The sequence below is a fragment of the Pelophylax lessonae genome (genome assembly GCF_965119305.1).
Source record: "Pelophylax lessonae genome assembly, chromosome: 10".
NCBI classification, from domain to species: Eukaryota; Metazoa; Chordata; class Amphibia; order Anura; family Ranidae; genus Pelophylax; species Pelophylax lessonae.
In genome coordinates this window covers 125234686-125811401 of record NC_138777.1, presented here as the reverse complement: position 1 = coordinate 125811401, position 576716 = coordinate 125234686, and the positions used below count along the sequence as shown (strand labels likewise).

General features: G+C 44.5%; 1 protein-coding gene across 1 annotated transcript; it reads left to right on the top strand.

Moving 5' to 3' along the window:
* The first annotated feature begins 178779 nt into the window (after window positions 1-178779).
* On the top strand, window positions 178780-496442 carry MMP2 (matrix metallopeptidase 2). Its single transcript, XM_082270399.1, has 13 exons — window positions 178780-179082; window positions 235435-235658; window positions 236402-236550; window positions 239429-239557; window positions 256094-256267; window positions 288936-289109; window positions 309741-309914; window positions 361454-361609; window positions 416632-416773; window positions 444967-445103; window positions 465759-465918; window positions 487264-487373; window positions 496127-496442. The coding sequence occupies exons 1-13, from the start codon at window positions 178942-178944 to the stop codon at window positions 496228-496230; spliced, it is 1974 nt and encodes a 657-aa protein (XP_082126525.1). The 5' UTR covers window positions 178780-178941; the 3' UTR covers window positions 496231-496442.
* Window positions 496443-576716: the final 80274 nt, after the last annotated feature.

The following is a 576716-nucleotide window of genomic DNA, read 5'->3' as shown; positions in this document are numbered from 1 at the left end:
ATTTGACAGTTAAAAAATATCCAATATATTCAATTTTTGTCATATATTTAGGCCAAAATGTATTTAGCTACATTCCTCCTCCATTTTCTGCCGAGGTACATAGTAAGGTTGAAAAAAGACATCCGTCCATCCAGATCAACCTATGGTGTGTGTGTGTGTGTGTTTGCTGTTAACCGTACATTGTATACCCCTCTATGTTGTGGTCTTTAAGGTGCCCATCTAATAGTTTTTGAAACTATCAATGCTCCCTGCTGATACCACTGCTTGTTGAAGAGAATTCCACATCCTTACTGCTCTTACAGTGAAGAACCCCCTACGTATTTTAAGGTTAAACCGCCTTTCCTCTAGTTTTAGTGAGTGGGCACGTGTCTTATTGTATTTCCTTTCTCTGAATAGTTTCTTCCTTATGCTAGGATGGCCAGTACAGTATTTGTACATTGATATCATATCCCCCCTCAATCGTCTCTTCGAGAGAGAGAGAATAAGTCCAGTGCTTGTAGTCTTTCCTCATAGCTGATGTCCTCTATTCCCCTAATTATTTTTGTTGCCCTTCTCTGGACTCTCCAGTTCCAGCGCATCCTTCCTGAGGACCGGTGCCCAGAACTGGACAGCATACTCCAGATGTAACCGGACCAGAGTCTTGTAGAGAGGGAGAATAATCTCTATTTCTGGAGTGAATCCCCTTTTTTATGCATCCCAGTATTCTGTTGGCTTTGCTTGCAGCGGCTTGGCATTGCATGCCACTGCCAAGCCTGTTGTCTACCAGTACCCTCAGGTCCTTTTCCATCCTAGACTCACCCAACGCACCCAGGTACTCTATGAATTATTAGAAAAGTTGGTGTTCTATCTCCCAGCTCTGGTTTTGGTAGTTGGCAATTTTCAATAATATTCTGGACTATTCGCTGGATGAAACCCGGGCCCGATCGATCAATCATGATCTGAGACATTGGGCAGAGACGGCTGGCTTTATGGAATTGTGGAAGTCCAGGCACCCTAGTGAAAGATTCTACTCCTTTTTGTATCCGGTGCACTCTTCTTCATCTAGAATTCACATGGCCTTTGCTGGAGCCTCTCTTCTGGCCTTTGTCTCAGATTCCACATATCTGCCTGTTGGCGACATTGAAGTTGGCAAGGAGGGAATTACAGATATACTATCAAAATCCTACCTCAGTTTCCCTGCAAAAGAGGTCATGTAATGTCTTTGAAAAAGGGGATAAGAATGGCAGTCTATTGGGCCTACTTAAAGCAACTGGTAGTCCTCAGACTGTGGTCCCCTGTATAACATTGACTACGGGGGAATTATTGACAGGAAGAGAGGATATATTACAAACATTTAGGTCCTTCTATAGTGTACTTTATGCGTCCACACCACATTGTAAAATACTAAACAACTCCTCAGATTCATAAACACTACATTTCCCTAAGTCGTCAGAGGAAGATGGAGAACTCCTTAAGGTAGAGCTTAGGGAGGAAGAGGTTGTTATGGCGTTGGGATCATTATCTGCCGATAAGGCGCTAGGACCCGATGGTCTGCCGATGGAGTGGTATAGGCGTTATGCGGTACTTTTAGTACCAAAGCTGCTAGGTCTGTTTATGGACTGCTTTCAAGGAGGTGCTTTACCTCCCTCTATGTACGAAGCACATATTGTAGTAGTAGCCAAGAGGGGCAAGGATCCTGCATTCTGTACCTCTTATAGACCCAGCTCCCTACTTAATGTGGATGTTAAAATCCCTGCCAAGTCCCTAGCTATAAGATTGATGAAGGTTCTTCATCATCTGGTCTCTTCTGATCAGACAGGGTTTATGCCAAAAAAAGCTACTGCTCTAAACCTGAGAAGGGTATTTACACATACCCAGTTGGGACCGAAGACCTCTAGTGGTGGAAATTTTTTTTTTTTTTTTGGATATCGAAAAGGCATTTGATTCTATAGATTGGCCGTATATGGGAGCTGTACTTTGGGAGTTTGGGGAAATGGAATGAGATTCTATATAAACATCCTATAGCAGCGGTAAAATTAAATCGTATGTTTTCAGAAAGATTCTCAATGGAGAGGGGAACACACCAGGGTTGTCCACTATCCCCGGGTCTCTTTTCTTTAATGATAAAACTGCTGGTGATGGCTTTGAGAAATTTGACGGAGATGCAGGGGATTCAAGTGGGTACACTGTCAGAGAAAATTGCATTGTTCGCGGACGATATGGTTCTTTTTTAAGCGATTTGAAATCCTCTTTAACCACTTCCTTACCGGGCCATAGTAAAATGACGCCAGCAGGAAGTGTCCCTCGATCCGGGTGGGCGTCATATGACGTCTGTCCAAATCAGCTGCTCTCCAGCCCCCCCCCCCCCGGGGCACGCAGCGCAGCGATCGGGGATGCGGCCTGTCCGTTGGGACACAGCCCATCTCCAATCGGTGTAAAAAGCCATTAAAAAAATGTCTCTTTACCATGTGACCGGTTGTGTCCAATCACAGCCGGCCACATGCACTTCCCTTGTGCTTGCCACTCGCGGAGATCGGGGATGGAGAGTGTCACTCTGACACAGTCCATCCCTGATCAGGGTAAAGAGCCAATGAAATTGGCTCTTTACCACGTGACCGGCTGTGTCCAATCACAGCCGGTCACAGAATGTCAACAGAGAGCACGGTAACTAGCTGTCACCATGTTCTCCTCCTCACACACTGCTCCTGTGTGAGGAGGAGATTGCGGTAACAGCTAGTTACTGATTACAGTGCACCCCAAAACACACTGATTGCCACCCCCCCCCCAATAAAGAGTACCTGTTACTAGCCCATCAAAGCACCTGTCACTAGCCCATCAAAGTAACTGTCACTAGCCCATCAGAGTACCTGTCACCAGTCCATCAGGTACTCTGATGGGCTGGTGACAGGTACTCGGGTACTCTGATGGGCTGGTGACAGGTACTCGGGTACTCTGGTGACAGGTACTCGGGTACTCCGATGGGCTGGTGACAGGTGCTCAGGTACTCTGATGACAGGTACTTGGGTAATTTGAGTACCTGTCATCGGAGTACCCGAGTACCTGTCACCAGCCCATTAGAGTACCCAAGTACCTCTCTGTATCCCATTAGAGTACCCAAGTACCTGTCTCCAGCCCAGAGTACCTGAGTACCTCTCTACAGCCCATCGGAGTACCCAAGTACCTCTCTGAAGCTCATCAGAGTACCCGAGTACCTTTTCTGAAGCCGATCAGTGTACCCGAGTACCTGTCTGCAGCCCATCTGAGTACCTATCTGCAGCCCATGCCTCCTAGATTATGTGTTGGGGTGTTTGCTTTCCAAAATGTGGTCATTTTGTGGGGGTTTCCATTGTCCTGGGGTTCTAGGGCCTTCAAAAGTGTGATTGGTTGTAATGAAATTATATGTGTAATTTATGCTCCTAGAACACCTGACGGTGCTCCTTGCATGTTGGGCCTCTGTATTTGGCTATGCTGTGACAAAGTCCCACATATGTGGTATCGCCATACTCAGGAGTAGCAGAATGTATTTTGGGGTGTAATTTTTTCTATATACATGCTATGTGTTAGAAATATCTTATAAATTGACAACTTTGTGTAAAAAAAAAAAAAAAAAAAGTTTTCATTTTCTTTCCACATTTTCCAAAAACTTCTGGAAAAAAATGACATATTCAAAATACTCATTATGCCTCATAGAATATACGTTGGGGTGTTTGCTTTCCAAAATGGGGTTATTTTGTGGGTAATTCCATTGTCGAGGTGCTCCAGGGCCTTCAAAAGTGTGATAGGTCGTTAGGAAATTCTATGTGTAATTTATGCTCCTAGAACACTGATGGTGCTCCTTGAATGTTGGGCCACCGTATGTGGCCAGGCTGTGTAAAAGTCTCACATGTGGTATTGCCATACTCAGGAGGAGTAGCAGAATGTATTTTGCGGTGTAATTGCAAGTATGCATATACTGTGTAGAGAAATCGCTTGTTATTATGGCAATTTTGAGTAAAAAAATAATTATTTCTTCATATTCCCAAGAATTGTGGGAAAAAATTACAACTTAAAAAAACTCACCATGCCTCTTACTAAATACTCTGGAATGTCTTCTTTCCAAAAAGGGGTCATTTGGGGGGTATTTGTACTGTCCTGACATTTCAGGGCCTCAAGAAATGAGATAGGCCGTCGGTACATCAGGTGTGATTAGGTGTGATCAATTTTTAATGATTGGCACCATAGCTTGTAGACTCTAACTTTTACACAGACTAAATAATAACCACTAATTTGGGTTATTTTTACCAAAGATATGTAGTGATTTAATACTACCAAAAGAAAGCTCTATTTGTGTGAAAAAAATGATAAAAAATTTGATTTGAGTACAGCGTTGCGTGACTGAGTAATTATCATTTAAAGTGTGAGAGTGCTGAAAGCTGAAAATTGGTCTGGCCAGGAAGGGGGTGTAACTGCTTTGTATGGAAGTGGTTAACGGCAGTTTTGGATATTCTGAACTCTTTTTCAAAATATTCAGGATTAAAAGTAAATTGGAGTAAATCTCAAATCCTCCCCTTAAGAACATCTTCCCCGAGGTGTAGAGTGCTTGATACGTGCCCACTTGAACAAGTATACACAGTAGTTGCATAGTTAGTCAGGTTGAAAAAAGACCATCTGGTTCAACCAAAAAAAAAAAACCGTATTGAAAACCCAACCATACAATCCCAAATACACAATCCTAAACCTGCAGTTGATCCAGAGGAAGGTGAAAAAACCCCCCCAGCAAAGCATGATCCAATTTGCTACAGGAGGGGAATAAATTCCTTCCTGATCCCCCGAGAGGCAATTGGATATTCCCTGGATCAACTTTACCTAAACAAAATGTTAGTACCTATTTATATTATGTACACCTAGGAAAGAATCTAGGCCTTTTTTAAAGAAATCTAGTGAGCTAGCCAGAATCACCTCTGGAGGGAGTCTATTCCACATTTTCACAGCTCTTACGGTAAAGAAACCTTTCCGTATTTGGAGACGAAATCTGTTTTCCTCTAGACGTAAAGAGTGCCCCCTTGTTCTCTGTGTTGACCTTAAAGTGAACAACTCAACACCAAGTTCACTATATGGACCCCTTATGTAATTATACATGTTGATCATATCCCCCCTTAATCTCCTATTCTTGAGACAATAAATTCAGTTCCTCTAATCTTTTCTCATAGCTGAGGTCCTCCATGCCTCTTATCAGTTTGGTTGCTCTTCTCTGTACTTTCTCCAGTTCCCCGATATCCTTTTTAAGAACTGGTGCCCAAAACTGAACTGCATATTCCAGATGAGGTCTTACTAATGATCTGTACAGGTGCAAAATGATATCTCTTTCTCTGTAGTCCATGATTCTGTTAATACAAAAATGGAGCACATAGGATTGGAAATACTGCGCTACCAATAAACAAAAGCTGCTTGCACTAATCAACAGGCAAAAAAGTGACCAAAAACATAAAAAGCATAAAAATGTGCAGTGCTAAAAACAATAAAATATACTAGAAAATATATATATAACATGTGAAGTGAAGAATGTGTATCCAATCATATAATAAACAGATGTAATAAAAGGAATGTCCAACTGGAATAACAGTCCCAAGTGAATGGAGTGATAAAGAAAAAATCCAACATAAATGATGTGATCACAGTGTGCAGCAAATCCCAACACCGTAATTGTATGCGCTCACCAGAAAAGTAGGACCCAGATAGCGTATAGCATGTGGGTCATACAAGCTGTTGGAATGTATGGTGGATGCTCCGAATGGATAAGAAGACCTCAGAGATATCCGTATGGACCAGCAACAGACGTGGATAAACAAAATTCCAGCTCCAACGTTGGTAAAGATATAAACCAAAGAGGGACAGACATAGTGTAATATTGCTAAATATCAATTAATGAAAAAACATAGCAAGTACACTTACAAAACATCCCATTGTATTAAGCACATCAAGGATATATAGCAGGGCTGACTGTAGTGTAATCCTCTTAACGCGTTTCAGCAGAGAAGGCTTTCTCAAAAGATAATGTCAGCCAAGAAGAAACCTTCTATATATAATATTAGATTAATTAAGTATTGTGTTCCACCTGTAAAGAATTGCCATCATGAACACCACGCTAGATCGCAATGGCGCCGGCGTGCGTTCCAAGACTGGCATCAGCAGCGTAACGTCATTTCCCGGGGGAAACTGGAAGTGACGGCAAATGTAATACGTATGCGGAAGTTAACCGCAACATGATCTGCGCTACAGAAGGACACTACGGACGAAGCCCGGGATGCCATCTTAACGGGGAAGAGAGAGCCTGTACACAGCGAATAAAAAATAAATAAAATATAATGATATAGCGTGTACAGCCAGAATAATAAGTCCGAAAGATATGTAACATTAGGTATACATGGGATGGATAGTAATTCACCATAAAATTAACCATAAATCCCCTATAAGACAGGGAAAAAAGGTCCCATTGAATTGGGTAAAAAGGAATTAAAACCATCATAGTATTGAGATTAAAAATTGTATAAAAACACGCAAGTTAAAATCTAAATTGACATAAAATATAAATATAAATGGAGGAAAAAGGGGATAAAAAGAATCTAATTAGCTAGAGATATTAGAAATAAATGAATAAATACATACTAGATAATAGAGGAGACACCAACCCTCTCAAGATGAATTGATGAAGGCATTTATGTCCCACTCTGTATTCAAACCATATGGATAATAAGATTTTAACGTGTAAATCCAGTATGTTTCTCTCCGAGACACACCTCTCCACGGAGATGCATATCGGTCAATAATCTGGAAAAGTGTTCCCTTAGGATTTTTTTAACTTTCAAAATATTTTTATTAGTACAAAGAGTAAGGTTACAAACAAGAGCAAAACCAGAACAGGTGGTATGCAAGTTGGGATTGCAGAAGCAGCTGTCCCTTAGGGTTTTTTTGATGGAAAAGTAAATAATGTTTGGACACCTTGTGTTTGTCTTTACCCTTAATGATATTTGTAATGTGCTCGTTAACGCTCACATTAAATGATCTAATTGTACGCCCCACATACTGTTTGCGACATGGACAAGTCAACAAATAGACCACATGAGTGGTTACACATGTGGCAAAGAATTTTATTTGATACAAACTATTTGTGACTGTAGATTGAAAGGACAGAAACTTCCTTCGGTTATAACAGTTAAGCTGACAGACCCTACATCTGCGGCAAGGATAGAAACCAATCAGGTCAGCAAAAAATTTTGGCTTGACTGGTTCATCCGGTATATTAGGAGCCAATTGTCCTCTAAGTAAAGGGGCTCCCCTAAAAGTGACTGAACTCAGAATAGGATAATTTCTGAGTACATCCCAATGTTTAGAAACAATCTTTTTAATCGATCGATGTTGGGTCGAATATTCTGTGAAGAAAGACCACTTAGTGAGATTAGAGTGATCTTTCTTATTTCTAGATCCAGTCAGTAATTGCATCCTATCTATGTGGGAGACTTCAGTAATGGTAGATTCAAGAACCTCAGAATTATAACCCTTGGTCAAAAATCTGTTTTTCAAGACCCGTGCTTGCTGGAGAGAATCGTCATCATGAGTGCAATTTCTCCTGAGCCTAATAAATTGGCTTTTAGGTACCCCATTGAGCCAAGATCTATGATGGCAGCTATCAGTGGGTAAGTAGGAATTGCGATCAGTGTCTTTGAAAAACGTACTGGTGACAAATTGATTGTTGACCAAAGATATATTGAGATCTAAAAAGTGAATATTGTTCTTACTAGACTCATAAGACAGATGGATGCCCCTTTCATTCCCATTCAAAAAAGCCATGAATTTATCTAGGGATGATACATCACTAGGGTTGAGCGGACACCTGGATGTCCGTGTTCGGCGGGTTCGGCCAAACTTGAAAAAAAAAGTCCGGGTCCATGTCCCGGACTTTTTCCGAACTTTACCCGGACACCGAACCCCATTGAAGTCAATGGGGACCCGAACTTTCAGGCACTAAAATGGCTCTAAAAAACCAAAGGAAAGGGCTAGAGTGCTGCAAATGGCAGCAAAATGTAGTTAAGAGCATGGCAAGTGCTCTGCAAACAAATGTGGATAGGGAAATAACTTAAAACAAAAAAAAAAACAGAAAAATAAAACAATTTTCTTCATCTGTGAAGGACGAGGCCCATATGGAGTAGGAGGGAGGTTGAGGTGGCGGTGGATGTGGCGGTGTAGGTGGAAGCGGCGGTGGAGGGGGACGAGGTAGCCAACACTGCTTTTTTTTCAGTCATTTTAAATTAGGGTACAACCCAAAAGAGTGAGAAAGATCAAAAATATAACAATGGCTGGGTAAGGTCGGTATCCATCTCTATTCTGCACAAGGTACGGAAAAGTCCTGTGGGATCCATGCCTGGTTCATTTTAATGAACGTGAGCTTGTCCACATTGTCTCTGGACAGGCGACTGCGCTCGTCTGTGATAACACCCCCAGCCATGCTAAATACACGTTCAGATAATACACTGGCTGCAGGGAAGGCCAGCACCTCCAAGGCGTAAAGGGCAAGCTCAGGCCATGTGCCCAATTTGGAGACCTAGAAGTTGAAGGGTTCTCCTGAGGTGCTGGCGGCGCCCTGGCTGCGTTGGCGACCTCTTTCTCCTCGGGATAGTTAAGCTGACAACGGCGTCATCGCTACTGGCCATGTTGGTGGAGTACTCAAAACAGCGCAACAAAGCACACAGGTCTCGCATGGAGGCCCAATTATTGGGGGTGAAGTGGTGCTGTTCCGTAGAGCGACTCACGCGTGCGTGCTGCAGCTGAAACTCCACTATGGCCTGCTGCTGCTCGCACAGTCTTTCCAGCATGTGCAAGGTGGAGTTCCACCTTGTGGGCACATCACATATGAGGCGGTGAGCGGAAAGGCCAAAGTTACGCTGCAGCGCTGACAGGCGAGCAGCAGCAGGGTGAGAACGCCGAAAGTGCGCACAGACGGCCTGCACTTTCTGCAGCAGCTCTGACATATCGGGGTAATTTTGAAGGAACCTCTGACCCACCAAATTCAGCACATGCGCCAGACAAGGGATGTGCGTCAAACCGGCTAGGCCCAGAGCTGCTATGAGATTTCGCTCGTTATCGCACACCACCATGCCGGGCTTGAGGCTCGCTGGCACCAACAACTCATCGGTCTGCTGTTCCATGCTCCTCCACAACTCATGCGCGGTGTGGGATTTTTCCCCCAAACATGCAAGTTTTAAAACTGCCTGCTGTCGTTTACCCCTGGCCTTGCTGAATTTGGTGGTGAAGATGTTACGCTGACCGGATGAGGAGGCGGTAGAGGATGAGGAAGCGGAGTAGGAAGGGTTAGGAACAGGATGTAAACTGAAGCGCCCTGCAATCCTCGGTGGTGGAAGGAGATGCGCCAAACAAATTGAAAGGGTGTTTCTCTATCGCTCATTGACAGACGTAGTCTTCTTGATTCTCAAGAGCTGGGTTATGTTGTCTCCGCAGGAGTAGGACTAGGCAGAATGACAAAACGTTCTGGCTCCACCCTAGGGGCAGTCCCTGAGGGTATATCCTCCCTCTCTCTGCTACAGGGAATCAGTTTTTTTCTGTCTAGTCAGGAGTAAGGACCTAAGTTCCTTGCTGGGATCTTTTGGTCCTGGCAAGACTTTTTTTCTTTGAGAAAAAGACATTTTTTAGGTAGTTTTCTCCAGTGTTTTTTTCCTGTGAGATCTTCAAGCAAAAATGCCGGACTGGGCGACACTTGTGGTCACCCCAGCCGGCCTACGAGCGCGTGCAGACCATGGCATTGCGCTTGGTCGGCCGAGACATATTCAAGTAAGTATGCGGGGCCGGGCGACGGGCTGGATGTTGAAATCCAGTGGTCACCCCGGTTTCTGCCTAAAAGCGCGTGCAGACCAGTGCGCTGAGTCGGCCGCGACGGAGTCCCAGTAAAGGGACTGACTTTGCGAGTTAAAAGTCTCGCTTGGACGCCAGGTACCAGAGAGTCGAGGCGTCCACAAACCCCCACCTCGGTGGAGAGGGTATTGTGAAGAGAGGGTGCCTGTCGGTTCGGTATGGTGAGTAAACGTTCCCTTTTTTCCTCATTATGAGGCAGTATATATTATGGGCCCCTCCATATATGGTCAGTATATATCTGATACTTACAAGTCCCCCTTGTAATACAGCATGTGTTTGTGGGAAGTGGACTTGGTTCAAGAGCTAACACTCTACCCAGCAGACTGTAACATTACAGCAGACATAGGAGGTATAATCCTACCTTATGTGCAGTGTATCTCTGTAGATCCATATGTCACCTCTTAGCAGAGTGCAGGTGGATGTGCTGGGAAGACGATATCGGCGGTCCGCCGCCATTTTGCCGTAGACCGAATGCCTGTATGTCCTCAGGTCACGCCGGCCGCCATGTTTTTGGAGTCTTATGTCTCTTCTATGGGGGCGGCCATGTTTTGTGAGCCCAGCTACCTCGTGGAGGGCTGGGAACGCCGGAAGGCGTACACAGGGGGCGGAGCCACGCCTTCTGCCCGGGAAAAAGCAAACAGCTCCTTCCAGTCTGTGTAAGACAGACGCTGACTGCAGTTTGTTGGAAACTGCACTGCATCGGTTGGTGAGCCTTGGGGGTCCCTCTCTCTCTCTCTGGGATCGAGAAGCAGGTATTCTGAGGGGCGCTATTGCGCTAGGGGGAGACACACAAAAAAAAAAAAAAAAAAAAAGTTTTTTTTTGTTTTTGCTGGCAAAGGTGTCCTGTATTAACATGGACCCTGCCACTCATGTATCTCCTCCGGATCCCCTCGAGGGGTCTGCGGGATCCTCCAGCACCCCATTGACAATTGAATCTTTGTCAGCTATTATGGAAACTTTTGTGTCCCGGGTGGAAGTGGCTTGTCAGGGACAGGGCGCAAGAAAGCGACCCCCGCCTAACCCCTTATTATCTGAAACTTCGGATTCAGAGTCTGAGCCTATTTCTGCAGTTGCAGGTACTTCATCTGGTATTGGTGTCTCGGGTCCTGTCTCTTCAGACAGTGAGGAGGATGTTTCGGCATCCGCCATAGCCCGAGAGGAAGCGTTGGTAAACGCACTCATTGTATCTGTTCAAGAGACTTTAAGGTTACAGGGTATTCCATCAGAAATAGCTGAAACTGAGATCTCTTTTGGGACTAAAAAGCGCATCAAAATGGCGAAGGTTTTTCCATTGCCCAAATGTTTTGGCAATCCAATCGAAGAAGAATGGCGTCTGCCAAAACGCACTTTTAATATTTCTAAACGCATTGACAGGCGTTATCCGTTTGAGGAAACCCTTATTAAGAAATGGACAGAACCACCTGTGGTGGATTCACCCATTGCTAGATTGAATAAAGCCACGGTTATTCCTTTAGAAGACGCTCCGTCTTTTAAAGATCCAGTGGATCGCAAGATAGAAGCTATGTCTCGCACCATGTTTTCCTTGATTGGATCAGCTTTCAGACCAATAATTGCTATTGGTCTGGTTTCGCAGGCTGTAACTGAATGGACCAAGTGGTTACGCCGGGACTTAGAAGAAGTCCCTCAGGCGGTATCAGATTTGTTGGAACAAATGATACAGGGGTTACAGTTTGTATGTGATGCGGCGTTAGACGCCACTCCATTAATGGCGCGAGCATCAGTCTCAGCAGTGGTTCTCAGGCGTACACTGTGGCTAAAAGGTTGGTTAGCCGACCAAGGTTCCAAAAAAGCATTGGCTAATATCCCCTTTTCAGGAGAGCGTCTATTTGGAGCCAACTTAGATGAGATCATTAAGGATCTCACCGGTGGAAAAAGCACCTTTTTACCGCAAAATTTTAAAGGTAGAGGAACTCGTCAAAGACGAGGGCCTTCTTTTTCTGCTCACAAGAGGTTTTTTCGTCCAGCGGGTGAAAAAACTAAGTCCTCCAAAGCTCCTGCAGGAGGCGTCAGGGGTCGTTGGTCGGGCAAGCAAAAGCCCGCCCCCTCCAGACCTGAAGATAAACCATCCAAAGCCTGAAGGTGCGCCCCCACCCATAACTGGGGTGGGGGGACGTCTTCGCCGGTTCCCGGATCCATGGCTTTCCAGAATCCCGGACAAATGGGTTTGCGAAGTCATAAGGTCAGGGTACAAGATCGAGTTTCGATCTCTCCCACCGGCGCGATTCTTCCCTTCCAATATCCGTCTATCCGCAGATCGTTTAGAAGATCTGCGGAGAGCAGTCACAGATTTACTACAACAAGGAGTGGTAGTCCACGTTCCTTGGACAGAACGGTTTCAAGGGTTTTATTCAAACCTGTTTACAATACCCAGGAAAGAGGGCAAAGTGCGTCCAATTCTGGACTTAAGAGCACTCAATTCTTTCGTCAACATAAGAAGATTCAGAATGGAGTCCATTCGCACGGTAGCAGCCTTCCTGCATCCAGGGGATGTCCTAGCGTCCATAGACATCAAGGACGCCTATCTTCACATTCCCATTTTCGCAGGACATCAGCGTTTTCTACGCTTTTCCGTAGAGGAGAACCACTATCAGTTTGTGGCGTTACCTTTCGGTCTCGCCACGGCTCCGCGGGTCTTCACAAAGGTGTTGGCCCCAATGTTGGCACTTCTGCGCCAAAGAGGTATATCGATTCTAGGTTACCTAGACGATCTTCTGCTTCATGCAGAGTCTCCTCAGACCTTGCTACAAAACATAGAAATTACTATGATTTCTTTACAGGAATTCGGGTGGCTGGTGAACCAGCAAAAGTCATTTCTGGTTCCCACCCAGAGGCTCGAATATGTGGGTCTAATTCTAGACACAGTCAGGACGAGAGTTTTCCTTCCGGTAGGGAAACTTCGAAAGATTCAATCAGCAGTCCAGTTGTTACTGTCCAACAGCTGGTCTTCCCTTCGGACGTGCATGAGGGTTCTGGGGTTGATGGTGGCTTCATTCGAAGCAGTCCCATTTGCCCAGTCCCATACCCGAATTCTTCAGCAAGAGATTCTTCTCAGATGGAATCGGAATCCGGAATCCCTGGACAATCTGATACGATTGAGCAAACAGACCAGAGAGTCTCTGGTTTGGTGGCTTCGGTCTCCAATGCTCAGCCAGGGAAAGTCATTTCTGCCAATATATTGGACGATAGTGACCACGGATGCCAGTCTATCCGGATGGGGAGGAATTCTTGGTCAGTTATCTGTCCAGGGACTTTGGTCCCCGGAAGAATCCAGGTTACCGATAAATGTATTGGAACTGAGAGCGATCAGACTTTGTCTGATTCACTGGACCGAGCAGCTCCAGGGCAGCCCGGTTCGGATCCAGTCGGACAATGCCACGGCCGTGGCTTATGTCAATCATCAGGGGGGCACCAAGAGTGTCCGAGCGGCCAAAGAAGTGGCTTACATTCTTCGCTGGGCGGAACGATTTGTTCCAGCAATCTCTGCGGTGTTCATTCCGGGGGTGGAGAATTGGCAGGCAGATTATCTCAGCCGTCAGACCCTGGATCAGGGGGAATGGTCCCTCCATCCAGACGTTTTCCACCAGTTGTGCCTACGGTGGGGCACCCCGGATGTGGATCTGTTGGCATCACGATTCAACAGGAAAGTTCAGAGATTCGTGGCTCGCTCCCGCGATCCTCTAGCAGAAACCGCAGACGCACTGATCGCCCCGTGGGGGCAATACCAGCTAATATATGCCTTCCCTCCTCTCGCGTTACTGCCAAGACTTCTTCGCAGGGTAGAGGAGGAAGGAATCCCAGTAATCCTGGTAGCTCCGGACTGGCCTCGTCGAGCTTGGTACGCCGACATGGTCAGACTGGTGGCGGACGTCCCGTGGAGACTTCCTCTCAGGGAGGATCTACTGTCTCAGGGACCGATCTTCCATCCTGCTTTACGATCGCTGGCTTTAACGGCCTGGCTATTGAGACCCAGGTGCTGAAGGACAAAGGTTTGTCAGCTTCAGTTATTCCTACTCTAGTTGAAGCAAGGAAAGCGACTTCCAGAAAGATTTATCATCGCACATGGAAGTCCTACATTGCATGGTGTGAACCTTTGGGGTTCCGTCCTCGGTCTTATTCGATTAGTCGAATATTGGCTTTTCTGCAACAAGGGGTTGAGCAGAAACTGGCCTTGAGTACTATCAAGGGTCAGGTCTCAGCATTAGCCATCTTCTTTCAGAAGCCTTTGGCTACTCATTCCTTGGTGCGGAATTTCATCCAGGGGGTGCGACATCTGGCTCCGCCAGTGCACGCGCCGTTACCCCCCTGGGATCTTAATTTAGTGTTGTCGGTTCTTCAGAAACCTCCCTTTGAAGATATTAGGGAGATTCCTCTACCCACGTTGTCCCAGAAGGTGGCCTTCTTGGTGGCTATTACTTCTGCACGCAGGGTGTCAGAACTGGCCGCATTATCTTGTCGTTCACCATATCTGGTGGTTCATAGAGATAAGGTGGTTCTTCGACCGAATCCATCCTTCCTACCAAAAGTGGTTTCAGAATTTCATCTGAATGAAGAAATTGTATTACCTTCCCTGTGTCCTAAGCCCAGTCATCCTCGGGAATTTTCTTTGCACTCCTTGGATGTGGTCCGGGCGATCAGGGTATACTTGAAAACGACAGACTCGTTTCGCAAGACGGATTCACTTTTTGTGATCCCAGATGGACCCAAAAAGGGGTTGCCTGCATCTGCCGCGACCATTTCCAGATGGATCAGACAGACGGTAGTGCAGGCTTATTCTATTAAGGGTCGGGAGCCCCCGTTCCCTGTTAAGGCGCACTCCACTCGGGCACTTAGTGCGTCATGGGCCTTTCGCCATCAGGCGTCAGTGGTCCAGGTGTGCAAGGCGGCTACCTGGTCGTCGGTGCATACCTTCTCTAAACATTATAAAGTTGATGTAATGGCATCGTCTGATGCCTCATTTGGCCGCAAGGTTTTGCAGGCCGCAATTTGAGGAGACCAGTGGTCTACCTCGAGGGTTTTTTTCCGTTGGAAAATTTTTTCTTTAGCCTCATTCTTTGTTTATAATGAGCCTTTAAAATTTCTAGTTTGGCACCGGTTGGGCCTTCTAGATTGGATTTGATTTTGTCAATCCCACCCCTCATTTGTGGCACTGCGTCTGGATGTCCCAGCTCTTGAGAATCAAGAAGACTACGTCTGTCAATGAGCGATAGAGAAAAATGGATTTTTGTAAGAACTTACCGTAAAATCCTTTTCTCTTAAGCTCATTGACAGACGTAGTACCCGCCCCTCTATCATTGAGTTGGGTTGGGTTAAATTCTCTGTACTGCTTTAAACAGAACTGATTCCCTGTAGCAGAGAGAGGGAGGATATACCCTCAGGGACTGCCCCTAGGGTGGAGCCAGAACGTTTTGTCATTCTGCCTAGTCCTACTCCTGCGGAGACAACATAACCCAGCTCTTGAGAATCAAGAAGACTACGTCTGTCAATGAGCTTAAGAGAAAAGGATTTTACGGTAAGTTCTTACAAAAATCCATTTATCTCACACATACAGACTATGCCGCAATTTGATTTTTTTCACCTGCATGGGTGTATATTGAATAGCGGAATAGAACAAAAGTATATAAAAGGGTGTATCTCACACGTACAGACTAGGCCACAATTGAATTATTTTCACCCGCATGGGTGTATATTGAATAGCGGAATAGAACAATAGTATCCAAAAGGGTGCATCTCACACATATAGACTATGCCGCAATTTAATTTTTGTCACCTGCATGGGTGTATATTGAATAGCGGAATAGAACAAAAGTATATAAAAGGGTATATCTCACGTACAGACTAGGCCGCAATTGAATTATTTTCACCTGCATGGGTGTATATTGAATAGAGGAATAATTCATCCAGGAGGAAACTGCTTTGCAGGTTTTCTGGGAGTGCCCCTTTGCACAGAGCCTGTTTAGGGCCTTGGAACCTGAACTTAAGGACTTTGTATCACACACTTTGGTGTGCTAAATGGATTATTTGGTGGAACTTTTTCCCAAGAGGACATTGACAACGCCTGGCAGGTTCTGTGTTCCTTTAACCACTTGCCGCCCGCTTCTTTGGGGCGTCATGCGTTGTTTGCGTGATGTTACCTCGATTCGGCAGGCGGAAATCGCAGCAACATCGCACAGCGTTTGGGGTGCTATTGCAAATCACAGGCAACGCACAGGTGTCCCGCGATTTGCAATGATTTCTGGATCGCAGGCAGAATCGCAGTGATTCTGCCCGCAATCGCTGCGCTCACATGTGGACATAGCCTAAAGTTCAACAGTCACCAGAGACTGCCATTAGTACCGCCGTGCACCATCGCCCGTCACCTGTCACCCATCAGTGACCGTCACCTGTCACCCCATCAGTCACCGTCACCTGTCACCCCATCAGTCATCGTCATCTGTCACCCTATCAATCATCGTCACTTGTCACCCCATCAATCATCGTCACTTGTCACCCCGTCACTGATTGTCATCTGTCACCCCATCAATCATCGTCACTTGTTACTCCATCAATCATCGTCACCTGTCACCTCATCAATCATCGTCACCTGTCACCCCATCATCAGTCATTGTCACCTGTCACCCCATCAGTCATCTTCACCTGTCACCCCATCAGTCATTGTCACCTGTCACCCCATCAGTCATTGTCACCTGTCACCCCATCAGTCATCGTCACCTGTCACCCCATCAGTCATCGTCACCTGTTTGCCATATACATGCAATTACTTACCGACCGCCTAACGACTATATGCGTCGGCCATTAAAAGCTAAATACTGGGGTTATGGCAGCAGATAGCTGCCATAACCCCGGTATTTTTTGAAATGGCGGGCGGTCGGCTTTCAGATAAGGGTGGTCCCAGTGGCGGATTCGCCGCGGAATTACCCTTACGGTGCAGGGGGAGAGGTTCCCCCCCCCTCCTGCCGCGTCCCAGACGTTTTCCCAGCTTACCGGACCCGCCGGCAGCGGGGAAAATTATCCAGTCCCGGATCCTCAGAGACAGGAAGTCGAGTGAGGGCAAGATGGCCCTCACTCGAATCTATGGTCTTGGAGGACCGGAGCTACGTCAAAAGACGTTGCCTAACAACCGGTTTAAAGGGCCGCTTTTTTTTTCCTTTTTCAACAATTTTTTTATTTTTTTTTTTATTTTTTGTGTAGTTGTGAGGTGTGAGGTCTTTTTAACCCCAGATCTCACAATAAAGAGGACCTGTCAGGCCTATTTCTATTACAAGGGATGTTTACATTCCTTGTAATAGGAATAAAAATGATCAAAACATTTTTTCTCTTACGTCCTCCGACAGTCGCCGCCTCTTCATATTCGTCACATATGGGGTATTAGACTTTGCTCCGAAGGAGTAGCTAGGCAACAGAATATGTTAACAATAAAGCTTTTAACATATCCCACCCTCAAGGGGTGGTCCCCTCAGTCAATACCCTCCTACTTCCTGCAACCATATCTCAGTTTTTAATGTCTAGCTTGTCAGGAGTGGCTGGCTCTCTCTGTGCTGGGACTTTCTGTCCCAGACTCTTTCTTCTTTTTAATATTTTGTTTGAGTTTTTCTCTCTACCTTTACTTAGCTGTTATTTTGTCAGCGTTAGTTAGTTCTTCGGATGAAGAGGATCATGCGGACTGGGTCTCGGGCTGATCCCCCTGGTCGCAGGTCGTGGGTCAGTGGCTTCCCAGTCTGCCATCGAGTGTTCAGCCAGGTAACGCTCCTGGCACAGTGAACGACCCATCCCTGTTCGGTGCAGGGATGATTGGTGAGGTGGCTACCTCACTGGACGCTGTGCGGTTTCTTAACCCCCCTTGTGTGCGTCTTGAATGCGTCTCTCCCTGCCTCATGTGCAGCGGCTTGTTCGCCTGTGCGGGTCCCCCACGCCATGTGAGGTAAGTGTATTTATGTGGGGACCTGTCTGTCTGGGGGGGTGTCAGTCTGGGACTGTGTAACCTGCCTCTATTCACACTGCTTGTCTCCCTATCTCTCGGCTGCATGCTGTGGGCTGCAAGGGGGGGGGGGGAGCTGTATGACACTGTGTGTGTCAGACTGGTCAGTGTGAGAAGCTGTGTGCTGTGGGGCATGTTTTTTTGGCATGTTTGGGCATATACAGCGATCGCTGCGGCGATCTGACATGTATTCTGATATTGGAATGTAATGTGTGTTTTAATGCACTGTGGAGCGGCGGTTTCGGCGCCAAACGACGCCATTTTGCCTACACTCGCTCCGGCCGCATGGTTTACATGCATGGCGGCCATTTTCTTGTAGCCTCCATAGGCTTACATAGAGCGCCCTGGCAGCATCACTTCCTCTTTCCAGGAACACCGATCGAGGCAGCAGCAGCGGCGAGGGTCTCCTCAGGTTTTATCCTTCTGTTCTTGCTATCCATTGCCTGGGTTCAGTTTGCATATTCCCTGTGGGGGTCTCATTGTGCTTGAGTGTGGTGCGGTGGGCTGCGCTTGCCGCGCTTGCTTAAAAGGGGCAGTTAACCCTTGGTTGTCTGGCATTACAGGGGCAATGGATTCTCAGGAGGGCAAATTTCCTACAGTATTGGTGGAAAGCCAGGGGACCGCTGTTTCCCCTCCAGGGGGGGATTTAGCCACTATTGTGGCTGGCCTTGCTGCTCAGGTGCAAATGCTGGTGGCTGCTCAATCTACTAAAAGGCCCAGAGTTGCTCTTTCCTCTGATTCTGAGGGTGAAGGTGATGGGGCTGTTATGGCAGGGGCCTCCTTATCGGGGTCCCGCTCCTCTCTTGATCTAGTGGGGTCTGAGATGGAGGCTGAAGTTGAGGGGGTTGATAATTCTCCCCCTGGCTCGCCTGAAGAGCTTGCAATCATGGATGAGTTGATTGCTTCCATTAAGCAAACGCTGCGTTTGCAGGACGAAGTGTGTCCCCCCGCTGCCTTGGCGGCTTATGGGACGCAGAGGAAACGCAGGACGCCGCAGGTTTTTCCCTGCAATGATGATTTTCAGCGCGCTGTTAAGGATCAATGGCGCAATCTGCGCAAACCTTTTGCGGTACCAAGTAGATTCAAGCTGCGTTATCCTTTTTCGCCTTCCACTGATGAAAGGTGGTGTGTGCCTCCACCAGTGGATCATGCAATTGCGGTTTTGAACAAAGCCACTGCGATTCCTGCAGAGGATTCCCCTGTTTTCCGTGATGCCACGGATAGGAGACTGGAGTCTCTTGCCCGTCATACTTATTCTGTTACGGGTTCTATGCTTAAGGCTCTGTTTGCTTCTCTCATGGCGGCCCAGGCGATCGCAAGTTGGACGCAGATGCTTAGGCGCGTCCTAGTGGCCGACTCGGCCTCGCCGGCGACCCTGGATATGGTGGATCAAATCCACCAGGGTGTCATGTATCTGTGTGATGCGGACCTGGACCTGATTCCGTTGGCTGCACGTGTGCACAGCGTGGCGGTGTTGTCTTGCCGCCTGGTTTGGTTAAAATGTTGGTCGGTGGACCAATCTTCACGTAAGACCTTAGCCAATCTGCCTTATGATGGGTCTCGCCTTTTTGGGGAGTCCCTGGATGTGTTGATTAAGGGGATCACCGGGGGTAAGAGCACTCTCTTGCCCCATTTCCCCAAGGCTAAGGGGGCTTCTGGGAAGAAGCATGCTAATTTTCGGCCCCCTCAGGGGTCCTTTCGTGCCTTTCGGCCGCACTACAAGGGCAAACCGTTCAAAGGTCAAGGCTCTCAGAAGAAGCCCTGGTCTGGTAAACAGAAGTCCGGCCAATCCGGACCTGCAGCCCATAACAGTTCGGCCTGAAGGGGCGCCCTCACCCAGTTTTGGGGTGGGGGGACGCTTGCTCGGTCTTCTTCAGCCCTGGTTGGCCCGTGTGCGGGACAGATGGGTTCAGGAAATCGTTCGATCTGGTTACAAGATCGAGTTTCTCTCTCGGCCGGAGAGCAGATTTTTTCCCTCAAATCTTCAACTGTCTCCAGAGCGCTTGCGGGACCTGCACCTGGCGGTGCGGGACCTGAGGGCTCAGGGAGTGGTGGTTCCGGTGCCTCATCGGGACAGGTTTCGGGGGTTTTATTCCAATCTGTTCACCGTGCCCAGAAAGGAGGGCAAGGTTCGTCCGATTCTGGACTTGAAGGCTCTGAACCGCTCTGTGCGGGTTCGCAAGTTCCGCATGGAATCCCTGCGGTCGGTGGTGGCTGCCCTGGTTCCGGGGGAATTCATGGCCTCCATCGATTTGAAGGATGCGTACCTTCACATCCCCATATTCGAGGGTCATCAGAGGTGCCTTCGATTTGCCATTGCGGAGGATCATTACCAGTTCGTGGCGTTGCCCTTTGGTCTCGCCTCGGCTCCGCGGGTCTTCACCAAGGTGCTTGCACCGGTTCTGGCATTATTGAGGGCCCAGGGCGTTTCTGTCCTGGGGTATCTGGACGACATTCTGGTTCGGTCTGCGACCAGCCAGGGTCTGGAGAAGGACCTGTCTGTCACGATGCAAACTCTGCAGGAGTTTGGTTGGACGATAAATTTTCCAAAGTCGACACTGAGTCCGTCGGTTCGTCTTCCCTACCTGGGAATGATCCTGGACTCGGTTCAGGCGAAGGTCTTCCTGCCGGAAGACAAACTCGGAACTCTTCAGGAGGAAGTCAGGTCCCTCAGGGACTTTCCGCACTCGTCTCTGCGGACGTGCATGGGATGTCTGGGATTGATGGTCTCGGCCTTCGAGGCGATTCCCTTCGCCCAGTTTCACACGCGGGGCCTCCAAGCGGAGATCCTGTCCAGGTGGGACGGGCGACCTCAATCTCTGGATCTTCAAATCTCGTTGGGCCATCGCACCAGAAGGGACCTTCTGTGGTGGCTCCAGTCCCCGATGGTGTCGGGGGGCAAGTCGTTTCGTCCGATCCCGTGGACGGTAATCACCACGGATGCCAGCCTGTCGGGCTGGGGTGGAGTTCTGGGCGTTCTGTCCGCCCAGGGGACTTGGTCGGAGGGGGAGTCTTCCCTTCCGATCAACATTCTGGAATTGCGTGCGATAAGTCTCTGTCTTCATCGCTGGACGGACCGGCTGCAGGGTTGCCCGGTTCGGGTGCAGACGGACAATGCCACGGCGGTGGCCTACATCAACCACCAAGGGGGCACCAGGAGTGCCCGAGCGGCTCGAGAAGTGGCCGACATTCTGTCTTGGGCCGAGACTCATGTCCCGGCGATAACGGCGGTTCACATTCAGGGAGTGGAGAACTGGCAGGCGGACTATCTGAGTCGCCAGACCCTGGATCAGGGGGAATGGTCTCTCCACCCGGCTGTCTTCCAGATGTTGTGCGCGAAGTGGGGTCTTCCAGATGTGGACCTGTTCGCGTCTCGTCTCAACAACAAGGTGAAGAGGTTCGTGGCAAGGACGCGCGACCCTCGGGCAGACGCGTCGGACGCGTTAGTGGCCCCGTGGCATCAGTACAGGCTGATGTACGCGTTTCCACCGATTCAGTTACTGTCCAGGTTCCTTCGCAGGTTACACTCGGAAGACAACACAGTGATTCTTGTGGCACTGGACTAGCCTCGCCGGTCCTGGTACGCAGACCTCGTGAATCTGGCGGTCGACGCCCCGTGGCGTCTACCTCTTCGAGACGATCTACTGTCTCAAGGACCGATATACCATCCTGCTTTACAGTCGCTGGCTTTGACGGCCTGGCTGTTGAGACCGAGGTCCTGAAGGAGAGGGGTCTCTCTCCGGAGGTCGTTCATACTTTAGTCAACGCGAGGAAGTCTTCCTCAGGGAAGGTTTATTACCGTACTTGGAAGGCCTATTTTGCCTGGTGTGAGTCCAGGGGGTTTTCACCCCGCACGTACTCGGTGTCCCGTGTGCTGTCTTTCCTTCAAACGGGTGTTGATCAGCGTTTGGCGCTGGCTACGATAAAGGGTCAGGTGTCTGCTCTGGCCGTTCTGTTTCAACGTCCCGTGGCTTCCAACCCATTGGTTGGCACCTTTGTTCAGGGTGTGCGGCATCTGGTTCCCCCTAGGCGGGATCCTCTGCCCCCTTGGGACTTGAATCTCGTTCTATCTGTGTTACAACGTGCTCCTTTTGAACAGATCAGGGAGATCTCGTTGTCTATGTTGTCCAAAAAGGTCGCCTTTTTGGTGGCGATCACTTCGGCTCGCAGAGTGTCGGAGCTGGCGGCTTTGTCCTGCAAGTCTCCGTACCTGGTTATTCATTTGGATAAGGTGGTCTTGCGACCTAATCCTTCTTTTCTTCCGAAACGAGTTTCGGAATTCCATCTTAATGAGGATATTGTCTTGCCTTCGTTGTGCACGAAGCCTAAACATCCAAAGGAGGTGAGATTGCACTCTCTGGATGTTGTTCGGGCGATAAGGGTTTACCTTAAATCGACTGAGTATTTTCGAAAGACGGACTCCTTGTTTGTTCTTCCAGAGGGTCCTCGGAAGGGCATGGCGGCTTCGGCCTCTACCATCGCCAAATGGATCAGGCAGACCATTGAACAGGCCTATGCTTTGCAGGGGAAGGTTCCCCCTGTGCCTGTGAAGGCGCACTCTACTAGATCTCTGAGTGCGTCTTGGGCCTGTCGTCATGGGGCTTCTGTAGCCCAGGTGTGTAAGGCGGCGACCTGGTCGACCGTGCACACTTTCATGAAATTCTACAAAGTAGATGTTCAGGCGTCGGCGGATGCTTCCTTTGGCCGCAAGGTTCTTAGTGCGGCTGTTCCCTAGGGTCCCTTGTTGGGGACTCCTGGCTGTTGGGATAAGTTTTATATCCCCTGGTTTTTTGTCTTTTCCTGGGTTGTTGCTCCTGTTGAGCACTTGTTTTTTGCTGTTGCCCAGCTGGTTTCCTTCCTTTGGTAAGGTTCCTTTTCTTGATGCGGAGACTGCGTTGCCTTTCGGCGCGGATGCGTTTCCCACCCCTCATGTTTGCACTGCTTTGGGACGTCCCCATATGTGACGAATATGAAGAGGCGGCGACTGTCGGAGGACGTAAGAGAAAACGGAATTTTTGTAAAATCTTACCTGTAAAATTCCTTTCTCTGAGTCCTCCGACAGTCGCCGCCCCCGCCCCTCTTTTGGGGTTTGGTTGTATACTCTACTGCTATTCCACTAAAACTGAGATATGGTTGCAGGAAGTAGGAGGGTATTGACTGAGGGGACCACCCCTTGAGGGTGGGATATGTTAAAAGCTTTATTGTTAACATATTCTGTTGCCTAGCTACTCCTTCGGAGCAAAGTCTAATACCCCATATGTGACGAATATGAAGAGGCGGCGACTGTCGGAGGACTCAGAGAAAGGAATTTTACAGGTAAGATTTTTCAAAAATTCCGTTTTTTTTAAACTGTGTAAAAATAAAAAAATAATAAATAAAATAAATAGGAAAAAAAAAATTAAAGCGACCTGTCCCCGTTAGCTCGCGCGCAGAAGCAAACGCATACGCAAGTCCCGCCCACATATGTAAACGGTGTTCAAACCATACATGTGAGGTATCTCCGCGATCGTTAGAGCAAGAGCAATAATTTGAGCCCTAGACCTCCTCTGTAACTCTAAGCTGGTAACCTGCAGAAATGTTTAAAATGTTGCCTATGGGGATTTTTAAGTACCAATGTTTGGCGCCATTCTGTGAGCATGCGCAATTTTGAAGCATGACCTGTTGGGTATCTAATTACTCGGCGTAACATTATCTTTCACATTATGGAAAAAAATTGGGCTAAATTTACTGTTTTCTTATTTTTTAGTTCAAAAAAGTGAATTTTTTTCAAAAAGATTGCATTTGGAAGACTGCTGCGCAAATATGGTGTGATAAAAAATATTGCAACGATCTCCATTTTATTCTCTAGGTTCTCTGCTAAAAAAAAAATATATATAATGTTTGGGGGTTCTAAGTAGTTTTCTAGCAAAAAAAATGATTTTAGCTTGTAAACACAATCTCCGTGGAGAGGTGGTTCAAAAATACGGGGTGTCTCTCGGAGAGAAACATACTGGATTTACACGTTAAAATCTTATCCATATGGTTTGAATATAGAGTGGGACATAAATGCCTTCGTAAATTCATCTTGAGAGGGTTGGTGTCTCCTCTATTATCTAGTATGTATTTATTCATTTATTTCTAATATCTCTAGCTTATTAGATTCTTTTTATCCCCTTTTTCCTCCATTCATATTTATATTTTATATGTCAATTTATATTTTAACTTGCGTGTTTTTATACATTTTTTAATCTCAATACTATGATGGTTTTAATTCCTTTTTTTACCCAATTCAATGGGACCTTTTTTCTCTGTCTTATATGGGATTTATGGTTAATTTTATGGTGAATTACTATCCATCCCATGTATACCTAATGTTACATATCTTTCGGACTTATTATTCTGGCTGTACATTCTATATCATTATATTTTATTTATTTTTTATTCGCTGTGTACAGGCTCTCTCTTCCCCCTGTTAAGATGGTGTCCCGGGCTTCGTCCGTAGCGTCCTTCTGTAGCGCAGATCATGTGTCGGTTTACTTCCGCATACGTTTTACATTTGCTGTCGCTTCCAGTTTACCCCGGAAGTGACGTTATGCTGCTGGGACGCTGCTGATGCGAGTCCTGGAACGCACGGCGGCGCCATTGCGATCTAGCGTGGTGTTCATCTTGGCAATTCTTTACAGGTGGAACACGATACTTAATTAATCTAATATTATATATAGATGGTTTCTTCTTGGCTGACATTATCTTTTGAGAAAGGCATCTCTGCTGAAACGCATTAAGAGGATTAAACTACAGTCAGCCCTGCTATATATCCTTGATGTGCTTAATAGCATGGGATATTTTGTAAGTGTACTTGCTATGTTTTTTCATTAAATGATTTTTAGCAATATTACACTATGTCTGTCCCTCTTTGGTTTATATCTTTACCACCGTTGGAGCTGGAATTTTGTCTATCCACGTCTGTTGCTGGTCCATACGGATATCTCTGAGGTCTTCTTATCCATTCGGAGCATCCACCATACATTCCAACAGCTTGTATGACCCACATGCTATACGGTATCTGGGTCCTACTTTTCTGGTGAGCGCATACAATTACTCCTTGTCGGTGTTGGGATTTGCTGCACACTGTGATCACGTCATTTATGTTGAATTTTTCTTTATCACTCCATTCACTTGGGACTATTATTCCAGTTGGACATTCCTTTTATTACATCTGTTTATTATATGATTGGATACACATTCTTCACTTCACATGTTATATATGTTCTAGTATATTTTATTGTTTTTAGCGCTGCACATTTTTATGCTTAATACAAAAATGGACTTTGCTTGCTTTGGAAACAATAGCTTGGCATTGCATGCTATTATTAAGCTTATGATCTACCAGAACACCCAGATCCTTCTCCGCTATGGATTCCCCCAGTTTCACTCCACCTAGTATGTATGATGCATGCATATTCTTAGTCCCAAAATGCTTAACTTTACATTTATTAACATTGAACCTCATTTGCCACATAGTTGCCCAATGAAACAGTGCATTGAGGTGAGCTTGTAAGTTGGAGACATCCTGTAAAGAAGTTTCTCTTACGTCCTCCGACAGTCGCCGCCTCTTCATATTCGTCACAATGGGGTATTAGACTTTGCTCCGAAGGAGTAGCTAGGCAACAGAATATGTTAACATTAAAGCTTTTAACATATCCCACCCTCAAGGGGTGGTCCCCTCAGTCAATACCCTCCTACTTCCTGCAACCATATCTCAGTTTCAATGTCTAGCTTGTCAGGAGTAGCTGGTTCTCTCTGTGCTGGGGCTTTGTGCCCCAGCCTCTTCTTTTTTGATTTTTTGTTTGAGTTTTTTCTCTCTCTTTACTTAGCTGTTCTTTTTGTCAGCATTAGTTAGTTCTTCTGACAAAGAGGATCATGCGGGCTGGGTCTCGGGCTGATCCCCCTGGTCGCAGGTCGTGGGTCAGTGGCTTCCCAGCCTGCCATCGAGCGTTCAGCCAGGTAACGCTCCTGGCACAGTGAACGACCCATCCCTGTTCGGTGCAGGGATGCTTGGTGAGGTGGCTACCTCACTGGACGCTGTGCGGTTTCTTAACCCCCATTTTGTGCGTCTTGTATGCGACTCTCCCTGCCTCATGTGCAGCAGCTTGTTCGCCTGTGCGGGTCCCCCACACCATTGAGAGGTAAGTGTATCTATGTGGGGACCTGTCTGTCTGGGGGGGGGGGTGTCAGTCTGGGACTGTGTAACCTGCCTCTGTTCACACTGTTTGTCTCCCTATCACTCTGCTGCATGCTGCGGGCTGCAAGGGGGGGGGAGCTGTGTGACACTGTCTGTGTCAGCCTTGTTCAGTGTGAGAAGCTGTGTGCTGTGGGGCATGTTTTGTGGCATGTTTGGGCACAATACAGCGATCGCTGCGGCGATCTGCCATGTTTTTTTATATGGATGGTGTTATGTGCATTACTGTACTGTAGGAGCGGCGGTTTCGGCGCCAAACGGCGCCATTTTGCCTGCACTTGCTCCGGCCGCATGTTCTACATGCATGGCGGCCATTTTCTTGTAGCCTCCCATAGGCTTTAATAGAGCGCCCTGGTCTCATCACTTCCTCTTCTCCTGGGTACACCGATCAAGGCAGCAGCAGCGGCGAGGGTCTCCTCAGGTTTTATCCTTCTGTTCTTGCTATATCCATTGCCTGTGTCAGTTTATTGTCCCTGTGGGGGTCTCATTGTGCTTGTGTGTGGTGCGGTGGGCTGCGCTCGCCGCGCTTGTTAAAGGGGCAGTTAACCCTTTATTCTCCGGCATATCATATTGGGGCAATGGATTCTCAGGAGGGCAAATTTCCTGCCACCTTGGTGGAAAGCCAGTGGACCGCTGTTTCCTCCCCAGGGGGGGATTTGGCCACTATTGTGGCCGGCCTTGCTGCTCAGGTGCAGATGCTGGTGGCTGCTCAATCTACTAAAAGACCCAGAGTTTCTATTTCCTCTGATTCTGAGGGTGAAGGTGATGGGGCTGTTATGGCGGGGGTCTCCTTATCGGGGTCCCGCTCCTCCCTGGATCTAGTGGGGTCCGAGGTGGAGGCTGAGGTTGAGGGGGTTGATAATTCTCCCCCTGGCTCGCCTGAAGAGCTTGCAATCATGGATGAATTGATTGCTTCCATAAAACAAACGCTGCGTTTGCAGGATGAAGTGTGTCCCCCGCTTCCTTGGCGGCTTATGGGACGCAGAGAAAACGCAGGATGCCGCAGGTTTTTCCCTGCAATGATGATTTTCAGCGCGCTGTTAAGGAACAATGGCGCAATTTACGCAAACCTTTTGCTGTGCCAAGTAGGTTCAAGCTGCGTTATCCTTTTTCGCCTTCCACTGATGAACGGTGGTGTGTACCACCCCCGGTGGATCACGCAATTGCGGTTTTGAACAAATCCACTGCGATTCCTGCAGAGGATTCCCCGGTGTTCCGTGATGCCACGGATAGAAGAATGGAGTCTCTTGCCTGTCATACTTATTCTGTTACGGGTTCTATGCTTAAAGCTCTGTTTGCCTCTCTCATGGCGGCCCAGGCTGTCGCAAGTTGGACGCAGATGCTTAGGCGCGTCCTAGTGGCCGATTCGGCCTCGCCGGCGACCCTGGATATGGTGGATCAAATCCACCAGGGTGTCATGTATCTGTGTGATGCGGACTTGGACTTAGTCCCGTTGGCTGCACGTGTACACAGCGTGGCGGTGTTGTCTCGCCGCCTGGTTTGGTTGAAGTGTTGGTCGGTGGACCAATCTTCACGTAAGACCTTAGCCAATCTGCCTTATGATGGGTCTCGCCTTTTTGGGGGGTCCTTGGATGTGTTGATTAAGGGGATCACCGGAGGTAAGAGCACTCTCTTGCCCCATTTCCCCAAGGCTAAGGGGGCTTCTGGGAAGAAGCATGCTAATTTTCGGCCCCCTCAGGGGTCCTTTCGTGCCTTTCAGTCGCACTACAAGGGCAAACCGTTCAAGGGACAAGGCTCTCAAAAGAAGCCCTGGTCTGGTAAGCAGAAGTCCGGTCAGTCCGGCCCCGCTGCCCATAACAGTGCGGCCTGAAGGGGCGCCCTCACCCAGTTTTGGGGTGGGGGGACGCTTCCTCGGTTTTCTTCAACCCTGGTTGGCCCGCGTGCGGGACAGGTGGGTTCAGGAGATCGTTCGATCTGGTTACAAGATCGAGTTTCTCTCTCGGCCGGAGAGCAGATTTTTTCCCTCAAATCTTCAACTGTCTCCAGAGCGTTTACGGGACCTGCACCTGGCGGTGCGAGACCTGAGGGCTCAGGGAGTGGTGGTTCCGGTGCCTCATCGGGACAGATTTCGGGGGTTTTATTCCAATCTGTTCACCGTGCCCAGGAAGGAGGGCAAGGTTCGTCCGATTCTGGACTTGAAGGCTCTAAACCGCTCTGTGCGGGTTCGCAAGTTCCGCATGGAATCCCTGCGGTCGGTGGTGGCTGCCCTGGTTCCAGGGGAATTCATGGCCTCCATCGATTTGAAGGATGCGTATCTTCACATCCCCATTTTCGAGGGTCACCAGAGGTACCTTCGATTCGCCATTGCGGAGGATCACTACCAGTTCGTGGCGTTACCTTTTGGTCTCGCCTCGGCTCCGCGGGTTTTCACCAAGGTGCTTGCACCGGTTCTGGCATTATTGAGAGCCCAGGGCATCTCTGTCCTGGGGTATCTGGACAACATTCTGGTTCGGTCTGCGACCAGCCAGGGTCTGGAGAAGGACCTGTCTGTCACGATGCAAACTCTGCAGGAGTTTGGTTGGACGATAAATTTTCCAAAGTCGACACTGAGTCCGTCGGTTCGTCTTCCCTACCTGGGAATGATCCTGGACTCGGTTCAGGCGAAGGTCTTCCTGCCGGAAGACAAACTCGGAACTCTTCAGGAGGAAGTCAGGTCCCTCAGGGACTTTCCGCACTCGTCTCTGCGGACGTGCATGGGATGTCTGGGATTGATGGTCTCGGCCTTCGAGGCGATTCCCTTCGCCCAGTTTCACACGCGGGGCCTCCAAGCGGAGATCCTGTCCAGGTGGGACGGGCGACCTCAATCTCTGGATCTTCAAATCTCGTTGGGCCATCGCACCAGAAGGGACCTTCTGTGGTGGCTCCAGTCCCCGATGGTGTCGGGGGGCAAGTCTTTTCGTCCTATCTCGTGGACGGTGATCACCACGGATGCCAGCCTGTCGGGCTGGGGTGGTGTTCTGGGCATTCTGTCCGCCCAGGGAACTTGGTCGGAGGGGGAGTCCTCCCTTCCGATCAACATTCTGGAATTGCGTGCGATAAATCTCTGTCTTCATCGTTGGACGGACCGGCTGCAGGGCTGCCCGGTTCGGGTGCAGACGGACAATGTCACGGCGGTGGCCTACATCAACCACCAAGGGGGCACCAGGAGTGCCCGAGCGGCTCGAGAAGTGGCCGACATTCTGTCCTGGGCCGAGACTCATGTCCCGGCGATAACGGTGGTTCACATTCCGGGGGTGGAGAACTGGCAGGCGGACTATCTGAGTCGCCAGACCCTGGATCAGGGGGAATGGTCTCTCCACCCGGCTGTCTTCCAGATGTTGTGCGCGAAGTGGGGTCTTCCAGATGTGGACCTGTTCGCATCTCGTCTCAACAACAAGGTGAGAAGGTTCGTGGCAAGGACGTGCGACCCTCGGGCAGACGCGTCGGACGCGTTAGTGGCCCCGTGGCATCAGTACAAGCTGATGTACGCGTTTCCACCGATTCAGTTGCTGTCCAGGTTCCTTCGCAGGTTACACTCGGAACGCAGCACGGTGATTCTTGTGGCGCCGGATTGGTCACGCCGGTCCTGGTACGCAGACCTCGTGAATCTGGCGGTCGACGCCCCGTGGCGTTTGCTTCTTCGAGACGATCTCCTGTCTCAAGGGCCGATATACCATCCTGCTTTACAGTCGCTGGCTTTGACGGCCTGGCTGTTGAGACCGAGGTCCTGAAGGAGAGGGGTCTCTCCCCTGAGGTCGTTCATACCTTGATCAACGCGAGGAAGTCTTCCTCGGGGAAGGTTTACTACCGTACTTGGAAGGCCTATTTTGCCTGGTGTGAGTCCAGGGGGTTTTCACCCCGCACGTACTCGGTTTCCCGAGTGTTGTCCTTCCTTCAAACAGGTGTCGATCAGCGTTTGGCGCTGGCTACGATAAAGGGTCAGGTGTCTGCGCTGGCCGTTCTTTTTCAACGTCCCGTGGCTTCCAACTCCTTGGTTGGCACTTTTGTTCAGGGAGTGCGGCATCTGGTTCCTCCTAGGAGGGATCCTCTCCCCCCTTGGGACTTGAGTCTTGTTCTATCTGTGTTACAACGTGCTCCTTTTGAACAGATCAGGGAGATCTCGTTGTCTATGTTGTCCAAGAAGGTCGCCTTTTTGGTTGCGATCACTTCGGCTCGCAGAGTGTCGGAGCTGGCGGCTTTGTCCTGCAAGTCTCCGTATCTGGTTATTCACTTGGATAAGGTGGTCTTGCGACCTAATCCTTCTTTTCTTCCGAAGCGAGTTTCGGAATTCCATCTCAATGAGGATATTGTCTTGCCTTCGCTGTGCGCGAAGCCTAAACATCCGAAAGAGGTGAGACTACATTCTTTGGATGTTGTTCGGGCGATAAGGGTTTACCTTAAATCGACTGAGTCTTTTCGAAAGACGGATTCCTTGTTTGTTCTTCCAGAGGGTCCTCGGAAGGGCATGGCGGCGTCGGCCTCTACCATCGCCAAATGGATCAGGCAGACCATTGAACAGGCCTATGCTTTGCAGGGGAAGGTTCCCCCTGTGCCTGTGAAGGCGCACTCTACTAGATCTCTGAGTACGTCTTGGGCCTGTCGTCATGGGGCTTCTGTAGCCCAGGTGTGTAAGGCGGCGACCTGGTCGACCGTACACACTTTCACAAAATTCTACAAGGTAGATATTCAGGCATCGGCGGATGCTTCCTTTGGCCGCAAGGTTCTTAGTGCGGCTGTTCCCTAGGATCACCTGTTGGGATCCCTGGCTGTTGGGATATGTCTTTTATCCCCTGGTTATTTGTTTTTCCTGGGTTGTTGCTCCTGTTGAGCAAGTTTTTTCCTATTGCCCAGCTGGTTTCCTTCCTTTGGTAAGGTTCCTTTCTTTGATGCGGAGACTGCGTTGCCTTACAGCGCGGATGCGTTTCCCACCCCTCATGTTTGCACTGCTTTGGGACGTCCCCATTGTGACGAATATGAAGAGGCGGCGACTTTCGGAGGACGTAAGAGAAAACGGAATTTTTGTAAAATCTTACCTGTAAAATTCCTTTCTCTGAGTCCTCCGACAGTCGCCGCCCCCGCCCCTCTTTTGGGGTTTTGGTTATATACTCTACTGCTATTCCACTGAAACTGAGATATGGTTGCAGGAAGTAGGAGGGTATTGACTGAGGGGACCACCCCTTGAGGGTGGGATATGTTAAAAGCTTTAATGTTAACATATTCTGTTGCCTAGCTACTCATTCGGAGAAAAGTCTAATACCCCATTGTGACGAATATGAAGAGGCGGCGACTGTCGGAGGACTCAGAGAAAGGAATTTTACAGGTAAGATTTTACAAAAATTCCGTTTTTTCCACTGCAAAGTTTGGTGTCATCTGCAAAGACTGAGGTCCCAACACTGAACCTTGGGGTTCACCACTGATAACTTTAGACCATTCGGAGTAAGAATCATTAACCACTACTCTCTGAATTCTATCTTTTGGCCAATTATCTATCCAATTCCAGACCGATCTTTCCAAGCCGGTAGACTGTACCTTACACATTAGCCATGTGTAGGGAACTGTGCCAAACGCTTTTGCAAAATCCAAGTATACTACATCCACAGCAACCCCTCTGTCCAAGATTTACTTACCTCCTCATAAAAAGAAATCAGGTTTGTTTGACAACTTCTGTCTTTCTTGAATCCATGCTGTCTGTTGATTAAAATATTTTTTTCCAGCAAGAACTCATCTATGTGGTCTTTTATTAAACTTTCCAATATCTTCCCGACTATAGAAGTTAAACTAACAGGTCTATAGTTACTTGGCAAAGACTTTGATCCCTTTTTAAATATAGGCACCACATTGGCCCTACGCCAATCCAGTGGTACTATTCCAGTCCTTAACGAGTCCTTAAAAATTAAGAAACAAAGGCTTAGAAATGACAGCGCTCAATTAATTTAGGATGCGTGGGTGGATGCCATCTTGCCCAGGCGCTTTATACACCCTTATTCTGTCTAAATAGTTCTGGACCATATCACTTTTGAGCCATTCTGGACCATTTGGGGCTGTGTCAATACCGTCGTCATTTAGGTATATATATATATATATATATATATATATATATATAATATATATAATATAATATAGGGCCTTGCGAAAGTATTCGGCCCCCTTGAACTTTTCTACCTTTTGCCACATTTTAGGCTTCAAACATAAAGATATAAAACTGTAATTTTTTGTGAAGAATCAACAACAAGTGGGACACAATTATGAAGTGGATCGAAATTTATTGGATATTTCAAACTTTTTTTTAACAAATAAAAAAACCGAAAAATTGGGCGTGCAAAATTATTTAGCCCCCCTTAAGTTAATACTTTGTAACGCCACCTTTTGCTGCGATTACAGCTGTAAGTCGCTTGGGGTATGTCTCTATCAGTTTTGCACATCGAGAGACTGAAATTTTTGCACATTCCTCCTTTCAAAACAGCTCGAGCTCAGTGAGGTTGGATGGAGAGCGTTTGTGAACAGCAGTTTTCAGTTCTTTCCACAGATTCTCGATTGGATTCAGGTCTGGACTTTGACTTGGCCATTCTAACACCTGGATATGTTTATTTGTGAACCATTGCATTGTAGATTTTGCTTTGTTTTGGATCATTGTCTTGTTGGAAGACAAATCTCCGTCCCAGTCTCAGGTCTTTTGCAGACTCAATCAGGTTTTCTTCCAGAATGGTCCTGTATTTGGCTCCATCCATCTTCCCATCAATTTTAACCATCTTCCCTGTCCCTGCTGAAGAAAAGCAGGCCCAAACCATGATGCTGCCACCACCATGTTTGACAGTGGGGATGGTGTGTTCAGGGTAATGAGCTGTGTTGCTTTTACGCCAAACATAACATTTTGCATTGTTGCCAAAAAGTTTGATTTTGGTTTCATCTGACCAGAGCACCTTCTTCCACATGTTCGGTGTGTCTCCCAGGTGGCTTGTGGCAAACATTAAACGACACTTTTTATGGATATCTTTAAGAAATGGCTTTCTTCTTGCCACTCTTCCATAAAGGCCAGATTTGTGCAGTATACGACTGATATTGAGATATATGTATGTATGTATGTATGTATGTATGTATGTATGTATGTATGTATGTATGTATGGATAGATAGATAGATAGATAGATAGATAGATAGATAGATAGATAGATAGATAGATAGATAGATAGATAGATAGATAGATAGATAGATAGATAGATAGATAGATAGATAGATAGATAGATAGATAGATAGATAGATAGATAGATAGATAGATAGATAGATAGATAGATAGATAGATAGATAGATAGATAGATAGATAGATAGATAGATAGATAGATAGATAGATAGATAGATAGATAGATAGATAGATAGATAGATAGATAGATAGATAGATAGATAGATAGATAGATAGATAGATAGATAGATAGATAGATAGATAGATAGATAGATAGATAGATAGATAGATAGATAGATATATCTCTATCCAACTCAGTTTCTGATTTTTTGAAACTTAATGTTGCTCCATTGCAACAGCAGCTTAAGAGCCAGATACAATCCTGGCAAAAGTTACCTCTGACACTTATAGGTAGAAATAATTTAATAAAAATTAAATTTTTATCACTGTTTTTGTTTATATTTCAAAATTCCCCTGTATGGGTTCCAAAATATATATTTAAAAATCTAGATTTTCTAATTACTAATTTCCTATGGCAGGGTCGACATCCTCGGATTAAGTTACAAACGCTTAAGCAGTCATGGAAACGAGGAGGATTGGCGGTCCTGGATTTTTTCCGATATTTCCTTGCTGGCCTATTTTTTGTTCATACATGGCTTAATAGCCCAGAAGATGATGCGGCTGTAGATTTAGAGGCTGCCATTGTTGGGTCTTATGATGCACTGGCATGCCTCGCGATGCGGGGCCCTAGGGCACCATACAATCTTACTAATTCTATGAAGGCACCATTACGAGCATGGGTAACTGTGGATAAGATTGTGGAGTAGGGAGAATAATCTCACCCCATGCGCCAATATGGAGGAACCCTGGCCTACCACATTTTTCTATCCATCTTGACCCAGGTATCTGGACACGGTATAATATAAAGACCGTGGGTGACATCGCTGGTGAAAAAATAGGTTTAAACTTCCCAACTCTCATTTTTTTAGTTATATACAGCTCAGGCATGCTTTCCAGGCTCAATTTGACGTAACAGACTTTCATGTCCGGATGGGTGAGATGGAATCCCTTCTTAAAAAATTTCTCTTGGTAAAACCGCTATCCAATATTTAAAAAACATCTATTCAAGGATGGTTTGGAACACCTAGAATGCTGCCGCGCAGCGTGGGAGATTGTGTTCCCGCAATTGGATGGAGATGATTGGGAAGATATATGGGATATTAACTTGTCTAGGCTGGTATCGTCCAGAGACCAACTTATTCAATACAAATTTCTACACAGGATCTATTATACCCCGGCTAAGCTAGCGAAACTCTATCCCGGGGAGTCCCTAGATTGTTGATGGTGTTCTGCCACCTATGCAGATTTCGATCATATCTTTTGGGGATGTGTTGAAATTCAAGTCTTTCGGAGGGGAGTTATGGAATGTATAGCTGAGGTGACAGATATCACGTTACAGCCAGGAGTTGAGGTATGTTTAAAAAATGGGTGCGCTAGATATGAACAATGTGTGTTGAACCAAAAGGGAAAACACAATGAACAAAATACCGAATATATAAATATACACAGATATTATAAATGGTGCACAATGTGAACATAAACGTGCTATAGAAATATGAGCAGTCCAAAACAAGTCCAAAATGAAAAAAAGGCTGAAATCTTCTTGATGGTGAATGAAGGTGAAGAAGAGGACGTGCAAACACCAAATCCCTCTTGGCACCCACGTGTAAAGAAAAGAGAGGTAATACCCTTACTAACTCAACATATTAAAACACTTGAGAAGATGACACCAGCCAGTGTAATAGATATAAAGTCCTGACCTTTCACTCTTCCACCCGATATGTGGTATATCAAAACTCTTACCAAAGGCAAGTATTTCACAGGTAGATGGTGAGTGATAATGTTCTCCAAACCATCAGGCAAATTATCCAGACTAGCAGGCAGTGAATTTTCTTGTAAATCTTGTTCTGACTCCTGTTGCTGTGTGGGGTTTGGTTTCTCTCCTATACCCCTCAAACTCAGTGACAGATAGTGCCCAAAAAAGAATGGAACAGGCAATAGTGCATTACCTCTTAAACGACTTTATTAAAAAAGGTAGAACACTTACAGTTAAGTTGATTAAATAGGCGAATGCAAATTCAAATGTGGCAGCTCTGCAGCGTGGACCACGGGTGATGGCGCAGGCTTCTCCCCCCGATGCGTTTCCCCTAATGAGGCATCGTCTTCTCAAGTGATTTAATATGTTGAGTTGGTAAGGGTATCACCTCTCTTTTCTTTACACGTGGGTGCCAAGAGGTATTTGGTGTTTGCACGTCCTCTTCTTCACCTTCATTCACCATCAAGAAGATTTTAGCCTTTTTTTCATTTTGGACTTGTTTTGGACTGCTCATATTTCTATAGCACGTTTATGTTCACATTGTGCACTATTTATAATATCTGTGTATATTTATATATTAGGTATTTTGTTCATTGTGTTTTCCCTTTTGGTTCAACACACATTGTTCACATCTAGCTCACCCATTTTTTGTACGTCACACGTTTACTTTATCAAGGTTAAAGTTTCGGTTCACATGACTCACATTCATGCATACACATAGTAAAGCCAATTTTATACAGGATCTAATTAACCTACCAGCATGTCTTTTGGAGTGTGGGAGGAAACCGGAGTATCCGGAGGAAACCCACGCAGGCACTGGGAGAACATGCAAACTCCAGGCAGGTAGTGTCGTGGTTGGGATTCGAACCAGCGACCCTGTTATGCTATAAGCCTTTCTTTTTGCTTTACATAGTGGATCCATGAGGGAATAATAAAGGATACAGGAACCCATCCAACCTATTTATCCTATCTAGCACCATTACACAGCCCTGTTTGACCATCTTGTAACAAGACAAAGCACTTTTAGGCCTCATGCACATTGAACTTAAAAAAGCATAGTTGCCAACATTTAAAAAAAAAATCCAGGGACACTTTGCAGCACAGCTATCAATTACTTACCACACCAACTTCCCTGAAGCATAATGAATCTCCGCCTACTTATCATCAGATTATAGGGTCTACTCAATAAATAGAGAATTACAGGAAATTGAAAAGGGAATTTCAAACTTAAGGCCAAAGTAGCAGAGTTGGAACAATTATCCAATTCAGCTGCACTACTTCTGCCTAAGGCCCCTTTCACACAGGCGGACCGTTCAGATCCGCCTGTCCGTTTTTTTGGCGGAACGGAACGGTCCCCCCATGCATTCCTATGGGGCATCGGATGTCAGCGGAGACATGTCCGCTGACATCCGATCCGTCAAATCTAGACGGATGGAAACCCTATTTTCCATCCGTCCATCGGATCGGATGGAATCGGGTGAGAACGGACTGACGGTCCGTTGACATCCGATTTCCCCCATAGAGATGCATGGGGAACTGTCAGCTGTGTCTCCGCACACAGCGCGGAGACACAGCTGTCCTCCTGCTGCTCAGCGGGGGATCGGCGGCTCGATCCCCCGCTGAGAAAGATGGACTCCGTCCAACGAACGGAGTGTGTGAAAGAGCCCTAAAGTTTAAAATTCTCATCACAATGCTGCACTAGTAAATATAGCTGGATAAAACAAAAACTGTGTCTATCTTCATTTCAGGCTATAAAGCAACAAAATGTCATTATTTTAAAGGGGATGATTATTTTTTATATCCACTAAATATATCTCATGGAATCATTTTAAAATTGAATGGTAGCATGCTTAAATAATACCTTTTTTAACTACAATGAATAAGAGTGTCATTCCTGTTGGTGACCCCGCTTTGGAGATCTATCCCTATTTCCTGCCCCTGTATCACCTATACAAGAATAGGCGGGGGTGTGCCTGATGCAGAGATGAAAACACATCTTCTCCTTCTTCTAATGTTATACTTTGTATCACAGAATGAGAGTATTCCGCACAGGGCCTGTGCAAGGTTTTTTGACTACACAGGCGAAGGTGCATTTTGGTGCCCCCCTATTCTTCCTCCCACTTCAACCCACCCCCCGCCCCCCTTTCCCATATGGCATACACTTTATTTGTGCTCCATTAAGCTATAGTGGTTCTGCATGCATGGCACAAGAGTCGGTCAGAGACTAGAAATTTCACAAGAGACAGTCAGAGACTGCAGACATGACACACGAGACATTCAGGGACTGTAGGCATGCAACGAGAGATGGTCAGAGACTGCAAATATGGCACAAGAGATGGTCAGAGACTGTATACATGGCACAAGAGATAGCCAGAGACTATACATGGCACAAAAGACAGTCAGAGACTGCATACATGGCACATGGGATTGTCAGGGATTGCATACATGGCACATGGGGTGGTCAGAGACTGCATACATGGCACATGGGATTGTCAGGGATTGCATACATGGCACATGGGATGGTCAGAGACTGCAAACATGGCACAGGGGATGGTCAGAGACTGCATACATGGCACATGGGATTGTCAGGGATTGCATACATGGCACATGGGATTGTCAGGGATTGCATACATGGCACATGGGATTGTCAGGGATTGCATACATGGCACATGGGATGGTCAGAGACTGCATACATGGCACAGGGGATGGTCAGGGATTGCATACATGGCACATGGGATGGTCAGAGACTGCATACATGGCACAGGGGATGGTCAGAGACTGCATACATGGCACATGGGATTGTCAGGGATTGCATACATGGCACATGGGGTGGTCAGAGACTGCATACATGGCACATGGGGTGGTCAGAGACTGCATACATGGCACATCGGATTGTCAGGGATTGCATACATGGCACATGGGATTGTCAGGGATTCCATACATGGCACATGGGGTGGTTAGAGATTGCATACATGGCACATGGGGTGGTCTGAGATTGCATACATGGCACATGGGGTGGTCAGAGACTGCATACATGGCACATGGGATTGTCAGGGATTGCATACATGGCACATGGGGTGGTCAGAGATTGCGTACATGGCACATGGGATTGTCAGGGATTGCATACATGGCACATGGGGTGGTCAGAGACTGCATACATGGCACATGGGATGGCCAGAGACTGCATACATGGCACATGGGATTGTCAGGGATTGCATACACACTTACAGCATAGCAGGTGATGAAGATTCCCGGGCTGCTGTGATGTCTCCTCCTGTTTCTCCTAGCGGTGAGATCAGCCAACTTGAGGGTAGGAGTATCTGTAGGAGGAGTGAAGAGGCAGCTACACACCCCAACCCCACAAACCAACTCAGGCTCCAGGGATAGTGAACATCCAACAAGGGAGACTCACAGTCACGGTGCTGTAGGGGATGGATGCTGCTGCTGCCTGCGAGCCAGGTCAGTGAATTAAACAGGGGGTGGGGCCATGCGGGGCTGCCTCCTCTTGTCAGTCGACTCAGTGTGTACTAAGCTGCCGGGCTGGTACAGTGCGAGCCAGCAGCTCCTCGCTCCTAGGGATTCCCTTGCTTTGGTGCCTCCCCTCTTCAGGCGGCCGCCTTGGCTGCCTTATGCTTGGCGCCGGCCCTGATTCCGCACACACTGACAATGTTACAATTTCCTCTTTGACATCCCGTTCTGTATAGTGACCTTATTCTGTACAATACAACCCCTCCCGCAACCCGTTCTGGCTTCACTGTCTCGTACTGTGCATGCTCCTCTGTACAGTATGGCCGCCTAGAGTGTCTATGGATGCCGTACGGTGCGATAGTTTGTGGCAGCAGTGTGAGTATTCCGGCCGTAAAGTGACATCTTGATGCCCGGCATCCGCTGTTGAGCCGAGTGATCAGCTCTGATTACCACAGCAATGGATCCGAACCGGATCATCCAGGCCCTGCGTGGGGACCATAGACCCCAAGATGAGGCTGGCAGCCGAGAACAAGCTTAACCAGGTGGGGACACCTACAGGGCTCCTGTGATAATACTGTTATGTAGGGGTGTTGCTAGGTAGGAAAAATACCAGGGGCTTGAGCCCGAAGATAAATTTGATCCCACGACGTCCCTTTCTTGACATCAGAAGTGGGGTATGAAGATCAGCCCCAGGCATCTTTGCCCAGCGCTGGATTAAAGGTGAGTGTAATGCCCCATACACACGTGCAGATTATCTGCAGACTTTTGTCTGCAGACTTACCAAAACCATATAATATGAGGTCAAACCTAAACACTTTCAATTTGTATGCAATCCGGCAGGCCCTTGCACTACATAGAAAAGGTAAGTCTGCAGACAAAAGTCTGCAAATAATCTGCACGTGTGTATGGGGCATAACACTAATTAGAGCATTTTGATGGGGCAACACCTCTGGACCACTTTAAATTACACAGTGGGTTGTACAGGTTGCAAGGTAATGCCCCATACACACGTGCAGATTATCTGCAGACTTTTGTCTGCAGACTTACCAAAACCATATAATATGAGGTCAAACCTAAACACTTTCAATTTGTATGCAATCCGGCAGGCCCTTGCACTACATAGAAAAGGTAAGTCTGCAGACAAAAGTCTGCAGATAATCTGCACGTGTGTACGGGGCATTAGGAGTGCGTTGTATGGGGTGCAAGATTCAGGAGTGCGTTGTACAGGGTGCAAGGCTCAGGAGTGCGTTGTACAGGATGCAAGGTTCAGGAGTGTGTTGTACGGGGAGCAAGGTTCAGAATTGCGTTGTATGGGGTGCAAGGTTCAGGAATACTTTGCACGGGGTGCAAGGTTCTGGAATGCGTTGTACGGGGTGCAAGGTTCAGGAATGCATTGTACGGGGTGCAAAGTTCAGGAATGCGTTGAACGGGGTGCAAGTTTCTGGAGTGGTTTGTACAGGATGCAAGGTTCTGGAGTGGTTTGTACAGGGTGCAAGGTTCTGGAGTGGTTTGTAAGGGGTGCAAGGTTCTGGAGTGGTTTGTACGGGGTGCAAGGTTCAGGAAAGTGTTGTACAGAGTGCAAGGTTCAGGAATTAGTTAAACTGCGAAGACACCAATTAGTTAAACAGTGCACACCTAGCTTAAAATCTTGATTAGCAGCATATAGAAGCAGAGGGAACAATGGCGACATCAGATGCATGAGTGCAGCCGAGCAGGACATGCAGCAGACAGTGTAACATCTATCCAACACAGTCAGTGATTGGTGGGCAAGCTGGAGGCGACCACAATGAGAGTGATTGGAGCTGTCAAATTAAAGCACTGATGTCGGGGATGGGCGGGGCCGGTATGCTGGGCCCTGCCCCTTTGTTCTGTGCATAGGCAAACAGCCGGCATCTGCAGGTGTGTATACATTGGTGGCCGAGGAGTAAGGTGGAGGGGGGGGGACCAATGTAACTACTGTGTATGTGTACCCACAGCGGTGTATATTTCAGGTTCAATATACACTGTGAATGCCCATTTAAGAGTTACAACTGGTCCCGCCCCCTTCCACCTTCCTCCTCGGCCAGTGGCTGTTTGTCTATGAACGGGACAAAGGTGCAGGGCCCCACATATCGGCTCCTCCGACCCCGACATCAATGCTTCATTTTGACAGCTCCACTCACTGTCATTGCAGCCGCCCCTGACTTGCCCACCAATCACTGCAACTGGATGCTGCAGCCCGATTAATGGGCCGGGACAAGGTAAATTATCCGGGACAGGCTCCCTATTTGCCGGGACTGTCCCGGCAAAAACAGGACAGTTGGCAGGTATGAAAAAGGCGTTTGGCATGTTTTGCTTTTAAAGGCGTTTGGCCTTTTTCTAGCCTGTAAAAGAACCTCTATGTTAGGCTGTGTGTTCATGCACACACAAGTGTTTACAGGCGTATTCGAAAAGGAGTATTTACAGGCTGAAAAAAACCCATCAAAAGCACATTCAGGAAACAAAGTGAAGAGGAGAAAAAATGCTGATTGTGTCTAAATAAGTGTAAACATTTGTAAATGTGTCTCAACACAAGGTTCATTTAGGTGTGTTTGAGCGTTAATGCACTCCAATGACCAGAATAAATTTAAATAATAGAAATCATTAAGGCTCAAATGCTTGACTCACTTAAACGCTTGTACAATACGTGGCTTTGGGCATATTTTTAACCCACTTTAACCGCTTGCCGACCGGCGCACGACTATTTATGTCGGCAGTCAGCCCCTCACAGGCAAAGCGACGTAGTGCTACGTCGCTAGCCTGTGAGGCTCTAGGGAGCATGCGTGTGTCTCCGGAGGCGCGCTCCCGTGCGGTCACGGACCCCCCCCCCCCGCGCGTGTGCCCGGCGGACCCGATGTTCGCCGGGCACTCACGATCATCCGTTAGAGCAGGAGAAAGGCAGGCGGCTAATGTAAACACAGCTGCCTGTCAGTATCCCCTGTGTAAGAATGGAGATCAGACGGTTCTACTATGTAGGACCGTTGATCTCTGTTCTTACACTACGTAGCCACAGCCAATCACAGTTAGAAACACGCCCCTAGGACACACTTAACCCCTCCCTCAAAGTTAATACAGTTAACTCCTTCACTGCCAGTGTCATTTTTACAGTAACAGTGCATATGTATAGCACTGATTACTGCAGTAAAGTCACTGGTAACCCCAAAAGTGTCAAAAATGTCAGTAAAGGGTCTGATCTTTCCACTGCAATGTCGCAGTCCCGCAAAAAAAATCGCAGATCGCCGCCATTACTCATTTAAAAAAAAACAACAAAAATGACAAAAATCTTTCCCTTTGTTAGTAAACGCGATAACTTTTGCGCAAACCAATCAAAATACGCTTTTTGCGATTTTTTTTACCAAACATATGTAGCATAAAACAAATTGGCCGAAAATGTAAAAAAAAATTTAGATTTTTACATTTTTTTTGGGGAATTTCATATAAAAAAAATGTGAAAAATATTGTTATTTTTGCAAAATTGATGCTCTTTTTTTGTTTATAGCGCATGATCAAAAAATTGCACAGGTGATCAAATACCACCAAAAGAAAGCTCTGTTTGTGGGAAAAAAAAGGACGTCAAATTTGTTTAGGTACAGCGTCGCACGACCGCGCAATTGTCCGTTAAAGTCACGCAGTGCCGAATCGCAAAATAGGTCCTGGTCAGGAAGGGGGTAAAATCTTCCGGGGCTTAAGTGGTTAATACAGGGCAGTTAGACCCCCTTCCTGCCCAGACCAATTTTCAGCTTTCAGCGCTCTCACACTTTGATTGACAATTGCTCAGTCATGCTACACTGTAACCAAACAAAATTTTTATCATTTTTTTTCACACAAATAGAGCTTTCTTTTGGTGGTATTTGATCACAACTGGGTTTTTTATTTTTTGTGATATAAGCAAAAAAAGAGCAAAAATTTTGAAAAAAAAAACACTTTTTTTTAGTTTCTATTAAAAAATTTTGCAAAAAATAAATTTTTCTTCATACATTTTGGCCAAAATGTATACTGCTACTTATCTCTAGTAAAAATAACCCATATTAGTGTATATTATTTAGTCTGTGTGAAAGTTGAATGAAAACAAACCCCAAAATAGTTGGGATTATTATAGCGCTTGCTGTTGGGGACCGGGGTACACAATAACCTAAATAAATTATGTGAAGTCAATATACATATATAAATATATAAAAAATATATAAAAAACGTTGATAAATAGCATAAACTAGTGAATAAAAAGACACACACTGACCTAGGTCAGTGAATCAGCGCTCACTGGACCATTTTGGAGGGGACCACATGACCAGTGGTACCACAGATGAATCACCAATATAAATAAAAAAAAAATTAAAAATATAAATGGATAAATAATTAAATTAAATTGGGTAACAATGAAAATATTGAGAATATTGCAGGGCAAACAAGATACAAGAACCTCAAGTGTGTAGAAGTCCTAATCAATCATGCGATGATCCCGGATGGATCCTTGCTGATGAAAGAGTACAAAAAGTCCAAATCAGGGTACTGGGGTGAAGATTGGACAGGCAGCTCCTCAAGAGGTAGGGATACCCTCCAAACATGTAACAGAGAAAAGAAACAAGGGCGCCAAGTCATAAAGGTAGATGAACAGCTGTGTAATTTAATGTAGTAACTTACATGTTAAAAACAGGTATTCCAATGAAACAGCATGCATGGTGTAAAAGGACAGTCCCCACAGTAGATCCGATGGAAGATGCAAATGAAGGACAGTCACATCTGGGTCCTGTGTGGCGCGTCCTGTGTAGTGGTGAAGGAAGTCCTGAATACCGGCAATGCCGGGTGATGCTGCAAATGGCGTGGGCTCCCTGGCTGGGCAGCCTCACCGCTGTCTGCCATACAGCAGGAAGGTAATAACCCGGAACCAGAAATAGAAGGACAAGTCTGTCGGTTCCTCCACGGAAGCCGACAGGAACGTACACTGAACCGAGAGTGGAGGGCGGGCTGCAACGTCGTTTCGGAGGACCTCCTCCTTCATCAGGCAAGCCCACCCCTCCACCATAGAAAGTATTTATAATCCTGAGAAACAATTGCACTGCTGAGGATTGGACAAACCTCAGGTGTCACCAATAAAAAAGGGAGGGAAAATTAACAACAAGAAAAAAAGGGGAGGGAGGGGGGGGAGAAACGAACACCTCCTAGCAGCAACGGAGGCAATCATTATTAAAGGAACATCACATTAACCGGTTGCCGACCGCCGCACGACTATATACTGCGGCGGTCAGCCCCGGCCAGGCAGAGTGACGTATCGGTACGTCACTCGCCTGTCACTGACTTGCGAGCCTATCGCGGGCGGGCGCGCGCCCGCCGAGGCGCGCGCCCGCCGCGGCTCGTTCACAGGCAAGTCAGTGCGTGTGACCGGCGGACTCGATGTCCACCAGTCACACTGCGATCGCTCCTGTGAAGGGAGAAAGACAGAGCAGCTTGTGTAAACAAGCTGCCTGTCAGTTCTCCCTGTGTAAAAGTAAAGATCTGACCGTTCTACTATGTAGAACGGTTGATCTTTGCTTTTACACCAATAGGAATGTCCCTACACAGTAGAAAGCACGCCCCTAGGACACACTTAACCCCTCCCTGTCCAATAAAGTTAACCCCTTCCCTGCCAGTGTCATTTTTGCAGTAACAGTGCATATGTATAGCACTGATTACTGCAGTAATGTCACTGGTAACCCCAAAAGTGTCAAAAATGTCAGTCAAGGGTCCGATCTGTCCGCCGCAATGTCGCAGTACCGAAAAAAAAATCGCAGATCGCCGCCATTACGCGTTAAAAAAAAAAACACCAAAAATGACAAAAATCTTTCTCTTTGTTAGTAAACGCGATAACTTTTGCGCAAACCAATCAAAATACGCTTTTTGCGATTTTTTTTACCAAACATAGGTAGCATAAAACAAATTGGCCGAAAAATGTTAAAAAATTTTGATTTTTACTTTTTTTTTTGGGGAATTTCATATAAAAAAATGTGAAAAATATTGTTATTTTTGCAAAATTTACGCTCTTTTTTTGTTTATAGCGCGTGATCAAAAAATCGCACAGGTGATCAAATACCACCAAAAGAAAGCTCTGTTTGTGGGAAAAAAAGGACGTCAAATTCTTTTAGGTACAGCGTCGCACGACCGCGCAATTGTCCGTTAAAGTCACGCAGTAAAAAATCGCAAAAAAAACCCTGGTCCTTTAGCAGCCAAATCCTCCGGGGCTTAAGTGGTTAATAGACATTATAAAAAAACCCTATATAAGAGCAGAGTAACTAACTCATCACAATAATTGGCATATGTAGAACCCTATATAGGAGCGGAGTGACTAGCTCAATGCGGACATCTCCCCATTGGATTCATATAAAATTATAAATATATAAATACATAAGATATAATTAAATTAATATATCCTCCGCTTTGAACGAGGTATAACCTATCTTGTGTGAACGTGTCACATATATAAAATATGTAGGTATATATGAATATAGATAAAATCAAGGGGGATATCCTGCGCTTAATAATGAATAAAAAAGTATATGATAAATTAACATAAAACAAGGTAGCAGCTAGAACACTGGATTCATAGTAATCCCATTCATATTGTGTGTCAAGTAGTGCAGCGCTATGAACAACAAAATTAATTGTGCTTAAAAAGTTGATAAATTGATATACAATTGATAACGATGCAATATAATAAAATTAATCAATTGCGCTAAGTCATAAGTCCATTCGGCATATATAGATGGTGGAGAGTCCACTAGAGGGTGAAGATCCCAAGATGTGAAAAGCAATGGAAATAAAACAGTCACCCGTGCGGATAGGCAAGATGGCAGCTTACCGCAATGAGTGGGCCTCCAAATTAATGGATGGGCCACTAAGAGCATAAAGTAATAACTCCTATGGACTGGGTTCTCTCCTCTGCATGAACGGACCGAGTATCACTAGACTGCATCAAACCCTCACTCGCTCATAGATCCAGACACGACTCCGATATGTATGGCAATATGTAGAGGATAAAAGCATTCATAGCGTAATCCCGTTTGGCGGTATAAAAACAGCTTTATTCAAAGTTCTACTTACATGGCAGTAGATCAACACAAGCGAATAACATGTAAAAAGCGGCGTCCCGCTATAGTCAGTACAAAGCCGGCGTCTTGGGGGCGTGGCAAGCGCGATGTCCGGAACCTCCCCGGACACTTCCGGACATCGCGCTTGCCATGCCCCCAAGACGCCGGCTTTGTACTGACTATAGCTGGACGCCGCTTTTTACATGTTATTCGCTTGTGTTGATCTACTGCCATGTAAGTAGAACTTTGAATAAAGCTGTTTTTATACCGCCAAACGGGATTACGCTATGAATGCTTTTATCCTCTACATATTGCCATACATATCGGAGTCGTGTCTGGATCTATGAGCGAGTGAGGGTTTGATGCAGTCTAGTGATACTCGGTCCGTTCATGCAGAGGAGAGAACCCAGTCCATAGGAGTTATTACTTTATGCTCTTAGTGGCCCATCCATTAATTTGGAGGCCCACTCATTGCGGTAAGCTGCCATCTTGCCTATCCGCACGGGTGAATGTTTTATTTCCATTGCTTTTCACATCTTGGGATCTTCACCCTCTAGTGGACTCTCCACCATCTATATATGCCGAATGGACTTATGACTTAGCGCAATTGATTAATTTTATTATATTGCATCGTTATCAATTGTATATCAATTTATCAACTTTTTAAGCACAATTAATTTTGTTGTTCATAGCGCTGCACTACTTGACACACAATATATGAATATAGCTGTAAATATGGGACTCTATTAAAAACCTAAATATTATATAGCATTAGTGGATGAATAATAAAATATAACTCTATAAAAAACAATCAATAAAATACATAAAAAGGCAAACAACCTCACTGGGGGTTAACCAATTAACCGCTGGCAAGGACAAAAATAGGGGGGGGGGGATGGAGGGGAAAAAACAACAAATATCAGCAGGACTCGTAAAAGGAAGGGAAATGCATAAAATTACCGAAAGTACCAAAATTAGCAATGATACATAATCACATCCATAGTGCTCACTATAAAATGGTGTTGATTTCGAGCTCCTCATTTAACCCCCCGGGGGCCAAGGAATTGAGAGTGAAAATCCAGAAAGTTTCCCTATGGCAGAGGGTCTGGAAACGCTCTGCCACTGAATCGCAAGGGGGGATGGTCTCGATGACCCAAACCCGTAGTCCCTCGGTCGACTGATTATGATGGAGACGGAAATGTCTGGGAACACTATGCTCCACAGACCCCTTTTCAATTAATCTCCTGTGGTCTCCAAAACGGGCACGCACTGTGCGGATGGTGCGTCCCACATAAAGGAGACCACAGGGACACGCCAGGCAATACACCACAAACTCAGTGGAGCAACTGTAGAAATGTTTATGGATGTATTTTTTCCCCAATGGACCCTGAAACCACTTCTGTCTGTGCGTAACAAAGGGGCACATCTTGCATAAGATTTTTTTACATTGGTACATGCCCACTAAGTTACAAAAGGTAAGAAGGGGCTGTGTGGAAATTTTAGGCTTATTGAACCTGCTCGGGGCTATTATGTTTTTTACATTTCTGGGCCTCCTATAGATGACTCGCGGATACTTGGGTAAAACAGGAGCCAATTTTGGATCCTGCATTAAAATCCCCCAGTGGCGTCTAATTATATTCTCCATCCTCTTGTGAGCATAATGGTATTGGGTTATGAATTTAACCTCCCCAAAGGCTGTCAAGTCAGATGTAGATTTAACGGAACAAGGATTTTTACATTCTTCAAAGGCCGCCTGGACCAAGGTGGAGTCGTACCCCTTGTCCAGGAACCTATGAATCAAAACTTGGCCCTGCTCCTCATAGTCTTCTCCACGGGTGCAATTTTTTAGTAATCTGGAAAATTGCCCCTTGGGGATGTTATGTATCCACTTTGGATGGTGGCAACTTCCAAAGTGGAGGTATGAGTTGCCTGCAGAGGGCTTGAAATGTGTCCTAGACACAATCCTACCCTCTCTGTGGGACAACTCTAAATCCAAGAAAACCAAGGAGGTTGGATCGATCACATGTGTGAAAGCTATACCCATGTCATTGCTGTTGCAATACTCGATGAAGGGAGTTGCGGTGGAAATGGGCCCATCCCAGATGATTATTACATCGTCGATGTATCGACCGTAGTAAATCAGATGGGCCGCGAAGGGATTGTTCCTCCAAATGCATTTATCCTCCCACCAACCCATGGTGAGGTTGGCATAGGAGGGAGCAAAGGACGCGCCCATGGCTGTCCCATGTATCTGGAGGAAGTAGTCACCTGAAAATTTAAAATAATTATGTTCTAAGCAAAACTGGGTACTATTGGTGATAAATTGGGCCTGCTTGTGGTGAATGTCGGAGTCCCTGGACAAGAAATAACTAACAGCCGCAATACCTATGTCATGGGGGATGGAGGTATAGAGAGACGTCAGATCTAAAGATAACCAGGTGTAAGTATCACTCCAGTAGTAATGGGAGAGGGTATCTAGAAGATGGATAGAGTCTCTAATATAAGATGGTAGGGCCTGAACCAGGGGCTGCAGGAAGGAGTCTATATATAAGGATAGACTGGAGGTCAAGCTATCCATTGCGGCTATAATGGGTCTACCAGGAGGACAAGTGGAATTTTTGTGCACCTTGGGTAGGTGATAAAAATAAGGATGTTTGTATAGTTCCTTAAAAAGGAACTGATGTTCCATTTTATTTATGATGTTCTCCTGTAGGGCCGGATCCAAAAGAGATTTCAATTCCAATTTGAAGGAATCTAAAGGATCACCCTTCAATTTGATGTAAGTTGTCCTATCCGACAAGAGTCTATTAGACTCTTTGAGATAGTCAGCAACATCCTGAATGACCACCCCTCCCCCTTTGTCGGCCTGTCTTATAATGATATCCGAGTTGTTGCCCAGGGAACTAAGGGCCAACTTCTCCCCGGGGGTGAGGTTAGTGTGCTGATGTGAACCAGACTGCACTAAGGAGCACAGCTCCCGTAATTCATTAAATGTTGTGTGGTAAAAGGCATCTATGAATGAACCTTTAGCCTGGGTGGGATAGAAGGTGGAAGTTGGTCTGTAGTTGGAATGTCTGATGGGAGCAAAAGATATCGGGGTCGGGGTAGGATACCCCTCTCCATCCCCCCCAGCTTCTACGTGTAGTGACTCCAGGATCTCCAATATCTTCAGGTCATCCTCACTATAATTCTCCAACAGGGGTACATCCGAGGGCCCCCGTGGAGGAAGACTGTTGTTGTTGGCCAATTCCTTAATGTAGAAGAATCTCTTCAGAGTCAACTTCCGGATGAATCCGTTGAAGTCTCTGAAGAGAGTAAAGGGATTGGGAGGGTTACTGGGGGCAAAATTGAGACCCTTTTGGAGAATGGACGTCTCGTCATCACTCAGGGAGTGGGACGAGAGGTTATAGATTCTGATGGTATTGAAGGACTGTCTATGTATTGCCTTTTGTTTGGATTTCCCACCTCGTCTGCCTCTTCTGGTTTTTTTCTTTTTATGGATGTTTCCATCAGGCAGACAGGTGGGGTCTGCACCAAAAAATGATGATTGTGGTCCTCAATGGGAGTATGGACACTGGATACAGAAGGGGAACTGGACTGGGACGAGTCCTGCAATGGTATGTGTATGTTAGGTACTAGAGCCACTCCATTCACAGTGACTGTGTGGTTAGGCGAAGGAGAATGGGCTGGCAGAGGAACCAAGCCTTAACAAGACTGGATCTCATCAGTGCTAGTAATGTCACTCTGTTCCACTTCCAAAGGTAAAGACACAGTCCCAGGGGGAACACAAGCGGAGGGCACAGTCGCAGGTGGAACATCAGGAGAGGGTACGGGGGGAATACCCACCCGACTAATGTGTAAAATGCCCTCCTGACTGGGGATCCGCTGGGGCTGCGTCTGAACGGTGGATCGGGTGGAACGTGAGGTCAAACCTGTGTGTGATCTACGGGAACGAGGGGGTAGGGATATGCCTGTGGAGGGGTGTGGCAACTGTTGAGCCAACCTCCCCCGGCGTTTATCAGTAGCCCAAGTGTGGGCTCTGTTTAACTGATAATCCACTAGATCTCGATTCAATTTGCTAATTTTCTTGTGGACCATCTGCCTCTCTTTCGTGCAAATTTTATCTAGAAGATGGCTAAACCACCTCTCTAGAAAACAAAAGGAGGAATGTTTGAAAATAAGTTCAACAACATGGTTGATTTGGGAAGCATATTTGCTTATCCTCTGCTCTCTTTGTCTAATAATTACTTTGATCCATTGTGTAGTACAAAAATCTGAAATATGTCGCCATTCGATCATAAGATCCGGATCTAAGAAGGAACACCCCTTGTAGACCCTCAGGCCTCTAGGGGTGACCTTCAGGTCCAAGTACTTGTACAAGAAGGATACGTCCCACCATTGGAGATTTTCAGCAACCAATAAATCTTCCAATTGGTGGAACAATTTGCGCATATGATGTTCAAGTTTGGGGGTGTGTGGAGAAAACAAAGGAAGAGGTTTAAACTTCACTGAGGGTATACCAGGGAAAGGGGAGGAATCCTTGACAAATAAATTACTGAATCTCCTATCTCTGTGTGATAGGAATTCTCTAATAGTGTCCATAATGGTTCAGGTGCAGCTGACAAACCCAAAACAAATTAGTGAATAAAAAGACACACAGTGACCTAGGTCTTTAGATGTGACGTCTCTCTATACCTCTATACCTCCATCCCCCATGACATAGGTATTGCGGCTGTTAGTTATTTCTTGTCCAGGGACTCCGACATTCACCACAAGCAGGCCCAATTTATCACCAATAGTACCCAGTTTTGCTTAGAACATAATTATTTTAAATTTTCAGGTGACTACTTCCTCCAGATACATGGGACAGCCATGGGCGCGTCCTTTGCTCCCTCCTATGCCAACCTCACCATGGGTTGGTGGGAGGATAAATGCATTTGGAGGAACAATCCCTTCGCGGCCCATCTGATTTACTACGGTCGATACATCGACGATGTAATAATCATCTGGGATGGGCCCATTTCCACCGCAACTCCCTTCATCGAGTATTGCAACAGCAATGACATGGGTATAGCTTTCACACATGTGATCGATCCAACCTCCTTGGTTTTCTTGGATTTAGAGTTGTCCCACAGAGAGGGTAGGATTGTGTCTAGGACACACTTCAAGCCCTCTGCAGGCAACTCATACCTCCACTTTGGAAGTTGCCACCATCCAAAGTGGATACATAACATCCCCAAGGGGCAATTTTCCAGATTACGAAAAAATTGCACCCGTGGAGAAGACTATGAGGAGCAGGGCCAAGTTTTGATTCATAGGTTCCTGGACAAGGGGTACGACTCCACCTTGGTCCAGGCGGCCTTTGAAGAATGTAAAAATCCTTGTTCCGTTAAATCTACATCTGACTTGACAGCCTTTGGGGAGGTTAAATTCATAGCCCAATACCATTATGCTCACAAGAGGATGGAGAATATAATTAGACGCCACTGGGGGATTTTAATGCAGGATCCAAAATTGGCTCCTGTTTTACCCAAGTATCCGCGAGTCATCTATAGGAGGCCCAGAAATGTAAAAAACATAATTGCCCCGAGCAGGTTCAATAAGCCTAAAATTTCCACACAGCCCCTTCTTACCTTTTGTAACTTAGTGGGCATGTACCAATGTAAAAAAATCTTATGCAAGATGTGCCCCTTTGTTACGCACAGACAGAAGTGGTTTCAGGGTCCATTGGGGAAAAAATACATCCATAAACATTTCTACAGTTGCTCCACTGAGTTTGTGGTGTATTGCCTGGCTTGTCCCTGTGGTCTCCTTTATGTGGGATGCACCATCCGCACAGTGCGTGCCCGTTTTGGAGACCACAGGAGATTCATTGAAAAGGGGTCTGTGGAGCATAGTGTTCCCAGACATTTCCGTCTCCATCATAATCAGTCGACCGAGGGACTACGGGTTTGGGTCATCGAGACCATCCCCCCTTGCGATTCAGTGGCAGAGCGTTTCCAGACCCTCTGCCATAGGGAAACTTTCTGGATTTTCACTCTCAATTCCTTGGCCCCCGGGGGGTTAAATGAGGAGCTCGAAATCAACACCATTTTATAGTAAGCACTATGGATGTGATTATGTATCATTGCTAATTTTGGTACTTTCGGTAATTTTATGCATTTCCCTTCCTTTTACAACGAGTCCTGCTGATATTTGTTGTTTTTTCCCCTCCATCCCCCCCTATTTTTGTCCTTGCCAGCGGTTAATTGGTTAACCCCCAGTGAGGTTGTTTGCCTTTTTATGTATTTTATTGATTGTTTTTTATAGAGTTATATTTTATTATTCATCCACTAATGCTATATAATATTTAGGTTTTTAATAGAGTCCCATATTTACAGCTATATTCATATATACCTACATATTTTATATATGTGACACGTTCACACAAGATAGGTTATACCTCGTTCAAAGCGGAGGATATATTAATTTAATGTTTTAATTATATCTTATGTATTTATATATTTATAATTTTATATGAATCCAATGGGGAGATGTCCGCATTGAGCTAGTCACTCCGCTCCTATATAGGGTTCTACATATGCCAATTATTGTGATGAGTTAGTTACTCTGCTCTTATATAGGGTTTTTTTATAATGTCTATTAATGTGATGTTCCTTTAATAATGATTGCCTCCGTTGCTGCTGGGAGGTGTTCGTTTCTCCCCCCCCCCTCCCTCCCCTTTTTTTCTTGTTGTTAATTTTCCCTCCCTTTTTTATTGGTGACACCTGAGGTTTGTCCAATCCTCAGCAGTGCAATTGTTTCTCAGGATTATAAATACTTTCTATGGTGGAGGGGTGGGCTTGCCTGATGAAGGAGGAGGTCCTCCGAAACGACGTTGCAGCCCGCCCTCCACTCTCGGTTCAGTGTACGTTCCTGTCGGCTTCCGTGGAGGAACCGACAGACTTGTCCTTCTATTTCTGGTTCCGGGTTATTACCTTCCTGCTGTACGGCAGACAGCGGTGAGGCTGCCCAGCCAGGGAGCCCACGCCATTTGCAGCATCACCCGGCATTGCCGGTATTCAGGACTTCCTTCACCACTACACAGGACGCGCCACACAGGACCCAGATGTGACTGTCCTTCATTTGCATCTTCCATCGGATCTACTGTGGGGACTGTCCTTTTACACCATGCATGCTGTTTCATTGGAATACCTGTTTTTAACATGTAAGTTACTACATTAAATTACACAGCTGTTCATCTACCTTTATGACTTGGCGCCCTTGTTTCTTTTCTCTGTTACATGTTTGGAGGGTATCCCTACCTCTTGAGGAGCTGCCTGTCCAATCTTCACCCCAGTACCCTGATTTGGACTTTTTGTACTCTTTCATCAGCAAGGATCCATCCGGGATCATCGCATGATTGATTAGGACTTCTACACACTTGAGGTTCTTGTACCTTGTTTGGCCTGCAATATTCTCAATATTTTCATTGTTACCCAATTTAATTTAATTATTTATCCATTTATATTTTTAATTTTTTTTTTTTTTCATTTATATTGGTGATTCATCTGTGGTACCACTGGTCATGTGGTCCCCTCCAAAATGGTCCAGTGAGCGCTGATTCACTGACCTAGGTCAGTGTGTGTCTTTTTATTCACTAATTTGTTTTGGGTTTGTCAGCTGCACCTGAACCATTATGGACACTATTAGAGAATTCCTATCACACAGAGATAGGAGATTCAGTAATTTATTTGTCAAGGATTCCTCCCCTTTCCCTGGTATACCCTCAGTGAAGTTTAAACCTCTTCCTTTGTTTTCTCCACACACCCCCAAACTTGAACATCATATGCGCAAATTGTTCCACCAATTGGAAGATTTATTGGTTGCTGAAAATCTCCAATGGTGGGACGTATCCTTCTTGTACAAGTACTTGGACCTGAAGGTCACCCCTAGAGGCCTGAGGGTCTACAAGGGGTGTTCCTTCTTAGATCCGGATCTTATGATTGAATGGCGACATATTTCAGATTTTTGTACTACACAATGGATCAAAGTAATTATTAGACAAAGAGAGCAGAGGATAAGCAAATATGCTTCCCAAATCAACCATGTTGTTGAACTTATTTTCAAACATTCCTCCTTTTGTTTTCTAGAGAGGTGATTTAGCCATCTTCTAGATAAAATTTGCACGAAAGAGAGGCAGATGGTCCACAAGAAAATTAGCAAATTGAATCGAGATCTAGTGGATTATCAGTTAAACAGAGCCCACACTTGGGCTACTGATAAACGCCGGGGGAGGTTGGCTCAACAGTTGCCACACCCCTCCACAGGCATATCCCTACCCCCTCGTTCCCGTAGATCACACACAGGTTTGACCTCACGTTCCACCCGATCCACCGTTCAGACGCAGCCCCAGCGGATCCCCAGTCAGGAGGGCATTTTACACATTAGTCGGGTGGGTATTCCCCCCGTACCCTCTCCTGATGTTCCACCTGCGACTGTGCCCTCCGCTTGTGTTCCCCCTGGGACTGTGTCTTTACCTTTGGAAGTGGAACAGAGTGACATTACTAGCACTGATGAGATCCAGTCTTGTTTAGGCTTGGTTCCTCTGCCAGCCCATTCTCCTTCGCCTAACCACACAGTCACTGTGAATGGAGTGGCTCTAGTACCTAACATACACATACCATTGCAGGACTCGTCCCAGTCCAGTTCCCCTTCTGTATCCAGTGTCCATACTCCCATTGAGGACCACAATCATCATTTTTTGGTGCAGACCCCACCTGTCTGCCTGATGGAAACATCCATAAAAAGAAAAAAACCAGAAGAGGCAGACGAGGTGGGAAATCCAAACAAAAGGCAATACATAGACAGTCCTTCAATACCATCAGAATCTATAACCTCTCGTCCCACTCCCTGAGTGATGACGAGACGTCCATTCTCCAAAAGGGTCTCAATTTTGCCCCCAGTAACCCTCCCGATCCCTTTACTCTCTTCAGAGACTTCAACGGATTCATCCGGAAGTTGACTCTGAAGAGATTCTTCTACATTAAGGAATTGGCCAACAACAACAGTCTTCCTCCACGGGGGCCCTCGGATGTACCCCTGTTGGAGAATTATAGTGAGGATGACCTGAAGATATTGGAGATCCTGGAGTCACTACACGCAGAAGCTGGGGGGGATGGAGAGGGGTATCCTACCCCGACCCCGATATCTTTTGCTCCCATCAGACATTCCAACTACAGACCAACTTCCACCTTCTATCCCACCCAGGCTAAAGGTTCATTCATAGATGCCTTTTACCACACAACATTTAATGAATTACGGGAGCTGTGCTCCTCAGTGCAGTCTGGTTCACATCAGCACACTAACCTCACCCCCGGGGAGAAGTTGGCCCTTAGTTCCCTGGGCAACAACTCGGATATCATTATAAGACAGGCCGACAAAGGGGGAGGGGTGGTCATTCAGGATGTTGCTGACTATCTCAAAGAGTCTAATAGACTCTTGTCGGATAGGACAACTTACATCAAATTGAAGGGTGATCCTTTAGATTCCTTCAAATTGGAATTGAAATCTCTTTTGGATCCGGCCCTACAGGAGAACATCATAAATAAAATGGAACATCAGTTCCTTTTTAAGGAACTATACAAACATCCTTATTTTTATCACCTACCCAAGGTGCACAAAAATTCCACTTGTCCTCCTGGTAGACCCATTATAGCCGCAATGGATAGCTTGACCTCCAGTCTATCCTTATATATAGACTCCTTCCTGCAGCCCCGGGTTCAGGCCCTACCATCTTATATTAGAGACTCTATCCATCTTCTAGATACCCTCTCCCATTACTACTGGAGTGATACTTACATCTGGTTATCTTTAGATCTGACGTCTCTCTATACCTCCATCCCCCATGACATAGGTATTGCGGCTGTTAGTTATTTCTTGTCCAGGGACTCCGACATTCACCACAAGCAGGCCCAATTTATCACCAATAGTACCCAGTTTTGCTTAGAACATAATTATTTTAAATTTTCAGGTGACTACTTCCTCCAGATACATGGGACAGCCATGGGCGCGTCCTTTGCTCCCTCCTATGCCAACCTCACCATGGGTTGGTGGGAGGATAAATGCATTTGGAGGAACAATCCCTTCGCGGCCCATCTGATTTACTACGGTCGATACATTGACGATCTGGGATGGGCCCATTTCCACCGCAACTCCCTTCATCGAGTATTGCAACAGCAATGACATGGGTATAGCTTTCACACATGTGATCGATCCAACCTCCTTGGTTTTCTTGGATTTAGAGTTGTCCCACAGAGAGGGTAGGATTGTGTCTAGGACACACTTCAAGCCCTCTGCAGGCAACTCATACCTCCACTTTGGAAGTTGCCACCATCCAAAGTGGATACATAACATCCCCAAGGGGCAATTTTCCAGATTATGAAAAAATTGCACCCGTGGAGAAGACTATGAGGAGCAGGGCCAAGTTTTGATTCATAGGTTCCTGGACAAGGGGTACGACTCCACCTTGGTCCAGGCGGCCTTTGAAGAATGTAAAAATCCTTGTTCCGTTAAATCTACATCTGACTTGACAGCCTTTGGGGAGGTTAAATTCATAACCCAATACCATTATGCTCACAAGAGGATGGAGAATATAATTAGACGCCACTGGGGGATTTTAATGCAGGATCCAAAATTGGCTCCTGTTTTACCCAAGTATCCGCGAGTCATCTATAGGAGGCCCAGGAATGTAAAAAACATAATAGCCCCGAGCAGGTTCAATAAGCCTAAAATTTCCACACAGCCCCTTCTTACCTTTTGTAACTTAGTGGGCATGTACCAATGTAAAAAAATCTTATGCAAGATGTGCCCCTTTGTTACGCACAGACAGAAGTGGTTTCAGGGTCCATTGGGGAAAAAATACATCCATAAACATTTCTACAGTTGCTCCACTGAGTTTGTGGTGTATTGCCTGACGTGTCCCTGTGGTCTCCTTTATGTGGGACGCACCATCCGCACAGTGCGTGCCCGTTTTGGAGACCACAGGAGATTAATTGAAAAGGGGTCTGTGGAGCATAGTGTTCCCAGACATTTCCGTCTCCATCATAATCAGTCGACCGAGGGACTACGGGTTTGGGTCATCGAGACCATCCCCCCTTGCGATTCAGTGGCAGAGCGTTTCCAGACCCTCTGCCATAGGGAAACTTTCTGGATTTTCACTCTCAATTCCTTGGCCCCCGGGGGGTTAAATGAGGAGCTCGAAATCAACACCATTTTATAGTGAGCACTATGGACGTGATTATGTATCATTGCTAATTTTGGTACTTTCGGTAATTTTATGCATTTCCCTTCCTTTTACAACGAGTCCTGCTGATATTTGTTGTTTTTTCCCCTCCACCCCCCCCCCCCTATTTTTGTCCTTGCCAGCGGTTAATTGGTTAACCCCCAGTGAGGTTGTTTGCCTTTTTATGTATTTTATTGATTGTTTTTTATAGAGTTATATTTTATTATTCATCCACTAATGCTATATAATATTTAGGTTTTTAATAGAGTCCCATATTTACAGCTATATTCATATATACCTACATATTTTATATATGTGACACGTTCACACAAGATAGGTTATACCTCGTTCAAAGCGGAGGATATATTAATTTAATGTTTTAATTATATCTTATGTATTTATATATTTATAATTTTATATGAATCCAATGGGGAGATGTCCGCATTGAGCTAGTCACTCCGCTCCTATATAGGGTTCTACATATGCCAATTATTGTGATGAGTTAGTTGCTCTGCTCTTATATAGGGTTTTTTTATAATGTCTATTAATGTGATGTTCCTTTAATAATGATTGCCTCCGTTGCTGCTGGGAGGTGTTCGTTTCTCCCCCCCCTCCCTCCCCTTTTTTTCTTGTTGTTAATTTTCCCTCCCTTTTTTATTGGTGACACCTGAGGTTTGTCCAATCCTCAGCAGTGCAATTGTTTCTCAGGATTATAAATACTTTCTATGGTGGAGGGGTGGGCTTGCCTGATGAAGGAGGAGGTCCTCCGAAACGACCTTGCAGCCCGCCCTCCACTCTCGGTTCAGTGTACGTTCCTGTCGGCTTCCGTGGAGGAACCGACAGACTTGTCCTTCTATTTCTGGTTCCAGGTTATTACCTTCCTGCTGTACGGCAGACAGCGGTGAGGCTGCCCAGCCAGGGAGCCCACGCCATTTGCAGCATCACCCGGCATTGCCGGTATTCAGGACTTCCTTCACCACTACACAGGACGCGCCACACAGGACCCAGATGTGACTGTCCTTCATTTGCATCTTCCATCGGATCTACTGTGGGGACTTTCATTGGAATACCTGTTTTTAACATGTAAGTTACTACATTAAATTACACAGCTGTTCATCTACCTTTATGACTTGGCGCCCTTGTTTCTTTTCTCTGTTGAATAGCATAAACTAGATAATGGTGTATCACACAATATCGCAATGTAAAATCAATAAATAAATACATATAAAATCAAAAAATAAAATCAATAAATACAATGTCAGATTATAATTAAATCAAATCGCATAAGTGCCATTAAAGTGCAAAATAAGTGCCGAATTAAGTCCAATCAAAGTTCATATGTGACTTAAGTGCAAAAGGTAAACTTCAGTGCCAAAAAGGGAGAAAAGTGCAAGTGCTGTGTGCTGGGTCCTCCAGTGGTCCGACTGCCAATACTATGAAGTGGCTTTAGGGAAAAGTAGAGATGTAAACTCACCAAAGGTTGTGGGTCTTAATTACCTTATGGCAAAAAGACCTATAGAGCCTGATGGCCTCCTCGGTCGGAGAGATGGCAACTGCTGGGCTTTGTAGTCCCCTACGATCCGGGGTCCCCTTCCTGAATACACTGGATCCTCAGGGTCCGTTTAGGGTAAAAAAAATATTGCTCCAAATAGTGCAGTACCATTAAAAAGGATTTTATTAAATGTTACTGATTAAACAGTACAAGAAAAGTTAAAATTGAAAAGGATCGTGCCCGCTATACTAGTGCCTGTAACGTGGAGAGCGGTAACTACCGGTTTGCACTCCACCTGGCTTCCGGGCGTGTGGCGTGCGTTCCACCTGACACGCGTTTTGTCAGAGCGTATGACGTCTTCAGAGGTGGAGACGTACGCTAGCTCGGGGCATTAAATGCGGTAGTCGCCGCCCTCCACTCCTCCCAGTCAGGAAGTCTGCTCATATAGCGTCCTCAGTCTCTAAGCAACATAATAACATGGGATAACATTGCAGAACTTCCGTGATGGGTTTTAAATGAGAGCGGCTGTCTACATGGCTTTATATGATTACAAATAACAATATATTCTTCATATATGATTTCAATCCAAATATATATTTTGTATCAAACCATTGTGAATAAATATCCTTTCTCTATCGCTCATTGACAGACGTAGTCTTCTTGATTCTCAAGAGCTGGGTTATGTTGTCTCCGCAGGAGTAGGACTAGGCAGAATGACAAAACGTTCTGGCTCCACCCTAGGGGCAGTCCCTGAGGGTATATCCTCCCTCTCTCTGCTACAGGGAATCAGTTTTTTTCTGTCTAGTCAGGAGTAAGGACCTAAGTTCCTTGCTGGGATCTTTTGGTCCTGGCAAGACTTTTTTTCTTTAAGAAAAAGACATTTTTTAGGTAGTTTTCTCCAGTGTTTTTTTCCTGTGAGATCTTCAAGCAAAAATGCCGGACTGGGCGACACTTGTGGTCACCCCAGCCGGCCTACGAGCGCGCGCAGACCATGGCATTGCGCTTGGTCGGCCGCGACATATTCAAGTAAGTATGCGGGGCCGGGCGACGGGCTGGATGTTGAGATCCAGTGGTCACCCCGGTTTCTGCCTAAGAGCGCGTGCAGACCAGTGCGCTGAGTCGGCCGCGACGGAGTCCCAGTAAAGGGACTGACTTTGCGAGTTAAAAGCTCGCTTGGACGCCAGGTACCAGAGAGTCGAGGCGTCCACAAACCCCCACCCCGGTGGAGAGGGTATTGTGAAGAGAGGGTGCCTGTCGGTTCGGTATGGTGAGTAAACGTTCCCTTTTTTCCTCATTATGAGGCAGTATATATTATGGGCCCCTCCATATATGGTCAGTATATATCTGATACTTACAAGTCCCCCTTGTAATACAGCATGTGTTTGTGGGAAGTGGACTTGGTTCAAGAGCTAACACTCTACCCAGCAGACTGTAACATTACAGCAGACATAGGAGGTATAATCCTACCTTATGTGCAGTGTATCTCTGTAGATCCATATGTCACCTCTTAGCAGAGTGCAGCTGGATGTGCTGGGAAGACGATATCGGCGGTCCGCCGCCATTTTGCCGTAGACCGAATGCATGTATGTCCTCAGGTCACGCCGGCCGCCATGTTTTTGGAGTCTTATGTCTCTTCTATGGGGGCGGCCATGTTTTGTGAGCCCAGCTACCTCGTGGAGGGCTGGGAACGCCGGAAGGCGTACACAGGGGGCGGAGCCACGCCTTCTGCCCGGGAAAAAGCAAACAGCTCCTTCCAGTCTGTGTAAGACAGACGCTGACTGCAGTTTGTTGGAAACTGCACTGCATCGGTTGGTGAGCCTTGGGGGTCCCTCTCTCTCTCTTTGGGATCGAGAAGCAGGTACTCTGAGGGGCGCTATTGCGCTAGGGGGAGACACACAAAAAAAAGAAAAAAAAAGAAAAAGTTTTTTTGTTTTTGCTGGCAAAGGTCTCCTGTATTAACATGGACCCTGCCACTCATGTATCTCCTCCGGATCCCCTCGAGGGGTCTGCGGGATCCTCCAGCACCCCATTGACAATTGAATCTTTGTCAGCTATTATGGAAACTTTTGTGTCCCGGGTGGAAGTGGCTTGTCAGGGACAGGGCGCAAGAAAGCGACCCCCGCCTAACCCCTTATTATCTGAAACTTCGGATTCAGACTCTGAGCCTATTTCTGCAGTTGCAGGTACTTCATCTGGTATTGGTGTCTCGGGTCCTGTCTCTTCAGACAGTGAGGAGGATGTTTCGGCATCCGCCATAGCCCGAGAGGAAGCGTTGGTAAACGCACTCATTGTATCTGTTCAAGAGACTTTAAGGTTTCAGGGTATTCCATCAGAAATAGCTGAAACTGAGATCCCTTTTGGGACTAAAAAGCGCATCAAAGTGGCGAAGGTTTTTCCATTGCCCAAATGTTTTGGCAATCCAATCGAAGAAGAATGGCGTCTGCCAAAACGCACTTTTAATATTTCTAAACGCATTGACAGGCGTTATCCGTTTGAGGAAACCCTTATTAAGAAATGGACAGAACCACCTGTGGTGGATTCACCTATTGCTAGATTGAATAAAGCCACGGTTATTCCTTTAGAAGACGCTCCGTCTTTTAAAGATCCAGTGGATCGCAAGATAGAAGCTATGTCTCGCACCATGTTTTCCTTGATTGGATCAGCTTTCAGACCAATAATTGCTATTGGTCTGGTTTCGCAGGCTGTAACTGAATGGACCAAGTGGTTACGCTGGGACTTAGAAGAAGTCCCTCAGGCGGTATCAGATTTGTTGGAACAAATGATACAGGGGTTACAGTTTGTATGTGATGCGGCGTTAGACGCCACTCCATTAATGGCGCGAGCATCAGTCTCAGCAGTGGTTCTCAGGCGTACACTGTGGCTAAAAGGTTGGTTAGCCGACCAAGGTTCCAAAAAAGCATTGGCTAATATCCCCTTTTCAGGAGAGCGTTTATTTGGAGCCAACTTAGATGAGATCATTAAGGATCTCACCGGTGGAAAAAGCACCTTTTTACCGCAAAATTTTAAAGGTAGAGGAACTCGTCAAAGACGAGGGCCTTCTTTTTCTGCTCACAAGAGGTTTTTTCGTCCAGCGGGTGAAAAAACTAAGTCCTCCAAAGCTCCTGCAGGAGGCGTCAGGGGTCGTTGGTCGGGCAAGCAAAAGCCCGCCCCCTCCAGACCTGAAGATAAACCATCCAAAGCCTGAAGGTGCGCCCCCACCCATAACTGGGGTGGGGGGACGTCTTCGCCGGTTCCCGGATCCATGGCTTTCCAGAATCCCGGACAAATTGGTTTGCGAAGTCATAAGGTCAGGGTACAAGATCGAGTTTCGATCTCTCCCACCGGCGCGATTCTTCCCTTCCAATATCCGTCTATCCGCAGATCGTTTAGAAGATCTGCGGAGAGCAGTCACAGATTTACTACAACAAGGAGTGGTAGTCCACGTTCCTTGGACAGAACGGTTTCAAGGGTTTTATTCAAACCTGTTTACAATACCCAGGAAAGAGGGCAAAGTGCGTCCAATTCTGGACTTAAGAGCACTCAATTCTTTCGTCAACATAAGAAGATTCAGAATGGAGTCCATTCGCACGGTAGTAGCCTTCCTGCATCCAGGGGATGTCCTAGCGTCCATAGACATCAAGGACGCCTATCTTCACATTCCCATTTTCGCAGGACATCAGCGTTTTCTACGCTTTTCCGTAGAAGAGAACCACTATCAGTTTGTGGCGTTACCTTTCGGTCTCGCCACGGCTCCGCGGGTCTTCACAAAGGTGTTGGCCCCAATGTTGGCACTTCTGCGCCAAAGAGGTATATCGATTCTAGGTTACCTAGACGATCTTCTGCTTCATGCAGAGTCTCCTCAGACCTTGCTACAAAACATAGAAATTACTATGATTTCTTTACAGGAATTCGGGTGACTGGTGAACCAGCAAAAGTCATTTCTGGTTCCCACCCAGAGGCTCGAATATCTGGGTCTAATTCTAGACACAGTCAGGACGAGAGTTTTCCTTCCGGTAGGGAAACTTCGAAAGATTCAATCAGCAGTCCAGTTGTTACTGTCCAACAGCTGGTCTTCCCTTCGGACTTGCATGAGGGTTCTGGGGTTGATGGTGGCTTCATTCGAAGCAGTCCCATTTGCCCAGTCCCATACCCGAATTCTTCAGCAAGAGATTCTTCTCAGATGGAATCGGAATCCGGAATCCCTGGACAATCAGATACGATTGAGCAAACAGACCAGAGAGTCTCTGGTTTGGTGGCTTCGGTCTCCAATGCTCAGCCAGGGAAAGTCATTTCTGCCAATATATTGGACGATAGTGACCACGGATGCCAGTCTATCCGGATGGGGAGGAATTCTTGGTCAGTTATCTGTCCAGGGACTTTGGTCCCCGGAAGAATCCAGGTTACCGATAAATGTATTGGAACTGAGAGCGATCAGACTTTGTCTGATTCACTGGACCGAGCAGCTCCAGGGCAGCCCGGTTCGGATCCAGTCGGACAATGCCACGGCCGTGGCTTATGTCAATCACCAGGGGGGTACCAAGAGTGTCCGAGCGGCCAAAGAAGTGGCTTGCATTCTTCGCTGGGCGGAACGATTTGTTCCAGCAATCTCTGCGGTGTTCATTCCGGGGGTGGAGAATTGGCAGGCAGATTATCTCAGCCGTCAGACCCTGGATCAGGGGGAATGGTCCCTCCATCCAGACGTTTTCCACCAGTTGTGCCTACGGTGGGGCACCCCGGATGTGGATCTGTTGGCATCACGATTCAACAGGAAAGTTCAGAGATTCGTGGCTCGCTCCCGCGATCCTCTAGCAGAAACCGCAGACGCACTGATCGCCCCGTGGGGGCAATACCAGCTAATATATGCCTTCCCTCCTCTCGCGTTACTGCCAAGACTTCTTCGCAGGGTAGAGGAGGAAGGAATCCCAGTAATCCTGGTAGCTCCGGACTGGCCTCGTCGAGCTTGGTACGCCGACATGGTCAGACTGGTGGCGGACGTCCCATGGAGACTTCCTCTCAGGGAGGATCTACTGTCTCAGGGACCGATCTTCCATCCTGCTTTACGATCGCTGGCTTTAACGGCCTGGCTATTGAGACCCAGGTGCTGAAGGACAAAGGTTTGTCAGCTTCAGTTATTCCTACTCTAGTTGAAGCAAGGAAAGCGACTTCCAGAAAGATTTATCATCGCACATGGAAGTCCTACATTGCATGGTGTGAACCTTTGGGGTTCCGTCCTCGGTCTTATTCGATTAGTCGAATATTGGCTTTTCTGCAACAAGGGGTTGAGCAGAAACTGGCCTTGAGTACTATCAAGGGTCAGGTCTCAGCATTAGCCATCTTCTTTCAGAAGCCTTTGGCTACTCATTCCTTGGTGCGGAATTTCATCCAGGGGGTGCGACATCTGGCTCCGCCAGTGCACGCGCCGTTACCCCCCTGGGATCTTAATTTAGTGTTGTCGGTTCTTCAGAAACCTCCCTTTGAAGATATTAGGGAGATTCCTCTACCCACGTTGTCCCAGAAGGTGGCCTTCTTGGTGGCTATTACTTCTGCACGCAGGGTGTCAGAACTGGCCGCATTATCTTGTCGTTCACCATATCTGGTGGTTCATAGAGATAAGGTGGTTCTTCGTCCGAATCCATCCTTCCTACCAAAAGTGGTTTCAGAATTTCATCTGAATGAAGAAATTGTATTACCTTCCCTGTGTCCTAAGCCCAGTCATCCTCGGGAGTTTGCTTTACACTCCTTGGATGTGGTCCGGGCGATCAGGGTATACTTGAAAACGACAGACTCGTTTCGCAAGACGGATTCACTTTTTGTGATCCCAGATGGACCCAAAAAGGGGTTGCCTGCATCTGCCGCGACCATTTCCAGATGGATCAGACAGACGGTAGTACAGGCTTATTCTATTAAGGGTCGGGAGCCCCCGTTCCCTGTTAAGGCGCACTCCACTCGGGAACTTAGTGCGTCATGGGCCTTTCGCCATCAGGCGTCAGTGGTCCAGGTGTGCAAGGCGGCTACCTGGTCGTCGGTGCATACCTTCTCTAAACATTATAAAGTTGATGTAATGGCATCGTCTGATGCCTCATTTGGCCGCAAGGTTTTGCAGGCCGCAATTTGAGGAGACCAGTGGTCTACCTCGAGGGTTTTTTTCCGTTGAAAAATTTTTTCTTTAGCCTCATTCTTTGTTTATAATGAGCCTTTAAAACTTCTAGTTTGGCACCGGTTGGGCCTTCTAGATTGGATTTGATTTTGTCAATCCCACCCCTCATTTGTGGCACTGCTTCTGGATGTCCCAGCTCTTGAGAATCAAGAAGACTACGTCTGTCAATGAGCGATAGAGAAAAATGGATTTTTGTAAGAACTTACCGTAAAATCCTTTTCTCTTAAGCTCATTGACAGACGTAGTACCCGCCCCTCTATCATTGAGTTGGGTTGGGTTAAATTCTCTGTACTGCTTTAAACAGAACTGATTCCCTGTAGCAGAGAGAGGGAGGATATACCCTCAGGGACTGCCCCTAGGGTGGAGCCAGAACGTTTTGTCATTCTGCCTAGTCCTACTCCTGCGGAGACAACATAACCCAGCTCTTGAGAATCAAGAAGACTACGTCTGTCAATGAGCTTAAGAGAAAAGGATTTTACGGTAAGTTCTTACAAAAATCCATTTTTACCAATATAAAGTGCCTTTACTAAGAGGACTACTAAAAAAATATATAAAAAAATATTTTAGCTAAAATCAAGGTGAAATGTGTTAATTTTGTGTATATAATTAATGCCAATAAGTGAATTTTAATATCAATAATTGTGCTGGTAGTTTATAATAGGGTGGAATTAGTAAAATTACATAAATTATAGATTATGACCAATGGGATAAAATTATTATTATAAGTTACATGAGATATAAATAATTAATTAACCCCATAATATATCAACAATACATATTAAAAACTAATTTATTAAAATTATCATTTATTTAAAATTTATCATTAATCAGTATTTTATTCTAAGTACAGGAGATTTTTTTTTTTTTTTTTATTAATATCTATTAATTTAAAAATATTTAAAATTATGGGTTTGAAATGAAGCAGTTAAGATCCATATCTATATTCATTCCTAGTGGCTGTAATGTTGATAACTCATATATCCACCTAGACTTATTTTGGGATACGGCTAGCCTCATATTCTTTTCCCGCCAGTTGTATTCTATTTTGTCAATCCCACACACTAGCAGAAGAGTGGGGTCTTGATTGTGTACTAAACGAAAATGATTGGAAACGCTATGGTTTTTAAAACCCTTTCTAATGTTGTCAATGTGTTCACCTAACCGTACTCTTAAGTTTTCTGGTTGTGCGTCCCACATACTGAAGCCCACAAGGGCATGTCAGCAGGTAGGTCACATGAGTACTTTCACAGGTGATGAGCTTTTTTATGTTGTAGATTTTATTTGTGACATTGGATTTGAAATCAACAGTTTTGCGTTTTCGATTTCTTATCGTCTTACAGGTTTTACATCTACCGCAAGAAAAAAATCCTTTCTGGTCAAAAAAGGTAATACGTTTTTTTGGAGGATCTGGTACATTTTTGACTACAAGGTCCCTCAGATTCCGTCCCTTCCTGTAGATAAATTTGGGGCGGGTCGGTAGCACATCCTTAAGTTTATCGTCCCTCAAGAGGATGTGCCAATGTTTATGTATAACCACTTGCCTACAGTGCACTTTCACTCCCTTCCTGCCCAGACCGATTTTCAGCTTTCAGCGCTCTCACACTTTGAATGACAATTACTCAGTCATGCAACACTGTACCCATAAAAAATGTGTATCCTTTTCTTCACACAAATAGAGCTTTCTTTTGATGGTATTTAATCACTACTGGGTTTTTTATTTTTTGTGCTATAAATAAAAAAACACTGAAAATATTGTGAAAAAACGCATTTTTCTTTATTTCTGTCATAAAATTTTGCAAATTAGTAATTTTTCTTCACAAATTTTGGCCAAAATTTATACTGCTACTTATCTTTGGTAAAAATAAGCCAAATAAGTGTATATTATTTGGTCTTTGTGAAAGTTATAGAGTCCACAAGCTATGGTGCTATTCATTGAAAATCGATCACACTTGATCACACCTGATGTACTGAAGGCCTATCTCATTTCTTGAGACACTAAAAAGTCAGGAAAGTACAAATACCCCCCAAAATTACCCCCTTTTTGGAAAGTAGACATTCCAAGGTATTTAATAAGGGGCATGGTGAGTTTTTTGAAGTTGTAATTTTTTCCCACAATGCTTTGCAAAATGAAGATTTTTTTTTACAAATTGACGTATTAACAGGTTATTTCTCTCACACAGCATATGTATACTTGCAACTACACCCCAAAACACATTCTACTACTCCTCCTGAGTATGGCGATACCACATGTGTGAGACTTTTTCACAGCCTGGCCACATACAGAGGCCTAACATCCAAGTAGCACCGCCAGGCATTCTAGGAGCATAAATTACACATATAATTTCCTAAAACCTATCGCACTTTGAAGGCCCTGGAGCACCAGGACAATGGAAACCCCCATAAAATGACCCCATTTTGGAAAGCAAACACCCCAACGTATAATTTTTGAGGCATAATGAGTCTTTTGAACGTGTCATTTTTTTCCACAAGTTTTTGGAAAATGTGGGAAAAAAATTAAAACCTATTTTTTTACACAAAGTTGTCAATTTATAGGATATTTCTAACACATAGCATGTACATAGCAAAAATCACACCCCAAAATACATTCTGCCACTCCTCCTGATTATGGCGATACCACATATGTGAGACTTTTACACAGCCTGGCCACATAAAGAGACTCAACATCCAAGTAGCACCGCCAGGCATTCTAGGAGCATAAATTACACACATAATTTTCTGACTACCTATCACACTTTTGAAGGCCCTGGAGCACCAAGACAATGGAATTGCCCACAAAATGACACTATTTTGGAAAGAAACACTCCAACGTATATTCTATGAGGCATTGTGAGTCTTTGAAACATGTCATTTTTTTTCCACAAGTTTTTGGAAAATGTGGGAAATAAATGAAAACCTATTTTTTTTACACAAAGTTGTCAATTTATAGGATATTTCTAACACATAGCATGTACATAGCAAAAATGACACCCCAAAATACATTCTGCCACTCTTCCTGAGTATGGCGATACCATATGTATGAGACTTTTACACCGCCTGGCCATAAACTGAGACCCAACATCCAAGTAGACACCTTCAGACGTGCTAGGAGCATGCATTTTCCATCTAATTTCCTGACAACCTATTACATTTTTGAAGGCCCTTCATATTTCTACCCCATAGCATGTACATACCAATTACACCCCAAAATATATTCTGCTGAGCAAAGGGTAAACAAAAGATTACCTGTGGTTTTAGTAGTGGTCCACAGAGGAGAGCATCCAGGTAGAAGGCAGGGATATGGTCCGTGACAGCAAAAGCAGCCGAACAGGCAGCAGGCAGAAATACTGTCCATAGTCATTACAGGCAGCAAGCAGGGATACTGTCCATAGTCATTACAGGCAGCAAGCAGGGATAGTGTCAGCACAGCCAAGCATTGGTCCAGGTAGCAGGCAGAGATGTGGTCTATAAAGTCCTGGGTCATTATATGCAGCGATATGTTCAACGCAGCCAAAATATTGATCCAGGCAGCAGGAAGGACCACCACGCTTAGGCCTCTGTCAGGAAAGAATGGGGACAGGGGTAGAGGCTTCTCCCACCCAAATCTCTTTGAAGCCTCCGGACTCCAGACCCTGTTATGGGAACACAGAAAACCAAAAACGTTTTTTCTATACTCCGAACTCTCTTTTGAAGCCCCTCACATATGTGTGAGACCCCTGTCTACTGAAGTAGAAGGGCAAAAGATCAGTCCAAGTGGCAGGCAAAAAGCGTGGTTGATTAGCAGGCCGGGTCGGTACACTTGGAAGTCAGAAACTTGGTTTAAAACAACAGGCAAAGACATAATCGGTAAACAGGCTGAGGTCGGTGCACGTGGATGTCAGAAATGTGGTTTTTAAAACGGCAGGCAAAGGCATCGTCGGTAAACAGGCTGAGGTCGGTGCACGTGGATTTCAGAAACGTGGTTTTTAAAACGGCAGGCAAATGCATAGTCGGTAAACAGGCCAGGGTCTGGTAACGTAGAAACAGGGTAGCAGGCAAATGATCTGGACAGGTATTTCAAAATGGGAAATGGCAGTCTTAAAATTAAGGGATCTAAAATCTTATAGCTGTATGGTAGATTTTGAAGAAATCTCCAATGCATAGGCCAGGTTGGGAGGGACAATTGGGACAATGAAAACTAGTGTCTCTTCTAATTCCATTTCTGCTGCACACACAACATCTCTTTTGGCGCCTTCTTCCTGATTCTGTGGGGGGAATGTTATAAGGAAAATGTAGCTCGTGAAGTCTACTCACACAATCAGAGCAAATGCTTGCTGGGGCCGGTCCTTGTTGGTATATTAGGGCAGTGATGCAGTGGCAGTGATCTTCAATGTACTTGAGGTAGGTCAGGTGTTGGTTTCCTGGTGTTTTTTGATGGCAGACAAAGGAATTGTACATGGCCATATGAAAAAGGTAAAATGGGACTTTCGGGTTGATAAGTAGGGTTGCAGCATCTGATCATTTAAATCCACCGCCCCCCCCCATGAACAAATTATATTCGTAGACGCATTCCGGCTTTGTAATGGGGCCACGGAATCTCCACCAAGGTGTAATTGTGGATGGTGGACAAGATGTAAATTTCTTGTCCCTCCACTTCATGGCCAACACTTCCTCATTCCTCATAAATGCGGTTTCCCTCTGTTGTAGATTTTTTTGGACCAAAGTTTGTGGGAATCCCTTCCTTTCTCTTACGTCCTCCGACAGTCGCCGCCACTTCATATTCATCACTAATGGGGTTATTGACCTTTGCTCTGCAGGAGTAGCTAGGCAACAAAATTTATTAATATCAAAGCTTTTAGTATATCCCACCCCTAGGGATCCCTAGGGTGGTCCCCTCAGTCAATACCTCCCTGCTTCTTGCATTCCCAACTCAGTTTCTAATGCCTAGCTTAGGAGTAGGCTGGCTGTTCCTGTGCTGGGGCTCTCAGTCCCAGCCTCTATTCTCTTTTTGATTTTATTTTGAGTCTTTTTCTCTTTCTTTTACTTAGCTGTTAATTTTCAGCATTAGTTAGCTTCTTCGGATGAAGATGATCGTGCGGAGCTGGGTCTCGGACTGGCCACCCTGGATCCCAGGGCTCAGGGCCAGGGGCTTCCCAGCCTGCCATCGAGTGTTCAGCGCATGTTTCCCTGGCACATTGAACGACCCATCCCTGTTCGCTGCAGGGATGCTATCTGTGAGGTGGCTACCTCACTGGACGCCATTGCGGTTTCGCACCGCAGTTCCACTGCGTCTTGGCTGTGACACTCCCTGTCCTCAGTGCAGCGGTTTGGTCGTGGAGAAGGCTCCCCACGCCATCCGGACTGGTAAGTGTAACTCTATGTGGGGACCTGTCTATTTGGGTGTCAGTCTGGGACTGTGTGACCCTGCATGTCTGTGTGGCTGCTGAGCTCCCTGTCAGATTCCTGTGTGGAATTGCTGCCTGTGTGTGGGCTGCGAGGGGGGGGGCTCTCCCACTCTGCTGGGTGAATGTATGAAGCAGTCTGGGCTTAGGCGAGCTGTGCGGCGATCGCTGCGGCGACCCGCCATTTTTTTGCGACAGAATTATGGTGGCCGGTCCTGTGTGGTAAGGCGCGGCGTTTTAGCGCCAAACGCCGCCATTTTGTCGGCGATCGATCAGGCCACATGTCGGCGCCATTTTCTATTTGCCTAAGGAATCCTCAGCCGAGCGGCCATGTTTGTGTAGCCTTACATAGGCTTTATAGGGGTGGTCAGTCATTGCATCACTTCCTTTTGCTCTGGGACAGCGATCGGTGCAGCAGCCTGTGTGATCTCTCCAGGTTTCTACCTTTCCTTTTCCTGTATTCCTTGCCCAGTGTTCTTATCCCTGTGGGGGTCGGTGTATTCAGTGGGTGCGGTGGGCTGCGCTCGCCGCGATCTTAAAGGGGCAGTACTCCTTTTTTTCCTAATATTGCTGGGGCATGGATTCTCAGGATTGCAAGTTTCCTCCCACCTTGGTGGGGGGCCAAGGGGCTGCTGCATCCCCCGAGGGGGCTGATCTGGCTACTATTGTGGCGAACTTGGCTGCTCAGGTGCAGATGCTGGTGGCTGATCGATCCACAAAACGGCCCAGAGTGTCTATTTCCTCTAATTCAGAGGGCGATGGGGCTGCTATGGCTGGAGTGCCCTTCTCAGGGTCTCACTCATCTCTAGACCTTGTGGGGTCTGAGGGGGAGGCTGAGGTGGAAGGGGTTGATAATTCTCCCCCTGGCTCATCTGAAGAGCTTGCACTCATGGATGAGTTGGTTGCTTCTATCAAGCAAACGCTGCATTTGCAGGATGAACCATGTCCTCCTGCTTTGATGTCCTCTTATGGGACGCAAAGGAAACGCAAGACATCGCAGGTTTTTCCTTGCTCTACGGAATTTCAGCGCGCGGTTGATGAGCAATGGCGCAATTTAAAGAAGCCTTTTGCTGTGCCGAGTAGGTTCAAACTGCGTTATCCATTTACACCCACCACTGATGAGCGTTGGTGTGTGCCGCCTCAGGTGGATCATGCAGTGGCGATTTTGAATAAATCCACTGCGATCCCCGCTGAGGATACCCCGGTGTTCCGGGACCCGACGGACAGGAGATTGGAGTCTCTGGCCCATCATGCTTATACGGTTGCTGGTTCTATGCTGAAGCCTATTTTTGCTTCGATTATGGAAGCCCAGGCTATTGCGGATTGGACGCAGGTGCTCAGGCGCACCCTGGTGGCTGACTCTGCCCCGCCGACAACTTTGGCTATGGTGGATCAAATTCACCAGGGTGTCATGTATTTGTGTGATGCGGACTTGGATTTGATTCCTTTGGCTGCGCGTCTTTCAAGTGTGGCGGTATTGAACCGTCGCCTGATATGGCTGAAATGTTGGTCTGTTGACCAATCTTCTCGCAAGACTTTAGCTAATTTGCCCTACGCGGGATTCCAAATCTTTGGATACTCTGATAAAGGGAATTTCTGGGGGTAAGAGCACTCTCTTGCCCCAAACCCACAAGAATAAGTTTGTTCGTGGTAAGAAGAATACCTCGTTTAGGCCCTCTCAGGGGTCCTTTAGGGCCTTTCGTCGCACTATAAAGCAAGCCCTTCAAGGGCCACGGCTCCCAGAAGAAGCCGTGGACAGGTAAGCAGAAGTCCGGCCAGTCCGGGTCTGCTGCCCATAACAATGCGGCCTGAAGGGACGCCCTCACCCGGTTCTGGGGTGGGGGGACGTTTTCTCGGTTTTCTTCAACCCTGGCTGGACCGCATTCGGGACAGGTGGGTTCAGGAAATCGTTCGATCTGGTTACAAGATCGAGTTTCTCTCTTGGCCGGCGGGCAGATTTTTCCCCTCAAACCTTCAGCTGACTCCGGAGCGCTTGCAGGATCTGCACCTGGCGGTGCGGGACCTGCAGGCCCAGGGAGTGGTGGTTCCGGTGCCTCATCGGGACAGATTTCGGGGGTTCTATTCCAATCTGTTCACTGTGCCCAGAAAGGAGGGCAAGGTACGTCCGATTCTGGACTTGAAAGCTCTGAACCGGTTTGTGCGGGTTCGCAAGTTCTGCATGGAATCCCTGCACTCGGTGGTGGCTGCCCTGGTTCCGGGGGAATTCATGGCCTCCATCGATCTGAAGAATGCGTACCTTCACATCCCCATTTTCGAGGGTCACCAGAGGTACCTTCGATTCGCCATTGTGGAGGATCATTACCAATTTGTGGCGTTACCCTTTGGCCTCGCTTCGGCTCCACGGGTCTTCACCAAGGTGCTTGCGCCGGTTCTGGCTTTATTGAGAGCCCAGGGCATTTCTGTCCTGGGGTATCTGGACGATATCCTGATTCGGTCTGCGACCAGTCAGGGCCTGGTGACCGACCTGTCCACCACGATGCAGACTCTGCAGGAGTTCGGGTGGACGATAAATTTTCCAAAGTCAACTCTGTGTCCGTCGGTTCGTCTTCCCTACCTGGGAATGATCCTGGACTCTGCTCAAGCGAAGGTCTTCCTGCTGGAAGACAAGCTCCGGACGCTTCAGGACGCAGTTCAGTCCCTCAGGGACAATCAGTACTCGTCCCTCCGGACGTGTATGAGGTGTCTGGGATTGATGGTCTCGGCCTTCGAGGCGATCCCTTTTGCCCAGTTTCACACGCGGGGTCTCCAGGCGGAGATTCTGGCCGAGTGGGACGGGCGACTGCAATCTCTGGATCTACGGATCTCATTGAGTCATCGTACCAGAAGGGATCTTCTGTGGTGGCTCCGGTCCCCGGCGGTGTCGGGGGGCAAGTCTTTTCGCCCTTTCTCGTGGACGGTGATCACCACGGATGCCAGCCTGTCGGGCTGGGGTGGGGTGGTGTTCTGGGCGTTCTGTCCGCCCAGGGAACTTGGTCGGAGGAGGAATCCACTCTTCCGATCAACATTCTGGAATTGCGAGCGATAAATCTCTGCCTTCTGCGTTGGACGGACAGGCTTCAAGGCCGTCCGGTTCGGGTGCAGACGGACAATGCCACAGCGGTGGCCTACATCAACCACCAAGGGGGCACCAGGAGTGCCCGAGCGGCTCGGGAAGTAGACGACATTCTGTCTTGGGCCGAGACGCACGTCCCGGCGATAACGGCAGTTCACATTCCGGGGGTGGAGAACTGGCAGGCGGATTATCTGAGTCGCCAGACCCTGGACCAGGGAGAATGGTCCCTTCGCACGGATGTCTTTCAGATGCTGTGCGCGAAGTGGGGGTCCCCAGATGTGGACCTGTTCGCGTCTCGTCTAAACAACAAGGTGGAAAGGTTTGTAGCAAGGACGCGCGATCCTCGGGCAGACGCCTCAGACGCGTTAGTGACACCCTGGCGTCAGTATCGTCTGATGTATGCCTTTCCGCCGATTCAACTGTTGTCCAGGTTCCTTCCCAGGTTAGCCTCGGAACAGCACACAGTGATTCTGGTGGCGACGGACTGGCCTCGCCGGTCTTGGTACGCAGACCTCGTAAATCTGTCGGTCGACGCTCCGTGGCGTCTGCCTCTTCGAGAGGACCTCCTGTCTCAAGGACCGATATTCCATCCTGCTTTACAGTCGCTGGCTTTAACGGCCTGGCTGTTGAAAGCCAGGTCCTGAAGGATGGGGGTCTCTCCCCTGAGGTCATTCCCACTTTGATTAAGGCCAGGAAGGCCTCTTCGGGGAAGATTTACTACCGTACTAGGAAGGCAAATTTTCCTTGGTTTGAGTCCAGGGGGTATTCCCCACGCTCATACTCGGTATCGAGAGTGTTGGCTTTCCTTCAAACGGGCGTGGACCAGCGTTTGGCATTGGCCACGATTAAGGGTCAGATTTCTGCGCTGGCCATTCTCTTTCAATGCCCTGTGGCATCTAATTCCTTGGTTAGTTCCTTTGTTCAAGGGGTGCGACACTTGGCCCCTCCTCGGAGGGATCCTTTACCTCCATGGGATTTGAACCTTGTTCTGTCCGTGTTACAGCATGCTCCCTTTGAAAAGATCAGGGAGATCTCGTTGTCTCTGTTGTCCAAGAAGGTTGCCTTTTTGGTAGCGATCACTTCGGCTCGCAGGGTGTCGGAGCTGGCAGCCTTGTCCTGCAGCTCTCCCTACTTGGTGATTCACTTGGATAAGGTGGTCTTACGACCTAACCCTTCTTTTCTTCCGAAAAGGATCTCGGAATTTCACCTCCATGAGGACATTGTCTTGCCTTCGCTTTGCGCGAAACCTAAGCATCCAAAGGAGGTGGCTTTGCATTCCTTGGATGTTGTTCGGGCGATCAGGGTTTACCTGTCATCGACAAAATCCTTTCGCAAGTCAGATTCTCTATTTGTCCTTCCAGAGGGTCCTCGGAAGGGCATGGCAGCGTCGGCTGCGACCATCGCCAAATGGATCAGACAGACCATTGTGCAAGCCTATGCTTTGAAGGGGACGGTTCTTCCTTTCCCTGTGAAGGCGCACTCTACCAGGTCTCTGAGTACGTCTTGGGCCTATCGTCATCAGGCTTCTGTGGCCCAGGTGTGTAAGGCGGCGACTTGGTTGTCCGTTCACACCTTCTCCAAATTCTACAAGGTGGATGTTCAGGCATCAGCGGATGCTTCCTTTGGCTGCAAAGTTCTAAGTGCGGTGGTGCCTTAAGGTCCCTTGTTTTGGGTCCTTGGCTGTTGGGATGTCTTTATCCCTGGGTTACTTGTTTTCCTGGGTTGTGGCTCCTGTTGAGCACATTTTTTTCCTGTTGCCCAGTTGGTTTCCTTACTTTGGTAAGGTTCCTTTTTCTCTGATGTGGGTACTGCGTTGCTTTAGGCACGGCTGCGTTTTTTTTTTTCCCCACCCCTCATGTCTACACTTCTATGGGACGTCCCCATTAGTGATGAATATGAAGTGGCGGCGACTGTCGGAGGACGTAAGAGAAAACTGAATTTTTGTAAAATCTTACCTGTAAAATTCCTTTCTCTGAGTCCTCCGACAGTTGCCGCCCCCGCCCCTCTTTTGGGGTTTGTTTATGTACTCTACTGCTATGCTACTGAAACTGAGTTGGGAATGCAGGAAGCAGGGAGGTATTGACTGAGGGGACCACCCCCTAGGGGTGGGATATGCTAAAAGCTTTGATATTAATAAATTTTGTTGCCTAGCTACTCCTGCTGAGCAAAGGTCAATAACCCCATTAGTGATGAATATGAAGTGGCGGCGACTGTCGGAGGACTCAGAGAAAGGAATTTTACAGGTAAGATTTTACAAAAATTCCGTTATTTTTTCTGCTGGTACCACAGGCCAGGGTTTTTTCCAGGTACAGTTGATGAAAAAGGGGCAGGCTGGTGTAATAATTGTCTACATAAAGATGGTATCCTTTTTTGAACAGGGGGTATGCCAGGTCCCAGACTATATAGTCTTTGCCTTCATAGACATTAAGGCATAGACATACCCAGTGGCTCTCTCATATAGTTTGTTCATTTTCACCCCATACCTGGCTCTCTTATTTGGGATGTATTGCTTGAAATGCAGCCGGCCAGTATAATGAATAAGGGATTCATCCACACATATGTTTTTGTCTGGGACATACACTTCCGCAAATTTTTGTAAAAAATAATTTATTAGGGGAGCAATTTATATAGTTTGTCGTGGTTGGGATGATCTCAGGGAGGGCACTGTGAATTGTCATTGAAATGGAGGAAGCGCATGATCATGTCATACCGTGATCTGGACATGACAGCGGAAAAAAGAGGCATGTGGTGGATGGGGTGGCTGGACCAGTAGGCATGGACTTCATTCTTCTTAGAAAGCCCGATATTGAGTGTAAGTCCCAAAAATATTTTAAATTCGTCCACTGTAAGACTGCGCCAATTGAACATACGGGCATAGGAAGAAGGCAATAAATTGATCTGCGTAAAGGTTTGTTTGGTCCACCATGTACTGCAGCAAGTCTTGGGGAAAAAACAAATAAAAATAATCTAATAGGGAAAAATTGGAAGTGTTGGGCTGCACACCTGGCTGTGCGGTGAAAGGAGGGATTATAGTTGTTCCTGAGCTGGCAGGCGACCATACGGGGTTTGCCAGGGCATCGTGAAGGTGGGTTTGGGCCCGGCTTCTTTGGGTTGCACTCGTTATTCCAGTGCTGGTACTGGGCTCCTCTTCTTGGGGTCTAGCTGTGGCGGTGTTGGTTCTGCTAGTTGTAGGAAGGTATTCTGGGCTTACTCTCCTTATTCTCCTTATCCTTTTAGGAGGAGGGACTGTTTCCTCCTCAGATTCAAGGTCTGATCCGCTATCCTCCACTGGCTCGTATTCCGAACCAGTATCAGATGATGCGAGCTCCCCGGCGCTCTCATCATCCGACACGGCTAGCACTTCATATGCCTCCTCTGCTGTGAAAAGCCTTTTGGACATACTGGCGGTACTGATGGGTACTGGCGGTACTGATGGTACTGATTGGTACTGGCGGTACTGATGGGTCCTGGCAGGACTGATAGTACTGATGGGTACTGGCGGTACTGATAGTATTGATGGGTACTGGCGGTACTTGTGGGTACTGGCGGTATTGGCGGTACTGGTGGGTCCTGGCGGTACTGGTGGGTCCTGGCGGTTCTGATGGGTACTGGCGGTACTGATAGTACTGCTGGGTACTGGCGGTACTGGTGGGTACTGGCGGTACTGGTGGGTACTGGCGGTACTGATAGGTACTGGCGGGCTGTTGGATGTGCTGACAGATGATCCAGATGTGGTGACAGATCCAGATGTTCTGACAGATCCTTATGTGACAGATGGGCTGTGACACTAGGTGACAGGTCCTCTTTATTGGGGGGGGGGGGGCTGTGTAGTGCACTTTTTACGGTAAAAATTAAGATTTAATACTCACAGATGACTGATCTCTGCTGTTCTCCTCACACGATCGGTGTGTGTGTGTGAGGAGAACAGCTCAGATCAGTAGTAACAGCTCTCCATTGTTATTGTGACCGGCTGTGATTGGACACAGCCGATCACGTGGTAAACAGCCAATTTTGGCTGTTTACCCTGATCGGGTATGCGCTGTGTCCGAGGGACAGGGCATCGGAAAGGTGGGTTTGGGCCCGGCTTCTTCGAGTTGCACTCGGTATTCCAGTGCTGGTACTGGGCTCCTCTTCTTGGGGGTCTAGCTGCGGCGGTGTTGGTGCTGCTAGTTGTAGGAAGGTGTTTTGGGCTTACTCTCCTTATTCTCCTTATTCTTTTAGGAGGAGGGACTGTTTCCTCCTTGGATTCAAGGTCTGATCCGCTATCCTCCACTGGCTCGTATTCCGAACCAGTATCAGATGATGCAAGCTCCCCGGCGCTCTCATCATCCGACACGGCAAGCACTTCATATGCCTCCTCTGCTGTGAAAAGCCTTTTGGACATACTGGCGGTACTGATGGGTACTGGCGGTACTGATGGTACTGATTGGTACTGGCGGTACTGATAGTACTGATGGGTACTGATGGGTACTGGCGGTACTGATAGTATTGATGGGTACTGGCGGTAATGGTGGGTACTGGCGGTACTGGTGGGTATTGGCCCTACTCGTGGGTACTGGCGGTACTGGTGGGTACTGGCGGTACTGATGGGTACTGGCGGTACTGATAGTACTGATGGGTACTGGCGGTACTGGTGGGTACTGGCGGTACTGGTGGGTATTGGTGGGTACTGGTGGGTACTGGCGGTACTTGTGGGTACTGGCGGTACTGATGGGTACTGGCGGGCTGTTGGATGTGCTGACAGATGATCCAGATATGGGGACAGATCCAGATGTTCTGACAGATCCTTATGTGACAGATGGGCTGTGACACTAGTTGACAGGTCCTCTTTATTGGGGGGGGGGGTGGGCTGTGTAGTGCACTTTTTACTGTAAAAATTAAGATTTATTACTCACAGATGACTGATCTCTGCTGTTCTCCTCACACGATCGGTGTGTGTGAGGAGAACAACTCAGATCAGTAGTAACAGCTCTCCATTATTGTAGTGACCGGCTGTGATTGGACACAGCCGATCATGTGGTAAACAGCCAATTTTATTGGCTGTTTACCCTGATCGGGTATGCGCTGTGTCCGAGGGACACACTACATGCCCGATCGCTGCGGTGCGCGCTCTCAGGAGCGCGCAGCAGCTTGTTATCCTGTGCAGCTTGTTATCCTGCCCGCCGTCATATGACGTCGGGTCAGGATAACTCAACCACATTCCCGCCGTCATTCTGTAATAGGGCGGGCGGGAAATGGTTAAGCAGCTTTTCTCCTTCCAGGAGTTCTGGCATTCGGAGTAGAAAAGCAAATGACCTGTGTAAGGTGTTAATCACCAGCACTTTATAAGAGTGGATCTTTTTCACATTTCTGCTTCAAACATTATTCTTTGGATTTATATTGTTGTGATCTTTTTTTAATGGTCACTGAATTAACATGTGATAATGTTTTTATATACATGCAGTGAGCGGGTTATGCAATAATTTAATCTTGCTGGGAGTTCTTTATGTTCTGAGTGTTAAATGTTTGAGTCTGAATTGAAAGTTACATAGTTAGTCAGGTTGAAAAAATACATAAGTCCATCTGGCTCAACCAATAAAAAATAAAAAAAACAGTAAAGAAAACCCAACCATACAATCCCATATACACAATCCTATACCCGCAGTTGATCCAGAGGAAGGTGAAAAAACCCCAGCAAAGCATGATCCAATTGCTACAGCAGGGGAAAAAATTCCTTCCTAAATCCCCGAGAGGCAATCGGATATTCCCTGGATCAACTTTACCTATAAATATTAGTATCCATTTATCATATGTACACCTAGGAAAGAATCCAGGCCTTTTTTAAAGCAATCTAGTGAGCTAGCCAGAACCACCTCTGGAGGGAGTATATTCCACATTTTCACAGCTCTTACGGTGAAGAAACCTTTACGTATTTGGAGACGAAATTTGTTTTCCTGTAGACGTAAAGAGTGCCCCCGTGTCCTCTGTGTTGACCTTTAAAGTGAATAACTCACCAAGTTCACTATATGGACCCCATTCTACATGTTGATCATATCCCCCTTAATCTCCTCTTCTCAAGAGAGAAAACATTCAGTTCCTCCAATCTTTTCTCATAGCTGAGCTCCTTCATGCCTCTTATCAGTTTGGTTGCCCTTCTCTGCACTTTCTCCAGTTCCTCAATATCCTTTTTAAAAACGTGTGCCCATAACTGAAATGCATATTCCAGATGAGGTCTTACTAATGATTTGTACAGGGGCAAAATTATATCTCTCTCTGTAGTCCATGCCTCTGTTAATACAAGAAAGAACTTTGCTTGCTTTGGAAACCGCAGCTTGGCATTGCATGCTATTATTAAGCTTAGGATCTACCAGAACACCCAGATCCTTCTTGTAACGGAACCGCGACCCACACTGTACTTGTGGACTTCTGTTAGTATACGGCTTCCTCCCAGTCGTTTACATTGATGTCAGATTTTCCAGCTGCTCCCATACAATGCTAGCTGACAACTTAGCTTGTATAAGTTTTGAAACCTTCCAGAATCTGGACTGTTTATTCAAACACAGGCACAAAGCGATATATACTGTGGGACAACCCCCCCCCCCTTTGCAGCCAATCCACATACACATATACATCTCATAATAGGTTGATCTTAAGGCAGACAGAAACAATAGAGCAATGGGATACAGGCACTTACCAATAACAAACCCCACCCCACCTCACTGTCTAGCAAGGGTCTATGAGAGACTCCAACAATGTTCAAGCAATATTAAAAGTCAAATTGTTTATCTTTATATTTTTCTTGAGGGATATTTTTTCAGAAATATTATTGTCCCAAGTGAAAGAGGCCCTTCATTCCTTTAACACAAACCACACATATAGAACCCAGGATAACTGGGGTAACACGAAATGCGGTCTGGTTGTACAGTGAGTCTGATTAGTGCAGACCTGACTGGGGTTCTTGGTCACCCTGTGCCCCTAATAGACACAGGGTGACTTACACATAAGTGACTTGTCACATATCTCCCCTTTCGGTAGGAGACTAAAACAGAAGGAGACCCCAAACGGGTTGACTTTGAAGTTACTCCATAGTTCCAGTCCCCCAATGTCTGTACCCACACAGTACCCAAAGCAAATTGTCCCAAACGGAGCATTACTCACCCAGCCAACCTCTGCCTCTCTCGTAGAACATACCTGCTGCGGGGGAGAAGTGTGTACTGGCCCTTCTCCCTGGAGTCCTTTCAGCAGCTGGAGAGAAGACAGGGTGGCTGGGCTCACTCCCTCAAGCTGTTGGGGATCTGGGCCGACTGTCCAGCATGCCTGGGATATAGAGGGGAAAGACCGCAGTTCTATCCACTACCACAGGAACTCAATCTTTTGTACGTTGAGGGCAGAGGCCAGCCACATTCTGCTCTGTTGCCAGCTCTTCTGCTGGGTTGGTGTCGTCATTCTGGGGCACCAACTGCTGCTGGGAAAGGGAGTCAGCTGCTCCATCTTCCTTACCCTCATCTCGCAGTTGTGTCCCAATGATGGTATAATACTATCCTAGCAGGTTGTCCACCTTTCTCTGGTACTGTCTCCCAGATGTACAGAACCTGGCTGGGGAGGGAAGACAGTTTCCTCTGCTCTGACTGACTGTTGGGACAACAACCTCCTCTCCCTTCTCACCTTGGGCCTCTGGAACTGCCACAGGTGTGGGGCAGAGGTCGTTGACTCTCTGTTCAGTTGCCAGTGCTTCAGCTGGGTGTAGAAGCTTCACTTTATCAGCATGTCGCTGGGGCAAGGGACTGATTTTCCCAGCTTCCTGGAACTCTGTAGCTGTTGCGGGTGCTGGGCAGAGGTTGATAGCACTCTGCCCTGTTGCCAGCACTTCTGGCTAACTGTTGGGGAGGGGGACTGGCTTCCTCCGCTCCCAGACTGTGGCTCCCTCACTGGGGAGGAAGGATGACCGCCTTCTTCTCCGAACTGTGCAGCTGCTGTTGGGGAGTGATCACCACCTCCTCACCCTGGGCCTCTTCTCTCAAGGAGGCTGAAGCTGCTGTTGGTGTTGGGAAGCGCTCAGTGATGTTAGGCCCTGATGCCAGCTGTTCTGCAGGAAAGTAAACAGAAAAGTCAGTGGCCTTGCACACATCTTCCTGGGTCACCAATTGTTGCAGGCAGAGGTCAGCAGCACTAGGCCTGGATTCCAACTCTTCTGCTGTAGACTCACTGGATTGTTCTTCCTCAGCAGAAAAATCTATTAAATCCCCAGTCTCTGGAATTGCTGAAAGTCCAGGGCATAGACTGGTGACTTATCATCCATAACATCCTCAGATGAAAAGTAAATTAAACCTGTGATCCATGGTTGGGGAATGGAGACGGCTTCCTCTTCTCTCATACCTTTATCCAGTGGCTGGACAGATGCATTCCTCCATCCAAGCTCGTCCTGTGCAGAAACAGGTTTGTCAAGGTGAGTCAGCATTTGCTGCATCCACTATATGACCTCCGCATCCAAAACCGTGGGTGCAGGTGAGCAAAGCACACTATTACTGTGCCACAGTATCGATTCTTCAGTCAGGATTTCTGGACTGTTAGCTGGTACTTTGGTATATTCCCAGGCAAGGGGAGTCCAGGCCCGGCGCTGAGCAGAGTCTAGCAGCCGTCTGTAGGCGATCTCCAGCTCCCATTCCTGAACGGCCAGAAACTCAAAATCTTCCAGTGCCCAGAACACTTCCGAGATGTTCAGGATCCCTTTTCTGTAATCCTCAATTTCATCTGACCACCACTGCAAATTGCTCCCAAAGTCAAGGTCCTCAGCCTCTCTAATACCCAGGCCACCATAGCAAAAGCCTTCTGTTGGGCTGTCATCTGCTTTTCATGGGCACACTTGGGTTACATACCAGCAGAGGGCTCTGTAGCTCTCATCCAACAGCATCTCCACCTGCTTAACTCAGCTTTCCATTCCTTGTGTGGTTGTCTCCCCAAAAACACAATTGGATTTTTGTACTGTGACCAGTACCTTTCCTGGATGGAGGGGAGGACTTTTCCCTGGTGTCGCTGCTCACGGGCTAGCTCTTCCTTCCAGAGTTCCCAGCGGATTACATCATACCACCCTAGCAGGACCTTTTCTGACACTGGTCCCCTATGCTGTATCCGCATCTCTTGCAAACCTCATTCCGAATTCCTCTTCAATGGCGGCTGATATCTGTACCTCTCCTCTTCTGCTATCCGGACCTTGTATCCTGGTGGAGGTTTGGATATCCCAGACTGCAGGAAGCATCCCACCGCTTGCCACCAATGTAACAGAACCGCGACCCACACTGTACTTGTGGACTTCCGTCAGTATACCGCTTCTTCCCAGTTGTGAACATAGGTATCAGATTTTCCAGCCGATGTTCATATAAATGTAGCACCCTACAGGTAGGTGCTAGGTAAATGTATAGTGGGCCTTGTCTGCCTAACAGCAGGGCTGTGATTTATTTAGTTAGGGTGTCAGGGCTTCCAGATGTGCCTGCTGAGGGGAGAAGTATCCCCACTGGCTCCTGTGAGAGGCTTCTAATAGGGCAGTGTGGGAGGCCCAATAAGGGACACATCCAAGCTTGTAACTACCCCAGAAGGCAGATTATGCTGCAAAGGATTCTGGGAGTGGGTATAAGTTTGGGGGATGTGCGTGACAGGGTGTCTTTGGCGGGAGCAGAGTCCCAGGAGGGAGAGTACGGATGTCTCTCCTCCTGTCTGAGGAGGTGGATGTCTCGGGGTGTCGCCTGAGAATCCAGAATGTTAAGCTGAGGGGATCTGGTGTGCCGAGAGCCTGTGGAGCGTGAGAGGGGTCCAGTTCCAGGAAAGCCTACACAGGTCATGAGTACTGCGGATTGCCCCTGGGGGTCTGCCAGAGTCAGAGGGGACCACTCCAGAAGAGGTTCTGGGATCCAGTGCCAGCTAGCTGAAAGGGGGTACCTAGGTTGAGGACCCTGAAGTTACAGAGGGGGGGTACATAGTCAGTGAACCCCAAAGAGTTCAAGGTTAAAGGGGGCACCTGCATATGGGCCCTGAATTGGACAGAGTGTGACAGTTGAGAGTTGCAGCTTTACAGAAATCTATAGCGTACTACCTCAAGCCAGTGCAAGGCGGGAGGGGAGTATTCAGTGACTTTGCAGTACAGCAGTGTCAGTAATTCTACAATTCACAGTCTTGAGTCTTCTGGACTTATTGTCGAGGATCCAGAACTTCTATCAAGCTACAGTGTGTTCTCAGTGTTAGTGAGCGTTGGCTGGTGTCGGCTGGCGTCAAGGAAGCGCCAACAGGCATTTTTCTAGGATTAACTCCCAAGTGTAATTACTTAAGCCTAAAGGAGTATCCCACTCATTCCCTTCTCCAATCCCCTTTTCTACAATAAAAACCACAAAACCAAGATGCCGGAGTCATCCATGTTTCAGTTCTCACACCCAGGGTCGCAGCTCACATGGGCTGGAGAGGTAACCGGTAAACCTTCTAGATTCTGGATATTCGTATGATGTTTTTACTATCTTGCCTTAAAAAAATGTATATTTTTATAATCTGTATTTTATCTAATTGATACTCTTGGGTACACTAAATCCCCATCCACCTCGTCCACACGGTCCACCTGTAAGACTTAGTTTACTTTTGCTTGTAACAGTGTTACTGATTGCAGCAACACGAGTTCTAGTGACACTAAAATGGTGTAAGCCAGCAATGGTTTCCCTAATTGCCACCATGCCAGTTTCACCAGACCAGTCTGCCAGCAACAGTGATCCTGATCACTGATTGCTAACCACACCAAAGTTAGTGCAGGGTGCATCAGTGTTCCTAATTGCCACCACATCAGTTCAGTGTCACCTCTGGCTGTAGCCTAAAATAAACCTGGCCTGTTAATTAGCTGTGTTTCCGACTGTCGCCTAGACCACTATTTTACCTGTTTGCCAACCATTTCTGTGCTTGCTGCCTGTACTGACCTTGGCATGTTTATCAGCCATGTTTCTTCCTATAGCCTGGACTATTGCTTTGCCTTTTCACAACTGAACTGAACCATCTGCACGCCCCAATGACTACATTCTGGTGTAATACCAGACCTAGCCATCCGCTGCTGACCTCTGCACTCCTGAAACTACAGATACATTTTGTTCAGCATTCTTTACATCCTGGCTAATGAACATAGCATTGTGTATAATTCCTGGGAGCTGTAATGCACCAGTAGACTAGGCATGCTTGGCTTATAGTAACGGGAACTGCTATAGTGAAGCTACATGTATCTAAAAGTATTCCCTGATCACTTGTACAGAGACAAGCATTACATTATATTGTTTTTGTTACAATATGGGTAAAATTAAGTGATACACAAGATGCAATGTCAGGGGCATAATCAGTATAAACATTGAACAAGTCTCACACATGGGGTATCCCCATACTTGGAAGAAATAGCTGAATACATTTTGGGGTGTATTTCTAAGTATGCTCAGGAGAAATAGCTGCATTGGGTTTTGAGGTGTAATTTTTAACCGGTTGCCGACCGCCGCACGACTATTTACTGCGGCGGTCAGCCCCGGCCAGGCAAAGTGACGTATACAGTGGGTACGGAAAGTATTCAGACCCCCTTAAATTTTTCACTCTTTGTTATATTGCAGCCATTTGCTAAAATCATTTAGGTTCATTCTTCTTCCTCATGAATGTACACATAGCACCCCATACTGACAGAAAAACACAGAATTGTTGACATTGTTGCAGATTTATTAAAAATGAAAAACTGAAATATCACATGGTCCTAAGTATTCAGACCCTTTGCTGTGACACTCATATATTTAACTCAGGTGCTTTCCATTTCTTCTGATCATCCTTGAGATGGTTCTACACCTTCATTTGAGTCCAGCTGTGTTTGATTATACTGATTGGACTTGATTAGGAAAGCAACACACCTGTCTATATAAGACCTTCCAGATCACAATGCATGTCAGAGCAAATGAGAATCATGAGGTCAAAGGAACTGCCTGAAGAGCTCAGAGACAGAATTGTGGCAAGGTACAGATCTGGCCAAGGTTACAAAAAGATTTCTGCTGCACTTAAGGTTCCTAAGAACACAGTGGCCTCCATAATCCTCAAATGGAAGACGTTTGGGATGACCAGAACCCGTCCTAGAGCTGGCCGTCCGGCCAAACTGAGCTATCGGGGGAGAAGAGCCTTGGTGAGAGAGGTAAAGAAGACTTTATTTATTTCATTTTACTATATACCTGTATAAGTGTGACTTGTGACCAGGTTTAGCGCCTGTGGCCCTTCCTTAAACACTTAGGATACCTGCCACCCCCCAATAAATATTTAACCCCCTGATCACCCCCAGTTAACCCCTTTCCCCCTGTCACATTGCACACTAATACACAGGTAATATAGTGTTTTACTGTATTTTGTATTAGTGTGATTGTGACTTGAGTTTGCGCTAGCGAGTTAGTTTCAGTCCCAAGGAGGTTTAGGGTCCCCGCCACCCCCCCAATAAAGATTTAACCCCCTGATCCCTCTGATCACCCTTACACCCCTTGTCACAAGACACACTGTATACAGTATATAGCATTTTCCTATATACCTGTATAAGTGTGACTTGTGACCAGGTTTAGCGCTTGTGGCCCTTCCTTTTAAACTTAAGCTACCCACCACCCCCCCATAAAGATTTAACCCCCTGATCCCCCCCCGATCACCATCAGTTAACCCCTTCCCCCCTGTCACATTGCACACTATATATACAGGTAATATAGTGTTTTACAGTAATTTGTATTAGTGTGATTGTGACTTGAGTTTGCGCTAGCCAGTTAGTTTCTGTCCCAAGGAGGTTTAGGGTCCCCACCACCCCCCAATAAAGATTTAACCCCCTGATCCCCCCAGTTAACCCCTACACCCCCTGTCACAACACACACTGCATACAGTACAGTACAGTATAGCAGTTTCCTATATACCTGTATCAGTGTGACTTGTGACCAGGTTTAGCGTTTGCGGTAGTTCCTTTTTAGGGTTAGGATACCCGCCACCCCCCAATAAAGATTTAACCCCCTGATCACCCCCAGTTAACCCCTTCCCCCTGTCACATTGCACACGGTACACAGTTAATATGGTGGTTTACTGTATTTTTGTATTAGTGTGATTGTGACTTGAGTTAGCACTAGCAAATTATTTTCTGTCCCAAGTAGGTTTAGCGCAGATCCCCGGCGCATAGTTAGAAATAACCCCTTGATTACCACATACATACACACACACATACACTTCCATTACTAGTATAGTGTTTGAACAGATCAATATCTGATCTGATCAGAACTATACTAGTGTCCCCATAGTTTACGGTTCCCAAAACGTGGTGTTTGCACGATCAGCACTGATTCCTGCCAGCACCTGCGTTTAACCCCTCCTCCCAGCCCACCCCACCCCACCCCACCCAGCCAAGTGCAGTAATCAATAGATTACTGTCACTTACAAAAAAACACAACAAACAAAACCGCTGTGCTAGCAGAGTCAGGCCTGATCCCTGCTAGCATGGGCATTTTTTTTTGGTAGCGGTTGAAATAGTCCTTGACAACCAGGTGCTTTTTTTAAACGGTGGCACAGTAGTGCAGAGGCTTACAGTATACTGACCATGTCAGATGAGAGCGAAGGGGAAGCCTCACTGGCAGAATCAGGGTCAGTATACGAACCTGAAGTTAGCAGCGGCTCCCTGACAGATAGCTCAGACGACGGATGGGTCCCTGTTAGAACCAGGCATACTCGACCCCATTCTGGAGTTGCTGAGGTGTAGGAATCGCAGGGTGCTCATATGGAGCAGAGTGTCGGTACTAGTGCCACTCATCCCTCTGGTGGCCTGGCAAGCGCCAGCGGCCTAGTACACCCTGGACCTAGAACAACCAGCACTGCAAGATCACTTGGTAATGTGGCGAGTCCCATCAGTGCAGTTGAAGCTGGTGCGGTGGCTAGCACAAGTAGTGGCCCGCAGCCACCGTGTATTCCAACACAGGCCCGTAGAGCCCATAGTGCCCTCCCTGATGTGCTGGCATATCCCAATTGGCAACCCACTGATACTACAGCGCCCGTACTTCCCCCATTCACTGCCCAACCAGGAATCCATGTGGAAACAGCCAATTTTACGCCCCTGAATTTTTATGAGCTGTTCTTCACGGAAGATCTTTATAAATCTATTGTGGATCAATCAAATTTATATGCACAACAATTCATCGCCGCCAACCCAAATTCGCCCCTTGCCAGACCATTCGGCTGGAAACCTATAACGGTTCCCGATTTTAAAATCTGGGCCTTTCCTTCAACATGGGCATAACCAAAAAGAGTAAATTGCGGCTATATTGGTCCACTAGCCCAATTCACCGTATGCGCGTGTACTCCTATATCCAGGGCGAGATACGAGCAAATTCTGCGATTTATGCATTTCAACGACAATGAAATCTGTCATCGTCAGGGAGACCCTGAACATGATCGGCTCCACTAAATTCGGCCCCTTGTAGACCACTTCAATCAGCAGTTTGCAGCCTTGTTTACCCCCGAACAAGTTGTCTGTGTTGACGAGTCCCTGATTAATTTAACTGGCCGCCTTGCTATGAAACAGTATCTCCCCAGCAAGCGTGCCAGATACGGGGTCAAACTGTACAAGCTGTGTGACAGGGCCACAGGCTATACAGTTCGTTTCCGGGTCTACGAGTGAAAAGATAGCTCTGTGGAGCCCCCCAATTGCACAGACTACATAGGGAGCAGCGGCAAGATAGTTTGGGACTTGGTGTCACCCTTATCCAGAAAGGGGTACCATTTGTACGTGGACAACTGTCACTATTTAGTCATCTTCTTGAATTACAAATTGGCACTATGCGACGTAATCGCCAGGGCTTCCCCCAACGGCTTGTAAATTCCCATCTTAGTCGGGGGGAGAGAGCCTGCTTGAAAACGGACAAATTGCTTGCAGTGAAGTGGAGGGAGACATGGAATATTTCCGTTCTGTCCTCCCTTCATGCAGACACAACGATCCAAATTACTACGGCAACTGGCGTTATGGAGAAACCCCTCTGTGTCCATGACTACAACCTTAATATGGGAGGGGTGGACCTTATTGACCAGCTTTTGGCACCGTATTTAGTTGCCCGTAAAGCCAGACGCTGGTACAAAAAAGTGTCTGTTTATTTATTCCAATTGGCTATGCTGAACGCCTTTGTCCTGTACAGGGCGTCAGGACGAACCAAGTCCTTCCTAGAATTCCAGGAAGCGATCATCAATGCCTACCTGTACCCAGGAGGTGTTCCTGCCTAACTTCCCCTTCCAGATGCAGTGAGCCGGCTGCATGAGATACATTTTTCTCCCGAGTACCCCTACACAAAGACGCCCCCAAAGAAGATGTTGTGTCTGTAGCAGGCGCGGATTTAGGCATGACACCCGTTATTATTGTCCCACCTGTCCTGACCAACCTGGTCTCTGCATCGGGGAATGTTTTGAGCGCTACCATACACTAGTGGAGTATTAGTGTAGGGTACAGCACGACATAGTGTAGGGCACACAAACACAGGGTCTCGAAAGATGTTCGATAGCTATCGACATTTTGAGAGACCCTAAGCTGGAAAATTGCAGTTCACAAGAAAAAAGTGTTAAAAAAAAAACAAAAAAAATATAAAATAAAAAAAGCTAAAATCAGTTGTCGTGTCAGTTATTTTTATGTTCTTCTACTTTTCCTACTGTACTTTTACTGTACTTTGTTTGTTTTTCATTCTTTTCTTAACCTGTTTCCCTTGCAGGTACTCGTCGGCTGCCACACTAATTTTATATATTCTGATACAAACAGCGTTTGCGCTCAGCATATATGAATACCTCCGATGGCAGCACTGTGGTAGGTTGATTTCACCACTGCAGTAAAAATACCTTTTAGGTATACGTGGAATATTGTCATGTATACCCACCATTAAATAAGTGGGTTTGGATGTTTGGGAGGTTAATGGTGTGTATACTACACAATTTTCCTGTGGTGATTTCTGTTAGGTTCTCTTTTTTTCGTTCAGCCCACAGGCTGCATAAAAAAAAAACCTACACTATATGCCAAACAAGGACCAGCAATGTACTGGTACATTGCTGGACTTTGAGTGGTTATACCAGGATGATGCTTGCAGCTTGAGGCATCATCTTGGTATCATTTTTTACAGCCAGCGGTCGGCTTACATGTAAATGCAGTCCTAGCGGATAATTGGCCGATAGACTGCTTTTACCAGCAGTGGGAGGGGACACCCCCCCTCCTGCCGCCTTCCGCGGCTTTTCTCTGGCTCTCCTGTCCCACTGGTTAACCCGAGAGTGCAGCCAGTGGTTCAATTATCTAACCATAGAGCTGATTGGAGACAAGAATGGCTCCAATCCTCTCTATGGCCTAAGATACAGGAAGCTACGAGCATTTCATGACTTCTGTTTTGCCAGAAATAAACAGCGCCATTGGGAAATTAGGAAAGCCTTTTATCACACCAATTTTGGTGTGGTCACATGCGTTAGGGTCAGAGGAGAGATATAGAGTCTAAAAGACCCCAATTTTTTTAAAAAAGAGTACCTGTCACTACAGATTGCTATCATAGGGGATATTTAAATTCACTGTGATAACAATAAAAATGATTAAAAAAAAAATATGAAAGGAAAGGTATCAAAATAACATAAAAAAGCAAAATAAAAAAAAAAAAATCAAGCCCCCCTGTCCCCCCATGCTTGCGTGCAAAGTCGCACGCAAGCATTGGTCTAGTGTCACATGTAAGCCGCAATTTCAGCATGCATGTGAAGTATTGTCGTGAACGCCAGGTCAAGGGCAGTAATTCTTGCAGCAGACCTCCTCTGTAAGGCTAAAGTGGTAACCTGTAAATACTTTTAAAAATGTACGTAGTTTGTTGCCACTGCACAGGCGTGCGCAATTTTTAAAGCATGTCATGTTTGGTATCTATGTACTCGGCATAAGATCATCTTTTAAATTTTAGCAAACAATTTGGAATTATATAGTGTATTTGTGCATTAAATTTAAAAAAAAATATTTTTTTCGCATGAATTGCTTTTGGAAAATCTGTGCGCAAATACCGTGTGACAAAAAAATTTGCAACATCCACCATTTTGTTCTGTAGGGCCTCTGCTTTAAAGAAATATATAATGTTTGGGCGTTCTAGGTAATTTTCTAGTAAAAAAAATATATTTTTTCATGTAAACAAAAAGTCACAGAAAAGGCTTTCAAGTGGTTAGAAGAGTGGGTGATGTGTGGCTAAGATTGAGCATAAAATGCCGGGACAGTTCAAACACCACCCAAATGACCCCTTTTTGAAAAGTAGACACCCAAAGCTATTTGCTGAGAGGCATATTGAGTCCATGGAGTATTTTATATTTTGCCCTAAGTTTCGGGATGGTGACAATTTTTTTTTCTTGTGTGAAACTTTTTGGCAGTCTAGTCGCGTACAGGACCCCGAAAACCAATCCCCACCTTTAGGCTTTCTAAGGGCGTAAATTGTTGATTTCACTCCTTACTACCTATCACAGTTTTGAAGGCTATGAAATGCCAAGATAGCACAAACCCCCCCCCCCCCCCCCCAATGACCCAATTTTGTGAAGTAGACACTCCAAGCTATTTGCTGAGAGGCATGGGGAGTATTTTGCAGCTCTCATTTATTTTGGAAAATTAAGAAAAAACAGGAAAATGCATTTTTTCCCTCTTTTTTCAATTTCCAAAACTTTGTGACAAAAAAGTGAGATCTGCAAAACACTTAACATGCCTCTCTGCAAATAGCTTAGAGTGTCTAAATTCAGAAAAGGGGTAATTTAGGGGGCGTTGTGCTGTCTTGGCATTTCATGGCCTCCGAAACTGTGATAGGTAGTCAGGAGTGAAATCAACAATTTATGCCCTTGGAAAGCCTGAGAGTGGGGATTGCTTTTCAGGGTCCTGTACTCGGCTAGACTGCAAAAAGTCTCACACATGGGGTATCCCTGTACTCAGGAGAAGCAGCAGAATGTATTTTGGCATGTCATTTCACATATACCCATGGCATGTGTGATCAATATATCATTTAGTGACAACTTTGTGTAAAAAAAACAAACAAAAAAAAAATTATACATTTCCCGAAACTTTGAAAAATTGAAAAAAGAGGGAAAAAATGCATTTTCCTGTTTTTCTTAATTTTCCAAAATAAATGAGAGCTGCAAAATACTCCCCATGCCTCTCAGCAAATAGCTTGGAGTGTCTACTTTGCAAAATGGGGTCATTTGGGGGGGGGGGGGGGGTTGTGCTATCTTGAAATTTTAGGGCCCCCGAAACTGTGACAGGTAGTGCGGAGGTGAAATGCACAATTTACGCCATTAGAAAACCTGAAAGTGGTGATTGGTTTTCGGGGTCCCGTACACAGCTAGGCTCCCAAAAAGTCTCACACATGGGGTATACCCATACTCAGGGCAAGCAGCAAAATGTATTTTGGGGTGTCATTCCACATATACCCATGTCATGTGCGAGAAATTTATCTTTTAGTGACAACTTTGTGTTAAAAAAAAATGTAATTTTCCCAAAACTTGTGGCAAAATATAAAATATTCCATGGACTCACCATGCCTCTCAGCAAAGAGCTTGGGGTGTCTACTTTCCAAAATGGGGTAATTTGGGGAGGTTTTGTGGTAACTTGACATTTCAGGGCCTCCTAAACCGTCATAGGTAGTGAGAAAATGCAATGAAAAATGTACGCCCTTTGAAATTCTGAAGGTGGAGATTGGTTTTTGGGGTCCCGTACACAGCTAGGCTCTGAAAAAGTCTCACATATATGGTATCCCTGTACTCAGGAGAAGCAGCAAAATATATTTTGGGGTGTAATTACACATATACCAATGGCATGTGTAAGCAAGATATCATTTCAATGACAACTTTGTGTAAAAAATTCAATGAGCTCAACATGCCTCTCAAGACATTCCTTAGGATGTCTACTTTCCAAAAAGTGGTAATTTTTTGTACTGCCCTGCCATTTTAGCACTTCATGAAATGAGATAGGCAGTCAGAAAGTAAAAGCTGCATAAATTCCAGTATTTACACCATAGTTTGTAGACGCTATAACTTTTGCGCAAACCAATAAAAATATTCTCATTGAGATTTTTTTTGTCAAAGACATGTAGCTAGATACATTTTGGCCAAAATATATGAGTATATTGGATATTTTTTAAAAGACAAAGTTGAAAATGTCATTTATTCTCAACATTTTTGCTATTTTTTTATTAATATCGCAAAAAATAAAAAGAGCAGAGGTGATCAAATACCACCAAAAGAAAGCTCTGTTTGTGGGAAAAAAAGGACGTAAATTGTTTGGATACAACATTGCATGACCGCGCAATTGTCAGTTAAAATCACGCAGTGCCAAGTTGAAAAAAGGGGTCTGGTCTTTGAGCAGCCAAATCCTCCGGGGTTTAAGTTGTTAAAATACTTTGGGGTGTCTGTTTTTCAAAATGTGGTCATTTTCTGGCTGTTACTCCTGTCTTAGTACTAAACCACTTGAAGTCCAGGCCTAATTCTGACATTTGTTGCTTACAAGTTAAAATCTGTATTTTTTGCTAGAAAATTACTTAGAACCCCCAAACATTATATACCATATTTTTTAGCAGAGACCCTAGAGAATAAAATGGCGGTCGTTTGCAATATTTTATGTCAAACTGTATTTGTGCTGCAGTCTTTCAAACACAATTTTTTGGAAAAAATAAACTTTAATGAATAAAAAAAATAAATAAATAGACAGTGAAGTTAGCCCAATTTGTTGTATAATGTCAAAGATGATGTTATGCCGAGTAAATGGATACCTAACAGGCCACTCTTTAAAATTGCACACTTTTGTGGAATAGCGACAAATTACGGTAGTTAAAAATCCCCATGGGCATCGTTTTAAAATTTTTAATGGTTATCTGTTTAGAGTTACAGAGAAGGTCTTGCAGGACAATTATTGATCTCTCTAATGATCACAGCGATACCTCGCATGTGTGGGTTGAACACTGTTTACATTTGCGGGTGCGACTAACGAATGCGTTTGCTTTGGTGCGCGAGCACGGAGAGGTGGGGCGCTTTAAACTGTTTTCCTTATTTATTTATTTATTTATTTATTTATTTTAGACTTTTACACTGTCCCAACAAAAAAATATCTGATCACTTTTATTGCTGTCATAACATAAACATGCCTTGTGACAGCAATAGGCAGTAACAGGTACTCTTTGTAGCACCCTCCTAGGTAGGTGCTAGCGAGTGCAGAGTTGTTTTGGGTTTCCCTGCTAAACAGGGAAACTGTCAGGCAAATTAAAAAAGTACTCTCTGCCTACCAGGGAGCAGTGATCCATTGACAGGGTCTGCTCAGTGTGATCAGATGCTGCTCATGTTGTCTACCTGTTTCACACTGGTCCAATAGGATGGGACATATTGGACAATGGGAGGAAACCTGATAAAATGGAGCGTGGGTACAGCCCTGGCCAATGGCAGAGGATAGTGCCTCAAGGCATGCTGGGTGACTCTATTTATATCATGAGAGCACATGTGCATGGGGTCTTCGGCTGGAGAGTGAGGTCCCGGAGGAAGGTGAGGTCGCTGCCCCTTCTCTGTTCAGGCTGCCATGCAGCCTCAAGTGGTCGACCTGAGGGCCAGAGTTACAGAAGCTGCAACCCAGATGTCCTACAGAGCTGACTGAGAGGGGGATATACCTAGAAGGATCTGTTCCTGGTTACTGTGAGTATTCAAATGGCGTGTCGGCTACTGAGTAAACCGGAAGTGACACTGTGATGTCGCTTCTGGGTTACTACATCGGAGACCCAATCAGAGCCGATTCCGGCTTTGTTTGAGTCTCCAGACAGTCAGCCAGTGGATGTGCCGGCTGGTGGCTTGGGTCTTCTGATGGGAGGGCGTCCCCTCCTGCTTCTTGTAATAACAGTGGAGCGGCGGCTTAGCTGCATTGGTTGGTATTACAAGAAAGCCGACCGTGGCTCTAAAAAATGGTCCAGGGGCATCACACCAGTACAACCACTTAAGCAAAATGACATACAGGTACGTGATTTTGTGGCAAGTGGTTAAAGGCCTTCAAAAATGGGATAAGTAGTCAGGAAATTAGATGCATAATGTATGCCTCTTGAAGGCCTGAAGATACTCCTTTAACTTTGGGTCCCTTTTTATGGCTAGACTGAAAAAAAGTTTCATATAGGTGGTATCTCCATACTTGGAATGAATACCAGAATGTATTTTAGGATGTAATTCTAAGTATGCCCATGCTGTGTATTAGAAATATCTTATTAATTGGCATCTTTGTGTAAAAAAATACATTTTCCTTCTCTTTCTACAGGAGTATTTTGCGGCAAGTGGTTAAAGACCTTCAAAAATGTGATAAGTAGTCAGGAAATTAGATGTATAATTTATGCCTCTTGAAGGCCTGAAGATACTCCTTTAACTTTGGGTCCTTTTTATGGCTAGATTAAAAAAAGTCTCATATAGGTGGTATCTCCATACTTGGGATGAATAGCAGAATGTGTTTTGGGGTGTATTTCTAAGTATGCCCATGCTCTGTATTAGAAATATCTTATTAATTGGCAGCTTTGTGTAAAAAAATTAAATTTTCCTTCTCTTTCTCCATTTTCCAAAAGCATGCGGCAAAAATGTGATCTTCAAAAAAACTTACCATGCCTCTAATAAAAATGTTGAAGGGTCTACTTTGCATGTGGTAATTTTGTGAGTGCTCCCCTGTCCTGGAGCTTCAGGACCTCAAAAAATCTGATCGGTAGTCAGGAAATCCAATGCACAATTTTTGCCCTTTGAAAGTCTGAAGATGCTTCATGGATTTTGGGCTTCTTTATGCATCTAGGCAGTGAAAATGTCTCACGTGTGGTATCCTCATATTCAGGAAGAATACGTTTTTGGGGTATAAATATAAGTATGCCTATGTTGTGTGTGAAACATTACCTATTTAATAATTTAAAGACCGCCTATCGCAGTTTTACTGTACAAAACCGTAAGTCGCTTCGCAGGACTGCTAGCGGGGGCGCGTGCATGCACCTATTCGTCACACAGGAAACTGATCAGTGGGTCAGGCTCCTCGTGGAGACAGACCGATTTTCTGTCAGCTATGAACACAGGGATCCTGTGTTCCTCTTATTTAGGAACACAGGTCTCTGTGTTCATGCAGAAAGCCCCCCCCCCCACAGTAAAAAAGCACCCCCTAGGGACACATTTAACCCTTTGATTGCCCCTTCCCTGCCAGTGTCATTAGTACAGTAACAGTGCATATTGTTAACACTGATTACTGTAGTAATGTCACTGGTCCCCCCAAAAGTGTCACAAATGTCAATTAGGTGTCTGATCTGTCCGCCTCAATGTTGCAGTCCTGCTAAAAATCACTGATCACCGCAATTACTAGTAAAAATAAAAAATAAATAAAATCAATCAATATACATTTATTGGGATTTTTTTAAATCAAAAATATGTGGCAGAATACAAATTGGCCTAAAATGATGAAAAAAATAGATTTTTAATTTTTATTATTATTGGGAATGTTATATAGCAGAAAGTAAAAAATATTGTTTTTTTTCAGAATTTTGTTTAATTTGTGTTTATAGCACATAAAATAGAAATCGCACAGGTGATTAAATACCACCAAAAGAAAGCTCTATTTGTGGGGAAAAAAGGACATCAGTTTTTTTTTTGGGTACAGCATCGCACGACTGCGCAATTGTCAGTTAAAGTAACGCAGTGCCGTATCGCAAAAAATGGCCTGGTCATTAAGGAGGCAAATCCTTGCGGTCCAGAAGTGGTTAAATGACAATGTTTTGAGAAAAAAAAATCAAATCTTATTTACTATTTATTTGCAATTATTACAAACAGAAATTAAAGGAAAAGTATTTTTTCAAAATTTACACTGATTTTTTTCTTTAATAATTTTCTTAGTGAAAGTGAATTTTAAAGTTGACATTAGGAAGCACAATAAAGATAAATAAAAAAAAACACACATTTTAGCATCTAATTTCTCTCTAATATATTTATGTTGGCGGTTTTCTTAGTTTATTTTCAAACATAATATTAGTGCTAGAAGTATACCATCATACAAACTAACAGTTCACTTTTCATATACGCTCAGTAAGTAGTCATTCACAGACTTTAAATGCATACTATTATTAACGAGAGCTAGTTATACATATATGTTAGAGGATACTGGGTTTCAAAGGAACAACCCACAAAGAGAATCTTTGTGTCACTTTGAGAAACTACACATTACACTCGGACTTCTGGGGTTAAGAATATCCTGCCAGGCACATCTGGCTTCCCTCCTCCTCTCATGTTTTGCAGTTTATCCTGAGTTAGCTACACAAAATACAGTACATCTGGATCATGTTGCACACAAAGGAACTCAACACGCAGCAAAGTAGGAAGCTTTCAGGACAAGATAGAGAATTACTTTTTTACAAGTACAAGACATTTTGGAGAAAACCTCCTATTAGCTTTACCATGAGCGCACAGCTGGCACACACTGTCTAAAAATTGACATGAAATTCCTTACTGTACTATCACCCATTACATTTCCAGGAGACATGCAGCCCAAAACTGAGAAATACTTACCGTAAATCTATTTGCGAGCTTTTTCTTAATTTAAAACATATGTTACATGAACTGAATAAAGCATCAAGTCTGGCATTGCAAAACAGTAAGCCATTAAATGTCTCATCTATGCATTGCATGTACTGGAGGGAATAATGGGGGGAGGTTCTCATCTACAGCTATGCCCACCTTGGTATTAATGTAAAAAGTATGGGATTCAGCTAAAAATATGATGGGGATCTTTTGTCGTACCGGATATACTCTGATCTGGGGAAATGATAGGTTCCCTGAGCTTTCTATTCTCCAGGGTTTTCAGAGAATGGAGAAAGCAGGTTGAGGAAATGAGTACCCCTTACAATCAAAGTGGTTTTATTAGTTCCTTCAGTTATGTCACGCATTACGTGCCCAGTTTTTCTCAGTTGAGGTGTTCTTTTCTCCCACCCCTGTCCTGGATAGAATAGCGCAAGCGAAGTCAACTAAGGGACACATCTCTGTAACATACTGTATAGGCTCCTATTAGACACATTTTTATTGAGGCTTCCTATTTGTGCCAGGGCAGGATGGGAACAGGATATTGGTCCTATCTCTGAGGAGGTTTGGGAAGAGATTCTTCGCCCCCCCCCCCCCTTACCTGTCTTTCTCCATCACACAGATTAACCCAGATTTTTATTCTTCACAGGGAATATAGAACCATTTTACACTCCATAGGTCTGAGATCTGACCCAGCCTGTGCCAGATGTGACAATTCAGGTACTCTTATACCGTGCCCCAAACTCAAGAGATATTGGGAGGAGGTGGCTTTTCGATGTAAATATTCTTGTTGACCCATGTATATGCCTGTTGAGCTATCTTGATCCCAGTCTTTATATTTTTCCTATTTCACATATAAGTTTGCGTGCTCTTTTTGTTGCCCGCAGACGAATTGCCCTTAGGTCAAGCTACCCATATCCTCCCACATTGTCCGATTGGATTTTTGATCTTAATAGGATTATTTCTTTTGAAAAACACACAGATTTTTTAAGAATCTCAATGAGGAAGTTTGAGGCCATCTGGTCACAATGGACTGAAGCTATGTCCCCGCTAGTGGAGTAGGCTAATCCGAATTATAAATTATAACTATCCTTTTTTGGTTATATAAGGTATTTTGTAAGTAGGTTTTTTTTTCTTCTTCTCTCAATAATTGTGCAATGTGTCTTGTATGTTATGTCTGTATTTTTATTTTTTGTTTGTTTAGTGATTAAAAATTCATACAAATAAAATCTGATTAATTTATGCTTACCATAATGATTTTGATAATATTTTCAGGGAAGACTAAAGAATTTTTGTTTTTTAGAAAATATCTGACAATTGTGTTTTGAGGTCTCAGGTTTCTGGAAAAATGAAGAAAAAAAATGGATTTTTAATTCAACTTACCTGTAAAATCCATTTCTTGAAGTACATCACGGGACACAGAGACATAATCATAACATATGGGTTATATAGGCCACCTATAGGTGAAGGACACTGGCAACCAATCAGAACTGATGACCCCCTATATAACCCCTTCCACACAGGAAGTACCTCAGTTTTGTAGCAAGCAAAAAAAAAAGACCCCATAGAAGAGGGGAGGGACCTCAGTGTCCCGTGATGTACTACAAGAAATGGATTTTACAGGTAAGTTGTATTAAAAATAAATTTTTCTTTTCGTACATCACGGGACACAGAGCCATAATCATAACATATGGGACGTCCAAAAGCAATGCATCTGAGGGGAGGGGGGACACCAAAACAATACCGCCATCTGACCCTTAACAGAAGGATTACACCACTGCCTGCAGTACACTGCGGCCAAAAGCAGACTCCTCCTGGGTCCCAACATCCACTCTATAGAAATGAGTGAACGTATGCACCGATGACCAAGTCGCAGCCTTGCAAATCTGAGCCATAGAGGCTTGATGGCGATGTGCCCAAGAGGCACCTACTCCTCTGGTAGAATGCGCCTTTACACCTGGGTAATAACCTGGCGAATCCACAGGAAATCATAGATTTAGATGCTGCCAATAGTAATGGACGAACATCGGCCGGGGCGGTTCGCGAACGCCAGCCACAAATTTTATCAAAAGTCTGCGAACAGCGAGTTCGCGGCAGGCCCCGTTGACTTTAATGGGAGGCGAACTTTAAAAAACCTTTAGGTCATATTTGCAGCCACAAAAGACATACAAACTGTGCACAATGTCGCCCATTCCAGGCCCCAAACATTAGCCCACATGGGTTTACCTGACAGCTAAGTACATAGTATTCTGTGGCTGAAGGTACATTAGGCATTCACACAGTATACAGAAGTAAGTGTCGGCCTGTGTAGGCTGCAAAAATTAGCTCACATAAGTTGAACTGACAGCAAAGAACGTAATGTATGATGGCTAGAGGTACAGTAGGCGTTCACAGTATACAGAAGTAAGTGGCGGCCTGTATAGGCTCCAAAAATTAGCTCACATGGTTTGAACTGACAGCAAAGAACGTAGTATATGATGGCTAGAGGTACGGTAGGCGTTCACAGTACACAGAACCGTAAGTGTCGGCCTGTATAGGCTCCAAAATTTTGCTCACATGGTTTGAACTGACAGCAAAGAACGTAGTTTTTGATTGTTAGAGGTACGGTAGGCGTTCACAGTACACAGAACCGTAAGTGTCGGCCTGTATAGGCTCCATAAATTAGCTCACATGGTTTGAACTGACAGCAAAGAACGTAGTATATGATGGCTAGAGGTATGGTAGGTGTTCACAGTACACAGAACCGTAAGTGTCGGCCTGTATAGGCTCCAAAAATTAGCTCACATGGTTTGAACTGACAGCAAAGAACGTAGTATATGATGGCTAGAGGTATGGTAGGCGTTCACAGTACACAGAACCGTAAGTGTCGGCCTGTATAGGCTCCAAAAATTTGCTCACATGGTTTGAACTGACAGCAAAGAACGTAGTTTTTGATGGCTAGAGGTATGGTAGGCGTTCACAGTACACAGAACCGTAAGTGTCGGCCTGTATAGGCTCCAAAAATTAGCTCACATGGTTTGAACTGACAGCAAAGAACGTAGTTTTTGATGGCTAGAGGTACGGTAGGCATTCACAGTACACAGAACCGTAAGTGTCGGCCTGTATAGGCTCCAAAAATTAGCTCACATGGTTTGAACTGACAGCAAAGAACGTAGTATATGATGGCTAGAGGTACGGTAGGCGTTCACAGTACACAGAACCGTAAGTGTCGGCCTGTATAGGCTCCAAAAATTAGCTCACATGGTTTGAACTGACAGCAAAGAACGTAGTATATGATGGCTAGAGGTACAGTAGGCGTTCACAGTATACAGAAGTAAGTGGCGGCCTGTATAGGCTCCAAAAATTAGCTCACATGGTTTGAACTGACAGCAAAGAACGTAGTATATGATGGCTAGAGGTACGGTAGGCGTTCACAGTACACAGAACCGTAAGTTTGGCCTGTATAGGCTCCAAAAATTAGCTCACATGGTTTGAACTGACAGCAAAGAACGTAGTTTTTGATTGTTAGAGGTACAGTAGGCGTTCACAGTACACGGAACCGTAAGTGTCGGCCTGTATAGGCTCCATAAATTAGCTCACATGGTTTGAACTGACAGCAAAGAACGTAGTATATGATGGCTAGAGGTATGGTAGGTGTTCACAGTACACAGAACCGTAAGTGTCGGCCTGTATAGGCTCCAAAAATTAGCTCACATGGTTTGAACTGACAGCAAAGAACGTAGTATATGATGGCTAGAGGTATGGTAGGCGTTCACAGTACACAGAACCGTAAGTGTCGGCCTGTATAGGCTCCAAAAATTATCTCACATGGTTTGAACTGACAGCAAAGAACGTAGTATATGATGGCTAGAGGTACAGTAGGCGTTCACAGTACACAGAACCGTAAGTGTCGGCCTGTATAGGCTCCAACAATTAGCTCACATGGTTTGAACTGACAGCAAAGAATGTAGTTTTTGATGGCTATGAGTACGGTAGGCGTTCACAGTACACAGAACCGTAAGTGTCAGCCTATATAGGCTCCATAAATTAGCTCACATGGTTTGAACTGACAGCAAAGAACGTAGTATATGATGGCTAGAGGTACGGTAGGTGTTCACAGTACACAGAACCGTAAGTGTCGGCCTGTATAGGCTCCAAAAATTAGCTCACATGGTTTGAACTGACAGCAAAGAATGTAGTATATGATGGCTAGAGGTATGGTAGGCGCTCACAGTACACAGAACCGTAAGTGTCGGCCTGTATAGGCTCCAAAAATTAGCTCACATGGTTTGAACTGACAGCAAAGAACGTAGTTTTTGATGGCTAGAAGTACGGTAGGCGTTCACAGTACACAGAACCGTACGTGTCGGCCTATATAGGCTCCAAAAATTAGCTCACATGGTTTGAACTGACAGCAAAGAACGTAGTATATGATGGCTAGAGGTACGGTAGGCGTTCACAGTACACAGAACCGTAAGTGTCGGCCTGTATAGGCTCCAAAAATGAGCTCACATGGTTTGAACTGACAGCAAAGAACGTAGTATTTGGTGGCTGGAGGTACATTAGGCATTCACAGAAAAAATAATTGTCCGCCCTGAAAGGCCCCTAAAATTTGCCATTCAAGTGACATTAAATGCCTTTTATGCCGCTGTATGTAGCGAAGCCAAGGACCAGGAATTGTGGGTGGAGGAATTTCGATGAAACCTGGTCTACTGGTCACATGTGTTGAATTCCTCAGAGATCCATGCCTCATTCATTTTTATAAATGTGAGGTAGTCTACACTGTCATGAGCTAGGCAAGTGTGCTTATCGGTCACGATCCCCCCTGCTGCGCTGAACGTCCTTTCGGACAGGGCACTGGACGGGGGGCAAGCCAACAGTTCCATTGCAAATTGTGCAAGCTCTGGCCAGAGCTCAAGCCTGCCCACCCTGTAGTCCAGGGGTTCATCACTCCTCAGAGCGTCCACATCGGCCGTTAACCCGATTTAGTCAGACACCTGTCGGTCTAGGCGTTCCCTCATGCTGGATCTTTATTGGCTGATCCCTCTTTTCTTCAAAGAGAAATAAAGATGAAAAAACAACTAGAATCATTTGTGGGTAATTTACTCAAAACCAAGGAGAAAAAGTTTGCCAGGGACAAACAAGCCTATGAACAGAATGAAGCATACTATTGACCACGAGAAAGAAGCAATAGACGCACTAGAAATCAATATCAGGGCTCTACTCATTCTTCACTTCCTATCACTGACCCAAATGATCCAGATGTTTCTTCTCTATCATCCACTTCTTCTTCACAGGCGAATGTACAGCATCGCACTAAAGGGAATGGGGCACAGAAGAGGAAAAACGCATTTTCAAAACGCACTCCATCATTACCAAACCTTGCTTTTTCTTAAATACAGCTGTCGATGGTTGGGCTGAAAGAAGGATCTCATATCTGAAGTGACCAAGACATCTTCCAACCGCCCTCTTCTTGCAGGCCCTGTTGGATTGCTACCCGCAACTGTCTCTCTGTGACTAGACATTCCTCTGCCAGCGCACGGAAAAGCAGAATGCAGCATTTCCCTCAGCAAGGCCTGGAAGTGCTGCATTCTGACTGCCCTCTGTGATTGTGGTAACATTTCTGCCATTTTGTGTTTGTACCGGGGGTCTAAGTACGTTGCCACCCAGTACTGGTCCTTGGCCTTTATGCGTTTTATACGGGGGTCCCCCTTAAAACACTGCAGCATGTAGACCCCCATTCCCACTAAACTGGAAGCGGTATAGCGGCCTGCTTCCAGCTCATCATCCAGGATAATGTTGTCCTCGTTCTCCTCCCCCTCCCCCCATCCACGGATAACACCAGGGATCCCAGAAAGGTTTAAAGTATGCTCTTCTTGCTCCTCCTCATCCCCCCAGCACCATCCTTCTCCTCTGACTCCTCTTCAGACTCCTGCTGTTGATTTGTCTCAGATGGAGTAGCACCCCCTGGGAATTCATCCAACATTGCGACTTCCTGATCTTCGTGCTCCTGCTCCGCGACGGCTTGATCAATGACATGACGCAATGCACGCTCCAGAAAGAAGGCGTAAGGTATGATGTCACTTATGGCGCCCTGGCCGTGACTGACCAGTTTGGTGATCTCATCGAATGGCCGCAGAAGTCTGCATATGTCCCACATGAGCAGCCACTGGTCAGGTGAAAAATACCCAAGCTCCCCACAAACTGTCCTGCCGCCGAGTTCGAACAGGTAGTCATTAACTTCACGCTTCTGCTGGAGCAGCCTATCGAGCATATGCAACGTTGAGTTCCATCGCGCAGTCACAAATAAGACACCTGATGGGCAGGTTGTGTCGCCGCTGAATCTTAGCAAGGGGAGCCATGGCTGTGTAAGATCCTCGGAAATGGCCCGAGATTTTCCTGGCCTGCCGCAAGATGTCCTGGACCCCAGGGTATTTGCCAACGAATCGCTGCACCACCAAGTTCAGGACGTGTGCCATGCATGGCACGTGTGTTATTTAGCCCTGTTTCGGCGCGCTCAGCAGATTGGCACCTTTGTCGCACACCACTTTACCAACTGAAAAATTCAGCGGTGTCAGCCACTGATCTGCCTGTGAACGCAAAGCTGAAAGGAGTGCAGGACCAGTGTGGCTCTTGGCTTCCAGGCACAACAGACGCAGCACAACATGGCAACGTCTCACCTGGCATGTGGAATAGGTTCTGGGGATGTTGGGCGGCGCAGGAGAAGAGACGGTAGCAGCGGAAGAGGAGGAGTCAGCCGAGGAGGAGAGGGAGGATGATGGAGGAGATGGCGGTACAACTAAATATACACGGGTTGCACGGGTTACATGCTTAACGGCCGTCAGAAGGTTCACCCAGTGGGCAGTAAAAGTGATATACCTTCCCTGCCCGTGTTTGCTAGACCATGTGTCTGTGGTCAGATGTATCTTGGCACCAACACTGTGTGCCAGAGATATATTCACTTGCCACTTAGCATGGCCATACAGCTCTGGAATGCCCTTTTGCGAGAAGTATTTCCTTCCATTGTAGTGTTCCAATGGCCACAAATTTACGAAAGGCCTCCGAGTCCACCAGTTGATATGGCAGTAGTTGGCGGGCTATCAGTTCCGACAAGCCAGCAGTCAAACGTTGGGCAAGAGGGTTATCCGGCGTCATCATTTTTTTCCACTCCAACATTTGGACCACAGAAGCCTGCCTTTTTCCAGAACAACGTGACGACGGTATCATGGAAGGTGGAGTGTTGGACAACTGTGAGGAGACAGGAGAAGGAGAAGGGGGAGGAGAAGGAGAAGAGGCTGGACGGTGAGAGCATGGAGTGTGGCTTTGTGGGTTCTGACAGTTTTGCTCCCACTGGGGTTGGTGATGGGATTTCAGGTGCCTTCTTAAGGCAGTTGTCCCTAGGTGAGTGTTGGGCTTACCGCAACTTATGCGTTGACTGCAAAGGCTGCAGATGGCAACACTGGTGTCAGCAACGGACACATTAATAAAAGCCCACACTGCGGAGCCATGTGTCGGTGTCCTGGGAGCGCCAGATGTGACTGTACATGGTTTATGGCTCGCTCCTGATACATTTGCAGTCTGCTTTCTACCTCTTCTGCAATGCAAGTTCTGCCTGCCTCTCCTCCCTATCTGCCGGTCCGTCTCTCCCTCTGAACTACCTTCCTCTTCCTCTCTTGTGGACTCCCACGTGACGTCCATAGACTCGTCATCATCCACGTCATCTTCCCCACCACTAACATTCAAGATCTCGGAGTAGGCAGCAACAGCGGGGACCAACCTCCTTGGGCTGATCTGGGTACTGTCGTCAGACTGCTGAGTGGCAGCTGTTGCTACCTCCTCTTCCTGATCCGATGGCAACAATGGCTGCGCATGGCAAACGTCTTGTGATGGATCGGAAAATAATTCCAGTGACTCAAGTGGAGGGTATGTGGTGGTGGTGTTTTTGGGGTGCACACAGCAGAGCGTGAAGAGGGTGCAGATAGACAGGCATGAGGAGGGTGCAGAAGAGGAAGGCTGAGTGACCCACTCAACCAAGTCTGGTGCGTCCTTTGTCGTAATTGCAAGCGGCTTTTGAAACTTCACAGTTAGGCTCCGGCCTACTGCTCCTGCCCTACCCTTACCACCCCTGCGTACGTCTCTGCCTCTTGCTCTGCCTGTCATGTTTTTTAATTAACTAGTGACAAAAGTCTCTAGAGAATCGCAGTATATCTGCAAAAAGGTAGATAACACCCCACTTCAATATGTGCTATTGGGGGGCCACTGGTCTATCACACCAGTTCTACAAATAATTGGCCAGTAACTGTTGTCACTGTGTGTAGCACAGGCAACACAGCAAGAGACGCCAAATTTTTGCAGGACTAAAATACACTCTTAGAAAAGTATACTGTTAAATAACACCCCACTTCAATATGTGCTATTGGGGGGCTACTGGTTTATCACACCAGTTGTTGAAAAAATTGGCCAGTGAGTTTGGCGCTATGTGTATCAGACTTCACACAGCAACAGAGGCAATGTTGTTGCAGGACACAAATACACTTGTAAAAGTATACTCAGTCAGATAACACCCCACTTCAATATGTGCTATTGGGGGGCCACTGGTCTATCACACTAGTTCTACAAATAATTGGCCAGTAACTGTTGTCACTGTGTGTAGCACAGGCAACACAGCAAGAGACGCCAAATTTTTGCAGGACTAAAATACACTCTTAGAAAAGTATACTGTTAAATAACACCCGCTTCAATATGTGCTATTGGGGGGCTACTGGTTTATCACACCAATTGTTGAAAAAATTGGCCAGTGAGTTTGGCGCTGTGTGTATCAGACTTCACACAGCAACAGAGGCAATGTTGTTGCAGGACACAAATACACTTGTAAAAGTATACTCAGTCAGATAACACCCCACTTCAATATGTGCTATTGGGGGGGGCACTGGTCTATCACACCAGTTCTACAAATAATTGGCCATTAACTGTTGTCACCGTGTGTAGCACAGGCAACACAGCAAGAGAGGCCAAATTTTTGCAGGACTAAAATACACTCTTAGAAAAGTATACTGGTAAATAACACCCCGCTTCAATATGTGCTATTGGGGGGCTACTGGTTTATCACACCAGTTTTGGCCAGTGAGTTTGGCGCTGTGTGTATCAGACTTCACACAGCAACAGAGGCAATGTTGTTGCAGGACACAAATACACTTGTAAAAGTATACTCAGATAACACCCCAGTGACCCCACTTCAATATGTGCTATTGGGGGGCCACTGGTCTGTCACACCAGTTCTACAAATAATTGGCCAGGGAGTTTGCCACTGTGTGTAGTGTTGCTACAGAAACGCTTAGTCTCACCACCACACCTGTCACAATGCTGCACAGTGCACAATAATACTACTAATCAGTGGCGGCTGGTGTATACAGGGCGCAGGGGTGCCACCCCCCCATCCATGCGTTCAGCTCCCTAATCTGCATGCAGGGGCGCCGGACAATGGGATTTTTTTTATTTGGCATCACCTGATTAGAGCCAGAGGCTCTAATAGGGCGATGCAAAGGGTGGACCCGGGGCGCAGAGCAGTGCGTCCCGAGCCCACCCATTGTGTGACAATAGCGAATGAAAATTTGCTATTGTCACAGCGATCCTCCTCCTGGCCAATCAGGAAGCGCATCCGATACGCGCTTCCTGATTGGCCGCAAGGCAAACCCCTTGCCATTGGCCTAGGAGGAGGTGGGACCGGAAGGACTCGTGCAGTTGCGCCGCCGGTCACCGGGACTCAGAAGAAGCTGCCCGCCGCCGCTGCTGGAAGGACTCACGCCGCCCGCCGCTGCTGCTGGAGGGACTCGTGGAGACCCGCTACCCACCGCCGCTGCTGCTCCAGGTAGGTAAGGGGGCATGCACGCTGATCTCTGCATTGGGGGCATGTACTCTGCATTGGGGGCATGTATGCTGGTCACTACATTGGGGGCATGTATGCTGGTCACTGCATTGGGGGCATGTATGCTGGTCACTGCATTGGGGGCATGTATGCTGGTCACTGCATTGGGGGCATGTACGCTGGTCACTGCATTGGGGGCATGTACGCTGGTCACTGCATTGGGGGCATGTATGCTGGTCACTGCATTGGGGGCATGTATGCTGGTCACTGCATTGGGGGCATGTACGCTGGTCACTGCATTGGGGGCATTTATGCTGGTCACTGCATTGGGGGCATGTACGCTGATCTCTGCATTGGGGGAATGGTATGCTAGTCACTGCATTGAAGGGGGCATGTATGCTGGTCTCTGCATTGGGGGCATGTACGCTGATCTCTGCATTGAAGGGGGCATGTATGCTGGTCACTGCATTGAAGGGGGCATGTACACTGGTCACTGTGCATTGAAAGGGGGCACGCTGGTCACTGTGCATTGAAAGGGGGCACGCTGGTCACTGTGCATTGAAAGGGGGCACGCTGGTCACTGTGCATTAATAGGGGGCACGCTGGTCACTGTGCATTAATAGGGGGCACGCTGGTCATTGTGCATTGAAAGGGGGCACTCTGGTCACTGTGCATTGAAAGGGGGCAAGCTGGTCACTCTGCATTGAAAGGGGGCACGCTGGTCTCTCTGCATTGAAAGGGGGCACGCTGGTAACTGTGCATTGAAAGGGGGCACGCTGGTCTCTCTGCATTGAAAGGGGGCACACTATACCTTAATTACTGAAGGCCCCTTTCACACTTTTGCGACCTCAAAGCCATGCAATTTTTTACAGCGTTTTTTGCCGCAAAGCAATGCCTATTACATTTTTCTGTTTGCGCCCCCCCAAAAATTTTGAGCACCAGCCGCCACTGCTACTAATCCACTATAATATGCTTTCTACAAAGTATATTATACTGTGGATTAACCCCCTCCCCCACCCCCCCTTTTTAGTGCACTGCACAGCAATACCAAAACAATTGCAGCCCTTTAAATGACTTTTGTGGACATTGACAAAGCGATTTGTGTGTGACTGCAGCCGATCTCTAACTGCCCCTACAGCAACCACAGGATACCTGCCCCTATAGTAAAGAGACTGTAATAGACCCTAAAACGACATTGGAGCTTTTTAAATTACTTTGGTGGACATTGACAAAGACAAAGCGATTTGTGTGTGACTGCAGCTGATCTCTAACTGCCCCTACAGCAACCACAGGATACCTGGCCCTATAGTAAAGAGACTGTTATAGACCCTAAAACGACATTGTAGCTTTTGAAATGACTTTGGTGGACATTGACAAAGCGATTTGTGTGTGACTGCAGCCGATTTCTAACTGCCCCTAAAGCAACCACAGGATACCTGCCCCTAAGCTTTAAAGATACTAGACCTATACCGAAATACCAGCCCTCAAAAGGACTTTTGTGGACATTGACAGAGCGATTTGTGACTGCAGCCGATCTCTAACTGCCCCTAAAGCAACCACTGGATACCTGTCCCTAACCTGAGAGGAGACTGTAGAAGGCCTATACCGAAATACCAGCCCTGAAAAGGGCTTTTGTGGATCTTCACAGCGCTATATGTGTCTAGCAAACTCTCCCTAATGAGCACAGCAGACCTCTCCCTACACTGGCAGAAAGCGGAATGTGAAATGGCCGCCAGATCGGGTCTATTTATAGGGTAGGGGGACTGTCCATGTGCTGGAATGTTTCAATTGGCTGTCCCGTTCCACCTGACGGCTGTGTCACGGGTCAATGTAAACAAATATGGCCACCTCGAACTACGCCATGTGTCCGAAAATTTGGCAGGTAGCGAACAAGCAAAATTTGCCGCGAACCGACCGCCGGGCGAACCGCAAGGCCATCTCTACTCCTGATGATGCGTGGGACGCGAAACATTCGCAGAGCTATTATCTCAAACACCTAAGGTCCAGCCATCACTCCATCTTGTAGTGGTGGCTTTTGAAGTGAGTTCTTTGATTGTTTGAATATTTATATTCTCGTGTACACTGTTTCCTCATGTCAGTGTTACTTTAATTTTATTCATTAAATTTTAAACATTTTTTCGTACTGCACCATGAGCCTTTTCCTTTTTTATTCAAATCTCATATGACGTGCTGAGTCGATAATCTTTTTGGAGTTCGTTCCTAAGACCGGATGGTGTGGAATATTTGGATGTCCAAAAACTACGAGATTTGCTGAATCATACCTTAATGCTCTCCTATAATTTAGACAGCACCTGGCTCTGGTGAGTACGCATTTCATTCATTGGTGGTGGATATATCAACGTTTATGAACTCTTATCATCTACATTGGACTTTATCCATGAACTTTATTACATCATACGAATGAACTTTTCTGATATTATTTACTTTATTCCCCTCACAGGGATAATGTCTGTTTAATTTATTTAGTTTAGTAATAATTTTTTAGGAGCGCAGCAAAAACCCCCCTTTTTTCTATATACAGTTCATCTTCCTCCTCCAGCATACACTTGCTTACAGAACACAGCTGGAACATTGTGAATTATCCAACAGTCACTCAGTCGGATGAAGCAACATCCCATTACAGGCAGGGACCCGTGGCCCCTTGGTTGTGTAGAAAAGGTTCAGTGTCCAGTTTGTTTCACTCCTGTGGCTACTGATCCCAGCACCACCTCTTCAGGCACTGCCAACCTGCCTGGCTGCAGATGCCCCTTTCTTTTAGCCCTATAGGCTAACTTCTCCCCACAGTCCTTCAGACTGACACTCACCAGCCCAACTGGCTGACTTTCAGGAGATCTCCCAGATGTACTGACCTGCTCCTGCTTCTCTCCTTGCTCCCCTGCCTCCAGAAAAGCCTCCTCCTGTGTGAGGTAAAAGGGACCCTCCAGCACCCGAGCCCCGGCCCGAGGTCACTTCCCCCAGACCAGGGGGCACCCACAAGGGCCACTAACAGCCTCCTCAGCACTCCATCTCCAACTTCCACTTGACTGTCTCTGCTAGCATGACTCATGTCTATTTATGAGGTAGCCTGCCCCCTTCCAGACCCTTTTTGCTGAGGATTGGTTGAGGACCTCATAAATATGCATGGCAGCCCCTCCTTATTCCCATCCCTCAGCTCTGGAAGTTTCTACCAACTTCCAGACCAAGGGGAAGTACCAGAGAGCTGCCTGGTGAGTCATCCAGCTGTCACCTAAAGTAGCCCTGAGCCAGTTTACACATCTTTTTGGGTTCACCTGTCAGAAAAGTTGCTTGTGGTCCCACCAATTGCTCTTTTTGGCATCCTTCCCAAACAGCAGCTCTTTCAAAAGTTGTCAGGTGATCTTCCACATCATTTACATTGACCACCTCCTGAAGGAGTGCTCAGTCTGCTTTTTGGGCCTCCGCAAGTTGGCGATTTGCCTCTGCTAATTGGTGGTTGGGTTGCAGTGGCCTGACGATTTGCTTTCTGCTGCCGGTGATAGGTTTCCTGCTGGGTTGCAGTGGGCTGCAGCAGGGCTCTAACTACATTGTCCATCTTTCCACTTGATCAGGAAGTTGCCCACCAAATCCAGCATATGTGAGGGGTTTGCTCAAATAGAGGGGTTTGCTCAAATAGGGTATCACCTTCCCTGGGAAAAAGGCAGTCCAGATGGTCTTTCCTAAAATATGACTCGTAGCCAGTTTTATTTAAAAGGTAGCATGGAAATCAAACAAAACAGAAAATAAATCTAGGCACTAACTAAGCAGATAAGGGTTCCTAACTCACAGGTGAAGGGCTTCTTCCAGTCACCAACAAAACAAATGTTATGCAAACCTTTTTCTTTCTCTCACAAAGCAATCTTCACAACGATTGCTCCCACAGGGTTAGCTTCATGAGTCCCAGGCCAAGAGAAACCTCTTGCTTCAGTCCTTCCCTATTTATACCAACTGCTGGTGGTCACTAGTGGACTGCAACATCTGGTCCAGAACCAACACTGCCAAGGTGGCTTGGAAAACCTGAACTGGATTCCATCTTAGTTTCCTGCATATGAACGCATGTGAGGTGATGCATATCATCCATTAATCACCTTGCCTTTCATTATTTCACAGCCTAATAGTGCAAGTTTAACAACTTGTGCTCTCAAATAAATGTAACCATAATGCAAAATAAATAAAATAAATATACAATTGTGAGAAACAAAAAAAAAACAATATGTCTATGAAAAATGTAATGAAAATCCAATAAGCAGCTATCCAGTGAAAAACTGCATGTGCAGATCAATACTCCAAAACGTGCCGACTCCAGTGCACCACCACCGAGAGACAAAAGCCTCTTACCAGAAATACAGTACATGACACCTACCAAGAGAGGTCATGCATGCTTACATATACTAAAAGTGTCCACAGGATAGAAACATGGAGATTGCCAGCTTGGCACAGAACACAACCCAGACTGCAATTTTTTTTAGGAGTATTCTAAATAAAATATATTTTTTATATACTTTTTTGTTTGATCTCTGTCTCTCATAGCGGTTGGTCCAGCACCGATAAAGCCCTCTGTTCATTACAATTTAAAAATTTTGACTACCCAGACTGCAATTAGCTCAACAACTTTGCTTTTTTTATGTGGGTGGAACTAGATGGACTTGTGTCATTTTTTAACCAGACTAACTATGTAACTACGTAACTATGTACCAAAGAAAGAGGGCAGCAGGAGACATGAGGGGAGAAACAAAGTAGAGCAGATAGTATTGCACTGCATAAAACCGTTGCATTTATTTAATATAGAGGGTACTCGCTAGAGGAAAAGTCACTCCCAGTGAAGGGAAAGAACCATGAGGATACACAAATTGCAAAAAAAGATAAAAAATAAAATTGTATCTAATGTGTCACAAATGAAAAAATAAAAATTTTGCCTTTGCCTAATAAACAAATCACATCCATTGCAGTGGTAAAAAGTATAAATAAATAACATAATGTACATACAAATCAAGAACAATAGTTACAGTAAATATGCACCTAACTTATGCTGCTGCTCTTGCAGCATGAATTCATCATGCTGTTTCTTATGTAAGTTAAAGCATTAACATTATGACATTCACACAGTCATTATGTCACCCACATCTGCATTCATCTTCCTCTTCTAACACTTCGTTTCTGTTTTGGAGTAGGTCTGTCAAGTGTACAACAATCAGACTAAAGCCCCGTACACACATACCGAATGTCGGCCGAACGATCGGCCGTCTTTTGTCCGGTGCTGTCCTGTCGGCTGAAAAGTGCTAAAGACTGCACACGAATTTTGTCGGCCAACAACAGCCGACTGCAGAAGTGGTGTCATGTGATGGTTAACTTTCCGTGTGTTTTTTCTTTTCTGAGCATGCCCAGTCTTGCTAATCTGCTGTTTGTCGGTCGAATTCTGTACTGACTGGCGAACAATCGGCCGTTCTGGTGACGGCCAACAAATATTTTAAAGTCTGCACGACAGATTCTGTTCGGCCGAAAATGCGCTGTCGGCTGTCGGAAGCATCATACTAACAAGCCTACAATCGGCCAATCGGTCGGCGGCCGAATATTTACGGCCGACAGTCGGTACGTTGGAACGGGGCTTTAATCAGCATTGTGTGTCAGATCAGAAGCACTTGATGTTACTGTGAAAGTAAGCACAAAAATAATAAACGCAAATCCAGTATAGACATCAGTTCATAATGAGAAAGTAAATTAGGCGCAATATCTGTATCAAAATTATTTTTGGAAAAAATGTTTTGGAGTGGTGGGTGTTAAATTCATTCATTTATTTAACACCCACCACTGCAAAACATTTTTTCAAAAAATAATTTTGATATAAAAAACAAAAAATATTTTTGATACAGATATTGCGCCTAATTTTATTTTCTCACTTTCCACATAGCTTTGCTATGGTTTAGTGGCTGCATTTCTGGTAATTCATTCTTGGAGAAGAATTTGTTTTCACACATTTTTTTTTTTCACACTTTGCACACAAGTTTCCTAGGCGCTGGTTTCTTTATTAATTCATCAGTTCATAATGGCCAAGGAGGTTAGGGTACTGCATATCACACATAATAAGCTTTCCAAACAGTTGTTAGAATGGGCTTAGTTACTACTCTGAGGGCTTGGCAGTCCTTTGTCCTCCACAATTATATCAGATAATGTACTGTAAATGCCATCATGTTATCAGCTGGTGTAAATTCCATACTGTTGTCAAATGCCATAATTTTTACAGACGGTGAAGACGGTTTTCATAAATATGACTCCAAGACATTCAGATTACTAATTGGTTTAATGGGCCATACACACAATACAATTGTCTTTAGATTTTTTCCTTTAGATTTACCAAAACCATATAATATGGGGTCAAATCTAAACACTTTAAATTTGTATGCATTTAGGCAGGCCCTTGCACTACATAGTTGAAGGTAAATCTAAAGGAAATCTAACAACAAAAGTTGTATAGTGTGTATCCAGCTTACATAGTTTGTGAGGTTGAAAAAAGACATCAGTCCATCCAGTTCAACCTATGATGTGTGTGTGTTTTCTGTTAACTGTACAGTGTATACCCCTTCATGTTGTGGTCTTTAAGGTGCCCATCTAATAGCTTTTTGAAACTATCGATGCTCCCTGCTGATACCACTGCTTGTGGAAGAGAATTCCACATCCTTACTGCTCTGACAGTAAAGAACCCCCTACGTTTAACTTCCGTAACACTAAGAGGGGTATATGCTAATGCCAGGAGCCTAGCTAATAAAATGGATGAGTTGGAAATGTTAGTACATGAGGAGGACATAGACCTTGTGGGAATAACGGAGACTTGGTTCGACCCCTCACATGACTGGCTGGCAAATATCCAAGGGTATTCAGTGTACCGGAAGGACAGGGTAGGAAAAAGAGGGGGAGGGGTATGTCTCTACGTCAAGAATAATGTAAGGGTGATTGAGAGGAGTGACATTACAGAAGGGATGAGTATGGAGTTAGAATCCGTATGGGTAGAACTCCACAGGGAAGGAGAAAAGGGAAAAGTAATTGTGGGGGTGTGCTATAGACCACCTAAACAAGGGGAGGAGATTGAGCTGGAATTTTTAGCACTTTTGGGTAAAGTGGCAAAGCTAGGATCAGTCATCATATTGGGGGACTTCAATTATCCTGACATTGACTGGGGAGAGGGGACTACACACTCACATAAGGCCCGTCTATTCATGGAAACCTTACAGGATAATTACATGTCACAGCTGGTGGATTCTCCTACTAGAGAAAACGCAATCCTGGATCTATTGATCACTAATAGATAGATAGATACAACTTTATTGTCATTGCATAGTACAGGTACACAGCAACGAGATGCAGTTTGGCATCTACCAGAAGTGCAAAATGTAGCAATCGTGCAAAAGTGCAGATAATATCTAGCATATTTACAGTGCAGATAACCATCTAGCATAATTAAAAAATATATATACACAAATGAATGTGAAATATTGGGCAAAATGTACTGTAATGATAAAGATACATACAGATATAAATAGTGCAGATGTACTAAGGAGTGAAAAGATATACTATGTAGTATGTACATGTATAGTACAGAGGTTATATACAGTCTTTTGTTTGTGTTTGTTTTGTAATGATTAGCGGTGTAATGTTGAGTTCAGTAATATGATGGTGGATGGAAAAAAGCTGTCCCTGAACCTGCTGGTTCTAGTGCGCAAGTTTCTGTATCTCCTTCCTGATGGAAGGAGGTTAAACAGTTTATGACTGGGATGCGAAGAATCCTTGATGATGTTGTGAGCTCTGCGCAAACATCTGCTGTGGTGAAGGTGCTCAATGGCAGGTAATTGGGTGCCAGTGATGCATTGAGCAGTTTTGACCACCCTTTGCAGTGCTTTACGTTCACTCACAGTGGAGCCTCCGTACCATACAGTGATGGAGTTGGTCAGGATGCTCTCAATGATGCAGCGGTAGAAGCTCGTTAAAATCCCCGGGGACAAATGAGATTTCTTGAGACTTCTCAAGAAATACAGACGTTGTTGTGCTTTTTTTACCAGAGCTGACGTGTTCAGCTGCCAGGACAGATCCTCAGAGATGTGAACTCCCAGGAACTCCCGGAGGTAGAAGTCCAGGACTACCTGGGCTCTAGCGATCACAGGATGATCACATTTAGCGTAAATAACAATATAGCAAGGCAAGTGGGGAACATAAGAACCCTTAACTTCAGAAGGGCAAACTTTCCAAAACTGTACTCATTGATGGAAAGGGTTAACTGGGACCAAACCTTGGGATCACTGACCACAGAGGAGAAATGGGAATGCTTTAGGAACATATTAAGCTAATGCATCTTGCAGTGCATTCCTACGGGAAATAAATTTAGAAGAGACCAAGCCAAACCTGGCTGGCTAAACCGTAGCGTTAAAAAACTTATTAGGGGAAAAAAATTGGCTTTCAGAAAATATAAATCGGAGGGCACAGTACTGGCTTTCGACCAATACAAGGAGGCAAATAAGAAGTGTAAACACGAAATCAAGATGGCTAAAATAGACTTTGAGAGACAAATAGCGGAGGATAGTAAAAAAAAACCCAAAGAAGTTCTTTAAATATATCAACAGCAAAAAAACTAGGGCAGAGCATATTGCACACATAATTAACGATGATGGGAGGATGGTTACAGAGGACACTAAAAAAGCAACCGTGCTGAATGCTTTTTTCTCATCAGTATTTACACAGGAAAAGGAGGGGTACACTAACCATGACTGTATGGTTAGTAGTAATACACAGGACTTGCCACTATGGCTAACAGAGGGTGAAATCAGGGAAAGGCTGGATAAACACAAACAAATCACCAGGCCCGGATGGCGTACATCCGAGAGTACTCAAGGAACTCAGTAAGGTTATATCCAGACCACTGTTCCTGATCTTTGCTGACAGTATTAGGACAGGAGATGTACCAGGGGAGTGGAGGAAAGCAAACGTGATTCCGATATTCAAAAAGGGTCAGAGGCATATACCGGGGAATTATAGGCCTGTCAGTCTGACATCAGTAGTATGTAAACTTCTGGAGGGGATGATAAGGGACTATATCGTAGAGTTTGCTAAAGACAATAGCATCATCAGCAGTAACCAGCACGGGTTTACAAATGGGCGTTCTTGTCAAAACAATCTCTTAACATTCTACGAGGAGGTGAGCTGTGAGCTAGATAGGGGCAGACCAGTGGATGTGGTGTACCTAGATTTCGCTAAGGCGTTTGATACAGTTCCCCATAAGCGCTTAATTTATAAAATAAGGTCTGCAGGTATCGACAGCAGGGTTTGCTCTTGGATACGGAACTGGCTAAAAGGGCGGGTCCAAAGGGTGGTAATAAACAGTGCATACTCAGACTGGTCTGAGGTAATAAGCGGGGTCCCCCAAGGCTCAGTCCTGGGACCAACCTTGTTCAATTTATTCATAAACAGCATTGAGGTCAGGATCAGTAGTTCGATATCAGTTTTTGCAGATGACACAAAATTGGGCAGGGCAATAACTGCACAGCATGAAGCAGATATCCTACTGGACCTTTTGACCTGGACAAAATAATGGAGTGGGCAACGACTTGGCAAATGAGGTTTAACGTGGAGAAGTGTAAGGTTTTGCACTTGGGGACTAGAAACATAAAAGCACAATACACATTAGGAGGGGAACCCTTGGGGGAATAAAAAATGGAGAAAGATCTGGGAGTCTTGGTTGATTATAGACTTAGCAACAGCATGCAATGTCAAGCGGCAGCTGCCAAGGCTAGCAGAATATTAGCATGCATAAAGAAAGGGATGTATTCCAGAGATAAGTCTATAATCCTTCCACTCTATAAAACTCTGGTCCGACCGCATCTGGAGTATTCTGTCCAGTTCTGGTCACCGGTCCTCAGGAGGGATGTGTTGGAGCTGGAGAGAGTCCAGAGAAGGGCAACTAAACTGATTAGGGGATTGGAGGACCTTGATTATGAGGAGCGTCTGCAAACGCTTGATTTATTCTCCCTGGAGAAGAGACGCTTGAGGGGGGACATGATAGCAATTTTTAAATATCTCAATGGGGATCTCAGCTTAGAAAAAAAGCTGTTCAGTCGAAGGGATTGCATGAGGACTCGGGGGCATACAATGCGATTAGAGGAGAAGCGTTTTAATCTCAGGCAGCGTGGGGGGTTCTTTACTGTTAGGGCTACAAAATTGTGAAATTCTCTACCACAAGAGGTGGTTTCTGTGGGTAGTATGGTGGCTTTCAAAAGACTATTAGACGTACATCTCAAGGATCAGAACATTCAGGGGTATGTGAGATGATTACAGCCACACACACCTACACAGGTTGAACTGGATGGACTATTGTCTTTATTCAACCTCACCTACTATGTAACTATGTAACTATGTATTTTAAGGTTAAACCGTTTTTCCTCTAGTTTTAGTGAGTGGCCACGCGTCTTAATGTATTCCCTCTCTCTAAAAAATTTGTTCCTTATGCTAGGGTCCTCACCACTGTCACCAGTACAGTATTTGTACATTGATATCTTATCCCCCCTCAAGCGTCTCTTCCCCAGAGAGAATAAGTTCAATGCTTGTAGTCTTTCCTCATAGCTGATGTCCTCCATTCCACTAATTATTTTTGTTGGTCTTCTCTGGACTCTCTCCAGTTCCAGCACATCCTTTCTGAGGACCAGTGCCCAGAACTGGACGGAATACTCCAGATGTGGCCAGATCAGAGTCTTGTAGAGTGGGAGAATAATCTCTTTATTTCTGGAGTGAATCCCCTTTTTTATACATGCCAGTATTTTTTTGGCTTTGCTTGCAGCCGCTTGGCATTGCATGCCACTGCCAAGCCTGTTGTCCACTAGGACCCCCAGGTCCTTTTCCATCTTAGATTCACCCAGAGGTTCCCCCCCAGTGAGTAGCTTGCTTTCGAGTTTCTGACGCCCAAGTGCATTACTTTACATTTTTCAACATTAAACCTCATCTGCCATTTAGTTGCCCACCCCATTATTTTGTTCAGGTCCGCTTGTAAGGTTTCCACATCCTGCATAGAAGATATTGGCATGCTTAGTTTAGTATCATCCGCAAATACCGAGATTGTGCTGGATATCTCCTCCTCTAGACCATTTATGAATACTTAAACAGGATTGGCCCCAGGACAGAACCTTGGGGGACCCCACTTTCCACACCCGCCCAATCTGAGTACTCCCCATTTATCACCACCCTCTGGACTCTCCCCTGGAGCCATTTCTCTATCCAGGTGCTCACCCTATGGTCCATTCCTACGTACCTTAGTTTGTACAGTAAGCGTTTGTAGGGGACTGTGTCAAATGCCTTTGCAAAGTGCAGATACACCCCATCTACAGGCCTTCCTTTGTCTAGATGGCAAATCACTTCATCGTAGAAGGTTAATAGATTGGTCTGGCAAGAACGATTTTTCATGAATCCATGCTGATTATTACTAATAATACTCTTTTCATTACTAAAGTCTTGTATGTGGTCCCTTAACATCCCCTCCAAAATCTTGCAGACTACAGATGTTAGGCTGACAGGTCTATAGTTACCCGAAATATATCTCGTCCCTTTTTTAAATATTGGTACCACGTTGGCTTTTTTACAATCATCTGGCACCATACCCGTCTGTAGAATATCCTTAAAGATCAAGAATAATGGTCTGGCTATGACCTGGCTGAGTTCCTTAACTACCCTCGGGTGCAAGCCATCCGGTCCCAGTGATTTTGTTATGATAAGTTTCTCTAGTTTAGTTCTAAGTCTATCTTCTGTTTACCATGGGGGTACTTCATGAGGTGTATTATTTAATTTATCATTACAAGCTGGGTTAGTGTAGCCCCCCGATTCTTTTGTGAAGACTGAAGAGAAGATATTATTTAACACTTTCGCCTTCTCTCGGTCCTCTGTGGCCAACTTCCCTTCATCATCTTATATAGGGCCAATGTGTTCTGGCCTCGCTTTCTTACTATTTAAATACTTAAAGAATTTCTTGGGGTTTTTATTACTCTCTTTTGCTATGTGTCTCTCGTGTTCTATTTTAGCCGCCTTAATTTCGCTTTTACATTTCTTATTGCACTCTTTGTAATGCTTGAATACTGCCAATGACCCCTCAGCCTTGTATTTTTTAAAGGCCTTTTCTTTAGTATTAATATGCATTTTTATGTTGGAGTTTAGCCACTGAGGGTTTACTTTTGCTCTTTTAAATGTATTCCCCTTTGGAATGCACTGGCCAATCCCCTTGTTGAGTATGCTCTTGAAGCACTCTAATTTTTCCTCTGTGTTCTTTGTTCCCAGGGTTCTATCCCATTTTATATTTTCTAGCAAAGAGCACAGTTTAAGGAAATTGGCTCTTTTTTTTTTAAATTCAGTGTCCTTATATTACCCTTCTATTTCCTATTACTATGATTAATACTGAAACTAATTGACCTATGGTCACTGTTTCCTAATTTGCCCCGTATTTCGATATCCGTGAGTAGGTCTGTATTGTTGGTAATCAATAGGTCTAGTACCGCATTGTTTCTTGTCGGTGTGTTCACCATCTGACCCATGAAATTGTTCTGCAAAACATTTAGGAACTGCCGAGCCTTGGATGAATGTGTGGTCCCTTCTGCCCAGTCTATATCTGGATAATTAAAGTCCCCCATTATAATTAGGGATGATCGAACAGTTCGGGTCAACCATCGGTTCGACCCGAACATTGGGTGTTCGAAATTCGGCCGAATTCCGAACTTTTTGCTGAAAAAGTTCGGAATTCGGCAACCAGAACCGACCAAAATGCAATGGGACAGGAACTGGGCTTTAAAAGTCCGCGATTGGACCAGAACCATCAGTAAAAGCCAATAGAGGGGGCAGGAGAATGCTAGGAATGTGATTGGAGTGACTAGGGGGTCCATAGGCCAATCATTAGTGAATACGCCCCCCAGTATATAAGATAGCCCCCGCCAAATTACTAGCAATGTAATACAGGGACGTGGAAGAGAGTGGAAGCAGTTCTGTTACTTCTGCTTCAAAGTGTCATTTAGCAATTATTAGTGTGAGGAAAGGGAATTCTAGTGTAGTTAGGGTGCTATTTTCCACTTTAGTTAGCTTTAATAATCTAGTTTCTGTAGGAAAAGTGTTAAGTGCCAGGGTGACCGTAGTGTAGTGTAGGGTTAACTGACTCTGACTGCTATGGCAGGGTGACCAAACCCTTCCATGTCAGGGTGACCGCTATAGAGAAAAGATCGTTTCTCTTAGGTCACTTATAGAACAGCGATATGGCTTCTCGCCTGTCAGCCTGCTTTTTGCTGCAGGCGTTTATAGGGCTTTTTTGAGGACATGTTTGGAGTCAGGCATGACATCTGAACTTCTGTGTATGGGTATATATACACACACACACATGTCTGTATATATACACATACACATATATAGGTGTGAAAGTAGCAGAACACTATGCTTGCGCTAATGAAATGATTAACAGGCATATGTCTCCGCTCCTATCACACCTATATGTGTGTATGTGTATAAATACATATAAGTGTGTGTGTATATATACCCCTATACAGAAGTTCAGATGTTTTGCCTGCCTCCAAAGACCCCAAAAAAATGCCCAAAAAAACGCCTGCGCCAAAAAAAACGCCCAGGTGTGTTATTGCAGGCGGTTTTTTTGGGCATTTTTTTGGGGTCTTTGGAGGCAGGCAAAACATCTGGACTTCTGTATAGGGGTATATATACACACACACACTTATATGTATTTATACACATACACATATATAGGTGTTATAGGAGAGGAGACATATGCCTGTTAATCATTTCATTAGCGCAAGCATAGTGTTCTGCTACTTTCACACCTATATGTGTGTATGTGTATAAATACATATAAGTGTGTGTGTATATATACCCCTATACAGAAGTTCAGATGTTTTGCCTGCCTCCAAAGACCCACAAAAAAATGGCGCATTTTTTGTGGGTCTTTGGAGGCAGGCAAAACATCTGAACTTCTGTATAGGGGTATATATACACACACACTTATATGTATTTATACACATACACACATATAGGTGTGAGAATAGCAGAACACTATGCTTGCGCTAGTGAAATAATTAACAGGCATATGTCTCCGCTCCTATAACACCTATATGTGTGTATGTGTATAAACACATATAAGTGTGTGTACATATATACCCCTATACAGAAGTTCAGATGTTTTGTCTGCTCCCAAAGACCCCCAAAAAATGCCCAAAAAAAACCGCCTGCAATAACACACCTGGGCGTTTTTTTTTGGCGCAGGAGTTTTTTTGGGCATTTTTTTGGGGTCTTTGGAGGCAGGCAAAACATCTGAACTTCTGTGTGCGGACAGCAAGAGGAGGGAAAGGTCGCTGTACACAGAGCTCTACTCTCCGGAGGGACTACAACTCCCAGCACTCTGCCGGAACATCAATGTCCTTTATTTGGGGTATATGAATTTGACCGAACCCATGGTCCTGTCTGGATATCTCATGGAGGATTGGAGGAGGATTCGGTGCTTTTGTTCCTGATGACCATTTACACCTCATGCCTGGTGGACCTTCCTTAACAGGGGGTCTAATTTTCTGGTAAGGAGACAACCATTTATTTCTTTGCACGTGGTGACCGTCAGGAACTTTTTTTGCACGATTGGTGTTGGAATATACAAACATATCTTTCTACACCTGAATTATTTCCTTCAGACGGACTTTTCCCATAGTGCCTTCCCTTTGAAGTTCTACCCATAGGGATTCTACCTCGTCCATAGCTCTATTATTAATATCATCCCTCAAATTTACCTGTACATTGTTCTTAATGTGCAGACATTCCCCTCCCCCTTTTTTACCTTCTCTATCTCTGCGATAAAAGGCAATACCCCTTAATGGTCGCCAGCCAATCATGAGAGCTGTCAAACCAAGTCTCTGTAATCCCCACAAAATCTAAGTCCTTCTAAGGCTTCTAGCATTGGTATACAAACCTCGTAATTTTGTCCGGTTGCATACTACATCCTCGTTTGATGTTGTTTTTAGGCTGCTCTTGCGATTTTTCCCCATACCCACCTTGGATTTAGGAAATCTGAACACCCTACTGCTAATGTCCCTATTTGTGCTCGCTGAACCTTGCTCCCCGCTGGCTAATTCTACACCTGTACCCTCCTCCCCTTTTTTTTTCAATTTTGGCGCAGAGTTTTTCTTCAAAATCCATACCAGACCTAAGGGTCTGGTATAGATTTGGAAGGACCCCACACCGGTTTTTTTTCTTTTTCATTTTGGCATGGGGTTTCCCCTCAAGATCCATTCCAGACTCAATGGGCCTGGTATATATTTTGTGGGGGGCCCCACACAGTTTTTTTTTTAAATACATTTTGCATTGGTAACATTGCACACACCACAACACAGGAGGAACTACAGAGCAGGTGGTCTTATGGGAAATGTAACCTCTGAGCACATGAGTCGCATGTTACAAGTCGGATCAGTTAAGATGGTGACCTGACATGGATGCGATTTCCATTATATTCTATGGGCTGAAATTGCACTCAAGTCAGACCAAAGTAGCGCAGGAACCTTTTCAAAAATTGGAGCGACACAAATCAGATCAGTTAAGATGGCTCTCATAGGGAAACATTGATTTTGAAATGTCATGCTACATGTGCTCTCAAAGTCGGAGTGCAAGTTGCACCAGTGTGAACTGGTTCTCAGGTGAGTTTTGTTCAGTCTTAAAGGGACAGCCTTAATCCTGGAACTGATACAGTATCTCACAAAAGTGAGTACACCCCTAACATTTTTGTTAATATTTTAGTATACCTTTTCATGTGACAACACTGAAGAAATTACACTTTCCTACAATGTAAAGTAGTGAGTGTACAGCTTGTATAACAGTGTAAATTAGCCGTCCCCTCAAAATAACTCAACACACAGCCATTAATGTCTAAACCACTGGCAAGAAAAGGGAGTACACCCCTAAGTTAAAATGTCCAAATTGGGCCCAAAGCGTCAATATTTTGTGTGGCCACCAATTTTTTCCAGCATTGCCTTAACCCCTTTGGGTATGGAGTTCACCAGAGCTTCACAGGTTGCCACAGATTGACGACATCACTGAGCTGGTGGATGTTAGAGACCTTGCGCTCCTCCACCTTCCGATTGAGGATGCCCCACAGATGCTCAATAGGGTTTAGGTCTGGGGACATGCTTGGACAGTCCATCACCTCTACCCTCAGCTTCTTTAGCAAGGCAGTGGTCGTCTTGAAGGTGTGCTTCAGTATGCCACAGTACATGTTGGCATTCATGGTTCCCTCAGTGAACTGTAGCATCCCAGTGCTGGCAGCACTCATTCATCCCCAGACCATGACACTCCCTCCACCATGCTTGACTGTAGACAAGACACACTTGTCTTTGTACTCCTCACCTGGTTGCCGCCACACACGATTGATACCATCTGAACCAAATAAGTTTATCTTGGTCTCATCAGACCACAGGACATGGTTCCAGTAATTCATGTCCTTAGTCTGCTTGTCTTCAGCTAACTGTTTGCGGGCTTTCTTGTGCATCATCTTTACAAGAGGCTTCCTCCTTGGACGACAGCCATGCAGACTAATCTGATGCAGTGTGCAGCGTATGGTCTGATCGCTGACAGGCTGATCCCCACCCTTTCAACCTCTGCAGCAATGCTGGCAGCACTCATACATCTATTTCCCAAAGACAACCTCTGGATATGACGCTGAGCATGTGCACTCAACTGCTTTGGTGGACCATGGCGAGGCCTGTTCTGAGTGAAACCTCTCTTGTTAAACCGCTGTATGGTCTTAGCAACCGTGCTGCAGCTCACTTTCAGGGTCTTGGCAATCTTCTTATAGCCATTTTTATGTAGAGCAACAATTCTTTTTATCAGATCCTCAGAGAGTTCTTTGCCTTGAGGTGCCATGTTGAACTTCCAGTGACCAGTATGAGAGAGTGAGAGCAATAACACTAAATTTAACACACCTGCTCCCCATTCACACCTGAGACCTTGTAACACTAACGAGTCACATGACACCGGGGAGGAAAAGTGGCTAATTGGGCCCAATTTGGACATTTTCACTTAGGGGTGTACTCACTTTTGTCGCCAGCGGTTTAGACATTAATGGCTGTGTGTTGAGTTATTTTGAGGGAGCAGCAAATTTACACTGTTATTCAAGCTGTACACTCACTACTTTACATTGTAGCAAAGTGTCTTTTCTTCAGTGTTGTCACATGAAAAGATATAATAAAATATTTACAAAAATGTGAGGTGTGTACTCACTTTTGTGAGATACTGTTTATAGGTCCATCTCCTCTGTATTTTTCATAAGGAGAGAGGAGTAATTTATTTTGTAAAGGATAAAAATATCAGAGTAGGGTAAAGTGTGGGGTTGTCAAGTGAAAGAAAATAAAAATGTAACAGCCAGCAAAGTAGATTAAGGTAAATTTATGCTTAAAGCTTTTGATTTACATAGTTACATAATTTATAAGGTTGAATAAAGACGCAGGTCTATACAACTCACCCTTCAGTACGTGTGTTTGATTTTTTTAGGTTTTCTAACAATTCCCTTAGCCCTGTATATTCTGCTTCCTGAGGAAGACATCTAAAAGGTTTTTTGAAGTTGTCAACACTCTTAGCCCAACATAGACAGTTGCCTAAGATAGGAAACAACTTGGCTAAATATCTTTCTAAGTGGACATTTGGATAGAATTTAATCTATTCAAAAAAGATTATACATTGTATCCCCATGTACCTTATACTTACTCTCTTATCAACCACCTTTTTATTTCCTCTTCCAATGTCCCATTTTTTCCACTCTAGCAGAATCCTTGATATGGCCTGGTTTTACCATTCGGTTCTTTGGGTGATCTGCGACTCGCAAAGCTACAGCTCTGGCCCATCTCCCTGGAGGCTGAATGATTCCCTACTTAGCAACGCTTCTGTATCGATATTGTTATATATTGTGATATATATTGTTTTGATATTAAACATCACATTAAAGAGAATTATTTGCAAAAAATGAGCTGGCTGACACCTCCCCTGTAATTAACTGGGCAACTCTTAAGGTTATGGTCAGAGGTTTTCTTTCTCACTGGTTGCATCTTGGCTGAAATATGTTCTGAACCTTTTATCAAACAGAAAAAACACACATTATCTGATCGAAACCCAGGTCTTCCCTGGAATTCAGGCATTCACTTAGTCCCTTTGTTACATGTTACATACTGTATGTTAACTGGGACTTTGTTTTAACTATGACGTATTTTGTCTGTGTATCTACACATTGCATTTTGACAATGTTTTTTTACATGTTTATTCAATAAATAATTGCTTTGTATACATGGGTGTACCCATTATTGGATGTCCAAGTTGCCCTTAAAGTCCCATACCCTAGGGGAATTATTTTTGCATAAGCCCAGGCTTAGATCTCAGAGATAAGATTCTGCTAGACTGGAACTTAATTTATGCCTGACAACGAAAGTGGAAAATAGTCTTCATTGGACTGAGCAAAAAGTAACACGCAAGCACAGGGCTGCTGTTAGAAATCACTGAGCCCAGTACAGCCTATCTGGCAGAGCCCCCCCTAAATATATAAAGACAATATTTTCACTAAAAATACACTAAAATCATTATTAGTGGACACAAACATAACAGTGAACTTGTGTGAATTAGCCCTTTTTAATTGTTTTTTACATTGAAAGAAAAAGTTATAATTTATTTAAAAAATGTTAAAAATGTTTAAAATTATTTTATTTTACAATTTTTTTAAATTCATTTATTGCAATGTTTATTTGTTATTTTTTTTTACAATTTGTTATTTTTTTACAGGACACAGAAGCTCCCTGTCAGCGGTCCTGTGCAAGCAAACTGTCTGGGTACACTGCTGTCCCAGAAAGTTAACTGTCGACCATTCTGCTTGGCTGTTCCAAAACTCCAGAAGCCTGCTGGTTCCTTTACACAAAACCCTCAGGTGATCTTGCATCTTTTTAATTACTACTACTCTAATTTCTACAAGGCCCCCGAGGGACTGGCCTTCCCAATCTCCCTAATTAATAGCTACCTGAAGCTACTGATAAAATATTTGCTAATAGACTCAACAAAGTGTGTTATATCCTTGTAGACCAGGTCGGATTTGTTCCCAGGTAACAAGCGGCAGATCAGATTCGAAGAACGATTAATCTCGTTTTTACCTACACTCCAACTAGAATAGAGTGAGGGACAGACAGGGAATGCTGCTTTCACTAGATTTACATAAGGTCTTTGATTCCCTGCCTTGGCCTTTTCTCTTCCGTATCCTATAGAAATTTAATTTTGGTCTCAAGTTTGCCTCTTAAGCACCATATACTTGAAACCTACATCCAATATTGTTGCGCATGGTTTACAAGTTGGACACAATTAATATGCAGACAGGTACTAGACAGGGTTGCCTTTCATCTACCACTGTTATTGGTTATTGCAATAGAAATGCTGGGGGTAGGGATTAGATCCAATCTGGAGATTCGTGGCATTCCAAGTGCTCATAAGGTCTATCAAAGCGCTTTATTTACCAATTATTTGTTATTGTTTATTACAGAACCGATTGTAATCTTGCCCAAACTATTTAAGATCCTAACTGACTTTGGAACCATCTCAGGCCTATGAGTAAATCCAGATAAACTGGAATATATAATAATATTCATAATATTAACCTGTCATAGTCTAGCCTGCAGTTTTTGTTTGTGAAATTCTCACCTTGCTGCAGTGGTTCTACTAGATCTGTGATTCCATTCACATGTGCTGCTGGCTTCTGTGTTCACCTATGGGTGTCACCTGCTCTTCTTTGGATTTATATCCCTTTTGTCTTTTATCACTTCCTGGCCCGCCTCCCAGTCTGTTTCCTTATACTGTATATAGAAATGCTCAGTGCAGCCCTGGTTACTTGAGCAACTTTCTAGTTCCACTGTGCTCCTGGTTTGCCTTGTATTACTTGTATTCTGTGCCTGACTACCCGTGTACTGACCCTGACTTTGTCTACTGTTTTTGCTTGCCTGCTGCCCACCCTGACTTTGGCTCATTTTCTGGATTTTATTTCATCTATTGCCATCTGTACTTTTCACACACAAATGGTCTCTGCTTTGTCAGCTGAGCCGAGCGCAACCTGATTTCAGCTGCAAGTTCTTCCCCAACATCAGGGGCCCTGGTGAAGAAGCAGGCTGGAGCTTAGACTCTGCACCACAGGAGAACCCCAAGTTGACTTCCTACAAGGGCTCACTACCATAGAAACCAAACAAAACTTTACTGCTTCAGTACTGGCATCTATTAAGACTTCTTTCCCCTTTAAAGGGTGTGCACATGCTCTGACAGAATAAAATAGAGATTATTGCGCTAACTTAAAAAATGTAAGCAGCTGACATCAATCACTGAACTAAGGAGAGTGATAAATCAATACAAATACAAAAATATGTGCAGCGCTAGAAGAAAAAAATTCCCAACAAAATAAATTGTCCAATCGCAGGAAGCATTCCACAAGTAACATAAACAATGGATGGTGAGAAAAAGTCCAATATATAATGGTGCAAATCATATATAAGTGCAGCAAATCCCGTCACCAGTGAAGGTAGAAATATATTGCGCTCACCAGATGGATGGGACCCCAAAACACCTTATAGTGTAGGAGTCAAACAGGCTTAAGAATGATGGAGTGTCCCCACAGATTTTTCACCGATTCCAACGGCAACCATGCAAATCTCCGGTAGATGAAATAATTCAGAGATTCCCCTTCCACATGGTGGGTGGTAAAACCGAAAAAAATGGAGGGACATATAGCGTAATATTGCTAAAATCAATTTAATATCAATAAAGCTGATACACTTACAGACATCCGTGAAAGACAGGCATATAAGATGTAAAACAGCTGGGCTGACCAAGTCCTCTTTACATGTTTCGGCATAAATGCCTTTTTCAAAAGATAAAGTCAGCAGGTAGCCAGTGTTCATATATATATAGAGGTAGAATTAATTGGGTACACCTGTAGGAAGTAGGCAGTGGACTGCATGGAAACCGGAAGTAAAACCGGCGTGCGTTCCAAGCCTCACTATGGTATAGCGCCAAAAATTAAGCCTATTAAATCATAAGGGGAAAATAAGTATTTAACAGGAAGTGATGAAATGTCTGGAGGGGATGGCATTAGCCATCGTACACCCCAAGCCTCTTTCTGGATTGTAAGACAGGATATGCTGACATCACATCCGGGACCGGGCGGAAGTGATGTCAGCGTCAAAACATCGAGGGGGGACGGCATTTAACCATCATCAACCCCAAGCCTCCATCTGAAATGTAAAACCGGATATGCCGACATCACATCCGGGATTGGGCGGAAGTGATGTCAGCAAGGCAAGGCGGACCGCTTTACCAGAAGTTAGGGCATATCAATGCACCAGGTCAACAAACCAGAAATGGAGACAACTCAGATTGGCCGATTCAGCAAATAGTGAATAACGCCAATAAGAGAACAAAAAAAGAGGAAAATAAAAATAAAATGATGACGTTATAGTTAAACAGCGCCAACAAAAGAGTAGAAAAGGAGGGGAAAAAATCGGTTTAGTTATCTAAAACCATAGTATATCATCATAGTGGGCTCATTTAAAAAATGAGAAACCAATATTTGGAAAAAACAAAAATGTCAATTGTCCACAGTTGAAGGGACATAATAACAAATTTTGTCTATATACAGTCCATAGTCTATCTCCATATTAGGTGACCCTTAATACAGGATATCTATAACAAAAAATAATATTTTTATTAAAGAACTACATGATGTATACAGCCAAAAGACAAATGTAATAAAAATATTTTAAAAAAATATCGTGAATAAAAATGATAAAATCACATAAAAGAACGAATAAGGATAAAGGGAACGTAAAAGGCTAATGATAGCCAGAAAGGCAGGTGGGAGTGGGATATTTAATACGCTAAGCTGTGTTTATAAAGGCGTTTATATCCCACTCTATATTCAACCCAAAAGGATGGTAGGACTTCAAAGTATAGATCCAGTATGTCTCTCTCCTAGAGACACCACGAATTTTTGAGCCACCCCTCCAGGGAGGTACATACTGGTCTATGTCCTGAAATAAAGTGCCAGTGGGATCTTTATGGTGATAAAGAAGGTAATGTTTACCTACAGTATGCTTATCCTTGCCTGTGAGAATTCTCGTAATATGTTCATTAACACGCACATTAAAGGACCTAATAGTGCGTCCCACGTACTGCTTTTTACAGGGGCACGTTAACAAATAAACAATATGAGTAGTTATGCAAGTGGCGAAAAACTTGATATGGTAAAGACTCCCTGTGACAGAAGATTGAAAAGATGTGAATTTCCTTCTTTTATCACAATTATATTCGCACACTCTGCACTTCCGGCAGGGATAAAAACCAATAAGATCAGCAAAAAATTTTTTTGGTTTAATTGGTTCATCCGGTACATTGGGAGCTAATTGTCCTCTTAATGCAGGGGCACCTCTGAAAGTGACCGAGGGTCGTACAGGTAAGACGGTACCCAAAATGGGATCATTTCTAAGTACATCCCAATGTTTAGAAATAATTCTCTTGATGGAATTATGCTGAATAGAAAAATTGGTAAAAAAGGACCATTTAGCAAAGTCAGACTGGTTTTTTGGTTTATTTTTATTTTTAGACCCAGAAAGTAATTGTGCTCTATCAATCTGGGTTACTTCCATTATAGTGGACTCAAGAACATCAGAATTATAACCCTTAACTAAGAACCTATCCTTTAGCAGCTGGGCTTGTTGGAGGAATTCCAATTCCAGGAATTGGAGGTGTACCCAATTAATTCTACCTCTATATATATATGAACACTGGCTACCTGCTGACTTTATCTTTTGAAAAAGGCATTTATGCCGAAACATGTAAAGAGGACTTGGTCAGCCCAGTTGTTTTACATCTTATATGCCTGTCTTTCACGGATGTCTGTAAGTGTATCAGCTTTATTGATATTAAATTGATTTTAGCAATATTACGCTATATGTCCCTCCATTTTTTTCGGTTTTACCACCCACCATGTGGAAGGGGAATTTCTGAATTATTTCATCTACCGGAGATTTGCATGGTTGCCGTTGGAATCGGTGAAAAATCTGTGGGGACACTCCATCATTCTTAAGCCTGTTTGACTCCTACACTATAAGGTGTTTTGGGGTCCCATCCATCTGGTGAGCGCAATATATTTCTACCTTCACTGGTGACGGGATTTGCTGCACTTATATATGATTTGCACCATTATATATTGGACTTTTTCTCACCATCCATTGTTTATGTTACTTGTGGAATGCTTCCTGCGATTGGACAATTTATTTTGTTGGGAATTTTTTTCTTCTAGCGCTGCACATATTTTTGTATTTGTATTGATTTATCACTCTCCTTAGTTCAGTGATTGATGTCAGCTGCTTACATTTTTTAAGTTAGCGCAATAATCTCTATTTTATTCTGTTTGTACACATTTTTGACCTCTGTTTTTGCTGCTTTCTTTCACATATGTGTTAATTCACTTATGTACACATAGTTTTTTCTTTGTGTCACTTACATATAGTTTTTTATCGCTCTTGATTTGAACATGCCAGCAATGGATGTCTTTGAATACAGAGCTAATAGAACTGTAATTACTGATGGAGTTTTTATCTCCACCAAATCCGATACTGAGGTTGGCGGTTTGTTTTTAAGACTTAAAAATCTTATGGTGTCAGAATTACATTCTGAATGGGACATTGCGTTTTTAGAATATTATATCTCTAAATCAATGGTTCCGAGAAGCCTGAGATGGGAGGTATCCCCCCAATCAGACGATACAGCCTTAGAGGCTTGGTCCGATTATTTCAATAATGCTAGTTTACAGTTATTGCGGCATCTTGTTGATATTAAACGTACCAAATTAACCTCCCTAGATAAGGAGATTAAAGAGTTAAAAGAAAAGGTTACCCCTTTTAACACCACAGCTGAGTACAAAACTCTCTCTGAAAATCTTCAAAAGTATTTAGAGAAAGAGGAAAGGGAACAAAAAACTAAGAAACAAAAAAAGTTTATGAGAGACATGTCCGATTATGATAACCGTACTGTCTTTCAATGGCAAAGGAATCTACTGAATAGTGATCCTAATGATGGCAATCAGACGGACCATGCGATTTCTAATGCTCCTGGGGCTACCTTTGTTCAAACTTCTCTTCCACCCAAAACACAAAAGAAGTCAAAAAACAAGGGTCCCCCCCATAAAAAAGGAAAAAATCCAAAAAATCCGAATTGGAAGGGTAACCATCCACCACAAACACCACATGGAAGAGGCCCTGTTAAGAATAACTGGTACCCTCCTCATCCAGTGGATTCCCCTAGGGGACAGTAGTCTCACAATGAGAATTATCAAAGACATTTCTCTCCCCCTCCATTTAGACCTTACCCTCAACAAACATATGCTAAACCATATAACGTGAACACACATAATAGGTTTTCTCCTTTGAGGCAACAACCTCGACATGATGATCAGTCTCGTTCATACGATGAGGAGTATGACCATCAAAATAGTTCACCCTTTAATTATAACCAGCCACGCCCAGGACCCAGTCATGAATGGGATTTTCCCCGGCAACACAACAAGGGAAAAAGGGGTGCGGATCCAAGCGAGGTACCAGAGGGGGGTGGCGGATCCAAAGAAAAAAGAATAAAAACTTGATTGGATCCGGTATCTTCAACCTTAGCAAGGTGGAACTCAGTCCTGATGAGCTATACACCTTGGATAGAGGTTTGAAGTTCGCTCCACCCAAACCCATTAACAAATTTAGTACATTTATCGATGTCCACAAATATGTGCGCAAAATAAATGTACAAAGGTACATTCTGTCAAAACCCAGAACTGAAGTACCACGTGAATATACCTCTTCTATTAAACATTCCGGATTATCAAATCCATCTTTATTTAACCCCCCTGGTCCGGTTGCTCCATCAGTGGCGGTGTTTAAAGATTTGGTGTTTAAAGATCTGGCTGAGTTAGCTGTTAAGAAACCCTATATACAGCCTCAACTGAAAAAGGGTCTAAAATCTCTGTGTGAACAGAAAGACCTCATAGTGCGCCCTGCAGACAAGGGCGGCGGTATCGTCGTCCTTGATAAACAGGACTACTATGATGAAATGGGTAGAATCCTAGGTGATCAGGACACCTATATCAAAATACAAAATAACCCTACTACTTCTTTCAAGAAGGAATTGGTGAGACTGGTGGAGAAAGGCTATGAAAGGAACTTAATAAACAAGAAAGAAAGGTCTTTTTTGGTTCCTACAGCCCCTCGCATCCCAGTCATGTACTATTTACCGAAAGTACATAAAAACCCGGTAAATCCTCCTGGTCGCCCTATTATTAGCGGCATTAATTCTATTACATCACGTATTGGAAAATACATCGATTTCTATCTACAACCGCTTGTTATTGACACTCCTTCCTTCATTAAGGATACCTGTGATGTAATCAACAGGCTGAAAAATATCAAGTTAGAAGGTGAACATCTGATGGTGACAGCAGATGTCACCTCGCTCTATACTTGTATCCCTCATGATCAGGGTTTAAACGCTGTTGACCACTTCTTAAAGACAGATAAATCTATCTCTCCTTCACATCGAGATTTCATTCTAGATCTGTTGATATTTGCTACCGGGAGGAATTACTTTTGGTTTAATCACCAATACTTTTTACAACAAAGGGGTGTGGCCATGGGGGCGAAGTTCGCCCCTAGTTTGGCCAACCTCTTTATGGCCAAATGGGAGGAGGATGTCGTCTTTCCTTATGACGCACCCGAGCTGGTTCTCTGGGTGCGTTATATAGACGACATCCTCCTCCTGTGGAAGGGGGACACCTCATCTCTCGAGACATTCATGTCATTCTTAAATGATAATACGAGAGGTATCCATTTATCTTTTGAATATAGTTCCACTAATATTCATTTCTTAGACCTCAATATTTCCATAGTGGACAATCAGTTTGTCACCAGTACTTTTTTCAAGGACACAGACCGTAACTCGTACCTGCCTGTTGACAGCTGTCATCACAAGGCTTGGTTGGGTGGAATACCTAAGAGTCAATTCATCAGACTTAGGAGGAATTGTACTCATGAACATGAATTCCTCCAACAAGCCCAGCTGCTAAAGGATAGGTTCTTAGTTAAGGGTTATAATTCTGATGTTCTTGAGTCCACTATAATGTAAGTAACCCAGATTGATAGAGCACAATTACTTTCTGGGTCTAAAAATAAAAATAAACCAAAAAACCAGTCTGACTTTGCTAAATGGTCCTTTTTTACCAATTTTTCTATTCAGCATAATTCCATCAAGAGAATTATTTCTAAACATTGGGATGTACTTAGAAATGATCCCATTTTGGGTACCGTCTTACCTGTACGACCCTCGGTCACTTTCAGAGGTGCCCCTGCATTAAGAGGACAATTAGCTCCCAATGTACCGGATGAACCAATTAAACCAAAAAAATTTTTTGCTGATCTTATTGGTTTTTATCCCTGCCGGAAGTGCAGAGTGTGCGAATATAATTGTGATAAAAGAAGGAAATTCACATCTTTTCAATCTTCTGTCACAGGGAGTCTTTACCATATCAAGTTTTTCGCCACTTGCATAACTACTCATATTGTTTATTTGTTAACGTGCCCCTGTAAAAAGCAGTACGTGGGACGCACTATTAGGTCCTTTAACCACTTTACAACCGGAGGATTTTGCTGTCTTCCGTCCAGGCCACTTTTTGCGATTCGGCGCTGTGCGACTTCAACTGACAATTGCGCGGTCGTGCGACGCCGTACCCAAACGAAATTTACGTCCTTTTTTTCCCACAAACAGAGCTTTCTTTTGGTGGTATTTGATCACCTGTGCGATTTTTACTTTTTGAGCTATAAACAAAAAAAGAGCGTTTATTTTGAAAAAATAACAATATTTTTCACATTTTTTTATATGAAATTCCCCCCAAAAAAGATGTAAAAACCAATTTTTTTAAAAGTTTTTGGCCAATTTGTTTTATGCTACATATGTTTGGTAAAAAAAATCGCAATAAGCGTATTTTGATTGGTTTGCGCAAAAGTTATTGCGTTTACTAACAAAGGGAAAGATTTCTGTCATTTTTGGTGTTTTTTTTTTAACGCGTAATGGCGGCGATCTGCGATTTTTTTTGCGGGACTGCGACATTGCGGCGGACAGACCGGACCCCTGACTGACATTTTTGACACTTTTGGGGGTACCAGTGACATTACTGCAGTAATCAGTGCTATATATATGCACTGTTACTGTAAAAATGACACTGGCAGGGAAGGGGTTAATTTTATTGGAGAGGGAGGGGTTAATGTATGCCTGGTGCTTACTGACGTGTAGGGGGGGAGGTGACTATGTGATTCATGGACAGATCGGATGTCCAGCTATGCTGAACAGTCCGATCTGTCACTCCCTGTCACTATGGAGATCCGCCCGCTGTGTTTACACACAGCGGGCGGATCTCCAGACTCGATCCCCGACGATCGGGTAAGAGCAGCGGCGATCGCCGCTGCTCCTCCCCTGGCCCGACTCCCGCTGTGAATGAAAACAGCGGGAGCGAGCCTCCGGCGGCGCGCAAGCGCCGCCCAGAAGGGGAGGAGTCCAGTCACGTTAATACTACGTGGCTGGACGGGAACGAGCCACTCTGCCGCAGTAGTATTACTGTGAGCGGTAGTAGAGTGGTTAATGTGCGTGTTAATGAACATATTACGAGCATTCTCACAGGCAAGGATAAGCATACTGTAGGTAAACATTACCTTCTTTATCACCATAAAGATCCCACTGGCACTTTGTTTCAGGTCATAGACCAGTATGTACCTCCCTGGAGGGGTGGCTCAAAAATTTGTGGTGTCTCTAGGAGAGAGACATACTGGATCTATACTTTGAAGTCCTACCATCCTTTTGGGTTGAATATAGAGTGGGATATAAACGCCTTTATAAACACAGCTTAGCGTATTAAATATCCCACTCCCACCTGCCTTTCTGGCTATCATTAGCCTTTTACGTTCCCTTTATCCTTATTCGTTCTTTTATGTGATTTTATCATTTTTATTCACGATATTTTTTTAAAATATTTTTATTACATTTGTCTTTTGGCTGTATACATCATGTAGTTATTTAATAAAAATATTATTTTTTGTTATAGATATCCTGTATTAAGGGTCACCTAATATGGAGATAGACTATGGACTGTATATAGACAAAATTTGTTATTATGTCCCTTCAACTGTGGACAATTGACATTTTTGTTTTTTCCAAATATTGGTTTCTCATTTTTTAAATGAGCCCACTATGATGATATACTATGGTTTTAGATAACTAAACCGATTTTTTCCCCTCCTTTTCTACTCTTTTGTTGGCGCTGTTTAACTATAACGTCATCATTTTATTTTTATTTTCCTCTTTTTTTGTTCTCTTATTGGCGTTATTCACTATTTGCTGAATCGGCCAATCTGAGTTGTCTCCATTTCTGGTTTGTTGACCTGGTGCATTGATATGCCCTAACTTCTGGTAAAGCGGTCCGCCTTGCCTTGCTGACATCACTTCCGCCCAATCCCGGATGTGATGTCGGCATATCCGGTTTTACATTTCAGATGGAGGCTTGGGGTTGATGATGGTTAAATGCCGTCCCCCCTCGATGTTTTGACGCTGACATCACTTCCGCCCGGTCCCGGATGTGATGTCAGCATATCCTGTCTTACAATCCAGAAAGAGGCTTGGGGTGTACGATGGCTAATGCCATCCCCTCCAGGCATTTCATCACTTCCTGTTAAATACTTATTTTCCCCTTATGATTTAATAGGCTTAATTTTTGGCGCTATACCATAGTGAGGCTTGGAACGCACTGCCTACTTCCTACAGGTGTACCCAATTAATTCTACCTCTATATATATATGAACACTGGCTACCTGCTGACTTTATCTTTTGAAAAAGGCATTTATGCCGAAACATGTAAAGAGGACTTGGTCAGCCCAGCTGTTTTACATCTTATATGCCTGTCTTTCACGGATGTCTGTAAGTGTATCAGCTTTATTGATATTAAATTGATTTTAGCAATATTACGCTATATGTCCCTCCATTTTTTTCGGTTTTACCACCCACCATGTGGAAGGGGAATCTCTGAATTATTTCATCTACTGGAGATTTGCATGGTTGCCGTTGGAATCGGTGAAAAATCTGTGGGGACACTCCATCATTCTTAAGCCTGTTTGACTCCTACACTATAAGGTGTTTTGGGGTCCCATCCATCTGGTGAGCGCAATATATTTCTACCTTCACTGGTGACGGGATTTGCTGCACTTATATATGATTTGCACCATTATATATTGGACTTTTTCTCACCATCCATTGTTTATGTTACTTGTGGAATGCTTCCTGCGATTGGACAATTTATTTTGTTGGGAATTTTTTTCTTCTAGCGCTGCACATATTTTTGTATTTGTGCACATGCTCTTCCATGTCTCGATATGAAACTAACCCCAGACATTTCGTTGTTACATGGTGCCAACTATATTCCTCTTTACACTTCTATGCAAACTGATCTGAAAATGTGATCCACATACACTCGTTCCTGGATGGGCAGAATCGCTGCAGTAAATATGACCATACTCTCCAATATATCGTATTACTTCCACTTCTTTGCCTATTTATGTTCCTTCCCATTATTTAAAAAAACTCCAGTAATTATTCTTTAAGTTTATTCCCGTTCAACTCTATATGCTGCTAAACAGGCTGGGAGTTTGGGAGTCCAACAATTCCAGAGATAATGTAGGGCAGTCCAAATGACACAGCAAATTCAAATTTTCTCTAAAGAACATAGGAAAGACTGGATTATACTTAAGGCTCAGACTGGCTCTCTGCAGCCAGTAGATCTTCTTATGTGGATTATCTACCACAAGGACTGCAGGACAATATGGTGCCTCACTTTGTGGCACTCTCTTTGTTTCTGGGACATCGCTTGGAAATCTTACATCCTCAGGTCCCAACATACCCCTGTGGCCTATCTCTTCAATAATCCATTCTTTCCACCCAGGCCTCTCCTCTCACCCTTACTAGTGGTGGAAAAAAAAGGGCTTATATAGGATAGGGCATGTTTTGGACCACAAGAGGGTTAGACCTTCTGTGTATTTCCTTTAAGCCTTGAGGATGCCTCCTTCGGAGTACATCATCCGGACAGATATCGTCAGTGTTTCAAAACGATAAGGAAGCTTTGGAAGTATGTTCATTTTAATAGAAGTGATATGCCCAAGAAAGGAAATGTAATACTGCTTCTATTGTGGGAGCAGGTAGATGTTCTTAAAAAAGGGCATGAGGTTTTCTTTATATAGTGTCTCATACGTAGGAGTGATTAGACAGATACTTAACCTCCACAGGAGAGATATTTGGCGGGAGGGGTTCAGACATGGAGGAATTCATTTTATAGCCCGAAAGAGAAGTTTTACTCTGTAATGAGTTAAGGTAGGAAGGACATCATCTAATAATAATTATTTAAAATCTCGACCTCTTACTGAAATGTCATAGATATTAGAGTCCTGCCTGATATGGGCAGTTAAGGACTTGATAAAGAGGGTAAACAGCAAGTGGGAAAGGGGACAGCCTTGTCCTGTTTGAAATGGAAAAAGAAGTGGCAAAGGGCATTTTAACCAGGCCAGACGGAGCCGTATATAAGTCCAGAAGAGCTCAAACGAAAGATTCTTTAAAACCTATGTACTCCAGTGTAGCAAAAAAAGAAAAGGCCAGCCTAATCTATCTAAGGCCTTTTTAGTGTCTAAACTTAGTAGGAAAGCATCAGTTTTCTCCCTATTACCTGTATATATCAAATCGATTAATCTTCTAGTGTTCATCTCCCGCCTGATTGACAAGGTGCAAATCCAACTTGATCCTAGTTAATTAGAAAAGGGAGGGCCATGTTTAATCTCAGCGAAAGGAGTTTAGTGACAAAATTGAACCACTAGCCTACTGGGCACTTAAACCCCCTTTCTGCCCAGGCCAGTTCTCAGCTTCCAACGCTGTTGCACTTTGAATGACAATTTTGCGGTTATGAAACATTGCACCCAAATGAAATTTTTATAATTTTTTTTCACACAAATAGAGCTTTTTTGTGGTATTTAATCAGTGCTAGGGTTTTTATTTTTTGCTTAACAAAAAAAAATAACATTGGAAATTTTGAAAAAAAAAAAAAAAAAAGTTTGTTTTTAAATTTTGCAAACAGGTAATTTTTCTCTTTCATTGATGTGCCCTAATGAGGCTGCACTGATGGGCACTGATGGACACTGATGGGCTGCACTGATAGGCACTGATGGGCACTAATAAGGTGGCACTTGTGGCCACTGATAGGTGGCACCGATAGGCACTGGTAGGTGAACATGGCGGCAAAGTTTTCTAGTTGGTCCCAGAAGCGAGAGATGAGAGGGCAACACCACAGTCTGTTAGACAGAATTGGCCTGTGCTGGTGGCAACATGGACACTGCTGCTGAGTTGAAGAAGTCAAGGACATTGAGAATGGTAAATATCCATGATGCATGATTTTGAGGTGCTGCTCCCTCCAGAAGGTATTGCCGATGAAGGAACAGGTGGTGTTGTAACCCGCTAGGATGTAGTCTCTTTCCTCTGAGAGGATACAATCTTTGTTCCACGGGGAAGTTGGACCCGGATGGAGAGGCTTGATGAGTTGAGAGGATAGGGGTTTGTAGATGTCAGAGATCTTGAGTTGGTCATGTCCCAGGAGGGTGTCCAGTAGGGAGGCACGGAAACGAACATGGGCTGACTGCAAAGTTGATTGCTTGCTGTGCATTGAGGAACTGGTGGGCAGGTAGGTTGCACTTGGATTGTAATATTGGAAAGGGGAGCGCTTTGCTGGTGGAGTGGTCAAAAAGTTGAACCAATTTTGTGAGCCCATGGGAGGCCCATGTGGAAAAGGCCACACACTGCCGTGCTTGTGCGAAGAGAGGGTGTTCAGCTGTTGGTAGGTGTCGAGATATAAAAGGGGGGAGCCCCAATTTTTTTCTAATCTCTCTCCATGCTATTATGGTCACTTAGCAGTAAACATATATTTTTTGGATGGAGGGAGAGAATTTGTTTTACAGTGCAGTAAAGTGGACAATCCACATGGGTCTACAATCTGGGACTCCAGGTCATGGTTGGAGTATCTAGATTCACCCTGACAACCAGTCTAAGCCCACTCTTAGGAGGCAAGACAAAAAAGGTTTGAATATTCTGTAGATTTGCACCCCCTCATGTTTGGGGAGGAATGATTTTTGAAGGGATGTATGGGGGCAGCGTCCACACCATAGGAATACTGAAAGAGCCCTGTGGAGCATCTCGATATCTTTATGCCACAGTAGGAGGGGGATAGTTTGAAAAGGGTATAGGAGTTTAGGGAAACTAACCATCTTGAATAAATTACATCTGCCAAGCAGGGAAAGGAGGGGGTCTGCCAAATTTTCTAATACCCCAATAATTTTGGAGAAGACTGGGGGGTAATTAAGGTGGTAGAGGGAAGAGGGTGACTTTCCTATTTTGATACCAAGATAGGTGATATGGCTTTTAGCTACTGAAAAGGTAGCTTGAGCTGTCCAGGGGGGTGGATGGGCGTAGTATAAGGGCAAAACTTTGCTTTTGGAGAAATTCATTCTGAGTCCTGAGCAGGCTCTGGACCGTGTGAAAATCTCCTGGATATGAGGCTTGTCTGAATTGGGGTCTGAAGTAAAGATTAAAATATTGTCAGCCAAAAAGGGCTCTAGGGACTTCCTATTGACCAACCATGACTCCATGGAGATTGGAATGGAAAAGGAGGAAGCATGACAGGGGCTTAAGAATCAAGTTTAGAGACACTCATGCATGCCATAGTAGACTGCAAGACAGCCTTGACCTCTAAAATTGATTGTGTACAATCAGATATTGGATTTATCCGTAAAGATATGGATAATTTTCGAGACAGAGTCACCGAGATGGAAACGCGGGTCTCAGAAGTAGAAGACACACAGAAAGGTTATAACTCGGATATTCAGCTGCTCAAAGCCAGGGTTAAGCAGCTGGAGATACGAGCAGAAGATGCAGAGAACCGCAATCGTAGGAACAATCTACGGATTATCGGTCTCCCGGAGGGGTCCCGGGGTGTAAACCCGGGGACCTTTATTGAGCACTTACTTCCGTCCATCCTTCCAGATGCTAAGTTTTCACCTTTTTTTTCAGTGGTACGTGCACATCGGATACCAGTGAAGCGAGGCCCTCCTGGCTCCCCTCCCCGCACCTTTATTCTGAGGTTCCTTCATTATGGTGACCGGGACACTGTCTTACGAGCGGCCCGATCTCAGGGTGAAGTGAAATATGAGGGTGGTAAACTTTTTATTTTTCCAGATTATTCTGTTGAAACACAGCGTCAGAGGAAATCATTTGATCAAGCCCGTTTTAAGTTAAGAGAAAAGGGGTTGAAATATAGTACTTTGTTCCCGGCTAAATTGCGGGTCCAAGATGGTGAACATGTGCGTTTCTTTTCTTCCCCTAAAGAGGTGTTATCCTGGCTTGAGACATATAAGTAAGACTGGAGCTGAATATTTTTTTTTTTTCTCTTTCTTCTCCTGGTTTGCCACAGTTTACTCTCCCAAATTTTTGGGTGACTCAAGATACTAATATTTTTGTCCTTTTTGAACGCCGGAGTCTTCTCCCCTCTCCCCCCCTTTTTTTTTTTTTTTTTTTAGGGGGAGGGGGGTAACATAGCGCCTTTCTTGACACTTACCCTCTAGGGTGGACTATGAGGTCCGCGGTGGGTGGGATACAAACCCTCTCCAAGTTTGGGGAGATGGGGATGTTTGAACATTACTCTGTTATTGTATTTATTGTATTTTTTAGTTATTTTTTTTTTTTTTTTCTTTTTCTTCTTTTTTTTTTTTTCTCTCCCCCCCCCCTTTTTTTTTTGCTTTGGCACACAAATTTATATATACAAAAATGGCTAGTCATAACATAAATGAATACCGAATGGACCAGCCTCCACCCGGCTCCTAGGGAATACTGTAATATTTACTGCTCAATATTTTTTCTTATCCTTTATACACTGTTTTATGAGTGGATATGGACTCTTTAAGGATGATTTCTTGGAACATTAGGGGTTTGAATTCCCCGCAGAAACGCTCCTTAGTGTTCCAATATTTAAAATCGTTTAATCCTCATATATGTGTCCTGCAGGAGACTCACTTGTTGGGTACCCGAACGCTGGCTCTCAAGAAACCATGGGTTGGGCATCATTACCACTCTACGTTTTCTACCTATGCTCGTGGAGTCAGCGTTCTTATCCATAAGTCTCTCCCGTTTAGACTATTGGATCTTTCCCTGGACCCGGATGGACGATTTGTTTTGCTTAATCTGCAGATATCATCTTTTACTTTACTGCTGGTAGGGTTATATATACCCCCGCCGGCTTCAGTCAGGCTGCTACATAAAATTTTTAAAGAAATTGCAAAATATGAGAATGATAATATACTTATTGTGGGTGATTTTAATATGGTTCCAGACCCGAACATGGACAGAATGAATGGAGATTCTTCTACCAGATCCGATCTTGCTGAATGGGCTGAGACTTATGGGTTGACGGATCTATGGCGTTGGCACCATCCCCATTCTAGGGAATATACCTGCCATTCCGCCACTTATAAATCCTTTTCTCGAATCGATTTAATGTTTGCAGGTGGCTCACTCTTATCTCGGGTGCGGGAGATTCGGGTTCTTCCTCGTGGGATCTCCGACCATGCTCCACTTCTTTTAAATATGGAACTATCTGGCAAACCCTCTGACAGACTATGGCGACTATCCAGATATTGGATTTCTGACCCTGATATAATCCCTTTAATCGCGCCCCAAATAGCGGCCTTTTGGGAGATAAACCCGGGCACGTCATCAGTGGCTATGGTCTGGGAAGCCTTTAAGGTCTGCACCCGGGGGTATTATCAGTCAGTTATTGGGAAGATCCAACGATATAGGCAAACAAATCTATTGCAAAAAGAAAAAGAGGCGAGAGATATGGAAAACTTGTATATTCAAACTAGAGACCCCACTCATTATACACGATTTCAATCTTTGACCAGGGAGGTAATGGGAATAGGCACAGCTCTCACACAGAAAAAACTGCTTTCTTTATCCCAACGTATTTTTGTACAAGGAGAGTATAACGGTAAAATGCTGGCGCAAATTTCTAGGGAACAGACAAGTGGGTATAGTATAGCACATATTCAGGATCAATCAGGTACTTTTCATTCTAATCCAGAAACTATCAATCACAATTTCACTGATTATTATCAGGCCCTATATAATACTAGGGTCAATTATTCAGGAGATGAATTGGATCACTATTTGCAGGCAGTGGACTTTCCGGTCTTAACTGATAGAGATAGGGCCAAATTAGACGCCCCTATTACTCTCTTGGAGATCCAGGAAGTGGTGGCTTCCTTACAACCTGATAAAACACCAGGACCGGATGGAATTCCTGTTGAATTCTATAAAGCCCATATGGACCTCTTGGGTCCGCATCTATTAGCCACTCTTGTAGGATCTCTAAATGATGGGGAACTCCCTAAAACAATGAGCGAAGCGGTTATCGTCGTGATCCCTAAATTAGGGAAGGATCCATCATTATGTTCATCATATAGACCTATCTCTTTATTAAATGTAGATGGGAAGATCCTTTCTAAGATTTTGGCCACTCGACTTAATAGTGTTATTATAGACTTGATTCATCCGGACCAAACCGGATTTATACCTGAACGGGGTACGGATATTAATATCCGGAGACTGTTTACACATATGGCCTTGGCGTCGGGGGAGGGAGCAGGTGTGGTCGCCTCCCTCGACGCCGAGAAAGCATTTGATTCTGTTGAGTGGCCATTTCTTTGGAAGATCCTAGCTAGCTTCGGGTTTGGCCCCAACTTTGTCTCATGGATTAAACTTCTTTATGGGAATCCTACGGCTAGAGACCGCACTAATTCATCCCTGTCGGATAAATTCCCTCTACTGAGGGGCACCCGACAGGGATGTCCGTTATCCCCGGCCTTGTTTGCCTTGGCTTTGGAGCCGCTCGCGATTATGTTGCGGGCGGACCCACAAGTCCGAGGCATTAAAGTGGGGGTTATTGTAGAGAAGCTGTCCTTATATGCAGACGACACCTTGATTTATTTGGCTGACGCTTCCACTTCATTACATAGGGCCGTACAATTATTCGACATCTTTGGTCGTTTTTCAGGTATACGTATTAATTGGTCTAAGTCTGTCCTTTTTCCACTACACCCATTGGTACCTTTAATTGATACTCAGACACCGTTGAAATGGGTACAGGATATGGTATATTTAGGTATCGTGCGAGGTGAGAGCTCCGCCGACCCCGGACTCTATCTGCAGCAATCCTCCAGCAGGGCGCTTTCTACGGGCCTTTCTTCACCCCATCGGGTTCCATCTGACCCCCAGCAACATCTTGCGACCAAGATTTGCGAGTTTGGGGACATTCTGAAATCGCGGCCTAGTGCCTGACGCGAAGCCGCGGACTTTCCTGCCGCATAGCGCGATCGCGTGCTCGGGACCAGAGGCTGGTGCTGCGGCCGACAGGGTGCTGAGCTGCGGACTTGAGCAGCGCGGGAGTGGAGGCTGACAAGGCGAGGGAGCAGAGGCAGACAAGGAGGACGTGTGTGTGACTGAAGGAGCGAGCGAGTGAGTGAGTGTGAACACCCCCCCCCCCTCCCTAACAAGAGCGGCGGCGAGCGGTGCGAGAACCCCCCCCCCCCAGAGGAAAGAGCGTGGTGTGCGGGCAGCGAGCGGTGTGGTAACCCCCCCCCCGCAAGGGCGAGCGGGCGGCAGACAGACAGACAGAGAGAGGGCAGGGGGGCAGAGGAGACGCACAATACCTGACCTGACAATTGGCAGGGAGAGGAGCTGAGGGGAGTCTGATAGGCAAGTGACAGAGGAGGGAGGCAGGAGCTTAAGCAAGTGTCAGGCTTAAAGGGACACACACAGGACTGGTCACTGAGGTTGAACACTGAGGCTCTGAGAGTACCTGGTGAGTATCTTTGCGACTGGGGAGTATCCTAGCGACTGGTGAGCATCTTGCGACTGGTGAGTGTCCTTGCGACTGGTGAGTGTCCTTGCGACTGGTGAGTGTCCTTGCGACTGGTGAGCATCTTGCGACTGGTGAGTGTCCTTGCGACTGGTGAGCATCTTGCGACTGGTGAGTGTCCTTGCGACTGGTGAGCATCTTGCGACTGGTGAGCATCTTGCGACTGGTGAGTGTCCGTGCGACTGGTGAGTGTCCGTGCGACTGGTGAGTGTCCTTGCGACTGGTGAGTGTCCTTGCGACTGGTGAGTGTCCGTGCGACTGGTGAGTGTCCGTGCGACTGGTGAGTATCCTTGCTACTGGTGAGCGTCTTTGAGACTGGTGAGTGTCCTTGTGACTGGTGAGTGTCCTTGCGACTGGTGAGTGTCCGTGCGACTGGTGAGTGTCCGTGCGACTGGTGAGTGTCCGTGCGACTGGTGAGTATCCTTGCGACTGGTGAGCATCTTTGAGACTGGTGAGTGTCCTTGTGACTGGGGAGTGTCCTTGCGACTGGTGAGCATCTTGCGACTGGTGAGTGTCCGTGCGACTGGTGAGTGTCCGTGCGACTGGGAGTGTCCTTGCGACTGGTTAGTGTCCGTGCGACTGGTGAGTATCCTTGCGACTGGTGAGTGTCCTTGCGACTGAGTGTGGTGCGACTGACTGGGCTGTGCAACTGAGTGTTGGGCAACTGAGAGTGATGTGCGACTGACCGGCTGTGTGATTGTGAGTGTGGTGCAACTAAATCGGGCTGTGAGACTGTGAGTGTGTGCGACAGGAGAGTTGTGCAACTGACCGGGTGGTGCGACTGGGAGTGTCGTGAGACTGACCGGGCTGTGAGATTGTGAGTGTTGTGCAACTGAGCGTCAAGTGAGTGAAGCGGAATACCACAGGGTGAGAAGGTAGCGTTAGGAAGCCAGGAAATAGCCACATAGGATAGACTTAAATCGCTGAATCCCCATTAGATTAGATAGTAGGTACAATGCCCGGCGGGTGTGGAGATGCGACTCGGTGTACATCTTGTGATATGTATGCGTTCCTCGGACATGTGATCGAGGGCGAATACGAATGCGCAAAATGTAAGCAAGTTGCTTCCCTGGAAGCTCAGGTCCTGAATCTAGGGAAGCGGCTGGCAACACTGAGACGAATGTCCATACCGGAGGAGAGCCAGGATCGTACCAGTCAGGTGCAGACAGGGGTCTGCACAGAGGTGGGCGGAGTATTGGAGGTGCAGGCATCAGAGCAGTTTAGAGGGGTGACAGTTAGGAGGGGTAGAAGGGAACAAGGCAAGGAGGCTGATCCTGGGCTGGAGCACCCCAATAGATACGCCCCGTTGTGTGATGTTGGGGAAACCAGTCAAGGACCAGCATTGCTGGAGCAGAGTGACGCCCCTAGCAGCCAGGGGAAGAACTCCTCCAGTGAGGCTGGGAGAAAGGGAAAGGAAAGACAGGTGCTGGTGGTAGGGGACTCAATTATTAGAAGGGCAGATAGTGTAATCTGTGACATAGACCGTGTGCGCCGAACAGTCTGTTGTTTGCCGGGCGCTCGGGTTCGGCACATTGCGGATCGGATGGACAGATTATTGGGTGGGGCTGGGGAAGACCCAGCTGTCATGGTACACGTGGGTACCAATGACATAGGCAGAGGAAGACGGAGAGTCCTAAACGATTTCAGGGACTTAGGCGCTAAGTTGAGGACTAGGACCTCCAAGGTAGTATTTTCCGAAATACTACCTGTACCTCGAGCCACACCAGAGAGGCAGAGGGAGATTAGGGAAGTTAACGAGTGGCTGAGGAGCTGGTGTAGTAAGGAGGGTTTCGGGTTCCTGGAGAACTGGGCCGACTTCTCAGTCGGTCACCGGCTCTTTGGTAGGGACGGATTGCACCTAAATGGGGTGGGTGCAGCCGTACTGGGTGAGAGGATGGCCAAAAAGTTAGAGGGGCTTTTAAACTAGGGAATGGGGGGGAGGGTACAGATGTAGAATTAGCCAGTGGAAAGCAAGTTTCAGAGGGCAGAAATGGGGGCATTAGCGGTAGGGTGTTCGGAGCTCTTATACCCAGGGTGGGTATGGGGAAAATTCAAGAGAGCAGCCTAAAAACATCAAATGAGGATATTTGTAACCGATCAAAATTAAGAGGTTTGTATACCAATGCCAGAAGCCTGGCCAACAAGATGGGAGAGCTGGAGCTGCTGATGTTTGAGGAGGACTTAGATTTTGTGGGGATAACTGAGACTTGGTTTGACAGCTCTCATGACTGGATGGCGACCATTCAGGGGTATTCCCTTTATCGCAGAGATAGAGAAGGTAAAAAAGGGGGAGGGGTATGTCTGTATATTAAGAACAGCATACAGGTAAATATGAGGGATGATATTAATAATGGAGCTAAGGACGAGGCAGAATCCCTATGGGTAGAGCTTCAAAGGGATGGCACGGCGGGGAAGGTAATATTGGGCGTATGCTATAGGCCCCCCAACCAGAGGGAGGAGGGTGAGGCGGACCTCCTTTTACAGATAGGATTGGCAGCAAGGATGGGAAATGTCATTATAATGGGGGACTTTAATTATCCAGATATAGACTAGGCAGAAGGAACCGCGCACTCAGCCAAGGCTAGGCAGTTCCTAAATGTTTTGCAGGACAATTTCATGGGTCAGATGGTGAATGCACCGACAAGAAACAATGCGGTACTTGACCTACTGATTACCAACGATACAGACCTGATCACGGATATAGAAATACGGGACAACTTGGGAAACAGTGACCATAGGTCAATAAGTTTCAGTATTAATTACAGTAATAGGAAGCAGAGGGGTAATATAAGGACACTGAATTTCAAAAGAGCCAATTTCCCTAAACTGCGCTCACTGCTAGAAAATATCAATTGGGATAGAACCCTGGGAACAAAGAACACGGAGGAAAAATGGGAGTGCTTCAAGAGTATACTAAACAGGGGGATTGACCAGTGCATTCCAAAGGGAAATAAATTTAAAAGAGCAAAAATAAACCCTGGATGGCTAAACTCCAACATAAAAATGCATATTAGTGCTAAGGAAAAGGCCTTCAAAAAATACAAGACTGAGGGCTCATTGGCAGCATTTAAGCACTACAAAGAGTGTAATAAGAAATGTAAAGACGAAATCAGGGCGGCTAAAATAGAACATGAGAGACATATAGCGGAGGAGAGCAAAAAGAACCCCAAGAAGTTTTTTAAGTATATAAACAGTAAGAAAGCGAGACCAGAACACATTGGCCCCATAAAAGATGATAAAGGAAATATGGCCACTGAGGACAGAGAAAAGGCGGAAGTGTTAAATCATTTCTTCTCTTCAGTCTTCACAAAAGAATCGGGGGGCTACACAAACCCAGCTTGTAAGGCCGAACTAAATAATACACCTCAGGAAGTGCCACCATGGCTAACAGAAGATAGACTTAGAGCCAAACTAGAGAAACTTAACATAAATAAATCCCCGGGACCGGATGGCTTGCACCCGAGGGTTCTTAATGAGCTCAGCCAGGTGATCGCCAGACCATTATTCTTGATCTTTAAGGATAGTTTACAGACGGGTATGGTGCCAGCTGATTGGAAAAAAGCCAACGTGGTACCAATATTTAAGAAGGGGCCGAGATATATCCCGGGTAACTATAGGCCGGTCAGCCTAACATCTGTAGTCTGCAAAATTTTGGAGGGGATGTTAAGGGACCACATACAAGACTTTAGTAATGAAAACGGTATTATAAGTAGTAATCAGCATGGATTCATGAAAAATCGTTCGTGCCAAACCAATCTATTAACCTTCTACGATGAAGTGAGCAGCCACCTAGATAAAGGTAAGCCTGTGGATGTGGTGTATCTGGACTTTGCAAAGGCCTTTGACACCGTTCCCCACAAACGATTACTGTACAAACTAAGGAAGGTAGGTATGGATCAGAAGGTGAGTAACTGGATAGAGAACTGGCTCCAGGGGAGAGTACAGAGGGTGGTGATTAATGGGGAGTACTCGGATTGGGCGGGTGTGGAAAGTGGGGTCCCCCAGGGTTCTGTCCTGGGACCAATCCTGTTTAATTTGTTCATAAATGATCTAGAGGAGGGGATATCTAGCACAATCTCAGTATTTGCAGATGATACTAAACTAGGCATGCCAATATCTTCTATGCAGGATGTGGAAACCTTGCAAGCAGACCTGAACAAAATAACGGGGTGGGCAACTACATGGCAGATGAGGTTTAATGTTGATAAATGTAAAGTAATGCACTTGGGGGCCAGAAACCAGAAAGCAAGCTACTCACTAGGGGGGGAACCTCTGGGTGAGTCTAGGATGGAAAAGGACTTGGGGGTACTGGTAGACAACAAGCTTGGCAGTGGCATGCAATGCCAAGCCGCCGCAAGCAAAGCCAACAGAATACTGGGATGTATAAAAAAGGGGATTCACTCCAGAAATAAAGAGATTATTCTCCCACTCTACAAGACTCTGGTCCGGCCACATCTGGAGTATGCTGTCCAGTTCTGGGCACCGGTCCTCAGGAAGGATGTGCTGGAACTGGAGAAAGTCCAGAGAAGGGCAACAAAAATAATTAGGGGAATGGAGGACATCAGCTATGAGGAAAGACTACAAGCCCTGAACCTTTTCTCTCTGGAGAAAAGACGATTGAGGGGGGATATGATATCAATGTACAAATACTGTACTGGTGACCCGAGCATAAGGAACAAACTATTCAGAGAAAGGAGATACAATAAGACACGTGGCCACTCACTAAAACTAGAGGAAAGGCGGTTTAACCTTAAAGTGCGTAAGGGGTTCTTCACTGTAAGAACGGTAAGGATGTGGAATTCTCTTCCACAAGCAGTCATATCAGCAGGGAGCATTGATAGTTTCAAAAAACTATTAGATGGACACCTTAAAGACCACAACATACAGGGGTATACAATGTACGGTTAAAAGCAAACACACACACGCATCATAGGTTGAACTGGATGGACTGATGTCTTTTTTCAACCTCACTAACTATGTAACTATGTAACTATGTATCAAAGTGGGTCCAACATTGGATGTGTACCAGCGAAATAACATCGACCCTTTAGTTTCACAATTAAATAAAAGGTGTGCGTCATGGCGCATGCTTCCTTTGTCCCCGGTTGGCAGAATTAATTTATTAAAAATGAGTTATCTTCCGAAATTTCTGTATTTTTTTCGTAACTCCCCCATTGATATGACTAGAACCTTTTTTTCGAGATTAGATAGTATGGTAACAACTTTTGTATGGGCCGGGCGTACTCCACGAGTTGCAAGGCGCACGTTATATCTTCCTCTTGCAAGAGGAGGTCTAGCGTTTCCTAACTTTAAGTTGTATTTTTGGGCGGCTGTACTGGTCACGGTCCGGTGGTGGTTCTCCCAGCCCAAAACTAACTCCGCAGTTACATTAGAAGCAGCATTGCTGGGTTCCTATGCGGCCCTTAGTAATCTGGTTTTCCGGGGTGAACGGGCACATCCTCAAATAACCAGTCTGATGAAGATGGTGCTGCGGATATGGTCTCGGGCGCGGGTGATATATAACACACCTCTACATATATCCCCCCACACTCCGCTGTGGGGTAATCCTAATCTAATACATTTGTACCAACTTCCTGATCCCCAGGTATGGGCTGCCAGAGGGATTGTGACCATGAAACATGTTATTAAAGATGGAAGACTTCAAGGCTTTGATGTTCTCCAGTCTACCCACTCATTGCCTCCCACTATGGGGTTCCGTTACCGCCAGCTTAGTCATGCTATGCGGGCTCAGTTCCAAGACCCTGTTGTCTTGGAATCAGACCCTTTGGAGAAAATGCTAACTTTTAAGGTAATAGGGAAAACTCTATCTGCTATATATTATATACTCTCAACAGATCATAGTCAGTCTCTTGAGAAAACCTATAATAAATGGAAGGATGACATCCCAGACCTGACTGTTGAAGATTGGGAGGAGTCGGTTAATAATTATATCCCCTCAATGATAGCGGCTAGGGACAGATTTATACAACTCAAATTCTTACACAGAGCATACTACACGCCGCAACGTCTTGCTAGGATATATCCCAGGAAGGATCCCTCGTGCACCAGATGTGGGCATGAAGTTGGTACTTTTCTACACGTTGTTTGGTCGTGCTCTGAGCTTGCAACATTTTGGAAAGAGGTGACGGATACTATTGGGGAAATTTTTGACACTATGATTCCTTTGGACCCAAAGGTAACTCTACTGAGTAACCTTACAGAAGTGGTTGGGGATAAATATGCTAAAATGTGTATTATGTATACCCTGTTTTATGCCAGGAGAGAAATCCTTTTGCGATGGAAGTTACCTGAACCTCCCACCCGATCAACCTGGATAGCTGCCGTTACTAAGACACTTCCATTCTACCGTTTTACATACGGTAGTAGGAACTGCCCAAAAAAATTTGATAAAGTGTGGTCAGCCTGGATTGATGCTGTAGGCGTGCCAATGTCACCTGTTCCATAAGGACAGAAGCAGGAACTTATTAACTAATCGATGATATTCCATTTTTTTTATATATTATATCTTTTATATATTTTTTTTTTCTTTTCTGCCCCTAAATTGGTTTATTGATATTCCCCTTCCCTTCCTCTCCCAAAATTTTTTTTTTTTTGTGTGTTTGTATGTTTGGATAATACTTTTTTTGGTGCAGAGTAATGTACTGTAGTTGTAAATATTTGTTTTGTTTATATGTCTAACAATAAAATAAAAATTTAATTGTGAAAAAAAAAAAAAAGAATCAGGTTGAAAAAGAGGGGAGACAAGGGGCATCCTTCTCTGGTTCCTTTATGGATGGGGACGCTATTTGAGGAATGACCTGTAGCTACTACATTGGCAGACGGGGCTGAATGCAAGGGGGGGGGGGATCAGGTGAAGGAAGGCTCAATCAAAACTGAATTTCTAGAGAGCCAGCCGCAACCAGTGAAAGCTGACATTATTAAAGGATTTCTCAGCATCTAGAGCGATAATGGCTAGGTCACTGGGGGTGCTGGCTCTTGATTGTTCTAATATTCCACGTCTCAGCCGCGTCTAATATCCACTAAAGATGTTGGACGTGGCTGATCGTCCAAGCGTAAAGCCAGCCTGAGAGGGGTGGATTAGCGAGGGCATGATCAATACTAACCTGTTGGCCATGATTTTGGATAGAATCTTTGAGTCCAGGTTGAGCAGGGAGATCGGACAGTAGGAGCCTGGCTCCGCTGGGTCTTTGCCTTTTTTTGGGGATCAATTTAATAAAAGCTTGAAAGCCCGAGGGAGGGTATTGGCCCCCATTTAAAATTGCTTGGAAGGTGGATCCAAGGTTTGGAGCAACCAGACCAGCTGAGATTTTAAAAAATTCTGAGGTGTATCCATCTTGGCCCGGAGCTTTACCTGGAGCCAGTGAAGCATTCGCAGACATCACATCTGGGGCAGTAATAGGTGAGTTAATCTGAACCAAAAGCCAGGGATCTATCCAGCGGAGCTGGACCTGGTCAAGAAAGGCCTGCGCCGTTGTAGCATCAATAGGATCAGGGCCATAGAGGCTAGTATAGAATTGGGCTAGGATGGAGTTAATGTCCTTAGGGAAAAAAGAGCACACCACTTGGGTTTTTCAGGGCGATTATGTGAGCAGGGGTACGAGGTCCCCTGCACAGACGAGCTAATAGCTTACCTCCAAAAGCAACTGGTGGAATCGTTCCTGGGCCTAAGCCCACAAGTCGAAGGCAATGATCTTGCACCTGAGCAAAGCCTTCCCGGCTTCCCAGAATAGGTTGGGGTCAATGTCAGTTAGTTTTTCGTGTATTCCACCCAGGCTTTCCTGATGACTTTCAGGAGGTCCTGGTTGCTGGATAGATGGGATGGTGATCGCCAGGTTCTAGCTGTGCTAGGGGGCACAAGATCTACCAAGTTAACCAAGATCGGGGCATGATCCAAGATTGCAATAAGGGGGTCTGTGGTAAACATTAGAAGAGGATTACAAAAGAGATAGTCTATCCGGGACAGACTATTATGGGGTGGACAGAAAAAGGTGTATTCTTCACCGGCGGGATTAGCAAGCCTCCATAGGTCTACTAATTTAAGGCCTTCAGCAAATTGCATTAGAGGGGTATCGGCATTATCGGTATTAGTTGGGGAGGGCCTCTATGGGGGCCCTGCCCCAGGATTTGTCCTCCAGGAGGTACATTAATGAGTTAAAATCTAACAACTAACAAAGTAAGGTGGATGTAGGGAGCTAAGCGAGAGGTAAGGCCCTGGAAGAAGGGTTTGGAGGGGGAATTCGGGGCATAAATATTGGAGAGTACCAATTCCCTAGAGAACATTTTGAGCTTAATTATGACCACCCAACCATCCTCATCATTTTCCACTGATAGGACCTCGCAAGGGAGATTTTTGTGGATAAGGATGAGCATGTCTGTTTTCCCTTTTACCGACCCAGATTTGTGCATGCGGGTGGAAATCTGCTAGAGGTAAATGGGTTTCCTGTAACAGGGCTATTTCAGTCTTATGCTGCTTGAGGTGACGTAAGAGCTATTCTTCTTTGCCATTCTTTTATGGGGGGATAGTAACCCTTTGACATTCCAAGATACTACTTTCATGTCAGCTCACACCCTCCAGTGTTGGTACGGAGTATTCCATACAGTGCTGTGGGGGAAGGTAACGGGGGCAGTGATGTGGGAGGGATATGAATGGGGCAGTTATGTGGGGGTGATATGTGAAGGGGACATTGGTGTGTGTGTGTGTGGGGGGTGGTGATGTGAAGGTGGACAGTGCTGTGGTGGGGAAGATGTGAAGATAAGCAGCTGCACAGAAAACGTGCAGGGGTACCATTGACTCTTAAGCGCAATGAAATACAAGGTGCGGTTTCCCGCACATGGAAATTCCATGGTGCAAATTTTTAAAAAGGTGCCAGGGCTTTTTCCCAGCAGAAAACGCAGACACAGCAGCCCATTAAAATGAATGGGCTGTCGTGCCTGCACACCTGGGCGGTGATGTAAAGAATCCGAATCATCACACAAAAATGCAATCTGGACCTCTGCTGGAAGAAAATTTTACTAAGTGGACCTCCATGAATTTTAATTCAATACCCCTGATGTATACTATGCAAGCAGTGGCAAAATGATAACACCAGTCAGTCGTCACTTAGATCTATACCATTGGTTTGACACCTCATGTGTTTCATTTATTGTCCCTGAAAAAGTCTCCCCAGATCCCAGAGGAGGGAATTAGGACAAAAAGATTTTGCAGACAGAAACTTTATGGATAGAGAGGTTGAATTTCATTTTGCCGCCAGGATTAAATGAAATTATCACATACAAACCCTTTCTCTAAGATACATTCTGGTTAGAATACGACATGTAAATTATTATGTGTAGCCAGTGGATATAACTAAGACTGTGGTCTCATCTGGACTAGTTTATGTGATGTACCAGTATCCCTGTGGGAAGTCTGATTATGTAAACCCCCCCCCCTTCTTTCCCTTACCATTTCAGGTATTTGGGGCGATTTCCAACCTCTAATACATATCTATATTGTGGGTAGAGATGGCCTTGTGGTTCGCCTGACAGTCGGTTCGCGGCGAATTTTGCTTGTTCGCTACCCGCTAAATTTTCATGGTGTCGTTCGTGGCGGCCAGAATTGTTTACATTGGGGAGAACTTTGACCCGTGACACAGCCGTCAGGTGGAACGGGACAGCCAATTGATACATTCCAGCACATGGACAGTCCCCCTACCCTATAAATAGACCCGATCTGGTGGCCATTTCACATTCCGCTTTCTGCCAGTGTAGGGAGAGGTCTGCTGTGCTCATCAGGGAGAGTGTCGGGATTCAAACCCGTGACCAGCCACATCCCAGGCGGTAGCCCTGCTTACTAGGCTACCGTCCTCTCTGGACTTTCCTCCCTGAACATTCCTCCCTGAAGCCTATTATTCAACCTTAGTCTTGCCAAGCCTTGCTCATCACCCTTGATTCCGGACACCTGGTACTTCCCTATATAAGTCCAGCCCCGTGCACTCAAGCTTGCTGATCATTGAGCTCCTGAGCCCTGATCAAGCTTCTCCTCATCTGCTGCTCTATCTACTACCACAAATCCAACGCTGACCAGGAATTGACTACCGACTACTCTTCTGCTTTGTCCCTACCTACTGAACTGCTACCTCTGTTGCTGATCCGGATTGTCTGACCACGCTTACTGCTGCCCGCCCCGACCGTCTAACTTCTCTCTGGTTATCCCTTGTTTGCTCCTCCGCCTTCGGACCAAACCTGCACTCTGCCTGGCTGGGTGATCCTGAGGACCGCGTCCTGGTGTTAGCTTGCAGCGCAGTCTATCCCCACCATCAGGGGCTCTAGCAAAAACCAGCTATCACTTAGTTTCTGCACCTCAGGTGAACCCGTGTCCTCAGCAGAGTACTACCTGGTGTCCATCCGGCATCCAGCACTGCTACCACCATAGCCAACCCGGATTATCTGACCTAGCCTCTGCCAGACTTCCTGCACCTATTATCGGCCTGCGGTCCTTGCCACTGGGCTCCACTCCTACCTCCGGCCAGCAGTCCTCTGACTCAGGTGAGCCTGTAGAATTGTTACAAAGAGTTTGCTAGACACATATAGCGCTGTGAAGATCCACAAAAGTCCTTTTGAGGGCTGGTATTTTGGTATAGGTCTATTATCTTTTGAGCTTAGGGAAAGGTATCCTGTGGTTGCTTTAGGGGCAGTTAGAGATCGACTGCAGTCACACAGAAATCGCTCTGTCAATGTCCACAAAAGTCCTTTTGAGGGCTGGTATTTCGGTATAGGTCTAGTATCTTTTGAGCTTAGGGAGAGGTATCCAGTGGTTGCTGTAGGGGCAGTTAGAGATCGGCTGCCGCCACACAGAAATCGCTTTGTCAATGTCCACAAAAGTCATTTAAAATGCTCCAATATCGTTTTAGGGTCTATTACAGTCTCTTTACTATAGGTAGAGGTATCCAGTGGTTGCTGTAGGGGCAGTTAGAGATCGGCTGCAGTGACACAGAAATCGCTTTGTCAATGTCCACAAAAGTGATTTAAAAAGCTCCAATGTTGTTATAGGGTCTATTACAGTCTACATAGTACATAGTACATAGTACATAGTAGGTGAGGTCGAATAAAGACAATAGTCCATCCAGTTCAACCTGTGTAGGTGTGTGTGACTGTAATCATCTAACATAGCCCTCAATCTCCTGATCCTTGAGATGTAAGTCTAAGAGTCTTTTGAAAGTCACCATACTACCCGCAGAAACCACCTCTTGTGGTAGACAATTCCACAATCTTGTAGCCCTAACAGTAAAGAACCCCCCACGTTGCCTGAGGTTAAAACGCTTCTCCTCTAATCGCATTGTATGTCCTCGAGTCCTCATGCAATTCCTTCGAATGAACAGCTTTTCTTCTAAGCTGAGATCCCCATTAAGATATTTATAAATTGCTATCATGTCCCCTCTCAGACGTCTTTTCTCCAGGGAAAATAAATCGAGCGATTGCAGCCGCTCTTCATAGGTAAGGTCCTCCAACCCCCTAATCAGTTTAGTTGCCCTTCTCTGGACTTTCTCCAGCTCCAACACATCCCTCCTGAGGACTGGCGACCAGAACTGGACAGAATACTCCAGATGCGGTCGGACCAGAGTTTTATAAAGTGGAAGGATTATAGTCTTATCTCTGGAATACATCCCTTTCTTTATGCATGCTAATATTCTGTTGGCTTTGGAAGCTGCCGCTTGGCATTGCATGCTGTTGCCTAATCTATCATCAACTAAGACTCCCAGATCTTTCTCCATTTTTGATTCCCCCAAGGGTTCCCCTCCTAATGTGTATTGTGTTTTTATGTTTTTGGTCCCCAAGTGCAAAACCTTACACTTCTCCACATTAAACCTCATTTGCCATGTCGTTGCCCACTCCGTAATTTTGTCCAGGTCATTCTGTAGGATATCTGCTTCATGCTGTGCAGTTATTGCCCTGGCCAATTTTGTGTCATCTGCAAAAACTGATAACGAACTACTGATCCCTTCCTCAATGCTGTTTATGAATAAATTGAACAAGGTTGGTCCCAGGACTGAGCCCTGGGGCACCCCGCTTACTACCTCAGACCAGTCTGAGTATGCGCTGTTTATTACTACCCTTTGGACACGGCCTTTTAGCCAATTCCGTATCCAAGAGCAAACCCTGCTGTCGATACCTGCAGACCTTATTTTATAAATTAAGCGCTTGTGGGGAACTGTATCAAACGCCTTAGCGAAATCCAAGTACACCACATCCACTGGTCTCCCCCTATCTAGCTCACAGCTCACTTCCTCGTAGAATGCTAAGAGATTGGTTTGACAAGATCGCCCATTTGTAAACCCGTGCTGGTTACTACTGATGATGTTGTTGTCTTTAGCATACTCTACGATATAGTCCCTTATCATCCCCTCCAAAAGTTTACATATTATTGATGTCAGACTGACAGGCCTATAATTTCCCGGGATATGTCTCTGGCCCTTTTTGAATATCGGAATCACGTTAGCCTTCCTCCAATCCCCTGGTACATCTCCTGTCCTAATACTGTCAGCAAAGATCAGGAACAGTGGTCTAGATATAACCATACTGAGTTCCTTGAGCACTCTCGGATGTACGCCATCCGGGCCTGGTGATTTGTTTGTGTTAAGTTTATCCAGTCTTTCCCTGATTTCCCCCTCTGTTAGCCATAGTGGCAAGTCCTGTGTATTACTACTAACCATACAGTCATGGTCAGTGTACCCTTCCTTTTCCTGCGTAAAGACTGACGAGAAAAAAGAATTCAGCACGGTTGCTTTTTCAGTGTCCTCTGTAACCATCCTCCCATCATCGTTAATTATGTGTGCAATATGCTCTGCCCTAGTTTTTTTGCTGTTGATATATTTAAAGAATTTCTTTGGGTTTTTTTTACTATCCTCCGCTATTTGTCTCTCAAAGTTGATTTTAGCCATCTTGATTTCGTGTTTACACTTCTTATTTTCCTCCTTGTATTGCTGGAAGGCCGATACGGTGCCCTCTGATTTATATTTCTTGAAGGCCAATTTTTTTCCCCTAATAAGTTTTTTAACGCTACGGTTTAGCCAGCCAGGTTTGGCTTTGTCTCTTCTAAATTTATTCCCCATAGGAATGCACTGCAAGATGCCTTTGCTTAATATTGTTCTAAAGCATTCCCATTTTTCCTCTGTGGTCAGTGATCCCAGGGTTTGGTCCCAGTTTACCCTTTCCATCAATGAGTACAATTTTGGAAAGTCTGCCCTTCTGAAGTTTAGGGTTCTTATGTTCCCCACTTGCCTTTTTATATTGTTATTTAGACTAAATGTGATCATCCTGTGATCGCTAGAGCCCAGGTTGTCCTGGACTCCTACCTCCGAGATTATGTCTGGGTCATTAGTGATCAATAGATCCAGGATAGCATTCTCTCTAGTAGGGGAATCCACCAACTGCGACATGTAGTTATCCTGTAAGGTTTCCGTGAAAAGCCGGGCCTTATGCGAGTGTGCAGTCCCCTCTTCCCAGTCAATGTCGGGATAATTGAAGTCCCCCAATATGATGACTGATCCTAGTTTTGCCGCTTTACCTATTAGTGCTAAAAATTCCAGCTCTACCTCCTCCCCTTGGTTAGGTGGCCTATAGCAAACCCCCACAACTACTTTTCCCTTATCTTCTTCCCTATCGAGTTCAACCCACACAGATTCTAAATCCATGCTCATCCCATCCGTAATGTCACTCCTTTCTAGCACCTTTATATTGTTCTTGACATAGAGACATACCCCTCCCCCTCTTTTACCAACCCTGTCCTTCCGGTACACCGAATACCCTTGGATATTGGCCAGCCAGTCATGTGAGGGGTCGAACCAAGTCTCCGTTATTCCCACAAGGTCTATGTCCTCCTCATGTACTAACATGTCCAACTCATCCATCTTATTAGCTAGGCTCCTGGCATTAGCATATACCCCTCTTAGTTTTACGGAAGTTAAACGTGATTGGCGGTTTTGTTTATTTCTGTTTGGTCTGCTGTTCTCCCGCACAGACCCGCCAATTGATGTTGTTGACCTACTGTCGCTATTGACCCTACAACTGCCTTCAGTCCGCTGCTCCCTCCTGACTGATTCTATTTCTGAGCCCTCCCCCCCGTCTCCTAGTTTAAAAGCCCCTCCAACTCGGTGGCCATCTTTCTCCCCAAAAGAGCTGTACCGTCCCCATTAAGGTGCAGCCCATCCTTACTAAAGAGCCGGTAGCCGACTGAGAAGTCAGCCCAGTTCTCCAGGAACCCAAACCCCTCCTTCCTACACCAATTCCTCAGCCACTTGTTAACTTCCCTAAGCTCCTTCTGCCTCTCCTGTGTGGCTCGAGGTACAGGCAGTATTTCAGAGAAAACCACCTTGGAGGTCCTTTTCCTCAATCTATTACCTAAGTCCCTGAAATCGTTCTTAAGGATCCTCCACCTACCTTTAACTTTGTCATTAGTGCCCACATGCACCATGACCGCTGGGTCATCCCCAGCCCCGCCCAACAATCTGTCTGCCAGATCTGCGATGTGCCGAACTCGGGCGCCCGGTAAACAACAAACTGTTCGGTTCATGCGATCTTTTTTACAGATTTCCCTCTCTGTCCTCTTGATAATTGAGTCCCCAACTACCACAACCTGTCTAACCTTTCCTGCGTTACGGCCCCCCTTCTTCCTGGAGCCGTCCCTCCCCTGGCAGCTGGGGGAGGGCGCATGCTCCAGCACTGCCACCCCTGAGTTGATATCCCCCTCAACCTGCAACTCGGCAAACATGTTAGGGTGTACCAACTCAGGACTGGCCTCCCTGACTCTCCTCCCCCTAACATTCCTAACAGTCACCCAGCTGCGTACCTCTGCTGCTTGCGTCTCCTCTATTCCTCCCTCCTCTATGCTGACCCCTGCCAGCGCCTGATGGGTAAAGTCCAAGCTCCTTTCCAGGTTGTAGATGCCACGCAGTCTTGTCACTGTGTTCTCTAGATCCACGATGTGGGCTTCCAGAGCAACAAGTCGCTCACATCTTGCACAGCAGTATTCGTCCTCGATTGTTTCATCAAGGAACGCATACATGCCGCAAGAAGTGCACTGAGTGGCATCCCCAATCCTGTCGGACATTATTACCCTCTACTCTATGGGGATAATATTAACGACCTGCTCTTCCTTACCTACACTACCTCTAACTTCCCTGGTACAAAACCTGGGGTACCCACCAGTCGCTAATACCCTCACCAGTCACTAGATACTCACCAATCGCAAGGATCCTCACCAGTCGCAAGGATCCTCACCAGTCGCAAGGATCCTCACCAGTCGCAAGATACTCACCAGTCGCAAGATACTCACCAGTCGCAAGGATACTCACCAGTCGCAAGGATACTCACCAGTCGCAAGGATACTCACCAGTCGCAAAGATACTCACCAGTCACAAGGACACTCACCAGTCGCAAAGATACTTCCAGTCGCAAGGATACTCACCAGTCGCAAGATACTCACCAGTCGCAAGCTACTTCACCAGTCGCAAGGATACTCACCAGTGCAAGGATATTCACCAGTTGCAAGGATACTCACCAGTTGCAAGGATACTCACCAGTTGCAAGGATACTCACCTGTCACAAGGTACTCACCAGTCGCAAGGATACTCACCAGTCGCAAAGATACTCACCAGTCGCAAAGATACTCACCAGTCGCAAGGACACTCACCAGTCGCAAAGATACTCACCAGTCGCAAAGATACTCACCAGTCGCAATGATACTCACCAGTCGCAGGGATACTCACCTGTCGCAAGGATACTCACCTGTCGCAAGGATACTCACCAGTCGCAAGGACACTCACCAGTCGCAAAGATACTCACCAGTCGCAAAGATACTCACCAGTCGCAGGGATACTCACCAGTCGCAAGGATACTCACCAGTCGCAGGGATACTCACCAGTCGCAAGGATACTCACCTGTCGCAAGGATACTCACCAGTCGCAAGGATACTCACCAGTCACAAGGACACTCACCAGTCGCAAGGATACTTACCAGTCGCAAGGATACTCACCAGTCGCAAGGATACTTACCAGACTTCCCAGGTACTCAGTTGCAGAGACAGTCACACAGCAGTCAGTCGCAGTACAGACAAACAGCTATTGATTTCTTACAGAGTACAGTCACACAGCTTTCCCCCTGTTTGCAGCTGCTGCCACACACACACACACACACTGGGACGGATGTCTCCTCCTCCTCACTGGGCACGGACGGTCCTCCTCCTCTTCTTCCAGGCACTAAGGAAGGCGGGTTCTGACCTCCGCCGCCGCTCTCTGCCTCGGCTCCCGTCCTCCACCTCCGCTCAGTTGCTGGTCCCTGCACGGTGCACCCGCACCCCTTGTGCGGCTTCCCCCGCACGTGTCCCCGCAGCTCCTCTTCCTTCCTCCTCTCTCCCTTGCCGCACGAACCGCACGAACCCTCACTTCCGGTTCCGGTTCCGAAGCATGTGATGTGCTGATGTCTCTTTACTATAGGGGCAGGTATCCAGTGATTGCTTTAGGGGCAGTTAGAGATCGGCTGCAGTCACACAAATTGCTCTGTTAATGTCCACAAAAGTCATGTAAAGGGCTGCAAATGTTTTGGTATTGCTGTGCAGTGCACTAAAAAAGGGGGGGGGGTGGTGAGGGGGGGGTAATCCACAGTATAATATACTTTGTAGAAAGCATATTATAGTGGATTGGTACTATTATTGTGCACTGTGCAGCATTGTGAAAGGTGTGTTGGTGAGACTGAGCGTTTCTGCAGCAACCCCCCCCCCCCCAATGCCACATATTGAAGTGGGGTGTTATGTGAGTAAACTTTTTCAAGTGTATTTGTGTCATGCAACAATATTGCCTAGTTTGCTGAGTGAAGTCTGGTACACACAGCGCCAAACTCACTGGCCAATTTTTTTAACTGGTGTGCTACACCAATGCCTCCCCTCCCCCCCCCCCCCCAATGCCACATATTGAAGTGTTATTTAACAGTATAATTTTCTAAGAGTGTATTTTAGTCCTGCAAAAATTTGGCCTCTTGCTGTGTAAACAGTGCTACACACAGTGACAACAGTTACTGGCCAATTATTTGTAGAAATGGTGTGATAAACCTATGGCCCCCCAATACCACATATTGACATGGGGTGTTATCTGAGTAAACTTTTTCAAGTGTATTTGTGTCATGCAACAATATTGCCTAGTTTGCTGAGTGAAGTCTGGTACACACAGCGCCTAACTCACTGGCCAATTTTTATGAACTGGTGTGCTACACCAATGCTCCCCCCCAATGCCACATATTGAAGTGGGGTGTTATTTAACAGTATAATTTTCTAAAAGTGTATTTTAGTCCTGCAAAAATTTGGCCTCTCGCTGTGAAAACAGTGCTACACACAGTGACAACAGTTACTGGCCAATTATTTGTAGAACTGGTGTAAAAAACCGATGCCCCCCCCCCCCAATGCCACATATTGAAGTGGGGTGTTATTTAACAGTATCATTTTCTAAGATTGTATTTTAGTCCTGCAAACATTTGGCCTCTTTTGCTTTGTTAACTGTGCTACACACAGTGACAACAGTTACTGGCCAATTATTTGTAGAACTGGCGGACTGACGGACCGGCAGATAGGGAGGAGAGGCAGGCAGAACTTGCATTGCACAAGAGGTACAAAGCAGACTGCAAATATATCAGGAGCGAGCCATCAACCATGTACAGTCACATCTGGCGCTCCCAGGACACCGGCACATGGCTCCGCAGTGTGGGCTTTTTTAAATGTGTCCGTTGCTGACAACAGTGTTGCCATCTGCAGCCTTTGCGGTCAACGCATAAGTCGCGGTAAGCCCAACACTCACCTAGGGACAACCGCCTTAAGAAGGCACCTGAAATCCCATCACCAAGCCCAGTGGGAGAAAAACTGTCAGAACCCACAAAGCCACACTCCATGCTCTCACCGTCCAGCCTCTTCTCCTTCTCCTCCCCCTTCTCCTTTCTCCTCACAGTTGTCCTCCACTCCACCTTCCATGATGCTGTCGTCACTTTGTTCTGGAAAAAGGCAGGCTTCTGTGGCCCAAATGTTGGAGCGTAAAAAAAAAGGTGTCCGACTACATCAGGTTAACAGCTGATGTGGACGCTCTGAGGAGTGATGAACCCCTGAACTACTGGGTGGGCAGGCTTGACCTCTGGCCAGAGCTTGCACAATTTGCAAAGGAAATGTTGGCTTGCCCCCCGTCCAGTGTCCTGTCCGAAAGGACGTTCAGCGCAGCAGAGGGGATCGTGACCAATAAGCGCACTCGCCTAGCTCATGACAGTGTAGACTACCTCACATTTATAAAAATCAATGAGGCATGGATCTCTGAGGAATTCAACACATGTGACCAGTAGACAGGTTTCATTGAAATTCCTCCACCCACAACAATTCCTGGTCCTTGGCTTCGCTACATACAGTGGCATAAAAGGCATTTCCTGTCCATTGAATGGCAAATTTTTGGGGCCTTTCAGGGCCAACAATTATTTTTTCTGTGAATGCCTAATGTACCTCCAGCCACCAAATACTAAGTTCTTTGCTGTCAGTTCAAACCATGTGAGCTAATTTTTGGAGCCTATACAGGCCGACACTTACGGTTCTGTGTACTGTGAACCCCTACCGTACCTATAGCCATCAAAAACAAAGTTCTTTGCTGTCAGTTCAACCCATGTGAGCTAATTTTTGCAGCCTATACAGGCCGCCACTTACTTCTGTATCCTGTGAACACCTACTGTACCTCTAGCCATCAAAAACAAAGTTCTTTGCTGTCAGTTCAACCCATGTGAGCTAGATTTTGCAGCCTATACAGGCCGCCACTTACTTCTGTATACTGTGAATGCCTACTGTACCTCTAGCCATCATATACTACGTTCTTTGCTGTCAGTTCAACCCATGTGAGCTAATTTTTGCAGCCTATACAGGCCGACACTTCTGTATACTGTGTGAATGCCTAATGTACCTTCAGCCACAGAATACCACGTACTTAGCTGTCAGGTAAACCCATGTGGGCTAATTTTTGGGGCCTATACAGGCCAACACTTACTTCTGTATCCTGTGAATGCCTAATGTACCTCTAGCCATCAAATACTACATTCTTAGCTGTCAGGTAAACCCATGTGGGCTAATTTTTGGGGCCTATACAGGCCGACACTTAGTTCTGTATCCTGTGAATGCCTAATGTACCTTCAGCCACAGAATACTAACTTCTTAGCTGTCAGGTAAACCCATGTGGGCTAATTTTTGGGGCCTATACCGGCCGACACTTACTTCTGTATCCTGTGAATGCCTAATGTACCTCCAGCCGCCAAATACTACATTCTTAGCTGTCAGGTAAACCCACGTGGGCTAATTTTTGTGGCCAATACTGGCCGACACTTACTTCTGTATCCTGTGAATGCCTAATGTACCTTCAGCCACAGAATACTATGTTCTTAGCTGTCATGTAAACCCATGTGGGCTAATTTTTGGGGCCAGAAACCAAACCATCACCAGCAATAAACTCTGCATTTAATAAATACATGACAAATTACACAAACGAAAGTAAATACATTATATACACATTAAAAATATAAATAAGTTAAAAATTACATTTAAAATATGCATAGTAGCTAAAAACAAGGTGACCAGAACAATATTTACAGGTAGCTAAAAGTAACCAGAAAAGCACATTAAAAACTGACCAAGATTATTCAATGCAGAATTTATTGCTGGTGATGGTTTGGTTTCTGACTAGGGGAGGTGCTGCTTTCCTCTGTCCATAGGTGGCGGTGTATGTTATCACATATGTAGGGAAGACATCCCAACCATTACTTTTTTAGAATAGTGTCATACTGTGAGAGGTTGACCTATTATGTATTCAAAATATGATGGTTATATTGCAAGATTTCCTCAACAAATTAATTTGCTGTTTTGACCCCGATCAACCTCTATTATCCACATTTGTTTCCGGTAGTTGGTACGAATATTAAATGCTTCCTGACCCCGGAACGCAATTATCCAGCTCTGCCAGTCCTGTAGCCTATAAAAGCATTGATTATGCCGCTTAGCCACACCCCCTGACAACGTCAACGTGTGACGAAACGCGCAGGAGGAGCTTGCGGCACATCACGCCGCTACGGACGGGGGACGCGGCAGCCATCTTTCTGGTTGGAAACCTATCCACAGCAGTATGCTGACTTTGTCTGATGTGCTCTGCATTACCTGGTTCCATGGCAGTAGTAATTTGTCTATATGATTTAAATAAACGTATGTGCGATCATATTACACTATGTGGGGCACTTTCTTTTACATAGCCGGTTAACCCATGAGAGGAACGCTGGAAACACTGAGGAGTGGGGAGCTGTGAGGTCTCTATCTGAAGATTACCATCATCTATCTCTTGCTGTTTATGATCCCTGATAAGGATCATTGAGGTTTGGTAAGAGGCCAATTAACCCTTTATGGTGGCGGCTTTTCCTGCACTGGGTTTCCAATTTTGATGAGATTAAAGATCTTTTATATGGGAATTTGAGCACCCTCTCTGTGGAGTCTCCTTTATCATTTTCCAGGAGTGATTTATATTCAATGTGGACTCATTTGATTTAACTACTATAAGACGTTAGCGCTACACCATTGTTTCTATTGTCTGTTTGAATCCGGTTTCTTATTCAGGATTATGTGTTGGCAGCTTGTTTTTATGACTTTTTGATAACACACATACATTTTATGAGTAAGCGCAGCAATCTTTGTATTTATTTTAAGACCATACAGCAGTTTAACAGGATAGGTTCCTCTCAGAAAAGGCCTCGCCATGGTCGACCAAAGAGACAGTGCATGTGCTCAGCGTCATATCCAGAGGTTGTTTTTGGGTAATAGACATATAAGTGCTGCCAGCATTGCTGCAAAGGTTGAAGGGGTGGTGGGTCAGCCTGTCAGTGCTCAGACCATACGCTGCACACTGCATCAAATTGGTTTGCATGGCTGTCATCCCAGAAGGAAGCCTCTTCTAAAGGTGATGCACAAGAAAGCCCGCAAACAGTTTGCTGAAGACAAGCTGACTAAGGACATGGATTACTGGAACCATGTCCTGTGGTCTGATGAGACCAAGATAAACTTATTTGGTTCAAATGGTATCAAGCGTGTGTGGCAGCAACTAAGTGAGAAGTACAAAGACAAGTGTGTCTTGACTGCAGTCAAGTATGGTGGTAGGAGTGTCATGGTCTGGGGCTGCATGAGTGCTGCCAGCACTGGGGAGCTACAGTTCATTGAGGGAACCATGAATGCCAACATGTACTGTGACATACTGAAGCAGAGCATGATCCCCCCCCCCCCTTTGGAGACTGGGCCGCAGGGCAGTATTCCAACATGATAACGACCCCAAACACACCTCCAAGATGACCACTGCCTTGCTACAGATGCTGAGGGTAAAGGTGATGGACTGGCCAAGCATGTCTCCAGACCTAAACCCTATTGAGCATCTGTGGGGCATCCTCAAATGGAAGGTGGAAGAGCGCAAGGTCTCTAACATCCACCAGCTCCGTGATGTCATCATGTAAGAGTGGAAGAGGACTCCAGTGGCAACCTGTGAAGCTCTGATGAACTTCATGCCCAACAGGGTTAAGGCAGTGCTGGAAAATAATGGTGGCCACACAAAAAATTGACACTTTGGGCCCAAATTGGACATTGTCACTTAGGGGTGTACTCACTTTTGTTGCCAGCGGTTTAGACATTTCTGGCTGTGTGAGTTATTTTGAGGGGACAGGAAATCTACACTGTTATACAAGCTGTACACTCACTACTTTACATTGTAGCAAAGTGTAATTTCTTTAGTGTTGTCACATGAAAAGATATAATAAAATATTTACAAAAATGTGAGGGGTGTACTCACTTTTGTGAGATACTGTATATAAATCAGTATATATACAGAGAAAATTTAGTTTTGTATAAGCTGGAGTCTCTTGATTCGTGGGATGTCTTTTTGGGTAGCACAATTAGACTGGATATGGATCATATTGGATTACATGTATATTATTTTATGATTCTGTTTTTTTTGTTGTTTTTCTCCCCTATTACATGATTCTGGCAGGTGGAGTGGTTGGTCAGGCCACAGCGTGTCCCGTTTTGGGGAGGTGCGGCTGCTAACGTCACCTGGTGTCATGGAAGGCGTTTCTTGGATACGCAGGAAGCAATCCTTCCTGTGACATCCGAGGCTCGCAAGCTTCGTTGGCGCCTGCACACTGACATGTTCGGATGCCGGCCGGTGTTCTGCGCATGTGCGGAAGCTGACGTGTGGAGCCGTGAGTGATTGCCGGGCCGTGTGATGTCAGACGCCATTTTTGATGTGATGTGATATGGTATAAGGATAAAGTGTCAGCGTGCTGGATGAGTTTTAGGAATATGGTATGATACCCTTAGGTGAGTCACACAGACTCTTAGTGACTATTAAGTGCCCTGATAAAGTGATAAGTGCTTTAAGAATTGTTCTTAAATAACCAGTGCTGAGACTGCTTTTATGTGCGGCGCAGACCCGCGTAGGGCGGGACTTACAACGTCACACGTCACTTCCGGTTGCAGTGGTTCCCGCACCGTGGAGCGCGGAAGCGCTAAGGCGACCGGACTCTGCACGCTGACAGTGAACTTCCCAATGTGAGTGGATGTTTCTTGTTCTTATGCTATACAGTATATACTATGCAATGGGAGCTCTTCTATTTTTATATTGAAAGCATACAACGCCTGTGAAGTATCTAAGCGGGGGGCCCCAGGTGGGAATCCAGCCGTGAAACAACTGGGACCATAACCGCCGTGCATCTCTGTCCAAGAGCAAGACGTGCGGTAAGTGCTTTACCTAGTGGGGGGCAACGGGTATTAGCACTTGCACTCATCAGCATGCACATGGCTTTGTGGAATCACCGGGAACACATACCACCCACCTTGTGCCGCCTACCGCATCACGGGCTCACAACCATATTCCAGTTGGGCTTGTGAGCCTAATAAATTAATTCATTCTTCACATAAAGGCAGTCTCAGCAATGGATAGTCACTAAGAGTCTGTCTGTGGGACTCACCTAAGGGTATCATACCATATTCCTAAAACTCATCCAGCATGCTGGCACTTTATCCTTATATCATATAACATATATTCTTCCACCCTAGCACCAAGTCCAAGTGAATCATACCACAGCATGTGTTAGAGCATTTACCCACAAAACATCAGGATTTATTACCCAGCACCTGAAACCTTTCTTCCACAGCACTGTGCACTTTTCTAAGACCCAACACAACAAAGTGGTTCTTATGTGATTGTATGCCTTTTATGTCTATTGAAAGGGAGGAAACAATTATTTTAGCACCTGGCACAGTTGGTTTTAGATTTTATGAGTATTTTATGGTTTTATGATCCTTCGCGAACATTAAGCTGGGTCAAATGGTGGTAGCGCCGTTTACCAACAACCCAGTATCCCCTATAAATTGCTATAACCCTAAATTTTGAAGATGGAGAATTTGCAGCGAACCCATGGCAATAAACTGTTCCATATGTGTGCAGTGTATACAGTGAGCAGGTTCAGTTTTTATTAAATCATGCCTCTTTAAGCCCCTCCTATTTTCAGCACAACATGTCACTGTTCATTGATGTAGGCTATGTGTGCCAGGTCTTTCACAATCCTAGGAATGCCCTTGGTCAACCCTTTCAACTTGTGACTGGAACAGATTCCGCAATATTAGTGCTTATATAGTAAATTCTTTATTTCCTGGAGGCATGATAATAGTTATCTCAAATACTTTAAAAAGACACTCATACTATGAAATGCCTATCAAGATACTGCAAATATCTCAAGTTGATGCATAACATAAGCATAAGTTAGACTGCTTTTATTTGTACATTCACAACTCTTTTATTTTTTCCATCTTTGGCAGTGTTGGGAGAAGTGTTGGTCAGCATTTTAGATATACAGGGGTTGATTTACTTTTTTTTACTAAATTTTTTATTTATTTATAATTTTTCACATACATTTCTTATACATTCATGGTTTCCTGTATTATTCACATTATAACAGAGGTTAAGATTTATAGCTTCAATAACTTTCCCACTCTGGGGAGGGTACAAAAATAAGGGAAAACAAAACAATATCAATGAGAAATAATCGCATCTTACGTATTCCCCCAATTTGCTGGTCTGTTTGTGTACCTTTTTAACCCTCTGACCTCTCTTTTAATACTCAGAGACCATGAGGAAACAACAAGACTATACACTAAACACTAGAACACTAAATAAAAACAAAGCAGAGAAAAGAAAAAAAAAAAAAAAAAAAAAAAAATGGGGGGTAGAAAAAAGGAGGGGAGGGGAAAAGGGAGACCCAGGGGGGGAAGGGAAAAAAGTGGCCAGAAAAAGTAAAGGGGGAGTTCTCCCTGGTTATGGGGTTCCCCCTATATCCTAAGCCTTCATACTGGATTCTGCCGTCTCGAGATTATATACTCATTCCATCCATTCCATATTGCTTTATATTTTTCTATTTTATGATTGGCATTCAGTACCAGGTTTTCTAATTTGTTAATCTCTTCCACCTTATTTATCCACATATTTATGTCTGGTGGTTCCTCTTTTTTCCACTTTAAGGGAATACACATTTTCGCTGCGTTCAATAGGTAGGGTATTATTGAATCTTTGTATTGTTTAGATGGTATGTTAGTTTTGTGAAGGAGGAAGAGGGCTGGATCCATTGTCAACCGATATTCTGTCAGGTTTTGTGTAATTTCATAAATCTGTTTCCAGAATTTTTCCATTTTGGGGCATAGCCAGAATATGTGTAGTAATGTTCCACTTCCCTCTCCACATCTCCAACATCCATCTGTGTTCGTTGGTACTATTTTATGCATTTTAACTGGGGTTTGATACCATCTCGACAGTATTTTGTAATTCATCTCTTGTATTTTTGTACTAATGGATGTTGAGTGGGCCAACTGGAATATCCGCTTTTTCTCTACGTCTGAGAAAGTATTATTTAATTCCTTCTCCCAATCATTCATATATAGTAATGGGGTTGATTTACTAAAGGCATATAGACTGTGCACTTTGCAAGTGCAGTTGCAGTCTGCAAGCACAATTGCACCATTTTCTTTAGTGGTGAAGTTTCACTTTTGAAAGAATATCCAATCAGGAGCAAAGAAATAGAAAAAGCATTTTGCTTGCACATGATTGGATGATAGAAATCTGCATGGCTTTACCACATTCACTAAGCTCTGAGGAAAATGAGTACAACTGCACTTGCAACAGGCAACTGCACTTGTAAGGTGACAGTATATTTGCATTTAGTAAATGAACTCCACAAAGTTGCTTCCACTTCCTGGCTCTGATGTCAGCCGAAGTCCATCCAGGAGGCAGTAATTAGGGAAGCTTCATGTGATCTATATTGACAGTGACTGCAGATCATGTGTTGCCCCAGTGTAAAGTGAAGTGCAGTTTGGACAGTACTGGTAACGGAGAAACATTTCTAATGAAAACTTTATAAGACCTATATTTTTGTGCTTTTCACAAATTGCGACCCATAAAATATAGAAATATACGAAGAGTAAGCATATTTGGTTAACTTTAGCAAACTTATTTTTTTTGAGAAATTTACAACTTTGCCATACCTGAAATTCCACCAAAAATTCCCCTCACATTTTTTTTATATATTTTTTTTTCTTATTTTGGGAATTATGTTAACATGATATGTTATGATCATCAAAAACATTGACTATCAGTAAAATACACTACCCCCCCCCCCCCCCCAAACAAAACAAAAACCCTACAGTGAAAAGTACTATTTTTCTAAAACACTTCAACTACATGGCAAATTAGGTTTAATGTTGAAAAATGTAAAGTGATGCATTTGGGGGCTAAAAATATGAATGCGAGTTACTCGCTAGAGGGAGAACCTTTGGGGGAATACAGGTTAAAAAAAAAGATCTAGGGGGCATAGTAGATTACAGGCTTAGCAATATGCAATGCCAAGCTGCAGCAAGCAGAATATTAGCATGTATTAAAAAGGGTATTAACTCAAGAGATAAAACTATTAGTCCACCACTTTACAAGACTCTGGTCCAGCCGCATCTTGAGTATGCCATACATTTCTGGTCACCAATCCTTAAAAAGGATGTGCTGGAACTTTAGAGAGTCCAGAGAAGGGCAACAAAGTTATGAGGAACAACTACAAGTTTTAAACATATTCTCCCTAGAGAAAAGCTGCTTGGGAGGTGATATGATAGCGTAGCGACATATACAAATACCTCAATGGTGGTACCAGCTTGGGGAAAAAAGTATTCAGTTTCAGGAAGCACGGACTTGTTTGGAACAAAAAAAAAAAAAAAGACACAGTGATAAAGTCACTGGTTCAAATCATTTGGTGAAGGGGGATTATGGTGTGGGGTTGTTTTTCAGGGGTTGGGCTTGGCCTCTTAGTTCCAGTAAAGGGAACTCTTAAGGGGTCAGCATACCAAGACATGTTGGACAATTTCATGCTCCCAACTTTGCGGGAACAGTTTGGGGATGGCCCCTTTCTTTTGCAACATGACTGCACACAAGTCAAGGCCCATAAACACATGGATGAGCGAGTTTGGGGTGGAGGAGGGGTGGAGGAACTTTACTGGCCTGCACAGAGTCCTGACCTCAACCTGATAGAAAATCTATGGGATTACTTAGAGCAGAGACTGCAAGCCAGGCCTTCTCATGCAATATCAGGGCCTGACCTCACAAATATGCTTCTGGAAGAATGGTCAAACATTCCCATAGACACAATTCTAAACCTTGTGGACAACTTTACCAGAAGAGTTGAAGCTGTTATAGCTGCAAAGGGTGGGCCAACTCAATATTAAACCCTACGGACTAAGACTAGGATGCCATTAAAGTTCAAGTGCATGTGGCAGGTGTCTCAATACTTTTGACAATATAGTATATATGAATTTCTTACTTGATTGTTTTTTTGCACCGTATGTGGATAGCGCAGCACGTTTTTTAATATTATTATGTATAACATTTATGTGGACATTTTTAAATTGCAGCTGTCACTGAGAAATTATTTTTTTATTATTTAGTGACTTTTTGCACTTATTTGCAACTTATTTTTTAGTTTATTAAAAAGTGAATGTTCAGAAGCAACATCTGTTTTGTCCTCCAGTTCAAAATAGGTGGAGAGTATACAGTCAGGTTCATAAATATTGGGACATCGACACACTTCTAATCTTTTTGGATCTATACACCACCACAATGTATTTAAAATGAAACAAACACAATGTGCTTTAATTTGAGGGTATTTACATCCAAATCAGGTGAATGGTGTAGGAACTACAACAGTTTGTATATGTGCCTCCCACTTTGTAAGGGACCAAAATTAATGGGATGATTAACAATCATAAATCAAACTTTCACTTTTAAATACTTGGTTGCAAATCCTTTGCATTCAATTACAGCCTGAAGTCTGGAACGCATAGACATCACCAGACGCTGGGTTTCATCCCTGGTGATGCTCTGCCAGGCCTCTACTACAACTGTTTTCAGTTCCTGCTTGTTCTTGGGGCATTTTCAGTTTTGTCTTCAGCAAGTGAAATGCATGCTCAATCGGATTCAAGTCAGGTGATTGACTTGGCCATTGCATAACATTCTACTTCTTTCCCTTAACCACTTAAGCCCCGGAAGATTTTACCCCCTTCCTGACCAGGGCCTATTTTGCGATTCGGCACTACGTGACTTTAACGGACAATTGCGCGGTCGTGCGACGCTGTACCTAAATGAATTTGACGTCCTTTTTTTCCTACAGAGCTTTCTTTTGGTGGTATTTAATCACCTGTGCGATTTTTTGATCATGCGCTATAAACAAAAAAAAAAGCGTCAATTTTGCAAAAATAACAATATTTTTCACATTTTTTATATGAAATTCCCCAAAAAAATGAAAAAAATCAAAATTTTTTAACATTTTAGGCCAATTTGTTTAATGCTACATATGTTTGGTAAAACAAATCACAAAAAGCATATTTTGATTGGTTTGCGCAAAAGTTATTGCGTTTACTAACTAAGGGAAAGATTCAGGTCCGCCGGGCACACGCGCGGGGGGGTCCGTGAACGAGCGGGAGCGTTCCTCCGGCGGAGCGCGCTCGCTCCCTAGAGCCTCACAGGCTAGCGACGTAGCCCTAGCCTGTGAGGGGCGACAGCCACAGTAAATAGTCGTGCGGCGGTCGGCAAGTGGTTAAAAAACTCTTTGGTTGCTTTCGCAGAATGCTTCGGGTCATTGTCCATCTGCACTGTGAAGCGCCGTCCAATGAGTTCTGAAGCATTTGGCTGAATATGAGCAGATAATATTATATAGTTACATAGTTAGTCAGGTTGCAAAAAGACACAAGTCCATCTGGTTCATCCAAAAAAAAACAAAAAACAGTATTGAAAACCCAACCATACAATCCCATATACACAATCCTATACCCGTTGTTGATCCAGAGGAAGGCGAAAATAAACCCCAGCAAAGCATGATCCAATTTGCTACAGCAGGGGAAAAAAATCCTTCCTGATCCCCCGAGAGGCAATCGGATATTCCCTGGATCAACTTTACCTAAAAAAAAATGTAATGCCCATTTATATTATGTACACCTAGGAAAGAATCCAGACCTTTTTTAAAGCAATCTAGTGAGCTAGCCAGAACCACCTCTGGAGGGAGTCTATTCCACATTTTCACAGCTCTTACAGTGAAGAAACCTTTCCGTATTTGGAGATGAAATCTGCCCGAAACATTTCAGAATTCATCCTGCTGCTTTTGTCAGCAGTCACATCATCAATAAATACAAGAGAACCAGTTCAATTGGCACCCATACATGCCCATGCCATGACACTACCACCACCATGCTTCACTGATGAGGTGGTATGCTTTGGATCATGAGCAGTTCCTTTCCTTCTCCATACTCTGCTCTTCCCATCAGTCTGGTACAAGTTGATCTTGGTCTCATCTGTCCATAGGATGTTGTTCCAGAAGGCATTTTTAGATGTTGTTTGGCAAACTCTAATCTGGCCTTCCTACCAGATCTGAACACTGAACCGCTAATGCCCCCATTTCTGCCCTCTGAAACTTGCTTTCCACTGGCTAATTCTACATCTGTACCCTCCCCCCCGTCACCTAGTTTAAAAGCCCCTCTAACTTTTTGGCCATCTTCTCACCCAGTACGGCTGCACCCTCCCCATTTAGGTGCAATCCGTCCCTACCAAAGAGCCGGTGGCCGACTGAGAAGTCGGCCCAGTTCTCCAGGAACCCGAAACCCTCCTTACTACACCAGCTCCTCAGCCATTCGTTAACTTCCCTAATCTCCCTTCCTCACGTCTCTCCCGCCTGCAAGAGGCCGCCGCCTCACACAGACAGACAGACAAGGTATGGTCCGGTCTCTGAGAAACACGAGACAACAGTGGCCATCTACAGATTAGGAGGGTTCCCGTTCAAGGTTATCAAGGGTGCAAGCAACCTATGCTTACAGGCGAATGACCAGTGGTCATCTGGTGAATGCCCAATCTTAAGGGGAGCACTTATGGTGTGGTGAAGGCGTGTGCTGTATCTGTGTGCGGAGCACTGAGAGTACCATCGCTTATTGTGGAATCTTGTTTTACCATCAAAAAGATTGAACTGATTAGACTCATTGACTTTATGAGGACGCTTATGATTAACAATATGCATACACATATTGAGCGCTGCTGAATGCCATCAGTGCTAAATTGATTTTAGTATTTATTGCATTTTATGGAAGAGTCACAGAGAGTTTGTATTCTTCAGTATTCTTGACTATTGCTATGGAGGATTTGCCTGCTCTTTTTTTTTAACTGGAAATGCTGTGTATGCCTTTTCTGATGAATACAGGTTGTGGCCAGTATGAAACTTGACCTGCTCTGTGGACCCCCATTTGAGGCTGTCTACTCCAAGAGATGGTGAAATAAAGGCTACTGCCATTAAACCATATTTATACCTTATTCAGCCACATGTGGATCTACAGCAATATGGGGGAGGAGACAATGGGGTTGATTTGCTAAAACGGGAGATTGCAAAATCTGGTGCAGCGCTGCATAGAAACCAATCAGCTTTCAAGGTTTTTTTTGTCAAAGCTTAAATGAACAAGCTGAAATTAGAAACTGATTGGCTACCATGTAGTGCTGCACCAGAGTTTGCACATTCCAATTTTAATAAATCAACCCCATTGCCTTTTATTATTTTCTCCTTCTACTGAGATACAGTGCTGATGTTATGCTGCAGCATTCTCCAACGGCCAGCAGGGGAAAAGCTAAGGCCAAGCAAGTACTGATGTTATGTTGCAGCATTCTCCACCAGCCAGCAGAGGAAAAGCTAAAGCCAAGCAAATCAATAGACTTTTATGCAAAGTGTTGAGAATCCTGTGAGTTGTGGTTTGAAATGACATCCATATAATGGTATGAATGGACCCCTCACAATACAAATCCCAATGGGTGCAGTGTGAGGAGTCGAGAGATGATTTTTTATTAAACTGACTGGGAAAGCTCTGCTCTTCCTCTTGGCCCTGAGGGAGTTAGAAAAAGAGCACCTCTGTCTGCATATTCACCTGCCAGTGGGAGACCATACCAGTTGACATCCAAGCCTGAGACTGGGAGTGAGAAGACATGGGGGCAGTGCAGCAATGCCCACATCATATCACCTATACCACTGCCTCAGAGAGAATAGAGATTCCACTCACCCTCTGCTTCCCACTGTTGATCACCAGAGGCTTTTGGAGAGAGACTGAGCCCCCCCCCCTTCTACAGCGAGACTTCACCTATCCCTGAGACTGCTGAGAGGGCTATTGCTGATACTGCTAGCAGGAACTGAGTCAATGAAAGCAGGAAACCATATGTACCCAATCCATAACGCACCCATACTGCGCTCTATACCACATTTATTCTAAGCATAGGCTGCATCTATACCAACCTTATACCGCATTATATTGAACCTTTACCGCATCTTTACAACATCTAGCTTGCACATGTGCCAAAACTATACTGTACCTATACTGCATGCAGGTTAACTGGGACTCTCTTTAAGTGCATCAATGCTCCTAAAGGGCTACAATGATATTAACTTTGCAAGCCCCCTTTGTTCCTCTGCCCCCTCTACTACCATCCTCCTTTTCTTCTGGACAGTGCATACCTAGTTGGTCTACAACTAGTATCACCACCATAAATGCTTATGGCAGGATAGATCAAGCACTCTGCAAAATAAACTTTACTACTGCTCACCTGTGCACTCACCTGTGGACGCCTTTGTAAGGGGAAACACGTCGGGTGGAGAATCCGCGCTATCACTACTTGCGGACCGCGCTGCAGAGCGGCCGTGAACATCTGTCATCTGTCCAAATTTTTCCATTCATGTAAGTGTGATTCCTTTAACCACTTAAGCCCCGGAAGATTTTACCCCCATTCCGACCAGGGGGTATCTTGCGATTCGGCACTGCGTGACTTTAACGGACAATTGCGCGGTCGTGCGACGCTGTACCTAAACGAATTTGGCGTCCTTTTTTTCCCACAAACAGAGCTTTCTTTTGGTGGTATTTGATCACCTGTGCGATTTTTTGATCACGCGCTATAAACAAAAAAAGAGCATCAATTTTGCAAAAATAACAATATTTTTCACATTTTTTTATATGAAATTCCCCCCAAAAAAAATGTAAAAATCAAATTTTTTTAACATTTTCGGCCAATTTGTTTTATGCTACCTATGTTTGGTAAAAAAAAATAGCAAAAAGCGTATTTTGATTGGTTTGCGCAAACGTTATCGCGTTTACTAACAAAGGGAAAGATTTTTGTCATTTTTGTTGTTTTTTTTTTTAACGCGTAATGGCGGCGATCTGCGATTTTTTTTTTTGCGGTACTGCGACATTGGGGCGGACAGATCGGACCCTTGACTGACATTTTTGACACTTTTGGGGTTACCAGTGACATTTCTACAGTAATCAGTGCTTTATATATGCACTGTTACTGTAAAAATACACTGGTAGTGAAGGGGTTAACTTTATTTGGGAGGGAGGGGGTGTGTGTGTCCCTAGGGGCGTGCTTTCTACTGTGATTGGCTGTGGCTTCAGCTGTAAGGACACTGATCAACGGATCTACATAGTAGATCCATGTGATCAGTGTCTTTGCAGCGAGGAGAATGACAGGCAGCTTGTTTACACAAGCTGCCTGACATTCTCCCTCTCCCCCGCCGATCGCCGAGTGGCCGGCGGACATCGGGTCCGCTGGTCACACGCGCGGGGGGGGGGGGTCCGTGACCACGCGGGAGCGGGAGCGCGCCTCCGGGGGCGCGCGCTCGCTCCCTAGACCCTCACAAGCAAGCAACGTAGCCCTACGTTAGTTTGCCTGTGAGGGGCTGACCGCCGACGTAGATAGTCGTGCGGCGGTCGGCAAGTGGTTAATACATTCCTTATCAAGAAGATAATGCACTATTGCCTACTTATATTTTCTTGTCACATGGGGAGCTATCCTGCGGGCACCTTTGGGAGGCTATTCTAAGGAAGAGGTCCCTATGCTCAATATAAAGAGGCAGGATCGTTTAAGGAACACCAATTCCTGGACAGTGGGGGATTCTAGACGTCCATCTTTAACCACTTGCCGACCGCTCACATGGGTGCTACTGCGGCAAAGTGGCTCGATTCCGTCCAGCGACGTAGACCTACGTCGCTGGACTCCTCCCCTTGTGGGCGGCGCATGCGCGCCGCCGGAGGCTCGCTCCCACTGTATTCAGTTACAGCGGGAGTCGGGCCAGGGGAGGAGCGGTGGTGATCACTGCTGCTCTTCCCCGATCGTCTGGGATCGATTGTGGAGATCCGCCCGCTTGTGTAAACAAAGCGGGCGGATCTTCTAAGTGACAGGCAGGGTCAGATTGCAGGATTCAGCATAGCTGAACCTGCGATCTGTCCCTGTGTCACACAGTCCACTCCCCCCACACACGTCAGTAAGCACCAGGCATACACTAACCCCTTGATCACCAATAAAAATTAACCCCTTCCCTGCCAGTGTCATTTTTACAGTAACAGTGCATATTTATAGCACTGATTACTGTAGTAATGTCACTGGTACCCCCAAAAGTGTCAAAAATGTCAGTCAAGGGTCCGATCTGTCCGCTGCAATGTCGCAGTCCCACAAAAGAAATCGCAGATCGCCGCCATTACTAGTTAATAAAAAACAATAAAAATGACATAAATTTCCTGTAGTTGCTGCGATAACTTTTGTGCAAACCAATCAAAATACGCTTATTGCGATTTTTTTTTTTCACCACAAATATGTAGCGGAAAACAAATTGGCAAAAAAAGTTAAAAAATTTAGATTTTTACATTTGGGGGGGGGGGGGGGGATTTCATATAAAAAAATGTGAAAAATATTGTTATTTTTTCAAAATTGTCGTTCTTTTTTTGTATATAGCGCAAAAAGTAAAAATCGCACAGGTGATCAAATACCACCAAAAGGAATCTATATTTGTGGGGAAAAAAGGACATAAATTTAATTTGGGTACAATATCGCACGATCGCGCAATTGTCCGTTAAAATAACGCAGTGCCGAAACACAAAATATGGCCTGGTCAGGAAGGGGGTAAAATCTTCCGGTCTTAAAGCGGTTAAAAATACGCTCATTGACAATTTTTTTGTCAAAGACATGTAGCTAAATACATTTTGGCCTACATTTTTGACAAAAATGTAATGTATTGGATATTTTTTAACTGTCAAAGTAGAAAAATATTGTTATTTTTTCAAAATCTTTGCATTTTTTTATTAATATCGCAAAAGATAAAAAGAGCAGAGGTGATCAAAGAAAGCTCTGTTTGTGGGAAAAAAAGGACATAAATTTTGTTTGGGTACTGCTTTGCATGACCGCGCAATTGTCAGTTAAAGTCGCACAGTGCTGAATCGCAAAAAGTGGCCTGGACGTAAGACAGCAAAATCCTCCGGTGGTAAAGTGGTTAACCCTTCATCCAAGCGATTGTTCATGTGACATCTGGTAAGAGTCCATTTACATTTCTTGCACTGGGTGAAGGATTTTGGTCTGAAGATTCCTTGCTGTATCACATGGGTTCATGACATCTTTCATGCATGCTCAATCTGTCAGTTGGTAAGGGTACCTCTACCTCCTTCATATTTTGGTAATATGAGAGATCTGTGTATTCAGCATCTGCGCCTTGGTTTATGAGCACTTCAACACTAAGAATATTTATCTGCACCAGTTTTTGGGACTTTATTTGGGAGTCTTGCATTTGCCACTCTCCCTTTTTCACAAGAGACTTTTTATTTATGTCATTGTACATGTCACATTTGGTTATTTATTTGTGTTTATTTTTGTGGATATTTATACATCTTTAGAGTGTACTTTAGTTAGTACACGCTTCATATCAAGCGCACCTTATTCTTTTTCCAAAATAAACTTTACTACTGCTCACCTGTGCACTTGAGGTGGCCTTACTACTGTTTATGGTGATCCAGACCCCAAATGTCATCTTATACCTAGTCCCAACTGTTAATCATTTTGTATGCCAAATTGTGTTATTACCATTGTTAATCAATTTCATGCTTGCCTAGTTACCAAACATACTGCCTGACAATATATTAGGTTTGCCTTTTCTATCTGGTTTGGTGCCTGTTTTCTTTGATATCACACTACTATTGGATACTAAGCATTACTTTCAGTGAATTCCTGTGATACAGTATGTTTGTAGACTCAACCTGGTGTATAGTGCTACACTTATATATTTTGAATAGAAAGGCTTTGACCTGGGGCATCCCTGTCATATTAATTGTAAGCCTCAGGAACTAATTTGAACAGTACAGTGTTTTTCTTCAATATATAAATATGAAGGACAAATGGTTTAATCTCTGATCATATTAGTCTCAGAAACATACCATCACACAGACTAACAGCTCATAATACATATATACGTAGTGAGTAGTCATTCAAAGGATTTAAAATATGCATATTATTATTAGGCAGAGGTTATTATTTGTATGAATGTTGTAGGATGCTGAGGCTTAAAAAACAGTCCACAAAGAAAATCTTTGTGTCACACTGAGTCACTATGATTTAAACCAGGATTTCTGGGGTTAAGAACATCCTGCCAGCCACATCTGGCTTCCCTCCTCCTCTCATGTTTCCTGATTTCTCCTGAGTTAGCTACACAGTGTACAGTACATCTGGATCACATTCCACACAAAGGAACTCAACACACAGAAAAGTTGGGCAGCTGTCAGGACGAGATAAAGAATTACCAATTTAGAGGCACAAGAAGTTTCAGAAAGACGCTTTGTACTATAACCTGGGCTTTGCCACTAGCTAGCTAAGGATGAAATTTCTTCAAGCAATTCATCTCTGTGCCTTTTACTTTCAATTTTTTGATCTGATTGACCAGAACACAGCTGCACCTTCACCCATCATTAAGTTTCCGGGAGACACGTCGCCCAAAACAGACAAAGAGTTGGTTACCGTAAGTCTGTTTGCAACAATTTATTCATTTAAGTCATATGTTAACATGAAATTGCATAAATTGTTTTGGCACTAAATAACCCTAAATACAATGCTTAATCTGTGCATACTACAATGATTTTAATAACATTTTCAGGGAAGTTTAAACATTTTTTTTTATCAAATTTCTCACAGATTATATTGAAGCCCTTTTTAAAAAAATCATTTGTAGCTAAATTTTACATTTATTGTAAAAAAATGTTTTTATTACCGTACTTTACTAGTTCTATAACTAGCCAGTTCTGTCTTGCATGCAAAGATGTGTTAATGGCATAATTAGCTAAAGACTTGGGAATAATTATATTTATTATGATAAATGTCAGCTCTTCTCTGTGTTCGTTTCTTAAGACAGGGCTTGGTATTCTACACAGACACATATATCACATACAAACCACAGAAAAATATGATCTGTGTGTTATATATATTACAAACATTTTACATCTCCATCCTGATAAAAGATAAAAGATAACTTTTTAAAACCTAAATAGCATGAAGGTCTAGAACTATTGATCATTTATTAAAATATAAGAATGCAGTGACCAACCCTTTGTGATTAAACCTACTTCCACAATACTATTGTTTACTGCAAATCATGCAGCACATAGTACATTGTCTGGATTTTTTAGGGGTGTAACAATGATAAACCTAAACACTGTAGGAAAAGTAACAATGTTTAAAAAAAATAGAAAACTGTTCCTATTTTAAAACAATAGTGATTTTACATCGAAATGACAAATAACGAGGTATTCTTGTTAGTAACAATGTTAAAAATAACAGTAGACAGTTCTTTAAATATTCAGTAAATCACAAAGGAAACCCTCCCTCTTTTTAACCCCTACTCTGCAGGGTATAATTTCACCTAACCTTTTTAAATATTAGCATGCAAAATAATTTCTATAAGTTGACAAATGCCTCTTGCTCAGTGTAGTCACTATATGATTATGAAAATGTACCAGAAAATGTTGCACCTAATTGTGGTCATGGACATACACGTGATGAGAATTCTTTATATCCTCACACAAGTACTTACCCCAGTGTGTCTTGCAACTTAAATGATGGGTAAGAGCTGTCTCTGCGTACTGAATACACCCTTCCTGCTATTCCATATAAAGAGGTTTCCTCACACAGATATTGTATTATTTTATCTTCTGGAATTTTAAAACAGTAAAGTAAACATTTTGCTAAAGTTTGGTTTTCAATATGTGTAAACTGATCTTTCTGGGTTTTTTTTTTTTTAAAGACACACAGTTTTAAGTGTTGTTTGATTTATATATTTATTTTTATTACTAACCAGCTGCAAAATGCTAAGTTTTAATGTTTTGATCTACCTTCATGCTAAAATAAGAATGAGTAAAAAGAAATATTTATTGACAAAGTAGAGACTAGTTTGTCATGCAAACAATGAGGGTGACAAATTAAATCTATCATGGGTCATAGGCAGTAGTTAATAGAAGAAGTTTTGGGCCCTTGAACAGCAGTAGATTATGTGTACTTTGGGCCCCAGTCAATTTTTTAATTTATGACCCCCTCCCTTCATTCTAAATTCAAGGAGCACACCCGGAAGTGAGTCAAATATCAAGGTCCTGCTTACAGCTTTGCTCTGCCAGAGGGCTTAGATGTAAGGCACAAGCAATGGGAAAGGTATATGGGAAAGTGTTCTTTTGCATGGTATTTAGAAAAAAATAGGAAAAATATCCCTTGTTGCTGTCCAGGATAATTCTACGCAGGACAGGAAAATATTACTCTGATCCCAAGAAATCATCTTATCCTCATGACCTGAGTGCGCCATCTCTGGGCCTGGGCAGTGCTCCAATTCAAGACTCAAAAGTTCATCCCAGCCTTCAAGCAGAAGCAGTGGGAGGACGTGGCACAATCTGCCCTGGTCCTCAGAAGCTCCAAGCATTGAGGTGAAGGTGTGGGCTAGCAGGCCACCCATTGGGAGTGTTACTAGGATTGTGAAAGACCTGGAGTATTTTTTGGCACCCTCATTGGTGGAACTATGAGACACTCTTTAATAAACTAATCAGGGACTACTTAGGGACCTGCAACTGCTAAAACAGTAAACATTTTCTTCAGGGGTATTAAGTGTTAAATATAGCATACAGAGTGCAGGAGTCAAGAGTATATAATGTACAGAGTGTGTGAACCAGGAGCATGTACAACATAGTGTAAATAGAGTGGGGGTCATGAGTTTATAATATACAAAATTCAGGGCCGAGGAGTACGTAACATACAGTCTAGTAAATATAGTGCAAGGGTCACAGTTTTGTAGTTTACAAGGCAGAAAAAAGTCACAAGTCCATTTAGTTCAACCTTTGTGTGTGCTTTTTTTTCTCTAATGATTCCCATAGCCCTTTATATTCTGCTTTCACAGAAAGACATCTAATGTCCTGAGGAGGGAGTTACACATTTAACTGTTATACCAGTAAAAAACCCTTTCCACAATCTAAGGCTAAACCTCCTTTCTTCTAAATTAAAATCGTGTCCACGGCATGTCCAATTTTTCAGGGACCTTAGACTAAATATCTAGCTACAGTTACTGAAGTCACTTTTGATATACTTGTATATTGTAATCATATCCCCTCATAAGGTGTCACTAAATACACATAATAAAAAACTATCAATATGTAGCACTGCCCCCGGAAGGACTGCTGAATTTTCACACTTTCAGGTCCCCCTGGGTTACCGTTAACAACATTGGCATTCACAGTCTATCACTTTACTTCTTGGCTCAGTCAATAATTAATCCAGGGGTATATTGTTGTCTTTTTTTTTTTTTTATAAATTATGGATGGGAGAAGGGATTAGTGGGATACTCCAGATTAACTATGCACAACGTTTGGAGGACATCTATCTGTTGGTACAGCCAGGCTGTTGATCCACCATGCCACTTAGGTGGATTTAGGATTAAGTCTCTTTCCAGATGACTTGATGAGCTAAAGTTATCTTCAGGACACTCTCCTAGTATCCTCTTTCTTGACCACTGACACCCGTCCTCTGACTATCCTACTCCAGGGTGGCCCCCTTCAGGTCAGGTACCTTGACACAAACCCCTGTACTCACAATACTGTTTTCTAGGGTCTCCAGTGTCTCCCCCCTCAGTCAGCTTTCCTGGACCTATGGGTTCAGCTCCGTTCCTCTGGCCCTCAGGGCGACCTCCTGATGCCATGTGCCACTGCTACAGAGGAGGAGGCAGCGGACACCCTCCCTCCGGGACTCTGCTCACCAGCCAAAGACCCCTCAGCATATGTGCTCCTGGCTTTTACAGAGTATCCCAGAATGCACTGAGACAGCCTGTCTCTGCCAATCACCAGGACTGTATCAAAGCCTATGTATCCATTGGTCAGGTTTCCTCCCACTGTCCAACATGCCTCCCTATTGGACCAGTGAATCACATACTGAGCACACTGAGCAGAACTCACTAACAGATCCTGCTCTCTGCTAGACAGAAAGCAATATAGATTTGCCTGCTGCTCCTCTGATAAGCAGACAGAGGCAAAAACTATGCTCTCTCACTAGCACCTACCTAGGAGGGTGCTACAAATAAATGCTGTATTACATACTGTTCAAATTCACTCAGTCACTATTAGATTTGTTTTCTGTACTCTGCAAAAAACCTGGTTGATCCTGCTGCTCTCTATCACCACCTACTATTCATGTGCCAACAAAGCTAGGGGTTTGCAGCTGTGGTGCCAATTCTGCACATGCTCTTTTTAGTGAGTTTCTATGCTGAGCAGTTCCTCCCTATGACATCTGAGCAATCCATGTAACTATAGAGTCCCACATGTGGGACTATACACAGTGGTAAATGCTAGCCTACCCTCTCCCTCCTCCTCCCTGCCCACTAACTACCTAAACACAGTGGGGTTGGGATATTAAATCTTGATTTATGGAGGTTTCTCCCTCTTATTCTAAGACAAAGGCTGCAGTGGCGTGACACAGCCTGTAACTGGCAGAAATCTGCCCACACCATGTTATTGCCAAAAAAGTATACAGATTTGATTTCAAATATATATTTGTATGACAATTTAAAAATGTTTATTGATTTTCATTATTTATTTTTGCTCTGTATTCCAAAGGCTGTTTTTTTTATTTTGAACATGTGACCAGCAGCAGAGGACTAGAAGCTCCTACTGCTTAAGTTTCCCTGCAAACAGCCTGGGAAAGAACTGGGTCATGTGACAGCTGTATATCGATTTCAAAAAAGGTACCTAGATGTTTTTTTTTTTCTTTACTAAAATGAATTACAATGTCATTATTCATATACAGAAATAGAAGGGACAATGTAAAATAAACAGTGTGTGTTTAGTATCAAGCGCTTCTTCCCCAGATTGAATAACTGTAACCTAAGTAATTGATCCTCATAGCTGAGGTCCTCCACCCACCTTATTGATTTAGTTGCCCTTTGCTGAACTCTTTCCAATTCAACAATATCTTTCTTGAGGATTGGTGATCAAGCCTGAACAGCATATTTAAGAGGAGACAAATTATTTTATAAAAGGATATAATTGTTAATTTATCCCTTGAATGTAGGCCCTTCTAACCCTTTCACTGCCAGGTCCGTACGTCATAGCCTCTTAGTGTCCCTGGCTAGCTTAGCTGGGAAGGGATGTATTGCAATGCGATTTGCATTGCAACACATTCAGTGGAGCTCAAACAAAACCTGTCACCTAAAAATCCCCCAGGTGATAAAAAAAAAAAAAAAGGTACACAAAAAAAATAAAGTTACACACAAGCACATACAATCCCTCCACAAAAAATGTTGAGGTCCCACCCCCACATATACACATGTACGAACGTAAACGTATGTGTCAGGGGCATCTACGTGTGAAAACGTTGATTGCGATACACATGTTACATATCGCCGCGCTGCTGGAGTAAGAGCAATAATTCTAGCACAAGGCCTCCTCACACTAAACTGATGACCTATAGGGGGCTTTTGAAGCGTCGCCTATAGAAAATATAAGGTACTGAAGTTTGTCAGCATTTTACGGGCACACACAAATTTAAGATTTGACATGTTGGGTATCTATTTACTTGGTGAAACTTCTTATATTTAACCAAAAATGTAAGCAGTTGATTGCTTTTGTTTGCCCTTAAATTCACTTTAGTGTGTTTTTTTATGGAAATTTTGTGTTTTATAGACTTTTGCGGTATCAAGTGACAAAAAATATTGGAGCTACCACTATTTTATTTTCTCGTGTGTCTGTTTTCATAAAATATATAATGTTTGGGAGTTTTATGTAGTCCGTGAGACTTTTATCTTCTGTTGTGCTATTTTGCTGCCATGAAGCTGTTTAATTGAAATAAACATTACTTTAAATGCAACACTTGTGTCCTGTGATCCAGCAGTGTAGTCATTGCACTACTAGAGACCAGTTCTTTGGATTAAAGATGTAGCTGTATTAGCAATAGTAATAACCATAATGATGTTGTACTGTAGAGTAACTGAGTACAGTTGAGTAACTGAGTACTGCTGAATAACAGTATTGTTGAGTACTCTTAAGTAACTGAGTATTGTTGAGTACCTGTGTATTGTTGAGTAAATGTGTATTGTTGGTAGTTTTTTCTACCACTATGCCGCTTACCATCAGGTGTTTGTGACTGATTTCATTAATACAATTATTGCCAGAAGCGCTCCCTAACTTCCAGCCTTCTCACTCAATATTTGGAATAACGGCAATATCTGCTAGTTCCGGGGCCGATACAGATATATCGGCAAAAGTCAATATCGGCCCTCGATATATCGGCCTTGCCGATAATCGGTCGATCCACTATTGAGTACTGCTGAGTAACTGTGTGTGACTGAGGAGTAACTGTGGGTTGAGAAATTAGAGTCTGGAAGCTAGTTACCAGCTAATCCAGGCGTCGGGAACCTTTTTGGCTGAGAGAGCCATGAACACCACATATTTTCAAATGTAATTCCGTGAGAGCCATACACTATATTTCAGGGTCGGGAACCTTTATTTAATATTCATATTCATGGGCCGCAGCTATACAGTGAGTAGATGGAGCCGTGTGAAAGTGCCTGGAGTCCGGCCGGGAAGAGAGCAGAGCAGGCAGGTATGCAATGAGGCTGGAGTGGTGAAGCGCCTGCAGGACTGCGGGTGATGGAGGTGAGTATAGGCCCTGAGAAAATGGCAGCCAGCGCTGAAGTCCTCAGAAGTGGATGTGAGAGGCAGTTCCCACGCCCCCGGGTGTCAGAGGGGAAGGAGATCGTGTCTGTCGGGGCACAGGGAGTGGATGACCGGTCTCCTTAACGAGGGGTTATTGCCAAGGCCCTCAGATGCACAGCACACGAGCCGGAGGCAGCACCGCGAGTAGGCCGCGGGGTCCGTAGTGCGGCAATCCGGTCACCCAGAGACGAACTGAGGGTAGCGGTGGGTAGCCCACAAAGTGTACCATCAATGGGTGCAGACATCTCCTTGGCACCGGGCACAGCTACGCGGATGGCACTGGATTGAGTTGTAGACGCGGCGGAGCTCTGGGACTACACGTCCAGCGCGGCTCACGTCCAGACACGCCCCCCCTTTATTAAAGATTTGTCTGCGAGCCAGATGCAGCCATCAAAAGAGCCACGTCTGGCTCGAGAGCCATAGGTTTCCTACCCCTGAGCTAATCGGAAAGAATACAATTCCCAATCCCCATTAAATTAGTGGGTACGATGCCCGGCGGGTGTGGAGATGGGACTGTGGCATGTGTGCGTTCCTCGATCACCCGATCGAGGGCGAATACAGCTGCACAAAATGTGAGCTTCCCTGGAAGCCCAGGTCCCGAATCTAGGGAAGCAACTGGCAACACTGAGAAGAATCTCCATACTGAAGGAGAGCTAGGAACATACCGGGCAGTGTATTTTACATTATATCTCGCTATTGTTTATATCTGGCGCAGCACTGTTTTTAAGATTTTCAATTTTTTGGTGTGATGATAAAACACGATTAGTGGTAGCAGCCACTTAGTATATATATTTATTCACGGTATTTACAATTAGGAGATTGCACTGATTTTATCTTCGATTTTGTATAGCCACCAGTGATAGACCTCAGGATGAAAGACCCAGGCCCAGTACCAGCACTGGAGTATCACATCCCCGAAGTACCAGCACTGGAGTGCTAAATCCCCCAAGTACCAGCCCAGAAGTGTCACATTCCCCAAGTACCAGCACTGGAGTGTCACGACCCCCAAGTACCAGCACTGGAACGTCACATCCCCCATTAATTAGGGCTAATACATACCACCCAGATGCTCTTGCCAACCCAGCATGGCTGCCTTTTAACTCAGGATCAGCAAGCATTCCCCCTTTCACTGCACAGCCAGGTGTGCAGGCCAATACTAAAATTATTTTAGAAATTGTTTTTTTTTATTTATGTTTGCCGTCACTTTACTCCAATTTATTGGGGATCAGACAAATCTATTTGCCCAACAGTTAATTGATAGCAACCCAGTTCATCCGATGCCCGTCCGTTTGAGTGGAGACGTCTGACATTGGAGGAGTTCAAATTGTTTTGAGGCTTATAAAAAAAAAAAATGAAGGACATGCCTACTGGTCCACTCACCCCATCCACCACATGCCCCTTTATTCTTCTGTCATGCCCAGGTCCCTCTATGAGATGATTATAAGCTTCCTTCACTTCAGTGACAATACCCAATACCCTCCTAGAGATCATCCCAACTATGACAAATTATACAAAATTTGCCCACATTTTTTTCCAAAGATTTGCTGAACTTTATGTCCCTGATCAAAATATATGTGTGGATGAGTCCCTTGTACACTTCACTGGCCGGCTAGGAATCAAACAATATTATCAGAATAGAGGTACTCACCGAGGCCGAGATGCCGAGAGCGGTTCGCTGTTGCGACTAAGCGCACTCCGCCCCTCTGGAGGTGATACAGAGGGTGGATGGCACAAAGAGGCACAAGCTACCAGCAGGCAGGGTAGAGCTTGCGTGGAGGTCCTGTAGAGCTGGAGCAGAGACTGATCAGGATCCAGCAGTAAAAGTCCGGAGCAGGCTGAGGGTCAAACACAGGTAAGCAGACAATCCAGGTCACAGGCTGAGGGTCAAGGCACTGGAGATAGGGGACAAGACTAGGTCACAAGCAGAAGGTCAAGGCACAGGAGACCGAAGGTAAATCCGGGTCGCAGGCAGAGGGTCAAACACAGGTAAGCAAAAGCAAAGTCCGTAAAACAAGCCAAGGTCGGGTCCAGGAGAAGAGCAGAGTAGGTCAGGGTCAATCCGGGTCACAGCAGGTAAACGATCACACAGGAAACAGGAACTCAGGTACAGGAAGCTGAAAGACAAACCAGCAATTCCTCTGAGCACTTGCTCAGCTTTTATAGGCAGCCAGGAAGTCATGTGGAAGTCATGTGGTGCTTGTCATGTGACGACCAGTCTGCAGCTGAAGGTTTCTCTGACAGTGCCCCCCCCCGAGGGGCGGCCTCTGGACGCCCAAACTGGACATCAACTCCGGGTGATTCACATGAAAAGCTCGGATCAAGCGAGGGGCGTGTATGTTTCTTGAAGGTTCCCAAGAGTTGTTTTCAGGTGGGTACCCCTTCCACTTGATTAGGTATTGGAGAAGTCTACCCCTCTTCCTGCAGTTCAGTATGGCTTCAACCTCAAATTCATTTTCTCCATCCACCTGGACCGGTGGAGGAGGCGGCTCCTCTCTTCCCGGGAAGGGGCTAGGAATCACTGGTTTCAGTAAGGATGCATGAAAGACAGAATGAATCCTGTAAGAGCTGGGTAAGGCCAATTCAAAGGCCACAGGGTTAACCATCCTCTTGATTTTGAACGGCCCTATGAACTTTGGGCCCAACTTCCGTGAGGGAAAAGGTAATTTGAGGTTAGCTGAAGATAACCAAACTTCCTCACCGACCTTGAAAACCGGGTTCTCCTTCCTTCCCCTGTTGTAGTACTTCTTATAGTCATCCTGGGCCTTTTGCATGGTTTCCTGAATCCTTTGAAAGTTCTGTTGGATGGAGGCTATGCGATCTTGGACAGCAGGAACAGATAATTCAGGGGTAGCGTTTGGAAGGAAAGAAGGGTGAAACCCAAAGTTAGACCAGAAGGGCGTTTGGTTGGTGGCTGAATGAACTGAATTATTATACGCGAACTCCGCGTAGGGTAGCAGAGAGGACCAGTCATCCTGGGAGCCAGAAGAGAAACAGCGGAGATACTGCTCCAGAGTTTGGTTCGTTCTCTCTGTCTGGCCATTGCTTTGAGGGTGATACGCAGAAGAGAGACAGACCTTTATTTGTAGTGCTTTACAAAGTTCTTTCCAAAATTTGGAGGTGAACTGAACCCCTCTGTCAGAAACAACACTGTCGGGTACTCCATGTAGCCTTATTATTTCTTTGATAAAAATGTTAGCTGTCTCCAAAGCAGAGGGGGTGCCCACCATGGGCAAGAAGTGTGCCATTTTGGAAAGGCGGTCAACAACAACCAGAATGGAGGTGAAACCTTCCGAGGGAGGAAGATCAACAATGAAGTCCATAGAAACTTCAGCCCATGGGCGTTCTGGAATGGGTAAAGGTCTAAGTAATCCCCAAGATTTGGTGTTAGCCACTTTACTGCGCTGGCAAGAAATACAAGAGAGGACATACTTTTTACAGTCCTGCCTCCAACCAGGCCACCAAAAAGAACGGGCGACCAATTCCAAAGTCTTTTGAGTCCCAAAGTGACCAACCAGTTTATGGTCATGAAGCAACTTTAACGTCATGGGTCTAGCCTCCGGTGGGACAAAAATTCTTCCTTGGGACCAGAACAAGTCATCTCGTTTCTCCAAGGAGGATATTTCTGGGTCAGTACAATGGCTGGATGCCCACTTGATGGTGGTCATAAGATCAGTGTCTGTGAGCAGAAGGAAGTTTTGTGGAGATAAGATGGTGCTAGGTTCCGTTGACTGGGGAGATTCAGGGAACATCCGGGAGAGTGCGTCTGCTTTCCCATTCTTAAGGCCAGGTCTATAAGAGATATGAAAGTTGAACCTAGAAAAGAAGAGGGCCCACCGAGCTTGCCTGGGTCTTAAGCGTTTGGCTGTCCTGAGGTATTCTAGGTTTTTATGATCGGTGAAGATCATGATGGAATGGGAAGCACCCTCCAACAGATATCTCCACTCCTCCAGAGCGAACTTGATGGCCAACAGCTCCCGGTCTCCCACATCATAATTCCTTTCCGGGGAACTTAGTTTCCGAGATGCGAAAGCTACAGGATGGAGGAGAGCCTTGGGGCCCTGTCTCTGGGAGAGGATGGCTCCAGTGGCGGTTTCCGAGGCATCTACCTCCAACACAAATGGCAGGGCTGGATCCGGATGCCATAGGATTGGTGCAGAGGTGAACAGGGCTTTGAGCTTGGTAAAAGCTTCCTGGGCCTCTTGGGACCACTGAAAACGACTGTGTTGGTGGGTTAGTTGGGTGATGGGTGCAACAATGGATGAGAAGCCAACGATAAACCTCCGGTAAAAATTAGCAAATCCGATAAACCGCTGTACCCCCTTTTTGTCTACTGGAGCCGGCCACTCCTGAATTGCCTTGACCTTCTGTGGATCCATTGCGACCCCGTTGGTAGAAATGATAAAGCCTAGGAATTGCACAACAGATTTTTCGAATTCGCATTTCTCTGCTTTAAGGTACAATTTGTGTCTCCTGAGAATTGCAAGGACTGTCTTTACATGAACCCGGTGTAGTCCTCCACTGGTCTCTTTCCTTGAGACAGGGAGTGTAGCACGGCTTCTGCAGTAGCGGTGCGTTGGGGGTCGTCATATAGTTGAGACATACTTTCAAAGAAAAGGTCCAAAGAATTCAGAAGAGAGCTCCTCTGTTCCATCAGGCTGTGGGCCCAGGCCTGCGGCTCTTCGGTCAACAGGGAGATGACAAATCCCACCTTAACTACTTCGGATGAAAAAGTCCTGGGCTGAAGGGCTAAGTACAAGGAGCATGCATTTTTGAAGGCCCGGAACTTTTTGCTATCGCCTGAAAAACGCTCCGGTGTGGGAACCCTGGGCTCAGCGGTAGCCATGATCACTGTGGGGCTTGATGCAACTTGAGAAGAGGAGGCTCCGCTGGTGGGCGCAGGGGCTGCGGCTGTTGATGCAGGTGACCCTGAAAGTTGCTGGAGACGACCGTCAATCTGGGCATAGCCTTCCTGCAGTTTCTGGACTGCATCAGTGAGGGTTGTGACCTGCTGGCACAGGATCTCAAGAGAACGCGCTCTGTCGGCCTCTGACATGGCTGGTTTGTACTATCAGAATAGAGGTACTCACCGAGGCCGAGATGCCGAGAGCGGTTCGCTGTTGCGACTAAGCGCACTCCGCCCCTCTGGAGGTGATACAGAGGGTGGATGGCACAAAGAGGCACAAGCTACCAGCAGGCAGGGTAGAGCTTGCGTGGAGGTCCTGTAGAGCTGGAGCAGAGACTGATCAGGATCCAGCAGTAAAAGTCCGGAGCAGGCTGAGGGTCAAACACAGGTAAGCAGACAATCCAGGTCACAGGCTGAGGGTCAAGGCACTGGAGATAGGGGACAAGACTAGGTCACAAGCAGAAGGTCAAGGCACAGGAGACTGAAGGTAAATCCGGGTCGCAGGCAGAGGGTCAAACACAGGTAAGCAAAAGCAAAGTCCGTAAAACAAGCCAAGGTCGGGTCCAGGAGAAGAGCAGAGTAGGTCAGGGTCAATCCGGGTCACAGCAGGTAAACGATCACACAGGAAACAGGAACTCAGGTACAGGAAGCTGAAAGACAAACCAGCAATTCCTCTGAGCACTTGCTCAGCTTTTATAGGCAGCCAGGAAGTCATGTGGAAGTCATGTGGTGCTTGTCATGTGACGACCAGTCTGCAGCTGAAGGTTTCACTGACAAATATGTTCCAAGCAAAAGGGCCAGGAATGGTGTCAAATTCTACCAGCTTTGTGAAAGAGCCACAGGATTTCTGTATGCATTCTGCATATATGAAGGAAGAGATTCCCAGTTCCTGTCCCGTGAGTGCCTGACCTACAATGGCACAACTGGAAAAATCGTATGGGACCTGGCATACCCACTTCTGCAAAAAGGTTATCCCATCTACCTGGATAAGTTTTACACCAGCCTGCCCTTTTTCCACACCTAAACCATGCAAAAGCCCTCGGCTGTGGAACCTCTAGAAAAAAACTGGAAGGGCTTCTTACAATCTTTGGTGAACACAAGGTTATGCAGGGGGAAATCAGCAAGTCTGAGAAATGGCAAAGTGCTGGCATTGAAGTGGAAGGATAAGGGGGATGTATACATGCTGTCCCTCATCCATAATGACACTTTACTGGAGATTCCCAGAATATATGGTCCCATTCAAAAACTTGCATGCGTTCAAGATTGTAATCTTTACAAGGGGGGGTTTGATTTCAATGATCAAATGCCCTATTTGGCAGCAAGGAGGTCCCGTTTCTGGTATAAGAAAGTTTCTATTTATCTTAATAAATTGACCATTTACAATGCTTGTGTCACCTACACCAAATCCACAGAAAGAACCACGCCCTTCCTAAAATTCATAGATGAAATAGTCACATCCCTCATCTACCAGCAAAGAACACCCCCCCCCCCCCAGAAAACCTTAGCTCTGATGCTGTTAGCCAACTTCATGAACACCATTTCCCAGAGAGCATTCTATCATCAGAAGCAGGCAGAAGACGTAAAAAAAAAAAAAAAATGTTGCGTATGCAGCAAAGGAGGAGTTAAAATAGATACCAGCTATCATTGTGCCCAGTGACCCTCCCAACCCAGCCTATGGAGAATGCTTTTGACATTTTCAGACATGCCTAAAATAATAGGCCATATTTTTAAGCATTTCCCTATTTTCAGCATCTGTGCTGACCATTTGCCTGCTTCCTCAATTAACCATACCACTGCCTTCCTCGTGAACTGAGCCTGGCCTTTTTATCGACTATGCCTCTGCCTATCATCTGAATTGTTGATCCACCGTGTTTCTGTTTTCCACGTGAACTGACCCTGGCTTGATTATAGACTATGCTTCTGCCTGCCGCTTGGACTGATATGTTGCCCTGCTAATGTAGCCCACAGGGGTCTCATATATGTGAGGGGCTCCAGAGTTGTTTTTTCGGAGGGAGAAAACAAATTGTTTTGTTGTTCTCCGGGTTTTGCAATTTCCGGATTAGGGTATGGAAACCAGAGGCTTCAAAGAGATATGGTTGGGAGAAGCCTCTACCCTTGTGCCCAGGTCTTACCTGACCGAGGCCCTAAGTCTGATATTTCTGCCTGCTGCTTACTTACTCCCATCATGCCTTTGCCTGCCACATGAACTGACCACACCTCTGCCTGCTACCTGTACTATTGAAATATTTAGCTGTAGCAAGAGGCAGTTTGTTTATAAAGGGCTGGAGAGTGGTGCAATAATGAGTGTCTCCAGTGTACCAGGACCAATATTTTGGCTGTGCTGACCATGTCTCTGCCTGGACAATTCCTTTGGCTTTTGCTGACCACATCTCTGCCTGCTGCCTGGACTAATGCTTTTGCTGTGCTAACAATATCTCTGCCTGCTGCCTTACTGACTATAGACAATATTCCTGCCTGCTCCCTTGGCAATTACTTGTCGCTAAGCATGTTCCTGCTTGCTGCCTGGAGCAATTGCACTATTAAAACCACAGGTAATCTTTTATTTACCCTTTGTTCAGAAGAATGTATTTTGGGGTGTAATTCTTGGTATGTACATGCCTTCAAAATGATAGGTTGTCAGGAAATTAGATATGTAATTTATGTCCCTAGAACACTTGAAAATGCTCCTTGAATTTTGGGCCCCTTTATGTGGCAAGGCTGTGTAAAAGTCTCACACATGTGGTATCGTCCTACTCATGGGGAGTAGAAGAATGTATTTTGGGGTGTCATTGTTGGTATGTACGTGCTATGTGTTAGAAATATCTTATACATGGACAACTTTGTTTAAAAAAAAAAAAAGCGTTTTCATTTTCTTTCCACACAAAAACTTGTGGAAAAAAATTGACATGTTCAAAAGACTCAGGATGCCTCATAGAATATACGTTGGAGGGTTTGCTTTCCAAAATAGGGTATTTTGTGGCCGTTTCCATTGTCCCGGTTCTCCAGGGCCCAAAAATATGATAGGTTGTCAGGAAATTAGATGTGTATTTATGCTCCTAGAATGCCTGAAGGTGCTACTTGGATGTTGGGCCTCTGTATGTGGCCAGGCTTTGTAAAAGTCTCACACATGTGGTATTGCCATGTTCGGGAGGAGTAACATAACGTATTTTGGGGTGTAATTTTTGGTATGTACAGTCTATGTGTTAGAAATATCTTATACATGGACAACTTTTTGTTAAAAAAAAAAAAAAAAAAAAATGTGTTTTCATTTTCTTTCCACATTTTACAAAAATTTTGAAAACATGATCAAAATATTCACTATGCTTCATAGAATATACGTTGTGGTGTTTGGTTTCCAAAATGGGGTAATTTTGTGGGCATTTCCATTGTCTTGATGCTTTAGGGCCTTTAAAAGTGTAATAGTACTACCGGTTCCGGCGCCGAATGCTGTAGCCGCATCTCTCCTCAGCTCCCGCGGTAGGATGACAAATCTGCATACAGAACCCCCCAATTGCCTCCTCTGGGCCAGCAGCCTTCACACTTACCTCCAGGCGACCCCCCGGTTCACACTAATCTGCCCATGGATAAATTTTTGGAGAAAGGCGGCCCGCGCGCTGCGCCGGGTCCGCCGCAAATCGAGGCCCCCGGTCTCGGCCCTCACCGCTGGAGAGACGGATGCCTCTCAAATGGACACTGCAGCTCCTCCGGCTTCTACGGTGCCTTCCCTATGGGACCCTCAATCGGATCGCATTGCACATGCAGTTGTGGCTCTCCTATCCCTCACTATAACTGCAGCAGTACAGACCGCGGTTGCAGCAGGAATGCAGGACATAAAAAAACAGCTTGCAGAGCATTCCCACAGGCTGCAAGAGGTGGAGAATCGGGTAGCCAATGTGGAAGAGGAGATATACAGTTCACACAGCTTTGAACAAACGCTGGACAAAACTAATCAATTTATATTGCAAAAATTGGAGGACCTTGAGAATAGAGCTCGCAGAAGTAACCTCCGATTTATAGGGATACCGGAATCCATGCCACCATCCGCCATTCCCGACCTGTGCGCCAAAAAAATTCCAGAGGCCCTGGGCATACAAGGCATCTGTGTAGTTGAACGGGCTCACCGCATGGGGATCCATTCATCCGAGTGGTCTACTCCGCGCCCGATTATAGCTAAATACCTGAACTACGCCGATAAATCGGCGAACCTCCAAAAATCCAGACAGGCTAAATCTTTTCAGGTCGATGGTACAAAGATTCTGATCTTTGCTGACTACTCAGTCGAAGTGGCTAGGAAGAGAAAAGCTTTCCAGACTGTATGCTCCAAGCTGCATCAAGCTCAGATCAAATTTATGTTGGCATACCCGGCAAACCTTTGACTGAGGGCACCATCAGGCGAACAACCGTCTTTTCAGGATCCATCGGAAGTGGAGTCTTTTGTGCGGTCTCTCCATGCGGATGGACTTGGCTCCCTGGCCTCCAAGCCCTCACCGGTCCCGCACCCTCTGGTCCCAAGGAGCCCACGTAACGAGTCTCCTAAACGACAGAAATATTCTGACGGTTAGCGGCATGCGTTCTCATCCTCGTCGCTGACAAGCCTATGCCGCTGGACAATTGACTTTCCTCTTCCTAGGGTGCTACGAAGACACGTGAAGTACTTATCGTACTGTTGCGACACTTTAATTGATGGTTTTGAGTTATGTCCGTTATGTTTACAGGCCAGGTCCTGTGTCCTATAAGTGAACATGCTGGCACTGTGGAGGACTCAGGCAACCTTGTCTTGGGCCTTTGGCACAAGCCCCGCTTCCCCCCGTGGTGATTTGGGCAGCTGTATATTCAGGCCAGCCTGTGTCTGTGCCAAGGGCTATGTCGCCTCTCACAGTTACAGCATCCGGAAAAAAGTGAGGTCCACAATGTTTTCTCCAGTTTCTTCCATACGTTTTCTTTCTTGGTTTTATTTTTTTCTTCTCTGGGTTACTGCCCCCTCACCCTCCTTATTAATTCCACGGTTGGAATCCGCCCATTTTTGGTCTCACAACCTGATATGTTTCCAATATTTACCTACAGCACCTACGCATTCAACATTTCACATCCCTGCCGTCCTTGACTATGTTATGCTGCCTTTATCTGCATCATGCTCCAGCCCTCCTGACCCTCCATGAAGATTCTTTTGTGGAATGTCAGGGGTCTGCGGTGCCCCATTAAACGGATGAAGGTTCTGAGGCACCTTAAAAGGCTTAAAGCAGACATCGCCCTAATTCAGGAATCCCATCTGCCCTTAGCCGACTTCTCATGTATGAAACAATTGTGGGTGGGCACGGTTGTTGGATCGGCGGCAGTGGGACGCAAAGCTGGAGTCCTGATCCTGATTCATAAGAGTCTGTTGTGCGAAATATTGTCCCTCTCCTCAGACCACAGCGGTCTCTATGTTTTGGCACATTTGAAGCTGAATAATAGAGAATTGTTGCTGACTAATGTATATACCCCCAATGCTCCTGATCAGTCTTTCTATAGGGAACTATCGACCCACCTACTCAAATTTCCACACGTTCCCCACCTAATCGGCGGTGACTTTAATTCACTCATGGACCCATTATTAGATAAATCCCTGACAAGATCTAAGGCTACTCAAACCCACACCCCTGTCCTTAGCCCTTTAGCTAACGTAGTAGACTGCCTCAACCTCACGGACGTCTGGCGTCTTCACCACCCCGCTGACAGGGAATACACTTTTTACTCCCATTCGCATAACGTGTTTACGAGAATAGATTACTTCTTTTCCTCCGCCACTGTCATCCCTAGGATCGAAGACCCTGAGATACATGACATCGTTATCTCTGACCATGCCCCTATCTCCTTAATACTGGACCCCCCAGATAAATCTGTGGAGACTCCCATCTGTGGAGATTCCCAGGGTACCCGCACAATAACTCAGACTTCCAGGCCTATTTAGCTCGGGCATGGGCCTAGTATTCTGCAGCCAATATATCCTATGCCTCCCAGCCCAACCTGTTCTGGGAGGCTGGTAAACCCTTCCTGCACGGAAAAATCATATCCTACGCCTCAGCCTATAGGAAAAATGCTTCCAAATGCTATCTCCGAGCCAGTGAACGTCTTTGCTTGGCCCAACGCACATTGCTGTCCTCAGACTCCCCTGTAAATAGGCAAGAGTGGGCTCTTACAAAACAAGCCTTTGACACTTGGGCCGCCAAGCTTGAATCTATTAAGCGAGCGCACTTCTCAGCCACACTACACAAATTTAGGAACAAGGCGGGTAAATTATTGTCGAGGTTGTGCGGGGCCTCCTACAAACCCACACATATAGCTTCCCTCAGGAACTCCTCGGGCATGGTGGAGTCCACTCCCCCGGGAGTGAAGTTGATTATGCGCGAGTTCTACACTTCCCTGTATTCCCCTGACCCCTTTGACACCAACCAGGCCCATTTCTTTCTTGACAGTGTAGTCCTCTACAAACTATCACCAGCTCAATTGGAAACATTGAATGCTCCAATGACCCTCCCTGAAATTCAAGCTACCATAAAACTTCTCGCTCCAAACAAAGCTCCCGGTCCAGATGGCCTTACAGGAGAATTTTATAAAAATGCACTGGAGAAAATCGGACCGACCCTGCGAGGTCTACTCGGCCATCTGGTCTGGAGGCTCTTATACCCCTACAGGTAATTAGGCCATAATTAAACTTCTAGCTAAGAAAGGGAAACACCCCTTGGAACCTGGTTCATATAGACCGATTTCCCTTTTAAATTTAGATGTTAAAATCCTCTCCAAAATAGTAGCGTCCAGGCTTGCCCTGATTATGCCTTCCTGTATACATCCGGCGCAATCCGGATTTACCAAGGGCAGATCGGCTGCCTCGAATCTTCACAAGGTCCTTCTGACCCCTGACCAAGCTAGGGTGTCCTCAGAGGAAGATCTGGCAATCATTACCCTGGACGTGGAGAAAGCCTTGGACAATGTGAACTTCAACTGACTATCCATGGTACTAGCTGCCTTCAGCTTCTCGGGGCCCTTTACGCACATTGTCAAAGCTATATATGCTTCTCCTGCGGCCAGGCTCTGGGCGGCCTGGTCTCTCACCGACGAGTTCTGCCTATTCAAGGGTACGAGGCAGGGCTGCCCCCTGTCCCCGCTGCTCTTCAACTTGGCCCTGGAACCTATATCCAGGTACCTTTCAGTGAACGCGCCACTCCATGGTATCCTAATCGGTCCTCGTGAACTCCGTATCTCACTTTTTGCGGATGATGTTTTAATCTTTACCTGAAACCCCTCTTCGGACATGCATACATTATATCTATATTTGACGGATTCAAACTCTGCTCTGGTCTTCGGATCAACTACGAAAAGTAAAATTCTCCCCCTGGGTGTCAGACCCAGACACACCTGGGCCTCATCCTCTCCCTTCACTTTGGCCTCCTCCCACATCACCTACTTAGGTATCAAGATAGGCAAATCCCATCATCCATTTATACCTTGAACTACCCCCCACTCTTCCAGAAGCTCTTTCATTAATTGGATAGTTGGATGGATCTGCCTCTTTCGCTCTTGGGGAGATGTCATTTAGTAAAAATGGTCAGTTTTGCTCGGCTCCTTTATCCGTTGCAAACAATCCCTTTGCTGATTAAGCACAAAGACACTAAATTAATCAACAGTGCAATTTCCAGTTTATTTGGCATGGCAAACGACCGTGCATTTCTTTTGGCAAACTCTGTCTTCCCAGGAGCGAAGGGGGTATTAGTCTTCCTGACATTAGGCTGTATAACTTTTCCTGCCTTCTTAGGATATCTCTAGATTGGCTCTCCAAGTCCTCTCATTATTCAAATTATGCTCTGGAGACACAAATGTCTGCTCCCTTCTCACTGGTGGCGTTATTACACGCCAAATGGAAAAGTATGCCCCCAGTATGCCCCCAAGGCTCCAGCACAACATACTACTGAGGGACACAGTGATTGCTTGGAGAGAGACCAGGAAACGTTTAAAACTCCCCCTCTCTATATCTAAATACCTACCTATTAAGGATAACCCTGCTTTCCTCCCGGGACTACACTCACACTCATTTGCTACCTGGCAACAGATCTTTGTGACCCCGTCTCTGGCCAGCCACGGTCAGTCCAAGATACACTGGAGACCCACCATCTTCCGGTCACACAAACTTTCTCCGTGTTGCAATGCCATAGCTTTCTTCGCTCGTCCTGTAAAGACTCAACTAACAATTTCCTCGACCCTTTACTGGACCCTTTATTAACTACCGGGGAATACAGCATTTCCGATATCTACAAACCGCCTGTTTACTCATCTGCAAACAGTACATTCTTCCCTGGGGACTAGGGCGGTGGTATCACTGGACATAGCCAAGGTCTTTGATTCAGTGGACTGGACGTACATGGGACTGGTGTTGAGGCGCATTGGGTTTGGTCCTAAGTTCTGTAAGTAGATCTCCCTTCTCTATTCTACCCCCCAAATGGTGCCCCTTTCACCTTTCTTTGCCTTGGGTAGGGGGACTAGGCAGGGCTGTCCTCTCTCACCCTTCCTGTTCTCCTTAATGATAGAACCATTGGCTATAGCATTGCGTACATCTCCGGAGGTGGGTGCATTGGAGGTTGGCTTGATTAAGGAATGCTTAGTGCTTTATGCTGATGATATGCTGCTGTTCCTGCAGGACCCCGAGAGATCTCTGCAGGCGGTCTTTACCATTTTCAATACTTTTGCTAAGTTCTCGGGTCTCAGGGTGAATTGGGAAAAGCCCACCATTCTGCTGCTCGACCCTGGCACCCAGGCTGCGGCTGATGGGACGTTGCCGCTTCAGTGGGTTACGGAGTTCACTTATCTGGGGGTCCTGGTTTCGGCTCGCATGGGGAATTATTTCAGCCTCAATCTGCTGCCCCTGCTGGATGTTCTCAAGCAAAGGGCAGAGGTGCGGAGGGACTTGCCACTGTCGGTTCTAGGGCGTATCAATCTAGTTAAGATGAAAATTCTTCCAGTCTTCCTGTATTTTCTCCGAAATTCTCTGGTGTGGGTCCCCCGTTCATTTTTCCGCAGGGTGCATGGCCTGATTGGGTCGTTTGTCTGGGGTAACTCTCCTCCTAGAATAGGCATTCAAGTGCTTCAGGAACCATGGGGTGAAGGGGGTCTTGCCTTGCCTGATTTATACAAATACTTTCTGGCAGGACAAGGGGTGTTTGCACGCAGGTGGCTTCGGGGCGATGACAGGGATTCTGCCACAGTGTTGGAGGCGGCTGTTTTGGGCTCCTATGAGTCTCCATATCCTTTTGCATCGTGGCTCAAAGGCCGATTTCCCCCTGACAGGGACGGTGCGTTCCACTATTAAAGCCTGGGATCAGATGCGGGCAATGGTAGAGCCCGGAGCAACTGGGTTTTCCCCGGCCTCCCCCGTGTGGTGGAATCCTCGGTTTCCTCATTTTGACTCGATACCTGATCCTGTACTCTGGGTGTTGAGGGGGGTCAAGACGCTGGGTGATGTTACGTCCGGCGGGGAACTTTGCCCCTTTGATGCCCTAAAAGGCCGATTTGATCTGCCGAATCAATATCTATTCCGATATCTCCAGCTACGCCATGCTTTTCTTGCACAGTTTGGTTCTCCTCGTGTTGAGATTAAATCTTCTATGTCGGAGACTGCTGTGCAGGTTGAGGACATGCGGAAGCCTCTATTGGAGCTCTACAAGGAGCTGTTTGTCACCCCCCCCTTTGGCAATGCGTAGGTGTAGGGAACGGTGGCTGGAGGAGGTACCAGATTTGGATGGCGATGACTGGGATGATATGTGGTGTTCTCCGTTCACTTACCTGGTTTCTGCTAGGGATTGTTTAATTCACTTTAAATTTTTGCACAGAATCTACTACACGCCCGCACGGCTGGCCCGCATTTACCCGGAGTCTTCTGCTGAGTGTGTTGAGGAGGTGGGCGAAGGTACCAGTTCCTAAATCTATGGATGTTTGTCTGCTGGGGTCAGTTGATGGGTTGGTTCCCGCTAGGGCCCTTCGCACGTTGTTGAGCTTGCTGCTCTTTTATGCTTGCAAGGCCCTGCTCCTACACTGGAGAAGCCCGTTGGCTCCCACCATCTTCTTTTGGAAGGGTCTGGTAAATAAGGTGACTCCGCTCTATCAGGCTACATATCTCAGCAGGGGCTGTCCGGGTAAATTTGATAAAGTATGGAATCTGTGGCTGGATTCTCCGGCTTCTGATCGGTCCTGAGTGTCCTAGCGGCATTGTGTGTTTGAATGGCTGTGAGGCGTGTGCTGTTGAATGCTTGAGTGGCTGTGAGGCGTGTGCTCTTGAATGCTTACACTGACTGCCTGATACATGGGAAAGGAACGTTTATTCTATTGAAATCTATTCCTTACTATAACTGAAGGCGAATGCTGACATATGCTGTTCGCTGAGTTTACTTTTTACTGGCACTATAGGGATGCTGTAGGTACGCTGGGAATAAATTGAGGGGTTTTCCTAGCCTCTTGGAGGCCCCTCCGTCTATTGCACTGGACCTGCTGGGTGGTTTCACTGCTGCTTTTCTTTTTATGTGTTAGCCCTGCGTGTCATTGTGTAGTGTTTGTCCTTTTCTTGTTTAAAAGCAATAAACAGAAATTTACAAAAAAAAAAAGAAATCATCCTTTATTGTAGCATAAAAAATTCACTTACAAACATGAAGTTAAAATGGCGCTGATCGGCTCGGTGGTTGCTGCTCCCGCAGCGTGCGTTCCACCAGCCAGATATGACATGGCACGCTCTAACCTCGCTAGACGCGTTTCGCCCTCCCCTTGGGCATCCTCTGTAGCTCCAGAGCCCAATAATGGAAGGTCCATTCATCTGCTTCCCCCCCTTCTGGCACATTTGGCACCTTTCAGGGGGAGAGTACCTGTCCCTACTTCTGTGAGACTCTGCCGCCGGTTTCTCTTAACACTAATGGCGGTAGCAGCACCCGAGAGCTGATTTAGAAAATCCGCTGGGGTGCCGACATTGCGGGATCCTTGGACAGGTTAGTGTCCTAATATTAAGTCAGCAGCTACTGTATTTGTATATAGTTACATAGTTACATAGTAGGTGAGGTTCAATAAAGACAATAGTCCATCCAGTTCAACCTGTGTAGGTGTATGTGGCTGTAATCATCTCTCATACCCCTGAATTTTCTGATTCTTGAGATGTATGTCTAAGAGTCTTTTGAAAGCCACCATACTTCCCGCAGAAACCACCTCTTGTGGTAGAGAATTCCACAATCTTGTAGCCCTAACAGTAAAGAACCCCCCACGTTGCCTGAGGTTAAAACGCCTCTGCAATCCTTTCGACTAAATAGCTTTTTTTCTATGCTGAGATCACCATTGAAATATTTATAAATTGCTATCATGTCCCCTCTCATGCGTCTCTTCTCCAGGGAGAATAAATCAAGCGATTGCAGATGCTCTTCATAATTAAGGTCCTCCAATCCTCTAATTAGCTTAGTTGCCCTTCTCTGGACTCTCTCCAACACATCCCTCCTGAGGACCGGCAACCAGAACTGGACAGAATACTCCAGATGTGGTCGGACCAGAGTTTTATAAAGTGGAAGGATTATAGTTTTATCTCTGGAATACATCCCTTTCTTTATGCGTGCTAATATTCTGTTGGCTTTGGCAGCTGTCGCTTGACATTGCATGCTATTGCTTAATCTATCCTCTACCAGGACTCCCAGATCTTTCTCCATTTTTGATTCCCCCAAAGGTTCCCCCCTAAAGTGTATTGTGCTTTTATGTTTTTAGTCCCCAAGTGCAAGACCTTACACTTCTCCACACTAAGCCTCACTTGCCATGTCGTTGCCCACTCTGTTATTTTGTCCAGGACATTCTGTAGGATATCTGCTTCATGCTGTGCAGTTACTGCCCACTTTTGTGTCATCTGCAAAAACTGATATAGAGCTACCGATCCCATCCTCAATGCTGTTTATGAATAAGTTGAACAAGGTTGGTCCCAGGACTGAGCCTTGGGGGACCCCACTTACCACCTCAGACCAGTCTGAGTATGCACTGTTTATTACCACTCTTTGGACACGCCCTTTTAGCCAGTTCCGTATCCAAGAGTAGAGTCGATGCCTGAAGACCTTATTTTATAAAGTAAGCGCTTGTGGGGAACTGTATCAAACGCCTTAGCGAAATCCAGGTACGCCACATCCACTGGTCTCCCCCTATCTAGCTCACAGCTCACCTCCTCGTAGAATGTTAAGAGATTGGTTTGACAAGAGTGCCCATTTGTAAAACCATGCTGATTACTGCTGATTATGTTGTTGTCTTTAGCAAACTTTACAATATAGTCCCAGAAGTTTACATACTATCGATGTCAGACTGACAGGCCTATAATTTCCTGGGACATGCCTCTGCCCTTTTTTGAATATCTGTATCACATTAGCTTTCCTCCAATCCCCTGGTACATTTCCTGTCATAATACTGTCAGCAAAGATGAGGAACAGTGGTCTAGATATAGTCTTACTAAGTTCTTTGAGTACTCTCGGATGTACACCATCCGGGCCTGGTGATTTATTTGTGTTAATTTTATCCAGCCTTTCCCTAATTTCACCCTCTGTTAGCCATAGCAGCAAGTCCTGTGTATTACTACTAACCATATAGTCGTGGTCAGTGTACCCCTCCTTTTCCTTAGTAAAGACTGACGAGAAAAAGGCGTTCAGCACGGTTGCCTTTTCAGTGTCCTCTGTAACCATCCTCCCATCATCGTTAATTATGTGTGCAATATGTTCTGCCCTAGTTTTTTTGTTGTTTATATATTTATAGAATTTCTTTGGGTTATTTTTACTATCCTCCACTATTTGTCTCTCAAAGTTGATTTTAGCCATTTTGATTTCGTATTTACTTTTCTTATTTGCCTCCTTGTATTGCTTGAAAGCCGATACTGTGCCCACTGATTTATATTTCTTGAAGGCCATTTTTTTTCCCTTAATAAGTTTTTTAATGGTTTAGCCAGCCAGGTTTGGCCTTGTCTCTTCTAAATTTATTTCCCATAGGAATGCACTGCGAGATGCATTTGTTTAATATGTTCCTAAAGCATTCCCATTTTTCCTCTGTGGTCAGTGTTCCTACGGTTTGGTCCCAGTTTACCCTTTCCATCATGGAGCACAATTTGGGAAAGTTTGCCCTTCTGAAGTTTAGGGTTCTTAAGTTCCCCACTTGCCTTGTTATATTGTTATTTACGCTAAATGTGATCATCCTGTGATCGCTAGAGCCCAGGTTGTCCTGGACTCCTACCTCCGAGATTAGGTCTGGGTCATTAGTGATCAATAGATCCAGGACTGCATTTTCTCTAGTAGGAGAATCCACCAACTGAGACATGTAGTTGTCCTGTAAGGTTTCCATGAACAGACGGGCCTTCTGTGAGTAAGTAGTCCCCTCTTCCCAGTCAATGTCGGGATAATTGAAGTCCCCCAATATGATGACTGATCCCAGTTTTGCCACTTTACCCACTTTACCCAATAAATATTAATAATAATAATGAATGAATAATGAATATAAATTCCAGCTCTACCTCCTCCCTTTGGTTGGGTGGCCTATAGCAAACCCCCACAATTACTTTTCTCTTATCTTCTTCCCTGTGGAGTTCTACCCACACGGATTCTAACTCCATACTCATCCCTTCCGTAATATCACTCCTCTCTATCACCCTTACTTTATTCTTGACATAGAGACATACCCCTCCCCCTCTTTTTCCTACCCTGTCCTTCCGGTACACCGAATACCCTTGGATATTGGCCAGCCAGTCATGTGAGGGGTCGAACCAAGTTTCCGTTATTCCCACAAGGTCTATGTCCTCCTCATGTACTAACATTTCCAACTCATCCATTTTATTAGCTAGGCTCCTGGCATTTGCATATACCCCTCTTAGTTTTGTGGAAGTTGATAGTGAATGTGATTATTTTTATTCCTGTTTGGTCTGAGGTTTTTCCGCACAGACCCCCCAAGTGACATTATGGAACTACTGTCGCTGCTGACTCTAATACTGCCTTCTGTCCTTTGCTCCCTCCTGACTGACTCTACTTCTGAGCCCTCCCCCCGTCTCCTAGTTTAAAAGCCCCTCCAACTTGGTGGCCATCTTTCTCCCCAAAAGAGCGGTACCATCCCCATGAAGGTGCAGCCCATCCTTACTAAAGAGCCGGTAGCTGACTGAGAAGTCAGCCCAGTTCTCCAGAAACCCAAACCCCTCCTTCCTACACCACTTGTTAAGTTCCCTAATCTCCTTCTGCCTCTCTGGTGTGGCTCGAGGTACCGGCAGTATTTCAGAGAAAACCACCTTGCAGGTCCAATTCTTCAATCTATTCCCTAAGTCCCTGAAATCGTTCTTTAGTATCCTCCACCTTCCTCTTACTTGGTCATTAGTGCCCACATGCATCCCCAGCCCCGCCCAATAATCTGTCTACCCGATCCGCGATGTGCCGAATTCGAGCGCCCGGTAAACAACATACATGTATATGAATGACTTTAAATATTTTCGTAGGGTAAGGGGGGAACTGTGCTTTAAGGACCATTGACAGTGGCATTCCTTTTATCCCTATAGAAATTATGAAAATCATTCCTTTGAAAGGAAATACCAGGGGAGAGGACATCAATTCAACTGAATATTTAATCTCTGAAAATATTCAGATAGAAAAGCTCGTTAGCATTACTACAGATGGAGCTCCCACTTTCACTGGCAGAACCAATGGATTTCTAGATGTTTGCAAAGGGATACAAGTTTCCCCAAGTTTTTTTCCTACCATTGCATCCTGCACTAGCAAGCACTCCATGTGAAGTTTTTGAACATGAATAAAGTTATGAAAACTGTTATTAAGGTTTTTATCAAAATTCATTCTCACTCCCTTCAAAGAAGGTTATTCAGGGAGTTGATTGGAGAGCTTGAAATGGAATACGGTGAACTTCCCTTCTACACTGAGGTTCGTTGTCTCAGCAAAGGGAAAGTCTTATATCGCTTCAAGCAGCTTCTATGAGCCATAGCAACATTTCTCTGTCGCTCATTGACAGACGTAGTCTTCTTGATTCACAAGAACTGGGTTATGTTGTCTCCGCAGGAGCAGGACTAGGCAGAAAGAAAAAACGTTCTGGCTCCACCTTAGGGGCAGTCCCTGAGGGTATATCCTCCCTCTCTCTGCTACAAGGCATCAATTTTTTTCTGTCTAGTCAGGAGTAAGGACCTAAGTTCCTTGCTGGGATCTTTTTGGTCCTGGCAAGATTTTTTCTTTAGAAAAAATATTTTTTAGGTAGTTTTCTCCAGTGTTTTTTTCCTGTGAGATCTTCAAGCAAATACGCCGGACTGGGCGACACTAGTGTTCACCCCAGCCGGCCTACGAGCGCGCGCAGACCATTGCATTGCGCTTGGTCGGCCGCGACACATTCAAGTAAGTATGCGGGGCCGGGCGACGGGCTGGATGTTGAGATCCAGTGGTCAACCCGGTTTCTGCCTACGAGCGCGTGCAGACCAGAGCTCCGCGCTGGGTCGGCCGCGACGGAGTCCCATGGGAGGGACTGACCTTGCGAGTTAAAAGTCTCGCTTGGACGCCAGGAACCAGAGAGTCGAGGCGTCCGGAGTGGTCCACAACCCCCCACCCCGGTGGAGAGGGTATTGTGAAGAGAGGGTGCCTGTCGGTTCGGTATGGTGAGTAAACGTTCCCTTTTTTTCCTCGTTATGAGGCAGTATGAATTATGGGCCCCTCCATACATGGTCAGTATATATCTGACACTAAAAGTCCCCCTTGTAAATACAGTATGTGTTTGGTGGGAAGTGGACTTGGTTTGAGAGCTAACACTCTACCCAGCAGACTGTAGTATTACAGCAGACATAGGAGGTATAATCCTACCTTAATTGTAGTGTACCTCCTGCAGATCGATAAACCGCCATTTAGCAGAGATGCAGGTGGATGTGCTGGGAAAAACGATTGCGGCGGTCCGCCGCCATTTTGCCGTAGACCGGGTGCATGAATGTCCTCAGGTCATGCCGGCCGCCATGTTTTTGGAGTCTATTGTCTCCTGTATGGGGGCGGCCATGTTTGATGAGCCCAGCTACCTCGTGGAGAGCTGGGAACGCTGGAAGGCGTACACAGGGGGCGGAGCCACGTCCTTCTACCCGGGAAAACGAACACAGATCTTTCCATTCTGTAAAAGACAGACGCTGACTGCAGTTGGTTGGAAACTTCTCTGCATCGGGTGGTGAGCCTTGGGGGTCTCTCTCTCTCTCTCTGTGGGGATCGAGAAGCAGGTACTCTGAGGGGCGCTATTGCGCTAGAGGGAGACACATAAAAAAAAAAAAAGTATTTTTTTTTTATTTAAAAAAAAAAAAAAAAATTTTTTTTGTTTTTTCTGGCAGAGGTGTCCTGCATTAACATGGACCCTGCCACTCATGTATCTCCACCGGATCCCCTCGAGGTGTCTGCAGGATCCTCCAGCACCCCACTGACGGTTGAATCATTGTCAGCTATTATGGAAACTTTTGTGTCCCGGGTGGAAGTGGCTTGTCAGAGACAGGGCGCAAGAAGGCGACCCCCGCCTAACCCCTTATTATCTGAAACTTCGGATTCAGAATCTGAGCCTATTTCTGCAGTTGCAGGTACTTCATCTGGGATTTGTGTCTCGGGTACTGTCTCTTCAGACAGTGAGGAGGATGTTTCGGCATCAGCCATAGCCCGAGAGGAAGCGTTGGTAAACGCACTCATTGTATCTGTTCAAGAAACCTTAAGATTACAGGGTATTCCGTCGGAAATAGCTGAAACTGAATCCCTTTTGGGACTAAAAAACGCATCAAAGTGGCGAAGGTTTTTCCATTGCCCAAATGTTTTGGCAATCCAATCAAAGAAGAGTGGAGTCTGCCAAAACGCACCTCTGCTATTTCTAAACGCATTAACAGGCGTTATCCGTTTGAGGAAACCCTCATTAAGAAATGGACAGAACCACCTGTGGTGGATTCACCAATTGCTAGATTGAATAAAGCCACGGTTATTCCTTTAGAAGACGCTCCGTCTTTTAAAGATCCAGTGGATCGCAAGATAGAAACTATGTCTCGCACCATGTTTTCCTTGATTGGATCAGCTTTCAGACCAATAATTGCTATTGGTCTGGTTTCACAGACTGTAACTGAATGGACCAAGTGGTTACGCCGGGACTTAGAAGAGGTCCCTAAGGCGGTATCAGATTTGTTGGAACAAATGATACAAGGGTTACAGTTTGTGTGTGATGCGGCGTTAGACGCCACTCCATTATTGGCGCGAGCATCAGTTTCAGCAGTGGTTCTCAGGCGTACACTGTGGCTAAAAGGTTGGTTAGCCGACCAAGGTTCCAAAAAAGCATTGGCTAATATCCCCTTTTTAGGAGAGCGTCTATTTGGAGCCAACTTAGATGAGATCATTAAGGATCTCACGGGTGGAAAGAGCACCTTTTTACCGCAAAATGTTAAGGGTAAAGGAACTCGTCAAAGACGAGGGCCTTCTTTCTCTGCTCACAAAAAGTTTTTTCGTCCCGCGGGTGAAAAAATTAAGTCCTCCAAAGCTCCTTCAGGAGGCTTCAGGGGACGTTGGTCGGGCAAGCAAAAGCCCGCCCCCTCCAGACCTGAAGATAAATCGTCCAAAGCCTGAAGGTGCGCCCCCACCCATAATTGGGGTGGGGGGACGTCTTCGCCGGTTCCCGGATCCATGGCTTTCCAGAATCCCGGACAAGTGGGTTTGCGAAGTCATAAGGTCAGGGTACAAGATCGAGTTTCGATCTCTCCCACCGGCGCGATTCTTCCCTTCCAATATCCGACTATCCCCGGATCGTCTAGAAGATCTGCGGAGAGCAGTCACGGATTTACTACAACAAGGAGTGGTAGTCCACGTTCCTTGGACAGAACGTTTTCAAGGGTTTTATTCAAACCTATTTACAATACCCAGGAAAGAGGGCAAAGTGCGTCCAATTCTGGACTTAAGGGCACTCAATTCCTTTCTCAACATAAGGAAATTCAAGATGGAATCCATTCGCACAGTAGCAGCCTTCCTGCATCCAGGGGATGTCCTAGCGTCCATAGACATCAAGGACACCTATCTTCACATTCCCATTTTCGCAGGACATCAGCGGTTTCTACGCTTTTCCGTAGAAGAGAACCACTATCAGTTTGTGGCGTTACCTTTCGGTCTCGCCACGGCTCCTCGGGTCTTCACGAAGGTGTTGGCCCCAATGTTGGCACTACTGCGCCAAAGAGGCATATCGATTCTAGGTTACCTAGACGATCTCCTGCTTCATGCAGAGTCTCCTCAGACCCTGCTACAAAACATTGAAATTACTATAATTTCTTTACAGGAATTCGGGTGGCTGGTGAACCAGCAAAAGTCATTTCTGAATCCCACCCAGAGGCTCGAATATCTGGGTCTAATTCTAGACACAGTCAGGTCAAGAGTTTTCCTTCCGGTAGGGAAACTCCGGAAGATTCAATCAGCAGTCCAGTTGTTACTATCCAACAGCTGGTCTTCTCTTCGAACTTGCATGAGGGTTCTGGGGTTGATGGTGGCTTCCTTCGAAGCAGTCCCATTTGCCCAGTCCCATACCCGAATTCTTCAGCAAGAGATTCTTCTCAGATGGAATCGGAATCCGGAATCCCTGGACAATCGGATCCGATTGAGCAAACAGACCAGAGACTCTCTGGTCTGGTGGCTTCGGTCTCCGATGCTCAGCCAGGGAAAGTCATTTCTGCCAATATATTGGACGATAGTGACCACGGATGCCAGTCTATCCGGATGGGGAGGAATTCTCGGTCAGTTATCTGTCCAGGGACTTTGGTCCCTGGAAGAACCCAGGTTGCCGATAAATGTATTGGAACTGAGAGCGATCAGACTTTGTCTGATTCACTGGACCGAGCAGCTCCAGGGCAGCCCGGTTCGGATCCAGTCGGACAACGCCACGGCCGTGGCTTATGTCAATCACCAGGGGGGCACCAAGAGTGTCCGAGCGGCCAAAGAAGTGGCTTGCATTCTTCGCTGGGCGGAACGATTTGTTCCAGCTATCTCTGCGGTGTTCATTCCGGGGGTGGAGAATTGGCAGGCAGATTATCTCAGCCGTCAGACTCTGGATCAGGGGGAATGGTCCCTCCATCCAGAAGTTTTCCACCAGTTGTGCCTACGGTGGGGCACCCCCGGATTTGGATCTGTTGGCATCACGATTCAACAGGAAAGTACAGAGATTCGTGGCTCGCTCCTGCGATCCTCTAGCAGAGACCGCAGACGCACTGATCGCCCCGTGGGGGCAATACCAGCTAATGTATGCCTTCCCTCTCGGGTTACTGCCAAGACTTCTTCGCAGGATAGAGGAGGAAGGAATTTCAGTAATCCTGGTAGCTCCGGACTGGCCTCGCCGAGCGTGGTACGCCGACGTGGTCAGACTGGTGGTGGACGTCCCGTGGAAGACTTCCTCTCAGGGAGGACCTACTGTCTCAGGGACAGATCTTCCATCCTCCTTTACGATCGCTGGCTTTAACGGCCTGGCTATTGAGACCCAGGTGCTGAAGGACAAGGGATTGTCAGCTTCAGTTATTCCTACTCTAGTTAAAGCAAGGAAAGCGACTTCCAGAAAGATTTATCATCGTACATGGAAGTCCTACATTGCATGGTGTGAACCTCTGGGGTTCCGTCCACGGTCTTATTCGGTTAGTCGAATATTAGCTTTTCTGCAACAAGGGGTTGAGCAGAAACTGGCCTTGAGTACTATCAAGGGTCAGGTCTCAGCATTAGCCATCTTCTTTCAGAAGCCTTTGGCTACTCATTCCTTGGTGCGGAATTTCATCCAGGGGGTGCGACATCTGGCTCCGCCAGTGCGCGCGCCGTTACCACCCTGGGATCTTAATTTAGTATTGTCGGTTCTTCAGAAACCTCCCTTTGAAGATATTAGGGAGATTCCTCTACCTACGTTGTCCCAGAAGGTGGCCTTCTTGGTGGCTATCACTTCTGCACGCAGGGTGTCAGAACTGGCCGCTTTATCTTGTCGTTCCCCATATCTGGTGGTTCATAGAGATAAGGTGGTTCTTCGTCCGAATCCATCCTTCCTACCAAAAGTGGTTTCAGAATTTCATCTGAATGAAGAAATTGTATTACCTTCCCTGTGTCCTAAGCCCAGTCATCCTCGGGAGTTTGCTTTACACTCCTTGGATGTGGTCCGGGCGATCAGGGTATACTTGAAAACGACAGACTCGTTTCGCAAGACGGATTCACTTTTTGTGATCCCGGATGGACCCAAAAAGGGGTTGCCTGCATCTGCCGCAACTATTTCCAAATGGATCAGACAGACGGTGGTACAGGCTTATTCTATTAAGGGTCGGGAGCCCCCGTTCCCTGTTAAGGCGCACTCCACTCGGGCACTTAGTGCGTCATGGGCCTTTTGCCATCAGGCGTCAGTGGTCCAGGTGTGCAAGACGGCTACCTGGTCGTCGGTGCATACCTTTACAAAACATTATAAAGTTGATGTAATGGCATCGTCTGATGCCTCGTTTGGCCGCAAGGTTTTGCAGGCCGCCATTTGAGGAGACCAGTGGTCTGCCTCGAGGGTTTTTTTTTTTTTTTTTTCCGTTGGAAATTTTCATTTGAGTCTCATTCTTTGTTTATAATGAGCCTTTAAAACTTCTAGTTTGGCACCGGTTGGGCCTTCTAGATTGGATTTTGATTTCGGTCAATCCCACCCCTCATTTGTGGCACTGCTTCTGGATGTCCCAGTTCTTGTGAATCAAGAAGACTACGTCTGTCAATGAGCGACAGAGAAAATCGGATTTTTGTAAGATCTTACCGTAAAATCCTTTTCTCTTAGCTCATTGACAGACGTAGTACCCGCCCCTCTATCATTGAGTTGGGTTGGGTTAAATTCTCTGTTGCTGCTTTGTGACAGAACTGATGCCTTGTAGCAGAGAGAGGGAGGATATACCCTCAGGGACTGCCCCTAAGGTGGAGCCAGAACGTTTTTTCTTTCTGCCTAGTCCTGCTCCTGCGGAGACAACATAACCCAGTTCTTGTGAATCAAGAAGACTACGTCTGTCAATGAGCTAAGAGAAAAGGATTTTACGGTAAGATCTTACAAAAATCAGATTTTCTAAAAGAACGTAATGAACAAGCATGTGTAGTAATGCTGGAAGATGCTAATTGGCTTCAAGACTTTGCCTTTTTGGTAGCTGTCACTAAAAACTTAATGATTTTAAGGCAGAGTTAAACATATTCTGGACATGATTTCTGAGGTAAAAACATTTTTAGACAAACTTGGCCTGTGGGAGAATAATTTGAGAAAGGGAGATTTGATGCACTTTCCAAACTTTAAAGAGCACATTGACATATCCACAGTACCCTATAAGGGGGAGAAATTTCTGAATGACATTTCTTCACTTAAGGAAGAAATTGAAAAATGTTTCATTGATTTCAGGAGAATCGAACCTTCCTGTGAATTTGTACAATTTCCTTTTTCTAAAGTAAATGTTGAAGATTTATCTGCTGCAATAGAAAAATAATTTTACAGAGATCTGTCTACTGTTGAGCTTGAACTTATTTTGCTTAAAGATGACTTACAGTATCTCACAAAAGCGAGTACACCGTAACATTTTTGTAAATATTTTAATATGTGACAACACTGAAGAAATTACACTTTGCTACAATGTAAGGTAGTGAGTGCACAGCTTGTATAACAGGTTAACCACTTGCCGACCGCCGCACGACTATCTACGTCGGCGGTCAGCCCCTCACAGGCAAACTAACGTAGGGCTACGTTGCTTGCTTGTGAGGGTCTAGGGAGCGAGCGCGCACCGCCGGAGGCGCGCTCCCGCGTGGTCACGGACCCCCCCGCGCGTGTGACCAGCGGACCCGATGTCCGCCGGCCACTCGGCGATCGGCGGGGGAGAGGGAGAATGTCAGGCAGCTTGTGTAAACAAGCCACCTGTCATTCTCCTCGCTGTAAAGACACTGATCACATGGATCTACTATGTAGATCCATTGATCAGTGTCCTTACAGCTCAAGCTACAGCCAATCACAGTAGAAAGCACGCCCCTAGGGACACACACAGCCCCTCCCTCCCAAATAAAGTTAACCCCTTCACTACCAGTGTATTTTTACAGTAACAGTGCATATATATAGCACTGATTACTGTAGAAATGTCACTGGTAACCCCAAAAGTGTCAAAAATGTCAGTCAAGGGTCCGATCTGTCCGCCGCAATGTCGCAGTACCGCAAAAAAATCGCAGATCGCCGCCATTACGTGTTAAAAAAAAAACCAACAAAAATGACAAAAATCTTTCCCTTTGTTAGTAAACGCGATAACTTTTGCGCAAACCAATCAAAATACGCTTTTTGCAATTTTTTTTACCAAACATAGGTAGCATAAAACAAATTGGCCGAAAATGTTAAAAAATTTTGATTTTTACATTTTTTTGGGGGGGGGGATTTCATATAAAAAAATGTGAAAAATATTGCTATTTTTGCAAAATTGACGCTCTTTTTTTGTTTATAGCGCGTGATCAAAAAATCGCACAGGTGATCAAATACCACCAAAAGAAAGCTCCGTTTGTGGAAAAAAAGGACGCCAAATTCGTTTGGGTACAGCGTCGCACAACCGCGCAATTGTCCGTTAAAGTCACGCAGTGCCGAATCGCAAAATACCCCCTGGTCGGAATGGGGGTAAAATCTTCCGGGGATTAAGTGGTTAAATTTAAACTCAACACACAGCCATTAATGTCTAAACTGCTGGCATCAAAAGTGAATACACCCCTAAGTGGAAATTTTCAAATTGGGCCGAAAGTGTCAATATTTTGTGTGGTCACCATTATTTTTCAGCACTGCCTTAACCCTCTTGGGCATGCAGTTCACCAGAGCTTGCCAGGTTGTCACTGGAGTCCTCTTCCACTCCTCCATGATGGCATCACAGAGCTGGTGGATCTTGGAGACCTTGCGCTCCTCCACCTTCCGTTTGAGGATGCCCCACAGATGCTCGATAGGGTTTAGGTCTGGAGACATGCTTGGCTAGTCCATCACCTTTACCATCAGCTTCTTTAGCAAGGCAGTGGTCATCTTGGAGGTGTGTTTGGGGTCGTTATGTTGGAATACGGCCCTGCGGCCCAGTCTCTAGAGGGGATCATCTTCTGCTTCAGTATGTCACAGTACATGTTGGCATTCATGGTTTCCTCAATGAACTGTAGCTCCACCAGTGTCGGCAGCACTCATGCAGCCCCAGACCATGACACTCCCACCACCATGCTTGACTGTAGGCAAGACACACTTGTCTTTGTACTCCTCACCTGGTTACTGCCACACACGCTTGAAACCATCTGTATCATATAGGTTTATCTTGGTCTCATCAGAGCACAGGACATGGTTACAGTAACCCCCGTCCTTAGTCTGCTTGTCTTCAGAAAACTGTTTGCAAGCTTTCTTCTGCATCATATTTAGAAGAGGCTTCCTTCTGGAACGGCAGCCATGCAGACCAATTTGATGCAGTGTGCAGCATATGGTCAGAGCACTGACAGGCTGACCCTTCAACTCTTCAACCTCTGCAGCAATGCTGGCACCACTCATACGTCTATTACCCAAAGACAACCTACTGGATGCAGGTGCACTAAACTTCTTTGGCTAACCATGGCCTGGCCTGTTCCGATGGAACCTGTCCTGTTAAACCGCTTTGGCCACTGGTTTTGGCCACCGTGCTGCAGCTCAGTTTCAGGGTTTCTGTAATCTTCCTATAGCCTATGCCATTTTTATGTAGAGCAACAATTCTTTTTTTCAGATCCTCAGAGACTTCTTTGCCATGAGGTGCCACGTTGAACTTCCAGTGAACAGTATGAGAGAGTAAAAGCGATAACACCAAATTTAATACACCTACTCCCCATTCACACCTGAGACCTTGTAACACTAATGAGTCACATGACACCAGGGAGGGGAAAATGGCTAATTGGGCCCCATTTGGACATTTTCACTTAGGGGGTGTACTCACTTTTGTTGCCAGCTGTTTAGACATTAATGGCTGTAAGTTGAGTTATTTTGAGGGGACAGCAAATTTACACTGTTATACAAGCTGTACACTCACTACTTTACATTGTAACGAAGTGTCATTTCTTCATTGTTGTCACATGAAAAGATATAATAAAATATTTACAAAAATGTGAGTGTACTCACTTTTGTGAGATGCTGTAACTGTTAAAAGTGTTGCTATTCCAATACATTTCTGGCACAATTTCAAAGGAAATGTATCCCCTTTTGGTTTCTGTTGCTCTGCAAGTAAAGGCCTTCTTTGCCTTTACATACCGCTGCGACTCAACATTTTCAACCATGAACTTTATTAAAAACAAATACAGGAGCAGACTGACAGATGACCATCAGAGTTATAAATTACTTGCCAGACATAAAAAAAATTGTGAATAAAAGTGAATGCCAAGTTTCACACTGAAACTACAAAGTTAGTATAAGTTCATATTTTTTTAAAATTAAAATTATTTGTATTATATTTTTCTGTTTTCTTCAAAACGGCATTACTTTTGATTGCTACTGTTATTTTATGTTATTAACTAGAGATGTCCCGAACATAAAATTTTCCGTTCGCGAACGGCGAACGCGAATTTTCGCAAATGTTCGCGAACGGGCGAACCGCTATAGACTTCAATAGGCAGGCGAATTTTAAAACCCACAGGGACTCTTTCTGGCCACAATAGTGGTGGAAAAGTTGTTTCAAGGGGACTAACACCTGGACTGTGGCATGCCGGAGGGGAATCCATGGCAAAACTCCCATGGAAAATTACGTAGTTGACGCAGAGTCGGGTTTTAATCCATAAAGGGCATAAATCACCTAACATTCCTAAATTGTTTGGAATAAGGTGCTTTAAAACATCCAGTGTGTGTATACGATCAGGTATGATGTTGTATCGATCAGGTAGTGTAAGGGTTACGCCCGCTTCAGTGACAGACCAAACTCTGACAGACCAAACTCCCCGTTTAACGCACCACAAACAACCGCAAACAGTCCATTTGCACAACCGCAAACTCCCCATTTGCACAAGGTTGGATACCAAGCTAGCCATGTCCCGTTCCTTGTCCTAACTGACGTCGTTGAAGGTCTCTTCCTCCACCCAGCTACGTACAACACCAAGGGTCCCCGAAAGGTGACAACAAGCCCCCTGGGGCGCCCGGCTGTGGTTGGTCTTCCCCCTCCTCAAAGCCACCTTCCTCCTCTGACTCCTCATCTTCAGACTCCTCTCTCTGCGTTGCGCAGGTCCAGCAATCGATGACGACAATGCTGCTTCTGGTGGTGATGGTGACCACAACTCTTCCTCTTCATGCTCATCTACGGCCTGTTCCAGCACTCTTCGCAGGGCACGCTCCAGAAAAAACGCATATGGGATGAGGTCGATGATGTTGCCTTGGGTTTGACTGACCAGGTTTGTCACCTCCGCAAAAGGACACATGAGTCTACAGCCATTGTGCATGAGCGTTCAGTAACGCGGCCATAAAATACCCAGCTCCGCAGAGGCTATCCTCTTTTTTTTTAATTAAAAAAAATCTGTTCTTACCAGTTTAATCTCTGTTTTGTCCCCTATCAGGGGCCGGTGTATGGAATAGATTTTAGGAACCGGGAGATGGAAAAAGATGGTTGGTCGGTCCTCTTACTTTCAATTTGGGGCACTGCGCGTGCGCCGTGCAATGTACTCTGCCACCCTATATGAGTGGTGTGTTAAGTAGTACTATTCTTATCAGTTTAATCCCTGTTACATCCCCTATCAGTATAGTCTGTGGGCCTGTGGCCTCTCACACATGGGCAGGCAACTGCTATATATATATCTATATTGTGAGGGATTAGCTCGGTGGTAGGCGTAGATGACCCCTTGGGGGGTGCGTCTTCCCAGAGAGAGAGCCGACAAGTGCTTGCAAACAACAGTTTGGTTTATTAATGGTGTTTTCTTCACCAGACTGCATGCAGCAAAAACATCCAAAATAAAATAAAACAGAAAATAAATCCTTGCCTCTGTGGGCGGCTACCTTCTCACTCTGGAACCTACCTAAGAGTCTGTCTCCAACCTACTGTTGGAAGAACTTTCTTGTCCTACAGCGGACACTCAATAGTCCATTTATAATCTCTTCACACAGCACAAATGTCCATTGAACATGTCGCTTAACTCATCACAATGAGAATGTCTCTTGGCTTGCCTCTTCACATGGCAAACATTCCTTTATTTCTTTCACATAGAAATAGTTCATTTTCTCACCTTTGAGACGTCTTCACACTTGGTTACCCTCCTTAGCACACATCACTTCAGGGAGTCTTCTCCCATGCCCACACAGCTTGTCGGGAGGCACTCATCTGACTGTCCTCCTTCTCCCAGCCCACACAGCGACAGGAGGCAGCAATCCATTAGACTTCCTTTGGACAAATTATAGAGGCCTTCATTTTCTCATTGGTGATTTGTCTAACCCAGGTGGAAGTGTAGCTCCTGTCTGTGACTACATTCACAGATTTACCTGACTTCCTGTCACAATATATATAAAAGCAGACTGATGTACCAGCCCTAAAAAGGGCTTTTTGGGGTGCTGTCAGGACGCTGTCCTTACAGCAGATGAGTCTTTGAGGACTGGAGTGGACACAGAACACTGGCCTAGCTATTAATTCAGCAGCAGCAGCGCTCTCCCTGCTCTAACTAACACTGCAGCTTCAGAATGAATCTAAGATGGATGCTGTCCTTGCTTTTTTATAGGAGGTGGGAGGGTCTGAGAGGGAGGGTATGCTGATTGGCTGGAATGTGTCTGCTGACTGTGAGGTACAGGGTCAAAGTTTGCTCATTGATGACGTATAGGGGACAGACCGAACATCGAATATGTTCGCCCGCCACGGCGAACGCGAACAAGCGATGTTTGCCGGAAACTGTTCGCCGGCGAATGGTTCGGGACATCTCTATTATTAATATGTTTATTTCATTTTTCTTGGATGCAAGATGGTTCCTGTTAATGTCAAACTCTCACTTTCATATTTTCAGAAACTGTGTATGACTACAAAATCCTAAATAAAAAAGAAAAAAGTAAAAAAAAAAAAAAAAGTCTTACTTTTTATTGGCCCTACTAGGTTATCTCATTAACAACTGGACATTGTGCCCGATGATCTTTGATTTCTCCCATGTTGTTCAGGTAGATCTCCACATCTCTAAGGTTGACTACCCTTGCTCTAAGCTATTTAAAATGTTTTTTTTTTTTTGCAGAAATACAAACCTCAGCTGTCTTGTAACCTGTTGAGGACACTGGGCATGCTTCGCACTTCCAGAAAAATCTAATCAAAGTACAAGGGCAGGTGTAGCACATCCAGCCCTTCTCCTGCTCTGCTTCCCCCCCCCCCCCAATTGCCAGTAATTCTTAGCTCTGAAAATGAAGTTGGGAGTGGCTGTGTACATATAGCAGCTCTAACAGCTGCAGCTATCAAAAAAGAAAGATCAGACTCAGTGTTTATTAACACTGCTAAGACTGGAAATAGAAAGACGCAAAGTAACTGTAGCGGGAGTCACTTTGGTTGGGGGGGCCTGTGGAACCCAGCTTACCTTAGAGAGGTTGAGAAATCCCTCTCTCAGCTCCCTAGGCCCCTCTTATGTGTAAGTCACCCTGTGCCTATTAGGGACACAGGGTGACAAAGGAAATGATGGACAGCTACTTAATAGATACTGAGAATATGGTTTGGATTACTTCAAATGGGGCAGTATTATTTATCAACTATATATCTCAAGAAATATATGGAGACTATTCCTGGCCTGTTTGATTCTGAACATGTTCATTGAAAGAGCTGGTCACATTGGCCTCTGTTCCATGTTCTTCAATGTAAGAGTCTGTTACTGGTAGTCTCCTACTATTGTCTGTGTTTTAGGGTGTGATGTGTTTTCTGTTAAGCATGTCTGTCCCATTGTTAATTATTAATTAACTCACCTATTATTTCTGTCCAGATGGCTAGGTAAATAGCCCAGGCTAATTATATTTCTGTACAAAATTTCGTCTGCATATGATAATGTAATTCGGCACTTGACCTGTGTGTGGTATATATTCGGTGTAAGTTTGTTCAATAAAAATTCCAGATCTATACAAGCTAAGTTGTCGACTAGCTTTGTATGTAGGGTGGCTGTAATATCTGATATCTATATTCAAGACTGGAGGAAGAACGCGTCGGTTCGTTACAGTAACATTATAACTTTTATATATATTCTGTTTCATTTATCTGCAAATCAAATGGATGACCTTCAATTTGCAGAAGATGTCAGTTAAAGAAACCTGCCAAGTATAAAAAAGAAAAAAAAAGAAAAATTATTTGTCAATTTAACCCTTTATTAATCATTAGTTCACCAAAATCCATCCTAATTAACTCATTCTTTCCATATTCTGCATTACTACAGTATAATTTTCCTGGGGTTTTATATTTCTACTTTTTTAGTTTATTGAAACTTTTTCTTTATTTATTTGTTTTGTTCATTCTTGATTTGGTGTCACATTTAAAAATTGTCCAGGAGTACTGTGAGCCTAGGCTGCATAGTGATGCACCCCGAAGGGGCATGTGATTGACAGCCTAGGGCTCAAAGAAAGTGAATGATGCTGCCTGTCATTCAGCATAGAAGAGGACTGGCAGCCAGCTCTGCAGGAGGGTGTGGATTTATATGGCTTTGGGGAATCTTTTAAAAACAAAAGGTGGAGTTTTGCTTTAAGCCAAATAACTTGCATGACCAAATTTAACACTAATTCTATAAATATTGGGATGCCTGCCTTTACACGCACATGAACTTGGCCAGTCTTGGTCCGTAGGGTTCAATATTGAGTTGGCCTAACCAGTGAGGTTAGGCACTGATGTGGTCGAGAGGGTCTGGCTCTCAGACTCCGCTCTAATTCATCCCAAAGGTGTTCTATCGGATTGAGGTCAGGACTTTGTGTACCTTTACCCCAAACTCGCTCATCCGCTCATGTTGAAACAGGAAGGGGCCATTCCCAGACTGTTCCCACAAAGTGGGATGAACTTATCCAAAATGTCTTGGTATGCTGACACCTTAAGAGTTCCCTTCACTGGAACAATGGGGCCAAGCTCGACCCCTGAAAAACAACCCCACATCGTAATCCACCCTCTACCAAATGATTTGGACGAGTAGACAAAGCAAGGTCCATAAAGACATGGATGAGTGGGTTTGGGGTGGAGGAACTTGACTGGCCTGCACAGAGTCCCTACCTCAACCCAATAGAACACCTTTTGGATGAATTGGAGCAGAGACTGAGAGCCAGGTCTTCTCATCCAAGATCAGTGCCTGACCTCACAAATGCGATTCTGGAAGAATGGTCAAATAATCCCATAGACAAACTTCTAAACCTTGTGGACAGCCTTCTCAGAAGCGTTGAAGCTGTTATAGCTGCAAAGGGTGGGCCAACTCAATAATGAACCCTAGGGACTAAGATTGGGATGCCATTAAAGTTCATGTGCAGGGCATGGCCAAGCGAGGCATGCAGTGAGACGTGTCTTTGAGAACTCCGATGGAAATCCTGAAGAATCCTTTATCTAGCACCACCAACCTGCCTTGTATCTCTCTGTAACAAACACTACCGGCTGCCCCTGTTTTTCTGCATCCTGTAACTGGCTATATTTGTGTCCTCCCATGGCTAAAAGAGGTAGTGTTCTACCCGACACTCCCGGCCAACATGGCGGCCTCCTGCCCCACTCGGCAAAGGAGGCTGTTGATGAAAGAGCCGCCCTGGACTCCCCGACAACTATTTGAGTAACTAACTGAGGCCCTTGCGGATGCACCTAACCACAAGTCACCATGCTCAGATGGCCTGCTGGCAGAAGTGAACTCCCTCCACTTTTGCGGACCTTACATGAGGCGGCTAGAACAGTTCATCTACCTTATTCCATGAAGGAGGCCATAATAGTGGTGCTCCCGTAACCGGATAAGGACAGACTCATGCCGGACTCATACTGTCCTATTTCTTTATTAAATACAGATGTTAAGCTCCTTGCCCGTGTCCTTGCCAATAGGCTTTCTGGGGTAATTTGCCGTCTGGTTCACCCAAAAGAAACTGGGTTTATCCCAACACGATCTACGGCGAATAATCTAAGATGACTATTTCCAAACTTACAGACACCGGTGGATAATCCTGTCTATCATTAGATGCTGCCAAGGCTTTTAATAGTGTTGAGTGGCCGTACCTCTGGGAGATTCTGTCTCAGTTTGGCTTGTAGGACAATTTTATCAATTGAGTGAAGGTTCTCTACTCTGCTCCCCATGCTAGGATCCACATTAACAACTCCCTCTCTTCTCCTTTTTCCCTGCATAGAGGAAAACGTCAAGGGTGTCCATTGTCCCTACTCTTATTCACACTGGCGGTGTGTAATGTTCTGGTACCTATGGTACCCTTATTTCCATTTCTCTCCTAACATTGCGTCCCATCTTGCTATCCAAATGGAACGCATACACCTTTAAGGGCAATGACATCACCGAGCGCCGCTATGAGCGGCTATTTCAATCGCCGGTTTGCTCTCACTCATTGCTCGATCAAACCGCATGTTCACCTTACCTTGTCTTGTGCTGCCGGAGCTTCTAGCTATACCCTTTGCCTGAACTGAACCGGAACCTCGCTGCCGATCCCGTATCTCGCTACCGGATCACTCCTTACTACTGGACCTTGCTACTACTAACTATCTAGTGATAAGTACCCCGCAGGGGATTCCTTCCTAACCTATACTTTCACTATCATCTACTGCATATTACAAAGACTATTACTATCTAATCTATTCCTATCATCTGCATAGATTGTTAGCTCTTGGGACTACCATCATCTATCATTGCACTAGGTTACTCTATCTTGTATACATTCTGCTGTCCCCTACCATCTGTACTATACATGATTGCTAGAACCTATCTGCATACTACCATCACCTACCACTCTCCTGAATACTATTACTGAGTGCTCACCATACTATCGCCTGTCTCTCACCTCTATACTATCATATATTCTATCACTCCAGGAACATCATATTGAGTGTATGTATATTGCATAACAGGCTGTGCACGGTGATGAAGTCCTGAGAGTTGGATATGTTGTTCAACAGAATCTCTACACGACTACTGAGTGTAACAATTCTGCAGCTGCAAATCCATTTCATTAACAAAAAACGCATGAGCGTTACACGGTGGAACCTTTGGCCATGTTGATCCGTAGGAACCCTGCCATTGTAGGCTTCTGGGAAGGAAGAACTCACTGTTCAAGATGGTATAGTTGCCTGATAACACACACCGGTGCACGCCCCGGCTCGCCTCCGTGGGAATTCAATAGAAGAAAAAGGAATTGGCAGCCCTCCAGATGGTGTCAAAATCCAGATTTATTAACTGGACATCCAAACATGACAATTGTGACAAGGTAGATGCATTTCACACACTATACTGTGTGCTTAATCATTACCATGTACCATACCAGTAATGATTAAGCACACAGTATAGTGTGAAACGCGTCTACCTTGACACAATTGTCATGTTTGGATGTCCAGTTAATAAATCTGGATTTTGACACCATCTGGAGTGCTGCCAATTCCTTTTTCTTCTATTGTAGGCTTCTGTAGAGGTCCTTTGGAAGATAAGATATCTCTTTATGCAGATGACACTAATGACTCCTTGCAAACTTTAATGGGAACCATCACTACATTTGGGGAATTCTCTGGATTTACCATAAACTGGTCTAAATCTGTTGTTATGCCCCTTGACCCGCTGGTATCACCCCTACCCGTAGGTGCCTCCCAGATTGCTATTGTTCGTTTTTTTAGATACCTGGGGTGGTGATATCCCCGGATCCGTCGGAATACCTGACACTCAATTTAACCCCTTTACTAGACAGACAACAGATTAAATGTCAAGGTTGGTGCAAGTTACCATTGACAGTAGTGGGAGAGTAAATCTACTAAAGTTGATCTGGGCCCCCACTGCTCTTGTATATCTTCCATAATTCACCTTTGTGGATTTCCAATAGATGGTTTAAACAAATTGATTCTCAATTTCGTGATCTCATATGGAAGAAGAGGCAGGTCCATATAAGCTTGAATACCTTGCAATATGGCATCTTTGCGTGGTTTCACACACCAAAATTTATTTTTGGCATCCCAATTACAGCAGTTTGTGGGTTGGGGGATTGGGGACATTAATGACCCTATTGCCAAACTAGTGTCTTTACCTAATTCTAAGCTTGTGGCTGTCTCTCACCTGGAGATGGGTCTTCCAGGTGTCCCCTCTTCTTCTCCCACAGCGAGTCTGCTTAGGAAGGTTTGGCAAGCAACCAGGGAGGCACTGTCCATTACCGGACCTATGGAGTTTACTCCATTGTGGAATAATCCTAATTATCCTGAATTATGTAAGCTACAAGGATTTTCCTTATGGAGGCAGTGGGGGATCTGTTTTTAATCAATTATATTCTAGTGGCACTCTCAAGGCATATGATCAATTATGTGTGGAATTTTGATTAACACACAAAGAATTCTATCAATATCTCCAACTCAAGTATGCAATACAGACCCAAAAACAAAACGCTAAATTTTGACTGTCTCTAGCTCCTCTTTGCTACAGGTTATGCAGGCGTCTGATCGCAAGGGGTTGATTTCACAAGCATACTCACTCTTGTTATCATTCACTCAGGATCCTGACTTACTTAAATGTAGAACCCATTGGACTGCTTATATTGGAGATATAGATGGGGATCAATTGGACATGGCCCTGGAGTCTCTTCCAGTTGTGTCGCTATTGGCTTCCCATAAACTCTCACAACTATTTATCCTACACAGAACTTATCATACACCTATTAAACTATTTGACTCTTTTATGCCAGAAATGTACAGTTCACAGCGGAGACTTTATACACATGATATGGCGTTGCCCGAAACTTACATGATAATGGGCAGAGGTTATGCAGAATATTTCTGATCTAGCCGAAACACCTATACTTCTCAACCCACTGGTGTGTCTGTTGGGTGCAATTGATGCTGAAGTGTATCCAAAAGGTATTTACATCATGGTAACCAGATTAATATACCTTGCTAGGAAGTTGATTTCTCAATTTTGGCTGGCATCTACTCTGCCTACTAGGGCCCAGTGGGTTGCCTATGTTAACTCTATTCTTCTTAGAGAACAATTGGCCTATCGCCATCGTAATGCAGTCAAAAAATTCAACCTTATCTGGCAAAGCTGGCAAGATAACCATATCCTCAGTGGCGTAGCGTGGGTTGCCAGCACCCGGGGCAAGGCAAGTAATTTGCGCCCCCTAACCCGCTGGATTTTAGCACTCGAGTCTCTTCCACTAGATTAGTTAAAGAAACCCTTACCCCCTAAGCACATGTATTGTTTGTTATGAAAATACTGATGTAATTAAAGTAAAATGCATCTAAATACAAGTTTATTTTCAAACACTTTATTGAGTGCGAACATGCATTACACATTACACATTAGCCCCCTTTCAATGCAGAATGACCAGCGTGCCCCCTTTCAATGCAGAATGACCAGCGTGCCCCCTTTCAATGCAGAATGACCAGCGTGCCCCCTTCAATGCATAGAGACCAGCGTGCCCCCTTTCATTGCAGAATGACCAGTGTGCCCCCTTTCAATGCAGAGAGACTTACCTGCAGTGGCGGCTTCTCCTCAGTTCCCCGCGTCTCCTCGAGTCCTCCCGCCTCCTGCTCGGCAGCTCGGCCAATGGCATGCATTCGCCTTTCGGCCAATGAGGAAGCGGATCCCGCTTCCTGATTGGCTAGGAGGAGGATCCGTGTGTGTGACAATAGCGAAATTTTAGCGAAATCTGTGACAGCGCCAGGCAGCTGACTCTGCTCACTCGCTGCTAAACTGACTGAGCGAACTGTTATGGCAGAGTCAGACAGAGTGCATAGGCGTGCACAGTGGTATTATAATACTACTACATGAGAAAACAACTAGTAGTAGCATATAATTTGATGGGACAAAGTGGTGCCATAACCTGGTCTTCTATGGAATTTCTATGCAGAAGCCATAGATCTGTGATTTTGATACTGCCATTGATGTGGTTGCTGAGACTTACATATTGCCTTCCCAGCCCTACATAGTCTTCTCAGTGTTCTTCTCACACACTCAGTCAGTCAGTCACTACTAGAATCCCAAGCACTCCTAACAAGGATTGCTGGCTGAGGCTGTGTCCTCTTATAACAGATTGTCTATAAAACAGTTAAGATGGACCTGTTAAAGATTTTTAATAAAGCTGGATATAGATTCTCCTCTTCAAAGCTTTGGCAATGTTAAGAGAAAGTCACTTGCCTCAGTCATTGTATTTCTGAAGATTCAAAACACTATACAGCTATTCTACACACACTCACACTTAAGAATCAGAAAATGCTTAAGAGATTTTGTAAGACTATTGTACTATTGTTCACAATGGAACCTTACAATGTTGGAAATGGCAAGATGACAATTCTTCCAACCCACAGATTTGCAAGTGGACCAAGTTGGGAGAGGATTCAGTAAGGCTCCTTAAAGATGCAATCTCCTCCCCCATCTGTGCTGGCACTCCCAAACTACACTAAACCCTTTTCTCTATATTATCATGAGAACAGTGGACATGCATCAGCTGTATTGACCCAGTAACAAAGGAACAGACATTGACCTATTGGGTACTTCAGCTTACAACTGGACTCTGTAGTGCTTCTATTGCTTCCTTGTACCTGAAAGGTGGCTGGCTGCTACTGCTGCTGTGGTTAGAAAAGTAGCTTAGATTGTCCTTGGCAATGGGTTCGCTGTTCTGAGTCCCCCTAACTTGAGTAATATAAGTTGCAATGTGCTAAATCCTGCCTCTTTGCCTTAATGATGCTCTTCAGAAGAAACATAGGAACCTGATTGTTCCCATGTATTAGAAAATTCCTTCATGCCCATTTTGAAATTAACCTTTATGTGATGCAAATCTCACTTTTTTGTGGATAGTTCAAGACTGTATGGTGACCGTGGTACACCCCATACTGCCTCCTCAATATGTGATACCAAAAAGATTGGCAAGACAAACAAGTTGCCAAGCAAATGCTTAACTCAGGTGAATGATTGCTCTCAGGATGTCAGTTACTTATGGGAAGATGTTTTTGCTCCCCTCCAGTTTTGCCATTGTCAAATGCTCTTCCCACAAGCCTAGACTGACCTTATTACAGAAGGAATTGCCTTTGCAGGCCTGGGGGCCAGTAGCACAGCCAGCCCAGTACAGTACTACTCCAGTCCTGACTCCTACCTTTTTTTTCACCTGTGTCCCGGCGACTCCTGATCACAGGCTAGGTTTTCCTCCTAGGTTTTCCTCCTGCAGCACGACCACTGTCACCACTGGCTCTCCCCTGCCGGCTTCTTCTGCTGCTGCGGCAGGCCTGGTGGTTCTCTCCCACGCTGTGCTGCCTGGGCGGCTGCTGCACGGGTTAGTCCCTCCCCCAGACAATCCCTCGCTCTCCGCACCGCACGACTGGCCTGTCTCTCCACCCCCCCCTCCACAGTGGGCGACCCCGGCTCAGATCGGATTCGGGAGCCGAGCTGCACAGCCAGCACTGCAGTGAGAGTGAGTGAGCCAGGGGCAGAGAGCTGCGAGTGCGAGCGGGCGGCGGCGGCCAGCCTATGACAGACAGAGTGAGTGAATACTGTGACATGACACTGCGGAGCAGATGCGCCCCCCCCAGATGTTGCGCCCGGTGCGGCTGCCCTCCCCTGCACCCCCCACGCTACGCCACTGCGTATCCTTGCCCCTCTACAACTAGTGATGGATAGATTGTTATTATTTTGAACCCACAAAAGATTTAAGTGATGTCTGCCTGGGCTTGGGACTTTTTTATGTTATATATATCGCGTAGCTAAGTTGACATTTTGAGCAGATGTCCATTAACATGCTCGGGTGGTTTGATTAGTTTTTCTTTTGTCTTTCTTTTTCCTTTTGTTTTCTGTTTTTGCAAAAAAAAAAAAAAAAAAACCCGTTATATATGGGCTATATACCAGGTGACCGCCTTTTATTTTTCTGACTATATATGTATTAGTATGTGCAATAATTATGTTCTGATTGCTCTGTATACCATATTATTGGGCACTTACAATCCTTGTCAATAAAAAAGTTTTAATTAAAAAAAAAAAAAGTTCATGTGCGTGTAAAGGCAGTCCCAATACTTTTGGTAATTTAGTTTATATTGGTATCCTGTGATCAATCAGTTCGGCTGAAAAAACATACAGAACATGCAATATATCTTACAAAATATGGGAAATAGAGAAATACTATCACTTGATGCTGCTAAAGGTTTTAACAGCATTGAATGAAATTCCATGTGGGAGGCGCTGAATTTGTTTGAGATAGGCCCATAGTTTATACAATAGACACTAATCATCTACTCCACCCAAAACTACTCCGGCAAAAAAAAATTGTGAAAAAAATGGCGTGGGGTCCCCCCCAAATCCATACCGATGTTGGACGAGAGGGGCCTGGCTTGCGGTCTCTGCTCTAATTCATCCCAAAGGTATTCTGTTGGGTTGAGGTCAGGACTGGGTTGGTGCAGGCCAGTAAAGTTCTTCCACCCCAAACTTGCTCATTCATAGCTTTATGGACCTTGCTTTTTGTGCACTGGTGCATAGTCATGTTGGAACAGGAAGGGGCCATCCCCAAACTGTTTCCACAAAGTTGGGAGCATGAAATTGTCCGAAATGTCTTGGCTGACGCCTTAAGAGTTCCCTTCACTGGAACGAAGGAGCCAAGCCCAACTCCTGAAAAACAACCCCACACCATAATACCCCCTTCACCAAATGATTTGGACCAGTGCACAAAGCAAGGTCCATAAAGACATGGATGAGCAAGTTTGGGGTGGAGGAACTTGACTGGCCTGCACATCCTGACCTCAACCCGATAGAACACCGTTAGGACGAATTAGAGTGGAGACTGTGAGCCAGGCCTTTTTGTCCAACATCAGTGATCAACCAAATACATTTCAGGGCTTTTTGGTCTGGTATGGGTATGGAGGGGACTCCCCCCATGCCAAAATGTAAAGGAAAATGGCGTGGGGCCCCCCAAAATCCATACCAGACCCTTATCCGAGCATGCAGTCCGGCGGGTCAGGAAAGGGAGGTGACGAGCGAGCGAGGGGACCATGCCAGGCCACATGCCCTCAACATGGGGAAGGTGCTTCGGAGGCAGGGGGGGGGGGGGCTCTGCAAGACATAGCCAGACAGATATTTTATGATACTTTACATCGTATTCTTGATGGTAATATTGTTAGCGACTTATATATAAAATCAACTGATCGCAATCAATTATTGCACTTTAGAATCTTTCATCGTTTTGGTGTTCTTAAATTGTTTTTGAAGTATCAATTGTCCTGTGTCACAAGGATAGGGAGTACTCCTGTAGAGCATGAACAATGTTTGAATAAAATGGAGGGAAGATTGACACGAAGGGGTTACCCTATGGGATTAATTAGGAAGGAACATAACAATTTGGCAGTTACCAATACTTCATCTATTGTTAGTAAACTAATTCTCTTTGTGTCACAATTCAAACCTTTCTCATCTCAAATACAAAAAGTAATACAGGGTCACTGGCCTATCTTAAAAGAGATTTATTCATCAATTCCTGAATTCTGTTACATTCCCTACCCTGGTATAAAACAGATAAAACACTTTGAAATAGATTAGTGAGAGCAGTTTAGTATGCTACACCTATTCCTGCTAATACCTTTTTAGGACCTGGCAGTACCTGTCCATATCCTTGTTTGAACTGCACACAGTGTAACTCCATGATTAACTATAAATATCTATCACATCCACATAAGGGACATAATATCACCATTAGAGGTCACTATACATGTTAATCAACATTTGTTATTTATCTAATCAAGTGTCCTTTTGGCCTACTTTATGTGGTAGAGATAAATAAAAAAGTCAAGAGACCATATTGCCCGATAGAAGTATTCTATTAGGGATGAGCTGACACAATCGCCACTTACTAGACACTTTGTAGAAAAAAGACATTTAGCCCAGGTTCACACTGGGGCCATTTTGAAATCGTGTGAGTTCAGTTGAACTCGCAAGATTACAAGGCAGCATGTCTGTCCGACTTTGGGGGGCGATTTCACAGACATCTGTGCGGGTTCTATGGAAATTGCCCCCCCCAATTCGCCAAAAGTAGTACGGAAACGACTTTTGGGAATCGGTGCGGCGCCACAAAGTCGCACTGATTCAGACAGTGCCATTGTCGGCAATTGCCTCCGATTTGACATGTCAAATCGCATGTCAAATCGGACCAATGTGAACGTGGGCTCAGTGTCTCAACTCAGATTTATGATCATTGATGGGATACAAAAAAAAAAAAAGGGGGGCCGTAATCGTGGGCTTTTATTAAGAAGAGGTACAGTGCCTTGAAAAAGTATTCATACCCCTTGAAATTTTCCAAATTTTGTCATGTTACAACTAAAACAGTATATTTATTTTTTGGGGGATTTTATGTTATAGACTAACCCAAAGTGGCACATAATTGTGAAATGGAAGAAAAATGATAAATGGTTTTCAACATTTTTCTACAAATAAATATCTAACAAGTGTGGCATGCATTTGTATTCAGCCCCCTTTATGGCTCTTTCACACGGTTCGCCTCCGTAGGCTGATCCGTGTTGCTCAGCGGGGATCGATCCGCGATCCCCGCTGAGCCGGCGGATGACAGCTCTGTCTCCGCTTGCAGTGCAGAGAGGGAGGTGTCTCAGCACCCGCTGCCCTCTATGGGGGATCGGATGAGAGCGGACCGCTTGTCCGCTCTCATCAGATCCGCTCCGCTCCGCTTACTGAACGTATGGAAAAATAGGGTTTCCATCCGTCTAGATTTCAGCACAGGATCGGATGCGGATGGCAGCGGGTGTCAGCGGAGGTGTCTCCGCTGACACTCGCTGCCCCATAGAGCTGCATGGAGGATCCGATCAGATCCGCCTAAAAAACTGACAGGCGGATCTGATCGGACCGCCCGTGTGAAAGAGCCCTTACTCTGATACCCCTAACTAAAATCTAGTGGAACCAATTTCCTCCAGAAGTCATCTAACTCGTAAATAGAGTCCACCTGTGTGAACTTTAATCTCAGTATAAATAAAGCTGTTCTGTAAGCCCTCAGAGGAATCTTAGTGAACAAACAGCATCATAAAGGCCAAGGAACACACCAGACAGGTCAGGAATAAAGTTGTGGAGAAGTTTAAAGCAGAGTGAGGTTTAAAAAATATCCCAAGCTTTGGACATCTCATGTCTCATCTCACATCTCAAAACTGACAGGCTGGGCAAAGAAAGCATTAATCAAGGAAGTAGCCAAGAGGCCCATGGTAACTCTAGAGGAGCGGCAGAGATCCACAGCTTAGGTGGGAGAATCTGTTCACAGGACAACTACTGTATTAGTCATGCACTCCACAAATCTGGCCTTTATGGAAGAGTGGAAAGAGGAAAGCCATTGTTGAAAGAAAACTATAAGAAGTCCCGCTTGCAGTTTGCCAGAAGCCATGTGGGGGACACAGCAAACATGTGGAAGAAAGTGCTCTGGTCAGATGAGACCAAAATTTAACTTTCTGGCCTAAAAGCAAAATGCTGTGTGACGAAAACTAACACTGCACATTACCCTGAACACCCCATCCCCACCGTGAAACATAGTGGTGGCAGCATCATGTTTTGGGCATGCTTTTCTTCAGCAGGGACAGGGAAGTTAGTCAGAGTTGATGGGAAGATGGATGGAGGGAAATCCAGGGCAATCTTAAAAGAAAACCTGTTAGAGTCTGCAAAAGATTGGAGACTGGGGCAGAGGTTCACCTTCCAGTAGGACAACGCCCCTAAACATACAGCCAGAGCTACAATGGAATGGTTTAGATAAAAGCATATTCATGTGTTAGAAAGGCCCAGTCAAAGTCCAGACCCAAATCCAATTTAGAATCCGTGGCAAGACATGAAAATTGCTGTTCACAGATGCTCTCCATCCAGTCTGACAGCTTGAGCTATTTTGCAAAGAAGAATGAGAAAATATGGCACTCTCTAGATATGCAAAGCTGGTAGAGACATTCCCAAAAAGACTTGCAGCTGTAATTGCAGCGAAAGGTGGTTCTACAAAGTATTAACTCAGGGAGGCTGAATACTAATGCACACCGCACTTTTCAGATTTAGAATTCAGAATTAGAGCGGAGGCTGCGAGCCAGGCCTTCTCATCCAAGATTAGTGCCTGACCTCACAAATGTGTTTCTGGAAGAATGATGAGACACACTCTTAAACTATGGACAGCCTTCCCAGAGGAGTTGAAGCTGCAAAGGGTGGGCCAACTCAATATTGAACCCTACAGATTGGAATGCCATGAAAGTTCATGTGCACATAAGGACAGGCGTCCCAATAATGGCAATATAGTGTATTTATTTATTAAACATTTTTTTAAAACCATTTATCATTTCCTTCCACTTCACAATTATATTCCACTTTGTTGGTCTATCACATAAAATTCCAATAAAATGCACAACAAAATTAGGAAAATTTCATATGGTATGAATACATTTTCAAGGCAATGTATGATGGATCCACTCTTTGGATACCTTGCACCTCAAGGGGTTAAACTCAGAATTGGATCTTTACCTTTTTGTATGATTACCTGTCTGTATGAATATGCTATGTGCCATGTGCCATTGAATTAGTCTCATTCCGACTACATGACTTTAATATTCAGCACAGGATGATAGTGAGTGACCTCTATTTACCTGATTTGCTACTGACTTTATAGATCTTATGTAGTATTTTTGTATATATTTATTTTTTTGTATATATTTAGTAAATTTAAAAAAATCTGATTTTTCTGTATTTTTTTGAAAATAGGACAATACATGGATGCGTCTAGCACTGTGTAGGAGAATAACCCATTCGCTAAACCACTTCCTTGTTTTGAGAATAATGAGCTCAACTTGTGAATGCTTTCATTAATTGTTTATTGATTGAATAATTTATTCCAGACTTTTGATAAATGTATTTAAATGTGCATACTTGTGGTGATCTTTAAACGTATTCTCATCTGAAGTAGGGGGGCAAGCTCAAAACTGTTATTTGGAATAGCTCTGATACTTTGTAACCTACAATGGTTGTATTGGATTGACTTTTATGTGCACATTGTATACTGATATGAAATCTTTCATTTACGATGAAAGTATTTGCTTGAAAAGTCTGTAAGAGCCCCACTGTAACTCCTTCATGTGCTATAAGTCACTTTGTTTTGTTCTGTGTTGTGTTCCTGTTTTCTGTAACATAAATTATTTTCAAATAGAAATTTATTGATGGGAAAAAAGATGCCACTGGCTTTTTAAATCTTGAAGAAGGGTTAGACAATAAAAGTGCAGTTTTACTAGCAGAAGTCCAAACTACACTTTATTTATAAACAACAAAGTTAGGCCCTGTTCACATTGGGGCGATCCGACTTCCCGGGGCGACCTCCGAGGTCACGGTGCGAGCAGCGCGCCGCGACCTCGGAGCGGCCGGCATGGACTTCATAACATTGAAGTCTATGACGGTCGCTCCGGGTCGCCCCAAAGAAGCTCCGGACCCTTTTTCTAAGTCGGAGCGACTTGTGTCGCTCCTATTAGAACGGGCCCGCATCTTCCCTATGGAAGGCGACCTACGGCGACCTGTGAGGCGACCAGGTCGCCTCACAGGTCGACTCAGTGACTAAGCGTTTCAAGAATTGCAAAGGTCCCCCTTCTTCTGGGTTACAAACACATACATCAAATATATAGGCTATGAAATATCTGGTCTAGAACAGTATCATGTCAGTGTTCATGAAATTGTCTACATATTCATACAATGCATAAAATGTAGATCCACTTTAATCTAACATATCCCTTCCATTCAGATTATTTAATGTTTTACTCACCCAGCTCAGCCCAGGTCCTAATTTTCTCTAGGCAATGTCCATAAAAGTCTACAACAATTTTCTTTTATTTTTTATTGATATACAGTACCTTGCAATTTTGCTACAATCTGTGGATTGCTAGCCATGTTACATTTTTGTTTTAAATGCTTTTTACATATAGATTTGTATTCCATTACAATGAGTCACCGCACTCCCAAAAGTTTCTTGCTCAATAGTTTCTTTCTTTATTTGAAGCAAAACCTCTTCTGACCTGCATGTGTAGGTCAGAAGATGTTTGCTACAAATAAAGAAAGCAACTATTGAGCAAGAAATTTTGGAAATGCATTGTCTCATATTCAAATTATATAGCAGCCTGCCTATTCCCAGCACCCAGTACACAGGATGTGCAGCTCACTGTTTCTTTTTTTATTTCCATTTCTCTTTTATCTCTCAGTATTGTGAATTATAATAGTTATTATAGATGCTATTGATTATTTAAAATCAGATTGTATGCCACATTATTCTTATGTACTATTATCAACTAGACCAGCGTTTCTTAAACTTTTTACCCTACAGGAACCCATAAAAAAATTTTCAGGTCACGCGGATCACTTACTGAAATCAATTTATCTGGTTGCAATACATAAAAAGTCTTATACATTGGTAGTCAGTAGGAGAAATAAAACCCTTACAGAGATGGTCAGAATGCCACCCTTACAGATAGGTAAAATATCATTGGTGCTATACTACTGGCTTTGCCTAGTGGCACTTACCCTGGAACTATGCAGGCACCATCAAATGGGAGGTCAATCATCACAGCTAAAGGAATACCTAGCAACTTTTGGAGAAACCCTAGGAACCCTATTCCTAACCATAGTTGAGAATAACTGATCTAGGCCATGAAGCATTCATTTTAGTATTCATCCCAAACAAGATGAACATTTTAGTAGTTTCTTAGTCCTTTATTGAAAAATGCTTTCATGTATGTGTAGCCCTGATGAAGCCTCCTTGTATTCTCCAAAACACACTGACTAATCTTCTAGATTACAAATTGTATTTGTATTCTGGACATCTACTAATGGCACTTTCATTTTCCAACCCCTCTTCCTGATTTCAAATGGACCACGCAAAGGGGCCATTAGGACAAGATAGCTGCCTAACAATCTGCGCAAACCAATAATCACATTTTATAATACACCTATCTGTCCATCGAACCTCACCTTTACCAGTATACTTTTTTTTTAAAGTTATATTTAAAGTGTATGAGGCCTGGAACACACTTCCCTCTACTGCAGAGGCTGGTAGTTTGCACATAAACTCTCTTATGTTGACTCATGACATGAGCAACAGGGTTAATGAAGAGTCCAGTGAAAATTAGAGTTGAGGACCAGTGTTTCAGATGGGGTATCACTGTTGTGGGGACCTCCTCAATTTTAAGGGCATGCCTAAAATTTTCAATCTTTAATTAATGGCAGTTACACTCATCACTAAATAATATTTATCAGTACACTATAAACATACAATAAATACTGTTATTGCTTGATTAATCTGGCTCATACAGTGTTACTCACGGTCACACTCTTCTGGCACCTTTTGAATATGTATATGTTGGTTTGGTCTGGGCACCAACTTCTTCAGTTTCAATTTAAGGAACATAGGTATTGGTGTTAATTTATATGTAGTTAATTTTACAGATCCTCATTTGAATAAATCCTGTTATTCAGTATGCATCATGACCACTTCAGGTTTGCTTGTTTGTGATGTATAGCACTGATGTAATTTCTCCATCTTCTCTTTCTTTAGCCATTCACACAAATTGACCTACAGCTCTGTATTTTGTGAATGGCCAAGGTTAGAGGGTGCAGAGAAAGGACACTATTGCTTTGATCTATGAGGCCTACAGTGCTCATACTCATATTAGGGTAGAAGCCAAGTGGAAACTATACTTTACTTTACTGCATTGGCTTTAACCACCTCAATACTGGGCACTTAAACCCCCTTTCTTCCCAGACCAATTTTCAGCTTTTAGCGCTGTTGCATTTTGAATGACAATTGCGCGGTCATGCAACACTGTACCTAAACCAAATTTATGTCATTTTTTCCCCACAAATAGAGCTTTCTTTTGGTGGTATATGATCACCGCCAGTTTTTTTTTTTTTTGGTGCACAAATAAAAAAAGACCGATAAGTTTGAAAAAAAAAAAAAGTTTTTTTGTTTAGGTTGTAAAATTTCGTAAATAGATACGTTTTGTCCTGCACTGATGACGCCGCACTGACAGGCACTGATGAGGAGACACTGATGGGGTGGCACTGATGGGGTGGCACTGATATGCAGCACTGATGGGCACTGATAGGTAGCACTGATATGCAGCACTGATGGGCACTGATATGTGGCACTGATAGATAGCACTGATATGCAGCATTGGTGGGCACTGATAGGCAGCGCTGATGGGCACTGATCGGCAGCACTGATGGGCACTGATCGGCGGCACTGATGGGCACTGATAGGCGGCACTGATGGGCACTGATGGGTGGCACTGATGGGGGGCACTGATCGGCACTGATGGGGGGCACTGATGGGCACTGATAGGCAGCACTGGTGGGCAATAATGGGCACTGGTGGGCGGCACTGATAGATGGCAATAACGGGCACTGGTGGGCAGCACTGATAGATGGCATTGGTGGGCAGCACTGATAGGGGGCACCACTGGCAGGCTCTCTGAGCCCTGTTTGCCATCCCTGGTGGCCATCCCTGGTGGTCATGGGTGGGCATCCCTGGTGGCTCTAGTGGCATCCCCTCCCCCCCAGGGCTGCACTGGTAATCAATCATCTGATTACCAGCACAGAGCCCCCCTGTGATCAGTGAGTAATTAGAAATACTCACTGATCACCCCGGCTGCAGAATCTATCCTCTCCTTCTCCTCACACTGACAGGATCTGTCAGGAGGAGAAGAGATCGAAGCCGTTACAATGGCTGTATTGACATTACATGACGGCTGTGATTGGTCACAGCCGTCATGTGATCAGGAGGGCCAATCACAGGGCACTCCTGCCGAGTCTTGTTGCTCTGTGTCCTAGGGACACAGGCACATCGAGATCGCGCCGCTGCGCGTGCCCGCGGCGGCGCAATCTCTCTCCTTCTGAAGGACGTTCCGGAATGTCCATTCAGAAGGACGAGACTCCCACCCGGCCGTATATGTACTATGGCCTGGGTGGGAGGTGGTTAAAGTACTGTGAAGCAATTTAGACAATGTATTACAATTGAGGAGAGGTATAATTTGTTTACACATCAAAACTGTGTCCAGAATTGGGCTTTGAATGCATTTATTTCAGTTTTCTTTTTTTTTTTTTTCATGCAGCAATACCTGTTGAAGTACTATGGTTGCCCTAAAGATGGTTGCATTATGGTACTGAAAGACACACTAAAGAAAATGCAGAAATTTTTCAATATTGCTGAGACAGGAGAGATCGATCAAAAGACCATTGAAACCATGAAAAAGCCAAGATGTGGTAACCCAGATGTGTCCAATTACCAGTTCTTCCCAAGGAAACCAAAATGGGAAAAGAACCATATCTCGTACAGGTGAAGTTCTGATCTAATGGTCCTGATTTATTAAAGCTTATGTGTGTAGATCAGCACATTGATCATGCACGGACAGGCAAATTGCATCCTATTTATTCTGGGCTTGCAATGTTGTAGTGTACATACTGAACACTAATTTTATTAATTTAGGATGGTTTGCTTTACTGTATATGTTCCAGCTTTTGACTGTACATTGGCTAAGTGGTGGCATTCCTAAAAATACCTATTATACGTGTATCGTTTATGGAAACAAACCATATGATATCATTAAAAGTGAAGTAAAAAAAAAAACGGATCACACATGACTACTTTGGTCATAGCTATAGCGTGTACACAATTGCATACAGTGGAGTCTCTGATTGGGTTTCCAACATAACATTGTATGATATTTTTTTTTTTACATGCACATTTAATTTCCTATTGTACTGGTCACATACATTTTTGACATCCCTTTGTGCTTTTTTTTTAAAAATAGAAATCATAAAAGAAGCACAATTTGGATGTGCAATTTGTGCAGCAAACTTGATACACATTGAACATCAGTGTAAGATTTGCTAGATAGGTTCATGGAATGCCTTTGTGTGCTCATAGAAACCCACAATCCAGATGTCTCATACACATTTTTGGCATACTCTTGTTCATTTCCTAAAGTAAATAATGTTTATCAATATGAAGAATGTGGATAAACTGCTTAAATGTGTACAGTTTATATTTTGCACTAAACAGTTCATAGTTCTCTTTAGGATTCTAGGGTACACTACTGATCTGGATTCTGAAACTGTGGATGATGCATTTGCTCGGGCATTTCAAGTCTGGAGTGATGTAACACCTCTGAAGTTCTCTCGACTAATGGATGGAGATGCCGATATCATGATTAACTTTGGCCGCTGGGGTAATTAATTATCCTTTAAAAATAATGAGAAAATCATGTGAAATCTGCTTTGCCTGAGATTCAAGGGAATCTGGGTCTTGATTATGTTCAAGTCAAATTCAATAATTACAAACTGGTAATTTCACAAAGATAAAATGTGATGTGATATCAATCACTGTATAACCTACAGTGTCCTCTTTATGGACATGTCAATGCCTAAAAGAAGGCTGCCAAACAAGCCACTGATTAGGCCTGGACTTTCAACTCACACTTGAATAATTACCATTGTAAGTCCAGTTCACTACTGATTTGTTCAGTTTGTTGCTAGTCAAGCCCTGATGAAGGGGGCACTTAGATCCTCAAAACGAATTGGCTATTTTTATTTTCTATGTCTCACGGGCATGCAGCGTTTGGGAGCGTCTCTTACTGACAGTGCGTCTCATATTGACAGAACGGGGCACCCGAGCTGAGCTCCAGCTCCCTGTGTCTGTTCAGACATGGAGCTGTGGTTCGGTCCCGCCCCCTCTTTCTCCTGATTGACTAACTGACATTTATTGACAGCAGCAGGCACCAATGGAACTGAGGGGGGGGGAGGGGGGCTGCTGCACACAGAAGGATTTTTATAAAAAATCTTCAGCCTTTACAACCCTTTTAATGTATATCAGTGTAGGTGCTACACTGCTTGTTATGGTGTGAACCATAACTGATTATTTTCAGGATAGTTATTGGGCGTAAACCAAGATTTGGTGGTCAGAATATGACCCTGAAGACCAGTTGCAACTTTAAACATCTATAATATTTACCAGAAACTGACTTAATTCTCCTATCTTCCTACTTTATTGGCCTATCTTACACATTGTAAAATTCTAATACATTTCAGCTAAAAATTACCTTCAAACTAAGATAGTGAGTTTTATTCACTATGCGCTAGAAGTTTACCTGAAGCAAAAATAGTGAGAGACAAGTAGAGGGCAACCATTTTAAAATTAAACAGAGTGAACTGGCGCAACAAGGACTCAGAGGTGAACCTCAATAAACCTACTATAGAAACATGTGGGACAGTGACGGACCTGAATGATATCTGAAAAGTCCATAAAGTCCATAAATACCACAGGTCTGTGCACACTTGAAGGCAGCTTGATCACAAGTGGAGAAGAAGAACTTGCAGGATACTAGGAGAGAAGACAAGCGCCACTCTAAGTGCATTATGACGCAGTATTTATTAAAAATTAACCATACTGGGTACTCACAATGTACAAGAAGTTTAAACATGGTGGATATGTTCTCAAGGGGTCGGTTGGTCCAATGCCTGGGCGAGAAGGGACTGATGTGCTCCGAAGATCCGTGTCTAACCGTGGGAATCGGCGATATCCGGACCCAGGGGACACCTACAGCGCCCCCGGCGGCGGACCCCCGGGTCAGGCGTGAAGCGTAGAGCGCGGGGCGTGACGACGTAGGCGACGCGCCGTCGGAGCACGCGCCCCCCCCCTCAGGCCTCTAGCTCTTTTAAATACCGAGTCATACTGCACTTAGAGTGGCGCTTGTCTTCTCTCCTACCATTTTAAAATTAAACTACACATGTAAATACATGAATTATGAAAATTTCTTTCTCAGTGATGTTTCAGAATGTTTTTTTTTACAGTGCCACATGCTGCCACTTTCCCCATAAGCTAAGTCCTGCATTTTAATACAATGAGACTGCTGTGGGGAGCAAATTTTGGTTTATGCTTTTATATATAGGATGTACCCTTTTATATAGAGGATTTACCCAACCACCTCACCCCTGTTTAACATCACCTCTGTTGATATACTGCTGAAAAAGAATTAGTATGCCAAGTAGAGGTTTTAAACATCATAAAGCACTATAGGGAGGCCTACCAACCACATAACCACTTGCTGGCAGGCCGCCACACATACTGTATACTGAGGCAGGTCGGCTCGATTACGCAAAACGACATACCTGTACGTTGTTTTGTGTAATAGTCAGTGGGGGCGCACGCAGACCGCCATTCTGTGACGCCGTTCTGTCACAGATCAACAAAGGGATCCTGCATTCCTGCTATTCAGGAACACAGATTTCTATGTTCATCTAGTGAGTCCATCCTCTACACAGTTAGAAAACATCCCCTAGGGACACACTGAACCTTTTGATTGCCCCTGATGTTAACCCCTTCCCTGCCAGTGTCATTAGTACAGTAGCAGTGCATTCTTTTAGCACTGATAACTGTAGTAATGTCACTGGTCCCCTCAAAAGTGTCACTTAGGCATCCGATCTGTCCACTGCAACGTTGCAGTCCCGCTAAAAATCCCTGATCGCCGCCATTACTAGTAGACACGATAACTTTTGCGCAAACCAATCAATATATGCTTATTGGCATTTTTTTTACCAAAAATATGTGGCAGAATACATATTGGCCTAAAATGATGAAAAATATTGTTTTTTTTTTTTTTCAGAATTGTCGCTCTTTTTTTGTTTATAGAGCAAAAAATAAAAACTGCACAGGTTATCAAATACCACCAAAAGAAAGCTCTATTTGTGGGAAAAAACGGACATCAATTTTATTTGGGTACAGTGTTGCACAACCACGCAATTGTTCGTTAAAATAATGCAGTGCCGAATCGCAAAAAATGTCCTGGTCATTAAGGGGGAAAATCTTCCGTCCAAAAGTGGTTATGGGGGGTAAAACTTCCGTTCCAGAGGTGGTTAAAATGGCATAATGCTATTTTACAAGAAAATGGTGTTTTGGTCCTATAGTCAAACTTTGTGACATTACACATGCAACACATTAGTCTAATTTGTTATGATTTGCTGCTCATCATTCATCGGATTTAATCAAGTTTTGTTTCTACACTGTCCTAAAATTGTTTTTTCTTTATTTTTTTTGCACATGGGTTTTAGAACATGGAGATGGATATCCATTTGATGGTAAAGATGGGCTTTTGGCTCATGCTTTTGCTCCAGGATCAGGAATTGGTGGAGATTCCCACTTTGATGATGATGAACTTTGGACCTTAGGAGAAGGTCAAGGTAACCATGATTCCCTTGTATATAATCACATTTCTTCTGGGTAATTTTCAAAATGTTAGAAGGATTTTAATGTTTCCCATACACAAATTATTCATAGAAGCTGAACTTCATAGAAACTAACTTGAATATACTCATTGTCTACTGATTAATTGAAAAGTATGCTTTTCAAATAAAAAAATCAAATAAATAATTATCTACAGGAGGATCACAAACATGATTCCTATATGGAACTTTACTCTCCACACATTGAACCATTATTTGCTTATGGTTAGAATTATGTGCATCTGCAACGTTTTCAGAGAAGTGAATTTATAAAGGTTAGCAGCATTTTTTTTATCCAAAAGAGTTGTTAGTAGTAAACAAAATGGGCATAAAGTAAAAAGTAAGCAGCACTTTTAAGTTTGTTTTTGAAGTTATACTATGTGAATGGGAACATGTAACAAATCTGGCTGCAAAAGTGGAAATACATTTAAGATCATAAGTGTTCGGCCGCAGGCCGGTATTTGTGGGAGGAGCTAGCGGGCTATATAGCGCCGCCCCTCCGCTATGCCGGCCTGCTGCTGCGCTGTACGTCATTCGGCTGGTCAGGTGTGTTTTGGTGGTCACCTGACGTCGGCCGGATATCGCGGTATCGTGGACCGGACTTCCGGGCAGGACGTGAGCTTAGAGTCACCGCTGCTGGCACCGAGCCCCGCTGGTCCTGCGGCATCCCAGCTATTCCTCCGCCTGTACTGTGGTCAGCCTTCTCGGGCATCCGCCCCATCTCCTCTGCCTCCGGCCGCCGCCTGCTCGTCCAGCTGCCAGCTCTGCGTGGCTGCTTCTCCCCGCTGTTCAGCAGGGGATCAGGTACCTGTAGGGCATGGGGGGGAAAAGGGGGGGGGGAAGTCTTCTGCACACACTGCCTGCCTCCTGTAAGGCCACGGCTAATTCACAGGCTCTCTTGCACACACTGCCTGCCTCCCTGTAGGCCACGGCTAAACCACGCAGACTCTCTTGCACACACTGCCTGCCTCCCTGTAGGCCACGGCTAAACCACACAGGCTCTTTGCACACACTGCCTGCCTCCATGTAGGCCACGGCTATTCCACTTTCTGGCTCACGCACACGCTGCCTGCCTCTCTGTCAGGCCACGGCTACCCCCTTTTTAAAGTATTCATGTTCTGTGCACTCACTGCCTCCTGCCAGCTTCGGTACCTCTTCCCACGTCCTCCTGCATTTTCTGTGCCCACTTTTGTCACTCAGGTACCCTGTGTGGGGGGGGGGGGTTGGTGCTCGGGGGTTGGGGGGGGTCTCATTAGCATGGCAGGGTTGTGTTGTTCCTGGTTCCATGTCATGTTCTGATGGGGGGTATGGGTGACCCCCCCTTGACCGTTGCCTTTTCTCCTGCAGGTTCTCATCATGTCCTTCAATGCCGGCATCAGGTACTATGTCAGGTCCAGGTTCCTTTGTGTACCACACGGTTCCGGTTATCTAGTCTTCACAGACGCCACTGGCGTCACCCATAGACACCGTTAGGCTACTTCTTCCCTTTCCTCCACTCACTTAGTTTTCGGTCTGGCTTGCGCCCGGTGGTTAGGCCCCTGCCGGTTGCTCTTCAGGCTCATTCCACACTTCTGTGATCCACCTGGTGATGCATCGGTGCCTGGGCACCGTCACGGCTTCATCACCACTGTGCATACCGCACTTCATGTCGTTGTCCTCTTTGTAAGCACTGTCGTTGTTGCACTCCAACTGTGTTGTTCTTGTCTCGTGTTGTCCCCCCCCCCTCCCCCGCAGGGCGAGTTCATACTGGCTGTCAGGGTTCAGGTGCTGGCCCCATAGCCCCCCCCCTTCATAGCCGGTCCCGCGAGGCCAACTCCCCATCTCGTCGGAGATTCCCCGCCCCTCGGGCCAAATCAAAGCTAGCGCCTCGCTCCACCCTTCTCATGGGTTTATAGCTAGGGCCTCACCTGTCACGGCCACTCGTTTTGATTCTGTACTGTCACCGAGAGGCCAACGTTCCCGCCACCACGTCAGTGGCTCATGCCCCTCGGCCAGAATCATAGGTAGAGCCTCTCATCAGCCGCTTGGCATCTAGCAGGGCCTCACCTGTCACGGGGTAGTTAAGTTCTTCGCCTTTGGGCTTTAGCTAGCCAGCCAGTGATTCTTCCAGCACGTTACGGTATTAATCGGACTTGGGCATTTTTGTTCTTTGTTTTCTTCAACAGCGGGCCTCAAGGAGCCATCCTGGAAGAAGGATCTTCATCCCCCTCCACGCCAGCCAGGCCCAGCACCCCCGCCAGATCTGGTACACCCAGGGGTCGTCGGGTTCCATCTTCGCTGGGTTCATATGGGTCTTGGACTATTCCGAGAATTTCGGCGGTGCTACGCCAGAAGGGGATCCCGTTCCCAGCCACGGCAAGGAAAGCGGAACTTTTTAGGTTGATGACGGAACATCCAGAAGATCCGGGATTGGGCACAAGCTCTCAGGGCTGTACGTTAGCTATGCAAGGGACCCTGGACTCTATCCTGTCTTCCCTGCAGTCCATCGGAGACAGGCTGACTAAGCTGGAGGACGCCAGTCCAGCTCAGGGGGGTCCTCCTCCTCCCTTGCCGGTGTTGTCCCCAGTTCCCGCCAGTGATCAGGGTAGGCCCCCAGTTTCCCTTTTCCCCTCTTCTACGGTTTCTCCTATAATCACCCCGGCCCACATGGTCCCCCCAGCTCTCCGCAAGGATATCTTGGAAGGGAAGGATGTAAACTTGGTGGCTCTCCTTATCGCCTCCCAGGATATGGTGGAGAATAAAATCTATAATTACGGGGATTTGTCCGTTGTTATGAAGGCCAGGGACCCCAGGCTCAATAAGAAACTCACGATCCCAGAGTTTGTCCTGGCCTTCGGTATCTACAGGGACGTATTGTGTTCCGTATACCCACATCGGCGGGAGGAGTTAGATCTTTACCTGCATAAAATCGTGGATCTAGGGAACAAATACGGAGGTTTCACCTTCTTTGACTTTCACAAGTCAGTCTCGGCCAAGGCGGCAGCGGCCTTGGCTCAATTTAACGTACGGGTCGATTGGAGTCTTTTGGACACCGAGCTGTTCTGCAGGCACTTTGCAGGCTTGGCACCTCCCTCCTGTGCCACATGCTCCTCCACTTCACACTCTGCCAGCCTGTGTCCCGTGGAGGCGGAATCCTCCCCGGCCGGGGTTCCGGGGGGGGGGGGAGCTGGCAGGTCAGAACAGCGTGGCCTTAGGGATAAGCTGGGTCATCCTATCGTTTTCTTAGGTAAGGCCCAGGTTTGTAACAACTTTAACGGGGGTGCATGCAGCTTCAGCGCCTGCAGGCTGCTCCATGTTTGTTCCATCTGTTTTAGGGCCCACACTAAATCTATGTGCCCGTCCAGGATCAACCCTAAACAATGACTAGCCGGGGTCAAGGTTGAGGTGTTGGAATTTTACCTGCAGGCTCATCCATCTCCTCACCTGGTGGAGTATCTGGTTCAGGGGTTCTCGGGAGGGTTCCACACGGGGCTGGTGTCTCTTCCTTCTGGGACATTGGAATGTCCCAACTTGCTGTCGGCCAGAGAGGACCCGCAGTCGGTGGACCTTTTGCTCGAGAAGGAAGTGCAGGAGGGGTTCATGTTAGGTCCCTTCCCGGCCCCCCCCTTCTCCTCCTGGCGTACCAACCCCATCGGGATCTCTACGAGCAAATACACTAATAAAAAACGTTTGATAATCGATATGTCGGCTCCTCATTCTTCCGCCAACCCTAGCCTTAATTCCCTTATTCCATCAGCCGAGTTCTCTCTCCACTATACCACCGTGGACAATGCCATCCAGGCCATTCTAGGGGCAGGTAGGGCCGCTTGGCTTAGCAAGACGGATATCGCCAATGCCTTCAAGCTCCTGCCCATTCACCCCTCCTTATGGCATGTCCACGGTGTTAAGTGGAGGGAGAAATATTATTTTGCTATCAGGCTGACTTTTGGGTCCAAAAGCAGCCCGAGGATTTTCGATACATTTGCAGAGGCACTCTGCTGGCTCCTTCTGAACATTTCCAGGTGTCCCACGGTGTTGCATTACTTGGACGATTTCCTATTGGTCGAGCGAAGTCAATGCACGCCGGTCAGTTTGAGGAGTACCATGGCCTTGTTTTCCACCTTGGGGGTCCCTCTGTCGCCAGGCAAGACGGTCGGTCCTGTCACCAGGTTGGATTTCTTGGGGATTACCCTGGATTCCGTGTCCATGCAGTCTAGCCTCCCTGAGGACAAACTTAATCGCATTCGTGAGGTAGTTGGCAGGTTTTTGGAACTAGGGTCGTTTTCGAGGAAAGAGTTGCAGTCCTTGATCGGGTCATTGAACTTTGCCATGCGCATCATCCCCCAGGGCAGGTCCTTCATCTCCCGGTTACTGCGGCTGTTGCCAGGTCTTCCGGAGGGCGTCATTTCCCACTTGGATCCTCCTGCCAGGGCGGACCTGGGTATGTGGGTTGAGTTCCTGGAAAGCTGGAACGGCATCTCCATGTTCATCCCGCCCATCTCCTCCCAGTCCCCCGTGTTTTGGACGGATGCGGCTGCCAATTCCGGGTTCGCGGCCATCTTTGGGGACTCATGGTTCAGGGCTAGTTGGCCGGCTGAATCACTTGCCTTACCAGCTTTCCAGGAAACCTCAGCTTTGTTTGAATTATACCCTATTGTGGCGGCTGCTGTCACCTGGGGTAGGTGCTGGTCAGGGATGGCAGTCAAATGTTTTAGTGACAACATGGCGGCCTGTGACATTGTCAATAGGGGCCGGTCATCATCCCTGACCATCATGAGGCTGGTTCGCAGGCTGACCTTGATAGCTGCCACTTACCAGTTTTTTCTGTACTGTGAGCATATCCCGGGCCACTCTAACTCAGCCGCTGATGCGCTTTCCCGGTCCAAATTGCAGGTGTTTTTCGCCCTTCACCCGACGGCCGACAGATGCCCCACGCGGACCCCAGAGTTCGAGGAACTGGTCCTGGACTAGCCCGGATCGTGGCGCATGGACGGGAGCTGGCCCGCATGGCTCTGTCAGCCAACACCAGGAAGGCCTATGACCGGGCCTGGTCAATCTTCCAAAGGTTCTTAGGGGAATTCGGGTTGGACGACCATTCGGTACAGACTATGGTCGCCTTTGCTGCCTTTTGCCACCTCCAGCTCAAATTGTCCGCCAGTACTGTCAAGCTGTATCTGGCGGGTGTCCAACACTATGTCCTGACGCACCAGCCAAACTCCTTACCTTTTCTCAGGGCATATCCCCTAAAGAGCCTCCTGAAGGGTATTGGCAAGGTGGATCGCCATACCTCGGTCAGGCGGTTGCCGATTGATGGGGAGAAATTCCGGGCTCTCTCCAACTTGCTGAGCCATTTGCTAATACGGTTGTGAAAGCTGCCATGTACCTGGCCTTCTACGGCTTTCTCAGGCCCGGGGAGTTTACGGTTACTTCCTCAGCAGAGGGGCGTTCTTGTCTCCACACGAGATCTGGTCAAGCGGGGGGATCATTATGTTTTGACGCTCCAGTGCACCAAGACCAGGCAGGTGGGCTGCCCCGTTACCATCCCGCTTTACCCATCAGGGAATCTTTGGTGTCCGGTCAAAGTGTTGGATGAGTTCGTGGCCCAGTCCCGGAGCTCTCCCAGCCATGCTCCACTTTTCACGTTACTGGGCGTTCCCCTCACCACGTCCAAGTTCATATTCTACATCCGAACTCTTTGTATCAGACTGGGTTGGGACCCTGCAGCGCACTCTGGTCACTCCTTCCGGATAGGTGCGGCTTCGGCTGCCTCCGGGAATAACACGCCAGGCCATATCATTAAAAGGCTTGGTCGGTGGGAGTCAGACGCCTTCCAGGTCTATATTCCTCACCCAGAGAAGGAGTTGAGTCTGGCATTTCATAGGCTTGTGACTTAAGTTGTATTGAATAAAGTGTGTTGTTTGCTTCCTCTTTTGCCCTCTTTATTTACAGGCTACCCCCCTTACGTCGGTTCAGGCACACCACACCGACTTTCCACACTAGGGACTCGACATTAAGTGTTGACCACAAGTGTTCGGCCGCAGGCCGGTATTTGTGGGAGGAGCTAGCGGGCTATATAGCGCCGCCCCTCCGCTATGCCGGCCTGCTGCTGCGCTGTACGTCATCCCACCCACCTTCACCCCTTTTTTCTCAACCTCTTACCTTTGGGGTGCCCTCTTTATTTACAGGCTACCCCCCTTACGTCGGTTCAGGCACACCACACCGACTTTCCACACTAGGGACTCGACATTAAGTGTTGACCACAATTATATTTTCTTACACTGCCATTCAACCTCCTTGTACTACCTGTATACTTTTACATTTTTACTTTTACATTCTGCAAGTGGTGCTACAATTAAAGTGATTATAAAGCCACTTTGTTATCTTAATACAACCCCCTGTGTTAGATAAAGCTATGTGCTCCAGTGTATGTGCTTTATAAAATAATATGCAGTTTTATACCTTATTTACTGGCAGCATATAATGGGTTGTGGCTCCACCCCCACAACCTGATAGGACTGGTTAACTATAAATCAAAGACAGACCTGGCTTGCAGCATTCTCCTTTTTGTCCTCACCTGATCAGGACTGGAGTCGCGAGGTATCCCTTACCATTTTTCGCCCCAGGCAGGTTTAGCTTTTATGGGGTTGGAGCCCCATTCTAGTGGTCTGGGGGGGCATAGCTCAGCCTCTCCTGGGTGGAAATCCTTCCTGTACAGCCTCTACACCAGCTATATGGTTGGAGCCCCATTCTGGCGGAGCATGCCTGTCAAAGAAAGCTTTAAACAAGCTTTGACGTAAGTGACAGCATTTTCCCTTTGCTTTCAATATGCTTTTCACCTCTTTTCTCTTTTTTATGGGCGTTTGTCAGTTCAAAGATGGCTGCAGCAGTGCAAGTATACTGTGACCATGAAAGGCAGGAATTGATGCGGCTCCTGTGGCCGGTTTCCTGGCTAGCCCTTTTCCAAGATGGCGATCTGCGCATGCTCAGGCACTGATATCATCACTAATGGCAAATGTGATAGTTTAAATGGTTTTATGGCATTTTTGGGCAACACATGGTGGAGCTCTCTACTAATGCATGCTGGATGCTCATGTGGTTATTGTTTTCAGGTATGTTTTCCCTTTTTATGGCATTCACCTGAGCTTTTTCTATCTCCTCAGTGTTGCTCTGGGATCACTGTGCTTTTTATGGCATTCACCTGGGCTTCTGCTTTCTCCTTCTCAGTGTTGCTCTAGGATCACTGTGCTGTTTAGGGCATTTCACCTTGGCTCGTCCTATCCCCTTCTCAATGCTTGCTCTGGGATTACTGTGTCATGCTGTTTTTCATTTCAGTCTGTTGATTTGCTCTGTTTCTTTGGGGAACGCTGCCCAGTCAGACCACCCATTGCTTTTAGGGTATAGGGATTAGGTAAGTAGTAAAGATTGAGAGAAAAAGAGCCAATATCTACAGCCCTGTAAGGACCTCAAGATGGAGGAAGCCTTCTAAAGGTCAAGACAAGTCGCCATCTAAGAGCAGACATCCAGGCAATGTTGATCATGGTTATCATCTCATCACTCATTATCATTGCTTCCCATTTACAAAAATCACAGGCTACCAGCCCTAATAGTTGCTGCATTTGTGGTGGAGAGTCATTGTCTGCCAAGCTAATATGTCAAGTCTGCCTAGAACAAGCAGAATAAAGCCCTACAAGGACCTCAGGTTGGAGGGAGCTTTCTAAAAGCCAGAACATTTACCATTTAGGGGCAGACATTCAGGCAACATTAATCAAGATCATCATCTCACCTTTCATTATTATTGCTCCCCGTTTACAAACACCACACGTTACCAGCCCTAATTGTTGCGACGTTTGTGGTGGAAACTCATTGCCTGACAAGCTTTTATGTCAAGTCCGCTTGAAAGAAGTGACAACTAACAAAGAAGGGGATGTCTCGAAAGTAGCCACCTTGAATAAAGAATCGGCCAAGGAATTGATACATGAAGCCTGTACTTTATAGTCGGTGGATGAATTGGGAAAACTTGCAAGAAATGTTGGGACCGGCGCTACCACTTTAAAATTGTGTTTGTGCAGATGTGTGCTTCACACGTTATAAAAAGTGCATATAGTGCAACCAATAAATAGAAAGTGCTACGTGCTGTTTAAAACATCAATAAATCATTTTAACCTGGGCTGTGCTCAGTGTGCCATATTAGAAATGTCATATATTAAACATATATACAAAGTGCCAAGTGCTAGTAATGCCAAGTACCACGTGTTGTGATCCGTGCTAAAAACAACAATATATGGCGTCGGTGGATGACCCACCAAAGACACCGCTGCTTACCGCACTCTTTAAGCCGATGCCTCAACACTTCTTGGTCACTGAAACAAAGGATAAGCCTCCATTGCGTAGCATATGTTGTGTATAGCGAAATAACTTAGCATCCACTCACAGTTTAGGGAGTTCACTGTCAGCTTGAAAGGTGTTCGCCGGGCCGCTTCCGCATTCCACCGGCTCAAACCACCGTTCCCGGAAGTGACGTATTGACGTACACAAACCATGCCCTACGCGTTTCATCATACGACGTCATCTGGAGCGTGCCATCTATCGCTACTCCCGGTCTTTTTATAGGCTGGGATGGCGCCATCTTGGTGTACCTAATTAGAGACCGGACACGGCGGCCATCTTGGTGCACCCATCCTGCAGCCTAAACTGTGAGTGGATGCTAAGTTATTTCGCTATACACAACATATGCTACGCAATGGAGGCTTATCCTTTGTTTCAGTGACCAAGAAGTGTCGAGGCATCGGCTTAAAGAGTGCGGTAAGCAGCGGTGTCTTTGGTGGGTCATCCACCGACGCCATATATTGTTGTTTTTAGCACGGATCACAACACGTGGTACTTGGCATTACTAGCACTTGGCACTTTGTATATATGTTTAATATATGACATTTCTAATATGGCACACTGAGCACAGCCCAGGTTAAAATGATTTATTGATGTTTTAAACAGCACGTAGCACTTTCTATTTATTGGTTGCACTATATGCACTTTTTATAGCGTGTGAAGCACACATCTGCACAAACACAATTTTAAAGTGGTAGCGCTGGTCCCAACATTTCTTGCAAGTTTTCCTAATCTACTACCTCAGAGGTAGGTTGGAGGCAGCTCACACCACTAATTTAGCCTAACTTCGTACTGAAACTCCATAGCGCTGGTATATAACCCTTTTCTATACCGGTGGATGAATTGCCTAGCACTTCCAACCAGAGCCAATAGGTGGTGTCCAAATTAGAAAGCTTGTCGGAAGAAGGCATTAAAGGGGCCACAGGCTTTGGCGATTGCCCAATAGAGCCTTTTGCAAGGGCAGTTATGGACGCAATTGCCTGGAGTAAAGTGAAGGAAACTCTCCACAAGGTTAGAAAGTACACATTTCTCTTCACTGAACAACTGCAGCATCCAGGAAGAATGGAAGGGCCAGAGAAAAAGGCCTGTATAAACAGGTTGTCAAAACTGTATACCCTGGAAAAGCTAAAAGTCAACCTGCTGCATTTTCCTCCGATGGTGGATGCATCATTATTGCAGCTGGCAAGTCATGTCACCTTGCGGTTGCGTTCAAGGAGGCTCTAGTATGAAAATTAGACCCAGCTCTGAAGTGCTGCTATGTTCTGAAGCATCTGCAGATGCCTGCAGGCCAGCAATAACCAGTCCAGGTGCTGAGTGAGTCTAATGGAAGTGGTTTCATAATTATCAACCAGCTGCTGCAAGTGGCAGGGTCTACATCCCTTTAGACATGATTTCTTATTGGGAGCATCTTACCAAAAATTAAATTTTAGTTGCAGTGGATACAAAAATATGACTTGTATCTTCTTGCAGACTTCTGGGAAAATCCCTGAGCTAATCATCCAAGCAGGAAATTGTTTCATGGGGGCATTCTTTACACATTCTGTGTACAGAACACTTCCAGATAGCCATATTACCTTGCATTTTACAGAAAATTACAGCCCTGCAGATTGAAAAGGAAAGTGGGGGCTACCCTTTCAAGAAGTCCTTCTGGAGGAAGTGAAGAGAGACAAGGTGGTAACAGCTTTGAAGGAGCTGAAATTGGCAGGAGACTCTGCGGCGGATGTGTCAGTAGACGTCAATTGATGTTTTTAAAGAGCGGTGTTCCCCGCGTTCACGACAAGGAGGGCATTATGACTGAAGCCATGGTCGGCGGATCCTGCCTTAAAAATAAAACTGGTGCAAGATACCAGACAATGGATCCAATCTATTTGGGAGTAGACAGGATACAGCCATCTCAAGGGTGACCACTAGCAGGTCAGGGTGAATATCATCTGACAAAAAATGGTCCAGCATACAAGCAGCAACTCCCAAGCAGATACAAGGAGGCAAACTCCTATGGACCGGGAAAAAGATTAGTAAAGGAACTGGAGAAGGACCCAATCTCCATTGTTGAAGCCTTAAAAATCTAAGGCACCTGTCTTAGGAGAACAGCAGAAGTCCATTTAAGGGTGAACTCATCAAGGGGGTGCCTGTGTACAGCTTTGTAAACACACCTGGATGGAAAATATTCAGGATCAGTGGGCCACATCATCTATATTGGTGTGACATTGGTGGATGTTGTCCACCTTCAGATCTCTGCCAGCCAAGCTACCAAATTTGATGTAAAAAGTGTAAAATTCTGGTCCAGTTTGTAGCTGGATTAAATGAAAAATGAGCAATTGTGAAGGTTCCAAGTGCCCAGCGGAGATGAGGATTAGATTTACCTCTGTTCCTAGCAAAGAAAAAAAAAATCTAAATCAGGTAATCTGTGTCCAGTGCTAAACCTGAAAAAACTCAACAAGCACAGAAAATTGGAGTTGTGTATAATAGAGAACTTCCAGTCAATTCTATCATTGATAAATCTGGGAGACTGGATGCTCTGTAGGTTTATCAGACACCTACCTACTTGTCCCAATCCATCCTAAATTTCTCTACCAATTTCAGTGCTACCCTCTCGGTCTGTACACCTCTCCCAGGGCATTCACAAAGGTCTTACTGTCTGCAATAGCAACGGAAATAAATTCAGTATAACTTTGACAAAGGAAGATCTGTCCTTTGATAGAGAAAGCCAAAGGTGATTTAGGAGCGAAATCTCTTCCAGCAGAACAGTGTCTGAGTATCCTTGGTTTTTGTAACTAACCAATTGTTTTTCGAATAGAGCATTATCATGTCAGACCCCAGCCAGAAAGGTTGGGGGATGCATTTCAAAGAGCAGGCTGCTCAAGGTCATGGGATGTTCAGCTTATGAGGCAAAGTATGCTCTCGAACTGAGCGTAGTGTTCAAAGTCCTTCTGCCACTCATTCCTTTTACAAGAGAAGCAAGAGTGCCTATACAGCAGTGGAACGGTAGAATTCTTAGGCTGTTAGTGGAACTTCCTGTATCAGTAATTGCAATTATACCATTTTGGCTTAGGGGGCTCTAGTGTCTCTCTCCTACAGTTGAGTCACCACTGCCAGTTATGACGGATCTGCTCTCTTGTGGCCAGTTTTGCCATCCAGCTCAAAGAGACTACTTTTGATGGCATGGAAGTTGAGAGGAGGAGGCTACCAAGTCAAGGGTGCTCAGTTTAGGTAGTGGCTACCTTGTGTCAAGCCAGAGAGATCTCCATGAATACTACCTAACAGAGAATATGGGTAAATTATGCAGATCTCACACAGCAAAAGCCTGGAGTCCTTTATCAACTAATCGAGTCAAGGTTCTGCTGTTCTTACAAGTGGGACCTAACAGGGGCCTAGGTTCAAATATGATAAAAGTTCAGCCTTGTCTGCACCTACAGGGGTTTAAGGATTCCTTAACCCTTTAGTGATGCAATTCCTAAAAGGCTTGCATGAAGTTATAGACCTGCCTGGAAACCATTGCTCCCTATGTGGGACTTGCTTATGGTCCTCAGCTCTATCAAGGCATCACTTCTATCCTACGGAATTGACTACACTGTGCAATCTAACCCTGAAGACCATATTTCTGGTTCCTACAACCTCTCTGAAAAGGGTGTCAGAGCTGCAGGCTTTGCACTCAAGGAGCCTCACCTAACGTTCTACCTGGACCGAACAGTCCTAACATCCCCAGACTTTTATTCATGGGGTATCTTTCTCCTCTCATTGTAACTAGGAAATTATTTTACGGTCTTTCTTGAATAAGTGAGAGAACCACATCCCCTGGATGTTGATCTAACTCTGATGACCTGCTTGGCAGCTACCTTTTTATTCAGGAAAGATGAAATCTGTGCTTGGTTCCAGCATTGCTTAAGGCAGGGTCGGTCAGCATCAACATGTTCAGTCACCTCCTAGATTGTTAAGACAATAAAAGAGCATACTCTTCACAAGACCCTCCTTTTCCGGAGGACTTAAGAGCACATTCAAAAAGTGAAGTGCCAGCTCTGTGGACAAAGCGGTGCAGAGTGTCTCTTGAGGCTATTTGCAAGTCAGCAATATGGTCCTCCTAGGACACCTTCATTACACTTTATTAGGTGAAACCGGCATATCGACAGTAAAAATTAAAAAAAAAATGCATACTTATGCTACTGACCATTACATAATTTTTTCTTGCACCCTCCCATATAGCGAGTTAATTCCCATTGTACGCTACCATGATGCGCCAGGAAAAAAGAAAATTGTATACTCACATTTCCGTAATTTTCCTTTCCTGGTGCATCTGCATGGCAGCATACAGATTCCCACCCAAATGGTGAGAGTTAGAAAGAATGCTGCAAGCTGGGTCTGTCTTTGATTTATAGTTAACCAGTCCTATCAGGTTTTGGGGGGCGGAGCACAACCTATTGTATGCTGCCATGAAGATGCACCAGGAAAGGAAAATTACAGAAAGGTGAGTATACAATTTTCCATTGCATAGAGCTCAGGTGACTGCCCACTTCTCTCCTCTCACGATCTGAAAATTACAGCAGGGGGAATCCTGAGAATCCCCTGCTGACATTACCCAGGAGGAGGGGAAGGGAGGAAAGGAGAGGAGGAGAGTTGCGGGGGGTCATGTGAGTATTGAGTGGCGCTCTGAAATAAGGTCTAAAAACAGCATATTTTTTATAAAGCACATACACAGGGGCACATAATTTTTAACACAGGGGATTGTATAAGGACAACAAGGTTATTTTAGCAGCAGGAGGGGAGGAGTGGGCACTGACACCAGCTGACAGGTGGGGAGGGGGAGGGGGAGAGAGAACAGAGGAGAGACAGCGGAATGAGGAAGGTTTGTAAACTGAATATGGTATCATGGCTCAGCAGCCATGATAAACGTGGTCAGATACAGAGGGGAAGGGAGCACCAGGCAGGATCAGCCAGGTATTTTAGATAATCAAAAGGACAAATTACACAGCACAAGCACTGTACTGTCATTCATGCTTTAAAGAAACAGGATCTTTTTTCCCCTTTTTTTTGGGGGGGGGGGGGTAACAACTGCTTTAATATATTAATAAATTCGAGAATATCAAGGACTTGTTTCTGAGAACTGCATATAGTCTCTAGGGCACCGTTCAAAGGTCAATACTCACAAGACGCCAGGATCATCATCTGCTACCTTCTGATATCCACTGCGTGCTTCTTAATTAAGAAGATGCAAACTCACAATATCATTAACCACTGGACCCTCTTCCATACAACCTCCAAATGGTATCTTCCAGAGTGCGTCTCCAGACTATAAAATAGAAACCCCAGACTTTGAGGAATAGGCTCTCCAGCCCAATGCTGTGACTGGGACCTCTGTGATCTCCAATCAGCATCTCAGCAGACTGCCCAGTAGGGCAAAGCCCCTCTGACAAGGGACTTCTCTGGCAGGGCTAACCCAGGATCCACGCTCCCCCTGTTTTAGGCTTTATATTTATGGGCTCTCCCACAACCTTCTGGACCCACCTCTCCAGGGATTGGATGGGTTCCCAAAAAGTTGCAAACTGCCCTCCCATTCTTCCTCTCACTGTAATTCAAGAAGTTTCTAGAATGCAGGGGAAGCATTAAGACCAGCAGCCTATGTAACACTGATCAGGCTAAAACAATCAACCCCTGCTCCACTGATTACAGAAAAGTTAAACTAAATGTACCCAGCAACCTATACTCACTAGGAGGGTTCTACACTTATGCAAAATATTGCCATATTTTTGGTAAAATATAAAAGATGAGGTTGTGTCAAGTAATTAGATACCGAATATGTCAAGACTTAACAGCTAAGTTCACCTTTTTTTAAAAAAAATCCAGCTCCCCTATGTACCAAAATACCATTAAGGTACCTTAGTTGCAGAAAAAGAAAATCTTTCTTTGATTTTGAGAACAAGGCTTCACCCTAACCCTTACTGTATATCTTAGAAAGTTTCACTTGCTAGTCCCGTAGTTCCCCCAAAATAAGCCCGGGTCTTATATTAATTTTAGGTACAAAAAATGCTTAGGGATTATTTTCGGGGGATGTCTTATTTCTTCCGTCCCCCCCTACCTCCTTTGCCAGCTCAGGAGTCAACATCTCTGTAATCCCCATAATAAACTCTAGGTAAAGTCCTTTTAAAATAATTTAATCCACTCTGTAAATTGATTATATTTTGTCCAGTGTGTCTTTATGTAATGTTATAGAAAATACCTTATTTAAAGTGTTGCTGGGCGCTCACATGACCTGCCGGAGCTCTTCTTTCCCGCGCTGGGCACTGCTGAGGGAGATGCCGGGATCCCCACTGGCGTCAGCCCTGCTCTGAGCACTGCAGAGGGAGGGGCCATTAATGTCAGCTGGTAGGAGGAGGAGAGCTCCGGCGGGTCACACGACCGCCCAGCGGCACTGTATATAAGGTATTTTCTACAATCACGTTACATATAGACACACACTAGACATTATATAATACTTTTACAGCACAGATTATATAATTTTACAAGGATTTCAACTAGGGCTTATTTTCGGGGTAGGGTAGTAATCCTAGAAAATGGAGATAGGTCTTATTTTCGGGGAAACACGGTATGTACGTTTGGGATGGAGAAACCAGTAAGACACAGGAAGGCGCTTACCAGCTGACCTCATTATCATACACCCTTTACCCATCAACTCCACATTTATACACCTAAAATGACCTAGTTGCGCTTTCAAGGTCATTAATTGTTAACTAATTGTACACTAAACACAGAAGCAAACACATTTTGCCACATGAAAAAACGGGTGACAAAAGCAGCAATACACAAAGTAAAAAATGTGCAACCCACACCATGTCAAAATATCCAATGAGCTACTTTGCCACTTGTAGCGCAGCCCATTGAAATCAACGGACTGCCCTATGTGTGTCACAGGAAAAATTAGCCAAAAAACATGCACTCCAACTACTCTAGGTATGATAAATGAGCCTAGAATTATCGCTCTTACTTCAGCGTGAACAGTGATGTACTGTATAACATGTGTAGCGCAATATATGCTCTCTGCGCAGACGCCCCCTACGTGTGAATTTACATTCATGCATGTGTGTATTTGGGGATGAGGGGGGCTCATATATTTTTGAATGAGATTTTAGGTGCTTGAGTTTAACTTTTTTTTTTTTAATTTGTTACACAATTTTATATATTTTTTTATTTACTTAACTTTTTTTCTTCACATAGGAGACATAAAGTTCCCTATGTGATTCATTTTTGGCGACAGGTTCTCTCTAATAAGAAATCAAGGGTCAGATGTCTCACCTGTCTTCCCCAGCCGTTTTGTGACACCGGTACCCAGAAGTGACGTTTAACACGGAAGGTGGATCAGCGGACACACTTTCACTGATCTTCCCCTCTACCAGGCAGCACCTGCCATGCTTGTTTTGAGTCCACTGACATATGGCAGGGGTATGTGGGGGCTGCCATTTCCAGGGTGTGCCGACAATTGGCTTGTTAGAATTACATACACTACAGCTGCATGTATTGTGTGTAAAGCCCTGCTTCCACTGCGTATGACGGGGGGCAGTAAAATGGTTAAAGGTCTACATTGTACTTTTCCATAACATCACATACACTTTTGAGGCCTTCCATGAAGCATATTATTTCAAAGATTTGTGTATTTTCAATAATGCCCTTTAGGCCGCTTAAAAAGACCCTCCTCCCACTGTTATTTTTGCATTGGTACATGTTCCCAGTGGCAGTGCCTGGTTAGTTACCCATACTGTTTTTTTTTTTAGCAACAGCTTTCAAATAGGCAAATTTCAATTTCATTTGAATCTCTTTGAATTTCATCGCTTTTGGCGCTATGCTTGAGATTTATGGACTTCCCACTGTCTTTGTCAAACCTTCTGCCAGCCAAACTTTGTCCAGTTCACTCGTCCCTACTAGGCAGAAGGTTTTTCATGCACTCAGTGAACAATGAGAAACATGAGTTTGGGTCTTAAACTCATTTTGAGATATTTTCCAGAGATCTGTTATTCCCTTATAGTTTTCTTGTAACTTTAAAAATAAAAAAAAAACATTTAAAACAAGTTCGCAATTAGTACTACTGTGCGTTTACTGGCATTATTGCATTGATTGCTTGTTAACTCTTACTATCTGCTTTAGTTGTGAAGGTCAAATATGGAAATGCTGATGGAGAATTCTGCAAATTTCCTTTCAAATTCAGTGGAAAAGAATACAACAGCTGCACTGATGCTGGGCGCAATGATGGATTTATCTGGTGCTCCACTACCTATGACTTTGATAAAGATCAGAAATATGGATTCTGCCCTCATGAATGTAAGTCTAACATTCCTGCTAAGGTATAGCTCTGATTGTAATATTATTGCTCTGTAACAATAGTTTGTCACTTGCAGGGGTACTGAGGCATATTTAAAAAGAACAGGTTGATTCCGGCAATGTTGCTGTAGTAGCTCGTTCAGCATACCTAGATAAGAGTTCAGCCTACAGTAAATGTTAAACAAGTTGCTAGAAATCCTAGGGGCATTTGGGGAGGGCAAGTTCAGGAAAGTACAGTATTTGTCAAATCAACCACTAAAATCTCCAGTAAGTTTTAGAAAGGTAAAGTAATTTTAAAAGTATTGTTGAATACTTAAATGTGTAGTATTTATTCAGATATAACCAGGTTATCCTATGATGAAGTGCCTTGTGAAGGCACTTTGTTATAATGTGACAATACTTTGCCTCTGCCTCCCAGTTGTTTCCCCTCATTGTAGTATGCTCTACCAAAGAAGATTACAGTTGCATAGGGATGTTCCGCTGTTGCACAATCAGAAAATTCCCTCTAAGAAATTATGCGTAGCAGTTGCTGGAATGCATGCATGTAAACAGGAAGTTGCTGCAAACTGCAGAAGATTGGTAGTACATAAATATAATAAGAAAAGAATAAAAGGTGAAAACAGTATTTAAAAAATGCATGGCAATTGTTTATGATATATAATGCTTTGGTAAACTACTGTAAATGTTATTCAATTAGGGCTTAGATTTATTTTAAGGCTAAAATCCTCACTTGTGGGGTAGTGCTGCAAATATGTAAGTAAAAGCATACTGGAGCAAGCAGGATCAAGCATGACTAATTCTCGACAAGAGACATTGGGAATAACATTGTAAACATACGCTGTATACTGTATTTAAAAAATCTGAATACATATATTCAACTGAAGGTTCAAAATCTATAGCTGTACACTGCTTAAATGTGAATTACATTTCATTGTCAGGAAAAGTAGATCATATAGAAAAGAAGGGGGTCATTAACTTTTTGTATTTATTAATACTAATAACATTTTATAAATGTACATGATTAGGGTACTACAGATACATGCACTCAATACTTAATTCTGCAAAAAAAAAATTACCCATACCTAACTGAACAAATAACGCATGACACCAATCTGCAGAAAATTTGGCCTGGCCATTTTACAAACAAATTAACAAAATAAACATTTTTTTAAAACAGAAACAATACATAATCCAGTACCCAGAACATAAAGGTTGCTGGTCTTGGGAAGCACCAAAACCAAAATAAAATTGTGTATCAGCATTAATGCTTAACACTCCCCAGCCGCGCAACACCAGCTCGGGGACAAACACACTTCAAAACAGACACCCCTTTGTTACCACTTCCCCGTTAATCCACCATTAACTGGGATCCACTAGAGGGCTCCATACCTTAGATGGGTCACCCTGTGAACTTTTCCAAGAATGCTAATGCCTCCAAAGACCCCAACTGCCACCCCCTCTTTTTTGTGTACAAAACAAATAAAAAAATAATCAAAACAAACAAACAAACAAACAAACAAACAAACCAGGGTGGGAGGGTGGGGATTCCTGCTAGTCCATCTTCCAAAGTTTTAGCAGAGGAATCTGCAGCTTGCAAACTTCTCCAACGACAGGAGTGAGTATCCCCTATAGTTTTGAGAAGTGGGATTCTCACAGGGTGCCAGCCAGCCACAGCAGGGTGCCAGTTGCCAGCCACTGACCCACAACAGGGTGCCAGGAGCCAACTACCAGCAACAGGGCGACACCAAGCCAGCCATCCACGACAGGGTGCCAGCAAGCCAGCCACCCACAACAGGGTGCCAGCCAGACAGCCACCCACCCCACAACAGGGTGCCAGGGGCCAGCCACCCACCCAACAACAGGGTTCCAGCAAACCAGCCACCCACTAGAGGGTGCAAGCCAGCCACCCATCCACCCCACAACAGGAAGCCGGCAGCCAGCCACCCCACAACACGGTTCCAGCAAGCCAGCCACCCACAACAGGGTGCCAGCCACCCACCCCACAACAGGGTGCCAGCAGCCAGACACCAACCCACCCCACAACCGGGTTTCAGCAAGCCAGCCACCCACCCACCCACAACAGGGTGCCAGCCACCCACCCCACAACAGGGTGCCAGCAGCCAGCGACCCACCCCACAGCAGGGTTCCAGCAAGTCGGCCACCCATAACAGGGTGCCAGCAAGCCAGCCACCCACAACAGGGTGCCACCAACCCAGCCACCCACAACAGGGTGACATCCAGCCAGCAGCCACAGCAGGGTGACAGCCAGCCAGCAGCCACAGCAGGGTGACAGCCAGCCACTGTCAAGGTCTTACCATGCCTTCCTGTTGGCAGCCATATTGGACATGTGCTGACTTCTGTCTCTTATAAACCCTGTTTACATCATCACCTGTCTGCTGCCTGGGTGTCGCTCAGTGATGATCTTGCACACCTCACTATTTATATCACCTGAGGCCTTTCAGACCTTGCCCTTGCATTTGTGCTCCAAGGTGCATCACTGCTAGCAGTCCTCTGGTCTCTGTGGTTTCTTTGTGCATGTCTTTGCTTGGCTTATGACCTTCCTGGCTCTGGATTCCGCATCGGCAGACGACCCCGCATTGGTTGACAACCAGGCTTCGGCAGACTACTCGCTTCTGGACTCTATCTGGGCTTGGATGACTACCCATTCTTGGACTCGATCCCGGCTTAGATGACTACCCGCTTCTGAACTTGACCCTGGCTGTTCCTGATTTTGTCCCTCTCTCTTGCTGCGTGATTATTATTGTCGCATTAATACATTGCATTATTTTACTTGTATCTTTGTGTGGTCTGGTTTCCTGGCACCCTGACAGTAAGCAAGGGCCATGAATCCTGACAATGCAGGGGTCACTTCACTTCCCATGCTGGTTACCAGGCTCGTTTAACAAGATCACCATTTGGGTCAGTTCGCTCAGGCGTTGCTTATGAACACCTTGCTCCTGTTGCCGTTCCTGCTCCTGAAGCTGAAGTGTCATGACTTCCTAAACCAAGTGGGCATTTATATTGAGATGGTTCTTCAGGCGTTTCCCTCTGACAGGTCCAAGGTGGGCTTCCTAATTTTGTTGCTCTCGGACAAGGCCTTGGCCTGGGCAAATCAAATATGGGAGAAAGATAATTCAGTGATTCTTGATTACCCGAGCTTTGTTGCCTCCTTTCGTAGGGTATTCAATGTGCCTGCTCGCTCTGCTTCTGCTGCTAAGCTGCTCCTGTCCATTCAACCGGGTATTCAAACCATTACTGATTATGCAATCGAATTTCGTACCCTGGCAGCAGAGGTGGGCTGGAATAATGAGGCTCTGGTGGCGGTCTTCTCTCATGGTCTCTCCGATGCATTGAAGGACAAGATCGCAGCCAAGGATCTCCATGATGAGCTCGAGGCTCTCATTTCCTTCCTGATTTTGATCAGTACCAGGCTCAGGGAGAGATCATCATTTAGGGAGCACCTGTGGAGGTCTCCTACCAGATTGGCCCCTACGTTTTCTTTCCCATCCATTTCTCCCTCACCTCCCATGCCTCCTGGGGATGGTGCGTCTGGCTGTGAACCCATGCAACTAAGGTTCACTCGCCTTTCTGAGGCTGAGCGGGCCTTTAGGAGGAGGGAGGGCCAGTGTCTGTATTGTCACCTTGGTGGACATTTCCTGAAATCTTGTCCTACCCGTCCAGGAAACGCTCGCACCTAAGATTCTGTCAGGGGCAGATCTTAGGTGGAATTTCCTCATCCCCAGTTTCCCGTAAAGATAAACCGCTAATCACAGTTGTCCTCTTCTGGGCAGCAGGCTCTGTGGTTACCCAGGCATTGGTAGACTCCGGTGCTGGCAGATACTTTATTGACAGTACGTTTGCTGCTGCGAATTCCATACCCTTGCAGCCCCGTGTTGCTCCACTGGTCATTGAGGCGATTGGTGCCAGACCCCTGCAACCGGCACAGGTTACTTATGAGACTGTTCCAGCTGACATGGGCTATAGGGGCTGTTCACAGGGAGTCAGCCTGTTTCCAGGTTATATCATCCCCACACTACTATGTTGTTTTAGGGCACCCTTGACTTCAGAAACATAATCCGACCTTTGATTGGCAGTCAGTTGAGATCCTCTCTTGGTCTCCACAGTGTGACGCGGTTTGTATTCATGGGCCTGTTAAGGTACTTTGTACCTCCTCAGATTCAGTATTGCCTACTGAATATCATGAGTATCAAGATGTATTTGACAAGGTGCGTGCTGGTACTCTTCCTCCTCACCGTCCATACGATTTGTGCCAAAGACTTGCAATCTGGCGCCATTCCCCCTTGTGGCAGGGTTTATTCTCTCTCGGTTGCGGAGAATAAGGCCATGTAGGAGTAAGTGGTGGATGCGCTTGCCCGAGAGCACGTTTGCAAGTCCACTTCTCCAGCGAGTGCCGAATATTTCTTTGTAAAGAAGAAGGGGGGTGAGTTGAGACCTTGCATTGATTATAGGGGTCTCAATCGCATCATGGTCAAGATTGCATACCCGATTCCGTTGATTACTGAATCGTTCGACCGCCTCAAGGGATCAACAGTCTTTACCAAGTTTGACCTAAGGGCCACTTATAACCTCGTAAGGATTAAGAAGGGGGATGAGTGGAAGACCGCGTTTATAACCAGAACCAGTCGTTACGAATATTTAGTGCCCTTTGGCTTGTGCAATGCGCCTGCTGTCTTCCAAGAGTTCATCAATGATGTCTTTCGTGATATGTTGCAGCAATGCGTGATAGTCTATTTGGACAACATCTTGATTTACTCGGACTATATTGAATCACACTACCTGGATGCCAGACAGGTGCTGCAACGGTTACGCGAGAATGGGCTTTTCTGTAAGCTTCAGAAATGTGAATTCCACCTGTCTCTGGTTGCCTTCCTGGGCTTCATCATTTCTGCTGAGAGATTCTCTATGGAACCTCAAGAAGGTTTTGCTGTTCTACAGTGGCCTCGCCCTAGTGGTCTCTGTTCCATTCAGCGTTTCCTTGGGTTGGCCAACTACTATCGGAAATTTATCAGGAACGTTTCCTCTTTGGCCAACCTATCTCAGATCTGACCAGAGGCTCACACCCTGTCAAGCCAGATGGGCCTTATTCTTGTATTGTTTTAACTATGTGGCCTCCTATTTTCCCGGCTCCAAGAATGTTACAGCTGATGCCTTGTCTCACCAGTATTCTGAGTTGTCCAGGGAGGACTCCCAGCCGACACCGATCATACCTTCAGATCATATCCTGGCTGCCATCCGCACCAACTTAACCTCTCCTCTTGAGGAACAGATCTTGGCTGCCCAACCTGTTGCTCCCACTGAGAGACCTGCTGGCAAATGTTTTGTACCTGAGGGGTTGTGCATTAGACTGTTGCACACGTACCACAATCCCAAGACCTGGGCTATTTCCCGTCAGTTCTGGTGGCCATCTCTCCACACTGATGTTGCTGCGTATGTGGCTGCTTATTCGGTCTGTGCCCAGAACAAATCTCTGCGGCACCTTCCCTTGGGCCTACTGCATCCCATTCCCAATGTGGAGCATCCCTGGTCTCACCTGGCCATGTATTTTTTTGTGTAACTTCCCACGTTTCGAAGTACACTGTTATCCTCATGGTTGTCGACCGGTTTTCCAAAATGTGCAACTGTGTTCCTTTTAAGTGGCTGCCTACCACTCAGGAGCTTGCCTCGGTGTTTGCCAGGGAGGTTTTTCATTTACATGGGTTGCCTAAGGAGATTGTCTCGGACCATGGGAGTCAGTTTTTCTCCAGGTTCTGGTGCGCCTTTTGCTTCCAGTTGGGTATTCGACTCTCCTTCTCCTCGGTCTACCATCCCCAGTCCAATAGTGCCGCTGAACGTTCCAACCAAGCTGTGGAGCAATTTATACACTGCTGACCATATACTCTGACCATAAGGACAATTTGGTTGATTGGCTACCCTGGGCAGAGTTTGCCAGGAACTCTGCCGTCAACTCGTCCTCCGTATTGTTTCCATTCTTGTCCAATTATGGGTTCCAACCGGCTGCGTTGCCTGAGTCGTTGTCGCCACAGGACTTTCAGGCTGTGGAGGATCACCTTCGTGCCCTCCGTTCCTCTTGGGTGCAGATTCAAGAGTCTTTACGGGTCTCTGCACAGCGTCAGAAGCTCCAGGCAGACTGGATACATTTATCTGCTCCTTTGTACCAGGTCAGGGAGAGGGTGTGGTTGTCGGCCCGTAATCTCAACCTCAAGGTCCACCCCAAAGCTGGCACCTCGTTTTGTTGGTCCTTTTCGCATCCTCCGTAAGGTGAACCCGGTGACCTATGCCCTTAATTCTTCCTCCTGGCATGCGTATCTCCAATGTCTTTCACATGTCACTTTTGAAGCCAATGGTTTACAATCGTTTATACTTCTTCACTTCCTTGCCCTCATCCCATTCCTGTGGGCAATCACGAGTATGAGGTTAGCAACATCTTGGATTCTCGTCTGTTCTGAGGTCAGGTTCAATACCTGGTTCACTGGAAAGGTTATTGTCTAGAGGAGCGTGCCTGGGTTACCTCCACTGATGTCCATTCTCCCTTTCCTCAGAAACCGTTTTTTGCTCCGCGGAGGAGGGGCTGTTGAGGGGAGGGTACTGTCAAGGTCTTACCTTGCCATCCTGTTGGCAGCCATCTTGGACATGTGCTGACTGCGGTCTCTTATAAATTCTGTTTGCATCATCACTTGTCTGCTGCCTGGGCGTCGCTCAGTGATGATGTTGCACACTTCACTATTTATATCACCTGATGGCTTTCAGACCTTTCCCTTGCATTTGTGCTCCAAGGTGCATAACTGCCAGCAGTCCTCTAGTCTCTGTGGTTTCTCCCTGCATGACTTGGCTTGGCTTATGACCTTCCTGGCTCTGGATTCTTTAGCTTGAGCTCGAACTTGACCCTGGCTGTTCCTGATTTTGTTCCTCTCTCTTGCTGTACAATTATTATTGTCGCATTAATAAATTGCTTTATTTTACTTGCATCTTCGTGTGGTCTGGTTTCCTGGCAGTCTGACAGCCACCCACAACAGGGTGCCAGCAAGCCAGCCACCCACAACAGGGTGCCAGCAAGCCAGCCACCCAGCCACCCACAACAGGGTGACACCAAGCCAGCCACCCACAACAGGGTGACAGCCAGCCAGCCACCCACAACAGAGTGACAAGCCAGCCACCCACAACAGGGTGCCAGCAGCCAGACATCCTCCCATCCCACAACAGCGTGCTAGCAAGCCAGCCACCCACAGCAGGGTGCCAGCAAGCCAGCCAGCCACTCACAACAAGGTGGCATCAAGCCAGCCACCCACCCACCCACCCCACATGCCTTTGGGTATATCTGACCAAGCCCCCTTATTGCTTTCACTCCGGGTGATTGCTGGGAGGTCGGGTGGGGGCTGGAGGCTGTCCAGGTACTGGATTATGGAGCCCTCTATTTTAGCTGCCCTGCCAGCTGAATTATCTCAATTTTGGTTACGTAATGAGGATCATCCTAATCCATTGGTCTTGTGGGATGCTTTTAAGGCCTGGCTGCGGGGTGTGTATATAACCTGCATTCCTGTGGCCCGCAGGAGTTCTGTGCAGTCTCTGGAACAGTTGGAGGTGACCCTCTGCTCTGCGGAGGAGTCTTATGTGACCTCCCCTGACGCGGATCACTATGCATCCTTCCAGCGTGCCCTTCGCAATCTTTCTGTGTGCAGGTCTGCTGCCACGCAGAAGTCTCTCCTCTGACGGCCCAACGCATTTTCGAGTATGGGGACAAGAATGGGCACCTCCTGACCTGGCTGTCGAGAGAACAGACTGCCGTCACGCACATTGGTCGGATCCGTTCGCTGTCAGATGCCCTCTTGACTGACTTGGATGCAATTAACGTTTGTTTTAGTGCTTACTCTCGCACCCTCTATACCTCTAGGGTGAATTATAGTGCAGATGATCTGGAGTGCTTCCTTGATGGCATTTCTCTCCCCGACTTTGACTCGGATGCAGTCGGGCAAGGCCCCAGGCCCGTATGGTATTCCTATCGAGTTCTATTCCTGTTTTCAGGAACCACTGGCTCCTTGGCTGGTGGAACTGATGGGCAGGTTCACGGACCTGGACGCCTTGCCAGACTCTTTCTCTGAGGCCCTCATTGTGCTGATACTTAAGCCTGGTAAGGACCCGGAGGACTGCGCCTCGTACCGCCCTATTTCCTTGCTGACTGCCGATGCTAAGCTCCTGGCCAAGGTTTTGGCCATTCGTTTGGCTTCGGTCATTGAGGACATTGTGCATGTGGATCAGACGGGTTTTATGCCGGGGAAGGGGGGACGGACATTAATCTCCATCGTCTTCTCCTCAATCTCTCTGCCCCGCATCTCAATCCGGGTCAGCGGGTGGTGGCCTCCCTTGATGCGGGGAAGGCCTTCGACTCGGTCGAAAGGCCTTATCTCTGGAGTGTGTTATGTCGCTTTGGGTTTGGTCCCGCTTTCTGGGTTGGTTGCACTTGCTCTATCGCCATCCAATGGCCCGGGTCCGCACCAACGGTGCCACCTCTGCGGACTTTCCGGGACTTTTTGCCCTGGCGATGGAGCCCCTGGCTACCTTGCTTCGTTCTTCGGAGGGGGTGCGCGGTTGGCGGATTGGTCCCCTTGAAGAAAAAGTGTCCCTGTATGCCGGCGATACCCTTCTATATTTGGCTGGGGTTCCTTGCCTTTGAATCTTCTGGGCCATATAAACATTATTAAAATTATTTTTTGCCTAAATTTCTTTACGTTTTTCATCATTCCCCATCGTGGATTCCCGCCGTTTTTTATTCGTGACCTGGACGCCTGTATCAGCTCTTTTTTGTGGGCTGGTTTGCATCCCCGGCTGGCGCGCTCTACCCTACAACTCCCGGTAGCTCTTCCCCATTTAAAATTTTATTTTTGGGCGGCCGTCTTGGTTACCATACCCTGGTGGTTTGCGGGGTCTCGGTCAAACGCGGCGACGTGCCTGGAGGCTGCTTGCCTGGGCTCTCTGGCGGGCCTTGGTAACCTGGCATACCGGGGCGCGAGCGCATATCCGGCTCTTCCCCTCCCCACCAAAACCACTCTCCGGGTTTGGACGGTGGCCAGAGCATGGTTTCTCCAGCCTAAGACTTGGTCTCCCTACCAGCCCCTGTGGGGCAACCCGTCACTCCCTCACCTGCGGATGCTTCCCAATCCGCACATGTGGGCCCGATGTGGCATCCAGCGCTTAAAGAATGTTATGCCCCTTGGTACTCTTCGCACGCTCCCGGACCTGCGCTGCTTATTTGCCCTGCCCCGCTGGATAGGTTTCCGTTACCTCCAATTGCGCCATGCGATTCGTGCTCAGTTCCCGATTACCCCAGTCCTACAGACGGATCGTCTGGAGGATGTGTTGGCGCAAGCTGAATTGCACAAGCCTCTCTCTGCCCTCTATGCTACTGTGTTGGCTACGGACTCCCCTGCTTTGGAGCGTCTTTGGCAGAGGTGGTCTTCAAACTTGCCTAACCTGGATAGGGAGGAATGGGAGGACTGCTTAGGGAATGGCTCCAGACTGGTCATTGCTTCTAGAGACAAACTCATTCAGACTAAATTTTTGCACAGAGTTTATTTCACTCCACTGAAACTGCGCAGAATGTATCCTGCGAGGTCGGCCGAGTGTCCTAAATGTCTTATCGCTGAGGGTTCTTATTTACATATGTTTTGGACTTGCCCACGGGTGGAGGAGTTCTGGGGGGCGGTGTTTGACCTCCTGAATACTCGTCTCCATCTCACTGTCACACGCACCCGGAGCTGGCACTCTTGGGCATTCCTGAGAAGGTTAGACACTCTAAGTATTCTCTCTTGTTGATCTCTTTGTTGCTGTATTATGCTAGGAAAGAAATTATCCTTCGCTGGGGTTCCCCCCCCCCCACGCTGGTTGCGTGGGAGGCCCTCATGAACGGGGCTCTCCCAATGTATAAACTTACTTATATCAATAGAAATTGCCCCCACAAATTTGAAAAAATTTGGCAACCCTGGGTGGATGATGCAGATTAGCTCCGTTTTGCCTATTGCTAGTTCGTTGCATTACCTAGAAGTTCTGTGGATTGCCTTGCTTTCATGTACGCTCTATTTTTGTGCATATGCTGTGCTCCCCCCATTATGATTGTACTGGCGCTCCCAGAGCACCTATTTTTCCCTTTGTCCTGTGATGTCGGCCATTGGCTACACGTATGTTGTATACTGTTGTTTACTTCTGTTTTATTTCAATAAAGAGCAACCTTGTTTGTAAAAAAATATCAAATGCGTAAAGTGAATAGAATATAAATAGAGTCCAAAAATAAAAGTGAAATTATTAATCCCAAAAGTGAAAACACAAGTCCCAAATAGAGTACGCAAGATGATCCAAAGAGATTCTCCTCCTGTGACAGCAGTAGCAAGATGAATGAGGAACACAACAGTGCAATGGTAATACTGTATAGGAGCTGCTTACCAGAAGGATATGGCCATTCAAGTTAATGAAGTGGCCCCAAAAGCATAAGGGATATAGTAGACCTCAGAATCATATGTTGTATCGCCTGGAACACCTCCAAACAACGTAGTTCTCAAGGCTCCCTCGGACATCCAGACAGGATCGAGTATGTGCATTTTTGCTATGGCGAGGACACGGGACGCCGCGGTCCGGTCTACAGTAGGGATGATTGAACTTTTAAAAAGTTCGGTTCGACCAGAACACCCGAATTTCCCAAAAGTTCGGTTTGGATTCCAGAACCCCATTGAAATCAATGGAACCCGAACTTCTGGAATAAAAACACACAATTTTGAAGTCCTAAAACCCAATAAATGCCCCAAAAAGTGCCCAGGGTTCTGGGGCATACCCCAGGGACTATGAATCAGGCAAAAAAAAAGTTCTTAAAAATTGTCGTTTTTGATAGAGAGCCAATTATTGAAAAAAGTATTGAAAAAAAAATTAGATTTCTTTGGATTTAGTGTCTGGGGGGGTCTAAAAAATGTACCTGTGAAGTTTCAGCTCTGTAGCATGTCCAGAACCAGAAAAAAAACAGATTATTTTTCTTAGAATTTCAGTAGCGCAGGGATGGTGTTACCCTCCTTTCACACCTGGGCGTTTTTGTTTCAGCCGTTTTTCAGGCATTTTTTGGGCGTTTTTTGAAGGCGTTTGGAGGCAGGCATGACATCTGAACTTCTGTATAGGGGTATATATGTGTGTGTGTGTGTGTGTGTGTGTGTGTGTGTGTGTGTGTGTGTGTGTGTGTGTGTGTGTGTGTGTGTGTGTGTGTATATATATATATATATATATATATATATATATATATATATATATATATATGTATGTATACCCCTAACCCACAATCTGAATAGTGGGGTCACCCTGACATGGCAGAGTCAGTTCACCTTAAACTACACTACGGTCACCCTGACATGGCAGAGTCAGTTCACTCTAAACTACACTATGGTCACCCTAACATGGCAGAGTCAGGTCCCCCTAAATTACACTACGGTCACCCTGACACTTAAAGGTATCCCTACAAAAACTAGATTATTGAATCTAACTATAGTGGTATATAGTACCCTAACTACACTGCATATCCCTTTCCTCACACTAAAAGAGCAGCTCCATACAGCAGAAGATAATTGCAAAATGACACTGAAGCTTTACAAGCAGCAGGAGAAACACAAATGCTTCCACTCTCTTCCACAGCCTCTGTATTACAGTGCTAGAGGTTTAGCGGGGCTATGTTATATACTGGGGGGCGTATGGGGGGCTTATTCACTCCTGATTGGCCTCTGGACCCCGTAGTCACTCCAATCACATTCCTAGCAGGCTCCTGCCTCCTCAATTGGCTTTTACTGATGTTTCTGGGCCAATCACTGGCTTTTAAAGCCCAGTACCTGTCCCATTGCATTTTGGGCGGTTCTGATGACCGAATTCCGAACTTTTACCGCAAAAAGTTCGGAATTTGGCCGAATTTGGAACACCCAATGTTCGGGTCGAACCGATGGTCGACCCGAGCCGTTCGATCATCCCTAGTCTACAGCTTGGATACATGTCAATGCGCTTTTTATCTGGAACATTGTAAGTTACTCTTTCAATCAACCTTTACTGTCTTTTATGGGATTACGCTATGGTCGCCATTTATGTTTTTCGCACATACTTGATCCTGTCTGGATGTCCGAGGGAGCCTTGAGAACTACGTTGTTTGGAGGTGTTCCATGCAATACAACATATGATTCTGAGGTCTAATATATCCCTTATGTTTTTGGGGCCACTTCATTAACTTGAATGGCCATATCCTTCTGGTAAGCAGCTCCTATATTACCATTGCACTGTTGTGTTCTTCATTCATCTTCCTGCTGCGGTCACAAAAGAAGAATCTCTTTGGATCATCTTGCATACTCTATTTGGGACTTGTGTTTTCACTTTTGGGATTAATCATTTCACTTTTATTTTTGGACTCTATTTATATGCTATTCACTTTACGCATTTGATATTTAATATTGTTCATTATATTATATGTTGCAGTTTACATGTGATATATGTTCACTTTTTAGCGCTACACTATTTGTATATTTATAGGTTTATGATCACTGTCTGTTGATCAGTGTAAGCAGCTTTTATCTTATCACACATTTCTTATTATTTTCACTTGTTTTTTAGCACAGAATTTTTTCCCTTTTGTTTTACACACACAGTATACACACACAGACACACTATACGCACATAGACACACAGTATACAAGCACACACACAAAACACAATATACACATACATACAGTATACACAGACACACAGTATATATACACACACACACACAATATACAGACACGCAGTATACACACAAACACAGAATACACAGACACACAGTATACACACAAACAGACACTCACAGACACACAGTACACACACAAACAGTATACACAAACTGGCACACAGTACACACACACATACAGTATACACACACAGACACACAATATACACAGACACAGTATACACATACAGACACACAGTATACATACACAACATACACACACACACAGACACACCGTAAACACAGACATATCAGACAGTATACATACACACACACACACACACACACACCAACAGTATGCAAATACAGTATACAGGCACACAAAACACAATATACACATACATACAGTATACACAGACACACAGTATACACACGCACACACACACACACACACACACAATATACAGACACGCAGTATACACACAAACACAGAATACACAGACACACAGTACACACACACACACACACACACACACACACACACACACACACACACAAACAGTATACACAAACTGGCACTCAGTACACACACACAGACACACAATATACACAGACACAGTATACACATACAGACACACAGTATACATACACAACATACACACACACAGACACACCTGAAACACAGACATATCAGACAGTATACACACACACACACACTCAGTAGACACACGGTATAAACACACATAGTATACATACACACACACACCAACAGTATGCAAATACAGTATACAGGCACACAACATACACTCTCACACACACACGGTACACACACATGGTATACACACACGGTATACACACAGACACAGAGTACATACACACACACAGTATACACACAAACACAGTATACACACACACAGACACACAGTATAAACACACGGACACATTATACACGCAGACACACCATATATACACACAGACACACAGTATACACACAGACACACACACCACAGTATACACAGACATACAGTATACACCCACAGACACAAAGTACACACATACACAAAACAGTATAAACACACACACACACACACACACACACACACACACAGTATACACATAAACAAGTTTTCACACACTATACACACACATGATATACACACAATATACACACAGTATACACACACACATACAGAGCATACAGACACACAATATACACACACGCACACAGTATACACACACAGTATACACATACACACAACAGTACACATACACAAACAGTATACTCACACAGAAACAGTATACCCACACAGAAACAGCATACACACACACACACACAGTAGATGCACACACACAGACACAGTATACACACACAGACACAGAGTATACACACTAGGGATCGACCGATTATAGGCACCACCGATATGCACTTTACCCGATATATCGTAATCGGCCCCTGAGGTTACCGATATTGCCAATATTTTGGGAAAGTGCTGTACTGGAGTGATGCCTGCAGCTAGAGGCATGACCCCAGTACCGGTGTCCATAGCCGACGGTCGGCTGTCTTGTAATGACAACCGATGCGGCAAAGCCGCTCGGCTGTCATTACAAGGAGTGGGAGGGGACACCCCCCGTCCCACGGCTCGCCCGGGTCTCCAGTCCCAACGGGAGACCTGGGCATCCTACCTGCACGGCCGCCGAAGACCCGATCAAAGCCACATTCGGCTGTGATCGGGTCTCCATGTAAAAAACCCGAAAGTGATCTCATGACATCACTTCCGGCGCCACATTAAAAAAACTGACAGCATTCAAAACAGCCAAACCTGGCGTTTTGAATGCTTTTCAGTGCCAAGGAGGGGTTTGGGGTCTTTTAGACCCCCCAGATCCCTCCACAAGGAGTACCTGTAAAAAAAAAAAAAATACATTTTTTTTACATGTCCGAAAATATCAGCCGATATCGGCTGATACCGATATCTGATGACCAAAATATCGGTATCGGCATTAAAAAAACAATATCGGTCGATCACTAATACACACACACACACACACACACACACACACACACACACACACACACACACACACACACACACACACACACACACTATACATACACACACAGTATACACACGCAGACACACAATGTATACACACAATGACATAGTATATACACACAGTATACACACACAAACACACACACATATATATACACCAGCACTTTTCATTTAAAAATAAGCCCGATCCAACACACTGCTGATGCCCCCATCTTCTGGCATGCTGGTACTTGTAGTGCCCCAGCAGCGCACATACATTGGATGTGGTAATGCAGGAGAGACGGAGGCTGTGCCAGTGTAGTGGTGAGCAGAAAATTAGTAGGAAGGTGCAATAGAGATTGGGGGAGACATTCTTCTTCTTACAGAAGCAGTGCACTTCCCCTCACACAGAAAATCGATCTAACAGCCTCAGAGACAGGAGGAGCCTTGCTAATGGAAACACAGCCTCCCCCTCCTCCTGCTCACCAGAGTAAGCACTGACAAGAATCCATTTAGTTCAGCTCAGCTAGCTCCCCTTCTTCCAGCAGGCTGCAGCTAGGGTTGCCAGATCTGCTTCCAAAAAATAGCGGACAAGCGGGGTGGGGGGGGCTGGGTTAAGTAGTAAAAAAAAAAATGTACAATTAAATTATATATTTTCTTACAAACATTTTAACACGTATTAAAATAATCACTTCAAAACTTTACTTAAAATTCAAAACATAAAATATATTTTATGTAAATAATTAAATTACATTTTACTTTGCTGTCGTGTGTATTTTTTATTTGACTGCGCAGCTTCGATCAATTTTTTGTGTTTAACCACATCCATACCGGCGCATAGTAATATGACGCCGGCAGGATGGCTTTACCGTTCCGGGCGGCCGTCATATGACGTCTGCCCGCTCTAGCTGCTACTGCGCGCCCAGGGGGCGCGCAGCGCGGCGATCAGGGGTGAGGCTCGTCCCTCGGACATAGCCCATCCCTGATCAAGGTAAACAGCCAATAGAAATTGGCTGTTTACCATGTGATCGGCTGTGTCAGTCACAGCCGATCACATGAGCGGCTCCAGCACGAGCCGCTCGTTCTCTCTGCAATGCGCGCCCCCGGGGGCGCGCAGAGCAGCGATCGGGGACGAGGCTCGTCCCTCGGACAGAGTCGATCTCCGATCTAGGTAAAGAGCCAATGAAATTGGCTCTTTACCACGTGACCGGCTGTGTCCAATCACAGCCGGTCACAAATGTCAACAGAGAACACGGTAACTAGCTGTCACCGTGTTCTCCTCCTCACACACTGATCCTGTGTGAGGAAGAGAGTGTGGTAACAGCTAGTTACCAAATACAGTGCACCCCAAACACACTGATTGCCCCCCCCCCCCAATAAAGAGTACCTGTCACTAGCCCATCAAAGTACCCGAGTACCTGTCACCAGCCCATCAGGTACTCTGATGACAGGTACTCGGGTACTCTGATGGGCTGGTGACAGGTACTCGGGTACTCTGATGACAGGTACTCGGGTACTCTGATGACAGGTACTCGGGTACTCTGATGACGGGTACGCGGGTACTCTGATGACGGGTACTCGGGTACTCTGATGGGCTGGTGACAGGTACTCGGGTACTCTGATGACAGGTACTCGGGTACTCTGATGACAGGTACTCGGGTACTCTGATGGGCTGGTGACAGGTACTTGGGTACTCTGATGACAGGTACTCGGGTACTCTGATGACAGGTACTCGGGTACTCTGATGACAGGTATTTGGGTACTCTGATGACAGGTACTCGGGTACTCTGATGACAGGTATTTGGGTACTCTGATGACAGGTACTCGGGTACTCTGATGACAGGTACTCGGGTACTCTGATGACAGGTACTCGGGTACTCTGATGACAGGTACTCGGGTACTCTGATGACAGGTATTTGGGTACTCTGATGACAGGTACTCGGGTACTCTGATGACAGGTACTTGGGTACTCTGATGACAGGTACTCGGGTACTCTGATGACAGGTACTCGGGTACTCTGATGACAGGTACTCGGGTACTCTGATGACAGGTACTCGGGTACTCTGATGACAGGTATTTGGGTACTCTGATGACAGGTACTCGGGTACTCTGATGACAGATACTCGGGTACTCTGATGACAGGTACGCAGGTACTCTGATGACAGGTACTCGGGTAATCTGATGACAGGTACTCGGGTACTCTGATGACGGATACTCGGGTACTCTGATGACAGGTACTCGGATACTTTGATTACCTGTCAACGGAGTACCCGTCATCAGAGTACCTGAGTACCTGTCACCTACCCATCAGAGTACCCGAGTACCTTCCACCTGCTCATCAGAGTACCTGACGCCTGAAGTACCCGAGTACTTGCCGCCTGCTCATCAGTACCCATCACTACTCATCAGTACTCATCAGTACCTATCACGTATCAGTACTGATCATCAGTACCCATCAGTACAGTATCACCTATCAGTATCAGTACTACTCATCAGTACCTATCACCTGCCTGTCACCTGCCCATCAGAGTACCCGAGTACCTGTCACCTGCCTATCGGAGTACCCGAGTACCTGCCACCTGCTCATCAGTACCAGAGTACCTGTCACCTGCCTGTCACCTGCCCAACAAAGTACCCGAGTACCTGTCACCCTTCATACAGCCACCATGTCCAAGTCCAAAAAGGTTTATATACGTCCTCCGTTTAAACCTAAATACCGGTGTTATGGCAGCAGATAGCTGCCATAACCCTGGTATTTTTTTAAACGGTGGACGGTTGGCTTTCCGATAAGGGTGGTCCCAGCGGCGGATTCGCCGTGGGTTCACCCTTCCGGGATGGCGGAAGAGGTGCCCCCCCCCCTCCCACCGCGTCCGGTCCTTTTCCCCGCTTACCGGACCCGCCGACAGCGGGGAAAACGATCCGGTCCCGGATCCTCAAGGACAGGATGTCGAGTGAGGGCAAGCTTGCCCTCACTTGACTCTATGGTCTTGGAGGACCGGAGCTACGGAAAATGTTGTTGCCTAGCAACCGGTTTAAATGTCCTTTTTTTTTTTTTTTTTCATTTTATATAATAATTTTTTTTTTTTTTTTCTATCTTTTAGTGTACTTGTGAGATCTGAGGACTTTTTGACCCCAGATCTCACAAAAAGAGGTCCTGTCGTGCCTTTTTCTATTACTAGTAATGTTTACATTTCTTGTAATAGAAATAAAAAATGATCAATTTTTTTTTTTTTGTTACACGGTGTAAAAATAAAAAATAATAAATAAAATAAATAGTAAAAAAAAAAAAAAAAAAAAAAATTAAAGCTCCCTGTCCCCGTTAGCTCACGCGCAGAAGCGACGCATATGGAAACCCCGCCCACATATGTAAACGGTGTTCAAACCACACATGTGAGGTATCGCCGCGATCGTTAGAGCAAGGGGAATAATTTGAGCCCTAGACCTCCTCTGTAACTCAAAGATGGCAACCTGTAGAAATTTTTAAATTGTCGCCTATGGGGATTTTTAAGTACCAAAGTTTGTCGCCATTCCGTGAGCGTGCGCAATTTTGAAACATGACATGTTGGGTATCTATTTACTCGGCGTAACATTATCTTTCACATTATGGAAAAAAATTGGGCTAACTTTACTGGTTTCTTATTTTTTAATTAAAAAAAGTGAATTTTTTCCAAAAAAATTGCGTTTGGAAGACCGCTGCGCAAATACGGTGTGATAAAAAATATTGCAATAATCTCCACTTTAATCTCTAGGGTCTCTGCTAAAAAAAAATATATAATGTTTGGGGGTTCTAAGCAGTTTTCTAGCAAAACAACTGATTTTAGCTTGTAAACACCAAATGTCAAAAATAGGCCTAGGCAAGTGGCTAGGATGCATGATGATGCGCCTTGGATGTTAGGCCCCTCTATATGGCTAGGCTGTGAAAAAGTCTCACACGTGTGGTATTGCCATACTCAGGAGGAGTGGCAGAATGTATTTTGGGGTGTCATTTTTGCTGTGTACATGCTATGTGTTAGGAATATCCTATAAATTGACAACTTTGTGTAAAAAAAAAAAAGTTTTTATTTTTTTCCCACATTTTCCAAAAACTTGTGGAAAAAAATGACATGTTCAAAGGACCCATAATGCCTCATAGAATATACGTTGGAGTGTTTGCTTTCCAAAATGGGGTCATTTTGTGGACTTTTCCATTGTATTGGTGCTCTAGGGCCTTGAAAAGTGTGATAGGTAGTAAGAAAGTTTTATGTGTATTTATGCTCCTAAAACGCCTTATGGTGCTACTTGGACGTGGAGTCTCTTTTTGTGGCCAGGCTGTGTAAAAGGCTCACACATGTGGTATCACCATACTCAGAAGGAGTAACAGAATGAATTTTGGGGAGTCATTTTTGCTGTGTACATGCTATGTGTTAGAAATAGCTTATAAATTGACAACGTTTTGGGAAAAAAAAGAAAACAAAATTTTTTTCTTCATTTTCCCAAGAATTGTGGGAAAAAATTATAACTTCAAAAAACTCACCATGCCTCTTACTAAATACCTTGGACTGTCTACTTTACAAAAAGGGGTCATTTGGGGGGTATTTGTACTGTCCTGACATTTCAGGGCCTCAAGAAAGGAGATAGGCCGTCAGTACATCTGGTGTGATCAATTTTCAGTAATTGGTACCTTCGCTTCTAGACTCAATAACTTTCACACAGACTAAATAATATACACTAATTCGGGTTAATTTTACCAGAGATATGTAGCAGTATAAATTTTGGCCCAAATGTATGAAGAAAAATTAGTTTTTTGCAAAATTGTATAATAGAAACTAAAAAAAAGTGTTTTTTTTTTCAAAATTTTTGCTATTTTTTTGCTTATATCACGAAGAAAAAAAAAAAACCCAGTTGTGATCAAATACCACCAAAAGAAAGCTCTATTTGTGTGAAAAAAATGATAAAAATTTTGTTTGGTTACAGTGTAGCATGACTGAGCAATTGTCATTCAAAGTGTGAGAGTGCTGAAAGCTGAAAATTGGTCTGGGAAGGAAGGGGGTCTAACTGCTCTGTATGGAAGTGGTTAAGGAATAATCCTTTAATTTCAGTACAACGTTGAGAAATAATAAAAAATATACAAAGTTCACTTCGAACTGATGGTACAAGCAGTCGGTTACGTTCGTCAGTCCACAAATTTCCCATGGCGCTGAAAATTCGTTCAACGTTTGCATTTGATACCGGAACTGATGCACAATACTGGAACGGTTTCAGTAAACTCAGAGCTGACTCTTTCTTGAAAAAGTACATACACTTTTCAAGGGATGAATCACCCTGCAGATGAACATAAACTTCTAAGGCAGAAATTTAATCGAAGAGAGTGTTGGGTGGAAGTTCTTCTCGCCATGGTGATAATAACCAGCTGTTCGTCATTTCTTCTAAAGTTGGAGGATTATTGCGATCAATTAGATTGAAACAACTTAGCGTCTCATATGTCCACTATTTTTTTTCACAAAATAGTGAACATAATGTGAAAAAAGTAGACTGACCAATCAAATAGTGGACACCTGGTGTAAGGCATATGTGCAACACTGGCAGCTTTAGCTGCAGCCCCTCCCATACGGCATGCTGTGTACACTCCTCCTTCTCCTGTCCTTCAGCAGTTGGCATCTCCTGCTCTGAAGTCAAATAAGGCACGTTAAGGAAGGGGCAGTGTGTTCCTATTGGCTGGGGAGGCAGTGGGGATGCAGAGCAGCTATAGCCTTGGGATTTGTACAGCAAGGGGAGGTCAGTAACTGACATTTCAGGGACAGATGCAAAAAAGCACAGATTTTCAATTAACCGCTTAAAGAACAGCCGCCGCAGATATACTGCGGCAGGCTGGCTCTCCTGCGCAAACTGGCATACCTGTATGGTGGCTCGCAGGAGCGGGTCTCTGTAGTAACGTCACTGGTTCACCCAAAAGTGTCAAAAATGTCAATTAGGGGTCCGAACTGTCCGCTGCAATGTTGCAGTCCCGCTAATATAAATAAATAAAAATGACATAAATCTTTCCCCTAGTTTGTAGATACGACAACTGTTGTGCAAACCAATCAAAATACACTTATTAGGATTTTTTTTTTTACCAAAAATATGTAACAAAATACAAATTAGCCAAAAATAATGAAAAAATTTGATTTCTAATTTTTTTTCCGGGAATGTTATATAGCAGAAAGTGAAAAATACTACTTTTGTTCAGAATTGTCACATTTATTTGCTTATAGCGCATAATCAAAGAAATGCAGAGGTGATCAAATACCCCCAAAAGAAAGCCCTGTTTGTGGGGGAAAAAAGGGCGTCAATTTTATTTGAATACAGCATCGCACGACCACGCAGTTGTCAGTTAAAAATAACGCAGTGCCGAATCACAAAAAATGACCTGGTCATTAAGAGGGCAAATTCTTCCAGTCCAGAAGTGGTTAAAGAGCTGCCTCTGCCTCCCCTCTCAAAATTCCACCTGGGTCTGATGGACCCAGAGGAACTTATGGTAGGACCTGCCATTTTTTAGACAGAGGGTTCTTTTGGTGGTGTTTAATCAGCACTTTCTTTTGCTATATAAAACGAAAAAGGTCCAAAAATTGACAAAAAAAAAAACATTTTCTTACTTTCGGTCATAACATTTTGCAAATAAATAATCTTTCAGAAATTGAGGTCAACATGTATTCTGCCACATTTCTACCCATACCAGTGTGTATTATTTAGCTTTAAATAATAAAAATAGTGCAGCGCTAGAAACACATGAATTTAAATTGATACATAAAATTGATAATTATATCATAAATAGGGTAATGTGTCATCATGAATAAATGATAGTCCCAAAGAAGCAGCGATCCAAAGAAAGATAAGCCATAAGATCACTCAAGAAGAAAGGGGTGACTTAATAAAGGATGGAATCAACACACTTCACACCCCAGGTGAGATAGGAATCTCCTTACCAGAACACTATGACCACTAAGTGATAGGTGGTCAAACAGGCATCAGATCATAAAAGCATGGGAAGCTGCATGGGGGTCCACGATAACATCACCAACAATCAAGTAAAAACAATCCTCAGATGCTCACAGAGATGTATCCATGAAGAGCAGCAGTCATGTGTAAAAAGAAAAAGTGCTCCGTTAGTGCACAGCAGTCTGTGCATTAACAGATAACACTTTTATTAAAACATACACTGCATTACACTCACATTTCAGAAGTGGCCATCAGGCATTCAGAACATCTCAGGGGGATTGCCGTGGCGTTCCTGTGGGCTCCGTCCCGGCTTCCTGGAGAGATGAAGAGATTTTTCTTTTTTCTTTTTTTTATTATTTAGCTTGTGTGCAATTCATAGAGTTTACAAACTATGGTATATACTGTATGTTTGAAACTTGATTAGTCCTGGTATACTGACTGCTTATTTAATTTCTTGAGGCCCTAATATGTCAGGACAGTACAAGTCCCCCCTATATGACCCCTTTTTTGGATTTTTTGGGAAATTAAAATAAATAAAAAAAATTTTTTTCCACAAAGTTGTAAATTGGTAAGGTATATCTCACGAACAATATAGGCATACTTACAATTACACCCCAAAACACATTCTGCTATTCTGTGTATGAGGATACTACATGTGTGAAACTTTCACAGCTTAGATGCATATTAGAGCCCAAAATCCAAGGAAAACTCTCACGCGTTTCAGGGGCATAAATTACTACCACCTATCCCATTTTGGAGGCCCTGGAACGCCAGGACAATGAAAATACCCACAAAATTACCCAATTTTGGAAAGCAAACACTTCAAGGTATTTTCTGAAAGGCTTAATGAGTCTTTTGAAAATGTAAGTTGCAAAATGCAGAAAATTAAAATGTATTTTGTTTTAAACAAAGATGCCAATTAATAAGATATTTCCAACACACATCATAGATTTACTTAGAATTACACCCAAAACACACTGCTACTCCTCTCGAGTATGGCAATACCACATGCATGAGACTTTTTCACAGCCTAGCTACATAGAATGCCAAAATCCAAAGAGCACCTTTAGGCATTTCAGAGAATAAATTACTGATATAACTCCTTGACTACCTATCACATTTTTGGAGAACCAGGACAGTGGATAAACCCAAAAAATAACCACATTTTGGAAAGTAAACAACCCAGGGTATTTTTTTTTTTAGAGGCGTGGTGAGTCTTTTGTAGATTACATTTGTTCGTCAGGAGTTTTTGGAAAATGGCAGGACTAATATCACCTGTACGCCTGCAGATTGCAACAAATTTATTGTGGGGAGTCCAAGGGGTTTAAACAGGTGATGAGGAGGCAATACACTGCCTGTCAAGTGCTCTCTGAAGAGCGATCTGAACATGAATGGCTCTTCAGAGAGCATTGGACATGTGAATTAGTCCTTATGGTGACACTGGGACTGGTGTGGCAGTGATCAGGGGCACTGGGACTGGTGTGGCAGTGATTAGGACCATATGACTAATGTGGCAGTGATTAGGCATACTGTGAGTGGGCAGCGGTGATTAGGGATGCTGACTGGTGTGGCATTGATTAGGGGCACTGACTGGCAGCACTAGTTTGGTGACATTGTACTCCTGTTGGAGTGATCACAGAAAATAGTTGGCACTGAAGTACCATGATATCAGAGCAGCCAGCCATGGTATATGATCACTGCCCCATCATTATATTCTAGCAAAGACAAAGCCGCTCAGGTGAGACAACATATCCTGGTGGGAGTCGATTCTGCCATCCAGAAACTTCACTCAAAAGAAAATGACCACACTCAGGATCTTGATGAAAACATTAAAGTATTTATTCCTCACTACAAGTAAAAGTGTAGACAGTACATCATAGGATATGCAAAAGGTTGACGCATTTCACGATACTAAAGATCACTTACTTAGAGAGATTTGGAAATCCCTGTCTCAGCTCCCCAGGGCCCTCTTATGTGTAAGTCACCCTGTGTTTATTAGGGTCACAGGGTGACCAAGAAAATGATAGACCACTACTTAATGGACACTGAAAATATGGTTTGGATTACTTCAAATGGGACAGTAATATTTATCCACTGTATCAGAATGATGGAACATTTTATGAGCTTTGCCTCATAGATTATTGTAGGTAGGAGCCAGACAGTCTGCTACTGGGGTTCCTTGCTAGTGTCTGTTTAATAGGGTGCTCTGTGTTTATACTTAGGATAATGTGTAATGTACTTTGTTTTAGCCTTGTTGCTGACAGTTCAGCCACCCATGCTGGTTTAAGTGCTGAGGTAATTAGCATGGTATTTATGTCATTGCCAGCTAGTAGTTGCTAGAGGGGGGGGGGGAGAGATCACTGTTTGTATTTACACTTGTAATAATGTGTATTGTATGTTATGAGCTTGATGCCGGCAATCTGACCTGGAGTGAGATCCTAATTAATCAAAGCACTGTCTAGGTGTGGCTTTCCATTCACCTATTGTTTGTGTCCAGTTGGCTAGTTCATTAGCTCAGATTAATTATGTTTCTGTGTGCAGTTTGTATTGCTAGGGTAATATGATCAGGAGGGGGATGTCCTCCTGTGGGGTATATATTATATGTGTGTTTGTTCTATAAACATTTCCAGATCTTTTACAAGGTGTTGTTGGCTAGTCTTGTATATTGCGGCGATAATATCTGATATCTATGTTGAAGACTGGAGCAAGAGGTATACTGACAGAAGCACACTGTGGGTCAGTTCTGTTGCACCCTGTACCCGGATATGAGATCATACAACATGAGGTGCACTTATTGGAGGACGTACCTGTACTTCCTCCCATATTGAAACTTGTCCCACCCGACCACATATATACAGTGGTCTGATTAAATGGTTTCAATGAACATGTCCAAACCACCACCAGGATTCAAGATTGGGATAGCAGACTTCGGTCACCCCATCGGAGACGATGACCTGGCATCAGAGTTCCAGGGGATGTTGCGGATCGCCCTTTCAGCAATCCCCAAGACTGTGTGAGTGTGGATCAATACCTGGAAAAGAGGCAGCAGATCCGGGGGGAGATCTGGAATGGAGCCCTCCAGGTCGCTGGTATACACCAGGGCAGGTGCTTTCCAACCCCAGGGCAACGGGCCAGTGACCAAAGGGAGTTGGGGATGCCATTCCTGGGACAGCGGCCCCAGGAGCAATGGGTGTCCGAGTTGGATAGGCTGGCCCAGCAGGAGATTGAGCTGGACAATCAGTATCAGGCTCCGCAATGGCACACAGAGAGGGAATATTTAGGAAAGACAACAGAATGCTCTCAGGAGGGATATGACTTTGGCGGCCCTTGATTGCTGTGGGAGAGCTTTACAGATGTGTTTGTGTTAGGCCATGAAGGGCAACCTACCCTTGAGGACTTGCGAGAAAGACTATGCTCGATCTTGCAGTGGTCTCAGAGCTTAAACCTGATCTGGAATACTTGCTAAGGAAAGAACCGCATCTGCAAAGGGCATACAGGGAACTGCTAGAACACGTTCAGCAGCATGCCCCAGAATCAGCAGCGGAAACTCCAGAGATTGCCATCCCCAAAGCTGAAGTGCTGACAACAGGGCAGGGCTCTGCTAACTGCTGCCCAGCACCGATAACATCTTCTGGGTCCCACGTATAGGAGATGGTGAACCTCTTTCCCCAGACATCAGTTCCAGGGACTGGGGATTTAATAAACTTTTCTGCTGAGGAAGAAAAACCTGGTGAGCCTCCAGCAGAAGAGGTAGCATCAGGGCAAAATATAACTGAGCTCTGCCTAGCACCAACAGCTGCTTCAACCTTCCTGAGAGAAGCGGCAGACTGCCTTTCTCCCACAACACTGACAGGGACATGGGATTTCCGGTCAGCAGCATCTGTGGAGTAAAAAGAAACTTCTCCAGCTATAGCACTGACAACCGGACAGAGGGTCCAAGACCTCTGCCCTACACTTCCGGCAGTTCTGGAGTGTGAGACGATTAGCGGTCACTCCACAGCAGCAGATCAGGATCCAGGGGGAGAAGGGAGAGGAGGTGTTTGCAGCAGCCAGATGAGGGTAAGGGAGATGGAGCAGCCAGCTCCCCTTCCCAGCAGCAGATGGCACCCCAGAATGAAGCCACCGACCTAGCAGAAGAGTTGGCAACAGAGCAGCATGCTGCTGGCCTCTGCCCCCAACTAACAAATGATGTATTTCTTGTGGTAGTGGATGGAACTGCGGTCTTCACCTCTATATCCCAGGGATGCTGGGCAGTTGGCCCAGATCCCCAACAGCATGAAGGAGTGAGCCCAGCCACCCTGTCTTCTCTCCAGTGGCTGAAAGGACTCCAGGGAGAAGGGCCAGTCCATGCTTCTCCCCAACGGTGGGTATGTTCTACAAGAGAAGCAGAGGTTGGCTGGGTGAGTAACGCTCTGTTTGGGACAATTTATTTGGGGTACTGTGTGTGTACAGTCTTTGGAGGACTGGAAATACGGACTAACTTCGAAGTCAACCCGTCTGGGGTCTCGTCCTGTGTTAGTCTCCTTCCGAAAGGGGAGAAATGTAACGGGAGTCATTTTGGGGGAACCATGGAACTCAGCATACCTTAGAGAGGTTTGGAAATCCCTGTCTCAGCTCCCCAGGTCCCTCTCATGTGTAAGTCAGAGAGTGACCGAGAAAATGATGGACCACTACTTAATGGACACTGAGAATATGGTTTGGATTACTTCAGATGGAACAGTAATATTTATCCCCAATATCCCTAAAGAAATCTAGAATACATTAATTGCACTGTTTTGGAATGATGGAACATCGTATGAGCTTTGCCTCACACTATTGTAGGTAGGAGCCAGACAGTCTGCCACTGGGGTCTCCTGCTATTGTCTGTTTAATAACATGCTCTGTGTTTATACTTAGGATAATGTGTAATGTACTTTGTTTTAGCCTTGTTGCCGGGAGCTCAGCCACCCATGCTGGTTTAAGTGCTGAGTTAATTTGCATGTTAATTATATAATTGCCAGCTAGTATTTGCTGAAGGGGGGAGATTACTGTTTGTATTTATACTTGTAATAATGTGTATTATCAGGAGGGGGATATCCCCCTGTGGGGTATATATTCTGTGTGAGTTTGTTCAATAAACAGTTCAAGATCTTATACAAGTTATTGTCGGTTAGTCTTGTATATTGCGGTAATAATATCTGATATCTATGTTCAAGACTGGAGGAAGCGGTATACTGATTGAAGCACACAAGCACACTGTGGGTCGGTTCTTTCGTACCATGTACCTGGATATGAGATCATACCACAAGTGGCGCACTTCTGGGAGGATGTACCTGTACTTCCTACCAGAATGAAACTTGTCCCACCCATCCACATATATACAGTGGTCTGGTGGTAAATGGATAAAAATGCTGTTCCCAGAAACATAAAAGAACCAAAAAAACAGGGACTGCTAACACGTTGCCACATGGGTCCGGATGGTGGTGAGAGCATTGTGGGATGTGAATGCCAACAGTCTATTCATTGAATAAATTGACAGTTATTATGGATCGCTGCCAGTTGATTCTTCTTTGACACCTCATTGTCACTCCTGTGCGTTGTCCATTTTCAGTGTTTCAGTCCATTCCATTGCATTTACATCCTATGCTTGGGAGTGGCAGCACAAGGATTGTTTGGTTTGGATATTCCAGTGTCATATTGGTCAACTTCCTTTTTAGAGGGTCCTGATTATCAGCACTTGGACTTTTTGTATAAACAGTAGTCATAATATGACTATGCAGTCCTTACTTGATCTACAAGTTAGCTCCAACCAAACTTCCTCAAAATCCAAATACCCCACCCCTAACCTCACAGCTAAAGAAAATCAAGCCTTGAGAGTACTCTCAATAAAATCAAGAAAGCAACTCTCCTGTGCTCAGGTAAATGATGGAAGGGAAGAAAGTGTGTCTTAATCTTTATTGACAGCGCCTAGAGTCTTGCTGCCCTCTCAGGACCATGGGTAGACACAAGTGCTAAAAGACAAAAAAAACAAGAGAAGGGCACACCGACCTAGTGTAATTCCATCAAAAACATTTATTAAAGGATACAATGTATGAGGGGTGGGGCTTGTCAATGAGGGTGGTCCCGATTTACATCTTAAAGAGTATATGAATGTATGGTGGGTCATTTGTTTTTTTGGTTCTGAAGAAGATTCTTCCTTGAAATGCGTTAGCCTAGCCATCACGGACACCATCTGGTCTCCTTGTACCATTGGAGCAGTCCAGCAATCCTTGAGGCGACTTGTCTACATTGTGTTTTGACATGCAGTTTTACTACATGCGTTTGTGAGTATCATGTGTGTCATGTTTTAGCCTATAATAAATGTTTTTAATGGAATTGCACTAGGTCGGTGCGCCCTTCTCTTGTTTTCATTGTCTTATAGAACTCTCCAATACTCATATTGTCAATATCAAACTGGCAGATAAAGAAGGTGGCATAGTTGTCCAGGACAGTTGTCCACTGTCTGATTCATGCACATATTAACTACCCAGAGATCCCATAATAAATTTAACCTCAGAACTCTGTGCTCTCATTGGCCAGGCCAAGAGAGAAGGCAGTATTGATAAGAATGAAGCAGCCTTCCTTATAAGGGATTTCTTTAACACTCCATACTTCTACCATCTTCCTAAAGTGCATAAAGACCCCACCAACCCTCGTGAAAGACCTATTGTGGCCTCCATGTAGAACGTTACCAGTGGCCTGTCCCTGTACATTGATTATTTCTTACAGCCCATAGTTTCATCTTTGCCATCATATATTCGGGACAGTGTGCATCTTCTGGACACTTTCAACCCTATACATGGGAGCAATCTTATTGTTGGGCCCCCCTAGACGTGTGCTCATTGCACATTTTTATCCCATGTGACTTTGGCCCCTTCCTATCCACTGACCCCAACCTCAACGATTGCCACTTGGGAGCAAGTTTATCCTAGAGGCAACCCGCTTCTATCTGGAGCACAACTATTTTGAATTTCAGGGTGACTACTACCTCTAAACAACCGGAACAGCCATGGGAACTTACTTTGCCCCAAGTTATGCAAATCTCACCATGGGGCACTGGGAGCTCCAACATATATGGACCAAGAATCTTTTTGCATATCATCTCGTTTACTATGGGAGGGATATAGACGACATTGGTATCATCTGAGATGGTCCTCAATCGTTAGTTACAGAGTTTGTCCAACACTGCAACTATAACACATTCAGCCTATCCTTTACACATGTGAGTGTTAGTCTTGGATCTGAAACTGGGCTCTGATGACCATCATATCACGAAGAACCATTTTAAGCACACAAGAGGTAATTCATATCTCTATTTTTCTAGTTGCTATCATCCTAAATGGGTTAGAAACATCCTAAAGAGCCAATTTTGTAGTCTTAATCAAAAAAAGGATTATAACGAGCAGAAAAAAATCCTCATCAATACATTTTTAGACAAAGTGTACCCCCCAGAATTGGTGGAGGGAGCCTATTCCAATTACTTGAATTTACCTGCCAAGAAAAAGCAGTCAAAAGGTGGAGCAAGATGCCCAATTTGTGACACAATTCCACAGTCAATTCCGTCAGATGGAGAAAATCATCTCTAAACACTGGTCCATACTCATGGCCCACATCTAAAAAGCACAATTTCCCAGAAACCTGAATTCTCAAACTGGAAAGCCACAAGCATCAAAGGGAAAATTGCTTGAAGCAAGGTCCCTTCTTCTCCCAGACCTAGTGTGAAACCTGGAAATTAATTTGGACATCTCACGAGAATGTATCATTGCAGGAATCTAAAATGTCTCACTTGCAAACACGTCAAGAATGGTCAGAAACATTTCAGGGCAAAACGTTTTCCATCAGTACATTCCAGAGTTGCTCCTCCCAGTTTGTTGTGTATTGCCTCACATGGTAGTGTGGTCTCCTCTACATTGGCAGAACCATCCGCACATTACATGCCAGATTTGGGGAACACAGGAGATTTGTGGAATTGGCTAACCCTAAACACAGTGTAAACCATCATTTTGCAGAACACCACAACTAATCATCTGCAGGCTTACAGGCTTGGGATATTAAATCCATTTCACAGAAACTCCCAGCTGCAGAACGTTTCAAGAGACTCTGGGAAGGAGAGAGTTACTGGATCTTTACCTTTGACTGCCTATCCCCAGGTTATAAAAACATTTTTTAAAGCTCAACTCCAGGAAACATGAAAAAATTCTCCCTCACAGTGAAGCTTAACCCACACTGCAAGGTTAATTGCTTGTTTAGATCAAGGGGTATAGGGGTTAGACATGTGCATGCCGAAAAAATATTTTTCTTTCGTTTTGTTTCGATTCGTTAGTCTAATTATTTAGTTTAGTTAAATTATTTTGTTTAGTTCAATTTGTATTCGGAATTCATATTCGGAATTAGTTTTATGTCTTTTAATTCTCTTAGAATTTTCTGTTTTTGTTATTTTTACGTTAAAAAAAGAGTATATATGGTGAAGCATAGGGGATGGGAAGGAGATAGAGGGTGGATCACCAACTATGCTTCGCCATATATTTTTTGAACACTTTTATTGGCATAGAATTCTTCATCCACATCGATCGATGCGAATGGAGGAATCTGCTATGTTCTTTTTTTTCCTTCAGCCCATGGTCTGAAGGGAAAAAAAAGAACATTGCATGTATGCCCATCATTAGAAGTGGGTGGATGCTGGGAGGTCTAAAGGTGGGCATACAACACACTTTCTGGTATTGTTTTTTTACAGCCAGTGGTCAGCTTTAATGTAAAAGCAATCCTAGCAGATAATTAGCCGCTAGACTGCTTTTACAAGCAGTGGGAGAAGACTACCTCCCTTCTGTCGCCTTCCACGGATTTCTTGGGCTCTCCTGTCCCACCGGGTAACCCGAGACTGCAGCTGGTGGTTCCCTCAGATGACCATAAAGCTGATTGGAGACCAGAATGGCTCCAAACATCTCTATGGCATAAAATAACAGAAGATACAAGCATTTCATGACATTGGTTTCGCCAGATATAAACAGCGCCATTGGGAAATTGGGAAAGCATCTTATCACACCAATCTTGGTGTGGTCAGATGCTTTAAGGGCTAAAGAGTAGAGATCTAGAGTCTAACAGACCCCAATTTTTTGAAAAAAAAGAGTACCTGTCATTACTTATTGCTATCATATTTAAATTCCCTGTGATAACAATAAAAATGAAAAAAAAAAAAAAAATGACAGGGAAGGGAAGGTGTCAAAATGAAATAAAAACGGAAAATAAAACAAACAAACAAAAATAATTCAAGCACTCCTGTCCGCCGCGTTTGCGCGCAAGGGCGAACACAAGCATCGGTCTGGTGTCACATGTAAACAGCAATTGCACCATGCATGTGAGGTATCGCCGCAAACCTCAGATCGAGGGCAGTAATTCTTGCAGTAGACTTCCTCTATAAATAGAGGATAGTTTGTTGCCGCTGCACGGGCGTGCACAATTTTAAAGAATTTCATGTTTGGTATCTATGTACCCAGCATAAGATCATATTTTATATTTTACCAAACAATTTGGCAATACTGTATATAGTGTATTTGTGCATTAAATTTAAAAGTTTTTTTTCTCAAAAAATTGCGTTTAAAAAATCTCTGCGCAAATACCATGTGACAAAGAAAAAAAAATTGCAACACCCACCATTTTGTTCTGTAGGGCCTCTGCTTTAAAAAAATATATAAAGAAATATATAATGTCTGGGGGTTCAAAGTAATTTTCTAGTAAAAAAAAAAATATATGTTTTTGTCATCTTAACAAAAAGTGTCAGAAAAGTCTTGGTCTAGCTTAGGGTGTCTACTTTCCGAAAAGGGGTCATGGGGGGGGGGGGGGGTTGGGTTCTGTACTATCTTGGCATTTCATGGCCTCTGAATCTGTGATGGATAGTAAGGAGTGAAACCCAACAATTTACGCCCTTAGAAAGCCTGAAGGCAGTGACTGGATTTCAGGGTCCTGTACGCAGCTAGACTGCCAAAATGTCTCACACATGGGGTATCCCATACTCAGAAGAAGCAGCAGAATGACTTTTAGGATGAAATTCCACATATACCCATGGAATGCGTGAGCAATATATAATTTCAATGACAACTTTGTGTAACTTTGTTTTTTTTTCAAAAACCTGTGACAAAAAAATGTATTATTCAATGGGCTCAACATGCCTCTCAGGTAATTCCTTGGGGTGTCTACTTTCCAAAAAGGGGTAAATTGGCGGGGGGGGGGGGGGGTTGTACTGCCCTGCCATTTTAGCACTTCAAGAAATGAGATAGGCAGTCAGAAAGTAAAAGCTGCAGCTGCGTAAATTCCAATATATACACCATAGTTTGTAGACGCTATAACTTTTGCGCAACCAATAAACATACGCCTGTTGAGATTTTTTTTTTTTCTCATCAAAGACATGTAGCTAAATACATTTTGGCCTAAATGTAAAATAAAAATGTAGTTTATTGGATATATTTTATATATTATATTTTATAAGAAAAGTAGAAAATGTCATTTTTTTTCTCAATTTTTGTGTTTTTTGTTTTTTTCCCATTAAATAAAAACCCCTGATGTGATCAAATACCACCAAAAGGAAGCTGTATTTGTGAGAAAAAAAAAGGACATACAATTTTGTTTGGTTAAAGCATTGCAGGACTGTGCAATTACACAAATTGCAACAAATGGCCTGGTCATTAAGGGGGTAAAACCTTCTGGTCCAGAAGTGGTTAAAGAACACCCTCTACAGATATCTTTAAAGATTTCAATACTCTTTGGTGCAACACCCATTTGATAAGGACCCATTCTGAATACATAATAATACCTACAGTGATATATTTTCACTAATCTGGTGTATGTACAAATGTACATCTATTATTCAGCTGTAAAAATATTCTTTCGGTAAAGAGAAGTAGAATAAGTGAGCTTTAACAACACTCTTTGTTTCTCTCTTTAGTACTCTTCACATTGGCTGGAAATGCAGATGGAAAACCTTGCAAGTTCCCTTTTAAATTTCAAGGAAACAGCTATGACAGCTGCACAACTGAAGGAAGAAGTGATGGCTATAGATGGTGTGCAACCACAGAAGACTATGACAAGGATAAGACTTATGGATTCTGCCCAGAAACAAGTATGAAATGAAAAGCTTTTTATTGATATTTCTTTATACTATAGAACCATCATTGCTTGTTGCCATGTTGTGCAAATGCCTACTTCTTTACAAAACAGGTGAATTAATTATATATAAAATTATTCCAATACCTATGTGTACACAAGTTTATACACCATCAACATCTTTTAATTCAATAACTATTGTTTCTCCCACTGTAACATTTGCTAGGTTTTAAATAAAGTGATTTGAACAATAAGAACATTCTGAATTGAAGAAATGCTGCTGGTGAAAGCTCACCTATGTTGCTTGTTACAGTGAACTGGTACATTTTCCCAGTGACTGTCCTAAGTGCCGGTTCACACTAGTACGACTTGTCAGGCGACTTGGTCAGCCTGACAAGTCGTGCACTTTCGCAGTCCATTGTGTGGTACAGGAACGGTTCTAATAGGAGCGACACAAGTCGCTCCGACTTAGAAAAAGGGTCCTGTACTACTTCGGGGCGACCTGGAGCGACTTGCATAGACATTCATTTTATGAAGTCCGTGCAAGTCGCGCCGAAGTCGCGGTGCACGCGACTTCACAAGTCGCCCCCGAAGTCGTGCCGCTTCAGTGTGAACCGGCACTGCGAGGCTTCATCAGCCTCATATCAACATAGGTGCAACAAATATCACCTTTGCCCTTAAAGTGGTTGTAAAGGCAGAAGGTTTTTTTTTATCCTAATGCGTTCTATGCATTGAGATTAAAAAAGAAAAAACTTCTGTGTTCAGCAGCCCCTCTCAGCCCCCCTAATACATATCCAGCAATGTTGCAGGAGACACTCGCCTGCCTGGGAAAGAGGGGGCGGAGCCTAGTCATGGCTCCATGTCTGAATGGACACACAGAGCTGCGGCTCAGTTGGGTGCCCACATAGCAAGCTGCTTACTGTGGGGACACTCATCAGAAGGGAGGCAGAAGAGGAACCTGGGAAGAGGAGGATCTGGGCTGCTCTGCAAACCCAACTGCACAGAGCAGGTAAGTATCAAATGTTTGTTATTTTTAAGCAACATAAAAAAAAAAACAAGACTTATTTTTATAACTTTAACTTCTTGCCGACCACCCGCCGCATATATACTGCAGCAGGCTGGCTCGACTGCGCGAATTTGGGGGCACTCCTGGGGGCACTCATCTGCCCACTAGGTAGCGGTGATGCTGATCCATGGGGCCAGTGGCTGCGATTTCCATCGGGCACCTGCGATCACTCCCCGCTGAGAGAGAACGACGGGCAGACCGTTGACTCTGAAATGATCCCAGAGCGCCTGTGAACCTCCTATATAGGAAAAATTGAAGGAGAGAGAGGCGCCTCTAAGTGCAGGTATCCAATTTAATTAAATAAAACGTCAATAGGAACTTACATCAAGGTAAGGGTGGACAAGCACATCTAAGGCGGTGGTGAGAAGTCTGATCCCAGAGAGTCCTTAGTCCTGCAGATCGGTGTCTGGGGCGTCTTTAGCTTCTAGTGGTCTCCATGGGAAGCCAGCTGTCACGGTGATGGAAATCCAACCAGAACAAGGCTTGGGACGCTGCAGGCGCGGGATCGTGACGTCACCAATATGCGACCGGTTTCAGAGCGTTCGTGCTGCGAATGAAACGGCAGCCACGCTCCTTTTTCAAGATATAGGATCACAGGTCTCTGTGTTCATTGCACAAGTCCCTCTCCCAAACAGTTAGAAAACACTCCCCTAGGCTCACACTTAACCCTTTGATTACCACTGGGTTAACCCCCTTCCCTGCCAGTGTCATTATTACAGTAACAGAGCATATTTTTAGCACTGATTATTGTAATGTCACTGGTCCCCCCAAAAGTGTAAAAAATGTCAGTTAGGGGTCCGATCTGTCCGCTGCAATGTCGCAGTCCTGCTAAAAATCGCAGATCGCCGCCATTACTAGTAAAATAAATAAATAAAAATGACCTAAATCTTTCCTCTAGTTTGTAGACGTGAAAACTTTTGCGCAAACCAATCAAAATACGCCTATTGGGATTTATTTTACCAAAAATATGTAGCAGAATACAAATTGGCCTAAAAGGATGAAAACCATTTTTGGGAATGTTATATAGCAGAAAGTGAAAAATATTGTTTTGTTTTTCAGAATTGTCGCTCTTTTTTGTTTATAGTACATAAAAATAAAAATCGCACAGGTACCACCAAAAGAATGGTCTATTTGTTGGAAAAAAAAGACATCAATTTTATTTAGGTACAGCGCTGCACGACTGCGCAATTGTCCGTTAAAGTAATGCAGTGCCAAATCAGAAAAAAATGGCCTGATCATTAAGTGGGCAAATCCTTTCCGGTCCAGAAGTGGTTAACCACTTGTTGTTGATGTCAAGTAGTGAGTGTACAGCTTGTATAACAGTGTCAATTTGCTGTCCCCTCAAAAAACTCAACATACCATCAAGCCAGAACCTTATATCTTGATTCCTGAGGCCTACTCGCAATGGAAGAGAGATGGGCAAAAACAAAGATGCATTCTCATTGTACATTAGTAAACGTCAGGTCTAGGTCCCTCTCCCAATGTCATGGAAAGAATGGCATGTAACCCTCAGAGAGCTTAGACAGGATGGAATTTCTTATAGAAAGAGCGTGACGTAGAAGGGATGGGTCTAGACAAGGGTCCTAGCAGCAGGCAGGGATGTCAAATAGTGTTGGACCTGCATGGCCCTCCAGCAGTCCAATGGGGGTGACACCATCTGCCTAATATTGTCTATAGTAAAAGGGGATAGTATAGGGAAACCCAACAGTTTTCCCAGATAAAATGGCAGACTCTAAATTGATTTGTTTGAAGAAAGGTCTTGAACATATAGTCTGACAAGCTCGGAGTAAAATCTAGTGCACCTATCATTGGTTTATCACCAATCGTGCAAGTGGAGGGGGAGGTTCAGGAAAGGCAGCCAGCCTTATGAAGGACCAAGAGAGTAGTTCCAATCAAAGGATGGGATCTAATGTCTGGAGGTAGTAACACCATTTGCCATGGCAGTGTTTGCAGTGGGGCTGAGGACAATTCTCGTTCCAACCTCACCCATCCCTTCTCTTGAGCATGTTTGATCCAGTCAAGAGTTTGTGTCATATGAACCGCATAATAATATTTGGTGGGGCCTGGGAACCCAATGCCTCCTTGCAATTCCAGGAGGGTCAGAATACGATACGAGATCCATTTTGATATGTTGCCCTATAAAAAATTTAAGAATTCAACCCACACTGTCCGCAGAAAAGTACGTGGAAGCCTCACTGGGAGTGTCTGTAGTACGTACAACAGTCTAGGAAGGACAGTCATCTTCAGGATACTGATTCTTCTGAACCATGTAAAGGCTCATTGGTGCCAGTGCTTTAGTTCTCCTTTGGTCTTCACCAAGCAAGGAAGAAAATTTTCTTTGAAAATATCGGTTATCGAGGGGGTAAGATATATACCCAGATACTTGAGTCTATGACTTGCCCACGTAAATGGAAGGTTACATTTAATTTTCCGAAGCCTGTCTTGGGGTAAATTCACATTCATTACCTCCAACTTTTGTACATTCATTTTGTAATTGGAAAGGGAAGCTTACGTCTTGAGGCCTTCAGTAGATTAGAGATAGTGAGTTTGAGGTTGGTAATGAAAAATAAGTCATCGCGGCATATTCCACTGCCCTATAATGGGCGCACCTACTTTGTAAGCCCCTAATGTCTGGGTTAACCATAATATGAGAGCAAGGGTTCTAAAACCAGAACTAATTTCAGAGTCGAGAGGGGGCAGCCCTGACTAGTCCCGTTGTTCAAGGTGAAGGTGGAAGAGACTGCCTCATTTGCCCTCACTGCCGCTGTTGGCTGGGAGCAAATGGCATCGATTCCATGCACACATGTTGGGACCCAAATCTAGGTACCTCAGCGTCCATCACATAAAAAGCCAACTGACTTGGCTGAATGCTTCCTCCATGTCAGCAGAAATCAGCATCAAAGGAGTAGCCTTCGACCGTGCCATGTGGATCAGATTCAAAGCACGACACATATCATCTCTGGCTTCTCTATTAGGGATAAGGCCCACTTGGTCACAGTGGACCAGCCCAGGTATAACTGAGATAAGGCGAGTAGCCAAGACTTTTGTGAATATCTTAAGTGAGTCATTCAGTAACGATATTGGGTGCATGTAGTGAATCAGCCGGGAGAGAGGCCCTGTACAACAATGCGTTACAAGAGTTGGCCAAGTAGGGGAATAATTGATCTGCAAATGTTAATAGGTCAATGGAAAGCCATCAGGCCCTGTGTCCTTGCCCTTATCCATGGCCTGCAATGCTTCCAGAAGTTCCTCTTTGGTATTTGGGCTCTTCATGGCTTCCCTATATTGGGTGGTCAATTTGGGCATGCCAGACAGGCAGAGGTAGTCGTGAATTGAGGATGAGCACACCTGCAAAGTTGATGATGAACCCAGTTTAGCAAGATTGTAGAGCTTTTCGTAAGAAGACTTGAAGCAGTTAGCAAAGTCTTAAGACCGGAAGAGTTTGTTACCTCATGCAATGCCTGAGCCACGGGTCTACCAGGTTTACCTTCAAACTCGTAGAAGTGACACCTGGAGTGCATGAAGTTCACTTTTACTTTGGTGAGCTAGATAGAGTTAGGAGAATCACGTACATTTTTCAGTTCCATAGCTACATCTCTCGCCAGAGTTCGAATACGATCAAGAAGAGTTTCCTTTTCCTGTCATTTCTGTTTTTTTTTTTTTTAAACATATTTTATTTGAGTTTTGCATATAAAAACAACAGACATGTATTGCATGAGAAATGACAAACCATAATACAAGAAGGAAGAAATATAACCTTTCAAACAGGGGATCCGTAACTAGATCACCATATCAAGAAACAAAGTCCAACGGGTGTTAGGGAGGTGGGGTGAAGGGGGCGGAAGGGTGTAGGGGGGAAGGTGAGGGGGGAGAACAGGGGGGAGGGGGGGAGAATACCTTGGTGATTAATAGTAAAGGCAAACCATAAAACTCGGGTATATTCAATAATTGACACAGGTATCGGGAGATTAAGTATCATCTCAGGTAGGGTTGGGAATGGCCTGGGGGAATGCTTTCAAGAATGAGTTCCATTTAGCCAGGAAATGCTGGGATGGACTGGAACAGAGGTTTGAATCCAGGAGTTCTTTTGCATATAGCTTGGTAAGTTCTTCCATAACGTCCTGTAAGTTTAGGGGGGTGGGGGACTGTCCACTTTTCTACTTTTCTGAGTATTGCCCTCCTGGCTATCATAAGGCTAGTTGCAATCCAGGCCTTTTGGCGGTGCAGAGTTAATGATTGTAGGTGATTCACAGCCAAGGAGGGGCCATGTAAGTTGCCAAAGAGCAGAAGAAGCGGGTTGTTCATTGGGGGCAAGCCTGTAGTGTCAAATAGAAGAGATTGGACCTCGGACCTGAATTTTGTGATAGCAGGGCATGACCAGAGTCTGTGGGCTAACGTAGGTCTATGTAGTCCACACCAGGAACAGGAATGAGCATTGGGCACATCAGCAGAAAAAAAAAAAATGGGGAGTAGGCTCTGTGCATGATCTTCAGCTGCTGCTCTTTCCAAAATTCATTGACAATGAACTTGCAAGTCTTATTATATCCTTGTAAGATAGAGATCCCGAGATTAGGGAGATTGAAGTCCTTGCTCCAAGGAGAGGAAGGGTTGACCCTGTGTCGTGGGCTGCGGAGATCCATGAGAGGTTTGTAAGTGTCCGAGAGCCTAAGTTTCTGTTTCGGCATTAGAACATCTAGCAAAGTGTCCCGATTGCGCTTGAGCAGAGGTGGGCAAAGAGCTGTCGCAAAAAGAAGATGCCTGGTGCAAGTAGATAAAATGGCTTCCAGATATATCATGGGTGGTGCAGAGTTCCGAGTGAGGCCGAGGACGTCCAGAGGTGGGGTCAATAAGTTGGGCAAAATGTGTGAGACCGCTTGAAGGTCAGCGAGAAAAAGCTTGGTATTGCCTGGTTTGAGGGAAAAAGAGGGTGGCCCAAAATGGTCAGGTATTTTGAGTAAAAGGGCAAAAGCTTCAATTGCTTGCAGATTTCTCTCCAGGATATAATAGTGTCTCTCAAAAGAATATTATTTTTAATAGTGGGTGGTAAAGCATATAGAGGGCAATGGAGTAATGCACCCAGGTGGAAAGGGTTGACCATCTGAGATTCCAATGTAAAGTTAGAAAACCTAGATACCCATGTTATCCAAACAATGCCTACTCTTAGTAGGCAAGACAAGTTATACAATCGAATATCTGGGATGTTGGCCCCTCCTTACCGCATGGGCATCTGGAGTTTTTTAAGCGACATGCGCGGGCGTTTGTTGTGCCAAAGAAAGGCTGTAAGAGCTCTATAAATAATCTGAATATCCTTATGTTTAAGGAGGAGAGGAATGGTCTGCATAGGATAGAGCAGTTTTGGGTAGCTAACCATTTTGAATAGGTGACATCTGCCCAGGAGGGAAAGGGGTGATTCCGACCAAGAATCCAACTGTTTCCTGATTGCATCAACTACAGGGGGGGAGTTAAGGGTGTAAATGGATGAAGGAAGTCTACCTATTTTTATGCCCAAATATTTGATATGAGATCTGGCGATGGAGAATATAGAGCGGACCGACCATGGGGGGAGATTTAGAGTGGGAAAGGGGTAGGATCTCACTTTCAGTGAAATTTATTCTGAGACCTGAGCATTCTCTGAAATTGTTGAAAATATTGTGTATAAGGGGGATGTCTGAGGAGGGCTCTGAAGTGAAGATGAGGATGTCATCTGCAAAGAGGGCCGTGCGTATTTCCTGGACACCTACGGGTATGCCATGTAACCAGGGATGGGCAGAGAGGTAGCGGGAAAGGGGTTCAATTGCCAAATTGAAGAGTAATGGGGATAGAGGGCAACCTTGCCTGGTACCCTTGTAGAGGGGGAAGGACTCCGAAATCTGTCCACAGGCGACAATGTTGGCACGAGGAGCTGAGTACATTGCAGAAATTAGATGCAGAAAAGAGCCATGAAAACCAAACCTCTCAAGGAACATTTGGAGCCAGGAGAAGTCCACATTGTCAAAGGCCTTTTCTGCATCTAATGTTAGGATAGCCATGTAATTTTGGGGGTCGATATGGGCCGCATTCAAAACTGTCAGGACCTTGCGGATGTTTGAAGTGGCTGAACATCCTTTGGTGAAGCCTGATTGTGTAGGTAAGATTAGCGAGGGCATAATATCCACTAGTCTGTTAGCTATTATTTTGGAGAGAATTTTAGTGTCAAGGTTTAACAGGGAAATTGGACGATAGGGATTGGGTTCTGAAGGGTCTTTCCCTGGTTTCAGGATGAGTTTAATATGGGCCTGGAATCCTGTCGGTAGATAGGGGCCTCCGTTCATGATATGGGAAAATACTTTGGTTAGAGTGGGAGATATAGAGTCTATAGCCAGTTTATAGAAGTCGGAGGTGAAGCCATCCGGACCCGGGGCCTTCCCTGGTGTTAAAGAGGCTATGGTTTTTTGAACTTCATCTAAGGTAATGGGGGCATTGAGATTTGAGAGATCAGAGGGGTCTAATGTGGGGATATGGACTTTATCCAGGAAGGCCTTGGCAACATCAGATTTGATAGGGTCAGGACCATCGAGGGATGCAAATAGTCTTTGATCACTGATGTAATCTCTTTAGGGGCCACTGTAGAGTCCCGGTGGGTTTTTAAATAGAAGCAATATGCGTTGAAGAGCGAGGTCCTTTGCATAGCCCACAAGAAGGCAGCAAATGCCATTTACCAGGAGGCTAGTAAAACTCTTTGTGAAGCTCAGGCACGCTTAGCCCAGGATAATTCACTTCCCCACCGTCAAGCTTGGAAAGTGGCCCTCGTTGTCTTTTAAAAAGGAGGACCAAGTGGAGGCCAGAAGTGTTTGTAGGTTTTTATTGTCTGCTAAGTAGGATGGGAAACGCCAGACGGGGGTGGAAGGGGTCATATTACAGTCCTGAAGAGAGAGAGATTGGGGCATGGTCGGAGATCGCTATTTGTTCAATAGAGGGGTCTGAGGTGGATTTTAAAAACCGATCATTGCATAAAAAGTAGTCTATGCGGGATAGACTGTCGTGGGGGGGAGAAACAGGTGTATTCCCTGCCCAAGGGGTGAGACAGTCTCCAGACATCAGTGAGATGCAGGGTGGACACAAAGTCTGATAGGTGTGAGAAAGTAATGTGGGGTTGGAAACCAGATAGAACAGCTCTAGCTCTATCTTCCGAGGGGTGCATTACCGTGTTGAAATCTCCGCCCAGCAGAAGAGGGAGATGGACATATGAAGCCAGTTTGGAGGATAGGTCCGTGAAATAGGTTTTGGGGGGTGTATTAGGGGCGTACACGTTTGCAATAGCAAGTGTAGATGATTGGATTTTAAGTTTAAGGATGATTAGGCGGCCCTGAGTCCTCTGCAAGAACCTCGCAGGGTAAATTTTTGTTGATGAGGCAACGACATGGCAAATGAGGTTTAATGTGGAGAAGTGTAAGGTTTTGCACTTGGGGACTAAAAACATAAAAGCACAATACACTTTAGGGGGGGAACCTTTGGGGGAATCAAAATGGAGAAGGATCTGGGAGTCCTGGTAGAGGATAGACTAAGCAATAGCATGCAATGTCAAGTGGCAGCTGCCAAAGCCAGCAGAATATTAGCATGCATAAAGAAAGGGATGTATTCCAGAGATAAAACTATAATCCTACCACTTTATAAAACTCTGGTCCGACCACATCTGGAGTATTCTGTCCAGTTCTGGTCGCTGGTCTTCAGGAGGGATGTGTTGGAGCTGGAGAAGGTCCAGAGAAGGGCAACTAAACTAATTAGGGGATTGGAGGACCTTAATTATGAAGAGCGTTTGCAATCGCTTGATCTATTCTCCCTGGAGAAGAGACGCCTGAGAGCGGACATGATAGCAATTTATAAATATCTCAATGGTGATCTCAGCATAGAAAAAAAGCTATTCAGTCGGAAAGGACTGCATGAGGACTAGAGGGCATACAATGCGTCTGGAGGAGAAGCGTTTTAACCTCAGGCAAAGAGGGGGGTTCTTTACTGTTAGAGCTACAAGATTGTGGAATTCTCTACCACAAGAGGTGGTTTCTGCGGGAAGTATGGTGGCTTTCAAAAGACTCTTAGACGTACATCTCAAGAATCAGAACATTCAGGGGTATGCAAGATTATTACGGCCACACACACCTACACAGGTTGAACTGGATGGACTATTGTCTTTATTCAACCTCACCTACTATGTAACTATGTAACTCCTGCCTTGTGTTTTACCGAGGCTGAGCCAAAGATCTGGCCCACCCATAGTTTGCGCATACAGAAAAAATCTGAGGCCGCTAAGTGGGACTCTTGGAGTAGCGCAATGTCTGCTTTTAGTCTTTTTAAATGTCTAAGGACGGCCATCCTTTTATGTGGGGAACGCAACCCTTTGACGTTCCATGAAATTAGTTTCATATTACGGGGGGGGGCTGAAGGGTTGGTGTAAGTGATGCGGGTGTTATATGTGATAGGAGAGATAACACTAGGGGTCAACCTATGTGATAGGTATAGTAGTGTCAGTAGTAATCGTGGAGGGGCCATCCCCAAGACGGTATAGATGGTGAATTGAAGAGAAAGCCTTCCCTAACCCTTCCATGGATAGGGCCACGTCAGAAAAAGGATGGGGTCCGCGAGATGTACATTGCCGCCAGGACCAGAAGCAGGATGAGGCACGCGGTGCAACTCCTGTGAGGGTGTGAGGGAACGTAGACAATAACGAAAATAAACATTAGTAGGAGAGCAATCCAAATATTAAAGAGGATACAGAGAGGATGAGTGCTCACATAATAACGGTTAAGAACAGTAACAGTGCATGTAAATAGAGGCTATGTCATCTGACTAACCAGAAGAGAGCCCCTCTGTGGGGGCAGGTAGTGATGCTCCCGCCGGAGAGCAGCTTTTTACTAAGGAGCGAGGGCCAACCATAATATCATACATGATCACTTGTATGATCTATGGGCATAGCGGGGCCTTTTGGGGGAGTCTTTCCTGGGACTACGAAGGTCTTTACCTCCCGGGGAGCGGGAGGAAGAAGGAGAGGCTTGGGTCTACATTGGGATTTGCATAGAAGCCTGTAGATAGATAGCTGCTTCATCCGGGTGGGAAAATGATTTAGCTTCGCCTGTAGAAGTTGTAAAGCGAAGAATGGCTGGATAGGCCAGCGTGAATTTGACCCCTTTTTGAAAGAGTGCGGTACAAATCTGTTGAAACGCTTTCCGTTGCCTTGCGACCTCCTGGGAATAGTCCACGAACAGTAAGATCTTGTAACCATCCAGTTGTAGAGATTTAGCGTTCCTAAAAGATCTGAACACAGCCACCCTGTCCGCATAATTAAGGAATCTGGCGATCACCGGGCGCGGGGAGTGCCTGTCATTTGAAGGGGGACCCAAGTGGTGTGCCCTTTCTACTATACAGGTAACCCCAAGGCCTGAGGGATTTTTGAGGAACAATAATCATCTAAGGCAGCGTTGGTAATAGATTCTGGGACTCCAATGAAACTGAGATTTTCCAGGTCCTCTAATTTCTCCATAATGTAGTGCTGGGCTTGGGAGCAGCGCTGATCTGTCCACTGCAGATGTGATGGTGGGGGCCGCCACAGCCTGGACTATGCGGGAATATTGCTCGTCCTCCGGGGACAGGCCTGAGGGAAGGAGAGGCATCATTCCTGTCTCCCCCGGGCCTACTGCAGGGGGAGGTGCCGTGTCAGCCATGTTGACAGGCTGGGATGCCGGAGTGTTAGAGGCCGAACGGGGATCTCCGGGCGGCGGAGCGCCGTGAGTAACATACCGGTCCATGGCAGGATGTAGCCGGAGGGTGCTGGGAGCACAGAAGAGGTATTCAGCCGTCTGTAGGGGTGTGTTGAGCGGATTTTGTAGGCCGATGAGTCCGGAGCCGCCGCAAACACGTCTACCTCATCAGGCGTCGGAACCGGAAGTCGATTTCTGTTTTTTTAATTTTAGCACCTAGCTGAATGAGAGTGCCCCGGAGCATGCATTTGTGGGCTTCCCATACTATAAAGGGGAAGAGTCAGAGATTGAGTTAGTGACAAAGTACTCCTTTGTAGAGTTTGCAATGGTGTTAGCATGCTGGGGGTGTTGAATTAAGCTTTCGTTCAGACTCCACTTGCCAGAGGAGTGCGATGAGTCTCCTAACAGCATAGAGATCTAAATATTGAGGCGCGATCTGAACAGTCCGAGTACCAATGTTGCTAGAGACTACTAATGGAAAGTGGTTTGGTGGACAAAAAAGAAATCCAGTCTCGAATAGGAGAGATAGATAGATCTTACATCAGTGTGCATAATCCTCAAAACTTCAACCAATCTGTCAGCGGTCAAAGTCTTCTTCAATCGCCGTAGTGCGGCCTTAGAAAGGTGCAAGGCTCCTGAGGAAACATCTAACATTAGGTCAAGCTCTACAGGGAAATCTTCCCCCACACTATATGTTCCCTCTTGGAATTCAGCTAGCTGCTCTAGTGATTGTTCAAGAAAGCCTATCTGGCTTGTATTGGGCATGTATACATTTGCCAACGTAACCAGATGACCGAATATGGAGCCTTTCACAAACCGGAATCTACCCTGCTCATTTAGTAAGATGGCAGAAAGGGTTTCGATATCAACATGCTAACACCCCTGGACTTAAGAGTCAGGTGAACAGCTGTGGTAAGCAAATGGGTATCTGGAATTTCCAAGTTATGGGAGTTTTAATTATTTAAAATGCGTCTCTTGAAGAAACACCACATGGGCACGATTCCTCAATTTTTCCCTACCTCACCAAGAATCTCATACACCACCACCACAACAGGAAGGACTTTCTGCCTAAGGGATACCTGACACTGTGCATTCCAGGTGTAATATCGGACTACTAAGCTGATTAGAAAAAGTGTGTCCAAATCAAATCCCATGCGATTCTCCAATGCTCCATATACCCACTCAGCATAAGACATGCAAGGTAAGAAAGGAATATTCAGAGCCCTCCCCACCTTTTTATAGACTTCTACATTCAAAGTGCACTGAAGCAAGAAGTGGTCCACTTCACCCTGACACTCCACTCTGAAAGTACTTCACGTTCCCCCTCACATAGAGCCTATCATGGAAAGCGAGCAGGGCCTGGTCCCTAAATTTCAAGGGAATCCACTCAATTTATCAAACATAAACCCTCCCTCATAATATGACCTGGGCGATCCCTTAAGGCCAATGGCGCATGAAAGACAGTACCCACAATCTAGGGAGGGACCTGATATCCTACGCTGTTGCATGCCACCATCTATGAATTTTCAGGCACAGGGCAACAAAGTCTAGGAGCGTACCTTGCCTGACCCTTAGGCTTTTCACTGGCCTGCTACTCTTCCAACAGCCTAGAAAAGGCCTAAACCAGATTTAGAAAATACCTACCCATCCAGGCGGTATCTCTGCTAGCATGTTACCAAAATTATGTTTCATAAACATCAGCGAGAAGAACACAACTGGGTTGACCATCCCTAGACCACCCTTTGTCTAGATAGACAAGTCACATTCCGCTTTACAAGATTCAGCCTGTTCCCCCATAACAATTGGAAGAAACAACTATTAATCCTGCTATAGAAGGACTCTGGCAAGATAAAAACAAATCTGACATACAGAAAGGTAGGAATGAGGTAGGTCTTAATCAGGTCCACCCTTTCCCTCAAGAAGAGCCGCCACCCCTTCCAGAATTTCACCTTGACATCAGCATCATTCAGGCTGGCTTCCCAATTTGACTTACCGTAATCATCAGGGCCAAACTCGATGCTTAATACTTTGACCTTCTGCTGAGGCCTTGGGAAGTGCAAAGCTCTCACCTCCCTCGCTCATCTAAAAAACGTCACTTTTATCACGGTTGACCTTGGAACCCGATGCCTCAGAATACTGCTCTATCACTGAGACCACCTCCTGCGCCTCCTCTGCATCATCGTTGCTATACTTTTTCTTGAAATCCCCTCTGGTTTCTTTCAATGCGGCCACCAGCAGACTCTGCTTTTCCACTTTGGCCTCAAAAGCCATTAACCCGGGCTGCATTTGTCTTCTTTTGGAACTGTGAAGCCGGTCACCTGCAATTTTTTTATTCTTGAAGTCAAACTTTACCTTTGCCAGTACTTCTTCATCCTTGGCAACTCTTGTAATCCTTGCACAAACCTTGTTTCTGTAGGTTGTCAGGCTTTTGCTTTTAGCTGGGCCCCTTCCCAGGTCCTCAAACATCCATACTCTGGCCATCTGGAGGATCCTCCCCTGGATCCAACCCAGGCTCCTGCATTCACACTGGGTGGAGAAATCAGTGAAGCTCCCGGGATCAGTAGGCCTCAATGGAGCTCAGGAGAGCAGCAGTAGTGCAGCCACACCCTTTGCAGCTGTAACAGCTTCAACTCTTCTGGGAAGGCTCTCCACAACATATAAAAAATAATTCTCTCTCTCTGTGGGGGCAATGAAGATTGGAGCAATGGTGTCATCCTTTGAAAAGCTGCCAAGCTGTATTCAAGAGGTACACAGACAAGAGTCCTTCGATTTCCCTTGGAGATAAAGGCCTTGGTTGTGATATACCCTAAGCGCTGTAGAACCTTGAGGTCTGAATTTCTGATAAGCAGGTCATCTTTTAGTGGTGGTGGATACTTCAACTGGTGGTTTTTTTTTTCACGGATATAGTCTATGTGCCATTTACATGGTTGGAGACATACAAGTTTATATTTTGTTGGAATGTCACGGGGGTTCACGTTAATCAAGTATACTGTACTTTTCTGTTTTTTAATGTCACAATATTATTACACTTATATATATTTTTTGGCACAAATGATTTTGTTCTTAGTTAATGTCAGTATTAACCTTAAATTTCACATTTAGCACAACTTATTGTTTTATATTGATTGTTGGTGTAAATCTCCCTTTTGAGTTGCTGCTCTGCATTGTATATTTTCGCGCAGTTTACTTCCCTATAACACTGGTATGGGAGGACCAGTACTCTGGCCATCCAGGGAATCCTCCCCTGGGTCCACCCCAGGCTCCTGCATTCACACTGGGTAGAGAAATCAGTGAAGCTCCCTGGATCAGTAGGCCTCACTGGAGCTCAGAAGAGATACAGTAGTGCAGTCACACCCTTTGCAGCTGTAACAGCTTCAACTCTTCTAGGAAGGCTGTCCACAATATATACAAAATAATGCTCTTTCTCTTTGGGGGCAAAGGGGTCTTTCTCTGTGTGGGTAAAACAGTCTCTCTCTCTCTCTGTCTGTTGGTTCAAAGCAGCCTCTCTCTCTTTGGGGCAAAGTGGTATCTCACTCTGTCTCTGTGTGGGGGCAAAGCAGTCTCTCTCTCTCTGCGGGTGCAAACACAAAGCAATCTCTTTCTCTGTGGGGGCACACACAAAGCACTCCTTCTCTCTCTGCACTTTGGGGGGGCAAAGCTGGCTCTGTGTGTGGGGGGCAATGTGGAACAGTCTTCGTGGCCTGTGTCAGGACAGTCTTTCTTGAGGAAGGGCAGTCTTTTGGTTTTTGTGGGGACAGTCACTCAGTCAATGTGCCCATATGTAATATGAAATGTAATGGAATATGTTTTTTACCTTAAATCACATTGCTAATTGCATATTGTACTTGTTTGTAATAATATTTGCTTTTAAAACTGTAATTTTGTAATTTTTGGAAATACCAGTAAAAACTTGGTTGTGCCAGTACATTCTGGGTGTCGTGTCAGTGAATTTCAATCTGGCAGGCTGGAAATACTGATTGGTGTGTACAATACCTTGAAGCCTTCCATGGGTCAAATGAGGAGTTTGATTGCACCATTTTTTGGCATAAGACCGTATTAATTGCCATTACTTTTTTGCATCTTTGGGTAGACAACTGCACAATAATTCTATGCCTCAAGGTAAATAGGTTTTTATAGCTGTGAATTTTCTAAATTCACTCATAAAGTTTCCTTCACATCCTGTGGGCTTATTGCATGGGGAACTGTGTTAGCAGCAATAAAGTATTTTACTTGGAATTGATAAAGGAGAAAACATAGTTAAATAGTTACATATAGTTACATAGTTAGTCAGTTTGAAAAGTCCATCTGGTTCAACCAATAAAAAAAAAAAAAACAGTAAAGAAAACCCAACCATACAATCCCATATACACAACCCTATACCCGCAGTTGATCCAGAGGAAGGCGAAAAAACCACAGCAGGAGAAAAAAAAATTCCTTCCTGATCCCCCGAGAGGCAATCTTATATTCCCTGGATCAACTTTACCTATAAATATTAGTACCCATTTATATTATGTACACCCAGGAAAGAATCCATGCCTTTTTTAACTACCTCAATACTGGGCACTTAAACCCCCTTCCTTCCCAGACCAATTTTCAGCTTTTAGCGCTGTTGCATTTTGAATGACAATTGCGCGGTCATGCAACACCGCCAGGTTTTTTCTTTTTTGGTGCACAAATAAAAAACACCGAAAAGTTTGAAAAAAAAAAAAAGTTTTTTTGTTTTGGTTATAAAATTTTGTAAATAGATAAGTTTTTTCCTGCACTGATGAGCACTGATGACGCGGCACTGACAGGCACTGATGAGGAGACACTGATGGGGTGGCACTGATCGGGTGGCACTGATAGGTAGCACTGATATGCAGCACTGATGGGCACTGATACGTGGCACTGATAGATAGCACTGATATGCAGCATTGGTGGGCACTGATAGGCAGCGCTGATGGGCACTGATAGGCAGCACTGATGGGCACTGATGGGCACTGATGGGTGGCACTGATGGGCGGCACTGATGGGCACTGATGGGTGGCACTGATCGGCACTGATGGGGGGCACTGATGGGCACTGATAGGCAGCACTGGTGGGCAATAATGGGCACTGGTGGGCGGCACTGATAGATGGCAATAACGGGCACTGGTGGGCAGCACTGATAGATGGCATTGGTGGGCAGCACTGATAGGGGGGGCACCACTGGCAGGCTCTCTGAGCCCTGTTTGCCATCCCTGGTGGTCATGGTGGGCATCCCTGGTGGTCATGGGTGGGCATTCCTGGTGGCTCTAGTGGCATCCCCTCCCCCCAGGGCTGCACTGGTAATCAATCATCTGATTACCAGCACAGACCCCCCCTGTGATCAGTGAGTAATTAGAAATACTCACTGATCACCCCGGCTGCAGAATCGATCCTCTGATCTTCTCCTCACTGACAGGATCTGTCAGGAGGAGAAGAGATGGAAGCCGTTACAACGGCTGTATTGACATTACATGACGGCTGTGATTGGTCACAGCCGTCATGTGATCAGGAGGGCCAATCACAGGGCCCTCCTGCCGAGTCTTGTTGCTCTGTGTCCTAGGGAAACAGGCACATCGAGATCGCGCCGCTGCGCGTGCCCGCGGCGGCGCGATCTCTCTCCTTCTGAAGGACATTCCGGAACGTCCATTCAGAAGGACGAGACTCCCACCCGGCCGTATATGTACTATGGCCTGGGTGGGAGGTGGTTAAAGCAATTTAGTGAGCTAGCCAGAGCCACCTCTGAAGGGAGTCTATTCCACATTTTCACAGCTCTTACAGTAAAGAAACCTTTCCGTATTTGGAGACGAAATCTGTTTTCCTCTAGACGTAAAGAGTGACCCCTTGTCCTCTGTGTTGACCTTAAAGTGAACAACTCAACAACTCAAGTTCACTATATGGACCCCTTATGTATTTATACATGTTGATCATATTCCCCCTTAATCTCCTCTTCTCAAGAGATAATAAATTCAGTTCCTCTAATCTCTCCCCATAGCTGAGCTCCTCCATGCCTCTTGCCCTTCTCTGCACCTTCTCCAGTTCCCCAATATCCTTTTTAAGAACTGGTGCCCAAAACTGAACTGCATGTTCCAGATGAAGTCTTACTAATGATTTGTACAGGGGCAAAATTATATCTTCCTCTCTGGAGTCCATGCCTCTGGTAATACAAGAAAGGACTTTGCTTACTTTGGAAACCGCAGCTTGGCATTGCATGCTATTAAGCTTAGGATCTACCAGAACACCCAGATTCTTCTCCACTATGGATTCCCCCAGTTCTACTCCCCCTAGTATGTATGATTCAAGCATATTCTTAGCCCTTAAGTGCATAACTATACTTTTATCAACATTAAACCTCATTTGCCACATAGTTGCCCAATGAAACAGTGCATTGAGGTCAGCTTGTAAGTTGGAGACATCCTGTAAGGAAGTTATTTCACTGCAAAGCTTGGTGTCATATGCAAAGATGGAAATGGTACTTTTAATCCCAGACCCTATATCATTTCTAAAGATATTAAAAAGTAAGGGTCCCAACACTGAACTGTGGGGTACACCACTGATAACCTTAGACCAGGGGTCCTCAAACTTTTTAAACAGGGGGCCAGTTCACGGTCCCTAAGACACTGTTGGGGGCCAGACTATAGTTTGAAAAAAAATATGAACGAATTCCAATGCGCATATTTTATTTGTAATGCACAAAAAAACAGGAAAAACAATATATATATATATATATATATATATATATATATATATATATATATATATATATATAAAACAATAAATATTGTATGACCACAGCGTGCCCCCTTTCAATGCAGAGTGACCACAGTGTGCCCCCTTTCAATGCAGAGTGACCACAGCGTGCCCCCATCAATAAAGAGTGACCCCAGCGTGCCCCCTTTCAATGCAGAGTGACCCCAGCGTGCCCCCTTTCAATGCAGAGTGACCATAGTGTGCCCCCATCAATGCAGAGTGACCCCAGCGTGCCCCCTTTCAATGCAGAGTGACCACAGCGTGCCCCCATCAATGCAGAGTGACCACAGCGTGCCCCCTTTCAATGCAGAGTGACCACAGCGTGCCCCCATCAATGCAGAGTGACCACAGCGTGCCCCCTTTCAATGCAGAGTGACCACAGCGTGCCCCCTTTCAATGCAGCGTGACCACAGCATGCCCTCTTTCAATGCAGAGTGACCACAGCGTGCCCCCTTTCAATGATGTGTGACCACAGCATGCCCCCTTTCAATGCAGAGTGACAACAGCGTGCCCTCTTTCAATGCAGAGTGCCCCCATCAATGCAGAGTGACCACAGCGTGCCCCCTTTCAATGCAGAGTGACCACAGCGCGCCCCCTTTCAATGCAGAGTGACCACAGCATGCCCCCATCAAAGTAGAGTGACCACAGCGCCCCCCCTTTCAATGCAGAGTGACCACAGCGTGCCCCCTTTCAATGCAGAGTGACCACAGTGTGCCCCCTTTCAATGCAGAGTGACCACAGCGTGCCCCCTTTTAATGTCTCAGACCTGCTTCCTGATTGGCCAGGAGGAGGATCTGTGTGACAATAGCGAATTTTCATTCGGTATTGTCACAAAAATGGGTGGGCTAGGGCACAGTGCTCTGTGCCCCCGGGTCCACCCTTTTCTGAAGCCTATTAGAGCTTCAGTGAGTGACAGGCAGTCAGCACTATGCCGATCCTGGCCGGCGGGCCGGGTTCAGGACCCTGGCGGGCCATAGTTTGAGGACCCCTGCCTTAGACCATTTAGAGCAGATGCGTAACTAGAACCTTCAGCATGCACCTTTACTGGTTGACCCTCTAGTGTGCCTGCTGGGCATACTAGATCCGGAACCATTTACTCCTGGTACGTATATAATGGTGCAAAGACTATTTTATTTGGCAAGGAAACTAATTGCCAGTTTTTGGATGGGCCCTACGGTCCCTACTTTGGCACAGTGGGTGACATGAGTCAATGCCATCCTATTACGGGAACAGTTGGCGTACCGCCATCGAAATGCAGTCAAGAAGTTTCATAAGATTTGGCAGGATTGGTTGGATTGTGCAGGGTTAGCTCCTGCACAAATGGTTATGCACCGTATTCTGCAGGTATAGACCCTTTGGTAGGCAATCCTGGTGTTCTGGAATCTCTCTCACCTGACCTTCCTATCCCCCCTCTCCTTTTTTCCCCCTTTCCCCCTTCTTTCTCTTCTCTACCCCTGCTATCCCTAATTCCCTTCCTCTTTTTTCTTTCCTCCCTTCTTGTTTTTCTGTTCTCCTGGGACTGGTTTCATCCATACCTTTGCAATGGTCCAGAACCGTCCCTGGATTCCTTCTATCTCCTTTATCTTGAAATGGATATAATGAATAAACAGGTATGGTGTTCCCGGAGAAAGTCACTCTTTTTATTATTTTCTCCTCCTGGGGCTTATTTTGTGGTGAGGATTGCACTGTTGGTATGGAGCGGTTCTCTTATGCATATATACCGAACCCTGCTTATATTGGTACGTTGCAGCACTTGATTATGTTTATCTCGGCTAAAAGGTGTTTGGATACTTGCATTACCTTACTGCCAGTGTAGTTATTGATATCCTTATATTACTCTGAAATTCTTCTTTTGCTCTGAAGTGTGACCCCTGTGATGGGTGCACCATCCTCCTTATCTTTGTATGTACCTGTTGTTTTCTTAATAAAACTTTTGTTGGATATAAAAAAAAAAACTAGAACCTTCAGGGCCCCGGTTCAAGAAACCATGAAGGGCCCCCTGGACCTCTGGTCGGGACCTTTCCCTTCAAGCCTGGGGCTCTTTCAACTGATCCTGGGGCCCTTTACTCTCATTGCGGGGCCCTTTATTATGGTCCCGCAGCGGGACCCTTTCACAAGTTCAGCATTCTGTTCCACCACTGTGGGGAGGCCCTTGCTTCCATCTTGGAGCTTCCCTACAGTGGTGGAATGCCAGGGCTGGTCGCAAGTGTGACCTTTGCCTTCCCGGAAGTTCAGCCACTGGTGTCAGTAGTTTTTTTTTTTGTACTTTAATTGTATTATTTTTATAATTTTATTTTATTTTTTACAATGTCATTGACTATGACTGTCCATGCAGAAAAGGAAGGAGCTGGTAAATTACATATTTACCAACCCCTTTCTTGTTCTCTATTGTGACACATCCCCTGCAGCAGCTGGCAGGAGAGGGAAGGGAGCACAGTGGGGGTGGGGGGTTCAGAACAGTGGGGGGGGGGGGACCACCAAGGGAGCACACACGTTACCTTACACGTTAGTGTGTGGGGAACTGTTTCAAATGCTTTTGCAAAATCCAAGTATACTACGTCCACAGCCACCCCTCTGTCCAAGGTTTTACTTACCTCCTCATAAAAAGAAATCAGGCTTGTTTGACAACTTCTGTCTTTCATGAATCCATGCGGTCTGTTGCTTAAAATATTTTTTTTTTCCAGTAATAACTCATCTATGTGGTCTTTTATTAAACTCCCCAGTATCTTCCCGACTATAGAAGTTTAAACTAACAGGTCTATAGTTACTTGGCAAAGACTTTGTTCCCTTTCCTACTATCTTTTGCAATCTGTCATTCAGTTTGAATTTTTGCGTCCTTGATTTCCTTTTTACACATTCTGTTATTTTCTATGCAACAATTAAACAATGATAGTGTTCCTTCATTTTTATATTTTTTAAAAGCTCTTTTCTTATTATTTATAGGTTTTTTAACTTTGGCCGTGAGCCACATAGCTTTTATTTTTAGCCTTTTAAACTCATTTCCCATGTAAAAAACATTTTACATTATTTTTTGGTATTTTTTACTTTAGGTTGATGTGCAATTGCTTTAAAAGAAATTCATCTTCTTTTATTTCAGCACTCTCCACAGTGGGTGGAAATTCAGATGGCTCTCCTTGTGTCTTCCCTTTCACTTTTCTTGGCAATAATTATAACTCGTGCACCAGCACTGGAAGAAGCGATGGCAAACTATGGTGTGCAACAACCAGCAACTATGATAATGACCGCAAATGGGGTTTCTGCCCTGATCAAGGTAATAAAAACATACAGAAATAACAAAATAATTCATTTTTTTTTTCAACCAGACTAAATATGTCATACTGTGCCTGCTGTACCATGCACTTGTATAAAAACATTTCATGTTCTCTTGGTATTGCTTCCTTTGTGTGAAATACTCTATGTTCCTGCCAGTCCATCTGCTTTCCAATCAAAAGCTGACCACACTAGGCATGAGAGCACAGCGTGGGCAGTTTTCTAGCTGTGCTGAGAACTCAATCTGCTCTCCTGCAGTGTTCAGACTTGTCCTGACACGCACCTGATACAGCAATTCACTAGGAAGACCAGTGTACTGCTTCTCCTCCCCTAGCTCTCTGAGCTCCCTATGCAGCTGAGAACAGAGTATGTGATTTTCTTTTTATATAGCTATACACAAATGTTTTGCCTTTCATTTCTATTTTAAACGGAATGGGTTGTTTTACAAGGTTGAGGTTCACATATACTTTACCTGTTTGACGGTTTAACTTTAACAAGTCTAGTTGAATGTGACTAAATACTACTTGCTATGCCAAAAGCTGGATAAATGAGAACCTTTACAGTGTTAATAAACACAGCTCATCCTTCTCACACTAATCAACAGAAACATATGAAAATGCTGCTGCATAATCTGTTAAAGCTTGCTGAGTGTCACCTGAAAAAGAAATGGATGCTGCCAATTTTTTTTTTTTTATTCACTTACCTTGTTATAGAAGAAAATGTACTCACCTTCCTTCACCTTCCTCCCTCTGCGGCCGCAGTCTGTGCCGTCACTTCCGGCTTGCGATGGCTCCTGGGAGCTGAACGTCATCGCTCCCAGGAGTCAATGCGCCTGCACCGGCCCCGCTCGTCAGTTCCGGTACAGGCGCGGCATTCCCTGCTATACAGCTTCTGGGCATGCCCAGAAGCTGTGCAGGTATGCCGCGCCTGCACCAGAAGTGACGAGCAGGGCCGGTGCAGGGCATTCTGGGACTCCGATGTCACAGAAGAGGACGCAGAAGAGGATGCGCTGGCTTCAGCTGCCCACATCTGAGATGGCAGCGCTGGAGAAGAAATTTTCAAGGTAAGTATTTCTTCTAAAAAGGTAAGTGCGACCCGGGACAGTTCAGAGGCTATCCATTGTTGAATGTACTAGCCCTGACTGTCCCGGGGGTATTTTTATCTATATTTCACCCCCGAGGCCGGAACTCCGCTTTAACCTGACATACAACATCTGCAAATCAAAATGGTTTGCATACTATGCTCCACAACTGCTAAAAATCACCTGTGTTTAGACAACATTAGGCTAGTCGCTAATATTATTAATGATGCCAATCTTAGTAAATCCCCTACATGCCTTGTGAGTCTTGATATTCATAAGGCTTTTGATAGCGTCAGCTGGCCTTATCTAGAACACCTTCTTCCTAAGTATGGACTAGGAGAAGGGTTCATTCATGGATTTAAAGCTCTATATCAGTCCCCTCAAACAAGAGTTCGCCTTCCCGGGTGTAACTCTGAATTTTTCCCTTTACATAGAGGTACGAGACAGGGTTGCCCACTTTCCCCCCTCCTGTTCGCTCTAGCAATTGAACCCTTGGCTACAGCCATTAGAAAAAATGGCTTTATTACTGGGCATTATAAGTGGGGAACGAATACAAATTAAGTATGTATGCCGATGATGTTTTATTATTTTTATCCAAACCTCACATTTCACTCCCTCACTTGCTGATCGAACTGGAGAGATTTCGATCCATGTCGGGCTTAGGGGTAAACCTTTCCAAATGCTCTATTATGCCGATTAATCTGCCTAATTGGATGCAAACCTCCATCAGAGAGAGTTTCTCTTTCCACTGGTGTTTGAGATCTTTTCGCTACTTAGGGGTCCAGATTACTCCCCATTATGAATCACTATTTATATCCAACTTCCCTCCAGTATTTAAAAAATTAAGTTTGTTATTGAAGACGTGGTCTTCGTACCACATCTCGTTTCTGGGCAGAGTTACAGCCATAAATATGATTATCTTACCTAAGGTCTTGTTCTTCTTTAGGGCCCTCCCCGTTAATGTCCCTAAATCTCATATCAGCTCTTTTCAGTGGGAGATTTCTAAATTCATATGGAACGGTAAGAGATCCAGATATAACAGTCATATACTTTATGCCCCCCAATCCCAGGGTGGCCTGGGCATTCCAGATTTATGGTCCTATTATCTCTGCCAAACTCATTCAAATGGCTCAATGGAATGCAGACCCCGAGAGCATTCCCTGGCTTTCGTTCGAACAGGCCACAGTTTTTCCGAACTTTCTCTCGGCGGGTCTCTGGAATGGTGCACAGCCGTCTAGTTATAACGCATTTGCGAACAAAATAGTTGTTCATTTATACAGGTTGTGGCAAAAATTTAAAACCCCCCTGGGTCTGTTGTCGCGAGTCTCTCCGCTAACATCCTTTTTGGGACACTTTGACTCCGGTTTGCTCCCTCTAAGCAGAGAGGACTTATCCCCTTGGATAACCAGAGGCCTGGTGAACCTCAAAAAGCTCTCCATAGGCAATATTTTTTGTACATTTGAACAACTGGTAGATTTATACGGTCTTCCCAGATCTGAAAGGGACCACTATACCCTTGTGAGGGCATTTTTTCAATCACAGGACCTCCTCACACTAAACCCTCCATTTACCATTTTCGAAAACATTTGCTCCGCCTCTCCTAGGGATCATGGGCTTATATCTAGCCTTTTCTCTCATATTGTTACTAGTACCCTCCCAGATAAACATAAGTATATGACTAGATGGGAACAAGACCTTGGCTGTAGTTTCTCCATTCCAGAGTGGCAACACATGATTTCAAACATGCGTAAATGTTCACGTTCTAGTGCATGCAGGGAGACACCCCTAAAAGTAGTTACAAGATGGTATTTGACTCCCTCCTTGATTCACTCCTTCTACGATTCAGTCTCTCCCCTCTGTTTCAGGGGCTGTCCAGAAGAAGGTAATTTACTACATATTTTTTGGAGCTGCAAATATTTGCGACCCATATGGGATCAGGCACAGAGACTGGTGACCAGATTGGCTGGGACAGAGGTTTCTCTCTCCCCTAAGACATGCTTGCTTTTTGTAAAAGTCCCTGGTGTCCCGAAGTCTACATCCAATCTGATTCATACTTTGATGTGTTCCATTCAGTGGATGATAGCTTGTAATTGGAAATCAGATACTCTATTATGGTCTCAGGTGCTCTCCAGGACGGAATGCATCAAACTGACAGAAAAAATCTTTCATTCCCTTCATAGCTCCATGACGACATTCCATGCTAAATGGGACTCTTGGGACAATTGTGTTGGACCAGTTAGTACTTCTTAATCTATAAGTTATGTCTAACTTGACAGTTCTGACCCCTCATGTGTATTTGACTACTTGATATTCTGCTATACTATGACCAACGTTTGTTGCACACTTGCTATGTTTTCAGAGTATTTTTCTATGCAATATATTTTTATATATAGATGCGATGTTACATTGTTGACCTGTGTAAAAGTTAATTTTTTTTTGTACTGACTTTCTAATAAAATCTTTTGTAAACAAAAAAAAAATCACCTGTGTTTGACACAAATATAGAACAATGTATTTACTTTTTCTTTATGTGATCCATAAAGAGGATCCATTACAGGAATTTTGAGCTGATGTGCCAACATATTGGTTTAGCAAAAATGAAGAGTACCTAAATTAGTATAAAGTAAAAGTACATTTTGTGCATTAAGAAGTATTCACATCTAGATCAGTGCTATTACTGTAAATTCAGCTATATTACTGTAGCTGATATATCAAACAAAGCCACATGGTTATGTGACCATACAAATTCACATGGCTCTAGGAGAAAACTAAGAAAAACTTAAGGATGTCGTAAATGTTAGTGTTTGTAAAGGCAAAATTTTCATTATATAATTTGAATATAGCAGCTTGCACATGAAAAATAATAATACTCCTCATGGTGTAATATAAACAACTGGGTTTATTAAGGAAAACATAGAGACTTAGAGTCGGTTCACACTAGCGCGACTTGTCAGGCGACTTGTCTGGATATTATGGACACTTTTCAGTGGCATTCATCATTACTTGTTTTTATTCCATTGTTATATGTATATTCATTTCTATATGTATATTTGAGCATCCTATTTAGGTTACACTTTGAAACAAATTCAGCGCCACTCCATATATTTTGTTAAAAGGGAGTAGGTATAATTTAATTCAACCAACTCACCCACCGCTAAAAAACTTAAAATATCACAATCAATATAATAATCATAAACAGCTGCTGCTATATATGCAATACATATAACCAAAGGTGCAAATTTGCTCAATAACGTATACAGAACACATTCACACTAGCAGCGCTTAAATGTAAACCATATATAGGAAAATATAGGTATATATATATGTAAAAAGTCCACAGTGAAATGCAGGTGTTGTCCTCTACGGCATATAGTTCTCAAGCTGTTTGGAAGATCCGTGTAAGGTGAAGTGTAAACTTTCCATCACCGTGCTTTCACAAACTATAATGCACCTCCACCGCACCACTGTGAAGACCCAGTAAAAATGGACACTCACCAGAAGTAAACTTATAATGCTCTTTGGTTAAACCTCTTAGTTGTTTGTATCTCCAATAGAAGCTCTAAACCGCTGCACACCAGATCGAAGTCCTCCGTTGTCCACAACAGCATGTGATTATGCTTACACCAAATAGGGAACATTTTCCCGGTATTATCATGCAAGTAAAAGACAAGAGTGGGGACTCATAGCGTAACTTGTATATTGTATATCTCCCAAACAGCTTGAGAACTATATGCCGTAGAGGACAACACCTGCATTTCACTGTGGACTTTTTACATATATATATATATATATATATATATATACTTATATTTTCCTATATATGGTTTTTTTTTTAAGCGCTGCTAGTGTGAATGTGTTCTGTATTCGTTATTGAGCAAACTTTCTGCATATATTTTGATTATCACATAAAATATTAAAATCATATAATCAAGTGCTGCTACTTTAAATATTAACCATCAAAACAAGTAAAAAAAAACAAAAATTAGATATGACTTTTAAATGTAAGTCCACAGTAGCGCAAAACTTATCACCAAACTAAATCAGTGATAAAAAAAAAATTTTTATTAATTATTAGTGCAAAGTCCAATAAAGTCCTCTAAGTGCCGATTCACATTAGTGCGATGTGGGAGCCCTGCGAATTCACTGCGGGTTCCCGCATCGCACCCGACTCACAGGCAGTTCACACTGCCATATGCAAACTTCTGGGAATGTCAATACAAAGTTATTGTGCAAAAGTAAATTTATCAGCGCAAACTATTACTTAATAAATAAATAAATCAATATAAAGTGCATAAAGAAGCAGCTATACCAACTCAGCTTACCATTGCAAAGTAAAAAAAAATTCAAAAAAAAAAACAAAAATGGGACGCTAGACTTCCTCAGTAGGGGGTCCCATTGACCGATTGACCAATTGACTGATGACGCAACGCGTATAGGGGCGGAGACTTCACAAACAACCAGGAAGCCGGCAACCAGCTCGGATTTTCAGAGAGACAAGCGTTCTATTCATTGTTTATAGTCCCATTCCATATGAGTTTTTTTAATCTACTTAATTCCCAATAAATATACTTTAAACAGGGAGCATTAGATCTTGTGCTTCTTTTTTTTTCCTCTATGCCAAATACGGAACCCTTGAAGGGAACGCTGTTTAAGTCAATAGTACATCTGAGCTACTAAGCTACAGTGACCTGAGTTTGAAAAGGAAAGAGTTCTTAACCCCTGCTTATTTGATCTAGTGGTGACACACAGGTCTAAGTTTCAGGTGAGAGGTTTTGTGGTGGTGGTGGAATCACAGACACCCTTCTCAAGCACCTGTTAAGCACCTCTTTCAAAGCATAATTTGCACATGTTTTATGGACTGTTTATTAATTCTATTTATTTTTAATTTATATTTGCATTGATTGTGATTGTGATTGTCACACTGTCACTTTAGTATTGCATCATAAGCACCTAATTTTTTAGGATTGCACAAATTTTTGCACTTTAGACACATCCCGTCACTGTAGTGCACTTTGGCTGGTTGTAATCTACTGGCATATGATATAACTACTTAGCGCTGTACGGTATTGTTTTGGAGTACAAAGTTAATGACACCCCCAGATTAGTTTGCATATCGCAGTGTGAACTGTCAGTTTGGACCGGAATCGGACATCGCAATCTGTATGGCTGAATTTGCATCGCACAGACACTGCATGTGATTTGCACAGCAGTGCAGTGCGAATCGCATGCAATGTCTGACATTGCATATGTGTGAATCGGCACTAAAAGTGATTCCATGCAGACATATGGACCCCAGGGATGTCCTATTGAAAACATGCCACCAAGACTTCCACCACCGCTGTGTGTCACATCTGACCCACTCCCCTTTAGTCAGCAACTCACAAAGTGTGGGCAAATACGCTTAAAGAGGTGTTCTAGCCTCCCCCTCCAAAAATGTAGCTGCTGACTTTTTAAATTAGGACACTTATCTGTCCTGGAATCCAGCGATGCCGGCACAGCAGCCAATGTTTCCACCGGCTGTCGGATGCTGCCGCTGCCATTGCCGGTAAGGGAACCCCGCTGTGAAGCCTTGCGGCATCACGGCCGGGTCCCTACTGCACATGCGTGAATTGTGCTGTGCTTGGTTACTGGCCTGGAAGCAGAGGAAGGAGAAGTGAAGAGGAAGGGGCTAAACTTTTATCTAAATTCCTCGGGAGGGGAAGTGCTCCCTAATCCAAACTCTTGTTTGGTCTGCCCAACATACATTTTACGGCATGGATATTTATTAACATATAAAGTATAACACATTTGGTCGCACAGGTAATAAAATCTTTGATTGCATTTTTATGTTGGTTGTTGGGATTAAAGTAATTATAAAGGAAAGACTAATAAAAAAAAAAAAAAACATGTTATACTTACCTGCTCTGTGCAGTGGTTTTGCACAGAGCAGCCCCAGCCCTCTTCTTTTTGGGTCCCCCACCGGACGTTCTGGCTCCTTCCTGCAATAGCTAGCTTCTTGCTTGTGATCTGTGTCCCACCTCCAGCCCCACCCCCGCTCAGTGGCTGTGATGGACAGCAGGAGTAGTCAATGGTCCCAATGCTGTGTGAGCAATTGAGGAGGGAATACTTGGAAGTGCACATAGCTGGATTGAAAGGGCTCAGGTAAGTACAAGTGGGGCTAAGGAAGGGGGGGGGGTGCAACCAGAATTTTTTTACCTTAATGTATAGAATGCTTTAAGGTAAAAAACCTTGAGCCTTTAGAACCACTTAAATTATGTCTTTACTTCTGAATTGTAGGGACAATCTCTAATTCTTTTGGAGGGCAACCCAAGAGCTAAAATGTGGTCATATTTGAGCAACATTAACACATAGTCAGCTGCTTATATCAGTCTTGCCGGTTTGTAATGTACTGTAATTTGCTCAATACCTAGCTACAGGTAGACAGAAATTTGATCTATAGAACAAAAGCCTTAAATTTAATATAGTTCTACAGGTATATCATACTGATATGGCATATTACACTGATCAGAAAGTTCCTAAATAGATCATTTGAAGATTTAAAATAAAGCCATACATGTAAAAGAAGAGTGTTAAAACACATCTTTCCTGCCACGGGTAGCGGGCACTGCTGAAAGCAGCTCTGATCTTGAGAAATCTTCTGCTGAAGTCCCCATTAAAATGAACACTTTCATAAACATCACTCTCACTGGGTTCATTCTTTGACATTTGCCTAATATAGGATACGGTATAGAGTTGTAAGTCAAGAGTAGGGATAAGGTTTGGATGTGCAGTGAATTTTACATATTCGCTGTTCACATAAAAAACAGACATTCTTTAATGTTAAATCATTTTAGCACCAAAAGCATATTTTCCACAGTTCATGGTATACACCAGGTATGCCAGTTCACTGTATAAAGGAAAACTGGTAAATGAGTAGTTGGCTGAATTATTTGAGCACACAATCTGTCCCTTGCTGCAGGAGGATGTGCAGCAATTCATTTTATCAGACATTGAGGAAGAGAGTGTGTGTAGTATAGAGTGAGGTTACAACAGACAGTAAGAATCAAACTCCAGTGATGTAACTGTAGCTATAGTTTACTGCCAAGCAAGGAGGAGGGTGGGAGGTAGGGATGAGCTAAATTGCCCAGGGTTTAGTTCAAGCAGGGTTTAGGCAATTTCAAAGAAGTTGGGATGCCAAACCCGAACCCCATTGAAATCAATGGGAGCTAAAATCTATAAAATAAAAAAAGCAAGGAGTGTCAAAAATAGCTTGGGGGCAATACCATGGGGAACATGTACCAATGCAAAAAAAATAAATAAATAAAGTTGCATTTGGCCAGGAGCAGTGATTTTGTTTAAAGCTTGAAGTAAACATGTCCAATTCTGTCAAATAAAATCCCTGGGGGGGTGGAGGGTCCAAAGCCTGCCTGTGAAGGGGGCATCTTTGTGATGTACAGAAAGGGCACCAGCAGCAGCACTGACTGACAAAAAGAAAAAAATGTGTTTAAAATTTCTGGCAATGACATTCCATTGCCGATAGCTTCATTTTTTGTTTTTTTAAGAAATATCACACAGACCCCTCCAAGGGTCTGCTATATATTTTGGGGTACCTTTGGAGGGGTGCTGTGTGCTGTTTAAAATAAAGATGCTGGCAATAAAATGACATTTTCTGTCAATTTAAGGAATATTTTTTTCTTTGTAAATGTGACTTTTGCTGTAGCACATCCTACAGTAAGAAAGAAAAATAAAATTGTGTAGAGACCCCCTCTAAATAGATACCAGACATATTGAATCTGATATGAATTTTAAGGAGGCATCTCATGCAAAAAAAAGGGTCCCCGGGAAATCCATACCAGACTGGCCTAGGACTGGCTTCCCCTTCTGAAACAACCAGGTACATGCCACGGCAAAGCACCTTGCCCCCATGCTAATGAGGACCAAGGCAGTACAGCCCTGACCAAGGTCTGTGGATGAGGGGCTTATTGGAATCTGGAAGCCACCTTTAATAATAGGAGGGCCCCCAGATACCCCCCTCCCCACGTGGATGAGTAGGGGACACATAATACCCCCACTCATTCACAAAAAAAAGGTATCCTGGAGATAAAGACATCCAAATGTTTGACAACTCGTTTAAACAAATAAAAATACCAAAAAAGTCCCTTGCTGTAACTTAACTCCATAATCAATTATGATGCCACTGTCTGCTTCCTCGTCGAAAAAATAAAAGCAAATGAGCAAACACGACCAATACTGATGATACAACTAGCCAAATGACAGCTGCCCTTAGCTATATAAAGAAATGGGCGGTAATAATGGTGACATCATTAACCAAATATGGCCATTCAATGTAATCCTTCCAATCTGGAGGTTGGATTCTCATTCCATGTAAATTATTGGATCGGGGGACCTCGGTGGTTGCTATAGACATAGCGAGTGCAAATGCCCACTGCTTCCTCAACATCGATTGACAACTGGAAGTTGTCTCATTCATCAACACCAAGCACCCTAAACGTTTGGCATTTGAATAAATGTCTGAACAGCCAGCGTTTGAGCCAAACTTAAGTTTGGACCAAACACTGAGTTCATCCCTAATGTTTTCCTGAGTGCTGTAGTGTTATCCTTAGTGTTGTATATTTTAAAGCATTTTGTGTGCATTAAAGGACAATGACAATATGTGTGCCCTATATACCACAAGTAACTATGCCAGTGAGAGAACAACCAATCACAATGTAAAATATCTTATGGAGTAACTTAAAATATAACTGTATATAAAGGCAAAACTTTATTATTTATTTAGATTTTCATACGTTTTTTTTTTAGATTTTCATACATTATCCTGGACACCATTGTCACAGAGGGAGAAAGCAAATGGAAATCCTAATTTTAGAATTATTATGAGGGCAAGAGGTGATGGGTATCATCTAATGATGACAACTGAAGAGGGAATTCTTTTTTTGATTACAAACTTTTTATTGAAAAAAGGATAACTTACAAGTTGCAATTGAAGCAACAGTAGTAAAATATACAGATGTATATTGATATAAAGCAAGGATTCCCAAACGATGGCCCTCCAGTTTGGGAACTACAATTCCCATCATGCCTAGTCATGTCTGTGCTCAGGGCCGGTGCTTCCACTAGGCAAACTAGGCAGCCGCCTAGGGCGCATTGCCACCTAGGGGCGCAGCCACGAGTCAGCACTCACGCTCCATCATGAATGATCCTTGTGAGCTGAGGAAAGGGGCGGCAGTGGGGGAGGAAGAAGGGACAGAGGAAGATGCCAGGTGTCTAGGCAGTGACAGAACTACCAGGCCCTGGCTTTCCACCAATGTTGGGAGAGCCCCAAGGGGCAGAAAAGGAGCCCACCAGAGTGCTAGCTGCATAATGATCCTCTTCGTCTGGAGCTGAGCGGCCTAATCCCTGGGCGGGAAGTGACTCTCTAATCTGAGCTGGTGGGCAGCTGTTCATTTCCCTGGGTCGGTATTAAGCAGGGAGTGGAGGAGAGCTGAACCTGAGCCGGAGCTTGGCACTGGAGTTCGGCACCTTTAGGCTCGGTTCACACTATTGCGATGTGGGAAGGCTGCGAATTCGCAGCCTGTTCCCGCATCGCACACGCACCCCCGGCAGTTCACACTGCCATATGCGATCCGCTGGGGGTGTCAATGTAATCTTAACGACACCCCCAGTTTGATCCCATATCGCAGTGCGATCGTGCAGTTCGCACAGGATCGGATCGCACAAGTGTGAACCGCTGTGCGATCCGATCCTGATGCGGCAGCAAAAATGCCTCCTGTGCGGTGTGAATTTAGCCATACAAACTGTATGGCTAAACTCGCACCGCACAGCTGATCGTATGTAATGTCGGAGCAGTGCGCTCCGACATGACATGCGAACCCGGCACATGCAGTAGTGTGAACCGGGGCTTACTGGAGCATAAGCGACGAGGCAACGGAATGGTCTGAGGATGTTGGTGATGAAGGAGGTGCGGAGCTCTCTGACTGCTGCTTCTCCCTCCACCAGGAGCCGGTTGGAGCTGTAATGAGCACTGTGGTCCAGGAGAGGAGCGTCCTGGGAGAAGGAATAAGCAGGATCATGGTGAAGGAGGGCAGAGTGCAGGCCACTCTCTTCATACTGCCCAATAAGTGTCCCCAGAACAGGGAATCAGGGTCCCTGGGTGTGACATGGAGTATCCCTGGTGTGAAAGAGAATTGCGGTCACCAGGTATGCCATGGGGAATCTGAGTCACCAGGTGTGACATGGGGGAGAGAGGTCACAAGTGTAACAGGGATTTGGGGTCACCAGGTGTACCATGAGGAATTGGAAACCCTGGGTGTGCCATGGGGGATTGAGGTCCCCAGGTGTGACATGGAAAACATCAGGGTCTCCGGGTATGACATGGAGGAACATCAGGGACCCCTGATGTGACATAGAGGAACATTGGGATCACTGGGTTTGACAGCATTACATGGAGGAACCATCAGATCAGGATCACTGGATATGACATAGAGCAGTTTTTAACCCCTTCCCTTTTTATTTATTTTTTTTTTGGGGGGGGGGGGGGGGCGCAAGTAGCTGATCTTGCCTAGGGCGTAAAACAGTCTAGCACCGGCCCTGTCTGTGCGGTCAGTTTAATGCCTCACGGGACGTATAGTTCTGCCTCAGCTGCAGGGCTGTAGTTTGGAGTTCCCTGATATAAAGAGTATTCAAAAAGATTGTGTATATTAGCATACAGTACATATAGTGATATACTTATCTTGTATGTTAGTTTCACTTCACAAACCTGATGGTATACATGGCACTAAAGAGAAGAATAAAAGGTAAAAAAAAAAAAAATACATTTGGGACAATAAAGAAACATCATCTATTTGTACTCTATGCATTTGTTGTTGTTTTGTAAATAAACCAAGGTTTCCATTCAATATCAAAGACTCTCTTGGTGTTATTTATTGAATGGTAGATATATTCCATTATTTTGATCGCTTCTATTCTTGCCAATATTTGTTGGAAAGGTACAACTGTATCTTTCCAATGGAACGCGCTTGTCCAGTGCGAGCGACACATATGAGGTAAATCAGTTGTGTAAGGGGGGGGGGGATTTATATCTGAGATATTTTGGAATAGTAAACAATTCAGGTAAGTTAGTTCAATGTCTTAACCTGCAAGTTTATTAATTAGAGCAAAAACTTCTTTCCACATAGGGGACAGCTGATCACAGTTCCAAAAAAATGTGTAGAAAAGTCCCAGGGAGGGAACACCCTCTGTAGCAATTAGGAGAGACCTCAGGATACATTACATTTATGTGAGAGGGTGTATAGTACCATCTGGTAAATAGTTTTACTGCTGTTTCCCCTTGCTACTAGAGATTCAGTACATTTACTTAGGTTTATCGATTTATAAAGAGATACTCTAGTTGGGTATATTTCGGATTCCCATTTAAGCATTTATCATAATTTATCTGCAGGAGCGGGAGTATTGATGTCACTGTAAACAGTTGATATAAGACCCTTACCTCTTGGGTTATTAAAGCATGTGTGTTCTAAAACAGTCAATGAAGGGCCTAAGGGTTTAAGGTAATCAGTGTCGAAGAAGGATTTTTGTAAAGTAAGTCTTTTGTTCTGAAATGGGGGCATCTTTTGCTGTTTAAAATTAGTTAAATGAGATAAACGTATTCCCTTTTGAAGATGCCAGACAGTTTAATAATGTTGTTGTTGAGAAACAATGGCATTTTTGGGATGAAATGGAGCGTAATATAATACCATTGTACCAAAGTAGACCTGGGAGATAGTATGGAGAGATTTTTTCCAAAAATATCCAAGGGATTGTGTCACGTACCTGGTCCGAGGCCGATATGCCGAGAGGACCCCCCTTACGGCTAAGTGCGGCACACCCCTGAAGGTGGTACAGGGGGTGTAGCACCCAAAGTAGCACAGGTTGCCAGCAGGGTACTGGAAAATCGGTGTATGCCTGGTGGGTGTGACAACCTTGTGCACGACTGGAGGCAGAGGTAAGTCCAGGCTGGGGGTCATATATGGGTGGTCAGTCCGAGAATAAGGCAGGAGGCAATAGCAAAGTTCGTAATGGAAGCCTGGGTCATACACAGGAAGACTGATAGATTGTGCAGAGAAGTCCTAGAGACGAGCCAGGGTCATACACAGGTGATCAAACAGAAGCCAGATAGTTGAAGCAAGCCCGTGGGTTAATACCAGGAAGAGATCGAACAGAGTCAGGAGCAAGCCGGGTCACAACAAGAAATCCAAGGAAGAATACAGGAGCAGAGGAACACAGGGAAGCTGACAGCAATCCAGCAATTAAATGGATTCTACCACAGTCTTTTATAGGCCAGCAAGTGGCCGTAGCTGTCATGTATTGCGTATGTGCATATGCCAGTTCACGCCTTCCAGCCGTTGCATACGCCATGGCGTACAGAGATACGCCTGATGCGCTCATTAGTATTACTGGCAACATTGCCAGTTCTCCTACGCACATTTCCCTGACAGATTGGGGAATTATGTACATTCTATCGTGTGGTTTGTGTGAGTCTGCAAGTAATATAATACATCCAGAGTTGGGGGAAATCCTAGTTCTCCAGATCTGTGTGAATGATTTAGGATTTTTTGCATATCTAGGGGGCTTGTTATTTCAAATAAATGTTTTAATTGTGGATTGAATTTTAGAAATACATGCATTTGATTGGGATTAATCTGAAAAGATAAAATAATTTGAAAAGTATATTCATTGTTATTGCTGTAAACCTACCCAAGAAGGATAAGTGGAATGAAGACCAATTGTTAAGTGTTCGGCGAATTGTAGTTATCAATGGGGGTAGTTACATTTAAATAATGAATGATAGTTGTTGGAAAGATGGATACCCAAGTGTGGGATAGTGTTACGGGACCAAAGGAGAAACTATTTATAAAATGATCTAATTCTGGTGTAGGGATGGTAACTGATAGTGCTACCAATTAGGAAACACTCATTTTTAAACCAGAGGTATTGGCAACATTTCTTAGGACATCCAGAAGGTTGGGGATTGATATTAGAGGGTTAGAAAAAAATAGTAAAGCATCATCTGCATAAAGGCAAATTTTATAAGTGGTATGTTTTTTTAAATAAATATATCTGGGTGTTGTAATATTGCTATGGGGAGAGGTTCTAATGCTAGTGCAAACATAAGCTGTGATGAGGGACAGCCTTGCCTGGTTCCTCTTCCTAGGCAAAAGAAATCAGAGTCACAGCCAGTAATTTTAATACTGGTTTTAGAATTGCAATACAGAGCTTTGAAACCACATAAGATTTCATCTCTAAAGCTATATCTTGACAATATTAATTCAAGATATTGCCAGGAAACGCTGTAGAATGATTTATGAATATCAAGGCCTAAAAGTAGCAATTTACGAGAAAACATATGGGTATCCTGAATGATATTAGTTGTGAGTATAATATTATCAGTTATTTGATGATTGGGAATGAAACCCGATTGATTGGGAGATATTAGTATTAGTAATCAGATAATGGAGGATAGCCTGTCTGATCGAATTTTACAAAAAAATGTAAGGTTATTATTTAATTTTATTTATTTTATTATTTAATACCAAAATTGGTCTAAAGTTTTGTGGATGGGCGAGATCTTAATTAAGTTTGGGAAGAGGAGACATATTTCCTAGCAACATTTCTTCTTGGAACTTGTGACCTTGTAGAACATGATTAAAAAGTTGTGTTAGTTTAGGGACCAAGGTTGTAGAGAATTTAATAATATATAGATGAATATCCGTCTGGACTAGGGGCTGAAGTCTTTTTAGGTGATTTAATTACAGATGCAACTTCTCTAAAAAATGGGCGTTTACTATTTCTGATTGAGAGGAAGAAAGTTTGGGAATTGAGCCTTAAGCCCTAAGGTTGTCAAAGGAGAGAGAAGTCGAATTTTTCAAAAATTTGTAGGACTTCTTTCGGTGTGAAGTAGTGAGACCTGATATACAACCTATCACTCCAGGAACATCTTATCTGAGTGTCTGTATATTTGCATGGTGAGGCAGCCTGGGCCACAATGATGAGTCTGGAGAGTTTGATATGGTAATTCAACACATCTCTACACGACTACTGAGTGGAAATTCTGCAGCTGCAAATCCAGTTCACTAAACAAACGCCGGAGCGTTACAGATTGCACGAACCTGAAAAAAAAAATGGATTCAGCAGAATTAGCCACTCATGTGTTACAACTAACACAAAAAGTAGATGCATTAATCCTTTCCCTTGCTGAAGTGAAAAATGAAAATTTAGACTTTGAGACAGCAGATAGCCCGTGTTTCACAGCTCACTGCTGCTCAACCTCGTGAGCCCAAAATAAACCCTCCTCTAGTGTTTACAGGTGATCGGAAAAAATTTCCTGAATTTAAAAACGCATGTCAATTGCTTTTTAATTTAAAACCTCGTACTTACACTACAGACCAAATTAAAGTCTGCACCACTATCTCATACTTGTCGGGTGATCCACGTGCTTGGGCAGACTCTCTCTTTTCGAAAAATGACCCTCTTCTTAACTCCTATCCTTTATTCTTAGCAGAACTCGCTAGCTTATATGAAGACCCAAATAGGCAGAGTACTGCTGATAGCCAATTGAGGGCTTTAAAACAAGGAAGGAGACCTGTTGAAGACTTCGTAGCAGAGTTCAAAAGATGGACCCTTGATTCAGGGTGGAATGATGCATCTTTGCGAACCCAGTTCAGACTCGGGTTATCAGAAGCCGTTAAAGACGAGCTCGCCCGAGCGGATTTACCTGGCACTTTGGATGCCTTAATACAACTCAGCATCAATATTGACAGGCGACTGCGAGAAAGAAAGGCTGAGAAAATGGGAGTACCATTATCCAATCCTTCTCGGGTTTCACCCGTTGATTCACATGTCTTGCTGGGGGGGATTAACGACTTCTTTTTCTAATCCCTATCTTTTTATTCATTTGACCTTACAGTGGGACCACAATAGGATCACCACCAAGGCTATGATCGACACAGGATCTTGTGGGAACTACATTGACACTAGTTTTGTTACTTTAAATAAAATACCTATTATTTCAAAATCTAAACCTGTCTCTGTTAGTTTTATTAACGGTATTCCGTTATCTTCTGGTCCAATTACCAATCAGACACAAGCACTCCTTGCTACTGCTAACGAGTCTCATGCTAAGACCACCACTTTTGATGTATTACCTTCACCACATTTTCCCATTATTTTGGGACTTCCTTGGTTACACATACATCAACCAATCATTGATTGGAAAACACGGACTCTAACCTTCCCCTCTCACTACTGCGAGACCACGTGTAACCTCCAATCTCATAAAAAAAATCCTGTCCATGGTGTCGGATGAAATTACACCACCATCATGCTATCAGGATCTATCTGAAGTCTTCCTTGAGAAAAATGCTCAAGCATTGCCTCCCCATAGGGACTACGATTGTTCTATTGATCTACTCCCTAATAGTAAACTACCTTTCGGTCATGTTTATCCTCTTTCTCAGGATGAACTTTCTCATCTCAAGGAATACTTGGATGAGAATTTAGCGAAAGGGTTTATTAGACCCTCTACTTCTTCCACAGCTGCAGGACTTTTCTTTGTTCGCAATAAGGATTTAAGTCTCGGGCCTATTATTGACTATAGGCAATTAAATACCATTAAGATAAAGGATCGCTATCCTTTACCTCTCATTCCCGAACTCATTGAACAAGTGCGCGGAGCTACCTACTTTTCAAAATTGGACCTAAAAGGGGCATACAACCTCATCCGAATCCGTAATGGGGATGAGTGGAAGACGGCATTCAGAACCAGATATGGATTATTCGAATATCTAGTGATGCCTTTTGGGTTGTGTAATGCTCCCGCAGCATTTCAGCGATTCATAAATGACATCTTCAGAGACTTACTTGATGTTTGTGTTGTGGTATATCTGGATGATATACTCATTTATTCTCAGTCCTTGTCCGAACATGCAAGACATGTAAGACTTGTGCTATCCAGATTACTCGCACACAATTTATACGTAAAATTGAAAAAATGCCTATTTCATAAGGAAGAAGTACTATTCCTAGGATACATCATATCTAAGAACGGTATCAAGATGGATATGAGCAAGATATCGTGTATACTGGATTGGCCTGTACCAACAACTCGTAAGGCATTACAACGATTCCTTGGATTTTCAAACTTCTATAGGAAGTTCATCAAGAACTTCTCTTCTATTGTGAGACCGCTCACACAACTTACAAGTGTAAAGAAACCATTCAAATGGTCTGAAGAAGCAAATAAAGCTTTCCGCTTGTTAAAATCAAGCTTCACTTCTGCTCCCATACTACGCCATCCAGACCCATCCCTCCAATACATCCTGGAGGTAGATGCGTCAAATATGGCTGTAGGAGCAGTTCTTTCCCAACGACCAACGAATACTTCACCACTCCACCCAGTTGCTTTTTTCTCTAAATCACTAAGTAGCCCAGAGGTGAATTACCCAGTGGGTGAAAAAGAGTTGCTTGCCATAAAACTGGCACTAGAAAATTGGCGACATTTACTTGAAGGTACTCGATTGCCAATACTCATATATACAGATCATAAGAATCTCCAATACCTTCAGACCAACAAGACTCTTTCCCACCGGCAGGTACGTTGGTCATTATTCTTCCTAAGATTCAACTTCCTAGTGACCTACACGCCTGCAGACAAAAACAAAAAAGCGGATGCGCTATCACGGCTAACCGAAGATAACTGCGCCAAAATCCCTTCACCTCCTATAATACCCCATGACCGTATTATTGGTGTTGTTCGTTCCTTGAAGGAAGAGATTCTGCACAGTATAGGACTGGATTCACCACCACCACAACTAAGTGCTGATGCAGAAGGCTTCCTCTACTTTAACGACAAACTCTACATACCTCCTGGTATGCGTACCAAGATCTTGGAATTATCACATGACGTACCTATGGCAGGACATATGGGTATGACTAAAACATTCAATTTGCTCACCAGGCAATTTTGGTGGCCTGATATGAAGACGTCTGTACAAAAATTTGTTTCCTCATGTGACATCTGTGCAAGGTCCAAAATAGACACTACAAAACCATCTGGTCTACTTTGCAGTCTACCAATACCCAAAGTTCCATGGGAAGTTGTGTCCTTAGACTTTATAGTAGAATTACCACCTTCCAAAGGATTTACTACCATTCTAGTGTCAGTGGACCATCTGACAAAGATGGCACATTTAATTTCTATTCGCAGACTACCTTCATCAAAGCAAACAGCAGAATTATTAGTGAAACATGTGTTCAAGCTACATGGAATTCCAAAGACTCTTTTATCTGACCGAGGTTCACAGTTCATCTCCAAGTTTTGGCAAGCTCTATGTCATATACTACGAATTGAGCGAAAACTTACTTCTCCCTACCACCCTCAGACCAATGGACAAACTGAAAGAGTCAACCAGCGCATTGAACAATATTTGCGTTGCTACACCTCATACCTACAGGATGATTGGGTGGACCTCCTCCCTCTGGCAGAATTTGCTTACAATAACGCAACCCACAGTACTACTAAGCAAAGTCCATTCTACCTAAACTATGGGTTTCATCCCACACTTCTTCCACCACGCATCCTGCCATCAAGTAACCCAGTAGCCTCTGACTATCTTACCCAAATAAAAGACTCTCTGGGTTTACTTAACACCACCATCTCACATGCTCATAGCCAACAAAAAAGGTACTACGACCTCCGTAGAAGACCTTCTCCTCAATATGCTATTGGGGATCTCGTTTGGCTATCTACGAAAAACTTAAGGTTAAAGATCCCCAGCAAAAAGCTTGGGCCTTTGTTTCTAGGACCTTTCCCAATTGAGAAGCTCATTGGGAGAGCTGCAGTTCAACTCACCTTACCGGCAGATCTTAAAATACACCCCATCTTTCACGTGTTGCTACTGAAACCACATGTTCCCAACCAAGGAATAAGACCTACCATCTTGCCTCCACCTCCAGCACAAGTTGAGGGCGGAGAAGAATTTGAGATTAAGGAGATTTTGGATTCTCGTATCCACAGAGGGAAACTCCAATATCTCATAAGATGGAAAAACTATGGACCCCAAGACGACAACTGGTTGGATACTTCTGACGTTCACGCTCCCAGGCTTATACGAAGGTTCCACTCCAAATACCCGGAGAGACCAGTGCTATAGGCCTTCCGGAGCCGGCCTTAAGGGGGGGTACTGTAAAATTCTGGTACCTTCGGTACCCTTCCAGCCCATTTCTTCTGCATTGCGTCCCACCTTTTCAGCTAGGTGGAACACATATAGCTACCTGTCCCTTTAAATCTCATGACGTCATCACTAGGCGCCGCTCTGAGCGGCTATTTCAATCGCCGGCTTTCACTCACAAGGTGTTCGTGCAAACCGCTTGTTACACAGCCTTGTCTGACGCTGCCGAAGCCTCCAACTATTTCCTGTATCTCGCTACTGATCCTGTACCTCGCTACCTGATCCTTATCTCATTACCGGACCCCTCATCTCTCTAAACCAACTAGTGATAAGTACCCCACAGGGGATTCCTTCCTATCAACTTACACTATCTACTCTCGCATACTAAAGACTGTTGCTATCTATGCATTACTATTTCTATCATCTGCACTGTTACATAGATTGCTAGCTCTTGAGTCTACTACCATCTATATCCTTGCACTGAGTTAACAATTCCTGTACACTTCATCTGCTGTCCCCTACCACCTGTTAGTATGCAGATAGGTTAGCAATCATGTACAATATCTATCACCATCTGCTAACACTCCAGAACATTACTATTGAGTGCCTATCATTGTTATCACTACTCACGCCTGTCCTTTTTTGCACATCACCTCTATACTATCGTATACAACCTATCACTCCAGGAACATCTTATCTGAGTGTCTGTATATTTGCATGGTGAGGCAGGCTGGGCCACAATGATGAGTCTGGAGAGTTGGATATGGTAATTCAACACATCTCTACACGACTACTGAGTGGAAATTCTGCAGCTGCAAATCCAGTTCACTAAACAAACGCCGGAGCGTTACACAGGGTCATGGATGTCGTGTGAGTTGTTGTAGAGCTTGTCAAGATCTTTTGTAAAGGTTTGAATTTGTTTAAGGCTCTCCTTTTTCTTGGATGCTGCCAAACTTTTCAATTTTCCCCTCATGTATGCTACCCAAGTAATAGAGATTGGTGTCTCTTGGTTAGACATTCTTATGAAATATTCATCTAGACTAGAGCTTTGGATAGTTCTTGTTCAATAAGTGGGTCTGAAAGTAGGGATTCGTTTACTCTCCACGTGTAGGGGGTAGGAAACAAGCCTATACATTTTGTTACAAAAGATATTATATGGTTATCTGACCAGACACCGCTATAAATACTTGAGGATACAGAATTGGCCAATATGATTGGAAAACAAAAAATGTAATCCTATCTGGCTGAGGTATTGTGGGGTTTGGAGTAGAATATGTATTCTTTAGCTCCAGCGTTCAAGGCTCTCCACATGTCTAATAATTTTAAATCTTAAAACCATATTAAAATCACCCCATTATATGAGGGGAGTGATACTTTTTAAGAATTTCTAGAAATTAATGGAAAAATGAAGATGTAGCCTCATTTGGTGTGTAAATGTTTGCTATGGTAAGCTCTCAGCCCAAAATATTAGCCTTATGTATAAGGAATCTACTTTCTTTATCTCAGTGCACATCTTGTACTTAAAAAGGGAACAAGTTATGTGTAAAGATTGCGACTCCTCTGCACTTGAAGGGGAAAAAAAAGTGTGTAATAGGATTGCTTGTATGCTTTATAGAAGTATTTTGGGTGGCCAGAGTTGACAAAGTGGGTTTCTTGAATCAGAATGATTTTTTCAACCAAAACGTTTATAAAGATGAAATGTTTTTTTCCTTTTGTTAGGATAGTTAAAGCCTTGAATGTTGTGTGATATACATTTTATATCTATTTTTAAGTATATAAATTACTATCATCATAATAGGAGGTAGTAAGAAACCAGGCAATGATATAGAAACAAATACAATAGATTATATGGCATTTAGGAAAAATTAGCTTTTTATCACAGTGAGAACAGAGTGTACCCAAAATAGTAAAACCAAAAAAATATTTAAAAAAATGTGGAATAAAAACCAGAAGAATATTATAAACGATTATGGGGATCAGTATACTTATGAGTAACTGATACAAAACTTTTAATAGGACAAAAATATCTCAAGCTCGGTCTACCTGATATAGATAGCTGGGATATTATGCTTTTTTAAAAAAACTAGAAGAACGATCAAAAAAGGTTTGTCCAATGAAAGGGACAATATTATCATTAAGTATCCTGAGTAGGGAAGCCATGTACATGCACAAAGAAAAGGATTAAGCAATGAGTTACTGTATATTTGATCCAAACCTTGTGATGCCTATTATAAAAAAAGTGTGTGAAATGAAAGGCATAAACATATTTTCACTCTTTCATCAAACCTTTTCACTAAACATACTTATGGTTGAGAACAAGATGCTTATAGTATAACGTTGTTAATAGCAAACCGGGGGGTCAGCAGTGTATTGGGGGGTGGGAAGGGGGTCAGCAGTGTATTGGGGGAGTGGAGGGGTTCAGCAGTGTATTGGGGGAGTGGGGGGGGGGGGGTCAGCAGTGTATTAGGGGAAGGGGGGATCAGCAGTGCTTTAGGGGGAGGGGTCAGCAGTGTTAATACTGCTAATTTGTAGTGTATTAGGGGAAGGGGGTCAGCAGTGTATTAGTGGAAGGAGGGGTCAGCAGTGTATTAGATAGGGGGAGGGGGCAGAAGTGTATTAGATAGGGGAAGGGGGGCCAGGCGTGTATTAGATAGGGGGAGGGAGGCCAGACATGTATTAAATAGGGGGATGGGGGTCAGCAGTGTATTAGATAGGGGGATGGGGGTCAGCAGTGTATTAGATAGTAGGGAGGGGGGCCAAAAGTGTATTAGATAGTGGGGGGGGGGGCAGCAGTGTATTAGATAGTGGGGAGGGGGTCTGCAGTGTATTAGATAGTGGGGAGGGGGTCTGCAGTCTATTACATAGTGGGGAGTGGGGTCTGCAGTCTATTAGTGGGGAGGGGGGCCAACAGTGTATTAGAGAGCAGGGAGGGGGGCCAGCAGTGTATCAGATAACGGGGAGGGGGGCCAGCAGTGTATTAGATAGCGGGAAGGGGGGCCAACAGTGTATTCGATAGCGGGGAAGGGGGACAGCAGTGTATTAGATAGTGGGGAGGGGGTCTGCAGTGTATTAGATAGTGGGGAGGGGGTCTGCAGTGTATTAGATAGTGGAGAGGGGGTCTGCAGTGTATTAGATAGTGGAGAGGGGGTCTGCAGTGTATTAGATAGTGGGGAGGGGGGTCTGCAGTCTATTAGTGGGGAGGGGGGCCAGCAGTGTATTAGATAGCGGGGAGGGGGGCCAGCAGTGTATTAGATAGCGGGGAGGGGGCAAGCAGTGTATTAGATAGTGGGGAGGGGGGCCAGCAGTGTATTAGATAGTGGGGAGGGGGGTCTGCAGTGTATTATATAGTGGGGAGGGGGGCCAGAAGTGTATTAGATAGTGGGGAGGGGGGCCAGCAGTGTATTATATAGTGGGGAGGGGGGCCAGAAGTGCATTAGATAGTGGGGAGGGGGTCTGCAGTGTATTATATAGTGGGGAGGGGGGTCTGCAGTCTATTAGTGGGGAGGGGGGCCAGCAGTGTATTATATAGCGGGGAGGGGGGCCAGCAGTGTATTAGATAGCGGGGAGGGGGGCCAGCAGTGTATTAGATAGTGGGGAGGGGGTCTGTAGTGTATTAGATAGTGGGGAGGGGGTCTGAAGTGTATTTGATAGTGGGGAGGGGGGTCTGCAGTGTATTAGATAGCGGGGAGGGGGGCTAGCAGAGTATTAGATAGCGGGGAGGGGGTCAGCAGTGTATTAGATAGCGGGGAGGGGGTCAGCAGTGTATTAGATAGCGGGGAGGGGGGCAAGCAGTGTATTAGATAGCAGGGAGGGGGTCAGCAGTGCATTAGATAGCGGGGAGGGGGTAAGCAGTGTATTAGATAGCGGGGGGGGCAGCAGTGTATTAGATAGCATGAAGGGGGGCCAGCAGTGTATTTGATAGCGGGGATTGGGGGCCAGCAGTGTATTAGATAGCGGGGAGGGGGGGGGGGGGTCAGCAGTGTATTAGATAGCGGGGAGGGGGGGGTCTGCAGTGTATCAGATAGCGGGGAGGGGGGGTCAGCAGTGTATCAGATAGCGGGGAGGGGGGTCAGCAGTGTATCAGATAGAGGGGAGGGGGGTCAGCAGTGTATTAGATAGCGGGAAGGGGGGTCAGCAGTGTATTAGATAGTGGGGAGGGGGGCCAGAAGTGTATTAGATAGTGGGGAGGGGGGCCAGCAGTGTATTATATAGTGGGGAGGGGGGCCAGAAGTGCATTAGATAGTGGGGAGGGGGTCTGCAGTGTATTATATAGTGGGGAGGGGGGTCTGCAGTCTATTAGTGGGGAGGGGGGCCAGCAGTGTATTATATAGCGGGGAGGGGGGCCAGCAGTGTATTAGATAGTGGGGAGGGGGTCTGTAGTGTATTAGATAGTGGGGAGGGGGTCTGAAGTGTATTTGATAGTGGGGAGGGGGGTCTGCAGTGTATTAGATAGCGGGGAGGGGGGCTAGCAGAGTATTAGATAGCGGGGAGGGGGTCAGCAGTGTATTAGATAGCGGGGAGGGGGTCAGCAGTGTATTAGATAGCGGGGGGGGGGGCAGCAGTGTATTAGATAGCATAGAGGGGGGCCAGCAGTGTATTAGATAGCGGGGGGGGGCAGTAGTGTATTAGATAGCGGGGAGGGGGGCAAGCAGTGTATTAGATAGCAGGGAGGGGGTCAGCAGTGCATTAGATAGCGGGGAGGGGGTAAGCAGTGTATTAGATAGCGGGGGGGGCAGCAGTGTATTAGATAGCATGAAGGGGGGCCAGCAGTGTATTTGATAGCGGGGATTGGGGGCCAGCAGTGTATTAGATAGCGGGGAGGGGGGGGGGGTCAGCAGTGTATTAGATAGCGGGGAGGGGGGGGTCTGCAGTGTATCAGATAGCGGGGAGGGGGGGGTCAGCAGTGTATCAGATAGCGGGGAGGGGGGTCAGCAGTGTATCAGATAGAGGGGAGGGGGGTCAGCAGTGTATTAGATAGCGGGAAGGGGGGTCAGCAGTGTATTAGATAGAGGGGAGGGGGGCCAGCAGTGTATTAGCTGAATAGAGAGAGAGAGGGAGAGAGAGAGAGAGAGAGAGAGAGAGAGAGAGATGGAAAAAAAACAAGAAATTAGGATAGAGAGAGATAAAAGGGAAAGAAAGGAGAACAAAGAGAAGGAGTGGTAAATCCTAAAATGTACCATAAGGGGTTTTAATACTGTATGAGTGGTAGGGATCCAGAGAGTGCTTAATGTCCGCTGGTTAGGGGCGCTAATGACTTGCCTTGAGTGCTGACAACCCACGCTACGCCATTGGGGCTGATATGAAAGTATTTCCAGGGCTGGTTTTTCCCAGTCTGGCCCTGTAAATGTATACAGGAGTATACATATATAAAACATAAGTTCAACTGTAGAGATATAAACTGAAAATTAAGAAATAGTAGTCAATCTGAAAATTAGGGTGACGCAGATCAATGTTGATATTTTTCAAGTAAACCTTGGTAAGAACGCAAGCAGTTTAAACGTCTTTAACGTTATGTGTCTCCGTTATGGGTCTCTAGTGTAATGCAAGAAAAATTCCTTATATGTTAAAGGATATGTTTAGAAACTGGGAAGGCCAGAAATCAACTTCATGACTGGCATTACCTTGAAAGTGGTAAAACTGCAAAACAAGTAGGTGTAATTCCAAAAACAGATACTAGATGTCACCAAAGTTCAAGGAATGCCAGTACTTCAGCTGTATCTTTTAATTAACAAGCCACCAGTGAATCAAACATTTCTCATGAGTTTCCAGTGTATGTCCCCTTCTTCAAGGTCCTAGCAGTGGGGATTTGCACCAACATACATCAAGGAACATAAAGAAGATGAGCTCTGCGCACCTGTGGGACATAATTTCTCACAACCCGACCACATTATGGAAAACCTCAGAGTCTTAGTTCTTTAAAGAATTTTCAAAACTATTCAGGAAAGAAACATTTTTGAACTAAGAATTATGGTTCTATTTGACACAAAAAAAATAAGGACCCAAATTTATGGATCGGTTTCCTCAGTCATTATCCAACAGTTTTACGACCCCCTCTGCTGTGACTGTCAAACTCCCCTAGTCTATAGCTCTCCCTCTGTCTTATCTTACTAACTATGCTTCTTTTATTACCATTGCCATGTACATTTGTGTGTGTGTGTGTGTTTTTTTTTTTTTTTTTTGCTGCTTTTTCTTTCTTCCTTTTCCCCAGAGATTGTCTCTTTCTTTACATTCTGCTAAAACTTTTGTGAATCAGTACTGATAGTACCTTGAAGACAGGGACTTTCCCCGAAAGCTTGTCCTGAAAAATGTATGTTAGTGCAAATAAAAAAGTATCATGGACATTACTAAATTGTTTCTGTTGCAAGTGTACTAAAATGGCTAGAATCACCTCATGAATTTAAAAGACTCAAGAAAACGGAAAATTTCTTATACTAATTTCTAATACTTACCATAGTTTTCCTTTCCTGATGGACTCCATGGCAGCATTTGTATGGGTTAACCCCGCCTCCACTCCTCCTCTGTAGGACCTCACTTACATAAATCTTTGCTCTGAGCCAGAGACCACGTTCTTTAACTAGTCTATTCATGACTCTGGGAGGGAACTCCTGCTGCCATGGAGTCCACCAGGAAAGGAAAATGACGGTAAGTATTTTATAGGAAATTTTTCCCTGACAGCATACGTATGGGAAATAACCAGGTGAGCAAATGCAGAACAAGGAAAAGGGTTTAATTAAAACTGTCAACTGACAGGATTTGTAAACCAAAAATTAACAGAAGATAAAGAGGCCGGCTCTACACAATAATGAGCCACAAATGTATTTACATAGGTTGAAAAAAGACACAAGTCCGTCTGGTTCAACCAACAAAAAGAAAAAAACAAAACAGTATTGAAAAAAAAACTTTATCGGGGACCACAAGGCCGTTACCAAAATTACATTGGGAACCACGTGCTGCAAAGCCGCCCAGGATGTAGACACACTCCTGGTCAAGTGAGCGGTCACCATCCCAAAAGAAGCCAAGCCCTTAGCTCTGTGAGCCTGTCGGATGGCACAGACAATCCATGCCACAATCATCCTAGAGGAGGCAAGTTTCCCTTTGTCCTTTCTGACAAAAAAGAAAAGAAAAAAAAAAAAAAACAGGAATTCTGCAGCCTGAAGGAAGCTGTAGCTTGTAGATATAACTTCACAATATCTGAGAGATTCCTAGAACCAACGGAAGTCACTGCTGAGAGTCAAACTCAGGATTCCCTGTTTACTAGACATGCGCTGTAACCAACTAAGCCACAGCGCAACCTCTCCCACGTCTGAAGGACACAAGTTAGTACTCCAAAGGTTGGCAGAACAATTTCTTGGTTCCCATGAAAGACTGATTTACCCTTAGGAATTGAGTCAAGCACATTCTCCATGACCGGTGAAGCAATCTCTGAGGTTTTTTATGCCAACGTGATAGCCAGGATAAAGGCGAACATAACAGAGAGGCCTTTAACGGAGACAGCTCTAGAACACTTTGCTCCAATTCCACAGAGGGAGTTGAGAACAAGAGGGAGATTCCATTTGGAAAACCTTACTCTGAGGTTTGAACCTAGTTGCGCCCTTGAAGAATTGTTGGACAGGAAAAGATACCTAGACCTGGAAACACCTGTGAAGGCCGATAAAGCTGACACTTGTACTTTGAAGGAGCTGATCGATAGAGCCAGATCTAAACCTGACTGGAGGAAGCCCAGAATATTTAGAACTTCTACATCAATACATGATCTGTCAGCAGCAGACATGTATTGCACAGACATTGACCAGATTTTCCTGTAAACTTTGTTTGTGTTCACTCTCCTAGCATGAGAGGGAGAGAGAGAGAGAGAGAGATGACTCTGAAGGAGCAGCCGAGGACCTCCAATCTCAAGAACCAGACCATCAGACGTAACCATACTGGACACGGATGTAGAAATGCACCCAGTGACAGAAGGTCTGTCCTGATGAGAAGGGGCACTGAGTTCCGGTAGCTAAACAGTGCTAGCAAGGGGAACCATGGCCTAATTGGCCAATAAGTCATCACTACCACTATCTTCACTTCTGTTCAGGGTTTTCGTAGAAAGCCGAGGATGACCAGGGCTTGAAGAAACGCACAGGATTTCCAATGATCCGTCAGGGCATCTGTGCCTGAAAACCTCCACATGTAGAGATAATTCCTTGTTGTCCAACTGGACTCTGGAAAGAAAGTCTGTTAGAATATTCTGGACTCCGGGGAAATAAGCCTCTAAGATGTAGGCTCGATTCTTCTGAGGCCAAGACATAATTGGCTCCGCTTCCTGTAATAGATAACAGGCCCTTGTATTTTAACGTAGGAGACCGCCGTAGTTTTGACTAGCCTAAGAGCACTGACGCTATCTTTATTATATGGTGAAAGGCCTGTAGGGTGCAGAAGGCTGCACGTAGTTTTTAGAATATTCAACACAATCTTGTGAAATGGACAGCCCTGCCTGCCTTGAGCTATTCCTGACAGGCAGAAAACCCCTCCATCCCATATTGGTAGTATCCGACTTGATTGTGAACCAGGAAATGGGGGAATGGAATGGAAAATGAGCCTGTTTCTCCATTGTAGCCACCTGAATTCTGCTTTCTGGCTCCCACTGCTGGAGAAACACTGTTCAGAAGGGCTGCCTTCTCTGGAGTCTCCACTTGACCATCAGATCCGTAGACACCATAGTGTCAATAATTTTAGACACCGAAAGGCACGCAGCTGGGAAGAAGACAGGGCCAGGAGCATTCTGTTCCAGAACATCGGGATCCAGAAACAAAGCAATGGTACTCTTGATTATTTCAAACTGAGCTCCGAGGCACACAAGAGACTGAGTGGGCTCCAGGTGTCTCTTTTCCAGAATCAGCCACCAGCGAAATTTTGTGGAGCAGCTGCCCTCTGTCTTGGGACAGTAGGTGAAGAACATCCAAGTAACTAGTGATTAGCTGAACACCCCCCTGTTCGGTTTGCACCAGAACATCTCGAACAGGGGAAATGTTCCAGCGAACACGTGAATTCCACTAAATTCTATGAGACACGAATATGAAAAATCAAAAGTCCAAATTTTAAAGTTATTGCCCCAAAAAAGTGTATGGGGACCTGGGTACTGCCCTAGGGAACATGAATCAATGCAAACATTTTTTTTTTTTAAAACAATAGTTTTTACAGCAGCAGTGATTTTTATAATGCTTAAAGTGAAACAATAAAAATGAAAAATTCCTTTAAATATCGTGCCTGGGGGGCCCCCTTAATGTACCTGTAAAGTGGCACATTTGTGCGATGTACAGTATGTAGCCTGCTGCAGCAATACTGACATTTCTAAAGGAAAAAATGTAATTTAAACTTTCTCATGGCTCTAATGTATTGTCAGCTCCCAGCAATTCAGATAAAAAAATGGAAAAAAAAACAAACAGTCAGGCCCCAGCCACGCCAAAGTTTAAAAAAAAACAGCGTGGGGTTGACCCTAAAACCAAATACCTGACCCTTATCCGAGCACACAGCCTGGCTGGCCAGGATGGGGGTGGGGGAAAGTGAGTGCCCTCCCCTCCTGAACCATACCAGGCCACATGCCCTCAACATGGGGGGAGTGGGTGCTCTGCCCTCCACCCCAAAGCACCTTGCCCCATGTTGATGGGGACAGGGGTCTCTTCCTCACAACCATGGGCTGTGGTTGTGGGGGTCTGCGGAGGGGAGGCTTGTCGGAATCTGGAAGTCCCAGATCCCGCCCCCCCATGTGAATGGATATCGAGTACATCGCACCCCTACCCATTCACCATAAAAGTGTACAAAAATAAATAAACACAAAAGCCAGTTTTGGACAAGTCCTTTAATAAAAAAAAAAAATAAAATGTCCCCCGATGATCACATTGCCCGCCCACCCGCAACCGAAACCCCCCCCCAAAAAAGAAGCTCCTGCTTCTCAAGACACCTCGTGTGCGTAATGAGCTGTTCGAGTTTGACAGCTCTTTTATAGGGATTTCACGTCACGAGCGCCCCATAATGCACTGCTCAGGTGCAGTGAATAAATTACTGACGTCATGTATTTTTTTTTTTTTTTTAAATTTTGGCACGGGGTTCCCATTTTTTCAGCAATACTGACATAAACTGATATAAACTCAAGTGCCTATAGATATATTTTGTGGTATACACTGCACTATCTGTTCTCAACAAACTGTAAAAAGCAAAAATCTCTCTCCCTGCCTGCAATGTATTATTAACTATACTACACTGCACATCTTTAACATCTGGTAAACTCAGTACACTCTCCCTGAAGGAATTCCACCTATAAATCACCCGCTGGTCAAGGGATTTGAACCCACAACCTCTTAATTACAAGCCTGGTATTCTACCACCTATGCCACCGGCAAGCCTGCTTAGGCTGAACACACTCTCCCTGCCTAACTAACTAACTAACTTCTATCTTGCCCCACACACACTGCACGGCATCTGCCCCTGAGCCATGATTGGCTAAAGGCACCTTCCTTTGGCAAATCATGGCACAGATGAGTTGATTGGCCAAAGCATGGAGGTCAGAGTCAGAGTAATGCACTGCGATTAGGTCGCTTATTTGTTCGCCATTCGGCGAACAGGTGAAAGGACTGTGTTTGAGTCAAACTTATGTTCGGCTCGAACACGAAGCCCATCCCTACAAGTAACTATGCAAGCGTATGCTCCTTGCTTTGATAAAGACCTTAACAATCAAGAAGATCCTTAAAACACACAGGGTGATGTTTTTAAGCCCAAATGGTAGACAAGCAAGCTGGAGATGGTCTTGACCTAAGGCGAACCAAAGGAACTTGTGGAAGTCTTCTACAATGGGCACATTAAAGTAAGCATCTTTAGGTCTATTACAAATGAGCCAGTCACCTGGCTGGACCCCTTATGAATCAGGGACAATGTTTCTATCTTGGACTTCTCCTTTTGATAAAAATCGGTTTAGGTGTGCAAGGTCTAAAATCAGCCTCCCCAAGCAGCACCTCTTCATGACCATTAAGAGTGGCGAGTACATGCCCTGAAATCTCTTCCATTCTGGGACTGGCACAGCAGCACTTTGCGGCACAAGTGATTTTACGTAATACAAGAGTATATGCTTAATTTTAGGCAAAATCCATGGAAACGAATCTGAGAGGAGGAGGACTTCTGATGAACCATTCATGTCCTAAAAAGACCGCTTTGACGTTCCAATAGTCTGAGGCTCAAATTCAGTACAGTGGGGATCGAAAGTTAGGACACCTCAGGTAAAAATTTGTATTAATGTGCAAAAAGAAGCCAAGGAAAGATGGAAAAATCTGCCTCTTGCTGTGATACTTGCCAAAGGGGGCAGTACAAGATATTAACTCTGCAGGGTGCCAAAATTTTCAAATTTTTGCAGATGACATTTTTTTGTTTTCTGTAATTTTGAAAGTGTCAATGATGGAAATAAAATCTAACTTTTGTTGACATATTATAAGAATGTCTAATCTGTTATTTGATGCCTTTTGGAGATTTTTCCATCTTTCCTTGGCTTCTTTATGCACATTAATACAAATGTTTACCTGGGGTGCCCAAACTTTTGTTCCCCACCGTAGCTTCTTGGATACCCAAGGTCAAGCTTTTAGCATACTTCTGAGTGGATATCTGGCCTCTTCACTAGCTCTTCCTAAAATCCAGATCTAGTCTGTAAAAAAAAAAAAAAAAAAATGTGCGACCCTTACAGGCTTGGAACTGTCATCTAGACGGTGTCGTCTTCCGGCCTGAGGCAAGACTCAACTTGACAACTGTGGCCCGGGTTACGGTGCTGTCCAGCTTGCCAAAAGATGAAACTCCCTCAAAGAGTTCTTACACTAGGCCTGTTAGAGGCTGGATCAGCAAGCCCAGGCCCCAGCCATAGCACTCAATTTGCCGTGACCGACGGGAGCAAAACCCACACCACTATGCAGAGGACGTCAATTAGAGCCTCACTATGGAAACTGACACCAGCTCCTGCTCCTGAACTAGAGAGTTTCTGAAAACACTCTTGAATACTGCGTCCACATTCTCCTTCCACGTTTCCATTACTTTAAACATGGCCACAAGAGCCCAGGTCGCCTTTCAGACCATTCACTGCATCTTCCAAGGAAGAGCGACATGCTTGCTTGCCCCATCAAGGCCTTAACTAGAGAGGCAGCCTTAAGATGCTTCACATCCTTCTCTCTGAATGGATAAAGCTTAGCCATCTTGCTCAGAATGGTGGTATATCTCACGACCTTGCTCCACTCATCCAAAATGATGTCCCCTTATTTCCATTAGGAATGGGAAATTATAACGCTCTCTCTAGAGGTGCTTAAAGAACTTCCTCTTGCTTTGCTGGAGACTCTACTGGTTGTTACTGCTGTAAATGCCCCCTTCATTGCCTTGACCAAAGGTGTCACAAAAGCAGAAAGGACTCATCTCCCTCTGCCTCCCTTTCTGAGATCCTCATAAATGAATAGCTTGGTTAGGATGGTTCCAGTTCTCCCTGGCCGTCACTAGTGGGAGAACACGCCGTACCAGCTGTTGGACTTTGCGTGTGGCTTGTACCCAATTCTTTAACCCCCCTGGCGGTAATCCCGAGCATGACTCGGGGTGGATTTTTTAGGTCAGGATCGGTATCCCCGAGTAACGCTCGGGGTGGATGTGCAGAGAGCGCAGCGGTGTTCTCTTACCTTATCCTGGCGATCCAGCGATGATCTCTCATTGCTGTGACCGCCAGCCGAGAGTCCCGCCGCTCCTCCGTCGGTGTGATGACTTCCTAGTTCCGTTCCCTGCAGCAGCAATGCTGCATGGGAGCGGAACTAGGGAGGGAAATTAAAAAAAAAAAAAAAAAAAAAACATTGCACAAAACACAAACACATAACACATTTTATATTATATATATATATATATATATATATATATATATATATATATATATATATATATATATATATATACACACACATACACACACATATACATACACACACACATATTATATATATATATATATATATATATATATATATATATATATATATATATATATATTATATAATGCATGAATTATAATCTAATCAATAATATAATTTTATTATATAGATTATATATTAAATAATAAAATTATATTATTGATTCAATTATAATTCATGCGTTTGTGTTTCAAATTTATCACATCTGGGATGTCTACTAGACTCTTGTTTTGGTCAGGTTTAAGTCAGTAATTACTAAGAATTGTAGGCCTATAATACATAACGCCAAATTTCCATGAAAACAATTGTACCGCTTTTGGTATGTAATTCCTGACATAATCATACCGCCAGGGAGGTTAAGGGTTTTCTGCACTATGCGCCTCACCAGAGATTTAATTTGCTGGAAATCACCATCCCCTTTTCCAATAGCCAATAGCTTAGTATGGCTCACACAGAGACTTGCCCTCTTGGACCTAAGTCCTGCATCCCTTGCAGGCTCTTTCCTTGGGGCGGCTGACATGGTGGTGGATGTGGTTCCCAAAGGAGGATTTAGAGCTTCTGCTATGAAGGCTGGACCTTGAGGGTGACAAATGATGACTAAATCTGGAAGAAGAATGTTTATATGGTAACCTAATGAGATCTTTATCATTTTGTGCCGTGTATTGTCAATCTGATCTAGAAGGATTTAAAAACCTAAAAAGAAAATAAAAAAAGGTAGAAAGGAAAGGGTTAAAAAACCAAAAAGGAGTGCCCAGGCAAGTAAGGAAAGGAAAGGGTTAAACACACCCTCTCATTACTGCTAATGACAGCCAACCTGCACAGGTGATAAAACTATCACTATCACGCACACAGGCAGCACACAAGAGTATCATTGCAGAGCATATGCCTGTGATGATTGCACACAGCATTTAGGGAAACTGCCGCAAGCTGCCCACAGAGAAATCCCAATATCAACAGTACTGACCGCTGATTGAATTTCTCCACTGTAAAGACACCACCGTTGGCAGGAATAACCCAGGGATGCCAGGCTGGAAGAGAGAGCGGTGGCTTGGAACGCAAATGCGCTCCAGCCGCCATAGGCTGGAAGACACTAGAGCCAGGGAAGAAAAACAGACAAACACACACAATTGCTGCCATGGAATATACAAATAAAAGTATACATCACCGCACACAGCATCCCCCACGACCATGCCTGGATCCAGAAGACTATGCTGCACAGGCCCAGGGCATTTATGGCCACCTTGCTAATAGCAAGGCTCTTGGGCTGTACTGCTGCTTTGCACGCCAATGGTCAAGCTTAAGCTCTTAATGGCACTGCATCCTTCGCCCTTCTCCATCCCGCTAGTAGCTGGGGACTGCTAAAGACTCCACATGGCACCGAATCCATCACCCTTCTCCATCCGCTAATAACCAGGGACTGCTGGGGACTCCATATGGCACTGAATCCATCGCCCTTCCTCACCCCGCTGATAGCTGGGGACTGTGCTGGAGACTCCACACGTCTTCCAGGGCACAGCTTGTTGAACAACTAGGCCTCGATCCTGGACACTTCATCCAAGGTAAGACTTCAACCATTCTGGTTCTTATGAGGAGGACAAAAAAGAAATGCGGCCTCTGGCTCAGAATAAAGATTTATGAGTGCGCATAAAGGAATTCAGCCAACTTCATTAAAATTTTTGCAGCGACCTCTTCTGGAAGCAGGCGTATACCAGATTAGTGATGTCCGAGGAGTTGAAGTTGGCCGAGATATTGCATTTAGATCAAAAAGACCCAGTTTAAGATGTCTTGCCCTTTTGAGATATTAATTGCCACATAAGTAGATCCATTGTGTGGAATTCTAAATTTGAAGGGGAATCCCCAGCGATATGAGATGAGCCGATTGGAGTTCTGATGTTATATCTTTCATGCTGCATCTTCTATCAATCCTGGCCTGGGAGACATCTGGAAAGATATACAACTTGTGGTCATCAACCATATTTATTAGGAGAATTCCTGGATGCCCTCCTATTTTTTTCCTTCATAAGAAAGTCCTTCATGCAAAGCATTATATCTCTTGGAGGCTTATCTGGGGGAGGTTTTGGTCTACAGGCTTGATGAATGCGATCACAGATAAATGCAGATTCCTCATGTTTTGGTAACAGAGACTTGAACCTTAGTTGTAGGAATTCAATTTGTGAATGATTCTGGAATACCTCTTATCCTCAAATTATTTTGTGTATATCTATTGTCAAGATCTTCAACCTGTGATTGAGGCTGGTCACAAGTGTGAAAAGGCAGCCACAAGTGTTTGATGCTCTCTGCTGAGTTCATTATATTCTAGGCCATAGCTCCCAACTGTCCCTGATTTTGAGGGACTGTCCCTCATTCAGAACAAATTCACTATGTCCCTCTTTCTTCCTCATTTGTCCCTCATTTTGGTCTGATCTATGTAGTTGTATGTAACATGCACTACTTATGTATCAAAAAGTGTTTCCCAGTGCTAAACCTTTTCATCCAATTTCTAAATTGCTCCATTTGTAGATTTCAAAAGCCAATTTAAAGGAATAGAATTGGGTTTAATTAATCATTTTTTTTGGTGTGGCAGCGGTGTGTGTCCTATGCCTACATACTTTTAATAATAGGTGTCCCTCATTTCAATTTTAGAAAGTTGGGAGGTATGTGCTAGGCTTAGTTCATCATGTTTGGTCTCCAGCCTATCTGTCCTGCTTTCCAGGGCAGTTAAATCCTGGTTTAAAATATTGGCAGTTTTATGGAGTATTGAATGAAATTAAGAGGCTATTTTGGTATACATTAGCCTCCAGGCTGCTTTCCAAATCATATTTAGCAAGAGGTGTGACATGACTCACTAGATGCAGCTACATGAGTAGAGGGCTGTTGTGAAGATGTTGTTGTTTTTTTCTGGAGAGGCAAAGATATTGCAGGCTCCATCTTGAGACATATTGTGCTTTCCCCTTGCTCTCAGAAGATAATGTGTCAGTGATTTCTGAAGAGAACCCCGGGTTTCTTTCTTGGTTTAAGGCAAACACAATGCTTGTGTGCCATGAGGGGTGCGAATGATCAAGAATAAAATGGCCGTGTGTTGCCCTCAGGTGTGGATTTAATTCATGTCCTGAGTGGAGCTGGTGAATCATGCTGCTGTCCCGCTCCGCGCATGAGCCAACCCTAAAGAGGGAATTCTACTTACTGTGGGTAGCTCTAATTTCACTTCCTGTTGTTTCCATAAGACAAAAGAGGGAAGAAAAATATCCCAGCAAGACAAACAAAAAAAATAACTTGATACCAATGAAAACAAAAACATCCAAGAGGCGCTGGGTCTTTGATATAAGTTTCTATAAAGTAGTGAGAGGGCAAACACATTTGAAGAGCCCACTGACTCAGGTTAGGCTGCTTACAACAGACAAGGCTACCCTCCATCAGGTACCACATCAAGTCACCAGAAAAAAATGTGCACACATGGAAGGAGCCAAAAGATAAGAGTCCAATTAAATTTATTGGTATTGTGCTAAAAATAGCCAACATGTTTCGGGGGGTCAAATGAACTTCCTCTTCATCAGGGCTACAAAAAAAACTTAATATAATGTATATATATTTGTGACTGATAAAATCATGAGCCTAACAATCATAAAACATCAAGAATAACATACATGTGTATATATACGCGCATCCACAAATATGCACATCCACACATACCTGTAAACATAGAAAAAAATGAAGATAAAGCAATAGATAGTAAGTGATAATGTGTAATTGGTTAATTTTTGGAAATAATATTGACAGAGTTAAAATAGTTATAAATAATAGGAAAAGAGCATTTAAAAATGATAAAAATAAATGAACACTATCATTTAAAGGCTGCAAAAATTGAAAATGAATGACAGGTTGTAAAAGAGTAGGACAAACCCCCCCATACATCTTTAAATATATTAATAGTAAAAGGGTCAGGTTTGAGCATGTAGGCCCTTTACTAGATATTTCTGAGTTGATTTCTAGGGACATAGCAAAAATTTGATTTTTCCTACATCTTACCTGTAAAATCCATTTCTTGGAGTACATCACGGGTTATACGCCACCAGTGTGAATGGACACTGGTAACTAAAAAACAGGAAGTCCCCCTCTATATAACCCCTCCCATATAGGAAGTACCTCAGTTTTGTAGCAAGCAATAAACTTCCCAGACAAGAGGGGAGGGACCTCCGCGTCCCGTGATGTACTCCAAAAAATGGATTTTATAGGTAAGATGTAGGGAAAAAAATATTTTATTTATCATACATCAAGGGACACAGAGCAGCCATAATAATTACTATCTAGGACGTCCCAAAGCAATACACTTAAGGGGAGGGGGGGACACTAATAATGACAACCGCCATCGGACTAAAAAGTTCTACATAGCTACCTGCAGCACGCTGTGGCCAAATGCAGAAACCTCCTCGGCCCTAACATCCACCTGATAAAATCTAGTGAATGTATGAACTGAAGACCAAGTAGCGGCCCTGCAAATTTGAGCAATAGAAGCTTGATGGTGAATTGCCCATGAAGCACAAACTCTTCTGGTAGAGTGTGCCTTTACCCGAAAAGGTGGGGCCCTTAAACCATATGCCTGGATTATAAACTGGTGAATCCTTTGGGAGATAGTTGACCTCGATGCTGCCTGCCCTTTCCTTGGCCCTTATGGCATCACGAACAAAGAATCGGTCTTCCGATCCTGAGCTGACATTTTCAAATAGACTCTGAATGCTCATACTACATCGGAAGAATGTAACAAATTTTCCTCTGCTGTTTGAGGATTTAAAATGAAAACTGGACACCACCTTGAACAAAAACTCTGGGTGTGGACGCAGAATCACCCTATCTTGGTGTAAAATCAAAAATGGCTCTTACAAGAAAAAGCCGCTAATTCGGACACCCTTCTAGCTGATGTTACTGCAACCAAAAAGACTAACTTTCTTGTCAGAAGAACCAGGGGAATATGCGGAATGGGATCAAAGGATCTCTATAGGACCGCCAGAAATAAATTTAAATCCCAAGGACACAAGGTTGGCCTAACTGGTGGAAGCATATGAATTACCCCTTGTATAAAGGCCCAAACCAAGGAATGCGAAGCAATCCGTCTTTGAAATAAGACCAATAAGGGTGAAATCTGACGCTTAAGACCAGCTTAATTTCTACCCCTACTTGCAAAAAAGCTAGAATTCTCCCAATGATATATTTACGGGGATGCCACTTCTCTCTCAGCTGTGGGAGATCACAAGTGGCTGGCGGCAATCAGAGCCGCTGGTCACATGCACTGACTCCCCAGCTGATGAGCGAGGGTGGGAGCGCACCGCCGGTGGCGCGCACTCGCCCCCTAGATTCTCCTGAGCGAGTACTAAGTCGGTTTGCCCAGGAGCGGCTGCCTGCTGCAGTAAATCTGCGGTGAGTAGTCATTAAGTGGTTAAGAGCATCTACTGCAAAACACAAAACACGAGGCAATTCTTCAGCAGACTCCCCCTGAGCAGAAATACTCTTGGCTACCTGCTTAATACGGTCTTTCAAAGTCTGACAAACTCCTATAGCTGCCACTGCCGGTTGTACCGCAGACCCAGCATAAGCAAAAGAAGCTTTTAGTAAAGATTTCAGTTTCTTATCCGCTGGATCTATAAAAGCCTGGGCATGGTCTACAGGACAGGTTAAATTTCTATTTACAGAAGAAATAGCAGCATCAATCGTAGGCATACTCCACTTCTTAGTGAATTTTTCTTCCACAAGATACAACCTTTTGGGAAGAACAAAAACCCTATCAGCGGATGTAAGGGAAAAGCCTGAGTGTTCTGCGGAGGACATAATGAGCCCAATGAAGAAAAAGGAAGGCAATTTAAATCCAGACCAGATCATTTCAGTGAGAGACTGAATTAACAATCTCTGAGATTGAGAGGCCGAAAATGGTTCCCCAGGCCCCGATTCCCCAGAAGTGGAATCCTCAGCTTGACATTCTTATAGGTCATTTACAGCTATTTCTTTCACATCCTCTGCCCAATCCTGTACTAAAACGAGGGGGCTCAGGTGAGGGGGATCTATCATGTTTCCTGCCTCCTTGTAATACTGAAGTAATCATGCCAGCAATCTTTCCCTCAAGACTGATTAAAGCTGACGACAAATTGTCCTTAGTGACGTAGGCTGAGACAGAAGCACTAGATGTAACTACTATGCCTGACAACCGTAGTGGCTCAGATTGGCCAGTCGCCTCTGGCCTCTCGGGGGAGGTAACAGAGGTAACAGAGGATGCTCGGCTAGGATCTTCCAATCACTTGCCCCCCTTCCCGCTGTGCCCCCCCCACACCTTTTTCAGGAGCACATTGCTCAAGACAAGAAATTTGAGGTACTACTTAAGTGCACTCAATCGTTGTGTTAAGCTGTCATCAGCTTATCACAATACACAGTACAGTTACCCCCATAGTAACAGAACCTGTCAGTGCCTGCATCCATCCACCCACAGTGACTCACATACCCAGCTGCAGCTGCTCTGTGTCCCATCTAGCTCCTTACAGAAGCCCACTCTGCCTGGAACACTTCCCCAAATGTGCGCCATTCCTGCCCCTTAAAGCGCCTCTGTGGCTTGCTACATGCATGTCCACTCCCAACGTGCATACTCTATGCATCACAGACACGCCCCCGGCTCCACGTGCACGATTGTAAAATAGGGCCATATCTGCATGCACGCGCCCTTGCAGCCATATACTGTGGCAGGGAACGGCCTTTGAAGGCGCCAGGTGAAAGCAAATGAGTGGGCGGGGTATATTGGTCCCGCTGCTCACCAGGCTTCAGGGGGGGTTGGTTGTGCAAACAATGTGAGGAATCCAGGTATGCATACCACAGCTGAATAAACATCACTTCCCTCTAGTCGATACACAATTCGTGGCACCCGGTATCTGTTAAATTATTATATATTCAACAGAACAGTGCACTTATTTAAAGTTACATTACTTACCAATCCCGCCGCAGGTCTCTGTTTCTAACTTAAATCCAACCTTCAAAAATCACATTTTGGAGGGGATGTTAAGGGACCACATACAAGACATAGTAATGAAAACGGTATTATTAGTAGTAATCAGCATGGATTCATGAAAAATCGTTCTTGCCAAACCAATCTATTAACCTTCTACGATGAAGTGAGCTGCCACCTAAATAAAGGAAAGCCTGTGGATATGGTGTATCTGGACTTTGCAAAGGCCTTTGACACCGTTCCCCACAAACGCTTACTATACCAACTAAGGAAGGTAGGTATGGACCATAAGGTGAGTACCTGGATAGAGAACTGGCTCCAGGGGAGAGTCCAGAGGGTGGTGATTAATGGGGAGTACTCGGATTGGGCGGGTGTGGAAAGCGGGGTCCCCCAGGGTTCTGTCCTGGGACCAATCCTGTTTAATTTATTCATAAATGATCTAGAGGACGGGATATCTAATACAATCTCAGTATTTGCGGAGGATACTAAACTAAGCATGCCAATATACATAGTTACATAGTTACATAGTAGGTGAGGTTGAATAAAGACAATAGTCCATCCAGTTCAACCTGTGTAGGTGTGTGTGACTGTAATCATCTAACAATATCTTCTATGCAGGATGTGGAAACCTTACAAGCAGACCTGAACAAAATAATGGGGTGGGCAACTACATGGCAGATGAGGTTTAATGTTGAAAATGTAAAGTAATGCACTTGGGGGCCAGAAACCAGAAAGCAAGCTACTCACTAGGGGGGGAACCTCTGGGTGAGTCTAGGATGGAAAAGGACCTGGGGGGTACTGGTAGACAACAGGCTTGGCAGTGGCATGCAATGCCAAGCCGCTGCAAGCAAAGCCAACAGAATACTGGGATGCATAAAAAAGGGGATTCACTCCAGAAATAAAGAGATTATTCTCCCACTCTACAAGACTCTGGTCCGGCCACATCTGGAGTATGCTGTCCAGTTCTGGGCACCGGTCCTCAGGAAGGATGTGCTGGAACTGGAAAGAGTCCAGAGAAGGGCAACAAAAATAATTAGGGGAATGGAGGACAATAAGTTTGAGGAAAGACTACAAGCACTGAACTTATTCTCGCTGGAGAAGAGACGATTGAGGGGGGATATGATATCAATGTACAAATACTGTACTGGTGACCCTAGCATAAGGAACAAACTATTCAGTGAAAGGAGATACAATAAGACATGTGGCCACTCACTAAAACTAGAGGAAAGGCCGTTTAACCTCAAAGTGCGTAAGGGTTTCTTCACTGTAAGAGCGGTAAGGATGTGGAATTCTCTTCCACAAGCAGTCGTATCAGCAGGGAGCATTGATAGTTTCAAAAAACTATTAGATGGGCACCTTTAAGACCACAACATACAGGGGTATACAATGTACGGTTAACAGCAAACACACACACACATCATAGGTTGAACTGGATGGACGGATGTCTTTTTTCAACCTCACTAACTATGTAACTATGCAGCAGTGGGTTCTGTCACTTGCGGGCCTTCAAGAACTGGGCCCCCCTATAATCTTGGGGCCACTCCCTTGGACCTGTAGGGCCCCATGCAGGATCGCCTTTGGAGTCAGTCTTTACCAAAGGTCTGGATACCAGGGTCCAGTGGGGGGGTCACATTACAGGCAACACCTTGCAGTCTTCCATCACCGAGGCTCAGGTACCATCCATTTTAGTCTTCCACTTTTGGATGGATCCAGAATGGATTGAAGTTTTCTAAACTGTGCTCCAAACTACAAGATATTAAATGGGATCAAATTCTAGAAACAATAAACACTGTGGAAAAATGTGAGTGCTTTAACCGCTTTCCGACCGCCGCATGACTATATACTGCGGCGGTCAGCCCTCACAGGCAGAGCGACGTAGTACTATGTCGCTAGCCTTTGAGGGTCTCTGGAGCTCCCGCGTGCCGCCGGAGGCGCGCTCCTGCTCCCGCGCGGTCACGGACCCCCCTCGCGCGTGTGACCGGCGGACCCGATCGTCCACCGGTCACTCGCGATCGTCGGTGGAGAGGGAGAAAGGCAGGCGGCTAATGTAAACAAGCCGCCTGTCATTCTCCCCTGTGTAGGAATAGTGATCATACGGTTCTACTATGTAGGACCGTTGATCACTGTTCCTACACCTCAAGCCACAGCCAATCACAGTTAGAATCACGCCCCTAGGGACACACATAACCCCTACCTCTCAAAAAAAGTTAACCCCTTTTTTTGGGGGAATTTCATATAAAAAAAATGTGAAAAATATTGTTATTTTTGCAAAATTTACGCTCATTTTTTGTTTATAGCGCATGATCAAAAAAAATCGCACAGGTGATCAAATACCTCCAAAAGAAAGCTCTGTTTGTGGGAAAAAAAGGACGTCAAATTCGTTTAGGTACAGCGTCGCACGACCGCGCAATTGTCCGTTAAAGTCACGCAGTGCCGAATCGCAAAATAGGCCCTGGTCAGGAAGGGGGTAAAATCTTCTGGGGCTTAAGTGGTTAAGAAAATTAAATAAAAGTATTAGCCAGTGCATTCTGGTGGGCAACACATATAAAAGAGCTAAGGTTAAGCCTGAGTGGATAAAAAAATGGCCTTTAAAAAATATAAGGCAGAGGGGTCATTGTCAGCATTCCAACATTACAAGGAATGCAATAAGAAGAATAACCAGCTCTGGACTGGAAGGATTTGCCCCTTTAATGACCAGGCCATTTTTTGCGATTCGGCAATACGTTATTTAAATGGAAAATTGCGACACTGTACCGAAATAAAATTGATGTCCCTTTTTTTTCCCACAAATAGAGCTTTCTTTTGGTGGCATTTGATCACCTCTGCAATTTTTATTTTTTTGCACTATAAACAAAAAAAGAGCGACAATTCTGGAAAAAAAAAATCAAAACTTTTCATCCTTTTAGGCCAATTTGTATTCTGCTACATATTTTTGGTAAAAAAAAAATAAAAATAAAATAATCGCAATAAGCGTATTTTGATTGGTTTGTACAAAATTTATCACGTCTACAAAGTAGGGGAAAGATTTATGCAATTTTTATCTATTTTTCTTTTTTTTTTTACTAGTAATTGTGGCAATCTGTGATTTTTAGTGGGACAGCGGGACAGCGACGGTGGACATATCAGACCCCTAACTGACGTTTTTGACACTTTTGGGGGGGGGGTCCAGTCATATTACTACAGTAATCAGTGCTAAAAATATGCACTGTTACTGTAATAATGACATTGGCAGGGAATGGGTTAACCTAGAGGTGATCAAAGGGTTAAGTGTGAGTCTAACGGAGTGTTTACTAACTGTATGGGGGGTGGGCTTGTGAAATGATCATAGAGACCTGTGATCCTATATAGAAGGATCACAGGCGCTCTGTGATCATTTCAGAGTGAAGAACTGTCAGCTGTGTTTACAACAGCTGACCATCCTCTCTCAGCAGGGAGTGATGGCAAGTGCCCGCTGCCTAGTGGGGGGCGAGAGTGCCGCGGGCGGCTCGCACCCCAGCACCATACGCATGATGTAGGGCTACGTCATTTTGTGCAGCCGTGCCAGCTGCGGCAGGCGGCCGGCAAGTGGTTAAGAGCACAGTCAGGGCAGCTAAAATAGACCATGAGAGACGCAGAGGAGAGTAAAAAAAAATCCCAAAAACATTTGAAATATTATAATAGTAAGAAAGCCAGGTCAGAACATATTGACTCCATAAAAAATGATCAGGGGAAGTTGGTTGCAAATGACAAGGAGAAGGCAACTGTACTAAATGCATTTTCTTTCATCATGAATTCTTTATCAAACGGAATAAGCAATGCAATGTGACAAGTTCAGTCTCGAAATCACAGAAAGTGACATATAGGTACATAGCATGGTTTAAGAAAATATCAATTGGCAACAGACATGTTGCTACATCTTAACATCAAGACTTCTCCTCAGTTTTTACAAAGGAAAAGCAGGGCTATAGTGATCAAGACTGTATTCTTAGCAACACATCATAAAACATCTGTGGCTAACAGAAGCCGTTGTCCAAAAAAAGACTTGAAAAACGTAAGATAAATCACCAGAACCAGATGGCCTGCATCTGAGAGTCCTCAAAGAACTTACTGTAGCCAGACCATTATTCCTTGTAGGAAGGATAGGCAAGCACAGGACACTGCACACTTACATGATAACTACAGGAGCATCGCCATGGCAGATATAGCCCTGGAGGTAACACACACAGCAATGTGCTGGGGAGAGCAAACGGAAATGCCAAGGCTCGCCGGGGAAGCAGGCGGTGTGTGCGGTTGCAATAGGGAATATGACAGCTGTCAAAGTTGGCCCTTGATGTTGGAAGTGAATTTTTCCAGGCAGCTTACTGACGGAATGGTACCAGTTGATTGGCGAAAAGCTGACGTGGTACAAATATTTAAAAAAGGGGCAGAGATATACTCCTGGAAACTACAGGCCAGCAAGTCTAACATTGGTAGTATTTAAACCATTAGAGGCGATGATTAGGAACTATTTCCAAGAATTTGCTGATGAAAACAGTATCTTTAGTAGTAATCAGCATGGATTCATGCAAGATCGTTCTTGCCAAACCAATCTGTTTACATTCTTAATGGAAGTGAGCTGCCATCCAGATATAGGAAGGCCTGTGGATGAGGTATATCTGGATCTTTCAAAAGCATTCAATACAGTTCCCCATAAATGTTTAATTTACAAATTGAGGTCTATTGGCATGGACCATAGGGTATATATCTGGGCTTGCTCCTGTAACCAATAAAAAATAGAGATGACCAGCACTATAGAGTGTGTGAGGTAGATAGATACTTGTTAAAAAGTGAAAATAGAAAATCCAAATAAAATTTATAAATACAATTTGTAGGTGTAAGCTGCCACCAACCAACCCCCGGAGTACAAGGGTTAAAATATGAGATAAAAGTAGAAAAGGTTGGAAAAAGGTGCTACCTGTGAGAATTATATTAAAAATAGTTCTGTGTATGTAAAATCACTTATATGCATAAAACAGATAAGTAAAATTCCAATAGTGACATAAAGTGCAAAAGTGCCAGTGAGAAATAATAACTGGGCTTAGTTTTCACATTTCCCAGAAGGTGCTCAGTATATAAAAAATGATATATCGTGAACGATAACTTAGAATGGTGTGCAATGAACAATAATTTGAAGCAGAAGTGCACAAGTTGTGATAAATATTTATTTTAGAATATATATTTTATAGTGCTGGTGATAAAGAAAGTATGGTGCCGAAAATAAATATTTAAAAGTTCTGTATAGATAATTAATATACATTTCCTCTCAAATAATAAATTTGCTTCAAATTATTGTTCATTTCACACCATTCTAAGTTATTGTTCACTATATATCATGTTTTATATACTGAGCACCTTCTGGGAAATGTGAAAACTAAGCCCAGTTATCATTTCTCACTGGCACTTTTGCACTTTATGTCACTATTGATATTTTACTTATCTGTTTTATGCATATAAGTGATTTTACATAAACAGAACTATTTTTAATATAATTCTCACAGGTAGCGCCTTTTTCCAACCTTTTCTACTTTTATCTCATGCTCCTGTAACCAGTTTTCTATTCAAAGGGTGGTGATAAATAGTGTGTACTCAGAATGGTCTGGAGTGGTAAGTGGGGTACCCAAGGCTCTGTCCTGGGACCAATTTTGTTTTGATTTATTTATTAATGTAATATAGAGGTTAGTATAAATAGCTTAATCTCAGTTTGCTGATGATTCAAAGCTAAGCAGGGTAATAACTTCATAGCAGGAGAAACAGTAGAAACTTTACAAGAAGACCTCAAAAAATAAAGGATGGGCAACTGCATGGCAAATGAGGTTTATTGCTGAAAAATGAAAAGTAATGAACTTGGGGGCTAAAAATATGAATGCATGTTACTCACTAAGGGGAGAACCTCTGGGGGAATCCAGGATGGAAAAAGATCTGGGGGTCCTAGTAGATCACAGGCTCAGCAATGGCAATGACTTCTTTTATCTGGGGAACAGACACTTGAGAGGAGATGTGATAGTGATATGAAAATACCGCAACAAGGATTCTAGACTTAAACTGCATTGGGGGTCTTTACTGTCAGAGTGATAAGGATGTGGAACTCTCTTCCACAATTGGTGGTGTCAGCAGGAAGTATAGACAGTTTAAAAAAAAAAAAAAACTCTTAAATGGGCATCTTAGCAAAAGCAGTATACAGGGATATGGGAAATGGTTTTGACATGAACACACACCCACACAAGTTGAACTGGATGGACTTTTGTCTTAATTCAACCTTACCAACTATGTAACTATATCATAAACCTAATAATAGCATGCAATGCTAAACTGCAGTTTCTAAAGTTTTCTGGTAATAAAAGAGGTATAGACTCCAGAGAAAGACATAATTTTGCCCTTGTACAAATCATTAGTAACACCTCATCTAGAATATGCAGTTCAGATATTGAGGAACTAGAAAAAGTGCAGAGAAGGGAATCCTGTTCATAAGAGGCATGGAGGGGGATCAGCTATGAGAAGAGATTAGCTGAACTGAATTTATTGTCTCTTGAGAAGAGGTGATTAAGGGGTGATTTGATCAACATGCATAAATACATATAAAAGAAATGGAGCTAGGTAAAGTGTTTAGTGCAGATCTTATTACCAAAATTCATATAAAGAACATCTGGGTGGCAGTGACCATAGCATGATTTAATTTAACCACTTCCATACAGAGCAGTTAGACCCCCTTCCTGCCCAGACCAATTTTCAGCTTTCTGCACTCTCACAATTTGAATGACAATTGCTCAGTCATGCTACACTGTAACCAAACAAAATTGTTATTTTTTTTCACACAAATAGAGCTTTCTTTTGGTGGTATTTGATCACAACTGGGTTTTTTTTCGTGATATAAGCAAAAAAAAAGAGCAAAAAGTTTGAAAAAAAAAAAAAAAACACTTTTTTTAGTTTCTATTATAAAATTTTGCAAAAAATAATTTTTTCTTCATACATTTGGGCCAAAATTTATACTGCTACACATCTCTGTTAAAATTAACCCAAATTAGTGTATATTATTTAGTCTGTGCGAAAGTTATTGAGTCTAGAAGCTATGGTACCAATTACTGAAAATTGATCACACCAGACGTACTGACGGCCTATCTCTTTTGAGGCCCTGAAATGTCAGGACAGTACAAATACCCCCCAAATGACCCCTTTTTGTAAAGTAGACAGTCCAAGGTATTTAGTAAGAGTCATGGTGAGTTTTTTGAAGTTATAATTTTTTCCCACAATTCTTGGGAATATGAAAAAAAAACATTTTTTTTTCTTTTCCCACAAAGTTGTCAATTTATAAGCTATTTCTAACACATAGCATGTACACAGCAAAAATGACACCCCAAAATACATTCTGCTACTCCTGAGTATGGTGATACCACATGTGTGAGACATTTACACAGCCTGGCCACAAAAAGAGACTCCACATCCAAATAGCACCTTCAAGCGTTCTAGGAGCATAAATACACATAAAACTTTCTTACTGCCTATCACACTTTTGAAGGCTCTAGAGCACCAATACAATGGAAAAGTCCACAAAATGACCCCATTTTGGAAAGCAAACACTCCCAACGTATATTCTATGAGGCATTATGGGTTGTTTGAACATGTCATTTTTTTCCACAAGTTTTTGGAAAATGTGGGAAAAAAAAATGAAAACTTTTTTTTTTTTACACAAAGTTGTCAATTTATAGGATATTCCTAACACATAGCATGTACACAGCAAAAATGACACCCCCAAAATACATTCTGCCACTCCTGATGAGTATGGCAATACCACATGTGTGAGACTTTTTCACAGCCTAGCCATATAGAGGGGCCCAACATCCAAGGAGCACCATCATGCATCCTAGCCACTTGCCTGGGCCTATTTTTGACATTTGGTGTTTACAAGCTAAAATCGGTTGTTTTTGCCAGAAAACTACTTAGAACCCCCAAACATTATATATATATATATATATATATATTTTAGCAGAGACCCTAGAGAATAAAATGGAGATTATTGCAATATTTTTTATCACACCGTATTTGCCCAGCGGTCTTCAAAACGCAATTCTTTTGGAAAAAAAATCACTTTTTTTAATTAAAAAATAAGAAACCAGTAAAGTTAGCCCAATTTTTTTCCATAATGTGAAAGATAAGGTTACGCCAAGTAAATAGATACCCAACATGTCATGCTTCAAAATTGCGCACGCTCACGGAATGGCGACAAACTTTGGTACTTAAAAATCCCCATAAGTGATACTAAAAATTTCTACAAGTTGCCATCTTAGAGATACAGAGGAGGTCTAGGGCTCAAATTATTGCTCTTGCTCAAAAAATCCCGGCGATACCTCACATGTGTGGTTTGAACACCGTTAACATATGTGGGCGGGGTTTCCATATGCGTCCGCTTCTGCGCGCGAGCTAACAGGGACAGGGCGCTTTAATTTTTTTTTTTTACTATTTTTTTTTTTATTTTTTATTTTTTTACACCGTTTTAAGAAGAAAAAAAAAAAAGAATTATCATTTTTATTTCTATTACAAGGAATGTACATTCCTATTAATAGAAATAGGCACGACGGGACCTCTTTTTTGTGAGATCTGGGGTCAAAAAGTCCTCAGATCTCACAAGTACACTAAAAGATAGAAGAAAAAAAAAAAGGGACCTTTAAACCGGTTGCTAGGCAACGGCGTTTGCCGTAGCTCCGGTCCTCCAAGACCATAGAGTCAATTGAGGGCAAGCTTGCCCTCACTCAACATCCTGTCTGTGAGGATCCGGGACCGGATCGTTTTCCCCGCTGCCGGTGGGTCTGGTAATCGAGGAAAAGGACCGGAACGCGGCGGGAGGGGGGGGAACCTCTTCCGCCATCCCGGAAGGGTGATCCCGCAGTGAATCCACCGCTGGGACCACCCTTATCTGAAAGCCAACCGTCCACTGTTTGAAAAAATACCAGGGTTATGGCAGCTATCTGCTGCCTTAACACCGGTATTTAGGTTGATCAGTACTGATACTGATAGGTGATAGGTACTGATGGGTACTGATGAGTACTGATAGCAGGCGGCAAGTACTCGGGTACTTCAGGCGTCAGGTACTCTGATGAGGAGGTGGAAGGTACTCGGGTACTCTGATGGGTAGGTGACAGGTACTTGGGTACTCTGATGGGTAGGTGACAGGTACCCGGGTACTCTGATGGGTAGGTGACAGGTACTCTGGTACTCTGATGACAGGTACTCGGGTACTCCAGTGACAGGTAATCAAAGTACCCGAATACCTGTCATCAGAGTACCCGAATACCTGTCATCAGAGTACCCGAGTACCTGTGATCAGAGTACCCAAGTACCTGTCATCAGAGTACCCGAATACCTGTCACCAGCCCATCAGGGTACACGAGTACCTGTCATCAGAGTACCTGATGGGCTGGTGACAGGTACTCGGGTACCTTGATGGGTTAGTGACAGGTACTTTGATGGGCTAGTGACAGGTACTTTTATGGGCTAGTGACAGGTACTTTTATGGGCTAGTGACAAGTGCTCTTTATTGGGGGGGGGGGCAATAAGTGTGTTTTGGGGTGCACTGTAATTGGTAACTAGCTGTTACCACAATCTCCTCCTCACACAGGATCAGTGTGTGAGGAGAAGAACACGGTGACAGCTAGTTACCATGTTCTCTGTTGACATTCTGTGACCAGCTGTGATTGACAGCTGGTCACGTGGTTTTAATTGGCTCTTTACCTAGATTGGGGATAGACTCGCGCTGGAGCCGCTCATGTGATTGGCTGTGATTGACACAGCCGATCACGTGGTAAACAGCCAATTTCATTGGTTGTTTACCTTGATCGGGGATGGGCTATGTCCGGGGGACGAGCCTCATCTCCGATCGCTGCACGCCCCCGGGGGCGCGTAGTAGTGGGGAGATCTGGCCGCCGTCATATGGCGTCGGATCGGTAAAGCCTTCCTGCCACCGTCATTTTACAATGAGGCGGTATGGAAGTGGTTAATGTTAGCTGTAAGCAACAAACACATACAGGAAATATAAAGTCCATCCAGCACACTTTTCAGTGTACATACAGATAACAACCTCCAGAAGAGACCCGATGTGTCCAGTGTGTAGTTTAAAAGGGACACCTCCCACTCCACCACCATTGTGTGAACACACTCCTGATAGGTTGGTCACTCAACAGAAATCAATGCCTTTCCAATCTCATGGACAAGGCTGGAATCACTTAATGGGTTAAATATGAATACCTAGATGATTGGTGTGCAGTCTTTTTACTCACTGTCTCTTCTTCCCCGGGGTATTAGATATGTGTGTGTGTGTGTTTTTTTTTATTTTGTTTTTGATTGAAATAGATGGACAAGTTCTTCTACCAGGAATGATGAGTACCAGTATTGCACCAGGCTCTTTCACACATCCAATGACACATCTAGTGACTATAAGGAATGGGAACAGGGGTAGTGTGCAGTTTACCTGCCTCTGGCAATGTATCGCCTTGCCTCTATAATCTAGTAAAAGTTTATAAACCTAATATACAAAAGAATTGACTGAGTCAAGTAAACCAAGTGAACACTTGCAGACCAGGGATGGGCTTTGGGTTCAGGTTAAACATGTCTGTTCACAGCTCAGCAAACGGGTGAATAAGCTGTCCGTATTCGGCAAGCTCGCTTGCCCGAACTGTCGACTGATGTTTGTTTGCAGTCTGACATTTTGAGGTGATAGCACTACTGCTGCAAAATGGTAGATCCTCGTCAGACTAGGGTTTGTAAACACCCCATAGAAATTGTTGACTTTTTTAACATATCTGAATAGGCAAACAACTCTACTTTCAAACAGTGCCCACAAATAATGGTAAGATACTAGAATAAAAACACAGTGAAAATCTAGCTTTGCAATAATTTATTTAAACCATAACTATGCTCACCTTCACTCCAGATATGCAGTGTCCCGAAGCTCTCCACCGGCTGCTGACATCTTTGCTCTGTCTGCTTTCAGGTACCAATCTTCAACCACTTTTGCTGGCCAGAATGGCGTCACTCCTGTGCATGTTCAGGAGTTGATTCATTTCCACATTGCAAAAATCGTACACTCATAGAAATCTCACATATCTATGGGATTGAAATCAGGGCTTTGACCAGGCCAGTCAATCACCCTCCATTTCTTCTTGAGCCAATTTTTTTGTGGATTTTCTAGTGTTCTACAGATCATTATTTTGTTGAAAAATCCACTTCGGCCTGAACTTCAACTTTCAAACATCAAGGATGTGATATTATAGGATTTATTTTGCCCAGGCTCTAAGCAGTGAAGCAACCTCAAACAGTACCTTTTCCTCTACCATGTTTAACAGTTGGAATGAGGTTCTCTGCTCCCAAAATGATTTCTTTAGTTTGTGCCAAACATATCTATTTTGGCTAAAGAACTCTTTCTTTGATCCATCAGTTCAAAACACGTACTTTAAAAGGCATGATCTTTCATAAAATGTTCAATGACAAACTGTTATCTAGTTCTACAGTTCTTTTTGGACGGCAGTGTTTTTTCTGGCACACCTTTAATGCAGGTTACATTGGCATAATCTCTTTCTTATTTAGGATGCAAGCACTTTGACACCATCTGTTAAAATAATTACCTGCAGATCCCAGAATTAAATTTGGGGGTTCTTGAAGATATTTTCCCACTAGTTAGTCATTTAATGGGCTAAATTTACTGAACAGTCTTCTTCAATGCTTAACTGACATCTTACTAAAACAGTAACATTCACTGTGCACTTGTCAGCTGTCACATTTCTTAAGAGCGCATTCATTGCCTTACAATATGGTAAATGTGACCATCAGCTGTAGGCTGATGTGCCAGCAAATGTTTTATAACCATGCTCTTTGACAGTTTTTGATAATGCAAAGAGCCATATGCAAAGTGCAGGAAACCATTAATACTAAATGGCAAACATAATGGGGTGGATTTGCGAAGGGCAACTCGACTGTCAACTTGTAGTTGCCCTCTACAAGTGCAGTTGCACTCATTATCTTAGTAAATGAAAGTGTGGTAAAGCTTCACTTGGTAAAAAGAAAACCCAATCAGGTGCAGGGAAAAAAACAAAAACAAAATGTTTGCTTTTTTTGCTTGCTTGTGTTTAGCTGATGGAAATAAGCAGAGCTTTACAATGTTACTAATCTCTGGGGAAATGAGTGCAGCTGTACTTGCAAAGTGTACAGGCTATCTGCCTTTAGTAAATCTACCCCCATTGGTTATACTGAATGCTCCACACAAAGGGAAATACACTGGAAAAATCAAAATCTCATTATTAGGTTTTTCTTTTTCAGGTTACAGTCTGTTTCTTGTGGCTGCTCATGAGTTTGGACATGCTCTTGGATTGGAACATTCTGATGACCCAGGTGCTTTAATGGCCCCAATTTATACCTACACTAAAAACTTCCGCCTCTCACAAGATGATATCAGTGGAATCCAAGACCTTTATGGTAAGTTGTTTCAATTGTGAATTCAATCTGATTTAACAAGCGGAAGATTAGAACTTGAAGCATGTGATTTTGTTTACAAAAGGCAAAGAATATGTCAGCAGCATCCCGGGAAACGCCACAGAAGGGTCCAATGCTTTATTAAATGATCACATCATAGCAAAAGATATCCTGATGGGAGGGTCCTGCGTGGCTTCTAAATGTCCCTATCTTTTGCTGTGTGATCATTCAATAAAGAGTTGGGCCATTTTATGGAGTTTCCTTTCCTTCCTTCAGCCATTTTTAGGAACCGGTTCATTGGTACACTGCTTTGGACTTGTGTTTACAGACGGGTATTATCCATTTTTATATGCATTGAAATGTCTAAATTACAGAATGTTCAAGCTATAAATAAGTACATGTTACTCACAAAGACACACTAGCTGCATAAAATAATAAACATTATATAAAAACTTTAAATTGGTTGTAAAGCTTAATATTTTTTATCCTAATGCATTAGGGTAAAAAATGTTTCAAACTAAAATCAGGCTGGCTCTCATGCTAATAAATCAGGTCCTGCTTCCAACTACTGTGTAGGAAAGTGAAGCAATCAACAAATGGTGCCGCAGCTTTAAAAATAAATCAATATACAATAGTGATCAAAATATCCCAACTAGCCGCGCAAAAAATATATATAAATATGTGTGTGCATTCAAACACTGAAATTAATCAAGAATAAAATGACAAGCAAAAGTAACTTCCACTGTAAAAAATCATTAAACCATAATAAACAAGTGAAAAATAGTCAGTTTCCACTTTGTGTCACTCCAATGGGTGAAAAATTATATATAATATAAACAGTTCTCATCCACTAGTGCAGTGTTCACAGATCATTAAAGAATAGTGATAATAGGATGACCAGATGAAATCCCGTTATATGAAAGAGAACAGAAAGGGCCCCACTAGTATAATGACATTTATACCCTTTATTAAAGTCAATTATCCTCTAATATTGTACGTACAGTTAACATATCTTGTAAAGCACATAGAAGGGGATTGGGGTGCTCACGTGGGCTCTGGTGTTGTCCGCGATGGCCAGACGACGTACCAGTGGATTGATCGGGTGAACAGCGGTGTCTCTCGGGCGGTCCAGGATATCATCGCGGACAACACCAGAGCCCAGATGAGCACCCCAATCCCCTTCTATATGCTATTATGTGATTAATTTCACAGTGTTTGAATGCACACACGTTTATATATAATTTTTGCGTGGCTAGTGGGATATTTTGATCTCTATTGTATACAAAATGTTTCAGTATGTGTATCGCCCCTTATACCTACCTGAGCCTGATCTCCATCCAGCACACCCGTCTGCAGCATTTCCCTCTTCTTCTCCCTGCTCTCATAGGCTTTGCTGACCATTTGCTCCCATTAGTGTCAGTCAAATCCTGTGAAGAGGGAGTGGGGACAGGGCCGCGCCTCACTGTCTGTGTCTATAGACGCAGGCAGCACTGCTCGGGATCAAGCCCAAAGGTGTGCCACAATAGGAATCAGCTTATAACGTGCTCTATTTTGCTTGTCTGTTACCTGTCACGTGGCCTCTACTTGATTGGCCAGATATGTTATCCCAAGGATTGATCTTTCACCTTGCCTTTAACCTGCTGGTTGTGCCAGCCTAATTATTGAAACCTAGGTTCTGGAAAACAGGGGCATTGTGATTTGTTATCCCAGCCATGCTCTAAGGCTCTTAAATCGACTTCCCATAAGCTTTATCATCACATAGCAAGACTTGTTTTTCACTGGTTTAAGTCTTTGAGGGTTTCCCCAGGTATCTTTTTGGTGTTCTTTCTTGCACTTGGGGCAGAACAACATTTAGCTTTTAGCATCATCATTCAGGTGTCTTTCCTGTCTGTTTTTTCACAACTTCGTACTTTCAAGGGGTCCCACACAATGCTCCCACTTTTTGGCCCCCACTAGGAGCATTGGAATTTAAGCCTAGTATTGTCATTGTTACAAACACCTGTTTGATCCTTGACCTTATCATGAAAGGTAGCCTGTGCTGTGGCCATCACCTTGGGACAGAAGGGTCACAATCTTATCAGCACTGACCTGATTTTTACACTAACATATGGTTGTTTTGTGATCAAGAACCTCCTCTTTGTCCAATATGGTCTCTGCTTTTCACCTTCATAGGATATTGTATTATTTTCATTGTCTTCAGCTCCAGTTCACCTCAATGAGATCTCTCCTCCTTAGTAATGAACAGATGTGCTTTGGCTCAGATTTGCTAGAACTAATGCTAAAATCTGCCAACTTTAATGTGAACTTAACTGAAGTCAATAGGAGGTAAATTTTAGGATCAGTTTTATTTATTTTTCAAGCTAATGGTCAAGGAATTGAAAGACAAAGAGCACAGGAAGCTGGGCTTTAATGGAGGACACGTACTAATGCAAAACATCATTTTCATAAATACCGTTCTGTGGTGTCCTTTTTATGCGACATAAAATGACATGCTTCGGGGATGTTTTAAAGCTATATGCTTAAAGAACTGTAGGATTCTCAAGGACAATATCAATTACACTGTATTCTGGCATCACATAATTTGTGTGCATACATTTTAATTATGAATCATTTCTTGGCTTACATAAAGCAGCAGCACTACTATCTGATTAATTGTAACTTGATAAAAAAGAATCTCAGATTTCAGGTTGTTTTTGCTGTTACAGATGTTTTTATCTAGCAGTAATAGGTCAAAGAATTGAACTCTTGAAGTAGTAGATGGAACAGATCTAAAATGTAACAAAGTTTACACTCAAATTTAAATTAAATAAAGCTAAATCCTCAAACTTTCTAACAATTTGCAAATAGTGGCTCTGTGTTGACATTTTGAAAAAACGTCAACACAGAGTGCACAAAAACACCTCAAATGCCACAACCCCAAATTTCATAGATGAGAAATATTAAAATATTAAAAAATACAGAGCCATATTTCAGAGACAATTGTTAGACATACAGCACAGGAACTGGAGAGTATGTAAGCAGCTTGATTGGCGATGCGATGTAGGAAGGAGAAACAAGGCCGGTTTTTAAAAAAACTTAAATAAAATTTACAGTGGATTATGTCAAAGACATAAAGCAGAAATATTAAAGAGATGCGCTTCATTTTAGGAGAGACAATGCAGTTTTAGCCAGATATAAAATTTGCAGTGAAACATGTATGTACAGTGGATGTGCAGAGACATGCTACACATCATGTAAGCCTTTTATGTAGGCCACATTTAAATAGTGAGAAACAAGGCATTTTTTATCCAGAAATTAAAACTTAAAAATTATACAGCGTATCAGACAAAATCCAAAATACTACAGAGACATGTGACATTATCTTTAGTAGGCTACCTTTGAGGAGTGAGTAAAGAGGCACGTTTTATTTTTTTAATTGTAATAAATTTGTATTGGGTTTTTAAAAACACAGATAACACGTGAACATAACAATGCATGGGATGCACATAACAAAATGCAATGGTTAAAAGCACATAAAACAGCATTACAGCATAAACCTAATGAAAAAGGACACCATACTCAAAAAGGCACAGAGTCAGAAGCTTCTGGAAAACCTGACACACACACCCTCCCCGATCTCTCACATGTGGCCAGAGAGGGACGTGTCATAGCAGGTAGATGTGGATTCAGAATAGCAGAGACGTTGTGTGCCTAGTTGGTTGGTCGTGTCTGTCCAACAGGTAGGTAGAAGTGTACCGACTTGAAACTGTCGGGCACAAAAATTGGGGGGTAGGGAAGGGGGTTAGACGTCACAGTCTCATGTAACTCAAAAATATTAGGAAACACTAGGGGGATGTCTAATAGTCCAAGGTTCCCAGGCCAAATATGCAGTCTGGTATTTGCTTACAGACGAGACAAACATGGAGTTCATACATAGCGTGTGTTTGGATAGTTTGGACAGCGTCACAGACTTTAGGAGCATCAAGATGTTTCCAGTGTCGCCGCCAGCAGTATGTGGGTGAGCAAAGTTTGGAGATGTCTAGGTGTTTTGTCTATACCCAGGGAGCAGAGTGCCAATGGAGGGGTCAATGAGAAGGAGGATCCTATGATATCAGAAATTATGTTCGAGATGCCATTCCTGTAGCTCGATATTTTTTGGCATGTCCACAGCATATGAAAAAGGGTGCCTAATTTCCCACATCCCCTCCAACACAATGGAGATGTGTTGTGAGAACTTCGCAATGCGTTGGTGAGTAAGGTACCATCGCAGATTCAGTTTATGAGTCGGTTCCCACAAACCCGCACATTTATTAGCCACATATGTGTTGGTCAACGCCTTTTGCCACTCCGAGGTATGGAATTGCATGTCGAAGTCCCTTTCCCATTGACTTTTTATTTTTTTTTTAATTACAGTTGATTGTTAGGCACACAAAGCAGAAATATTAGACAGTCAGCTGGAGTAGGACACATTTTGAGAGGGACACACCGTCAATATATTACACTGTAAAAAAGGAAGCAATGTAATCCACACTACATGCATAGCAGTTCAACTTTTATAGTAGGCCACATTTGAAGTCTGACACAAAGCATATTATTTAAAAAAAAAGTATCTCGAATAACAGGATCAGTTATTATTGAACTACTGCATGACTGCCTGAAATGGCTACAGACTCTTCTGGCCTGATTCAGCAGATCTTCCAAACCTGGGTACCTATTTAAAAAAAATGCATGGCACAGGTGTCAACTTTCCCTATCTAAAGGGCGGTCAGGAGGTTTTTTGGCAATATCGCACACCACCATTCCTGGCTCCAGCTGGCATGGCGTGAACTACCTCTGGGCCTGCCCCTCCAGAGCTGCCAGAATCTCTGCTCCAGTGTGGCTCCTTTTCCCTAGACAGACCAGCTAACACACTTAAATGCCTAGGGAGTACTTGTAGTTTATAGGACATTTCAGCAGAGGAGGCCGTGGAGGAGTAGGAGGAGGGGGAAAAGCTACACCATTAGCTGTATGTAGATGTGGCACAACAAGCTGCAGCACTGAGCCCTGTCCTGCATCCTTCAGAATTGCAAGCAGAGTTACCCAGTGTGCTGTGAACAAAATATATTGTTCCTGACTATGCTTGCGGAACCACATGTCAGCAGTAACGTGGATCTTGGGGCTGACTGCCTTGCCCAACGATGGCACAAAAATGCCTTCCATGTGATGGTAGAGAGCTGGAATAGCCTTACGCGAAAAGAAATAGCGTCTGGGAACCTGCCATTGTGGTACAGTACATTCTGTATATTTACAGAAAGGGGCAGAATCCACAAGACAGAAAGGCAGGAGTTGTAAAGCCATCCGCTTTGAAAAGATTGAATTTAGATGCTGGGCATGTGGGTGACAGTCACGTTTTTTTTTTTTTTTTCATTGCAGCAGATGGGGCAGAGAAATTTGCCCTCTGTAGTCTATAGCTGGTGGTGTGCTACTGGCAGACATGCTGCAAGGAACTGCTGCAAGGTGCTGCACGGCTATATACTGCTTTATACATGCAGTAATGCACAGATATATACTGCATTAAACGTGCAGTAGTGCACTGATATATACTGCGTTAAATGTGCAGTAAGCACGGATAAATAATGCATTAAACTTGCAGTAAGGCACTGATATATACTGGGTTAAACGCACAGAAACGCACTGCTATATACTGCATTAAAGCGGAAGTACAGCCTAATACCTTAAATTCTCCCCATCAATCATTATTGTAAGCGGAGTTCAGCCTTATGTGTCAAAATGCAAAAATCCCAGTTTTTCTATCTTTATTTTGCAGTTTTCAGTGTTTTCACATGACTTAAATTCCTCTTCTTTCTGAGTCCAAGAGCAGCAAGTGGGTGTGGTTACTGAAAGCTATTGATATCATTAACAGGGAGGGGCACTGTTCCTGTGTAGCCAGTGGGAGTATACAGAATAGGAGGAGTTGATCATAGGTTCCGGCCCAGGGGTATCTCATCAGTAAGGATGCATTGTACATCCTAATTCATGATAAAATGAAAAAATAATTCACATAGGACACAGGGGTGGGGGAGGGGGGGGGAGGTGCACACATACAGTTTAGCTGTGCTGGGCTTTGAATGAAGACTACCATAGGAGAAGGAAGTGGACACGGGGGAGGGGGGGGGGTTGTCAGTGTAGCTGAAAGTGCTCTGGGGTCTCAGCTCACAGTCTACAATGATCATAGTACAGGCAACCACACTAAATCTACGTTTCCACTAGTGCAAATTATCATGCGACTTTGGACACACAAAGTCGCATGACAAGTCCCAGCTCATTGATTTCAATGGCACCAGTTCCCATCTATGCGACTTTGAAAATCAGCGACTTTGAAAAGGTACCTGCACTACTTTGAGTGCAGATTTGATCCAACTTTACACTCTCGATCAAAGTCGCACTCCAAAGTCGCACTCCAAAGTCGCACTCCAAAGTCGCACTCCAAAGTCGCACTCTCTGGATCAAAGTCGCATCAAAGTAGTGCAGGCACATTTTCAAAGTTGCTGATTTTCAAATTCGCAAAAATGGGAATGGGATGAACTCAATGAGCTGTGACTTGTCATGTGACTTTGTGTGTCCAAAGTTGCATGACTTCGTCAAACTAGTAGACACAGGGACTAAAACTCATTACTCACATAAAATGAGCAATAGAAATTGATCTGTATTCTTCTAAACTTTCAAAAACGTTCCTTTGTACCTTTATGTCTTTCATATATGTGACCCCCTTCTCCCTCTAAGGAGAAGTTGCTAGTCTAAACGAGGCTATAAAGACAGGAGGGGATCATGTTCTGTAGTATAGGAGGGATGAGGGTGGGGCTGGGCAGGGTTAGGCATGTCTGTCTAAGAAAGACTGACAACCTTTTTCATTAAGTGAAAGACAGCTTAGCAAATTCAGATAAAAAGGTAGATAGCGTTGTCGGTGAAGAACAGGAAGAAGCTGATTGTCCAGCTTGGATAAGACTTTCTAAGGTACACAAACAGCTAACACAAACAGGACTGCGACATTGCGGCGCACAGATCGGACATTTTTGACACTTTTGGGTGGACCAGTGACATTATTACAGTAGTCGGTGCTAAAAATATGTACTGTTACTGTAATAATGACACTGGCAGGGAAGGGGTTAACGTGGGTGATCAAGGGGTTAAATGTGAGCCTAGGGGAGTGAGTCTAACTGTGCGGGGGGGCGTGGCTTGTGAAATGACCATAGAGACCTGTGTTCCTTTATAGAAGGATCACAGGGGCTCTATGATGATTCCAGGGAGAAGAACGGTCAGCTGTGTTTACAACAGCTGACCGTTCTTCTCTCTCAGCGGGGAGTGATCGCGGGTGTCAGGCGGCAATCGGAGCCGTCTGACCCGTGCGTCGGCACCCCCTAGCCTCCTGAGTGTAACGGCGCATAGTTACGATGGTTCGCGCTGCAGCGGCTGCCTGCCCCAGTATAACTGCGGCGAGCAGTCTTTAAGTGGTTAAATGTGCAGTAACGCACGGATATGTACTGCGTTAAACGTGCAGTAACGCACGGATAGGTACTGCGTTAAACGTGCAGTAATGCACTGATATATACTGCAGGAAACCTGCCCTGACAAAGAAAACTGACACTAAAGTAAAAATGCATGCTCACAATATACTCACACAGAACTATCACTAGATTAACACTAAACTAATATTGTACACTGACAATAGAAACACAATAGTACACTATAGCACGCTAACTTGTTAGCGGGGCTGGACAGAGCTCTCCACGTCAATATCACACTGCAAATGACCGCTATGGGGAGAATATTTTTATAGTGTGGGGCGGAACTAAGAACAATCAGCCATGATTGGATAGAGTCATGTAATAGAGTCAAGTAATGATACCTTCTCTAATCATGGCTCTGGACAGTGCTCTGTGCCCTGATTGGGCAAAGCTTTCATTGCTTAGCCAATCAGGGTTTCCAATGCACTGTGCAGTGGGGCTGTGCATTGTGGTCATTTGGCAGACCGAACAAACGTTTGAGCGCCCTGACAATTTGGGTGTTCGTTGAATGGGCCAACAGCCAATGTTCGGCCCAAATTTATGCTTGGGCCAAACTGTTCACCCATCTCTAGTCCCCAACCATCTCACTCCCCCCATGTACAATTTCTGGTGTTTGAGAAGAGGATAACTTACCCCTGGAAGCCTGAGTATGGATAAAGTGGGCTGTCAGACAGTAGGAGGTCTTCTTCCTCCTGCTCCTGTGTCAGCAGTTTTTTGACTATTGCCCAAGCAGTGTTTGCTCCAGCAGGAACACCAATGGGATCATTTCGCTTAGACAGTGGTGCTCTCTCTCTCTCTTATCGTTTTATGCTCATTGGAGAATCTAAAAAGCTGTCATGTGCTGATGCTGTTGCAGGTTGTCTATTGATATGCTGTGTGTATTAATTTGCTTACCTACCATTTGATTATTGTTTACCAGTTTACTCACTATTGCTATGCTTAGACAGTGGTGTTCTCTCTTCCTCTGTCCCATCGTTTCATACTCATTGGAGAATCTAAGAAGCCATCACCATTAATATTCATGTTGCCCTTGAATATTAACCATCCAAGCAGTTACTGTGTATGGCACATTCTTCTGGCCTACTGCAGGAAATCATAGAAGCCAGGGTACCTATCCACAAACCAATGCACCACCAAGTTGAGGATGTTTTCCAGAAAAAGCATGTATATGAATTAGGATTGCATAATGAATATTTTCATGGAAACGCGCTACTCAGACCCATATTTGGGTAAAGACCCGTATTTCCCCCTTACCTATATTTATATAGTTCATATTACACATAAAGTATCTACTACAGGGCCCCCAAAACAGTCTGTCACGTACCTGATCCGAGGCCGAGAGGGCTCCCCTTGCAGCTGAGTGCGGCACACCCCTGGGGTTGAGACAGAGGGTGTATCGCCCACAGAAGCACTGGTTGCCGGCAGGGTCCTGATGGTAGACAGGCGGTCTCTAGCAGAGTGCTGGGCAGGAATACACCAGACAGTCCAAGGAGGAACCAGGAACAACCAGGCAGTAGGTGTAAGACCGGCCGGGGGTCAAACACAGGGCTCGGCAGGAAGCTGCAACAGGTACAAGCCAAAGGTATAGCAGGAAGGCCAGAAGTAGACAAGTCCGTGGGAAAGCCAAGATCAGGTACTGGAGGGCAGGTAGACAGGAAGCAAGTCCGTGAGCCAAGCCGAGATCAGATAACGGGAGAGCCAAACTGGAGCAGGGATGGTCAGACGAAGCCGAGGGTCAAAGCCAGGAGAGAGAGCAGACAGATCAGGAACAAGCCGGGTCAAAATGGAATCCAGGAAGTAGCAATGCTCAGGAAACAGGAAGAGCTGAAGACAATCCAGCAATCTGATGGGCTGAGCAGAGTCCTTTTATAGGCCAGTGAATTAGTCTATGGCCTGAGTCCATTGCGGCCATTGGAAGTACTGGCGGAGTTGCCATTTGCAGCATGGCCGTTTCTCTGACACTTTCATTTCTAATAATAGGTCACCACCCAAACCTATCTCCAAATTAAAAAAGAAGAGATGTCACAGTCCTAAACAAATATCTCCTAAAAAATCTCCCTTTTTTTGGCCCCCATTATTTGTCATGGACCCACATCTCAGAATATTGTTCTTGGGTCATTCTCATCGTCTTCTAATCATATTAGGGGCGCTACCAACAGGATGAAGAGAGAGAGAGAGAGAGCCCAGCGCCGATCTGAGTGTAGCACAGCAGTACTTTAATGACACACAAATTACAAAGCTACTCACAAGAGGTAGATAAAAGCAGGCATCTAAAATCAATGGGGGGAAGTACTGCTGTGCTACACTCAGATCGGCGCTGGGCTCTCTCTCTCTCTCTCTTCTTGGTATCTTACAGGGTTACTTCACCCTTTACAAGCCTGCAGCCATCCCAGTGCACAGCCATCGGATTGCCCCCCATTTTCTGCCCACAGGTGACACTGCGGCAGCTACCCACACTGTCTGATTGCGCCAACTTTTTTCCCCCATCTGCCTACCTGACCAACAGGATGAAGTCCATGCCCACTTGCAGTACCGTACAGCACCCTACATCAAGCCTCCCTATCTCTTTTGAATCCAATACTATCCCAGACCCATCAAATATCATGAACCCTCTAGTCAATTCCTCTGCAGTCCCTTTTTTAGTGTTGGAACTCCCTCAGACCAAGCCACGAAAAAGAAAACATATGGCAGAGGATGTAGGGGGAAGAGGCGGTCATTCTCAGTCCAGATCCCAGGAAAAAAAGTGAGTACAGTAAACATTTTCAATCTTTCCACTCATATCCTCACTACTGATGAGATCTCTCTTTTAAATCGAGGCTTCGATTTTGCACCGTCTGTTCCACCCAACCCTTTTCTCCTGTTCAAAATTTAAATAGGTTTATTTGCTCCCTGACCTTAAAAATACTTTTAATATACAGTCTATTAAAAACAAGGGACCTGCCACTTCCTCAGACCCCCCATTGAATGATACATCCAAGACCATATAAAATGATTCCATCTGTTTAGCTTTACTGGATGAACTCTATCATGATAATGAGGACCATAGTAGTCAGTACCACCCATCTTTTTTAGATGATAGCGACAGTAATAATACTTTGTACACCCAGCATCTCATGAGCTCTCCACCTATACAAATACACTAAATTTAGGCCATAATCAACTTTTTATCCCACTCAATCCAAAAGGTTCCTGTATTGATGTATTTTATGGTATGGTGTATTCAGACCTTCTGGAGATGTGTGCTTCAGCCAAGGATAATAGAGTACACAACCTCACCTCGGCCGAAAATAAATCTTTGGACACCCCTGCTAAAAACCATGATTTGGTCATCAAGCCAGCTGATAAAGGAGGGGGTATAGTGGTACAAAACCGATTGGATTATATTTCAGAGGCACACAGACACCACTACTTATACCAAATTACGTGCAGACCCATTACCTTTGTTTACGTCTGAGGCCACTAGTCTTGTCACCCAGGCCCTTAACAATCATATAATCACCCAGCAAGAAGCCTCTTTTTTTGGTCAGAAATTTCCACTATACTCCCTACTTTTACCACTTACCAAAGGTCCATAGGAACTCCATTATCCCTCCAGGACGACCCATAGCGGCCACCATGGAGAGTATCATTAATGGGTTTTCCCAATATATAGATCAGTTCCTTCAACCAATCGCCAACTTGCAATCATAGATTAGAGACGGTACACATTTACTAGGACTTCTCTCCCCTTACATCTAGGAACCCTGTTATCCATGTTCAGTCTATATACACGTCCATACCTCACGATGTTGGACTTCATGCTATACAACCTTTTTTATGTGAAAATCCCATGCTCAATCCCAGACAGGCCAATGTTTTTTTTTTTTTTAGAGGCTACGTCATTCTGCCTCACTCACTAACTATTTTAAATTCAATGGCGATTTCTATCTACACGTCACTGGGACTGCCAGGGGAGCTAATTTTGCCCTGTCTTATGCCAATTTTACCATGGATTTATGGGAGTCCTCACACATTTGGCAGAACACCCCCTTTTCATCCAACATCGTGTTTTATGGCAGGTATATTGACAAGGTCATTATAATTCTGGGATGGCAGCAACTCCTTGGTCTCAGAATTTGCAGCGCACTGCAATAATACCGATATGGGTCTGTCCTTTTCGACAGTTAGGCTCGGGTCACACTATTGCGATGCGGGAAGGCTGCGAATTCGCAGCCTTTTCCCGCATCGCACACGCACCCCCGGCAGTTCACACTGCCATATGCGATCCGCTGGGGGTGTCAATGTAATCTTAACGACACCCCCAGTTTGATCGCATATCGCAGTGCGATCGTGCAGTTCGCACAGGATGGGATCGCACAAGTGTGAACCGCTGTGCGATCCGATCCTGATGCGGCTGCAAAAATGCCTCCTGTGCGTGTTTGCACCGGGTGCGATGCGAATTTAGCCATACAAACTGTATGGCTAAACTCGCACCGCACAGCTGATCGCATGTAATGTCGGAGCAGTGCGCTCCGACATTACATGCGAACCCGGCACTCGCATCAGTGTGAACCGGGTCTCATGGACAGTGATAATTTGGCTTTTCTCGATTTGGAATTATACCATGTTGGAAACCAAATCCATGTGAAAAATCATACCAAGCCAACAGCAGGGAATTCTTTCCTTTATTATAAAAGCCGTCACCATCCTCGATGGCTTGACAACATCCCTAAAAGTAAATTCTGTAGACTTAAAAATAATTGCACTACAACAAATTACCATATCCAGAGTGAGATCCTAAAAAGATAAAATTTCTTGAAAAAGGTTTCCCTACTGATATTGTTGAAACCGTATGATCTTTATACAAGGATACCATTCCCCTGGCACGCTGTTCCTCCAAGACTAAGAACAAGAAGATACGGTTATTACCCAGTTCCATTCTCGCCATAGGCAAATGGAGCACATCATATGAGAACATTGGTCCCTACTTCTACAGGACCAGCACCTATTATCCACCCCACCTGACAGACTCAGGTTTACATATAGGAAAGCTCCTAGCATAAAAAGTAAGTTGGCACCCAGTAAGTTTAAAGATAAACCTTTGCCGCCAGGACATTCTATTCCTACTTTTCTAGCTATAACCAGCATGCACCAGTGCCGAAAACCTCTTTGCAAGACCTGTAGATTCGTCCAGCATGGACAGAAGGATTTTTGTGTCAAGGGCAAGACTTATTCCATCAAGGAATGCCACACATGCTCATCTGACCATGTAGTGTACTGCCTCTGTTGCAGCCTCTTCTATGCTAGCCAAACTGTAAGGCCTTTGCCAAAGTGATTTGGCAAGCACCGACGCCTTATCACTGACAGTAAGGACAAACATAGCATGCCTAAACATTTTCTGGAATATTTCAGGTTTAAAAGTATGGGTCATTGAGGCCATGTCTTAAGGTCTTCCCTCTGCGGAGCAATTCCGCAAGTTATGTTAAAAGGAGACATACTGGATTTATTCTCTAGATGTTCTCACTCCTGGTTGATTAAATGAAGAGTTGGAAATCAATACATTAATTACTTTAATTACTTTGATTAATATAATCGCATATGATCTTCGAGCACATATACTTTCTCCCCCCCCCCTTTTTTTATTTATTGCGTGTCATCTAGATGTACTTTCATAGTATGCGTCACTGATCATTGTGCACATGTTGTGGCATTTTTTTTTTTTTGTTTTTTTTTTATTGCGTTTCCCCAAGATATATTTTCATAGTACGTGTTACTGATCATTGTGCACATATATATTTTTTTATTTTATATTATCCCCCTACGTATGATATGGCCCTATAAAATAATATACACATTGTAATAGTCCCGCAGTAGTCTGCATCTTGCATACACATTCTTAATCATTTGTATGTCCATTGTAATGTTATATTTAATTTTTCTTTTTTACTAGCATTTATATATGTTATTCTGGCTTTTTATTTTATTTTACTCCTTTATAGTGTTTTTCTTTTTTCCCTTTCACTTTTGTAATACTTTTATAAATTGGTGCCTCCTGTGTATATTATCTGCATACAGAGCAGTTGGCATTTGTTCCAGATTAATGTTCCCGCCCATACACCCACCAATTACCCTGCCCATACACCCATCAATTACCCTGCCCAAACACCCACCAATTACCCTGCCCAAACACCCACCAATTACCCTGCCCCTCCACATTATATATATATATATATATATATACACACACACACACACACACACAGTATATACCCACATACTTTGGCTCCTAGTTCCCACAACAAGAAGAAGGAGCCAATCAGAAGCTCAGAAACACATCCCACCTCCCTAATGTCAGAGTCAGAGCTGCGTTCCACGCTGGCCCAGGCTGCTTCCTGCTGATGTAATTTCTGGCTTATGCTTTACACGCTGGCCCAGGCAGTGCGGCTGTCCAGTCACAATCTCTACTGATTATTCCCCTCTGCTGGCCAGATCAGGATCCCTTTCACCGGGATTATTTTGTGATGAGTTCCTGCTGGATTTGTTTTTAAATCGATGAGCCTTTCTTCTACATCCATTTTGTAAGTGTGTTTTTAATAGCCTAATAAATTTTGTTGTGATACTGCACTTAGAGGTGCCTCCCTTTCTCTCCTGCTTTCATTAGAGCCTGCTTCTATCCTGGAGTGCAGCCCAGTGTTTGTATCCATATCCATCAAGCATCTAAACTATTTACAAAAATTGAGCCTTCCTTTTATTGTAGACATCCCTCTGGCTAGTTCTTTTTTTCAGAGCGCCCTACATTTTCCTTCTTTTTTTTTTTTCTATGTATATGAATTTTCCCTGCCATAGGGACAACGGGGACATCACGTTTTGTGCCATTTTCACACTTGACCTTTCCTGGCACAAGATGGATAGAGATCAGCCTGTCTCCTAAATACAGAGAAATTCTCAGCCCCAGTTTGGCTCCTGCCCCAGGCATACCAAGTGCAAAATAGCATGGCAATGATTTGCATGGGCTGTTGCATAGGCTCTTAGTCATTTGGTCAGGACTGATGGCACTGGGGATTCACCAGATAAGGCCAATAGTTATTCAGAGGACCATTAAGCAGGTGTAATGTCTCTGCCCATGCTTGCTGTACCACGTTTCTGTATTCATATGGACCCTATCGCTGACTGTGGGCTCCAGAGACAAGGAGATGTTACCTTCCACATGCCGGTGGGGGAGGGGGTAGGGGTGGCCTTCTGGGTTATTTAAAAAAAAAAAAAAAAAAAACACTTTTCTGGACAAGCTCATCAAATGAGCTAGATTCAGTAGCCTGGTGGGGCGTGGTTCGTCAATGGCTCCGTGAGAGGCCGAGCAGTGAGGAGTAGTGTTGAGCGAACACGGACTGTATTATTCGTGTTCGTACCGAATAATTGGATTTTTTGTACCCGAACACGGACACGGACACTTTACTGTATGTTCGGGTAAAAATCCGTGTTCGGTCGTTTTATTTCCGGGTTTTGCATGCTTTGGCGCTCTTTTCATGGCGGGCTTTCAACAGCCAATCAACAATCGTTTAACTGGTGTGCCTTAAGCCATCCCAGCCATGCCTGCAAATGTCTCAGTAGCTGTGATTGGCCGTCTGAAGCATGTGACCAAGTCTTTATAAGTTCGAGGCAGCCGCAGCGGCGTCATTATGCTGCTTAGATTCAGGGACAGAGCACACATCAACGTGCTGGCTGCTGATTAGGGAAAGATAGGCAGGAAAAAACCATTTGTGTCCGGATAGAATTGAGGGACAGGTCGGAGTGTTTAGGCAGGGCGAGTTGTAGGCATTTTAGGGATAGAGTCTGCTGAATTATAGGGTCAGTGTCTTCTACAAACTACAATCGATATTGCTGTGTGGGGGGTGGGGTCTGCACTCAATCCTGATCTACGATCTCTTCTCAATCCTGTTAGGGACAGAGTCTGCTGAATTTTAGGGAAACTGTGTTCTACAAACTACAATCGATATTGCTGTGTGGTGTGGGATTGGAGATAGGCAGGTGTCAGTGATCCACATCCATTTTTCTGTGTGTGAGCTGCAGTGAACACAATCTTTTTGGGCTGCAGTGAACACAATCTTTTTGGGCTGCAGTGAACACAATCTTTTTGGGCTGCAGTGAACACAATCTTTTTGGGGTGCAGTGAACAAAATCTTTTTGGGGTGCAGTGAACACAATCCTTTTTGGTGTGCAGTGAACACAATCTTTGTGGGGTGCAGTGAACAAAATCCTTTGTGGGGTGCAGTGAACACAATCTTTTTGGGGTGCAGTGAACAAAATCCTTTTTGGGGTGCAGTGAACAACATCCTTTTTGGGGTGCAGTGAACACAATCTTTTTGGGGTGCAGTGAACAAAATCCTTTGTGGGGTGCAGTGAACACAATCTTTTTGGGGTGCAGTGAACACAATCTTTTTGGGGTGGAGTGAACAACATCCTTTTTGGGGTGCAGTGAACAAAATCCTTTTTGGGGTGCAGTGAACAAAATCATTTTTGGGGTGCAGTGAACACAATCTTTTTGGGGTGCAGTGAACACAATCTTTGTGGGGTGCAGTGAACACAATCTTTTTGGGGTGGAGTGAACAACATCCTTTTTGGGGTGCAGTGAACAACATCCTTTTTGGGGTGCAGTGAACACAATCTTTTTGGGGTGCAGTGAACACAATCTTTGTGGGGTACAGTGAACAGAATCTTTGTGGGGTGCAGTGAACACAATCTTTGGGGGGTACAGTGAACACAATCTTTGTGAGGTGCAGTGAACACAATCTTTGTGGGGTGCAGTGAACACAATCATTGTGGGGTGCAGTGAACTCAATCTTTGTGGGGTACAGTGAACACAATCTCATACTTCTGAAGGTTTGAGGGTGCTGCCTGTTCCATACTCCCCCTACTCCTCATCTAGCCTTTTAGGGGTACAAACAATAGTAATTGGGGCCTAGTGTGGTTGTGTACGTGTGATATACATACACTTTTTTGGGATCATATTTTCTATTCCGCTATTTAATCAAAAACCTTTGGGGATCAGTTAAATTGGGGGATAGTCTGTGTTGGTACGTGTGAGAGAGATCCACCTTTCCAAGTTGTTGGGGTTCATCTCATACTTCTGAAGGTTTGAGGGTGCTGCCTGTTCCATACTCCCCCTACTCCTAGCCTTTTAGGGGTACAAACAATAGTAATTGGGGCCTAGTGTGGTTGTGTACGTGTGATATACATACACTTTTTTGGGATCATATTTTCTATTCCGCTATTTAATCAAAAACCTTTGGGGATCAGTTAAATTGGGGGATAGTCTGTGTTGGTACGTGTGAGAGAGATCCACCTTTCCAAGTTGTTGGGGTTCATCTCATACTTCTGAAGGTTTGAGGGTGCTGCCTGTTCCATACTCCCCCTACTCCTAGCCTTTTAGGGGTACAAACAATAGTAATTGGGGCCTAGTGTGGTTGTGTACGTGTGATATACATACACTTTTTTGGGATCATATTTTCTATTCCGCTATTTAATCAAAAACCTTTGGGGATCAGTTAAATTGGGGGATAGTCTGTGTTGGTACGTGTGAGAGAGATCCACCTTTCCAAGTTGTTGGGGTTCATCTCATACTTCTGAAGGTTTGAGGGTGCTGCCTGTTCCATACTCCCCCTACTCCTAGCCTTTTAGGGGTACAAACAATAGTAATTGGGGCCTAGTGTGGTTGTGTACGTGTGATATACATACACTTTTTTGGGATCATATTTTCTATTCCGCTATTTAATCAAAAACCTTTGGGGATCAGTTAAATTGGGGGATAGTCTGTGTTGGTACGTGTGAGAGAGATCCACCTTTCCAAGTTGTTGGGGTTCATCTCATACTTCTGAAGGTTTGAGGGTGCTGCCTGTTCCATACTCCCCCTACTCCTAGCCTTTTAGGGGTACAAACAATAGTAATTGGGGCCTAGTGTGGTTGTGTACGTGTGATATACATACACTTTTTTTGGATCATATTTTCTATTCCGCTATTTAATCAAAAACCTTTGGGGATCAGTTAAATTGGGGGATAGTCTGTGTCGGTACGTGTGAGAGAGATCCACCTTTCCAAGTTGTTGGGGTTCATCTCATACTTCTGAAGGTTTGAGGGTGCTGCCTGTTCCATACTCCCCCTACTCCTCATCTAGCCTTTTAGGGGTACAAACAATAGTAATTGGGGCCTAGTGTGGTTGTGTACGTGCGAGATACATACACTTTTTTTGATCATATTTCCTATTCCGCTATTCAATAAAAACCTTTGAGGATCAATTGAATTGCGGGATAGTCTGTGTCGGTACGTGTGAGAGAGATCCACCTTTCCAAGTTGTTGGGGTTCATCTCATACTTCTGAAGGTTTGAGGGTGCTGCCTGTTCCATACTCCCCCTACTCCTCATCTAGCCTTTTAGGGGTACAAACAATAGTAATTGGGGCCTAGTGTGGTTGTGTACGTGTGATATACATACACTTTTTTTGGATCATATTTTCTATTCCGCTATTTAATCAAAAACCTTTGGGGATCAGTTAAATTGGGGGATAGTCTGTGTTGGTACGTGTGAGAGAGATCCACCTTTCCAAGTTGTTGGGGTTCATCTCATACTTCTGAAGGTTTGAGGGTGCTGCCTGTTCCATACTCCCCCTACTCCTCATCTAGCCTTTTAGGGGTACAAACAATAGTAATTGGGGCCCAGTGTGGTTGTGTACGTGTGATATACATACACTTTTTTGGGATCATATTTTCTATTCCGCTATTTAATCAAAAACCTTTGGGGATCAGTTAAATTGGGGGATAGTCTGTGTCGGTACGTGTGAGAGAGATCCACCTTTCCAAGTTGTTGGGGTTCATCTCATACTTCTGAAGGTTTGAGGGTGCTGCCTGTTCCATACCCCCCCTACTCCTCATCTAGCCTTTTAGGGGTACAAACAATAGTAATTGGGGCCTAGTGTGGTTGTGTACGTGCGAGATACATACACTTTTTTTGATCATATTTCCTATTCCGCTATTCAATAAAAACCTTTGAGGATCAATTGAATTGCGGGATAGTCTGTGTCGGTACGTGTGAGAGAGATCCACCTTTCCAAGTTGTTGGGGTTCATCTCATACTTCTGAAGGTTTGAGGGTGCTGCCTGTTCCATACTCCCCCTACTCCTCATCTAGCCTTTTAGGGGTACAAACAATAGTAATTGGGGCCTAGTGTGGTTGTGTACGTGTGATATACATACACTTTTTTTGGATCATATTTTCTATTCCGCTATTTAATCAAAAACCTTTGGGGATCAGTTAAATTGGGGGATAGTCTGTGTTGGTACGTGTGAGAGAGATCCACCTTTCCAAGTTGTTGGGGTTCATCTCATACTTCTGAAGGTTTGAGGGTGCTGCCTGTTCCATACTCCCCCTACTCCTCATCTAGCCTTTTAGGGGTACAAACAATAGTAATTGGGGCCCAGTGTGGTTGTGTACGTGTGATATACATACACTTTTTTTGGATCATATTTTCTATTCCGCTATTTAATTTAACTGGGCCTCCATGCGAGACCTGTGTGCCTTGTTGCGCTGTTTTGAGTACTCCACCAACATGGCCAGTGGCAATGACGCCGTTCTCAGCTTAACTATCCCACTTCTATGCCTCCTTGAAAAAACAATTCGGGCGATGATGGAAGAGGATGTGGCACAGGATGAGGAGGAGGAGGAGGATGAAGAGGAAACATTTCCAAGGCTTTCAGGGCAGTCATTCGCAAGGGGCTCCGAGGGTGGGTTCCTGCACACGCAAACGCCAGGGACGCAATTGTCCAGCAGGGGCACAGTTCTGGAGGATGAGGAGGATGAGGAGGAGGAGGAGCTGGAGGAGGAGATGGAACCATGTTCACAGCAGGGTGGCACCCAGGCCAGCTCATGGCCATCACTGGTGCGTGGCTGGGGGGATACAGAGGACACGGACGATACACCTCCCACAGAGGACAGCCTTTCGTTGCCTCTGGGCAGCCTGGCACACATGAGCGATTACATGCTGCAGTGTCTCCACAACGACCGCCGAGTTGCCCACATTCTAACTTGTGCTGATTACTGGGTGGCCACGCTGCTGGATCCCCGTTACAAGGACAACGTACCGTCCTTAATTCACTCACTGGAGCGCGATCGCAAGATGCGCGAGTACAAGCGCACGCTGGTAGACGCCATGCTGCTGGCATTCCCATCTGACAGCGGGGCCACAGTGGAAGCACAAGGCAGAGGAGGAGGAGGAGGAGGTCGCCAACGCAACCAGGGCACCGCCAGCACCTCAGAAGGCAGGGTTAGCATGGCCGAAATGTGGAAAAGCTTTGTCAGCACGCCACAACAAACAGCAGCACCAGCAGCTCAGATGGAACGTCTTAGCAGGAGGCAGCATTTTACCAACATGGTGGAGCAGTATGTGTGCACACGCCTACATGTAGTGAATGACGGGTCTGCCCCCTTCAACTTCTGGGTCTCCAAATTGGGCACATGGCTTGAGCTTGCCCTTTACGCCTTGGAGGTGCTGGCGTGCCCTGCAGCCAGTGTATTATCTGAACGGGTATTTAGCACGGCTGGGGGCGTTATAACAGACAAGCGCAGCCGCCTGTCCAGAGACAATGTGGACAAGCTCACGTTCATTAAAATGAACCAGGCATGGATCCCACGGGACTTTTCCGTACCTTATGCAGAATAGCAATGGATACCGACCTTACCCACCCATTGTTCCATTTTTGCTCTTTCTCACTCTTTTGGGGTGTACCCTCATTTAAAATTTTTGAAAAGAAGCAGTGTTGGCTACCTCGTCCTCCTCCTCAGGGCCAGATTAATGTAGGGGCTATTGGAGCTGCAGCTCCAGGCCCCTACCTTTTATATAGGCCCCGGGTTGGCCATATTCACTGTTACCGCTCTTCTGTCACTTGTAAACACAGAAGTCTGGCTTCTATGCTCGCTTCCCCAGGCAGCACCCTCAGAACCTCCCCACACAGCGTGAAGGCCGGACAAGGAGGGACAGTTGGCGATGCATGGATGTGTTTATGGGCTTCAGAGACAGCATCCCATGTTGAATTAGGCATGCATGGCTGCACCCTTCCTCCTCTGGGTGCATGGCAAGGCACGGCCCTTAAGGCCCTTCAAAATCCTCAGCACCAAGCCCATGATGCTGTTAATCCGGCCCTGGTCCTCCTCCACCGCCGCTTCCACCTACACCGCCCATAGGTGTGCGCAGCCTATTGCATTAAGGTGTGCACCCCAAAGTTGAAATACACATGCATGTGTTTGCCAGCAGGGAGAGTAATGTATCGGGGCCATGTACCTGTAGGCAAGGAGAAATAGAGCAGAGCAGGTCCCAGGGAGATCTTTCCCATCTCCTCACTGGCAATGCTATGTGCCCTAGGTGATTAGGGTGTGCCCAGGCACACCCAGCACACCCTGTGCGCACGCCTATGTCACCGCCACATCCACCACCACCTCAACCTCCCTCCTACTCCATATGGGCCTCGTCCTTCAGAGATGAAGAAGAACATTGTTTTATTTTTCTGTTTTTTTTTTGTTGTTTTAAGTTATTTCCCTATCCACATTTGTTTGCAGAGCACTTGCCATGCTCTTAATTACGTTTTGCTGCCATTTGCAGCACTATAGCCCTTTCCTTTGGTGTTTTAGAGCCATTTTAGTGCCTTAAAGTTCGGGTCCCCATTGACTTCAATGGGGTTCGGTGTCCGGGAAAAGTTCGGTAAAAGTCCGGGACACGGACCCGGACTTTTTTTTAAAGTTCGGCCGAACCCGTCGAACACGGACATCTAGGTGTTCGCTCAACCCTAGTGAGGAGCTCTGCTTTGTGGAGGAGAGCGCCGTGCAGTGAGTGAGTCGGCTCTCCCCCCCTCCCCCGCTAGGTGCAGAGCGGGGCCCGAGGCTCACGGAGGACGGTAATGGGGAAATCCAGGCTCGGGGAGCCATAAAGCAGCGGTGGTGGTAAAGAAGCAGGCGGTCATATGCTGAATGTGCGGGACCCTGCCTCAGAGTGAGAGAGGTACAGCATAGGGTGAAAGACTGTGCGGGTCGGCGCGGGGCTGAGGGGCTGTGGAGGAGGAGAGCCGGGGTCGAGTGCCAGCTGGGACAGTAGATGCGGAGGTCGCTGGTCTCCCCTGTATATATGACTCAAGCAGCCAGCCTGGAGCAGAAACAAGCCCTAGAGAGAAGGACAGACATTACCTCATATTTTCTGAGACACACAATGGCATCACGAAGCACTGTTGGGTCCAAGGCATCACAGAAACGCCAAACAAACTCAGGAATGGCAGCTCAGCAGAAAGGGCCCAAAGCTACAAACACTCAATCTATTGGGGTCTCTTCTGGTGGGAAGAAGCCTTTAGTAATGGATATATATCGCAGGAACAAAGGAACGAAGAGCCCAAAGAGTCCCTGACTATGCCGCAACAGCCCCAAATACCATCAACAGCGGAGTGGGGTGAGTTTGTAAAGCTGATCCCGACGAAACAGGATATCCAAGATATGGCTGCAGCAATCGTGAGTGACATTAAAATGGAAATATGTGGTTTAAAACAAAAAGTTGACCAAATTGAAGGCAGATTGGTGAATACAGAGTCAGTACAATGTGATTTTGAAGTCAGAATCTCTGAATTAGAAAGTTCACGAGCACAGTTGCAAAAACAAGTCACCTGGTTGCGGCTGCAGCAGGATGATGGCGAGAACCGCAGCCGGAGGAATAATATTTCAACTGCGGGGCTTGCCTGAATCCGTAAAGGGCCCAGAGCTCAGAACCACAGTAGTGGGTATTTTGAATGGTGTGTTGGAGAGACCCCAAATGGAAAAAATGGAAATTGACAGAGTGCACAGGGTTAAAGCGCCCCGAAGAATGGTAACAGAACTAATCCCAGATGCCCTGATTAGGATTCACCTGTTTTCACTTAAAGAAGACATAATGAGACAAGCATAGGCAAAAGGGCAGATTGAGTATGAAGGTTCTCAGCTGAAACTGTTGCCAGATCTTTCACGGGGGACCCTAAAGATGAGAGCCGCAATTAAACCCCTCCTAGAGGTCATAAGAAAAGTGGGAGCAACCTATTTTTGGGGACACCCCTTTCATTTGAAAGTGGTGAAAGACAGAGAAACGTTCTTACTGAAATGGCCAGACCAGCTCCCCGGGCTCTTTACTTTTTTGGGGTGCGCCCCGATCCATGTGAGTGACTGGATAGATGTCCTAGGAAACTCCGTGAACTATTACATGAATTAAGCCATACAACATGGGTGAAATTTGGTGCAGATAGGTGTGGGAGTAAAACAGATGCTCAGGACAAGGAGACATTAATACAACGAACCTAAAAGTGCTGCACACAGGTTCCTGGCCTATTCCATGTTTTTTTTTTTTTGTATTTATTTTTCCGGTTTTTCCCATGCGTTTTTTTTTTCTTTTGTTTGTTTCTGGGGTTCTCCCTATCTCCTCTTCTCCCTTTCTTTCTGGGAGGGGGGAAAGTTAAGATGTGTGGAGGTCCCTGGTATCCCCACACCCGCCTCGAACATTTGCTTTGTCAAAATATGGGCGTTTTTTCTGCATTTTTTCTGTTTTACTTTTTATATGTCCATACTATCTGAGTCACCCTCGAAGGGGAAGTGGGGGGGGGGGGGTTACTTTTAGTGTGATTTGTGTTACTTTTTCATGTTTTTCTTATGGGGGATTTGTGGTGTGCGTTTTTGGATTTTTTTTTTTATTTCACAGGAAAGTTGGATATTATATATTTGTATCTGTGTTTTTTTTTTTGTTTCTGTTCGTGCCCCCGCCAGCCATGGAGGGCCGGAGCACGATCTTAAGGGTTAAGAGGGAAGGGGGCACTGAGGTAGAGGTAATTTGAGAGTGTTCCCTCACTTCGTGCGGGACACGCTTAAGACATAAAAAAGAAGATATGTGAGACTTAATACCGAATTTAAATCACTATTAGGGTGTATACAGAGGATATAGTGACTCAGGGAATAGTTATGGTTAATAGCAACTAGAAGTGAGTAAGAGAGATCCTCCCAGGACCTAGCGCAAGTCTGAAGGGTTAAGATGGAGTTAAGGGGAGGGTAGATGTTTTGCAGAAGGGGGGTGAGGGGGCCCCGGGGCCCTCAGGAAGGGAGATGGGGGGAGGGGGAGGGGAATCCATAGAGTGATAGGAGTAGAAGGCACAAGCAAGGGATCTGACCATGTAGCAATCAAGTCCCCTTTATCTGCGACCTGGCTCGGGGTAGTTTGACTAGATGGGGAGGCGTAAGAGGGGGTCTCTGGGGCGGGGGGAGTAGGACATTGACATTATGTGAAGGGAGGCGATAGTCCGCCGAGTTAGAGCTCCTCTAGCTGGACACTTTAAATTTATAGTTTTACTGTCTGCCAGTGATAAGATAGGGACTACATCCTTACCACCACGGTAGGGGTGAGAGGGAGTAGAGCCCATTTTCTTAGCTCCAATTTTTGGAGCCCAGCCTTTTCTTCTTTTTTCTTCCCTCTTGTGTTCTTGAAGGAGAGTGTCCAGGTACAGTGGCTTGCTCGCGGGGTTTTGGGAACCACGGCACCCTCAGTAGATAGCGCCTGGTTTCGCTGGTTTAGATAACCATTAGAGGGGGGTAGGGGTAGTGGGTATTAAACAGTATATACATACTTGTGTGGGTGAAGGGGGGTTTCTTTTCTTGTCAAATTTTTTTTTTCTCGCATAGGTTGTGTGGCCGTAGGGGGCAGGGGACCGTTCCACAATGGTGGCTGGAGGTGGGGCGACCCAGGGGGGGGGCAGCAGGTTGTAAGATTACGACCTATAATGTGAGGGGACTATCAACCCCACAGAAGCGTAGGAGACTTATGGGAGATCTAAAACGAGATGCTACACAAATAGCTTTCATTCAGGAGACCTACTTCCGCAAAGATGCAGTACCAAAATTGTACAATAAAGACTTTCCATGGGTTTACCACGCTACATCCCCTATTGCTAAATCAAAGGGTGTGAGCATTTTAATATCAAGTGCTATGAATTGGACCCTGAAAGAAGAATTGGCTGACCCAATGGGTAGGTTCGTGTTGGTGAAGGGGTGGATAGGTCGGGTCGAGGTAACCCTCGTAAATGTCTATTTTCCCAACTATGAGCATGTAATGTTTTTACAGAAAAGGATTCCAGTTGTCTTGGAATTCCGGGAAGGGCACTTAGCGATGGGAGGTGACTTTAATTATGCCCCAGAACCTCTGTTGGATACCTCCAAAAGAAGCTCATATATGTCATTTGCTAAATTACGAAGGCTACAAAAAGAGATCTCCCTCCTGGGCCTCATCGACCCATGGAGGTTGATGCACCCAGGGGAGAGAAATTACACTTTTTATTCTCCAATCCACAAGGCATATAGTAGGATAGACAGAATCCTGGTTACCCAGGCAGTCCTGCCGTTAGTGACAGACTCAGATATCGGAGATTTTTCAATCTCTGACCATTTTCCGGTGTATGTGAGTATAGAGTGGGAATCAAAAAACTGTAGTCCAAGATCATGGCGCATAAATGAGGCCTTATTACAATCCTCAGAAACGGAGGGGGAAGATAGATGAGGCGTTACATAACTACTTTTTGGAAAATACATCGGAGTCGCTCTCACCTTCCACGATCTGGGAAGCGCACAAGTGCGTGATAAGAGGGGTTCTGATACAGTTGGGTGCACAGCGTAAAAGAGAGCGAGAGGCGAAAATTAAAGAATATCTAACTAAAATTGAACATCTGAGTAGACAGCATAAGAGAACGCTTGCGGAAGCTCACTTGATCCCTCTCATGTGAGTAAGAGAGGAATTGAATCAGATACTTTTTCAAAAGACAGTACGAAATATGTTATGGTTGAAAAGACACCTGTATGAATACGCAAATAAACCAGGGGCGGTGCTGGCACGAGGATTGAGGGGCCCAAAAAGACGAACTCAAATTTTACGTCTTAGAAATACAAAAGGTGGGGAGGTTCACACTTCAGCTGACATAGAAAGAGCAGAACTCTTCTGCTATCGGTCACTATATAACCTACCGGAAATAGGGAGCAAGAAAAGTCCAGAAAAGGGGAAGCAGATAGAGGAGTATTTACGAGACTCGGGCATGCGTACACTTTCAGAAGACCAAGTACTGACTTTGGAAGGCGAGATATCGGGGGAAGAGCTGGCCGCTGCGATTTCACAGACCAAGGCACATAAGGCACCTGGCCCAGATGGCTTTACTTTAAGTTATTACAAGAAATTTGGGAAACGTTTAAAGAACCCCCTACTATCACATTTCAATGAAGTGGGAAGAAGAGCGGCGTTCCCGTTGGATTCTTCACGGGCGCATATTACTCTAATACTTAAAGAGGAGAAGGACCCCCTGTGTTGTGGCAGTTATCGCCCGATATCTTTGATAAATGTAGACACGAAACTATACGCAAGAATATTAGCAAATCGGCTCTTACCACATATGGCAGACTTGGTCCATTTCGACCAAGTGGGCTTTATTCTTACCCGGGAGGCCCGGGACAATACAATCCGAGCCATAGATTTAATACATCGGGCACGTACATCACGGAAGAAGATGGTTCTCTTCGCAGCAGATGCGGAAAAGGCCTTTGACAGGGTGGCGTGGGATTTTATCCGGGCCACCCTGTCATACATAGGCCTGGGACCACAAATGCTGCAATTTATACTGGCACTTTATACGGTCCCTACGGCTGCGGTTAGGGTAAATGAATGGAGGTCGAGTTACTTCCCTATCTCTAATGGCACACGGCAGGGGTGCCCTCTATCCCCGCTTATATTCGTGTTGTGTCTGGAACCCCTATTGTGCAGAATTCGGAGTTCTCCGGATATAGCGGAAATCCAAAGCGGGGGGGGGGGGAAACAACACAAGGTGGCCGCGTTTGCGGATGACCTGCTGTTTTTTGCTACTAACCCTTCTCTTTCATTACCAAATATTCTAGACGCCCTGAAAACATACAGTGGGTTCTCTAATTATAAAATTAATGTAACTAAATCAGCGGCACTCAACATATCGTTATCTGACCAAGAAGAGAGAGCACTTCGAACAGCGTTCCCGTTTCAATGGGCCTCAGATACGCTGAAATACTTAGGGATACAGTTAACAGCAGATCCCGCGGATCTCTATAGAAAGAATTACCTTCCGCTTGTAGGAAAGATTAAAGCAGATCTTAGAATATGGCAGCTGTTGGCAGTGACGTGGTTTGGGCGCTGTAGCGTTATTAAAATGAATGTGTTACCCCGTATTTTGTATTTAATGCAGACAATTCCAATAGCAGTTCCAAAAGAATTCTTTCAATCAATCAAGGGCATACTCCGCGCCTATATTTGAGCAAACAAATCCCCGAGAATTAAGATGCAGACGTTGGCCTTACCCAAAGTAAGAGGTGGGATGCGATTACCAGATATCCTGAGATATTACAGAGCGGTCCATATAATAAGGGTGGTAGACTGGCACTGCAATAAACTTACCAAACGATGGGTGGATTTAGAGAATGAGGAAACAGGTCAGCTAACCCCCCCCAGCCCCATGGTCGGTGTTCGAATCAAAAGACGCTATTCTCAAACATCCTACAGTGGGAGCGACTATAAAAGAAACTAAGAGAATTCAGTCGCATTGGAGGGTAGCCCCGGGTATATCTCCGATGACACCGATCCTGGGGAACCCGGATTTTCCCCCGGGGTGTATAAATGCCAGACTCCGTAGGTGGGCTCAGGATGGTAAAAGGCGCCTAGGTGATATATGGCAAAATAGGCCTATGCCCTCCCTAGAAGAAGAACTTAGGACAGGTGCAGGAGAATCGCTAGATTATTTCAGCCTTTATCAGTTGTATAATTATATTAGATCAGTTCGGCAGAAAGGGTATGCACCACGAGAGCTAACGGATCTGGAAAATATGTGTAGAACAGGTAACGCGACGGGCCATTTGATCTTAAGGTTCTATACACAATTGTCAGAGGATGAGGGAGACCAACAATTGCCGTTTATCCAAAAATGGGAGCAGGAGTTAAACACCGTGTGGTCAAAAGAGCAGATAAATAAGATCCTGAGATTAGTTCACCAATCGTCACTAGATTGTAAGATCCAAGAGACAGGGTATAAAATTCTAACCAGATGGTATAGAGTCCCATCACTATTACACAGAATAAAAGAGGCGGTCTCAGGAAAATGCTGGCTGTGTGGATTGGAGGATGGAAATATAGTACATATTTTTTGGGGATGTAAAAGAGTGCGGCCATTTTGGAATAAGATAGCAGTGGCTATAAAACATATTGCCAACGTGGATATACTAGAGGACCCCGCGTTGTGCTTGCTGCATTTGACAGGAAGCTCAGTGCAGAGCTACAGGAAGTCCCTGACTCTGCGTCTGTTGAATGCAGCAAGGGCATGCATACCTATTTTCTGGAAACAGACAGTGATCCCAACTTACGAGTTGTGGTGTGGGAAGGTCAACGAGATTTTTAAGATGGAAGAACTGTCCGCCATATTGGGAAATTCAGAGGATCAAGTTAAGTTGAGATGGAGACCCTGGGTGCAATACTTGGGAGCCAATTCTTCTTAAAGGGAGTTTAAGAGAGGGTCACCCTGGGCGGAGCCTGGTCCAGGCTGCGGGGGGACGGTCCCCATTCCCCTTCTGGCGTACGGTAATATAGTATGGAATACATCTTCATACGAAGAAATGTTGGGAATGAGTGCATAAAAGTATAAAAACTTTCTTTTTTTTGGGTTTAATTGGGGGGAGGAGGGAGGGGGAGGTAAGGGGGGTGGGGTTTGGTCAGATCATGACAATGTTTGTTTGAAATGTATGTATATATAAAAAATCACCAATAAAGATATAAATTAAAAAAAAAAAAAAAAAAAAAAAAAAAAAAAAGAGCCAGATTCATTCAGACATGTTTTAAACATTTATGGCCTTAGTCTGGAAATAGCCTGGTGGCTCAGTGAATACCAAGCTTTTTCTGAAATCAACAGCAGGCAATATTATGTTGCATGCCCATAGTGGACCCCCACATTGGTCAATTACCCTTTTTCCAACCAGGCCATAGCCAAATGACGGCTACAGCATGGTCAGCTTATTCTGGGAGGGCATACAATGACGTCCTCTCAGAATCGGGCACGCACACAGAGCTGTCCATGCTCACCGGATCCCAGGGACCCAGCCTATCACGGATCGTGGTAAAGGGTCAATGACAGCGGCCCTTTACCATGTGATCGCTCCGTCCAATGATCACTTGTCAACAAACCGGCGTATGTCTGGTTCATTTCGCTCCTCTCATCGCACACTGTACCCAAAGATCGGTACAGTGTGCAAGGAGAGGAGAGAAACTGCAGCTGCAGCCATCCTCTGCCTCCTCCATAGCTCCATACCCAAATAATGCCCATCCATGCCAAATCCATGCCACCTCAGTGCTCATACATGCCATGACAGTGCTCATACATGCCATGCCAGTGCTCATCAATGACACGTCAATGCTCATCCGTGCCACGTCACTGCTCATCCATGCCACGTCAGTGCTCATCCATGCCACGTCACTGCTCATCCATGCCACATTATACCACGTCAGTGCTCATCCGTGCCACATCAATGCTCATCCGTGCCACAGCAGTGCTACATCACTGCCACAGCAGTGACTCACAAAATTGTAATGTGAAGTCAGGAAATGATGGTGCTCCCTGCATGTTGGGCCTCTGTATGTGGCTAGGCTGTGGAAAAGTGTCACACATGTGGTATCGCTATACTCAGGAGGAGTAGCAAAATTTATTTTGGGATATCATGTTTGCTATGAACATGCTATGTGTTAGAAATATCTTAAAAATTTACAACTTTGTGTAAAAAAAAAATAAATAAGTTTTCGTTTTCTTTCCACATTTTCCAAAAACTTGTGGAATAAAAAAAATGACATGTTCAAAAGACTCATTATGCCTCCTAGATTATGTGTGGGGGTGTTTGCTTTCCAAAATGGGGTCATTTTGTGGGCGTTTCCATTGTTCTGGTGCTCCAGGACCTTTAGTGTGATAGGTTGTCGGGAAATTATATGTGTAATTTTTGCTCCTAGAATGCCTGACGGTGCTACTTGGATGTTGGGCCTCTGTATGTGGTCAGGCTGTGGAAAAGTCCCACACATGTGGTATCGCCAAACTCAGGAGGAGTAGCAGAATGTATTTGTGGGTATAGTTGGAAGTATGCCAATAAAGTGTGTGAGAAATAACTTGGTAATATGACCATTTTGTGAAAAAAAAAAAAATCTTCATTTTGCAAAGAATTGTGGAAAAAAATTACAACTTCAAAAAACTGACCATGCCTGTTACTAAATTCCTTGTCTACTTTCCAAAAAGGGGTCATTTGGGGGGTATTTGTACTTTACTGGCTTGTTAGGGTCTCAAGAAACGAGATAGGCTGTCAGTACATCAGGTGTGATCAGTTTTCAATGATTGGCACCATAGCTTGTAGACTCTATAACCTTCACAGACCAAAAAATGTATACTTATTTGGATTATTTTTACTAAAGATATGTAGCAGTATAAGTTTTGGCCAGAATTTATAATTAAATTTGCAAAATTTTAAAACCGAAAAGAAAAATGCATTTATTTTTTTTTTTTTTTGTTTACAAAACTTTCGGTCTTTTTTCATTTATAGCGCAAAAAAATAAAACCCAATTATGATTAAATACCACCAAAAGAAAGTTCTGTTTGTGTGAAAAAAAAGGATGGAAATTTCATATGGGTACAGTGTTTCATGACTGAGTAATTGTCATTCAAATTGTGAGGGCACTGAAAGCTGAAGGTTGGTCTGGTTAGGAAGGGGGTTTAAGTGCCCAGTGAGTAAGTGGTTAAAAACATCCCATATGGGCAATACCTCTCTCTTTCCTGAAACTGTACCCTGTTGATACTAATGGCACATGGATAAAAAAGATAAATATCTTCGCAGAGTCTACCATCATTTGATGGATAACTAAACAAGGGGACACAAAAAAAAAAAACAACAATAATGTCAAGATTTGAATAATGTAACCACAAGGTTTATAATTACACATTTAAGCCAACATGCCTTAATTAAAAGCTATAAAGAAACACTAGCCCTGGTTTTTGGCAGATACTGAACTTACAAAATGTATTCCATCGGTACCATAAACCACCTTTAAAATGGGCCTCTTCCCACAATAACCATCTGGTGCATAGTAATTTCAGAAAAGCAAATAGAAAATCCTATTGCACAAGATGGGGCACCTCCGGAGTTCAGAACTGCAATATATGCAGATTTGTAGATGAGATCTATCCATCTGCACTTTCAAATTGCAAACCCAACTATTTGCCTTACTTTGTGAGCTGTGAAACTGCCAGTGTAATTTTTCTTTTCAAGTGTGACTTTGACACTTTCTACATTGAAAAACAAAAGACAATTCAAACTTGGCATTGATGATCATGTCGCTTCCATGTCCTCAAGTAAAATGAATTCTTATATTGCAAGGCATATCCTCTTTATTCACAGTAATATAACTAATTTCAGTTTTGTTGTCATTACACAGAGTAGACGTCAACCCAAAGGTGGCAATTTTGGCAAGCTTTTATTACAGCTGTAGATCGGGAAGATATATGAACTAAGAGGACTAAACCCCCTGATCTCAATGACGCTATTCATTTTTCTTGTTTCTTTGTAAAGCATGTGAGAAACATACAAGTTGAGTGATATCTATGTATGCCTCATAGCCCCCGTTTACTCTAATGCCACAGGTCAAATCACATGACAAGTCGCATCCTATTGTTGGCAATAGAACTGTTCAAATCGATGCGACCCCGACTTTGGGGTGCCGCACTGATGTGAAAAAAAATAGTTCCTGCTCTACTTTTGGCGATTTCAGGTGTGAATTGCATAGACATCTGTGCATAAAGTCGCACAGATGTCAGCCAAGTCGCACCTGAAGTTGCACTGATGTGTGATCTCAAGTGAAGTCGCACAATTTCAAGCCCTCATTCAGAGTGATAAAATGCTGTGAAGTATTAATGCTTTCAAAAATATCTATTTTAATTGTTTATATTTATCAATGTACAAAATGCAAAGTGAGTGAACAGAATAAAATATAAATCAAATCAATATTTTGTGTGACTACCCTTTGGGTTCAAACCAGCATCAGTTCTTCTAGGTACACACAGTGCTTGTGTACACAGTTCTTGAAGGAACTTGGCATGTAGGTTGTTCCAAACATATTAAAGAATTAATCACAGATCTTCTGTGGAGGTAGACTGTCTCAAATCCTTCTGTCTCTTCGTGTAATCCCAAACAGACTCTGTATTTAGTTCTCCAAGATGTTTGGAACAACCACCTACTGAGTTTCGTTAAAAAACTGTGAACAAGCACTGTGTGTACCTAGAAGAATTGATGCTGGTTTGAAACCAAGGGGTAGTCACACTAAATATTGATTTGGTTTGGATTTCTCTTCTTCTATTCATTTACTTTCCATTTTGCTAATTGATAAAAATAAACTATTAACACTTCTATTTCTGAAAGCATTCTTAGGCCTCCTGCACACTTGAGGTTTTTCAGCTGCTGCTCCTAGGGCATTTAGCATTTTTGTTTTTTTTGCCTCTAAATGTCCCTGCATCTTTGCCTACAAAAAGGAATTCCCCTTGTGGTGGGACTTTTTAGGCACAGGTTATAAATAGTTAAATATAAATAACTCAAAAATTGAAAAAAATGCATAAATTTATTAAAGAGAGTTAACAATAAGTTAAAAAATGGCAAGCTGTATACAGTACATAAAATCACACGACAGATGTGATTTTTTGATTTTATGTATTGTATACAGCTTGCCATTTTTTAACTCATTGTTAATTCTCTTTAATAAATTTATAAATTTTTTCAATTTCAAGGGGAATTCCTTTTTGCAGTCTTTATTTGGGATGTGGCACGTTTTGGAGTGACCCAACATGAGCACACATTCTGCATCTTTGCCTATGTGTCCATGCACACATAGGCTTTTAGAAGACTTTAGAGGCAGAAAATAAAACCATTGTCAGTGCATCCAGGAGCAGCAGAGTTGTGATAGACAAAAACCCTTGTTGCTTAAAAGGTTGCAAGGTGAGACCTCCATGGATCGGACTTGTTTTTCTGTACATCCCACAAATGCTGGATTGTATTTAATTGAGATCTGGAGAATTTGGAGGCCAAGTCATCTTAAACTCAAGGTTGTTTTCCTCAAACCATTTTCAAATTCATCAGAGCAGGCCACCTTCTTCCATTGCTCCTATGTTCCAGTTCTGATGCTTATGTGTCCATTTTAGGCACTTTTGGCTGAGGATACAGGTCAGCATGGGCACCTTGACTGGTCTGTGGCTGGGCAGCCCCATGCTAAACAAATTGTGATGCACTGTGTGTTCTGACTGCTTTCTATCAGAACCAGCATTAACTTTTTTTTTTTTTTTTTTAGCAATTGGAGCTACAGTAGCTCTTTTATTGTATTGGGCTACATGGACCAGCCTTCCCTCCCCCATGTGCATCAATGAGCTGTGGTCCCCCTATAATCCTGCCACAGTTTTGCTGGTTTTCTTTTTTTAAGACTACGTTTGGTAGGCCCTGACCACTGTAGACCAGGAATTTCCCACAAGAGCTGCAGTTTTGGAGAAGCACAGTCATTTAGCCATTACAATTTTGCTGTTGTCAAAGTTACTCAAATCCTTAACCACTTGCCTACTGGGCATTTATAACCCCTTCCTGCCCAGACCAGTTTTCGGCTTTCAGTGCTCTCACACTTTGACAATTGCTCAGCTATGTAAACACTGTACCCATATTATATTTTTGTCCCTTTTTCACACAAATAGAACTTTTTCTTTTGGTGTTATTAAATCACCACTGTTTTTTTGGTGTTATTTAATCACCACTGTTTTTTTAATTATGTTTTGCACTATAAATTAAAAAAAATATGCATTTTTTCATGGTTTCGGTTAAAACATTTTGAAAATTAGTAAATTTTTCTTCATATATTTTGGCCAAAATTTATACTGCTACATTGCTTTGGTAAAAATTACCCAAATCAATGTATATTATTTGGTCTGTGTGAAAGCTAGGCCGTGATTGATGTTGGAGTTACCAGGGGGGGACATTTTAAAAAAAATGAATAAAGGACTGCCTCCTGTTTTTTCTTACAATACATATACAATACCCCATACTTATTCACATGGGGGGGGGCTGGGATCTGGGGGGGCCCTTTCTAAAAGGGGGCCTCCAGATTCCGATAAGCCCCCTGCCCACAGACCCACACAACCACAGCCCAGGGTTGTGGAGAAGAGACCCTTGTCTCACTGTTGCAAGCATGTGTCCTGGCATGGTTCAAGAGGGGGGGGGGTGCTTGCTCACCCCCCCTTTCCTGGCCTGCATGCTCAGATAAGGGTCTGGTATTGGTGTTGGGGTGGACCCCACGCCGTTTTGTTTTTTGAATATGTTTTGCATTGCTTACATTTCCCCCAAGCATATGTTGCATGTCACAAGTTGGATTAGTTATGATGCTGATCTGAATTGCATGGGACTTCCATTGAATTCAATAGGCTGAAATCAGACCCAAGCCAGACCAAAGAAGTGCAGGAACCTTTTCAAAAGTCAGGCTAAAACAAGTCGGACCAATTAAGATGGCTCTCATAGGGAAACATTGATTTTTACATGTCACGCAACATGTGCTCTCAAAGTCGGAGCGCATAGTTACATAATTCTTTGTTAGGTTGAAAAAAGGCACAAGTCCATGAAGCTCAAAAAAAAAAAAAAAACACACCACAACCATACAATCCCATATACACAATCCTATGCCCACAGTTGATCCAGAGGAAGGCGAAAACCCTCCAGCAAAGCATGATCCAATTTGCTACGCAGGGAAAAAAATCCTTTCTGATCCCCTGAGAGGCAATTAGATATTCCCTGGATCAACTTTACCTATAAATATTAGTACCCATTTATATTATGTACACCTAGGAAATAATCCAGGCCTTTTTATAAAGCAATCTACTGAGCTGGCCAGAACCACCTCTGGAGGGAGTCTATTCCACATTTTCACAGATCCTATGGTGAAAAAACCTTTCCATATTTGGAGACACAATCTCTTTTCCTCTAGACAAAAAGAGTGCCCCCTTGTCCTCTGGGATGACCTTAAAGTGAACAACTCAACACCAAGTTCACTATATGGACCCCTTATGTATTTATACATGTTGATCATACCCCCCCCCCCCCTTAATCTCCTTTTCTCAAGAGAGAATACATTCAGTTCCTCTAATCTTTTCTTGAGACACTAACAAGCCAGGATAGTACTAATATCTCCAAATGGCCCCTTTTTGGAAAGTAGACATTCCAAGGCATTTAGTAAGAGGCATGGTGGGTTTTTTAAGTTGTTATTTTTTTCCTACAATTCTTTGCAAAATTAAAATTTTTTTTTTTTTTACAAAATTGCCATATTTCTCTTACACGGCATAAACATACTTGCAACTACTCCCCAAAACACATTCTGCTACTCTTCCTGAGTATGATGATACCACATGTGTGAGACTTTTGCTTAGCCTAGCCATAGAGAGGCCCAACATGCAGGGATCCCTGTCAAGTGTTCTAGGGACATAAATTACACATCTTATTTCTTGACTACCTATTAAAATTTTGAAGGCCCTGGAGCACCAGGACAATGAAAATGCCCACAAAATGACCTCATTTTGGAAAGCAAACACCCCAACGTATATTCTATATGGCATAATGAGTCTTTTAAAAACATCATTTTTTTTCACAAGTTTTTGGAAAAAGTAGAAAAAAAAAAAAAACCCCATTTACAAAATTGTTGCCCATTTATAAGATTTCTAACACATACATACTAAAAATTTCACCCCGAAATACATTCTGCTACTCCTCCCGAGTATGACGATACCAAATGTGTGAGACTTTTACACAGCCTGGCCACATACATACTGTAAGCCCAACATCCATGTAGCACCTTCAGGCATTTTAGGAGCATAAATTACACATCTAATTTCCTGACTATCACATTTTTGAAGGCCCTGGAGCACCAGGACAATGAAAACCCCTACAAAATGACCCACATTTTGGAAAGCAAACACACCAAGGTATATTCTCTGAGGCATAATGAGTCTTTTGAACATGTCATTTTTTTCCCACAAGTTTCTGTAAAAATGCATTTTTTTAAAATATACACAAAAGTTGTTTATTTGTAAAGTATTTTTAACACATAGCATGTACATACCAAAAATTAAAACCACAAAATACATTCCGATACTCCTGAGTATGGCGATAACACATGTGTGAGACTTTTTCACAGCCTTGCCACATTCAAAGGCCCAGCGTAAACAAAAGATTACCTGTGATTTTAGCAGTGCAGTTGTCCACACATTAGTCTAGGCAGCAGGCAAGGACCTGGTCAGCGACAGTAAACGGAATTGTCCAGGCAGCAGGTAGGAATATTGTCCATAGTCAGTACAGGCAGCAGGCAGAGAAATTGTCAGCACAGCCAAAATATTGGTCCTGGTAGTCGGCATAGTACAGGTAGCAGGCAGAGGTGTGGTTATTTCATGTGGCAGGCAGAAGCATGATGGCAGTAAGTTGGCAGCAGGCAGAAATATTAGGCTTAGGGCCTCGGTCAGGAAAGAATAGGGACAGGGGAAGAAGCTTCTCCCAGCTAAATCTCTTTAAAGCCTCCGGTCTCCAGACCTTAATCCAGAAATTACAAAATCTTGAGAAAACCATCCAGGAAAACTATTCTGACCCCCCTCACATATGACAGACCCCTCTGTTATCACGAATCCCACTACTACAGTAGCAGGGTAAAAGATCAGTCAAAAACAGGCAAAACATGGTCAATAAGAAAGAAAAGAAATTAATTAGGCGCAATATCTGTGAAAAAGTTATTTTTTGATGAAAAAAGTGTTTTAAGTGGTGGGTGTAAATAATTATAAAATAATTGTAAAATTAAATGTGAGAAAAAAGTGCTAATGCAAATGTGTACTGGCTGAAAGTGCTAGTACTTCAGTATAATCATATATACCTGTGAATACCTGAGAAAAAGTGCTAATGCATATATGTGCTGACTTAAAGTGCTAGTACTTCAATGCAATAATATATACCTGTAGATAATAGTATTCATAAGCCAAAATTTGCTGATTACTAATAAACAATTAATATGAAACAAAGTGATTATATCACAAAGATGACTTCTATGTGCAAAAGTGCAAGTGCAAACAAAAAGAAAAAAAAAATACCAAAAATTGCTAATAAAGTACAAAAAAACTTCAAACTTAATGATCTCATATCAAATAAATATAAATAAAGATCATTACGTTTGGTGAAGTTTTTTGTACTTTATTAGCAATTTTTGGTATTTTTTTTTCTTTTTGTTTGCACTTGCACATAGAAGTCATCTTTGTGATATAACCACTTTGTTTCATATTAATTGTTTATTAATAATTAGCAAATTTTGGGCTTATGAATACTATTATCTTCAGGTATAGATTATTGCACTGAAGTACTAGCACTTTAAGTCAGCACATATTTGCATTAGCACTTTTTTCTCACATTTAATTTTACAATTATTTTTCAATTATTTACACCCACCACTTAAAACACTTTCATCAAAAAATAGCTTTTTCACAGATATTGCACCTAATTTATTTTCTTACTTTCCAAATAGCTTTGCTGTGGTTCAGTGGTTGCATTTCTTGTAATTTGCTTTTTTTCACAAATACCTTGTACAAAAGCTTCCTAGGCGCTTATTTTTCTATTGATTAAAACATGGTCAATAAACAGTCCAGGGTCAGTTCCAGGGCAGGCAGTAATATGCTAAATTTAGGCGGCAGGCAGAAGCATGGTGGAAACACAGGCCAAGGTCAGTTTCGGAGCAGGCAGGAGGTATGGACAGTTTAGGCAGCAGGCGGAGGCATGGTTAAATAACAGGCCAGGGTCAGTTACCGGAGCAAGCAGTGGCATAAGGGTGTGAAGGCAAATGACAGAAATTGAGAATTACGTTCACCATACTTTACTAATAATGTAGAGAAGTATATTATCAGCGGAAACAGTCACCTATGCAGAGGCCTGGTTGGGAGGGACGCTGGGGACAATAATAGGCAGTGTCTCTTCTAATTCCTCCTCTGGAGCACACCCGGCATTTTTTTTTTACATTTTTTTTTTTCCAAACTTTTTTTTACATTTTTGGCCTGTTTCTCGGGAGGGACCTTTTCGGGAAAATGGCTTTCCTGAAGTCTGCTTATTACATGTGATCAAATGATTGTATCTTGATAGCCAAGGAAGGATATGGGACTGTGTGGATTTGAGGTATATTACATATGAATTATATATGGCCAAATTAAAAAGATAAATAAATACTTTCTTATACCAATGGTAAGTTATTCTTGTAGCAAGGTAGGGTTGGATCATTTGATCGCTGAAGTTGACTCCACCCATGAACAAATTATGATTGTGGACACATGCTGGTTTCTGGATTGAGACATTCCTTCTGGGGATTTCTACGCAGGTGTTGTTGAGGATTAAAGACAGCATGTAAATATATCTCTTTTGTCCCTCCACTTTATAGCCAGAATTTGCTCATTTTGCAAACTTGCGGACTTTACTAGTAAAACATTTCATAAATCTATCCCATAGTTTGTAGACACAATAACTTTTGAGCAAACCAATCAATATACGATTATTGGGATTTTTTTTTTTTTTAACCAACATGTAGCAGAATACATATTGATAAATATAAACAATTCGCGCTAAGTGATTATATAAACTAAAAGTGATGATAATAAAGGTGAAAAATAGGTAAAAAATAACCAGAACATAAATTAGTGTTGTGAAAGAAATATCCAATGAAAATTATGTAAATAGTTCACAGTTTTATCCACGGATAGAAAGTGCAGATAGATTGAGATATCCACACTACATCAATTCCAATAAGTATTCTGCTTACCAGAAACCAGTGAATAATGCACCCATAGACTGATCACAAACATCCAGATATGGTGAGCCTGTGGATAATTCCGATACCGGGGACCACTCCAATAAGAACCACTTGATTACTTGTAGTGATACTGTCAGGTCAACTCAGGTAAACACACAGACACTGTGTATCGCCATTTACATGAAATGAAAAATGTGGACGCCATAGCATAAAACCAACTAACAATAAATGAAATGAATAGAGGAAAAAGGTACGCTCACAAAACTTGCAGAGTATTGAGCCTTCACAAATAGAGTGTAGGGAGATGTAGAAAGAAATCACTGCTGTGCTTAAACCACAATCCGTATATATATATATATATATATATATATATATATATATATATATATATATATATATATATATATATATATATATATATATATATACACATACACACTTCTTACCAGAAGCCAATGAGGTGTACACTATATATCACCGTCAGATGCAAAAAGAAGTGTGTACAGCGGGTGCAGGATGTTATGCCTCCACAAAGGTGAGGGGTACAGGTTTACAAAAGACTCACCCCTATAGTGGTCCACCACCAGTATAAAAGCTCCTTACCAAATACCAGTGACGACTCCGCATGTAACCCAAGAGGCAATCAGGTGATGGATGTTGATTCCAAGAGGAACCCAGAAGACCTTGGGATGTCTGGCAGCAGAAGCCAACTCAAAAATCTCAGCGTGCATCACAATCATAGAATGAAAGATAGGATAAAACCAACAGACATTTATTATAAAAAACAGAAATGCACTCACATAAATATGCAGAGTAATGCGCCTTCAGTAGATAAAAGCAAAGCCGCCAGCAGGTCGGCTAACCGCCCGTTCTTCCTGGACACAGGGGGTGACGTCAGCATGCCATGACCTGACGTGTTTCGTCAGAGCTGACGTTATCAAAGGTCATACATATTGGCCAAAAATGATTAAGAAATTTGTGTCGCACGACCGTGCAATTGTCAGTTAAAGTAATGCAGTGCTGTATCGCAAAAAATGTCTTGGTCATGGGGGGTAAACCTTTTGGAGCTGAAGTGGTTAAACTGCCATTACACTCCACCCAGTTTTGTGAAAACTGAATCAATTTCTAGGACTTTTTGGGCTCCCGGCAGGGAGCTATTTAAACAGCTTAAGAGCAATCTGGATCCCTCTATCGAATTGGCAAGAAAGGCTGAGCAATTTACCTACTCCATAGGAGCTGATAAAGACTTATCTTTGCCTTACTTCTGGTGAGTGCATATATTGGTGGAGGCTCATGGATGATGGTTTAGTTTTCACAAAACCGGGTGGAGTGTAATGGCAGTTTAAGGCGGTATATTCACTTGTTTCAGTTGAGTACATAGATGTACTACATTGAACCACTGAATGATCTTTTAAAAACACGGTGGATACGCAAGTCACATTACAGACTGTTTTTGCACTAATATTTTAGGACATTACTATCATATTTTGCACACGAGTGTTTTCTATACTGTTTGATGTGACTATAGAGCGCTGCACACCATTGGTATAATAAGGAACTGAGAAGGGACCATGTGCAAGCAAGCAGTTACTCCCTATGGTACCTTCCCAAAGTTTCACATTGCCCCTGTTGTTCAACACTTCAATAGTGACTGTCCTGCCAACAAACATTTTTCACACCAATCTCTTTAACCATTTCTGTTACCGCTGGTATTTTCAATACCTCTGAACTGTCCAACAGTGCTTCAGAGTGCTTCTCATGCACAACACCAGTATGAAGCAATCCAGCACACTGTGGGACCACATTTAACATGAACATCAAACATTGCATTAAATGATTCCAACCTTGGCTATCTCTACAAATTACAGCCTGTAATATCCAGCTCCAATTATCAGTACCCCATGGTACAATTTCTCCTGACACAGGAGAAGAGGGCAAGATATACACTGGCTTTAGACTCCTTGATTCTAACATTTCTTTGAGTCATTACAAAACACACCACGTCATTTTTTTTCTTTATGTGTTCTGGGCAAAATTTTTGCTGGGATCCAACTGCCAACCTCCGCTGAGCAGGCGGATGACAGGTCTGTCTCCACTCACGGAGACGGACCTGTCAGGGCCCCACTCTCCTCTATGGGAGATCGGATGAATACAGACAGGCAGTTTGTTCAAATCTGATCCTCCAGACAGATGGAAAATAGGGTTTCCATCCGTCTGTATTTCACATACAGGATCGGATCGGCTAGCAGCGGACATGTCAACGCTGACATCCACTGCTCCATAGGGGTGCATGGAGCATCTGATCAGGTCCACCTGGAAAACTGACAGACAGACCTGATCAGAAAGCCCGTGTGAAAGGACCCTTAAGATCACATTACATTAGCTCATCTTCAGACATCATTGGTTTCACCACCATGCACTGGCAGTGTTTCACTCATAACACAGGATTTTGCATTTTCAGTCTGAGCAGGCTGCATTAACCCATTATTTGCACTACACAGCAGAAAGTCCTTCTTGGAAGCAGATCTCCTCCCTTGCCCGAACCACATCACCGGTACAAAGTTCAAAAACAGTCCCTTTCATATTTTTATCAGGAACAGTCTTACCACTCCACTTGGTGTTTTTCCGGGTGTATATGCAGCCACCGGATGAAGCCACAGGCACCCTGCTAGGTGTCTCAGGCTTTTGGACATCCCAGTCCTCTTTTTGGGGATGATGAGCCACCCTCTTCACTGCAACTCCACCACCCAGATAGCAGTTCCTTCCTTGTTGCCATGGGAGACCACACTCTCCCAGCAGAGCTTTCCCTGCTCGCTCTAGACTGGATTGCTGATTTGTACCTGTCTTAAGGCCCGTACACACGTACCGATTGTCGGCCGTAAATATTCGGCCAACGTCCGATCGGCCGATTGTTGGCTTGTTAGTATGATGCTTCCGACAACCGACTGCGACTTTTCGGCCGAACAAAATCTGGTGTGCAGGCTTTAAAATTTTTTTTGTTGGCCAACAAAGAACGGCCGATTGTTTGTCAGTCAGTACAGATTTCGGCCGACAGAAATGTGATGATCAAGACTGGGCATGCTCAGTGAAGAAAAAACACACGAAAAGTAGACCAGAACATGATATCACTTCTGCAGTTGGTTGTTGTTGGCCGACAAAATTCGTGTGCAGTCTTGAGCACTTTTCAACCAACAAAACAGCACCGGACAAAAGACGGCCGATCGTTCGGCCGACAATCGGTACGTGTGTACGGGGCATTAGTCATCTCAGTAAGGGCCCATCAAATGGTACACCCATTGGAACTCCTCTGTCAAAACAGGCTGCATCAATTCAGCCCAGCGGCCTCTGGGCCACGCTTTGAATGAAGCCATATTCTTAAATTCAGCAAAAAAGTCCTCAGATCAGCCACACAGCTCACTCCTTCATTGCCACGGGCAACAGCACCAATCTTTGCAGTCACGGATACATAGTTCTTCAGAAATGTATTTTGGCGTACTGTCTCTTTAAGGCTGCAAGACAATACAGCAAAGCACACAGAAAAGCACTAACAGACAGTCTCTGGAATCCCTCCATCTGTGCCCATAGCATTTTCTCCACCAATTGTGACAAGCTGGGGAATCTGTAGCTCATTGGTAGCGCCAAACTGAGTTCACTCCACACCAGAAGTACGTTTCAGGGTATTTTCTGCCCACTTTTATTTAAAACAAAGCAAAAAGAAAAACAAAAATGAACAGGATATCTACCCACGCAGGAGGTTCTCACCATCATTGCAATAAACAATGTCCAGCCTTGTGGCTCTTTTTGCAGCTTCATGGCTTAGGCTTCCTGCCTTGATCCTCCAGACCATCAAACACACAGTCCCAGTGCTCCTGCACAAAACGTTGTACCTTTGTCACCTCTGACTGTTTCTCCTGCAGCTCCATCACAGGCTTGGTCTTTGTCTATCCCTACCTGGACAGTATGGAGCAATGTGCTCCTCACAGCTCCCTTCACAGCCTGACCCACCTCAGGAGGGTGAGGCCAATCACCTCTCACTCTGGCTCTAACATAAACCCAGCACACACCTGAGCCGTTAGTGTGCCTGTTTCATGAAAAATCTACTATTTTAGGCAATGGTACGGGTACAACCTGCCACACCGCACACATCATTTTTGAATATAAATGGAAGAAAACTACTTTTTTTTTTGTCTATTAAAATGTAATAGTGCCAGAAAGAAATGATACAAATAGTAGTTGTTCAGGTTTTGCAGAATTGTTATGTTTCTGTCTTACAAAGGCAAAAATATTTTTTTACATATTGGCACACAAACATTGTTTCAAACTTCCCAGACATCTAATATCCTGCCTGTGGTATTTGCCCACTGGTTTTCCCAGAAATCAGCACTGAGCTGTAAGTCAGATTTCAGTCGTTGCACGCAATGGTATTTTCTTGTTTGGTGAAAAACTTTCTAAGGTCTCATGTACACGGGACATTTGAAAACCTCTGCTGAATGCTGGAACTTGACAGCTAGTTACCGACGGGTAAAAATGTGAGTTTTCCTGTGTTTACATGCTGCATCTGCGTGTAGCGGCGTTTGCGTTTAGAAGCCCTAAGGCCCTAAGCTTTACTGTAAAAGAAAAAAAAAAATGGTGCAGACACAGACTTTTCTTATTAGAACACTTTGCTGTTTTCCTTACCATGTCATTTTGGAAGCTGATTTCAAAATAGGAGTGTGTTCTGTTTCAAATGCGGTTTTATGCATTGACATACCATAGTTGCCAACATTTAAAAAAAATTTCCAGGGACACTTTTCAGCACAGCTATCAATTGCCACACCCATTTCCATGAAGCTCCGCCCACTCTGCATAATTAATCTCGCCTACTTATCAGATTATAGAGTCTACTCAATATAGAGAGAATTACAGGAAATTAAAAAGGGAATTTCAAACTTAAGGCCACAGTAGCAGAGTTGGAATAAGTCTCCCATTCAGCTGCACTACTTCTGCGTAGCATTTATGGGCAGCCTGATTAACAGGCGCTTCCAGGGACAATATAAATTACCTGGGACAGGCTCCTATTTGCAGGGACTGTCCCAGGAAAAAAGGGACAGTTGGCAAGTATGACATACCTCCTTAGACTCAGTTCAAAGCCAGGGTCTGGTACTGGGTGTGTGGACAAGAGCAAGCATGGTCAGAACTTGGGTAGCCAAGGTCATGCACAGAAGAGCAGGATAAGACAGTCCATTTAACAAGCTGAGGTCAGATCAGGAGGCAGGCAGAAAACAGGTCCAGAGGCAAGCTGAGTTGGTAATAGGTATTCACAGATACAAGAGTATCACAGGAACAAACACACTGGAGTGCCGAAGATTAACCAGCAATCACAGAGAAGAACTGGCTCCCTTATGAAGGCTGTTTGGCCCCAGTCCGAGCGGACCATGTATCAGTGCGCCACTATGCATCAGTGCACGCACCTGTACGCCAGCGAGCATTTGTTCACGCCGCCATGCACTTGTGCAGCCATGTAATATATATTGTCAGGAATACCAGGTCTTCATGAGCGTCTACTGACAGGAGGGGAGTACAGAGGGAGAAACCAAAATAGCATAGTAAACAAGTTGTAGTGGCACTAAACCATCAATAAATGTAAGCATGCTAAAAAACAATAATAACTGATGCAGTTCAATAAAACAAAATTACATCAAAAGAGTACCTGTCTTCTTCATGAGCACTTGAGCTATCACATTTTCTTTTTCAAGAAGAGAGAAAAGTATAACTGCAAAAAAAGTTAATAAAATCCCTTTTCAGCAAAACTGAAGTTACATTTTAAGAAGTATATAATGGGCCTTTGATAAGTGGTGTAGTTGATCAGCATAATGTTAGAAACATTTTAGCATTTCATTTACAGAAACATACCGGTTCTGCTGCCCTTAAAGTGGTTTTAACCACTTAAGCCCCGGAAGATTTTACCCCCTTCCTGACCAGGGCCTATTTTGCGATTCGGCACTGCGTGACTTTAACGGACAATTGCACGGTCGTGCGACGCTGTACCCAAATTAAATTGACGTCCTTTTTTTCCCACAAACAGAGCTTTCTTTTGGTGGTATTTGATCACCTGTGCGATTTTTTGATCATGCGCTATGAACAAAAAAAGAGCGACAATTTTGCAAAAATAACAATATTTTTCACATTTATTTTATATGAAATTCCCCCCCAAAAAAATGTAAAAATCAAAATGTTTTAACATTTTAGGCCAATTTGTTTTCTGATACATATGTTTGGTAAAAAAAAAAAAATCGCAAAAAGCGTATTTTGATTGGTTTGCGCAAAAGTTATTGTGTTTACTAACTAAGGGAAATATTTTTGTAATTTTTATTGTTTTTTTTTTTAACGAGTAATCGCGATCTGCGATTATTTTTTTTGCGGGACTGCCACATTGCGGCGGACAGATCGGACCCTTGACTGACATTTTTGACACTTTTGGGGGTACCAGTGACATTACTTCAGTAATCAGTGCTATACATATGCACTGTAACTGTAAAAATGACACTGGGAGGGAAGGGGTTAGCTTTATTGGAGAGGGAGGGGTTAAGTGTGTCCCTAGGGGCGTGTTTCTTACTGTGATTGGATGTGGCTGTGTGTGTAACAGCACAGATCAACGGTCCTACATAGCAAGACCGAGTGATCTGTGCTTTTACACAGGGAAGAATGACAGGCGGCTTGTTTACATTAGCTGCCTGCCTTTCTCCCTCTCCACCCGACGATCGCAGATGTCCGCCGGTCACACCCGCCGGTTCTTAGGGTACGAGCGGGAGCGCGCCCCCGGCGGCGCGCGCTCGCCCCCTATTCGCTCCCAGGCTAGTGACGTACCGGTACGTCACTTTGCCTGGGAGGGGCTGACCGCCGCCGTATATAGTCGAGCGGCGGTCAGCAAGAGGTTAAACTTCAGACATGAAATATAAGCAAAGCATTTCCCTCTATAGTATTTACTTGTCTGAATCCAGAGCACCAATTGCCATTTCTGTCTGCTCCCTCCTTACTCTGCTATCTGCATGAGTCACTTCTGACGAGCTTTCCTGACACCAAGAGGTAAAAAGGTGACAGAGGGTGGGGTTTTAGCATACAGCCTTGGATTGACATCCTCAGTACTTTTACTGTCCCTTTGTGCTGTGTGAGCAGGGGTGTGCTCCTTCCCTTCAATCAGCTCTCTCTGAACTCTGCAGAGTGTAACTTCTGCTCCCTGACTCCTGCTTTTTGGATGATCGGGCAAGCTGTATAAATGTAGCATTTTGAATGTCTGTAAAGAAGAGAAGAATGCAGATAAATAGGTACAACTTATGTAGGAGGATGTGTTTAATCTCTTTGTATCACCTGGGGCCAGTCACTTTACTGGACCTATGTGAGGAGGAGCCTCACATTATTGACGTCACCCGCTGCTATCTCGTGGCACCGACAGAGGATCGGAGTCGTTTGTATATTACCCACTGCTTGTTATCAAGAGTTTTCCTGTAAGTGCCATTTTATTTATTTAAATTCCAGTTTATATACAGTATGCACTTGAGTGTTTTTTATTCCCATATATTTACATTTGATGGCTGGTTGATTTCGCCAGATAAATGGGAGGCACGATTGGTCCTTCTATACAAGGGATTATCATTCACAAGGCTGTGAGTAGGTGGAATGCTGAGGATCATCTTCCACTCTTTCCTTTGACCTTTCTTTCTGGTGAAATATAGTGTGTATGACAAACTACTCTATTGGAACCAATTTTAATCATTGGACAAAAATGTAGTGTACATTTCATTTTGTTTCACTGTAAAAAGGCCGCTGAGGAAAATGTTGACGAAAATGTTTCCGTAGACTAAATTAACACTACTCTGGCATCAATAAAGTCAATCCTTTTTCTATAGCTTCAACATTGTGTGGCCTTTAGCATTGAATAAAATCTGTTTGAAATGTGACTTTTAAGGCACAAAAATCATACACATTTTATTCAACAAATCTCATGAAACTCGTGTTCCAATGTGTTTTGAGATAATATCCTCTTCAGAGAAACTAAGAAAAAGACATGCAAACCAAATAAATCACATATCATGTAACGGTTACAGAGACATCACACTGAGGGAATGCGCCTACACCACCACATCTTAAAGAAGTGGTTTCAAGGGAATGTAGACATCCTGTCCTCAAACAGTAATCTAGGGGCTGATTTTAATCCAAAAGGGGTGTCACAGATTCCCAAAATGGATATGTTCAGACTGCAACACAATCTTGTGGTGTCCCAAAAAAATAAATTGTCAGACAATCACATGCTCCCAGGGAAAGAGGTTTAGCAGATGAGGCAATACCATGCAGCCAGATGTATGAATGAGCAGACAACTATCCCCCAGAATTAGCACATTGGACACCAGGCATGGTTTATCTTGTAGGTCAAAATATTCAATGCTATTGTGTACTGTGTGGCCTTTATGACAAGTACATCAGTATTTATACTCTTGATACAACACTGCTGAGTCCCTCTCTAATTCCATGTGTAGTTCATGAGGATGAGCAGGATCAGCAAATGCTTAGGCCCCTTTACATGGGGGCACCGCCCGGCGGAGTCCGTTCTGCTCAGCGGGGGATCGATCCGCCGATCCCCGCTGAGCAGGCGCATGACAGCTCCGTCTCCGCTCTGTGTGCAGAGAGGGAGCTGTCAGTTTCCCGCTGTCCTCTATGGGAAGATCGGATGAGAATGGACCACCTGTCAATTCTAATCCGATCCCATCCTCCAGATGGATGGAAAATAGAGTTTCCATCCATCCAGATTTCACAGACCGGATTGGATAGCAGCGGGTGTCAGTGGAGATGTCTACACTGACACCCGCTGCCCCATAGGGATGCCTGGAGCAACCAATCAGGTCTGCCTGAAAAACTGACAGGCGGATTGGATCGCCCATGTGAAAGGGGCCTAAGACAGGGGCATGAGTTAAAGTGGTTATAAAGTCATTACATTATTTACCTTAGGACACATAAGGAACATGATTTCTGCACTCCTGTGGGACATCATTTCTCACAACCAGTCCACACCATGGAAGACATGAATGTTTTAGTTCTTACAATGAAATTCAAAACTACTCTGAAAAGGAAAACTTTTGAACTAAGAAAATGAATTCTATTTGACACAAAAGATAATGAACCAAATGTGGATCTCAGTTTTTTAAATCACTATCCAATAGTTTTTTGACACCCCCCCCCTCCCACATCTGTGACTACTACATCCCTCCAGTCTCTAGCCCTCGTTCTGCCATATCTTACTAACTATCCAAGTTTAATTACCAATGCTGTGTACTTTGGTTTGTTTTTCTCTCTCTTCCACCACCTGCAGAGATTGTCTTACGTAACATTCTACTAAAACTTTGTGTACTGCCTGCTTGAAGAAGGGGGTACACCCTGAAAGCTTTTCATGAAAATTTGGATGTTAGTGCAAATAAAAAAAAGTATCACTGACAGTACTTAATTGTTCTTTTTGCAGGTGCACTAATACAGCTATAATCACCTCAAGCATACTTTACGAACTAACATATCAACACACCACGTCCTCCAACGAAATCTTTCTAAAACCAAGCTTGTAATATTCCTCCCGCTTTGTGCCCTCCTCCCTGACTTTTCCATAAAGATCAATAATACAATTATCAGTCCCTCCCCTCAAGTCAGGGTACCAGGTATATTTCTAGTCTCTGACCTGTCCTTTGCCTGCAAATCCAATAGCTGTCAAAAGTTTGTAGACTTCAACTCCATAATATCTCTAAAATTTTCTCCTTTTAACTAATGAAACCACAAAGCAACTAATTTACTCCCTTATTAATTCTCGCCTTGACTATTGCAACTCCCTTCTCCTCTCCGTAGACACCTTTTCAGTCTGTCATGAAAGCTATTGCCAGATGTACTTTACCAACAGCTCAGTGTCTGCCACACCTTTCTGCCAATCCTTCTACTGGTTTCCAATTGCCCATCAAATTCAATTAAAAGTACTAACAACGACATACAAAACCATTCACGACTGCCCTGTGTAGCCCTGAGCTACATCACCAATCTTGTCTCCAAATATCACCCAAACCATCCTCTATGCTCCCCCCAAGACCTCCTGCTTTCTAGCTCTCTTGTCTCCTCCTCCCATGCTTATCTCCAGGACTTCTCCAGAGTCTCTCCCATCCTCTGAAGCTCTTTACCTCAGTGTGTCCAGCTATCTCCTACTTTGGTCATTTTTAGGAGATCCCTTAAAACGAATCTCTTTAGGGAAGCCTATCCTGGCCCCAACTAACAACTGAACTTTGAACTCTTTCATCAGCTCATCCACAATAGTTATTACCTTTTAAACCACTTCCCCATCCTATTAGAATGTAAATTATTATGAGCAGGGCCCTTATAACCCTCTTGTACTTTATTGTATTGTAACTACTCTCTCCCATTATATTGTTGCCATGCACAAACTGTTGGCACTATATAAATCATGTATAATAATAACAATAATAATAATAATATTATTAAACCTTTACAATCACTTTAAAGCTCAACTTTGTATAATAGTTGGGCTGCGGCTGCACTGCAGGGCAGGTAGTTACATATAGGGGTCACCATTGCGACCCGGCCACATGCTTCTGTATAGGAGGGCAACAGGGGCAGCGGAAAATGGAGGAACTGATCCCTCCATGCAGCCGCTAAATGCCTGCTTCTCCTCCTCTTCCTACCGCAGACATTTAACGGCTGCAGGAGTGATCATTTCCTTCTCATGCTGCTCCCGCCGCCTCCCTATCCCTGTCCTGTTGCCCCTATGTGCTTCCCTGGCCCCCATAGTCCCCCTGCAGTGCTGCCAGATTTCTTCCTCCCACCTCCCGCCAGCTGCATGGGGGGGATCTGTCAGGCTGGAGAGTGTGAAAGGGGCCAGTAAATGTGTCATTTACCAGACCCTTCTTTGTCTTAATGAATAGAATCAGTGTTTGGTACCCATCACTAACTTTTTTTTCATTCATAGCTGGAGCATAGTAAATTGTGTTTACTATGCTTTAGTTTATGAATAAATAGGAAGCTCTGTACAGAGCTATTCCTGTTCATTCATTCCGGTCAGCTGAGGCTGCAGAGAAAGAGACTGATTAATCTGTCTTTAGTTCCTTTCTCTGTCTCAAAAGTGAGACATCGGGGGTTTTGAACCCTGATATTTCACCAAAGCCCCCCAACGGATGTCCTAAAAAATATTTTAAAAATAATAAGAAATAAAATTGTAAAAAAATGTAATTAAATAAAATGGTAAATTATAATAAAAAAATAAAACAAAAATAAAAAACTACTGACACCTGTGGCGGAACTACCTGTGTCACAAAAGTCACACTTTTGTGACTTTTGACTTGTGACTTTCTGGTGTTCCGTCACTGTGGGGGGACCCCAAGATGGCAGGGAGGTGGCCCCCTGTGGGACTGTAATAAAAAAATCCCACAATGGGAGTAAAGGGCCCGGGATAAGTGGGAAGGGCCCTGATCAGGGAGCCAGAGGGGCCCTTCATGAGTTCTTGCATCAGGGCCCTGAAGGTTCTAGTTACGCCTCTGCTGCAAGGGTTAATTGCCTATTTATTCTAGGACAATGTAAAAGCACTTTTCCCATAGTTTTTACCTTTTGACCCACTTGTCCAACCCTATTAGATTGTAAGCTCTGAGCAGGCCCTCATTGTTCTGTTGTATTTTATTGTATTGTACCTGCACTGTCTCCCTTTGTAAAGCACTGTGCAAACTGTTGGTGCTTTATAAATCCTGCATAATAGTGATAAAAATATTATAGAAAAAAAACAAACCTTTATCCTTTTAAAGCTCAACTTTGGAAAATTTGAAAGTTCTCTCTTGCATGCAGTGGGGCTGTGCTTGCATTGCAAATCTTAATTGCGCATTTATTCTAGGGAAGTGTAAAAGTACTGCCCTTTCACCTGATCACTGGCAGACAGTGCTCTCCTATGCTTCAGCAATTGACTGTCCCTAAGCATCAAGCAGTCCAAAGCAAGGCTATAGACCTGAATAGGTCTTCATGACTAGTGTTGAGCGAACACGGACTGTATTATTCGGGTCCGTACCTGATAATTGGATTTTTGTTACCCGGACACGGACCCGAAAATTTCCTGCTTTGTATGTAATGGCGCGCTTTTAATGGCGGGCTTTCAACAGCCAATCAACAAGCGTTTAACTGGTGTGCGCCATCACAGCCATGCCTACTAATGTATTAGTAGCTGTGATTGGCCAGCTGAAGCATGTGACCCAGGTCTTTTTAAGCTCGAGAGACACAGCGCGGTGCGTCAGTCTGCTGTAGTGTAGGGAGAGAGCACACAGAACGGTGCTGGCTGCTGCTGATTAGGGACAGACAGGGTAAAACAACATTGTGCTGAAAAGAATGTAGGGACAGGTCGGAGTGTAGGCAGGGAAAGATATTTGAGCATTTTCGGGACAGGCTGGAGAGATTAGGCAGGGATAGATGAGGAGACACAGGACAGAACAATCGTCCGTTAGCGATCTACATCGATTTTGCTGTGTGGGGGGTGGTGCAGTGAACAATCTTTTTGCCCTCAATTGAGCCCACTGAGGAGGAGGGAGAAAAAAATATATTTTATCAGTCTGTTGTGTGCAGCGTTAGCTATATTTTACTACAGAGTGCTGTTCTAATCTGCTATTTAAAAATTACAAATTTAAAGGGGAATTTTTTTTTTTAAGAGCACTTGCCATGCTCTTAACTACATTTTGCTGCCATTTGCAGCACTCTAGCCTTTTCCATTTGTTTTTTAGAGTCATTTTAGTGCCTGAAAGTTCGGGTCCCCATTGACTTCAATGGGGTTCGGTGTCCGGGTAAAGTTTGAAAAAAGACCCGGACTTTTTTTACAAGTTCGGCCGAACCCGCCGAACACGGACATCCAGGTGTACGCTCAACTCTATTCATGACCACATGGCCTTAGACCGTTGGAGCATAGGGGAGATGATGCTGTGGGGACCAGTCTAGCAGCACAGAGGAGCAGGTAAGTAAATCTACTTTTTTAAGCTCCTAAACCAGGGATCCTCAAACTATTGCGGATTGCTGTTGCGGAACTACACATCCCATGAGGCATTGTAAAACTCTGACATTCACAGATATGACTGGGCATGATGGGAATTGTAGTTCATGAACAACTGGAGGGCCATAGTTTGAAGACCCCGGCCCTAGACCAAAATGAACAGACATTTGATAAAAATCCCTTTTGGCACTGAAAGATTTATCATAATAAGGATAGAAATACTTCTAACAGGATATTACTCATGAAAATTATGGGGTTCAGGGATACCCAAGACCAATCTCCCAAGTGGTCAATGGGGGGAAGGAAAACAACAAAAAGGAGGGGAAATGATGAGGGGGAAATATGTGTGGGACTTTCAGGGTACCGTATTCAGCAAAAGACAATAGTAAAATCTACAACTTTTATTTCAGAAAACATAATATTATAATTACATGACAATAATGTGGACACGATCAGTGTTTACATGTACTCTGAATGATGTTGACAAATACAGTATGAGTTTTGCAATCCTGTGGATTCTCAAACTTCAAAAATGCGCAAACCTCGACATGTTTCGTGGTGTAACCACTTCTTCAGGAGGATGTTATACACATTTATGCTTTCATCTAATGACAACAATAAAATAATTAATGGTCATATAACAAGGATATGGCATAGATAGTACAAAACAGGTATGGGAGAAGCCATCTTACCCAGTATTCAGAGCCAAAGTAGATCACAGATCCACGGACCCAGCCATCATATGCCTCTCACCGGCGGACATGGGAGACACTATATAAAGATTTGGTTGTAAAGGGTATACATTTTTAATCATCTGTTGTAAAATTTAGACGAGTTGTCACCCCCATCCCGTAAACAGGGAGGAAAAAAGGGGGGTGAAAAGACTACAAAGTAGTGACCTAAATAGGTGGGGAAAAGTGTGATCAAACACCCTATCCCCACACAACCATGTGGCTGAAAAGAGAAAAAGTAATAGGCAAAGAAGAAGGACCTGTAGGGGGGGGGGAAGAAAAGGGGGAGGGAAGGAAGAGATAAGGAGAAAGGAAAAAAGAGAAAGGGGGGGGGAAAGGGGAGGAAAAAAAAAGGAGAATGGGGGGAGGGGGGGACGGGAAGGGAAAGGAAAAAGGCGAAGGGGGGAGGGGGGAGGAGAAACGAACAAAAGGGAGGAGAAAAGATAAAAGGGGTAGGGAAAGGGTGGGATAAAGCAAGAAGAGAAAAGCAAGAATGAGGGGATTAGATGGTGATCTGAATAGGTAGAAAAAAGCCCCCAATTACCCAGCAAAACAGCACCATGGTGTTACATAAGGTCATATTTGTATATGCCTGTAGATAGACAAAAAACATACCCCAAACGGCCCAAAGGGGCCAACCACTGGTGAGGTATATAAAACCAATCCAACAACCAGATTCCACCTGGACAAGGACCAGAAAGCGAGGGATTGTGCCGGAGCACAGTACAGATGGTATATTGGTAATTGAATCCCACTTGATGGTAGGGATTCAGAAGATGATTTGGTTCATATTCAGACCTGCTTCCCCAAGCCAAGGGGAACGTAGAGAATATATAACCTAAAAAATATACAAGTATCGACATAGCCTTGTAAGTCCATATATGGGGTAATAAAATGGTGGAGTAAAAAGTGTCCTCTCATCCAAGTCTCTTACCCTCTGAGGTCCCGAGTTTGGTGTGTCCAGGTGGAGGTGAGGAATAATTATGTCTGCCGCCATTGTCGGTGGCGGACGCTATTTAAGTGTCCACCTAGCGGTCAGACGTCACCGTGCTCCGATTGGGCGCGTGATGTCAGACCGCTCTGACCGCCATAGGCCGCGCATGCGCGAATTGTCATGCATGCGCGGTATCACCGTATAGTTAACCGTGACACTGATTAGGCGTCATATGACGCCGTCAGACTATGGGGTCACATGTCCGCCAGCTGAGAGTTGGCCCTGCCCGCAGAGGAGGATCCAGCCGAGGCTCCTATTAGGGAAGATGAAAACAAATGAAACGAAGATTGAACATATAACAAAAAGTATCATGCCCCATAAACATCTTGTATATATCATTAACAAATAAAGTATATGTTTACATAATATGCACATGCATGCAATACAATAATCACAGTATGAAAAAATACGAGAGGTACATATAATCAGAAAACACCATCTAGTGGTCATTTTTGATAATGTTTTTTTGGGGTTTTCTAAAGGGAAAGTAAATGGAATAAGAAATGGAAATAATAAAGAAATGAATTTTTTAAAAAATGATAGAAGGGAAACATAAAGGGAAGAAAGAAAGAAGGGGGGGGGAGAAAATAAATGGAATTAAATAAAATATGAAATATAAAGGGAAAGGGGAAGGTGAAAAAAGAAGGAAAATTTAAAAATGTAAAAAGAAATTAAAATAAAATAAAAAGAGAAAAGAAAAGAAGGGCAAATAAGGAAAGAGTAAATCGGCTGCAGGAGTGTATACCCGAGTGTCAAAGGGATGATCTATGATATATATATGGAGTGTTACAAAAAAGGTTTGTAACTATTGACTTCATTAATCCCCGGAGGAACTACTGCATTTAACCTTTCTATCCAACGGGTTTCGCACTGTAGCAATTCCCTGTCCCAGTTGCCACCCCTGGGATTTTCAGGGATAACATCTAGGGCAAAGAACTTGACCACCTCAGGTTGGAATCTATGGCATAGGCCGATGTGTCTACCCACTGCTGTAAGTTTACTAGTGTTACAACAATATAAGTGTTCCTCTATCCGCTGTCGTAGTTCCCGTCTGTTTTTTTTCCTACGAAGTAGGCTTTACAATCACATCACATATCATCAAGTATATAACCCCTTTGGTTTCACATGTGGTATGAGCACGTGGTGAAAAGAGGTTGAAAAACTGATGTTTTACTTTATAGACATATTTTATGTGCATCCACTCCTGAGGAAGTGAGTGGTGGCTTACGAAACTTGTCGAGTGTTTTAAGATGTCCCTTTTTCAATCATGTATTGACATCTGAAACTTTTTTAATCGACTTGGTATTATTGTACCTGCCTTTGATGTAATATGATGATAGTTGTATTTACTCTTCAATAAATCTATTAATTATGTTTACTTCTTATTCAGTGGCCATGTGTGTTACACCTTATTCAAAGTCCCAGGGCAAAGTTCTGTTTTTATATGTAAATCCCAGGGTAGGACATAGCAGGAGATTGGGCAGCAGGATTAGAAATGTTCCTACGTCTGTGGGGGCTTCTTGTCACTTGCCTCAGGTATGTCCCGGGGTTCTGATGTGGAGAAGGTGCACCCAGTGACAGCACCACTTTACCATAGGTGTCCTCACACAGAGCTCAGTCACATTACTATATCACTTCATGCTGGCTAGGCCATTTCCTCTAGTTTTTATAGTTTACTTTTACATATCTAGGCCTGTCCTTTACTAGAGTCACAGACTGTGGTACAATCACTCAGTCTAGTAAGAAATCGTTTTTACGTTTATCGTATGTATCTTGTTTGATTTTTTTATGTGCATCTTACAGGAAGGGGAGAAGGAAAAGAACCAAGACCAGGACCTGATCCTTATCCCACCGAAGGTCCTGTAACCCCAGATTTGTGCACCAGTGACATTGTGTTTGATGGCATTTCACAAATTAGAGGAGAATTATTCTTCTTTAAAGACCGGTAAGAAAAATCTTTATAAATCATTAATAAAGACATAAACATATAGTACATAATTTCATAGTGATCTAGGTTGAAAAAAAGATAACAGTTTTAACCAAAAGACAAAAATAAATTAAAATCTTGCATCCGCAGAACCCTAAATCAGCAGATAATCCAGGAGAAGGTAAAAATCCATTAAAAAGTATAGCCTAGAGGCAATTGGGTACTCCCTGGCTCAACATTGCACAGTGCTATGTCTTATAAGTATTTACAATTACTGTATTATATTTTCTGCATTTATAAAATGCAACATCATTACAACTTCATATTTGCATTTTGGCAGTATTATGCTATTTTTTTTCATAAATTCTATTGAATTGCATTTTGTAAAATAGAAAAAAAAGAAAAAGGAACAAAGGCAGTTCACAAGACACACCTATCAACAATAGACAGACTATATTTAGTTACATAGTAGGTGAGGTTGAATAAAGACAATAGTCCATCCATTTGAAAAATTATTAATTCCTTTGTGTTAAATATCTGGTGTTACTTCCTTCTGATGTTCTATTTTAAACTGACCACACCATGCATGAGAGCACAGCATGGTCAGATTTCTGGCTGTGCTGGTAAATCAGCCTGCTCCAGTCCAATGATTAGACTTCTGCTTACATAACCCCCCCCCCCCACAGCCGCCCACCGGGAAGACTAGTGTGTTGCTGTTTCTCTTCCCCTAGCTCTCTGAGCTCCTTATGCAGCTGAGCAAAAGCGTATGTGATCAGTTATAAGGAAAGCATTTAATTTATAATTGTCATGTATATACAAATGTTTTGCCATTAAAACATATTTAAAACTGAATGGGTTGCTTTTCAAGGTGAGGGTTCACATATAATTTAAGCATTCCAAGTGCTCCTAATCGCTTAGGGCCTGCCCAAAGTTTATATACTCTGGGCGGGCAGCCCCTCTGTGCCCGATCACATACTTGTACGTGATCAGGCATTTTCGGGTATAGGGCGTGTGGTCGCTCCCCCCCCCAGATCTGTGCTGTCATTCGGTATAGTACAAGTCGGTCAGCAAGTCCCAGCCAATGATTTATAGCCAGAGAGCAGCAATGTGGGTGTTTATTTCTCCCTACAAAGCAGGGAGAAAAATCAGCCACATCCATTAGTAACAGCAGCACATATTGCACACAGTACACTTACTAGGTACACAGTTAAAGAGGTTGTAAACTTCTAAAAAAAAAAAAAAAAAAAAAAAAATAAAAACCTGAAAGACAAAGGCATAAATGAGGTAGTATGCTTTGAATACTAGCTCATTATGAAATACTTACCTTTAGAACGAAGCACCCGCTCATCGCTGACACAGCCGACACATTCAACTGCCAAAAAGTCTCACATATGGGGTATCCCTGTACTCAAGAGAAGTAGCAGAATGTATTTTGGGGTGTTATTTCACATATACCCATGGCATGCGTGAGCAATATATTATTTAGTGACAACTTTGTTTAAAAAAAAAAAAAAAAAACAAATTGTAATTTTCCTGAAACTTAGGGCAAAATGTAAAATACTCCATGGACTCAATATGCCTCTCAGCAAATAGCTTTGGGTGTCTACTTTCCAAAAAGGGGTCATTTGGGGGGTGTTTGAACTGTCCTGGCATTTTATGCTCAATCTTAGCCACACATCACCCACTCTTCTAACCACTTGAAAACCAAGCCTTTTCTGTGACTTTTTGTTTACATGAAAAAATATATTTTTTTTACAATAAACTTACTTTGAACCCCCAAACATTATATATTTTTTTAAAGCAGAGGTCATACAGAACAAAATGGGAGATGTTGCAATTTTTTTTGTCACACGGTATTTGCGCACACATTTTCCAAACGCAATTTTTGCGTAAAAAAAAAACACTTTTTTTATATTTAATGCAGAAATACACTATATAATTCCTAATTGTTTGGTAAAATTTAAAATATGATCTTATGCCGAGTACATAGACACCAAACATGACATTCTTTAAAAATTGCTTACGCCCGTGCAGCGGCAACAAACTACGTACGGTTTTAAAAACCTTTAAAAGTCTTTACAGGTTACCACTTTGGACTTACAGAAGAGGTCTACTGCAAGAATTACTGCCCTCGACCTGGCGTTCGCGGCGATACCTCACATGCATGGTGCAATTGCGGTTTACATATGACACTAGACCAATGCTTGTGTGCGCATTTGCGCGCAAGCACGGATGGACAGGGGGGCTTGATTTTTTTTTAATTTGCTTTTTTATGTTATTTTGACACTTTTTCTTTAATTTTTCTTTTTAAATCAGTTTTATTGTTATTACAGTGAATTTAAATTTCCCCTATGATAGCAATCTGTAGTGACAGGTACTCTTTTAAAAAAAAAAACTGGGGTCTTTTAGACTCTAGATCTTTCCTCTGACCTTAACGCATCTGACCATACCAAAATTGATGTGATAAAATGCTTTCCCAATTTCCCAATTGTGCTGTTTATTTCTGGCGAAACAGAAGTCATGAATTGCTCGTAGCTTCTGATATCTTAGGCCATAGAGATGATTGGAGCCATTCTCATCTCCAATCAGCTCTATGGTTAGATAACTGAACCACCGACTGCGCTCTAGGGTTAACAGGTGGGACAGGAGAGGCTGATAAGAACCGCGGAAGGCGGCAGGAGGGGGAGGAGCCCCCTCCAACTGCATGTAAAAGCAGTCTAGCGGCCAATTATCCGCTAGGATTGCTTTTACATGTAAGCCGACTGCTGGCTGTAAAAGACGATACCAAGATGATGCCTAAATCTGGAGGCATCATCCTGGTGTAACCACTCAAAGTCCAGCAACGTACCAGTACATTGCTGGTCCTTGTTTGGCATATAATGTAGGTTTTTTTTTTTCCATGCAGCCTGTGGGCTGAACGAAAAAAAAGAGAACCTATCAGAAATCAGCACAGGAATAATGTGTAGTATTACCCATCATTAACCGCCCAAACATCCACCCACTGAATTTAATGATGGGTATACACGACACTATCCACGTATACCAAAATAGGATTTTAACTGCAGTGCTGAAATCAGAAAATCACCACAGCTGCTGCCAGCAAAGGTATCCATATATGCTGAGCGCAAACGCTGTTTGTGTCAGAATATATAAAATCAATGTGGCTGCCGACGAGTGCCTGCAAGAGAAACAGGTCACAAAAGAATGAAAAACAAAGTACAGTAAAAGTACAGTAGGAAGTGTAGAAGAACATAAAAAATGACTGAGACAACAACTATTTTTGGCTTTTTTTATGTTTTTTTTTTTTTTTTCTTCAAACGTTAGAGTTCCAGGTTCCAGGTTCGGGTCTCTCAAAATGACGATAGCCATCGGACATCTTTTGAGACCCTGTATAAATGTGCCCTAAACTGTGCCGTGCTGTACCCTACACTAATAATCCACTAGTGTGTGGTAGCGACGGAAACAGTCACCGTGGCAAAGACCAGGTCGGTCAGGACAGTCGGGACAATAATTTTGGGTGTCACGCCTAAATCCGCGCTTGCTGAAAGAAGGATAATGTTCCGGCAGACACTTTGTATAAGACAAAAGCGTTATAAATAGCCAATTGAAATAGGTATACAGACACCTTTTTGTACCAGCGTCTGGCCTTACGGGCAATTAAGTACGGTCCCATTATCTGGTCGTTGAAGTCCACCCCTCCCATTTTACGGTTATAGTCGTGGACACAGAGGGGCTTCTCAACAACAACACCGGTGACCGTAGTAATTTCGACTGCCGTGTCTGGGTGAATGGAGGACAGAACGAAAATGTTCCGTTTGTCCCTCCACTTCACTGCAAGCAATTCCTCGCACCTCAAGTAGGCTCTCTCCCCCGAGCTCAGTGGGGCATTTACTAGCCGTTGGGGGAAGCCCCAGCGATTATATCGCACGGTGCCACAAGCGCCAATTTGCAATTGAAAGAGGTGTCTAAAAAGTGGCACGCTTGAATAGAAATTGTCCACGTACAAGTGGTACCCCTTTCCGAATAAGGGTGACACCAAGTCCCAAACTATCTTGCCGCTGCTCCCTATGTAGTCTGGGCAGTCGGGGTGCTCCACAGTGCTTTTTCCCTCGTAGACACGGAAACTAACTGTTTAACCTGTGGCCCTGTCACACAGTTTATACAACTTGACCCCGTATCTGGCACGCTTGCTGGGGAGGTACTGTTTGATAGCAAGGCGGCCAGTAAACTTAATCAGGGACTCGTCAACGCAGACATCTTGTTCGGGGGTAAATCGAAAAGCAAGGAAAATCCGCGCTTAGGATGAGAGACCAAAGCTTGGCTGCAGCCCACTTCAAAAATATAACCCTGGAGGGGGTTATATCATATATGTGTATAAAAGAGGGGGAAGTGATTGGCGCTGCCAATGAAGAGTGTATGAAAGATGTGTAGAGTGAGATTCTAAGGGTTAGTGTTCAATAGCTAGTTAAATGTGTAAACTGAACTCACACTAATGTGAGTAAAAGTGACTTGTGCAATGTATACATATAAATAGGTATCATGTCACTTAAAATTACTATTCAATAAACATAATTCAACAGTAAAAAACATATGCATTATAACTTAATTTCATGTGCAAAAAGTGCAAAGTGCCAAATGGTGAATATGTGAACCACACATAAAATGAAATGACCAAAGAAAGTGCTATGTGCTAATGAAAATTTGATCGCCCTGATCAATAATATATATAAATAAATAGATAAAACTAATCGAACCACCTACAGTGCAGAGACTTCACACAGTCATGTGTGTGGACCTGTAGTGATAAAAAGTATCTATTGCAATAAGAAGAAGTCATTCAAAAAAAGAAATAAATATATATGGCCGCTAGTGTTGAGCGAACACGGACTGTATTATTCGTGTTCGTACCGAATAATTGGATTTTTTTTACCCGAACACGGACACGGACACTTTACTGTATGTTCGGGTAAAAATCCGTGTTCGGTCGTTTTATTTCCGGGTTTTGCATGCTTTGGCGCTCTTTTCATGGCGGGCTTTCAACAGCCAATCAACAATCGTTTAACTGGTGTGCCTTAAGCCATCCCAGCCATGCCTGCAAATGTCTTAGTAGCTGTGATTGGCCGTCTGAAGCATGTGACCAAGTCTTTATAAGTTCGAGGCAGCCGCCGCAGCAGCGTCATTCTGCTGCTTAGCTAAGGGACAGAGCACACATCAATGTGCTGGCTGCTGATTAGGGAAAGATAGGCAGGAAAAAACCATTTGTGTCCGGATAGAATTGAGGGACAGGTCGGAGTGTTTAGGCAGGGCGAGTTGTAGGCATTTTAGGGATAGAGTCTGCTGAATTATAGGGTCAGTGTCTTCTACAAACTACAATCGATATTGCTGTGTGGGGGGTGGGGTGAATCTGCACTCAATCCTGATCTACGATCTCTTCTCAATCCTGTTAGGGACAGAGTCTGCTGAATTTTAGGGAAACTGTGTTCTACAAACTACAATCGATATTGCTGTGTGGTGTGGGATTGGAGATAGGCAGGTGTCAGTGATCCACATCCATTTTTCTGTGTGTGAGCTGCAGTGAACACAATCTTTTTGGGCTGCAGTGAACACAATCTTTTTGGGCTGCAGTGAACACAATCTTTTTGGGCTGCAGTGAACACAATCTTTTTGGGGTGCAGTGAACAAAATCTTTTTGGGGTGCAGTGAACACAATCCTTTTTGGTGTGCAGTGAACACAATCTTTGTGGGGTGCAGTGAACAAAATCCTTTGTGGGGTGCAGTGAACACAATCTTTTTGGGGTGCAGTGAACAAAATCCTTTTTGGGGTGCAGTGAACAACATCCTTTTTGGGGTGCAGTGAACACAATCTTTTTGGGGTGCAGTGAACAAAATCCTTTGTGGGGTGCAGTGAACACAATCTTTTTGGGGTGCAGTGAACACAATCTTTTTGGGGTGGAGTGAACAACATCCTTTTTGGGGTGCAGTGAACAAAATCCTTTTTGGGGTGCAGTGAACAAAATCATTTTTGGGGTGCAGTGAACACAATCTTTTTGGGGTGCAGTGAACACAATCTTTGTGGGGTGCAGTGAACACAATCTTTTTGGGGTGGAGTGAACAACATCCTTTTTGGGGTGCAGTGAACAACATCCTTTTTGGGGTGCAGTGAACACAATCTTTTTGGGGTGCAGTGAACACAATCTTTGTGGGGTACAGTGAACAGAATCTTTGTGGGGTGCAGTGAACACAATCTTTGGGGGGTACAGTGAACACAATCTTTTTGGGGTGCAGTGAACACAATCTTTGTGGGGTGCAGTGAACACAATCTTTTTGGGGTGGAGTGAACAAAATCATTTTTGGGGTGCAGTGAACAACATCCTTTTTGGGGTGCAGTGATCAAAATCCTTTTTGGGGTGCAGTGAACACAATCTTTTTGGGGTGCAGTGAACAAAATCCTTTGTGGGGTGCAGTGAACAGAATCTTTGTGGGGTGCAGTGAACACAATCTTTGGGGGGGTACAGTGAACACAATCTTTTTGGGGTGCAGTGAACACAATCTTTGTGGGGTACAGTGAACAGAATCTTTGTGGGGTGCAGTGAACACAATCTTTGGGGGGTACAGTGAACACAATCTTTTTGGGGTGCAGTGAACACAATCTTTGGGGGGTACAGTGAACACAATCTTTTTGGGGTGCAGTGAACACAATCTTTGTGGGGTGCAGTGAACACAATCTTTGGGGGGGTACAGTGAACACAATCTTTTTGGGGTGCAGTGAACAACATCCTTTTAGGGTGCAGTGAACACAATCTTTGTGGGGTGCAGTGAACAACATCCTTTTAGGGTGCAGTGAACACAATCTTTGTGGGGTACAGTGAACAGAATCTTTGTGGGGTGCAGTGAACACAATCTTTGGGGGGTACAGTGAACACAATCTTTGTGAGGTGCAGTGAACACAATCTTTGTGGGGTGCAGTGAACACAATCATTGTGGGGTGCAGTGAACTCAATCTTTGTGGGGTACAGTGAACACAATCTCATACTTCTGAAGATTTGAGGGTGCTGCCTGTTCCATACTCCCCCTACTCCTCATCTAGCCTTTTAGGGGTACAAACAATAGTAATTGGGGCCTAGTGTGGTTGTGTACGTGTGATATACATACACTTTTTTTGGATCATATTTTCTATTCCGCTATTTAATCAAAAACCTTTGGGGATCAGTTAAATTGGGGGATAGTCTGTGTTGGTACGTGTGAGAGAGATCCACCTTTCCAAGTTGTTGGGGTTCATCTCATACTTCTGAAGGTTTGAGGGTGCTGCCTGTTCCATACTCCCCCTACTCCTAGCCTTTTAGGGGTACAAACAATAGTAATTGGGGCCTAGTGTGGTTGTGTACGTGTGATATACATACACTTTTTTTGGATCATATTTTCTATTCCGCTATTTAATCAAAAACCTTTGGGGATCAGTTAAATTGGGGGATAGTCTGTGTTGGTACGTGTGAGAGAGATCCACCTTTCCAAGTTGTTGGGGTTCATCTCATACTTCTGAAGGTTTGAGGGTGCTGCCTGTTCCATACCCCCCCTACTCCTCATCTAGCCTTTTAGGGGTACAAACAATAGTAATTGGGGCCTAGTGTGGTTGTGTACGTGTGATATACATACACTTTTTTTGGATCATATTTTCTATTCCGCTATTTAATCAAAAACCTTTGGGGATCAGTTAAATTGGGGGATAGTCTGTGTTGGTACGTGTGAGAGAGATCCACCTTTCCAAGTTGTTGGGGTTCATCTCATACTTCTGAAGGTTTGAGGGTGCTGCCTGTTCCATACCCCCCCTACTCCTCATCTAGCCTTTTAGGGGTACAAACAATAGTAATTGGGGCCTAGTGTGGTTGTGTACGTGTGATATACATACACTTTTTTTGGATCATATTTTCTATTCCGCTATTTAATCAAAAACCTTTGGGGATCAGTTAAATTGGGGGATAGTCTGTGTTGGTACGTGTGAGAGAGATCCACCTTTCCAAGTTGTTGGGGTTCATCTCATACTTCTGAAGGTTTGAGGGTGCTGCCTGTTCCATACCCCCCCTACTCCTCATCTAGCCTTTTAGGGGTACAAACAATAGTAATTGGGGCCTAGTGTGGTTGTGTACGTGTGATATACATACACTTTTTTTGGATCATATTTTCTATTCCGCTATTTAATCAAAAACCTTTGGGGATCAGTTAAATTGGGGGATAGTCTGTGTTGGTACGTGTGAGAGAGATCCACCTTTCCAAGTTGTTGGGGTTCATCTCATACTTCTGAAGGTTTGAGGGTGCTGCCTGTTCCATACCCCCCCTACTCCTCATCTAGCCTTTTAGGGGTACAAACAATAGTAATTGGGGCCTAGTGTGGTTGTGTACGTGTGATATACATACACTTTTTTTGGATCATATTTTCTATTCCGCTATTTAATCAAAAACCTTTGGGGATCAGTTAAATTGGGGGATAGTCTGTGTTGGTACGTGTGAGAGAGATCCACCTTTCCAAGTTGTTGGGGTTCATCTCATACTTCTGAAGGTTTGAGGGTGCTGCCTGTTCCATACTCCCCCTACTCCTCATCTAGCCTTTTAGGGGTACAAACAATAGTAATTGGGGCCCAGTGTGGTTGTGTACGTGTGATATACATACACTTTTTTTGGATCATATTTTCTATTCCGCTATTTAATCAAAAACCTTTGGGGATCAGTTAAATTGGGGGATAGTCTGTGTTGGTACGTGTGAGAGAGATCCACCTTTCCAAGTTGTTGGGGTTCATCTCATACTTCTGAAGGTTTGAGGGTGCTGCCTGTTCCATACCCCCCCTACTCCTCATCTAGCCTTTTAGGGGTACAAACAATAGTAATTGGGGCCTAGTGTGGTTGTGTACGTGTGATATACATACACTTTTTTTGGATCATATTTTCTATTCCGCTATTTAATCAAAAACCTTTGGGGATCAGTTAAATTGGGGGATAGTCTGTGTTGGTACGTGTGAGAGAGATCCACCTTTCCAAGTTGTTGGGGTTCATCTCATACTTCTGAAGGTTTGAGGGTGCTGCCTGTTCCATACCCCCCCTACTCCTCATCTAGCCTTTTAGGGGTACAAACAATAGTAATTGGGGCCTAGTGTGGTTGTGTACGTGTGATATACATACACTTTTTTTGGATCATATTTTCTATTCCGCTATTTAATCAAAAACCTTTGGGGATCAGTTAAATTGGGGGATAGTCTGTGTTGGTACGTGTGAGAGAGATCCACCTTTCCAAGTTGTTGGGGTTCATCTCATACTTCTGAAGGTTTGAGGGTGCTGCCTGTTCCATACTCCCCCTACTCCTCATCTAGCCTTTTAGGGGTACAAACAATAGTAATTGGGGCCCAGTGTGGTTGTGTACGTGTGATATACATACACTTTTTTTGGATCATATTTTCTATTCCGCTATTTAATTTAACTGGGCCTCCATGCGAGACCTGTGTGCCTTGTTGCGCTGTTTTGAGTACTCCACCAACATGGCCAGTGGCAATGACGCCGTTCTCAGCTTAACTATCCCACTTCTATGCCTCCTTCTAAACAATTCGGGCGATGATGGAAGAGGATGAGGCACAGGATGAGGAGGAGGAGGAGGATGAAGAGGTAACATTTCCAAGGCTTTCAGGGCAGTCATTCGCAAGGGGCTCCGAGGGTGGGTTCCTGCACACGCAAACGCCAGGGACGCAATTGTCCAGCAGGGGCACAGTTCTGGAGGATGAGGAGGATGAGGAGGAGGAGGAGCTGGAGGAGGAGATGGAACCATGTTCACAGCAGGGTGGCACCCAGGCCAGCTCATGGCCATCACTGGTGCGTGGCTGGGGGGATACAGAGGACACGGACGATACACCTCCCACAGAGGACAGCCTTTCGTTGCCTCTGGGCAGCCTGGCACACATGAGCGATTACATGCTGCAGTGTCTCCACAACGACCGCCGAGTTGCCCACATTCTAACTTGTGCTGATTACTGGGTGGCCACGCTGCTGGATCCCCGTTACAAGGACAACGTACCGTCCTTAATTCACTCACTGGAGCGCGATCGCAAGATGCGCGAGTACAAGCGCACGCTGGTAGACGCCATGCTGCTGGCATTCCCATCTGACAGCGGGGCCACAGTGGAAGCACAAGGCAGAGGAGGAGGAGGAGGAGGTCGCCAACGCAACCAGGGCACCGCCAGCACCTCAGAAGGCAGGGTTAGCATGGCCGAAATGTGGAAAAGCTTTGTCAGCACGCCACAACAAACAGCAGCACCAGCAGCTCAGATGGAACGTCTTAGCAGGAGGCAGCATTTTACCAACATGGTGGAGCAGTATGTGTGCACACGCCTACATGTAGTGAATGACGGGTCTGCCCCCTTCAACTTCTGGGTCTCCAAATTGGGCACATGGCCTGAGCTTGCCCTTTACGCCTTGGAGGTGCTGGCGTGCCCTGCAGCCAGTGTATTATCTGAACGGGTATTTAGCACGGCTGGGGGCGTTATAACAGACAAGCGCAGCCGCCTGTCCAGAGACAATGTGGACAAGCTCACGTTCATTAAAATGAACCAGGCATGGATCCCACGGGACTTTTCCGTACCTTATGCAGAATAGCAATGGATACCGACCTTACCCACCCATTGTTCCATTTTTGCTCTTTCTCACTCTTTTGGGGTGTACCCTCATTTAAAATTTTTGAAAAGAAGCAGTGTTGGCTACCTCGTCCTCCTCCTCAGGGCCAGATTAATGTAGGGGCTATTGGAGCTGCAGCTCCAGGCCCCTACCTTTTATATAGGCCCCGGGTTGGCCATATTCACTGTTACCGCTCTTCTGTCACTTGTAAACACAGAAGTCTGGCTTCTATGCTCGCTTCCCCAGGCAGCACCCTCAGAACCTCCCCACACAGCGTGAAGGCCGGACAAGGAGGGACAGTTGGCGATGCATGGATGTGTTTATGGGCTTCAGAGACAGCATCCCATGTTGAATTAGGCATGCATGGCTGCACCCTTCCTCCTCTGGGTGCATGGCAAGGCACGGCCCTTAAGGCCCTTCAAAATCCTCAGCACCAAGCCCATGATGCTGTTAATCCGGCCCTGGTCCTCCTCCACCGCCGCTTCCACCTACACCGCCCATAGGTGTGCGCAGCCTATTGCATTAAGGTGTGCACCCCAAAGTTGAAATACACATGCATGTGTTTGCCAGCAGGGAGAGTAATGTATCGGGGCCATGTACCTGTAGGCAAGGAGAAATAGAGCAGAGCAGGTCCCAGGGAGATCTTTCCCATCTCCTCACTGGCAATGCTATGTGCCCTAGGTGATTAGGGTGTGCCCAGGCACACCCAGCACACCCTGTGCGCACGCCTATGTCACCGCCACATCCACCACCACCTCAACCTCCCTCCTACTCCATATGGGCCTCGTCCTTCAGAGATGAAGAAGAACATTGTTTTATTTTTCTGTTTTTTTTTGTTGTTTTAAGTTATTTCCCTATCCACATTTGTTTGTAGAGCACTTGCCATGCTCTTAATTACGTTTTGCTGCCATTTGCAGCACTCTAGCCCTTTCCTTTGGTGTTTTAGAGCCATTTTAGTGCCTTAAAGTTCGGGTCCCCATTGACTTCAATGGGGTTCGGTGTCCGGGAAAAGTTCGGTAAAAGTCCGGGACACGGACCCGGACTTTTTTTTAAAGTTCGGCCGAACCCGTCGAACACGGACATCTAGGTGTCCGCTCAACCCTAATGGCCGCAAATAAATACACAATAAGTGCAGGGTCAATTCGGTGCAACTAAAATCCAAAAGTATAAAAAAATGTGTATGGAACTAGAGTTGTAAACAATTAGGAAAGTACAGAAAAAAGTCCAAAATTGAGCAATATACCGTATATACAATGTACAAAACGTGTCCCATACAATATTGAATAGGTGCAAAGTCCACAAAATCGTTAAGGTGCTCTTTTTTGGAGTGACACGGAGTGGGTAAATAGGTGAGAGATCAGGTGCTCCCCTTCCAATAGGTCCTGCGCTTACCAGAGCTGGGTACCCCTACAGGGGTAAATCGCAGGTCGATAATAGGGATCGCTCCCATGCAGCAGGGGTCCGGTCCCTGTATCTCTCTAACTGGCTCCACTTGACAGGTCGCACTGCAAAGAGGTAATAGGGGGCTTACATTGGCATCAATACCCAGGGTCTCTCCCGGCCTCCAGCCCTCTCCCTCTCTGGTGGGGCCCCGCCCTCTCTCTCTTCCTGCGGTCGGTACGGCTCCCCGGGAAGGACAATCCTCCTCAGCGCGATACAACAGCCTGCTACTTCAGACACACCTCTTTCACTCAGAACACGCCTACTGTTGCCTGAGAACACGCCTTCCCTTTGCCTAGCCTACAGCACCTGGTATTCCCAGGCGGTCTCCCATCCAGGTACTAACCAGGCCCGACCCTGCTTAGCTTCCGAGATGAGATGAGATCGGGCGCTTTCTGGGTGATGTGGCCGTATGCAAAGGGAAGGCGTGTTCTCAGGCAACAGTAGGCATGTTCTGAGTGAAGGAGGTGTGTCTGAAGTAGCGGGCTGTAGTATCGCGCAGAGGAGGATTTTTTAGATTTTAGTTGCACCGAATTGACCTTGCACTTATTGTGTATTTGCGGCAATATATATTTATTTATTTTTTTGAATAACTTCTTCTTATTGCAATAGATCATTTTTATCACTACAGGTCCACACACATGACTGTGTGAAGTCTCTGCACTGTAGGTGGTTCGATTAGTTTGATCTATTTATCTATTTATATATATTATTGATCAGGACGATCCAATTTTCATTAGCACATAGCACTTTCTTTGGTCATTTCATTTTATTCCCTAGTGGTTCACATATTCACTATTTGGCACTTTGCACTTTTTGCACATGAAATTAAGTTATAATGATTATGTTTTTTACTCTTGAATTATGTTTATTGAATAGTAATTTTAAGTAACATGATACCTATTTATATGTATACATTGCACAAGTCACTTTTACTCACATTAGTGTGAGTTCAGTTTACACATTTAACTAGCTATTGAACACTAACCCTTAGAATCTCACTCTACACATCTTTCATACACTCTTCATTGGCAGCGCCAATCACTTCCCCCTCTTTTATACACATCTTGTTCGGGGGTAAACAAGACTGCGAACCGCTGATTGAAGTGGTCTACGAGAGGCCAAATTTTGTGGAGGCAATCATATTCAGGGTCTCCCCGAGGACGACAGAGTTCATTGTCGCTGAAATGCATGAACCAAAATATTTGTTCGTATCGAGCCCTGGACATAGCAGCAGAGGACAAGTGCATTTGATGAATTGGGTCAGTGGACCAATATAACCGCAATTCATTCTTTTTTGTAATGCCCGTGTTGAAGGAAAGGCCCAGAAAGGTTTTAAACTCGGGAATCATAATAGGATTCCAGGCGAATGGTCTGGCAAGGGGTGAATTTGGGTTGGCGGCGATGAATTGTTGAGCGTATAAATTTTATTGGTCCACAATAGATCCGAAAAGATCTTCAGTGAAAAACAGCTCAAAAAAGTTAATGGGATTAAAGCCAGCTGTTTCCACTTGAATTCCGGGTTGGGCAGTGAATGGGGGAAGTACTGGAATCTGTGGGCTGCCAATTAGGAAATGCCAGCGCTTCAGGGAAGACACTATGGGCTCTACGCGCCTTTCTTCGGATACGCGGTGGCTGTGGGCCACTACTCGTGCTAGCCACCGAACCAGCTTCAACTGCACTTAGGTGACTCGCCACGTCACCAGGTGATACTGCAGTGCTGGTTGTAGGTCCAGGGTGTACTAGGCCGCTCGTGCTTGCCAGATCACGAGAAGTGTGATCGGCACTAGTACTGGCACTCTGCTGCATACGAGAAACTCCCAGTTTTTGCATCTCAGCAACTCCAGAATGGGGTCGGGTACGCCTGACCTTAGCAGGGACCCCTCTGTCGCCGGAGCTATCTGTCAGGGAGCCGCTGCTGTCATCTGGTTCGTAAACTGACCCTGATTCTGCCAGTGAGGCTTCCCCATCGCTCCCATCTGACATGGCCAGTATACTGTAGACCTCTTCACCACTGTACCAACGTTTGGTCATTTTAGTAACTAAATTTACCGGTACAGTAGTGTGACTACTAGGTAATAAAAGCACCTGGTTGCCGAGGACTATTTGGTCGCTACAAAAAAAAAACTGCTAGTGCTAGCAGAGATCAGGCCTGACTCTGCTAATGCAGCGGTTTTGTGTGATTTGTGTTTTTTGGAAGTGTCAGTAATCTATTGATTACTACACTTGCCTGGGTAAGGTGGTCTGGGCAGGGGGGCAAAACGCAGGTGCTAGCAGGAATCAGTGCTGATTGTGCAAACACTGAGTTTTGGGAACACTAAATTATGGGGATGCTAGTATAGTTCTGATTAGATCAGATATTGATCTGTTCAAACACTATACTAGTAATGGAGGTGTGTGTGTATGTGTGTTAGTGTACTTGACTGTAACTGACGCTAAGTAACGATGGTGTAGTGGGACCCTGACGCTAACTAGCCTAAGTTGTGTCACCTGTGACACTAATACAGTGATCGGTAATCACTGTATATAGTGAACACTGTGACAGGGCAGTGAAGGGGTTAACTGGGGGAGATCAAGGGGTTAAAACTTTATAGGAGGATAGATGGCGGGTGGCCTAAACCTATTTGGGCTTAGCGCAAATTAGGGTCACAAGTGACACTAAATACAGTGATCAGTAGTTATCTGATATACTGTATATATTAGTGCACTGTGTGATAGGGAGTGAAGGGGTTAACTGGGGGAGATCGAGGGGTTAAAAGTTTATTAGGGGATAGGTGGCGGGTGCCCTAACCATATCTGGACTTAGCGCAAGCGCAAATTAGTGTCACATACAGTGATCAGTATTTACCTATATACTGTATTTAGTGCACAGAGTAATAGGGAGTAAAGGGGTTAACTGGGGGTGATCAAGGGGTTAAAACTTTATTAGGGGATAGGTGGCGGGTGCCCTAACCCTATTTAGGCCTAGCGCAAATTAGGCTCACAAGTGACACTTATACAGTGATCAGTAAAAGATCTGTATACCACTGTATATAGTGTTCACTGTAAGGGGTTTGGGGGGTGATCAGGGGGTGATCAGAGGTGATCAAGGGGTTAAATGTGCCTATGTGAGGTGTGTCAGTGTGCTGTTTGGTGGAACTCACGTTTTTAATGTGTCTCAGTCTTCTCCTGGAACCGAAAGGGCTCCAGAAGGGACAGTGGCATCACTTCCCCTGCCTGTGTTTACATTACACAGGCAGGGGAAAGATTACCATTGGCTGGAACCGATCGCCAGAATCAGACCAAAAATCATTGGTCAGTATCTGGTGACTGATCGGTTCCCTACCGAATCCGACCAGAATCGGCTCCCACGGCACGCGGGAGCGCTCTCTGGGAGCCGTGATCGCGCCCGACGTAGGTCTACATCGCTGGACGGGATCGTGCCGGGATGTGAGCGGTCGTAAAGTGGTTAAACACACAGGAGCTGTTCCTGCTGTTGTATTTTACTCAGACAAGGAGCAGAGATTATTATGCAAGTATTCCTATGTTCTAAAAATTTAACTGCAGTTGCCCGTAGCTTCTTGAGTGTGTATCTGAATCCTTGTGACAGATAGAGCATCTCTGTCCTATTTTTTATTATGTCACATACACAGTGCCAGAATGCTTGGTCTGTGCTACTGTATGTAGTGGTCACCTTCCAGTATATTACTAGGTGAACCTGTTTATTGCAATAAAGTTTATATGCAGCCCCTAATATTTTAGTTAACCTTGTTTCTTCTGGTCTGGAATTCTGTAGCTAGTTTAAGCTCAGGGCTCAATAACCAGTACAGGCTAGAGCCAGGTTAGACATCCAAATGCATGAGAGATTAGATGCGAATAAGTACTAAGCATAGAGTAGCTAGGCTGATTCTGAGTTCCAGTGCCACACCACGGTATCTGTTGGGGAAAAGCTGCAGTCCAGGCTGGTTGCACAATGGCTGGAGGGTCTCCTCATCACTGCAGATCTAATCTTTGGGTCTCTGACACAAGATGTACATTGTGTCATGATTATGCTCAGGGGCCCCTGCAACTAGACTTTGCTGCAACATTCATCTGGAAGTATCTTTGTTAATAACTATTTATTGCTATTAATACATTTATTATTGGATGTACAGTATGTACTATTAATTATCTTATCTTACATAAAGCTTGTAATATTTCCATACTTGTGTGCATCTTATAAACTTATGGTTAATATGGTCTGCTGGTTGCAGTGTTTCCTCTGCATCCAATTACTTTTAGTGGTTGATCTCCCAGGAAGGGAATCCATTTGTTCACAGAGGCCCTGTCCTAGATTGAGGTCCCACCAAATGTATTATCAAAAGAGAGGGGAAATCTGCGCTTAGGATAAGAGAGAATGTGAAAGTTTTGACTGCAGCCTACCTCTAGATTGTTCACACAAGTGAACAGCAAATTAAAAGGTTGGATGGGGAGGTAAATGGCGCTGTCCGATGTCTAGAGGTATATAAATTTGATAAATTATAATTGCACTACCCCAGGTAAATAAATGTGTAGATGAAAATTGTAAACACTTGTAAACACATGTATCAATAAAACATTAATCAGGCGTAAATTCACTTTTGTTCCTGTTTCTTTATGCGACTTTGGAATTGCATCACTTTGCACTACTAATAGCACTTTTAAATTTAGGTTACCATTTGGGATACCACTTAATATCCATCTGCACTTGCCCCTTTGAGGCTTGCTCTATTGGATTGGAGCTCATTCACAATTAGTCACTAGAGCACTTTTTCTTTGTACCCTGATTGTTATTTGCACTTTCTATTTGGCTTACAAAGTATATTTATATTACTAACTGTATGCACTTAGCCACGTTATATTGTTGCAGGAGATTCACTTGTATCTTCTTATTACCAATGATTTTTGTCACATCTGTATTTATTTGGAGTTTTTACGTCTGATTGATGTTTTATTGATACATATACTAAGTGTTTACAATTTTCATCTACACATATATTTACCTGGGGTAAATGTATTATCAACCCATTCTTTCACTTAATGAAGGTTCTGGCCCACCTACATACCCAAAGCCAAAATTAGGGGGGGGGGGGCAAGGGGGAGATGTACCCTAGGCACGCTATTGAGGGAGAACGGTGGCTCCACCTCCCTCCTGCCAGAAAGCATTCAGCTGCTGCAGGAGTAAAATACAGCCATCTGTACCAGTATGCCACTCCAGCTGTCACTTCTGTCCATGCCCCTTCTTAAGCTGTCTGGCCCCTGTACTCCTCTGGTATCCCCCAATGCTAGCCTCCTCTCCCGTCAGCTAGCTGTACAGTCATTTGTCCAGCCCCACTCTCCTTCCTCCTCCATGCTCCTCTGGTCCCCCCTCGCTCCCCCCCCCCAGTGCTAACCTCTTCTCCCACGGCTAGCTGTGGGCTGAATAAAGGCATAATCTTCAGTATGGAGAAGTTCAGCATGTGATCGGTAAAACAGCCACAAAATAGTTACAAAAATACCCTCCTCGGCACTCGTTCTCCTGGTCTTCCCTTCCCCTGCTCTCCATACTGAATAGGGAAGACCAGGAGAATGACTGCCGAGGAGGGTTATGTTGTAACTATTTTGTGGCTGTTTTACCGATCACATGACGAACTTCTCCATGTTGAAGATTATGCTTTTATTCAGCTCGCCCGCTTACTGAACAGCTAGCCGACAGGAGGAGGGGAGCGCTGGGAGGAGCAGGGGGAAAAAATGACTGCACAGCTATTGCCCGGGAATCTGAGACTGAGTTTTCCTGCCTTATTGAGCTTCTTCTTATCCTGTCTGTCTATTGTATCAGCCGTTGCACACTGTGCACAGTGCACCCCTATACCCTGCACTCGGTACACAGCACACCCTAAAACTTTGCACTCTGTATGTACAACCAATGCCAAAAGTTTTGAGAAGGACACAAATTATAATTTTCACAAAGTCTGATGCCTCGGGTTTAATTATGCAGAATGCTATAAAGAGTGATCAGATGAATTGCAATTAATTGCAAAGTCCCTCATTGCCATGAAAATTAACTTAATCCAATGAAAACAAAATTCCACTGCATCTGTAAAGAAGGCTTCAGGGCATCCAAGAAAGTCCAGCAAGTGCCAGGACCATCTCCTACAGGTGATTAAGCTGTGGGATCGGGATGCAACCTGTGCAGAGCTTGCTCAGGAATGGCAGCAGGCAGGTGTGAGTGCATCTGAATGTACAGTGAGGGAAAGACATTTGGAGGATGGCCTGATGTCAAGAAGGGCAGCAAAGAAGCCACTTCTCTCCAGGAAAAATATCACAGAGAGACTGATATTCTGCAAAAGGTACAGGGATTGGACTGCTAAGGACTGGGGTGAAGTAATTTTCTCTGATAAGTCCCCTTTCCGATTGATTGGGGCATCTGTAAAAAACCTTGTCCAGAGAAGGAAAGGTGAGCGCTACCATCAGTCCTGTTTTATGCCAACAGTAAAGCATCCTGAGACCATTCATGTGTGGGATGCTTCTCAGGGAGTGGGCTTAATGGCACTGCTGGAACAGTTAAAGGGCAAAAATCTATAAACCTATTACAAGACAATTTTATGGTGCAGTTTATGTAGGCCCCCACTAGAAATGATGCTCTGTTGGACCTGGTAATCTCAAACCATGCAGTATATTAATAATGTTCATATAGAACATCTGGGTAGCAGTGACCATAAAAATATTTCTTTTAATGTTAGATGTAAGCAATAAATGCATACAGAAAATACAAAAACACTTAACTTTAAGAGAGCAAATTTTCCAAGGATAAGGGCTACTCTCCAAGATTTAGACTGGGAGGGAATATTGGCATCGATGAGCACAGAACAGAAATAAGAAATTTTCAAAAAGACTTTATGCAAACTCACTGTAAAGTATATTCCCATGGGTAATAAGTTTAAAAAGCTAAAAATAAAACCTATGTGGCTTACGGCCAAAGTTAAAAAGCTATAGATAAAAAGAAAAGAGCTTTTAAAAAATATAAAAATAAAGGATCACTATCGTTGTTTAATTTTTACAAAGAATATAACAGAATATGCATAAAGTAAATCAAGGACGCAAAAATTTAAAATGAACGACAGATTGAAAAAGATAGTAGGACAAACCCCAAAAAATTCTTCAAATATAATAACAGTAAAAAGGTTAGGTCTGAGCATGTAGGCCCTTTACAAAATAATCAGGAGTGGGTGACTGGGGACAAAGAGAAGGAAAATGTATTAATAACTTTCTTCAGCTCTGTATATGCAAAGGAGCATGGGGGAGCTCATGACCAGAATGAGGATGGTATTGACACAGCCCCAAATGATCCACAATGACTCAAAAGTGATATGGTCCAGAACTGCGGGCGGATTTCCTCACTTGATCCCCGACGATCGGGGAAGAGCGGCGGTGATCACTGCCTCTCCTCCCCTGGCCTGACTCCCGCTGTGTCTGAATACAGCGGGAGCGAGCCTCCAGCGGCGTGCGTGCGTGCGCCGCCAAAAGAGGGGAGAGTCTGGTGACGTAGGTCTACGTCGCCAGACGTTAATGAGCCACTTTGCCGCAGTAGCAGCACAGTGACCAATGGGCAAGTGGTTAAAGTCCCATGGCCTTTTTATTTTTCCTTATATACATATTTAGGGATGGAGGCCTCCCACCATGGATGCTTTGGGTCACAAAACCTTTTTTCTGACAAGCTTCAAGCAATTATTATGCAAGAATGAGCTGCCATCAGTCAGGATGTGGACCACATGCCAGGGCACACTGCATAGGCCTTGATAAAGAAGGGTCAACACTGCAAATATTGACTTTTTGCATAAACTTACACTGCAAATATTGACTTTTTGCATAAACTTAATGTCATTGTCAAAAAAAGCCTTTGACACTTATGAAATGCTTGTAATTATACTTCAGTATACCATAGTAACATCTGACAAAAAGATCCAAAAACACTGAACCAGCAGACTGTGTAACAGTTAATATTTGTGTCATTCTCAAAACTTTTGGCCACGGCTGTAGAGCGCTCCTCAACCCTGCACTCTGCACACAGTGCACCCCAAAACTCTATATAGTGCACCCCTAAATCCTGCCCTCTGTGCACAACAGACCCCTAAACTTTGCACTCTGTACACAGCGCACCCCTGAACTCTGCACTCTGCACACAGTGCACCCCTGAACCCTGCACTCTGTATGTAGCACATCTCCTGAACCCTGAAACCTGAAATCTGTACGTAGCGCCCCCCCCCAAACCCTTCACTCTGTATGTAGCACACCCCTAACCTTTGCACTCTGTACGTATTGAACCCCTAAACCCTGCACTCTGTATGTACTGCACCCCTTAACCCTGCACTCTGTACACAGTGCACCCCTAAGCCCTCCATTCTGTACACAGTGCACCCCTAAACCCTGCACTCTATACACGGCGCACTCCCAAACCCTGTACACTATAAACAGCACACCCCTAAATCCTGCACTCTGTATGTACTGCACCCCTAAATCCTGCACACTGTATGTACTAAACCCTGCACCCTGTGCACAGCACACTCCTAAACTCTGCACTCTGTACACAGCGCACCCCTGAATCCTCCAATGTGTACATAGCGCACCCCTAAACCCTGCCCTCTGTACGCAGTGCACCACTAAACATTGCACTGTGTATGTAAAACACCCCTGAATCCTACACTCTATATGTACTGCACCCCTAAACCCTGCACTCTGTATGTAGCACACCCCTAAACCCTGCACTTTGTACGTAGCACACCTATAAACCCTGCACTTTGTACACAGAACACCCCTGAACCCTGAAGTCTGTATATAGTTGAACCAATAAAACGTGCACTCTGTGTGCAGAACACCCCTGAACCCTCCACTCTACATGTAGTGCACCCCTAAACCCGGGACCCTGTAAATAGGCACTCTAGGCACTCCTAAACCCTGCAATCTGTATGTAGAGCACCCTTGAACTCTGGGAGGGAGGGGGTGCTGACCTAAGTCTTTGCCCTGGTTGAAAGAATGTCTAGCTTCGCCACTGTATATACCTATCAGTTTAGCGCAATATCCTGTTTGGGAAGGGTATTTTGTTATAAACCCCCAAAAAAGGGCTACATAGGCACACTACGATGGGGGTCTTGTTCTTCTCTTTTAAGTAATCTGGCTAAGTATTTTGAATTGTGTGCTGTATTCAAAAATTATATATGTGAATACATCTTGTACGCTAATTTATTACTAAAGGAAACCAACTAGCAGCTGTATACATCTTTCATTTCTTCAGTCTTTTGTTTTTTTCATTTATGATGAAGTCCTTTTTTACTTTTCTCATGCATTCTGTTTTGTGTATAGACAGTGGAATATACAGTCTTGACCAGGTTTTTATATGGTTTTTCTCAGTTACAATTCGAAAACATCAACGTCTCCACAATTTATTGTAGATTCAGGATATATATGTAGATGGAACTTTGAGGTTTTTAATATATTTCGTAACCTCAATGCAATGCATGCAACACACAACAATAAATATTCCTAAAAATGTAGGTGTGCTTGAGATTTTTCAAAGACCAGGTTAGTGCAGGTCAGTGCATGCCAAAATGTGAATTACCCCATACGAATTAGGATAGTGCAATATAAGAATAAGTGTGAATTGGCCATTTTTAATTGCGTGGTTCATTTTGGAGCTTGCACAGGATTATAGCTATAATCCCCTCCATAGCTAAACTGTTTTAGGGGTTATTTTGAATTTTGTATAATTAGAATATATATTGTACAGACTGTATATAAAGTATAAATATGGTCATTTCCATGTATAAAAGGGGGGCGTGACTTCCGCATGGACCTGTGAGGACGTGTCTTCCGTGAGCTCTGCCGGAGGCTTCTAATTAAGTGCTATTAACTTCCTTACCGAGCCTGATTTCTTACCCGATCATCATGGGCAAATGAACGGGACAGTCCCTGACTGCCAAGGGATCGTCCGCTGGCTCCATCAAGCATTTCCTGGCCACGGAACCCGAGGACTCCATTGATGCAGGGCTAACGGGCCGCTCTCCACATGGCGGAGGCTCCTCCTCTCTTCTCAGGCAGAGTTCCCGCCAGAGCTTGCCGGCCTCATTTGCGATACAGACAGACGGAGCCCCTCTCCCAGGTGAGCGGAGTTTGCTGCATTAGTTAGCGGGCTCCCAACCAAGCAAGGACTAGCCTCAATGCTACACAGTCTGGAACAGGCAATCAAAAAAGAGGTCTCCGCGGTCCGGGCCGATCTGTCCCAAGTCCTATCCAGGATTGAGGAGACAGAACAACGCTCAGACTCCCACACGACCGCCATCAGAGACCTGAAAATCAACCAAAAGCGGGCAGTTATTGCACACAGGATGGCCCTCTACAAGATCGAGGATCAGGAGAGCAGAAATCATTGCAGTCTAAGTTGTAATATCAGGCAGTGGCCCTACAAAGGGCTTCCGACTGGAAACATCACAGAATGTCCAAACTTTGGGTTCAACTGGAAAAAGAGCTGTGCGAGTCAGACCCTTATATGCAACTCTGGGTTCCGCAAGCTTACAGATAGTGTCCCCATATGAGGTGGAGTTCCAGGGGAGACTACTGACAAAGGAACAGGGCCATATGTCAGCCAAGGACAAGGTGGACTGGAGAAAATATGTAATGCGAGAACTCTGGCAGGAGTCCATGGAGGTAGCACAGCTTTGGCAGAAAGAGAAGCTTCCAAGTACAGCGCAACACTGGCAGGAACGAGTGAGCCAACGGATGTTTATCCTGCTTGACGGAGTGGGTAAGGCACCTTGAGTGCCTGGTCCAGAGAGAAATTATGCTGGACGACTCGTACCGGGCACTATGGTGGTACGCAGTCCAGCGAGACCCTTGGTTGGCAGAAGGCATTCAACCAGAGGGGGGATTCTATGATGGCCCAGGCCTGTTGTGGAAGGCCATGGAGGAGGATGATGATTTTGGCAGTCCTGCAATGTCGCGGTTCTGGGCTATTTATTATTACTGGAGAAGGATGCTACCGGTCCAATTGTTGGAGCTGAGATTAGACCTCAGCCACCTGGTTATCATGGAGTGGGGGTTGAAACATGACTACCAAACACCTCCTAGACTTGGCCCAGCAGCAGCCAACAGCACTGGGGGTGGAGATGGTCGTGCCAGCTACCCAGGACCAGCTAGCATTAGTGGGAGAGGCGATTGTAGGTCCCTCGTCCCAGCAGCAGCCAACACCACTGGGGGTGGAGATGGTCGTGCCCACTACCCAGGACCAGCAAGCAATTCCAGAGACTGTGGATTTAGTAGACTATTCTGCGGAGGAGGAACCTCCCAGTGTGCCTACAGCAGAAGCGCTGACAACGGGAAAGAGGGTCCAAGACCTCTGCCCCACAGCTGCGGCAGTTCCAGAGGCCCAGGGTGAGAAGGTGGTGGTCACTCCCCAGCAGCTGAGTGCCTACCCAGTGAAAGAGCTTGCAGCAGGGCAGAACCCCACTGGTCTCTGCCCACCAGTCCATGCAGCATTTGGCACGGAAGAGATGGATGGGGCCGTGGCCTCCACCCCTGGATTACAGAGATGCTGGGCAGTTGGCCCAGGTCCCCAACCCACTAGTATGGGGGCCCATGCCACCCTGATTTTGCCCCTCCAGCAACAACGGGATGCCTCTGGAGGGGATTATAGTTGGTGTCCTGCCCAGGAAGACCCCGGATATTTCAACTGGGACGTAGGGCAGGAGGCCCTCTGGAGCACAGCACAGTCTGGGAAAAGACACCAGACTAACACAGACCCAAACCAGTTGGAGGTCTGGGGTCTGTTTAGTCTCCCCAGGAGGGGGGACATATGTGATGAAGGCCCATTTGCTGGGACGTTCGCTACGGGCTACTGGAAGAGTGTGGAGGCCAGCCTCCTGCCCACGGACTACAGGCCCTGGCCTGTAGGGGAGCGCAGCTCTGTGTGGGGGTGTATGCTGTGGGACCCTTGGAGTACTGTTACTTTGAATTCAAGTCCCTGTCACCCCAAGCGACACAGACTCTAGGCCTAAGCTGCCTACAACCAAGGACTTCACACAATGAGAGACTAAACAGATGGTAATGACATAAGACTCAGCTATGGTATACTGGGGGGATGTGAATGGACACTTATAATAACCCATTAGGATCCGGTAAGAGGCAGTGGTGTTGGGAGATGTCCTTTGTGTGCCACTTCTTTTCTATATTACACCATTTAACATTTACCATCTGGTAAGCATTTGGGACTCAAGGGTGTCGGTGCTTCACTATATCCGTTATCTGGTTCTGGTGGCGGTGTGCACTTCTCAGGGTGACATATTAGTGTATAACAATATTATGCTATGGAGTCTTTATTTTTCTCCCACTTATGATTGCCACCTGTTAATGAGAGGATAATCTGAGCATATCGATCTGAGGCTGGTTGATTCAACTGCATTGAGTTTTTGGGCGAACTCTATTCCGTTTTCCGGTAAGGAGACTATATGAATGCTGATTTGTTCATCTGACCCTGGGATTCTGGAATTTGGACTGTGTCTGTCATCTGGATAACATGTTTTGATATCATTGTGGACATTTTAGGTGTTTATCAATCATTGTGCTTTGTTTGATGATCGCTTGTCGATATAGCACAAATTAGCTCAACTTAGCCCTTTACATTTATACCTTTATTTGTCACAATTTAAGTTGCTGCTGTTGTTTATTAGTTAGCGCAGTTATACCCCCCTTTTTTCACTTATAATAAGGTGTGTTGAAAATGGAGACGGGCAGTCTGCGAGCCTATGTCTTCTGCTTTCATCTGTTTAGAGGTGGTGTGTGTTCACACTTCTAGGAATGCGTATTCGGCTATGTTTTGGGCTTGTGGTTTGTTGAGTCAATTATGATAATGCTAATCCTGTCTGAGCCTGCCGTGTCATTCACCTAAGACTGTATATATTGGAAGTGAGTTGTTGAATAAAGAGTCTTTGTTTTTATCCTTCATCGAGCTTAGGCTGATGTTTGGGGGGGAATGGGGGCCATAGTCACTGCATCACATGGTATTCGGTAGGCCTAAGACAGAAATTCTTGGTCAAAGTATTGGGGATCCGTTACATCCCTCATTTCCTAAAAGCCTGGGAAAGAGATCTACAAAGTGAACTCACTGATACTCTCGCTCCAAGGTTCTACAATTGGTTCACAATACATCCACCTCCTCGGAAACAGCTGAAATTAACTATAAACTGCTAACTCACTGGCATTTCACCCCGGCAACTCTGCACTGTATCTCTCCTCTTATCTCGGACCAATGCTGGAGAGGTTGTGGTGTCAGGGCCTCACATGGTGGCACTGCCCCAAGATACAAGGTTTCTGGTCCGAGGTGCTCTACTGGATTGGCAGAATCCAGGGTTCCCCGATTCGTAGAGACCCCCTGAGTATTGCTGTTTCACTGTGTGGACGAGCCTTCAGCAGTGGCTCTGTGATATTGACTACACTTACTGCATGGAGGACTTGACCTACTCTAAAAGAGGTCTCTCTTCCGTAGCGTTTAAAATATGGGTTTGCTGGCTCGCCTTCACTTACTCACAAGATTACGCCGACTTAATGTCCTCACCGAACTGAGTACTATCATTATATGATCTTTTATTGATAATACAATGCTCAGTTCTTCCTCCGATATAATAGTTTGTAAAGGACCTCAGCTGGGGTCTGACTCTGTCCCTATCCCCCCTATCTCCCATCTCTTCTCCCTTTCCCCCCCTGCTATTTTTCTGTTTCCTCCTTTTCTCTCACTCTCTTCCGCCTTATATATCTTTAGTCTTGGCTTAATCGAACAAATGTTGATTACGGTTTATATTTGTCACCAACTAGCTCTTGTAAGCTTGTAGTGTTTACATACTGTACCTAGTTGCCTCAGTATACAATTTTTTTTCTAGTTATGTTTACAATGTTCACCAAAAAATTGTATGATTATGGTTGTATTATATTGTTCATGTTTTTTCTCAATAAAAATATATTAAACAAAAAAATTGACATGTATAAAAATTACAGATAAACTGAAACATTTTGATAACTAAAAAATGTAAAGAAGGGTAATAAGGAGAGAATAATAGTAATTTCCAACAATAATTTGAATAACAGAATGAATAAAGAAGGATATGGTCTTAAAAGGGTAAAGAAGTATGTTTTTACACATGTGGTACAATTCAATGTGTCGATGGTTGAGTCGCCCTTCATTTTAAATAGCATCCTAATTCACCTCCACAATGCACCAGTGTCGTGCTGCCAAAAAACAAAGCATGCACTACTTTTTACTACAGCGCATTCATTTTAGATGGGCTGCCTAGCAAAACATGTCCCAATGAACAAAAATGATCGTGGTGTGAATGGGCCCTTGAAATGTAATGTCTTCAAAGTTCACAGCCAAAGCATTGAAGCCGTTGTGTAACCAGCTCTATCCACCTTGCTCCCCCTTTCTGAAGGGATTTTTTATCTTCCCAATCCTCTATAATGTAAATACAGAGAAGGTGACTAGAATTACATCATTGCTTTTTTTTTTGCCTTCCTCTGGATTAACTGTGGGTAAAGGATTGTATATATGTATATATATGAATTTCTAATTTTTTATTAAGGTTGAACAAGATAGACTTGAGAGTATCATTTTCAGGCGTTTCTTTGGCCTTTTTTTCAGGCATTTTTGCTCTCTTTTTTCAGGCGTTTTTTCTGGCTTTTTTCAGGCGTTTTTTGCAGGTGTTTGGAGGACGACATTGACATCTAACAAAAACGCTTATAATCTGCCAAAAAAAGAAGCTCATGTACTTTTTTGAGCTTCAGGCGTTTTGCTTCAGGAGACAAATGTGTACAGGGGCCATTGAAATGAAAGGGATTTTGCTTGTTGGGCATTTTGAGACTTCAGAGATGAGCGTTTTACGAGCTTAAATACGCTCAGGTGTGAACAGGGCCTTATGTCTTTTTTTCAACCTGACTAACTATGTAAGGGCTCTTTCACACGGGCGGTCCGATCAGATCCGCCTGTCAGTTTTTTAGGCGGATCTGATCGGATCCTCCATGCAGCTCTATGGGGCAGCGGGTGTCAGCGGAGGTCACCTCCGCTGACACCCGCTGCCATCCGTATCCGATCCTGTGCTGAAATCTGGACGGATGGAAACCCTATTTTTCCATCCGTTCAGTAATCGGAGCGGAGCAGATCTGAGGAGAGCGGACAAGCGGTCCGCTCTCATCCGATCCCCCATAGAGGGCAGCGGGGGCTGAGACACCTCCCTCTCCGCTCTGCAAGCGGAGACGGAGCTGTCATCCGCCCGGCTCAGCGGGGATCGCGGATCGATCCCCGCTGAGCAACACGGATCCGCCTGCGGAGGCGGACTGTGTGAAAGAAGCCTAACTTTGTAACCTTGTGAACATGTGCTTTCTTTTTATGTTTTGAAGTGTTGTATATTAACAGATGTCACAGGATCCTTGCCATCCTCTTTTTTTTCCCATAAAGACTTCTTATGTGTTTCGGTTTAGTTTAACTTCCTTACCGAGGCCTTACTTTCTCTGGCTTTATAGCTATGGCATGGAAATTGCCATTTCATTGTCCAGTGAGACTTAGCATTTGTGGCCAGCACTGTTACTGGACTGAGGGATATTATGAAGTCAGAAAAAGTCAAGCACCAATAACAAAAAGAAACAAAAACAGAGAAAGACAGTTAAGCCTTTCTGACTAATCAGTTCATCAGTTCAGTCACGTCAAAATGTATCAGTTTTTCATCCGTTTTTTCATCAGTTTTTTCATCCTTTTTTTTACATCCACTACCAATGCAAAAACGGATGAAAAACTGACCATTTGTCCGTTTACGATCTGTTTTTCTTCTGATCAGTTTTTTTGACGGATGAAAAATAGGACATTCATCCGTTCCAAAAAAACTGACATTTACGGAAGCGGATGAAAACGGATGTAAACGGAGGATCATCAGTTGTCATTCGTTTTTACATAGAGATGCATTGATGTCCATTTTGCATCCGTCAACGGATGGATGAAAAGCGTATGTGGGAAAGGGGCCTTAAAAATAAGTTAGGCTCAGTTTATTGGTACCTTATGGTTGCTTGCATAAAAGAAAAAGAAAAATATCTGTTTTTTTTTTTTTCCCCCCAAGGTTTATTTGGAGGTCTGTGAACCGTAGAGAGAAACCATCAGGTCCTCTCCTTGTTGCTACATTTTGGCCTGAGCTACCCGAGAAAATAGATGCTGTGTATGAAGACCCTGAAGAGGAGAAGACTGTTTTCTTTGCAGGTGATAATGATGTTTATGATATGATTTATAAGTAAGACAATTATTGTTTCTCAACTTTTTTTCAGTCACGGCACTCTTTTCAACTCTGCACAATGTTGAGGCACCCCATTCTAAAATGTGAAAAACTGCACTAATAGTTATAGATATCGCAGCAACATCCACACATTTAGTTCACCTAACATTGGAGGTGATTTATTCTTCCAAAGCAAAACAAAATTTTGCACACAGGTACTGACTAGTATTCCAATGTTTCTCTTCCTCACTCCGCTAATGTGATCTCAGTGCTGACAGTGAGGGGCAAACTAGGATGCTATGCATGCGTCTGACTTCCTCCTTATCAACTGACCATGTCATTGGTTGTTAGGAGGCCAGCAAATAGAAGGTTGTAATCAGTGCCATCTTACTGAATTGACACGCTGGCCAGTTCCCCGGGGGCCCCACATGCCCAGCGACCCAGCCCCAGCCAAGCATTAGTGCCTGTCAGCCCTGCGCTGCTGTCAGGCCACTAGGGCCGTGGAGGGGGAGCCCACAACTGCAGGAATGCCTGTCCGCCTCCAAGGGAACAGGCACACGTAGGACAGTCGAGTCTGACTCCCGTCCGTGTGTGTGTTCACCGGACCCAGCCGCCCAACTTGGAAGCTGTCATTAGCCTGCCACTGCTGTACCAATAAATATCACTTTATCGATAATTTGTATGTTTATTCTTGTGGGTGATTGTGTAGGCGGGGCCCCAGTGCACTGCATTGCCTGGGGCCCTTTAGTGCTCTTAGGATGGCACTGGTTGTAATGGTGCACAATGAAAACCTGTGGCTTTCAGTAACTAAAAGGAAGGCTTGATCCAACCTTTGGTTTGTTACTATTATTTTGGCTATTTTTAGGAATTTTACCATGGCACTCCTGAAGAAACCAAAGGCACCCCAGAGGCTGGTTTAAAGTATATCTAAAAACAATGTTTTTGTTTCATTGGATACATTAGATACAATAGTGTTTTTCTGCAATCTGTGTCCCATTGGGGAGATTTCTGCTGCTTACAAAAGGAAGTAAGAGAAAAATCTCTTCAAAGTGAGGGAAATCTGAAACAAGTACATCCATTTAAAGATTTATTTCTCTTTATTTATTTACATTTTTTTCTCCTCTGGTGACAGCTCAAACATTTCACAGAGTACAAAAAAACAAAGGGCAAAAATACACAACAAGGACAAAGAAAACAACAATTAAAACTGAGTTCTAACACCTCGATACTCTATCCAAAACTTAAAAAAAAAAAAGAAAGGTTTTGACTATGGATACACATTGAAGTGTATCTATATCCTAAAACAAAACATAATCTAACATAGTCTATGGCAGTTTACCTGCCTTAGATACTTTGTAGTCCATAGCGAGGAAAAAATGTACTGATAAAAGTGCAGCACAGGCAACGAGCCCATAAAGCTGATCGGTTTACAAGATTTCTGGCAAGATCAACAGCCATTTTTGCACTTATTAAAAATATATATGAAAACACTTTAAATGATATTATTAACAGACTGAAATGAAGGAAATAAGTGCAGTTTATTGTTGGGGTCTATCCAAAAGCCATATTTCAGTCTCAAAGTCTGGTGGTTTTAAGTCATGTGCTGTGGCTATTTAAAGCTCTTGTAAATTTAAAGTGTTACTAAACCCACAACAGTAAAATCAGTCTGTATATGCAGTAAACTGTGCGTGGTATACTCACTGTGGAACCTAAGGGTAAATCCTCTGCATTTTGTAAAAAGGCTGTTTGATCCTATATGCACAGACCCTCCCATTCTTGCATTGTCCCCAAAACATCTCCACATAAGACAGAGTTAGTGCAGTCAGTCTGCACATGCTCAGCATTGCTAGAGAGTTTTTTTTTTTCTTTGGAGAGTGCATGTGATCAGCATAGGGCCAATCAGCACTGTCCAGACAAAGGGTCATGGGTCCTGCATCCTCATAGGTCAGCCAGTGCAGTATGAAAACTCCCCCTACAAGCTTTAACAAAGGGAATGATAGAAGTCAAAAGACTGCTATAAACTGCTGATGAGGAAAGGTATTAAGCAGTTTATATTTATTAAAATTATTTCATTTCCATGTTCTGTGTACTGTGGGAAACCCTTTAAGTGCTAAGATCTTCCAGCCAGAGTTATTACAATTCTCTGGTAGTTTTGAAATGTTAACCCTTGCAAGCCAGATGCCCTCTGAGTCTTTTTGGCATCCCCTCTTTCTTCCCATGACATGGTATCTCATTTTTAACATTGTCCAGCATTTCTACCTGTTTTAGCAACTCTGATTTAAATACCGATAGGTCAACCAATCTCCTTCAGATGTAAATGTATTATAAAAGAGGGTACTAAAAACTGGCCAAAGATAATTAGTTTGTATTGTCCCTGCCCTCCTTTGGCCTCACTCAAGAGTGTCACTATCACAGACTACTTACCACTGCTACCATACATAGGTAATCGACTGGCAAAATCAGTGACTGGTTTTTCCTTTGCTTACTGGTGCTCCTCACCCCTCTGACCTGGCACCACAACATGTCAGCCAGAACCAGACTGGACTGTCTGCTGTCCAGTGCCCTGGCCTTTTTTATTGCATGGAAAACATTTATTTTAAGCTGAAACTTTCATGGCCCTATTTGTAAGGATCCATTTACACCAGCTGCTGTGTTAGATTGTAGCAGCTAGTGTGCATTGTGGCACAGGTAGTGCTGATGCACCAATCTCAGTGCATCACAGTGTTCACTGTCATACACGACATTTCATAAAGTTCTGTAGGCCGGCATGCAGTTACTGCACTGCGCTGGAGAAAGCATTGCACCCAGTACTATTTTGCAGTGCACACTGCCAGCACACCACCACAACACAGTGGCCTAAACCAGAATGCATTTTGCCTTGTTTTGCAGGGGGGTCTGGTTGGACTGCACTGGAGTAACTGCCTAACGCTGTCCCACCGCACCTTGTGGTAATCTATCCTAATAATAGAATAGCCTAGGGAGGAGTGACTCATCCAGTAATACACACAACAATGGCATTTATAATCTCTAATTACATATCCTGTTTAAATTTAAGAAAAATCAATGTATGCCTGGTAAATTTTTGGTTGATTTTTTTCATTCTATGATGAACTGGAAATAAGACATATATAAACACTGTACAGTAGTATTTAGAACGGATCGACCAATTATCGGCAATGTAGATATATCGGGGGCAGATATGCACTTTCCCCGATATATCGGGATCCGCCCCTGAGGTTACCGATTTTGCCGATATTTTGGGAAAGTGCTTGCACCGGGGTGATGCCTGCAGCTAGAGGCGTTGTAATGACAATGGATGTGGCTGAGAAGCCTCTCAGGTGTCATTACAAGGAGTGGGAGGGGACGTCCCCCCTCCCCCTCCCGCCGCCTTCCGCGGCTCGCCGGGTCTCCCATCCCACCAGGATATATGATTCACTATTGTTTGCGCTGTGATATATTTTTTCTGCATTTGTGAATTTTGGGATACCACAATTTATGAACAGCTGCATTCTAGAAGTTTAATATTGACAAATAGCTTTTCCACTGATCTTTGCGCTGTTATTTGCACTGCACCCTTCACAACAGTTGGCCAGATCAAGAACACTCTCCAGGTGTATGTGTGTCAAAGTCAACAATCAAGAGAAGACTTCACCAGAGTGAATACAGAGGGTTCACCACAAGATGTAAACCATTGGTGAGCCTCAAAAACAGGAAGGCCAGATTTAGAGTTTGCCAAACAACATCTAAAAAAGCCTTCACAGTTCTGGAACAACATCCTATGGACAGATGAGACCAAGATCAACTTGTACCAGAGTGATGGGAAGCGAAGAGTATGGAGAAGGAAAGGAACTGCTCATGATCCAAAGCATACCACCTCATCAGTGAAGCATGATGGTGGCAGTGTCATGGCGTGGGCATGTATGGCTGCCAATGAAACTGGTTCTCTTGTATTTATTGATGATGTGACTGCTGACAAAAGCAGCAGGATGAATTCTGAATTGTTTCGGGCAATATTATCTGCTGATATTCAGCGAAATGCTTCAGAGCTCATTGGACCGCGCTTCACAGTGCAGATGGAAAATGACCCGAAGCATACTGCGAAAGCAACCAAAGAGTTTTTTAAGGGAAAGAAGTGGAATGTTATGCAATGGCCAAGTCATTCACCTGACCTGAATCCGATTGAGCATGCATTTCACTTACTGAAGACAAAACTGAAGGGGAAATGCCCCAAGAACAAGCAGGAACTGAGGACAGTTGTAGTAGAGGCCTGACAGAGCATCACCAGGAATAGGGATGATCGAAAGGTTCGGGTCGACCATAAATTCCACCCAAACATTGGCTGTTCCAGGTTCGGCCGAATTCCGAACTTTTTGCTGAAAAACTTCGGAATTCGGCAACCAGAATCGACCAAAATGCAATGGGACAGGAACTGGGCTTTGAAAGCCTGTGATTGGACCAGAACCATCAATAAAAGCCTATTGAGGGGGCAGGAGAATGCTAGGAATGTGATTGGAATGACTAGGGGTCCAGAGGCCAATTATTAGTGAATACGCCCCCCAGTATATAAGATAGCCCCGCCAAATCTCTACCATTTTAATACAGGCCTGTGGAAGAGAGTGGAAGCAGTTCTGTTACTTCTGCTCTCAAAGTGTCATTTAGCAATTATTAGTGTGAGGAAATGGATATCTAGTGTAGTTAGGGTACTATTTTCCACTATAGTTAGATTTAATAATCTAGTTTCTGTAGGGAAAGTGTTAAGTGTAAGGGGACCGTAGTGTAGTGTAGGGTTAACTGACTCTGACTGCTATGGCAGGGTGACAAAACCCTTCCATGTCAGGGTGACCGCTAAAGAGAAAAGATAGTTTCTCTTAGAACATTTATAGAACCGGATAGTGGCTTCGCCCCTGTCACCCTGCTTTTTGTTGCAGGCGTTTATAGGGCTTTTTTGAGGACATGTTTGGAGTCAGGCATGACATCTGAACTTCTGTGTAGGGGTATATATACACACACACATGTATGTATATATATACACATACACATATATAGGTGTGAAAGTAGCAGAAACCTATGCTTGCGCTAATGAAATAATTAACACCCATATGGCTTCTCTCTGCTATAACACCTATATATGTGTATGTGTATAAATACATATAAGTGTGTGTGTGTATATATATACCCCTATACAGAAGTTCAGATGTTTTGCCTGCCTCCAAAGACCCCCAAAAAATGCCCCATAAAAACGCCTGCTGCCAAAACACACCTGGGCGTTTTTGTAGCTGACGTTTTTTTGGGCATTTTTTGGGCGTCTTTGGAGGCAGGCATAACATCTGTACTTCTGTGTAGGGGTATATATACACACACACATGTATGTATATATACACATACACATATATAGGTGTGAAAGTAGCAGAAACCTACTGCTGCAAAAACACACCTGGGCGCTGTGAATCCATCTGGACGAAATAGGGCTTTCTAGTTGTTTTGCGTAGTTCCTGGAAATGGGTTTCGTCAATGTTTTTGGAGGAAGTTTTTAATTAGGGTGTTACGTGTTTGGTTACCATCAGATGGTTGGGGTATATGATATAAGTCAGAATAAAATTGTTCGAAGTGGGCTACTATTTCAGTCGTGTCTACACTTGAACTTCCCTGGTTGTCTTTTATAAAGAGGATATTTGATTTATATTTTTTAATCTGAATAGTTCTAGTCAGGAATTTACCATATTTGTTACCATGTTCATAGAACAATTTGTGAGAGAGAGTGAATTTGAATTTAATTTTACAGGTCGAGTTCCTCGAGCAAGGACTTCCTAAGCTGTAGAAGCTCTTGCAGTGTCTGATCTGCTCTCAATTGTTTGTGGGTCTGTTCCAATGTTTTGATCTTTTTAAGCAAATCTGAGATTTTGGCTTGTTGTGTTTTTTCCGTCCCGCTTTGAGTGCTATACATTTGCCTTTGATAACACATTTGTGTGCCTCCCATTGGGTGATTGGTGTGTCGTTGCTTTAAAAGAAATCTTCTATACTAGTGTGGATGTGTTTGGCGTCAACCTCTGAGGTTAGGAGTGATGAATCGAGGCGCCGGATTTTTGTATGTGGGATTTTATCTGCTAGGGTCATGGTAATAGGGTGGTGGTCCGAAAGGAACATTGGTTCAATGGTGGCGTTAGTCAAGAACGTTAGGTCTTTTTGGGACACAAATAAATAATCAATTCTGGAATATTTGTTGTGAGGGGCTGAGTAAAAAGTGTAATTCTTATCACTAGGGTGTAGCGAAAGCCATGCGTCATGTAAAAGAAGGTTTTGAATTAGCATTTTTTATTTGGCGAAGGGCCCTGTACTTTAGGTGTGAAGATCCTAATGATTTATGAACCAAAGGATTTAGGGCAAGATTGAAGTCCCCTCCTAGGATTGATAAGCCCTCTTAGAAACCGTCAAGGGTCTGAGAAAATTCTCGAAAGAACCCTACCTGAGACATGTTGAGACTATAAATGGGAGATAGGGTGAAGGATGGGAAGGGAAAGAGGGGTGGGAAGGATATGCAGAAGGGGTGAGGTTCTGGGGAGAAGAGGAAGGGGGGGCTAGAGGTACAGGGAGGTTCTGTCCGGACTCCCTTTAGTATGAGGTTGGTGGAAAAAAGTTATCGGGGTGAGGGGCTTGGCAGGTATAAGGGAAAGTAGGCTAATTTTATCAGAGTGTGATCCTAGAGAGTACGTGTGTGGAGAATCTGGGAATGAGCTTAAGTACACCTCCAGTGCAGGTATATAGGGGAGTTTACAATTATCAAATTTCCGCTGACTATTAAAGAGATACTAAGATGGTGTAACGGACCGTTTCAGCAGACAAGGGGTTAAAATCCATTTAGGCGATATGCCCCTTTCTGAGAGACAGGCACAGCTACTTGCAGGACACCAACCTCCCGAACTGGATACAAAATAGCACTCCAACCTGGAACCTCACGAATAGCTGCTAGCAGACGAACAGGAAAAGCATACATCAGCTTACACTCCTAGCAATCAGTCTCCAACAGCATACAGGGAATCCCCCCAAGAACGAGACAAGGCTCCGTGTGAGGCTCAAGCAGTGGTATGTTTATTGAGGGCTACCTGCCCCCGTATTTATACAGGTCTCCCACCTGGTGGACACTCCCCTAGGGGACCAAATGGAAGACTGTAACACAAACAGACATGTATCACATTACAGACTCCCAGAAGCAAAGCATCCCCACTCTAGACAAAAGCACTCACACTCAGTTAATCAATAGACATTCCTCAGGAGGGGGCTGCTGGAAACAATCCCCCCCCTCTCTCTGCAGCTAAAACTAGTTTTCACAGCGAGACTCCATTACACACATGGGGACCCAAATACAGTATTATGCTTTAAAATATATAAAGTTACTTTTTATACCTTAAACATAGACATGTTACCTATCCCCAGATAGCTCAGGTCTGAGTGCACATTATTAGGTGAATGGCACTCAGACCCCACGAATACAGTTTAATCGCCAGGGAGTCAAAGTCTTTTAAAGTCTGGTCCGTAGTCCAAAGGCAGCAGGCAGGCAACCAGGCTCCTCCAATGCAATTGGGCGAGATTGGTCTCGTCACAGATGGGTCGGCCTGAATTGCTCTATGGAGTGTATTGGGCAAACCATCAACTTAAAACTGGTATGTAACAACTTATCGTGAACAATATTGAAAGAGTCATATGGAAGATAGCATTAGGTGTAGCAATCCATGACTAAGCTCAATGGTCTCAGGTTATGCAAAGGCCTGGTCCGTTCACTAATGAGGGACCAAGGGGGAGGTGTTTAGGGTGCCATTCAAGAAGATCTCTTCCCGCTGTCTGGGTGGCTAGGTGAATTCTTAAGTTGGAGCATTTAGCAGGCAGACCATAACATAACCGGAACATCTTAAGACCATCGAACCCAGCCATAGGTATTGTTACCCATATAACAAATTACAACTAAAACAAGAACAAAATAAAAACAGGAAAGAAAAAGACAAGATAAGGAAGCCATATTCCTAACTTTGTGTATTTGTGGTGGTCAGTTGAACTGGTCTTATTTATATGGCTTACGAAAGACTCAGCTCTATCTGAATATGTTGGTTATGACTTTCCCACAAGGTTTGTAGTCTAGTGTGGAAGAAATATGGTAGAGGGGATGTAACCCAACATCTCATTGTTAACAACCTCCTCCAACCTACATTGCTTGTCTGTCCTAACTAGGTTTTCACTTGACATTTTACTAAAGCAGCATATTGGTAGATTTGGAAGTTTCATAGCTCGTTTCAGCCTTTGAAGGGGCTTAATAGGCAATAAGTGAGCAATTTCTTTGAAGGCCCGGAGCATTGCATGTGTGGACTTGGCTCAAGCGATCTTGTTAAAAGTATACGGAGCATCTACACAGGGTTAATACTCTTTACGTAGTCCTTTCTATGACATTTTGCCGGCTTCACATATAACAACTGGGGACTAGGTAGGGGTTAAAGTCCAGGCCCAAGACATATAACAGAATGCAGAAGAGTGTGATCGGTGATGTGCGATTTCATCTAGCTCATTACCTATGAAGAGCATGTTAATCTTAGGATTGTTATATAAAGTTAGGGCCTAGATTATCAGAAAGGGTGAGGGATCCTGGCCGTCTTAATGGGAATAACAAGGTTGGAGTTTAGTAACTATTACTACAACCATTTGACATGCCTGTATTAGGTAATGGGGAACATTTGGTGGGGAATGAAGCGTTATGGTTTTTGTGTAGCATGTCCGAAGAGTAATCAGGCTATAATTGCATGGGTAAAGCAAATAATCTGTATGATATAGAAACTTGAGGTGAACATTTGAGGAAAGCCTTGGCGAGTTCTACATGGAATCACTCACCTGATTTGTCATTATAGCTAGATCTTAATTAGTGATGGGCCGAAACACCCCCATTTGGTTCGCACCAGAACATCTCAAACAGGGAAAAAGTTCTAGCGAAAATGCGAGCCCTGTTAAATTTTATAGGACACGAACATGAAAAATCAAAAATCCTCATTAAAAGGCTTATATGCAAGTTATTGGCATAAAAAGTGTATGGGGACCTGGGTACTGCCCTGGGGCACATGCATCAATGCAAACATTTTTTTTTAAAAGGATCGATTTTACAGGAGCAGTGATTTTAACAATGCCTAAAGTGAAACAATAAAAATGAAAAATTCCTTTAAATATCGTGCCTGGGGGGTCCCCTTAATGTGCCTGTAAAGTAGCGCATTTGTGCGATGTATGTTACCTGTTGCAGCAATACTGACATTTCTAAAGGAAAAAAATGTCATTTAAATCTGCTCACGGCTGTAATGTATTGTCAGCTCCCGGTAATACTGATAAAAAAATGCCAAAATTTAAAAAAACAAAATCACCCGGTGGCACCACCCCTTCTAACGTCACGTCAGTAATTGATTAACTGCACCAGTGCAGTGCATTATGGGGCCCTTGTGACGTCAGAAGGGGGCAGGGTGACGTGATTGATGATGGATTTACATCGGGGGACACTATTTTTTTATTTTTATTTTTTAAGTGCTAGCCTAAGTGCTGTTTTTTGTCTCTGGGTTGAGATAAGGCTCTTTTGAAGTGTAGAACCTATGCATTTCATGAATTAGAAGAGGAAGGAGGTGGTAATTGCATGAGGGGATTGCATGAGGACTCGAGGGCATACAATGCGATTAGAGGAGAAGCGTTTTAACCTCAGGCAACGTGGGGGGTTCATTACTGTTAGGGCTACAAGATTGTGGAATTCTCTACCACAAGAGGTGGTTTCTGTGGGAAGTATAGTGGCTTTCAAAAGACTCTTAGACGTACATCTCAAGGATCAGAACATTCAGGGCTATGTGAGATGATTACAGCCACATACACCTACACAGGTTGAACTGGATGGACTATTGTCTTTATTCAACCTCACCTACTATGTAACTATGTAATGACAGCGGCAATGTGTAACTGTTCTGCAAGACTGTCATGGCTGACCTATAATGACTGAACACCATGGCCACTTGCTACAGCTTTTCATGTGTCCAGCATGGAATATCATTACACCAAGGTCTTTAGTCTCATTTCAGGATGACCCTGAGGCATTTACCAAACCTTGTCAATTTGTGTCTGTTGACGGGTATACCCAAGGTGTCAGAGGAACAGAGGTCTTTGTAGAGGTCAAGGTAAGAACAGAGGACCTGATTCAACCAGTGGCTCCTCCGGGGGGTAGCGCAACATGTGGAGGCTCATCCGGGATATCCTCTGTTCTGTCAGTTCGACCCAAAGACAACAAGCCAAAGACGATCAACATGGATGCTGCTGCTACAGCTCAGTAGTGCGAGGAGGAAAATGGTGTGTGGTGGCAGAGATCCCCAGGACTGCATGGACAGAAGTGCAGATCCAACAAGTGGTGGAGGGTTTAGCCCCTGGGAGGAAGGTGTCAATATTGGATCTAAAGATGAGTCAGGACACTTCCCACACTCTTGTGGTGTTTTTTAGGAGGGGAGGAAGAGTATGAGACCTGGATGGAGCAGGCTCTGCAGGCCCTCAAGGAATGGGAAGTTCCTGAAGCCCAGAAGGAACAGCTGATCACCGAGAGCATAAGGGAAGCTGCTGCTGAGGCCATAAGAAATCCTAAATTCAACCTGCACTGCCTACAACTATGTTAATATGTTGCAAGAAGAGTTTGTTCAAAAAGAACAGGCTTCTGATCTAATTTATCAATTCGAGCACACCTTTCAACACCAAGGTGAACCTTTGTCTGAGTACATCAGAAGGCTAAACAAGATATTGTATCAAATTGTATTGTAAAGGAAGAGGATGGAATCTACAGCTCTAGACCAAGTCAGAATAAAACAGATCCTGAGAGGCATTGTGAATTCTGGTCCAATATGGTTTTAGTTAAAAACCTCTGTCCTTAACATACCCGGAGCTTATTAGGATTGTGAGGGAAGAGGAAGCTCTGTTAGAAAAAGGCCGGGGTCTTGCATGAGAACAAAACAAACACCCAGGAAAAAGAAAGCTCTTACATGCTCTACCCAAGCAGGAGGGGACCATCTGGAGGATGGGGATGAAACAGGTTCTGGGCAGTCTAAGAGAACCTCTCTCCAAACATCATCCACTACAGCAATGCCTGATATTTTAGCTCAAGTAATGCAGGCACAGCTTGAGATGCACAAAACCGTTATGCAGGTAGTGGAGACCCAGGCAAAGTTGCAGAAGTCTTTCTCAGATGTCCAACAGGCAATAGTGGATTTGAACGCAGGAAAGAAAGTATCCGAAGAAATTAGGCCTGGTTCCACTTCAACCTCATCTAGGATGAGGTGTTATAATTGAGGGGAAGTGGGTCGCTTCAAGGCACAATGTCCCAAATGGGAGAATGTGGCCAACCTTACAGCAGAAGTTGCTAAAGCGTTAAAGAAATTGTTCCTCAGGAAGCACGAGGGAAACTTTAGGGGGGCCTCAGTGAAGGAGCAAACTGAGGACCCACAGCCTGAAAGCTCCATGACTAGAGAAACTCAGGAAAAGAGGGGGGTTTAGGACTTTAAATGAGGTGCATAACATGCAGTTAGTAGTAGGTAAGTACATATGGACATATAAACATTGTATAAATTAATGTATATACATTGTAACACGGGGGCCGTTAGCTCTAGTGGTAGATGCGTTTCTCAAGGCATTCACGTCAGTCAGCACTTTGGTTGTAGGACTTGGCAGCCCGTTTTTATTAAAATGCATTAGGAAAGTCCATAACATATAGGGTTTCCCACGCAGGGGTTCTTCTCCAGTCAATATATGACAAACAGAAAATGTTAGCCCACCCAGCTCTTAAGCTCTCACTTCACCTCCATTATAAGGGCTGTGTGCACCTGAGCACCCACCCTGCTGGTCATTCACAAAACATGGACACAGGGTTGGAGATTCCGGCCCACCAAAGACACTATGGAATCTCCAAACTACAGAGCCCCATCCATGTGTACCAAAACCTGGAGAAAGATACAAAAGCAGTTTTTTCCACTTCACATCTACGCTCTGTAGTTCTGCACTGAGCCAATGTGCACGCTATCTTTCCTTTAATTGACCATTTTCCCTGTGATAGTGTCTCGATCTGTCACAATATATTGGGAAATATGACAAATATAATGATAGATAAAAGTGTTGAGAACACCTTTTATTGTTACAAAGTAATAAAGCATATTCATCATAAATATGCAATGCCCTAAAACATCAAGATTGTAAATATTGGGTAAAACTACCTCTTTTCTCGATTACAAACCTCCCTCTTTTCTCGATTACAATAGGGATGGAGGCATTTAGTGATGTTTACTATATGCCTCATTTAAAGTCCCAAACCCATTCTCCTTACAATGACTGGAGAAACTCAAACACAGATGGAGATTGCAAAGCTGGTCTCAGCAGAGGCGTAACTAGAACCTTCAGGGCCCCGATGCAAGAAACCATGAAGGGCCCCCCAGACCCCTGGCCGGGGCCCTTCTCTTCAAGCCCGGAGCTCTTCCCACTAATCCTGGGTCTCTTTAATCTCATTGCATGGCCTTTTATTATGGTCCCGCATCAGGATCCTTTCACAAGTTCTGCAGTGGGCCCCCTTCCTGCAATCTTGGGGCCTCCCCACAGTGGTGAAATGCCAGGGCCGGTCGCAAGTGTGACCTTTGAGATCCTAGAAGTTCACCCACTGGTTTGCTACCGGGCCCCCTGGAGCATGGGGCCCGGTAGCGATTGCAACCCCTGCAACCCCTGTAGTTACGCCCCTGGGTCTCAGACTGCCCACCAGGGACGCAGCCAAATTCTTGCAAAATGCCCTTAGGTGAACAGATGGGGAGGTCGATGCACACCATTCTGCCGGGCTCAAGAAAAGGCCTCAGCAGAGACAAATAGGAGGCAAAAAAAATGTGCGGGTGCAGATTACAGAGCCCATCTCCAACAAACTGCCCTAATGATTAATGGGTCCCTCACCAGTAATCTCTATATAGCGCTACATATATATGTACATAATACTGCACAGCACGACCGCCCTGTAGCAGTAAATCTGCTATGGGGCGGTCGGCAACTGGTTAAGATCATCAGTATTATGATAACTTACAGGCAGCAGGCACTCTATCATGGCTCTGGCTGGCTCTGTCAGTGTGTCACATGACATGGCTGCTGGGTGCTGATTTTGTTAAATTATGACCAGTAAGTTAACAAAATCAGTACCCAGCAGCCATGTTATATGACACACTTTGACAGAGTCAGCCAGAGCCATGATAGTGTGCCTGCTGCCTGTAAGTTATCATAATACAGATGATCTTAACCAGTTGCCGACCGCTCCATAGCAGATTTACTGCTACAGGGCGGTCGTGCTGTGCAGTATTATCATGCCTGTGAGGTATGATACCATCCATTATGCCAGAGAGACAGACATAGTGCAATGTAGTCTATTCACAGACACCCCCAAAGCACACCTGTGTTGAAGCCTTGAAGGCACTGGCAGCCCCATGATCGGATCTGCTTCCCCCTGTTCCTGCTGCTAGACACCGCCACCGCCACCCACCTCCCAGCTTCTCAAATCTCACTTATTGGGACCCGGCCACTACTGAGTGGGGAGTGAAGCTGAGTGGAGGGAGGCAAGGAGATAGGCAGGCCGGCGGCTGACCGGGAGTTGAGCCAAGGCAGAAGAACATGCGAGTGGAGGTCATTTGACAGCAAAAAAGAGGTTAATGTCACGCACCAAAGCAGCAGGCGATTAACTTAATTTTAGGCCCCTGACATCCAGACAGAGGAGAGGTCATTTGACAGCAAAAAAGAGGTTAATGTCACGCACCAAAGCAGCAGGCGATTAACTGAATTTTAGGCCCCTGACACCCAGACAGAGGAGAGGTCATTTGACAGCAAAAGAGAGGTTAATGTCACGCACCAAAGCAGCAGGCGATTAACTGAATTGTAGGCCACTGACACCCAGACAGAGTAGAGGTCATTTGACAGCAAAAAAGAAAAAAGAGGTCAATGTCACGCACCAAAGCAGCAGGCGATTAACTGAATTTTAGGCCCCTGACACCCAGACAGAGGAGAGGTCATTTGACAGCAAAAAAGAATGTCACCCACCAAAGCAGCAGGCGATTAACTGAATTGTAGGCCCCTGACACTCAGACAGAAGAGAGGTCATTTGACAGCAGAAATAGGTTAATGTCACGCACCAAAGCAGCAGGCAATTAACTGAATTGTAGGCCCCTGACACCCAGACAGAGGAGAGGTTCATTCAACTTGGGGTTGCCCCCAAAATAATGGTTCAATTAAAAAAAGAGGATTCAATAAAGAAGTGCCCTGGAGTACAAGAATGTATGGTTGAGGGCGAGGCAGTTATAAATATCTATTCTGCACAAGGTACGGACAAGTCCTGTGGGATCAATGCCTGGTTCATTTTAATGTACGTGGCTGTGGTCAGGCGGCTGCGTTTGTCTGTAATGATGCCCCCTGACGTGCTAAATACACGTTCAGACAATACACTTGCTGCAGGGCAGGCCAGCACCTCCAAGGCATAAAGGGCAAGCTCTGGCCATGTGGACAATTTGGAGACTCAGAAGTTGAATGGGGCAGAACCATCAGTCAGTACGTTGAGGCTTGTGCACACGTACTGTTCCACCATGTTGTTGAAATGCTGCCTCCTGCTAACACGTTCCCTATCATCTGGTGGTGCAGTTTGCTCTGGCGCGCTGACAAAACATTTCCACATCTCGGCCATGCTAACCCTGCTGTCTGAGGAGCTGGCCATGACACAGCTGCGTTGGCGACCTCTTCCTCCTCCTCCGCCTTTGCCTTCACCTTGTGCTTGCACTTGTCCCCCCAGTGTCAGTAGGGAATGCCCTCAGGAGCGCGTCTACCAGCGTGTGCTTGTAGTCGCGCATCTTCCTATCACGCTCCAGTGCGGAAATTAAGGTGGGCACGTTGTCCTTGTACCGGGGATCCAGCAGGGTGGCAACCCAGTAGTCAGCACTAGTTAAAATGTGGGCAACTCTGCTGTCGTTGTGCAGGCACTGCAGCATGTAGTCGCTCATGTGTGCCAGGCTGCCCAGAGGTAAGCTGTCCTCTGTAGGTGGTGTATCATCTGTGTCCTCCGTATCCCCCCCAGCCACGCTCCAGTGATGGCCCTGAGCTGCATAGGGTGCCCGCATCCTCTTCTATCATTGCCGTAATATTTTTTTCAAGGAGACATAGAAGGGGTATTGTCATGCTAACAATGGCGTCATCAGCACTGTCCATGTTGGTTGAGTATTCCAAAGACCGCAACAAGGTACACAGGTGTCGCATGCAGGCCCAGTCACTGGTGGGGAAGTGGTACTGATCCGCAGATCGACTGACCCATGCATACTGCATCTGAAACTCCACTATCGCCCGCTGCTGCTCGCACAGTCTCTCCAGCATATGTAAGGTGGAGTTCCACCTGGTGGGCATGTCGCATATGAGGCAGTGAGCAGGAAGGCCGAAGTTACGAGGCGAGCAGCAGCAGGGTGAGAACGCCGAACGCGCGCACATACGGACCGCACTTTCAGCAGCAGCTCTGACATGTCTGGGTAGTTTTTAAGAAACTTCTGCACAACCAGATTCAGCACATGCGCCAGGCAAGGGATGTGCGTCAAACCAGCTAGTCCCAGAGGTGCAACGAGATTTCTCCCATTATCGCACACCACCAGGCCGGGCTTGAGGCTCACCGGCAGCAACCAGTCATCAGTCTGCTGTTCTCTGCCCCTCCAAAGCTCCTGTGCATTGTGCGGTTTGTCACCCAAACACATGAGTTTTAAAATCGCCTGCTGTCGTTTACCCTGGGCTGTACTGAAGTTGGGGGGGTGAGGTTTTCGATGGCCGGATGTGGGGGTGGTAGAAGAGGAGGAGGATGATGCGGAGTAGGAGGAGGAAGCAACAGGAGGCAACGAATAATGCTCTGGGATCCTCGGTGGTGGAAGGACATGCGCCAAACCGCTATCCGCCTCAGGCCCAGCCGCCACTACGTTTATCCAGTGTGCAGTTAGGGAGATATAGTGACCCTGGCCGTGCTTACTGGTCCATGTATCTGTGGTCATGTGGACCTTGCCACAAATGGCGTTGCGCAGCGCACACTTGATTTTATCCTCCACTTGGTTGTGCAGGGAAGGGACGGCTCGCCTGGAAAAGTAGTGGCAGCTGGGAACAACGTACTGGGGGACAGCCACCGCCATCAGCTGTTTGAAACAGTCCGTCTCCACCAGACGGAATGAGAGCATTTCAAAGGCCAGTAATTTTGAAATGCTGGCATTCAGGGCGCATTCAGGGCCAGGGCACGAGGGTGGGTAGGTGGGTATTTCCTCCTTCTCTCCAATGTTTGGGAGATTGACAGCTGAATGCTGCCATGTGACATGTTGGAGATCCTTGGTGATGATGTCGTATGTGGTGGTGTTGGTGGAACATCCTCTATTTGCTGGTCACCAGGTGCCACGGTGACACCAGCGGTGGAGGGAGAGGCAGCAGCAGAAGAGGGAGAAGGAGGAGCATGAGAGAGTTCCTTGTTTTTAAGGTATTTACTCCAATGCAGTTCATGCTTTGCCTGTAGATGCCTGGTCATGCAGGTTGTGCTCAGGTTAAGATTGTTTATGCCTCGCTTTAGGCTCTGATGGCACAACATGCAAACCACTTGTCTCTTGTCGTCAGGACATTATGTGAAGAACTGCCACGCCAATGAACTTCTTGGAGCAGCCTTGGTGTGCTCGGTGCCTGGGTGCGGTGGACAGTAGCAGGCGTACTGTCTCTGGAATGGCCGCTGTGCTTTTGCACCCTGCTCCCTCTTTTGCTGTGCCTTTGCCTCTGTGCAACCACCGCCTCTTCCTCATAACTGCACGCCTCACTAGCACGACCTTCAGTCCAGTCTGGGTCTAGGACTTCATCATCTTCCACCCATTCATGACCCCTCCCCTCTTCGTCGGTCTGCACATTTGTAGAAAGCCACAGCAGTTGGCACCTGTGTTTCGTCATCATCAGAGAGGTTTTGTGGCGATATTCCCATGTCCTCATACTGCAACAAAAGTGGTTGAGCATCAGTACATTCAAAGTCTTCCTCTTTTTGGGGCAGGGCTAGGTGGATGGGCTGGGGAAACCCTGGCAACAGAGTCATCAAAAAGCATAAGACTTTCCTGCATGATTTGGGGCTCTGACTGCTTGGCTGATTTACAAGGTGAGGTGAGGTGGAAGACTGATGGGCATGGGCTGCAGGTGACAATGCTGAGCTTTCTGCAGAGGGCTGGGTGTTAGATACTGTGAAGGAACTGGAGGCACTGTCAGCCACCCAATTTACTATCGCGTTTACATGTTCTGGCTTCACCATCCATAGAGTGGCATTTGGGCCTATCAAATAACGCTGCAGATTCTGTCGCCTACTCGCACCAGTTGGTGTTTGACTTGGAGCGGTAGTTGGCACTGAACGGCCACATCCTCTACCATCAACAGGAGCTCCACCAACACCACCACGACCATGCCCACGTCCCTTATTTGATGTTCTCCTCATTATTTGCATTCACCCACCAAGCTGAAAGATTGGTCTCTCTCCGGTGTCAATTTACCTGGCAGTAGTCAACAATTCGCAGTGCCCGTGTCATAAAAATGCTCTGTGGATCCAGAATAATGTTTTTAGTGCCCAAAATACACTGATTCTAAATTTCTATGCGGAAATGTAAAAAATGTTTTGGTACGCTGTATGCACAAGTGGTTTGTGGAACAAGAACAAGTATTTTTGTAATAAAATACAGAAAATTTATATTTCACTGCTGTAAATTGAAATTACTTATTTATACGTTGGTTGCACAACAGTTTTTTCGGCCTAAAACGCATCTTTTTTTCAATACCACCCCAAAATGCAGCTTTTAACTGCTGTACATTAACAGTATATATTTATACTATGTATGGACACCAGATTTGGGGACCCAGAGCACAGATTTGGTCTCCAAAATTCACAAATGCAGTAGTGAACTGCTATAAATTGAAATTACTTATTTATATGCCGGACGCACAACTGTTTTTTCGGCCTAAAACGCGTCTTTTTTCAATAGCACCCCAAAATGCAGCTTTTAACTGCTGTACATTAACAGTATATATTTATACTATGTATGGACACCAGATTTGGGGACCCAGAGCACAGATTTGGTATATAGTATAACTATATGTACTATTTGATAGCTGAAATGGAATTTACGGTTTAGTGCATTGTATACACAAGTGCTCTGTGGCACCACAGATCCCAGGCTAGACAAATGGACTATGTCACCCCTTAAACATACAAAAGGCAATATAGGGGACTTGAGCAGCCAGAAAAAAAAGTTTTTTTTCCTTCACTGAGCTACAAAATATGATTAGGCTGATGTCCCTTGCTGGCTGGGCTAATATGGCCCCTGAGCACCACCTCAGTAACAGATGGATTACAAAAAAAGATTTCCCTTGCAGAAATGTTTTTTCTGCAAAAAAGATTACAAAAAAGATTTCTGGGTACAGAAATGTTGGATTGCTGAAGCTCCCTCCCTCCCTCTCTATTTGCTGTATCTTGTGGTTTAAAGTAGCACAGGTTCTTCTGATATGTGCCCTATTCTGTCCCTGATCGTGGCACCAGCATCCTTTCCCTAAGCTCACAGCAGCAGAGTGACCTGCAGCAGTACGTGACTCCAGCTTATAAAGAGGCTGGTTCACATGCTGCACTCAGCCAATCACAGCCATGCCATTAGTAGGCATGGCTGTGATGGCTTCTTAGGGCAAAAAGTAAAACGCTTGCTGATTGGCTGCTGTGCAGCTCTTCAGAAAGCGGGAAGAAATCGCCGAATAACGGACCCGGACCCGAACGTTTTTGAAAATGTTCGGGTCCGTGTCCCGAACACCCCAAAATTTGGTACGGACCCGAACTATACAGTTCGGGTTCGCTCAACTCTAACGCTGACGACACCCTATTATAATCGCAGGGATGAGGGTGCTTCTTTGCGGGCGGCTCTGTCAGTTATTGATAGCTTTGCACACTACTCAGGTGTGTGCATTCATTGGGGGAAATCTGTTCTCTTTCCTCCTCACCCCTTAGCTGCTCCCCCATGGGCTAATATACAGCTGCAGAGGGTGTCTCAATTCCGATATCTGGAAGTTTAAATACATTGTGATCTTGGGCAGGATATTCCCCTTAATTTAAACTCGGCGCTCTCCCACTTGTCTCAGCAGAGATGTGCTGTCTGGAAGTCCCTAACTCTCACCCCTGTGGGGGGTGTTAACCTTATTAGGATGTCCATTTTACCCAAATGTACGTATCTCTTCAGGCAAACCCCAGTACCTATAGCAAATGCATTTTTCAGGAGATTGGATAGTATTCTCATCTCATCTGCTTGGAAGGGGCTATCCCTAGAGTGGCAAAAACTACCTTGCAGTTACCTATTACTCTTGGGGGACTTACTTTACTTTAGCTTTTGCTGTCCCCCCCCCCCTTCCTTCTCTTTGCTCCTTTACATGTATGATGGGATTGCCCCCTAGCCTTCCCAGGAGTCATGTCCCCCCCCCCCCTTTATTTTCCTTCTTTCCCCTCCTACTTACTGAACACTGTATCTTCACTAGCTCTATGATACGACCTGTTGGCAAATTGTGGGATACTGATTTATACTACGCTTGTTGTCTTTTTCACCAGTCTGTGACGAATGTAACACACTGCTGTTTTCTTTTCATTTTTGAAACTTAAACTTTATGCTAAAAAAAAAAAAGTAGCACAGTGTTGAATAGCAAAAAATGCCCTGGTTATAAAGGGGGTAAAACCTTCCAGGGGTCAAGTGGTTAAGCAGGAGTGTCTAAATGTATTTCTGCATGGCTGTAGTCAGCCAATGCCAATTTGTAGTCTGTGGTTGATTCACCTTCACCTAAGTTCATCCAGGCTGTCAGTTCTCCCTTCTGTCATTCGGTGGCACTGTCGCCTTTGGTATTAGTGAGAGATCTTACAGTAGGTATAGATTATGAATATTCATATATTTTTCCAGCCCACTACTAGGAGTTTCCTTTGCCAGTGGTGCATTGTAAGAAAGGGTATAAATATTCAGGGCTGGTTTTTGCAAGATCTCTTCCTCCCCGGCTCTGGCATTAAGGATGGTGCACGTGATCAAACTGCTGATTTAGGCCTGTCTGACTGAGGGGGTCTGGGAGGTGATAAGGTCTAGAGCTGAGGCCTGGTACTTCTGATCTTCACTGGAGGTGGGATAGAATTCCAAGGATGCTGATTGACACTCCTGAAGAAAATCTGAATCAGGATGGAGACCCAGAGGAGGATCCTACTGGAGTTTTCAGCCAGGCTTTTACACTGGAACCTTAGGTGTGGGAGCTGGGTGCCTCTCCTGGAGATACATTTTTGTTGATCACATGGTTCAGAGAGGTATGCCAAACCACAAGAGTGTTGGATTTGACTTAAAGGCCCTTTTTCCTGTGCTATGATAAGTGATGTGATGGAGTTCTGTATAAGAAACAAATATGGCCATGTGTTTGATTTGCTACTATGGGTTATGTGTATGAATGAATGCCCTCTTAAAAATGTTGTGAATTTATGCAGATGCATATTTAGATATACACAATATACTTTCAAAATCCATGCATTTTTTTTTTTTTTTTATCTCTAACAGGTGATGAATATTGGGTTTATTCTTCAAGCGCACTGGAAAGAGGATACCCAAAGAAGTTGACTAACCTTGGATTGCCACCGGATCTCAAACGTGTGGATGCTGCATTTAACTGGGGCAGAAACAAGAAAACATACCTTTTTGCTGGTGACAAGTTTTGGAGGTAATACCAATCACATCACGTGATAATACTAAGCATGACAAATATTTAGCCTGCACGTTGAAAGTGTTTCACAAAGTCAAAGGGTATCTTTTTTAATTGACAAAGGAAAATTGGTCTTGAGGGTTTGTAAACTAGTGAAATGTGTTAAAGGATTGATGCTACCTTGCTAATAATCTATAAGGCATCTCTTAAGCCTGGTACACACTAGAAGTTTTTTTTTTTTTTTTTTAAACCCAGCAGGCTGAACCAAAAAAACCTGCCAGATCGCCGTACTAACACAAGCGATGTTAATGCGGTTATATCTCCAGTTGTGCCCTTGTGTTATGACAGTCAGACTCCCCCCCCTCCTCCTCTGCCAGGACACACTGATTGGATGAGGGTCAGTTGCTGGTTTTCTAACATGCCTGTTCGACAGACGCGCGACCGACTCCTGTAGAACAAACAGCTGTATACATAGGCTGAAAATCATCCGGATTCTGCTGATTTTGCTTGATGTTTAAAAAATTATTAAAAAACCTGCGCTAAGTGTAAGTGCTAAAAATGACAGTAATAATATTAAAAATATATATATTAAAAATGCAGCTGCTATTCACCAAGTAAAAACTCAGAAATAAATGACTGACAATAAAACAGCGCTTGCAATGGTGAAATTGACAATCATATGATATTATAAAAAATATTCATGTGCAAGATAACAATATAGTGCAATAAAATTCCTTATAAGTGCAATAGTGCCATAAAATGTCCATACATTTTCCAAATGGTGCTTAATATTAAAAGTGTTTAGAGTGCCTCAAAAAAATGCTGGAGTGCTTCAAACAAATCAAGCGGTGCAGGGTGTTTCACTCCCCTCCTGAATCCCCACTCCCCAGAAGCAATGGACCCTCAGCTGTTTCAGTGTGGGGGTCAAGTCAGCTTGAAATGTTGTGAGATACTGTATATCCTATCCTTTAATAATGTCCTGTGGGAGGAATGAAACCCGTCATATATATATATAGGTGAACAGAGAAGTCAAACACCACATGTGAAAAGAAGCAAGGTTGAAGTACTGCAGCAAGGAGGTAAAACATCGGTCAAGTCCTAAGGAAAAAAGTGTGGGAACCCAAGATCCACCCGCCCCCCCCCCAAAAAAAAATTTACGCTCATATATTTCACAGAAAATACAATGCAACATTTATTGTAAAGTGCCAGTTTACAAGAAAATCTTCAAAATTCACCTGCAATAAACAAATAAATATAGAACAGTTGTAACAAAATAAGTTACTTATGAAATAAAAAAATAAATATAGAACCTTTGTAACAAAATAAGTTACTTATGCAATAAACTAATAAATATAGAACCGTTGTAACAACAAAATAAGTTAACTCATTTGTCATAGTAACAGAATAATCACCAGAATGGGTGATGATCTTTCCCTTGCAGGGAATTTCTGACCTCAGAACCATCTGGCTGGCCTCAGGGGGCTGGCCTGGCTGGCCTCAGGGGGCTGGCCTCAGGGTGCTGGCCTCAGGGTGCTGGCTGGCCTCAGAGTACTGGCCTCAGGGTGCTGGCCTGGCTGGCTTAAGGGTGCTGGCCTGGCTGGCCTCAGGGTGCTGGCTTGCCTCAGGGTGCTGGTCTGGCTGGCCTCAGGGTGCTGGCCTGGATGGCCTCAGGGTGCTGGCCTGGATGGCCTCAGGGTGCTGGTCTGGCTGGCCTCAGGGTGCTGGTCTGGCTGGCCTCAGGGTGCTGATCTGGCTGGCCTCAGGGTGCTGGCTGGCCTCAGGGTGCTGGCCTGGCCTCAGGGTGCTGGCCTGGCTGGCCTCAGGGTGCTGGCCTGGCTGGCCTCAGGGTGCTGGCCTGGCTGGCCTCAGGGTCCTGGCCTGGCTGGCCTCAGGGTGCTGGTCTGGCTGGCCTCAGGGTGCTGGTCTGGCTGGCCTCAGGGTGCTGGTCTGGCTGGCCAGCCTCAGGGTGCTGGTCTGGCTGGCCTCAGGGTGCTGGCTGGCCTCAGGGTGCTGGCTGGCCTCAGGGTGCTGGCCTGGCTGGCCTCAGGGTGCTGGCCTGGCTGGCATCAGAGTGCTGGCCTCAGGGTGCTGGCCTTGCTGGCCTCAGGGTGCTGGCCTTGCTGGCCTCAGGGTGCTGGCTTGCCTCAGGATGCTGGCCTGGCTGGCCTCAGGGTGCTGGCTGGCCTCAGGGTGCTGGCTTGCCTCAGGGTGCTGGTCTGGCTGGCCTCAGGGTGCTGGCTTGCCTCAGGATGCTGGCCTGGCTGGCCTCAGAGTGCTGGCCTCAGGGTGCTGGCCTGGCTGGCATCAAAGTGCTGGCCTCAGGGTGCTGGCCTTGCTGGCCTCAGGGTGCTGGCCTTGCTGGCCTCAGGGTGCTGGTCTGGCTGGCCTCGGGGTGCTGGTCTGGCTGGCCTCGGGGTGCTGGTCTGGCTGGCCTCAGGGTGCTGGCTTGCCTCAGGATGCTGGCCTGGCTGGCCTCAGGGTGCTGGCCTGGCTGGCATCAGAGTGCTGGCCTCAGGGTGCTGGCCTTGCTGGCCTCAGGGTGCTGGCCTTGCTGGCCTCAGGGTGCTGGCTTGCCTCAGGATGCTGGCCTGGCTGGCCTCAGGGTGCTGGCTTGCCTCAGGATGCTGGCCTGGCTGGCCTCAGGGTGCTGGCCTGGCTGGCATCAGAGTGCTGGCCTCAGGGTGCTGGCCTTGCTGGCCTCAGGGTGCTGGTCTGGCTGGCCTCAGGGTGCTGGCTTGCCTCAGGATGCTGGCCTGGCTGGCCTCAGAGTGCTGGCCTCAGGGTGCTGGCCTGGCTGGCATCAAAGTGCTGGCCTCAGGGTGCTGATCTTGCTGGCCTCAGGGTGCTGGCTGGCCTCAGGGTGCTGGCTGGCCTCAGGGTGCTGGCTGGCCTCAGGGTGCTGGTCTGGATGGCCTCAGGGTTCTGGCCTTGCTGGCCTCAGGGTGCTGGCCTCAGAGTGCTGGCCTCAGGGTGCTGGCTTGCCTCAGGGTGCTGGCTGGCCTCATGGTGCTGGCTTGGCTGGCTTCAGGGTGCTGGTCTGGCTGGCTTCAGGGTGCTGGTCTGGCTGGCCTCAGGGTCCTGGCCTCAGGGTTCTGGCCTTGCTGGCCTCAAGGTTCTGGCCTCAGGGTGCTGGCCTCAGGGTGCTGGCCTCAGGGTGCTGGCTTGCCTCAGGGTGCTGGCTGGCCTCATGGTGCTGGCTTGGCTGGCTTCAGGGTGCTGGTCTGGCTGGCTTCAGGGTGCTAGTCTGGCTGGCTTCAGGGTGCTGGTCTGGCTGGCCTCAGGGTGCTGGTCTGGCTGGCCTCAGGGTGCTGGTCTGGCTGGCCTCACGGTGCCGGTCTGGCTGGCCTCAGGGTGCTGGGCTGGCTGGCCTCAGGGTTCTGGCTGGCCTCAGGGTGCTGGCTTGCCTCAGGATGCTGGCCTGGCTGGCCTCAGAGTGCTGGCCTCAGGGTGCTGGCCTTGCTGGCCTCAGGGTGCTGGCCTTGCTGGCCTCAGGGTGCTGGCCTGGCTGGCCTCAGGGTGCTGGCTTGCCTCAGGGTGCTGGCTGGCCTCAGGCTGCTGGCCTTGCTGGCCTCAGGGTGCTGGCCTGGCTGGCCTCAGGGTGCTGGCTGGCCTCAGGGTGCTGGCTGGCCTCAGGGTGCTGGCTTGGCTGGCCTCAGGGTGCTGGCTTGGCTGGCCTCAGGGTGCTGGCCTGGCGGGCCTCAGGGTGCTGGTCTGGCTGGCCTCAGGGTGCTGGTCTGGCTGGCCTCAGGGTGCTGGTCTGGCTGGCCTCAGGGTGCTGGCCTGGCTTGCCTCAGGATGCTGGCCTGGCTGGCCTCAGAGTGCTGGCTTGCCTCTGGGTGCTGGCTTGCCTCAGGATGCTGGCCTGGCTGGCCTCAGAGTGCTGGCCTGGCTGGCCTCAGGGTGCTGGCTTGCCTCTGGGTGCTGGCTGGCCTCAGGGTGCTGGTCTGGCTGGCCTCAGGGGGTTAAATGCTGGCTTGAGGGGGCCCTCAGGGGGTTCACTGCTGCAGAAGGTGCCGTGTGAGACTTGCGTGTGTCACTCCTCTCCTCACCTCAGTCAGTCAGTCTGATTCTGAGGTGAGGAGAGGAGATCCAGGGCTCCACTTGACGTCACCAGAATGGGTGAAGATCTTTCCCTTGCAGGGAATTTCAGAAACAAATAATGTTTAAAAAAGCTAAACACACAGCCCATTAGGAAATATCCCACAAACTGGAATAACGTTGCCCTTGCTGTGCAAGATTATCAACTTTTCGGGATTTAGAATCATCTGCGCTGCGATGTGTGGTCAGCCATTTTGTGACGTATGGTAAAGGATCCCATAAATGCACAGGAGGGCCAATGAGACTAATAAATAAAAGAGAAGACAGGCGTTGAATGCCAAGCCCACTCCTAATGGGTGACATCACCAAATTCATGGTACTGAAGCCCCTTTCACAATCACCGGATGTCACTGGAAGACTGTTAACTGCTGTCACCACTGGTTTCAGGGTGTCAGGAATCTCTGCACCACCATTATCAATGTAGTCTCTGAAACCGTCACAGATGGATGCATAGCTGAGACGGAATCTTTTGCACAGCTGTTCCAGCTTCACTTCACCTTCAAACCACGGACTGTCCACATTGATTGGCCAGCGTTGTGAATTCGGGATGTCAATTCCAGAGACAAGACTCTCAAATTCACCTGACTGTGATGAAGCTGCAGGTCTGTTGCTTGCAGTTAAAGCAAAGAGTCTGGAGCGTAAATTATCCAGCAAACACTGATAAAATTGAGGGAGATTTATCCTCACATGGCCTTTGGAACTCTCTTGATTGATGGTCACACCTTTGAAATTCCCTTTCTCCAGCGATTCCATGACTTCTTTCAGATGTTTGCCAGGCATGTCTTTCATTTTTTCAACTGCACGAATTGAACGATTAATCAGTTGATAGGCTCGTGGAAGTGTGATGTCATCTCTTTGTAGAGCTTCAGATAACAGTCCCATTTCCTGAACAGCATCTGCAACCCCAGCAAGGTTTAACAAATAATCTTCTGATGTCAAGACCTTGTTAAGGCCACTAAATACAGATTTCTGTTTGCTGTTATGAGCTGAGCTTAAGCTTGCTTTCAAGAAATGACTGTGTAGTGCAGGATATGACTCCCAAACTGCTCGTATAGCTCTCTGGCTTGCAGCAACCCATCTAACTGAAAAAACTTTTCCAATTTTAAGAATTTGTACTTCTAATTCTTTTGCACATTCAGAGAGCTCTGCCAGATTTTTTGGTGACTGATGATACACAGCATACAAATTCTCAAAAAATGATGTTACATGATGAAGACCAGGAATAGAATCAATTGTATCTGAAATGCACAATTCAAGCCTATGACACAAGCAGTGCCATTTCACAAGCTGTGGATATTTTTGACTGAGTCGTTCCAGAACACCTGACTTTCTTCCAAGCATTACACTTGCACCATCACTGCAAGCCCCAATCCAGTTTTTGGCCAGAAATTCATTACTGAACCCAAATTTAGAAAGACAAGTTAGAAGAGTGTCTTCAATAGACTGTGCATCTGCTTTAGGTAAATCAAGCAAATCCAGAAAGAAAGTAACTGGGTCTTTTCCGTTAACAGAGGCACGAAGATAAACGATTAACACAGAATGGGTAGAAACTGTTGTAGATTCATCAATATAAACAGAAATTTTTGGAGCCTGCTCAACAATTGCTTTGCAAAGCTTTTTCCTCATTTCACTAGCAATGCAGTCTATTATTTGTGCTGCTGTGTACTCACTATGGAGAATGCATCCTAAGTCAGCTCCATTTGCAACTTGCAAGCTGATAAGATCTCGGAAGTCTGTAAAAGGGCGATTTTTTTTCGCACAAAAGTAGGCAGTGCGAAAGACTTTAGTGGTGGATGCAAACTTATGCTTCTGCTGTTCTGCAATATTGGCCTGCAAAATCTCCTTTCTGGATACTGCTTGGATATCCCCGCCTTTACATGTGCTTCTGAAACCTTATGTATGTGGATTGTTTTACGCAGTGAGGTCAACATATCTTTTTTTGCTTTGCCATATGGAGTAATTGTACCAGTGCTCCATTCTTTTGAAATGGATACACCCTGTGAAACAGACACTCCAAGGTGTTTAACCGCACGACACACTTTGAACCCTAAAAGACCATTTTCTACAAACAGCCAAGGGTACTTTTTTTTAAATTCTAGCCACTGATTCTGGTCCCAACATTCTGGAAGAATAATGATATCACTGACATCGGCAGCGGTATCTTCAGCCACATCAGTAACCAAGTCAAGTACCGCTGATTCACAGACTGATGTAGTTTCTGCAGCGGACACCGCCTACTGAAGTAAAGGCTCAGACTGAGTTGAGCAACTTGCAGAATCAGCATGATATTTCTTGCTGGATGCCTTTGTGAAGAAATCTGTAATGCTGCTTTTCCGTTTGCTCATTTCTGTACTAATAAAAACAACAAAAAATGGTGTAAAAATCATTTTCTGATAAAATTACCTCTTTAGGCAAAGAACTCAAAATCCGTTCTGTTTTTACCTCTTGTTGTGCCAAACTTTCTGCTGCTATCTCTGGTGGCAGTGGTGGGGGATGGTCCGGTGACTGTGAGGCATAGTGTAAGGCACAAATCAGCACAAATGTATGAAATAAAATGTAACCTTATTCTAAAAATTATATAAAAAAAAAAATAATATGCACATTCCTAGCTTGACACAAAAATGTTGTACTTTGCAGATTACTTTTTATATACATATGCAGATTGTATAATACTGCCCCTCACCCCTCTCCAACCAGCAAAGAAATTAGCACAAAACATATTAAATAAAATGGCTGTATGATTATTCTAACAATGGCGCTCCAGGACCCCCAGCAGCACACAGTTTGGGAACCACTGCATTAAATCGATAGCTGCAACTGTCAGTATGCTGGTTAGATCCCTCAAACCACCCAGCCCCCAAAGGCCCCTTTCACATGGCTTTTTGATCTGGTCCGCCTGTCAGTTTTTGAAGGAGAACTGATCGATGCTCCATGCAGCCCTATGGGGCAGCGGATGTCAGCGGAGACATCTCCACTGACACCCGTTGCTATCCGATCTGATCCTGTCCGTGAAATCAAGACATGTGGAATCTGGCTATTTCCCATCCATCTGTAGGATCGGATAAGATCGGATGAAAACGTACAGGCGATCCATTTTCATTCGATCCCCCATAAAGGAGAGCGGGGATCTGACAGCTCTGTCTCTGCAAAGAAAGCGGAGACAGAGCGGTCATCCGCCTGCTCAGCGGGTATCGGCGGATTGATCCCTGCTGTACAATACAGAGTCTGTCAGGCGCACCGCCCATGTGAAAGGACCCTTACCCCCATCAAACAAGTAATAGCTCCCTTTACATATTAACTGACAGTTCTGAAGACTGGCTCAACTTGAGTTGAAGACTTGGCTCATCCTTGAGTCAAGGATCAGTGCTGTGTTGGGCTCTGGGTGCTGGCTGGCCTCAGGATGCTTGCTGGCTTCAGGGTCCTGGCTGACCTCAGGGTGCTTGCTGGCCTCAGAGTGCTGGCTGTCATCAGGGTGTTGGCTGGCTTCAGGGTGTTGGCTGGCTTCAGGGTGTTGCCTGGCTTCAGGGTGTTGGCTGGCTTCAGGGTGTTGGCTGGCTTCAGGGTGCTTGATGGCCTCAGGGTGCTTGATGGTCTCAGAGTGCTGGCCTCAGGATGTTGGCTGGCCTCAGGGTAATCGATGGCCTCAGAGTGCTGGCCTCAGGGTGCTGGCCTGGCTGGCCTCAGGGTGTTGGCTGGCCTTAGGGTGTTGGCTGGCCTCAGGATGCTCGATGGCCTCAGAGTGCAGACTGGCTTCACGGTGTTGGCTGGCTTCAGGGTGTTGGCTGGCATCAGGGTGCTTGATGGCCTCAGGGTGCTTGATGGCCTCAGAGTGCTGGCCTCAGGATGTTGGCTGACCTCAGGGTGCTCGATGGCCTCAGAGTGCTGGCCTCAGGGTGCTGGCCTGGCTGGCCTCAGGGTGTTGGCTGGCCTTAGGGTGTTGGCTGGCCTCAGGATGCTTGATGGCCTCAGAGTGCTGGCTGGCTTCAGGGTGTTGGCTGGCATCAGGGTGCTTGATGGCCTCAGGGTGCTTGATGGCCTCAGAGTGCTGGCCTCAGGATGTTGGCTGACCTCAGGGCGCTCGATGGCCTCAGAGTGCTGGCCTCAGGGTGCTGGCCTGGCTGGCCTCAGGGTGTTGGCTGACCTTAGGGTGTTGGCTGGCCTCAGGATGCTCGATGGCCTCAGAGTGCTGGCTTCAGGGTGCTGGCTGGCCTCAGGGTGCTTGCTGGCCTCAGAGTGCTGACTGTCATCAGGGTGTTTTGGCTGTCTTTAGGGTGTTGGCTGGCATCAGGGTTCTTGATGGCCTCAGGGTGCTCGATAGCCTCAGGGTGCTGGCCTTAGGGTGCTGGCCTGGCTGGCCTCAGGGTGTTGGCTGGCCTTAGGGTGCTGGCTGTCCTCAGGGTGCTTGATGGCCTCAGGGTGATGGCCTGGCTGGCCTCAGGGTGTTGGCTGGCCTTAGGGTGCTGGCTGTCCTCAGGGTGCTTAATGGCCTCAGGGTGCTGGCCTGGCTGGCCTCAGGGTGTTGGCTGGCCTTAGGGTGCTGGCTGTCCTCAGGGTGCTTGATGGCCTCAGAGTGCTGGTCTCAGGGTGCTGGCCTGGCTGGCCTCAGGGTGTTGGTTGGCCTTAGGGTGCTGGCTGTCCTCAGGGTGCTCGATGGCCTCAGAGTGCTGGCCTCAGGGTGCTCAATGGCCTCAGAGTGCTGGCCTCAGGGTGCTCGATGGCCTCAGAGTGCTGGCTGGCCTCAGGGTGCTGTCCTGGCTGGCGCTGGCCTGGCTGGCCTCAGAGTGCACTGCTGACCCTCGGGGGGGGGGTACACGGCTGGCCTTGAGGAGTACACGGCTGGCCTGGCTGGCCTTGGGGGGTACACTGCTGGCTTGGGGGTGCTCTGCTGGCCTGGCTGACCTCAGGGGGGGTGCACTGCTGGCCTGGCTGGCCTCAGGAGGCTTCAGGGGGTTAAATGCTTGTTTGGGGGGGCCTCAGGGGGTTCACTGCTGCAGAAGGTGCCGTGTGAGACTTGCGTTTGTCACTCCTCTCCTCACCTCAGTCAGTCAGTCATACTCTGAGGTGAGGAGATCCCGGGGCTCCGCATGATGTCACTCGGGGAGGCGGCGAGGTCGGTGGCGGAGTCATGGTCCCGACTCCTTCACTATGCGGAAATGCCGCTGCTGCTGTGCTCCCGCTCGTACGGATTAAAGGATCGGCTCAGGAGGCACCGCAATCTGCTTTTTAGGTGAGGAGTGACACCAACTGCCCTCAGTGGTGTCTCCGGCTTTTATATTTAGGGGGGGGCACAGGGACAAAAGTAGGGGGGCAAACTATAAAACCCAATGTTATATATATATATATATATATATATATATATATATATATATATATATATAATATCTATCTATCTATCAAGAATATAATGCACTCCAGAGGCCTTGTTACAAATTCATTTTGTTTTATTTGTTGAAAATACAATACAATTGAGCGTCAACGTTTCAATCTGACTAGAGACTTTCATCAAGGTGCTAAAAAGTCCTTAGGCGTACTTCCGAGAAGGAAGCTGAAGAGTCCCTTTAACATGACCTATAAACAAAAATTTACAATATAAAGTGCCAACTCTAATGAGCTAGCTTGTCCTGTAAGAAGAGCTGATTTAGCTCTACTTCCATGAGAAACTACCAAGAAGGGTTGGCCCTTCATAATGCTAATTTAAGTCTATAGATGAAATGTACACAATAATTTAAAATCCCCTACAAAAAGAACACTATTAAACCATATAATGCTAAACGTTGCAAAATGAAGTGCAATACCTATTTTGCTCCCAAAGCATAGGCATAAATAATATTATAAATAACATTTCTTATCGCAACTTTTAAAGTGCCACAACAAAAGAAAACCAGACAAACGTTAGCTTAGTGAAGCTGTTCCGCTGTCTAGATTAGGTTCCTAGGGACACCTGTCCACACCTGTCATGGAAGTGCAGAAATTTCCCCATAGAGATACATTAAGAGAGATACATTAATTTGATGCATCTCTATGAGGAGATGCCGATTGGCGCAGAGCGGCATTGTGCCAAGCATGCGCATTGGCTTAAACACATAAACATATATTCCTGACAATGGGCATCAAACGCATAAACATAAAGTACACTCCTGACAACGGGTATCAAATACGTTAACATGAAATATTGCTGACAATGGGCATCAAACGCATAAACATGAAATATTCCTGACAATGGGCATCAAACGCATAAACATAAAGTACTCCTGACAATGGGTATCAAATGCGTTAACATGAAATATTGCTGACAATGGGCATCAAACACATAAACATGAAATATTCCTGACAACGGACATCAAACGCATGAACATGAAATATTCATGACAATGGCTGTCACATGCATAAACATGAAATATTCATGACAACGGGCATCAAACGCATAAACATGAAATATTGCTGACAATGGATATTAAAAGCATAAACATTACATGACAATGTGGACTGACACGCTGACAGAATGTTACATCTGGACATAGCAAACTTACTGACATGTATTATACATGTTTGCCTGTTCAACTGTAACATTCTGTCAGCATGTCAGTCCACATTGTCATTTCCAGGGGTGTGAGGGTGGCACAAGAATGCAAATGTGCAGTGGACTCACTGCTCCACTTACCTGGCACCTCTGAAATCGATGTCCCCGGGCCTGCTCCTTGTGTGCTGGCTGTGTCTGGCTCCTCTGCTGCGTGCTGCTGCCTCGCCTTACCGGTGACTCCGCTGATGCTGTCCACACGCTCTGGGCCTTCAAATGCATAAACATGAAACATTCGTGACAAACTGGCCAATTATTAAACGCATAAACATGACATATTCATGACTGATGACAATTGTCTGGAATATTTCATGTTTATGCATTTGATTCCCATTGTCAAGAAACAATGGATATTAAAAACATAAACATTACATGACAATGTGGACTGATACACTGACAGAATGTTACAGCTGGACATAGCAAACTTACTGACATGTGTTATACATGTTTGCCTGTTCAACTGTAACATTCTGTCAGCAGGTCCGTCCACATTGTCATTTCCAGGGGTGTGAGGGTGGCACAAGAATGCAAATGTGCAGTGGACTCACTGCTCCACTTACCTGGCACCTCTGAAATCGATGTCCCCGGGCCTGCTCCTTGTGTGCTGGCTGTGTCTGGCTCCTCCACTGCGTGCTGCTGCCTCGCCTTACCGGTGACTCCGCTGATGCTGTCCACACGCTCTGGGCCTTCAAATGCATGCATGACAAATTGGCCAAATAAACACATAAACATGAAATATTCCTGACAAAGGGCATCAGTCACGATTCACAAATATTTCATGTTTATGCATTTGAAGGCCCAGAGTGTGTGCAGACAGCATCAGTGGAGTCACCGGTAAGGCGAGGCAGCAGCACGCAGCAAAGGAGCCAGACACAGCCAGCACACAAGGAGCAGGCCTGGGGACATCAATTTTAGAAGTGGCAGGTAAGGTAAGTGGAGCAGTTCAGCTGTAAAATTCTGTCAGCATGTCAGCCACATTGTCATTTTCAGGGGTGTGTGACTCAATGACAATGTGGCTGACATGCTGACAGAATTTTACAGTGTGAGGGACAGTATGAGAGGCAAATGTGCAGTGAGTGGACTGTGGAGACTCACTGCTCCAGTGACTCACCTCCCACTCCCAGGCAGGCTGCCACACAGCCACAGCGCCACTTTCTAAAGCCAGCCTGCTCATCTGACTGCTGCAGTTTTCTTCTGGCAGTGTGAGTCCACAATCCACTCACTGCACATTTGCCTCTCATACCAACCTCACACTGTAAAATTCTGTCAGCATGTCAGCCACACTGTCATTTTCAGGGGTGTGTGTGAGCACACACCCCTGAAAATGACAATGTGGCTGACATGCTGACAGAATTTTACAGTGTGTGAGGGACAGTGGCTGACATGCTGACAGAATTTTACAGTGTGTGAGGGACAGTATGGGAGGCAAATGTGCAGTGAGTGGACTGTGGAGACTCACTGCTCCAGTGACTCACCTCCCAGGCAGGCTGCCACAGTGCCACTGCTAAAACCGGCCTGCTCCTCTGACTGCTGGAGTTTTATTCTTCTGGATGCTGTGGATATGCTGCTGCTCTCTGTCTCTGCTGCCGGCTGCCTTCTTCTCCTTCCTTAGCCTCACTCACCGCCGCGCCTCACCAAGCGATCATCGATTCAATGCAGAAGGCACTCCAGTCAGGCCACGCCCACGCCTGTCCATTCCGCGCGCGCTCTAGGCCTGGGCTGAGCCTGTGACTGGCTGGTGGTTCTTGTTGCTGGGCAGCTGACTCTCCTGCTCGTGACGTCATCCGCTGTGCGCTTCCCCCTCCGCCGGCCTGTTTGCAGAGAGAGGCGCTGTGAGCGGCGAGACGCTGCGGCTGCCTGCACTGCACTGTAAGCTCTGGCTGGCCTGGTCCTGCAGGAGGTCGGAGGAGCAATGGGAACGGCGTTCCTGCTGTGGAAATAGTGCGGGGACGCCCTTCCCATGCGTTCCTGCAGGACTCGACCCCTGAGGTAAAACCAGCATAAAACCGGGAACTGGAAGTATGCGGCCACTTGCGTGTCACCATCTGGATCTGACGTCACCACCCATGGTCATCTGACACGTTTCATTCTTCCTACAGGGCGTTATCAAAGGATATGCATGACCTCACAAATATCGAAAGGATATACATGACCTCACAAAATTTCAGGCTTACTTGACCCCCAGACTGAAACAGCTGAGGGTGCATTGCTTCTGGGGAGTGGAGATTCAGGAGGGGAGTGAAGCACCCTGCACCGCTTGATTACTTTTCTGCACCCCAGTACTTTTTTGAGGCACTCCAAGCACTTTTAATATTAAGCACCATTTGGAAAATGTATGGACATTTTATTGCACTATTGCACATAGGGAATTTTTTGCACTATATTGTTATTTTGCACATTATTATTCTTTATAATATCATATGATTGTCAATTTCACCATTGCAAGTGCTGTTTTATTGTCAGTCATCAATTTCTTGATATTTGTACAAGGCTTTAGGAGTTCAAGTCAAGTCAGGTCCTCAAAATTAGGAATAAGATTTGGGTTCACTGCATAGTTGGCTCATGGTGAATCAGGGTGGGGGTGAAGAGGGTTTGCAGTTACTGATGAATTCATAAAAAAATTTACCAGACTAAATTTTAAAGAACACTTATGCTTTGCCCGACCTCTCAACTGTGGTCAGAAGAGTAGAATGGCCAATAATATGGGCTTTGGTATAAGGTACCCCAGCAGCAATTTGTTACGGTGTTTAGGGAGAGCTGACAGTCTGTATGGAGAGAATTAGTTGCTCCACTGTGCTTTACAGTGCTATATTACACACATTTCTTGTGGGTAGCAGTGTGAAAGGGCTACATATTATTGTCTATCTCCCGGTGTTCACAATTCAGAGACCCAACAGTCCATTTTAGTACTATTGCTTTTGTAATGTCTCGGCTGTGTGTTGCTTGAGGTACACAGCTTCACATCTAGTAATAACCAAATCTCAATTAAAGTAGCGCTGGTTTCTTTAACTGATGCAATTTTTACTGAGATATATTATGCGTGTGCATGTGTGATATCGTGAATGGTAAAACTGTAAAACAAACATATGAAAGACAGGTATAAGTATGGCTATTCAACATCATACATTATACATAGTTATGCAGAAGATAGGGACTAACTAACATGTGCTTACTACATACTGGAACACATATTATCTATACAAAGGTCTAACATCCCTCTATACAGGCTAAACTAGCAAATCCTTTACTTACAGGCTTTTGGTGTTCATCAGGTTTGCAATAGATTAGCTTAGAAGTGCTAAGGGTCTGTTCTCTATGGTGTCTGAAGCTGGAATGCATAGACAAGTTTAGACTTGCCCAAGGCAGTAGGGAGAAGACCCGCCCCTAGGCTACAAGAAAATGGAGGGTCTTAAAGGGACAGACACTGCTGAGTGCCAAGCATATGAAATATAGTGCGAAGGCAGCACACTCCCCACCTGGCATACTTTTTGTTATGCCACTAACCATTGGACAGAAGTAAAACGACTTCAGAAATTGGCCTAGCATACACCTTGGGAGTGCCCTGTCTAACTTTAGCATGACTACTAGGATCAGTTCCCACAATGAGTCCAATAGGCCACTCGTTCCTGTGGGCCTGAGTGTCTTTTAGTAAGACAACGTCTCCAATTTGTAAGTTGGGCTTGTCATCTTGCCATTTCTTGCGTGACTGGAGTGTCACCAGGTATTCTTGTCTCCACCTCTTCCAGAAAATGTCTGCAAGACTTTGAACTTGTCTTCATTGCTTGGTGTACAAGTCCTTGAGGTCAAAGTCTCCTGTGGGAGGTGTCACTGGTTCCATCTTCTGGGTCGAGCTGTGTCAAGAAATCTCTTCCTTTTTCAGAAGGCTTTGGATTTCTTCTTTAAAGACTTCCTGCTGGACGCATCTGATGATCGTGACCTTGGCTTGTTCAAGGTGGTCTTTGCTACGCTGATCAGTATTGGTAACTCTGCAGGAGTATCTGGCTAGACAGATACGTTTTCCGATTGCACGGGTCAGCGACTTCCAGCTGGAAAACCTTTCAAATCTATGGGCTCCGAGACTGTCTCTTGTAACTAAAGTCTTGCAAACTGCAACTTGAGGTCTTACCTCTTTGTCTTGATCTGGTTCTATGAGCTGAAAAGTATCTACCTGAGTAGTCTCTTTGGTTTCTGGCTTACCAAGAAACGAAGGACCTACGAACCAGTTAGTTTGCTTAAGTACAGCGGCTGACATCAGTCTTGTCCCGTGATCAGCTGGGTTCTTGTCCGTGCTGATGTGATGCCACTGTTCTGGACTTGTAGACTTTCTGATACGTGTCACTCTGTTGGCCACGTATGTATAAAATCTTCTTGAAGTGTTGTAAATATATCCTAACACAATCTTGCTGTCTGTATAAAAGTTCACTGTATGGATCTCAATGTCCAGTTCTCTCATAATCATGTCTGCCATCTCTACAGCTAAGACAGCAGCACAAAGTTCTAGACGTGGGACAGTATGAGCGGGTCTCGGAGCCAGTTTAGATTTTGCCATTATGAACCCGACATGGCTTTGTCCCTCACTTTCTATTACCCTAAGGTAGGTTACAGCTGCGATAGCCATAGTGGAAGCGTCAGAGAATACGCATATTTCTCTTCTCTTTGTAGCAGATAAGGAAACAGGTGCGTACGGTCTTGGGATGCTGAGTTGTTCAAGCTCTAACAATGAGTCTTTCCACAACTTCCACTGCGTTTCCTTCTCTTCAGGTAGAGGTACGTCCCAGTCACTTTGTTCTTGCTCAATAGTGAACTGTCTCAAAAGAGCTTTGCCTTGCATGATGATAGGTGCTACGAATCCCAGGGGGTCATAAAGACTGTTGACTGTAGATAGGACACCTCTTTTTGTAAATGGCTTCTGTTCTCTGGCGACCTTGAAGGTGAAACTGTCAGTCTTCAGGTCCCAACTAAGCCCAAGACTTCTTTGCAAGGGTGGTGATTCTGTTCCTAGATCCAAGTCTTTGAGGTCTTTAGCACGGTCTTCCGTTGGAAATGCTTCCATAACTCTGCTGCTGTTGGAAGTTATCTTATTCAATCTTATGTTATATTCTGCCAACTTTTAAAGACCTTAATAGCTTCTTCGTTGCTGGAGAAAGAAGCAAGTCCATCATCTACGTAAAAGTTCTTCATGACGAACTGTTTGGCTTCTTGACCATGTCCTTCATCTTGCTGTGCTGCTCGTCTCAAGTTGTAGATAGCTACAGCTGGAGAAGGGCTGTTTCCAAACACATGTACCTTCATCCTGTACTCTGTGATGTCTTTGTTGAAGTCATTGTCTGCATACCACAGGAACCTTAAGTAGTCTCTGTGATCTTCTCGAATAAGGAAACAGTAGAACATCTGTTGTACGTCTGCTGTTACTGCTACGAGTTCTTTTCTGAACCTGATGAGTACTCCCAGGAGTGTATTGTTCAGGTCAGGTCCGCTGAGAAGGACATCATTTAGTGAGATGCCTTCGTGCTTCGCAATAGAGTCAAATACTACAGGTATCTGACCTGGTTTCTGAGGATGGTACACCCCAAATATTGGTAAGTACCAATGTTCTTGGTTTTCCTGTAGTGGTGGTGCCCTTTCTGCTTGCTCGTTGTCAAAGATCTTTTGCATGAAGGCTTGGAAGTGTTTCTTCATATTCGGCTTTCTTTGTAGAGTGCGTTGCAATGACGTGAAGCGTTTCTCAGCTTGTACCCTGTTGTCAGGAAGGCGATGGAGTGGTGACCGGAAGGGTAAAGGCGCTACCCAGCTGCCTGACTTGTCTCTGAAGACTTCTCTGTCCATGATCTCAAGGAAGAGTGTATCTTCCACCGAGGGTGCTGGCTTGTCGTCGTTCTTTCAAACACTTTGCAGCCCAGTTCATCTGTATCTCCAGTTGAGGCTAAGTCTTCCATGCCCCTCTGGATACTCCGCTGATGTTTTGGGTTGCCTAATCTCTCTTTAATGTGTAGACTGTTGGTACATGGGTAAAGACAAGATGTACGACCATTCTGTAACAGATGTGTTCTGTAAACATTTACCTTTGCTGGTCTGTGCAGTCCGTCTAGACATACCTCTCCAACGATGACCCATCCGAGATCAAGGCGTTGTGCAAATGGCGCGTTGTGTGGCCCATTGTACTGTTCTCTGACTTTGTGCACTCTGAGGATATCTCTCCCAAGTAGAAGGATGATTGCAGCATCAGGATCTAGTGCTGGTATCTGGTCGGCTATTCTCACTCGATGAGGGTGATGACGAGCAACTTCAGGTGTGGGGATCTCTGACATTCTATGAGGGTAGGAAGAGTCACCTTTGTCTTTCCATCTAATGACTCGGTGATGTAGTTGTTTGCTCTTCTCCCTGTCGTCTCTACAACTCCAGAACAAGTCTTCAAGGTGTATGGAGTTGGACTTCCTTTGTCACCGAAGAGGTCTAAGAACTCTGTTTTTGCCAGGGATCTGTTACTCTGTTCATCCAAGACTGTGTACATCTTGATTGCCTTTTCTCTGAAACCTGCAGGATACACCTTGACTAAGCATATCTTGGAGCATGATCTAGGACGGCCCTGCTCTGCACAGATCTCTGTGCACTTGGAGGATACTGCTGGCAATGCTCCCCACCATGATCTTCTTGAGTTGCTGGAACTTCTTGCTTCCATGGTGGTGGTCCTGGGTGCAGTGTTGACAGGTGTTTGTCACTGTTGCACTCTGTGCATTGTATGGTTTTTGTACAGTCTTTTGCAAGATGTTGAATTAAAGCACAACATCTGAAACAAATGCGATTGTCTTTAAGGTAAGCTTTGCGCTCTTCTAATGTCTTACTCCTGAAACTGCGACATTTTCTTAGTGGGTAAGGCTTGTTGTGGATTGGACATATTTTGTCTGGCTCCTCAACTTTCTTACTTGCGTAGTCTTCCTGATTGGCTGCAGATTCAGTAGGGACTTCTGTCTTCCGTACAGAAACTGTTGCTCTGCATTCTTTGTAAAGCGCTGGAGGTTTTTGTTCTACCTTTGGGAAGCTTGCCGTTCTCTTGTTCAGGAAAGCAAAGCTTGGATCATTGCGTGTTTCTGCTTGGTCTACGATGAATTCAGCAAGAAAAGTGAACGGTGGAAACGCAACTCGACGATCTTTCTTGTATCTTGATGCTTGAGTGACCCACCTTTCTTGCAAGTTGTAAGGAAGTTTCTCGATTATGGGATCAATTCCACGTGCTGTATCCAAGTATGAGAGACCTGGCAGATATCCACTAGACTTAGCGGCTTCTATTTCTAAGAGTAGGTCCCCTAAACCTCTCAGCTTTCGATTGTCCTTGTTTGTTATTCTTGGATAGTTTTCTATCCTCTTCAAAAGTGCATCCTCGATCACTTCAGGTGATCCATAGCATTGTTCTAGTCTCTGCCACACCATTGCAAGTCCTGCTGCTGCGTCATGGACATGTACTGACCTGATTCTTTGGGCTTGCTCAGTGGACTCTGGTCCTAGCCATTTAAAGAGCTGGTCAAGCATTTCTCTGCCTGTCAGATCTAAGTCTTGGGTACCGCTCAGGAAAGAGGACTTCCAGGCCCAGTAGTTTCTGGACGAATTTCATGAGACCAGCACTCACTACCTCACGGCGCATCAGGAATCTTGCGACTTCTGTAGCTCTTGCTGCATCTGGTGAATACTTCCTGGGTGGAAACTCAGGGTATGGCTGCGGCTGGTAAGGCTGATTAAACGCTTGACTAAGTCCACTTTGGTTAGGTTGTTGTTCTCGTCTGTTGTAAATCTTTCTGCTATAATCCACTGCTCCACGATGTAGTTCAGCAGATCATCCGTGAAAAGCAAATGAAAATAATAAAGTGGGGTTACATTATCCGATTGTATTTGAGGGCCTGGCTGTGCTGTAAAAGGGGGAATTACAAGTTCTGCTGAAGTATCGGGCAGCCATGTAGGATATGATAGAACATCCAGAAGGCTAGTATGGGCCCTGCCTCGTTGTGGTTGGGATGCCCCGTTACCAGCAGCTGGCCTGTCATGTAGGAATGATGCCCTGCTTGCGCTTGCCACTGCACAAGGACTTGCAGAACTGCTGGTGGATACCTGTGTATAATCATGGATGTGGAGTGCTGCGCTGCTGGTGGATGCCTCAGGAGTTGTTGCACTGCTGGTGGATGCCTCAGGATGTGTTGCCCTGTTGGTGCCTGCACCTGCCAAAATCTCCTGAGCCTCTTTGTTAGGATTCTGTCATCCTCCATTTCCATTTCAGAGCCACTGCTTTGTACTGGCTCATACTCGCTATCCGAGTCTGACGGAGAGAGTTCCCCGCTACTCTCATCCGACATGCTGAATATGGAGAGCCTCCTCCCAGCTATAAAATTTTCTAGCCATGTGGACAGATGTGCACAGATGATTTATGGGACAGATGTGAGACAGATGTTAAACTGAGACGTGGCAGATGTTCACTGGGACAGGTGTGGCAGATCACAGACAGGTGTGGCAGATCACAGACAGGTGACGATGTGTGCCAGTTGTGTGCGGACAGATGTGCGCTGGATGATCACAGACAGATGTGCGCCCGATGATCACTGAGAGATGTGTCAGATCAGACAGGTGTGGCAGATCACAGACAGGTGACGATGTGTGCGGACAGATGTGCGCTGGATGATCACGGACAGATGTGCGCTGGATGATCATGGACAGATGTGCGCTGGATGATCATGGACAGATGTGCGCTGGATGATCACAGACAGCTGTGCGCTGGATGATCACAGACGTGTGCTGGATGATCATGGACAGATGTGCGCTGAATGATCACGGACAGATGTGCGCTGGATGATCACGGACAGATGTGCGCTGGATGATCACTGACAGATGTGCGCTGGATGATCACAGACAGATGTGCGCTGGATGATCACGGACACATGTGCGCCTGATGATCATGGACAGACGTTTATATCGGTGTTGGTGACACTGTGTTTTGGGGACAGTAGCAGGGTGATCAGTGTGTAATTAGCAAAAAAAAATGCTTCAAACTCACTGATCCCCTGGCTGCAGCACAGATTGTCTCTTCTCCTCACACAGATCCTGTCAGAGATCAAAGCCGTTACAACGGCTGTATTTACATTACATGACGGCTGTGATTGGACACAGCCGTCATGTGATCAGGAGGGCCAATCACAGGGCCCTCCTGGCACAACTTGTTGCTATGTGTCCGAGGGACACAGGCACATCGAGATCGCGCCGCTGCGCGTGCCCGCGGCGGCACGATCCCTCTCCTTCTGCAGGAAGTTCGGGAACGTCCGATCAGAAGGATGAGACTCCCACCCGGCCGTATATGTACATTGGCCGGGTGGGAGGTGGTTAACTACTTAAGGACCACCCGCCGCAGATTTACTGCGGCAGGCAGCCCCTCCTGTGCGAACCGATGTAGACTCGGCAGCGGGTAAACTGCAATGCCGCTGGGCACCCGCGTTCGTTCCCCGCTGAGAGAGAAGGGTGGTTAGCTGACCGTTCTTCTCTCTGAAATGATCACAGAGCACCTGTGATCCTTCTATGTAGGATCACAGGTCTCTGTGATCATTTCAAAAGCCCAACCCCCCACAGTTAGAAATACTCCCCTAGGCTTACATTTAACCCCTTGATCACCCACTGTGTTAACTCCTTCCCTGTCAGTGTCATTATTACAGTAACAGTGCACTTTTAGCGCTGATTACTGTAGTAATGTCACTGGTCCCCCCAAAAGTGTCAAAAATGTCAGTTAGGGGTCCGATCTGTCTGGCGCAATGTCGCAGTCCCGATAAAAATCGCAGATCACTGCCGTTACTAGTAAAAAAAAAAGAGAAAACAATAAAAATTACATAAATCTTTCCCGTAGTTAGTAGATGCGTTAACTTTTGCGTAAACCAATCAAAATTCGCTTATTGTGATTTTTTTACCATAAATATGTAGCAGAAAACCAATTGGCCTAAAATGTTAAAAAATTTAGATTTTTAAAAAAAATTTTGGGGAATGTTATATAGTAGAATGTGAAAAATATATATATATATATATTTTTTTTTTCAGAATCGTTGCTTATTTTTTTGTTTATAGTGCAAAAAATAAAAATCGCAGAGGTGATCAAATACAACCAAAAGAAAGCTCTATTTGTGGGGAAAATAGGACATCAGTTTTATTTAGGTAAAGCCTTTGCACCACCGCGCAATTGTCCATTAAATAACGCAGTGCCGAATCACAAAAAATGGCCTGGTCATTAAGGGGGCAAATCCTTCCGGTCCAGAAGTGGCTAACATTGTTTGCAACATCTAGTATGATATATACTATATACAATATCTCAAAATATTTGCAATGTTATCCTCCCAACTCAGACAGGTGAATTCAGACAGAAGTTATTCATCAGCCATTTTTTGTTTTTAGTGCCCTAGCTAGGTTGCAGACTATTTCTCCTTTATAAAAAATCAGCCCTGACAGAGCAGAGTTTATATAATTCACTAATCAACAGTTTTATGTGTATTAATAGTCTATGATGTAATTATTGTACAATATAGAGTAATATGTTTGCGGTCCACCTATTCCCTTATATTATTAATATAATATCAATATATAGTACACTGTATCAATACTTTTGCTGACGTTTTTGTGATAAAGTTTAAAATGAAATCTTATATTTATTTCTTATCGCATTTTTTCAGATATAATGAAGCGAAAAAGAAAATGGACACTGGTTTCCCAAAACTAATTGCAGATTCATGGAATGGCGTACACGATAATTTGGATGCTGTGGTAGATGTCCGTGGAAGTGGTAAGTTGCCTTGTGACTTATTCAGAATCTTATGAAAACAATCAAGACAGGAGTGGGCAAACAGTGCCATCACGCAGTGCAGAGTCCCTCTTGAACACAGGGACAGTTTTTACCAGATGTGGTCTGGGCGGGTCCTGAAAACCCCTCATTCTGTCACTTAAACCTGGACACTGCTCATGTTCCTCATGATGTTGTAGACATTATACTGGCTTTCAACATCTAAGTGCTGTTGGCAGCAAACACCTCCTTCACTCCACTACTGACTATCACTGAAGTCAGAGACACAAGAATGCTTTTTTAATTTCCTCTTGATGCTATTTGGACTTAAAGTGAAGCATGTTACCAGGTGCAAATAAAGAACAGCGAGAGAGCTTGGTGTTTCACAAAGGATATTCTTCATCTAAATCAATTTACAATAAGTGACAAATGTTATTGTGACTATGCTTGAGGTCATTGTAGCCGTATTAGTGCAATTGCGACAGAGACAATTGAGTACTGTCCGTGATACTTTTTTTATTTGCACTAACATAAAAATTTTCAGGACAAGCTTTCGGGGTATGTCCCCTTCTTCAAGATCCAAGCAGTACTCATGTAACATTATCTCAAATGATAAAATGACAATAGGTAGTGCTCTGCCTTGAAGTTTGTTAAATCATAATGAAATATAGAATTGACTAGTATACAATAGGAAGTTTTAGTTCATGTAGCACTGCCCCCTTGAGGACTGGTGGATAACACACTTCCGGGTCCCCCTGGGTTACCACTAGCAACTCTGGTATTCACAAGTTAACATTTTACTTCTTGGCTCAGTCAATGATCAGGCCAGGGGTTTGTGGTTGTTTTTGGTGTTTTATTTTAAATAGGGATGGAAGAAGGGAATAGTGGGATATACTCCAGATTAACTATTCACAAGATATGAGGACTCCTGTCTGAGGATGCAGCCAGGCTGCTGATTTCACCCTACCACTAGGTGAATTTGGACTAAGTCTCTATCCAGAAGACTTGATGAACTAATTTTCTTCAGGATACTCTCCTAGTATCCCCTTTCACTTGACACACTGACACCTGTCCTCTGACTATCCTACTCTGGAGTGACCCTCCTCAGGTTAGGCCCTTTGACACAATCCCCTTGAGTGTTGGTTGTGGCCTTAACCAAAAACATTGTTGGAAGCTAGCATTGTGAAGATTGAGAAATAGGATAGGCAGCATATGCAGTCTTCAAGGGATGGCAGACCTCTAGCAAATTCAACCAGTTACATCAGCATCAGGGGCTTGATATCTGCTGTTTATCCAGGACTGATTCATTTTGATAAAAGTCAGCTGGTCAACGGAGTCTGTGGACACACACTCTTTTGTATGTCTCGAAATCTCCAGCAGCACTGAATGTCCGTTCGGAAAGCACGCTTGAAGCAGGACAGGCCAGTAGCTCCATTGCATATTGAGCAAGTTCTGGCCAGTGGTCCATCCTCAAGACCCAGTAACCATGTGAATGCTCAGTTGGAAAGGTCTCAAAGTCTGCTCTTGGCCCTAGATAATCATGCACCATATGATTGAGACACTGCCGGTGGTTGCTTAAACCTAACAGCCCTGGGCGTTGAGGACTAAAGAATTGGTTAAAGGCATCGGTCAGCTGGCCACCTTCTCCACCTCTCCTCCTTTGGCTGAACGATGCCTCAGAAAAACGTTAACCTCCCAGTGTCTGGAAAGGTGCTACACAAATTTTTCTTCAAGGCGTCCCCAAGATGTTTTATCCTCTGCTCCCTCTGTGAAGGCGAGATGAGCTCTGCAACTTTACCCTTTTAACGTGGATCCAGAAGGGTTGCCAACCAGTAATAATCTCTCTCCTTGATACCACAAATCGTCTGGTCCTTTCGCAGGATTTGCAAAATCAGGAAGCCCATGCAGCGTAAGTTTGAGGAGGCATGAGATTCTGAGTCCTCTGGGTCACTAAGGATGGCATTGTTAGGAGCAACCTCTCCCCAGCCACGTACAACTCCTGGAGTTTCTGGGGAATGACAACCATCCATTGAAGACTGCTGTATGTTATCCTCTAAATCCATGCTGCCACAATCCTCCTCCTCCTCCTCTTCCTACTACTGCTTCTGTGTGTTTTGTGGCCCCGCAGGAATGATATCTGCATAAAGGGGGCCTTGTGAGGAAAGGAAGTCCTCCTCTTCCTCCCGCTGTTTTGCCTTAAGTGTCCTGTCCATGATTCCACCAAGCGTGTGCTCCAGCAGGAAGACTAGAGGGATAGTTTCACTGATGCATGCATCGTCGCGGCTCACTATCCTTGTGGCCTCCTAAAATGGTGACTGGACAGTGCATGCACTTTATCAGCAGCCACTGGCCTGGAGAAAGGAAGCCAAGCTCCCCTGAGCCTGTCCTTGTGCCATACTCACACAGGTACTCATTGATGGCCGCTGCTGCGTGTGCAGCCCCTGCAGCATTGCCAATGTTAAGTTCCATCTGGTGGGCATGTCACAAATGAGGCAGTTGGTGGGCAGGTTGAATTCCGTTGAATGTCAGATAGCCGAGCACTGGAATTGTATGAATGACGGAAATAGGCACAGACTTTTCTGACCTGCCTCAGAAGGTCTTGTAAGCCCAGGTACCTGTTCAAGAAACACTGCACCACCAGATTCAGGACATGTGCCAAGCATGGAACATGTATCAAGTGTCCCTGTCGGAGGGCGGAGAGAAGGTTGGTGCCTGCCATTGTCGCATACAACCATTCCTGGCTCAAGCTGGCTTGGTGTCACCCTCCTCTCAGCCTGCCCCTGCAGAGCTGACAGAATCTCTGGCCCCATGTGGCTCTTGTCCCCTAGACAAACCAACTGAAGCACTGCATGGCATCTTTTAGCCTGACTGTTGCGTAGCCCCTTGAATGCTTAGGGAGCACTGTTGGTTCAGAGGACTATTCAGCAGAAGAGGACATAGAGGAAGAAGAGGAGGGGGGGTGGAGTAGACAGATGTGGCAGAATCAGCGCCAGCTTTTTGGAGGCGTGGTGGCAGAATGAGCTCCAGCACTGAACCCTGTCCTGCATCCTTCCAAGCTACCAGCAGAGTTACCCAGTGCCCCGTGAAAGAAATATAACGTCCCTGCCCATGCCTGCTAAACCAAGAGTCAGCAGTAATGTGAACCTTCCTGCTGACTGCTCTGTCCAAGGAGGTCAAAACACTACCTTCCACATGATGGTAAAGAGATGGAATGGCCTTACATGAAAAGAAATGCATTTTTGGAACCTGCCACTGTGGTACAGCACATTCCGCAAATTCACGAAAGGGGGCAGAGTCTACCAGATGAAAAGGCAGCAGTTGTAGTGCTAGCAATTGAGTCAAGCTAGCATTTAGACACTGAGCATGTGCATGGCTAGGACAGTATTTCTTTTTATGGTTCAGCAACTGGGGTAGCGAAATTTGCCTGCTGGTGTACTGTAGGCAGATTGGTTGCAAGTATCTGTGGCACTCATTGCTATACCATCATCCCTCTCATTGCAGGTTTTTGAGAAGACATGAGGTATAATAGTGGTAGAGATCTCAGATGAGGAGCAAGGAGAAGTTTTTTTATGATGTTGGTATTTCAGGTGCTGTTGCCAACAGACTGCATGGCAGGTCATCATATGTCTTGTCAAGAATGTGGTGCCCAAGCAGCTGGTGTTCTGGCCATGCTTGATCCGCTTCAGACAGAGATTGCAAACAGCAACGCTGTGGTCTATTGCACATGTGTTATAAAAAGCCCACACCAATTAGCTTTTGGAAGTCAGCAGGGAGTTAACAGCGCCCTGCACCTGTGGAGCTATGTTGTGTGATGCAATAGGGTGGCTTCCCATAAGGCGGCCCCTGGAGCACATCCTGCCTCATTTGAGTTGTGCCACCTCCTCCTCACTTTCCTCCTCTATTCTCTCAGGCACCCAAGTATAGTCAGTGACCTCATCATCCCCTCCATCGTCGTCACTAGAGCAAACTTGGCAGTATGCTGCAGCTGTGGGAACATGACTGCTAGTTTCTTGTCCGTCATTGTCAACCCCTTTCTCTAGGCTCACGTTATTCCCTTCCTCAATCTTGGAACCAACATCGAAGCATTCAAATTGCTGCGTATCCTCCAGCATCATGCAACTGACACCATGATAAAATAATTCAGGTGACTCCTCCTTGCATAATAGTGAGGCTAAGGAAGGAGTAGCTGTAGACAAGGAGCCTGTGGAACGGGCCACTTTGGCAGCTGTGGTGGAAGGCAAACTAGTATGAGCCTGTGTGACAGAGGACGAGGAGGATGAGGACGGCTTAGTTATCCACTCCACCAACTCTTCTGCATGTTGTGGCTCAATAACATGGCCAGCACCGGGAAAAAAGGACAAGCCTGCCCAGCCTGCAGAGGATGCACCATGTCCGTGGCCACCACTTTTCACTGTGGACACAGAGACTGCTTGCCCTCTTTTAGTGGCCTGTGAGCGTCTGCCTCTCCTTTTTGGCCTTTCGGACAGGATGGGTATTTTGGGGGAGTTTTTATAACTTTTTAGTATAGAGCGTGGAAAGGGAATATGGTGCTTGGGTGCAATACTTTTGTGCTTGGTGCACTATTAACCTGTTTTATATTTTTTATTAATAAAGAAAAAATGAATAAAGCCCAAAAAAAAAAAGAAAACCCCTGCTGAGGCAGAAGGAATATGAGATGCACAAGGGGGTACAGCAATTATGCTCCTAATATTATTGGTGCTGGTTCACCACCAACCAAAAAACACCCACGTCTGGAGTAGAAGGAAGAGCGCCTGAGATGCACAAGGGGGTACAGCAATTATGCTCTTAAAATTATTAATGCTGGTGCGCCAACAACAAAAACACCCACGTCTGGAGCAGAAGGAAGAGCATCTGAGATGCACAAGGGGGTACAGCAATTATGCCCTTAATATTATTAGTGCTGGTGCGCCAACAACAAAAACACCCATGTCTGGAGCAGAAGGATGAGTGTCTGAGATTCACAAGGGGGTACAGCAATTATGCCCCTAATATTATTGGTGCTGGTTCACCACCAACCAAAAAACACCAACGTGTTGAGCAGAAGGAAGAGCGTCTGAGATTCACAAGGGGGTACAGCAATTATGCTATTAATATTATTATTGCTGGTGCGCCAACAACAAAAACACCCACGTCTGGAGCAGAAGGAAGAGCGTCTGAGATGCACAAGGGGATACAGCAATTATGCTCCTAATATTATTAGTGCTGGTTCACCACCAACCAAAAAACACCCTTATCTAGAGCAGAAGGAAGAGCGCCTGAGATGCACAAGGGGGTACAGCAATTATGCCCCTAATATTATTAGTGCTGGTTCACCACCAACCAAAAAACATCCACGTCTGGAGCAGAAGGAAGAGCGCCTGAGATGCACAAGGTGGTACAGCAATTATGCCCCTGATATTATTGATGCTGGTTTACCACCAAAAAAAAAAAACACCCACGTCTGGAGCAGAAGGAAGAGTGTCTGAGATTCACAAGGGGGTACAGCAATTATGCCCCTAATATTATTGGTGCTGGTTCACCACCAACCAAAAAACACCCACGTCTGGAGCAGAAGGAAGAGCGTCTGAGATTCACAAGGGGGTACAGCAATTATGCCCCTAATATTATTGGCGCTGCTGTGCAAACAACAAAAACACCCACATCTGGAGCAAAAGGAAGAGCGCATTAGATACACCAGGGGGTACAGCAATTATGCCCTTAATATTATTAGTGCTGGTGCACCAACAACAAAAATACCCACGTCTGGAGCAGAAGGAAGAGCACCTGAGATGCACAAGAGGGTACAGCAATTATGCCCCTAATATTATTGGTGCTGGTTCACCACCAACCAAAAAAAACACCCACTTCTGGAGCGGAAGGAATAGCGCCTGAGATGCATTAAGGGAGCAGCAATTATGCCCTTAATATTATTAGTGCTGCTGCGCAAAAAAAGAAAATCGCTGCTGACGCAGAAGGACGCACTAGCTCCTGTGACAAAGGAGGGGAGTACTAATATTGCAGCAACAGAACCTGATTCTGCTGAAAAAAATAAAATATAAAGTGAAAAGGAAAAAAAAAATATATACAGTATATCAATGAAATTAAAAATGGTATCAGTGGGGTGACACAGACGTGTTGGATACAATACACTTCAGTGGCCCCACTACAATCACAGCACAGCACTAAACTGACTGCAGTACACTGTGTAACATAAGAATCAGTGACTATGTATAAAGTAACCTTAATATAGGATTACCTATAGCGCTTGGTTTATGATGAAGTGCAAATATGTGTTATAATTAATAAACAATCCTACAATCTTAAAAAATATTAAAGTGCATATAATTGTGCAAAGAGCCACGTGAAAAAGTATAAGTGATATACAAAAAAAACCAAAGTCGCTCATTCAAAGGATTTCACACTAAAAATATTTAGATGCTCTATAAAATATAAAACGGAAAAAATCAAGTTCATAAGTGGTTTATGAGATGTATGAATAATCTCATAAATCCTCCATACAGTTCATGTGCAAATGGGACTTCTTGTGACAAAAGTTCAGTTAGATTAATACAGTGCAAAGTGAAGGTGCTCAGTGGCAGGTTTTCCAATCAATCCCTGGTGTCACTCTTTATTTTCCACTGTGGCTAGTAGTAATATTACTCACTCACCAGACCAAGTGAGTCTTATATGCCTTATGGCATTAAGACCACATAAGCTTTAGTGACCCCCAGGGCCGGGACGGATTCCCTCCGAGTGGATGCCTTTTCCAATGGTGTCACTCTTCCGTTGCCCTCCTCCGGCCGGGAATGTATGAAAAAGGAAAGCTCCAAATAGTGCAGTATCATTTAAAAGATAATTTATTGCACAAAATTAAAAAAAGGAACAGTTTACAGGGTCCAAATGCAGGTAAAATTGTAAAAACGCCGTCACACAAATGAGCTGTGGAGTGGAGAGCGGTACTTCCAGCTTGCGTTTCACCCGGCTCATGTGACGTTACGACGTGCGTTCCAGCTAACGCGTTTCGTCATTGGCTGAGGTTAGCTGGAACGCACGTCGTGACATCACATGAGCTGGGTGGAACGCAAGTACCGCTCTCCACTCCACAGCTCGTTTGTGTGACTGCGTTTTTACGATTTTACCTGCATTTGGTTCTGGGTCATGCCCCAGGGACTATGAATCAGGCAAAAAAGTTCTTAAAAATTGTCGTTTTTGATAGAGAGCCAATTATTGAAAAAAATTATTGAAAAAAAAAAAGAGATTTCTTTGGATTTAGTGTCTGGGGGGGGGTCTAAAAAGTGTACCTGTGAAGTCTCAGCTCTGTAGCAGGTCCAGAACCAGAAAAAAACAGATTATTTTTCTTAGAATTTCAGTAGCGCAGGGATGGTGTTACCCTCCTTTCATAAAGTGCAAATAAATGCACTACATAAACAAAGACTTTTGAAGGACTCTGTTCTTGCTTAGTTGCATGTTTTGGATTATTTATGCAATTTATGCACTTTATTTATTTGCACTTTATGAAAGGAGGGTAACACCATCCCTGCGCTACTGAAATTCTAAGAAAGATAATCTGTTTTTTTGTGATGAATTTTAATTTATGTATAGTTGTCACTGAGGCTTTATCAGAGTCAGGTCACCCTAAACTACGGTCACCCTGACATGGCAGAGTGGGGTCACCCTGGCATGGCAGAGTCAGGTCACCCTAAACTACGGTCACCCTGACATGACAGAGTGGGGTCACACTGGCATAGCAGAGTCAGGTCACCCTAAACTCCGGTCACCCTGACATGACAGAGTGGGGTCACACTGGCATGGCAGAGTCAGGTCACCCTAAACTATTTTGCACAATAGCTGACTAGCAAGCACGTATACCTGCTGTAGATATATCAGCAGTGCAACGTGCTCACTAGACGGAACCCTGACACTTAAAAGTATCCCTACAAAAACTAGATTATTGAATCTAACTATAGTGGTATATAGTACCCTAACTACACTGCATATCCCTTTCCTCACACTAAAAGAACAGCTCCATACAGCAGAAGATAATTGCAAAATGACACTGGAGCTTTACAAGCAGCAGGAGAAACACAAATGCTTCCACTCTCTTCAAAAGGCTCTGTATTACAGTACTAGAGGTTAGGCTGGGCTATGTTATATACTGGGGGGCGTATTCACTCCTGATTGGCCTCTGGGCCCCCGTAGTCACTCCAATCACATTCCTAGCAGACTCCTGCCCCCTCATTGGCTTTTACTGACGTTTCTGGGCCAATCAAGGCCTTTTAAAGCCCAGTTCCTGTCCCATTGCATTTTGGGCGGTTCTGGTGACCAAATTCCAAACTTTTACCGCAGAATTTCGAACACCCAATCGGTTCGACCCCAACCTTTCGATCATCCCTAGTTACTAGCACTTTACTATAGCAGCTGCATTTCACCCCTTTAATTTTATATATTTTCACATTTGGATAATTTTAGTTTATAGGTTCATCCATTGGCGCGGGAGATATACTATTCAGTGCATCATACCTCTGAACATAAGAATCAGCCCTACACTACACTGCAATGGCTGATATATATGGCAATGGCAGCTATATATGGCAATGGCAGCTATCACATTTAACACATTTAGTTTGGCTGTTCTCTGACCCTTTGAAGAAGCAAAACTGGGAGCTCATCCCTTTTTCAGACCTCTGCTCTTTATTTTTCATTATACATTTGAGGAATTGCTTTTTCATTGTTATTTCACCCTCTTGTTTTTTCAGGCTACAGCTATTTCTTCAAAGATCAATACTATCATGAAATGGAAGATAGAATACTAAAGATTGTTAAAGTTGGCAACATTAAAAATGATTGGCTGTCATGCTGAAGGGTATATTTTTCAAATATTGATTGTTTTTTATGTATTCCAGTCTACATGTGTATTATTTTTTGTTGTTGCTGGTTAAGGAAATGATGTGAAGGACCAGTCTGGCACTGGTATAATGACAGTGTATGTATTTGCACTTCATTTTTGTGTTAGAAATATTTAATGTATTGTGTGCATGGGGGATGTTTTAATAATTTTAACAGATATAGACAGACAGGGCATTGAGTGTTTTAATACAGTTATGTGAAATATTGGTTGGTCTAGATTTACAATTTTCCATTAAATACATATTTAACTTCTGTTTTGTAATGGAACAGCATTTTTAAATGTGCTGTTTTCAATGTGCCATTTACATGATAGTAAATAGTCATGATAGAATGCATGTAGATAGGAATATGCTGCTAATATACAGTATATTTTAATGATCTGTACTGTCTATTGTAACAATGTATGTATTCTAGACATAAACATGAAGAATATGTTTTACATGTTGGAAGAAAATGTAAGCACAATTATAAGGCTCTGATATTTAAATATGCGGAACAATTGTGGTACTCAAACAGTATTTGTAAATTGTCCTATTTTTTTTTTTTTTTTCGATTGGTTGAATAAACATTATGATTGGAATAAGCAAATGTGTTAAAATATACAACTTAGATACAGTACTACTAAAAAGATTTTGAGTATCAGAATAAACAGTCTCTTGTATTCATTTTTGCTAGACTTTGTTGATTTTTCAAGTAGACCACATAAGTCTTGATTAGTGAGACAAAACCATTAACCAAGGAACCCTCTTTTGTTCCTAAAAATAAACTGCTGCAATAAGTATCATCAAGCGCGCTCCTATAATATTAGTATTAGGCAGAAATATACTAGTGTTCTTGGTTGAAAGGAAAGAGAAGTATTTACTATAATAAACACCCAGTCATAAAGGGTTTGGGAACATACACTCTACACTGATCCTACTTGTTCTCTTTTCATGGATTATTTGGACACCTCTAGACACTTGTAGGTAAGTCATAATCTTGTAGGTATGTAGATAACCATGGGTATGTGAAGCGATAAAAAAAGGTGTCACAAGACCCTCTGCAACTCAAGTAGCATGCACCCCTCATTTTTTTTACTTGCTACTAATTGGTAGAATGTATGGTCCAATAAAAGCTTAGCATAGTGTTGAATATATTGTCATTGCCTGCTGAAGACCTGGAGCCTGCTGATGAAAACACTAGATGAAGTCTGCTGGCTGTGGCTTTTGGAAATGGGGATTCCATCAGCTTTTTGCCTGTATTACCAGAGCTATCTTGGAATTTAACTATGTGGGATGCTGTCTATAAGGATAATTATATGTGAGGGAAGCTGCGCTAAGTGACAAGAACCATATGTGATAATAAGTCCAAAAAAGTCCCAAAAAATAAATATGTATATTAATAAATGAATGAAGAAGTCCAAAGCTTCAACCGAATCTCCACAGGTGCAAACAATGGGTGTATATACTGCTTACCAGATGCAGCAGTGTAGTATGCCTTGAACACAAATGACCAAGCCAGATGGAAAACCTTATGGGGGATTCCTCACCAACGATATCCGACCCAGGAGCACAGATTGGTGGATGTTGGAGTAAAAAACATATAAAGAAACATAGCGTGATACTGTATACAAAAAGAATGTAAAATAACCGCTCCCGTGTGTATCAGAAGAGGAAAGTGGTGGCTCCTTTCACGGAATAACATTCCATTCATTTGGGAATATATAGATTGATCTGCCTATCATATTTTTTACTTCTGGTAAGCTGCCTGTGATGGTGGTGGTCTCTATCAGCACTTTCCTCTTCTGATACACACGGGAGCGGTTATTTTACATTCTTTTTGTATACAGTATCACGCTATGTTTCTTTATATGTTTTTTACTCCAACATCCACCAATCTGTGCTCCTGGGTCGGATATCGTTGGTGAGGAATCCCCCATAAGGTTTTCCATCTGGCTTGGTCATTTGTGTTCAAGGCATACTACACTGCTGCATCTGGTAAGCAGTATATACACCCATTGTTTGCACCTGTGGAGATTCGGTTGAAGCTTTGGACTTCTTCATTCATTTATTAATATACATATTTATTTTTTGGGACTTTTTTGGACTTATTATCACATATGGTTCTTGTCACTTAGCGCAGCTTCCCTCACATATAATTTTCCTGGATGTTTGTCACATATTAAGTTGCTGCTATTTTTTATTTTTTATTTTGATATCTAGCGCAGTTTATTTTCTTTCCATTTGTATAAGGATAATTGCAAGTAGCCGTTTGAGTTCTGAACTGGTTTACTAAAGTAGTGATTCGCAGGTAGACTCTCTTTTGCTATGGAGCCTTATAGAGACTACGATATGCAGCCAAATATTACCCTGATTAAGCCCCAGGGTAATTGCTTTGAAAAGTCCATGTTTGTACACCTTTCATAAACTCATTTCCATTTTTCTATAGTGTATGAATCCTTTTTGCCATCTTAAACTTTGTTTTTTCATTGTTCATTTTAACCACTTAAGCCCCGGAGGATTTGGCTGCTAAACGACCAGGGGTTATTTTGCGATTCGGCACTGCGTGACTTTAACGGACAATTGCGCGGTCGTGCGACGCTGTACCTAAACGAATTTGGCGTCCTTTTTTTCCCACAAATAGAGCTTTCTTTTGGCGGTATTTGATCACCTGTGCGATTTTTTGATCACGCGCTATAAACAAAAAAAGAGCGTCAATTTTGCAAAAATAGCAATATTTTTCCCTTTTTTTTATATGAAATTCCCCCCAAAAAAAATGTAAAAATCAAAATTTTTTAACATTTTCGGCCAATTTGTTTTATGCTACCTATGTTCGGTAAAAAAAATCGCAAAAAGCATATTTTGATTGGTTTGCGCAAAAGTTTTTGCGTTTACTGACTAAGGGAAAGATTTTTGTCATTTTTGTTGTTTTTTTTTTTAACGCGTAATGGCGGCGATCTGCGATTTTTTTTTGCGGTACTGCGACATTGCGGCGGACAGATCGGACCCTTGACTGACATTTTTGACACTTTTGGGGTTACCAGTGACATTTCTACAGTAATCAGTGCTATATATATGAACTGTTACTGTAAAAATACACTGGTAGTGAAGGGGTTAACTTTATTTGAGAGGGAGGGGCTGTGTGTGTCCCTAGGGGCGTGATTCTTACTGTGATTGGCTGTGGCTTCAGCTGTATGCAGAGTGATCAACGGATCTACATAGTAGATCCATATGATCAGCTCTCATACAGAGGGGAGAATGACAGGCAGCTTGTTTACACAAGCTGCCTGACTTTCTCCCTCTCCCCCGCCGATCGCAGAGTGGCCGGCGGACATCGGGTCCGCCGGTCACACGCGCGGGGGGGTCCGTGACCACGCCACCGGCGGCGCGCGCTCGCTCCCTAGACCCTCACAAGCTAGTGACGTAGCCCTACGTCACTTTGCCTGTGAGGGGCTGACCGCCGACGTAGATCGGCGTGCGGCGGTCGGCAAGTGGTTAATTTTAGTAAACTGCAAATTAAATCAGCTTATTACCCATCCAAACTTGTAGCTGATGGAAGCCCTGGATGATGGCTGGTGGCTTTAGCTGCTAGAAGTACTGGATTAAGGCTGCTGGCTATGCCCGGTGAAGGCTTGTACCTGCAGTTGGTGTAAGCCCTAGATAAAGGATTCTGGCTGTGGTTGGTGGAAGTCTGGAGAACGACTGAAAGGGGTTGTAAAGTCATAAAGTTTTTTTATCTTCATGCATTCTATTTATTCCATTCCATTAAGATAAAAAGCCTTCTTCACCAGCCCCCCTCTCTATCCAGCGATGTCCACAAGTGTCTCAGCCATCCAGGACTCTCTCACCTTATTGGCTGAGACACAGCAGCGGGGCTATTGGCTGTCAATCTTACACAGAGCTGCAGTTCAGCTCGGGTGCCCCTATAGCAAGCTGCTTGTTGTGGGGGCACCCAACAGGAGGGAGGGGCCAGGAGTTTAAGCAGAGGACATTATTTTGCATTAAAGTAAACTTCATAAATCAGGAAAACCGCTTAACTAATCGTTTTACACATGCTAATGTGGCCCTTTTAGTTTAGGGAATCGGACTGATATTTGCTATCGAAAATCAGTCCTACTATATGTTTTATGTTGTCATATTGCTTGCTGTTTAGGGAGATAAATAATTTACCAACTAGGGGGGCGTGGCTCGGCAAAGACAGGAGATGGCTGCTTGAACAAGGAGCTCCGAGAACGATCCGGTCTCCTTCGCTTTCTCGGACCTTGAGGCACTCAAATATGGGCAGAATTACAAAGCCTGGACACGGTACTAAAGCCCCCAGACCCGGAACCAGCAGTTCGGCAAAACAAATCCCTGATTTCTTCACTTCACAGCGATCAAGCAGAAGAGGCTCTCAGGGACACAAGATGGCGCGGGCTGCATCTCAGGATGATGAGAGAGAATACGACACAGACTCTGTGGCAGATACCGAGGACACGGTAGGAGACCCTGAAATCTCTGACCCCCCCTCTAAACTTTAAAAGCATGACTGCAGTAGCCGCAGACATAAAGAACTTGTTTGCTGCTGCAATCATCGATCTAAAGGCAGACATAACTAGGCTTTCTGACCACATGTCTGCTGTAGAGAAGGCGGGAAGGAACAGGGACAGAGCCATTAGAAAACTTGAGGATGTCTCCCTATCTCATTCCTCACACCTCATAGCCATGAATAGGCAAATTGAGGATCTTGATAATAGGGGTCGTAGGAATAATGTACGCATTAGGGGGATCCCTGAATCAGTTGACAGAGAGTATATCAAGCCAGCCCTAAGATCTATATTTAACAGCTTGCTGGAAAGACCTGAGGAATCCCCCATTGATTTTGAGAGGGCACACAGGGCACTGCGTCCCAAAGCCCCAGATGATGCCCCGCCGAGCGATATTATATGCTGCCTTTCAAGCCACCCGCTGAAGGAGGAAATTCTAATGAAGGCGAGACAGAACGAACACATTCTGCTATTTCAAGACCTCTCTCCTATTACATTGAAAAATAGGAGGGCTCTTAGACCACTGTTGGAGGCACTCAGACAAAAGGATATGCAGTACAAATGGAAATTTCCCTTTGCCTTACAAGTCACACATGGGGGTAGACAACATTTGCTCCGTACTCCTGCTGACCTGCCTGACTTTTGTTCTAACCTGAGACTGGGTGAAGTGGAATTACCCAATTGGTACGCCGAGTTCTTGCTACCTCACTCTCAGGGTCCATCCCATGAGGGAAATGAGTCTCCACCACCCCGCTCTCCACATAAAAAGCGTGGGAAATACCAGAAGAGGCGCAAACTGGATTCTCTATTTGGGGCTTCCCCCAAAACGCCAAAAAATCCTAAAGCCAGGGATCGTCCTTGACACATTTTTCTTTTCTCTTTTTTTCTTCACTGAGGAATACGTTTAATGGTTCTCATATCCTTTTCAGAATGTTTTATTGCTGTTCACTGATGCTTTACACCAAATATTGCTGCAGACTGCCCATATCTGACCTGACTGCTTTTTTCACCTTTACTTATCCGAGAATTTTCATCTATACAAGGTTTTTACATTTCTCGGTTTAACCACTAGATGGCAGCAGATACATTCCAGCTCATAAATCTTGCTCAGATATCCAAACACTGGAGTTATTGGAATTTTACATCTTTCTGTTTGAACTCTATGCTTTTTACCTCTTCACAGGACTGCATCTATCAAGAGGATCCTTACCAGACAGACTGGTGCTATGATTGATTCAACCCCTGCTAAAACACTGAACGGGCTACACCCTGTATACAACTAAAGAAAGTAAACTATATGCTTATCTTTGAACTTAAAGTTGAATATTCGGTTTGAGGGCAGAGGTCATCTAGGGCCATTGTACGTACAATTTACTAGAATTGCTTCTCATAGCCCTGACCTTTGACCTGGGACCTCTTGCTAGGGGTGTCAGGACTTAAGCCAAGATTTTGCCCTATGTCTTAGAAACCAATATTGGTACTCTAGATCATCTTACTCTAGAATTGATTGCAAAAACGCAGGAAAGCATGTGCATATTGTACGCCATATCCAGCAGGGTCCCACTCTTTCTGCGCTCTGGGGTTGTTGCATCCTGGGACATGGCAAAATGGGGTTCTGAAAAACCAACCAACCTCACAAGTTTTTTTGAGTTCAATTTGTTATAGCATTTTAAGTTGCAAGTCGATAATGATGGAAAAATGCTGCCGACTTTTATTTTTGTTAAGACAAGCGCTGTTAATCTATGTTTCTTACTACGGAGACGCGGACCATTCTTAGCTCGATTACTGAGTAATTACACGATTTTTTTTAGATTACTGGTTACTCTCTTGGACCGCCTTTCACGACCTCACCAGGATATATAGCGATTGATTTACTGTTAAACTGTTGTATTTTATCCTACATATTAGTGATCTTGACGGGACTCTTTTTGGGCCCTGATCGACATCGCGCTACCTAGAGTCTTTTCTCTTTACCTATACATCTCTTTCTATCTTCCTTACCCGGTGTGTCACTTCCCTTCCCCAGACTTTCCTTTCTTCCATCCCACCCTTGTTTGAACCAGAATTTTATTCATCCCCCAATACTAGGTCTCTCTGAGTTCAGATTCACTCCTCAGGGGACCTCCAGACTGACCAACATGGTGTACTCACACTTAGGTAAGAACCCGTTTTTGATTTCTCACAACGTTAATGGCTTAAACACACCAGAGAAAAGAAAAAAAATACTATATGAACTTAAAAAATGTAAACCGCAGATAGTTTTCCTCCAGGAAACACACTTCAAAGGAGCAGAACATCCACGAATGACAAATAGGTATTATCCCACAGCCTATTATGCCACAAACTAACTTGCTAAAACAAAAGGGGTGGCAATCCTTCTACACAAGGACATACCTTTTGTATATGAAAAACATCAGACCCAAACGGGAGATACATATTTGTTTCCGGTACACTGAACAACAAACCGATAACTCTAGCGAATGTGTACTTCCCGTTCGGCTATTTTGCACATTTAACGTTTTGCACCCAATTGATTGCAGAACTTAAAAGCTTCGCTCGAGGATGTGTGATCCTGGGAGGGGACTTCAATATTCCCTTAAATCCCCTGAATGATACCTCCTCGGGTAAATCTAGCATTTCATATAACCTTCTCAAAAAAATCAAACTTAAATTACAACCTGTTACCCTTATTGACGTTTGGAGAACGCTGCACCCCTCCACAAAAGATTATACATACTACTCCGCACCGCACAAAAGATACACAAGGATAGACACTATCTTTATCACTCAAAGAGACCTTGCAGATGCGGTGAAGTCCGAGATAGGAGTGATTTCTATCACTGACCATGCCCCTGTTTCTCTACATCTGCAGATTTCCTCTGCACGGAAATGCGATCGCTCTTGGCGACTCAACCCGTCACTGTTACTAGATATTCCCACTCAAAACCACATTCAATCTTTATTGAAGAATTACTTCGCAGAAAACACCTCAGACGAGATTCCTGCTCTGACTGTTTGGGAGGCCCATAAAGCAGTGAGCAGAGGAGAGCTGATTTGTATAGGCGCGCAGAGGAAAAGAGAAAGGGAGGACATCAAGACCAAATTAATAACTAAAATTAAAAATCTTGAGACTAAACACAAGCAATCCTTAGCACGACAAGTTGAAGAAGAACTTCTTCAATCTAGGAAAGAACTACGTGAATTATTAGATACCAACGCAAAGCGTATCCTATTTTTCAAAAAGTCTCTCTATTATGAGCAAGGCGACAAATCAGGGAAAATTCTAGCTAAGGCACTCAAAGAGACACAATATGCCAACAACATATATTGGATTAAAAACACCCAAGATCACCTCCTACAGGATTCTAAAGAAATAGCGAATACCTTTGGAGACTTTTATTCCAAGCTATATAATATCCCTACCCAAAATAAACCTGCGAATGTTACTTCCCACAGGACACAAGCCATTAAAGAATATCTAGTAGGAAGCGGTTTGCCAACATTAGACCCAGAAAGCCTTAATGACCTGGAAAGGGAGATTTCCATTGATGAAGTTAAAGTAGCCGTAAAATCTCTGAAACCCGGGAAGAGCCCAGGCCCCGATGGCTTTACTTCTCAATACTATAAGATCTACAGGTATATTGACATTTTAGCCCCCTTTCTAGCTAATGCTCTAAATTCCATTAGGAATAACCACTCGCCTTCCAATGAGTTTTTGCTGGCCCACATAACTGTGATCCCTAAACCAGACAAAGATGAAACCATTTGTGCCAATTACAGGCCAATCTCATTACTTAAGACGGACTTAAAACTACTGGCCAAAATTCTGGCGGACAGATTAAGACCCCTGCTTGAAAAAATCATTGGACCTGACCAAGTAGGCTTTATGCCTGGCAGAGAGGCCAGAGACAATGTTATAAAATCGATTAATCTGATACACGGGGCACGCAGAGCGGGATTCGAGGGTCTTATCCTGTCCACAGACGCGGAGAAGGCCTTTGACCGTGTCTCGTGGGACTATCTTTTCGCAACATGTGAACATGTGGGCCTCGGAGCTAATGCGATGGCTTGGATCCGAGCTCTTTACTCATCTCCCAAGGCCAAGGTAAAAGTGAATAGGGTTTTCTCTGATCCGATAGAATTGAAGAATGGCACTAGACAGGGATGTCCCCTCTCCCCTCTCCTCTTTATTCTAACCCTTGAACCCCTAATTCGATCCATTAAATTAGACACTTCTATTCAAGGAATTAAAATATCACATAAGGAATTCAAAATAGCTGCATATGTAGACGACTTACTCCTTTTTATTGCGCAACCCCACATTTCCATACCTAACCTTAATTTGCAATTCAATCATTTCAGATACTTATCTAATTTCAAGGTCAATAACTCCAAATCGGAAGCAATGAACTTGACTCTTCCTTCTCACTTGATAGACCTTACCAAAGCTAATTGTCCCTATAAATGGGAACAGCATTCACTGAAATACTTAGGGATAAAACTCACGCCTGATCCAAGGGATTTGTTTGATGCTAATTTCTTCCCGCTTTTAAAAAATTTGACTGAAGATCTCAGAAGATGGGATAAGGGCAAGTTCTCATGGTTCGGGAGAGCGGCAATCGTTAAGATGGCGGTCCTACCTAGATTACTATATCTGTTCCATGCTCTCCCGATCCATCTGCCTAATTCCTTCTTCCGGAGACTTACTAATATCCAAAGACAATTCATCTGGGCAAATAAGCACCCAAGAATAAATTTTAGCTACCTACAACGGAATAGAGAGGATGGTGGGATGGGTATACCCAACTTCTACAAGTACTATATGGCCACTCATCTTACAAGGGTTATCGATTGGCATTGCCATGATAAGACCAAAGACTGGGTTAACATCGAAAAGCATTGGACATGTTTCCACACCCAACATTTACTCTGGTCCAATCATCTGTCCTATCCAAAAAAAATTAAAGCACACCCACTGATAAACCCTACACTCGATATCTTTCGTAAAGGCATGTTAAAACACAACCTCTCATCCTTCCCTAGTCCACTCACATGTTTATTTAATAATCCAGACTTTCCGCCAGGAATGCAAAATAAGTCTCTGATCAGGATTACTGATGGGAAACCAACACCACTATATGCTGCTGATTGCTTTCGTGATGGGAAAATTTTGAGCTTTGAGTTGCTTAAGACGAAGTGTTCTTCCAATCATCCACTGACATACTGGAATTATGTGCAAATACATGACTTCCTCCAAAACTGCAAAAACAGGTCCCTTCTGCATAGGGAACCCACTGAGTTTGAAAGGTACTGCTTACTTCAAATTCCTCAAAGGAGAGTCACCTCCTTGGCCTACAAATGGCTGAATGCTACAAATGAAAACTCGCCTGATCCTTACAAACGCAAATGGGAAAGAGATCTTGGCAAAAATATTTCTGAGATTCAATGGAGGAGGTCATGTGTTTTCTCGTATAAATGTTCAATTAGTACGAAGTTACAAGAGAATGCGTTCAAGGTCTGAACCCAGTGGTATAGAACAACGGAGACCCTTAAAAAAATGGTACCCTAGTGCTTCTGACAGATGTTGGCGGTGTAATGCAGACCAAGGTAGCTTTCTGCATATATGATGGTCTTGTCCCTAGATTAAGCCCTTCTGGAGGTCAATCTCTCATTGGATTAAGCACATAACAGGGCTTGACCTAGATCACGATCCTTCTACATTTTTGCTCCATACAAATACTTTCTCATACAAGAAATACAAATCCTCATTGGTCAGACACATGCTGAACAGTGCCAAGAGCTTAATTCCCCTACATTGGAACTCCTCTAATGCTCCCCTAGTCAAAGACTGGATCATGAAACTTGACCAACTTTATGAAATGGAAAAGACAGTAGCCATGAAATCTGAAATAAACGAACCATTCCACAAAATGTGGGCTAACTGGACACTTTTTACAATCTCACAAGATTACCACGCACTAAAATCTACCACGTAAGGTAATCTTTTTAGGATATTCACCTCCCTTGATCCTCACTGGATAACATATACTTGACAAATACACCTGAGTCTTTTAGGCTTATTTTGTGATTTTGCAGATCATCACCCTCCCTCCCAGAATCCTTTACACCTACCCCCTATTTCCCCCCCCCCCACCTTGCCCCTTCCCCTCTCTTGTTTGTTTAACTGCTTCTTCTTTCCTTCTTTCTTCCTTCCATCCCTACTTCACCTCCTTGACGGGTCTTCTCTCTTTCTTCTCTCCGTCGAGGAGCTGAAGCCACATTGTAATTCAACGACGATTATATTTAATACCCAATAATCTGTATTGAATCTTGAATTATCTTTATCCTCTGACACTATTGTCTAATATACCGCTGTATGATACCAGGATTTGAATTACTTGCCTCTATTGGGCTAATGGGTTATGAGGACATCCTTTATACTGTATCTTTATAACATATGTCGTTATACATCCCCGGATTACTTATAAGTACTCTGTATTGCACTATATACGTTTACAAATGTATGTTGAAGTATTTTTGTGCTGTGTTTTAATTATTTCAATAAAGCACCTTTTTGTGTTAAAAAAAAATAGAACTATTCTCAGCCTAACAAAATAATTTACTAAAGATCAATGGAGGCTCATCCCACTGTATCTCTCCTTGCTGCCTCAACCATATCACATTTTTTGTTGTGTCAATCAGAAAAGGAAATTTTATGGGCAAAAAAGGACAACCATTTTTCCCTGTTGAATGGTTTCCTCCTTTCTTTTTACATAGTAAAAAAAAAAAAAATGTTGTTCCCCCTAGTGATCTGGTTGCCAAGAGAAACTTTGAATTGTCATCTTACTGTATGTACAAATGTGGGACTGCACAGTGAGGAGGATACATAAAGGTTCCACCAGTTACTTTGGGCCTGATTCATAGTACGGCGAATTGGCGTTTCGGCGTGATTTTGCGAAGCGGCGATTATTTAAGTCTGAAATTGGCATTCAAAGAACGGCGGGCGGAAAATAGCGCCTAGTGTGAGATTCATTAAGATGCAATATGGTCAGAGCGCGACTTAAAACCACGCCAGCTAAAAGCTCGACTAAAGTTTAGCCAAATTTTCCCCTGTACCCCCAAAAATCCCAAATCACTGTGGAAGGTGTGGAAGTCAATTTGGAGATGACTTGCGTTTAAAAAATCTCAAAAACTGACTTAGAAAGAGAGATATCTGCGAAAGTGTGGAAAGGTTAAACAGCTCCTCCAGCCGCGAGCTGCGAACTCGCGAATGTGCGCATGCGCAACGTCAAATTGGCTCAAAAAATTTCGCCAGCGCGATTTTGGGTCAATTTTTTTTTGAATACCGCTTGCAAATCCGCTGTCTCGCCCATAGAAAATGGCAAAAACCGGCGGAATTGGAAAAACATGCACACTTCCAACAAGGGATCCTTTAGTAAACACCATCACATTCCATACACCTTTCCTGCTAACTCCGAAATCATAGCAGTCAAATCTACAGTGTTTATATAGAACCTCCACATTCTCTGAAAAAACCCACAAAATATTACATTGGGGAATTGGTCGTCAGATAGAAAAAAAATAGATGTAAAACATATTTCAAAGAAAGATTATTAGCATTTCACACATATCAAGGAAATGTCACAATTTTGACAATATTTTATGTGTTTCCAAAGAATGTTTTTAGAAATATATTGCAAATACTACCTTTTCTTCCATATGGGTATGGCCAAGTGTTACCATTTTACTACACATTTAACTGAAGGTATATATATATATATCCCTTATACTTGGCTAATTAGCAAAGTATGCCCAACAAACAAATAGAGCTTTAGCTCACAATATTGCTACATATTGACTTTATGGGGCATCTTTTGTATTTTGTTCATGTCTTTGGATTAAAAGTTTGCTGATACACATGCCTTTTTCAAACATGAACAAAATTAATGATGTCAACATTTGGAGGATTGGAGATATCCAAGTGTTGCCCATACAGAGGGCACCTTCCGGATTCGAACTTACAAACCTACAGCAGGAAGGCAGACTCCCTAATCATTGTGCTATTTCTCAGTGAGCGTTGGGTGTTTTCCTCATGCCGTCAAAATGCTCACATGGGAACAGGGGCCATTGAACTGAATAGGATTGGATTTTTTGCCTGTTTTGGGAGCTGATCCTTGAGCTGGACAAATCCCCCTCAAACGCCCCCAAACGGGCTACGTTCACATGTACGTGTTTGTGGTCTGTTTTTGGGGCTTTTGTAGGTGATTTCATATAACAATGCCTGCCCAAAAAATGCATGTCAAAACGCCTGGGAAAACGCCAGCCAAAATGCACATAAGAACGCCTGATATAATTGCCACGCCAAATTTAGGGATGTTCATGAGTGATGAGTCAGATTGTTGGCTTACATATCTGGTCAATCGTCACAATCTCACTTCTCAAATCCCAAAAGGTGTGTTTCAATTGTTTCCCTAAATATATATTTCTCTCTCTCTCACGTAATTGTATATATATGTATGTATTCCTGTATCTAAACATTCTAAATAATGACTAGCAAACTTCAAGAGAGAATTTTTTCAATTCACATATACTATACACACCTACATACATTTCTATTCCTCATTTCTATTTCCCTTGTTTTGGCAACTGAGCATGCTCCAAAACACACAGGATACACACAGTTAATTTTTGGACTGGGCGTTACCATTCTGGGTGTGTTTGCTTGGATTATATATAGCTCACTCAGACATCAGGAAAGATTTGACCTACGAAGAGGTCCAATATATTTGTGTGTCACATGTTTTATGGGTAACATTTTTGGCCCTTTGTTATTTATGGAGGTGAGATTTGGCTGTGTTGTGTGTTGACTCTCTGTAAGTATTTATTGCTGTTAACATAATTCTGTCAATCTGCACATGCATCTGTTGATTATGGGCTCTTTGTCGATGTATATGGTCTAAATGTTGTACAAAGGTTGTTTTGGTTTGAAAAATACAAATGTAATAAACAGCATGTTTCCAATTTTTTTTTGAAAATGTCTTCATGTGTCTAAATAAAGTTTTCTGGTGTCCACAAATGTATGTATTTGTATTTCTTTTTCTAAGTTAAATCTGCTTAATGGTTGTGTATGTTCACTATTCGCGAATTCGCGAATATACAAAACCGCGTTCTCACATTTATACATGAAACCGGAAACGAAACTTTTGCTGCGTGCACACGTTTCCGGAAATTGTCCAGGCCCTGTCGTAAGTGTGCATCATGGCTCCTGCACTGTTTACAGACGAAATCGTGGCATTTGTGTGTAAGGTAAGGAGGGGGTGTGAGTGTGCAGGGTGCGGGATGGGGGATGGGGGATGGTGGCAGGGTGGGTCGCTTATCTAGCGGGTGTGCAAGAAACTTTTGGTCTGCTGATCTGCGCATGCACTTTCTGCCTATTAGACGTGATCTAGAAGCTTCCTGTTATAGAAACTTCCTAGATGTGAACCTGTTCCCTATATATATATATATATATATATGTATGTGTGTATATATATATATGTGTATATATATATATATATATATATATATATATATATATATATATATATATATATATATATTATATGTATATATATATATATATATTATATGTATATATATATTATATGTATATATATATATATATATTATATGTATATATATATTATATGTATATATATATATATATATTATATGTATATATATATTATATGTGTATATATATATATATATATTATATGTATATATATGTATATATATATATTATATGTATATATATGTATATATATATTATATGTATATATATGTATATATATATATATTATATGTATATATATGTATATATATTATATGTATATATATATATATATATATGTATATATATTATATGTATATATATATATATATATATGTATATATATTATATGTATATATATATATTATGTGTATATATATAGATGTATGTATGTGTATCTAAAAAATATATATATTAGACAATATATATACTATGTATATATTATATACAATATATATACATTAGATACATTATAGAATATGTTATATACCATATATTAGTGTATATAATAGGGAACAGGTTCACATCTCTGAACTTTCTATATAGATATAGATAGGCATACCCTGCTTTAAGTACACTCACTTTATATACAATCGTGAGTAAGGACACAGCTTGTTCAGCTTGCCATGACACTGCTCACAAACCATAAGTGACAGGGATAACAAACTTAGGGAGCAACGACAGGGTACCCAGGTACCCAGGACTACACCATATCCATTTTGTGGCTGGCCAGCTTGCCTAGGTAATCTATCATGTCATAGTCCTGGATCCCCTTAACATGCTCCCACATGGTTTGGGAGTAAGGCTATGTCAATGTGGCCAAAATTTACAATGGAGCTGGTGTATTTTCATGCATCGAGAAAAGAAAAAAGGGATTGCTTCACTTTAAGTACATTTTCAGTTTCCATACATGCCCTGGTCCCATTGTGTACTTAAAGTGGGCTATGCCTGTATATAGATAGATTTGATTCGTTTCAACTTTTACACAAAATGAAACCCAATTATCTGTGACAGATTGCTCTGACGCTTTGGAATCTATCTAGATAAAGACAAATGTATTGACCCTTTTCATATATGCAAGATTAGAAACATTATATTCCCTAAATGCATAATGCAAAAAATTATTGCCTTACATACATCCATACACACTGCAAGCTCGGCCCCGTTTGTCTTGTCTGACACTCTTACCATCATAAGCTGGATCTGCACACAGCAGCTAATTGGTTCACCTGAGATGGAATCAGTGATCACAAAAATCTGGAATGGTCATGTCTTCAAAGGATTGCCTTGAACAAATCACCTCTAAAAGAAACACATGAGTGTATAATCACTTGTCTCAATGGATCACATTCCCAACAGACCCATCTCACACTGCCATATGATAATGAATGGGGGTGTCCATTGCAAGTTAAATACACCCCCAGATCCCATTGCTTTGTTAATTGACAGATCTAACTGGAATATGATGGCACTGCTGTGAACCACTATGCCATCAAATTCTGCTGGTGACCTTTAAAAAGGATTATGTGTGATTGTGTGGATAATTATGCCACCTTAAATTTGCATCTCCCACATACCATGTGCAACTCTTGCAGGAATTGTGAATCAAGGATAATTCAGCACAGCTTAATGAACAGACACATTGAGGAGTGTAGGAACACACCGTCAGATTACCCGATCACACTATGGGGTTTTAACTCCTCCATAATTTTGCCACTTTGGAAACCAAGTGCTTACTTTATGTATACTTTTTAGACGGAACTACAATTTCTAGTAGGGTGATATCATTGCATGAGATTTTCCCTCACTTCCTGTCTTAGTGTCACCAAGACAGGAAGTGAGGGGAATATCACTGTGGGGAAATAGCTTGCAATTGTTGCCTTATAATGTCCATAGTATATATAAAAGGAAAGAATTGCTGGCTGTATCCCCACGGGAGATTCCCTCACTTCCTGTCCTGGTGACACCAAGACAGGAAGTGAAGGGAAATCTCCTGCAATGATATAACACTGTTACATGTTCTAGTTATGTAGCAAACTTAAGAATATACAAAGCAAACATCTTTTTTTTTCCATTTTGGCAAAATCATGGATTCATTAAAAAAATATCTTTGTTTGTCCCGTGGCTTGCAGGAAAAACATTTTGCCTTGATTCCACCATCAACACAGACAGGGGAAACCCTCCTGCGGAGCCATTGTGTTCTCCTGGTGCTGCCCCTGCCAGGAAAACACAGTGATTATTGCTAGTGGCTACAAGAGATGCTAGCGATAAGTGTGTGTAAAATCTGACAGACTGGTTGTACGTTGTCCTCCAGGTGATCGACCAATCAACTTGGGTACCTTCAGCCTGGCCATACACAGTTTAAATCTGCATCTCAAATGAAGCAATCCCATTTACATATAACACTCCATAAAGGAGAATTGAGGGGCTTATCAGGTCTGCGTCAAAAATTAACAGCCACACCCAATCAGACAGCTCGTGTTAAAAGGGACCTGAAAAGCAATCTGCATGGCTTGCTTTTCCAAGCATTGGCTAGTTTAGTGAGCCTGGACTAATAACAGTCACTGTAATGCTACCCATACTGCTGTCCTTTTAACATGGTGACAAAAGTTGATACCTATGCTACATGTGTGTAAAGTTACTTGCACCCTGCTAAATGGACAGCAATAAGGTTGTAAATACAGTGACTGCCTGTCCCCCCTGATGGCGGCCCTGGGTGTGTCATGAAAGGCCAATTGAGAAAATGGCTATATCATGTAGAGGAAATCACCAGTGTGGGGCAACCTATGTCATGGAGGTAGATTTGGACATCGATGTATATGTATCACCAGAAATGGAATTCTTTGTTCTACAATATCTCAAAGACGACCTAGCATGTTATTTGAAGACTGTACTATTTTGGACATACTTGGACTCAAACATACACTGCTCTTTCCACAGCTCCTCCTCCTCTGGGGGTATGATAAAGTTTATACGCATCTTCACCAAAAGCACAAGATGATGTGTCGTCTCCGGATGAGGCTGCAGCGGAGATTTCAGTTCCAGGCTGATATGGTGGATCTGCAGCGGGCCTGGAGTGATGCCAAAAGGCGCTCACCCAGGCTCCTGCTAAAGGCTGTGGAGCAAATCTCCGGTAAGTAAAAATATACATTACATGTGACCAGATAGGTTACAATTTTTTGGGTAGGTGGACATGTGTTTAGCTATGCAACAACACTAATACCAACACCCCCCCCCCCCTCCCTCTCGCTCCTACCTTTCCTACCTCCATCAAGTGTCTCTTCACAACCTTTAATACTACTATGTACATTCGTATTTTTTATGTTTTTTTTTTTCTTCTGCTTCTAGCCAAAGCGGACGGACGGCACCCTCTTGTGCTTTTGGTGAAGAAGGGGAGGAGGAGGACGGCCACACTCCAATATGCAGTCAGAGGCAGCGAGCCATTTGAGCAGCTGAAAATTGTGGATCGTAAGTAGAAAATAAAAATGTTAGAAATTTCTAATCTCTAATCACATTTTACAGAGCCCCCTTTACATCGGAGTCTCCAGACTTACTACACTGTAAGAGGGAAGTGTGAAGACTCTGATATAAGGAGAGTTTGGGAACCATTATTTGAGGGGGGAAGCTGGGGACTCTGGTGTAAAAGGGAACTCTGTGTTCCCCAAAGCTCCCCCATACATCTGAGCTTACAGAGACCCTCTTACACTTCCCTTCCTCAGTCCACCACAGTCAAGGGCACAACAAGTCCCACTGCAGAAGGCTACCTGCTTGGACTTGTAATCCTCTCTGTAGGGGAATGAGGAAATACTGCCTGCTATGCTAAGACTTGTAGTGCCCTCTGTTAGGGACTAAGGATTCCTCAGTCCTCAACATTCTAGGGCACTATAAGTCTCAGCATAGTGGGCTGTCATACCTCAGTCCCTCACAGCTCGGGTCAAAAACAACACAGTTAAACATCTAAAGGACAACTCCAAACAAAACTACCAATAATGGACAGAGTCCATATGCTCTATAATGTCAAAGACCCGCTACCACTCACCTTCCACCTCTGGTGCTGTCATTGTGTAGGGCAAAGGGCTCCATCTACACCATGTTTGGCTTTCATGTCAGATAGGCAGGACTTGCTCAGCTCCACTCTCTTCCTTGGCAATTGACTCTGGCGTCATTGTGGATCTTTCCTCCTCTAGAAAACCCCCAGGGGCCCTCTCCTTGTCCCCCAGCCACCCAGGGCCTTCTTCTCCTCCTCCTCCACCAACCATTTTCAGACTCTTCCAACTTCCCTGGGGCTACTCAACCACTTTGCATAGTGGACACAACAAATCTATGACCAGCCTGCAAAATATCAAGTCTGGGCCTGGTTACCTGTATGTTCCGGGTCCAGGGCGGAGCTCTCCTCCCAGAGCAACAACTGATGATAGCAGAGTGAGTTGACCGGCCAGTCACTTCCTACTGGTGCAGGTACACACCTACCGATTCCTCCACATCTTAGGATAACATGATCAGACGGCCAATCCCCAGGCAGAGAAGGAGGAGTAAGTGTCAGCGGACAACAGACACCTGGCAGACGCAGTGAAGGGACTGCAGCACACTGCTGCAACTTTTTGATCCGAGGATTGAAAGCAATCTTTTACTTGGGAGATTTCCCTGACTGCGCCCTTCGAAATGTTGGTGCTCCGCCACTGGCCGCAAGGCCCCTGTAGGTGCGAGGCCTTAGGCGCCCGCTTAATTTGCATGGTGCCCTCCTGTTTTAAAACATGGTCAATGCATCTCATTGGTGTAAGTGCACTTCTATGTTCTGAATTGTAGGGGCATTGAGTATGGTGCTAGCATGATGAGAGGTTACTGCCTATTTGTGTCCATAAATAATATATAATGTTTTTCTTTTATTTTAGAAACCAGTGATCAGGATGTGGAGGCTCAGCCTTCTCAGGCCCCCTGTAAGTAATGTGGATGTGCTGGTGTGTTGTGTATTAGGTCGAACTTGGAGGAATGATTGTTTGTTTTGTTTTCTTTTGTGGTTGATGTAACTTCAGCAAGAGAGGAGCCTCAGGCAGGGCCGAGTCGCCTGGATCCGGGCCAGGAACAAACTGTTGGCCAAGAAGAGGCCAATTGGTCCGACTCGGATGAGGACCTGGGCTCTCCTCAAAGGGGAAGTAAGTATTCTACATGTGTTTGTGTGTTCAATGTGTCCTGGTAAATATAAGGGCTGTAATATATATATTTTGACATTGGGGTTTTGTAGCAGCTGACATTGAGGATGTTTGTTGTGGAGGACTGGGGAAGAGGGGCCACTGCTTACCCAGTCCACTGTAACTACTACCTTCAATGTTTCCAGACTACTTTCTGTGTGCCTTTATCAAATAGCTTTTGTTCAAGGATTGTATTTGTGTCTTTGTGTTTCTAGGAGATACAACGCCATCCCCCCATGAAGGGACACCATCCCCCCATGTAGGGTCTCCCCCATCCTCCCCCACTCCAGGCTCCCCTGAACTAGTCTGTAAGTACCTAAAATTAGATTCTCACATGAATTGTGTGTGCTAGGATGATGTGTATCTAGGATAATCTAAGTTGGAGTCAAAGCAAGTGTAGTTTTGCTATATGTGACAGGAAGGTTGGTCATGAAACACTCTTGCTTAACCTTCATGTTTGAAAGGTGGTTTTGGGGAGCTTTACAGGACATGTTATCTTTTGTAAGTTATCTCAAGCCACCCTATTCTAAATTGGTGTTAGTTTCTCTACATTGGAAATGGTGTGCTTTGTACTTGTAAATTTTTAGGGGACATTGTAATTTAATCATGTCCTGATTTAGTCAACACTGAAAATGTGTGTTTGTCAATCTTTCATAAATACTCTTCCTCGGTAATGTACCACATTCCAGTTCACAATTTGTGTTCTTTTTGTGCAGTTTCTCCAGAGCCAGCCACGCCATCCACTTCAGGGGCCCCAAAAAAACCTGATGATGGTAAGTTGTGTGCTTTTCCAGTAATGTGTCTACTTAGTAAGTGGAGAAATGCTAACTGTGTATGTCCCCGCTCAGGCTTCAAGTTGTTCTAAAGGCAGCGGGTTCTTTATGTGAATGCATTCTATGCATTAGTATTCCAAGTGATAGGTGTGCATATTCCCCCTAAGACTTACTGGGACCATTTTTTACGGTCCAAATTTTTGCACTAATACTTGTCTGGAACAGACTCCCCCTCCTCCTTAACTGAGGTGACAGCATGCCAATATTGCCTCCTGATGCTGTCACTCCTAATCATTGAGACCATTGGAAGGGAGGGGGGCAAGGCTGGCTCACAGCCTAGTGCCTGAACAGGCACAGGGTGCTTGGCTTCATCTCATGTGCCTCCATAGCAAGCTGCCTGCTGTGGGGTCAAACAACAGGAGGGAGGTGCCTAGAGGTGTGTACAGGGGCCATGTAAAAAGGAGGATTGTTATTTCTCTTGTCCCCAAAAACCTAGAGAGTGTAAGTCTAACCTGATTAGTTTTCCGCAGCCCTCCCAAAATGATATGTTTCCAACACTTAGAACAGGCAGGGCTGAGGCACCAAAAACATCAGAAAAACACAATCAGCACAAAAGCAGGGAGTACGTATCCTTAACGCTACAAGCTTCACCCAGAAGAATGACGCTTGCACTGTACAAATCTGCATCACCACCATATCAATGTCTAAATAAAACTTTCAGGGAAATGTGGAGGGGTAATGAGTGGGTGTTAGAGCGTTTTCATGACTGCGTAACCTACAGTTAGCGTGAGTCCATTTGTTGATAAACTTTTTCTTCTCTCTTAACACAGCTGGGATGGCGGAAAGGAGATCAGGGGAGCAGACACATCTGCTCCGTCCAGAACTGGCCCTCAAAATTCCTAAGGGTGAGTCTCTACTATGTGTCAGGTTCAATCTATAGACAGTAAGAGTGAGAGAGAACGCTCCACAGATTCCAATGGTGATAGAGATAAATGTGTGCACATGTATCGTGTTGACCAATTGAACCCAAAACACCTTACATTCTTCAAAATGATTGCTTGTGTTTACATGCAGAAAAGCATTTTACTTAGCTTTGGTGGAACTGCTACTAACATTCCAAGCCATCTTATGTAACCTTTTGAACAATTTGCTGTGAAAGTTTGAGTTTAAGGTTTACAACAGCAATTTAGCATATTTGCTTCAGAGTGTTGATAAAAGCCAACCAATAGACTCCTAAGCATATTTGTTGAGGCACATTAATTACAATCCTTGTTTGGATCATTTTGCCTAAAACTAATTGTCATGTTTTTTTCTACCCAGGGCACACCCACCTCACCTACGAGGTCCTCCTGGATTATATGAGGTGGTGCGGAGACCGAATTCTATATTTGGAACACCTTTGTGGCGTGGATCCAGACCCTAAGGAGCCATTCGTTAGGAATGTCACACCTTTAAAAAGATCCTAGTATTTTTTTTTTGTGGTTTGTTTACTTATGTTGCACGTTGCAACACAAAGAAATGTCACATTTGTAATTGTTGCCCATTATAAACAAAAATCTAACAAAAAAATCAAAAACAGTTTAAAAAAAAACCCTTTTTTTGGGACCCAAAAAAAAAAAAAAAAAAAAAAAGCCTTGTTTTTGGCAACCAAAAAAAATATAAAAATTTATAAAAAACCCTTTTTTTGGGGACCCAAAAAAAAAAAAAAAACAAAAAAAGCCTTGTTTTTGGCAACCAAAAAAAATATAAAAATTTATAAAAAACCCTTTTTTTGGGGACCCAAAAAAACAAAAAAACAAAAAAAGCCTTGTTTTTGGCAACCAAAAAAAATATAAAAATTTATAAAAAACCCTTTTTTTGGGGACCCAAAAAAAAAAAAAAAAAAAAAAAGCCTTGTTTTTGGCAACCAAAAAAAATATAAAAATTTATAAAAAACCCTTTTTTTGGGGACCCAAAAAAAAAAAAAAAAAAAAAAAGCCTTGTTTTTGGCAACCAAAAAAAATATAAAAATTTATAAAAAACCCTTTTTTTGGGGACCCAAAAAAAAAAAAAAAAAGCCTTGTTTTTGGCAACCAAAAAAAATATAAAAATTTATAAAAAACCCTTTTTTTGGGGACCCAAAAAAAAAAAAAACAAAAAAAGCCTTGTTTTTGGCAACCAAAAAAAATATAAAAATTTATGAAAAAACCCTTTTTTTGGGAACCAAAAAAACCAAAAAAAAAAAAAAAAAGCCTTGTTTTTGGCAACCAAAAAAAAAATGTTTACAAAAAAGCCTTGTTGTTTTTATGGCAACGGACAAAACCAAAAATGTTTACAAAAAAGCCTTGTTGTTTTTATGGCAACGGACAAAACCAAAAATGTTTACAAAAAAGCCTTGTTGTTTTTGGTAACAAACTAAACCAAAAATGTTTACAAAAAAGCCTTGTTGTTTTTATGGCAACCGACAAAACCAAAAATGTTTACAAAAAAGCCTTGTTGTTTTTATGGCAACGGACAAAACCAAAAATGTTTACAAAAAAGCCTTGTTGTTTTTGGTAACAAACTAAACCAAAAATGTTTACAAAAAAGCCTTGTTGTTTTTATGGCAACCGACAAAACCAAAAATGTTTACAAAAAAGCCTTGTTGTTTTTATGGCAACGGACAAAACCAAAAATGTTTACAAAAAAGCCTTGTTGTTTTTGGTAACAAACTAAACCAAAAATGTTTACAAAAAAGCCTTGTTGTTTTTATGGCAACGGACAAAACCACAAATGTTTACAAATAAGCCTTGTTGTTTTTATGGCAACGGACAAAACCAAAAATGTTTACAAAAAAGCCTTGTTGTTTTTATGGCAACGGACAAAACCAAAAATGTTTACAAAAAAGCCTTGTTGTTTTTGGTAACAAACTAAACCAAAAATGTTTACAAAAAAGCCTTGTTGTTTTTATGGCAACGGACAAAACCACAAATGTTTACAAATAAGCCTTGTTGTTTTTATGGCAACGGACAAAACCAAAAATGTTTACAAAAAAGCCTTGTTGTTTTTATGGCAACGGACAAAACCAAAAATGTTTACAAAAAAGCCTTGTTGTTTTTGGTAACAAACTAAACCAAAAATGTTTACAAAAAAGCCTTGTTGTTTTTATGGCAACGGACAAAACCACAAATGTTTACAAATAAGCCTTGTTGTTTTTATGGCAACGGACAAAACCAAAAATGTTTACAAAAAAGCCTTGTTGTTTTTATGGCAACGGACAAAACCAAAAATGTTTACAAAAAAGCCTTGTTGTTTTTGGTAACAAACTAAACCAAAAATGTTTACAAAAAAGCCTTGTTGTTTTTATGGCAACGGACAAAACCAAAAATGTTTACAAAAAAGCCTTGTTGTTTTTATGGCAACGGACAAAACCAAAAATGTTTACAAAAAAGCCTTGTTGTTTTTATGGCAACGGACAAAACCAAAAATGTTTACAAAAAAGCCTTGTTGTTTTTGGTAACAAACTAAACCAAAAATGTTTACAAAAAAGCCTTGTTGTTTTTATGGCAACCGACAAAACCAAAAATGTTTACAAAAAAGCCTTGTTGTTTTTATGGCAACGGACAAAACCAAAAATGTTTACAAAAAAGCCTTGTTGTTTTTGGTAACAAACTAAACCAAAAATGTTTACAAAAAAGCCTTGTTGTTTTTATGGCAACCGACAAAACCAAAAATGTTTACAAAAAAGCCTTGTTGTTTTTATGGCAACGGACAAAACCAAAAATGTTTACAAAAAAGCCTTGTTGTTTTTGGTAACAAACTAAACCAAAAATGTTTACAAAAAAGCCTTGTTGTTTTTATGGCAACGGACAAAACCACAAATGTTTACAAATAAGCCTTGTTGTTTTTATGGCAACGGACAAAACCAAAAATGTTTACAAAAAAGCCTTGTTGTTTTTATGGCAACGGACAAAACCAAAAATGTTTACAAAAAAGCCTTGTTGTTTTTGGTAACAAACTAAACCAAAAATGTTTACAAAAAAGCCTTGTTGTTTTTATGGCAACGGACAAAACCACAAATGTTTACAAATAAGCCTTGTTGTTTTTATGGCAACGGACAAAACCAAAAATGTTTACAAAAAAGCCTTGTTGTTTTTATGGCAACGGACAAAACCAAAAATGTTTACAAAAAAGCCTTGTTGTTTTTGGTAACAAACTAAACCAAAAATGTTTACAAAAAAGCCTTGTTGTTTTTATGGCAACGGACAAAACCACAAATGTTTACAAATAAGCCTTGTTGTTTTTATGGCAACGGACAAAACCAAAAATGTTTACAAAAAAGCCTTGTTGTTTTTATGGCAACGGACAAAACCAAAAATGTTTACAAAAAAGCCTTGTTGTTTTTGGTAACAAACTAAACCAAAAATGTTTACAAAAAAGCCTTGTTGTTTTTATGGCAACGGACAAAACCACAAATGTTTACAAATAAGCCTTGTTGTTTTTATGGCAACGGACAAAACCAAAAATGTTTACAAAAAAGCCTTGTTGTTTTTATGGCAACGGACAAAACCAAAAATGTTTACAAAAAAGCCTTGTTGTTTTTGGTAACAAACTAAACCAAAAATGTTTACAAAAAAGCCTTGTTGTTTTTATGGCAACCGACAAAACCAAAAATGTTTACAAAAAAGCCTTGTTGTTTTTATGGCAACGGACAAAACCAAAAATGTTTACAAAAAAGCCTTGTTGTTTTTATGGCAACCGACAAAACCAAAAATGTTTACAAAAAAGCCTTGTTGTTTTTATGGCAACGGACAAAACCACAAATGTTTACAAATAAGCCTTGTTGTTTTTATGGCAACGGACAAAACCAAAAATGTTTACAAAAAAGCCTTGTTGTTTTTATGGCAACGGACAAAACCAAAAATGTTTACAAAAAAGCCTTGTTGTTTTTGGTAACAAACTAAACCAAAAATGTTTACAAAAAAGCCTTGTTGTTTTTATGGCAACCGACAAAACCAAAAATGTTTACAAAAAAGCCTTGTTGTTTTTATGGCAACGGACAAAACCAAAAATGTTTACAAAAAAGCCTTGTTGTTTTTGGTAACAAACTAAACCAAAAATGTTTACAAAAAAGCCTTGTTGTTTTTATGGCAACCGACAAAACCAAAAATGTTTACAAAAAAGCCTTGTTGTTTTTATGGCAACGGACAAAACCAAAAATGTTTACAAAAAAGCCTTGTTTTTATGGCAACCGACAAAACCAAAAATGTTTACAAAAAAGCCTTGTTGTTTTTATGGCAACGGAAAAAACCACAAATGTTTACAAAAATGAATTGTTTTTGTGAAAACCTTCCAAAAAATGATGTCAAAACATAAAAAATGTTTAAAATGTTTATCTAAATTAAATTTAAGTATGTTGCTCTTTGCAACACAAATGTTACATTGGCAATTTAGTTCATTCTATTATATATTGTAATATATTTTTTGTACGCTACAGTTGGTAGACACCCACATGTGTTATTAAAACATTTATTTTATTACCCAAGTTTTCTTTTTGGTGTACACATCGAATGTCTTTTGTGTTGTATTTGTTTACTTGAGTGGTGTGGTCTGTAATTGTTAGTATGTTGGCTTTGGTTTATGTTAGCCTTGAGACTTGTTTTGAAGCTACATTTGAAGGGAGACCTTTTCTTGGGTCGTTATGTGAACATTGAGTTATCTAAATTTACATGAAATCATATGTTTGGAGATCGAGAAGCACGTGTGTATAAATGCCTACATTAACCAGGGCCATTACTTGGCCACCAACACTCCTAAAAAACCAAAGAGCAAACACAAACTAATCATTTTGCATAAAATTTTATTTCATCCCCAAAAAAAGCACTATAAGAAATCATATTGTGCCACCCTCAAATTTAAAAAAAAAATGGCCCCACAAATTGGCCAATGTAACAATCATTAACAAAACCAAAAAAAAAAAAAAAAAAGAAATTAAGTTGGTGGTGGTGGTGGTGACTGAAGCAGTGTGGTGAGCAATGGAAAGGTTCCTGCCATCAAATGGTGGGCCAATAGTCCCATCTGCTCTGGGGTTAGCCTTAGAGTTCTGGTAAAGTGGCCCATTAGAATCAGATCTTGTGTCTGAGGCTGCTGCTGATGCAGGGTGTTGAACCCTGGAAATGTCCCAGACTGAAGATCTTGTGCCAATAGTCCCATCTGCTCTGTGCTCAGCCTAAGAATTTGGGTAACGTGTGCCATTACCATGAGATGGGATCGTTGCTGCTCCAAGGCTATTTGATGCTGCTGGTGGTGCAAGGGTTGTGAAGATGTGTGGGGAGTGGTGGTTGATTGGTTGTTGTGGTCCACGGTGCGGGGGCAAACGACATGTCGCATTGGTGACAAAAAAGAAGAACGGCCTGGGGAGGAGTGAAGTGATAAAGGTGTGGAGGGAATGTAGTCAGGTGGAAGGGGTACTGTGGAACCAGTGCGCATTGAGGTTGTGCAGGAGGATTGCTCATTGAGGGGTGTGGGAGTCCGAACGGAGTGTGAAGTGCTAGGAGTGGCTACAGGAGGAATTGTCCCATCCCCAGCTGCCTGACAAGTGGCCAACACTGGCATTACCCTCCCACTACCACAACCTGCAGTGGCAGGTGAGTGAGATGTTTGGGAGGGCTCTGCCAATGGGGCATCTTCAGATCCAAACAGGCATTGGCGTGTGGCCAGCACCTGAGTGTCAACACTTTGCCGATCCCGTTGATGCTGGTCTGCTAAACTTACCAAGCTGTTACGCATATCCTGTTGAACCTGTAACATATCCTGGTGAACCTGTACCATTGTTGCTACAGATTCCTGTATGAGCCCGAGCAGACGTACTGCCTCAGTAGATTGCTGAGTACGCCTCCTTAACTCATTTTGGACCTGATACTCATCAAGCAGCCTCTCGGCTACATCCAGCATAGATGGACGAAGTTGGGTAGGTGACAATCCCTCTGCATCTAAGGCTACCTGAAAGCAGAAGAAATAGACCAAATCATTATCAAACATCATGACTAAATATTTCAGATTAGTTTGACAACTTAACACCCCAAGCAGAACGTTGAAAAGTTTGATGTGCTTCTAATGAGTACTTGTTCATTGTAAGATTATCCAAGCTAGCAACACTTCTGATAATGGGTACATATTATATTGGTAGGACTAATATGACAAAGGCAAAAAAGATTCAACATGAAGGTGTTCCCAATTAACCCTGGTGTGGTAGGTTGTTTATGCTTTTGGTAAATCTGTTACTACACCAATGACTTTATACATCTACGTATGTTGTCTAAAATCTTGCCATCAATCGGCTAGAGGACAACCCAACCAAACGATACCCATGAATTTGGACCTGGAAAATCAAAGACGGGCCGGACTTTAAAGATCCTGGATGTTTTTGGAACATTAGTGGCACACCAAATTATAACATAATTCCCTGATGTTCAAGATAGAACTCTTGTTGTGCTGGTGCATCGTCAGAATGTCATAGCACTAATTTAACACACACAATGTAAGCCACATCTAGTCCAAAATCAATGCTACCATTGAAATGTTACATGTGCACCTTGTTCCCTTATATCACATACCACAGCACTGGATGCAGAATCGTCGCCAGCTCCTGATCCAACTCCAGCTGCAACGTCAAGAGGGGCCTGATGTTCTTTTAAAAAAAAAAAAAAAAAACATGTTTAGTACATAACCTTAGTCAGTAATGATTATGGCCAGATTGCCCTCCTAGCTTCATGAATGAAGCATTGAGGCCAAACATTCAAAAGTGCTTTCCTGGGCTCATAGGACACTTGCTAAACCCTCCCAAAGGTTAAGAAGGCTTGGTCTGCCTACTAATGACGGCACCCATTAATGCTGTCAACTGTGTTTTGCAGGGTAAACATCTAAAAGGCAACACTCTTTCCTAAGAAAAAACATGTGTGTTAATGGGGTTAATAAGATTCAAAAAAACATTATTTGACTAGACATACCAACACCTTCCTCCAGGCCTAGCTGCACTGGGTGTGTTCCCTGCTGCGGATCTTCTGTAAAGGACATAGCAATATGAGCTATCTTGGCCAAAAAAAAACATCTACATTGTTTGGCACAGTATGATATTGGACCTACCAGGAGGAGGGTCAGCACTGATGTCAACACCTGTGAGTCCGTCTGGTTCGCCAAGCTGCATGGGCTGTGGAGGGGCTGAGATCCGTGCTACAGATGAACAAATTGCAGGTTGGGGAAAACAAAAAAAGGACAATTGGAAGGGCAAGTATCACATTCTCTTAATGTCACACATAGGATAGTAGTTAATCTTTTCCAAACAACTCACACAATTGACATCCAAGATAATATCCTACCTCGGTGCAAAGCATCCGAATCTAAGTCCTCTCTGGGAAAGATGGTATCGGGTCCTATGATGTTCAAGAAAGGTAATTGATAATCCCAGAGAGAACTTCGTGCACGTTCATCCAGCCGACCTTGACGGTCATAAAGACCCTCCGCAGCCCATGCAATTAGCTTCTTCCGAACGGACCCACAGATGTCGTTGACCTTCTTCCGCACACTGTCACGGTGGCGAGGTGCTTCACCCAGTGCATTTACAGCATCCCGGATTTCATCCCACAATCTGTTCTTCTCTGTTACTGAGTAAGACGCGGCCCTGGTCCCATGTATCGCCTGATATCTGGCCATATAGGCGTGGACCAGGGCACAGCACTGATTGTGGGTGAAACGGGGAAGCCGGGTTAATGTGGACAAGCTGACTCTGGTGGACGGACCCGCTCCAGGACTACTGTCAGAAGAGCCAGCTTGTCCACTTGGTGTGTTAACACCTCCCCCGGCTTCCTCCTCCGGGATGGGGATGGTGGACTCCCTCATGGATACAGCTGGAGCCTCCCTCACACCAGAGCCAGACGATCTGCCCACCCTGCCCCCCCTGCCCCCCCTGGCCCCCCTGGCCCCCCTGGCCCCCCTGGCCCCCCTGGCCCTTCTCATCCTTCCAGTGGGTGGGGCCATGGGAGCACGAGGTGGGCAGAGAATCTGGCTGTCCAGCAGCAGCAAAGAGCCCCAAACTCCTAAATCTGAAATGACAAAAGAGAAAACAGAAAAAACAGGATTTGCAGATTGCTCTTCATATACAGTATAATTAGTGAACAGTTACAGAACACACTTACCTAATGGCACAAACAGACTTGGTCGTGGTGGTGGTGGTAGTAGTGGGCAAAGAGCAGAAGAGGCTGCAAAGAAAAGGAAAAAAAAAAAACACATAAGAAAACGCATATGGGTACAAATCACACGAGGCCCTCCAAACACTTACCTAATGGCACAAACACGGTGGTGGTGGTGGTGGTGGCAAAAAAAGCAGAAGAGGTTGCAAAGAAATGTACAAAAAAAACACATAAGAAAACGCATAGGGGTACAAATCACACGAGGCCCTCCAAACACTTACCTAATGGCACAAACACAGTGGTGGTGGTGGTGGTGGTGGTGGCAAAGAGCAGAAGAGGCTGCAAAGAAATGTAAAAAAAAAACACATAAGAAAACGCATAGGGGTACAAATCACACGAGGCCCTCCAAACACTTACCTAATGGCACAAACACAGTGGTGGTGGTGGTGGTGGTGGTGGTGGTGGTGGTGGTGGTGGCAAAGAGCAGAAGAGGCTGCAAAGAAATGTAAAAAAAAAACACATAAGAAAACTCATAGGGGTACAAATCACACGAGGCCCTCCAAACACTTACCTAATGGCACAAACACAGTGGTGGTGGTGGTGGTGGTGGTGGCAAAGAGCAGAAGAGGCTGCAAAGAAATGTAAAAAAAAAACACATAAGAAAACGCATAGGGGTACAAATCACACGAGGCCCTCCAAACACTTACCTAATGGCACAAACACAGTGGTGGTGGTGGTGGTGGTGGTGGCAAAGAGCAGAAGAGGCTGCAAAGAAATGTAAAAAAAAAAACACATAAGAAAACTCATAGGGGTACAAATCACACGAGGCCCTCCAAACACTTACCTAATGGCACAAACACAGTGGTGGTGGTGGTGGTGGTGGTGGCAAAGAGCAGAAGAGGCTGCAAAGAAATGTAAAAAAAAAACACATAAGAAAACGCATAGGGGTACAAATCACACGAGGCCCTCCAAACACTTACCTAATGGCACAAACACAGTGGTGGTGGTGGTGGTGGTGGTGGTGGTGGCAAAGAGCAGAAGAGGCTGCAAAGAAATGTAAAAAAAAAACACATAAGAAAACTTATAGGGGTACAAATCACACGAGGCCCTCCAAACACTTACCTAATGGCACAAACACAGTGGTGGTGGTGGTGGTGGTGGTGGTGGTGGTGGTGGCAAAGAGCAGAAGAGGCTGCAAAGAAATGTACAAAAAATACACATAAGAAAACTCATAGGGGTACAAATCACACGAGGCCCTCCAAACACTTACCTAATGGCACAAACACAGTGGTGGTGGTGGTGGTGGTGGTGGTGTTAAAGAGCAGAAGAGGCTGCAAAGAAATGTAAAAAAAAAACACATAAGAAAACGCATAGGGGTACAAATCACACGAGGCCCTCCAAACACTTACCTAATGTCACAAACACAGTGGTGGTGGTGGTGGTGGTGGTGTAATCCTTTATAGGCAAAAGGAGGCTGCAAACATTAAACATACATGAGAAATCGCATGACCTACATACGTGCACATAATAAATTACAGTTATCAGGAAAGCAAAAATGGTGTCTTTGGAAGCTGGGAAGGTAAGGGGGCAGGTTTAGATGCCAAATCTAGACTGCACACCTTTAACAAACATGAGAAAACACATGTCCAAACCACATGCACATGGGGCCAACTGCCAATGATTAAAAGACACTTGAGGGGTTCCCAAGCTATTGTGGGTTGGAGGGGATTCACCATAGACAACTTAAGCACACCCAAGATAAGTACAAATTGTCTCCTTCCTTTTTTTTGGGAGAGAGAGATACAATTGTCTTACCTCCAGATAATGTAGGTTGTGGGTCACAGGGTCTTGCTAGCACATAAGAAACATCGATCTATAACATCCAGCAGCCATATTGGCCATGTGCTCCTTTTATAGCTGGCTCACAGGTGTGATAATTAGCGGCCGTTTCTATATATATCTGCGCATTCGCGAATTTGCGCGTTCAAAATGGAGGACGATATCCCAGACGCATTAGATGGTGCAATGCTGGCATTTATTGGTGCCTTGTTTGAGGAGGCCCTGGCACAGGAGGCAGCAGAAGGTGGGGAAGCTGCAGCAGCAGCAGCAGCAGCACCTTCAGCAGCAGCACCTCCAGTCCGTGTGCCCTTACCTCGCCAGCCACGCATTTTTGCTCCAAGGATCTATTTGGACAAGCTGCGGGATTCTGATGTCAGGAGGAAGTTCCGGCTCGAGCGAGGAACTATTCTACACCTCTACCAGCTCATAGCAGAGAAAATTGACCCGGACACACAGCGCGGCCATGCGGTGCCCGGCATGGCCAGATTGCTGGCCACTTTGTATATTTTAGGGCGTGGCAGCTTCCAAGCCACTTCGGGAAGTATCATGGGCATTAGCCAGCCCACAGTTTCAAGGGTGTTCATGTTGGTCATTAATGCCATAGTGGATATAGTGCCCAATTTTATCCACTGGCCACAGAATGAAAATGAGTGGAATGAAGTCAAGTTGGGTTTCTACCGGCGGGCACACATGCCGCAAATCCTAGGGGCAATCGATGGCACCCACATAGCCATTAGGCCCCCAAGGAGCCACGAAAGTGAATACCGGAACCGCAAGCAGTACCACTCTGTGAACGTCCAATTAGTGTGTGACGCCAAACAGCGCATCATGAGTGTCAACACTGGTCACCCAGGGTCGTGCCATGATTCCAGTATGTTAAGAACAAGTACTCTGTACGAGGTGTTTGAAAGTGGACAAATGCCCGAAGGGTGGCTTATTGGTAAAGTATTTTGTCTTAACAACATAAACTGTAAGATTACATAGACATAGGAATAAGCTACATCGGTGTACACCCTGATTTAAGCAAAGCCTACCTAAAATGGATGTGTTATTAGTTGTCAGGCTGTTCACACACAACCAGATCAGCAGCTTAGCAGCTCACAAAAGAAAGATTTGCAAAGTTGTCTTTGAGTCCAATGAAGGTGGTTAACCAATGTGTAAATGGTGTCCTCTAGCCACCCAAAGAAAACCTACAAATGATTCCAATGGTATTGCCATATCCCCAAAGTACTTTGCATAAGTGAGTCAATATTGGTTTCCTCACTCTAGTTGCAGATATATTCCAGAAGTAAGACCTAGGCTAATGTAATAGGAACAGAATAGGGGCCAAGTTGTAACTTGCAAGAGAAACCCACCACTTTGTGTGTCCTTTTTCCCATTTGTATTAGTGATTTAGGCAGTTAGACAGAGTTGAGATGTTTCATATGATTTTTTGCAAACAGACGAGCAGGTTGTTTAGTAAAATGCCTAATTGTCTCCCATTTTGAGGAGTCATCTAAAGTCACATGATATGAATAACTAATGTATATTTTTCTTATTTTTCAGGGGATGCTGGTTACCCGCAGCTGACGTGGCTGATGGCTCCAATCAGGTACCCCCAGGGCCCAGCAGAGAGGAATTACAACAGGGCCTTGCGGAGAAGCCGGAGTATCATTGAGTTGACCATAGGTCTTCTCAAGTCCCGGTTTCTCTGCTTGGCCCGGCCTGGGGGTGAACTCCTGTACTCTCCTACAAAGGCTTCCAAGATCATCCTGGCGTGCTGCGTGTTGCACAACATGTGCGTTGCCCGGGATGATTCTTGGGAGCTGACGGAGGAGAGGGAGCCAGAGGTCCGTCAGCCGGCGGCCCCCAGGCGGCGGAGCACCGCTGCCGGTATGGCCACCCGGAATACCCTGGTTGCTAGCCACTTTACATGTAAGTACTGTAACCGGTCAAGATAGGGCATGTGTATTAATTAGCTAGTTAGCAGAGGTGCCACTCACAGGGAGACAGAGGGTGATTATCATCTGCCAATGACACTTGCCATTGTAGATAAAGTGTAGTCAACATTGGTAAAATTGTGTTACTTGAGCAAAAACATGCACCTCTAACCATAAACATGTTGGTATTGTGAATAGTGTAAAGGGCTGAGAAGAGCTGGCAGGTGTTTATTTGTGTCTATGCCACCTGTGTAGTTATTGATAACATGAACGGCTGCTTGGTATCTTATGGTGTTGTAATTTTCCAGAACATCAACATCTTGGAATCATGGCACGTACCATGGGAAGCCTGTGGTGATGGGCTGTCTGGCGTCACAGGTGTGTATTCAAATGTTTACATTAATGATTTCTGGTTTGTGTAAGTTGGCATAAAATGTGTTATTTCACTCGTGATGTCGAAATTAAATGAAGTTCAGAATGAAGCAAACAGGCATTAAGATGTGATTTTCATAATGAAATGTCTTATCCTTTGTTTTATTTTTCCAGGAGTGGTACTGCTTGCGGGTGTAGGTGGTAGAAACCCACCTTGATGGACTCCACTCATTTTCTTTTGTGGTCAGTGGATATTTGGTAAGGCACATGGCCAATGACCAACATGAACACCCTGGAACTTCGAAAGTGGCTTGGAAGCTGCCCAGCAACCTTGCCATGCCTGTCCCCTATGAGCTGGTAGAGGTGCAGAATGGATTCTGAACTCTGCCGGAAGTTGTGGAAGACATCAGAATCCCGTAGCCATGGAGCAAAGATCGTGGTCTGGCGCTGTAAAGGCACACGGACTGGAGAGTGACAATATTCTTTTGCTGCATCCCTCCTTCTGCTGTCATTCTCAAATAAATAAATACATTAGAATTGAACATGTGTTTTTTTGTTTTGTGTGGGTGCCTACAGACAAAAGGGCCATCCACACTGTAAGATTTAGAGAAGACTTTATCCTTCCGATTGACATTTTCTATGTAGTGCAAGGGCCTGCCTGATTGCATCCAAATTGAAAGTGTTGAGGTTTGAGCTTCTATTATATGGTTTGGTTAAGTCTACAGGAAAAAGTCTAGACAAATTGTTAGTGTATGGCCCATTAAGCTGCCAAGGCCGGAGTTTTGCACTTTGCATGCTGCTTGTACTGGTGATGTGAGGGGTTGTAATGTAGAGTAGGGATGTGACAGTGTTGTGTTGAGGTGTGAGGCAAATGTAGTGTTGGACTATGAGGGCCTGTGTTGTTGAAATATGGAGAGAGTCCAATATCAGACACCTATGTTTATTGGTCAAGAAATTGTAAGAACCATGGTAAATATGTAAAGAATTGCATCTCGATAAAACTAGGACCACACTCATAAAATCAAAATTGTGTTGTTTCCATTGATGTGCTTGAAATTTGGGTAGGACACCCCCCTCCCCCCCCAAATTCAAGATAGTTTAAAAAAACTGTTTAAAAAAATGAGAGTGAAAAGAGATCCCAAGTGTAGTGATGTGATTTGAACCCATGACGTTGTGAACTGCAGTGAAGTTGCAAAGCACTTAGCTATTGTGCAGAATAAAGCTGTATGGTGGAAAAAATGGAGTGTGTTAAGGCTAAAAAGCACATATAGCTAAAGAACTAAACATTGTATGGAATGTGGGAAGAAGACCATGGTAAAATTGTGAGGTTTCATCTTGCCCTGAAGTAGGGTAGGGGTTTGGTCACTTGCCTTTGGTACTTTCCTTCATAAGATCGATTCGACACACAGACAAGATCAAAAAAACACTTAAAATGGTGTAAGCTTGCAAGCGCTTCTGAGTGTAACATTATTTAGCAATATATATGATGTAATCCGTTCCATTTTAGCAATATAAACAAAAAAAGAAAATAAAAAAAGTAGGTGGAGATGGTAAGCCTCGAACCTACAGCAGAGGGAGATGAATTACAGACATGTGATGTGTGCACTAATCCACTAGCCCACATCGCTATGTGAAACTGCTATAAGCAGGAAGACATAAGTTTGCGAATTGGCGAAGCCGCGATCGTAAGTGAATCCCGCTGACGGCGGAATTCATTATTGCTGTTTTACTCGCCAATTCGCCGCAGCGCCAGTTAATTGATTTGAACGCGGCGAAACTGAAACACGTCATAGATGTTTGAAGCTGCAGTTTCTTTAAATCCGGCCCCCCATCTCTAGATATTCAGAAACAATTCTTTAACAGGAGGAAGCAATGTTGAATGAGTGCATGTCTTTTTAGAGAAGTCACATTATAGAAATCCCCAGAAGGATTGGAAGACTGTAACACAGGTCTCAGAGGCCATGGCAAGCAGTGGGATCCTGCATTTCCTAAAATATAAAGCACTATAATAAGTAGAGTGAAATTTGGAGCATTGATGACTGAAAAGGTTTATAAATATGCTTATAAAAAAGTTTGAGAAATAGTCCCAGGACATTTGATCACTTTATACATATCTCTATTTCTGTATGTAGAGAATATGTTTGTATTCATATTTGTTGATAGAAAAACCTTACAGCTGTACATGGGTCATTCTTGATGGTGTAAAACTATGAACTGTTAGTTCTTGATTATAAATATTGCTGTAGCAGGGGAGGACTGCATTTACTTCCCCATTCATACCTCAGTCAGAGTACAACTTGCAGTCCTTGACAGCTGCTGGGCACTATATAGCTACCTGATCCCTATGTAGACCTCAAATCACAGTACCTTTTATCTTTTATTGATAACGTAGCAAAATACTTTCTTGTATTAAAAGAGGTATAGAATCCAGACAGAGAGAGAGAGAGATACAGTAATTTTGCCCCTGTAAAATAATTAGCAAGACCTCATCTGGAATATGCAGTTCATTTTGGGCATAGGTTTACAAAGATCCAGAGAACTAGAGAAAGTGCTGAGAAGGGCAACTAAACTGATGAGACACATGGAGGAGCTGAGCTTTTAGGAAAGATGAGCTGAACTGAATTTATTCTCTCTCTTCACACTACAACTCATTCAAGAAAAAGTTCTAACTGGCTCAGTAGAGTGTATGAAAAAAAGTCTAGGCTTACAGTTGTGTTGGTGGTTGCTGCTGTGGGTCTGCACCCATTCCCGCAGCCACAACCACCCTCACAGAAAAATGCACTGCCACTCAGGAGATGCGTGGTGGTACCATTAATCCTAATATTACCCCTATACACTGGAAAAAAGCACCATGGTTTCCCCACACTGGGAAACACGCTGAACTTTGGTTTTTATGCAGCCCACATTTTCAGAAAAGGTGCAGGGACAATTTTCCAGCGTTTTCTGGAGGCACAGCATCCCATTCAAATGGATAGGCTGCCGTGCCCGTTCAAATTGTGGCTCACAGAGCCGCACAAGTGTCAACCTAGCCAAAATGCACAAATTATAATTGAATATTAACATTTATAAGTAAGAACACAAGGGATTGTTGATCCAGTAAATATCCTATTGCCTCCTGGGGGATCAGGATATAATTCTCCCTTTCCCCTGGAACAAATTGGATCATGCTGTATTGTTTTTTTTTTTTTGCCTTCCTCTGGATTAACTGTGAGCATAGGATTGTGTATATGCAGGTTTTATGTTTGTTTTTTATTGTTGTTCGAATTAGATGGACTTGTATCTTTTTATAACCTGGCTATGTACAGTATCTCACAAAAGTAAGTACTCCCCTCACATTTTTGTAAATATTTTATTATATCTTTTCATATGACAACACTGAAGAAATTACACTTTGCTACAATGTAAAGTAGTGAGTGTACAGCTTGTATAACAGTGTACATTTGCTGTCCCCTCAAAATAACTCAACACACAGCCATTAATGTCTAAACCGCTGGCAACAAAAGTGAGTACACCCCTAAGTGAAAATGTCCAAATTGGGCCCAATTAGCCATTTTCCCTCCCCGGTGTCATGTGACCCGCTAGTGTTACAAGGTCTTAGGTGTGAATGAGGAGCAGGTATTTTAAATTTGGTGTTATCGCTCTCACTCTCTCATACAGGTCGCTGGAAGTTCAACATGGCACCTCATGGCAAAGAACTCTCTGAGGATGTGAAAAAAAGTTGCTCTACATAAGGATGGCCTAGGCCAGTGATGGCAAACCTTGGCACCCCAGATGTTTTGGAACTACATTTCCCATGATGCTCATGCACTCTGCAGTGTAGTTGAGTATCATGTGAAATGTAATTCCAAAACATCTGTGGTGCCATGATTTGCCATCACTGGCCTAGGCTATAAGAAGATTGGCAAGACCCTGACACTGAGCTGCAGCACGGTGGCCAAGACCATACAGCGGTTTAACAGGACAGGTTCAGGACAGGACAGGTTCTCTAACATCCACCAGCTCTGTGATGTCTGTCATGGTCTTACCTTCTTGCTGTTCTCCTTCGTTTGACATGTGCTGGCGGCCATCTTGGTTTCTGGGTTTCTTGTAGCCTCCCACCCTGCGGCTCCTCCTTCCCACTGGGAGGAGCTGGATGCCTAGCTCATATATATAGGAGGTCTGTGGCTTCAGTTCCCTGCTTGGTCCTCCTGTGTTCACATGCTTCTAAGACTGTGGCTGCTTCTGGTTCCTGTTCCTGGCTTCGTCTGACTACCCTGCTGGTTCCTGATCCTGGCTTCGTCTGACTACCCTGCTGGTTCCTGATCCTGGCTTCGTCTGACTACCCTGCTGGTTCCTGACCCCTGGCTTCGCAAAGACTCTGCATCGGTTTCGCCATCCGTTTGGACTTTTGCTTTATAGCTTGTTTTTCAATAAAGCTTTCTTATTTTCACTTATCTGTTGTTGTACGTCTGGTTCATGGTTCCGTGACATTAGGACCAAGCCATGAATTCTGACGGTACAGGGCCATCCTCGCTACCCACGCTGGTTGCCAGACTTGATCAGCAGGATCACCTGTTGGGTCGGTTCGCCGTGGCGTTGCAAACCCTGCTTGAACGCACGGCACCACAGGCCATGAATTCTGACGGTACAGGGCCATCCTCACTACCCACGCTGGTTGCTAGACTTGATCAGCAGGATCACCTGTTGGGTCAGTTCGCCGTGGCGTTGCAAACCCTGCTTGAACGCACGGCTCATTTCGCTCCCGTTGCCGATGGGTCGGTTGTCGCTCCTGGGCCCGCTCCTACTGCCGCTCCGGTTGTTGCGCCAGAGTCTACCCCGACACCTGTTGTTGCGCCTGCGGTGTTTCGGGGTATGTCCGGTTCTGCCCCCCTTCCACAGCGCTTTGGGGGAGAGCCAACTCAGTGCCGAGGTTTCCTTAACCAGGTGGGCATTTATTTCGAGTTGCTGCCACATGCCTTTCCTACTGAGAGATCAAAGGTGGGCTTCTTAATCTCGCTGCTCTCGGACAAGGCCTTGGCCTGGGCCAGCCCTTTATGGGAGAACAACAATCCGGTGGTTGCCGAGTTTTCCGGTTTTGTTGCTTCTCTTCGGAAAGGTATTCGATGTGCCGGCTCGTGCTGCCTCTGCTGCGAAGCTCCTTATGTCCATCAGACAGGGTTCACGATCCGTAGCTGAATACGCCATTGAGTTTCGTACCCTGGCAGCAGAGGTGGGCTGGAATAATGAGGCTCTGGTCGCTGCTTTCTCTCATGGTCTCTCGGATTACATAGTTACATAGTTACATAGTAGGTGAGGTTGAATAAAGACAATAGTCCATCCAGTTCAACCTGTGTAGGTGTGTGTGACTGTAATCATCTAACATAGCCCTCAATCTCCTGATCCTTGAGATGTAAGTCTAAGAGTCTTTTGAAAGTCACCATACTACCCGCAGAAACCACCTCTTGTGGTAGACAATTCCACAATCTTGTAGCCCTAACAGTAAAGAACCCCCCACGTTGCCTGAGGTTAAAACGCTTCTCCTCTAATCGCATTGTATGTCCTCGAGTCCTCATGCAATTCCTTTCGAATGAACAGCTTTTCTTCTAAGCTGAGATCCCCATTAAGATATTTATAAATTGCTATCATGTCCCCTCTCAGACGTCTTTTCTCCAGGGAAAATAAATCGAGCGATTGCAGCCGCTCTTCATAGGTAAGGTCCTCCAACCCCCTAATCAGTTTAGTTGCCCTTCTCTGGACTTTCTCCAGCTCCAACACATCCCTCCTGAGGACTGGCGACCAGAACTGGACAGAATACTCCAGATGCGGTCGGACCAGAGTTTTATAAAGTGGAAGGATTATAGTCTTATCTCTGGAATACATCCCTTTCTTTATGCATGCTAATATTCTGTTGGCTTTGGAAGCTGCCGCTTGGCATTGCATGCTGTTGCCTAATCTATCATCAACTAAGACTCCCAGATCTTTCTCCATTTTTGATTCCCCCAAGGGTTCCCCTCCTAACGTGTATTGTGTTTTTATGTTTTTGGTCCCCAAGTGCAAAACCTTACACTTCTCCACATTAAACCTCATTTGCCATGTCGTTGCCCACTCCGTAATTTTGTCCAGGTCATTCTGTAGGATATCTGCTTCATGCTGTGCAGTTATTGCCCTGGCCAATTTTGTGTCATCTGCAAAAACTGATAACGAACTACTGATCCCTTCCTCAATGCTGTTTATGAATAAATTGAACAAGGTTGGTCCCAGGACTGAGCCCTGGGGCACCCCGCTTACTACCTCAGACCAGTCTGAGTATGCGCTGTTTATTACTACCCTTTGGACACGGCCTTTTAGCCAATTCCGTATCCAAGAGCAAACCCTGCTGTCGATACCTGCAGACCTTATTTTATAAATTAAGCGCTTGTGGGGAACTGTATCAAACGCCTTAGCGAAATCCAAGTACACCACATCCACTGGTCTCCCCCTATCTAGCTCACAGCTCACTTCCTCGTAGAATGCTAAGAGATTGGTTTGACAAGAACGCCCATTTGTAAACCCGTGCTGGTTACTACTGATGATGTTGTTGTCTTTAGCATACTCTACGATATAGTCCCTTATCATCCCCTCCAAAAGTTTACATATTATTGATGTCAGACTGACAGGCCTATAATTTCCCGGGATATGTCTCTGGCCCTTTTTGAATATCGGAATCACGTTAGCCTTCCTCCAATCCCCTGGTACATCTCCTGTCCTAATACTGTCAGCAAAGATCAGGAACAGTGGTCTAGATATAACCATACTGAGTTCCTTGAGCACTCTCGGATGTACGCCATCCGGGCCTGGTGATTTGTTTGTGTTAAGTTTATCCAGTCTTTCCCTGATTTCCCCCTCTGTTAGCCATAGTGGCAAGTCCTGTGTATTACTACTAACCATACAGTCATGGTCAGTGTACCCTTCCTTTTCCTGCGTAAAGACTGACGAGAAAAAAGAATTCAGCACGGTTGCTTTTTCAGTGTCCTCTGTAACCATCCTCCCATCATCGTTAATTATGTGTGCAATATGCTCTGCCCTAGTTTTTTTGCTGTTGATATATTTAAAGAATTTCTTTGGGTTTTTTTTACTATCCTCCGCTATTTGTCTCTCAAAGTTGATTTTAGCCATCTTGATTTCGTGTTTACACTTCTTATTTTCCTCCTTGTATTGCTGGAAGGCCGATACTGTGCCCTCTGATTTATATTTCTTGAAGGCCAATTTTTTTCCCCTAATAAGTTTTTTAACGCTACGGTTTAGCCAGCCAGGTTTGGCTTTGTCTCTTCTAAATTTATTCCCCATAGGAATGCACTGCAAGATGCCTTTGCTTAATATTCTTCTAAAGCATTCCCATTTTTCCTCTGTGGTCAGTGATCCCAGGGTTTGGTCCCAGTTTACCCTTTCCATCAATGAGTACAATTTTGGAAAGTCTGCCCTTCTGAAGTTTAGGGTTCTTATGTTCCCCACTTGCCTTTTTATATTGTTATTTATACTAAATGTGATCATCCTGTGATCGCTAGAGCCCAGGTTGTCCTGGACTCCTACCTCCGAGATTATGTCTGGGTCATTAGTGATCAATAGATCCAGGATAGCATTCTCTCTAGTAGGGGAATCCACCAACTGCGACATGTAGTTATCCTGTAAGGTTTCCGTGAATAGCCGGGCCTTATGCGAGTGTGCAGTCCCCTCTTCCCAGTCAATGTCGGGATAATTGAAGTCCCCCAATATGATGACTGATCCTAGTTTTGCCGCTTTACCTATTAGTGCTAAAAATTCCAGCTCTACCTCCTCCCCTTGGTTAGGTGGCCTATAGCAAACCCCCACAACTACTTTTCCCTTATCTTCTTCCCTATCGAGTTCAACCCACACAGATTCTAAATCCATGCTCATCCCATCCGTAATGTCACTCCTTTCTAGCACCTTTATATTGTTCTTGACATAGAGACATACCCCTCCCCCTCTTTTACCAACCCTGTCCTTCCGGTACACCGAATACCCTTGGATATTGGCCAGCCAGTCATGTCAGGGGTCGAACCAAGTCTCCGTTATTCCCACAAGGTCTATGTCTTCCTCATGTACTAACATTTCCAACTCATCCATCTTATTAGCTAGGCTCCTGGCATTAGCATATACCCCTCTTAGTTTTACGGAAGTTAAACGTGATTGGCGGTTTTGTTTATTTCTGTTTGGTCTGCTGTTCTCCCGCACAGACCCGCCAATTGATGTTGTTGACCTACTGTCGCTGTTGACCCTACAACTGCCTTCAGTCCTCTGCTCCCTCCTGACTGATTCTACTTCTGAGCCCTCCCCCCCGTCTCCTAGTTTAAAAGCCCCTCCAACTCGGTGGCCATCTTTCTCCCCAAAAGAGCTGTACCGTCCCCATTAAGGTGCAGCCCATCCTTACTAAAGAGCCGGTAGCCGACTGAGAAGTCAGCCCAGTTCTCCAGGAACCCAAACCCCTCCTTCCTACACCAATTCCTCAGCCACTTGTTAACTTCCCTAAGCTCCTTCTGCCTCTCCTGTGTGGCTCGAGGTACAGGCAGTATTTCAGAGAAAACCACCTTGGAGGTCCTTTTCCTCAATCTATTACCTAAGTCCCTGAAATCGTTCTTAAGGATCCTCCACCTACCTTTAACTTTGTCATTAGTGCCCACATGCACCATGACCGCTGGGTCATCCCCAGCCCCGCCCAACAATCTGTCTGCCAGATCTGCGATGTGCCGAACTCGGGCGCCCGGTAAACAACAAACTGTTCGGTTCACGAGATCTTTTTTACAGATTTCCCTCTCTGTCCTCTTGATAATTGAGTCCCCAACTACCACAACCTGTCTAACCTTTCCTGCGTTACGGCCCCCCTTCTTCCTGGAGCCGTCCCTCCCCTGGCAGCTGGGGGAGGGCGCATGCTCCAGCACTGCCACCACTGAGTTGATATCCCCCTCAACCTGCAACTCAGCAAACATGTTAGGGTCTACCAACTCAGGACTGGCCTCCCTGACTCTCCTCCCCCTAACATTCCTAACAGTCACCCAGCTGCATACCTCTGCTGCTTGCGTCTCCTCTATTCCTCCCTCCTCTATGCTGACCCCTGCCAGCGCCTGCTGGGTAATGTCCAAGCTCCTTTTCAGGTTGTAGATGCCACGCAGTCTTGTCACTGTGTTCTCTAGATCCACGATGTGGGCTTCCAGAGCAACAAGTCGCTCACATCTTGCACAGCAGTATTCGTCCTCGATTGTTTCATCAAGGAACGCATACATGCCGCAAGAAGTGCACTGAGTGGCATCCCCAATCCTGTCGGACATTATTACCCACTACTCTATGGGGATAATATTAACGACCTGCTCTTCCTTACCTACACTACCTCTAACTTCCCTGGTACAAAACCTGGGGTACCCACCAGTCGCTAATACCCTCACCAGTCACTAGATACTCACCAGTCGCAAGGATCCTCACCAGTCGCAAGATACTCACCAGTCGCAAGGATACTCACCAGTCGCAAGGATACTCACCAGTCGCAAAGATACTCACCAGTCGCAAAGATACTCACCAGTCGCAAGCTACTTCACCAGTCGCAAGGGTACTCACCAGTGCAAGGATACTCACCAGTCGCAAGGATACTCACCCGTCGCAAGATACTCACCAGTCGCAAGGATACTCACCAGTCGCAAGGATACTCACCAGTCGCAAAGATACTCACCAGTCGCAAAGATACTCACCAGTCGCAAGGACACTCACCAGTCGCAAAGATACTTCCAGTCGCAAGGATACTCACCAGTCACAAGATACTCACCAGTCGCAAGTTACTTCACCAGTCGCAAGGATACTCACCAGTGCAAGGATACTCACCAGTTGCAAGGATACTCACCCGTCACAAGGTACTCACCAGTCGCAAGGATACTCACCAGTCGCAAGGATACTCACCAGTCGCAAAGATACTCACCAGTCGCAATGATACTCACCAGTCGCAAAGATACTCACCAGTCGCAAAGATACTCACCAGTCGCAAAGATACTCACCAGTCGCAAGGACACTCACCAGTCGCAAAGATACTCACCAGTCGCAAAGCTACTCACCAGTCGCAATGATACTCACCAGTCGCAAAGATACTCACCAGTCGCAGGGATACTCACCTGTCGCAAGGATACTCACTTGTCGCAAGGATACTCACCAGTCGCAAGGATACTCACCAGTCGCAAGGACACTCACCAGTCGCAAAGATACTCACCAGTCGCAAAGATACTCACCAGTCGCAGGGATACTCACCTGTCGCAAGGATACTCACCAGTCGCAAGGACACTCACCAGTCGCAAAGATACTCACCAGTTGCAAGGACACTCACCAGTCGCAAAGATACTCACCAGTCGCAAGATACTCACCAGTCGCAAGGATACTCACCAGTCGCAAGGATACTTACCAGTCGCAAGGATACTTACCAGTCGCAAGGATACTTACCAGGTACTCAGTTGCAGAGACAGTCACACAGCAGTCAGTCGCAGTACAGACAAACAGCTATTGATTTCTTACAGAGTACAGTCACACAGCTTTCCCCCTGTTTGCAGCTGCTGCTCTACTCACAGCTGCTGACACACACACGCACTGGGACGGATGTCTCCTCCTCCTCACTGGGCACGGACGGTCCTCCTCCTCTTCTTCCAGGCACTAAGGAAGGCGGGTTCTGACCTCCGCCGCCGCTCTCTGCCTCGGCTCCCGTCCTCCACCTCCGCTCAGTTGCTGGTCCCTGCACGGTGCACCCGCACCCCTTGTGCGGCTTCCCCCGCACGTGTCCCCGCAGCTCCTCTTCCTTCCTCCTCTCTCCCTTGCCGCACGAACCGCACGAACCCTCACTTCCGGTTCCGGTTCACACTATGCCTTGAAGGATGAGGTTGCAGCTAAGGACCTACCAGTGGAGCTCGAGTCTCTTATTTCTTTCCTGATTTTGATTGACATCAGACTCAGGGAGAGTCTGTGGAGGCCTCCTAACAGATTGGCGCCTACCTTTGTTGTCCCACCCGTGCCTCCCTCTCCTCCCACGCCTCCTGGGGATGACTTGTCTGGGGGTGAACCCATGCAGCTGGGGTTTGCTCGCCTGTCCGAGGGGGAGAGGGTACTCCGGAGACGCGAGGGCCGATGCATGTACTGTGGTCTCGGTGGGCATTTTCGGTTGGCATGTCCGAACCGTCCGGGAAACGCTCGCACCTGAGATCCTGTCGGGGGCAGATCTTGGGTGGAGTCTCCTCGTCCCCGGTTTCCCGTGTTGACAAACCACTGATCACTGTTGTCCTCTCCTGGGTCGGGGGCTCGGTGACGACCCAGGCGTTGGTGGACTCTGGTGCTGGTGGTTTGTTCATTGATAGTGTGTTCGCTGCCGCCAATTCCATTCCTCTGCAGGCTCGAGGTTCTCCTCTGGCTCTTGAGGCGATAGACGGCAGACCCCTTCTGCCGCCACACGTGACTCATGAGACCCTTCCAGTGGGGTTAGCCATTGGTGCCGTTCACAGAGAGTCGGTCTGCTTCCAGGTTATTTCGTCTCCACACTACTCGGTGGTCTTGGGGTACCCCTGGCTCCAGAAGCATAATCCGATTTTCGATTGGAGATCGGCCGAGATCCTCTCGTGGTCACCGCAGTGTGGGGCTAGTTGCATCCATGGGCCTGTCAAGTTGCTGTGTACTTCCTCGGACTCTCTGTTGCCCCCTGAATACGAGGAGTACCGGGATGTATTCGATAAGGTGCGCGCGGTTGCCCTACCTCCGCACCGCCCATACGATTGTGCCATCGAGTTACAATCTGGTGCCGTTCCTCCTCGTGGCAAAGTCTATCCACTGTCGGTAGCGGAGAATGAGGCCATGGAGGAGTACGTGAGGGAGGCGCTTTCACGCGGACACATTCGCAAATCCTCGTCCCCGGCAGGGGCTGGATTTTTCTTTGTGAAAAAGAAGGGCGGTGAGTTGAGGCCTTGCATCGATTACAGGGGTCTCAATCGCATCACGATCAAGAACGCTTACCCGATACCCTTGATTTCCGAGCTGTTCGATCGCCTTAAAGGGGCCACGGTCTTTACCAAACTCGACCTGAGGGCGGCATATAACCTCGTAAGGATCAAGGCGGGCGATGAGTGGAAGACCGCGTTTAACACCAGGACCGGTCATTATGAATCCTTGGTTATGCCCTTTGGGCTGTGCAATGCGCCCGCAGTCTTTCAGGAATTCATCAACGATGTTTTCCGTGACCTGTTGCAGCAGTGTGTGGTGGTCTATTTGGATGACATCTTGGTATATTCTGAGTCCATGGAGACCCACATTCTGGATGTCAAACGAGTGTTGCAACGGTTACGAGAGAACAAGCTGTTCGGTAAGCTTGAGAAATGCGAATTTCACCAATCCCAGGTAACCTTCTTAGGTTACATCATTTCCGCTGAGGGGTTCTCCATGGATCCTGAGAAGGTTTCGGCTGTGTTACAGTGGCCCCAGCCCAGTGGTCTTCGCTCCCTGCAGCGCTTTTTGGGCTTCGCCAATTATTATCGGAAGTTCATCAGGGACTTTTCCATGCTAGCCAAGCCTCTCACGGATCTGACCAGGAAGGGCAGTAATTCCCAGGTCTGGCCGCCCGAGGCCATCCGAGCTTTTGAGGCTCTAAAGTCCGCCTTTGTGTCGGCTCCGATTCTGTCGCATCCCAACCCTGGGTTGCCCTTTGTCCTCGAGGTGGACGCGTCTGAGACGGGAGTAGGCGCCCTTCTGTCTCAGCGTAGAACACCAGAGGGTCCTCTGCTTCCTTGTGGGTTTTACTCCCGGAAACTGTCTTCCGCGGAATGCAACTACCAGATTGGTGACAGGGAGTTATTGGCTATCGTGCAGGCTCTTAAAGAATGGAGGCACTTGCTCGAGGGTTCGGTGGTTCCGGTCCTCATCCTGACGGACCACAAGAATCTGACCTACCTCTCTGAGGCCAAGAGATTGACACCACGTCAGGCCAGATGGGCTCTGTTCTTGTCACGTTTTAATTACGTGGTCTCCTACCTACCCGGTTCCAAGAACATCAGGGCGGATGCCTTATCACGGCAGTACCCCGACCTGTCCAGGGAGGAGTCGATTCCGACTTCGGTCATACCTCTGAATCAGATCCTGGCCGCCATTCGCACCAGCCTGACCTCTCCCCTGGGTGAGCAGATTTTGGCGGCTCAATCTGGTGCTCCCTCTGGGAGACCCAACGGCAGATGTTTTGTGCCTGAGGAGTTGCGCACTCGGTTGTTGCGAACCTACCATAACTCCAAGACCGCGGGGCATCCTGGAAAGAATCAGCTGTCCTGGGCTGTTTCACGTCTGTTCTGGTGGCCTTCCCTACGTTCCGACATCGCCGCATATGTAGCGGCATGCTCCGTTTGTGCCCAGAGTAAGTCCCCTCGGCACCTTCCGTTGGGCCTTCTGCAACCCTTAGCCACCGGGGAGCGCCCATGGTCACACCTGGGGATGGATTTCATTGTGGACCTCCCTGCATCCCGAGGCCATACGGTCATTCTCATGATTGTGGATCGGTTTTCCAAAATGTGCCACTGTGTTCCTCTCAAGAAGTTACCCTCTGCACAGGAGTTGGCCACGATTTTTGCCAGGGAGGTCTTCCGGTTGCACGGTTTGCCCAAGGAGATTGTGTCGGATCGGGGGAGTCAGTTTGTGTCCAGGTTCTGGCGCGCCTTTTGCTCCCAGTTGGGGATTCATCTCTCCTTCTCCTCGGCCTACCACCCTCAGTCCAATGGGGCCGCAGAACGATCCAATCAGGCCTTGGAGCAATTCCTTCGTTGCTATGTCTCCGATCACCAAGACAATTGGGTTGACCTCCTGCCTTGGGCTGAGTTTGCCAGGAACACGGCGGTGAACTCTTCCTCTGGGACGTCTCCCTTCATGGCCAACTATGGGTTCCAACCTGCCGTGTTACCGGAGGTATTCTCTCCCCAGGATATTCCGGCTGTGGAGGATCACCTTTCTGTCCTACGTGCTTCTTGGGTACAGATCCAGAAGTCCCTTGAGGTCTCTACGCAGCGCCAGAGACTCCAGGCTGATCGCAGACGAGCGCCTGCTCCTTCCTACCAGGCCGGAGACCGTGTATGGTTGTCCACCCACAACCTCAACCTTCGAGTGCCCACTCCCAAGCTGGCGCCTCGCTTTGTTGGTCCCTTCCGAGTTCTTCGCAGGGTAAACCCGGTAGCCTATGCCCTTGCGCTTCCTCCTGGCATGCGGATCTCCAACGTGTTTCATGTCTCCCTGTTGAAGCCACTGGTGTGTAATCGTTTCACTTCCTCGGTTCCTCGGCCTCGTCCGGTCCGAGTGGGCAATCGTGAGGAGTATGAGGTGAGCAATATCCTGGACTCACGCCTGGTCCGCGGTCGGGTGCAGTTTTTGGTTCATTGGCGTGGTTATGGTCCAGAGGAGCGTTCCTGGGTTCCCTCCGCAGATGTCCATGCTCCTGCCTTGCTCCGAGCCTTCCACGCACGCTTCCCTCAGAAACCGTTCTTTACTCCGCGGAGGAGGGGCCCTTGAGGGGGAGGTACTGTCATGGTCTTACCTTCTTGCTGTTCTCCTTCGTTTGACATGTGCTGGCGGCCATCTTGGTTTCTGGGTTTCTTGTAGCCTCCCACCCTGCGGCTCCTCCTTCCCACTGGGAGGAGCTGGATGCCTAGCTCATATATATAGGAGGTCTGTGGCTTCAGTTCCCTGCTTGGTCCTCCTGTGTTCACATGCTTCTAAGACTGCTGCTGCTTCTGGTTCCTGTTCCTGGCTTCGTCTGACTACCCTGCTGGTTCCTGATCCTGGCTTCGTCTGACTACCCTGCTGGTTCCTGATCCTGGCTTCGTCTGACTACCCTGCTGGTTCCTGACCCCTGGCTTCGCAAAGACTCTGCATCGGTTTCGCCATCCGTTTGGACTTTTGCTTTATAGCTTGTTTTTCAATAAAGCTTTTTTATTTTCACTTATCTGTTGTTGTACGTCTGGTTCATGGTTCCGTGACAGATGTCATCACGAAGGAGTGGAAGGAGACTCCAGTAGCAACCTGTGAAGCTCTAGTGAACTCCATGCCCAAGAGGGTTAAGGCAGTGCTGGAAAATAATGGTGACCACACAAAACATTGACACGTTGGGCCCAAATAGGACATTGTCACTTAGGGGTGTACTCACTTTTGTTGCCAGCGGTTTAAACATTAATGGCTGTGTGTTGAGTTATTTTGTGGGGACAGCAAGTTTACACTGTTATACAAGCTGTACACTCACTACTTTACATTGCAGCAAAGTGTAATTTCTTCAGTGTTGTCACATGAAAAGATAAAATAAAATATTTACAAAAATGTGAGGGATGTACTCACTTTTGTGAGATACTGTAAATATGTAACCTGCTTTTTAGCTCTGAAATGTTATTCAGCTGAATACAAACCTTCAAAGAAATTGAATGCTGGAACAATGCTAAAAGAATGCAAAGCTATGAACAGCGTTGTGTGTTTGCTAAATAGAGCTAAATGATATTGATTTTCTGTGAAGACGGCATATTTTATTTAGCTGATTTAGAGCAGTAGTTTTCTTATTCATCTCATAGAGTATTTCTTGCATTGTTATTTATGCATTAAAATAAAAAGCCTTCTAATGTGCTGCAGCCCCCCTCCCCCCAGCCCCCCTAATACTTACCTGAGCCCATCTCTATCCAGCGATGTTGCAGGAGGCTGGTTGAGACTCTCCCTCCTGATTGACTGAGACGGCAGCGTGGCGCCATTGGCTCCTGCTGCTGTCACTCAAATTCAATGAGCCAATCATGAGAGAGGGGGGCGAGGCCGGGCCGCAGCTCCGTGTCTGAATGGACATAGGGAGCTGCAGCTCAGCTCTGCTTGAGTGCCCCCATAGCAAGCTGCTTGCTGTGGGAGCACTTAATAGTAGGAAGGGGCCAGGAGCCAGTGGCGTAGCGTGGGGGGTGCGGAGGGGGCCACTGGCACCGCAACATTTAGGGGGGCACATCCCACGCCCGCCATCCACGGGATCATAGTGTCCCCCATCCCTTTATTGTGACAATGCCGCCCCACACCCCGTCCGCCCTTTCCTCCACTTGGCTCCTTGACTGTCGCTTTGTGCAGGACGATCGGTGTCCTGCCAAAAAAACTCCAACCTGACAGCGGCGGACGCTGAAGGTGTCATGCGGCCAGGAGGCGGGGCTGATCGTGGGTGAAGATGGCAGCCGGTGGCTCGGTGCATGTGCAGCACCGCTCTTGGAGTCTCTCCCTGCTGTCTGGGCTGGCTGCCTCCATGCTGGCTGCCGACACTCTGTGTCTCTCCTCCACTCCAGATCGCCCCCTCAAGTAGCGAGCTGAGAGGTGAGTAATGTGCCGCCTGCCCCCGGGGCCCAGGGAAGTGAACATGAGGGGGAGATAGGTCAGTGTAGTTTTCAGTGTGTGGGGACAATGTAGGTGTCAGTGCATGGGGGGGGGGGGTCAATGTAGTTGTCAGTGAAGGTGTCAGTGTAAGGGGGGGTCAGTGTAGTTGTCAGTGAAGGTGTCAGTGTAAGGGGGGTCAGTGTAAGGGGGTGTCAGTGTAGGAGGTGTCAGTGTAAGGGGGGGCAGTGTAGGTGTCAGTGCATGGGGGGGGTCAGTGTAGTTGTCAGTGAAGGTGTCAGTGTAGGGGGTGTCAGTGTAAGGGGGGGGGTCAGTGTAGTTGTTAGTGTATGGGGGGGGTATGTGTCAGTGTATGTGGGAAAGTAGGGGGGGGTCAATGTAGGGGTGGTCAGTGTAGGGGGGTCAGTGTAGGGGGCAGTGTAGGGGGGTCAGTGTAGGTGTTAGTGTAGGGGTCAGTGTAGGGGGGGGGGTCAATGTAAGTGGGAATGTAGGGGGGGGGAGCAGAGTAGGTGTCAGTGTAGGGGTGGTCAGTGTATGGGGGGTCAGTGCATGGGGGAGCAGTGTAGGTGTCAGTGCATGGGGGGGTCAATGTAGTTGTCACTGAAGGTGTCAGTGTAGGGGGTGTCAGTGTAAGGGGGGGATCAGTGTAGTTGTCAGTGTAGGGGGTGTTAGTGTATGGGGGGGTATGTGTCAGTGTATGGTGGGGTCAGTGCGTGGGGAGTCAGTGTATGTGGGAATGTAGGGGGGGTCAGTGTAGGGGTGGTCAGTGTAGGTGTTAGTGTAGTTGTCAGTGTATAGGGGGGCAGTGTAGGGGGGTCAGTGTAGGTGTTAGTGTAGTGGTCAGTATATGGGGGGCAGTGTAGGGGGTCAATGTATGTGGGAATGTAGGGGGGCAGAGTAGGTGTCAGTGAAGCGGTGGTCAGTGTAGGGGTGTCAGTGTGGGATCAGTGTAGGGGTGGTCAGTGTAGGTGTAAGTGTAGGTCTGTGTATGTGGGAATGTAGGGGTGGTCAGTGTAGGGGTGGTCAGTGTAGGGGGGGTCTGTGTACGTGTCATTGAAGGGGAGTCAGAGAAGGTCTCAGTGTATGTGGGAATGTAGGGGTGGTCAGTGTAGGGGGGTCAGTGTGGGATCAGTGTAGGGGTGGTCAGTGTAGGTGTAGGTGTAAGTGTAGGTCTGTGTATGTGGGAATGTAGGGGTGGTCAGTGTAGGGGTGTAGGGGTGGTCAGTGTAGGGGGGGTCAGTGTACGTGTCAGTGAAGGGGAGTCAGTGTATGTGGGAATGTAGGGGGTGTCAATGTAGGGGTGGTCAGTGTAGGTTTTAGTGTAGTGGTCAGTGTACGGGGGGGGTAGTGTAGGTGTTAGTGTAGTGGTCAGTGTATGGGGGGGCAGTGTAGGGGGTCAGTGTATGTGGGAATGTAGGGTGGGTCAGTGTAGGGGGGGGGCAGAGTAGGTGTTAGTGTAGGGGTGTTCAGTGTAGGTGTCAATGTAGGGGGGACAGGGAAGGGGGGTGAGTGTGTGGGGTCAGTGTAGGGGGGTCAGTGTGTGGGGTCAATGTAGTTGTCTGTGTAGGGGGTCAGTGTATGTGGGAATGTAGGGGTGGTCAGTGTAGGTGCCAGTGTGTAGGGGGTGTCAGTGAAGGTGTCAGTGTAAAAGGGTCAGTATAGGGGGTCAGTGTAGTTGTCAGTGAAGTTGTCAGTGAAGTTGTCAGTGTAAGGGGGGGTCAGTGTAGGGGGAGGTCAGTGTAGATAGGTCAGTGTAGGGGGTCAGTTCAGGTGTCAGTGTATGGGGGGTCAGTGTAGTTTTCAGTGAAGGTGTCAGTGTGGAAGCGGGGGGCGGGGGCAGTGTAGGTGTCAGTGTATGGGGGGGTGTGAGTGTAGGGGGGTCAGTGAAGGTGTCAGGTAGGTCAGTGTAGAATTCAGGAATGTCAGTGTAGTGATCAGGTAGGTCAATGTAGGCATCAGTATAGTAATGAGGTAGGTTAGTGTAGGAATCAGGTAGGTCTGTGTAGTGGTCAGATAGGTTTCTGTAGGTGTTAGTATAGTGATCAGTTAGGTTAGTGCAGGAAACAGGTAGGTCAGTGTAGTGGGCAGTGTATTGGTTAGGTAGGTCTGTGTAGTGGTCAGGTAGGTCAGTTTAGGGGTCAGTATAGAAATGAGGTTGGTCAGTGTAGTGATCAGGTTGGTCAGTGTAGGTGTCAGTATAGTAATCAGGTAGGTCAGTGTAGATCATGATGTCAGTATAGTAATCAGGTAGGTCAGTGTAGGTGTCTGTGTAGGTATAAGGTAGGTTTGTGTAGTAGTCAGGTAGTTCAGTGTAGGTGTCAGTATAGTAATCAGGTAGGTCAGTGTAGGAATAAGGTAGGTCTCTGTAGTGGTCAGCTAGGTCAGTGTAGGTGTCAGTGTAATGGTCTTGTAGGTTTGTGTAGGGTGCGCAAACTACTTACCTTGCCCCAGGCGCTGACAACCCACGCTACGCCACTGCCAGGAGAAGCATAGAGGGGACCGAGAAGAGGAGGATTTGGGCCACTCTGTGCAAAACCATTACACAAGGCAGGTAAGTATACCATGTTATGTTTAAAGGAGTTGTAAAGTCAGAAGGTTTTTTTCTGTCTAAATGGACTCGGCATTAAGATAAAAATCCTTCTGTGTGCATCACCCCCCCCCCCCCCCCCCGGCCCCTCTAACACTTACCTCTCTGTCCAGCGATGTCCACGAGTGTCTCAGCCATCTGAGATTCTCCCTCCTGATTGGCTGAGACACAGCAGCGGCAGCCAAGGGCAATACTAGCCAATCAGGAGAGAGAGGGGGCGGAGCGGGGTCGCACCTCCGTGTCTGAATGGACACAGGGAACTGTGACTCGGCTCAGGTGCCCATATAGCAAGCTGCTTGCCGTGGGGGCACTGAACAGGAGGGAGGGGCCAGGAGCACAGAATAGGGACCCGAGAAGAGGAGGATCAGGGCTGCTCTGTGCAAAACCACTGCAACAGAGCAGGTGAGTATAACATGTTTGTTACTTTTAGAGGGGAAAAAATTAGAATTTTCAATCACTTTGCAAAAAATAAAATAAAAAATAAAAACACTTTACAATCACTTTAACTAAAGCTAAATCACAGGAACTAAAACAAAGGAGATATATATATATATATATATATATATATATATATATATATATATATATATATATATATAAGTGAGTACACCCCTCACGTTTTTGTAAATATTTTATTATATCTTTTCATGTGACATCAGTGAAGAAATGACACTTTGCTATTATGTAAAGTAGTGAGTGTACAGCTTGTATAACAGTGTAAGTTTGCTGTCCCCTCATAATAATTAATGCAGAAAGCAGGAAATTCCCCCTGGGCTTGGGTCTATGTAGGCAACCACACTTCCAATAGTATAAAATTATATATTTATTTGTTACATTAAAAAGAAGATCAATCAATCATAAAATACAAATGGATACAAACAAATGTAGTACAGGACAAACATGTAGATAAATAGGTATAAAACCTAGAATCAATGATAAAACCACAAATAATGGTGACTGGTATTCAGTGTAAATCACAAAAAGTGAATAAGCATATGGAAATCCTCCAAATCCGATGCGTTTCAGGTAGGAAAACCTTTCTTCAGGGGTATGTCGATGTGATTTCCTAGATTGTATTAATAGAAAGTAAATATTGTCACTTTAATTGAAAAACAGTTGTGATCATCATTTGCATATACAGTATGGCACAAAAGTGAGTACACCCCTCACCTTTTATGTAAATATTTTATTGTATCTTTTCATGTGACAACACTGAATAAATGACACTTTGCTACAATGTAAAGTAGTGAGTGCAAAAACAATAAAAAGTGCAGAACTAGAAAAAAGGGGATAATGAATATCCAAAAAATTACTTTAATAAACAAATGAATGATATAAAGTGAAAACAAAAAAGTGAGTCCCAAGTGAAAAAGTGAGGCAAGTAATCCAGGGTGATGTGTGTGATCACAATGGCTGTCAGATCCCAACACCAACAGGAAGGTAATATGTGCTCACCAGAAGATATGGACCCAAACTACCATATAGTAAATGGGTCAATTAGGCTCACATGGTATACGATGGGTATCCAGATCAGTGCTGCAACCTCGGATGCTACAGTATGCAGTCATATGATGCAATTGAGGAAGATGGAAACTCCCAATCACCCGATGACATAAGGGGATAAGCCAAATAAAGCAAACATAGTGTAAATCTGCTAAAACGATTTATTGAACAAAAGGGAATACACTTACAGACATCCAGAGGTACAAGCACCTGTAGTGGACACACAAATCAGGCTGTCTTTGGCATGGTCCACGCTTTTCATCACAGATGACTTTATCAAAGGATACTGGCAGCCAAAATGAGATAGATAACATATATATATATATATATATATATATATATATATATATATATATATATATATATGTGTGTGTGTGTGATTTGTTTGATGTAGAAACGTATACCACCTGTTTGATAGCTGCCAGGCACCGCTATACCGGCCAAGATGGCGGCGGCATGCGGTCCAAGCCTCGTTATGGTGTTAACCAAATGACCGGGTTTAGCCGGAAGTGAGGTATAGATGGCGTCATTCACTGAAATAAACAGACCGCAACCAGAAGCAAACACGGTGTGGATCGTATATTGCAGGAAAAACAATTACAACAGCGGACACGTCTCAACACCAAATGTCAACAGAATAGATCACATATGAACTTTAATGAAAACATACAAAAGATTCACTATAACCTGTCTGTATCTAAATGTTAATCTTAGAGGCATCTGAACAACAGGAATATTAAATGACATAAACGCGAGCATACATAGATACTTTGCATTGGACATAATTACATAATAAAAATGCATATAAAAAACTGCATATAAAATAAAAAATAAAACATCAATAAAATGTTATTAAATACATATTTATAAAATTAAAATAAAAACAAAAGAAATGAGGAATCAGCACAAAAATCATCACAGATACATAGGAAAAAAACAGCAAAAAGCCATAATAAGATTTAGACATTATGTGATGGTGAAAATATAAATACCACCAATAAGAATAATGGGACAAAGTTGGCAGCATCCAATGCGAACATCAACAAATCAGGACGTATTGATAAAAGCATTGATGTCCCATTCGATATTGTCAGTGTGGAAAATAAGATTGTAGAGTGTAAATCCAATATGTTTTACGACATGAAACTCTCCGTTTATTGGAACCATCTCTCCAGGGGGCTGTAAAATGGTCTATAATTTGAAATAAAGTCCCTTTGGGGTCTTTATGATGATGGAGCAGGTAATGTTTAGATACATTATGGTTGTCTTTACCATAATGATTTAGGTGATTTGTTCATTAACCCTCACATTAAGGGTCTGGTAGTACGACCCACATACTGTTTCTTGCAGGGACAAGTCAATAAATAGACTACATGGGTGGTAATGCAGGTGGAAAAAAAAATTATGTGATAAATAAAGTTAGTGACTGTAGATTGGAAGGATGTAAATTTCCTTCTACTATCACAATTGAGCCTGCACACTCTATATCTCCGACATGGGAAGAAACCAAGAAGGTCTGGACAATTTTTTTGTTTAACTGGTGGATCTAACACATTGGGAGCCAACCTCCCTTTAAGTGAAGGTGCACCTCTAAAGGTGACAACTGGTTGCTCAGGGAGAATGGGACCCAAGATACGGCCATTTTTCAATACATCCCAATGCTTATAAAAAATGTGTTTAATTTGTTTGTGTTGGATAGAGAATTCTGTAAACAGGGACCATCTAGTAAAATTGGAATTGTCTTTATTCCTAGTAGAACCAGCTAGAAACTGGGCTCTGTCTATATGAGATACTTCGGTAATAACAGACTCCTAAATTTCCGATCTGTAACCCTTTGATAAAAATCTTTCTTTTAAGATTTGAGACTGTTGAAAGAAGTCACTTTCAAGGGTGCAATTTCTCCTAAGCCTAATGAATTGGCTTTTAGGTATCCCACTAAGCCAGGCCTTATGATGGCAACTGTCAGTAGGCAGGTAGGAGTTACGATCAGTAGTTTTGAAGAATGTACTGGTGACAAACTGGTCGTAGCGTGGGGAGACTAGAAAGATGGAATGAACCTGGGGTGTGAAGATGTGAAGAAAGGAGAAGGGAAAATATAAGACATGGTGAAAAGGGGTTAGAAGAAGGATGAATTGAGTGAGATGCAGAAAGGGGGAGAGGGGAAGAGAAGAAAGTGGTGATGTGGAATGGGTGGGGGGTATAAAGGAGAGCAAGGGGTGAGAATAAAAGGTGAGAATGGACTGTGAAAAGTGGAAAGAAAAAGACAGGGAGAGGTGGAGTAGAAAGGGAAAAAAAAGGAGGGGGGGAGGGAGAAAATAATAAGGAAAAAATAGAAAGAAAGTGGGGGAGAAAATGTGAGAATGGGTATGGAGGGGAAAAATAAATACCTAATGGATATTGACCTGGATCTAGGGTCATGTGTGTATAACCTATCTAAAGGGTTCATGGGTCTGTGAAAGGGCATAAATGTAATAAATAAGAGTATAAATTAAATACTCGGGATTAGACATGTATTTATAACTTATTTTTCCCATCCCCCAGAAGAGAAACCTTCCAGGAACCGACGAAAACTTAAGGAGTCATTTAAACCTGGGGGAGATGTTGCATTTAATTCCACTATTCAGCATGCCTTACATTACAAAAGTATTTTATTCCAATCCCCTCCCCTTGCATTGGGGCGTACTCTGTCTAAAATGAGAAATTGGACATAAGGACAGTGACCTAGGTGACCTAGGTGGAAATCCCTGACATGTCTGCCTAGTGGTAGGTCAGGGTTAGCTGTTCTCATGCTGGCCAGATGTCGATAGGCTCTTTTGTTGAATTCAAGTTTTGTTTTTCCAACGTAGAAGCAGCTGCAGGGGCAAAGTAAAAGGTGCAACACCCCGGTGCAGTTGGCGTAGTGTTTTGGTTTGATTGGTTTGCCATTGGGTAATCTTGTTCTTGCTTCTATGCACATATGTTGATAATATGGGCATCCGCCACATCGAAAAGTGCCTGGTTGTTTACAGGGATCTCTTCTGAATTCTCCTGTGAATTTGCTTTGGACCAGCAGGTCCTTAAGGGATTTGGTTTTGCAAAATGTGATCGCCGGATGGCTAGGTACATGAGGACTGAGGGTTACATAGTTACATAGTAGTTACATAGTAGTTGAGGTTGAATAAAGACTATAGTCCATCCAGTTCAACCTGTGTAGGTGTGTATGGACGCAATTATATCACATAACCCTGAATGTTTTGATACTTGAGATGTACGTCCAAGAGTCTTTTAAAAGTAGCCATACTCCATGCAGTAACTACTATTTGTGGTAGAGAATTCCACAATCTTGTAGCCCTTACTATACAAAACCCCCTGCGTATCCTAAGGTTAAATCTCTTCTCCTCTAATCGCATTGTATGGCCATGTGTCCTCATGCATTTGTTGCGACTGAACAGTTTTTTTTCTATGCTGAGATCACCATTGAGGTACTTGTATATCGCTATCATGTCCCCTCTCAGGTGTCTCCTTTCCAGGGAGAATAAATCAATCGCTTGTAAGCGCTCTTCATAATTAAGATCCTCCAATCCCCTAATCAGTTTAGTTGCTCTCCTCTGGACTCTCTCCAGTTCCAACACATCCCTTCTGAGGACTGGCGACCAGAACTGGACAGAATACTCCAGATGTGGTCGGACCAGTGTTTTATAAAGTGGTAGGATTATAGTTTTATCTCTTGAATATATCCCCTTCCTTATGCAAGCTAATATTCTGCCGGATTGCTAACTCTATCTTCCACTAAGACTCCTAGATCTTTCTCCATTTTTGATACCCCCAGGGGTTCCCCCTCCAAAGTGTATTGGGAGTTTATGTTTTTAGTCCCCAAGTGCAATACCTTACACTTCTCCACATTAAACCTCATTTGCCATATAGTTGCCCACTCTGTTATTTTTTTTAGGTCATTCTGTAAGATTTCTGCCTCACGATGTGAAGTTATTGCCCTGCTTAATTTTGTGTCATCTGCAAAAACTGAGATTGAGCTAATGATCCCGTCCTCAATGCTATTTATGGATAAATTGAACAAGATTGGTCCCAGTGCCCCACTTACCACCCCAGACCAGTCTGAGTAAGCATTATTTATTACCACCTTTTGGACACGCCCCTTTAACCAGTTTTGTATCCAAGAGCAAACCTTGTGGTCGATGCCTGCAGACCTTATTTTATAAATTAAGCGTTTGTGGGGAACTGTATCAAACGCCTTAGCAAAATCCAGGTACACCACATCCACAGGTCTCCCACTATTTAGCTCACAGCTCACCTCCTCATAGAATGTTAGCAGATTGGTTTGACAAGAACACCCTATTGTAAACTCGTGCTGATTACTACTGATGATGTTGTTCTCTTTAGCAAACTCTTGGATATAGTCCCTTATCACCCCCTCCTCCAGGGGGTGGGGTAGACTTTTAGCAAGTGCCAATAATTTTGCATAATGTTTTTTACTTGATGGTGCTGTTGGGTGTATTTGGTGTGTAGGATTGGGGGTTGTCTGATTTTTTGGTGGTCTTTTTACCAAACAAAAGGTCCTGCCTTGTTTTTGTAATAGTGCGTCTAAAGGCTTTTTTCAGGCAAGTACTGGTATAACCTCTTTTAAGGAGTCTGTCTTTCAATTTATCAGCTTCAATTTTGGATGTTAAATTGTCTGAGCAGTTTCTTCAGATCCAAAGGTATTGGCTATACGAAATGGATTTCAAGAGCGGTAGGGGATGTGAACTGGTAGCGTAAAGAATGTTGTTGCTTGCTGTGGGTACATGATATATTGAACGAGTTAGTAGGCCTCTTGGATATTTTCGAATGGTCACATCCAAGAAATTGATGGTTTCTTGGTGGTAAGACATTGTAAAGAATAGGTTGAAATGATTTTTGTTCATTTTGGTTATGCATTGTTGTAACAAATAGATAGATCCAGTTCATATGACAAAAATGTAATCTATGTATCGATGCCATGTTAAGATGTGATCAGTAATGGGAGCTAGTGTATCATCTGATAGAAAAGAACGTTCCCACTCCCCCAGGTACAGGAAGACATAGGATGGGACACAACCGGTCCCCATCGCTACGCCCTGCACCTGGAGGTAGTGGGAGCCGTGAAAGGAAAAGGCATTATGCGTAAAAATGTACTCTAGTGCCAGTACAATAAACTCATTGAGGGCAATTTGGTCTGAATTGGATTGGGAGATAATGTGTTTGATAGCCGAGATGCCCTGTTGGTGTGGAATGGAGCTATATAGAGCTTCTACATCGATGGCCACCAACAGAGCCAAAACAAACCCTCAATGATTTGAAGTAGATAAATGGTGTCCTTGATGTAGGAGGGAAGGTTCTCAACAAAGGGTCGTAGCTTCTCGTCGATGAATTTGTTTAAATTCTCAGATATGCTACCTCTTCCTGATACAATGGGTCTGCCTTGGGGGGGGGGGGGGGTTTCTGTGTATCTTGGGAAGACTGTAGAAAGTGGGAATTTTAGGATTGGGGGTGCGTTTGAATTTCCAACATTTTTTGTCAATGACATTGTTTAGGTATGCATTATCTACTAGGAGATACAATTATTGATGGAATTTGGCGATATTGGATTTGACTATGGGTCGATACCATTCTGTGTTTTGTAAAATTTTATTGTACATGAGTTTACATTGATTGTTGTGAAGTATTACTATATTGCCTCCTTTGATGGATAGATAGGTTGCTGGTTGATGAAGATAATTTGAATTTTTTTATCTCTTGGATTGTCATGGTCAGAAAAGCATTTAGATTGGGATTTTGATTGGGGGAAGGGAATTTGTCAAACTTTTTTTGAGACTGGTGATGGTTATTGTTTTTCCTCTTGGGGCATCGATATGTGCATTTAATAAGGATTCAAGGTCAATTTTGTCAATCAGATCCATGCCCTTCTGTTCCTCCAGTAGTGTAATGAGAGCACCAAGAGCTACATTTTCCAAAGAGGGAGATTGTGTATCCTTAATATCTGCAGGTTTAGTGTGGAGACCTTTTAGTAATAGTTTCCTAGCAAATATTTGCAGGCCTTTGATAAGTTCAAATTTATGAGTATTTGAGTCCGGGGCAGAAACTTATGGGCCATACACACTATAAGATTTTCTGAAGACTTTTTACTTCAGATTTACCTTTTCTATGTAGTGCAAGGGCCTGCCAGATGGCATACAAATTGAAAGTGTTTAGTTTTGACCTCATATTATATGGTTTTGGTAAGTCTGAAGGAAAAAGTCTTCAGAAAATCTTATAGTGTGTATGGCCCATTAGACCCTTTGTGAGAAGGATAAGTTGGTCCTGGGAAAGGGGATAATCAGAAAGGTTGATAATGTTAAGTGAATCCTCTGTTTGGTCATAAAGGTGTGTTACGTGTGGTGTGCTGGTGATGGGGGGGGAGAGAACTAAAAAAAACTACAGTGTTAACATTGTAAATGGTGCCATGAGATGGTGCCGCGGTGGTGCTTTTAAAAAGAGGTGCAGTGGATTGCCTTGTGGAATACCTGTGGTGCGTGAAGAAGAAGTTCCCGTGGGTTTGGAAGAATAGGGTTGTGATGAGGCATGTGATTCCCTGATGTGTTTCTTGTATAGTTTTCCATCATTACCCGAGGGTGTCCTTTTCATTGTCTGCTTTTTTTTCCGTCTGTGAGAGTGCTGTGAGGATGAAGAAACAGAAGAGTTAAGTGAAGAGTCGGAACCATAATTCCTAGTTTCTCTATTGTGGTTTCATGTTTGTGAATTTTTGGATTGTCACTTGTATGCTTTCTGTTCGCAAAATGCTAGTTTGTCTCTTCAGAACTTACGTTCCTTTGTGCCATTAATGTCTTAACCGCTGGCAACAAAAGTGAGTACACCCCTAAGTGAAAATGTACAAATTGGGCCCAATTAGCCATTTTCCCTCCCCAGTGTCATGTGACTCGCAAGTGTTAAAAGGTCTCACGTGTCAATGAGGAGCAGGTGTGTTAAATTTGGTGTTATCGTTTTCACTCTCTCATACTGGTCACTGGAGGTTCAACATGGCATCTCGTGGCAAAGAACTCTCTGGGGATCTGAAAAAAAGAATTGTTGCTCTACATAGAGATGGCCTAGGCTATAAGAAGATTGCCAAGACCCTGAAACTGAGCTGCAGCATGGTGGCCAAGACCATACAGCAGTTACACATAAATACATACACTCAAAACAGGCCTTGCCATAGTTGATCAAAGGTTAAGTGCACGTGCTCAGTGTCATATCCAGGGGTTGCCTTTGGGAAATAGACATATGAGTGCTACCAGCATTACTGAAGAGGTTGAAGGGGTGGGGGTCAGCCTGTCAGTGCTCAGACCTGTAACGCTCTTGCGTTTTTTGTTAGTGAATGGATTTGCAGCTGCAGAATTATTACACTCAGTAGTCATGTAGAGATGTGTTGAACAAACATATCCAACTCTCAGGACTCATCACCGTGCACAGCCTGCTTTATGCAAATATACATACACTCAATATGATGTTCCTGGAGTGATAGGATGTATATGATAGTATAGAGGTGAGAGACAGGCGTTAGAAATGGTGAGTACTCAGTAGTAATATTCAGGAGAGTGGTAGGTGATGATAGGTAGTATGCAGATAGGTTTAGCAATCATGTATAGTAACAGGTGGTAGGGGACAGCAGATGAAGTATACAAGAGAGAGTAACCTAGTGCAATGATGTAGATGATGGTAGGCTCAAGAGCTAGCAATCTATGAAGTTATGCAGATGATAGAAATAGTGCTTACATAGTAACAGTCCTTTAGTATGCAGAGGTAGATAGTGTAAGTTAGTTAGGAAGAAATCCCCTGTGGGGTACTTATCACTAGTTGGGTTAGTAGTAGCAAGGTCCAGTAGTAAGAGAGTGATCCGGTAGCGAGATACGGGATCGGTAGCGAGGTTCTGGTTTTGTTCAGGCAAAGCAATAGCTAGAAGCTCCGGCAGCATAGGACAAGACTGGTCAAGCATGCAGTTTGAACGAGCAATGAGTGAGAGAAAACCGGCGATTGAAATAGCCGCTCATAGCGGCGCTCGGCGATGATGTCATCGTTCTTAAAGGTGTATGCGTTCCACCTAGTTAGCAAGGTGGGACGCAATATTAAGGTAGAAATGGGAAATAAGGGTACCAAAGGTACCAGAATCTTACAGTACCCCCCCCCTTAAGGCCGGCTCCGGAAGGCCTATAGCGCTGTTTTTTCCGGGTATTTCGAGTGAAATTTTCGTATAAGCCTAGGTGCGTGAACATCAGCAGTATCCAACCAGGTGTCGTCTTGGGGTCCATAGTTCTTCCATCTTATGAGATATTGGAGTCTTCCTCTGTGGATACGAGAATCCAGAATCTCCTTGATCTCATATTCTTCTCCGCCTTCAACTTGTACTGGAGGTGGAGGCAAGATGGTAGGCCTTATTCCTTGGTTAGGAACATGTGGTTTTAGTAGCGACACATGAAAGATGGGATGTATTTTGAGATCTGCCGGTAAGGTGAGATGCACTGCAGCTTTTCCAATGAGTTTCTTAATTGGGAAGGGTCCCAGAAATAAAGGTCCAAGTTTTTTACTAGGGATCTTTAATCTCAAATTTTTTGTAGATAGCCAAACAAGATCCCCAATAGCATATTGAGGAGAGGGTTTTCTACGTAGGTCGTAGTACCTTTTTTGTTGACTATGGGCATGTGATATGGTGGTGTTGAGTAAACCCAGAGAGTCCTTTATTTGGGTGAGATAATCAGAGGCCACTGGGTTACTTGATGGAAGGATGCGTGGTGGAAGAAGAGTGGGATGAAACCCATAGTTCAAGTAGAATGGACTTTGCTTAGTAGTACTGTGGGTTGCGTTGTTATAAGCGAATTCCGCCAGCGGGAGGAGGTCCACCCAATCGTCCTGTAGGTATGAGGTATAACAACGTAGATATTGCTCAATGCACTGGTTGACTCTTTCTGTCTGTCCGTTGGTCTGAGGGTGGTAAGGAGAAGTAAGTTTTCGCTCTATTCGTAGTATCTGACATAGAGCTTGCCAAAACTTGGAGATGAACTGTGAACCACGGTCAGACAGAAGGGTCTTTGGAATACCATGTAACTTAAAGACATGTTTCACTAGCAATTCCGCTGTTTGCTTGGATGAAGGTAATCTTCGAATAGAAATGAAATGTGCCATCTTGGTCAGATGGTCCACTGACACTAGAATGGAACCTGGGGTATTGGTAGACTACAAAGTAGACCAGATGGTTTTGTAGTGTCAATTTTGGACCTTGCACAGATGTCACAAGAAGAAACAAATTTTTGTACGGTCGTCTTCATGTCAGGCCACCAAAACTGCCTAGTAAGTAAATTGAATGTTTTAGTCATACCCATATGTCCTGCCATAGGCACATCATGCGACAATTCCAAAATCTTGGTACGCATAGTAGGGGGTATGTAAAGTTTGTCGTTGTAATAGAGGAAGCCTTCTGCATCAGCACTTAGTTGTGGTGGAGGTGAATCCAGTCCTATGCTGTGCAAAATCTCTTCCTTCAGGGAACGAACAACACCGACAATACGTTCATAGGGTATTATAGGGATTGAAGGTATTTCGGCGTAGTTATCCTCGGTTAATCGTGACAGCGCATCCGCCTTTTTATTTTTGTCTGCAGGAGTGTAGGTCACCAAAAAGTTGAATCTTAAAAAGAATAAGGACCATCGTACCTGCCGGTGGGAAAGAGTCTTGTTAGTCTGAAGGTATTGAAGATTTTTATGATCTGTGTATATGAGAACTGGTAATCGAGTACCCTCAAGTAGGTGTCGCCAATTCTCCAATGCCAATTTTATGGCAAGCAACTCTTTTTCACCCACTGGGTAATTCACCTCGGGGCTGCTTAGTGATTTTGAGAAAAAAGCAACTGGGTGAAGTGGTGAAGTATTTGTTGGTCGTTGGGAGAGAACTGCTCCTACTGCCATATTTGACGCATCTACCTCCAGGATGTATTGAAGGGATGGGTCTGGATGGCGTAGTATGGGAGCAGAAGTAAAGCTTGATTTCAACAAGCGGAAAGCTCCATTTGCTTCTTCTGACCATTTGAATGGTTTTTTTATACTTGTGAGTTGTGTGAGAGGTCTCACAATAGCAGAGAAGTTCTTGATGAACTTCCTATAGAAGTTAGAAAATCCGAGGAATCTTTGTAATGCTTTACGAGTTGTTGGCACAGGCCAATCTAGAATACAGGATATCTTGCTCATATCCATTTTGATTCCATTTTTAGATATGATGTATCCTAGGAATAGTACTTCTTCTTTATGAAATAAACATTTTTTTAATTTTACGTATAAGTTGTGTGCAAGTAGTCTGGACAACACGAGTCTTACATGTTTTATGTGTTCAGATAAAGATTGAGAATAAATAAGTATATCGTCCAGATATACTACAACACAAACATCAAGTAAGTCTCTGAAGATGTCATTTATGAATCGTTGAAAGGCTGCGGGAGCATTACACAACCCGAATGGCATCACAAGGTACTCGAACAATCCGTATCTGGTTCTGAATGCTGTCTTCCATTCATCCCCGTCACGGATTCGGATTAGGTTGTATGCCCCTTTTAGGTCCAATTTCGAAAAGTAGGTAGCCCCGCGCACCTGTTCAATAAGTTCAGGAATGAGGGGTAAGGGATAGCGATCCTTTATTGTAATGGTATTTAATTGGCTGTAATCAATAATAGGCCTGAGACTTGAATCCTTATTGCGGACAAAGAAGAGTCCTGCAGCAGTAGAGGAAGTAGAAGGTCTGATAAACCCTTTCGCCAAATTCTCATCCAAGTATTCCTTGAGATGAGAGAGTTCATCCTGTGAAAGAGGATAAACATGACCGAAAGGCAACTTGCTATTAGGGAGTAGATCGATACAACAATCATAGTCCCTATGGGGAGGCAACATTTGAGCATTTTTCTCAAGGAAGACTTCCGACAAATCCTGGTAACATAGTGGTATAATCTCATCTGTCACCACAGACAGGATCTTTCCATATGATGAGAGATTACACGTGGTTTCGCAATAGTGAGAAGAGAAGGTTAGAGTTCTTGTTTTCCAATCAATGATTGGTTGATGTATGTGTAACCAGGGAAGTCCCAAAATAATGGGAAAATGTGGTGAGGTTAGTACATCAAAAGTGGTAGTCTCCATATGAGACTCATTGGCAGTGACAAGGAGTGCTTGTGTCTGATTGGTGATTGGACCAGAGGATAACGGAATACCGTTAATGAAACTAACAGAGACAGGTTTGAGTTTTGAAATAATAGGTATTTTATTTAAGGTAGCAAAACAAGTATCGATATAGTTCCCACAAGATCCTGTGTCGATCATAGCCTTGGTGGTGATCCTAGTTTGGTCCCACTGTAATGTCAAATGAATAAAAAGATAAGGATTAGAAAAGGAAGTCGTTAGTCCCCCTAGCAAGACATTTGAACACTCACCCTCTTTTTTGCGGACAAGGGGACACCTGCTTAACAAATGATTCGGGGAGGCGCAGTACATGCAGAGATGTTCGGATCTTCTCCTGGCACGTTCGGTAAAGGATAAAGGTGGACGTATCATTCCTACCTCAATAGGAGTAGGGTCAACAGCCGACATCCGAGAAGGACTGGACAATGGCAATCCCATCTTCTCAACCTTTCTTTCTCACAGTCGTCTGTCAATATTGATACTGGTCTGTATCAGGGCATCCAAGGTGTCAGGTAAATCCGCTCGGGCGAGCTCGTCTTTAACGGCTTCTGATAGGCCGAGTCTGAACTGAGTTCTTAGAGATGTATCATTCCACCCTGAATCAAGGGTCCATCTCTTGAACTCTGCCACAAAGTCTTCAACATGTCTCCTTCCTTGTTTTAAAGCCCTCAATTGGGTATCAGCAGTACTCTGCCTATTGGGGTCTTCATATAAACTAGCGAGTTGCGCTAGGAATAAAGGATAGGAATTGAGAAGTGGATCATCTTTCTCAAAGAGAGAGTCTGCCCAGGCACAGGGATCACCCGTCAGATAGGAAATAGTGGTACAGACTTTAATTTGGTCAGTAGGGTAGGTACGAGGTTTTAACAAGAAAAGCAATTGACATGCGTTTTTAAATTCACTAAATTTTTTCCGATCACCTGTAAACACTAGAGGAGGGTTTATCTTAGGCTCACGGGGCTGAGCAGCAGAGAGCTGTGCAAGACGGCCAACCTGCTGTCTCAAAGCCTGATTTTCGTTTTTTACCTCTGTAAGAGCAAGTATCAATGCATCTACTTGTTGTTTTAATTGCATTACTTGAGTGGGTAATTCTGCTGAATCCATATTTTATGGCTCGTTCAATCTGTAACGCTCTTGCGTTTTTTGTTAGTGAATGGATTTGCAGCTGCAGAATTATTACACTCAGTAGTCATGTAGAGATGTGTTGAACAAACATATCTAACTCTCAGGACTCATCACCGTGCACAGCCTGCTTTATGCAAATATACATACACTCAATATGATGTTCCTGGAGTGATAGGATGTATATGATAGTATAGAGGTGAGAGACAGACGTTAGAAATGGTGAGCACTCAGTAGTAATATTCAGGAGAGTGGTAGGTGATGATAGGTAGTATGCAGATAGGTTTAGCAATCATGTATAGTAACAGGTGGTAGGGGACAGCAGATGAAGTATACAAGAGAGAGTAACCTAGTGCAATGATGTAGATGATGGTAGGCTCAAGAGCTAGCAATCTATGAAGTTATGCAGATGATAGAAATAGTGCTTACATAGTAACAGTCCTTTAGTATGCAGAGGTAGATAGTGTAAGTTAGTTAGGAAGAAATCCCCTGTGGGGTACTTATCACTAGTTGGGTTAGTAGTAGCAAGGTCCAGTAGTAAGAGAGTGATCCGGTAGCGAGATACGGGATCGGTAGCGAGGTTCCGGTTTTGTTCAGGCAAAGCAATAGCTAGAAGCTCCGGCAGCATAGGACAAGACTGGTCAAGCATGCGGTTTGAACGGGCAATGAGTGAGAGAAAACCGGTGATTGAAATAGCCGCTCATAGCGGCGCTCGGCGATGATGTCATCGTTCTTAAAGGTGTATGCGTTCCACCTAGTTAGCAAGGTGGGACGCAATATTAAGGTAGAAATGGGAAATAAGGGTACCAAAGGTACCAGAATCTTACAAGACCATACACCGCACACTGCATCAAATTGGTCTGCATGGATGTTGTCCCAAAAGGAAGCCTCTTCTAAAGATGATGCACAAAAAGCCTGCAAACAGTTTTCTGAAGACAAGTACACTAAGGACATGGATTACTGGAACCATGTCCTGTGGTCTGATGAGACCAAGATAAACTTATTTGGTTCAGATGGTGTCAAGCGAGTGTGGCAGTTACCAGGTGAGGAGTACTAAGACAAGTGTGTCTTGTCTACAGTCAAACATGGTGGTGGGAGTGTCACTGTCTGGGGCTGCATGAGTGTTGCCAGCACTGGGGAGCTACAGTTCATTGAGGGAACCATGAATGCCAACATGTACTATGACATAATGAAGCAGAGCATGATTCCCTCCCTTTCGGAGACTGGTCCGCAGGGCAGTATTCCAACATGATAACGACCCCAAACACACCTCCAAGATGACCACTGCCTTGCTAAATAAGTGGAGGGTAAGGGTAATGGACTGGCCAAGCATGTCTCCAGACCTAAATCCTATTGAGTATCTGTGGGGCATCCTCAAATGGAAGGTGGAGGAGCGCAAGGTCTCTAAAATCTACCAGCTCCGTGATGTCATCATGGAGGAGTGGAAAAGGATTCCAGTGGCAACCTGTGAAGCTCTGGTGAACTCCATGCCCAAGAGGGTTAAGGCAGTGTTGGAAAATAATGGTGTCCACACAAAATATTGACACTTTGAGCTCAATTTGGACATTTTGACTTTTGTTGCCAGTGGTTTAGACATTAATGGCTGTGTGTTGTTATTTTAAGGCGGCAGCAAATTTACTGTTATGCAAGCTACACACTCACTGCTTTACATTATAGCAAAGTGTAATTTCTTCAGTGTTGTCACATGAAAAGATATAATAAAATATTTACAAAAATGTGAGGAGTGTACTCACTTTTGTGAGATACTATATACATATATATATATATATATATATATATATATATATATATATATATATTTCCAATAAGAAGTACTGTGTGTATCATAAAAACTTTCTGGAGTTGTTGTAGTCACTCAAGTCCCGAGCTGTCAGTCTTTGTGCTAGTCCTTTATATTAATTGGTACCTATATGCCACCATTTGGTTTATTGCGCTTATATATTTTTGATATATGGATGTATACATTGGTCTCTATATGATAAATATAAGCAGTGGTATTCAATTTTCGCTGAGTATCATTTTGTCACTTCCAGGGTGCCTGAATATTTGTTGCTTTTGGTTCAGGAAAATTCAAATACAAATGTAATCTTTTGCATAATTATATTGAACACACAAAAAAATGTGCATCTGATGTTGTTGTAGGGCTAAAATTTTAGTAAATCAAGTTTAACAAAGAAAAGAGTTAGCATGTTATGTTTCAATGTTTTTTATTAGATTTTTTGTAAGAAAAAGATATAACAGCGCACAAGGAGCCAACATGGCTCAATCATTTACTTTGAGGGCATTAAATATCACATAATACACGAAATACAATGGTGCCAATTCAGAAAATTACAATATCAAAAATGAGAAACCAATAAATCAGTAACAGGAACGGTAAGCTCAGGTTGGGCATCCAGCTAATGGAGCAAAATACATAGAGTCATAGAGACAGTGCCCCCTCCATTGCATGCTGAAGGGCTGGAGGTCTGGGCCCAACCCCCCCGGCGCCCCTACGGGAACATACTGCGCCCTTGGGAGAGGACGGCCCCCAACCCCCATACCAGGCCCTCTACCAGTGGGGGGCGTAGCCTGTCATCCGTGCACTGTCAGATAGTACCAGAAAAAAAAGTAAGAAAAGAAGGAATAGGGGGAAAAGGGCAAGACAGGGAAGAAAGGAGACAACAGCAGAGGAGGGTGGCAGGAGTGGGAAGATGGGAAAGAGGAAAGAAACATCAGCGGTCAGTGGAAAAATAGAGGGTCGACACCCAGATCCCGCTCACTCCCTAAGGGGGAGATTTCCCCAACATCTCGTCCAAGGCTACCCATGCTCCCAACCGCCCCTATGAGGGGCTCGCCAGGTACCTTATCCAGGGGTCCCATGTTTTGTCAAACATACGCATCCTGTCATTCAACAACGCCACCATCCGTTCGTTTATCATGATCCAGGTCAGTTTGGCTTTTAAAAGCTCGAAAGGCACTACTGGGGTTCGCCATGAACAGGCTATTGCTATTTTGGCGGCCGTGAAACACGAAGGCGATAAGGCGCTTGGCGGGTTTAGTAGCCCCCTCCACCGGTTTACCCAAAAGGGCATTTTGGGGATCCTTTATCAAGTTGACTTGGGTCAAGGAGTAAACAAAATTATAGACCCGGATCCAAAACCGTCGGACTTTTGGACAAGTCCACCACGTGTGGAGCACCGTGCCCGCCTGTCCGCATCCCCGAAAACAGTTGGGGGATGCGGTGCTCACCGCCGCCGCCAGCCTGACCGGAACCATGTACCAACGCAAAAATACCTTGAAGTTTGCTTCTATCAAGGAAGTGTTGAGTATGGATCTAGAATTGAACTGCGCTAAAGTGTTCCATTCCGCCCGGTCCAGAGATTCTCCCAGATCCTCCTCCCAGCGTAGCATATACGTTAATTTACTATCGTCTCCATGGAGTATATTATAAATTGTTGATATATAGTTTTTTTGTTTGTCAAGTGTGCGGCAAAGGTACTCCATAGGTGTGGAGGTAGAGATGTCGCTCTTACGCTTGAGGGAGGCCACGAAATGGGAGATCTGGGCGTAGCGAAAGTACTCCCCCTCAGGGAGGGAATACTTCTCCAGCAATTGGGACTTGGTAAGTAGTCCCCGGTGGTCGCATAAATCTGCCAACCTGAGAAGCCCCTTATTCGTCCACCATTCAAATGTCACAGGGGTTAGGCCCGGCGGGAACAAAGGGTTGCCCAGCAGGGGTGCTAGCGGAGCATGGAGGGACTTAAAGGAGTGTCTGCCCGACAGCCTATCCCAAACCCCCAGGGAAAGGGAGAGGGCAGGACAGAGCACTCCCGGCCTGTCCCTGGCCCTTAACCACAACGCGTGGTGGACTGGAACCCCCAGGTGGGTCGCCTCCATGTGCATCCAGATCGGGAGAGGGTCCCGGGAGTGGAAGCGTACCAGATGGGGCAGTTGGCCCCCAATCCCCCCCTGAGTTTAGGGGTAAAAAGAGTCCGTCTGTTGACTCTGGGCCTCTTGTCCCCCCAAATAAACCTAATAACCGTCCCCTGAAAATCTTTAAGATCAGTCATATTAAGCATTATGTGTAGTGTGCGAAACAGGTACAATAATCTAGGCAATATGTTAATTTTTACCGAATTCAACCTACCGAACAACGACGGGGGGCTAACAGACCAAGCAGCAAGATCTTCCCGTAGTTTTTTGTATAGAGGCGGGTAGTTACATGTATAAAGTGTAGTTATCGAAGCCGTGAGATGGATACCAAGATATGGCAGTGACCTTTCCTGCCATGCGAACGGAAAGTTGTCTCTGAGGGCAGACAGGGTAGTGTTGTCCAGTGTTAGGTTCAGGGCCCGAGACTTAGAGGGGTTAATTTGAAGACCAGAGATGGACGCAAATACTTCCATGTCCTTAAGCAAATTGGGAATAGAAATCAGTGGGGCCGAGAGATACATCAGGATGTAGTCCGCAAACAGGGCGCACTTATGCTCCACCCCCCCACATTGTATGCCCTTGATGTCTGGGTTAGAGCGCAATTTAATGGCTAATGGTTCCAGGGCTAAAATAAATAAGAGCGGGGATAGGGGACACCCCTGTCTGGTACCCCTCCTAATGTTCAGAAAAGGGGATCCGTAACCCTTGATAGACAATTTCGCAACCGGGTCGCTGTATAGTGTACGGACGAGGGATAGAAAGCGTTGTCCAAAGCCAAAGCGCTCCAATGTCAGCAGAAGATATTCCCAGGACAGGGAGTCAAAGGCCTTGTGTAGGTCAAGGGATAACAGCATACCCTTCCTGGGACCCATGCTATCCCAATTAGATTGGAGAGCTGAGATCACGTCTATTGCACGTCGGGTCTGGTCGGGCGCCTGCCGGCCCTGCACAAAGCCGATACTAAAGGCAAAAAAGAACAAAAAAAGGGCGCACCGACCTAGCGCATTATCCTCAATAAAAGGCTTTATTTAAATAACATAAAAAATGGCTACTCACAGACGTAGATAAAGGTATAGCATATCAAGCTGAATTGCTCAAAAGTCCGTGTTTAGTCCATATAAGCGTCCATGATGAGATGACTCTGAGGAAGAGGCTGGTCCTCGAAACGCGTCAGTCATCTCATCATGGACGCTTATATGGACTAAACACGGACTTTTGAGCAATTCAGCTTGATATGCTATACCTTTATCTACGTCTGTGAGTAGCCATTTTTTATGTTATTTAAATAAAGCCTTTTATTGAGGATAATGCGCTAGGTCGGTGCGCCCTTTTTTTGTTCTTTTTTGCCTTTAGTATCGGTGGACTACCCCAGTCCGTAAGGGCAGCAAGACCTTAGCCATCTGAGAAGCCAGTTGTCAGTCCCGTGAAGTGTGTGGTCAAGGGGTCTGGATACCAAGCGCAGGAGAAGGGTGGCTACACCTTATTGTTTTTTGGAGCCTGCACAAAGCCGGCCTGGTCCGGATGTATGTATTCCGCTAAGAAGGTGTTGAGCCTAGTTGCCAGCACCTTCGCCATGATTTTGAGATCGACATTGATGAGCGATATTGGCCTGTAATTAAGACAGTCCCCATGGTCTTTGCCCGGTTTCGGCAGCACATGGATATACGCGTTGTTTTCATACGTCGGGATAGGGGTTCCTGTTCTAATGGAATTAAAGTAGGAGCAGAGATGGGGGGTCAGAATCTCGTGAAATTTTTTATAGTAATGGCCAGAGAAACCGTCCGGGCCCGGTGCTTTATTAGGGTTGATGGATTTAATGGCTGCCAATATTTCAGTGGCAGAGAACTCTCTATCCATGATCTCCGAATGGGGGGAGGAAAGTCTGGGGAGGGAGATGTCCTGAAAAAAGGCTGTTACCGCGGGCTGTCTAAGCAGTTGAGAATAGAGTTTAGTATAAAAATGGTAGAATTCGTTGACTACCAGTTGGGGGTCCTGTGACCGGAGACCAGACCGGAGTCTCAATTTTGGGAGTGCCGGGGAGTAGAGTCTCGGGGCCAGCTTACGAGCCAAAAGCGTATGTGGTTTGTCCCCTAGCATATAATAGCGATTTCTCGACCAGCGAATGGACTTTTCCGCTCTGGTGGTCAAGCTAAAATTAAGGGCTACCCTCGCAGCGTCAATTTTGTGCCTGATATCCACCCCCGGATTCCTTTTCTGCTCCCTTAGGAGGTCCCGCAGCTCTGAATCCTGACGCATTATCTCCCCGTCGCGTTCCCTCTTTTTCCGGGAGGCTATCTGGATCAGCTTACCTCTGATCGTCGCTTTATGCGCTGCCCATACTACGGTCGGGGAAGTGTCGGCTGTCGGGTTGTCGAGAAAATATTGGTTCAAGCAGTCGGTTACTTCCTTAAGAATAAGGGGGTCATTCAGTAGGGAGGCGTTGAGCCTCCAGGAGGAAAATTTAGGTTTAGTCCATAAGCCAGAGACAGTCATTGCTACTGGGGAGTGGTTGGACCACGGGGTGGGAATTATTTGCGTCTTCAGTACAAACGGAAGGAGAGCCGACAATGCAAAGAGCTGGTCTATGCGGGCATATGTCTTATGCGCATGGGAGTAGTGGGTGAAGTCGCGTGTCGTGGGGTGGTCATTTCTCCACACATCCACCAAGCCCGTGGAGTGCAGTAAACGAGCCAATTTAACCCCCAGACGCGGGGCATGTTTCAGAGAGGTATGCAAGGCGTCTGACCTATCCATGACTTGGTCCAAGGGGACATTACTGTCACCCCCAAATACTACATGTCCAGTTGCACGCGGCATCACCACGCTCAACATGTCCTGAAAGAATTGTATTTGCCCCACATTCGGAGCATAGTATGAGACAAAGGTTACGTCATGCTCGTTTATTTTGCCCTGGACCATTAGGTATCGCCCCTCCCTGTCCCTGATCACTTCTTTGGGAGTGAACGGGACTCTCTTGGCTATACAGACCGCCACCCCCCGTTTTTTATCTTCGCTATTGGACATATAGCAGGTGGGAAATTTAGCGCTAAGTCTTTTGGGCGCAGAAGTGCGAGAGAAGTGGGTCTCTTGTAGGAGGAGGACATCAATTCCCTGTTTGTGATAAAATTGAAAGGCTTTCGTTCGCTTCACCGGTGCGTTAAGGCCCTGGACATTATGCGTCAAAATTTTAAAATTACTTGGCAAGGGGTTCGTCATTGTGGCTCGGTAGGTTGTACTCGCCTGAACGTCATGGAGAATGATCCACCTCTCCTCCCTGTCTCCGGGAGTCCCTGGATCGAGCTGAGGGTGCCTGGGTGTCGATTAGCCGCCATGTTGGGGGGGAAAAAGAGAGAGGGGTTAGAAGAAATACAGAATAGTAGAAAAAGGAACACAAAAGAACAAAGAGTCCCCCGCCTTCCCCCCCGTCGCCCATATGGCGGGAGGGGGGGGGGGGCGGAGGATATGCTTGCGATACCAACACAATATGCATCATGAGCTGGTTGCGGGGTCCAGCTCCCCATAAGTATTCGCGAGGTTGCCCACCGCACATAGCCGTGAGCAAGGTCGCAGAGGGTGGCATGCGGAAACAACCCGACTCGCTTCAATCCAAGAGTTAGCATGTTAACAAAAAAAAAAATATTTGCAAGTGTTTTTTTTTTTTTTTGTTTAGTTAATCAGGTGGTAGGATTTTTGAACCACCATTCTTGAACTATAATGGTAAACGTTGTCCATAAACTCAATTGGGTTGACATCAACATGTTAAAATAGCTTGTGCATACAGTCTATTGAAAAATAAATTATCTGTTTGTGTAAGAAATCTGATGCTGGGGATAACTCCACTTTTGTTGAAAAAAAAAAATCCCTTCAGTCCCCATTCACACTGGGGCGACCTGTGAGGTGACCTGGTCGCCTCACAGGTCGCCGTAGGTCACCTTCCATAGGGAAGCTGCGGACCCGTTCTAATAGGAGCAACAACTTAGAAAAAGGGCCCGGAGCTTCTTTGGAGCGACCATCATAGACTTCAATGTTATGAAGGCGGCAAGTATGATATACCCTCTGCCTTTATCTGCCTGCCTTTTGTTTTTATTTTTAAGTATGTGGGTCACCGGGGAGTCAGTGGGCTCTGTCTTAGAGTCTGGCTTTATAAATCAGTTATGTGGGGCCGTTCTGTGTGTCCCTTGTGTGTCCCCTTCCTGTCATTTGGGCTGTAGTGTTGTGAGGCATCCGTGCTAGCATTACCTTCCTTCCTGCCCAGCTCGGCTGGCCGCGTCCATGACCGCAGCTGCCGCTTTCTGGGTTGTCGATGCAAGTGCGCATGCGCAGCTGGGTCTGAAACCGAGGCCTGGTCAAGCACGCACAGTACAAGTGGCATGACGTCACTCACGCTTGCGCGGTGCGTACGGAGCGCTGCGGGGTGCAAAATTTAAGAGCTGATAGGGGCTGAGAGCTGGTGGGAATGGCTGGAAGGACATACGGCTTCCCCAGGCTCTAAAACTTTGGTCTGACCACATCTGGAATATTCTGTCCAGTTCTGGTCGCCGGTCCTCAGGAGGGATGTGTTGGAGCTGGAGAAAGTCCAGAGAAGGGCAACTAAACTATTTAGGGGATTGGAGGACCTTAATTATGAAGAGCATCTGCAATCGCTTGATTTATTCTCCCTGGAGAAGAGACGCCTGAGATGGGACATGATAGCAATTTATAAATACCTCAATGGTGATCTCAGCATAGAAAAAAAGCTATTCAGTCGAAAGGATTGCATGAGGACTCGAGGGCATACAATGCAATTAGAGGAGAAGCGTTTTAACCTCAGGCAACGCAGGGGGTTCTTTACTGTTAGGGCTACAGGACTGTGGAATTCTCTACCAAAAGAGGTGGTTTCTGCGGGAAGTATGGTTGCTTTCAAAAGACTCTTGGACGTACATCTCAATGATTAGAACATTCAGGGGTATGAGAGATGATTACGGCCACACACACCTACACAGGTTGAACTGGATGGACTATTGTCTTTATTCAACCTCAACTACTATGTAACTATGTAACTATGTAATGTATATCAAATCAATAAATTATGTATCTAAAAACCTTTAATAGTGCAATGGTTACAAAGACCCAATACATATATACTGGATATAAATCTATAGGATGTGTGTATACTAAACATATATAACACAGAATGGTCTACTCTATAACAGTGGTCTCCAAACTGTGGCCCTGGGGCTGGATGCGGCCCTTTGCTAGCCTTTATCCAGCTCTTGAGGAATTCTTCCTGCAACTGACACCAACAATGGGGCACAATTTCTTCCACTAACACCAATAATGGGGCATAATTCCTTCCACTGACAACAAAAATGGGGCACCATTCAATTCCACCAAGACCAATGATGGGGCACTATTCCCCCCAATGACACCAACTATTTCTCCCCCCAGTACCAAAGACTGGGCATTGTTTACTCCCGTTTGGCGTGTTCTGGCCCCCTAAGGTCTGAAGGTCAATAAATTTGCCCTTTCTTTAGAAAGTTTGGAGACCCCTGGTCTATAATATAACAACAACATGTCCTTCACCATGTGATAAACACTAATACGTAACTGCAAACAAATATATAGTATCTCACAAAAGTACACCCCTCACATTTTTGTAAACCTTTTATTATATCTTTTCATGTGACAACACTGAAGAAATGGCACTTTGCTACACTGTGAAGTAGTGAGTGTACAGCTTGTATAACAGTGTAAATTTGCTGTCCCCTCAAAACTCTCAACACATAGTCATTATTTGTCTAAACCGCTGGCAACCAAAGTGAGTACACCCCTAAGTGAAAATGTCCAAATTGGGCCCAATTAGCCATGTTCCCTCCCCGGTGTCATGTGACACGTTAGTGTTACAATGTCTCAGGTGTGAATGGGGGGCAGGTGTGTTAAATTTGGTGTTATCGCTCTCATACTGGTCACTGGATATTCAACATGGCACCTTGTGGCAAAGAACTCGCTGAGGATCTGGAAAAACGAATTGTTGCTCTGCATAAAGATGGCCTAGGCTATAAGACCCTAAAACTGAGCTGCAGCACGGTGGCAAGACTATTCAGCGGTTTAACAGTATAGGTTCCACTCAGAACAGGCCTCACCATGGTTGACCAAAGAAGTTAAGTGCACATGCTCAGTGTCAAATAATTTACTAATTTTTTAAAAAAAAAATAGCAACAGGGTTCTCACTTTTTAAAAAAATCAAACATAGACTACATCCACTAGCGCCAAGCTTGTCCACCCCTCTCTTTGGGTAAGCCGATGCCCTACGCGTTACGTTACCCCCCGTAACTTTATCAGGGGATTCCCTGAAAATCCTGTGCGGGTTCCTGCATCGCACCTGAATCGCAGATGGTTCACACTGACATCTGCGATCCGATTTCAGTGCGGACCAAAATAAGAGTTCTGTACCATTTTGGTCCGAATGCTATGCAAATTCAGCCATACAAACTTAGTGACTGAATTCGCATTGCACAGGCATTGCATGTGATCTGCACAGCAATAAATCCAGTCTAAAGGTATGTTGTTATATCCCGCAAAGCACTTCCTCCATCAGCTTCCCTTCTTCCTATAGTGCATCCTGGTGCTTTCTCCAGATAAGCGATGCACCCCTATGCACATGTTGTAAAAGAAAATGTGATTGATTAGACCAGGCCACCTTCTCTCATTTTTACATGGTACAGTTCTGATGCTCGCATGCCCATTGTAGGCACTTTTGGCTGTGAGCACGGGTTAGCCAGCATGGGCACCCAGACCAGCCTATTTCTACAGAGGCCCACATGCAAAAAACCATCATCAAACCAGCATTAACTTTTTTCAGCAATTTGAGATATAGTAACTACTCTATTGGATCGCTCCCCACATGCATCAGTGAGCCTTGGCCACCCCTGGCGCCAGTTCACCAGTTTCACCAGTTTTCCTTCTTTGGACCACTTTTGGTAGCTCTTGACCACTGCCAGCAGGGAACATCCCACAAACACCCCACAAGAGCTGCAGTTTTAGAGTTTCTCTGACCCAGTTGTTTACCCATTACAATTTGGCCTTTGTCAAAGTCACTCAAATCCCTACACTTGCCCATCAGGGACAACATATTGACTTTCTGCCTAATATATACCAAAGAGCAAATAAAGGGCACCAGATTGCGCAAAATGTAACACTTGCTGTCAGTATAAACCCAATTATTCAAGTGCGAGCAAAATATTAACCAGTTGCCGGCCACCCACCACAGTTTTACTGTTGCAAGGTGGCTTGGCTGTGTGAATTAACATACCTGTATGTCGGTTGCACACGGGGGGGTAGGAGGCATGCCAATTATTTATGGCCTGGACCTGCCGATCAGTTAAGGCGAATCACAAGAATGTCCTGTGCCTGTGTAATGTAAACACAGGCACAGGAAATTATGCAATCTCCTCTCCTGGAGCCCTTTTCAGTTCCAGCGTGAGAGGAGAGAGCATCTACCATGAGTACACAATCACTACACTGACACCAATACACATAGGCACTTATTTAACCCCCTGATCACCCCCAGTTAATACTCTAACTCCCTGTCACACTGTCACTATATACAATATGAAGATAATTTACTGATTACTGTATTAGAGTCACTGGTGACGCCAGTTAGTGGTAGTTAGTGTCTATCCCAGATAGGTTTAGGACACCCACCATATATCCCCTAATAAATATTTCACCCCCTGATAACCCCCAGTTAACCCCTTCACTGCCATGTCACAGTGTCACTAATATAGTGTACAGATCTTTTTTCTGATCACTGTATTAGTTTCACAGATGACGTCAGTTAGCATTAATGTTAGTTAGCATCAATCCAGAATAGCGTCAGATTGTCCGCCACATATTTAGTAATACATTTTAATCCTTCATTTGAAGTTACACACACACACACACTAAACACCTCCATTACTAGCATAGTGTCTGAATGGATCAATATCTTTGTTCAGATCAGAACTATAGTAGTGTCCCCAAAAGTATAGAATAGTGTTCCCAAAATGCAACGTTAGCAGGATCAGCCCAGACACCTGCCAGCACCTGCATTTAACCCCTCCGCCTAGCCCCAAGGAAGTACAGTATCAGCAGATCACTGTCACTTCCGATGCACAGCACACAAAACCGCAGCGTTAGCAGAGTCAGGCCTGATCTCTGCTAGCGATAGCAGTTACATTTTTTGGTAGCGGCTCAAACAGTCCTTGACAACCATGCTTTTTTACTTGTGAGTCACACTAGGTACCTATACATTTATTGGCCAAAACAGAGGTACACTAGTGAAGAGGCCTACACAATGCTGAGCATGACAGATGAGAGCGATGGGAAAGTTTCACTGTCAGAATCAGGCTCAGTTTTCAAACCTGTAGTGAGCAGCAGCACCCTGACAGAAAGTTCTGACGATGGTGTAATGATCCCTGCTTAGGTTAGTCATACCTGACCCTGTACTTCTGTTGCTGAGGTGCAACAATCACATGGTTCTCGTATGCAGCAGAATGTCGGTACTAGTTCACTTCTGGTGAACTGGCAAGCAGCAGCGGCCTAGTACATCCTGGTTGTAGACAAACCTGCACTGCAGTAACACTTGGTGACATGGTGAGTCCCATAAGTGCAGTACAAGCTGGTGCGGTGGCTAGCACAAGTAGTGTCCCGCAGCCACCAATTTGAAGACAGCCCCGTAGAGCCCATAGTGTCTTTCCCTATGCGCTTGCGAATCCGGATTGGGAGCCCACCACTTCTGCAGTGCCCCCATTCACTGGCCAACCCAGAATTCAGGATGTAAACAGGTGCTCTCTGCTGCCCTGGCCGGGACTAGATACAGGCAAGTCTTGCGGTTCATGTATTTCAATGACAATGAGCTCTGTCATCGGGGTGACCTTGGATATGACCAGCTCTACAAAATTCGGCCCCTCATAAATCACTTCAACCAAAAATATGCAGCCTTATATAAGCCTTGTATAAGCTGTCTGCATTGATTAGCCCCTGATTAAATTTTCTGGCCACCTTGTTTTCAAACAGTCTCTCCCCAGCAAGCGTGCCAGATATGGGGTCAAGTTGTATAAGCTCTGTGACAGAGCAACAGGCTATACATGTAGTTTCCGGATTTATGAGGGAATAGATAGCAGTGTGGAGCCCCCTGACTGCCCAGACTACATAGGAAACAGCAAAAAGATTGTTTGAGACTTGGTGTCACCCATTTTCAGGAAGGGGTACCATTTATATGTGGAAAATTATTACACAAGCATGCCACTTTTTAGTCACCTGTTTGATTCTGAAATTGGCACATGTGGCACCGTGTGACCTAATCGCCGGGGCTTCCCCCAACGGCTTGTAGATTCCGGACTTAGACAGGGGAGGGGGAGAGGGGAGAGCCTGCTTGAAGTGTAGTAAATTGCTTGCAGTGAAGTGGAGGGACATACAGGAGATGTTTTACGGATGTCCTCCATGGTACCTCTACCCAAAGAGCACTCCAAGAAGATGTTGTGTCTGTAGAAAACGCAGATATAGGTGTGACACCCGATTCTTTTTGTCCATCCTGTCCTGGCCATCTTGGTCTCTGCATCGGGGACTGTTTCTATCGCTACCACACACTAGTGGAGTATTAGTATGGCATAGTCTCTAGGGCACACTTGTACACAGGGTTTTGAAATATGTAAGATGGCTATCACATTTTGAGAGACCCTAGCCTGGAACGTTTAAAGTTTTTTACAGTTAAAAAAAGTTAAACAATTAAAAAAATAAAAAAATAGTTGTCATTTTATTGAGTTTTCTGTTCCTACTGTTTTACTGGACTTTATAATATACTGCTATACTGTAATATTTTATTGTTATTGTTTTTCATTGTTAACAATATTTTGCTTTGCAGATACCACCATTCTACTGTTTTACTGTACTGTATACTATTATAATGTATTGTTTTATTGTTCCTGTGTATTTCATTGTTAACTCTAGTTTGCTTTGCAGATACCGCCATTCTACTGTTTTACTGTACTTTAAACTATTATATTGTAATGTTTTATTGTTATTGTGTTTTATTGTTAACCATTGTTTGCTTTGCAGGTATACCCATCAGCTGCAACACTGAATTGTTTATCCTGACAGCAACAGTGTTTGCTCTCAGCATATATGTAAATCAAAGATTGCAGCGCTGTAGGAGGTGATTTTACCACCGCAGTTAAAAAAAAGAGCATATATGGTGAGGCATAGGGGATGGTGTAGACACATAGGGCGGATGTCCCCTATGCTTCGCCATATATTTTTTAACACTTTTCTTGGCAGAGATTTCTTCATCCACATTGATCGATGTGAATGAAGGAATCTGTTAGGTTCTCTTTTTTCGTTAAGCCCACAGGCTGCATTAAAAAAAAAGAACCTTA

Excerpts from the sequence above, each read along its gene's own strand:
- MMP2 (XM_082270399.1), top strand. The coding sequence starts at position 178,942 with ATGAAATTTCTTCAAGCAATTCATCTCTGTGCCTTTTACTTTCAATTT. Across the intron at positions 361,610-416,631 it reads TGGAATCCAAGACCTTTATG|GAAGGGGAGAAGGAAAAGAA; the intron begins GTAAGTTGTTTC and ends TGCATCTTACAG. Across the intron at positions 416,774-444,966 it reads TTATTCTTCTTTAAAGACCG|GTTTATTTGGAGGTCTGTGA; the intron begins GTAAGAAAAATC and ends TTTCCCCCCAAG.